The following is a 576,716-nucleotide window of genomic DNA, read 5'->3' as shown; positions in this document are numbered from 1 at the left end:
CTGAGATGTAGGGATTTACCTTGAAAGGATTGGACCATCACCTTTTCGGAGTCTAACCATGTGTGAGTTTACAGCGATTGAATCGCTTTTAGGAGGCTGGTTGGTATTTCGTAATTGTCCAGCTTCCTCCATAAAGTTTGCAGATGCACATAATCAAAGGCTGATTTATATTCTACAAAGCATAGATATAGTGGTTAATTCATTATTTTATATTTGTCAATTAAAATAGAAAGAACGTTATATTTGTCACGGTTCTCTGCCCTTGCATAACACCTAATTGGTTTGGCGGGACTGTATGGTTCTTGGTTGCCCTTTCCACCATTCCAGTAGTCTTGTCAAGAGCAAAAGGTTTGGCCTCTATATCTTGTAAGGTAATTAGACAATAGTTATTACGTTGAGACCAATCCCCACTTATATAAATAGGTGATAATAATGAGCCTTTCCATGACTCCACCAGAATCGATGATTGTATGACTTTGTTAAAATGTTTTAAGAGATATTCTGCCTAAGCGGTTGGATTATCTTTGTACTGTGCGGAAGGAATTCTGTTTGGGCCAGGTGCCCCATCTTGCCTCTGTTTCCTAATAAGTTTATATACTTGACCTTTAGTTATAATTATTTCCATTTCCTCATTTATATTTTTGTCTTCCCCTCATCTATTACCCGACCTATCCTTTTGTTTAAATTCTTTCCTATTTTTTAAATGAGCTGATAAAAATGTAACCCATTTTCTTTCATTACTGAAGATGTTACTTATGATCACCTTATTAGATCTATTCAAGCTATTGATCATCCTCCAAAATAATCTTGAGTTTTTCATTTTATATGAGTATAATGCTTTAGACCACAATGCTTGTTTCTCTTGATATTTTTCATGCCAAATTAACTTTCTCAATACTTTGTTTATATTCATGAGTTTGGAACGTAGAGATACATTGGCATGGATTTTTTTATTTGTTTCAGTATTCTATTATAAGATTTTTTCAGAATACGCCCTTTTAGGGATAACTTTACTTTTGTGTTTACATTTTTCTTCCTGCCTTATTTTTTTATCTGTATAGGTAGCCATTAATTCCTTTGTAAAAAGTACCCTTTTTCAATTACATTAAGTGTATGACCGGTAAAGCAGTGTCTGACATTGTAGTGGCATTGTGATTCCAAACGAAAACCACAATTCTTCTTATTTATTTTCAGTAAGTTCTCTGAAATCCATATTTTATGCAAAGAAGGAAGTCAAAGGTTCATGAACTATTTGCATGCTGAATATTTATGTATGGACCTTTCTGCTATATTCTTTCACCACATCAATGAAAATTGAAATAATAGAGGACAACAGACCAGATTTTAGCTCACTGCGACATAGAATAAGTGCTATCTACCTATATGCAGTAAAAAAGATCATGTGTATGTGCAGTGTATGTGCCCAATACTCTCATCTGTTGTTAGACCTCTCAGACTTAGGATGATCTTTCACAAAACATCTAGGGCCAGATGTAGGTAGGACTAATTTACCGATTCTTATTTACCGAATTTTACCGATTCGGTAAATAAGAATCGGTAAATAAGAAGGGGGGAGATGTAGGAACATCCAGATGTTCCTTTTACCGAATCGGTAAAAATCTGTATTTACCGATTCGGTAAATACCGACCGGTATTGCCCCATTCATTCCTATGGGCTTTGAAGCCCATAGGAATGAATGGGGCATTACCGGTCGGTATTTACCGAATCGGTAAATACCGAATTTGACAAGGGTGCAGGGGGTGTCACTTTGACACCCTCTAGCACCCCCAAAAAAGGTTCGGGGGCCATGTGGCAGGCATCCCTGCCCTAAGGGCAGGTCTGCCTGTCATATGGCACAGGTGTGCATGCACACATGTGCATGCACACCTGAATCGGTATTTTACCATCAAATTGAATTTGATGGTAAAATACCGAATTTGTAGGGCTTGTGGGACTCAGAAGAGTCCCACCTACATCTCAATTTTACCGATTCTGTAAAAATACCGGTCGGTAAATTTACCGACCGGTATATTTACCGAATCTGTAAAATTACCGAAATGGCCTGTTTCCTGCCCCCTACATGTCAAAAGCCAAATACCGGTCGGTAACGGCCAAAATCGGCCGTTACCGACCGGTATTTGGCTACCTACATCTGGCCCGTAGTCTTCTCCCCTCCTGTTTTGCTGAATTTGTTTTTGTTGGCTTTAGGACTATGTGAACTTTACCACTTCTAACTAGTGCTTGTGCTCACACCCTAAAAGATGATAACATTGGTTTACACCTGATTGGCATGTTTAATTTACTTATGTTGGACTTGCCCCTTTCTGCAGGGTTATCCCCAAAAGTTTTGCCTTCACCATTTGTTTTCTGAACCTGTTTTTGTTGGCTTTTAGAAGTCTTCACACTTTACCACTGCTAACCAGTACTAAAATGACTGTGCTCTCTCCTTTAAACATGGTAACATTGGCTTACACACAACTGGCACTTTTAATGAACTTGTAAGTCCCTAATCAATTGTTACTACATGTACCCAGGGCCTTGAAAATAAATACTACTAGTGAACTTGCAGAACTCACTGTGCCATCCACTTAAGCAGCCTTTTACACATGTCTCATGACTGCCATTGTAGCCTGTCTGTGCAGTTTTAATCTGCCATTTCAATCTAGCAAAATAAACCATTTCCAGGCCTAACCTATATTTTTAATGCATATAAGTCACCCCTAGTGTAGGCCCAAAACATCCCATAGGACAAGGTGTAGTGTATATAAAAAGTTGGACATACACGTTTTTCTATGTCCTGGTAGTGAAAAACTCCTACATTTGTTTTTCACTATTGCAAGAACTATCTCTACCATAGGGATAATATTAGGTTACTTTATTATATTAAAAACGTGATAATGAAATATTGGGTAACTTTATTATATTCTATACGTGATAGCTTTCAATTGGGAGCAATTAGGAATATTGAGTTTGGTGTCTAAAGAATTAGAATGTAAAGCTCGCTTAAATGGTGGAGTAGGATTTGTTACTTTTCTAAATATGCCACTGTTAGAAAGTTGTAATTTTCTCATCTCAACCATTTTGTGCCTGCAGCTTGTTTCCTGGGTCACATGACTGAGTATAGCTGGTTACTGGCCTGTGTGTATTATTCCTAGAAAGCCACACAATAGATAGACCAGGAGAAGACAGGATAGGCCATCCAAGCAGGATGGAGACAGAGCTGAGCAAAGCCCCACTTGCACTTCAAAGACTGATGCAGCTCACACACAAATAACTTCACACTAGCCCATGGTGCCTGCAGAGAGCATGGGCCCTGTGCAGGAAGACAGGAAGTTCCAAACAACACTTCTGTGAGGGGAAAACACCTGAACCTTCTTCCACTTCAAAGCTGGCACCAGGTTTAAAAATAGGGCCCCAAGACACACTCACCAGTTCACGTCTGAACCAATGGAAGGACTCTCAGGGGACTGCCCTGCTGCCTGTGGCCTGCCGTGGAGTTCAGAGGATGCCCTATTGCTCCAAGAGGACTGCCCTGCTCCCTGAAGCCTGCCTTGTGCCATCAAAGGACTGCATTGCTGCTTGACACCTGATTTACTGTCTGAACCCAAGATTTCAAGAGTGACTCCAAGGGCTAGCTAGCTGACCTCCCAATGAGTCCCTCAGGGACAGAAAGGGCTCCAACCATCTTGAACCCACACTTAGACCCTGCCTGAGTGCGTCTTGGCCCTTGAAGTGATGCACCTCCAGTTCCAGACTCTTGAAATTGGTCTTCAAGATGCCCATAGAGCCCAAATCCAAAATTTGGAACTTGGAAAATGTTCTTCTAAACTTTGCTCTGAGAACTGAGAGGAGAGGGAAAACTACCTGCTCACCAATCTGCCCAAAGTGTATCAGTCACCCTGACTATGTGGCAGCTCCCACTATCTTCTTCTCTGCAGCAGCAAATCCTGTTAAGCAGCTCCTCGCAGAAGGGGTATCCAGCCTTGTGGATCCCCCATCAGCTACAGCCTGCATCCTTGTCCTACTCAATATTTTAGACTTCCAAAAAAGAGACTAAGTCCAAAAGTAGAAATCTTCACCACGACTTGGTCCAGCTACTCCCTGACACCTCCTCCTTAAACACTGCTGGGTCTTTTGCTCACTAAATGTTACCTTCGCAGACATTTTTCTTTAAAAATTCTTCTAAGTCTGAAGGTAAGCGGAGACCGAGCCCAAACACCTTTTTGTATCCAACCCACGCTGCAATGCGGTTCGCCAAAATGTTCAACTTTGCCCCTGTCTTACACAACTAGATCTCTGTGGTTGCCGCTTGGATCTGTTAGGCCCCACTTTACACTTCAAACTTGAAAAAGGCATTGCCCCAATTCTACTGATTAGAGTTTCGTCATTTTGGTGTCTAATCATTTCTTAAAAATGAGGTCTATATTTTAAAATTGTCGTGAAATTTTGCTTGTGTTCCTTTTTACTTTATTACTGTTTCTGTGCTGCATATTTACTGTACACATTGCCTTCAAATTGTGCCTGAATATTTTTATGTCAAGCTAACTGAAAGTTAAACACAGGCTAATTTAGTCACTTTTTGTGGTGAACCCTGACAAGGATTGTGCCCCACCAGCAACCCAATTTCTCACAACATCCTTATTTCTAACATATATTGACTAAAAAAACAAAGTTTACAGGGATGTTATAGTTAACATATACAATTCTTTTAAAACCTTAGAAATTCACTGAAAAAAAAAGGTTAAAGGGACATTATAATTAGGCTCTGGTTTCACTCATACAAAACCGTTGAAATTCAGCAGTTAAAGTTACCTGGGCTAACAATAACTTACAACCCCTCAATGCACTGCTTATGACATCACATATTATATCACTCATGACATGGTCAGTGACATCACTGATGACATCCCTCGTGACATGATCCAGTGATTGTGAGTGTTTTCTAAAAGGTTATTGGTGTTAAACATATAGTAAAATTACTATACTTAGTGTGCCAGTAATGACTGATACTATTTCTAACATATATTATGTGAGTGGCTGTGTGTATCCATGTGCGATTGGATGTTTGAGTGGCTGTTCAGGTGTTTGAGTGTGCATGTGGGTGGCTGTATGGGTGAAAAAGTGGGTGTGTGAGTACCCTTATCGATGAATATGTGGGTGTGGGAGTAACTGTATGGGTGTGAGAGTGGCTGTGTGAGTGGCTGTACTGGTGAGTGAGTGGGTGTGTGAGTGGCTGTATGGGAGAGTGAGTGGCTGTACAGGTAAGTGGCTGGGTGTGTGAGTAGCTCTATGGATGAGTAAGTGGGTGGGTGAGTGTCTGTATTGGTGAGTGAATGGGTATGTGAGTGGCTGTATGGGTGGGTGAGTGGGTGCATGAGTGGCTGTATGGGGGAGTGAGTGGGTGCATGAGTGGCTGTATGGGTGAGTGATTAGCTGTGTGTATGGCTACATGGGCCTGTGAGTGGATATGTGAGGGTCTATAAGGGTAAGTGACTGTGTGTGTAAGTGGCAGTATGAGTGACTGAGTAGCTGTTTGAGTGGGTGTTTGGTTAACTAATTGGTTGTGTATGTGAGTGGTTGTATGGGTGAGTGAGTGGCTCTGTTGGGAAGCTGTATGGGTGAGTGACAGGGTGTGTAAGTGGTTGTATGGGTAAATAAGTGGGTGTGTGAGTAGCTGTATGGCTGAGTGACTGTATGGATGAGAGGCAGTATGATAGGTGATTTGGAAGTGAGTGGCTGTGTGAGTGACTGTATGGGTGAGTGAGTGGGTGTGTGAATGGTTTAATGGATGTTGTTATCAGTGATGTCATTTGAGATGTGATCAGTGATGTCTCTGACCATGTCATGAGTGATTGCCAGGTGTAAGTTGTAGTTAGCTCAGGTAAATGTAACTGCTGAATTTCAATGGTTTTATATGAGTGACATCTGAACCTAACTATAACGTCCCTAAAACCTTTGTTTCTTTCTGTGAATTTCTACATTTTTTAAATTGTATTTCCTAACTATAACACCACACCCAGTAGCCTTAGATTTTATTTTTTAGTGCATTTCAAAGGTTTTTTAGTTTTATTTCCTAATTGTAACCTCTAACTTGTCAGAGTGGGTGTGTGAGTGGCTGTATAGGTCGGTAAATGGGTGTGTGAGTAGCTCTATGGGTCTGTGACAGGGTGTGTGAGTGGGTATGTGGGTGTCTGAGTGGGTATGTGCGTAGCTGTATGGGTATGTGAGTGGGTTTGTGAGTGGATATATGGGTTTTTGAGTGGATGTGTGAATGGCTGAAAGTGGATGTATGAGTAGATGTGTGGCTGTGTGAGTGGGGTTGTAAGTGGCTTTATGGGTCTGTGAGTGTATGTGTGAGTGGTTGTTTGGGTCTGTATAGTGGGTGGATAAAGAGGGTGGGGCCTCAGATGACCTCTTAGCAATCCCTCTGTGTGGACTTATTGTTGGTAAAAGAAGGGGTTCTTGGTCCCCAAGAACCTTCAGCTTCCAAGAGGACTTCCTCTCCCAATAAGAAGTGGACCAGGAGGCGCTGTTGCAGAGTGGTAGAAAAAGGGGGTTGGGCCTCTGACGAGCTCTCAGCAATTTCACTGTTTGGGATTTATTGGAGGTAAAAGTAGAGGTTTTTGGCCCCCAATGACGCTCAGCATCCAAGGGGACTTTATCTCCCAACTAGTAGTGCACCACGAGGCATGTTTGCAGCATAGTGGAGTAAGGGGGTGGGCCTCTGATGATCTCTAAGCAATCCTGCTGGTGGAAACAGGAGGGGTTATTGGCCCCCAAGGACCCTCAGCAACCAAGGGGAATTCATCATCCAAAAAGTAGTATACCAGGAGGCGTGTTTGCAGAGTGGTGGACAAAACAGTGCAGGCATCTGATAAGCTGTGTCAGGATTCGCAGTTCCACAGGGGATTGGGGTTACGCTGAGCACCACAGGGATCCATGGATTTCACTGCAATGAGATAAAGAGTTATGAGTCAATTTATTGGCCTTTATGGGACCCTCTGGGACCCCCTCAAACAAACTCCTATTGTGTCAGGGTACCTCTACCATGAGCCCTTTATTTAGTTTGCACAGAAATGTCCAGACCTGGGGACCATTTCTTGATGTACAAAATGGCAGCTGCAACTTCCCAGTCAGGGTACAGGCTGCCAATCGGCAACCAAATGATTCGAGTTGGACGGTCCTTGAACAACCTTGGATCCCTCCACATGTTACTGACATCTCGAAATTCTTGTTTAGATGTGAACAAAGATTGGTTCAAAGACTTAAGAGAGACATAACAGGTTGAATGATGACATTCCATGGACAGCATTATGATATAAACTAGCATGAGGTCACTAAAGTGGAATCTACAAAGACAGTCATAAGACGTTCAGAATTGACATAATGTGTAGAGCCCTGGATTACTCTCCAAGATAGTTTACTTTACATTGCACACTGACATTGAACTATATTCAAAATGTAATTTGGGTGTCATTTTACTATAGACAAATACATTGAAATGCTCAATTACCACTCGGATGGGGGTGTTGGCCAACATAGGTCTGTCTTTTGACATCTAGTGCGTGTGTCTGTATGCCCATGATGATGGCATTTACACTTCTTACGGTCTGCAGTATTTCCAAAATCTACACATTTGCTAAGTGTATGTTTATCAGAGAGTATAGTTGCACTGGTCCCTTCTAAAGTCAGAAAGATTTTTAATATTATATGTCTGTCTTACACAAACTGTTACTTACTGACATGTACGTAACACTCTGAATACTGTCTATAGGTATTCTGTATAAATATGCAGTTCCCATTACTGGTCCTATTACAACCCATTATTATTTCAGGCATTACGTGCTGTTGCGTATTAAACCTGACAGACCTAGTGAATTACTGCAATGACAACATTTCACAGTCTATGAAATCATCTTATACCTACTACAATGCCCAACATGCCTTTCTCGAAATGGATGATCACTGGCAGCCATGTGGACTGTGTAGTGACATCATATACGTAAGGCATTGTTGCCCATTTTTGAAATTGAGTATCAAACAAAATGTATACATTTTCTAAGTGCATGTTTGTCAGAGAGTATAGTTGCACTGGTTCCTCCCATACCCGGAATATAATGTTACAGACTGACCCTATTACTACACTCTAAATATTTGCTATACTTAGTTGTATTAATATGCAGTTCCAACCACTGGTTCCACTTCAACCCGTTATTATTTCAAACATTATGTGCCGCGTGTATCAAACAAGACAGACTTAGTGAATTACTGCAATGACAACATTTAACATTCTATGAAATCCTTATATATATATATATACACTACAATGGCCAGCATGCCCTTTTTTGAAACGGGTGATCAATTTCAGCCGCGTGGACGGCGTAGTGACGTTACCTACATGAGGCATTGTTGCCGACTATTAAAATTGAGCCGCGAAGTCGATGCACCCACCTCTGGTCACAGCTCACGTACCAACACTGGGTACCAATGGAGAGGTAAGGGTGCTTGGGCTAACTGTTTTTAAAGAACTCAAAATCTTTGAGGGAGTTTAATGGTTGGGTTCTGTTACTTATTAACTGAGCGGTGTTCCTCATTGAGGCTACGATTGTTCTACGTTAACACAGTTGATGATTTTGTAATCGTAGCAGTATTTGCATTATAGTTTCCTAACAACATGGATGGCCTAGTATTTAATAGATAATCAGACCATGTCGATAGTATACTTAATTTTTGAACCTCCGCTTCAGCGGGTGTGGTTAGGGAAACTAATAATACCTCATAGTACCAAGTTTAACAGGCATTTGGTAATTAAAACTGGGTCCTGACTGCAATAATTGCCAGTGATCAGAATGGCAGTGACAACTACGGTCAAACATGAACTGTGCCAGATCATTGATCTTTGCTTTCGCACATTCATTTTGAGAGACATGAGGGTTTCCGTATGCATCTATTAATACTGACACTGCAGGTACGCATTCGTTTTTCAGTCATTTGAATCTGTGCCTATTTCCTGTTTGTAACAGCGATCCAAAGTGTATAATCGCACAATTAGACCACAGAAGTCAACTATATGGCCAGAGGTCATTACTTAAAATATTACTTTAAATACTATTATTTAGACATTAAATGGGTTGGTTTTCTAATTGAGCCTTTTTTCAAGGTGATTTGTTTTATCCCCGTATAAAATCTGTTAGAGGGAATATTGTCAACATAAAGTTTGAGATGGTTGACATCCTGCAAATGAAATTTCCTTCTTTGCTGAGCGGTTCCCCCTTCCCTGAGCTGTAGGTAGAGGCGAGGCTACTTATCCGTGCACTATGGGTAAGAATACTTTAAAAAAAAACATTTTGTTCTGTCAAATGCCCTTAATAGATGCTGCACTATTTATATTTATGCGTTCATGTAGCATGTTTTAAGTGACTTGGTTTATGTTTTTTCACTATGCCTTCTGTCTTCCTTTCACTAGGCACAACCAGTAGTATTCTGGACCTGATATTGACAGGGTTACTGGTTTGATATTCAAATAGAATTGTTTGTATTATTTTACACTATTACACTTTTTCCAAGCAGCAGCACCTTGTAGCTCCTGCCAAAAGCCCTGACATCAGATGGGTCATTCTGGCTGAAATATGTAGACCTCTTCGTCTCACACATGCAGTTTTAAATACATACTGCAGGTGCACTGTTTTCTAATCCTGACAGCTAGAGCAAGCTATTAAAAGTTCTTCTTGTAGGCCCGCTTGTTAGCTTAAAGATCACTTCGTCACAGTTTTTCTAAGTTGCACTGCACCCTTACCCAACTTTACCTGTGCCTCTCACCACTTTGGACTCAGTATATCCCCATTAATGTAGGAATACAAAAATATCCCTGATCTCCTCCCTCTCAGAGAGGGGGTTGTAGCCCTCAATGGGTCTAGGAATTCTCACTAAGAGGAGAAACTCAAATGATGAAGCATGCCACCTATGGTGGGTGAGGGATTTTCGTCCTGAAAGGGATTATCCCACAGGTATTCCTGTGTGATGTTGCGTGTCACGCTACATGCTAGTTGAGTTTGTCTCCAGACCCAAGGATTTTCTTATTGTTAAGAAGTATTTAATTGGTGTTGTAACCCTTACAGGTCGGTAAATTTCCCTTGGACCCTCCATTAACTCTATATATGTGGTATTGTATAAAACTGCCTACAACTACCATAAACAGCTAAAGATAGCTAACAGAGGCTTCTTGGTGGAGAGGATCCAGAAAGATGGCACTTCTTTTAAATACATTTATAAAATAATGAAGGAATTTACATGGTTGGAGGCTCTTAAGATCTTGATCCCTGGAACATAGCATGGTACAACGCATGCTATAACATCGCATACTATTATAACGTGGTTGTTACAATGACAGCGTTGTTAGTATGGGATGGATTTACATCGCAAGTCATTACAACAACTTGCACTAGGGGGCGAGCTGGACTTAGGAATAGTATTAATTACTATTACTGCTCCAGTTTGCGCAACAGTAGGGAAGGTGTTGAAATTTATTTCCAATTCCTGAGCAGCCCCTAGTGCAAGTCATTGTAATGACTTGCAATGTAAATGCATCGCATACTAAAAACTCTGTAGTTGTAATGACCACGTTGTAATGGTAGCGGGATGTAATGACATCGTTGTAAACGCTGTTTCCCTGATCCCTGCTGTGCATGATCTATGTGAGACTCTGTCGCCAGGGGGCGCGTTTGCAGAGTAGTGTAAGGAGGGGGCGGGACCTCTGGCACGATCCCGTTTAAAAAAAATAATAATTTTAAGAAGGGGGGCTCCCCTTCTTTTTCTAATTTATTGGACCTGGGGACCCCATTCCCCAGGGCCTGCCCCCAATTTTTTTTTTAAAACAAAGAAATTGGGAAGGGGCTGCGTGGCCCCCTCCCGAGGCCATAATTTGCCCCGGGGACCCTTACCCCCGGGGCATGGCCATTTAAAAAAAATATGTATTTTGGAGGGGGGCTGCCTTGCCCCCTCCTGTGGCAACTTATGGCCCCGGGGACCACATCCCCCGGGGCCGGCCTTTATAAAAAAGAATTTTTTTATTTATTTATTTATTTATTTGAGGAGGGGGGCTGCGTGGCCTCCCTACCGGGCCACTAATAACCCTGGGGACCCCATCCCCGGGGGGCCCCTCTCCGTTGTGGGCCATGGGGGGTCCACAATCCCCCCCACGGTCCCAGCCGGCTCCGCGCATCCTGCGGGAGCCGGCATTGCTTTTCCACATTGGGAGCAGCAAACATGCTGCTCCCCGTGTGGAAAAGCAATCTGCTTTGCTATTTGGAAGAGAAAGCAGGTTTCCTGCTCTCTCTTCCAAATAGCAAAGCAGTTTGCAATGACATGGTGGGAGCGGCGAGGCTCCCGCCCTCTCATTGCAAAGTACAGTGTCCCGGGAGTGGGAACCCCGGGACACTGCAGGAGCCGGCCCTGGTGGGTGGTGGTCCCCAGGGCCTCAACCAGGATCCAGGAGGGGGGCCATGCTGCCCCCTCCCACATTTTACAAAGCTCCAGATGTGGTGGTCCCTGGGGCTGGAGGGTCCATCACAGACCCCCCAATTTGAATATTTAGTGCCCTGGGGAGGTGGTGGTCCCTGGTGCGTGTGGCCACACAGGCTATATTTGTTTAAAAATAAAGCCCTGGGGGGCAGTCCCCGGGGCTGCGGGGGCCCGTGCGCCCCCCGCCATTCATTTTTTAAAGCCCCGGGGGGGTGTTGGTCCCCGGGCTGGTGGGGCCTGAGAGCCCCCCAACAAACTACTAGAAGCACCAGGGGATTGCGGTCCCTGGGGCTGGGGGCCTTGACAGCACCCCCAACAAATTTTAAGAAGCCCAGGGGGTGGCGGTCCCTGGGGCTGGAGGACCTGAAAGACCCCCCACACCAAAGTTTAAGAAGCCCCTGGGGTGTCCCCGGGGCTGGGAGGCCTGAGAGCCCCTCACCCAATTTAATGAAGCCCCGGGGGTGGCAGTACCCAGGGCTGCGGTGGGGCTGTGAGCCCCCGCCTATATTATGTTAAAGCCCCTGGGGTGGCAGTCCCCGGGGCAATGTGGGGGGATTGGGGCCCCCCACACTCTTTTTTATAAAAGCATTTTTTTTATAATTTTGGCCGAATTCGCACTGGGTGCGCAAATCTGGCCTAAATTATTTTTTCAAAATGATGCGCAGTCTCCTGCACTTAATTTATTTGAGCCCCCAGGTGGGCCAGGTCCCGTGGGCAATGTTTCATTAATGTGTTGGGGCCTCGTGGGCCCTCGCAGCCCCAGGAATTGCTACCCTCCCAGGGCTTAGTTTATTAGGTGAGGGGGCACGCAGCCCCATGCAGCCCCAGGGACCGCCACCTCCCTGGGGCTTTCTTATTAAAATGGGTGGGGGGTCTCCTACCCCCATACTGCCCGGGATCGCCACCTCCCCAGAGCATTGCTAATTATAATCGGGGGCCTCACTGGCCCTCCTATGCCCCGACGACCGCCTCCTCCCCAGGGATTCAATAATTTAAATTAGTGTGGGGGGCTCCTGCCCCTCCCCATACTGCCACAGGAACCACCACCTCTCTGGGGCACACTTTATTTAAATGCGGGGGTCCATCACAGACCGCCTGCCCCAGAGACCACCACCTCCTCGGGGCTTTAATTAGTTGGGAGAGAGGCTGCGCGGCTCCCTTCCTGGATCCCTAGATAGCACCCCCCAGGGCCGGCTCCTGCAATGTCCCGGGGTGCCCACCCCGGGACATTGCCGTTTGCTATGGCAGGGCGGGAGCCGGGCAGGAGCCATAGCAAACACTCCTTTGCTTCTTAGAAACGAGAGTAGGAAACCTGCTCTTGCTTCCAAGAAGCAAAGCATAATTGCTTCTGAACAAGAGGAGCTGCTTGTTAGCAGCCCTCCTTGCCCAAAAGCAATGTTGGCTCCTGCAGGAGGTGGGGAGCTGGATGGTACTGCAGGGGCATTGGGGCTCCCCCCATAGTCCCCAACATAAGGCCAGGCCCTGGGAGATTGGGTCCCTGGGCCCTCAATTGGCCTGAGGAGGGGGACCACACAGCCTTCTCCAAAAAAAAGTCTGGCCAGGCCCCGGGGGATGGGGTCCCTGGGTCCAAAAGTGGCCCAGGGAAGGGGAGCCACCCGTCCCCCCTCCCTTATACATATATATATATAGTTATAGTTAGGATCGATTTCCATAGGGAAATCGCAACATTCTATTTGGAATAACTTTGGCGCCGGTTGAGGAATCAGCCTGAATATTTCAGCAACTTTGCCTCGCGGCATTCCGCTCCTTCCCTGAAAGTTTGGGGGGGATTCGTCAAGCGGGGGCCGAGATAAAAGGGGGGTCCCAAAACGTGTTTTCCCCATGTTAATTTCCATAGGGCAGTTTTAACTCGAACGGCTGAATGGATTTTCACCAAACTTGGCAAAATTGTTGGGACTGGTAGCCCGATGTGCCTTTGCTATGTCTCAAGATATGTGCTCCAGAGGATTTTGAGTAATTTAGGTTCAAAAAAATTTATATATCTGTAAGCGTGCCCCGGTGCGCGTACCGGGGAGCGCTCCGGGCACGCCACGCGACCTGCGCACGGGAAGCTGATTGGCTCTCGGGTGTCTGTAAACATTCGAAACAATTCGCAGCGACCGCCATCTTGTGTCTCGGTAGGATCGAGACACAAGAGGTGGCAAAAAACAAAGGGGGAAATGACCAAAAGGGGGCAGGGTACACCCCCCCTGACCCCCTAGGTTTGATGTGGGGGCCATAAAAGGGTCCCTCGGGTAAAAAAAAAATTTAAAAAAAATCGATTTTCGCGGGGGGAGCGCCCGGTACGCGCACCGGGGAGCGTACCGGGGAGCGTACTTTGGTGAAAAATAGTGAAAATAATAGTGTAAAATAATCACACACACCCACACGCACACAACCCCACACCCCCACACACACACTCCCCACACACACCTCACACACGCACACCTCCACCCACACCCAAACACCCCACAGCCCCAAACCGACACCTTACACATCCACACCCACAACCACACATCCCACACACCCAGACACACACACACACCTCACCCCCCAACACACACACACGCACACACAGACACCTCACAGACACACCTCACACATCCCACACACCTCCCCCCCACACACGCACACCTCACAGAAACATCCACACATCCCACACATACACACACATCCTATACACATACTCCCCACACCCACACACACCCCACACACACATTACACACCCACACTTCCACCTACACCGAAACACCCCACACACCCACACACACACTTTACACACCCACATCCCCACCCACACCCACATACCCCACACAGATATACACCTCATCCCCCCAGACACACACACACACACATACACACCTCACAGACACACCCCGCACATCCCCCCCACACACACCCCCACCCCCACACATGGGGAAACTCAGTGAACCACTAAAATAATAATTTAAAGTGCTTAGAGGTAGGGTATCTCTGAATAGAGTTGTTGTGTTGTGTGGGTGATTTAAGTACCAACATGTAGGTACCAATGCAGAGTCTTAAATTCAATGTACACCGTTTAGTCTGTAGATAATTTGCATGTTGTTATAGAAGTTATTGTGGTATATGGAATCCATACCATAGTCTGTCAGGAAAACATAAAGAACATGGAGGCAGGAGATGAAAAAGAGATGTCAAATACACTTTGGAGATAATATAGTGGGAGAAAGGAAGTATCTATGAGCAAAATTACTATGTAAAACAAAAAAGTGCACAGTATACTATAAGTTTGACTTTACATTATAATCAATTTGGTAGTAGTTTAAGATTTACATATAAAAATGAATAATGTCTCAAACAATTTTAGAATTATTAAATATAAATTTATTTTTGAGATTCATTTTCAAAATTTGATAGAACGTCTAACATTTGACTGTCCGAAATGTCCTCTTTTTGAGTGAACATAACTTCCAACATTTGACTGTCAGAAACGTCCTCATATTGAATTAACAAATCCACAGATTCTACACATTGTAGAAGTTCATGGTCCCGTGATTCATCCATGAATTCCAAGTCATTGGGTTCAATGATTTCCTCATTGTTCCTCTTTAGGACAATTACAAAGGAAACGTTCGGTTCTCCTTCCATTTTTGTGCTGAAATTTTCATTAAAAAAAAATCTGTAGAAATATGGCACTGTTGGGTTTAAGTTCAGACAGGTAGTTTTGATTTTTTAACAGTGAAGTTAACTTTGGGCAGTGTATGGTAACAGGCAGGAAGTAGAAATATAAAAAAGTGCCTGTGAAGAAACGTAAGTAAATTCATAATTATAGCAGAGAAGCCTAAGTCAATCCATAAATATAACAGAGGAGCCTATCTCTATCTATAACTATAGCAGAGGGACAGTAAATAACTATCAGAAAACGTTTTTAAAAAATAACTTAAAATGCCCCTTACAAATTATCAACTTACTTTACAGAGAGGTGAAGAAGACAAAATGCAAAAATCCTTTCAAGATGTACCTCAGGTAGTTGTAGTCAAAATGGCCGTGTTTCCCTCTCATTTTTCATTTATATTCATGTACATAACCAATCAAATGTCAGGAAACAAAAATAGAAAATGAAAGTAACATTTTAATTGGTTGTCAATTCTAACACTTCAGATGTGTTTTTGTGAAGTAATTTACCTCAGGGTATTTAGAGAGGTCTACAGGCTAAATGGCTCAATGGAATTCCATCGAATTTGGGAAAATGGTAGGGATTGGTATCTAGTATGAGCTATGCTATATTTGGTGAAAGTGTCTCCAGTGGTTTTTATGTATATTAACTTCTAACATTTTTTTAGAGCGCTTCCCGGTGCGCGCCCCGGTACGCGTACCGGCAGCGCTACGGGAGTCCTCCATTTTGTGTTTCGGTAGATTTAAGACAGAAAATGGAGGACAAACAACGTTGGGAATGGGTATAAGGGGGCATCGTAGGCACTCCTTGACCCACTAGGTTTTCTGAGGGGGTCTTAGGAGGCCCAAATAGGCAAACAAAAAAAGTTTTTATTTTTTGCGGGGGGAGCGCCAAGTACGCACACCGGGAAGCGTACCGGGGAGCGTACTATGGTGAAAAATAGTGAAAAAAGTTAGAAAAAGATAATCATTTGGAGTGATAGGGTAGCCCTGAAAAGGGCTTTTGGGTTCTGTGGCTGATTTAGGTACCCACAAGTAGGTACCAATGCACAGTCTTAAATTCAGGAGGAATATTCTATTCCCCTCATCTGAAAAGTGCACACCATCTTCCCTGTAGATATCCCTGTAGATATCTTGCATGTTGTAACGCAAGTTATTATTGTATATTGAACCCATTCCATAGTCTCTCATGTAAGCAGAAACAGATTTATTCACATGTTTCCGTGCTTTCTCAAATTGTGGACAAAATTGATTGGACCACTTCCATTTCTGCCTTTGGCATATATTGGAATATACCAAGGCAGTTTGAGGAAAAAGTGCCATCAATTGATCAAAGGTGTCCTTTATAAGCATTTCCAGACCTACCCTAGTCAAAGTGCCCAAGTCATTTCCTCCACAGTGCACAATTAAAAGGTCAGGGTGTGGCAAATGAAAAAAGGTTTTCACCAATGGTATCAATTGGTGACATTTCAATCCTCTGTGGCCAATCCATTTAATCTTCACATTTGGTAAGTCAAGGTTGTGAAAATTTCTGGTAGCTGCATACCTTTGAGCCCAGTGGATATAGCTATGTCCAATAATCCAGACAGAATACATGGTGAGAGGAGATTCTGATGCAGTCAGATAAAGTGTGGAAAAGAAATGGCAGTTGGAACAATAGGAGTTTACAAAAAAAAACCTGTGGAGTTTCAGTGCTCTTGAATCACAAGCAATGATTGGTAGAATGAGATAGTTGAAAACTAAAAGTTAGGGTGCATGGTTGTGTTCTGTGTAAGAAGTAATTTGAATGGTTAAAAAAAAGTCATTTAAAGAAACTTTGCACCAGAAAAGCTGGTGTATTCGCAGGTCAAACATCCTTGATGAGGTGATTTGCAACATTGTAGAATAAACTTTTAACCCTGGGAGCTCAGTGAGGAGGGAGTTGCTATGGTAACAGGTAGAAAGGGCTGAGGGGGGGAAGGATGTTGGTTTGAAAATACAGAGGGAAGAGATTTGATTGGTTACCATGAGCAACATTGTGTAGAATTAGAGGTTTTCTGTGCCTTTATGGTTTGCAGTGTCTGGAGAACATACCTTTTGCTCTGCTAAAGAAATATTGGTGTGTGTATCTGACACTGTTCTGAATCTCCTAAAATATTTGTAAAGGTGAGTTATGATTCATTTAATATACATAGAGACTTGTATACTCTATGGAGAAGATTTGGAAGCAAATTGTAGTTTTTTAATGTTGCTTTGTGTCATGCTTTGGTAAAAAGTTTTTACTGCATAGAGTAATTGTATTTTGTAAAATTGTGAAGTTTTAGTCGTGACATGGAATGCTTCTACATAGGACCTGTGCTGTGTTTTGTAAATGTGATGTCAAAAACGATTTTGGGGAAAATAAATGGTTTTTAAATATTTTAAAAGGAATAAAGAATGTGTGCATGTTTAATAGAAATGCATTTGACTCTTTACAATGATGTTACCTGTGTTAACTCAGTGTAGGAAGCATATTGAGTTTGTTTGCATAGAGGAATTGTATTTTGTAAAATTGTGAAGCTCCATGTGAAAGCGTTTGCTTTAGTCTTATTCCTGTTGTGAGGCAGGTGCAAGATTTTGCCTCAGTCTTATCCCTGCTGTGGCAGATGATTGTAAATAGGATCTGTGCTGTGTTTCCTAAATGTGATGTCAAAAACGATTTTGGGGAAAATAAATGTTTTTTACATTTTTGAGTATAATGTGGCGCAAAGGTTTAAAAAATGACGCATCTACCTACATGCGTCACTTTTTAAATATAGCCTAGTCCACTGCACTCTTAGATACAAGCCTCACCACCTAGGCTCCCCAGGAAAACCCAAACATGTACCTTTTCCCCCCATATTTTAAAAGTGACGCATTTTAAGAAAATTAACGAGAAGAAATCTGCCATATGTTTGATGCCTACTCTGAAAGAATGTTCCATGTTCAACAACAAAATGCTGAAGTTAGAAAATGAAGAGATAGTGAAACTGGATGCTATAGATAAAATAGAGCATATGGGAGCTACAATTATTTTGTCAGAAAATTTGAAATCAAAATTGGATTCATTGGAGAAGACTATATCTAAAACTGCTGGTTTTGAAAAGACTCTGAATGTGTGTTTAAATTGTCGTATTATTTTGAGAAGGAATTTAAATGTTGAAAGAGGTCTGGTAAATGGAGCAATGGGTCATGTTGTTGGTTTTGTGAATTACAAAAATAGAGATGGAATTGAAATTTTAAAAATGAAATTTGATGGCATTGATGAAATAGAACAAATTTGTCGTTGTTCAGCTAGATTTTTGCTTGTGAAAGACTTATATGTTCGCCGAAAACAGTTTCCTGTTTGTTTGGCATATGCGGTGACAATTCATAAATCTCAAGGTTTAAGTGTAGATAGTGCTTTGGTGAACATTGGAAGTTCTGTGTTTAAAGAGGGTATGGCATATGTGGCATTATCACGAGTGAGAATTTTATCAGGATTGTACTTGATTGAGTGTGATGAAACAAAGATTTGTGCTGATCTAGATTGTGTTAAAGAATACAATAGGTTAAGAAGAGAGTATGCTCCACATTTGCCTCAATATCCTCTGATTGAAAAACGTGTGGTAGGCCGAAAAAGAAGAAATGAGAGTAATTGCAGTAAGGTAGTAGCAAAAAGACAAAAAATAGATGAAACTGTAATTGTAAGCAGAAAGAAAAATGATTCTGTTGAAGATGTTGTTGGATTTCAGTTTGAAAACAGTTCTGGTGTCAACTGCTATGCTAATGTAGTAGTTAATGTTGTTTTTTTCTTCAAAATTTACAAAAACAGATTGTCGAAAATCGGGAAAAAACATTGTGCTGTTTATTGAATTCTGTGTTAGAGAAATGTAGTAGTGATAGAGGAAAAATAGAAAGTGTTTCAGAAATTAGGAATCTTGTAGACATATGTTCAGGTCAAAATCAATTTTCACAGATAATTCAGCAGGATTGTCAGGAATTTTTAATGTATATGTTTGATGTATTGGAAGATGAAGGAGTAGATATAAAAAATCTTTTTAATCTTTCTTATCAATGGCAACATGACTGTGATAACTGTGCTTCATCAAGTACTACTAGAATTGACAGTGACAGATTTATATATTTGACTTTACCAGACTGCAAATCAGTGCCTTTTAATAATCTAGTTAAAGCAGCTGATCACAATATGGTGTGTACCCAATGTAAGTCTACAATGCTGTCCACATTATTTCTACAAAATTATGGTCACTATGTCATTTTAATGTTCCAACGATGTAGACCTGATGGAACTAAATTGACAACTTCTATTAAAAATTTCGTGGCTTCTCAGTTATCGATATCAGGAAGAACCTTTGCAACTGTAGCTATTATTTTTCATGATGGTCCTTCTACAACATCAGGGCATTACACATGCTATTTAAAAACTTCTAAAGGTTGGACCCTATGTAACGACACTCATTTGACTTTCAAACAACGTTTGCCTTTTGGCTTTATAAATTCATACCTAGTGTTTTTACAGCCAAAATGTAGGTAAAAGTAATTGGCATATAAGACAAGAGTAGTTTATAAAGGTTATTTTGCTGTTTAAAAATATATTCTGAGTAAAAGTGTTCCAGGCAATATAAAAAATTGACTTGTCATATAGGTACTGTAAATGGCTCTCATAATAAGTGAGGTTAGTATTATACAAAAGGATGAACATGAGTGAGTCAGAGATGGTTTTACAAATATTTAAATGTTGTGAAAATGTTGTAGAGCCTTTCTTTCAGAACTTCGGGAAAAAGATCATTTCAGAGTGCCTTAGAATTAATTTGAACAAATACTCATACATCTGACACTATTTGGCCAAATGGAAAGGTGCAGGAATGAGTAAAGAGTCATGACTGAAAAAAGGAGTATATGAAAATATTGAAAATATTTCAGATGTTCTTGGAGCTTTTCTTCTAGAAAGTCGATGAAATGGATTTTTAAGTGAACAGCAAAGTACTTTCCAACGCGAAAAGGACCACCATGATACAGTATTTGGCCTCAAGGAAAAGTAAGTCAATCTAAGATTAGCGTAGATTTGTCATTTGTCAGTATCTAAGTTTTTTTTTAAAACACAATCTTTTAGATTGTTTTTTTTTTCCCGCTGTCATATGATGAGTAATTTGAACTCACTTTTTTAAGTGAAATTCAATATATTCTGAGAACAGCAAAAATAAACTTTGTAACATGTTGTACAAGTTATTTTATCTTTTGGATTGTGTAAATTAAATTGTATTCCATTCTCTGACATTTACTTTCCTTTTTCCATCCTCTTTCACCTCTTTTTACTCACTTATAATGTCTTTCTCTCACTCTCTGTAACCCCCGTTCCCTTACTCCACTTCTTTGACAATCCGTCATTTTCATTTCAACTGTGTGTATCCCGTCTCTCCCTTGCATAACTTTTCAGCTTTCAGTCTTTCTGCTTTTCTTTTCTTTTCCGTATTTTCCTCCTTTGCTCTTTTAGTAGTTCCTGTTTACTCACTCAGCAGTATTATTGCACTCTATCACTATAAATCACCCACTCTCCTTAGCTTATCTTTGTTTGCTCCTTACTTTTGACCTCTTCTCTCTGTTTTTCGTTCACTACTTCTATGTGCTCAGTGCCTCACTCTACTTGTGTTATGTTCACTTGTGTTTATATACCTTCTATCACTTCTTTTACAACAACTTCACGACTCCTTTCTCATCGTTCTTCATCCCATTTCTTTTACTCTGGTTCCATTACTATCCTTCATTTGCTTTCTTTCAATGTCCTTCTCTTTACTTTCATCACCAAATTATTTTTTCTCAGTACCACTGTTTTAGTCGTCTTCTCCTCTCTTTCCTTCTTTTTCCTCAATTACTCATTTCCTTTTCTCACTCATTGTACTCCACCTCACTCAGTTTTTCTCTTAGTGTGTCTACCTTATAACTTCCTCAGTCCATTTCCTTCAATCGTTGTATATTATCCTGTATATTATCCTGTCTCCCTTCTTCCTTTCACTCTATGACTGTTCTTCACTTACTCTCAGTTATCTTCTATTCCTCATTCTTCTAAATGCATCCTTAATTAGACTGTTTTCTGTCTCAGTCATTATCTTTTTAGTATCTTTCTTACCTTCAGTTCATTTCTCTGTTCTTCTCTCTCTTTTTCTCAGTGAATCTATATGCCTTACTCTTTGTAATTTGCTCTCCTTCTATTTCTTTTTCCCTCTTTTTGTCCTTCTACCTTAGTTTATTTCCCTTTCTCTGTTCTTCACTCTAACTTTATTTCTAAATAGAGTGTTATGATTTTTAACCTCTTCATTTGTATCTTTTAATTTAAAATACATATTTTACTAATTATAACTTTTTTTTCTTTTCTTCTCTCTTTCACAGATACCAACTGTAGTTAAAAAAATTAAAGTTACATTTATTATATGGTAAGTATGACTAAAAAAATGTGGTTTGTTATCACCCTTTGCTTTAAGGTCACTAACATTTTCTCAATCTACCTCACTCTTGTGTTTTTACTCTGCTTCTCTCACTTATTCTTATTCTCCATGTTTACTCCCCTTTCCCTATTTACCCTCTCATATTCAACTTCTTTTGATCCCTATTCTTTACTTCACTTACCCTCTGTTCCCTTCCTTTGCTTCTAACACTCATTCTCTTTTTCTTAATTATTTACCTTACTCCTACACATATACCTCATCCCCCACCCAACACATACACACACCTGTAACATACACCCCACACACACACCACACACACACCTCATACACACAACAAATCCTCCCACACACACTCCTCAAACACACACACACATTCCATACACCCACATACATCGAACACATATACACCCCACACTCATACACTTCTCACACATATTTCACACACCCTCATCTCTACCCACACCAAAACACTCCACACAACCACACCCACAGACACACCTTACACACCCACACTCTGACCTACACCCAGTGACTCCCTGTAAGTCACACACACTGCATTACTTATCTTTTTTTGCTGTTTTACTCAAGCCCATTCAGGTACTGTTTCCTTTACTCTCTTTGTCCTCTCTCTTTGTCACTCCCCATGTGTTATCCTAATTCAATATTTCTCCCTCTTTAGTTATGCACACTACTTTTTTCTCTCTCTCCCTCACCAGTGTTATTTAAATCTGGTTCCGTTATTACCTATTATTTGTAAATCATTTTTTCTCTTTCCTTTTACTCTTTACAGCCACTCACATTCTTCATGTGCCTCTGCTTTAGTATTCTTCTTCTCTCTTTCTTTGTTTCACAGCCTTATATTTTTTTCATTTTCTCTCTTACACTTTCTTATATCTTTTACACTGTTTTACTATGTATTACACAGTACCTCTGTGTTGCTCCCTCTTGCTGTCTGTCTCTTAACATGACTCTCTCTTTCTCTTTCTCTTATGCTCTCCTTCTCTTGTTTTTTTTTTCTTTTTTTTTTTTGATTGCGCTAACAGGGCGCTTACCGGTGCACGCACCGGGAAGCGAACCCATGAGAAAAATGAAGTCAAGAGTGCTAAAAATTTTAGTAATTTTAAAAAAATGGGAGGTAGTTCTGAAAATAACTTTTTTTAAATGTTTTTGTTGTTTTATATTTTTTTATTATTTTTCTGAACATTTTTATAATTTTTGGGTGTTTTTTTGGGGGAACAAGAAAAAAAGGAATTACAAATGGCTCAACAGGAGCAAAAAAAAAAGATGTATTGCTTCTTCTTTTGGTTACATTGATGGTTTTCCACCGCATTGCTTATTAAGATCACGCTTAGTTCCCCATAGCACAGTGTCTTGCCACAGAAGACACATACAAATTGAGACTGCCAACATTTTTTTGAACATTGGGCACTATTTGCCGTCCTTCGGGTGCTGCATGTGATACTTTGGCAGAGGAGGTGCTGGGCTGTGGATTCTTCTGATTTTGCGCCATGGCACGAACCTCTGCTTGAGCAAGATTATTAGGATGCCACCTTTGCATGTGGCGCAACATAGTATAATTGCCGAATGAATATTTCTTCTTGGAATTGCCCCTGGAAAGAATATCTCCGCAAATAAGGCACTTAACCTTAGGGGCATTCACTTTCTTCTGCCCAGGAGGGTGGGAGAAGAAGTCCCAAATAAAATGCACTTTTATGTGACTCTGTCTTGGCTCTTCAGGCAAAAATTGCCTGGGTTGTTCCTCCTCCTTCTGCTCTTCCTCCTCATCCTCTTCTTGTTCAGGGACAAGGAACTGGGATGGTGGTCCTTCCTTTCTAGGTGGTTGTGGTGGTGGAGGGGGTCCACCAGCTGCAGCTAATAATGATGCCATTGTCAAATCAGATACAGGTCTTCCTCTCTCAAAGTAGAAAGTCAGAGTGAGGAAAAAGGTGGGGGCTTTCATCATTTGAAAAGTGTTCTGGACCAATGAAAAGTGTTATTTTCAAGTCACATGATCCAAGCTTTCATCATTTGGAAACCAAAACTGATCTGCACCAATGAAAAGTGTTATTTTCAGATCACATGACCCGACGCGCTTACGCTACGCGCCCCGGGGCGCGTTGCGTAAGCGCGTCATGACGTTGCGCGATCGAATGCGATCGCGTGGTTCCGGGTGCGCTTACTCAGTGCGTCATATGACGCATCACGTGACTACGCGAAACGTCATGATGTCGTTTTCGTTCGCGGGAATAGCGCTCTCGGGCCGCTCCCCGGTACCTGCCCCGGGGCGCGCCGTAACATTGCGCTCACCCGTGCGTTCACCGGTACGCGCCCCGGGAGCGCCCCGGAGGAAACAATAAAAAATAAAAAAAATACATATTTACACAATATAAAATTCGTTATAAAAATTATTACTTTTCATACCTATAGAGATTTGCTATTAAAAAACCTATGAAATTCACTGAAAAAACCATAGGTTTCACACCAGTTATAGTTCAAAAATAGAAACTAAAATTTTCAAAAAAATGGAGATACCCATACCAGTTACAACAACCAATTGAATAATTCCACCATCTATATACACATGCACTGATTCACCAACAGTTCTATATAGACACTCATACATATACTCACTCATCATATGTAGTGATACACCTATACATCCTGTTACACACTGACAGGCATCCAAAAGTTACTCACACACATACTCACACATGCAAATAAACTATTGAACATCCATTCATTAGCATATACAGCTATACACACACTACCACTTTACTTCTAAGGAAACTTACACATACTTACTCTCTTAAACAATCACTTATAGAAACACATACTAATTTAAACAGGAACTCTTAGAATCCCTCACTCTCACATATACTCACTTATATACATCAATATTCACATATACTAGATTAAAACATATGTAGTTACTGATAAAGACACTAGTGAGACAGTCATTCACTCACTAACACACACATATACATACTCATCCACCCATACAGTCCTGCACATATGCTGTCTTCAAAACACATACAAAGAGAGTCAGTCATTCATGCATCTATGTGCTAAGTAACACCCCCACCAAACATATAGACACTCATATTGATATTAAAAAAAATCTAATAACCCATATACCTACACATGTAGCTACTCACCAACCCATGCAGCCACTTATACACAAAGTGAAACATTAATACATATATTTAAATATTTAAACATTACTCACTAATATTTATTTTTCAAAAAGACACACATTCACTGGATGGTGTCATCAGTGATGTCATGAGTGATGTCACTGACCATGTCATGAGTGATGTAATATGTGACGTCATCAGCATTGCATTGCATGCGCAAGTTATAGTGAGTCCAACTAACTATAACGTGGGAATTTCAATGGTTTTATGCGAGTAAAATTTCCAGCTAACTATAACTGGTGTAAAACCTATGGTTTTTTCAGTGAATATATATATATATATATATATATATATATATATATATATAGTTTTTGAACGAGACCAGGCCTTGGCGGATGGGGTATCCGTGGCCAAGCGTGGCCCAGGGAAGAGGGGCCACGCAGCCCCCCCCTGTTAATCTTTTTTTATCAAAAAAGAGGCAAAGCCCTGGGGGATGGGGTCCCCGGGCCGAAAGAGTCCTCAGGATGGGGGCAAAAAAATCGAAGAAATAAATACATAAAAATATAAGGCCATGCCCCAGGGGATGGTGTCCCTGGTGTTGTGCGGCCCCCTTCCTGTTTTAAAAAAATGGCTCAGGCCCTGGGAGATGGGGTCCCTATGGCTCAAAATCTATTAAGATAAGGGGGCCACACAGACCCTCTTCTAAAAAAAAAAAAAGAAAGAAGCCAGGATCTTGCCTTAGGCCCCGCCCCCTCCCTGCATCACTCTGCAAATGTGCCTCCTGCTGCGTTCTGGGTTGGGATTTTATGTCCCCTTGAATCCTGAGGGTCCCTGGGGACCAACTAGCCCACTAGGTACCTCCGGTAAGCCCCACACAGTGGGATTGCTGAAAGGTGGTCCGAGGCCACACCCCTTTTATACCACTCTGCAAATGCATCTCTTGGCACATTGCTGGTGGGGCAAAGAGGTCCTCTTGTGTCTAGTGGAGTAGTGTGGCTCACTGGTTAGAGGCGGCAGGCCTGAGAGCAGAAGTCAGCCCGGGACCAGGGTTCAATTCCCGACGCGGCAGGGTCGTGGACCTTGGTCAGCGGACTTGATAATTCTCGCTTCGGTGCTTACTCTAATCAGGGGTTCCACTCGGCAACTCTGGGCATTAGCTTGCCTAATCTCCACAATGGCCCCACCAATTCCGGGGATGCCTGGCTCCACCTTGGGGACTCCCAGCAAGGGACCATCCCACAGGGAAAGCCAGGACGGGTTCCCCAGAGTTATACAGCGCCGGGACGCCCCGTTGCTGGGGCAGCTGTGCGCTTTACAAGTATACTACAAGTATACTACATTTGTGTCCTGAGGACCGCAGAACTTAAGTGGACTTCATCCCCTGAACTGCAGTGCTCCTCCTGGTGCACAGCAGTGCACCAGGAGGAGCACTTGCATAGTGGTGTAAAAAGGGGGCATGCCTCCGACCACTCTCATGCACTGACATCCCCACAATTATACATTTTCTGCATTTGCCACATAATCCATCATCTGCTGCATAATCTGCAGATTTGAACAAAAGAAACCTTGTTTCAAGTTCAAACGGCTCAAACGTTACCAAAAATGCCGCGACAAGTGTTACAGCGTGGTGGAAGGCCCTTTGCAAACCTGGAATGGTCATCTGTTACTTATTGCTAAATGTGGGTGTTAACTTGGTACTAATAGTGTGCAAAGCACTCTTGCTTCTTTCTGCACCCCTCTTCCCTATTTCTCCACCTCTCTTGCTTCTTTCTGCACCTCTTGTGTATAAATCTGTACCCCTCTTGTCTCTTTCTGCACTCTTCTTCCCACTTTCTGTACATCCCTTACCTCTGTCTGCACCCCTGTTCCCTCTTTTTGCACCTCTTTTGCCTGTTTCTGCAACTTTCTTGCCTTTATCTTCAGTTGTCTTGCCTCCTCTGTTGCTTCTTTTTGTACTTCTTTTGCCCCTTTCTGTACCTCTCTTGCTTCTTTCTACACACCTTTTGTCTCCTTCTGCACTCGTCTTCCCTCTTTCTGTACTTCTCTTGCTTCTTTCTGTACTGTTCTTCCCTTTTTTCATCCCTCTTGCCTCTTTCTGCAGTTCTCTTGATATTTTCTGCACCTCTCTTGCCACTTTCTGCACCTCTGTTGCTTCTTTCAGCAATTCTCTTGCTTCATTCTGTAATGTTCTTGCTTCTATCAGCACCTCTCTTGCCTCTTTCTGCACTGCTCTTCCTGTAATTTTGCTTCCTGTGTCTGCACCCCGTTCCCTCTTCCTGCACCACTTTTGTCTGTTTCTGTAACTCTCTTGCCTCTTTGTACAGTTCTCTTGAAGAAATAAAAACCTTCTAAGAGGTTCACTAATACACCTGGTCCTTTAAATCAACAAAGAAGAAAGTGGCACGGAAGCGGTAATATAAAAACAACACATTTATTAACCTCACATGAGGGAGACTGTGTCATACAGTACCCTCAGGCCACTGCAGGAGACAGTCTAAGGAGTACAGAGAACAGGGCCTTATATATGCATTTATTACATAGTCAGCATAAAACCAATGGGAGGTCCTTGCACATACAAGCATGCTTATTGACTAATATGGGTATACAAATTTTGCTTGCTCAACAAAGTGGGAGGGAAGACGAAACTGGACACATCAGTAAGAATAGCCTGACCGTTCTATACTAGGAGTGGGTGCATTCTACCAGCTATGCCTTTCTGAGCATGTGCAAGGCTCTGGAAGAGGAAGAAAGCACATGGCGAGCACATGGCTAACTAAAATGGCTGCCAAGAAGAAAATGGCTTTCCGCTCATGCTAACAGCAATTCCTGCAATCTTAAACACTCTTGCTTCCTTCTGCACCTCTGTTGCTTCTTTCTGCACCTCTCTTGCAAATGTATGTATCCTCTTACCTCTTTCTGCACAACTGTTCCCTCTTTCTGCACCTTTCTTGCCTGTTTCTGCACCTCCCATGCCCCTTTCTGCACCTCTTTTGCTTCTTTGTGAACTTCTTTCTCCTCTTTCTGTACCCCTATTGCCTCTTTCTATACTTCTGTTGCTTCTTTCTGCACTTCTTTTGCCTCTTTCTGTACCCCTCTTGCCTCTTTCTGCACTTCTCTTGCTTCTTTCTGTACCCCTCTTACCGCTGTCTGCATACCTGTTCTCTCTTCCTGCACCCCTGTTGCCTGTTTCTGTAACTTTCTTGCCTCTTTCTGCTGTTCTCTTGCCTCCTTCTACACATCACTTGCCTCTTTTTGTACTTCTCATGCTTCTTTCTGAAATCATCTTCCCTTTTCTGCACATCTCTTGCTTATTTCTGCATATCTCTTGCCTCTTTCTGCACATCTCTTGGTTTTTCTGCACTACTCTTGCCTCTTTCTGCACCCCTCTAGCCCCTTTCTGCACCTATTTTGCTTATTTCTGTACTTCTGTCTCCTCTTTCAGCACCCTTCTTGCCTCTTTCTGTACCTCTGTTGCTTCTTTTTGTAGAACTCTTGCTTCTTTCTGCACCTCTCTTGCCTCTTTCTGTACCCTTCTTCAATCTTTCTGCAATCCTCTTGCCTCTGTCTTCACCCTGTCCCCTTTTTCTGCACCTCACTTGCCTGTTTCTGCAACTCTCTTGCCTCCTTCTGCACCCCTCTTGCCTCTTTCTGCACCTTAGTTGCACGTTTCTGCACTTCTCTTGCTTCTTTCTACACCTCTCTTGCTTCGTTCTGCATTCATGTTCCTTCTTTCCTTTCTGCACCCTTCTTCCCTCTTTCTGCACCTCTCCTGCCTCTTTCTGTACCCTGTTCCCTCTTTCTGCACCTCTCTTGTTTTTTTCTACAATTCTCTTGCTCCTTTCTGTACTGCTGATGCCTGTTTCTATATTCAAATGGTAAGTACAAGCTGTCAAGTTTAAAGCTCTCGTGGCTGAGGGAAATGTCTACTTGCACATGTATTGTCACATGTGTTATTTATCTGAAGAAGTTAGCTTAAAAAGCGGGTAGCTTCTCTTATAGGTGGTCAAAACTTGTTAGTTCTGCTCTGTTAGTCAGTTGCACAGGCAGACATGTCTTATGTATATACGTGTTATAGAGTCCCTCAAATATACTATTGATTACCCATGTGCCCTGTATTGTGGGCAGAGAGAAATGCCTACACCTTTTTTTATACACATTTACAAAGTGTGCTGTTTGAAGCACAGGTTTTCAAGTGTTTGTATGTTTATTTTCATTTAACATGTCACTAGGTAAAAGCATAGACACACATTCATACCTTCACATACTTGGTCAGACTTACAAGAGTGATATGCTTAGGATTGCTGTTTTATATTATGTTTGGTAGGCCTAACATTATGAGAGGTCGATTAATAGTGAACCTTCAAGAAAAAAGTGAGGTTTAAGATATCTTCAGCAAAGGATTAGCAAATATGGTACTTTGTATGCATCTATTGTAAGGTACAGTCAAAGTAGGCCTCTTTCTGCACCTCTGTTAGTTCTTTCTGCACATCTCTTGCTTCTTTCTTCACCTTTCTTCCTGTTTCTGCACTTCTGTTGCCTCTTTCTGCATTTCCTTTGCTTCTTTCTGCACCTTCCTTCTTCTTTCTGTACCTCTCTTGCCTCTTTCTGCACTTAGCTTGCTTCTTTATGTGCCTTTCTTCCCCTTTCTTCAAATGTCCCACCTATGTAGGCATAGTTAGAAATTAGCATTTAAAAAAAACTCAGAAATTCACTGAAACAACCAGAGGTTTCAAGGAAGTTATAGTTAGGGATTAGCATTTTAAAAAAACCTTAGAAATTCACTGAAGAAAACCCACAGGTTTTAGGGACATTATAGTAAGACATTTTAATTTAAAAAACCTTTGAAATTCACTGAAAAAAAACCCATGTTTCAGGGACGTTATAGTTAGAAATCAGCATTTAAAAACCTTTGAAATTCACTGAAAAACCCACAGATTTCAGGGACGATCGTTAGTTGGACATTTCGCTCATAAAATAACTGAGAAATTCGGCCGTCAGTTAGTTGAGCTAACTATAACTCGCACCCCCACAATGCACAGCAGATGACATCACATATTACATCACTCATGACATGGTCAGTGACATCAATGATAAACATTATATATATATATATATATATATATATATATATATATATATATATAGAACAAGCCACTATAACGCAAGCCCTAAAGTAACTATAACATCGGTTTTGTAATCTATTATGTCATTTATGATGTTGCAGTCATGCTATCAATCATCTTGTCATGAGTGATGTTATATATGGAGTAATTAGCAGTAAAGCCAATCGTGTGCGGCATGGAGTTGTCTGCAGGGCCTTATATGCAGCTAGCCTTCGTCAAACTCCCCACAGACAGCCCCCCCCACTGCGCATGGGTGTTGGCCATGTGTGGAGTTGGCTGTAGGGCATGGTCTGTGGCGCGACCCTGCAACTAGCCCCATGCACACTTTATGGTTGATCTTTTATATCCTAGCTGCACCCAGGTACTCTTACTGAATTTAACCCTGGGCGCAGTTCGCAGAGTAGGGCTATGCGTAGCTACTCAAAGTGCACTGCGCACTACGCAAGCTACGCGAACTGCCTAGTGCACTGTGCAAAATGCTGTTCGCACTGATTGCACAGTGCCGGATGCTTGTTCTCACTGTGCAATCAGTGCAAACCGCATCTTGCACAGTGCAAGCGGCTGTTTTCTGCCGCTCAAGTAGATTTGTACTCGAGCGGCAGCTTTTTCAACGTGGACTGGTAGTTTCTCATCGCAAGCGGTCGTGAGCCTACACGACCACTCACAATGAGAAACCTGACCTCCCCGCATTGAGAACCTCGCCGGGAAGATCATTTTCCACGCTTGCGATCGACAACTTGATGTTGCTGATCGTGAACGAGGAAAAAGTCTCGCCTAGATGTAATTTTGTTCGCTCCCGGTCACCAACTTGACGTTGAGGACCGCGAGCAAGCAAAAAGTGCCCGCTGCGCTACTCGTTTTTGAACTGTGCTACGTGCAATTCGCATAGCGCATAGTTGTGCAAAGTACGTGAACGTAGGATAGTACTCCGCCCAGGGTTAACTGATTTTGCCAAAGAGTAACAACACCAAAAAATAACAAGTGGTATTTTTTACTTTATCAAGGTGTAAGCATATGAAATTACTATAACCTAGCAAAAATGCCAAGTTGACTTTTGGGACTATCAAAAGTAGTACCATTTAAAATGTAAAACTTTAGAGCAATAAGAATGGCAAAAAAGCCAATTCATGGCATAATAACTTGGAATTTTTGCTAGGTTATAGTAATTTTGTTGTGATATTGAACTTATCGTGCATGAGTTATTTGAATAATTGTAATGAAGTTTGGGGATGATTCAAATACCTGAGGATAAAAGTATTGACCAAAAGGTGGACCGGTGTGATACATGGCAAGATATTAATGAATTCTATTTAACCATGTTGAGGTTCATTGATAAAGAATTTTGTCGAATGAGATCAATGTAATAATCGAAAAGAGGTGCAGCTGATCTATGGCTTTATAACAACTCTTATGAGTCTTGTAAACAAATGAATTTAATGAAAGATGTTGTATTAGACTAATTGAAATATAAGATGCTGCTATATAAGCGGATTTATGAAGACAACATTCAAATATGGAGCCTCAAAAACAACTATGAAGTTGTCTGTTTTCAATGTTATCGGAATCATGAAGTTGCTTTGAAAATATCTGCTTCCGGCATGGCCAGCAACATCAAAAAACATCGAAAAAGGCGCTAGACGTGTCTGTTGAGCAAGCCGTGAAGATTAAAAACTTGCGAATTGATCCTGTGAGTGCTGTTTTCATTGGAATATAAGGTAAAGGAGAAAGGAGAAAGGAGTATATATATATATATATATTCGGGCAGGAGCACATCCTGTCACGATATTGCAGTGCACAAGCGGCATTTCCAGAGCCAATAACATTCCGAACAAGAGCAGAGGTATTTTCACACTATGACTGTTTTTGAAATGAAAATTCCCATTTATGACCTGCTTGTGCGGACAAACGGAACTTTGGCAAGAATTGTAAATGCACAATGCAGTCTGGGTACAGTAGTTCGTGATTGGCAGTCACGTGATGGACCTAATTATACAAAGCTTGCACACACCTGGGTGCTGGCGTATCCAGTCTAGAAAAAGGCATAACGCCGAAACGTTGACATATGGAAGCAGGCGCTGTTAAACTTTAGAAATAAAGCACGTTCCTCTGCATTGGGCCTCACCTCGTTTGTTTTGCTGGAAGGTATTCAAGGGGCTGCCCTGTGCCCTTTCTGTGAGGGCGCTCTGAAGTGCCATGAGCTCCGACAACAGGAAAACGCAGTGATGCGGTTCGTTTGGGATTGTGATTGAGGAGACTGGCACCCACGCGCCTTTCAACCTACTTAGGAGTGCCACTGCAGCAAATATAATCGGCGCGTGGAAGAGATTCGGGCAGGAGCACATCCGGTCACGATCTTGCAGTGCACAAGCGGCATTTCCAGAGCCCATACCATTCCGAACAAGAGCAGAGGTATTTTCACACTTTGACTGTTTTTGAAATGAAAATTCCCATTTATGACCTGCTTGTGCGGACAAACGGAACTTTGCCAAGAATTGTAAATGCACAATGCACTCTGGGTACAGTAATTCGTGATTGGCAGTCACGTGATGGACCTAATTGTACAAAGTTCGCACACACCTGGGCGCTGGCGTATCCAGTCTAGAAAAAGGCATAACGCCGAAACGTTGACATATGGAAGCAGGCGCTGTTAAACTTTGGAAATAAAGCACGTTCCTCTGCATTGGGCCTCACCTCGTTTGTTTTGCTGGAAGGTATTCAAGGGGCTGCCCTGTGCCCTTTCTGTGAGGCCGCTCTGAAGTGCCATGAGCTCCGACAACAGGGAAACGCAGTGATGCGGTTCGTTTGGGATTGTGATTGAGGAGACTGGCACCCACGCGCCTTTCAACCTACTTAGGAGTGCCACTGGAGCAAATATAATCGGCGCGTGGAAGAGATTCGGGCAGGAGCACATCTTGTCACGATCTTGCAGTGCACAAGCGGCGTTTCCAGAGCCAATAACATTCCAAACAAGAGCAGAGGTAATTTCACACTATGACTGTTTTTGAAATGAAAATTCCCATTTATGACCTGCTTGTGCGGACAAACGGAACTTTGCCAAGAATTGTAAATGCACAATGCACTCTGGGTACAGTAATTCGTGATTGGCAGTCACGTGATGGACCTAATTGTACAAAGTTCGCACACACCTGGGCGCTGGCGTATCCAGTCTAGAAAAAGGCATAACGCCGAAACGTTGACATATGGAAGCAGGCGCTGTTAAACTTTGGAAATAAAGCACGTTCCTCTGCATTGGGCCTCACCTCGTTTGTTTTGCTGGAAGGTATTCAAGGGGCTGCCCTGTGCCCTTTCTGTGAGGCCGCTCTGAAGTGCCATGAGCTCCGACAACAGGGAAACGCAGTGATGCGGTTCGTTTGGGATTGTGATTGAGGAGACTGGCACCCACGCGCCTTTCAACCTACTTAGGAGTGCCACTGGAGCAAATATAATCGGCGCGTGGAAGAGATTCGGGCAGGAGCACATCTTGTCACGATCTTGCAGTGCACAAGCGGCATTTCCAGAGCCAATAACATTCCAAACAAGAGCAGAGGTAATTTCACACTATGACTGTTTTTGAAATGAAAATTCCCATTTATGACCTGCTTGTGCGGACAAACGGAACTTTGCCAAGAATTGTAAATGCACAATGCACTCTGGGTACAGCAGTTTCATGATTGGCGGTCACGTGATGGACCTAATTATACAAAGCTCGCACACACCTGGGCGCTGGCGTATCCAGTCTAGAAAAAGGCATAACGCTGAAACGTTGACATATGGAAGCAGGCGCTGTTAAACTTTGGAAATAAAGCACGTTCCTCTGCATTGGGCCTCACCTCGCTTGTTTGCTGGAAGGTATTCAAGGAGCTGCCCTGTGCCCTTTCTGTGAGGCCGCTCTGAAGTGCCATCAGCTCCGACAACAGGGAAACGCAGTGATGCGGTTCGTTTTATTTATTTATTTTATTTTAAGAATTTATAGAGCGCGACTGTCACCATTGCAGGCATCCTGGCGCTGACAAAATCCAAACCAAGGTAGAAAAGAGACAGCAGAGTATGCCTGACCAGCGAAGCTAGCCAGGGAAAAGCCAAGTTTTTACCTTTTTCCTAAACTGCAAAAGTTCATTAGTGGGCCTAATCTCGATGGGGAGAGTGTTCCAGAGTCTGGATGCAGTCACCTGAAAGGATCTGCCACCAGCTCTGACCTTCCTAAATCTGGGAACAGCTACCAGTTTAGCATCCGAAGAACGAAGGTGTCTGGAAGGAGTGTACCAGACGAACTTGGACCTAAGGGGAGCTGGGCCACATCCGTGAAGAGCCCTAAACACAATGCAAAGGGCTTTGAATTGGATCCTCTGTCTAAGAGGAAGCCAATGTAGTTTTGCAAGGGCAGATGGACCATGAGATCTCCTAGGCAGTCCCAACGCCAATCTCGCCGCCGCAGATTGAACCCTTTGGAGTCTGTCCAGTAGGTACTCAGGGGACCCGAGCAGGAGGGCATTACAATAGTCCAACCTGCTCAGGATGGTACATCTAACCACCTGGGTACGAGCGTGGGATGGTAACAGGGGCAGAACCTTCCTAAGTGAGCGGAGAATGGCAAAACAGCAGGCCGATGTTTTCTGAACATGGGTATCCATACTGAGCCCATGATTCAACATAACTCCCAGGTTACGGACAAAGTCCGATGGCCGGACAATAGAGCCGGATTCCGGGGGCCAGAAATTGTTGGGAAACGGATGGGGGATCCTTGTTCCAGCGCTAAAAAGCACTTCAGTTTTCCCGGCATTAAACTGAAGCGAATTCGCCTTTAGCCAGCTGGCCGTATTCCTGAGGCAGTTGTGTAAGACCTCCACAGAGATGGACTCCTCTCCTTCCAAGGAGAGGATCATCTGCGTGTCATTGGCATAATTAACAGTTCAAATGCCAAAACCTTTAATAAGCGAAATTAGTGGCCTAAGGTAAATGTTAAAAAGGATAGGACTGATGGCAGAGCCCTGAGGCACACCATGCAAGACCGGGGAGAAAGGTGACTGAAAAGGAGGCGTTGAAAGGGCATGCTGGCTGCACTGCAGAAAAGACTGGAACCAGCTCAAAGCTGAGTCTCTCACCCCTGCTTCAAACAACCGCCTTAGCAAGATCTTGTGATTAACTGTGTCAAAGGCGGCAGACATATCAAGCAAGATCAAAAAGGAAGCCTGATTTCTGTCTGCGCGCCTCTGAAGTTCATCCATGGCGGTGATGAGGGCAGTTTCAGTCCCATGGCCCGGCCGGAAGCCAAATTGATCCTCGTCAAGAAGGAGATGTTGTTCCAAGTGGGTGGAAAGAGTGTTACTAACCACCCGCTCAACTATCTTGGCGGGGAAAGGCAGCAGTGAAATGGGACAATAGTTTTTTGAGCACTCAGGATCTAGTGAAGGTTTTTTTAGAAGGGGAGAGACGAGCGCACGCTTCCAGTGAGCAGGGACGGTACCAGTTGTCAGAGATTGATTGCAGATGAGGTGGAGGGAGGGAAAAAGCTCAACAGCAAGTTCCTTCCAAATTTTAGGGGGTAGTGGGTCCAACGGAGAGCCGGAAACAATCTCACTCGCTATATTAGAAAATTTTTCAAAGGTAAGTGGTAGGAAGCTGAGCAAGGGGCTTTCCAGAGTCAAAGCCGGCTTGGGTGCCTGGTTAGGCAATGGGGCGGGTCTAGATTCCAGAGGGGGATCATCATCAGTGGAGATGTCCAAATCCTGAAGAATCAGATCAATTTTTTCTTTAAAGAATATGGCAAGATTGTCACAAAGATCTTGAGACGGGACAATCTCATTCTTGCAAGCGTCTGGGTTGGTAACGCTGTTCAGGATGTTTAAAAATACTCCTGGCATTATTGGTGGAATTGCAAATCAGAGAGGAGTAGTAATCAGCTTTTGATCTAATAATGAGGCTTTTGTAGGCAAGAATTTTTGTTTTCCATATTTCTTTAAAGGGTTCCTTGTAGTCGCGTCTCCATTTCCGCTCTGCTTGTTTACAGTCCAGTTTAGCAGTTTTAAGAGCATCGTTGAACCATGGAGTTTTGGATTGTGATTGAGGAGACTGGCACCCACACGCCTTTCAACCTACTTAGGAGTGCCACTGGAGCAAATATAATCGCCGCGTGGAAGAGATTCGGGCAGGAGCACATCCTGTCACGATCTTGCACACACAAGCGGCATTTCCAGAGCCAATAACATTCCGAACAAGAGCAGAGGTATTTTCACACTATGACTGTTTTTGAAATGAAAATTCCCATTTATGACCTGCTTGTGTGGACAAACGGAACTTTGCCAAGAATTGTAAATGCACAATGCACTCTGGGTACAGTAGTTTGTGATTGGCAGTCACTTGATGGACCTAATTATACAAAGCTCGCACACACCTGGGCGCTGGCGTATCCAGTCTAGAAAAAGGCATAACGCCGAAACGTTGACATATGGAAGCAGGCGCTGTTAAACTTTGGAAATAAAGCACGATCCTCTGCATTGGGCCTCACCTCGTTTGTTTTGCTGGAAGGTATTCAAGGGGCTGCCCTGTACCCTTTCTGTGAGGCCGCTCTGAAGTGCCATGAGCTCTGACAACAGGGAAACGCAGTGATGCGGTTCGTTTGGGATTGTGATTGAGGAGACTGGCACCCACGCACCTTTCAACCTACTTAGGAATGCCACTGGAGCAAATATAATCGGCGCGTGGAAGAGATTCGGGCAGGAGCACATCCTGTCACGATCTTGCAGTGCACAAGCGGCATTTCCAGAGCCAATAACATTCTGAACAAGAGCAGAGGTATTTTCACACTATGACTGTTTTTGAAATGAAAGTTCCCATTTATGACCTGCTTGTGCGGACAAACGGAACTTGGCCAAGAATTGTAAATGCACAATGCACTCTGGGTACAGTAGTTCGTGATTGGCAGTCACGTGATGGATCTAATTATACAAAGCTCGCACACACCTGCGTATCCAGTCTAGAAAAAGGCATAACGCCGAAACGTTGACATATGGAAGCAGGCGCTGTTAAACTATGGAAATAAAGCATGTTCCTCTGCATTGGGCCTCACCTCGTTTGTTTTGCTGGAAGGTATTCAAGGGGCTGCCCTGTGCCCTTTCTCTGAGGCCGCTCTGAAGTGCCATGAGCTCCGACAGCAGGGAAACGCAGTGATGCGGTTCGTTTGGGATTGTGATTGAGGAGACTGGCACCCACGCGCCTTTCAACCTACTTAGGAGTGCCACTGGAGCAAATATAACCGGCGCGTGGAAGAGATTCGGGCAGGAGCACATCCTGTCACTATCTTGCAGTGCACAAGCGGCATTTCCAGAGCCAATAACATTCTAAACAAGAGCAGAGGTATTTTCACACTATGACTGTTTTTGAAATGTAAATTCCCATTTATGACCTGCTTGTGCAGACAAACGGAACTTTGACAAGAATTGTAAATGCACAATGCACTCTAGGTACAATAGTTCGTGATTGGCAGTCATGTGATGGACCTAATTATGCAAAGCTCGCACACACCTGGGCACTGGCGTATCCTGTCTAGAAAAAGGCATAACGCCGAAACGTTGACATATGGAAGCAGGCGCTGTTAAACTGTGGAAATAAAGCACGTTCCTCTGCATTGGGCCTCACCTCGTTTGTTTTGCTGGAATGTATTCAAGGGGCTGCCCTGTGCCCTTTCTGTGAGGCGGCTCTGAAGTGCCATGAGCTCCGACAACAGGGAAACGCAGTGATGCGGTTCGTTTGGGATTGTGATTGAGGAGACTGGCACCCACGCGCCTTTCAACCTACTTAGGGGTGCCACTGGAGCAAATATAATCGGCGCGTGGAAGAGATTCGGACAGGAGCACATCCTGTCACGATCTTGCAGTGCACAAGCAGCATTTCCAGAGCCAATAACATTCCGAACAAGAGCAGAGGTATTTTCACACTATGACTGTTTTTGAAATGAAAATTCCCATTTATGACCTGCTTGTGTGGACAAACGGAACTTTGCCAAGAATTGTAAATGCACAATGCACTCTGGGTACAGTAGTTCGTGATTGGCAGTCACGTGATGGACCTAATTATACAAAGCTCGCACACACCTGGGCACTGGCGTATCCAGTCTAGAAAAAGGCATAACGCCGAATCGTTGACATATGGAAGCAGGCGCTGTTAAACTTTGGAAATAAAGCACGTTCCTCTGCATTAGGCCTCACCTCGTTTGTTTTGCTGGAAGGTATTCAAGGGGCTGCCCTGTGCCCTTTCTGTGAGGCCGCTCTGAAGTGCCATGAGATCCGACAACAGGGAAACGCAGTGATGCGGTTCGTTTGGGATATATATATATATATATATATATATATATATATTCACTGAAAAAACCATAGGTTATAGACCATATATAGTTAGGAATTAGCATTTAAAAAACCTTATTTTACTCACACAAAACCAATGAAATTCCATATATAGTTAGTTGTACTAACTATATATCACGCACCCGCAATCCACTGCTGATGATGTCACATATTACATCATTCATGACATGGTCAGTGACATCACTGATGACATCACTGATGACATCTCAAATGACATCACTGATGACATCACTGATGACATCTCAAATGACATCACTGATAACATCACTGATGACATCTCAAATGACATCACTGATGACATCACTGATGACATCTCAAATGACATCACTGATGACATCACTGATGACATCTCATTTGACATTACTGATCACATCACTGATGACATCACTCATGTGATAATACGATGAACCTCTTCAGACTCTAATATAACCTTAGATACACTCAGTGTAAACAGACACTCACAGACTGTCACTCATCCATGGAGTTACTTACACACCTAGTCAGTCATGCAAAGAATCAATCACACCTCCATTTTCACAACTGTACAGTTATACACATCTTACTTATTCAAACATATACTAAAACATATTTACTCACTTATACAATCCTGGATACAAGAGCACAATGATCCATACAGCCACTCACACATTCACTGGCTCTTATGCACAGTTATTTATATATGTCAACTCTCACATGTACTGTATTTTACATATGTACTTACTTTGACATGTAGCACTGAGATATCCATTCACTCACCAATACAGTCATGCACACAGTCAACCGCCCATACAGCTGTTTCCACATGCACTTTTGAACCCATACATCTGTGCACAGAGTCATACACCTCCCAGCCACCCACACACACACTCAGTCTCCCATACAAATGCTTGGGCAACCAATCAATAACCCATATAGTTACTCATATAGCTACTGATCAACACATGCAGCAGTTTACAGAACAACAGACATAATGATGCACAAATTAAGACAGTTTAGTCACTAACCCATGCACTCAGTGAGACACATTTAACCACTCACTCATACAGTCAGTCATGCACCTACTAAATCCTTCATCCAGACACTTATACATCCACTCATTCTTAAATATGTAAGACATATTTTAACTTTACAGAAAAATACAGTCACTGTATGATGTCATCAATGATGTCATCAGTGATGTCATTTGAGATGTCATCAGTGATGTCATCAGTGATGCCATTTGAGATGTCATCAGTGATGTCATCAGTGATGTCACTGACCATGTCATGAATGATGTAATATGTGACATCATCAGCAGTGGATTGCGGGTGCGTGATATATAGTTAGTACAACTAACTATATATGGAATTTCATTGGTTTTGTGTGAGTAAAATAAGGTTTTTTAAATGCTAATTCCTAACTATATATGGTCTATAACCTATGGTTTTTTCAGTGAATTTTCAAGGTTTTTTAAATGCTAATTCCTAACTATATATGGTTTATAACCTATGGTTTTTTCAGTGAATTTCAATGGTTTTTTAATAGCAAATATCTATAGCTATAAAATGTATTCTTATTTAAATCCAAAAATATATTTTATATGTTTATTAATAATTTTTTTTAAATATTTTTTTTGTTTCGCTCCCGGTCCGCGAACCGGGAAGCTTCCCGTTAGCTCAATTTGATGCCGCGACCCGGTCCGCGAACCGGTAAAAAATCAACGGTATCGCGTTGCCGCGTAATGCGTCTTATGACGTACTGCGTTAGCGCACCCGGAAGTGCCCCGGGGCGCGGACCGAGGCGCGAAGCTCAGCGACCCGGAAGCTAACCGGGGCGCGTCGCGAAAGCGCGACGTATCGCGTTGCCGCGTAATGCGTCTTGTGACGTACCGCGTTAGCGCACCCGGAAGTGTCCCGGGGCGCGGACCGGGGCGCGAAGCTTAGCGACCCGGAAGCTAACCGGGGCGCGTTCCGCAGCGCGTAACATGAGCGTGAGAGGTCATGTGACTTGTTAATAAAACTTTTCATTGGTTCATTTCAATTTTGGTTTCATAATGATGTAAGGCTAGGTCAGGTGACCTAAAAATAACACTTTTCATTGGTTGAGAAGTATTGTTTTTCCCAAATGATGAAAACCCCTCCTTCTTTCCTCACTCTGACTTTCATCTTGGTGAGAGAAAGACCCTTTTACTTTATAGAGAAATTTCTTCCATTGTTGCTTCAGCTAGTGTTCCCCCACCACCACCCCCACCTCCTCAAGGGAAGAAAGGACCACCTGCTCAACCAATGTTTGAAGAAGAGGAAGATCAAGAAGAGGAGGAAGAGGAGGAAGAGCCTGAGTTTTTGCCAGAGGAGCCCAGGAGGTACAATAGAAAAGAAAACTACATCTGGCAATTTTTAAAATTTCCAGCAGGGCAAAAAAAAGTCAATGCCAGATATGTGTTTTGCCGTATTTGCAACGATCGACTGTCAAGGGGCACTGACAAGAAATACAGCTTCGGCAATTATACGATGCACAGGCATATGAGTAGGTGGCACCCAAATAATTATAGTGCTGCCCAGCTTCGTGATGAACAGCAAAATCCCCTGGCAATGGGGAGAACATCTGCTGTCAAAGAAGTATCGGGACCAGAGGCGAGGGAGGTGATCCCGAACATTCAAATGGACATGGGGGAAGTAAAGCAAGTGTGCGTGTGGTGCAGCCAAACACTTTGCTACCGAGAAAGTAGCATTACTCTTATAATGAGAGCTATCAAAAATCATGTTTGCCCGAAACGCCCCAAAAAATAAATTCTTCTTTTTTTCGTTGCTCCTGTTGAGCCCTTCTCAATGAATCATTTTTGTTTCCCCCCTCCCCCCCAAAAAAACAAAAAAATTACAAAATGTTCAGAAAAAACAAAAAAATATAAAAAATGTTCAGAAAAATAATTAAAAAAAATTAAAACAACAAAAACCAAAAAAAAAGTTCTTTTCAGAACTACCTCCCCATTATAAAAAAAATTGGTAGAATTTTTGAAACTCTGCCAATCTCTATTTCTTTTAGTTCGCTTCCAGTTCGCACTCCGGTACGCGAACCAGGAGCGAACCAAAAAAATTTTTTAAAAAAAAGAACAGTAAGTATAAGGGAAGGAAACAGACAGTTATGTTAAAAGAAAGACAGCTACAGGGAGTAAAGAAAACATACTGTTACCCGCAATCCACTTCTGATCATGTCACATATTATATCATTCTTGACATGGTCAGTGACATCATCAGCAGTGGATTGCGAGTAACAGTATCTTTTGTTTACTTCCTATAGCTGTCTTTCTTGTAACATAAATGTCTGTTTCCTATCCTTATACTTACTGTTCTTGTTTTAAAAAATTTTTGAGATCATTCAGAAACAGTAACATTAATAGAGACAGAATGAGTGAATAATAATGAAGAAGTATGAGAAGAGAGGGACTGAGAAAAATACTGGAAGGAGTAGAATAATTAAGTAATAGAGAAAGGAATGAGAGAAGTAGCAAACGCAGGAAAGTAAGGATTAAAGAAATGAAGCAGTAGAACTAATAGATGTTAAATGTGATAGATTAAATGATTGATTCAGGATGACGATAAGGTGTGTCCTCTCCAAAATTTTGTTTAAGATGAGGCCTACTTAGGGTTGCATATCAAATTTATGCTTGTTGAAGAATACAGAGGAGATAATACATGTGAAGGCCTACCATTGAAGTAAAACATGTCCACTTCACTCTTGAACAACGGCCAGACCTCTTCTGTGTCCATAGACAGACCTAAAGTTCATCTGCACAATGTCATCCGTAAACTTAGAAAACACAAGTAATGTAATTGAAAAACGTGGAGTTTCTTTTGCTCATTTCAAAATCACATCACCTGTGTTGCCTTTGCTTAGGTATCTCATAGTGCAGATGTAGTTCAGCATATGAAACAGTACGCAGAAGTGCAGCAGTGTATGCATTAATACATGTGAAGGCCTACAAATGAAGTAAGTCATGTCCACTTATTACATCATTCATGACATAGTCAATGACATCATCAGCAGTGGATTGCGGGTTAAAAGAGTAGAAAACATTTACCTTATAATTCTTGTTAACTTTTTCAAATATTTTTTCATACTTTCAATCTGTAAAAGAGAGAAGAAACATTTCAAAAATATTAAAACATGTATTTAAAAATTTGAAAAGACAAGGGAAAAGGTTTAAGAAGAAACAGTTTTTCAAAAACTTTGAGATTTACAGAAGCCTCTGCTGCTATACGTCCCCTACACAATCCTAAAGATATATATTTTAAACAAACAGTATCTTGATGCTGATGAAGTGAGGCCTATTTTGGAACATGGTGCATCTTTTGCACTGCTGATGTCTCACAATAGTGATGCAATAGCAGCGCAAAAAAGATGTAAAGCCATCATAAAATTGTGTCTAACATTTTAAATGATTCTTTCAGGATACAAATAAGATGTGTCCTTTCAAGAGGTTTCTTTAAGGTGAGGCCTATTCAGTTTTCAAAAAAAAACAGTACCCAGAAGTGCAGCACTGTAAGCATTAACTTTGACACTTACAGAAGCCTCAGTTTCTCCATATCTACCTCACATTTCTAAATGTATATCATAAGTACAAAAAGTAGAACATTAATTATACATGTTAAATGGTTTATTTTTGCTGTTCTCAGAATGTATCAAATTTCACTAAAAACAGTGACTTGAAGGTATTCATCATGTAACAGCGGGGAAAAAAAAACACAATCAAAATGATTGTGTTTAAAAAACCCATACAACATCAGAAATCAAAATTCAGAACTCCTTAAAGTTAACTTACTTTCCATGACGTCCAAGGATGTCCTATGAACAGCTTACACTCTTTTGTGCTGTTATTACTTTCAGCCCGCCACTTTCTGAAAGAAAATCTCCATCGTTTTTAAAAACACGTTACATGCAATAAATGACTTCTTGCTCTCTACCACAATTTTCCACAAGGCCAAATCTGGTCAGAGCCATTTATAACTCTTGGATTTCTTGTAAGCCAATCCCGTCATTTGGCATTTCCGCAACTTTCAGAATTAAAATGTTGAAGATCATTTTCACAATCCTGGAATAGTAATATCTTCCCCTTCTTGCTCAGTCATGTTCTACATTTCCTATGACACTGATACTGCTTACTATGAAGCAGACTTACACTACCTCTATGACTACTACAATTATTTAATTCTCTACATCACTTTTAATCACAAAGCAATGTAAAACAGTAGACAGCATTGCAGACTTACATTCCCTCTACTCCATGTGTTGATTGGCTGCTTCAATTAGCTTATAAAAAGAAACAGTTTTTCTGAACTCATTGAAAGTGCACGTATTTCTCCATGACGTCCAGTCCTATGGTTAGAAGTTATGTCTCTGAACTACACTTATCCTCAAGGCCAAATTGTGTAGGAGCCATTAGAACTTCTTGAAATTCCACAGAGCACATCCCGAGATTATTTCCCTAAAATTTTGGTTTTAAAAACACCAGGTAAGAGTTTTTAAGGTCATACGGCAATTTTTTTTTGAAAATTAAAACAGAATCATTGCAGAATGACCAGCCATTTCTAGACTTTAAATAAGCTGTGTAATGTCCTGATGTTATTGAAGGGCCGTCATGATATATAATTGCTGCAGTTACAAAAGTCCTTCCTGATATTGACAACTGCGAAGCTACAAAATTTTTAATTAAAGTTGTCAATTTTGTTCCATCAGGCCTACATCGTTGGAACATTAAAATGACATACTGGCCATATGTTCGTATAAATAATGTGGACATCATTTCAGATTTACATTGGCTACACTCCATGTTGTGATCAGCTGCTTTTACTAGCTTATTAAAGGAGACTGATTTACTGTCTGGCAAAGTTAAATATATAAATCTTTCTGAGTCTACACTAGTAGTACTTGATACCATACAGTTCTCGCAGTCATGCTGCCATTGATAAGAAAGCCCAAACAGCTGATCTACATCTACACCTTCAGCATGTAATACATCAAGCATATACATTAAAAACTCCTGACAATCTTGCTGAATATTTTGAGAGAATTGTGTTTGGCCTGAACATCTGTCTAACAGATTTCGAATTTCAGACACACTTTCTATGTTTCTTCTATCAGTGCTACATTTCTCTAACACAGAATTTAACAAACTGCAAAATCTTTGATCAGAATTGACCACAATCTCTTCTTTTACATTTTTTAGAGAAAACAAAACATTAACCACTACATTAGCATAGCAGTTGACACCAGAACTGTTTTCAAACTGAAAACCAACAACATCTTCAACAGAATCCTTTTTGTTTCTGCTTGTAATTTTAGGTTCATTGACTTTTTGTCTTTTTGCTACAACCTCCCCAGTATTGTTCTCATTTCTTCGTTTCCGGCCTACCACACGTTTCTCAAACAAAGGATACTGAGGCAAATGTGGCGCATACTCTCTTCTTAACCTATTGTATTCCTTAACACAATCTAGATCCGCACAAATGTTTGTGACATCACACTCAATCAAGTACAATCCCGATAAAGTTCTAACTCGTGACAATGCCACATATGCCATACCCTCCTTGAACACAGAACTGCCAATATTCACCAATGCACTGTCTACACTTAAACCTTGCGATTTATGGATTGTCACCGCATATGCCAAGCAAACAGGAAACTGCTTACGGCGAACATATAAGTCTTTTACAAGCAAAAATCTAGCAGAACAACGAGCAATTAGCTGTACTTCCTCAATGCCATCAAATTTAATTTTTAAAAATTCAATTCCATCTCTATTTCTGTATTTCACAAAATCAACAACATTACCCATTGATCCATTTACCAGACCTCTTTCAACATGTAAATTCCTTCTTAAAATTATACGGCAGTTCAAGCACACATTCAGAGTCTTTTCAAAACCTGCAGTTTTAGATATACTCTTCTCTAATGAATCCAATTTTGTTTTCAGATTCTCAGACAAAATAATTGTTGATCCCATATGCTCTACTCTATCAATAGCTTCCAGTTTCACAATCTCTTGCTTTTCTAAATGCAACATTTTGTTGTTAAATTTGGCACATTCTGCAAGAGTTGGCATCAAACATATTCCAGATTTCTTCTCAGTAATTTTCTGAAAAATATTCTCAGGCACAACATCTTGTTCTGGATATAAATTTGACAGTAATCGTGCATGTAAAGCTTCTTTCCCATGCTCGGTCACTTTTCCAATTCTAACATCTTGTAGAATAGTCTTGTAAACTTCATCCTTCGCCTGACGCATATTTTCATGCAGTTCAGCATAATTGAAGTTTAACCATATATTGACGTTGCCAATGCTGCCTAGGCACTTCCTGGTATCTTCATGCGTGAGCATTTTGAACACAGGTTGCCCTTTCACTGGTGTCAGCTGCAGAAGATCTCCGAAAACAATGATGTGTTTGCCACCAAATAACACATCATACTCTGTTTTGAGAACTTCTTGCATCCTCAAATGCACAAAGGCAAGCATGACATTGGAAACCATGCTTACTTCGTCAATGATAAGAAGTTTCATTTTCCTCAAGATTCTTGAAACTTCAAAACAAGCATCTCCAGATAGCTTGTGATATTGTAATTTGTTGTCATGCTCCACTGGCAGCATCAGTAAACGATGTAAAGTAATCCCTTTAATATTATGTGCTGCCAGTCCAGTTGGAGCAGTGACAACACAAGACAGCGATGACTCTGTCCTTTCCTGCAAATAGCATGAAATTGCTTTAATGAGGAAACTTTTTCCAGTTCCCGCTTCTCCACTCACGTACAGTCGGACAGGCTTCAACGACGTACATGAGCACTCTTTCTTATCATGACTTAATCCATGATCAATTTGCATGGTAACTTCGTCATATATTTTCCTCTGCTCAACGTTGAGTTGTCTTTCCAACTCTTCCAAGTTAACCGCATCCTCCTGAGCATGTGCCATGGCTCTTTCCACTTCATTCATGGCAGTGGCAGCTTCATTTTCGATAACAGGTCCTCCTAGTGGATCCTGACTCAATGAAGCAGAACTCTGACTGTCCTGAGAACTGTCTCTGGCAATCTCGGCTGCAATCGTTGCTTCCTGCTCAATTTCCGCATTCAACATTTCTACATATTTGGGAAAAGCAGGACATTCTATGGTCTCCTTGGCGGCATTGAAAGAGTCTTCGTAACAGAGGAAATCTCCAAGCAGTTCCTCTTCTGCACGCCAAGGCTTGAAAAGTTGCAAAAGTGCTAAATAGAAAAACTCCTTTTTTTCAGGAGATTCGCCACTCAATTTTCGATGGTTTACCAAGTGGCATTTTCTTTGCTTGACCAGACATCCCTCACTTCCTATTACAGCATACACTCCTTTCTCAGTATCTTCTTTGATGTTCCTCTTGAATATGTAATTTTGCAGAACCTCATACAGACAAACATTCTCGAGGTGACTGCTTCGATTTGGATAATATGTATCCAACATGTTTGTCTTCAAAATGTCGGTACTGTTTGGCTCCTTTTCCGCCAAATACTCAATTTCCCGCACAGGTTTGAGAACTCGATTACGCGTTGCTGCAAGACCAAGACTCGCCCAAACGATACTCCTGGACTTGGCATAGAGACTTGCTGAAGACAACCGGTCAGAACATTCGTACGCTCCGATTTCTCGATGCGACAACATCTTCAGACTGAAACTGTACAACTTCTTGCTGAGGCTCTTTTCATGGGAAATGTCCTCCCACATATCCTTCAATTCTGTCTTCTCTTTTTTGGTGATGTAAGACGTCACATACCGAGCCACAGCCATACAGTTATCAGCCACAAACTGTATATCCATGTTAGCATTCCACATGGACAAAATCACCGGGTTGTAGTCGTTGATGTACTTGGACTCTTCGTTCCTCTTCAAATTGTAAGTGTTTTTAGGTGATTTCTTCATGACATTGTGTCGCAGCGAAGACATCAAACTGTTTACTCTTCCTTTAGAAATCACCGGTCGCGGAAAGCCGAAACGACATTTAGTGTAGAACTTGTCCTTGTTTCGGAATTTACGACGGCAGTACTTTCCACATCGATGGCTTTGGAAACGCAGAACTTTTTCTCTTAGGCTTTTCTTCTCCTTTGCGTTTGGAACAGCACACGTAGAATACTGTTGGATGAAACTCATCACTGAGTCTTCTGGATCCGTTCCAAATTTAGGTGCATCCTTGATCCACAGCAACATATGTATATGAGGAGCACCTCTTGCTTGGTACTCCTTTCTCCAGAAGAATTCCAACACCTCTCCAAGAGGTGGATTCTTCTTATTCATGATGAAAGACATCATAGCTTCAAATCTATGATTGAAGTACCTACATACATTGACTGGATCCAAAGAGCACAGTTCTCCGGGTGTCTTGAATTCGATGTTATCTACGTTAGCATTTGCCTCTCGTAGAAATTCAAGTAAGTCTTCCCAGCCATACTCGGCACAGCTCAGAGTGAGGAACCATGTGGGAGTACCTAAGTTCCTCAACATACATTTTAAATCACCATGACGACGGTACCAGTACTCATTAGTACCACGCTGACACGCCATGAGATTAATCAGGTGAGAATCCAAAATACTGTCTTGGACATTGACTTTATCCATAAAGTCACTTGCCGAGATGTTTTGCAGGTGTATACCACTTTTCAAGATGTGGTTCACTGCATATGACAGTCCAGACAGATCGCTTTCAAACAGGAGATGAAACAAATAAGGAATGCATTGTCGAAACCTAGCATCTCCTGCATACAATCGCAAAGTCCGGTATTCAGAAGCAGGAATTTGATGAGGTCGCTCATCATATCTTCCTCCCTGACCTGTTGGAAAAAGCTGTGGGAAACACCGAGCTTCCAAACTTTCCTCCCAAACACTAATGGGACTCCCTTTGGCTTGTTTCATTTGAAACAACTCAATAGCATTCCCCATGACTTCCTTGGAATGCAAAGGATGAACACTATAATGTTCATATATTTCTTCACTAGTAGAGGGTTCTACTTTCTCAATTTGACCAGCACACAAATCGCTATCCTCTTCCTCACTTACTTCCTCTTCTGCAACATATACATTCTTATAGTATTTATTATTTTTTTTCAAATACAATGTTGCCCTTTTAACTTTCCTAACATCTACTAAATCTTGCCATATTTTCTTATTCTTTGTCGGAACCCCATTAACTAAGATAACCAGAGGTTCCTCTTCCACTTTTTCTACTCCAATTGTGTTAATGTTTTTCTTCAAATCTAGAGGCAAATAAACAACTCTTCCCTTTAATCCTCTCTGTAAATCTGATGGAGGCAATTTCCCTGTCTTTGGCTCCATTCTTACAATAGCCTGAAAGGGATGGATACTTTGAATCAAAATAGATTCATAAGTATTTAAATCCTTCAATTCAGAAGGAATCTCAACCAATTCCAGATTATTATGAACTGCTCTAGCAGGCATCTGGTTTTGATTTAATTTGCAACAACAATAACTACACACACGTTGATCCAATCCCAAATCAAAACAATTTTCTACCATCAAGTATGTTGCGAAATCCTTCCATTCACTATTATTTTCCCTTTCACTTTTTGCATATAAATCCACTAACTTAGTCTGATTCTTATAATAAGTGCGTCGACAACACACACAAGTGAAATTAGGCCTCTCACTTGATTTCACCTCAAACGTCGCAATTTCCCTCTGGAAATTATCTGTACTGGAAACCTGTACACTATCTTCCACATGACCCTCTTCTTCTTGCTCAATTTCAACATTCTCCTCTTTACTTCCAAAGTAACAAAACTCAATTTCTTCACATATATTCTTCACATCTATTTCAGAACCATGCAAAAGAGCAGCGCATAATTGTTTAAGCATAATTGCTGGACTCTTAGCATAATACAACATTCTAACTAATTTCCTCACTTTATTATGATGCACTGCTAGCATCCTGAAATGATGAAAAACACTCTGGCATACTCTCCTGGAAAGACAAGCCAGTGAATGACCATGCAAACCTGTCACTTCTCTTACTCTGCAAGGATCTAATTCTTGCAACAACCTTATTTTCTGCTTCAAACTTTTCTTATTAAATGACCGTACAAAATCACAAAGCAAATTGATGGAATCCTGTCGCACACTGCAAATACTACTACACTTCCAGGTGTACACAGGACCCTTAGCACGTCTTCCTAAAACCTCATTACCTAACACCTCTTCTGCCTCTGTTGTCACAAGTTTTTCTTTTTCAACTGGACAACCATCTTTCACTTCATAAGCACGACCACTGGTGTCAACTGCATGCACCAAATCATTATCCTGGAAATAACTCTCCTCATTAAAAAATGCCTCACAGCTTGAACTATGCATCCATTCTCCAGAAAAAACTTCACAAAAATTACTACGATTAACTATTCTCTTCCATCTACTATTTCTTTTGAAATCATAAATTGCCTTGTTTAGCTTCCTAATTCTATTGATTATCAAAATAAATAACTTACGTTTAATTTCAAATGCCTGATCAATAACTTTCTCAACTTTTTTTTTCTCTTATAAAAAACCAGTTTCTGTTGACCTTTCTTAATATTTTTTAACAAATTGCCAATTATCCTGTTGCGGAACATTCGTTTACGAATCTCCCTAAACTGTTGTTTCCTTCTACTATCATGCACAGAGTTATCTCTTGCTCTAGCAGTAACATTTTTCATTGGCCTTTCCTTTCCATTTGAATTCCTTCTCGTTTTATGGACTGAAACATTTTCTGTAGTAATATTTTTTTTACTACACATATTTCTTATGAAATATTTTGTGCTCTTACCCGGTGCTTTCTTCGTGACTTGACAAATCTTTTTGTTAGAGGACTGCTGCTTATTTTCTTTCACCTGCTGTCTTTGACGTTTTGCAGCCTTTCTCTGTCTTTCTATTGTTGGCATGGTGAAATCTTGAAATGATCTGCAGTTGAATCTGTGGTAAAATATAATAAAAAATGTTATTAACCATTATTACCAAACAGTAAAACAATAACAGTGATCAAAAACTTAACACACTACTTGACATTTTAAATAGAAGATTTTTTAGTCCTTGCAAATTTACAATACAGAAATAGCAGAAAAGAAATGACATTTATATTTATGTTACCTGTGCTATTTTATATGTGAATCTGATCTAATTTTATGAGCATATTTTAATATTTTATTGAAGACACTACACATAACCTGCTTTTGAAGGTGTCTTTATTTTTAAATTAAACGGTTTACCTTTTTACTTTTTATTAATTATAAATTTTAAAAATAAATGTTTATATTTCCATAGGCTCAAGCAGGTCAGCTTCCCATCCTATGTCATATAATTCGGACAAATCTGCATCCTCATCACGCTCTTCTTCATCCTCAGGATTTAAATCATCCAAGGGATCAACATCCACTGATGTTTCAATTACAAGTTCAATGATGAGGTCAAAATCAACTGATTGCAGATTGTCGCTCATGTTGAGGTTGTCTTTATCTTTAAAGAAAGATAACAACAATGAGATGTTGCAGAGTAAGAGACAAATCTCAGAGATTATAATAGTAAAATTGTTTAACAAGAGTAATATTTTGCAGCTATTATTTAGCCATGTCCATCAATGCTGAGCAGGTGAAGACTATGTCTAAATTTTCAGTGAACAGGACTCATCTCTTCTTAACCTTGGATAAGCCTCACCGACTCTGTGTGTCCTGCACATACTTAAATGTAAAGGGGCAGATTTATGTTAAATGGCACATCCCCAGGCATGCACCAGTTAACGTGCACCACTACTCTGCCACCCATGGTGTGCCGTATTTACAATCAGATAGGAGAAAGCTTCGTCAAAACCCTGCGCCTGCTTTAAGCAGGCATAGGTCTTGACGCAACATTGTGGAGATGGGGCACCCCTGAGCCTTGCTTGAGCTGCATCGCACTTGCGATACAACTCCAGCAATCACTACCTTTACAGCACAGATACGTCACGCATCTGTGCCATTTTTGCCCCATGATGCCCCGCATTCTAAATGCAGCACACCATGGGTGGCGGAACAGCGGCGCAGGATGACTGACACATCCCTGGTGATGCACCAGTCATCATAAATCTATCCCTAAGCTTCTTATCTTGTTACAGATGAACCGCCATATGTAGCATGAAACTATTTTGCATTTCCTAAATAGCGAATTTTAAGGAATAAATAGCAATTCTTTACCATTCCTAATTTGCAAAGAGCAAATTGCTAATTGCAAGTTACCCATTCATTTCCATGGGCTAGGAGGCTCATAGGAATGAAGGTTTAATTTGCGATTAGCAATTTGCTCATCACAAATTAGGAATTTTTCCAAGGGTGCAGGGGTGTCTCAAGAACACCCTGCTGCACCCCTGAAAAAGAAATTTGGGGGCATATGGGCATGTGTTGGCGTCATATGGCACCTTTTGTTTTTTTGAAAAAAAGCTTTTTGAAAAGAATTCACAAATTACCACCAATTTACCACAATAGTTTCCAAATCCTTAATGTCATTTTTTACATATTTTTTGTTTGATACATTGCATTTAAGTAGTCACAAAATTTGCAAATCCTTCAGTGCAATTGCAAAATAAGGAATAGCAAATTTTGCTACTCCTTATTTTGCATCAAACTTGTTTGATACATACCATTTGTCTAATTAACATTCGCAAAGGCCGAAATTCGTAGAATTTTGATCTTTGCGAATGCTAATTAGCTTGATACATATGGCCCCAAGTGAGGCCTGTCTTGCGACATGGTGCATCTTTTGCATCACTGCTGCATCGGTTTCATGTGGTACGTTTTTTTTACACCATGACATATCTGCCTAAATGCATCAATTTGTAATGTTGTCGCCTCATAGCAAATCTTTTGCACCGCCGCTGCATCATAAAAGTGACGCACAGTGGCGCAAAAGAGGCATACACCTATCATAAATCTGTCTCTACCATTTTAAATGATGAATTCAGGATGACGATAAGGTGTGGCCTATCCAGAGGTTTGTTTAAGGTGAGGCCTACTCAGGATTGCAGATTAAAGTTACGCTTGATGAAGAATACAGAGGACATAATACATGTAAAGCTCTACCAATGAAGTAAGTGATGTCCACTTCATTGCGCCAGTCATCATAAATGTATCCCTAAGCTTCTTATCTTGTTACAGATGAACCACCATATGTACCATCAAACTATTTTGCATTTCCTAAATAGCAAATTTTAAGGAATAAATAGCAATTCTTTACCATTCCTAATTTGCAATGAGCAAATTGCTAATTGCAAATTAGCACCGCCGCTGCATCATAAAAGTGACGCACAGTGGCACAAAAGAGGCATACACCTATCATAAATCTGTCCCTAGCATTTTAAATGATTAATCCAGGATGACGATAAGGTGTGGCCTATCCAGAAGTTTGTTTAAGGTGAGGCCTACTCAGGATTGCAGATTAAAGTTACGCTTGATGAAGAATACAGAGGAATATAATACATGTAAAGGCCTACCAATGAAGTAAGTAATGTCCACTTTATTGCGCCAGTCATCATAAATGTATCCCTAAGCTTCTTATCTTGTTACAGATGAACCACCATATGTACCATCAAACTATTTTGCATTTCCTAAATAGCAAATTTTAAGGAATAAATAGCAATTCTTTACCATTCCTAATTTGCAATGAGCAAATTGCTAATTGCAAGTTACCCATTCATTTCCATGGGCTAGGAGGCTCATAGGAATGAAGGTTGCAATTTGCGATTAGCAATTAGCTCATCACAAAATAGGAAATTTTTCAAGCGTGCAGGGGTATCTCAAGAACACCCTGCTACACCCCTGAAAAAGAAATTTGGGGGCATATGGCACACATACATGCCCTAAGGACATGTATAGGCGTCATATGGCACCTTTTGTTTTTTGGAAAAAAATGCTTTTTGAAAAGAATTCGCAAATTACCACAAACTAGAAGTTGGTGGTAGTTTCCAAATCCTTAATATCATTTTTTACATATTTTTTGTTTGATACATTGCATTTAAGGAATCGCAAAATTTGCAAATCCTTCAGTGCAATCGCAAAATAAGGAATAGCAAATTTTGAATTAAGGACATTTTAAGTAATTTCCACATGTGCAGTGTTTTCAAATTATGATTTGAAAATCGTTTTTGGGGAAAAGTAATGGTTAAAAATTTATGACAAGGACATAATGGTGTATGCTTCTCTATAAGGCATTTCAGTGTCTCTGATGTCATTTTTCCCATATTACATTATAAGACCTTTCCCCATAGAGCACATTCCTTGTAAATATGCTCCCACCTGTGCATGGTGAATTTAGATTTTGACTGTTTGAGTCACATAGCCATGTTAAAAGTCACCCCAAAAAATTGCAAACGCTTTAAAAAAACACATTCATGTGTCTTAAGGACATTTTAAGTCATTTCCCCGTGGACAGTGTTTTGTAAGTGGCACAAAAGAGGCATACACCTATCATAAATCTGTCCCTAGCATTTTAAATGATTAATTCAGGATGACGATAAGGTGTGGCCTATCCAGAGGTTTGTTTAAGGTGAGGCCTACTCAGGATTGCAGATTAAAGTTACGCTTGATGAAGAATACAGAGGACATAATACATGTAAAGCTCTACCAATGAAGTAAGTGATGTCCACTTAATTGCGCCAGTCATCATAAATGTATCCCTAAGCTTCTTATCTTGTTAGACATTAACCGCCATATGTATCATATAACTATTTTGCATTTCCAAAATAGCGAATTTTAAGGAATAAATAGCGATTCTTTACCATTCCTAATTTGCGATGAGCAAATTGCTAATTGCAAATTACCCATTCATTTCCATGGAGCAGGAGGCCCATAGGAATGAAGGTGCAATTTGCGATTAGCAATTAGCTCATCGCAAATTAGGAATTTTTCCAAAGGTGCAGGGGTGTCTCAAGAACACCCTGCTGCACCCCTGAAAACGAAATTTGTGGGCATATGGCGCACATAAATTTTAACAACATTACTTTACCTCAAAAACGATTTTCAATTCATAATTTGAAAACACTGCCCACAGGGAAAATACTTAAAATGTCCTTAAGACACATGAAAGTGTTTTTTTATTGCCTTTCCAGCATGGTTGGGTCACTTTTAACATGGCTATGTAACACAAACATTTAAAATCTAAATTTCCCATGCACAGGTGGGAGCATATTTACAAGCAACTTGCGCCACAGAGAAAGGTCTTACATTAAAATGGGAAAAATAACATCAGGGACAGTCAATTGCCGTATAAAGAAGCATACACCATTATGTCCTTGTCATAAATTTAAAAACAATTCCTTTTCCCCAAAAACGATTTTCAAATCATAATTTCAAAACACTGCACATGGGAAAATTACTTAAAATGTCCTTAAGACACATAAAAGCGTTTTTTGATTGCCTTTGCAGCATGTTTGTATCACTTTTAACATGGCTATGTAACACAAACATTCAAAATCTAAATTTTCCATGCACATGTGGGATCATATTTACAAGCAATTTGCGCCACATAATTCATAATTTTCTCCTTAAAGCACACTATTCTCTATCTAAATTAAAGAAATATTTTCTCACCTTAGCAAATACTTTGAGTTTGAAAACAGTCTCAGAAACACACCAATTTGTCTTCAGCAGAGCAAAAGGTATGCACTCCAGAATCTGCAGCTATCAAAAGCACAGAAATGCTGTAAATCTTCACACATATCTCTCATGTCACCCAATCAAAACTCTTCCCTCACTTTTTTTCAAATGAAAACCCTTCCCCCCTCTGCCATTTCATGCCTTTTCTGCATGGCAACCACCTCATTGGAAGACTTCTGGTGTTTGCAAGTTCACACAACTTTGTTGCAATTGAACTCTGAACTCTCAGTGCACCTGCATATCCAGTGCATTCTTTCATTTAATGATTTTTTATTGACCATTCAAAATACATCTTTCAAAGAACACATCCGTGCACCCTAACTTTCTGTTTTCAGCAATCAAAATCCACTAATCACTGTTACTGCTTCATGAACACAGAAACTCCACAGTTTTTTTCATTTTAAACTCTCATTTTTTCAACTGCCATTTCATTGCCACACTTCATCTGACTGCAGGAGAACCTTCTCTCACCATGTTTTCTGTCTGGATTGTTGGACATAGTTATATTCACTGGGCTCAAAGGTACGTTGAAAACAGGAATTTACCTAACCTCAATTTACAAGATGTGCAAATTAAGTGGTTTGGCCACAGAGGATTAAAATGTCACCAATTGATACCATTGGTGAAAACCTTTATGCATTTGCCCAAACCTGACCTATTAATTGTGCACTGTGGAGGTAATGACTTGGGCACTTTGACTGGGGTAGGTCTGGAAATGTTTTTAAAGGACACCTTTGAGCAATTGATGGCACTTTTTCCTCAGACTGCCTTGGTATATTCAAATATATGCCAAAGACAGAAATGGAGGTGGTCAAACCAATTTTGTCCACAAATTGAGAAGTCGAGGAAGCATGTAAACAAATCTGTTTCAGCTTACATGAGAGACCATGGAATGGGCTCCCTGTACAACAATAACTTGCGTTACTACATGCAAGATATCTACAGAGGAGATCGAGTTCACTTCTCAGATCAGGGCAACAGAGTTTTCACTCTGAATTTAAGAATGTGCATTGGTACCTACTTATAAGTACCTAAATGTACCATAAACCCAAAAGCTCTTCTCAGAGCTACCCTACATCTAATCACTCACAATTATTATTTTACTCTAACATTTTTCACTAATTTTCAACAAAGTACGCTCCCCGGGACGCTACCCGGTACGCGAACCGGGAGCTAACCTCGCGAAATTTTTTTAAAAAATTGTTTTTTTCCGCACATATAAGCCTCCTCAGCCACCCTCACAAAACCTAGGGTGTCAAGATAAGTCTACCGTGCCCCCTTCTACCCATTCTGAACATTATTTGCCCTCCATTTTGTATCTTAATTCGACCGAAACACAAAATGAAGGACTCCCGTAACGCTTAAGGTTCGCGTACCGGGGCGCTCACCGGTTCGCGTACCGGGTCGCTCCCTGGGAAGCGCACCATCAAAAAAGGTGGGAAAGTAGTTCACAGAAAAGCCACTGGAGACAATTTCACCAAATATAGATTAGCTCATACTACATACCAATCCCTACCATTTTCACAAATTTGATTGGAATTCCATGTAGTCATTTAGCCTGTAGACCTCTCTAAATACCCTGAGGTAAAATACTTCACAAAACACATCTGAAGTGTTGGAATTGACAACCAATGAAAATGTTACTTTCATTTTCTACTTTTTTTACCTGACATTTCATTGGTTATATACCTGAATATATATAAAGGAAGAGAAGAAAACACAGCCATTTTGACTACTACTTCTTGCTGTACATTTCAATAGTATTTTCACTAATTCCTTCAACTTCTTTCTAAAGGTAAGTTTTTATTTTTAAAACTGAAGTATATTGTGCACTATAAGTTAATATGGTAAACTTTTTCTGATAGATATATACTATCCCTCTGTAGTAGTTATAGATTTAGAGAGACTTCTCTGTTATAGTTATGGATGGAGTTAGGCTTCTCTTGTATAATTATGAATTTACTTACGTTAAATCACATACACTTTTTTAAATTCCTACTTCCACTCTGATACTATACACTGCCCAAAGATAAATTCACTGATAAAAAATGCCTATCTAAAATTATTCCCAACATTGCCCTATCTCTACTAATATATATTTTTTTAATCCAAATTTCAGGCAAAATGGAAGGCGAAAACCAAGTTTCTTTTGAAATGGACCTGCAAGAGAGCAGCCAAGAATTGATTGATACAATTGATCAAATTGACATTGAATTTTTCGATGAAACTTGGGACAATGAACTACTGCAATGTGTACAAGCAGTAGATAAACTCCTTGCAAATGAGGACATTTTACACCCTCAGAGACTACAATGTATATTCCATGATAATTATGAAATTTCTGACAATGAAATGTTAGAAAGTTTAATAAATTATGAAACACAATCACAATAAAAAAAATGCTTAAAAAATAAAGAAAATAAAAAATAATCAACAAAACCAACAATCAATTAACATACTGCATTTGAAAAGTCTCTCATTCTTTTTTCATTGTAGTACGCTGCCCAGAACGCTTCCCGGTTCGCGTACCGGGCGCTACCCACGCAAAAAAAAACAAAAAAAAAATATTTTTTTTTTGCCCCGCGGGGCCCTTTTAAAGCCTCCACATTAAACCTAGGGGGTCAGGGAGGATCTACTATGCCCCCTTATGGTCATTTCCCCCTTTGTTTTGGCCTCCTCTTGTCTCTCAATCCTACCGAGAGACAAGATGGCGGCCGCTACGGACTGTTTAGAATGTTGACAGACACCGGAGAGCCAATCAGCTTCGCTACGCGAAGTTCCGGTACGCGCCCCGGTCCGCGAACCGGGGCGCGGACCGGAGCGCGCTTACAGATATATATCTTTTTTTAAACGTTAATTTCTCAAAATCCACTGGAGCACATATATTGAGACCTACAAAAGGCACATCGGGCTACCAGTCCCTACAATTTTGCCAAGTTTCGTGCAAATCCATTCAGCCGTTCGGGCTAAAAGTGAGGCCAACCGCCCTATGGAAAACTCAATGTTAAAAACACGTTTTGGGACCCCCCTTTTTTCTCGGCCCCCCCTTGACGAACCCCCCCCAAATTTTCGAGGGCTGCTCAGAAACAAAATGTTCCATTTTCCAGAAAATTTCAGCCAATTCCGTCCACAAACACCAAAGTTATTAGACATAGAATTTTCAAAAATCCCATAGGGAAAAAATCCTAACTATATTCACAGAAAAAACCATAGGTTATAGACCATATATAGTTAGGAATTAGCATTTACAAAACCTTGAAAATTCACTGAAAAAACCATAGGTTATAGACCATATATAGTTAGGAATTAGCATTTAGAAAACCTTATTTTACTCACACAAAACCATTGAAATTCCATATATAGTTAGTTGCACTAACTATATATCGCGCACCCGCAATCCACTGCTGATGATGTCACATATTACATCATTCATGACATGGTCAGTGACATCACTGATGACATCACTGATGACATCTCAAATGACATCACTGATGACATCACTGATGACATCTCAAATGACATCACTGATGACATCATGACACACCAATACCAGTTACTACATACGCACTCACTGATTCCTACGTCTACACACACATTCACTCATTCACCCATACAATCACTCATACATACAGTCACTCATTATTACAACACTATCATATGCACTCATACACCTATGCAGACAGTCACACACTGCCACTCATCCATGGAGTTACTCACACACCAAGTCAGTCCTGTAAAGAATCAATCACACTTCCATTTCTTCATCTATACAGTTAAACACAGAACACCATACTTCAGTGACATCACTGATGACATCACTAATGACATCTGAAATGACATCACTGATGACATCTCAAATGACATCACTGATGACATCATGACACACCAATACCAGTTACTACATACGCACTCACTGATTCGTACGTCTAAACACACATTCACTCATTCACCCATACAATTACTCATACATACAGTCAGTTATTATTAGAACACTATCATATGCACTCATACACCTAGTCAGTCCTGTGAAGAATCAATCACACTTCGATTTCCTCATCTATAGTTAAACACAGAACACCATACTTTTCACACATATACTAACACATACTTACTCTCTTATACAATCACTGATACAAGTACACATTGATATGCACAGAGTCACACACCTCCCAGCCAGCCACACACACACTCAGTCTTCCATACATCCACTCATTCTTCAATATGTAAAACGTATTTAAACTTTACAAAAACACACAGACACTAGATGATGTCATCAGTGATGTCATTTGAGATGTCATCAGTGATGTCATCAGTGATGTCACTGACCATGTCATGAATGATGTAATATGTGACATCATCAGCAGTGGATTGCGGGTGCGCGATATATAGTTAGTGCAACTAACTATATATGGAATTTCAATGGTTTTGTGTGAGTAAAATAAGGTTTTCTAAATGCTAATTCCTAACTATATATGGTCTATAACCTATTGTTTTTTCAGTGAATTTTCAAGGTTTTGTAAATGCTAATTCCTAACTATATATGGTCTATAACCTATGGTTTTTTCTGTGAATTTCATTGGTTTTTTAACAGCTAATATCTGTAGCTGTAAAATGTATTCTTCTTTAAATCCAAAAATATATTTTATATGTTTATGAATAATTTTTTTTTAAAATATTTTTTTTTCTTCGTTCCCGCTTCGCGAATCGGGAAGCTTCCCGTTAGCTGACCTTGATGCCGCGAAATAGACCGCGAGCCGGTAAACGTTTCTTTACCGCAAGTGCCGCGTTAGAAAACAACATCGTGACGCCTCCCGTCCGCATGACGTTTCACGTTGTCGCGTGATACGTCATATGACGTGCTACGTTAGCGAACTGGTACGCGAAGCGAGTCGCAAAGCGCAGGTTTCTGGAAGCAAACCGGGAGGCCCTGCAAAGCGCTTAACGTAAACACAGCAAGTCATGTGACTTGGTAATAACACTTTTCATTGGTTCATTTCACTTTTGGTTTCCTAATGATGTAAGACTAGGTCATATAATCTAAAATGAACACTTTTGATTGGTTGAGAACTCTTGTTTTTCCCAAATGATGAAAATCCCTCCTTCTTTCCTCACTCTGACTTTCATCATTGTGAGAGAAAGACCCTTTGTGATCACTGAGCAATGGCTTCTTTAGTAGCTTCAGCTGGTGCTTCCCCACCACCTCCACCACATCCAAGGAAGAGTGGACCACCTGCTCAAGTTATAATTCAACAAGAAGAGGAAGAAGAGGAACAGGACGACGAGCACGAAGAGAGGCAGTTTTTGCCTGAGCAGCCCAGGACGTCTCACCGGAAAGAAAACTTCATTTGGCAATTTTTTAAAATTCCCAAAGGTCAGAAAAAAGTAAATGCAAGATACGTAACTTGCCTTATATGTCAAGATAGACTGTCCAGAGGAACCGAGAAAAAATACAGTTTCGGAAACTACACAATGCATCGCCATATGACTAGGTGGCATCCTAACAACTACAGTGCTGCACAGTTTCGGAACGACCTAGATAATCTCCCTATTATGGCCAGAAGATCTGTTGTACCGGAAGTAACGGGACCAGAGGGCAGGGAGATGGTGCCAAATATACAAATGAAATTTGGTGAAGTAAAACACATCTGCGTATTTTGCGATGGATTCATTTCCTACGGAGAAAGAAGCATCACTCTGATCAACAGAGCTATTGACTATCATATGCAAGTTTGTACGAAACGCCCAAAATAATAAATACTTCTTTTTTTGTTTTGTTGCTCCTGTTGAGCCCTTTACAATGAATCGTTTTCATTGCCCCCTCCAAGAAAAACCCCCAAAAATATAAAACTGTTCAGAAAAATTCAAAAAAAGTAAAAAAATGTTCCGAAAAATAATAAAAAAAATATAAAACAACAAAAACAATAAAAAAAAAGTTCTTTTCAGAACTACCTCCCCGTTATTAAAAAATTGGTACAATATTTGGAACTGTGCCAACCTCTATTTCTCTTAGTTCGCTTCCCAGTTCGCTCGCCGGTACGCGAACCGGAAGCGAACCAAAAACAGTAAGTATAAGGGAAGGAAACAGACACTTATGTTAAAAGAAAGACAGCTATAGGGGAGTAAACTAGAGATACTATTACCCGTAATCCACTGCTGATGATGTCACATATTACATCATTCATGACATGCTCAGTGACATCATCAGCAGAGGATTGCGGGTTTTTTGGCAACGTGCCTTATCCACGGTTTAATAACGCTGCCTTTTGCTTTATATAAGTTTTCAAATTGTATGAAATATATACCAATAGGTCGTTATGAACCTTTAGGTAGTGCTTTTCTTCATGAGGTCTGGTCGCTTCCATACACATACAGATGTTTCAAAGATGATCAAGAAGTTTATCTGAATGGAGAGGAATGCACTGAGACGCCAGATCATTCACTAATGTGTAGGCACATACAGTTACACGGTTCATGCAACAAACACCGACCAAATATGGCTTGCGTGTTGCAAGGCACGCCAGTTCCTGCTATCATCCCCACGTTCAAGTTGTTGGAAAATGGTAGTTATTTGATGCTCAATAATGAAGATTGTTCTGAGTTAATTAAAAGTATTCCTTTTATCGTAACAGTAAGTGAACGGGTTATTTGCTGCAGAAATGTTCTATTTCCTCCCACACATGAACATAGGGAGTTTTCAATCTGGCCACAAATACCAACCTTGGGACAGATTTCAACGGCATGGCAAGAATAAGAGCTCTTTTGTCTCAGAGAGAGGTGGCCTTGAGTTCGGCCCGTGAAACTTTCGTGCTTCACATAGCGAACACCCGTACAGAGGTGCAGACCCTTTTCAATTCAGATTTGCCTTTCAATTTCAGCAAGATGGTTCCGACTATCTTTAACGCATCCTCCACAAAGGCCCTGGCGCACTTTTTTAAAGTTGTTACCAGTGGTCTCGTGACTTCATTTGAGAAAATCTTTGGAGTCATCCCTGCTTCCTTTCATTCTATTTTCTCCACTCTGGTTCGTGGATTGGCATTTTTACTTGCATTACCAGCGGACGCTCTTGTGCTTTTTTACATTTTTAAATATGGATGTCCCTCCTATGCAACCTCCCACCCTGCAGCTGCTGACACTGTTCCGCAATCGCATGCTAGAATATTATGGCACAATGCCGTTGGCGATATTAAGCACGGCATATGGATTATCTTTTCGATTCTCCTACTTCACCTGTGTCCAGCCTGTATTTCACTGCCTGACCTGTGATTTCGATTGGGCCATTGATTTGTGTCTCTGCGGACCGGTTTCTCCTGACGTCGACTTTAATCAGCTGATGACTCCTATCATTACTCACGAGTTGGTTTGTCCTGGCGAAAGGATTATGGCTGTGGCATTGATGCATGGACTACTTGGTCCCTGGAATTTACTGGCGGCAGCACAGTCTTTCTTGGACAGAGCTTTCTTGAAAACCCACCGAGCTGTCCTCTGATGGTGATAGAGGATCCGGTGCTGGGAGAGCACGTATGTTCTTTTCCGCTTTTAAATTGGATGGCTGAACTGTTTTCGGATGAAGACGGTGACTTCCTATTGGAGGCTGTTGCAGCTTATTTTGCATACACAGTTATGTCATAGACCTTTTTCATGTTTGATATGCTGAGTACTAGCATTTCATTGACAATTCATTGACTTATTTGTCAAGTTTTTATTATTTACCTTGCCTATTGGCTTAAGACTCGATAAAGTACTTGGCTGTTTTATTTTTCTTTAGCATTAAATTTTCCTAGTTTTTAATGCTTTACCTTGCGGACCGTCCACATATAAACTTGCAATCTGCTCTCATGAGATGGCACTTCTATTATCTTATTCAGTTCGTTTCCGGATCATGGGGAGGTGTCATCTAGGTCCTGGATATCTTTACACCGTGTTAAGTTAGCATGGGCTCATTACCGGTTTAAACGCCATTTTTCCTTTTTTGCAACTTCTGCACACGACACTTAGTTGTTGCTTTAGCTTTCCACCTAGTAGTTCATCGTGGTTTACATGAGAATAATATGTTATTGCTCTACTATCTGCTTTGCTTGTTAAACTATATCTGTACAGCGAGTGCTAAAGTTTCAAGAACAACACGATACAGAATTGTTATGAGGTCTGATCTCCACGACTTCATACTCATAACATAAGTGCAACTTCTGCCAATTCTGGGCATGAGGCGGGTTTTATATTGCTTTGCCGAACACACATACACAACAGTTGATGCGGTTCACATGAAGAGAGAGCTGGTGTATGCTGATGTGATTCCTTCAAATCTAAGACACTAAAGTATGGGCACGCCCTAAACCAACACAAAGAGACCTTCTTAGCAAATAATATAATATGTGTATTAGGGAGGGTGAGATATAAGCAGCCGCGGGCCGTGGAGGGAGTTACGGTGAGGCAGGGAGGCGGGGAGGGGGAGAAGCAGGGCGGAGCCCTCTCTACCTTGCCCCTCCCCCTCCCCGCCTCCCTGCTCCACCGTAACTCCCTCCACGGCCCGCGGCTGCTTATAAGTGTTGCTAACTCTTATTCATTTACAGCATGTTAACATACTGTCACCATTCGCTTTTTATGTACTAGTAACTATGCTGGTAATTTTGCTACTGATAATATGTGTACTTGTATTCTCCACCCTGCTTCTCCCCCTCCCCGCCTCCCTGCCTCACCGTAACTCCCTCCACGGCCCGCGGCTGCTTATAAGTGTTGCTAACTCTTATTCATTTACAGCATGTTAACATACTATCACCATTCGCTTTTTATGTACTAGTAACTATGCTGGTAATTTTGCTACTGATAATATGTGATAATATGTGTACTTGTATTATCTAAGATACTACGCCTGAGAAGACGGCATTAGTAAATAAACATTTCAAATACACATGTGTTCTTCTTAACTCCATGTTCTGGTTTCTAAGAAATATATAACGACCGACTGTTCATGAGTTCCACGTATCCTGAGGTACTATAAGTTCATATTCTGGATTGTCTAAACATTGAGAGTTTGTTATATCCAATGTGACACTGTACCTAGCTTACTAAGGAGTTTTTGATTACTAACGTGAGTTTTGGGACACCCTAATTCGCCGAGGTTCCAATCCTCTGTCCACAGTTCTGTGTGAGAACAGAAACCCTGCGACAGGGGCACCCTCGACCCTTGCTGGAGCTTCATCACACTTGCGATACAACTCCAGCAATGCGCCACCTTTACGGCACAGATACATCTGTGCTGTTTTTGCCCCATGATGCGCCGCATTGTAAATGCAGCACACCATAGGTGACGGAACAGCGGCACAGAATGACTAACACATCCCTGGTGATGCGCCAGTCATCATAAATGTATCCCTATGCTTCTTATCTTGTTAGAGATGAACCGCCATATGTATCATCAAAGTTTTTTGCATTTCCTAAATAGCGAACTTTAAGGAATAAATAGCGATTCTTTACCATTCCTAGTTTGCGATTAGCTATTTGCTAATTACAAATTACCCATTCATTTCCTTCATTTCCATAGGGCGGTTGGACTCACTTTTAGCTCGAACGGCTGAATGGATTTCCACGAAACTTGGCAAAATTGTAGGGACTGGTAGCCCAATGTGCCTTTGCTATGTCTCAAGATATATGCTTCAGTGGTTTTTACGAAAATTAACTTTGAAAAATATATATTGGGCTACATTGGCCTATATATATGTTGGAGCCCAAATGTAGCCCAATGTAGCCCAATGAAGCCCAATGTAGCCCAATGTAGCCCAAAGATGGCCGCCAGACACACAAAAAACAAATGTAGCCCAAATATCAGCCAGATGTAGCCCAACTATAGCCCAGTGACAGAATGACCAATCAGCTTCGCAAACCTCTGTTACGCGAAGCGGAGCGCTGTTACAGATATATATCTTTTTTTGAACGTTAATTTCTCAAAATCCACTGGAGCACATATATTGAGACCTAGCAAAGGCACATCGGGCTACCAGTCCCTAATATTTTGCCAAGTTTCGTGCAAATCCATTCAGCCGTTCGATTATTATTATTATTATTTTTTTTTGCCCCGCGGGGCCCTTTTAAAACCTCCACATCAAACCTCGGGGGTCAGCGAGGATCTACTATGCCCCCTTATAGTTATTTCCCCCTTTGTTTTGACCTCCTCTTGTCTCTCGATCCTACCGAGAGACAAGATGGCGGCCGCTACGGACTTTTTGGAATGTTGACAGACGCCGGAGAACCAATCAGCTTCGCTTCACAAAGCTCCGTTGCGCGAAAAGTACGCGTCCTGGGACGCTGCCAGGTCCGCTGTTACAGATATATATCTTTTTTTAAACGTTAATTTCTCAAAATCCACTGGAGCACATATATTGAGACCTACAAAAGGCACATCGGGCTACCAGTCCCTACAATTTTGCCAAGTTTCGTGCAAATCCATTCAGCCGTTCGGGCTAAAAGTGAGGCCAACCGCCCTATGGAAAATGTTAAAAACACGTTTTGGGACCCCCCTTTTTTCTCGGCCCCCCCTTGACGAACCCCCCCCAAATTTTCAAGGGCTGCTCAGAAACAAAATGTGCCATTTTCCTGAAAATTTCAGCCAATTCCGTCCACAAACGCCAAAGTTATTAGACATAGAATTTTCAAAAATCCCATAGAGAAAAAATCCTAACTATATATACTTACTGGCGACCGCCAGTAGGTAATATACCTACTGGCGACCGCCAGTAGGTAATATATATTACCTACTGGTACAGTAGGTATATATAGTTAGGATTTTTTCTCTATGGGATTTTTGAAAATTCTATGTCAGGAAAATGGAACATTTTGTTTCTGAGCAGCCCCTGAAAATTTGGGGGGGTTTTGTCAAGGGGGGGCCGAGAGAAAAGGGGGGTCCCAAAACGCATTTTTCCCATGCAATTTTCCATAGGGCGGTTGGCCTCACTTTTAGCTCGAACGGCTGAATGGATTTCCACGAAACTTGGCAAAATTGTAGGGACTGGTAGCCCGATGTGCCTTTGCTAGGTCTCAATATATGTGTTCCAGTGGATTTTGAGAAATTAACGTTCAAAAAAATATATATATCTGTAAGCGCGCTCCGGGCAGCGCCCCGGTTCGCGTACCTGACGCGTAACGGAACTTCGCGAGGCGAAGCTGATTGGCTCTCCGGTGTCTGTCAACATTCTAAACAGTCCGGAGCGGCCGCCATCTTGTCTCTCGGTAGGATCGAGAGACAAGAGGAGGCCAAAACAAAGGGGTAAATGACCATAACGGGGCATAGCAGATCCTCCCTGACCCCTAGGTTTGATGTGGAGGCTTTAAAAGGGCCCCGCGGGGGAAAAGAAAAAAAAAATAATTTTTTTTGCGTGGGGAGCGCCCGGTACTCGCACCGGGAAGCGGTCCGGGGAGCGTACTATAAGGAAAAAAGAATGATAGACTTTTTAAATATTGTATGTTTATTGATTGTTCATTTTGTTGGTTTTTTTTTGTATTTTTTTAATTAAATATACATTTATTTTTGTGATTCTTTTTCCAAATTTAACAGAACATTTAACAATACATTGTCGGAAATGTCCTCATTTTCAATCAGCGAATCTACTGCATCTACACATTGAACTAATTCATGGTCCCGTGATTCATCCATGAAATCTGAGTCATCATTGTCCTCAATATCTTTTTCTGTGTTGTTCTCCAGAACAATTTTGAAGGAAATATTCTGCTCTCCTTCCATTTTCTTGCTGTAATTTGCATAAAAAATAAATATATCAGTAGAGATAGGGCACTGTTGGGTTTAAGTTCAGACAGGCACTTGTGAGTTTATAACAGAGAAGTAATCTATGGGCACTTTATGGTTTCAGGCGTGAAGTAGTACTATTAAAAAGTGCCTGTGAAGAAGCCTAAGTAAATTCATAATTATATCACAGAAACCTAAATCAATACATAATTATAATAAACAAGCCTTTCTCAATGTCTAACTCTTACAGAGGGACAGTATATAACTATCTAAAAATGTTTTCCCAAATTAATTTAACCACTTCCATGCTAATGACAAGGTCAACTCGTCATGGGTTTTACCTGCCCTGTGCTTATGACGAGTTGACCTTGTCATGAACAATGGGGAATCTGAGATTGTAGCACACAGCGGGAAAACCCCTTAGCAGCCAAGGTGTTAAAGTGCATGACATAGTTCTCCTTTCAAATTTACAAAATAACATCTTACCTTTTAAAAACAAGTTTAAAACAACAAGTTTAAGAAAATGCTCTTGCAATGTACTTCAGGAAGTAGTAGTCAAAATGGCTGTGTTTCTCTCTCTTTCTTTATATATATTCAGGTACATAACCAATCAAATGTCAGGTAAAAAAAGTAGAAAATGAAAGTAACATTTTAATTGGTTGTCAATTCCAACACTTCAGATGTGTTTTGTGAAGTAATTTACCTCAGGGTATTTAGAGAGGTCTACAGGCTAAATGGCTAAATGGAATTCCAACCAAATTTGTGAAAATGGTAGGGATTGGTATGTAGTATGCGCTAATCTATATTTGGTGAAAGTGTCTCCAGTGGTTTTTCTGTATATTACTTTCCCACCTTTTTTGAGCGAGCGCTTCCCGGTGCGCGTCCCGGTACGCGAACCGGCAGCGTTACGGGAGTCCTCCATTTTGTGTTTCGGTAGATTTGAGATACAAGATGGAGGGCAAATAATGTTGAGAATGGGTAGAAGGGGGCACGGTAGATGTATCCTGACCCCCTAGGTTTTCTGAGGGTGGCTGAGGAGGCCCATATGTGCGAAAAAAAACCACTTTTTTTTTCAAATTTTTGCACGGTTAGCGTCCGGTGCGCGTACCGGGTAGCGCTCCGGTGAGCGTACTTTGGTGAAAATTAGTGAAAAAAGTTAGAGTAAAATAATAATTGTGAGTGATCAGATGTAGGGTAGCTCTGAAAAGAGCTTTTGGGTCCTGTGGCTGATTTAGGTACCTACAAGTAGGTACCAATGCACAGTCTTAAATTCAGGATGAAAATTCTGTTCCCCTCATCTGAGAAGTGAACTCCATCTCTTCTGTAGATATCTTGCATGTAGTAACGCAAGTTATTGTTGTAGATGGAGCCCATTCCATGGTCTCTCATGTAAGCTGAAACAGACTTATTTACATGCTTCCTCGATTTCTCAATTGTGGACAAAATTGGTTGGACCACCTCCATTTCTGTCTTTGGCATATATTTGAATATACCAAGGCAGTTTGAGGAAAAAGTGCCGTCAATTGGTCAAAGGTGTCTTTTAAAAGCATTTCCAGACCTACCCCAGTCAAAGTGCCCAAGTCATTTCCTCCACAGTGCACAATTAACAGGTCAGGTTTTGGCAAATGCAAAAAGGTTTTCACCAATGGTATCAATTGGTGACATCTTAATCCTCTGTGGCCAATCCAGTTGATTTCCACATTTTGTAAATTGAGGTTGTGTAAATTTCTGTTATCAGCATACCTTTGAGCCCAGTGGATATAACTATGTCCAACAATCCAGACAGAAAACATGGTGAGAGGAGGTTCTGCTGCAGTCAGATGAAGTGTGGGAATGAAATGGCAGTTGGAACAGTAGGAGTATGTAATGAAAAAAACTGTGGAGTTTCTGTGGTAATTAATCAGTAGCAGTGATTGGTGGATTTTGATTGCTGAAAATAGAAAGTTAGGGTGCATGGATGAGTTCTTTGAAAGATGTAATTTGAATGGTCAAGAAAAAATCGTTTTATGAAAGATTGCACTGGATACGCAGGTGTACTGAGAGTTCAGAGTTCAGTTGAAACATTGTTGTGTGAACTTGCAAACATGAGAGGTCTTTCAGGAGGTGGTTGCTATGGAAAACAGGCAGAAAGGGCAGAAGGGGGAAGGGTGTTGATTTGAAAAAAGTGAGGGAAGAGTTTTGATTGGGTGACATGAGAGATATGTGTGATGAATTACAGCATTTCTGTGCCATTGTTGGTTGCAGCCTCTGGAGTGCATACCTTTTGCTCTGCTGAAGACAAATTGGTGTGTGTCTGAGACTGTTTTGAAACTCAAAAAGTATTTGCTAAGGTGAGAAAAGATTCATTTAATTTAGATAGAGAATAGTATGCTTTAGGGAGAAAATTATGAAGAAAGTTGTGTATTTAAAATGTTGCTTTGTTTCATAGGTTGCTTGGGGCATATTTACAAGGCCTTTGAGTCCCTTTGATATTATTTTTCCCATTTTAATTTAAGACATTTCCCCGTGGTGCAAGGTCCTTGTAAATACGCCCCCATGTGTGCTTGGCAAATTTAGATTTTGTTTCTTGGAGTTACATAGCCATGTTAAAAGTGAGGCAAAAATGGTTTAAGGGCCTTCAAAATATGCTTTCATGTGTGTTAGGGCATTTTAAGTCACTTCCCCATGAATGTAGTTGAATAACTGCTTTACTTGATGTGTTTAAAAACGTTTATTGAAGTCATTTAAGTTTCTTGATATGTACTGCTAGAGTTTCATAGGCTGCTTGGGGCATATTTACAAGGCCTTTGAGTCCCTTTGATATTATTTTTCCCATTTTAATTTAAGACATTTCCCCGTGGTGCAAGGTCCTTGTAAATACGCCCCCATGTGTGCTTGGCAAATTTAGATTTTGTTTCTTTGAGTTACATAGCCATGTTAAAAGTGATGCAAAAATGGTTTAAGGGCCTTCAAAATACGCTTGCATGTGTGTTAGGGCATTTTAAGTCACTTCCCCATGAATGTAGTTGAATAACTGCTTTACTTGATGTGTTTAAAAACGTTTATTGAAGTCATTTAAGTTTCTTGATATGTACTGCTAGAGTTTCATAGGCTGCTTGGGGCATATTTACAAGGCCTTTGAGTCCCTTTGATGTTATTTTCCCCATTTTAATTTAAGTCATTTCCCCGTGGTGCAAGGTCCTTGTAAATACGCCCCCATGTGTGCTTGGCAAATTTAGATTTTGTTTCTTTGAGTTACATAGCCATGTTAAAAGTGATGGAAAAATGGTGCAAGGGCCTTCAAAATACGCTTTCATTTATTTATTTATTTATTTATTTATTTATTTATAGCACTTTTAAAGCGCGAACGAAGGCCCATGGGCATCTCGGCGCTAAGTATCTGCTATGTGCAACCAAGATGGGAAGTGGGATCATTGATTAAAAAGCCAGGTTTTAAGTTGCTTTCGAAAGGACCAGAGAGATGGGCTGTTTTTAATGGCTAGCGGCAGAGTATTCCAGAGCTTAGGTGCTGACACAAGGAATCTTCTGTCACCCCATGACACCAGTTTGGTGCGAGGTACCACCAACTCGTACAGATTGGAAGATCGAAGGGATCTGAGGGGACGGTAGGGAATACGATTTTGAATGAGAAAGGCTGGTCCCTGGTTATGCAAGGCCTTATAGACAATGCAAAGGGTTTTAAACTTTATTCTGTTCCTGATAGAAAGCCAATGGAGTTCTCTGATGGTTCCCGACACTGAATGAAATTTGGGGACATCTCCCAAAAGTCTGGCAGCGGCATTTTGGATAGCTTGCATTTTGTTGAGAACTCTTTCTTGTGTGTTCAGGAATAAAGTGTTGCAATAATCCAGGGTGGACAGAACAAGGGACGTGATCAAGGTTTTGCCTGCTGAAGCCGGAAGGAAGGGGAGAATTTTTTTTATAAGTCGTAACTTATAAAATGCCGAGGAGGTGATCTGATTAGCATGAGGAAGGAAAGTAAGGCAGTCATTAAACATGACTCCCAGGTTCCTCACCTTGCTAACGGGTGTGGGAGGAGGACCCAATGACAATGGCCACCAGCGGGAGGACCATTCCGGGGTCAGATTTCCGAAGATGACCACCTCGGACTTATCAGAATTCAATTTCAGGCAATTGGAGGCCATCCAATTTCCTATAGCTTGCATGCCCAGATTAAAGTCATCAGCGAATTTTTTGGCCGTCATTTCTGATGGCAAGGACCAGCTGGGTATCGTCAGCGTAGGATGTAAGGCTCATCCCATGAGTTCGAATGGTGTTGGCAAGGTCCGACACGTATATATTGAAAAGTGTCGGACTCAGGGATGAGCCTTGTGGTACTCCACATGGCAGTGATAGGGTGGAAGACTGAAAGGGTCCTATGGTAACCACCTGGGACCTTTCTGCCAAGAAGGAGGCCAAGAGAGTCTTGGCCCTTTGCTGAACACCCATGCTTTCGACACGGTCGATCAAGATGGTATGATCGACCGTGTCGAATGCTGCTGACAGGTCCAGTAGTATTAAGACTGCTGTTCCCCCAGCATCCCGAATAGCCCTGATATCCTCCGCAGCCTTAATCAGGGCCGTCTCCGTCCCATGATATTGGCGGAAACCAAACTGGGAATCATCCAGTAGATGGTATGCTTCTATAAAGGCTGAAAGTTGGGTATTCAAAGCCTTTTCGACGATCTTCGCCAAAACTGGGAGGCTGGCAATGGGCCGATAGCTCTTGAGTTCATCCCTGTCAAGGTTCGGTTTTTTCAACAATGGTTTTATTAGAGTTTTTTTCAAGTTTGGTGGATAGATACCCGTGTTGATCAAGATGTTACAGATGGTGGTGATGGCTGGGAAAACTACTTCAATGACTGGGGATAATACTTTAAAGGGACAGGGGTCAAGGGCGGAGCCTGTTTTAATGGAGGACATAATATCCCTAACCTGAGCTATGGAAACCTCCGTAAACTGGGGTAGCGAGGGGCTAGTCCTAGGGATACAAACCGACTCAGGAGTAATTTTGGGAGAGTTTTTAACACCATTAGCGAAGGCTGCATAAATATCGTTGACCTTGTTAAAAAAGAAGTTCGCCAGCGCATCACAAAGTGATTGGGAGGGGGGAGGTTGTAAACTGGGCAAGCAACCTGCTAACTGTTTGGTGGTTTCAAACAAGGCCTTGTTGGAGTTTTTAGAAAGTTGTATTCTCTCACAAAAGAACTTCTTCTTGGCCTCAGAAATCCTGAGTTTGTATTTGGTCACCGTTTCTTTATATTTGGTTTTGGCCTCTTCAGAATAGTGTCTGCGCCAATGCCTTTCGTTCCTCCGACACAACTGTTTCTGTGTCCTTAAGGTCTCGGAGTACCAGGGGGCTGACGGGGAGGATCTGTTATGAGAACATTGTTTGGCTTGAACCAGAGCAGAAGTCCCGGAGCCCACCCACTCATTAAATTGAGTGATAGCAATATTAGGATCCTGTGAAAGGAGTGGATTGGAAGTGGTCAAGAGTGATTCTAAACTGTCGCTATTGATGTCATTTCAGGCCAGAAACGTCTGGCGATGGTTAGCGCTTGCCATGATTGCTCCAGTGTCGTAGGTAGACAATGAAGCCGTTATGACATAGTGGTCTGACCAAGTAAGGGGAAAAATGTCGGTGACCTGTAAGTCCTTCAAATTTGTAAAGATGCCATCAAGAATATGGCCTCGTTCGTGAGTAGGGGATTTTACCAGCTGGGAAAGGCCAAAAGTTGTCAGGTCTGTCAAGAGGGCAGCTGTGTCGTTATCTTCAGCTTTATCAAAATAAAAGTTGAAGTCGCCTAGGATGGTAAAGGAGCTATCGAGGGCAGACACTTCCAAGACAGGACTGATATCGGAAATGAATCCAGACCTTTGCCCTGGTGGACGATAAAGGAGGATGCCTTTGAAATTCACCGAAGGTGTCAGTTTAATGGAGAATTGAAGAGCTTCACAAGAAAGGAGCGGTATCACGTTGGTTCTGACCGCATATCGGTCGCGGGCAATTATTGCTATCCCACCCCCTTTCTTGCGTTGTCTGTCCAATCAATAGATGGAAAACCCATGAGGAACAGCAATTACTAAATCCGGGTCAGAGGCGCTGTCCATCCAGGTCTCTGTCAGGAATAGTAAATCTAGCTTTTTGTCCTCTATTAGTTCGGCTATTTCCTGTCGATGCTTGCCGAGAGATCGAACATTAATGAGGGCTATTGAATAAGAGCTCAGACTTTTATTGGGGTTGCATCGAAGGTGTTCCTGGTAATATGATATAGATGCAGAGCAGTTCAGGCAACAATGAGAAAAATTTCCCGTAAGGAGATTAGGATCAAGTATAGTGCAAGAATGGTCTTGAGGGGGACGCCAGTCCCGAAGCTGGTTAGATGTATAGGTCCCTCTAGGGGGTAAGGGATGAAGACCAGGGGGGGTGGCCCTGGGCCCGGTCCAGGCGCGGACGGGCGCAGACGGGCTTGCCTTTGGCGCGCCGCCGGCGCGCCCGCTGCGCGGACGGGCAGGTCGGTGGTTTAAATACATCTAAAGGTGTGGGAGGAGGGTGGGAGGGGCGGAGATCTGCAGCGCGAGCCTTCCCCGTCCCAAGATGGCGGATCAAGTTGCTAGGGGAAATGACCAGCGCCTAGCAACAGCGGCGCTGTGTTGTGCAGTGGAAACGACCCTGGCGAAGTGAATCTCGCTTCAAGGTGGGGGCTCCTAATAAAAACTCCAATTAAAATATGTACAGCTTTTAAAAAATTGTTATTAGTAGTCAATAACAAGTTAAATCAGCGTTTTCTGCGAGCAGCGCGCAAGAGAGCGCAGAGTACCCCCGGCTTCCGCCTCAAGGGTGAAATATAGCAAATATCACGGAAGCGAGTAGGGAAGCCCTTAAATATCCTGGGAGGGCGGGAGGGGCGGAGATCTGCAGCGCGAGCCTTCCCCGTCCCAAGATGGCGGATCAAGTTGCTAGGGGAAATGACCAGCGCCTAGCAACAGCGGCGCTATGTCGTGCAGTGGAAACGACCCTGGCGAAGTGAATCTCGCTTCAAGGTGGGGGCTCCTAATAAAAACTCCAATTAAAATATGTACAGCTTTTAAAAAATTGTTATTAGTAGTCAATAACAAGTTAAATCAGCGTTTTCTGCGAGCAGCGCGCAAGAGAGCGCAGAGTACCCCCGGCTTCCGCCTCAAGGGTGAAATAAAGCAAATGTGTGTGTTAGGGCATTTTAAGTCACTTCCCCTTGAATGTAGTTGAATAACTGCTTTACTTGATGTGTTTAAAAACATTTATTGATTTAAGTTTCTTGATATGTACTGCTAGAGTTTCATAGGCTGCTTGGGGCATATTTACAAGGCCTTTGAGTCCCTTTGATGTTATTTTCCCCATTTTAATTTAAGTCATTTCCCCGTGGTGCAAGGTCCTTGTAAATACGCCCCCATGTGTGCTTGGCAAATTAAGATTTTGTTTCTTTGAGTTACATAGCCATGTTAAAAGTGATGGAAAATGGTGCAAGGGCCTTCAAAATACGCTTTCATGTGTGTTAGGGCATTTTAAGTCACTTTCCCTTGAATGTAGTTGAATAACTGCTTTACTTGATGTGTTTAAAAACGTTTATTGAAGTAATTTAAGTTTCTTGATATGTACTGCTAGAGTTTCATAGGCTGCTTGGGGCATATTTAAAAGGCCTTTGAGTCCCTTTGATGTTATTTTCCCCATTTTAATTTAAGTTATTTCCCCGTGGTGTAAGGTCCTTGTAAATACGCCCCCATGTGTGCTTGGCTAATTTAAGTACTGATAGGATGTGCCTCTACGTAGGACCTGTGTTGTGTTTTCAAATTATGACCAGAAAATCGTTTTTTTTTAAAAAAAAAACGCTTTTCACATTTATGAGAAGGTCATATTGGTGTCTGCTTCTTTAAATAAATATTGAACTGAGAAATATTAAACTGAGGCTTCTGTAAGTGTCAAAGGAGGTGAGTAATGTACATTGCTCTGTTGGATACAGTCCTCATCTTCTGCGTACTCTTGGATATGCTAGACTAAATCTGCTCAATGAGATAACTAAGCTGAGGAAACACAGGTTATGTGATTCTGAAATGAGGAAAATAAATTCCATATTTTTCAATTACATCACCTGTGTTTCCTAACATTATGAATCGCATTGTGCAGTTGAGGTTTAGGCCTGTCCAGGGACACAGAAGAAGTCTGGCCTTTGTTCAAGAGTGAAGTGGACATGACTCACTTCATTGGTAGGCCTGCACATGTATTATCTCCTCTGTACTCTTCAACAAGCCTAAATTTCATCTGCAACCCTGAGTAGGCCTCACCTCAAACAAACCTCTGGATAGGCCACACCTTATCGTCATCCTGAATCAATCATTTAAAATGTTAGGGGCAGATTTATGATGGCCGTGTGCCTCTTTTGCGCCGCTGTTGCGTCACTTTTGTGATGCAGCAGTGATGCAAAAGATGCACCATTTTGCAAGATAGGCCTCACTTCATCTCCAACAAGATACCGTCAGTTTAAACTGTAAACATTTAGAACTGTGTAGGGGGCATGGAGAAGCTGAATCTTCTGTAAATGTCAAAATTGTTGAATACCGTGCTCAACTTCTGCGTACTCTTTCATATGCTAGACTCCATCTCCACAATGAGATACCTAAGCAAAGGAAACACAGGTGATGTGATTGTGAAATGAGGAAAAGAAATTCCACATTTTTCAATTACATCACCTGTGTTTCCTAACATTACGAATCACATTGTGCAGATGAGGTTTAGGCCTGTTCACGGACACAGAAGAGGTCTGACCTTTGTTCAAGAGTGCAGTGGACATGATTCACTTCATTGGTAGGCCTGCACATGTATTATCTCCTCTGTACTCTTCAACAAGCCTAAATTTCATCTGCAACCCTGAGGCGGCCTCACCTCAAACAAACCTCTGGATAGGCCACACCTTATCGTCATCCTGAATCAATCATTTAAAATGTTAGGGACAGATTTATGATAGCCGTGTGCCTCTTTTGCGCCACTGTGCGTCACTTTTGTGACGCAGCGGCGGTGCAAAAAATTTGCTATGTTGCGACATATTTACAACTTGATGCATCTAGGCAGATGTGTCATGCTGTAAAGTCCTGTGCCACATGAAACCGATGCAGCAGTGATGCAAAAGATGCACCATGTTGCAAGACAGGCCTCACTTCATCTCCAACAAGATACCGTCAGTTTAAACTGTAAACATTTAGGACTGTGTAGGGGGCATGGAGAAGCTGAATCTTCTGTAAATGTCAAAATTGTTGAATACCGTGCTCAACTTCTGCGTACTCTTTCATATGCTAGACTCCATCTCCACAATGAGATACCTAAGCAAAGGAAACACAGGTGATGTGATTGTGAAATGAGGAAAAAAAATTCCACATTTTTCAATTACATCACCCGTGTTTCCTAACTTTACGAATCACATTGTGCAGATGAGGTTTAGGCCTGTCCACGGACACAGAAGAGGTCTGGCCTTTGTTCAAGAGTGAAGTGGACATGGCTCACTTCATTGGTAGGCCTGCACATGTATTATCTCCTCTGTCCTCTTCAACAAGCCTAAATTGTATCTGCAACCCTGAGTAGGCCTCACCTCAAACAAACCTCTGGATAGGCCACACCTTATCGTCATCCTGAATCAATCATTTAAAATATTAGGGACAGATTTATGATAGCCGTGTGCCTCTTTTGCGCTTCTGTGCGTCACTTTTGTGACGCAGCGGCGGTGCAAAAGATTTGCTATGTTGCGACATATTTACAACTTGATGCATCTAGGCAGATGTGTCATGCTCATGCTATAAAGTCCTGTGCCACATGAAACCTGCGTCAGATTTCATGTGAGCGTTTTGTTGTAAGGTGGCCAGTCATTTGCATGAAAGCCCTGTAAAACTAACACAGTAAAATTAAGAAGATTTCACTGAGTCACATTTATGGCATTGCTGAATCAAATCCTTACGCCTGTTTGAAACAGGCATAAGGAGTGATGCACCATGCAATGTGTGGCTTGCCCCTGTGCATTGCAGTAGACATGTCGCGCTTAGACGTGATTCGTGCAATGCGCCGTTTTTGTGGAACAGATGCGTGACGCATCTGTGCTGTTTTTGCTCAATGGTGCTCTGCATTGTAAATGCGGCACATCATGGGTGGCAGAGCAGTGGCGCACGTTAACTGGTGCATCCCTGGGGATGCGCCAGTTAACATAAATCTGCTCCTTTAAATTTAAGTATTAGCAGGGGACACAGTGTTGGTGAGGCTTATCCAAGGTTAAGAAGAGATGAGTCCTGTTCACTGAAAAATTGGACATAGGCCTCACCTCCTCAGCATCGCTGGACATGGTTAAATAATATCTGCAAAATGTTACTCTTGTTAAACAATTTTACAATTATAGTCTCTGAGATTTGTCTCTTACTCTGCAACATCTCATTGTTGTTCTCTTTCTTTAAAGATAACGACAACATCAAGCATGAGTGATAATGAGCAATCTGTTGATCTCGATATTATCATTGAAATTGTGATTGAAACATCAGTGGAAGTAGATCCCTTGGATGATTTAAATCCTGAGGATGATGAAGAACATGATGAGGATGCCGATTTGTCCGAATTGTATGACATAGGGTGGGAAGCTGACCTGCTCGAGCCTATGGAACTATAAACATTTATTTTTAAAAGTTACTGGAAATAAAAATTAAACATGTTAACCGTTTCATTTAAAATTAAACAGTACTAAATTTGCCAATGCACTAAAAATTATTGTATGTAAAATTGACAAGTAGTGGGTTAATTTTTTGACGACTGTTATTGATTTACTGTTTGGTAATAGTGGTTAATAACATTTTTTATTATATTTTACCACAGATTCAACTGCAGATCATTTCAAAACTACATTATGCCATCTAAAGAAAGAACCCGAAAGGCTACAAAACGTCAAAGACAGCAGATTACTAAATGCTTGCAGCAGTCCTCTACAATAAAAACTCGTCAAGTCACCAAGAAAGCTCCGGGTAAGACAACGAAATCATTCCTAAGAAACATTTGTAGAAAAAAAAGTAGTACTACAGAACATGTTTTAGTCCAGAAAAAGAGAGCCAATTTAAACGGAAAGGAAAGGCCAATCAAAAATGTTACTGGTAGAGCAGGAGATAACTCTGTGCATGGTAGTAGAAGGAAAAATCAGTTTAGGGACATTCGTAGACGAATGTTCCGCAACAGGATAATTGGCAATTTGTTAAAAAATATTAAGAAAGGTCAACAGAAAGTGGTTTTTTATAAGAGAAAAAAAAAGTTGAGAAAATTATTGATCAGGCATTTGAAATTAAGCGAAAGTTATTTATTTTGATAATCAATAGAATTAGGAAGCTAAACAAGGCAATTTATGATTTCAAAAGAAATAGTAGATGGAAGAGAACAGTTAATCGTAGTAATTTTTGTGAAGTTTTTTCAGGGGAATGGATGCATAGTTCAAGTTGTGAGGCATTTTTTAATGAGGAGAGTTATTTCCAGGATAATAATTTGATGCATGCAGTTGACACCAGTGGTCGAGCTTATGAGGTGAAAGATGGTTGTCCAGTTGAAAAAGAAAAACTTGTGACAACAGAGGCAGAAGAGGTGTTAGGTAATGAGGTTTTAGGAAGACGTCCTAAGGGACCAGTGTATACCTGGAAGTGTAGTAGTATTTGCAGTGTGCGACAGAATTCCATCAATTTGCTTTGTGATTTTGTACGGACATTTAATAAGAAAACTTTAAAACAGAAAATGAAGTTGTTGCAAGAACTAGATCCTTGCAGAGTGAGAGAAGTGACAGGTTTGCATGGTCATTCACTGGCTTGTCTTTCCATGAGAGTATGCCAGAGTGTTTTTCATCATTTCAGGATGCTAGCAGTGCATCATAATAAAGTGAGGAAATTAGTTAGAATGTTGGAAGCTGCTAAGAGTCCAGCAATTATGCTTAAACAATTATGCACTGCTCTTTTGCATGGTTCTGAAGTAGATGTGAAGAATATTTGTGAAGAAATTGAGTTTTGTTACTTTGCAAGTAAAGAGGAGAATGTTGAAATTGACCCAGAAGAAGAAGGTAATGTGGAAGATAGTGTACAGGTTTCCAGTACAGATAATTTTCAGAAAGAAATTGACACGTTTCAGGTGAAATCAAGTGAGAGGCCTAATTTCACTTGTGTGTGTTGTCGACGCACTTATTATAATAAGAATCAGACTAAGTTAGTGGATTTATATGCGAAAAGTGAAAGTGAAAATAATAGTGAATGGAAGGATTTTGCAACATACTTGATGGTAGAAAATTGTTTTGATTTGGGATCGGATCAACGTGTGTGTACTTATTGTTGTAACAAATTAAATCAAAACCGGATGCCTGCTAGAGCGGTTCATAATAATCTGGAATTGGTTGAGATTCCTTCTGAATTGAAGGATTTAAATACTTATGAATCTATTTTGATTCAAAGTATCCATCCCTTTCAGGCTATTGTACGAATGGAGCAAAGACAGGGAAATTGCCTCCATCAGATTTACAGAGAGGATTAAAGGGAAGAGTTGTTTATTTGCCTCTAGATTTGAAGAAAAACATTAATACAATTGGAGTAGAGAAAGTGGAAGAGGAACCTCTGGTTATCTTAGTTAATGGGGTTCCGACAAAGAGTAAGAAAATCTGGCAAGATTTAGTGGATGTTAGGAAAGTCAAAAAGGCAACATTGTATTTGAAGAAAAACAATAAGTACTACAAGAATGTATATGTTGCAGAAGAGGAAGTAAGTGAAGAAGAGGATAGCGATTTGTGTGCTGGTCAAATTGAGAAAGTAGAAGCCTCTAAAAATGAAGAAATATATGAACATTATAGTGTTCATCCTTTGCATTCCAAGGAAGTCATGGGGAATGCTATTGAGTTGTTTCAAATTAAACAAGCCAAAGGAAGTCCCATTAGTGTTTGGGAGGAAAGTTTGGAAGCTCGGTGTTTCCCACAGCTATTTCCAACAGGTCAAGGAGGTAGATATGATGAGCGACCTGATCAAATTCCTGCTTCTGAATACCGGACTTTACGATTGTATGCAGAAGATCCTAGGTTTCGTCAATGCATTCCCTATTTGTTTCATCTACTGTTTGAAAGCGATCTGTCTGGACTGTCATATGCAGTGAACCACATCTTGAAAAGTGGTGTACAGATGCAAAATATCTCGGCAAGTGACTTTATGGATAAAGTCAATGTGCAAGACAGTATTTTGGATTCTCACCTGATTAATCTCATGGCGTGTCAGCGTGGTACTAATGAGTACTGGTACCGTCGTCATGGTGATTTAAAATGTATGCTGAGGAACTTAGGAACTCCCACAGGGTTCCTCACTCTCAGCTGTGCCGAGTATGGCTGGGAAGACTTACTTGAATTTCTACGAGAGGCAAATGGAAACATTGAAAATATCGAATTCAAGACACCCGGAGAACTGTGCTCCTTGGATCCAGTGAATGTATGCAGGTACTTCAATCATAGATTTGAAGCTATGATGTCTTTCATCATGAACAAGACAAATCCACCTCTTGGAGAGGTGTTGGATTTCTTCTGGAGAAAGGAGTACCAAGCAAGAGGTGCTCCTCCTATACATATGCTGCTGTGGATCAAAGATGCACCCAATTTTGGAACAAATCCGGATGACTTAGTGATGAGTTTCATAGAACAGTATTCTACATGTGCTGTTCCCATGTGCTGTTCCAAAGGCAAAGGAAGACAAATGCCTAAGAGAACAAGTTTTACGCTTCCAAAGCCATCGTTGTGGAAAGTACTGTCGTCGTAAATTCAGAAACAAGGACAAGTTCTACACAAAATGTCGTTTCGCCTTTCCACGACCGTTGATTTCTAAAGCAAGAGTGAACAGTTTGATGTCTTCGCTGCGACAAAATGTGATGAAGAAATCACCCAAAAATACGTACAATTTGAAAAGGAACGAAGAGTCCAAGTACATCAACGACTACAACCCAGTGATTTTGTCCATGTGGAATGCTAACATGGATATACAGTTTGTGGCTGATAACTGTATGGCTGTGGCTCGGTATGTGACATCTTACATCACCAAAAAAGAAAAGACAGAATTGAAGGATATGTGGGAGGACATTTCCCATGAAAAGAGCCTCAGTAAGAAGTTGTACAGTTTCAGTCTGAAGATGTTGTCGCATCGAGAAATCGGAGCTTACGAATGTTCTGACCGGTTGTCTTCAGAAAGTCTCTATGCCAAATCCAGGAGTATCATTTGGGCGAGTCTTGGTCTTGCTGCAACGCGTAATCGAGTTCTGAAACCTGTACGGGAAATTGAGTATTTGGCGGAAAAGGAGCAAAACAGTACAGATATTTTGAAGACCAACATGTTGGATACATATTATCCAAATAGAAGCAGTCACCTCGAGAATGTTTGTCTGTATGAGGTTCTACAAAATTACATATTCAAGAGGAACATCAAAGAAGATATTGATAAAGGAGTGTATGCTGTAATTGGAAGTGAGGGATGTCTGGTCAAGCAAAGAAAATGCCACTTGGTAAACCATCGAAAATTGAGTGGCGAATCTCCTGAAAGAAAAGAGTTTTTCTATTTAGCACTTTTGCAACATTTCAAGCCTTGGCGTGCAGAAGAGGAACTGCTTGGAGATTTCCTCTGTTACGAAGACTCTTTCAATGCCGCCAAGGAGACCATAGAATGTACTGTTTTTCCCAAATATCTAGAAATGTTGAATGCGGAAATCGAGCAGGAAGCAACGATTGCAGCCGAGATTGCTAGAGACAGTTCTCAGGACAGTCAGAGTTCTGTTTCATTGAGTCAGGATCCACTAGGAGGACCAGTTATCGAAAATGAAGCTGCCACTGCCATGATTGAAGTGGAAAGAGCCATGGCACATGCTCAGGAGGATGCGGTTAACTTAGAAGACTTGGAAAGACAACTCAACGTTGAGCAGAGGAAAATATATGACGAAGTTACCAACCAAATAGATCATGGATTAAGTCATGAGAAGAAAGAGTGCTCATGTACGTCGTTGAAGCCTGTCCGACTGTACGTGAGTGGAGAAGCGGGAACTGGTAAAAGTTTCCTCATTAAAGCAATTTCATGTTATTTGCAGAAAAGGACTGAGTCATCGCTGTCTTGTGTTGTCACCGCTCCAACTGGACTGGCAGCACATAACATTAAATGTATTACTTTGCATCGTCTACTGATGCTGCCAGTGGAGCATGATAACAAATTACAATACCACAAGTTATCTGGAGATGCTTGTTGTGAAGTTTCAAGAGTCTTGAGGAAAATGAAACTTCTTATCATTGACGAAGTAAGCATGGTTTCCAATGCCATGCTTGCCTTTGTGCATTTGAGAATGCAAGAAGTTCTCAAAACAGAGTATGATGTGTTATTTGGTGGCAAACACATCATTGTTTTCGGTGATCTTCTGCAGCTGACACCAGTGAAAGGACAACCTGTGTTCAAAATGCTCACGCATGAAGATACCAGGAAGTGCCTAGGGAGCATTGGCAACGTCAATAAATGGTTAAACTTCAATTATGCTGAACTGCGTGAAAATATGCGTCAAGCGAAGGATGTAGATTATAAGAATATTCTACAAGATGTTAGAATCGGAAAAGTGACCGAGCATGGGAAAGAAGCTTTACATGCACGATTACTGTCAAATTTGTATCCAGAAGAAGACGTTCTGCCTGAGAATATTTTTCGGAAAATTACTGAGAAGAAATCTGGAATATGTTTGATGCCAACTCTTGCAGAATGTGCCATCTTCAACAACAAAATGTTGCATTTAGAAAACCAAGAGATTGTTAAACTGGAAGCTATTGACAGAGTAGAGCATATGGGAGCAACAATTATTTTGTCTGAGAATTTGAAATCAAAATTGGATTCATTAGAGAAGACTATATCTAAAACTGCAGGTTTTGAAAAGACTCTGAATGTGTGCTTATATTGCCGTATCATTTTAAGAAGGAATGTACATGTTGAAAGAGGTCTGGTAAATGGATCAATGGGTAATGTTGTTGATTTTGAGAAATACAGAAATAGAGATGGAATTGAATTTAAAAAAATTAAATTTGATGGCATTGAGGAAGTACAGCTAATTGGTCGTTGCTCTGCTAGGTTTTTGCTTGTAAAAGACTTATATGTTCGCCGTAAGCAGTTTCCTGTTTGCTTGGCATATGCGGTGAAAATCCATAAATCGCAAGGTTTAAGTGTAGACAGTGCATTGGTGAATATTGGCAGTTCTGTGTTCAAGGAGGGTATGGCATATGTGGCATTGTCACGAGTCTTAACTTTATCGGGATTGTACTTGATTGAGTGTGATGTCACAAACATTTGTGCGGATCTAGATTGTGTTAAGGAATACAATAGGTTAAGAAGAGAGTATGCGCCACATTTGCCTCAATATCCTTTGTTTGAGAAACGTGTGGTAGGCCGGAAACAAAGAAATGTGACCAATAGTAGAGAGGTTGTAGCAAAAAGACGAAAAGTCGATGAACCCGAAATTATAAGCAGAAAGAAAAAGGATTTTGTTGAAGATGTTGTTGGTTTTCAATTTGAAAACAGTTCTGGTGTCAACTGCTATGCTAATGTAGTGGTTAATGTTTTGTTTTCTCTAGAAAATTTAAAAGAAGAGATTGTGGTCAATTTGGATCAAAGATTTTGCAGTTTGTTGAATTCTGTGTTAGAGAAATGTAGCACTGATAGAACAAAAATAGAAAGTGTGTCTGAAATTCGAAATCTGTTAGACAAATGTTCAGGTCAAACGCAATTCTCTCAAAATATTCAGCAAGATTGTCAGGAGTTTTTAATGTATATGCTTCATGTATTGCAAGATGAAGGTGTAGATGTTGATCACCTGTTTGGCCTTTCTTATCAATGGCAGCATGACTGCGAGAACTGTAGGGTATCAAGTACTACTAGTGTAGACTCAGAAAAACTTATATATTTAACTTTGCCAGACAGTAAATCAGTGTCCTTTAATAAGCTAGTAAAAGCAGCCGATCACAACATGGAGTGTAGCCAATGTAAGTCTGAAATGTTGTCCACATTATTTATACGAACATATGGCCAGTATGTCATTTTAATGTTCCAACGATGTAGGCCTGATGGAACAAAATTGACAACTTTAATTAAAAAATTTGTGGCTTCGCAGTTGTCAATATCAGGAAGGACTTTTGTAACTGCAGCAATTATATATCATGACGGTCCTTCAACAACATCAGGACATTACACAGCTTATTTGAAGTCTAGAAATGGCTGGTCATTCTGCAATGATTCTGTTTTAACTTAAAAAAAAAATTGCCTTTTGACCTTAAAAATTCTTACCTGGTGTTTTTACAACCAAAATTTTAGGGAAAGAATCTCGGGATTTGCTCTGAGGAATTTCAAGAGGTTCTAATGGCTCCTACACTATTTGGCCTTGAGGATAAGTGTAGTACAGAGTCAAAAGTTATTTTTCAGTTTTAAGTAGTTCCTGAAAAAAAAGAAGGTTTTCTTACAGAAAGTGGTGGGCACGGATTAGTTAAAGGACAACAGAGTATTTCCCAAAGCAAGCGGTGTTCTTACCATAACACTTGACGTCATGGAAAAATAACTGCACTTTGAAAGAGTTCAGAAAAACTGTTTCTTTTAATAAGCTAATTCAAGCAGCCAATCAAAACATGGAGTAGAGGTAATGTAAGTCTGCAATGCTGTCGACATATTTTGAACAAACATTTGGTTATAATGTCATTTAAAAATTCCAACTATATAAACCTGATGAAAATAAGTTTTCATCTTTAATTACAAATGTTGTGGCTACACAGTCGTTAATTTTAGAAAAAAAATTCTAACTGCAGCTATTATATGACATGATGGTCCTTTGACAACATCCACTTATTACACATCTTATTAAAAATATTCTTACTTTCTGTTTTCAGAAGAAAGAATTTAGGGTAGGTAACTGGCCTATAATGATTCTAGGAGTTGATATCATTTTATGTACTGTTTTAAATTGCTTTGTGATTAAAAGTGATGTAGAGAATTAAATATTTGTAGTAGTCATAGAGGTAGTGTAAGTCTGCTTCATAGTAAGCAGTATCAGTGTCATAGGAAATGTGGAACATGAGTGAGCAAGAAGGGTGAGATATTACTAGTACAGGATTGTGAAAGTGATCTTGAACGTTTTCTTTCTGAAAGTTGCGGAAAAAGAAAATGACGGGATTTGCTTAGAAGAATTCCAAGAGTTATAAATGGGTCTTACACGATTTGGCCTTGTGGGAAAGTGCGGTAGAGAGCGAGAAGTCATTTATTGTATGTAACATATTTGTCAAAACGATGGAGCTTTTCTTTCAGAAAGTGGCGGGCTGAAAATAATAACAGCACAACAGAGTGTAAGCTGTTCATAGGACATCCTTCGACGTCATGGAAAGTAAGTTAATTTTAAGGAGTTCTGATTTTTGATTGGTTATGTTATATGGGTTTTTTAAACACAATCATTTTGATTGTGTTTTTTTCCCCCCGCTGTTATATGATGAATACCTTCAAGTCACTGTTTTTAGTGAAATTTGATATATTCTGAGAACAGCAAAAATAAACCATTTAACATGTATAATTAATTCTGTACTTTTTGTATTTATGATATACATTTAGAACTGTGTAGGAGGCATGGAGAAGCTGAGGCTTCTGTAAGTGTCAAAGTTGTTGCATACAGTGCTCACCTTCTGCGTAGTCTTTCATATGATAGACTACATCTGCACAATGAGATACCAAAGCAAAGGAAACACAGGTGATGTGATTGTGGAATGAGAAAAAAAAATTGCACGTTTTTCAATTACATTACCTGTGTTTCCTAACATTACGCATCACATTGTGTAGATGAGGTTTAGGCCTGTTCCAGGAGACAGAGGAGGTCTGACGTTTGTTCAAGAGTGCAGTGGACATGACTCACTTTGTTGGTAGGCCTGCACATGTATTATCTCCTCTGTACTCTTCAACAAGCCTATATTTCATCTGCAACCCTGAGTAGGACTCACCTGAAACAAACCTGTGGATAGGCCACACCTTATCAGCATCTAGAAACAATCATTTAAAATGTTAAGGGCAGATTTATGATGGCCGTGCGCTTCTTTTGCGCCGCTGTTCCGTCACTTTTGTGACGCAGCAGCAGTGCAAAAGATGCACCATGTTGCAAGATAGGCCTCACTTCATCTCCAACAAGATACCGTCAGTTTAAAATGTATATAATTAGGACTGTGTAGGGGGCATAGAGAAGCTGAGGCTTCAGTAAGTGTCAAAGTTGTTGCATGCAGTGCTGAACTTCTGCGTACTCTTTCATATGCTGGACTACATCTGCACAATGAGATACCTAAGCAAAGGAAACACAAGTGATGTGATTGTGAAATGAGCAAAAGAAATTGCACGTTTTTCAATTACATCACCTGTGTTTCCTAACATTACGAATCACATTGTGCAGATCAGGTTTAGGCCTGTCCAGGGAGACAGAGGAGGTCTGGAGGTGATGTCACTGACCATGTCATGAATGATGTAATATGTGACATCATCAGCAGTGGATTGCGGGTGCGCGATATATAGTTAGTGCAACTAACTATATATGGAATTTCAATGGTTTTGTGTGAGTAAAATAAGGTTTTGTAAATGCTAATTCCTAACTATATATGGTCTATAACCTATGGTTTTTTCAGTGAATTTTCAAGGTTTTGTAAATGCTAATTCCTAACTATATATGGTCTATAACCTATGGTTTTTTCAGTGAATTTCATTGGTTTTTTAAAAGCTAATATCTGTAGCTGTAAAATGTATTCTTCTTTAAATCCAAAAATATATTTTATATGTTTATTAATAATTTTTTTTTTAATATTATTTTTTGTTCGCTCCCGGTTCGCGAACCGGGAAGCTTCCCGTTAGCTCAATTTGATGCCGCGACCCGGTCCGCGAACCGGTAAACGTTCCGTTTGCGCAACTGCCGCGTTAGAAATCAACATCGTGACACGTCGCGGAAGCGCGACGTATCACATTGTCGCGTAATTCATCTTATGACGTGCCGCGTTAGCGCACCCGGAAGTGCTCCGGTACACGAACTGAGACGCAAAGCGCAGCTCCCCGGAAGCGATCCGGGGCGCGTCGCGAAAGCGCGACGTATCGCGTTGCCGCGTAATGCGTCTTATGACGCGCCGCGTTAGCGCACCCGGAAGTGCTCCGGAGCGCGAACCGAGGCGCGAAGCGCAGCGACCCGGAAGCGATCCGGGGCGCGTTCCGCAGCGCGTAACATAAGCGTAACAGGTCATGTGACTTGTTAATAAAACTTTTCATTGGTTCATTTCACTTTTGGTTTCCTAATGATGTAAGGCTAGGTCAGGTGACCTAAAAATAACACTTTTCATTGGTTTAGAACTATTGTTTTTCCCAAATGATGAAAACCCCTCCTTCTTTCCTCACTCTGACTTTCATCTTTGTGAGAGGAAGACCTTTTTTGATATTTGAGCAATGGCTTCATTGGTAGCTTCAGCTGGTGGACCCCCACCACCACCACCACCTCCTCATGGGAAGAGAGGACCACCTCCACAGTTCATCAGCAACACAGAGGAGGAAGAGGATGAACAAGAGGAAGAGGAGACAGAGGGACCACAGTTTTTAGTAGAGGAGCCCCGGGTTTCTCATCGTAAAACTAGTTTTATTTGGCAGTTTTTTTCAATCCCTGAAGGGCAGAAAAAAGTTAATGCTAGATATGTGACGTGCCTCATATGTAAAGAGGACTTATCTAGAGGCACCTTAAAAAAGTATAGCTTCGGCAACTACACCATGCACCGTCACATGAACAGGTGGCATCCATTAAACTACAGCCGGGCAGAGATGCGTGACCTGCAGGACAACCCACCAACTCCTGTGGCCACGACATCAACACAGGTATCTTTGTCAGGACCAGAGGTACGGGGAAACCGTGCCAAACATTCAGGACAACTTTGTCCATATGAAGATTACCTGTTTGTATTGCGGTACATTACTGTCATGTGCCAATATGAGCATTAACTTAATCAACAGAGCATTTGAAAATCACAAGTGCTCTAAACGCCCCAGAAAGTAAAAATTTTTTTGCTCCTGTTGAGCCCTTTCCAATGCCTGTTTTTTGTTGTTTCCCCTCCAAAAAAAACAAAAAAACCATAAAACTGTTCAAAAAATACAAAAAAAACATAAAATGTTCAGAAAAAAAAATATATATATATAAAACAACAAAAACATTAAAAAAAAAGTTCTTTTCAGAACTACCTCCCCTTTCAAAAAAAATTGCTAGAATGTTTAGCACTCTGGCAAGCTGTATTTCTTTTGGTTCGCTTCCTGGTTCGCTCACCGGTACGCGAACCGGGAGCGAACCCCAAAAAAATAAAAAAATAAAAACGAAGAGTAAGTATAAGGGAAGTAAACAGAGAGTAATGTTAAAACAAAGACAGCTATAGGGTCTAAACCAGAGATACTGTTTAATAGATTTATTTACCGAAGAAAAGAGGGAAGAGGATATAATTGTGAAAAACAAAATAGATAAGGAAGTGAAAGAAAAAAAAGAGAGTAGAACAATAACAAAGAAGAGTTTCTTAGAGAATATGAGTGAATGTTCAAAATAAGATTAAAACATGTGGAATAACAGAGAGAAAAAACAGAAAGCAGAAAAGAAGAAGTAACAGAAAAAGAATAATTGAAACAGCAAAGAAATGTAAATAACATAGGGCCATATTATCAACATAGGCAATAAAAGTTTTGCAGCTTTTATCGGCAGAAATGTGTCGCTTAAGCCGCTTTTGCGGCAGAAAACTGCCGCTAAAACCACTTTTGCAGCAGTTTTCTGCCGATAAAAACAGCAATAATTTTATTGGCTGTGTTCATAATATGCCCCTTAGTGTGCTTCAACTACACAGAAAAAGCATAATGAACAAGTAGTGAAAGAGTGATCAGTCAAAGACATTAAGAGTAATAGAGACGGAGTGAGTGAACAAGAGTGAGGAACTATGAGAAGAGAGGGACTGAGAAAAGGAGTGGAAGGAGTAGAGTAAGTAGGTAATAGAGAAAGGAATGAGGGAAGTAGCAAAGGCAGGAAACTGAGGGTTAAAGAAATGAAGCTGTGGAACTAATAGTAGGTGAATGTGATAGAAATGTAACGAAAAGAGTACAAAACATTTACCTTATAATTGTCGTTAACTTACTCACTTTTTATTTTTATACTTTCAATCTGTGAAAGAGAGAACAAACATTTGAAAAATATTAAAACATGTATTTAAAAATTAGAAAAGACAACGGAAAAGATTGAAGGACAAACAGTTTTTCAACAACTTTGACACTTACAGAAGCTTCTGCTTCTCCAGGCCCCCTACACAGTCCTAAAGATATACATTTTAAACTAACAGTATCCTGATGCAGATGAAGTGAGGCCTATCTTAAAACATGGTGCATCTTTTGCACTGCTGTTGTCTCACAAAAGTGTCGCAAGACACTAACATTTTAAATGATTGTTTCAGGATGCCAATAAGATGTGTCCTATCCAGAGGTTTGTTTGAGGTGAGGCCTACTCAGGGTTCCAAATGAAATTTCGAGTTGTTGAAGAGAACAGAGGACATAATACATGTGAAGGTCTACCAATGAAGTAAGTCATGTCCACTTCACTCTTGAACAAACGCCAGACCTCTTCTGTGTCCGTGGACAGAGCTAAACTTCATCTGCACAATGTCATTCGTAAACTTAGGAAACACAGGTGATGTAATTGAAAAACGTGCAATTTCTTTTGCTCATTTCACAATCACATCACTTGTGTTTCCTTTGCTTAGGTATCTCATTGTGCAGATGTAGTCCAGCATATGAAACAGTACCCAGAAGTGCAGCACTGCATGCAACAACTTTGACACTTACACAAGCTTCAGCTTCTGCATGCCCCCTACACATTGCTAATTATATACATTTTAAACTGATGGTATCTTGCTGGAGATGAACTGAAACCTATCCTGCAACATGGTGCATCTTTTACCCAAAAGTGACCCACAGCGGCGCAAAAGAGGCGCACAGCCATCATATGCATTTGAATGACACATTTCTGGGTCACTTTTAACATGGCTATGTTAGTCAAAGAATTAAAATCTAAATTTGCCAAGCACAGATGGGGGCATATTTACAAGGACCTTGCTCCACGGGGAAAAGTCTTAAGTTAATATGGGAAAAATAAAATCAGAGAGACTCAAATGCCTTATAAATATGCCCCAAGCAACCTATGAAACTCTAACAGTACATTTCAAGAAACCTAATATTTTTCAAAAAACGATTTTAAACACATCAACAAAATCAATGATATACCTACATTCAGGGGGAAATGACTTAAAATGGCCTAAGACACATGAAAGCGTTTTTTTAAGGCCCTTGCACCATTTCTGGGTCACTTTTAACATGGCTATGTTAGTCAAAGAATTAAAATCTAAATTTGCCAAGCACAGATGGGGGCATATTTACAAGGACCTTGCTCCACGGGGGAAGGTCTTAAATTAAAATGGGAAAAATAACATCAGAGAGACTCAAATGCCTTATAAATATGCCCCAAGCAACCTATGAAGCTCTAACAGTACATTTCAAGAAACCTAATATTTTTCAAAAAACGATTTTAAACACATCAACAAAATCAATGATATACCTACATTCAAGGGGAAATGACTTACAATGCCCTAAGACACATGAAAGCGTTTTTTTTAAGGCCCTTGCACCATTTCTGGGTCACTTTTAACATGGCTATGTTAGTCAAAGAATTAAAATCTAAATTTGCCAAGCACAGATGGGGGCATATTTACAAGGACCTTGCTCCACGGGGAAAGGTCTTAAATTAAAATGGGAAAAATAACATCAGAGAGACTCAAATGCCTTATAAATATGCCCCAAGCAACCTATGAAGCTCTAACAGTACATTTCAAGAAACCTAATATTTTTTAAAAAACGATTTTAAACACAGCAACAAAATCAATGATATACCTACATTCAAGGGGAAATGACTTACAATGCCCTAAGACACATGAAAGCGTTTTTTTAAGGCCCTTGCACCATTTCTGGGTCACTTTTAACATGGCTATGTTAGTCAAAGAATTAAAATCTAAATTTGCCAAGCACAGATGGGGGCATATTTACAAGGACCTTGCTCCACGGGGAAAGGTCTTAAGTTAAAATGGGAAAAATAACATCAGAGAGACTCAAATGCCTTATAAATATGCCCCAAGCAACCTATGAAGCTCTAACAGTACATTTCAAGAAACCTAATATTTTTCAAAAAACGATTTTAAACACATCATAGAAATCAATTTTATACCTACATTCATCGGGACATGACTTACGCCCTAAGACACATGAAAGCGTTTTTTTTAAGGGTCACTTTTAACATGGCTATGTAACTCAAAGAAACAAAATCTATTTGTAAAACACTTGACACAAAGCAACATTTTAAATACACAACTTTCTTCATAATTTTCTCCCTAAACCATACTATTCTCTATCTAAATTAAATGAATCTTTTCTCACCTTAGCAAATACTTTATGAGTTTCAAAACAGTCTCAGAAATACACCAATTTGTCTTCAGCAGAACAAAGGGTATGCACTCCAGAGGCTGCAGCTATAGAAAGCACAGAAATGCTGTAATTCTTCACACATATCTCTCATGTCACCCAATCAAAACTCTTCCCTCACTTTTTTCAAATCAAAACCCTTCCCCCCTCTGCCCTCTCTGCCTTTTTTGCATAGCAACCACCTCCTGGAAGACCTCTGGTGTTTGCAAGTTCACACAACAATGTTTCAATTGAACTCTGAACTCTCAGTGCACCTGCGTATCCAGTGCAATCTTTCATTAAATGATTTTTTTTTGACCATTCAAATTACATCTTTCAAAGAACTCATCCATGCACCCTAACTTTCTGTTTTCAGCAATCAAAATCCACCAATCACTGTTACTGCTTCATTAACACAGAAACTCCACAGTTTTTTTCATTTTAAACTCTTATTTTTTCAACTGCCATTTCATTACCACACTTCATCTGACTGCAGCAGAACCTTCTCTCACCATGTTTTCTGTCTGGATTGTTGGACATAGTTACATCTATTGGGCTCAGAGGTATGCTGGGAACAGAAATTTACCTAACCTCAATTTACAAGATGTGGAAATTAAGTGGTTTGGCCACAGAGGATTAAAATGTCACCAATTGATACCATTGGTGAAAACCTTTATGCATTTGCCAAAACCTGACCTGTTAATTGTGCACTGTGGAGGTAATGATTTGGGCACTTTGACTGGAGTAGGTCTGGAAATGCTTTTAAAGGACACCTTTGAGCAATTAATGGCACTTTTTCCTCAAACTGCCTTGGTATATTCAAATATATGCCAAAGACAGAAATGGAGGTGGTCGAACCAATTTTGTCCACAAATTGAGAAGTCGAGGAAGCATGTAAACAAATCTGTTTCAGCTTACATGAGAGACCATGGAATGGGCTCCGTGTACAACAATAACTTGCGTTACTACATGCAAGATATCTACAGAGGAGATGGAGTTCACTTCTCAGATGAAGGGAACAGAGTTTTCATTCTGAATTTAAAAATGTGCATTGGTACCTACTTATAAGTACCTAAATGTACCATAAACCCAAAAGCTCTTCTCAGAGCTACCCTACATCTGATCACTCACAATTATTATTTTACTCTAACTTTTTTTACTAATTTTCAACAAAGTACGCTCCCCGGAGCGCTACCCGGTACGCGAACCGGAAGCTAACCGCGCGAAATTTAAAAAAAAATAATAATTTTTCGCACATATGGGCCTCCTCAGCCATCCTCAGAAAACCTAGGGGGTCAAAATACGTCTACCGTGTCCCCTTCTACCCATTCTGAACATTATGTGCCCTCCATCTTGTATCTTAATTCGACCAAAACACAAAATGGTGGACTCCCGTAACGCTTAAGGTTCGCGTACCGGGGCGCTCGCCAGTTCGCGTACCAGGGCGCTCCCCGGGAAGCGCTCCATTAAAAAAGGTGGGAAAGTAATTTACAGAAGAAACCCTGAGACACTTTCACCAAATATAGATTTGCTCATACTACATACCAATCCCTACCATTTTCACAAATTTGGTTGAAATTCCATTTAGCCATTTAGCCTGTAGACCTCTCTAAATACCCTGAGGTAAATTACTTCACAAAACACATCTGAAGTGTTGGAATTCACAACCAATTAAAATGTTACTTTCATTTTCTATTTTTTTTTTACCTGACATTTGATTGGTTATGTACCTGAATATATATAAAGGAAGAGAAGGAAACACAGCCATTTTGACTACTACTTCCTGGTGTACATTTCAATAGGATTTTCACTAATCACTTCAACTTCTTTGTAAAGGTAAGTTGTTATTTTAAAAACTGAAGTATATTGTGCACTATAAGTAAGTTGTTATTTTAAAAACTGAAGTATATTGTGCACTATAAGTTAATATGGTAAACTTTTTCCGATAGTTATATACTATCCCTCTGTAGTAGTTATAGATTTAGATAGACTTCTCTGTTATAGTTATAGATGGAGTTAGGTTTCGCTTGTATAATTATGAATTTACTTACGTTAAATCACATACACTTTTTTATATTCCTACTTCCACTCTGATACTATACACTGCCCAAAGATAAATTCACTGTTAAAAACTGCCTATCTAAAATTAATCCCAACAGTGCCCTATCTCTACTAATATATTTTTTATCCAAATTTCAGACAAAATGGAAGGCGAACACAAAGTTTCATTTGAAATTGTCCTGCAAGAGACCAACCAAGAAATAATTGATCCAAATTATATAGAATTTATGGATGAAACTTGGGACCAAGAACTACTGCAATGTGTGCAAGCAGTAGATGTCCTCCTTGAAAATGAGGACATTTTACACACTCAAACATTACAAGCTATGTTCAATGAAAATAACGACATTTCAGACAGTGAAATGTTAGACATTTTATTAAATTTTGAAACACAATAAATAATTGCTTAAAAAAAAAAAAACAAAAAAAAATCAACAAAACCAACAATCAATTAACATACAGTATTTGAAAAGTCTATCATTCTTTTTTCCTCATAGTACGCTCCCCAGGCCGCTTCCCGGTTCGCGAACCGGGCGCTATCCACGCAAAAAAAAAAAATTTTTTGTTGCCCCGCGGGGCCCTTTTAAAGCCTCCACATCAAACCTAGGGGGTCAGGGAGGATCTACTATGCCCCCTTATGGTCATTTTCGCCTTTGTTTTGGCCTCCTCTTGTCTCTCGATCCTACCGAGAGACAAGATGGCGGCCGCTCCGGACTGTTTAGAATGTTGACAGACACCGAAGAGCCAATCAGCTTCGCTTCGCGAAGTTCCGTTACGCGTCAAGTACGCGAACCGGGGCGCTGCCCGGAGCGCGCTTACAGATATATATCTTTTTTTGAACGTTAATTTCTCAAAATCCACTGGAGCACATATATTGAGACCTAGCAAAGGCACATCGAGCTAACAGTCCCTACAATTTTGCCAAGTTTCGTGCAAATCCATTCAGCCGTTCGGGCTAAAAGTGAGGCCAACCGCCCTATGGAAATTAACATGGGAAAAACGCGTTTTGGGACCCCCCTTTTTTCTCGGCCCCCCCTTGACGAACCCCCCCCAAATTTTCAGGGCCTGCCCCGAAACAAAATGTTCGATTTTCCTGAAAATTTCAGCCAATTCCGTCCACAAACGCCAAAGTTATTAGACATAGAATTTTCAAAAATCCCATAGAGAAAAAATCCTAACTATATATACCTACTGGCGACCGCCAGTAGGTAATATATATATATATATGTGTAAGCAGCAGTCCCGCTCTCCTATCAGAAGCAGGTGTAGACAACGTGGATGATTCAACAGCAAGCCTTTAAATCAGAGGGAGGCCCAGATGCGTTTTGGTGGACGTACCACCTTGTTCACATAGTCGGGCACCATTAAAGTTACTGGTTTTATACACACACACAAATAGGTTTTCATGGCAACCATGTCGACCTAATAGACATGGAAGACCACTTGTACAAAATAAACATAAAATAAAGTAAAACAACCATGTACATGACACATATTGGTCTAATTGAAAATGCACGATAAAATGAATCTTACAAATTCATCATGTTAAAGTGTACTTCATCCACAATTCAATTCTTCAGTTCTGGTTTTCCCATTCCCATGGAATCACAAATAATATAGAACTGTTACGGATGGTTCTCATAGTGAGCAAATAATATAAGTATGTTATCCACACAGAATGTGATGTATCTAATATGCAGTTGCCTTGCAATGTTATTTCCCAAACAGGGCACTCAAAGTTAATATCACATGATATACCTTAAATTATACATGTTGCAAATTCATGTATGAAATCCCATTTCTGATTATTATGCCCCAGTGGGCCTAGACCACGGTATGAGAATACATCAGCATGGATTTACTGGTTTGTTTCAGTTTTACCTCTACATTTGATGTGCACAGTTGCTTGTCTAAATCACATAATTCTGTCATATACCATGACGCTAAATTGCTAAATTTATCAAATTAAAATAAAACATAATAAAAAGTGTGGGGGGGGTAAAAAATGTAGTAAATATTCCATGCACCTCTGGCTGCTGGAGCGGGAGTATCGAGCTAAAGATGTACCGTTAACTTTTCATCAGAATGTAATCCCTATGGTATTTGGTATTCAGCGTCAGTATGTAATGCGATTCGAGTCTCCTTAATTGGAGCTGCTGCCTCCCCTGGTGTTCTTAGGGACAGCATCAATTACAAAGTACACTAGATCCTTTGCATTATCTTGATGACATTGATTTACATGTCTTGCTACTAGATAGTTTTTATCATCATTAGCTATAGCTCTAAGATGTTGCAATATCCTGATATGGACCTGGAGCATTGTACTACCCAATAGCGTTTGTGACAAGTACATAGACTGCAAAGTCACTTTTGTAGTTACATGATCCTCTGATCTCAATAGGTGTTTCTCCAAGAGGTGACTGTATGGTTTTCGTGTTACGACCAGTGATAAGACGTACTTGGCCAGTGTCATTGGAATGTTTCAAAATATATATGTATATATTCATTGAAAAAAAATAGGTTTCAGGGGTGTTATAGTTAGCTGGACATTTCACTCATGCAAAACCATTGAAATTCCTCCTTTATAGTTAGTTGTACTAACTGTAACTCTTGCGCCCTCACTCCACTGGTGATGATGTCACATATTACATAATTCATGATATGGTCAGTGACAAAAGGCCTAGACCCAACTCAATATGGATTCCGAGAGGGTCACAGTACTGAGTCCGCACTTATTAAATCCACTGAAGAGATTAGAGAAGTGTTGGATGGGGTGGTAAGGCCGCATTGATTATGTTATTGATTATGTTAGATCTGTCAGCGGCCTTTGACATGGTCTATCATGATTTACTGATGGACCGGAAGGTCCCAAATTGTGGCACTGGATGAATTTTGTTCCACACCATTTGCCCTGCCCTGCGGAGACCCACAAGGGTCCTCCCTTAGCCCCTCTCTTTTTAATGTTTATGTTTCCTCATTGGCATCTTTGATTGGCTCATGCGGTTTTAACCTTACCTCCTATGCAGACAATAATAAAATTGTGGTCGCCTTGCATTCCGGGCAGAGAGCAAACATAGACAGTCGGTTTCATGACTGTATGGAGGTAGTAGGGAGGTGGATGGCGCAAAACTGTTTAAAACTCAGCTCTACTAAGATGGAAGTCATTTTATTTGGAAATGACCACAATTTCTGGGCCCCTAGTTGGTGGCCAGATTCTCTGGGCAACCTCCCAATACCCTCTAGGAAGGTAAAGAATCTGGGAATAATTATTGATGATAAGCTCAATCTTAGTGATCATATAAATGCAGTGGCTTCAATCAGTTTTTACTCCTTGAAAATGATCAGGAACCTTGTACATTTCCTGCCAGCAGATAATAGGCGGACAGTGGTTACTGCTCTTATCATGTCTAGGTTAGACTACTGTAATGGGCTCTACCTAAACTTGCAAGAACGATCCATGAAAACGTTGCAATTGCTGCAAAATGCTGCCGCTAGATTGCTTACTAATACTCCGAAATTTAGGCCTATTTCCAATTAAATAAAAAAACTCCACTGGCTACTGGTGAGGAAAAGGGTGCGGTGTAAGGCCCTGTGTACTGTGTATAAGGCTCTGCAGGATACTGGCCCAGAATACCTTAAGCATCGGTTGCAGTGGTACCAACCTATAAGAACACTGCGCTCCATGGGGGCAAAATTGGTTTTGGTCCCAACCACAAAAAAAGCTTAATGGGGCAGAAGAAGCTTTATAGCGTGTGCAGAAAGCTCCCCTTTTACCTGAGGAACTAAACGGATTTGTTAACTTTTAGGAAGCAACTGAAGACCTGGCTTTTTAACTTATAATCTGTGTCTTTATTTTAACGCCTAGAGAAAGCAGTCAGCGTCAGGACACCCTTGGGTAATCGTTTGCGTTATATAAATGTTAATAACATAACCTAACATTAGCACTACAGACAACATAACATTCAGTCTCGATTTCTTTAAGGCAGAAAAATAGTACTGTGTCTTCAGATTTTGTTAAAGTATGTGACAAAAAAAGCATTCCTCAATATCTGTGTCAACTACAGCCTTCAATGTACTCTGCGGCCAGCAGGGTTCACAACTTGAAGTCACCTTTGCATGTATACTACGGACAGTAAGGAATTCAACCTTGATTAATTTAATGCAGAGACAATTATAATGTATGTGTTCAGATTTTTTCAGATAGAATGACGATTGTACATGACACATTCCAGTAGACAAGAGACATTATACCACTGTGACCCCCCGAACCACAAATCATCAAAGGGTAGGCACAGGATGAGTTATTTCGATACCACTAACTCACTGCGCCACAAGTCATTACCCCATAGCCTTATTAAAGCAGAATTCACTAGGCAAAAAACATTGCTCCCAGGACAGCCCCCCTGCATTACACATTATCTCAGGGTACATACAAGCTCAGCGCTAAAGATACAACTAACTCAGTGTACCATAAATCATCGGAAAGAAGAGTGAACAGTTTTATGTCAGCAATGAGGCATACTATCACTTTTAAGTGGAATTCATGCAGAATCCAATCAACAAAAGACATTACTCCAATTACTGTGCCCCCCTCCCCTCCAAGACTACGCATCATCGCAGAATATGTACACGCTAAGCACCAATGTACTAGTAACTCAGTGCACCAAAAAGGATTATCACGTGACCTTACTAAGGCACCATTCACAACACAAAAACATTACTATCAGTACGGCCTGCCCGACCACGCATCATCGCAGGCTCCACAGAACCTTGTTGTTTTAGATACCACTAACTCAGTGCAAACCAAACTAAGTATAACACCTATCAAACCCTACACAATATCCCTTTATTATGCTTCCTTGAAAAACTTATTTTATAGCACTTATAGATTTAGTTGAATAATAAAATGTACCCTGCATATATGTTCTATCTTCTACTTCAATCATGATTGCAGATGATGCAGTCCACCTTAAGATTTACACTGAGGACAACAGGGTTTACAACTTCAATTCAGCTTTGTATCTACACTACAAACAGTTGAGAATTTAGCCTTGATGTATTTAAGGCACACAGAAAAAATACTCCTGTGGCACTGCTAGTATGCACAAGCACATTTAATCCCTACATCCTGTGAAATATGTTTGCAAAGAAAGTACGACACAGTGGCAAAATGAACCTCCACCACCGGTAATATTAAGTACCTCTGGGGTATCACCTTTAACATCGCAACCAGAAAAACGTCCCCATTTTCAGAAAGTTAGAACACACTGCGTGAAATGTAATCGTTCAATTTCTTATGGAGAACAATCAGTAGACATAGTTTGCAGAGCAATTGATAACAGTTTTTTTGTAACCTCAAAATTCATGCAGACCAGTATGCGACACTCAATATTTTGAGTACAGAACACTCGAACCATGCACCATCGCAGGCTAAGCACACGCTGAGTACCAAACGTACCACAAACTCAGTACACCATAAATATTTGCCACGTGGCCTTATTAAGGCAAAATTCAGTTGCCAAGAGACATTCTTACCAGTTTGTTCAGCTTGAACCACGCATCATCACAGGCTCTACATAAACTGCCCTTACCTCAGTGTACCACAACGCATGAACACTTTACGATAGAATCTTCTGTCTATTATTTCACTTATAGTGTTCCTACCTTAGTACAGCAGAAGTCAGAAACGGTTTGAATATCTGTGTATGATATCATGATTTCTATTCTACTTTTTACCAACAACAACGTAATAAAATGGAGTTGAGCGCATGTGCCCGTACCCACTTCAACTATCTATCTGTGTCTGTGTATTTACTATGTTTCTACAATGCTGCTCCTACCACATTATATTGTGCTATAAATAGCGTATGCAACCATCTTACCTCTGACAGTAAGTGTGGACTATTCCTCCTTTTTTTTAGCGTATTTATACAGCGCAAAATCAACCCAAAACTATATCAGCAATTTACATGAGCACCATATATACAGTACATTATCAGGCACGCGTAGATAACATCATTACTCTACAATATCAGGATATGGACGCAATTGCAAGCCTCGGACACTGATTTCCAGCACCAAGTTCGACAGTGTACCTGAATGACCACATACGTATATATATTAGATGCCCTTCATGTGCCAAAAACTACAACTCAAACATTTCACAGCCCTGTATTACTACAGCCACAACACTCTGCTGAATGTACAACAAACATTCATAATCACAGAAATGAGTCATGACCACCATATTTTATGTGTGCCACTATAAATGAATATAGAGTCAGTGATACCCCGTACATATTTATACCAAATGGGAGTTCCATGGTGACTCATAGTGACGTGGATGCCGCAGTACAGAAAGGGAAAAAATGCAACAGCGCTAATGCAACAATTAGGCAATAAGGTAAAAGATATGGGAGAGTAATATAACGGAAGGTTCCACACAGTGATACCCCATACCTTTCATATTGGCCATGATGTGGAAATTTACAGACATAATGATACATCTGCATTTAAGACCCGGGTGACATCAACACTACAAAACGGACACCTGATTCACTTGATTTTTCATATAACACACAACCAAACCATGCCCATAGCTCCAGAATCATGGTTCAGATTCTCATGCAGCACCTGCATACTTCACACCAGCCAACTCCGCTTACTCTTCCAAGAAAAAACAAAAATGCAACATTGCCCAGATTTCCATTGCACTGATTTCCTAGTTCCAGGTCAAGTTGTCAACGGCACACACTCTCTCATGGCTGGTATATACCCACACCACACCCATCTAGCACATGCGTCACTACACAGGTGACCCTACCAATAAAAGAGACGGAGGGCGCCTGCTATTCGCCATTTTAGAGTTGCACCCATCGCAAGCAATCTGATGGTCTGTCCTGGTGGTTCAGACGCCTCATGTAGGCCCGAACCACCGAGTACAAGGGCACGCCACTACGCGCCTGGCCTCTTCTATAACTGAGTTAGTGGTACTGCAAGGACTGAGCGGGTGAGGAACCTGCGATCATGATGGGACCACGAGTAAGTCATTAGCCATACTGATATCTAGACTCTGAACCATATATCAGATTTCTTGGTGACAGAGTGGACTGCATGATGTAGAAGGTGTCCTGTCCATGAAAAGGAGAGCAGTGAGGCCTCGGTGCGCATCGGAGAGAGTTGATGGGGTGCAGCAGACTAGATACAAAACAAGCGACGCAGCGATTTAGGCGCACGCAGTCCTATATACCATATCTTATTGCATTTTTTTTTTAAAATTGCCAATAGCAGGAACGTTTTTATAATCGGTTAAATGTCCGGTAAATAAACAGTACAAATTTTTGTTTTTAAATGCGAGAGAGAAGGTGTGTGAAAGGGCGATGTAATTCTACTCCATATTAAGATTTTAACAAATACCAATCATAACATCTTTCTTTTACTATCTTTCAGATGCAGAGCTTCAGGGTGCATTATGTCCCGGCATGTGGTAACAGAAAGGTTAGCTGCGAATATTCTTTGCAGTCACTCTCTCACTTGCTATCTACTTTGATAAACAAATGACACACAATGTTAAATTCCTTTTTAACTTACAAGTTGTGTTTCACAAATTGGTGTTATCCCCCAAACACCTCCAAAGCTCTACGTTCATACATTCTGCGATGATGCGTGGCCATCACAACAACGTCTGAAAAGGCTGCTTCGACAGGTGTTGCACCCTCTTTGAATCACGCCAATGGCACAAGGTGAGCAAAGAAGCTTGTTTCCAAACCAACAACAAGTCATCTGTGGACGGAGAGAGTGAGTAGTGTGCAGCAGCTTCACTGCGTAGGAATTACCTCCGAGCTGTGAGAATAGATAGCTTACAACAGTCTGAGGGGCAGATTTACAAGCCCGTTGTGCCCCTTGTATGTCACTTTTAACATGAGGAAAGTGGCGCAAGGAGCTTGTAAATCTGCCTCTGACTTCCCAAGAAAAACACTAACCTCTGGACTCTGTGAGTCAATGGGCGCAAAAGTCTAGGTACGCAATATTGAGAAATCACTTCTATGCAGTGGGAGTGCATGGGATATACTACTTTGGAAGAAAAACAGCGCACACACTCTTCCTTACAGTGGAACTTCATGAAATACATTATCTTGAGTGTACAAATAAATAAACAAAAAATGTACTTGTGCAGTTGTATGTACTATGCTATTACTAACTCTATATACTATCTTTCAGATCACTAAATTGGAGGGTGCACTATGAACCGGCACGTGCTTGGACACACAACGGAAGCAAAAGGTGAGCTATGAGTATTTTCTCCAGTATTAACTGCTCCATCTATAACTTTCTCTCTCTCACAGTTTTAATTTCGTTGTTTTTCTCTTTCTCTCTCTCACTCTCTCTCACAGCGTTTCTCTTTCTCTTTTAAAGGTATGGATGCTGCTGTCCATTCTGCCGTGTACAACCAAAGCTGAGTTCAAGTTGTGAACTCTGTTGGTCACAGTGTTTACACAAGGTAAGCAGAGCGGCCTAGATATACAATGCCTCCGATTAAATGCATTATAAATAAAATAGCTTATTTACAAGCCCCTTGCGCCACTTTTGCGTCACTTTCAACATGGTAAAAGTAACACAAAAGTGGCACAAAAGTCTTGTAAATAATCCCTAAAGAATATTGTCCTGCATAATGACTGGATCTCTCCCCTAATTCTGTCTCATCTATGAATCATTTAAAAGACCTGTTGGTCCATAGTGTAAACCTGAAGCAGTAGGCACTTCCATACAGACACCTCTTGAACGCGGGCCTATAAGACAGCTGAAATGTATCAGGCACACTGCAGACGTGCAAATAACCAAATTTCGCCGAGTGTTACCTTAACTTGTAATCTATTGGAGCCCATATCACATTTTTTTAAAGTTATGTTTCTAGTTATTTATTACATTGTTATCTTTAAGTTACGTTCCCAGTTATTTATTATTGTTTTAGTAAAAGTTAATTTAAAAAAGTATGTACTTCTTCTTTTTCTAAAAAACAACAGACGTCCTACATCGGTGGACAACGAAGGTTGTGTCTTATTTTAGTATTTGACAGATGGGCATAATAATTGTTAACTATAATATTTGTCAAAGGGCGTGAATTCCACGGGAAAGGCAAAAAGTACACACTTATGTGATTAGTTATCCATATACAGAAAATTGCGCACTTATAGTTACAATTGGGTTCTTTAACAATGAGGTTGAGCGGGGTTCACGTGCAATAACCTGTCCATAAGGAATTAATGTGAGCACATTATGCAGACATACAAGCAACTAACATCAACAGTTGTTAGAAGACCATAGGAACAATAGGCGAACGTAGTTTGGGAAGACTCAGGAGTTAAATCTAATAGATTTAAACTAGAGTTTAGTGTAAAGAGAAATGCATAGAAAAGATAATACATCAAAGATCAGGAGATAACTAATAGCACCCATACCCTTACAGAGCTTAAACAACCTGAAGAGGAAATTCCTGAACACATTGATCGTATCTTTGACACATCCTGACCTAATTGAAAGCGGTTTTGGATTTTAGCAACCGATTATCCGGCTCCCACGGTGAGTGCTATTACAGTCAAAAAAAATGTTTTCAATGACATTAAAAAAGCGTAACAGGAATCTGGGTTTTACATCCATTACATTAATGTTAACCCTGTAGGGAGAACATTGCCGAAAAACATACTAAACGGTGGCTCCTCCTGGCAGCTAAATACGGCAGGAACGTAGCCTACATAAAGGTATGTTGTCTACCATAGTGAATTATTCAATAGTGCACAAACAGAGGAAGAACATCTTAAAACAACCCTGTATATTGTGCTTCTAAATCAACAGGCACAGAAGGTGGGAATCAAGTCCCCTATGATATGCAAAAATACAACCATCTTAAACCAGAGGAAATTGAATTTACCCCTCTAATACTAGGTATGTATCAATGAGATCTATCACTCAATGCACCTAAAGGATGCCTATTAATATGTATAAGTCATTGGCATTTATATGTCTTTATTTAGAGACAGAGCAACTTGGTATAAAATTACGAGCAAATTGCGACCTACCAACTGTCCGTATTTTAAAAAAGGACTCTCCATTGAACCAACTAGTTCCGTCCACATGGGCAATAAATCCATTTGGAATAACAAGGTACGCAGTTAATATAAGAGATGACGTACTATTTTTAGTGGTGGCAGTATGGGGATTTCTCTAACAAGGTACAAATGTCCAAGGGGAAGGCAAAATAGAGGATTGTATAGATGTGCAAATAATAACTGTCAGCAATAAGCAATGAGAACTGAAAACACAGATACAGAACATGTGGTTTTTAAATAAAAATTGTGTAGACCAAGATGGTAAAGAGTAAACTAAATCGGGAGGATGAAATGTGATAACAGACAGATGAATAATGTAGCACCCAATCTTATTTGTTTGGTAACTTTGTGTTTTATTATTTTAATTGTTTAGAATCAGTCCTGATGAAGGTGTACTAAAGAAAGCCGAAACGCCGCGTCGACCCTTTGATTCTGTGCTTACATTTATATTTTACCAAAAAATACTGTGATAATCATGTCTATTGCTAAATGTTTTTAAAGTGGTTTTTAATATATTGTGTAAAGTGATAAAGTGTAATAAAATTTATATATTGTTACCAAATATATGTGGTTATATGCTTTTAATCAAAAAAAAATGTCATGCTTGTTATAATGTTGCAATTAGATTTGTAATACTGGTTGAAGGCATCTGAAGCAACTACTTAAGAATCTGTCATTTACCCGTGTCTACTCTAGTAACTATAAGTGCGCAATTTTCTGTATATGGATAACTAATCACATAAGTGTGTACTTTTTGCCTTTCCCGTGGAATTCACGCCCTTTGACAAATATTATAGTTAACAATTATTATGCCCATCTGTCAAATACTAAAATAAGACACAACCTTCGTTGTCCACCGACGTAGGACGTCTGTTGTTTTTTGTAAATCGTTTTACCCCACCGTCCCTCATAATTTAGTGTGGGGTCCTCCTTAAATTTTTCCCTTCTTCTTTTTCTGACAACATTTCACTATTATTCAGTGTGATGATGACATAGTTAGAAATCATTTAAAAATAGAAATGATATTTATAACTTGAAGTATAATACTGAGGTTAACTTTTACCAGATCTTTACTAGAGTCTATAGCTATGACTAACGGTTCCTATGGAAAAGTTTTAAAACTCCAGCACAGTAACTGTATCGATTAGCAACATTGTGTGGTGAACTTCTAACCTCTGTGCTCATTTAAGTGTTCCATGAACTGTTACTATGGTAACAGGCAGAAAGCCGTTTGGGGGTAGGGTTGAAAGGTACTGGCTGTACAGAAACTGTTATATTTACCCAGGATCCTATACATTACAGAAAGGAAAGCAAAGTAAAACAGAACACTGTGTACCAGATTTACAACCCCATTGCACCACTTTCGCGTCACTTTTCCCATCTTAAAAGTGATGCAATAGTAACGCAATGAACTTGTAAATCTGCCCCAACGCACATTACAAGCAAAACAAGTACACACAACTCATTCAATTCTTTATCGATCACAATTAGACAGTGTTGCTTCACGATTCACAATGAACTTCAATAAATACTTTGTGCCTATTTAAATGGAAGACGAGATTGTCGACATTACAAAACTTAGTGGCATATTTACAAAGACTTAAAGAGTTAAAATTGTTGTCGCTTTAACGCCTGCAAACTACAACAAAAACGCCGTAAATAGACTTTGTTATCTTACCGGAAGACTTTCTCAACATTGCTGTTTCCTATACAAGACTGAGAGCCACCCCCCGGGGCTATAAAATAAATGGTTGTGGGAGCTCCAAGGCCCCCCCGCAAAATTAGAAGTGTGGGTACCTCAACGACTACCTAATGAACAAACTGGCAGACATAATCAGACACTCTCACACCCACTCACATCCTACTCAGACACTTACACACCCACTGACACACCCACTCAGACACTCATGCAGATACCCACAGACCCACTCAGACACTCTTACACCCACTTACAGACCCAATCAGTCACTCATACACCCACTCACAGACCCACTCTGACACTGATACCTATTCACAGTCTATTTAGACAGTCACATACCCACTCACAAACCCAGGCAGATACTCACATACACTCTCTTAGGCACTTTCACTAGCAGACACACTCAGACATGTTAACACCCACTAAGAGACCCATTTAAATACTGTCACTCCCACTCACAGATCCATTCAGACACTTATGCACCCATTCCCAGACTCACTGAAACACTCACATACTCACTCACAGACCCACTCAGGCACTCACTCACCCACTCAGACACTGTAGTAATCAGGTCCACTTAGGTAGATGTGGTTCATGAGCCTATAACCAAGATAATACATACACTTACACATCCACTCATAGACTCACTCAGACACTTACATATCCACTGACAGACCCACTCAGATATGCATGCACCCACTCAGAGACTCACTCAGATACTCTCTCATATCCATTGACAGACCTACTCAGATACTCACACACCCACTGGCAGACCCAATCATAAACTCACTCACCCACTCAGAGACCCACTTTAACACTTATACCCATTCACAGATGTATTTAGACATTCACACTCTAACTCATAAGCCCTCTCACACACCTACTCACTGTACCACTCAGACACTCACACACTGACTGACAGACACACACTCTCACAGCACCTCAGAGACACATGTAAATACCGTCAACCCACTCACAGACCCACTCAGACACTCATGCACCCAGTCAGAGACCCATTTAGACACTCATGCACCCACTCATAAACCCACTTAGAAACTTACACATCCACTGACAGATGCATTCAAACATTCACACCCCATTCACACTGGCATTTACACATGCACAGTCAATCACATAGTTGTGAATCGTAAATGTGATGTTATATATTGAATGTGTGCTTTTGTTTTGTGGATTCATGACGAGCTCATGAATTTCAATAAGAAATGTTAAAAAATGGATTTAAAAAGAAAATGTACCAGTGTTTGAGAAAAGGGTGGCTCTAGAAAAGTATTTTTGTTTATTGTGGGTTGATGATAACTACACATAAAATGAGATTCAGCATTTCAAGATATTAATGAACACCCTGGTGCCTTTCTCTGTGAAATGAACTCCATCACTTCTATATATACTGTCCATGTCAAAGCGAGAATTGTTGTGGTATATAGAGCCCATGTTATGGTCTCTGAGGAATACAGAAATAGTTTGTTTATATGTTTCCTAGAGTTGTCTATCTGTGGACAGAATTTGTTTGACCATTTCCATTTCTGCCTTTGGCAAATATTAGAGAACACCAAGGCAATGTGAGAGAAAAGTGCCATTAATTAATCAAAGGTATCCTTAATTAGGATTTCCAGTCCTACCCCAGCAAGTGCTCTTAGGTCATTGCCACTATGGGGCACAATAATAAGTTCTGGATGTTGGCAATCTGCAATGCTTTCAACCAAAGGCAGCAATTGATGCCATTTTAAACCTATCTGACTAACCCAAGTAATGTCCACATTAGACAAACCCAAGCCCCTGTCAATGTCATTTTTTCTAGCTCACTCTCCAACCTGAAACACAAAGTATGACCCACAATCCACACTCTAATCATTGTGAAGGCAAACGTAGTACCACCCAGGAAAAATCTGGAGCTGAATAAGACAGTTTTAAAAATGAAAATGGAGAACAGCAACTAATTTAATAAAGAACTTATTTAATTGGATGATATAAATTTGCAGGTACCAAATATTAGGTAGTGATTTTGAGCAAAAAGTAAGTAGATCGTGATTAGCACTGGAAAATAAAAAATAAATGTACATTATTTTAGATATGCTTATCTTCCAGAACAGTCAACTACACCTGCCACAGTTATATTTAAAGTTAGTATTCTGCTCACAGAATGTGTTGCAAACATTTGACCTACTGGTACAAGAGAGTTTTTCAAAGGGCAGTGCTATAGAAGCTAAGCTTAGCTAAACAGTATGGAGGGACGGGTACTAAAGAGACTGTACTGTGAAAGTTAAAAAGAGAGGGGTTTAGACACATTGCTTATTATGGAGTGTTTATACTACCTGCAAAAAACTGAGAACAAAAAAGCAGATGATGTACAGAATAGTGAGGAAAAAAATAACTGCTAGTAAGAGAACTAAGGAGTTCCTTTAAACAGTATTTAGAAAAATGTGGAAATTGTTAATAAAAAGATAGCTTTACCAACAATTCAGAAATGAAAAGGAGTAAGTGTTGTAAGTGTTGTTCAAAATGGAAAATGTTCTAAAAACAGCTCAAATGACAACAAGGCAAAAACAATTCAAAGAAATTAGAAAAATGTTCAGATATAGGGTAATACAAAATTTGGTAAGAAATATAAACCAGTGTAAGAGAAGAACAGCAGCATTGAAGCATAAAGAACACATAGAAAGAGTAATTGATAAAGCGTTTGCCTTGCAGCGTAAAGTATTTATCTTAATACTAAACAGAATGAGAACACTGGATAAACATTGTTGTGTATGAATAGAAAAAGCCAGAAAAAAAGACTTGTTAATTAAATGAATTTTTGTAAAATCGTTAGAGGAAAATAGAAGCATACATCTACTGCTGAACCTTTATTTAATGAAGAAAGCTACTTCCAAGTGAATACTTTAGAGCATGCAGTTGAAACAACTGGTCAATGGTATGAGGTAAAAGATGGTACTGCCATTGCAAATGAAGAGATGGGTCGCAGAAATGTAGAAGAGGAGATATCTGAAGAGGTATGGGGTAGGGGAGGCATAGACATGATTGTGCGTATAAGTGGGACTGTAGTAGTATTTGTAGTATTCGCCAGGAATCAATTAATTTATTAAGAACTTTTCTATGTTAATTTCCAGGTGAAATTGTGAAGCAAAAATGTGCAATGTTGCAAGGTTTAGATACATGCAAAGTGAGGAAACTGACTAATGTACACCCTTTGGTGTGTCTATCCAAGAAAGTGTGAAGAAGCACCTTTCACCATGTTTTAATGTTGGCTGTTCATCATTCTAAAATGCGAAATTTTGTTAGAACACTTTACTGTGTAAATATTTCTGCATTGGGTTTAGGACAATTAAACCAAGTGCTTTTCTGTAGTACAGTTTCAGAAGTTGAAAACGGTTCAGATGTTATTCAATTCCATTTATTTGGTCCTGAAGTAGAGTCTAGAGAAAATGAAGAGTTGGTGTGTTCAAGTGTCAAGGAACAGAAAACAGATATTAATACTGTTAAGTTTGCACAAGAAATAACAAGATTTAATGCAGTTTGTACAGAAAAACGAAACTTTGTATATGTTGTCAATGCACTCACTATAAAAGCCAACTGTGAAATGTAGATTTGTTCTGAAAAACTTAGCAAAAAAACAGAGATAAGTGGCTAGAAATTGTTTTGTATTTATTTGTGGAGGAACAGTTATATTTGTCAACACAGCATCTTATCTGTAAATATTGCTATGACAAATTAGTGGACAACAAAATGCCAGTGAGAGCAATACATACTAGGTTAGAGTTGGTTCAAATTCCAGAGAAGCCTTACATCTAAATGTTTACGAAACAATACTGATACAATCTATACATCAACTTCAAGCAATATTTTGTATGGAATCACTACTGGAACACTGTCTCCATCTGAGCTACAGGAGGGCCTTAAAGATAGAGTTGTATACTTACTTTAGATTTTAAACATACTATTGACACTGTGGGTGTAGACACAGATAGAGATGAAAGGCTTATTATTCCAGTGAATGGTGTGCCAACAAAGAACAAAATAAATCTGGTAAGAATTAGTGGATGTGAATAAGGTGAAGAATGCTACCTTCTACCTGAAACAAAATAATGGGTATTACAAAGATGTACATGTCCTCACACAAGGAAGTCGCATGGAGGAAGAATTGTTACCTTCGGGTGGACAGGTTGAAAATGTGGCTAGAACTAAAACTTAAGAAATTTATGAAAACTACACCATCCATACACTGCATTTGAAAGACGTTAGGGGAGATGCCATTGAACTATACCAGATTAAACAAGCTAAATAAGCTCTAATGAGTGTTTGGGCTAAATGTTTGGAGGCTCGCTGTTTTCCACAACTATTTCCAACAGGAGTAGGCAGACAGTATGATGACTTCCAGTGTAAATACCAGCAGCTGAGTTTATATGGACCAGATCCTATTCTAAGGTCCATAGATTTTGTCAAAGTATTCCTTACATGTTTCATCTACTATTTGAAAGTGATCTGTCTGGACTATCGTACACTGTTAACCATATTCTTAAAACAGGACTTAAGCTACAAATTTTGTCTGGAAGAGACTTTGGCGACAAAATTCATGGAAACAATGAGAAGTTGGAATATAATTTAATACATTTGATAGAATGCTAATGTGGAATGAACCAATAATGGTATTGTGGAACTGAAATGTATGTTATGAAATGTAGGTGCACCAACTTGGTTCATGACCCTCAAATGTGCAGAGTAGACATGGTGTGACTTACATGACTTTTTGAGAGTAGCAAACTATAATATTAAAGACATAAATCTGAAGACAATAGGATAGCTTTGCTCTTTGGGTCTTGAAAATATTTGCAGATATTTTAACCACTGCTTGCAAGCCATGGTTGTGTTCATCTGCAACAACAACAAAATACACAGTTTGGAGAAGTTACTGATTTCTTTTGACATAAAGAGTACCAAGCAAGAGGTGCTCCTCATAGTCATACATTGTTGTAAGGAAATAAATGCACCAAAATGTGGACCGGACACAGATAAGTCTGTACTTTCTTTCATAGAGCAGTATGCTACATGTTCCATCCCAAATCACTGTGATATAAAAAACCTGAAACAGCAACTTCAGCTTTTTGAAACACATAGAGGTGGGATATACAGTCAACAGAAGTACAGAGCAGAAGGGAACTTTTACACCAAATGTACTTTTGGATTTCCAGTGCCTTTTATTTCCAAAGCAAGAGCCAACCATTTTTGTCTGCAGTCAGACATACAATTACTTTAAAATCACTCAAAAACATCTACAACTTGAAGAGAACAGAAGCTTCAAAATATATCAATAGAGGGGCGTGGCCAAGATGGCGGCCTGACAAGACGTGCTTTTCCCGGCTCCCCGGCCCTGACACCCGTGTAACCCCTCCATCAGCCGGCTACCTCCCTAAAACTCACTGAATCCGGTAGCACCGAGCGGTGGGTTGTGCCGCGACATCTTTGGTGGGAGCACAGCATTGGCGTGGCGGCTGGAGCCCCTCTCTGGCCCTCTGCTGTGATCCCGGTGCGACGGAGGGCTATAATGGCAGCCGCGAGCTGAGATGACCCGCCATGCTCTGCAGAGGACCAGCGACAATCTGAGCACCATTGGCAGAGGGTAGTGGACTGTACCGCGGCCGGGGTCGGGCCCCGGCAGAATCAGACGAGCCTCCGGCGCGCATGTGGAGCAGCCGGAGACGCCCTAGCTGCCCCCGGCGGGCCGCCCACGGGATCGGGGCCCCGGCTCTGGGCCTGGCCGGGCCCGGACAAGAAGAGTACCCACCTACGAATGTACTCCCGGGCAGGGCCTCCAGCGGTGCACCCGGGCCAAATCGCCCGCTCCGGAGGCGGAGTGGCGACTCTCAACCATCGGCTGCCCAACCTAGGAGGCGACGGCGGGAGACAGAGGTGAGAGGCTGGAGCTCGGGCGATCGCCTAAATTGAGGCCCCGGCTTCGGGCCTAGTCAGGGAGGAGGGGGGGGGCCCGCCGCTGCTCAGCTCTCAGGACACTCAGCCACCCCTGAGTTCACCACCCCAGGGGACAGCGATGAAGGTCGAGAGCCTGCACACGCGGCGAGGGGGGCCGCCAGACTCGGGCCCCCGGAACCGGGCCTAGTCACTCACTTTTACAGCTACTCAAACAACCATTACCTCACCCATATAGCTACTCACTCACCCATACAGTCACTCAGACACCCAGTCACTCAGTCATATGAATACTCACACAGCTACTCACTCAAGCATTCAGCCACTCACATAACCACTAACTCACACATAAAGCTACTCACATAGCTAGTCACTCACTCATATTGTGTTTACACAGCCATTCACGCATCCATACAGCCACTCACACACTCAGTCACTCACCCAAACAGCCACTCACACACCAAAATATTCATGTATACAGCTACTCACTCACTCATACAGCTACTCACATAATGACTAACTCACCCATATAGCCACTCACATAGCCATTTCACATCCATAGTCACTCACACACCCAGTCACTCAGTCATAGAGACACACACAACCACTCACTCACCCATGCAGCTACTCACACACCCAGCCACTCACTCACACAACCACTCACATAGCCATTCATTCACACATACAGCCACTCACCCAGACAGCCACTCACTCACACATACAGCAACTCACACACCCAGTTACTCACTCATACAGTGACTCAAACATTAGACAAAACAATCATACTAACACATCTATTCAAACTAACTTAGTTATGCACACATAATAACAACTATATACACTTTTCCATTCAAACATAACATCATTTTTCTTTCGTAAACCAGAATAAATGTTACTAACAAGAACAGTTTTGTAACATAATTCTTTTGTTTTTTTCCCCATTTTTAAACAATTTGGGTTTTTGTTTTTTGAGAAGGAACTGTGAAAAATGATCTTAGAGAACAAAATGCACAAAGGTTTTGCAACACGCATTTTAAACCCAAAAACAAATTAACATATGGGTGTTGTAAATCTGACAAGAGCAAGGATGGGCTGTTCTCCCAGACTCAGAACCTTCTTGCATTTCAGACAAAATAGTCTCAACATCGCAAACTCTGGAACATTAGGAAGTAGCTGTTGTGGACTCCAAGAGTTATAGAATTTCCTGGAACTACCTCACCCACTGAAGATGTTGAAGCATTGTTTCCATCACGCTCTCTTTCAGCATGAGAATGATGTAATGGAAGGATGGTCTTCAAGGGCTTCCGCATGCTTGTTGTTCCGCACAAGCACGTTTTTGAAGCTTCTCTTGAAAGCATTTTTTCGCACAGGGTGCACTTCACTTTCTGTGCAACTACCTTCTTCTCACCCGATGGTAATGTGAAGAACAACCATACAATGCTTTCCTTTTTAGGAGGAGATTCTTTATCAGATGATGAGCTTTCAATCTGGTGCTGAGGATCTTCAGTAGGTGATACCATAATTATTTTTTAAATAACTGAAAAAAACACCAGCTGCAAAACAAAACTGTTGCTGTAGAACTGGAAGTGTACATTTTCCCAGCCACACCTAAAGCATGAAATAACTGTGAGGGAACATCCTCTATAAATGATTGAAAGGTCTTTTAACCAGTAATACCCATTTGTTCCTGTGTCACATGGTATTCGCGATGATGTTGTGATGTCTGTTCAGAAAATATATTTAAAGAATGTTTAAATGTATTATTTTAGTCAACCACTTCCATCAAAGATTAATTTTACACTGTCTATATATGTTTTGATGTGATGTGAATAAACAAACTGGTGTCACGAATGCCCCACTGTACTGGAAAATATGTATCCAAATGGTTCACAAGGGATTTGTGGATTCAAAAAAATGTATTTAGAAAACTGTTGTTACAAAGCAACTAGAAAATAGCAAACAAATAAATCAGTATAATGCATTCAAAGTATGGATTATGGCACATGCTTCTGAGCACACATTATGGACTGGGGTATGTTCTTAATATCAAGTAGAGAGTATCATTATGCATTAATTTTGCAGCATAATATGAAGGATAAAAAATATTGACAGGTAAGGACAAATACATTTTCTAAGCCTAACTTCATATATATTTACTTTAACTATATATAAGTGTCACAACCCAACAATGGAACAACACAACCCTACACACACAACCAGGTTATGTGTGACACATCGCTCTCATGGCAACACGCCTGCCATCCCAAAGTAAAGCTTAATGGACAAGCTCCTAGCTCTCTTGGTGTGCACTTTCACTACCCCTGCTGTTCCCAAGAGGCGATCTCAATGATCAAAGTAAATTTTCTACTCACTGTGAGTTGCACCACCCCATATGAATATCAAAACAAAATATGTTACTGGATTGAGAAATGTCCATCCAATGGTAATCTGATTTCAAATTTTCTTTAATCTTCTTTATTCATACGAATTAATCGGGCAGCCAACGCGTTTCATTCTTAAAAAGAACTTTGTCAGGGTGATTATTCTGGTGGTGCTTAGGTTAGAGTGGTGGAACTCATGATCGGAAGATGAATCGATTCCGAATTCCTACTGGCTCTCCATATAATTTGCGACACCTCTAACGTCCTTAACAATTATTACACCTATATCTTCAGAATCAATTCAAATATTCAGATGGTCTCATGATTGCTTAATAATAAATGGCTACTGTGCCCGAATCTCGGCCTTTCCCAATGGCTACAATGTATCCTCTGCAGTGTGCGATCAAAGGACGATATATAAGTGTGTATATATATTTATATTCATAAACTAAAAAAATAAAAGGTTACACTGATGCTATAGTTAGGAAATTCAAATTTAAAAAACCTTTGAAAATCACTAAAAACAGAGGTTACAGGGACGTCATAGTTAGGCTCATATTTTAAATGCAAAACAATATTACTTTTGCAGTTACAGTTACCGGAGCTAACTATAACTTACGCCTTACCATATGCACTGCTTATGACCTCACATATTAAATCACTGATGACATGCTTAATGACATTACTGATGATATCACTGACTACATCATCCACAGAACCACTCACACCCATACTACCTCTCGTACACCCACTCAGATACCCACACAACCACTCACATACCTATTCACAAACCCATACCAGTACTAACCCACCCACTCACTCCTCCATGGAGCCACTCAGACACCCACATTATCATTTGTACAGTCACTCACACAACCATTCACTCACATATATAGCCACTCATATAACCAGTCATTCACCTGTATACCCAGTCCCATAGCCACACATATACCCAGTTACTCACACATCCATATATTTACCTATACAGTCACTCACGCACCCACTCACTCACCCACACAGCCTCTCAATACAGCTACTCACTCACCGATACAAAAACACACACACCTACACAACCACTTACATACCCATTCACACATCCATACAAACACTCTCCCATCAGCTCACTCCCCAATACAGCCACTAACACCAACTCACGTAAACAAACATCCACTCAGACAGCCACTCACTCACCCATACAGCCACTGACACAGCCATTCACTCCCTAAGTATACAAATGCCCAAAATCCATAACACCACTCACAAACCCACTCACAGACACACACAGTAACTCATATACCCACTCAGAGGCCCACACGGTCACAAACCCAATTACAGGCCTATCGTACCACTCAGAGACCCACTCACAGTCCCAGACAGGCACTCACATACCCACTCAAAGACCCGCACAAGCATTCACACACCCACTCTCAAATGTGACAGATTACAGTTAGGAAATACAGTTTAAAAAAACCTTAGAAATTCACTGAAAACACCTAAGGTTACAGGGAGGTTTAGTTAGGAAATAACATTTTAAACAAACATAACAATTCAGTGAAAAATCAAAGGTTACAGGGATATTATAGTAAGGAAATACAATTAAAAAATCCTTAGAAATTCACTGAAAAAACAAAGGTTACAGGAATGTTATAGTTAGGCTCAGGTTTCACTCATACAAAACCATTAAAATTCAGCAGGTATAGTTAACTGAGCTAACTATTACTTATGCCCCTGTAATGCACTGCTTATGATCTCATATATTACATCACTCATGACATGGTCAGTGACCTCACTGATGACACCTCAAATGACATCAATGATGAAAAAAAACACTGATGATATCAACCATAGAGCCACTCACACTACCACACAGCCCCTTGTACAATCAATCAATCCATCATGTACTTGTTAAGCATCAAGGAGGAGGTCTATCGAAGAGCCAAGTTTCTCGTGAAGATAGGGAGTGATGTCGTCTGTCTGAGGGGGAGCGGTAGGGTGTTCCAGGCTTTGGCCGCAAGGAATGAGAATGAGCAGCATCTCGATCTGGTCTTTCTGGTGTGGGGGACCACAGCATTAGAGAGTTGGGCTGATCATAGGGTCCTTTGGGGTGCGTGGAATTTGAGTCGGCTGTTCAGGTATGCTGGTCTGGTGTTGTGGAGGGATTTGTGTGCGTGGGTGAGAATCTTGAAGGTGTTTCTAGCCTCGATGGGGAGACAGTAGAGTGTGAGTAGGTGCTGGGAGATATGGCAGTGTCTTGGCAGGTTGAGGACCAGTCTTTTGGCGGCGTTCTGGATGTTTTGTTGCTTACGGGTAAGGTTTTTGTTTATTCCGACATAGAGTGCATTGCCGTAGTCAAGTCTGGTGATAAAGGCGTGAGTGACGGTCTTACTGTGCTCGAGGGGGATCCATTTGAAGGTCTCACATAGGAGGTGGAGGGTGGGGAAGCAGCAGGATGCAAAGGGGTTGATCTGGCTGTCCATTTTGAGCTCGGAGTCCAGGATGATACAGAGGTTGCGTGCGTGGTCTGTTGGGGTAGTTAGGCTTCCGAGAGTGCACCGAGGTCTTTCAAGGGTCTCCTATACAACAACTCACATACCCATACAACCACTCACACACCCACTCACAAATGCATACAAGTACTCACAGACCCAGTCATATACCCATACAACTACTCACATACCCACTCACAGACCCACACAACCACTCACACACCCACACAACCACTTACACACCCACTCACAGACCACTTACACATCCACTCACACACCCACACAAATCACAAACCTACTCACAGATTCATACAACCGCTCACATACTCAAACAACCACTCACACACCCACAAAACCACTCACATCCACTTACACACCCACATAACCCTTTGCAATCCCACTCACACAACCACTCACACTCCCTCTCACATACCCACACAACCACTTACACAGCCTCTCACACACCCACACTGCTACTCAAACACCTACTTACACACCCATACAAGCTCTCACACACCCATACCACCACCTACTTACACACCCAGAAATGTACTCACAAACCCATTCACAGACCCATACAGTCGCTCAGATACCCACTGACAGACCTATATAGCAACTCAAAAACCTACTGACTGCTACTCAGACACCTACTCACACACTGATACAGAAGGCCATACAGCCACTCATATGGCATATGTTAGGAATAGTATCACTCATTAGTAGGACAGAAAGAACAGTAAATTAACTTATGCAGCTGCTCAGTATCTATCTTGAAGTCTCTGTCTCACATACATGCACTGGATGATGTCATCATGATGTCATTTGAGATGCCCTCAATGATGTCACTGACAATGTTATGAATGATGTAAGATGTGAGGTCATAAGCAGTACATTGTGGGGGCATAAATTATAGTTAGCTCAGGTAACTATCACTGCCGAATTTCAGTGGATGTGTACAAGTGAAATCTGAGCCTAACTAATTTTTCTGTAACTTTTGTTTTGTTTCAGTGAATTTTTAAGGATATTTTAATTTCGTTTTATAACTATAGAGTCCCTGTAACCTTTGGCTCTTTCAGTGAATTTCTATGTATTTTTAAATGTTATTTCATAACGATAAACTCCCTGTAAACATAGGTTTTTCCAGTGAATTTTTAAGGTGTTTAAATTGTATTTCAGAACGGTCACCTGTAACCTTTGAAAGTGGGTATGTGAATGCCTGTGTGGGTCTGTGAGTGGGTGTGTGAGTGCCTGTCTGGGTCTGCAAGTGGGTGTGTGAGTGCCTTTATGGGTCCGTGAGTTGTTCTCCGAGTGGCATGATAGGTCTCTGAGTGAGTGTGTGAGTTCCTGTGTGTGTGTCTGTGAGCGGGTATGTGAGTTCCTGTGTGTGTCTATGAGTGGGTGTGTGAGTGGTGCTATGGATTTTGAGCATTTGTATACTTAGGATATTTAAAATGACAAACAATGGAGTCTCCCCTCACCAGGTGATGTCAAGAAAGAAACCACTTGTCACAGTCACTACAGATGCGATTGTGCTCCAATAGATCAACAATGCATTCACCTCCATTAAGGATTTCATATAGTTTTTCAACATGGAATATGAGGAAAAATTCTTGCTTTGCCTTAGCCAAGCCCAAGAAGCTAGGATCATTTGTGTTTTACTAAAGCAGAGCTTCAACCAGGGTATCTGCTAAGTGTATATCGGTTTGTGCTGTGCAATAAGTATGACAACTAGAATGGAACCTTGTTTAGTCCAAGAAAGCCTCAAATTTTGCTGAAAATGTCTACATAACTGGAATACTTTCTACTGGTTAATTAGTAAGTGCTACCTCTTTGAATAAATGTCTAGAGCATATTCTAAACAACAGCTATGTAACGGAACATGAGGTAGTGTCTCTAGTGACCATGTGTGCATGAATTTCGGCAATGTGACCATTCATCGCACAGTCTTCATCCTCAAATCTGTGATAAAATAATTCCTTGTCAAGAATATATGACGAGGGGGGCGTGGCTTGGCGTGGATTGCAATGGCAGCGTAGCTCCGGCACGGCCCACAGCAGTATTTTAAAATCCAACATTCATCCACAGCCTGAGAGGTGATACTGGTGCCGTTCGCCCCCTGTAGCTGCAGACTGTCGGAGGGTCAAACTGCTCCAGGTGCTTGCAATCCGCAGAAGTCCGGGCTGTTGGGAGATCGCGCAGACCCGACATTGGCGGCAGAGGGCAAAGCCACGTCACGGACGACGAGGCCCTGAGGCTGTGGGACTGAGGTACGGGAGAACTGCAGCTTCAGGCCCACAATAGTTGCGCACATCGTGACCCCTGAGAGGCTCATACCATGGACCGGACACAACGAGAGAGACCGGGGGGAATCGCTGGCGACCATCCCTTCCCCCCTCCCCCAAGCACGAGATCCACAGAGCGCTGGGAACCCGGCACCTGCATAGGGAACGCGATAGCGGCAGCCGAACGGGAGGTAATACTGCATGAATCGGCCAACCCGAAAGATACGAGATGAGCATGTAGTGCCCTGCAGAGAGGTATTGAGAGACATGATGTGGTGGCCACGGGAGATGTAGAGAGGTGGACAGGGTGACTCCTGCTCCGGCTAAGTCACACTGAAGAAGGCGCAAAGCTAGGCGCCAGCTACTGCATGCTCTACAACCGATCATAGGCACAGGGAACTTGCCTAGTGAGGCAGAGTAATAGGCAGACAGCAGCACTGAGACAGGCCTCCGATGGTGGCTGTAGGGTAGCAAATATCAGGAAGCAATAGATGTGGCATACCACCGGAAGATAGCGGAGGGGCAGTAGTGACAAGATCGCAAGTCGCGGGGACCTCTAATAAGAACAAACTGCTCTGGTTCTGTACCCCCTGCCCCCACCTGTGATTATTTCTGAGCTGCTGACAGAACCGTCAAGACATCACAACCGCCACGTCGGAACCTCGTTACCCTGAGACGCATACTACTCATTGAGTCACGTGGCTACCTTAGTGCACGACGACCAAAAATCTGAAATGCTGCAACGGTCCAGATGACTCCTCCGTATCAACATGACGAACCTGAAGGGCGGTAGTATCGCCATTCAGGTTAACAAGATGGATAAATATGCAGTGCGACTGACTCCACGAAGAATGAAGAGGCCACACCAGCGGAAGAGCCCTCACTAGGCTAAAAAATGGCAGCAATACAGGCAGATGAGACTAATCTAGAGGCCAAAATTGACAAGGTCACGATCTAAATGAACCTTATGTGGGCAGATATGCCAAAAACATCTGATAGAGTCAAGGCCATGGATGAAAATGTGAGTGAACTACAGGAAGTCACACATGAATTGGAGAAAAAGGTGCAAAAACTGGTTCACAGCATAAAGAAATGGCACTACACCTGGACGGTCAGGAAGGGAGAGCCCGTCGTAACAACATACAAGTGGTGGGGGTGCCTGAAGGAGCCAGAAGGGGCGGAAGGGCCCAGAGCAGACCTCTTCCTAGAAGACCTTATCCTCAATCACCTCAAACCCAAGAGACTCTCCCCGCTATTTTTAATTGAGAGGGCGCACAGGGCTCCAATCCCGAAACCACGGCCTGGTGCACCACCCAGCACTATCATTGCCGGTATCTTGAACTTTCGGGATCGGGAAGCAATCCTTCAAGCAGCTAGGGTGAAAGGAGATCTCCCTTATGATATTGCGAACACCTCAACATGTCAAGAAGACAACATACCCAATGGCATCACATGACCTAATGACACAGCGCACCACACGGCCAAAGCTGTCCTTCCTCTCCTGGAATGCCAATGGCCTGAGGGACAAAATAAAACGTGGACTGGTGCTACTGTAATTAAAATGCATGTCTCCGGCCGTTAGACTGCTACATGAGACGCACCTAACCAGCTCCACATGTAGGGCCCTTGATAGATGGGGGTTACAATTAGTGTCAAATTCGAGTTCACCACCGGATCCTGGGGGGGTGAGGATTCTGATACGAAAATGGTTTCCCCTCATCATCCATCGTACCTTTAAAGATGATCAGAGCCGATTTGCGGCAATCTCGGTTCAATGGGAAGGACGTACGATCAATTTTGTATCTGTCTACATACCACCTGCAATGCGTGCCCCCAACCTTCAAGATCTGGGTAAATTTCTCCTAGCGTTGCGGAGATTTAGTAATAGGAGGAGATTTTAACGTGACCGCAAATGACGCACTAGACCATGCACCTATTCGCCCACAGCACCGTGTCAGCTCACCTCTGGCCGAATTTATATACGCACATGGCCTGTTGGATGTGTGGAGGTTCGAAAACCCACGTGAGAAGCAATACATATTCACTCAGCTGCTCATAACAGCCTTTCCCACATAGACTACATACTCGTAGCAATAGACAGCTTAGGTAAGCTTGGCAGAGCTGCACATTTGCCCAGGGGAATCTCAGATCACTCACCAATTAAGGCTGAACTGTTGACACATTGTACTACTCAAAGTTGTATGTATCCTATTTACCCGGGGTTCCTCCTGAACTCTAAGATCAGGAAAGCCTTAATCATGGCAACCACACACTATTTTCAAGATAACAAAGCGTCAGTCCCCTCCCCAGTTATGTTGTGGGAAGCATACCAGCCAGTGATAAGACGTCAGGCTATTTCACATATTGAGGGGCATAAGAAGGGGAAAAAACAGGCGATAGAGACCATGGAGCATGAGTTAGAGCTGTTGGAATCCTGGCAGGCGGCGAACCCCACAGATGGGAATAATCACACACTGCACATAAAAAGAAAGGAATATCGTGAATATCTCCGGAATGATGAAGTGTCCTGCATGACAGTTACCAAACACCGGATCTACGAATCCGGAGAAAAAGCTGGCAGGCTCCTCGCATGGCTCAACAAAAGGGAACAAGTACATAGATGGATAGCGCAGAAAAAAATGGATAAGGGCGAAACTACAGCTGACCCACAATTCTTATTTTTTTTTTTTAAAGAGTCTGGGTTTGAGTTGAAAGAGACAGGAAGAAGTGGCGCTATAAGCGGTATGATCTCTTGACGGCGCTATCCGTGCGGTAGGCACGCGGTACAAAGCAGGACAGGGGAACACAAACCCAGAGGGAGAAAACACCCCTGCACCGGTATAGGAAGGCCTAAACCGAAATAGGAGAAGAACAGATCCTGTGCACACGCTGAAATATCAATGGTACTGAAGTCCGGACGCAAAATGGCAAGAAATGGAAAGTTTCGTCAAAGGTTCAAAAGATTACACGCAAAAGTTCATGTGGGTGAAGATGTCTTTTATAAATCAATTGTTGGTCAGTACAGAAAATAATAGCCAGCCGACACATGTTTTGTCACACCGTGACGGAGATGTGATTCATCAGGGCTGTATGGTAAAGGTGTAAGCAGGGTCGTGGTGGCGACTGCCTATTAGTAGTCGGCCACGTGGTAAGGATCGAGTGGTAAAGCCTAGCTACCCCCGTTCCTCAAAGGGGTGAGCGAAAGTGGTGGGTGGGTACGTCCACGGACTTATCGAGGTGACCTAGGGAGATCAATGAAGTACCGGGTCCGTACGTACAAGAGACGAGTTCCGGGTAATGACTTTAGGACCATTGATATTGATATTTCAGCGTGTGCACAGGATCTGTTCTTCTCCACAACTCTTAGTGAATATGCTGGCATGGCACTATGAGCGAGTTTACGCTTCCACGAATACCACCACTATACAGGAAGCACTCGCCTTCCTTAAGGATATTCATATGCCGCAGCTCACACCCCAAGAAGCTGACAGGCTAGAAGCTAACATTATGGCTGACGAACTCAAGGTAGCTATCACTAAAATACAATCTGGGAAGGCCACCGGTCCAAATAGTATTCCAATAGAATTATATAAATGCACTGTAGACAAGATAGCCCCTACTTGTTATGTATGTATGATACAAGTCGAGAAATGAGAACACTCCCTAGAGACCAATGGTTAGCTACTATTGTGGCCATACATAAGCCGGGTAAACCAGTGGAGGAATGCTCATCATATCGTCTGATCTCATTAATTAATGTGGATGGGAAAATATTAGCTAAAGCACTGGCGCTTCGACTTGCACCTTATCTCACCAAACTAATTCATCCGGACCAGTCCGGTTTTATGCCCGGTAGAAATACTGCACTAAATCTAAGACGCCTGCATGGCGTATTGGGCAGACAACACACTATACTGGAAGATGTCGCAGTCCTATCACTGGATGCAAAGATGGCCTTCGATTCGGTGGAATGGTCATTCCGATTCGCGGTACTCCAACATTTAGGATTCGGACCAAAATTTTGCTCATGGATACACTCACTCTACACCAACCCCATAGCGCACGTAGTTGCTAATGGTCACATATCAAAGGAAATCACCCTGGGTAAAGGGACGAGACAGGGCTGTCCAGTATCGCCCCTACTATTTGCATTAGCCCTAGAACCATTGGCGACCTTGATAAGGTGACCTTTATACGAGGTCTAAAGTGGAGAGAGGATTGGGAAGTCCGTATCTCCCTCTATTAATATGATATATTACTGTATATCACCTCACCTACGCGATCCCTTCATGCAATACTTAATATCTGTGCTGTGTTTAGCTCGGTATCAGGATATGCCATTAACTGGGACAAGTCGGTACTATATGTCCTACATGGAGCACCCCCACGGTTGCCGAGAGACTGCAAGGTTAGGTAGTCATGAATAGCTTTAAGTACCTGGGCATCCATGTCACCTCAAATCAAGATTCCTTTTTTACCCTCAACCTACAGCCCTCCTTCAAAGACTGAAAAAGGACATTAAATATTGGAAGTCACGACCGCTCATATTGTTAGGTAGAGCGTCCCTGTTTAAAATGATGGCCCTGCCCAGATTCCTATACGTCACGCATAATACGCCACATCCAGTCCCTGACTCATACTTTAAAGCAGAGAACTCAGAGGTTGCGGCCCTTGTATGGGGCGGCAAACTGGCCTGAGTGGCTGCGCATAAATTGATGCAGAGTTGGTACGATGGCGGGATAGCCCTGCCAGATATAAAGGCGTACTATTGGGCTTCACAACTCACGGTAATCAACCAATGGCTGCATGTACCAGACACAGACCCTACATATCACCTAGACAGAATGACCCTGGGGAGTGGAGAGGATAATAGAGCACTTTACATCCAATGAAGAACCCGTGGCTTCATGTGCCCAGCGATGCATACTATTCGCATATGGCATACGGTTAACAGATACCAGGGATGGGCTGTCAGATTTACACAACACACGCCCCTATGGGACACAGGCCGACGAGGAACATTAGGCAACAGCAAAGGGTTTCGAAACTGCGACCTGATCAGTATCTCCCGGCTGGGGGACTTTTGGCATAGTGGAGCAATAGTCAGTTTCGCCTATCTGCAAGAACAGTACAAAATGGCCAGAGAGAACAGTCCAGGTATATGCCAATAAAACAAGACATAGAGGCGGTCCTCCCTCCTGAAGAGATTCTCCCAGAATCGTCACCCCTAGCGGACCGATTGCTCACGGAACACTTGTATAAACGAGCAACTTCACTAACATATTCAAAAATCATCAATAACTGGGCAGATCCACTTGTCCGACTCAGGGAAGCCTGGCAGTTAGAAGTGGGAGTCATGGATGACCCTGACTGGCGAGATGCCAAAGCGTCGCCCAAAGTGGTGGCGATCTGCTCTAGACTACGCCTGGTACAGTTCAAAATATTACATCGGACCTCCTACACTAGGGTGGTTTTATACAAGATGGGAAGGTCCCCTGACCCAGGTTGTCTACGGCAGTGTGGGGACATGGGTACCTTCTACCACACATTGTGGGTCTGCATGAAAATGGGACCATACTGGGAGACAGTCCCGCAGGAGCCTAAATGCTGTCTTTTGAATGTGTGGGGGCCTACGGATATTACTCACGCCGAACAACAATGGGCAACAACAGGCATAATGATAGCCAAGAGGAATATTGCGCAAAAAAGGGGATCGAGAATTTACCATCTGTGATGCTATGGATGTAGTCATGGTAGCGGAGAAGGCCACATTTATTAATATGAAATGCCCTACAAAATGGGGGAGGGTCGACTCAAGTCGAGCCTCTGAAGACGAGCGTAGGCTCAGAAACGCGGCAGGCTTTCAAACGAGACATGAGAAGCTGCAGACTGGGGTGCGGTGATGTCTTTACCCGCTTGAAACAAGGGCTGCTAGATGAGTGCATCCTTACCTGTGGGTACCTTGGAGCTTTCATTTACACGCGGCAGCCCAGCCGCGAAGGTGTGCACCCCCCCACGCTGAAGAATCATGGGGGTCACGGGTTGGAAGTTGCCGAGCCTGTTGTGAAGCAGCAGCCGAGGGATTTATGGACATCTGCATCCCGGGGCCCATCCAGGGCTGTGAAATGGCAGAATACGCACCCATACAGGGAAGAGACACGGACTATAAATCCCACAAGGCAGTGCGTTCCAACTCACACGAGTTCGCTCATCTGAGGACGGTTAATTAGTGGGAGTGTCAAAGTGTCAGAAACTCAAGTCGAGCCTCTGAAGACGAGCGTAGGCTCAGAAACGCTTCAGGCTTTCAAACGAGACATGAGAAGCTGCAGACTGGGGTGCGGTGATGTCTTTACCCGCTTGAAACAAGGGCTGCTGGATGAGTGCATCCTTACCTGTGGGTACCTTGGAGCTTTCATTTACACGCGGCAGCCCAGCCGCGAAGGTGTGCACCACCCCACACTGAAGAACCATGGGGGTCACGGGTCGGAAGTTGTCGAGCCTGTTGTGAAGCAGCAGCCGAGGGATTTATGGACATATGCATCCCGGGGCCCATCCAGGGCTGTGAAATGGCAGAATACGCACCCATACAGGGAAGAGACACGGACTATAAATCCCACAAGGCAGTGCGTTCCAACTCACACGAGTTCGCTCATCTGAGAGCGGTTAATTAGTGGGAGTGTCAAAGCGTCAGAAACTCAAGTCGAGCCTCTGAAGACGAGCGTAGGCTCAGAAACGCGTCAGGCTTTCAAACGAGACATGAGAAGCTGCAGACTGGGGTGCGGTGATGTCTTTACCCGCTTGAAACAAGGGCTGCTGGATGAGTGCATCCTTACCTGTGGGTACCTTGGAGCTTTCATTTACACGCGGCAGCCCAGCCGCGAAGGTGTGCACCCCCCCACGCTGAAGAACCATGGGGGTCACGGGTCGGAAGTTGCAGAGTCTGTTGTGAAGCAGCAGCCGAGGGATTTATAGACATCTACATCCCGGGGCCCATCTAGGGCTGTGAAATGGCAGAATACGCACCCATACAGGGAAGAGACACAGACTATAAATCCCACAAGGCAGTGCGTTCCAACTCACACGAGTTCGCTCATCTGAGGGCGGGTAATTAGTGGGAGTGTCAAAGCGTCAGAAACTCAAGTCGAGCCTCTGAAGACAAGCGTAGGCTCAGAAACGCGTCAGGCTTTCAAACGAGACATGAGAAGCTGCAGACTGGGGTGCGGTGATGTCTTTACCCGCTTGAAACAAGGGCTGCTGGATGAGTGCATCCTTACCTGTGGGTACCTTGGAGCTTTCATTTACACGCGGCAGCCCAGCCGCGAAGGTGTGCACCCCCCACGCTGAAGAATCATGGGGGTCACGGGTCGAAAGTTGCCGAGCCTGTTGTGAAGCAGCAGCCGAGGGATTTATGGACATCTGCATCCCGGGGCCCATCCAGGGCTGTGAAATGGCAGAATACGCACCCATACAGGGAAGAGACACGGACTATAAATCCCACAAGGCAGTGCGTTCAAACTCACACGAGTTCGGTCATCTGAGGGCGGTTAATTAGTGAGAGTGTCAAAGTGTCAGAAACTCAAGTCGAGCGTCTGAAGATGAGCGTTGGCTCAGAAACGCTTCAGGCTTTCAAACGAGACATGAGAAGCTGCAGACTGGGGTGCGGTGATGTCTTTACCCGCTTGAAAGAAGGGCTGCTGGATGAGTGCATCCTTACCTGTGGGTACCTTGGAGCTTTCATTTACACGCGGCAGCCCAGCCGCGAAGGTGTGCACCACCCCACACTGAAGAACCATGGGGGTCACGGGTCGGAAGTTGCCGAGCCTGTTGTGAAGCAGCAGCCGAGGGATTTATGGACATCTGCATCCCGGGGCCCATCCAGGGCTGTGAAATGGCAGAATACGCACCCATACAGGAAATAGACACGGACTATAAATCCCACAAGGCAGTGCATTCCAACTCACACGAGTTCGCTCATCTGAGGGCGGTTAATTAGTGGGAGTGTCGAAGCGTCAGAAACTCAAGTCGAGCCTCTGAAGACGAGCGTAGGCTCAGAAACGCGTCAGGCTTTCAAACGAGACATGAGAAGCTGCAGACTGGGGTGCGGTGATGTCTTTACCCGCTTGAAACAAGGGCTGCTGGATGAGTGCATCCTTACCTGTGGGTACCTTGGAGCTTTCATTTACACGCGGCAGCCCAGCCGCGAAGGTGTGCACCCCCCCACGCTGAAGAACCATGGGGGTCACGGGTCGGAAGTTGCAGAGTCTGTTGTGAAGCAGCAGCCGAGGGATTTATGGACATCTACATCCCGGGGCCCATCTAGGGCTGTGAAATGGCAGAATACGCACCCATACGGGGAAGAGACACAGACTCTAAATCCCACAATGCAGTGCGTTCCAACTCACACGAGTTCGCTCATCTGAGGGCGGTTAATTAGTGGGAGTGTCAAAGCATCAGAAACTCAAGTCGAGCCTCTGAAGACGAGCGTAGGCTCAGAAACGCGTCAGGCTTTCAAACAAGACATGAGAAGCTGCAGACTGGGGTGCGGTGATGTCTTTACCCGCTTGAAACAAGGGCTGCTGGATGAGTGCATCCTTACCTGTGGGTACCTTGGAGCTTTCATTTACACGCGGCAGCCCAGCCGCGAAGGTGTGCACCCCCCACGCTGAAGAATCATGGGGGTCACGGGTCGAAAGTTGCCGAGCCTGTTGTGAAGCAGCAGCCGAGGGATTTATGGACATCTGCATCCCGGGGCCCATCCAGGGCTGTGAAATGGCAGAATACGCACCCATACAGGGAAGAGACACGGACTATAAATCCCACAAGGCAGTGCGTTCAAACTCACACGAGTTCGCTCATCTGAGGGCGGTTAATTAGTGAGAGTGTCAAAGTGTCAGAAACTCAAGTCGAGCGTCTGAAGACGAGCGTTGGCTCAGAAACGCTTCAGGCTTTCAAACGAGACATGAGAAGCTGCAGACTGGGGTGCGGTGATGTCTTTACCCGCTTGAAACAAGGGCTGCTGGATGAGTGCATCCTTACCTGTGGGTACCTTGGAGCTTTCATTTACACGTGGCAGCCCAGCCGCGAAGGTGTGCACCACCCCACACTGAAGAACCATAGGGGTCACGGGTCGGAAGTTGCCGAGCCTGTTGTGAAGCAGCAGCCGAGGGATTTATGGACATCTGCATCCCGGGGCCCATCCAGGGCTGTGAAATGGCAGAATACGCACCCATACAGGGAAGAGACACGGACTATAAATCCCACAAGGCAGTGCGTTCCAACTCACACGAGTTCGCTCATCTGAGGGCGGTTAATTAGTGGGAGTGTCGAAGCGTCAGAAACTCAAGTCGAGCCTCTGAAGATGAGCGTAGGCTCAGAAACGCGTCAGGCTTTCAAACGAGACATGAGAAGCTGCAGACTGGGGTGCGGTGATGTCTTTACCCGCTTGAAACAAGGGCTGCTGGATGAGTGCATCCTTACCTGTGGGTACCTTGGAACTTTCATTTACACACGGCAGCCCAGCCGCGAAGGTGTGCACCCCCCCATGCTGAAGAACCATTGGGGTCACGGGTCGGAAGTTGCCGAGTCTGTTGTGAGCAGCAGCCGAGGGATTTATGGACATCTTCATCCCGGGGCCCATCCAGGGCTGTGAAATGGCAGAATACGCACCCATACAGGGAAGAGACACGGACTATAAATCCCACAAGGCAGTGCGTTCCAACTCACACGAGTTCGCTCATCTGAGGGCGGTTAATTAGTGGGAGTGTCAAAGCGTCAGAAACTCAAGTCGAGCCTCTGAAGACGAGCGTAGGCTCAGAAACGCGTCAGGATTTCAAACGAGACATGAGAAGCTGCAGACTGGGGTGCGGTGATGTCTTTACCCGCTTGAAACAAGGGCTACTGGATGAGTGCAACCCTTACCTGTGGGTACCTTGGAGCTTTCATTTACACGCGGCAGCCCAGCCGCGAAGGTGTGCACCCCCCCACGCTGAAGAACCATGGGGTTCACGGGTCAGAAGTTGCCGAGCCTGTTGTGAAGCAGCAGCCGAGGGATTTATGGACATCTGCATCCCGGGGCCCATCCAGGGCTGTGAAATGGCAGAATACGCACCCATACAGGGAAGAGACACCAACTATAAATCCCACAAGGCAGTCGCGTTCCAACTCACATGGGTCGGAAGTTTCCGAGCCTGTTTTGAAGCAGCAGCCGAGGGATTTATAGACATCTGCATCCCGGGGCCCATCCAGGGCTGTGAAATGGCATAATACGCACCCATACAGGGAAGAGACACGGACTATAAATCCCACAAGGCAGTGCGTTCCAACTCACACGAGTTCGCTCATCTGCGGGCGGTTAATTAGTGGGAGTGTCAAAGCGTCAGAAACTCAAGTCGAGCCTCTGAAGACGAGCGTAGGCTCAGAAACGTGTCAGGCTTTCGAACGAGACATGAGAAGCTGCAGACTGGGGTGCGGTGATGTCTTTACCCGCTTGAAACAAGGGCTGCTGGATGAGTGCATCCTTACCTGTGGGTACCTTGGAGCTTTCATTTACACGCGGCAGCCCAGCCGCGAAGGTGTGCACCCACTACGCTGAAGAACCATGGGGGTCACGGGTCGGAAGTTGCCGAGCCTGTTGTGAAGCAGCAGCCGAGGGATTTATGGACATCTGCATCCCGGGGCCCATCCAGGGCTGTGAAATGGCAGAATACGCACCCATACAGGGAAGAGACACGGACTATAAATCCCACAAGGCAGTGCGTTCAAACTCACACGAGTTCGCTCATCTGAGGGCGGTTAATTAGTGGGAGTGTCAAAGCGTCAGAAACTCAAGTCGAGCCTCTGAAGACGAGCGTAGGCTCAGAAACGCGTCAGGATTTCAAACGAGACATGAGAAGCTGCAGACTGGGGTGCAGTGATGTCTTTACCCGCTTGAAACAAGGGATGCTGGATGAGTGCAACCCTTACCTGTGGGTACCTTGGAGCTTTCATTTACACGCGGCAGCCCAGCCGCGAAGGTGTGCACCCCCCCACGCTGAAGAACCATGGGGGTCACGGGTCAGAAGTTGCCGAGCCTGTTGTGAAGCAGCAGCCGAGGGATTTATGGACATCTGCATCCCGGGGCCCATCCAGGGCTGTGAAATGGCAGAATACGCACCCATACAGGGAAGAGACACCAACTATAAATCCCACAAGGCAGTCGCGTTCCAACTCACACGGGTCGGAAGTTTCCGAGCCTGTTTTGAAGCAGCAGCCGAGGGATTTATAGACATCTGCATCCCGGGGCCCATCCAGGGCTGTGAAATGGCATAATACGCACCCATACAGGGAAGAGACACGGACTATAAATCCCACAAGGCAGTGCGTTCCAACTCACACGAGTTCGCTCATCTGAGGGCGGTTAATTAGTGGGAGTGTCAAAGCGTCAGAAACTCAAGTCGAGCCTCTGAAGACGAGCGTAGGCTCAGAAACGCGTCAGGCTTTCGAACGAGACATGAGAAGCTGCAGACTGGGGTGCGGTGATGTCTTTACCCGCTTGAAACAAGGGCTGCTGGATGAGTGCATCCTTACCTTGGAGCTTTCATATATATATATATATATATTTGTTTTAAACATAATTATTCTATGTGTTTATACAAAGCAATACACATATCTATTGTACAAATAAATGCTGATATACAGAGAGATATGCTGTATATTTCTGTTTGCGTTTGGTGGTTATGTGGGGAAGAACCAATTCTTGAGTAGTTTTCTGAAGATAAGGTGGTTATCGTCAATCTTATGTTGATGGGGTAAAGAGCTTCATAGTTCGGCTGCTTGAACAGAGAATGTTGTGCCACCCATGGTTTTTTTCTTGTATCTGGCATTTTGAGGAGAGGTGCCACTCTAGAGCAGAGGTTCCTTTGTTGAATGTGTTTGGGGATTTTATTCCTGTTGAAGAGCGGTCCCGTTCCATATATCACTTTGTTGGTGATACGAATCAATCAATAAATCACTCAATCAAGGGTTTGTAAAGCGCACTTCTCACCTGTGAGGGTATCAAGGCGCTAGGAGGGGGGCATCTCAGGATCAGTCATAGCTATGGATCAGTTGAAGAGTCAGGTCTTTAGGTCCTTCCTGAAGGTTTGCAGGGTTGGGGGCATCTGATGTTCACGGGGAGCTCATTCCAGGTCTTGGCTGCGATGTAGGAGAAGGCTCTCCCACCTGTTCTGCTTCTGCGGATGCGAGGTACCTCTCCCAGGGTGAGGTCGGCAGAGTGGAGGTTCCTCTTGGATACGTGGAAGGATAGTCTTTCATTGAGGGATTTGGGTCCGATGTCATTGAGGGATTTGTAGGATGGGTGATGAGCTTGTTACAGGGTTCCGAGGACGAGTCTGGCAGCAGCAATCTGGATAGTCTGGAGTCTGCGTAGTAGGGTTCTGTTGATTCTAGCATATAGGGCGGTGCCATAGTCTAATCTTCTGGTTATGAGCGCATGGGTGATGGTTTTTCTGCAGTCGGAAGGGATCCATTTGAAGGTCTTGAAGAGGAAGCGCAGGCAGTTGAAGCTGTTGGTTGTGACCGTGTTGATCTGGCGGTTCATGGAGAGGGAGGAGTTGAGGATGATACCGAGGTTTTGAGCATCGTCCGTGGGAGTGGGTGGATTCCCAAGGGTGAAGGGCCACTGATGTTGTCCCAGGCAGAGGTGTGGGGTCTACGGATGAGGACTTGGTCTTCTCTGAGTTGAGCTTCAAGCAGCTGTCTTTCATCCAGTGTGCCACATTCTTCATTCCTTCCTAAAAGCAGTCTGGTGTCTTCAGGATTCTTCGTGAGTGAGAGGATGAGCTGGGTGTCATCGGCGTAGTATACAATGCTGAGTCCATGCTGTCTTATGATGGTGGTGAGGGGGGCCATGTAAATGTTGAGGAGCATGGCGCTGAGCGGTGATCCCTCGGGTACCCCGCAGTTGATGTCTGTGGGTTTGAAGATGAAGGGAGGGAGCCTGCTTCTCTGTGTTCTGAAGGCGAGAGAGGATCAGATCCAGTCGAGGATGGTTCCTTGTATCCCTGCATCACGAAGTCTGACTGCGAGAGTGTGGTGAGACACGGTGTTGAAGGCTGCAGAGAGGTCTAGGAGGACCAGGGACGTGGTGTGTCCCTGGTCGATAAAGCATGCGGATGTCATCAGTGGCGGCAAGCAGGGCGGTCTCGGTGCTGTGGTTGCTGCAGAATTCAGACTATGATGCATCTAGGATTGAGTGCTCTTCAATGAAGGTGGTCAGCTGAGCATTCACGAGTCTCTCGGTGACTTTGGCCGGGGAAGGGAGGAGAGAGATGGGCCAGTAGTTTTTCAGGTCCGTTGGGTTGGCTTTGGGCTTCTTGAGGAGGGGTTTATCCTCCACTATCTTTCAGTCATCAGGGAAGATGCCGGACATGAAGGAGGCATTGATGGTCAGACCAAGTTTGGGTGTGATGGTGGTGGCGGCCCTTTCGAATATGTGCGGTGAGCAGGGGTCCGTTGTGGCTCCTGAGTGGGTTTTCTTCATGGTAGCGGAGATATGTTCAATGGTGGTGGTATTCCATGTCATGATGGTTGGCTTATCGGCGGTGTAGGGGGGGTGGTATCCTGTGTCTGTCTCAAGCAGCTTGAACGTAGAGCTTCTGGCAACCAGTAAACAATACAGGGCTTTCAAGGCAGGGGAGTTGTGATCTTGCGGTTTTACATGTAAGAGTAGTCTGACAGCCGAGTTCAGAATGTGTTGTAGTCTTTTCATGGACATTCTTTGTGATCTGTGGTAGAGGCTACTGGGGTCATTGAGTTTGGACAGAACAAGGGAGATGGTAACCTGGACCTTGTGTCGAAATCCCAAATGGGGGAAGATTTGTTACAGAGTTGTTATATTAACAAAGCTTGATCTTGCTAGTTTGTCCACTTGGGCATTCATTGATAGCTTGGAGTCCATGGTCATTCCAAGGTTTCTTACTTCCTTTAATACTTTAGATGGTGTTCCCAGATCATCAGGCCACGCGGTGAGCGTGTCATGATGTTTCCAATCGCCACATGTGAGTATTTCCGTGTTGAAAGCATTCTTTTTGAGCATCTATTGATCCAGGGCTCTGAGACAACTGAAAATTGATGAGTTTCCAATGTCTTTGGGGCAGTGCAGTTGAAGGAGTATGTGCCTGCCATCTGCATAGTTATAGCACATAAGGTGAAATTGATTGATCAGTGCCGGTAAGGACTTCATGTAGGTGCTGAAAAGCATGGGCAAGATAATAGAGCCTTGAGGGACCCCTGCTTTTGTGAAGTACGGTTTGGATGAGAAAGGTGGGGTATGGATGACATTAGTTCTGTTGTAAAGGTAGGATGTGATCTAGTCTAGATTAGTCCCCTCTATGCCAGCTTCAAAGAGTCTTTGTATCATGGTGTCATGGTCAACCATGTCAAAGGCAGCCGAGAGGTCCAAGAGAAGCAGCTCAGCAACCCCGTTGCAGTCAGCTGTGTTCTTCAGGTCATCACAGATGGCAAAGAGGGCAGATTCTGTGCGTCTTCCTGGATAGAATCCCATTTGTAAGTCGGAAAGTATGGCATTCCCTTCAATAAATTGTGACATCTGGGCAAACACTGCTCTTTCTATCAGTTTGCCCAGGAAAGGTCCATTTAACAATCAGTCTTTAGTTGTCAGGGTTTAGCTGGTCTAAGTTTGTTTTCTTCAGTAATGGGCGTATCTATGACTTTTTGTGTTCTTCTGGAAATATTCCGGTATTTAAGGAGTTGTTGATGATTCGCCTTACTGAGGTTGTTACAAGAATTGACTTGAAGGTTTGCAGTTGACACGGGTCAGAAGGGCTGCCGGGAGGCCTGCTTGCTTTGACAAGGTTCATAAATTCATCATGAAAAATGTGTTGGAAGGAACGGAGAGGCTGGATTAGAGTATTCTTGGAATGTAGCTTTGTAAAAGTGTTACTGCTGATTCTCTGTCTCTGTTTTAAGTGTGGGTCCAAAGTGTCTCTTTGCCCATGTCCATGTAATAATTTTGTCTTTGAACTCTTGAGTAATGGGATGAACTCCTTCTAGGCAATTTGGTGTACGAAATTCATTGAGACGTTTATAGAATACTTTATTTGCGCATTTAGAATTCTGTCTGAATATTATCTTTACTTCACTTTTTTGATAGCTGACTTGTATAATGTGTTAATTTTCTGTAGGCGAAGTTTGTCTTGGTTGGCGTTTGTTTTGAGCCAGGCACGTTACAGCTTTCTAAATTGTTATGTTAACGAAAACTTTTGGACTCCCAAAGCAAAAACGGGCACTCCAGGTTGAAGAATAAATCCAATTACTTTATTCAGAAAATGAACTCTGAAGCGTTTCAGCTCCCATGAGCCTTTGTCAAACTGACAAGCCCCACCACCCTTGAAAATAAATACAAATTTAAAGTATTAATAGTGACAAGATGCCACTCAGTTAGTCAAATGATCATAACATTATCTGTCTGATTCTACTTTCTAAAAGCTTCATTGTCATATATCATGACATCCTGGTATACATTCATTTTACGTTGGAAATTAATTATTTCACAAATGTATTGTATGCTGCTTCTGTTTCAGATATTGTTCTCACTTCTGGGAAATTGTTTCCTGGGTTGAAGTGTGTGTGATAGTTGTATTATTATATCTTTGGAATTCGGTGAATATATTGTTGATCAACTGTGATTTGTTAAATCATTTTGATTATTTTTTGTCTTAAATATTCAGGATGAAAAAAAATATATATATATTTATCATGCTCCAGCTTGAGTCCTGCTTCTTGAGATGCACTCGAACGCCGACTTGGGCCTCGAGCGGCAGCCCAACTTTCAGGTATGGAAATGCCAGCCCCTTAATCACTTTCACAGCCAAATCACCATACTGGCCAGATGCATTTTGATTCCTCTTTTTCAAAGGCACTGGATGAAAAGGAACATGCACACTACTGTGTCATAACATCAGCATTTTCTTTTATTGCGCGCCCCCTATGAGCCGCTCTGAATGAGACTGTGCATCGGGTTGTGAGAGATGTAGTCCAGGAGGGATATATGATCCCATGTAGTGCACGTATAATGTTCTGCAGAAATCACTTACAGCCACAATTGAGTAGTTTTTTGTTTTAAATAATTTGTTTTGATAGAACACTAAAGTACCAAAGTTACAGTGAAGTATAAGATGAAACAGTAGTATAATAAAACATATATTATTAAAAAATATTATTGTAAGAAACAATGTTATAGTGATAATGATAAAAAGGGGTAAAGAAACCATCTTATGGAGGAAAATAAGTAAGAGGAGCCAAGGGTACAAATTAAATCAAGTGATAGTGGAATAAATATTGAAGAATAAAAAATAAAAAGAAAGAAGAATAGCAAAAGCGGGAAAGAAAATATGAAGAGAAGAGGAGAGGAGAGGGGAAGGGGAGAATTAAGATGAGTGGCTAAGGTAAAGATGGGTGTGAAGATAGGAAAGTAGTAAAGGGAATCCAAAAAAAGTCAGATTAGATTTTCTGAGATAACGTTGATGATGAGACAGTAGAGATTCTATGTTTATTGCAGATAAGGTTCCACGACATGACGGTATATATTTTAGAGTTATCTTTCCAACAAGTTAAAATAGCTTTAAATGCAAGAAAAATACAAAGATCAAACAATTTAATCTTTGGTGAGGTACCAGAAAAACCATCTGACAAGGATACAAGAAATACATTTTGAATTGATAATGAGATATGACAATGAAATATCTTAGAGGATGTAGACCAAATGGACTTCCAGAATTTAAAAACATTGGGACCATTATATATTAAGTGTAACAGTGTGCCATCCGAGGAAAGACAAGACCAACAAAGGGGAGAGGAAGAGGGATTAATCTTATGAATATGAATCGGAGTGCAAACTGCTCTGTTCTAGAGGAAAAATAGAGATTGAGTAATGTTAGCAGCTCTAGAGGTAGTGAAAAATGTATGCCATAGTTTGTTCCATCTGTTAGTGGAAATGGATATTGAGAGGTCTTGTTCCCAAGCTAATTCTATGGAGTATTTTGGTCTATCAGATATAGGAGTAGACAGAAGCTTGTATATAACAGAAGCTTTGGGAGTAGAGGCAGGGAGGATTGTGTTCAAAGGGGTCAGGGATACGAATGAAGTGGAATCATCAGGAACACTTGGATAACAAGAATGACTGTAGAGCATTTGATATTTGTGAGTATTGGTGAAAATTGGATAGAGGTCAATTATAACATTCTTGTAATGTAGAGAAGGGTATGACAGAGTTATGGGATACTAATTGATGAACATAAAAAATACCCTTTTCTTTCCAATGTTTGAAGTAAAATGATTTCAATCGAAACTTAATGCATTCTTTGTACCAAATGGAAGAGGTACAAAATGCTTGCTGAAAGGTAGCACCATGTGTAAACAGTAAATGTATCATATGTTGCGAATATTTTAAAATGGGGTATTGAGAAAACAAGATACAATTGGGCATAGAGCAAATGTCGGAAAAGGTGAATTCATGTATTGAAGAACGCGCAATCCACCTAGGTATCAGTGAGCCTTAATACTGCTTATTTAGAGCATAAAATTGTCTAACTAAAAAAGCTGTATGATATAATTTAAAATTAGAGAATCGCACAACCCCATCAGTTTTTGGTTCAATTAATTTAGATAAGGCAATACAGGATGGTTTATTACTCCACATGAATTGAATACAGAGAGAGTCAAGTTGTTTAAAATAGTAATTGCAAATTTTAAAGGGCAACATAGAAAGAAAAAAAAGAATGAGAGAAACAATCATCATTTTAATAGTGTTCAATCTACCCCACCAAGATAGAAAAGGAGGGGACCAAGTATTAAGTTTTAGTGCATTAAAATTGTGTAGAATAGTGTGAAGGATAGTAAGGGAAAGCCACACACCCTCATATTTAACTTTAGAGGGACACTATTAGAAATTGGTGTCGGAAAACATGAATTGATAGTATATGGAGTTTAAAGGTAAGACCTCAGTTTTAGAAAAATGTAATTTATAGCCAGATACTGTAGAGTATAAATCAATTTCCTGTAAGAAAGGAGGCAGAGAGGAAGGAGGTTTAAAGAGATAGATCAAGATATCATCTACATAAGCAGATAATTTGATTTTGTAGGATTTGTGTTGAAAACCTGTTATTAAGGGGTTGTGACGGATGAGTTCAATAAAAGGTTCGAAGCACAAAAGAAATAAAAGGGGGGAAGTGGACAACCTTGTCTAGTAACTCTTTGCAAATTACAACCTGGGGACAACACACCATTAACAGAAACAGATGCTCAAGGTTCTGAGAATAATAATTTAATAAATGACATAAATTTGGGACCGAAACCAAACCAATGAAGAGTTTTGAACATGAGAGCTAATGGTGGGGTTTTTAGACAGGAAGAAATGGCGCTCAGGCTGATATGCGTTAGGGTCTGAAGAATATGGGTAGTTACGGTGCAACCAGGTTGCAGAATTTACCCGATAACCCCCAAATGTATGTGGGTCATAAGATCCACAATGTAAATTATGCACTGTCCCGGGCATACGTAGTGAGGGTATTACAAAATTGTAGTAAATAGTGTCTGAGTTCAAATTAAGCGGTGGTCGACACCAGTGTAGATTTAGAATAAACAAGCAATGACTGTTTGGCTCAACACAGTATTTGCTTCATGAATGCATAAAAGACTTGTTTATTCTAAATCTACACAGCTGTCGACCGCCGCTTTATTTGAACTTAGACAGTATTTACTACAACTTTGTAATACCCTCACCACGTGTGCCCGGGACAGTGCATAAGAGTTTTGAACATGATGGCCAATTTTTACGATCAAATGCTTTTTCTGCATCAAGGGATAATGCAGCTAGAGGATCAGGATATTTTTTCCTCAACTAAAGAATATTAGAAAACATTCTAGCGTTATCCGAAGTATGTCGACCTCTAACAAAGCCGGATTGGTCAGGTTTGATTAGTAGGGGTAAGACATCATCCAATCTAGAGGCAAGAATGTATGCAAAGATTTTACAATCATAATTAATTAATGAGATTGGTCGATAATGTTGGCATAGGGTATGATCTTTGTCTGGTTTAGGGATGATAACAATAAGAGCATCTAAAAACGATCCTTCAGGTTTTGCTTTAGATAAGAAGGAATTAAAAAGTTCAAGTAGACGAGGAGCAAAAATAGAGAAGAAAAATTCAAAATCATCTGGACCAGGAGCCCTGGACCTCCTCAAAGATTTAATGGCATCAAGGATCTCTTGAAAAGGTATATCTTTTTCAAGGAGAGTCATAGCATCCGGCACAAAAGGGGGAGAGGGAAAATCATCAAAGAAAGACTGAGTGTCACAATCAGAAGGATGTGTATCATCCATATATAGGGAGTGATAATAGGATTGAAAAGCATTAACAATATCTGAATCAGAATGAAGTAAGTTATTAGTGGCAGTGTTAAGAATAGGACCAGTGGTTTTCTTTTGCGCTTTGATTTTTAAATAGTTGGCCAACATTTTACCTGCTTTATTTTGACCCCCATGACATTTGGATTTTATTTGAGTAGAATATTGCAAGTATCAATTGTAGCTAATTTATTTAAGTCTGATTTCACCTTACAAAGGTCCCGGAGATGTGTGGGACAATTAGATTTAAAGAAAGAGAGTTTGAGAGTTTTAATATGTATGAGGATAGAGAGATACTGGGAGTTCAATATTTTCTTCTTTTTGGCCCTGTAAGCAATGGTGAAAGCCCAAAAGGATGCCTTAAAGGCGTCTCGGTTGTTGTGGATAAACGTTTTGCTAGATTTATTGAACAGGAAAAACTAATTTATGAAAGAAGTAGCCTCAGATGTATAGGATTGTATAGGATCAGTCAGACAGGAGTGAGTTGGTAAATCTCCACCGGGGATGTTTGGAGTTGATAAGGGATAGAACAAATGACGAAGAGACAGGAGCATGGTCAGATATAAAAATGGATCCAATTTCTGAAGATTGAACAGAGGGTAGTAGGGTCTTTGAAACCAAAATATAATCAATGCGCGACATAGTATGGGGAACATTTGAGAAAAATGAAAATTCATATTTATCAGTATTGCAGGTCTTCCATACATCAAAAAGTGGACGAGAGGCAATAGCAGACTGGAATACTTTATGAGACTTATCAGGTTTGAATTTTCATTTCATTTTGATATTCTATCCAAAAAAGGATCTAGCGAATTGTTAAAGTCTCCAGAAACAATCATTTTGGGATTAGTAATGGAGGATAATTTTAATTTGATCGTATTCCAAAAATCAGGGTCAGGTTTAACTGGTCCATAAATATTTGAAAAAGCTATCATTTTATTATGAATCATGGCTTGAAGTATTGCCCATCATCCATCTGTGCCACATTTAGTAGACATATTTTTAGAGATTTGTGACAAAGGATTTTAGCCCCGCCCTACGGTTCACCTAAGGTGAAAAAAAAACCTGGCCCACCCATTGGCGTTTAAGTGTAATGTCATTACAGTGGGTTACTGGCAAAAAAGCAATTTGACAATTTAACTTCGATAAATGAGAGAGTACCTTCTGACGCTTGACAGGGTGACCCAAACCACGAACGTTCCACGAGACAACATTAAGCATGTATCACTTTAAAGACAAGGGTACAGGAATAATGATGACACTGTACAGAAACAACAATGGAAATGAAAAGACACCATTTGTCAAGAACAAGGTAACACAAAAGAATTATAAAGAACATGAAAGGATGAAGAGAAAAATCCATATAAAGTTGTAAAAAGAGAAAGAAAAGAAATAAAGTGATAAAAGGAAAGGTCAGAAAAGGGTAACAAAAAAGGAAACACTAGAAAAAAGGAAAAATAGAGGGAAAAAGAGACAGATCAAGAACAAAAAGCAAGATCTGAAGCAAAAAGAGAATAAGATGTGAAACAGGCATGTTGGTACCTAGAAACAAGAACAACAGCAGAGAAAAGAGGAACAATTATAAAATAGAAGTAATTCAGCCACAAAGCCCATGTTTGACAAGCAAAACTGGGGAATAAAAAAATAGAAACAATAGGCCATGCAACAGAAACAGTAATATAACGGTTTTAAGAAGAGTGAGTATTTGTGCCCATAGGTGTGCTAGTGATGGATTGTAAGAACAGTCTTAACTTAGCCGGATCATCAAATGAGCGGGAAACACCATCATAAGTAATGTTACAGAGACAAGGATGAAGAAAGCCATAATGAATATTCAGTGATCTCATGTGAGGACAAAGTGATAGAAATTCCTTACGTCTAGCATTGGTAGCATTTGAAAGGTCCTGAGATATAAAGATAGTACGACCAGACCAAACAAGACGACCTTTCTCTCTAGTGCACTTCAAAACATGCTTCAGATCTGTGAATTCTAAAAAGAGCATTTAGATGCCACGTGGTCTAGTAGAATGAAGATGAGGATGACCTAGACGCTGTGCTCATTGGATGTTTGCAGTTGTAGAGGACTAAAGATTCAGAAGGTCAGGCAAAACATTCTTTAAAAATTAGAGTACGTCAGGGCCTTCAATGTTCTCTGGTAAACCATAAAGACATAGGTTATTACTCCTATTACGATTTTCAAGGTCCTCTGTGTGGAGTTTAAGCTTTTGTATTTCTTGGTATTTTGGTTGCTATGTCCTGAATTTGTTCCATTTCAGTTATTTTGCCTTCCATATTAATCCATCTCTCCTCAATTAATTGCAGTTTTTTTTGGTGGCATTCATGAAAGGTTTGATGGCACGTAGTTCATCCAAAATTGCACCCAGGACAGAATTTGAGGGTGAGTGTACAGGAGACGGAGATTCATTTTTAGCCCTTTTAGGTTTAGTGCCAGAGACAGATGCTTTGGAAGAATTAAGCGAGCCGTTAGACATTTTAAGAAAATGTGACTGGCGTGAAGAGATCCTATTGATGGTAATAAGCCTGCCCATACAATGAATGGTATGACACTATAAATAGGACTAATATTACAAGCACCACTAAGAGGTGAAAAGGTGTAGAAGGAAATCCGCGGAGTAAGAAAGCTGTGAAAGGCACCTCACAGCATGTGTATCAGGCACACTACTCCTCAAAAACCATCATAAGAGGTGCAATTAGAGTTGGCTCAGCAACAGTTTTTTGACCAAAATATGCTCCAGATCACATAAACTGAATGCACCATATGAATACACATCCAGGAGGACTATAAACATAATAGGTATCAAATTCTTTCCTCAGTAGTATTATGGAAAAAATGCCTTAAGAACCAACCGGTGCGAGTACATTGGCAAAGTCAAGCAAAATGGACTCCACACCACAGGTTAGAAGAAAAACCATGTCTGAGGACAAGGTTGCAGAAAATGGTGAAGTAATATCACAAAATAAGCTCACCCAAAGATAATTATCTGCTTGGAGACACAGAGTCGAGACTCTCACAGAGCGCCACTCAAAATGGCGGCCGCCCACGAGTGAGGAGTTCCGACATGGCAGCAAAAAAAGGTGAAAGCAGGGCTCCGCGGGTCCCAATCTTTTTCAGTGGTACGCTTGAATATTAGGCATCAGGGACCCACCTTGTAGGATTCAATGTAGGTCTAAATGCGGCTTAAAGCTATGAAAGCAGCTCCGTGTAAAGCGGAGCTCAGAACAACCCAGCCATCTTGATTCGGTGCTCAAGCCACGCTGAGGTTAGGATTTCTGTCTTGTACTGAGAAAGGATAGGTAGCCATTATCATGGCCATGTGGGTGACTCCTGTGGGATATGATAGGGATGTCCCTGAGGCAAAAGGTGTTTTGAACACAGTAATCTTAGTCATTCTCACTCGAGATGCGGGGGCTGCCTGGAGTGTACGAAAGATCTATGCAACATTAAGGTTGTGCATGTGGATGGAATATATTTGGAGGCACAGTTTAGAGTGAGAGGATGATGTGCTCTAGGAATTTAAATGAGTGTTTTTGTCAGTGCTTAATATGTGCCGGTGTTTGCGGGTGCTTAGCACTGACACTTATTTGCAAACACTGACACACGTATTAAAGTCCACTACAGCACGCTACTGTGTCTATTTTTGAGAATAGCCAATAAACAACAGGTTCAATTTCCTTAGAAAAGCAGTAGGTCCACCCCATGTTTGCTGCATTAAATGGCCTGTAATAATCAAAATGTCATACTTGTATTGTGTGATAGTATATGGCAGTGCTGACAGGGACAGTGGGACTAGAGCCATACCAGGTGGCCTCAAAAGGAATTCCTCGGGTCCTGGGACTTACATTTTTACAAATTAAGCACTACTACATGCACGTTGTTCAGTGGCAGAAGTGGACTACTGGATGTTCCAGTTGATGGTTAATCCCATTATATTCCATGTTTATCTAAACAAAAGAGGTAATGATAGGCTTGTGTTTCCACAAACGTAACCATGAATTATAAATAACTGCCATTAAAAATATTTGTATTAATAGCCCAAGAGTGCCCAGGTCACAGTCAACCTAAAAAGATGAAGGTTCATTGGGGGAAAAGTTGTTTTTAAAGTTTGCGATGACTTCATCGTCAACAGTTTGTTAAGCTGCAAAAAACCTTTCCAGAACCTGCAACGATATTTTGAGAATAATTTTTATCAACACACGCAAATGGATCAGAGATTCTTCTAAGTCTCATAAAATCAAGGGTATTTACCTCTAGTTTTCAATAAAAGTGGGATAAATTTAAAGAATAAAAAGTGGAAATTCATATACCTCAAAAGAATACATTTTTAAGAACCTGTGGCATAGGTGGATGATGTAACTGTTTCCAATATGTAACAAACAGCAACAAAGCCAATAGGTATAGATTTTTTAAGTGAAGGCTTTCTTCATTGATTTGTGCGTTAAATGTAGCGAGTCAATGGTTGGATAACTGGATGGATGAGGAACCGCAGGAACAATGCACAAATGGGCAGATGTATGAGTGCTTGGATATAGGAATAGGCAAGTGTATAGAATGATGAATGAAGTGCTTTGGTGGATGGCTAAATGAGACTTGCTGGAAATATTTAGATAGACTAGGCCAAGGCTTGCCATTATCAGAATTTAGAGTTTAAAGTTGTCTGTGACACATGTGGTTGCAAGTTTCTCATGCCAAACATAAATAAACCAATAAAACCAAAAGCAGTAAGGGGCACAGCTTGATCAGAATAAAATACACCAATTCTATGATGTTGCAGGGTTAAAATTACCAAGGACCGAGTATGGCCTGGAAACATAAATCTTATCAAAGATAATTAGTTGTACCAATGATGCTATCTGGGAACCTCGCAGCTGGGTATTGAAGAAAGAGAAATTGGGGTGTCCACTAGACCAAAAAATATATATGCCAGGGTACACAGCAGATGGGTATGCAAGGAAAAGCTGTTGGATGTCAAAAACAGGGAGGAAAGATGTTTAACGTAAGTGAGTATAACCATGAAAAACACATTTGAAATAAAACAAACTGGCTTTGATTTAACAAATATTAATAAAAAAGAGATAAGCATTTGGGTAACCATACACACTCAGGCAACTTTGAGGAAACTTGTTTGGTTTGGGTAAGACTAAACCACATTTTCGCCTAGACATTTTGGGAGAGTGAGGCACTGATAGAATCGTTAATTATCATTTTACAGAGAAAGTATTTTTTGTCCAGTTGTGTGCTTCTACATGGAATCTCTTGTTACCTAACCATTGAGAATACAGTCGTTATTCCATGGCCAATGCAGGCTGTGGATCCATTTCAACATCCTAAAGTCCTGTTGCCAACCAAGGCCTGACCCATTTTATTCCCTTGGCCAAGCGACCACCTTATTTTATACAATTTCCATGGTCCTTGTGCCAGGGTCTTGGAACTGTGGTGAATGTAATGTTTAATGTGTCATAAACGAAGTACCTCATCTTATCAACAGACACTGATGGCATTCCCCTTTGGTTTTAAAATATTCCCAGATGTATTGTAGTTTGAAGAGTAGAAAGCTTGAGCCGTAACATTTAAGAGGAGAGAAAAAAAAGGAATGTGACCGAATAACCCCATGAGAGCTTGCATATCAGGGTCTAATGAGGTAAATGGCCAGCAAGGGGATCATTTCCAGGTTTTTTTTTTTAAAAAACATGTGAAGCTTTTATCATGTATCTGTCTGTTTAGATATACAGAATCAATCATTCAGACAGTTAATGATGTAATATATATCAATAGAATAATAGGATTACAATTGTGAAGGTTTTTAATTAGTACATCTTAGGCTTAGAATGATTCAACGCTGTCAAAATCGAACTGGATTTGCTAACACGTTTAATTCACGTAAAGAAGAACAAGTTTATGATGCTTGCTAGAAGATACACCCCTAATTTAGCTATTCATTTTGGATATTTCTCTGAACCTGCCCATAATAAAACTCACCCTTTAAATTGCCTGGCTGAGGGGAGTTAATTACTGGACCCACCACCTGGCAGATCAAAGTCACCATTGAACAACAAGACAATACCAGGGACATTAAGATTCTCCTGCTGGCCTAAGAAGGTGGGTTGTACATTTCAACATCTGTTACTAGTATCGATCGTGAGAAGCCAGACTTGTGTCATGGGGGTCCAACAGAAGACCCCTTGAAGTTTTGGATTAAAGTAGGTAGGCCTGTAGGGATAGTGACAATAACAGAAAGCTAAAGTGCTCTGCTGTTAGAAGCATTTACCATTTAGGATTTTATTAGAGCATGCTGTCCATTTGTGGGACAGTCATTGAGGTAGATAGAGGTAGAGGGGTGATATACCATATCAAGGTTCATGGGTGTCCGACTGATTGCAGAAATCTCCAGTAGATTACTAAAATCCCTGCAATGTCAGGAGGGAAACATCATTAACAACGCGGACAATACACCACAATGCTGTTACATCGCGGTCGTTACAACGACCACGATGTTACCACGATATGCCATTACAACGCAAGTCTTTACATCGACTTGCGCTAGATGGTGTGCTAACATTAAAAATAGTGTTGTTTACTATCCCAAAACCTTCCCTACTGATAAGTGGACTGGAGTTGGAATAGTAAATAACACTTTTCGAATGTTAGCACGCCACCTAGCGCAAGTCGATGTAAAGACTTGCGTTGTAAAGCCATAGCGTGGTAACATGCAGTCATTGTAACAACTGCGATGTAACAGCACGCTTGTAATAACACGTGATGTAACATCATACAACCATGTCAGGAAGAGCTGAGACAGAGGCTGTAAAATAAGAAGAACCAGTACATGTGTCAATCAAAGTCAGGAGCCTAGGGGATATCCACACTTTTGGCCTGGACTCCTGAACTCTTGTGTACTTCTTTTCCAGGGCTGCTGGCAGTAGCTCCCTTATACTCTTCTTTTTTTTTATTCTTTTTATTAAAACATAAATCACACATACAAAACCAATAAGAAAATCTCAGGGAAACCAAGACATTACAGTATATTGGTAAGAAAGAAAAATCAGAATTACATGTCCCACCGTAAAATCTCAGGGGTCATTGGTTTCGGGCACATCTTCATCAGGACTCGGCTCAGGGGGGCACAGATGTCACCCCTGTAACTGTTCCACGCTCCCCAGATCTTCCCCCACTTACGAGGGCACCCTCTGACCACATATACCTCTTTTTCCCGCGTCACACACCAGTCCAGGTCCTCCACCCACTTGGTGGCCCCAGGCGTCTGACTAGCGCCCAAGAGCTGAGCAATGTTGCGTTTGGCAACCATATTTGCCAATGTCACCCATTGTTTCTGGGGCTCATTCAAATCAGTCGGCTCCCAAACATTCAACAGACAACGCCGAGCCTCGGGCCTCATCTCAATGCCCAACACCTGGCTCAGCTTCACGTGTATGCTCGACCAAAATTCCTGTACTCGCTCACAATGCCACAAGATATGCATTAGGGTACCATCTTCCGCACACCCCCTACGGCACGCACCACTATCAGAACGTCCCATGCGAACCAGACGCGGTCCCGTTATATAGGATCTATGCAGGAGTTTCAACTGAACCAACCTCAGCATCTGAATCGCCACCTCCTTAGGGGAGGCAACTGCTGCTGTCCAGTCCTCGTCATCTAATTCTAATCCATCTTCAAACCACTGGGCCCTGATCTTTCGCAGCGGATCCTCCGAATGATTCACCAGCTTGCGACATATCAGTGAGATTGTTTTCTCCAGGATGTGACCATCTAATACCCGGTCCTCCAGAGTAGAAGCCTCTTGAAGAACCGTTCCCTTAGGGACATGCGTGACCAATGCGTGCCTCACCTGTAGCTACCGAAAGTATTCGTTTTGATGTAACTGGTACTGGGCCACTAAGGACTCAAACGTGTGAACCGCGCCCTTCCGCCAAACATCCCCAATCCTCACAATACCTATTAAGTCCCACTTATCAAAGCCCTTCGACTTCCACAAACTGCCCAACTTCTCCGAATTCAGTAAAGGGGTGGCTAGCGTAAGCCTACCCTCCCATCCCAAACATTTGTTAGCAATATGCCAGACTCGCACCGCATGAGCAGTGGGACCCGTCAGTGGAAATCTACTCGGCCTGGAGTATAAAGCCCTCTCCAAGAAGCCACCAGGCGACTGACCCCGATCCATTGCGTATCCAGGGTCACCAGGTATCCCGTATATTATGTTATTCACTGCAGCCAGCTGAGAGGCCCAATAGTATTTACGAATGTCCGGGAGCCCGATACCACCATCATACCAAGGAAGGGTCAACTTGCTGTAAGCAATCCAAACACTACCCCCCAGAGAAGCCTTCTCTGGAGGGCTTCTATCTCCTTGAAATATGCCACCGGCACCAGGTCCATCGAATTCTGCAACGCGTACAAAAACCGAGGAAGCGCCATCATTTTAAACAAGGCCACTCTCCCCAACAGAGAGAGCGGACGGGACCTCCAACGCTCCACATCTGCCCTGCACCTAGTCAATGGAGCTACCAAATTCCGTTCATACCGCAGCTGCGGGTCTAGCATCACATATATGCCTAGGTACCGAAATCCGACTGTTTCCAACCGCACTGGACAAGATCGCGGAATCACCAGAGGATCCCCTGCCACCACAAACATCACCGACTTATCCCAATTGATGACCAGTCCAGAATACCTGCTAAAAATGGCTAAAACATCCAGGAAGACTACAAACGACTCCCTAGGTCTAGTGAGGTACAACAAGACATCATCAGCGTAAAGCGAAATCTTGTCTTCCCACTCCGATGTCCAACGTAAACCCCGAATCGATCTATCCCAACGCACCCACGCGGCAAGTGGCTCCATCGCGAGCACAAACAGCAGGGGAGACAGCGGGCATCCCTGTCTCGTCCCTCTCCCGAGCTGAAAATCGCGGGACTTGCAGTTATTAACTATTATTCTGGCTAAAGGCCTGGAGTACAATAAGCAAACCCATCCAATAAATTCACGACCGAACCCCAACTTCCCCAAGACCGCAAACAAATACTGCCATTCCACCCGATCAAAAGCCATCGACGCATCCAAGGAGACTAACACCGTCTGCTCATGTATCCTCGAGGCGCCTCCCAGGACCCCCTGCAGCTGACGCAAATTCAACGCCGTATTCCGATGTGGCATAAACCTGTCTGATCCGGGTTAATCAGAGTCGTGATCACCTTTACAAGTCTAGTCGCCAAGAGCTTCGCAAGGATCTTAGGCTCCGCATTCAACAGCGATATAGGCCTGTACAAAGAGCACTGCATCTTAGGTTTGCCCTCCTTGTATAAAACCACTACGTTAGCAATATGCTGATCGTACGGGAGCTCTCCCACCTCCCTACTATATAAAAACATAGCACGTACGTATGGAGCCAACTTGTTAGCATTTAACTTGTACAATTCAATGGGAATCCCATTTGGACCAGTCGCCTTGCCCGATTTAACCTGTCTAATCGCTTGGGCCACATCGTCATCCGTGAACGCGGAGTCGAGGTAGTCCCTATGCTCCTCTGACAGACAAGGCATGACTATGTCCCTAATCAATTCACCATTTTCAGCCTCCGAGTAAGCGCTCCCCACTGTGTACAACGCCTGATGATAATCGGCGAACTCATCCACTATCTCCTGCGGGTCTGTTAACAGATGTGACGATTTATCTTCCAACTCCGGCACCAACATCGAGGTCCGATCCCCTCTCTCAAGCCAAGCTATCAATTTACCGGCTTTGTCCCCGTGTTCATATATTTTACTCTGCACGGCCGCCTGACTAGCCACTGCCTTATTACGTACTAAAACACGATATTCCTCTTCATGAAGGTGCAACTGATGCAGGTCCTCCTGAGCCCTCGGCTCACTGAACTTCTCTTCTAAACTCAGAATTTCTGCCTCCTTCCAAACTGCATCTGCCAGCGCCCTCTTCTTCTTCCCCACCACCAGGGACAACACTTCCCCTCTCGCCACCGTCTTGTACGCCTCCCACAGTGTCCACGCCGATTCAACAGAGCCAGCATTCTCCTCAAAGTATCTATTGAACATACGGAGGACATCCTTTCTGATAGCCGGGTCTTTCAATTACCACGCGCTGATAGGAGCTACCCTGCCAACCGCAGGCAAATCCAATCGGATGACTAGCCATAACGGTGAATGATCAGAAATACCCCTCCCGAGGTAACGCGCCTCACAAATCTTAGGTGTCATCACTGCGGGGATGAAATGCGTAGTCCAGCCAAGAAAGACTGCCATGAGCCGCGGATACATGAGAATAATGAGTAGACATCGGGTGACGTGTACGCCATCCATCAACCAAACCCAACGATGTCAGGAAGTCCGGCAGCCACCGCTGTGATGGGCGGAGCACCCGAGGAGGGCAGCGATCTAGTTCCTCATCCAGCACAGAGTTAAAATCACCACCAATCACCAGGTCTCCCAGAGGAAGCGAAAGAAAAACATTCCCCAGATCATGATAGGTTTCAGCCTGCAGGCCCGGTGGCACGTACACAGACAACAAAGTCACATTGCGTCCCCCATCCAATCCCTAGACCCCAACATACCTCTCCCTCTGGTCAACGCAAGTGTTTTGCACCGATAGTGGAAAGGAATTCTTGATCAAGATTCCCACTCCCCTGGACCCCGTAGTAAAGCCTGCATGTACCACCAACTTATAGCCACCCCTGTGAAGAGCCAGACACTTATTACCAACCAAGTGCATCTCCTGGAGAAGCACTATGTCCTGGCCATGTCTCCTAACTAGCTGATTCACCATCCCTCTCTTGATCTTGTCCCCCAAGCCATTAACATTCCAACTCAGTACCCTCATTGCAGACCCCTGTGAACTACGTGTCTCCGCACCTGCACAGTTCAAAATAAAATAGCAGGGTGACTCCTGAGATCAAAAAACATAAAGGAAAAAAGAAAAAAAACACACTCTCATCAACACACCCAAACCCCCTCCCCCCACCCTGCACCTCTGCACTCGGCCATCGCCAAACCCCAACTCGCAGTGTGCCTGTCGCCCCTTACACAAAGTAACCCCTATCTAAATATAGATTTGAGCAGGAGTCCAGTATCCCGGATCCCCACCGTCCCGCCACATCCAACACTGGTATCAAAATCAATCATAGGATATGCACTCAACAGTATCTCACTCCCCCCCCGAAATTCCACACGCCGCTGCCCCAAATAATGTTACTGGTCTTCTGTCTCTTCCACCTCCTTGCCATCACGCTCCTGAGACTCCGTCTGAGTCGGTAGTCCATCGACCGAGTCCGACCCCGCCTCCGGGTTATCAAAAAACTAAGTCTTTCCTTGCACCTCCACTCGAAGCTTAGCTGGATACATCAGTGCATATTTATAGCCTTTGACTCGCAGCCGTTGTTTCACTCCTAGAAAACTCTGCCACTGTTTCTGCACCTTTTGAGTGAAGTCAGAATAAAAGTTCCGCGACGAATTCTCAAATTGCAGAGGTCCATTCAACCTTGAAGCCTGGAGGATAACATCTCTGTCTCTAAAGTTAAGGACCCTCACAATCATCGGTCGGGGAACAGAACCCGGGCGCGGTCTCCCTCCTGGGACCCTGTGTGCCCTCTCGACCGTGAAAAAGGAACTCAGGCCTTTGGGCTGCAGATGTTTGGTGATAATGTCTTCCACAAACAAAACAGGGGCATGGCCCTCGGCATTCTCCGGTACCCCAGTGAGGCGGACATTGTTCCTTCTGGCTCTACCTTCGTACTCATCCAGTTGTCGACCCTGTTGCTCTCCAGCGGTCTTTAACTTGCGCACTTCCCACTGGAGCTCCACCACATCGTCCGTCAGGCTCGCTGTCTTTATGTCAATGGACTTCACCTTTTCATTTGTTTTGGTGAGATCTGCCCGGATCAGGTTGACCTCAATGGTCACTGTGTCCAATTTGTGGTCCAAAGACTGCATCTGTTGGGCAAGAGAGGTACGGACCCCCTCAATGGCCGCCATCACATCATGCAATGTGGGTTCCAGTGTAGGGCTTGGGGCCACCGCACCGCCATCTTGTGTCCGGCCAGACGCTCCAGGCGAACCCTACGTAACCGTGGAGCAATCCAGCTTGTTAGATTGCACTGTACGGCTTGTTCTAGATGATTTCACCTGGGTCTTCTCTACCTCCGGTTTAGTCGCCATCACTAGAGCCGAGCTAGCCCCAAGGGCGCAATCCCTCCGTCGTCGCTCAACAGAATATAATCAGTCACCAGGCCACCACCTCAAGGACAGCGTATACGTACACTACAGTCCAGTGCACCAGGGGGGGATGTTCCATCAGGGGGGGAGGATAGGCACCCACAGTCTTTCATCCGCAACCGGAAGTCAAAACGAGGGCCCAGGCTGGCCACTTCCGGTCGATCGATCTGATGTTGTTCAACTTGGGGCCGGGTCACCTCCCATCCAAGACCCAGGTCCCCCTCCGGCTCAGGCCCCGATCTCACAGTCGCCCCAACTTCACTCCCCGTCATAAGAATCGACCGCGGAAAGTCTCATTTGGTGCCTCTGCCAATCAGTCATCCAGATCCGTGTCGATAAATCAGGATATATTACAGGATATTCCCGGCGGTTGCGGGGGTCTCGGGAGCCCCGAGCTCACGCGGCCATCTTGGACGTGCGCCAAGCTCCTCCCCTTATACTCTTCTTACCCTAGTTGGGAGTGAATCTGCCATAATGCCCTGAAAGAGGTGTACCGTTGACTCCTGTTGAGTCTGAACCTGCTGCAGCTCTCAGAGGAGTGGGTACTGCGGACTATAGAATGCAAACATAGAGTGTGATCGGTTCTGAAAGACCTGTGGGGTGCTTTCAAGAGACCACCGGGGTTTGGCAGCAAGGCATGCCCTAAGCACATATAGTGAAGCTGGTATTGGCTGAAGAAAGAAGAAGTAGTGGACCATGGGAGCCTTTAGCTGTTGGCGCTGGTGGCTAGAGAAGGTTATCAAGAGCAAAATGTACAAAGCACACCCAAACTAAAATAAAGTAGCTTAATTTATTGACTCTTCAGTGGGTGCACTAAGACTGGTTGCACCCACTGGAATTAAGGTTAAGCACTACTGAGTACTGGCCCTTTAAAGTGGCAGCAAAACAAACATTTTGAGTGTGACCATGCACACATTCTGTATTCCACCTATGTCTATATTGAGGACACAACCAGCACAAGCTCCGTCATGGCCCACCAGAAGTTGCTTCCCCCAATCCAAGAGGAATGGCTGTCCTCTTCAGTCTGATTTCATCATCAGGGATGCTCCCTTGGAGCACCATGTGGATTGTTTGCTCTTTATATCACTCTGAGGGAATGAAGGCAGACAGGCAGGCAGGAGAGCAGGAAAATCAGCATTACTGCAAAGCATAAGGACTAGAGTGTCAGGCAGGCAAGAGGGCTAACAGGACCATTCAGCTTATTGAGGGCAGGCCAATGGCAGATGGGAAAAGCCTAGGCTACTCTGTGCGTCCCTAATGAATGGAGTAGCTATGGTGACTGAGTACAAAAAGGTCTGGGTGCCTCAAATGAGGAAGGGCACCAACAGAAGACAACCCACACCAGGGCAGTTATCTGTTGTGTTATACACTACAAAGAAAAGTGGAAGAAAGAATGTTCTTGGATTGCTGACAAGAATAAGAAAACCAGAATCACTGAGGATAATAATACATTTCTGCGCTGGCTAGACTTGTAGGTATCAGAGCACTTTACATAATGTTCTACAAAATGACACAGTACTTTAGAATCAGGTAATATCAGTTGCTAGAAAAACATTTTAAGAGCATGGATGCGAAGAAGGGTAAGGGGGAGGGAAGGTGGGGTGGGGAAAGATAGGAAAGGGAGGCAAAGGAATATCTGCCCGAAGAACAGCTGGGTAGGTGACGGCAGAGGGAGAAGTCCAAAACCCATCTCCTCTTTAGCTATCAGGTAGCTCCACCGAGCAACGGCCAGTTCTCTGTGGGAAAACAATTAAAAGAACAAAGCGAACAGGGTAACAGGAGAATAGAGGGTGATGGGTAGGGTCAAGGGGTGGAAGGGAGAGGGCGACGGGGAGACGATGTAAAGTCTGCCCAAAGTCTGGGTGTGTAGGTGAGGGCAGAGGGGAAGTCCACGCCCCATCTCCTCAATAGCTATCATGTAGCTCCACCGGGCTTCGACCAAATACAATGGCTTTTCTTCCTATCTGAAAAAGTTGCATATGGCAAAACTAATGCAATGTAAATATCTGAAGACTACAGCTTAATTTTAGAGACAGTATCTTGTTTTTGTTATGCATTAATGATGAAATATAGAGTGATACTATCAGAAATATGCATTTCTTCCCATCACCATTTTCTTTGTGCTCCACCCTACAATAAGATTCCTGCAGGGTAGTAAAGCATTTATTGTACTTTGAATCTCAACAACAACCACGAGCACAGGACATTTCAACCCTAATTTTGAATGATATCAAGGATTAGCAACGATATTAGATTCTGCCTACTTTCTGGCCAAATGTAATTACATTTAATGCACTTCTTGATGCGTTTTTTTATTACATAGCTGACAATCATCATACATGTTGGAAAAAAGTTAAACAAACACCAAAATAATTCATTCAACTACGTCCAAACAGTTGTTTTCACTGATCATATAATATGATCTACAACATAGTGCAGGGATCATGACCATTTTGATTCTATAAGCTGATACAAGCAGCCACCATGTGTTTCGCCCCTTACATGCGTGTAGGGCTAAGGCCTTTTCAAGGCAATGGGGTCTTCAAAAGAAAGATATGACCAAGAACAAAAAGTATATCCAAAGGATTTGGGTTGGGTTTCATCAGTCAAAGATGTAAATGACATCGGTTGTCTTAAAAAGGTTTAAATATCATAAGTCGCCATGAGAGAAAAAAATGTGTTGAGAGGAAGAATGCTCGCATACTACATTTATTTGACCACACATTTAAGGACCTCACCGGGGCCAAGTATTTGTAACCCACACTAGAAAAGCCAATTTAAATGGGCCTCCAGTGGAAAAACCATCAATGCCAATTTCAGATGGTGGAATGTTCGCCACCAAATATGGGTGCTCAAAACATACACACATGAGGATCTATTTTCAGCACCCAGATGGATAGTCTCCCTACATTCTATGGTGTTCTCCAGCATATTTGGGACATCATCAGTACCTTTTCATGAATGTCAGCCACATGGCGGTCAATCACATAGTTGACTGACAAACATAGTAAGTAGCTGATCTCTGGAAATGATGGCTGTTCCACTATCTACCCTGTTTGACCAAAATATGTTGCTAGTGGTTTTATGGCAGACTTTGCTTAATGTCCTTCTCACGAACCTGCCTCTTTAATGATTAGCAGTTGGACACTAATGGAAGATATTCGGATTTCTTAAAAGAATTCAAGACTTTAAAAGTTCAATAGCAGCAGAAAACTATCTGTGGTGGAAATGCTAAATCAGAAGGAGACTCCACCGGTGAAAGTTCTCCTATGATACTATCCCTATGGTATATTTCACCTTCAACCAAGTATTTCCTTCCCAAATTGGAGGGTTGTTGATTAGTGTGACGTTCTTCCTTGTAAATAATAGCGCTAGGCCTTTGTGGGGTGTAAATTAATTTATTAGCAACACAACAGATTTCAGAGGAGCGCCGGCCGGCGCTTCCGACACTCTCGGGGCTCGGCACGCACTGGGAGCTGCGCGCGCAGCTTCCAACATGGCCGTCGCACGTCACGGCTGCGTGACGTGCAACAACTAGACTGCATACGCTACATATCTCCCCCTTTTTATCAAACAAGGAAGAGTCACTTACAGTTCGTTGTCCAATTCAAAATCTCGAAATCTGGAAGGTCTTACCACCTGCCTTCCACTCCTTGTGACCCTGACTGGGTCCTCCCTAGTCCCTTGACTCTGCGTCTCAGGGTTCACTGCCCCTTCATTCTCAACTCTTCCTTCATGCCTGCTTCTCTCCGGCCTGTCCCATTCCACTCCTTGACTTCCATTTTCTCCTTCTTCTTCACTTTCCGTTCCAACTCTCACTCCAACTTGCTGATCCGCAGATGCTTGATTCCTCTCCACTTCCGAGCCTTCCTTGTCTTCCCAGTCAGCGCACTGTGGCTCCCAGTCCAAAACTTTATTACACCTGGCCATGCGGTCTTGGGACCACACGTTCCCGTCGCTTAGTAAGGCGGCCCGATCATACACTTCTACCACTTGCAACGGCTTGCTGTATTTGCTGTCTCCCTTCTTCTGCAGGGTGGCCAATCTTACTCTTACCCACTCTCCCTGCTCCAGACCTGTGCCTTGGACATTCCTTCGTTTGTTGTAGTGGTTACGGTAAATTGTTTGTGCTTTTTCCAGGTTGGCCCGCACCACTGCAGGGGACCATTCACTGGTGACCAGCTTTTCCTTCCAAATCCTGTTGTCGTGGGTAAAATGTTCACGTCCTCTCAGTATTTGAAATGGACTATACCCCGTACCAGTGGGGGTTATTCTGTAGGCCCATACCATGTTCTCTAGTGCCTTCTCCCAGTTCTGTCCACTTGATATGGCCGCTTGTATGGCTCCCATCACTACCCTGTTAAACCTTTCCACCAAACCGTTTCCGGCCGGATGGTAGATTGCGGTGTGCTTGACAGTGATGCCATTTCTGTGCATGAACTTAGTCCATTTTTCCGACGTGAACTGGGGTCCATTATCACTCAAGATCGATTTAGGTATTCCTTCCCTCGTGAAAGTCTCAGACAGAAACTTAAGGATGTTCTCCGTGTCCATGGATTCATCTACTCTCAATTCTGGCCACTTTGAATAGCGGTCCATAAGCACACACACATATTTCTGTGTGCCTTGGTCATCTAGGACCGGTCCCAAAATGTCTATGGAGAGTTCTTCCCACGGGTTTGAAGGAGGATCAAACTTTCCTATCGCTGGTCTCAATGGTCTTAATGTCTTGTCCGCCCGTTGACATTGGGGACACTCTCTGACGTGCCTTTCAGCCCTTATGTCCATGCCTGGCCACCAGTAATTTTGTTTGGCACGCGCCTTGAGTTTCCCTATGCCCAGGTGTCCCTCGTGTAGCAAGTCCATCAGTTTTGAGGTGAGGGTCCTTGGGGGAATCACCTTATCTCCTCGGTATATGAAGATCCCTCTGTCTCCTACCGACAATTCTTCCCGCACTTCGAAGTACGGCTTGAGGCCTGCTCTCATGCTTCTTTTGTCCGGCCATCCTTGTACGATGTACCCCTTCACTTCCTTTAGGTCAGCGTCCTCTTCATATGACTTTGTCCATTCTTGCAGACTAATCAGTTTCTCTTGGTCCTCTATTAAAGCTACCAATTCCCCACTGCCAACTGGATCTTCCTCTCCTGACTCCATGGCAGCTGCCCTGCTCAGATAGTCCGCTACTCGGTTCCGGTTTCCGGGAATGTACTCAACATCATACCTGAACTCAAGCAACTTTAGAGACATCTTGGATATCCGAGGGGTGGCACTGGCATGTCCACTCGACGTTAGCACCTTCACCAATGGTTTGTGGTCTGTTCTGAGTAGGAAACGTGTTCCCCACAGAAATTGCCGAAATCTCATCATGGCCCACACGACCGCCAGCATTTCTTTCTCGATCACACAGTATTTACTCTCCGTATCTGTCAATGCTCTGGACGCAAAGCTGATGGTCTCCATTTCCCCTCTGCCTCTGTCTTGCATGAGTACCGCGCCCAGGCCTTTGTCGCTGGCATCTGTCGTCAGTACCGTGGTGCCTTGTGGGTCATACCCCTTGAGGGGAACAGCTCCAATAACATCCCTTTTGATCAATTCGAACTCTGCTTGGGCTTCTGGTGTCCACTGGAACACCGTGCTGTCTCTGGTCAGTAGCCTCAAATTATGGGTCTTGGAAGCAAAGTGTACTACAAACTTGCTGTAGTACTCCGCCATCCCAAGGAACGACCTGACCTCTTCCTTGTTCCTGGGCGGCGGTGCTTCAGCGATGGCTTTGACATTCTCCAATTTGGGGGTAACGCCCTGTCGTCCGATCTCGTGACCTAGGTACGTCACTGACTGCAGTCCCAATCTACACTTCGACCACTCCGCCGTGAGGCCTTTGTTCTCTAGTGTTTTCAACACTTTTCCCAGCTTCTGATCGTGATCCTGCTGGTCTCGCCCCATCACCAAGATGTCATCCTGAAAATACTGGACATCCTTGCAGTCTCTGAACAGTTGATGCATCATTTTTTGGAAAACAGCAGCCGCTGAGGCCAACCCAAAAGGCATCCGACAAAATTGGTAACATCCAAACGGGGTGATGAAGGATGTGAGCCGTTTGCTATCCGGGTGCAGTGCGATTTGGTGATAGGCCGAGGTCAAGTCGATAGTGGAGTACCACTGTACCCCTCTGGTCTTGGTCAACATTTCCTCAATTCTGGGGAGGGGAAATTTCTCCACAACGATATTCTTATTCAGTTCTCTCAGGTCCACGCAGAGCCGGACCTTCCCATTTGGCTTCATTACGACCACCAGGGGCGCCAACCATTCAGCACATGTTATCGGCTCGATTATTCCTTTCTTTTCCAGCTCTTGGAGTTCCATTTGGACTGCCTCTCTCACCGCAATCGGCACATTCCTCACCTTGTGGGCCACCGGAATGGCCCCTTCCTTGAGCACAATCCTGTGTTGGAAGTTTTCCATCTGTCCCACTGTTCCACCAAATACCTTCGGGTAGTTCTCCTTCCATTTGTTCAGGTCCGGCCGTTCTTCTTGCTCAGTCAGTAATATTTGCTCTTTTCCTCCTGGATCCAGTTTGATCCCTAGGTCCCCCTGGTCTAGCCATCCCAGGACCGAGGGTCCTTTTTCTGCAATGTACAGCTTGCACCATGCTGACCGGCCCCTGAATTCGAACAGTAGGCGGCGGAACCCCAACATTGGGATGCGGTCTCCGTTATAAGTGACCGGTCTGATGTCTAGCTTTTCCAACTCCGGTCCCAACTTGGGTCTGAATGTTTCTTCCCATACTGCCTGTTGGATGATGGTGAAGGGGGATCCTGTGTCCGCCACTACGGTGATGGTGATTCCTCCCATTGCCATGTCCAGGATGGGTTTTGTGGATTTCTTCCCCTCTATGCTCATCACCTGGTCGTATATGCACAGGACAGTGATCACCTCTTCTTCTGCTACTTCTTCCAGATCTTCTTCACCCTGCTCAACGCATTTCACCGTTTCCTTCGATTGTTTCTTCCTACACACCTTTTCATAATGGCCCAGGATACCGCAGTGTAGGCACTTGGCTCTGAACGCGGGGCATCTTCTGTCACGGGCATCGTGGGACCAACTGCCACATCTGTAGCACGATTTCTTGCTGTCGCTCCCTGGTTGTTTCCCTTGCCACCTGCTAGTGCCTTTGGCTGCTGGTTCTTTTCCTCTCTGGTCCTTACAGTGGTCTCCTTCTTGTATCCTGTTCACCATTGTAGGGGCACCCACATCTTTCTTGGTTGCTGCCGCACATCTCCTAGCCAGCTCGGCCCTTTTGACGATGACCATTACTTCTTTGAGCGTGGTGTCTCCACTCGCCCACAACTTGTCTTGTACCTGTGTACTCGTGGTGTGCATCACGATCTGGTCCTTTATGAATTCATCCTCCCACAGTGCATATTTACACGGGGCCGCTAGTTTCCTTAAGGCCCCTACATATTCCTCTATGGTTTCTCCAGCCCGTTGTTTCCTTTGCTGGAAGTTGAACCTATCCACAGACACACATATGGTGGGGCGGTACCTCTCATCTAGGTCTTCTACTGCATGGGCATAGACATCCGTATCCGTGTCTTCCCTCTTCTTGGGCACCAGACTCTTGTAAATCCTGAGACCTTCCGGACCCAGGTTCAGCAGCAGGATACGTTTTTTTCTTTGGGGGGTGAACTTCTCTTCATTTTCATCCTCCAGGACCCCTATGAAATTATCGATATATTCCTTCCAATCCTCCCACTTCATCAGGGGTTCGCCAGGTTTAGGTAGGAACTGCACCGGCGCTATTGCATATCCTGCCGGTGTGCTCATCCTCACCTCCTTGACCTCCGTCGCCTTGCTGGTGGGGCTCCCTGGGGTACTGTCCTTCCCTTCTGTAGGGGCGTCCTCCCGGGGACTTCTAGTTCTGGTCCCCTCTTCCTCCCCTTTAGTATCCAGCGCTGTTCCTACCTTCCACGGTGTGTTGAGAAGGTATTTGTGGCACTGCTTCTCTTGTAGTGTGCAGGGCTGCCTCTCTGGCCGCTGCGCCGCCCCTCCGGTTGCTGTGGCACTGCCACGCTCCTCTGCCTGTCTTGCTTGGTGGGCTCAGCTTTGCCCCCTTGTGTTCTCCACTCCCTCAGGTCCAGTAGCGCCGCTCTGCGCTATGTATCGTGGTCAGGGTAGCCTGCTTGCTGCAGCCCACGTGGTTGTGGGTTCGATTTTTTTTTTCCTTTATTTTCTGGATTCTGGTTGGGTCGTCCCGTCCTCGTCGCCACTGTGACGTTCTTCCTTGTAAATAATAGCGCTAGGCCTTTGTGGGGTGTAAATTAATTTATTAGCAACACAACAGATTTCAGAGGAGCGCCGGCCGGCGCTTCCGACACTCTCGGGGCTCGGCACGCACTGGGAGCTGCGCGCGCAGCTTCCAACATGGCCGTCGCACGTCACGGCTGCGTGACGTGCAACAACTAGACTGCATACGCTACAATTAGCACTCAAAACTAAACCAGGGGCCGTACTTGAGGTAACATCTGTCCTATTTTCAAAAACTGGCTCCAAATCGTAAAACGCAAACACGTAATCGTAAATGTGTCACAATATAACAGTTTGGAAATATTGCTGTCCCCTGTTATGACCTGTGAAAGAAAAAGCAATGTCTTTTCACACTGTATAACCCCTACTATCTAATGTATACTGTATATATTTACTCAGGAATTTAAGCAAAAGCAGTAGTCAGCCAGCCCGAATTTTCAAATAGAGGAATGTCCTCAACCTATTTGAAAATCATTTTCTGGCTTTCCCTCTCAAAAGGAAAGCTTGCAACAAGGAACACGAGTTTAGATAGTAAGAAATAAAAAGAAAGGAGAAAGAGAACTTCCGGTGACATTGCTGGTGCCTATGCAGAATACAAAGCAGAACTTAATAGAAAAATCGCAAGACATCAATAACTAAACTGTTTCTTTAGCATACTGAACAGTAAAAATAAACCTTAGGGTAATTTGTATTCACCACTGATTTGAAAATTGCAGGACGCGTTTCCAACTAACATCAAGGGCATCTTTCCCCTGTGATCAACAATTTGTGTATAGTCGGAAAAACAACGCGCCTTTGCTTCTTTATTAAATGCGTACATTGACCTTCTCAGTTCAGTAGGGTTTTTCTCTATCGAACGCAGAGGGTTAGCCATGCTATGAATCCCCAAGAAATAAACCTAACTCCAGAGCATGACATATTTAAAATTGAGCGTTTTGGTCTCTGCAGCTCTCAGATTTAAAGTTGGCAACTGACACTGTATTTTATGAGTCAGAGGTTCTCTATTGTACAATTGCTTATTTTGACAGCACACAGTAATATTTGACGGGAAATTAGCACCCAGGGTAATGCTGCTGCATTAGCGCAACGGTGAGAGCGCTTGGTTGGAAGCCCGAGGGCTGCAATTCAATTCCCCAAAATCTGTGGTTGGGAAGCTGTAATTCAGTAAAGGTCTCGGCGTGTACGAAACTCTCATACTTATAAAGAACACAGTCGTCCAAATATCAATACAGGATTGGCCAGGCTTGTAACTGTATAATTGTTTTAATGCTTCCATGTAAGAGCTTTTAATCCAGCTGCCAACTGCAAACTATAATACTCTTGGCTCCAAGTTAACCCCTTACAGTCTAACGGAAAACTATTTTTCATGGAAACATATTGCGCTTGATTTATATAACAGAATATAAACTTTGAAGTGAACACTGATGAAGTAATTTATTGTCTTTTGTTTGTGGGAGTGAAAAAAGAGGATACTCATGACAGAACTGTTGCATCTGGAATGTGGTCCATTTATCAACTATTCCTGTGATCAAAGGGTGGAATGTACCTGCCAGGAGAAACCATGAGAGGAGCAACTTTACTCTCAGGCACTGCTCACCTTTTGGCCAACTACAATATGGTATAGCCAGCCAGGGGTAACACCTTCCGCCCCTGGATTATCCTGTGGAATCCATTCCATGAAACTGGCATTGATATCATTGAGGAGTCCCAGACGTGACACCTGGCTTGCCCCTTTCAAACCCTGGCAGTGCATTTGCGACCCCTAGCCCCAGATGTGGCAAAATCAGTGCCAAGAACAAAGGCCGGTACCGCATTCATTATTTTCTGCCCGTTTTTCGTCAAAATAATGGTGAACAATATTGTATCATTTGCTATTGGTGTAATAAAAAAGGAGCACGCTTAGCTGGAACGGGACCTTTGGTGGCAGCTGTGGTAAGTAAAAATATTTTTTAAAGTATGTTTTGCGAATGCATCGGATGATAGTGTGTTTATGTGAAAGAGAGTGTGTGTAATATGCAATGATGTAATATGTTAAGGTAGTTATTATGTCCGTCATTATGTCCGAATTGACTGTTAGACTGTTCATTAATGTTTTACTGTTTCTTTAATGCTTTACATTCAATTGGAATATTTATGATGTTTCAGAGCTTTCGCAGAGTAGAGTCATTACCTTCGGAAATAAATTCTCTTCTATTTTTACCTGCTGGATTCCACCATTTGTCTCTTTTTCCTCAGTACTACATTTGGTACTAGGAGTTGGGTTATTGACAATTTCTGTTGGTAGAAGGTGCATTCAGCATTTTCATGGAAAGAAGGAACAGGGAGAAAAATCCTGAGGATTACATTTACTGCAACTAACCCACAGACGCGGATAACAATATAAAGATCGGATCTATGCAGTCAAAACTATCTCCTTCATTTGAGATTTAAAGAAAAACTGTACTCTGCCAGTTCTATTTATTTTATTTTTGTTATTTGTAGAGCGCAACACTCATCCCTAGGGATATCAAGGCGCTTATACCAGTGCTGGTAATTCTGCGGGACTGACGTTAAACGCGGGTACATTAGAGTTTGGGGTAAAAGGTATATTTTTAATTTTTTCCGGAACTGAAGATAGTTGGCGGTGTGTCTTAGGTCCTGAGGAAGCTCATTCCATTTCTTGGCTGCTAGATAAGAGAATGAGCGACCTCCTGTCCTTACTTTATATATGCGTCTTGTTCTGGCAAGGGCTGATTGGAGAAATCGAAGATTTCTTGTGGGGACATAGAATTCGATTTTCTCCTGGAGTATTGAGGGGCCGGTTTTGTAAAGAGCTCTGTGAGAATGGCTAAGCAGTTTAAAAAATGCTCTATGACGCATTGGTAGCCAGTGCTATTTCTTCATACAGCCTGAGGCAGACTCAAGCTTTCCTTTGTTGCAGACAAGTTTTGCCGCTGCATTCTGCAGGACTTGAAGGCGTGTGAATAAGTGCTCATTCATGCCTACAAATAAGGTGTTGCCATAATCCAAGAGACTGACCAGCAGAGCTTGTGTGACCGAACGTCTGCAGTCCAGTGGAATCCAAGGGAATAGTCTAGCTAGAAGCTTCAAGATGGCAAAGCCTTTGCCACAGAGGGATCGCACATGATCCTTCATGGTCAGGGCATCGTCCATGATGACGCCCAGATTTTTAGCGTGTTGTTTTGGGATGGGGGCCATACCTAGAGTGGGTGGCCACCACATAGCGTCCCACACTCGTTTGGCGCCGCCGAACAGAAGAATTTTGGATTTGCCAGCGTTCAGCTTCAAGCAGTGTGTATGCATCCACTGTGCCATTTCAGAGAGACAGTTATGCAGTTTGGATTTGGTGATGTTTCGTTTTGAGTCCAAGGCCACCATCAGTTGCGTATCATCCGCATAGGAGCAGATGCCAATGCCCCACTTCCTGCCGATTTTAGCTAAGGATGACAAATAGACATTTAAAAGGGTGGGGCTTAATGAGGCCCCTTGGGGGACACCGCAACTGATGGGGCTGGGTTTAGAATGGAATTGGCCCATATGTACTGCTTGGGTGCGGTTGCTCAAAAATGAGTATAGCCAGCTTAGGGCAGTTTAGTGTACTCCTTTTCCATAGAGGATGTTCAGCAGTCAGTTATGGGAGACCGTGTCGAACGCTGCCGACAGGTCAAGCAGTATCAGGGCCACCCCCCCCCCCCTTGGTCGGTGCATAATCTGATACTGTCCGACACTGCCAGCAGCATTGCCTCCGTACTGTTATCGGCTCTAAAACCTGTCTGAGAGGGGTCCAGGAGATGATTCGTTTCCAGGTAGCTGGTCAACAGGCCATTCACCAATTTCTCCAGAACCGTAGAAAGGTATGGGAGCTGGGAAATGGGACGATAGTTTTCTGGGTTGTGGATGTCTGTCCCAGCTTTTTTCAGAAGGAGAATCACTGAAGCATGCTTCATAAGCCGGGAAGATGGCGGTTCTTAAAGATTTGTTAAAAAGTTGAGTAATCAGGGGGCAGAGCGTGGGGGCAATTTTTGAGAAAACAAAATGGAGGCAGGGGTCAAATGGGGAGCCAGATTTTACTGTACTCATAGCATTCAGAACCTCATCTGCTGTGAAGGGCTTGAAGCTGCCCAAGGTTGGTGTGGCTTCCGAGTCGGAGACGGCCCCAATGGTCTTTACTACGTTAGTTGTGATAGGGGTGTTTACTGCGTCAGTTATACTAGGGGGGCTCTGGAGACTATAAGAGGAGCAGATTTTTCTGATCTTTTCAGTAAAGAAGGTACTGATACGTTCGCAGGCCTCTAACCGAAGGGGTGAGGGTTTGAGTAGTGCTAGACGGCTTGTTAAGTTCCTTAACGATTCTAAACAGTTCTTTGGCTGAGTTACAATTTTCATGGATACGCTGGGAGAAGTAATTTCTTTTTGTATTTTTTATGGAGAGATTATAGGACCTCCGCTTGAGCATATAGCTTAGTTTGTTAGCTTCGTTTTTGGACTGCCTCCATAGATGTTCTAGTTTCTGGCACTCCCTTTTGAGACTTTTTAATTGTGGGGTGTACCATTTTTCCATGTGGGATCGTTTCCTGGATTTCCGAATAGGGGCAAGTTTGTCTAGTGTTTGATAAATCTCAGATTCAAGAGTGGCTGCGTCTAAGCATACTGAGGTATCGTCTGAGAACTCTGTGTTAACATCCAGGAAATGTGTATCAAAATTCGAGTCATTAACTAGCCTCCAGGCTCGGTTGGAAATCTGGTGGGTTACTCTGGGTTTCGATGATTTGGTGGGGTAAGTCCAATGTAAAGATAATGAGAGAATGGTCAGTCCAGAGTAATGGCATGACCTCACAGATATTTGTGGCTTCGATGTTAGAGAAGATTAGGTCTAGCGTATGACCCGCTATATGGGTTGGACCCTCTATCCAATGTTTAAGATTGAGGATCCCCATGTCGCTCTCCAGTTGGGTGGCAGCTATAGTGTCCTTTTTCTCATAGTGTATGTTGAAGTCTCCGATTACTAGGTAGTTTTTATATTTTAAGCATGTGGGTAGGAGTTGGGTGAGCAATTTGGCTCTAAAGTTAGCTTGTTGGCCTGGGGGGTTACAGATTACTGCTCCTGCTAAAATGATGTGGCCGTCATGCAGTAGTTGAAAAGGGGGTGTTTGATGCTCATTGTAAGGGGTTGTCTGCTCCGGAAGGCAAGTCAGATGGTCTCTAAATATGATAGCAACCCCCCCTCCTTTACTCCCGGCTCTGTCTTGTTTAATAATTTTATAGTTGCTGGGCAATGTATTAGCCAAATCTGGGGCGTTAGCATCGGACAGCCAGGTTTCAGTGATGAAAACCAAATCGGTATTTTTTTCCTTCAGTAGATCCCAGATGTCCTTGGCATGCTTAGGTATGGATCTGGCATTAAAATATAGTCAGATAAGCTTTGTGTAATCATGAATGTTATGGCATCCTGATTGTACCTGGTCCATACTAGACCATCTGCAAGCGAGACAGGAGAATGGGCCATAAGATAGTCCCGGACCAGTCAGAGTGCAATGGCTGTCGTTGTGGCCCAGATTATGTGCATAAGCCAGCAGCTCGTTACGGGAATAACAAATGGCGGCATATGGAGGTTGAGTACCACCAACAGGGGGTATGGCCCCTGGTCCCGGTCGGGCATGGACGGGCGCAGACGGGCTTGCCTTAGGCGCGCCTTATGCGCGCCATTGTGGCGCCCGTTGCGCCCATCCGCTGCACTTCGGCCAGTACATTAGGTTAAATAGCGTGAAGCGCTGGCTCCTGGCTCCGCCCTCCGGCTAGCAGGGGGTGTCCCTTGATTGGTCCGCCTACCTCCCCTATTGCTCTCCACGCAATCGACACTCTGCCGTGGTGGAACGGAGCTCGGGATTCGGCAACTAAACAACTAAGGTGAGGGGAGCAGCCTAACTCGCTGTCTTCCTCAAGGTTGTGCTGAAATAGGCAATATTTAAAAGCGATAGGTAAAGTGCAAATGAACAATTTTGTGCAATTTTCTTTTTAAAAATAAAAGCAGCGCGATCAGCGGCAGCAGCAGCTTCACCAATAGTATGCTGCGCGACCGCCAACACACAGAGTTAAATAGCGGGAAGCGCGGGCTCCTGGCTCCGCCCTCCGGCTTGCAGGGGGTGTCCCCTGATTGGTCCGCCTACCTCCCCTTTTACTCTCCACGCAATCGGCACTCAGGCGTGGTGGAACGGAGCTCGGGATTCGGCAACCAAACAACTAAGGTGAGCGGAGCAGCCTAACTCGCTGTCTTCCTCAGGGTTGTGCTGAAATAGGCAATATTTAAAAGCGATAGGTAAAGTGCAAATGAACAATTTTGTGCAATTTTCTTTTTAAAAATAATAGCAGCGCGATCAGCGGCAGCAGCAGCTTCACCAATAGTATTGCCGTCTAGCACGTGCTTTGAGGGGAAACAGCATTTACAACGCTGTTATTACCATGCAGATCGGTTGCAATTTGGACGTTACTTCATTTGTGTTGTTACCACGCATGACATTTCATCGCAAGTCGTTTCAACGACTTGCGCCAGATGGCGCGCAACACCAGGGAATGTGTTGGATTTTAAATCCAACATATTCCCTGCTGTTGCGCTAACTGGAGTAGGAATAGTAAGTTATACTATTCCTAAGTCCAGCATGCCATCTAGTGCAAGTCGTAGAAATGACTTGCGATGTAAAGCCATGTGTGGTAACAACGCGGACGATGTAACGTCCGCGTTGTAACCTACCGCGTGGTATTTGCCAGAGTAGTAACATCATACATTCGCATTGAGATGAGGGATGTACGGCTTGTGTGAAAGTAAAATAGGCATGCTCCACGGACGAGTGGACTGTTCATAAGTAAAGAGGTTCTGCTCCAGGCAGTTTGTCACATCGCTTGTACATGTGTGCTGCTCCACGTCATGGTACTCTTCTTTAGTGTCAGAGAGGAACAAGTTCTTTCAGCCAAATGACAGAGCGCCTCAGCAGGACTTTCAGTGGATGTGAGTGGCAAATCAAATTGGAGGGGCACATAAAATAAACACATAACAAAGACACATAATAATATACACATTCATATAAATTTTCACATAAACAATCACTTACCTTACACTGCCGCTCGATGTTCTGCAGCATGTCCTCGTTGTCTGGAGCATATACTTTGAGCGCATAGCCCTCATCCAATCAAGATGCTGTTCTCGGGCTGTTACTTGTTATTGGCTGGAGCAGGATGGCTCCATGCTCCAAAAGGCACTGTAAGCCTGTGCATGGTCTCCAACCTAGCTGTCCAAGACAGCTGGGTTGGAGATGTTTGAATGGCAAATGTCGGTTTGGCAGTCAGTAGCGGGGTAGTCGGCCAAACCAACATATGCATTTCAAACTTAAGTGGCCACTCCACACTATTGCCAATCAGTGGCAACAGTAATGCACTTGCCCCACCCTGCCCTTGTACTGCATTTGCTGACAGAAAGCATAACAAATAAAATGGTAAAAAAATAATTTTATTACCATTCTATTTTTGATACTTTCTTCTCAGCAGTGTGGGGGACGATGCTTCTCTGCTCCTACAGACAAACACCGCTGGTGACTTGTGCATGTGCTTTGAACTCTTGGAAAGCATCGTAGCATCATATGTTGGCGGCCATTTTAAACTGGGAGTTGGCATTGTTATTGATTCTATTTTCAATTGCCACTGTTGTAGTGATTGCATGGACAACATTAGCTGTGTGGGTGATAAGGTCCACGCACTCAAACTTGCAGTTTTGTACTGCTCGAACGAACACATGCAGGCATTAAAGTAAGGAGTATAATTTTGTAACATATATGATTAATTTAATGAGTTCTTCTATATTCAAGCTGTTTTCCTGGGTAAAGCATGGCTACACATCAAAATGGGGATCAGCCACTGACCTTCCTTCAGAAAGAGGGTAGGCCAGAGTTAAAGTGGAAACAGTGGCTTTGCATTTATGAGAACTATTTAACTGAAATTGAGGCCGTGAGCTATGATCTTTCAAGAAAATTGGCATTTCTGTTCAAACATTTGGGCATTGATGGTCAGAGGAGTTTTGACATTCTCCCTTAAGTGGAGACTCCTGGTGGTGAAAGTATAGTTTGGGATGTGTATATCAAAGAAAAAGAGATAATTCAAAGACAGTATTCAGAAGAGCATAGTATATTATTGGAACATCATCACTACTTTAAAAGCAAGCAATGCAGCGAAGAATCATTTAAGGAATTTATAGCAGCTTTAAGTGTGCTTGCTACACCATGCAAATTTTAGCACAATGTGGAAACTCATATTAGCGACCAGTTTGTGTTTAACTGTTCTAAAGCAAATGCACACAATAGATAACTAACATGTAGAAATCTGTCGTTAGAGGATGTGATTGATGTAGATAACAGAATATAAGGATCCATATTTTCTTTTGAGGCTGTGACAGTCAATGAGGGGCATTTACCTGTTGCTTGTATATCTGAGGAAGATTCTTTTTCTGCTATGAATACAAGAGAGAATAAATTGAGAGGGGGCAATCTTGTTGCTACAGATGTGGGTCGAAGAAACATCTTGTTAACAACACATCTTATCCTGTCCTGGTAAGGAAGTGCAATTATTGCAAAAGAATGGCCATTTTCAGTCAGCTTACAAAGTACAAGTGTCCAACATAATGTTTATTATTAAGATAAGCAATGCAAGAATATGCCAATGAATTCAGTCATGTACTCTAACCAATCGACTATGTAGATGATGTCTCTATCAACAGCATAATGAAGGGACCCTTATCACAATCCAAAATTGATGGCAAAATATTGCAAGTAATGCCAGCCTCTCCAGAGCCTATTCCTATACTAGCAGATTCCACTTTCCATGAGCACTGACCCGATGATTTCGTTGGTAGAGAATTGTAATATCAATCCTAAGGCCTTTGAAAAGCAATATATCAACATGCTAGGTTATTTTGTTGCCATATTAGAATGTTTGGGGCAGTCTATTAAATCTAAAATATGTGTTGCTATCAAAAGTCGGGACATTGTTAAATGGAAAAATTTGGCCAGATTGGGCATTTTTTGTTACGATGAGGTCATGAGGGTCCCATTGTTCTTGGGGAATTGCCTATCTTGAATGTCAACATGGATAAGGATTTAGTACTATTGCTCATTTTTAAGTTTCATGAAATAAATGGTTATAATGAAAGGGTTCGAACATTCTTTTATTCTTTTAGACTAAAACAGGGTGCTTTCCAGATAATACACAAAGTAAGGCCTATTCCTCGTTGTGTCAGGAAAGATTTAAAATTATTACTTGACAAATTGTGTTCTAAGGTGTAATCCTGCATATGGATTTGTCATAATGCGTTTCTCTGGTTGTTTTAACAAGGAAATGGTATGGTGCTTTACGCGTAGGTGTGAATTTGCGCTCTTTAAATCAAAATATTTAGTGGAACGCCACCCGTTGCCACACGTACAAGAATTGCTTTCAAATATTGGGAAAACTTAATATGTTTCAACTATTGATTTACATTCTGCTTACCACCAAATTGTCTTAGGTAAAGAATCACACGATTTTTCAACATTCTTAACACCTTTGGGTACTTTCAAGTACTTAATGTTGCCATTTGGCCTAGCGTCAAGTGTTTTCCAGTAAATTATGGATACTTTTTTTACTGAGGTTGACAATGTTCAAGCTTTCCAAGATCAGATTCTCATATTCACTAAAGACAAAGATGAACATTTGGGAGTGCTTGAGCATGTATTATGCAAATTAGGTGACAGGGGAATGAAGCCAAAGAAATGCAAATTGTTTTTTTAAACAGTTGAATACCTAGTACACACTATTTATGCTGATGGGATAAAGCCCAAGTTTAGTAACGTGGAAGCAATCCTAAAGGCCCTGCCACCTAAAGATAAGGATTCGTTATGCTCATCTTTGGAACTCTGTGAGTTCAATGCCCATTTTATTCCTGAGTATGCTCATGTTGTACAACCTCTGCACATGCTCCTTAAGAAAGGGGCTAAACTCAATTGGAGATTGGATATCAATGTTGCTTTTGAAGAGGTTGAACAACTTGTTGTAAATGCACCAGATCTAGAATCTTATGTGCCTAGCTGAATTCTCCATGTTAATTTTATGATGCTGTTCATTGGACTTGGGTGAACCTTTCATTACATTACCAAAATATGCATAGTTGCCAAACACCACGTTAAATGACATTTGTTTAAATTTTTCAATAATATCTCCCAAGAGAAATTGCATACATGAACCAGTCTCCTGCTCATACTATTTTTTGCAAAGATCACGCTTGCTTTGATAAAGCCATGCAAGATACTGGTAAACTATATTTTGTCTTGAATGTGTAATTTTATTATGGAAAACAATATAGTAAAAGGAGTGCTAAGCAACTCCAATGTTTTTACTGAAAATTCACTTAATCAAATATTAATCCAGATTATTCAAACATATGAATACTTCTTATAGATCTAATATAACTCAGGAGCCATGATATGATATTCCCAAAAAACTATTTCTTTATTCTTAACTACATCAAACTGCTGCATAGCCAATATATTTAGTCCTGACAAAGTAATGTGTCAGGGTTTAGAGATATCTTAGTGTTTCCTTGTGGGCAGGTGTAAGCCACACAGAAGAAGGCTGAACAGTGATATCACCCAAGTTCATTAAAAATTCCTTATTGATTATTCCTGGATAAGTGTAAACATGAGACGGGAGAAGGCTGAATACCTTGATCACTGTAAAACCAAAGGGGATGATGGACAGTGTGTTGAACATTGCAAGCACTCACCCGCAGTCAACTGATCTGGGTTTAATCCATCATCATTGTTTAGCTCACTCGGCCACCCCAAGCCATGTCTTCCCTGGACCGGAAACAAGCATCCTGGGACCGGTTTCGGGTTCATAACCCTCATCAGCCAGGCTATCTTGAATCCAGTGGCAAAGTAAGCTAGGGACACACGTCTGGGCATACCCCGCCAACTTAGGGCGAACTTAGCAAAACCAAAGGGGATGATGGACGGAGTGTTGAACATTGCAAGCACTCACTCCCAGTCAACTGATCTGGGTTTAATCCATGATGCACAGGGTCAGACTGACTTGCATATGGCCATGTCTGAACTGGGATGGCAGAGTGAGCTAAAGAATAATAATGGATTAAACCCAGATCAGTTGACTGGGGGTTATATAAAACTCTAAAAAACGAAAAACAAAGGTTACAGGGACGGTAAACTTAGGCTCAGATTTCACTCATACAAAACCATAAAAATTCACACGTTATAGTCATCTGAGCTAACTATACTTCAAGCCCATGCAATGCACTGCTTATGACCTCACATATTATATAATTCATGACATCTCAAATTACATCACTGATAACATCTTCCAGTGAGTGTAAATGTTTTGTAAATGTTTCTGAGATTTAAAGATAAATACTAAGCTACACCGTAAGACGAATAACTATTATTTTGGTACTACTAATGAGTGGTACTGTTTCTAACATATGTTATCTCAGTGGCTTTGTGACTGTATCTGTGTGTGAGTGGATGTGTGAGTGGGTGTATGTCTGTGTGAGTTGCTGTATGGGTAAATACATGGGTGTGTAAGTAGCTATATTGGTGAGTGAGTGGGCGTGTTGAGTGATTGCCTGTAAATGTGAGCGAGTGAGTGTGGGTGTGGCTGTTTGAGTGGGTGTTTGGTTAACTGAGTAGGCGTATGAGCAGCTGTATTGAGAATGAGTATCTGTATGAGTGGCTGTATTGGTGAGTGAGTAGTCATCTGAGTACATGTAGGGATGAGTGAATGAGTATGCAAGTGGTTGTGAGAGTGTGAGTGGGTGTTTGTGTAGTTGTAGTTGTATAGATGTGTCAATGGGTATGTTGAGATGCTGTATGGGTGAGTAACTGGCTACTGAGTGATTGTATGATTGAATAAATGTGTGTGTGAGTAGCTGCATGGATGTTTTATGGCTGTGTAAGTTGTTGTATGGGTGAGTAAGTGCTTGTATGAGTAGCTGTATGAGTGAGTGAGTGGTTGTGTGAAAGGCTGTATGGACGACTGAGTGTGTATGTGAGTGATTGCATGGATTATTGAGTGGGTGTCAGACAAGTTGTATGGCTCTGTGAATAAGTATGTGAATGGTTCTGTGGGTGTGTGAGTGAGTGTATGAGAGAGTATATGGGGGTATGAGTGGATGGGTGAGTAGTTATGTGGGTGATGTCAATTTAGATGTCATCAGTTACGTCACTGACCATGTCATGAGTGATGTAATAGGTGAGGCCATAAACAGTACATTGTGGGGGCGTAAGTTATAAATATAAATGATGAATTTCTATGGTTTTGTACAAGTGAAATCTGAGCCTAACTATAACGTCCTTGTAACCTTTGTTTTTTTAGTGAATTTCAAAGTGTTTTTATTCTATTTTGTAGCTATAGCTTCCCTGTAAACTTTGCACTTTTTCAGTGAGTTTCTAAGGTTTTTCAAATTTCATTTCTGAAATATGTCCTTCTAATGTTGACTTTTTAAGTTATTTGTAGGGTTTATTTTTAATACTAAGTGCATTACAAAATATTTTTGTCTATTGTGTGCTGTACATATTCCTAATTTACTAATAAACTTCATATATGTTTTAAAATATAAACAACACATAGTGTACTTAAGGTAAAGTAAATGAAGTTTTTTTAATGAGATTAAACAAATGTAGTTTAATTTGTAAAAATATTTTTGAGGTACCGTGGTACCTTTGTGGGTCTGGTAATAACAACAGGCTGGTACTCTAGGGTTTTTACTCCTTATCACATGATTAGAACGAATCAGCGAGTCAAAATCCGCAGATTTAATGAACATTTTAGAAATCACTGAACATATGTACACCTCTCCATTGTCATTAATAACATCAATGTGAACATATTTACAAGTATATATAAACCACCTTATAATTTTCTTCAATAAATGTACCCATTTTACTAGTTTTATGAGTCCGGCAATTTATGGGGGCAGATTCACGAATTCACAAGGAAACACACCCAAACTCTGCCTTTTGATTGAATACTTTAGGACGCCACCCTTTCACATGAAAAACCACAACCAAAGGCAGTTACATCTCCAGTGAAGTCTCTAGGAGGAATGACAAGCAGCAGTGCTGTGGTTTTAGACAATGATTGAAGCTACATTGTCTGTCCAAGATGAGGATCCACAAATTTTTGAGGAAGAAGAAGAAGAAGACACACCCCTTGCAGAAAAGAAAATGATGCATGGAAGCACTTAATTATTCATTTGGGGGAAAGAAAGTATCAGCAAAATATGTCAAGTGCACAATTTGGGGCAAGCAGTTACCCACACTCACTCCAAAGGAATATTTCCCTGGGACAAGTTCTTTGTGGAAGCACCTAAAAACAATTTATCAGAGGGTCTACAACCACTTGCTTCAATTAAAAGCAGGTGCAACAGGGCAGTTGACCTCTACAGCACCCTTGGGAGAACCATCTTCAGCTGCACTCCTTCCAATACCAGCTGCCTGTGAGGTATTGCTTGACATGGTAAATCACAGTGTGAAATGCCACATGCTTGTATCTTGTAAATGTCTTCTGTGGGTGCATTCTTGGATAAAGTGAAGAAGCATCACTATTAAGATTTTCATTGCATCCAAAGACTACATAATGTTTTTTGAAAAGTCAAGCCAGTTGGGTCTTTGCACTTCCCCATCCTTACCCTTCTTACAAACTTGTCCACTTTGTGTTAAAAAAAGAAAATTAAATTGAAAAACTGTTAAAAAAACCTTCTAGAAAAAAGCGGTTCTTGTTAGAACCACCATCTACTCAAAGAGCTAACTCTGTGTTTTTAATATGTCAGCGACTGTATCAGTGTATTAGTATGTGCAAGAGTGTATGCCTAGGTGTGTTAGTGCATGCATTAGTGAGTGGCTGTGTGTGTTAGTGTAGGCATCAGTATTAGGCCTGGGCGGTGAACTCCGCTCGCGGAGTTTGTGAAATTTTCCACACTCCACGGTATGCGGAGATCGTGGAGTTCCCCAAATCTCCACTTCGCACAGCAGAGTGGAGTTTTTTCCTCACTCACGTTCACCAATGGCAAGTGCGAGTGAGGAAAATCAACTTCCTGGCGAGATTCTTCCTCGTTCCCGATCGTCAACATCAACTTGGCGAGCGCGAGCTTAGAAAATAAACCACCCGGCAAGATTTCTCAACTCCGGGGGTCCGGTTTCTCATTGCGATGGGTCACGTATGCTCATGAGCACTCATGTTGAGAAACTGCCCATTCGTGTTGAGAAAGCTGCTGCTCGGGTAAAAATCTACTCGTAGTGCGGCGGAGTTTTTTTTACCACTTCGCAGAGTTTCGCGCAGGGCAACTCCGCAAACTCCACCCAAGGTTAATCAGTATGTGCCTTGGTATGTTAGCATATGCATCAGTTTTGCCTGAGTATGTTATTGGATCATATTACTGTTTGGTTGGGTGTGTTAGTGTCTGTATTGCCATGTCCCTGGGTGTGCCACAGTGTGCATCAGTGTGTGCCTGGGTGTCTTATTAGATGCATTAGTGCTTGCAGGCTGTGTCAGTGTCTACATTGCTGTATGCATAGGTGTGTCACTGTCTGCATTGGTAAGTCTCTGGGTGTGTCTGTGTGTGCATTAGAGTGTGCCTTGGTGTGCTATTATACACATTACTGTGTGACTGGGTGTGTCAGTGTCTGCTTTGCAGTATGCCTGTGTATGTTAGTGTCTGTATTGAAAATCCCTGGGTATGTCTGTGTGTGCTTCAGTGTGTGCCTGGGTGCATTATTGGATGTATTAGTGAGTACCTGGGTGTGTTAGCATATGCATCAGTGTTTACCTGAGTGTGTTATTGGAAACATGAATGTAAGTCTCTTGCCGTGTTAGTATTTGCATCAGAGTATGCCTGGGTGAGCTATTGGATTTGTTCCTGTTTGGTTGGGTGTGTCAGTGTCAGCATTGCTGTATGCCTGTGTGAGTGTCAGGAACCCCTGTCACGCCATCCACAAAGTCCCCTGCATTGTTTGTCAACACTCATATGGTGTGAATATCAATCATATTGCAGTGTTCCTACAATAGGTATTTTAACTAATGTTTGTTTTTTCTTTAATGTATTTGCTTTTGCCAATGTTTATTCTTTTTGTATGGACCTTGCCAATGCTTGTTAGATATCTGAGGATCAGGGGGGACAGGTGCAGCTGCTTCAGTTGGTTTAACTGTAACTGTACTGAGCACATGGATTGAACACACCTGGCAACGCCCAGGATCTTGGCTATAAATAGCTTCCATCTGCAGACACCTGTTGCTTGGCTTTCTGTTTCCTGTCACAGGCTTTCCCTGGAGCCCTAAGTCATCAGAGCCTCAGCTGAAGAGAAGGATTTCACCTTGTGACCTCTGCCAGTAAAGATCAAGAGCTAAGTGTTCAATTGAAGCTTTACATTTTTTTAGTTATTGTTGTAAAAGATCATTAGTGCTATTTAAGTGAAGAACTTGGCTTTTAACTTAATGGTATTGCGTTTGAATGCAATTTGGAAAACTGCTTGATATTGTTGCACATGTTTGATTGTAAAATAGGCAACAATTCTTCTTGGTGTTTTTGAAGCTTTCTGATGCTTGGTGCACATGTTTTCTGGTTGTGTTTGGACAACAACTCTCCTTGTATTTGAAATTGACTGATTTTGGATGTGCACTTCTTTGGCAGTACTAAGGGGACATTTGATAACATTGTAAAGCGCCAAGGACTATATGTAAAGTGCGCCTTTTCTGATATTTGTGTGTGCAATTGCGTTTTAGTGCGCTTTCTTAAAGTTGCTGGATATTTTGGGCAGCATTGTAAGGCACAGTTGCTTAGTGTGTTTTCAAACAGGCTTGGATGGAACTCTGGAAATATATTTGGAAACGTCTTTGGTAAAGTCTTATGCACAAACAGGTGAGATCATAAGGTGTTTAAAAATAACAAATATACTATGTGAATTCATAACATAGAATACACAGTCTTATACAACTTCCTGTTTTATATTCATAGACACCTGTAAATACATTTCTTAAATGCTTATTGAGAGACAAACTGTTTGAAGCGCCATCACGCCTAAAAGGTAATCAAAAGTAGTAGAAGACATAATGTTGGTGTTGCTAGTAGTTTAAATAGTTTTTAGGGCATTCTGTTCTTATCTACCTCTGTATATTTTAGGAAAAGTTACGAGTGGTTCGCTGTGTCAAATTCCAGAACCTGGCTGGCCCAGACGGCACACACCCTCTTCTTGACAAAGCATGAAGAGTAGCAGTCTCTCTCTCTAGTCTCTCATCCCAAATCCCCTTCCCTCTTTGGGCACCTGCCAGGGCTTCTGTTTTTTGGTCAGCAGCACTGAGAGGTGTTCAGGGGGGGTTGAGGAACTTCATCGTCCCTGCAGACAGACCTGGTTTTCAGATGAGTGGCTGGACTCACATATAACAGTGTGTTTGTATCTGCATTGAAAAGTCCTCGGGTCAGTGTGATTAGTGACTGCCTGTGTGTTAGCATATGCATCAGTGTTAACCTGTGTATGTTAATGGATACAATAATGTTTGGCTGGCTGTGTCACTGTCTGCATTGTTGTATTCCTGGTTATGTCAGTCTCTAAACTGGTAAGTCTCTGGGTGTGTCAGTCTATGCATGAGTGTATGCCCGGGTATGTTATTGGATGCATTAGTGTTTGGATGGGTGCGTTGTTGTCTGTATTGCTGAATGCCTGGGCATGTCGGTGCCTGCATTGGTAAGTCTCTAGGTATCTCAGTGTATTTGTCAGACTGTGCCTAAGTGTGTTATTGGATACATTATAATTTGGCTGGGTGTCTCCGTGTCTATGCCTGTGTATCTTAGTGACTGCATTGAAAGGTCCCTGAGTGTGTCAGTGGGTGAATCAGGGTGTGTATGGGTGTGTTATCAAATGCATTAGTGTTTTGGCTGCCTGTGTCAGTATCTTCATTGCTGTATGCCTGGGTGTGTGAGTGTCTGCACTAGTAAGCCCCTGGGAAAATCAGTGTACACCTGGGTTTGTTATTAGATGCATTAGTGTTTGGCTGGATGTGTCAGTGGCTGTATCAGTGTATAGTTGGGCATGTTATTGACTGTATTGATGTGTGTCTACGTGTGTCAGTGTGAGCCTGTCTCTGGTAGTACCTCTGTCTGTGTGTAGCTAAGTGTGTGAGCTGCTGTACTGATTTGTTTCTAAGTGCCTTAGTAACTGTAGCAATCGTTATGGAACAGCTCTGCAAGAACTGAATAGAGCAGCACATTACCCCAAATGATGGTATCAATGAACTACATAAAAAGAAAAAAACTGAAATATTTATTCATTTTACAATTAATAAAATTATAAAAGTAACTTACAGTTTCAACTATGCATAAGGACATAATTCTAAGAAATAACTAGACATTTCTCATACTGAAAAAGATATGAATTTATATAAATTATCATTTCATTTTCCCTTTCTTACTGTCCTCATCTTGTTTACTCATACACCGTAAATGACATACTTTTTAAGTACATATCAAAAATTGTAGAGAAAAAAACAAATCTGCGCACTATCTCATTTCAATTAAGGAGCACTGTGGATTGCGCTCACTACAAATAAGCATAACACAATGTATTTAACTATTATTAACCATTATTAACTATTTACGAATATAGTTTTTTACACAATCACTTCAAAAGCATGACTGTGCACCTCTATAACAGCACGAAAGAAGGTGATGTTAGCAAGGAGCATACTATACCTTCTGGGGAAAAAGGGGTAACAGCTAAATATGTGCAGTGTAATACTTGTGGCTTAAAGTTGCCAAGCAACACTGCCAAGAAGTATTGACATGGGACAAGTTCCAATTGGAAGCATTTAAAAGCAATTCATGAAAGGGTGTACAACTGACTAAGTGCAGCGGAATAATCTACCACTAGAGCACCCTTGGGAGAACATTAATCGGCTGCAGTCATCCAAATACCAGCAGGCTGTGAATATTTGAGTGAGGTGATTACTCACTGTGCAAAATGCAACATGTTTGCAGCTGTAAAAAGGTCTTGTGATCCTCCATTTTCCCTTCTACTGTACCTGTGTGAATGACTGTAAAGGTGAGTGAGTAAATGTATGGGTGTGTTTGTGACCCTTACATTAACTTAATAATAAATATATTTACAACTTTACAAGTATATTTTTAACATATTACAATACAGTTTAAACTAAACAATTAACAAACAAGCATAAGATAACTTATTTAACTATTTTCAAATACAGAAAAACACTGAAACTTGAACTTTTACTACAAAAAGTAGCAACATAGGAAAAGAAGAGATGATTCCTAGAAATGTAGAGACAGAAATAGGTGAAGAGGTACAAGGAGGTGTAAAAATGCTCCTATATATAAATGGGAGTGTAGTATTATTTGTATTATTTGCCAGGATTAAATTGATACAGTAGGACCCCACCCATGTACTTGCAGTGCTGCTATTTACTTTACTTCTGGAAATATTGGGAAAAATTAGTACTGATATCATTGTCATGTTGAGCTTAAGTACATGTTGTGAACACTACGAACACTAGCTTGGTTTCTGACGCTCTGTTGTGCAGAATATCAATGGGATCACATTTTTATTTCTGAGAGAAGCAAGCTCTATCATTGAAGGTATCATCCATTGGGCTTCTGAAAGGGCTTAAAAATACAGATTTTGAAGAACAACTTGTTATTATAGTGAATGGTGTACCCATAAAAAAAACAAATTCTGGTAGGAACTAGTGTTTGTTAATAGGGGGAAGAGAGCTAAATTATATCTTAAACACAATAATGTGTACTATAAAGATGTATATGTTCTCTAACATGGAAGTATTGTTGCATACAAGTAGACAGTTTGAAAAGACGTAGATCCAAAGAAAAACATGAGCATTACAGTATCCATCTACTGCATTTAAAAGAGATTATCGTGGTGCCAATGAACTGTATGAACTGAAACAGGCTAAAAGAACTCAAATAACTGCCTGTAGAAATGGTTCCTCAAGTTGTTTCTTCTCCGTCCTCTTTAAAAAAAAGAAAAAGTATAAAACTGTTAGAAACACCTACTTAAAACCAACAGTACTTTAAACAAACATTTTAAAGCTACCCCACAAAATCCTCACAGTAGTAGTCACACTCTGGCACATGCATCAAGGAAGGCTTTTGCGATTCCTTAATTGCGATTATTAAGAAATCAAAATTAAGGAATCACAAGAGCCTATGCATGTAGGAATCGCTATGAAAATAGCGATGCCTAAACATTCCTTAATTGCGATTTGCAAATTGCAAGTCACAATTAAGGAATGGCATTCCATTCATTTCAATGGGCCTACAGGCACATAGGAATGAACTGGAATTGCATGCCAAATCTGTAAGTACCCATTAGGTACTCGCAAATTGCGCATGCAATTTCAAGGGTGCATGGGTGTCAAAAGGACACCCTGTTGCACCCCTGAAATTGAAATGTACACCCAGGTTGTGCACACATGTGTAACATGCAACTTTGAAAAATGCACTTTAGTGCATTTTTTAGCGTTTTTGCAAAATTACCGACCTGTTTTATTTTCTGGTAATTTGCGACCCCTACTAGCGAAATCGCTAATTTAAATTGCTTCTAGCATTGCTTAAATGCAATTGCAATTTCCGATTTTTGCATTTGGGATGATGCATCCCAAATGCAAAAATACCGGTCGCAATGGGGCAGATTCTGAGAATCTGCCCGTTCGCGACCGGTTTTTAGTTTGATGCATGGGGCCCACTGTTTCTACCTAACACTGAATTTCAACCTGCACTCCTGGGGTTAATTCATACTTACTGGCAAGGATCTCCTTTATAGTGGGATACCTTAATCTCTCCTCCTTCTCCAAAGCCAGTATGTTGTCAATCCCATCATCATGAATATGGCTTCAAAGGCACCTCTAAATTCCCCCTAAGAGATCCTCCTTGGAGAGGCAGTGTCTCTTTACACCCTAGTCTACACACTGATTACCTTCATTCAAGGTCTCACTAGAGAGGCCAGTCTCTCTCCATAGCCTACTGTACACAGTTGTGGGGGTCTGGAGAGGTGTCAGTCAGAGTCCAGTGTCTCCCTACACTCTACTGGGCACTGTTGTTATCCTGTGAAAGGGTCTCATTTGAGAGTGTAGTCTCTCCAAACACCCTACTAATGGACACAATAAGGCATAAGTACAGTAATAAAGGAAAGTATAAATTCTGCCTAAAAATAAAAAGTTTACAATCAAGTGAGACTCTTGTCTAATAACAAGAAATTACTTAAAGTAAATAAATGTGTATCAACGTGGGCTGTGTACCAAAGTCCGTCTCATGCAGATAAAACATGCAGGATTCATAAATCTAAGTGATTTACAGCCTGATTCATGTACATGCCGTTTTGCGTGTCCCTAATAGCGAATCATAGCGATTCGCTATTGAGGACACGCAAAACGGCATTCATGTAGGAATTGCTACTTAAATAGCGATTCCTACATGTTCTTTATTTGCGAGTAGCAATTTGCTACTCGCAAATACTCCCCATTCATTCCTATGGGCCAAGAGGCCCATAGGAATGAATGGGGATTTGCGAGTAGCAATTTGCTACTCGCAACTAAGATAGCGATTTTAAGGGTGCCAGGGGTGTCCAAAGGACGCCCTGTAGCACCCCTAAAATGCACTTTTGGACAGGTGTTGCGCACACACATGTTTAAAAGCATTTTTCTGAGTTTTTGCTATTTACCGACAGGTCTGACCTGTCGGTAAATAGCGGCCCCAAAAGTCCAAAATCGCTATTTTGTTTTGTATCATGAATAGCATTTGAGGAATCTCTATTAGAGATTCCTTAAATGCCATTCCACGCAAATATGCGAATTCTTACATAGCGATTTTTGCATTTGGTATCATGAATACCAAATGCAAAAATCGCACTCGCAAAGGGCCAGATTCTCAGAATCTGGCCCTTTGCGAGTGCAATTTACCTACATGAATCAGGCTGTAAGTTTTTCCCCACAAGTATATAATGCATTACATTTCATTAAACTAAACACACTGTTACTATTCTGGTGTTTATAAATTATACATACTACATTAGGATATATTTGGTGTAAATAAGCCCATTATAAAAAGTACAATCCACACAAGACTCACTAGAACAAACAAGGAAGCACTGCCTCCTCGGACTGCACACAAGGGATTGCCTCCTTAGCTCTTGAAAAAGTATTGCAAGAGCTTTGGAGAAGGGGAAAAAAGAAAAACTTAGGGGCACATTCATCATTGTAAATTGCATTCACAAATGGTGCCAATCGCAAAATTCGGCCGTTTGCGAATGCAATTTCAACTTTTGGGATATATCATAATTTTTGTACTTTTCGCAATTTAAGAAATCGCAAAATTGTGATATCTTAAATTGCGACTGCATTTAAGGAATCTTAAATTGAGATTCCTTAAATGCAATGCATCAAACTTAAACAATTAGCGATTTCGCTAATAAGGGGAGCAAATTACCATCAAGTTGACCTTCATGGTAATTTGCGAAAACTTTGAAAAATGCACTAAAGTGCATTTTTCAAAGTTTCATTTTACACACACACATGCCCTTGGGGCATGTGTGTGTGCAAGATGTACTTATAGGCAGATTTCAGGGGTGCAACAGGGTGTCCTTTGGACACCCCTGCACCCTTGAAATTGCATTCTCAATTTGCGATTCGCTAATGGAGAATCGCAAATTGAGGCCCATAGGAATGAATTGGGAGGTATTCCTCAATTGCGATTCTCAATTAGAGAATCGCAATTAAGGAATTTTAAGAAATCGCTATTTTTTTTTTTGATTTCTTGATGCATTGCAGTTTGCAATTCCTTAATTGCGATTCCTTATTTTTCGCAATTAAGGAATCGCAAAAAGCAATATTGATGCATGTGCCCCATAGTACAAACAACATAGATCATGAAACTATCGGTGGCTCCAAAAAGAGCAGTTTTTGTTAACAGTTCTTGAAAAATATATATTTTTTATGTGTTTTCTAACATTGTTAATCATTTTTGTTTTTTTAAAACTTCTTTACAAGGTTACAACAAAAACATATAACTTGAAGTGTGAAACAAACACCAAGAGCATCTCATTAAAAACAAAAAGGAGAAAAACTTGTACTCTTTGCAGCAAAATAGCAGGTTTATTGTCCACTTGAGAACCTGCACAGGCACAGTATCTCCTGGAGAAAATGATGTTAAAGCCGCAGTAGAGTTGTCTAGCTTCGCAGCACAAGCCAACTCTGCCCGTGCAAGCCCTTGCAGATGCAGAGACCTGAGGTGTGGTACTCATGCTATATTGTTTCATTCTGCTCTCCCAGCTGTATTCCTTCTTGCAAAGTTTACAGATGACATACGTCGTAGAAACAGAATCTTTCTTCCTAAGTGGCCTCATGTATTGAAGAATTGCTACATCAAGGATTCCTTAGGATGTTGAGCTGGTTGAGTTGGTGAAGATGCCCCTGGCTGCTCACTAGAATCAGATGAAGATATCTTTGTGAAGAAAGGCAAACAGGAAAGGAGAGCAAGCCAAATATGTCTACTCTCAGCAAAATTCAATAATGTAATAAAGCAAAAAGGATGGAACCTTCTTCTAAATAAAGTCATCAATGATGCCATTTGTGATGTCTTCAGTAATTTCATAAATGATGTCATAGAGCATGTCATGAGTGATGTAATATGTGAGGTCCTGAGCAGTGCATTGCAGCGGCGTAAATTTTAGTTAACTCAGGTAACTATAACTGCTGAATTTCTATGGTTTTGTGTGTGTAAGATCTGAGCCAAACTATAACGTCCCTGTAACCATTGTTTCATTTCAGTACAGGCGTTTTTTAATTTTATTTTGTAACTATAATGTTCCTGTAACGTTTGTTTTTCCCATTCAATTGCTAGGGTTTTTTAATGTTATTTTCTAACTATGACATCCTTGTAGCCATTGTTTATTTTAAGATTTTTTTAATTTTAATTTTTTTTATTTCCTAACTGTAAACTGTAACCTTTGAGAGGTGGTGTGTGAGTGGCTGCTTAGGTTTATCAGTAGGTCTGTGTGTGGCTTTATGGGTGGGTGAGCAGTTTTGTGGGTATGTAAGTGGCTAGATGGGTCTGTGAGTGGGTGTGTGAGTGGTTTTGTAGGTACGTGACTTGGTGTGTGAGTGGCTGTGTGGGTGTGCGAGTGCATGTGTGATTGGCTGTGTGGGTCTCTGAGTAGGTGTGAGAGTGGCTGAATGATTATATGAGTGTGTCTCTGAGTATCTATGTGGGTGTATCAGCAGTTGTGCGAGTGAATGGGCCAGAACAGAACCTCACCTGTCACTCTAGCCAACAAGAGTCCACAGTTTTTCTTAAAAAGTCTATCCAACTGGAGTACTATATACTGGTTAGTTAGAAAGTGCTGCCTCATTGGGTAAATATCAAGTGCATTTTGCAAACTACAGCTGCCATGAGGTACCATGCGGTAATGCCTCTAGTGACCTTGTGTGCATGTCATTTTGGCAATGTGAATGTTCGTCGAGTATCTTCATTCAAAAATATGTAATAACATGAATCCTCATCAAGGGAAAACAACAATACTAAGAAGAGGTGAACCTCCCCCAAACAGGTACTTCCTCCTAAGTATAAGAAGTAAGTGCTTTTTGTTTAGTGGTGATGTCCCCGTATTCCTCTACATTAAGAACGCATCATCAAAATCAGCAGGAAAATCTCTGAGGGGGCCTTTGGGTAAGTTGTCCATCAACGTGGGATAAGGCGGGAAGACCTTTGCATATTACTAAGGAAATGAGGTGGGCCAAGTGGGTGGAGCTTGAAGAAGTTTTTGGGCATTTGCATACTCAGGGTAAATTAAAAGGAGAACCATGGACTCTGCTCTCACCAGGAGACAACAAGAAAGAAACCACTCTTCACAGTCACTATAGATCAGATTGTACTCCAATCGTTTAATGATGCATTCACCTCAATTAAGGTTTTCAGCTCATGTTTAAATGTGGAGTACAAGTGGAAACCCACATGCTTTGCCTTCCCCAAGCCAAACAATTTAGGATGAATTGTGCTTTTAAGAAGGGGAGAGGGTCTGCGGGCTGATCGTGGCCCAGGGGACCCTATCCCCTAGGGCCTGGCAACATCATCCTGGGTGCCCTGGAGCCCACTGAAGGGACCCAGTGTGCAGCACTAGGGACTGCAGGGCTTACCTCGATGCAACCGCTTTTCCTGCAGGCTAACCACCTCCAGCGGCAGCCGGCATTGCTCCTGCATTCGGGGACCAGCTAAAAATCCTGCTCCCTGCAAGTGGGAGCAATCTTTTCATCTGTTTTCCTGCCCGCTCCACTGCATGTAGGGAAACATATGAAAAGTTCACTTCCAGTGAGCAGGAGCAGTTTTCGTGCTCCCACCTGCTGGGAGCCGACTTAGGGCCTGATTAAAAAGCCTGGCGGGCAGGGCTACTCCTATCTACCAAATTACAATTCCATTATATCCTATGGAACTTGTAATACTGTGGAAGGGATATCCGTTATGTTTGTGATGGAGTATCCCATCCGCCAATCATAATCAGGCCCTTAGTGTTTGCTCTTGCTTGGTGGGAGCCATCAAAGCTACTGCCAATCGAGAGCAAAGTTCTGTGTCCCGGCCCTAAGAGATGTCATACTCATGATAATTGATGGGTCCAGGACAGGGGGGGCCCTGCCTTGGGAGGTAGTGGTCTCTGGGCCAAAAATGGGCTGGTCGGGGGGCCTCAAGTTCCCCTTCCTTTCAAATTTTTCCCTAGCCCCAGGGAGGTGTTAGTCCCTAGGGCAGTAAATGGTCTTGGAGGGGTTCTGTGCTGCCCCCTCTCCCATTTTGATTGCCCTGCCTGGCTCCTGGGAGAAGATGGTACCCAAGGCCGTAAAGGGCCCCAGATGGGGGTCTGCGCAGCCTCTCCATTGATTTCAATGTTTTTGGCCTTGACCCAGGGAGGTGGTAGTCCTTGGGCAGGTAAACAGTCCACTTAGTGGGATCTGATCACAGCCCCGGTGCCCATTCCCTGTGGCCAATGATTTTAAAAAATAGAAGGAGCCGGTGCAACCCTTGCTACTTAATGCCTGGTGACCCATGCCCCGGGGCCTGCTCCACTGTGTCCTCGGGAGCCCACTTCCACTCTTGTCGGCAGGGAAATACATATGGTCAGGTGAGAGCAATGATGGGTCCCACAGCACTAGGATTCCCCCTCGGCCTCAATGTAGTTTATAATAGGTGCCTCGGGTTGGCATCAGGGCACACATCTCCAGCCCCAGAGGATGGGGTCCCTGGGGCTTTAATGAGGCTGGTGAGCAGGGCTGTGCTCCCCCCTCCTTTTTAAAACCATTAACCTCTGGGACTGGAGTCACCAGGGTCTTAAGAGGCTCAGGAAGGGGGCCTATGCAGGCCCCTCTCCTTTTTGAAACTTTTGCCCCTAGAGGATTGGTGCCCAGGGCTTCACTGAGCCTCAAGGTGGGGAGCCACGTTTCCTCTTCCCCTTTTCAAAATATTGGCCCTAGGGGAATGGATCCCCGGTTCCTCAATGAAGCTTGGTGAAGGAGACCACCTGCCCCTCCTGTTCTTGGAAATATTGGGACCTGGTAATGTGGTCCCTGGGCTTCATTAAGGCTTGGGGAGGGGGCCACGTGCCCCGGTCCCTTTCAAATGATGCAAATCATATTCAGCGATGTGGGAGTTTGGGAGCAGTCCCAGCACCCATTCCACTGCTTCACACATGCTGTGTGCAGCGGGGTATTAAGCGCACGGCCTGGCCCATGGCCATATTACTTTACAATAAGTAAACCTTAGAAATTCACTGAAAAAAGCAAAGGTTAAAGAGAATTTATAGTTAGGCATTGTCTTTATATTTTACTTTACACAAAAAAACTTAGAAGTTCACTTAAAAACCAATGCTTAAAGTTACTTTATAGTTAGGTGAAAATGTCAGTGAGAACATTATGTATTGAGCTCAAACACCACAGAAATTCTCCAGTTATAGTTAGCAGATCTAACTACATCTTGTGCCCCCGCCATGCACTGCCTATGACCTCACATGTTACATTACTCGTTGCATGCTCCATGACATAATTTTTGCATCACTAATTCAGAACAACAGGTTAAGTGTTCCTGAATAGCAATTTCCTTCCCACTAAAAGCTGTTTTATAATGAGTGCTATTCTTAGTAAACGTGCACGCTCGGCACTAGGTACACTTGAAGAAGCCAGTTTTCATAAGCCAGGATTTTTTGGATTTCACCTCCGGCATTGATTTAACCAGGGCATCCCTCATAGAGGGTGCCCGTCTGAAGGTGATGGATGGTAGGCTCGGCAGAATTGGGCCTAAGATATTGTCAGTTTGAATGATTGGCCATTCTGAATAGATGATTTTCCGAATAGCCTGCTCCTGAGTGCAAAAAGTTGTTATTAGCGGAACTGGGTGCTCCTTGTTATTAGAATCAGCCGCACTATTTGTCTTGCTAGAATTAGGCTGACGTAACACCTCCCTCTGCCTGTCATTAGCTTTATTTAAGGCTATATTGAGTATTTTCTTACTATAGCCTCTGTTAAGAAATCTTTGGTATGCTTCCATTTGACATTTACTAGAAACTACATCACAGCTACAGATACACCGTATGCGAATAAACTCTCCGTACGGAATGCTATTGATTTGATGCCTGGGATGTGAGCTATAGGCATGAAGAATGGAATTCCCCGCTGTAGATTTCCGATGTAACTTGGTCTGAAGGGAACCTCCATCAACGTATACAAGAACATCCAAAAATTCAACAGTAGATGCGTCAATGGATGCAGTGAATCTCAAATTTAAATCATTTACATTGATGTCATTAATGCATGTTAAAGCTTCCTCCCTTGACCCCTTCCAGACGAGACACACATGATCTATGTAACGCCAGTAGTGTTTTATGTGGCTCCACAACCGGTGGTGAGTGGTTCCGAGGACATGCTTCTCCCACCAGCCCACATGTAAACATGAGTAACTGGGGGAGAAGCATGAACCCATTGCCACTCCACGCACCTGTTGGAAGATCTCATTCTGGAACTGGAAAAAATGTGTGGTAAGGCATATCTCAATGATTTCTAATCGCATATCATTATGATCTCTCATGCTAAGATCACGGTTCTCTAGAAAATGTTTGGTAGCATTGATTCAGTGACAGTATTTGATACTAGTGTAAAGGGATTCAATATCCATTACAACTATAAATAATCCAAACACAAAGTCACAGTGCTTATTTTGTTCAAAAAGTCAGTAGTGTCCTTAATGAAAGATGGCAAACTAACCACATGCGGCTGCAGAAAGAAATCTACATATTTCGACAACTTTTCATTCATACTCCCCTGAGCGGAGATGATCGGCCGCCCAGGCACCGAAGTGATCTTTTTGTGGACTTCGGGTAAAAAATAGAGGACCGGTGTGATCGGATATTCAACATTTAAGAATTTCATCTCCTCTTTAGTTACCCGTCCACTCCTCTGCCACTGATGGATTTTTTTGTGGGTTCTATCTTCTGCCCTACGCATTTCCACTTTAGATGATTTCCTGTAGCATGAAATGTCAGATAGATGTCTTTCTGACTCGGCCAAGTAATCCACCCTTGACCACAGGACTATATTCCCGCCCTTATCTGATTTTTTAATGATCACATCAGGGTTACTTTGGAGTTTTTTGATTAAAAGATGATATTGGTTGTTTCTGTAATCATTTTTGCGTGTTTGTGACATCACAGTTCTGTTGAGGATTTTGAGCCCAGTTATAACTCTGTCACTGAAGATATCTACAGGGTCCTTTGGCATTAGAGGCAAGAAAGTAGAAACTGGGCGAAAAGGACTTGGAGCAGATAGTTTTACATTTACAACCTGGCTGACATTCATTTGAATTGGAGCATCACTGGAAGAGTTAAGACATTTGTTAAACTACCAATCCCAGTATGTATTGTTACTACTAATTCACCTGAAGCGAATAAAGGAACGCCTCAGGGTATATAATTGGTAGTCTTGAATCATGCATTGCCAGTGCTGCTTGCCCGTGATCAAGGAAATATTGCAATCTGAAATGCGTTGGGCATTTACAAAATGATCAGGAGCATGTTTACTTGGGTTTGCCGCACAGATATGGATTTTCCGATGAGGAGTGTGCTTTAACCTTGGGACAAGTGTGGAACTTTATATGTCACAGTTGGACAGCCGGTATATATATATAACCTCAAAACATCTGCTTCAGAATATAAAACAAGCTCCAGAACTCTCGAGGTCACTTTCAGGACGTATTTAATGTGGATTCCAACAGAGCAGGTAACGTGTTTCAACCGCAGCCGCGGTCTTTGCCATTAAAACATTATTTCTACATGTTCCTGCATTCAAAAATTAAAGTGACAGTGCAACTAACACATTTAAAGTGACACGTGCATGTAAACCCACTACAATACTGCCTACTCTATATATTGAAGTGACAAGTGCCTTTATCTAAAAACTTCCAATTATTCTAGCATTTACTGCGACATTGACATTGATGATGTTTTATTTATACACACATTTATAAGTGTAAACATACATGGGGTTGGTTGGGAGATATATGTCTGTGTATAATACAACAGCCTTCTGTTGCATCCACTAATTGTAAGTTACCAATAGCTCCCCCTCTCCGCCAAATAGCGACACACTGTACATAAAGGGCACGTGCCCTTGTTCTTTGTCCTTCCCAATAAATTATTAATCCTTGAATGCATTGCCAAACAAAATACCATTTGTCATCTTTATTACTTCAAAATTTGCAAAAGTGCGCTAGAATAAATCGAATAAAATTGTCAATAAAGTGCAAAATTGTGAGGAATTCAAAGAAATCCATACATATTAAACTATAGGTCTGAAGAGAAATTGATAAAAAAAATATATTTTAGCTACAGGTGCACGTCAGGATTTTGCAGCATCTCAGGGCTATTTTGCACAACGATCAAGCATATCCAGCAGCACGCCATTTCAAGAGATTACACGACAACAATTTGGCATGCTTAAAATATTATGTGATAGGGGCCATTCCAAAATCACGAAGAGGTGGAAACAGAGAGCGTAAACTAAGGCAACTTGAAACCACCATGATTTTGGAGCTGGATAGTAAATGGCCCAAAGGTCTAAACAATTCAGAGGATATGTATAATTTTTTATGAACATCATTTCCCCGTTTTTAACATTGCATTTTCAGACTATGGTGCCCAAGATTTTATATTGTCGTGATTTCTATTCTCTCTGTTTATTCTGGTATTTTAGCATTTTTGTAGTCTTGTATAGTTATATATTTATGCACATTTGTATTTGTGTACTTTTTTGGATAATTTTGTATTTTTATATTCTATTTATTAGCAACTTTGCCCTTAGCATTCTAGCAAATGGATCAGAATATGAAAATTATCTTGTGTAGTTTTTGTACTGTAAGGTTCGCCCAACTGATGTACTGGTATTTTCCAGTTGGGATATTTTGAAAGGCTCTTGTTCCAACTGCTGAGTTACCAACAGCTTTTCCTCTTTGTATCCAGCAAAATAGTGGAATATGAGTAATTTTTTGAAAACTTAGAGAATTAACTAATTCCTATGTTTTCTCCACTATTTTTTACTGCCTCCCTTTTTCCATTTTTTAGAATTCTTTGCATTTTTTTAACTGTGATGACGATACGGTGTTATTTAAATGAACTTTAACATTTAGTCAGATGTTATTCCTGATGCTAATGTTATTTATAGACATATATAATATTCATCACACTGTTATCTTTTTATAGCAATTTTTGCACAATTCTTCCTATTTTGCACTTCTTTGCACAGTTTTGCACATTGACCATTCCTTGTTGCTAGCCTAATGTAATGTGATGTAATGTAATGTGTATACTTGTAAAGCGCACTGTTGCCAGCCGGCGTCCTGGCGCTGTATACCGCTGGGGAACCCGTCCTGGCTTTCCCTGTGGGATGGTCCCTGCTGGGAATCCCCAAGGTGGAGCCAGGCATCCCCGGCGTTGATGGGGCCGTTGTGGAGATTAGGCAAGCTAATGCCCAGAGTTGCCGAGTGGGACCCCTGGTTAGAGTAGGCACCGAGGCGAGAATTATCGAGTCCGCGGACCCTGGTCCACGATCCTACCGCGTCGGGAATCGAACCCTGTTCTCGGGCCAACTTCTGCTTCCAGGTCTGCCGCCTCTAACCAGTGAGCCACACCACTCCACCTAAATAAGATATGTTGTATCCTATGCCCACAAGTAGTTTGTTATCAAGTTCTACTATCCATGATTTGTTATGACATTAATTGATTGTCTCTGATATAACGATACATACATTTATATATATAGTGATTTTTAGGATGTATCCTTTGATTTAATGAAAATATTTATTGTATTTATACAGTTATATAGTGTTATAATTTGCATTCATGCTTTTAAATGTTTGCCAATACTGCTGAAATCGTTTTTTATATCGAACTAAAGTAGCTTGTTATATCATTTTGCCTTGAGAGTGGTATTTCTTTTGTGTCTAGTGATCACGTGATCGGCACTGAGATGATGTGGGTGGGGTGGTACCTCTTTAAATATTTCAACTTGATGTTTGGTCAGTGTTCTCCGCCTGTGAACAAGGGCTTTCGAGCCCGAAACGCGTCTTTGCTGAAATCCAAAATAAAAAATCTTCACTTACCTGATCCTGTGGTCTGTCTTCCTGCTTCGCCGTACCACGGAATCGGAGGTAGCTGTGGAGCTGTTCTGTATATATATATATATATATATTACCTACTGGCGGTCGCCAGTAGGTAGTTATAGTTAGGATTGTTTTCCATAGGAAATCCGCAACATTTTATTGGGAATAACTTTGGTGTCGGTGGACGAATCTTCGCGAATTTCTCAAAGAAGTTGGCCTGCTCCGCTCTGCTCCTTCCCTGAAAGTTTGGGGGGGATTTGTCAAGCGGGGGCCGAGATAAAAGGGGGGTCCCAAAACGTGTTTTCCCCATGTTAATTTCTATAGGGCGGTTGGACTCACTTTTAGCCCGAACGGCTGAATGGATTTCCACCAAACTTGGCAAAATTGTAGGGACTTGTAGCCCGATGTGCCTTTGCTATGTCTCAAGATATGTGCTCCAGTGGATTTTGAGTAATTTAGGTTAAAAAAAATATTTATATCTATATGCGCGCCCCGGTACGCGCACCGGGGCGCGCTTCAGCGCGCTACGCGAGTACGCGAGCGGAAAACTGATTGGCTCTCGGGTGTCTGTCAACATTCCAAACAGTCCGGAGCGGCCGCCATCTTGTGTCTCGGTAGGATCGAGACACAAGAGGTGGTAAAAACAAAGGGGGAAATGACCAAAAGGGGGCAGGGTAGACCCCCCCTGACCCCCTAGGTTTGATGTGGGGGCCATAAAAGGGCCCCGTGGGGCAAAAAACCCCACATTATTTCGATTTTCGCAGGGGGAGCGCCCGGTACGCGCACCGGGGAGCGTACCGGGGAGCGTACCATGAAGAAAAAAGAATGACAGTTTTTAAAAAATGTAGCATTTTTTTATAAATTGGAGGTAGTTCTGAAAAGAACTGTTTTTTTTATTCTTTTTGTTGTTTTATATTTTTTTATACTTTTTTAGAACGATTTTATATTTTTTGGGGATTTTTTTCAGGGGAAAAACAAAAACAGGTATTCCAAAACTGCTCAACAGGAGCAAATAATTGTGAAAAATTAGGGACGGAGAGGGCAGCGGTGTTCCTGTCTCTTTATAGCAATGAGTTCAACTCTCTGCTCCCCATAACAGAGCAGTTCATCACAGTCCACGCATAGAAATTTTATGCCTGCAAAACCAGCTGCACGTTAGGGACCATTCTTCCACGTGGTGTTCTTGAAGGTGTTGCTCCACCAGTGGAGGTGCTGCCGCCATCTCTTGGTAAATTTCGTGCCAGGTCCCTGACACTCTCCTGGCATAGTTATTTGGGTGTTTTCTCTGGACATGCCTAATTAAAGTGGCATTTCCAAAGCTATATTTCCTATTAGGATTGCCTCTGGATAAAATACTGCCACATATCTTGCAGGTTACCTTAGCAGCATGAAGCTTTTTTTTTCCTTCAGGGATGTCAAAAAATTTCCAAATGAAATGGTCCTTTGTTTTGTGGTGAGGAGGGTCCTCAGGCAAAAAACGATCAGAATCACTGCTGGATGACTCCCTTGCAGCGATTGCTGTAGATCAGGAAACTTTGAGAAGCAGATAATGCACAGAATACCTCTTGCTCTCTCCAAGTACAAAGCAATAGTGAGAGAAATGGGTGGGTTTCTCAATATTTGGAAAAAAAATGTTCTGAACCACTGAAAAGTGTTATTTTAAAGTCACATGGCTTGACGCGTTTACGCTACGTGCCCGGGGGCGCGTCCCGGGCGCGTCGGGGCGCTTACGTTGTGCGATCGTATGCGCTCGGGCGCTTCCGGGTGCGCTTACACCGTGCGTCATAAGACGCAGCTCGCGGCTACGCGATGCGTGTCTTATGACGCACTGCGTCGCGGCTACGCGATACGTCACGATGTTGTTTTCGTTCGCGGCAATAGCGCTAACGGGACGCTCACCGGTACGCACACCGGGGCGCGCCGTAACACTGCGCTCACCGGGAGCACATCGGTACGTGCCCCGGGAGCGCTCCGGGGCAAACAAATAAATAAATAAATAAATAAACATAAAAAAATAGTATTACATAATTATACAATATAAAATTCATTATAAAAAATATTACATTTCATACCTATAGAGATTTGCTATTAAAAAACCTTTGAAATTCACTGAAAAAACCATAGGTTTCACACCAGTTATAGTTAGGAATTAGCATTTAAAAAACCTATTAAATTCGCTGAAAAAAACATAGGTTTCACACCAGTTATAGTTAGGAATTAGCATTTAAAAACACCTATTAAATTCACTGAAAAAACCATAGGTTTCACACCAGTTATAGTTAGCTGGAAATGTTACTCGCATAAAACCATTGAAATTTCCACCTTATAGTTAGTTGGACTCACTATAACTTGCGCGTGCAATGCACTGCTGATGACGTCACATATTACATCACTCATGACATGGTCAGTGACATCACTCATGACATCACTGATGACACCATCCTTGTGACGGGGTGACAGACCTCCTTTCACTGTAATGTAACCCTTGAAACACATATTCAAAAATAGAAACTAAAATTAATAAAAAAATTGAGATACCCATACCAGTTACTACAACCAATTCAATAATTCCACCATCTATATACACATCCACTCATTCACCAACAGTTCTATATAGTCACTCATACATATACTCACTCATCATATGTAGTGATACACCTATACATCCTCTTACACACCGACAGTCATCCAAAACATACTCTCATACATACTCACACATGTAAATAAACTATTGAACATCCATTTATTTGCACATACAGCTATACACACCCTACCACTTTACTTCTAAGGAAACGTACACATACTTACTCTTTTAAACAATCACTTATAGAAACACATACTAATTTAAACAGGAACTCTTTCAATCCCTCACTCTCACATATACTCACTTATATACATCAATATTCACATATACTAGATTAAAACATATGTAGTTACTGATAAAGACACTAGTGAGACAGCCATTCACTCAATAACACACACATATACACACTCATCCAACCATACAGTCCTGCACATATGCTGTCTTCAAAACACATACAAAGAGAGAGTCAGTCATTCATGCATGTATGTGCTAAGTAATACCCCCACCAAACCATACAAACACTCATACTGATACTAGGAAAAACATCTAATAACCCATATACATACACATGTAGCTACTCACCAACCCATGCAGCCACTTATACACAAAGTGAAACACTAATACATATATTTAAATATTTAAACATTACTCTCTAATATATGTATTCACTAAGATACACTTAATAAACCAGTTAACCAATCATTTTTTTTTTTAAACATCCATGTAAACACTTATTTAAACATTTATTCTTCCATCAACATATACATATATAACACATATTTATTTTTCAGAAAGACACACATTCACTGGATGGTGTCATCAGTGATGTCATGAGTGATGTCACTGACCATGTCATGAGTGATGTAATATGTGACGTCATCAGCAGTGCATTGCACGCGCAAGTTATAGTGAGTCCAACTAACTATAACGTGGGAACTTCAATGGTTTTATGCGAGTCAAATTTCCAGCTAACTATAACTGGTGAGAAACCTATGGTTTTTTCAGTGAATATATATATATATATATATATATATATATATATATATATATATATATATATATATATATATATATATTATATATTACCTACTGGCGGTCGCCAGTAGGTATATATAGTTAGGATTTTTTCTCTATGGGTTTTTTGAAAATTCTATGTCTAATAACTTTGGCGTTTGTGGACGGAATTGGCTGAAATTTTCAGGAAAATGGCACATTTTGTTTCTGAGCAGCCCCTGAAAATTTTGGGGGGGTTCGTCAAGGGGGGGGCCGAGAAAAAAGGGGGGTCCCAAAACGCGTTTTTCCCATGTTAATTTCCATAGGGCGGTTGGCCTCACTTTTAGCCCGAACGGCTGAATGGATTTGCACGAAACTTGGCAAAATTGTAGGGACTGGTAGCCCGATGTGCCTTTTGTAGGTCTCAATATATGTGCTGCAGTGGATTTTGAGAAATTAACGTTTAAAAAAAGATATATATCTGTAACAGCGGACTGGGCAGCGGCCCAGGACGCGTACTTTTCGCGCAACGGAGCTTTGTGAAGCGAAGCTGATTGGTTCTCCGGCGTCTGTCAACATTCCAAACAGTCCGTAGCGGCCGCCATCTTGTCTCTCGGTAGGATCGAGAGACAAGAGGAGGTCAAAACAAAGGGGGAAATAACTATAAGGGGGCATAGTAGATCCTCGCTGACCCCCTAGGTTTGATGTGGAGGTTTTAAAAGGGCCCCGCGGGGCAAAAAAAAATAAAAATAATAATAATCGAACGGCTGAATGGATTTGCACGAAACTTGGCAAAATATTAGGGACTGGTAGCCCGATGTGCCTTTGCTAGGTCTCAATATATGTGCTCCAGTGGATTTTGAGAAATTAACGTTCAAAAAAAGATATATATCTGTAACAGCGCTCCGCTTCGCGTAACGGAGGTTTGCGAAGCTGATTGGTCATTCTGTCACTGGGCTATAGTTGGGCTACATCTCGCTGATATTTGGGCTACATTTGTTTTTTTGTGTGTCTGGCGGCCATCTTTGGGCTACATTGGGCTACATTGGGCTTCATTGGGCTACATTCGGCTAATTAGCAAATAGCTCATCGCAAACTAGGAATGGTAAAGAATCGCTATTTATTCCTTAAAGTTCGCTATTTAGGAAATGCAAAAAACTTTGATGATACATATGGCGGTTCATCTCTAACAAGATAAGAAGCATAGGGATACATTTATGATGACTGGCGCATCACCAGGGATGTGTTAGTCATTCTGTGCCGCTGTTCCGTCACCTATGGTGTGCTGCATTTACAATGCGGCGCATCATGGGGCAAAAACAGCACAGATGCGTGATGTATCTGTGCCGTAAAGGTGGCGCATTGCTGGAGTTGTATCGCAAGTGTGATGAAGCTCCAGCAAGGGTCGGGGGTGCCCCTGTCGCAGGGTTTCTGTTCTCACACAGAACTTTGGGCAGAGGATTGGAACCTCGGCGAATGCATTGCTGGAGTTGTATCGCAAGTGTGATGAAGCTCCAGCAAGGGTCGGGGGTGCCCCTGTCGCAGGGTTTCTGTTCTCACACAGAACTGTGGACAGAGGATTGGAACCTCGGCGAATTAGGGTGTCCCAAAACTCACGTTAGTAATCAAAAACTCCTTAGCAAGCTAGGTACAGTGTCACATTGGATATAACAAACTCTCAATGTTTAGACAATCCAGAATATGAACTTATAGTACCTCAGGATACGTGGAACTCATGAACAGTCGGTCGTTATAGATTTCTTAGAAACCAGAACATGGAGTTAAGAAGAACAGATGTGTATTTGAAATGTTTATTTACTAATGCCGTCTTCTCAGGCGTAGTACCTTAGATAATAAAAGTACACATATTATCAGTAGCAAAATTACCAGCATAGTTACTAGTACATAAAAAGCGAATGGTGACAGTATGTTAACATGCTGTAAATGAATAAGAGTTAGCAACACTTATAAGCAGCCGCGGGCCGTGGAGGGAGTTACGGTGGGGCAGGGAGGCGGGGAGGGGGAGGGGCAAGGTAGAGAGGGCTCCACCCTGCTTCTCCCCCTCCCCGCCTCCCTGCCCCATCGTAACTCCCTCCACGGCCCGCGGCTGCTTATATCTCACCCTCCCTAATACACATATTATATTATTTGCTAAGAAGGTCTCTTTGTGTTGGTTTAGGGCGTGCCCATACTTTAGTGTCTTAGATTTGAAGGAATCACATCAGCATACACCAGCTCTCTCTTCATGTGAACCGCATCAACTGTTGTGTATGTGTGTTCGGCAAAGCAATATAAAACCCGCCTCATGCCCAGAATTGGCAGAAGTTGCACTTATGTTATGAGTATGAAGTCGTGGAGATCAGACCTCATAAAAATTCTGTATCGTGTTGTTCTTGAAACTTTAGCACTCGATGTACAGATATAGTTTAACAAGTAAAGCAGATAGTAGACCAATAACATATTATTCTCATGTAAACCACGATGAACTACTAGGTGGAAAGCTAAAGCAACAACTAAATGTCTTGTGCAGAAGTTGCAAAAAAGGAAAAATGGCGTTTAAACCGGTAATGAGCCCATGCTAACTTAACACGGTGTAAAGATATCCAGGACCTAGATGACACCTCCCCATGATCCGGAAACGAACTGAATAAGATAATAGAAGTGCCATCTCATGAGAGCAGATTGCAAGTTTATATGTGGACGGTCCGCAAGGTAAAGCATTAAAAACTAGGAAAATTTAATGCTAAAGAAAAATAAAACAGCCAAGTACTTTATCGAGTCTTAAGCCAATAGGCAAGGTAAATAATAAAAACTTGACAAATAAGTCAATGAATTGTCAATGAAATGCTAGTACTCAGCATATCAAACATGAAAAAGGTCTATGACATAACTGTGTATGCAAAATAAGCTGCAACAGCCTCCAATAGGAAGTCACCGTCTTCATCCGAAAACAGTTCAGCCATCCAATTTAAAAGCGGAAAAGAACATACGTGCTCTCCCAGCACCGGATCCTCTATCACCATCAGAGGACAGCTCGGTGGGTTTTCAAGAAAGCTCTGTTCCAAGAAAGACTGTGCTGCCGCCAGTAAATTCCAGGGACCAAGTAGTCCATGCATCAATGCCACAGCCATAATCCTTTCGCCAGGACAAACCAACTCGTGAGTAATGATAGGAGTCATCAGCTGATTAAAGTCGACGTCAGGAGAAACCGGTCCGCAGAGACACAAATCAATGGCCCAATCGAAATCACAGGTCAGGCAGTGAAATACAGGCTGGACACAGGTGAAGTAGGAGAATCGAAAAGATAATCCATATGCCGTGCTTAATATCGCCAACGGCATTGTGCCATAATATTCTAGCATGCGATTGCGGAACAGTGTCAGCAGCTGCAGGGTGTGAGGTTGCATAGGAGGGACATCCATATTTAAAAATGTAAAAAAGCACAAGAGCGTCCGCTGGTAATGCAAGTAAAAATGCCAATCCACGAACCAGAGTGGAGAAAATGGAATGAAAGGAAGCAGGGATGACTCCAAAGATTTTCTCAAATGAAGTCACGAGACCACTGGTAACAACTTTAAAAAAGTGCGCCAGGGACTTTGTGGAGGATGCGTTAAAGATAGTCGGAAACATGTTGCTGAAATTGAAAGGCAAATCTTAATTGAAAAGGGTGTGCACCTCTGTACGGGTGTTCGCTATGTGAAGTACGAAAGTTTCACGGGCCGAACTCAAGGCCACCTCTCTCTGAGACAAAAGAGCTCTTATTCTTGCCATGCCGTTGAAACGTGTCCCAAGGTTGGTATTTGTTTCTATTTTAGCGAGGTCAAAAAGAGATCCCATTAGTGGCCTACTGATTTTACTCGATTCCTTTTCTTTTTTTTTACACGATTTTTCGTTATCTGCAAAGACTAAACAGAGTATTGCGACTCTGTGTTTGTTTGTAAATAGAGAATGAACCAAAGAGAACTAATTCTAAAACAGTAAATACTTGGATAACAATCAATCAAATGGAGAGAGAAGCAGGCACGACGGATTACAACGGGGGCAAAGGCCTGCGTTAACTACCTTTCACTATCTGCAAAGAGAGAGTACTCGTAATAGAAATGAGGGGGGGGGGGCACCATTCAAAGCAGATCAGTGTGCATAAACACGAAAATGTTTTCACTTACCACGTACTTGACATTCGACAGCTTATGATATTTGCTATTAAAAAACCATTGAAATTCACTGAAAAAACCATAGGTTATAGACCATATATAGTTAGGAATTAGCATTTACAAAACCTTGAAAATTCACTGAAAAAACCATAGGTTATAGACCATATATAGTTAGGAATTAGCATTTAAAAAACCTTATTTTACTCACACAAAACCATTGAAATTCCATATATAGTTAGTTGCACTAACTATATATTGCGCACCCGCAATCCACTGCTGATGATGTCACATATTACATCATTCATGACATGGTCAGTGACATCACTGATGACATCACTGATGACATCACTGATGACATCTCAAATGACATCACTGATGACATCACTGATGACATCTCATTTGACATCAATGACCACATCACTGATGATATCATTCATGTGACAATACAATGCATCTCCTCACATTTTAATATAACCTCTGTTTCACCCAGTGTTAAAAACAGAGTATAATTTTTGAAACCATTGACACACCAATACTAGTTACTACATACGTACTCACTGATTCCTACGTCTACACACACATTCACTCATTCACCCATACAATCATTCATACATAGAATCACTCATGTTTAGAACAAAATCATATGCACTCATACACCTATACAGACACTCACACTCTGCCACTCATCCATGGAGTTACTCACACACCTAGTCAGTCCTGTAAAGAATCAATCACACTTCCATTTTCTACTCTATACAGTTAAACATAGAGCACCTTACGTTTTCAACCATATACTAACACATACTTACTCTCTTATACAATCATTGATACAAGTACACATTGATCTGTACAGAGTCACACACCTCCCAGCCAGCCACACACACACTCAGTCTCCCATGCAAATACTTGGGCAATCAATCAATAACCCATATAGTTACTCATATAGCTACTGATCAACACATGCAGCAGTTTACAGAACAACAGACATAATGATGCACAAATTAAGACAGTTTAGTCACTAACCCATGCACTCAGTGAGACACATTTAATCACTCACTCATACATTCAGTCATGCACCTACTAAATCCTTCGTCCAGACACTTATACATCCACTCATTCTTCAATATGTAAGACATATTTTAACTTTACAGAAACATAGTCACTGGATGTTGTCATCAGTGATGTCATCAGTGATGTCATTTGAGATGTCATCAGTGATGTCATCAGTGATGTCACTGACCATGTCATGAATGATGTAATATGTGACATCATCAGCAGTGGATTGCGGGTGCGCAATATATAGTTAGTGCAACTAACTATATATGGAATTTCAATGGTTTTGTGTGAGTAAAATAAGGTTTTTTAAATGCTAATTCCTAACTATATATGGTCTATAACCTATGGTTTTTTCAGTGAATATATATATATATATATATATTACCTACTGGCGGTTGCCAGTAGGTATATATAGTTAGGATCGATTTCCATAGGGCAATCGCAACATTCTATTTGGAATAACTTTGGCGCCGGTTGAAGAATCAGCCTGAATTTTTCAGCAACTTTGCCTCGCGGTGCTCTGCTCCCTGAAAGTTTGGGGGGGATTCGTCAAGCGGGGGTCGAGATAAAAGGGGGTCCCAAAACGTGTTTTCCCCATGTTAATTTCCATAGGGCGGTCTGTCGCACTTTTAGCTCGAACGGCTGAATGGATTTTCACCAAACTTGGCAAAATTGTAGGGACTGGTAGCCCGATGTGCCTTTGCTATGTCTCAAGATATGTGCTCCAGAGGATTTAGAGTAATTTAGGTTCAAAAAAATGTATATATCTGTAAGCGCGCCCCGGTGCGCGTACCGGGGAGCGCTCCGGGCGCGCCACGCGACTTGCGCACGGAAAGCTGATTGGCTTTCGGGTGTCTGTAAACATTCGAAACAGTCCGCAGCGGCCGCCATCTTGTGTCTCGGTAGGATCGAGACACAAGAGGTGGTAAAAACAAAAGGGAAAATAATGAAAAGGGGGCAGGGTAGACCCCCCCTGACCCCCTAGGTTTGATGTGGGGGCCATAAAAGGGTTGCTCGGCGCACCGGGAAGCGCACCCATGAGAAAAATGAAGTCAAGAGTGCTAAAAAAAATTGTAATTTTTTAAAAATGGGAGGTAGTTCTGAAAAGAACTTTTTTTTAATGTTTTTGTTGTTTTATATTTTTTTATTTTTCTGAAATTTTTTTTGTTTGTATTTTTTTAACAATTTTATGTTTTTTTTGTTTTTTTGGGAGGGGAACAACGAAAAACAGGCATTAGAAAGGGCTCAACAGGAGCAAAAAAAATAAATTTACTTCTTGGGGCGTTTTGAGCACTTGTGGTTTTCAAATGCTCTATTAATTAAAATGATACTCATATTCCCATATGAAATTAGTTCACCACAATAAATGCACACTAGCTTCATGTGCACAAAATTCTGTTGAATATTTGGGACCGTCTCCCTCGCCTCTGGTCCCGATAGAGTTTGCTGTGACGATGTACTGGCCACAGGAGTTCGTGGGTTATCCTGGAGGTGACGCAGCTCAGCAGCGCTGTAATTGATTGGATGCCACCTCTGCATGTGGCGGTGCATAGTATAGTTTCCAAAACTATACTTGTGGTTTGTACCTCTAGACAAAACATCTTTGCAAATGAGGCATGTCACATATCGGGCATTGACCTTTTTTTGGTCTCGAGGATAAGAAAAAAATTGCCATATAAAATTGGCTATGTGGTGGGATTTCCGGGGCTCTTCACGCAAGAACTGCCTCGGCTCTACGTCCTCTTCCTCTTCTTCTTCCTCTTCCTCTGGGTTTGGAAGGAACTGTGGAGGTGGTCCTTCTTTCCTAGGTGGGTGTGGTGGTGGTGGAGGTCCACCAGCTGCAGCTACTACAGATGTCATTATTTTAACAAGCAGAAACAGGTCTTCCTCTCACAAAGATGAAAGTCAGAGTGAGGAAAAAAGAGGGGTTTTCATTATTTGGGAAAACAAATAGTTCTAAACCAATGAAAAGTGTTATTTCCAGGTCACATGACCTGTTACGCTTACGTTACGCATCCCGCTCCGTGCCCGGAGCGCTTCCGGTGTGCTGTGCTTCGCGCCTCGTTCGCGCACCGGAGCACTTCCGAGTGCGCTAACGTGGCGCGTCATAAGACGCATTACGCGGCAACGCGATACGTCGCACTTACGCGACGCGTCACGATGTTGTTCTCGAACGCGGCAGTTGTGCAAACGGAACGTTTCCCGGTGCGCGGACCGGGTCGCGGTATAAAATTTAGCTAACGGGAAGCTACCCGGAGCGCGGACCGGTAGCGAAACTAAAAAAAAAAATAATAATTATATACATAAAAAAATTATATTAAATACATATAAAATATATTTTTCCTTTAAAAGAAGAATACATTTAACAGCTTTTAATATTTGCTATTAAAAAACCATTGAAATTCACTGAAAAAACCATAGGTTATAGACCATATATAGTTAGGAATTAGCATTTACAAAACCTTGAAAATTCACTGAAAAAACCATAGGTTATAGACCATATATAGTTGGGAATTAGCATTTATAAAACCTTATTTTACTCACACAAAACCATTGAAATTCGCATATATAGTTAGTTGCACTAACTATATATTTCGCGCACCCGCAATCCACTGCTGATGACGTCACATATTACATCATTCATGACATGGTCAGTGACATCACTGATGACATCACTGATGACATCTCAAATGACATCACTGATGACATCACTGATGACATCTCATTTGACATGACTGATCACATCACTGATGACATCATTCATGTGATAATACGATGAACTTCTTCAGACTCTAATATAACCTTATATACACTCAGTGTAAACAGACACTCACAGACTGTCACTCATCCATGGAGTTACTCACACACCTAGTCAGTCATGCAAAGAATCAATCACACCTCCATTTCCTCAACTATACAGTTATACACACCTTACTTATTCAAACAGATACTAACACATATTTACTCTCTTATCATTTGAATATGCTCAGTACTGATGAACATTTATTTTTACGTTGCCTTAGTTCTGTTATCCCTACATTTTATTACCTCCCTAAGGTTCACAAAGATATGTTTAATCCACCTGGTCGTCCCATTGTAGCTTCCAATGGGAGTTTAACAGAGAATCTTTCTATTTATGTGGACTTTTTTCTTTCTCCTTTGGTCATGTCCTTAAAGTCTTACTTAAGAGACACTAAGCATTTTTTGAATTGCATTAATGAGGTTAATTGGAAACACACCTATTGTATGATGGTACTTGACATCACCAGTTTGTACACGTACATTGCACATGGTGACGGTTTGAAAGCTATGGCCAGTTTTTTAGACAAACGACCTGCACGGTTTTATGAACACAACAAGATGTTACTGGAGTTCATGACATTTAGCCTTAACAACAATATATTTTTATTCGGTAAACAGATGTATAAGCAAGTGTCTGGAGTGGCGATGGGCGCCTCCTCTGCTCCCAGCTTCGCGAATCTCTTCGTGGGTTGGTGGGAGGAGCAGGTGGCCTGGAGCAGTGCCAACCAAGAATGGAATAATCGGATCGTAGGGTGGCATCGTTATATAGACAATCTTTTTATCATCCTAGATTCCACCGTAGAATTAGCCGGTGCATATGTTTATGTTCTAAATAACAATAATGTAAATCTAAGATTTTCTGGCCAGATCAGTAGTACCTCTGTAAACTATTTAGATCTGACAGTTTACATTGACAAAGATGGGAAAATGCAGACAAAATTGTACAGAAAAGAAACTGCGGGGAATTCTACGCTCTGTGCTGCAAGTGGTCATCCCCATCAATTAATTGACAGTATTCCTTATGGGGAACTATTAAGGCTAAGAAGGAATAACTCTAATGATGAAGACTTTGTGAGGGCGGCGGATGCTAGCCTGACACGATTCAAAATAAGGGGGTACAATGATGTTGTATTAACACGAGCCTATGAGAGAGTTAAGAAAATGAGAAGATCTGAGTTGTTGAAACCGAAAGTGATTGCGAAATCGAATAATGGGACGTTTCGTTTAATCACTACTTTCTCTCAAAATGCGGGGCAAATTAAGAAAATCTTAAAGAAAAATTGGAATATCCTTTTGTCCGATAACATCATTAAGGCTGATCTACCTACTAACCCCTTAGTTACCTTCAGGAAGGCGAGATCCCTGAGGGACCATCTGGTCTCAAGTCATTTTCTTCAACCAGGAGAAACCTCCAAACTGCCTGCTCTTAATGGTTTTTACCCATGTGGCCGTTGCAAGGCTTGCAAATTTAGCAAGCGGACACTCACCTATAAAATACCTGGATTGGCGAATCCTAAACGGATTATGAAATTTCTAACATGCTCCACGCCTTATGCAATTTACTGTCTTACTTGTCCGTGCGGCTTGAACTATATCGGCAGCACGACCAATGCTGTTAAGCTGCGTATTTTGTAGCATATGCGTGCGATCGCCAAGAAGGACGAATCTTACCCTGTAGCAAGGCATTTTGAAAGGGTGCATGGGAGCAACAGGGACCTGTTGTCCTATGTTTGCCTTGACAGTGTACCGGTTAACATCAGAGGGGGTGATAGACTCTTAAAACTCAGACGTCTTGAATCTAGGTATATCATAGATATGCAGAGCAAAAATCCCAAAGGTCTCAATATGCATGAAGAGCTAGCAGTACATTTAGGCTGACATGCATAGTGACATGATAATTCTGAGATTAGTATCTTATTGAGTGTACCTGTAATCATCAAACTGCCTTTAGATACATCCATCCTGCATGATATTATAAATGTCATAACAGATTAAGATATGTACAGATGAAAATTTTGAATCTTTTTAAGACAATGTTTTTTAAACATGTGTTTTGATTTAGCCCATACAGGGCGAGATGAAATGTTTTTGATATAACGACTCTGCCTAAAACCAACCCATAACGGGGGTATTTGTATAACATGCGAAGTTAGGACTATCTTAGCCCATCGTGGGCTTTATGCACCTTGGATTTATTTAAATCATCTATGTATATATGTATATAGTGTATATGGATGGGCCAACTATCTGGGTATTGAACACCCGTATTGCTGCGATATCCGTCACTACATGTTAAGATGGCGGCCTTTTGTAGATATGTATGATCGTCCTCTCTTGCTTTTGATCATATGTATGACGTCTTTATAGGCAGACAGGCGCCGCGGCTCCTTGCACAATTTGAAGAAGCCCTATGGCGAAACGCGTCGTTGTTGCTGTGCAGTTCCCAAAATAAAATCATCGTTGGAACTAACCCCTGCGAGTGCTACTTTCTTTATGGGGTAAATCCCATGGATACTTAGGAGCTTGGACATTACAACGGGCACACCCCCGTTCTGTGTGCACCCGCTCACGTGTGCATCTGGCTGGTGTTTGGGAGCTGAGGATATATATATATATATATATATATATATATATATATATATATATATATATATATATATATATATATTAGCTACTGGCGGTCGCCAGTAGGTAGTTATAGTTAGGATTGGCTACCATAGGAAATACGCAAGATTCTATTGGGAATAACTCTGGCGCCGCTTGAGGAATTTTTGTGTAATTTTCTAAACTTTTGGCCAGCTCCGCTCCGCTCCTTCTCTGGAAGTTTCGGGGGGATTCGTGAACTGGGGGCTGAGAAAAAAGGGGGGCCCAAAACGTGTTTTCCCCATGTTAATTTCCATAGGATGGTCTGACAAGTCTACAGCCCGAACCGCTGAACGGAATTACGCCAAACTTGGCAAAATTGTAGGGACTGGTACGCAGATGTGCCTTTGCTATATTTGCTGAAAATTGCTCCAGTGGTTTTTTTGAAAATTAACTTCAAAAACATATATATATCTATAATCGCTCTCCGAGCGCTCACAGGTGCGCATACCAGGGAGCGCACCCGGCGCGCTACGGGAGTGCGCACGCGGAAACTGATTGGCTGTCGGGTGTCTGTCAACATTCTAAACAGTCCGGAGAGTCCGTCATCTTGTGTCTCGGTAGAATCGAGACACAAGAGGTGAAAAAGAAAGGGGGATATATTTAAAAGGGGGCAGAGTAGACACATCCTGACCCCCTAGGTTTTCTGAGGGGGGCCTAGAAGGACCCTGAAGGACAAAAAAACTTTTTTTTTTAATTTTTGCGGGGTAAGCGTTGGGTGCGTTCCCAGGTGCGCGCTCCGGTACGCGCACCCTGAGCGCACCACAGGGAAAAACAGTGTAAAAAATTATAGTATCAAAATAATTTAGAGTGCTTAGAGGTAGGGTAGCTCTGTAAAGAGCTGTTGTGTTATGTGGGTGTTTTTTGTACCTACAAGTAGGTACCAATGCTGAGTCTTATATTCAAGAGGAAAACTGTATTCCCCTCATCTGTAAAATGCACACCATCTCTCCTTTAGATGTCTTGCATGTTGTAACGCAAGTTGTTGTGGTAAATGGAACCCATACCATAGTCTCTGAGGAAAGCAGAAACAGATTTATTCACATGTTTCCTTGCTTTCTCAATCTGGGGACAAAATTGGTTAGACCAGTTCCATTTTTGCCTTTGGCATATATTAGAAAATACCAAGGCAGTTTTTGGAAAAAGTGACATCAATTGCCCAAAGATGTCCTTTAAAAGCATTTCCAGACCTACCCCAGTCAAAGTGCCCAGGTCATTGCCACCAAAGTGCACAATTATGAGGTCAGGGTGTGGTAGATGCATAAAGGATTTTACCAATGGTATCAATTGGTGACTTCTCAATCCTCTCTGTCCAATCCATACAATGTCCACATTTGGTAAATCAAGGTTGTAAATACCTCTGTTAGCTGCGTATTTCTGACTCCAGTGGACAAAGCTATGACCCACAAACCAGACTTTTGGCATCTTGAAGGTAGATGTGCTTGTATTCAGATGAGTAGTGGAAATGAAATGGCAGTTTGAAAGTAGGAGTTATGTAAAAAAGTGGTTGAGACTCAGTGCACTTGAAAAACAAAAAATGATTGGTGCTTTCTTAACATTCTCCACTGAAAACTAGGGTGCATGCTTTTGTTTTTTGAAAGAAGTCATTTCAATGGTTGAAGAAAAGTCATTTCAAGAAACATTGCACATGATTAGCTGGTACATTGAGTGGTCAAACACCCTTGCTGCTTTTTTTTTGCAACATAGTATGATGAACTTCTGAACTGTTTGCTGGGTGGGGAGGGAGTTACCATGGTAACAGGGGAATGAGCACTGGGGGGATGGATGGGTGAATGTTATGTGACTTTCAAAGTGTTCAAAAGTACAACCAATTAAAATGTGTAGTTTCTTACTCCACTTCATTAACTCCTTCTCTTACTCCTTCTGTCCTCTTACTTCTACACTCCCCTTCCCTCATTTTCTCTCTGTTAGCCTCATTCTCTCCATCCTCTTAGTCTCTCACTCCTTTTCTATCACGCTCACTCCCTATAACTCAGCCATACTCCCACACTCACCTTCTTTGAAACCTTCTCCTTTACTTCCCTTCCTCTCTCTTCCCATCCTTTGCTCCTTCACTCTTTTCCCTTCTCTTACTTCCCTTAGTCCACTTCAGTAACTCCTTCTGTCAATCCCTCTGTCCTCTAACTTACTCACTCCCCTTTTCTCACTCTCTCTCTGTTACCCACATTCTCTCCGTCTTCCTAGTCTCTCATTCCTTTTCTATCACGCTCACTCCCTATAACTGAGCCATACTCCCACACTCACCTTCTTTCAGACCTTCTCCTTCTCTTTCCTTCCTTTCACTTCTATTTCTTTACACCTTCACTGTTTTCCCTTCCCTTACTCTCCTTACTCCACTTCGCTAATTCCTTCTCTTACTCCGTCTGTCCTCTTACTTCTACACTCCCCTTCCCTCATTCTCTCTCTGTTAGCCTCATTCTCTCCGTCCCTTTAGTCTCTCACTCCACTTCTGTCACGCTCACTCCCTATAACTCAGCCATACTCCCACACTCACCTTCTTTCAGACCTTAACCTTTACTTTCCTTCCTGTCTCTTTCCTTCTTTTACTCCCTCTGTCCTCTTAGTTCTACACTCCCCTTCCCTCCTTCTCTCTCTGTTAGCCTCATTCTCTCTGACCCCTTAGTCTGTCACTCCTCTTCTATCATACTCACTCCCTATAACACAGCCACACTCCCTCACTTATGTTTCTTTCCTCTCTCACTCAGGGCCTCATTTATGAGAAATGACACATCGCTGCATGAAAGCAGCGATGCGTCACTTCTCAGTGTGCTCTCCTTGCGACATTCCTGATGCGTCATTTTTAATGTATGACGCATCATGTCGCAAGGAGTAACAGATACGTCAGTATTTCTGACGTATCTGTAAGCACAAAAGTGACGCATTGCTGGAGTGTGTCACAAAAGTGACGCAACTCCAGCAATGCATCCTTTCACATGGGACAAGCCCCATGTGAAAGGGCCTGCATCAGTCTTACGCCTGCTGTGAGGTAGGTGCAAGATTTTGACGCAACGGTGTCCTAAAAGTGACGCAGTGAAATCTCATAGATTTCATTGCATCACTTCTACGACCCTTCCTTGCGTCAATACGCCCCCTTTGCATACATTATACCTGGCGCAGGTATAATGTGGCGCAGGGGTTTACAAAGTGACGCATCTACCAAGATGCGTCACTTTGTAAATATGACTCAACAGGTGCATTTTTTACACCACTGGTGCGTCACAAAAAGTGACGCACCGGTGGCGTAAAAGTGACGCATGGCCTCATAAATGAGGCCCTCAGTCTTCTACTCTCACTTTTTCTTTCACTTTCTCTGTCTCTTCACTCCCTTACTCACCTTGTCTCACACTCACTTGTCTTTATCCAGTCTGTATCTCCACTCTTTCCTAAACATCACTGCTCTTTTCTTACCCTTCCACACCCCCGTTCCTTTACTACATTTTCTTCACTTATCCTCATTCCCCATGTTCACTCTCCTTCTCCTCACTCTCCTTCCCCACACTCACCTTCTTTCAGTCCCCCTACTTCACTTTCCTTCCCCTCTCGTCCCATTCTTTGCTTTCTCACTCATTTTCCTCTCCTCTCTCACTGCACTCCACTTCAGATACTCTTTTTCATTTTTTTAAGAATACAGCTCTTTTTTGAGAATTGGAGGTAGTTGTAAAAAGAACTTTTTTTTTCTTCTATTTTCGTTTTTTTCTCAACAAAAACAAAAACAGGGAATGGGAAACTGCTCAACAGGAAAAAAAAAAATTATCAAAATTAGGGCTGGGGACGGCAGCGGTGGTTCTCTATTGATCGAACAATGATCATAATACTTTGTTCCCCGTAACAAAGTAGTGCATCACAATGTTTGCATTTGATTGTGGCCTCATTAAAAACAGGCTGAATATTTGGGATCAGCTGTTCTGGTCGCCCCCTCACCGATGCAATTGCTCCTCCAGTTGAAGTAGAAGCACCATCCCCTGGAGCCCCTCGTGCCAGAGCCCTGACACTCTCCCGGGCATAATTCTGAGGGTGCCTCCTCTGGACGTGCCGAATCATGGTCGAATTTCCAAATGAATATTTTCTGGTAGGGTCACCCCGTGACAGGACAGTGTGACAAATTCAACACTCCACCTTTAGAGCATTTACTTTTTTTTTGACTGCAGGTATTGAAAAAAATTCCATATGAAATGCTCCTTTACTCTAGGCTGATGAGCCTCTTCCTCTATGAACCCATCTGAGTCCTCACTGCTACTGGTGGGTCTGGCAGCCATGATAATCCAAAAAAGATTAAGCAGGAAAAAGACAGGTCTTGCAGTCACAAAAGTGAAAGAAGAAGTGAAGGAAATGGGTGGGGATTTCATTCTTTGTAAAAAAAACTGTTAGCAACCAATGAAAAGTGTTATTTTAAGGTCACATGACTTGACACGCTTACGCTGCTTGCACCGGAGCGCTTCCGGGGGCTCTTACGCGGCGCGAATGTAGGCGCTTCCGGGGGCGCTTACGCGGCGCGCCTGAGTGACGTTTTGGTAGCTTTACGGAAATGCAAAATAATTTTCATTCGGAAAATCATAAATACTGCTTTTATAAGTATGGTACTGAATGTCTTGCATTATTATTTAGTTTTCATACATATTTTTTGTTTTACGAATGCAGAATTAGCGCTCTCGCTGCGCTCTCGGGAGAGCTTACCGGTGCGCGCACCCTGAGCGCTCCAAGACAAAATGATACGGGTAAGCTTACCGGTGCGCGCACCCTGAGCGCACCAGGAAAAAATGATAAAACAAAAAAATATATACATTGAACAAATAATTTAAAAAAATATATATATAGAATTAATAGTTATAAAAAACAGCTAATAAAAAAAATCGTAGGTTACAAAGTCGATATACAAAGGAATTAGCTTTTGAAAAAACTATGAAATTCACTGAAAAAACCAGAGGTTTCACAAACGTTATAGTTAGGAATTAGCATTTAAAAAACCTTTGAAATTCACAAAAAAAAACATAGGTTTCACAATCGTTATAGTTAGGAATTAGCATTTAAAAAACCTTTGAAATTCACTGAAAAAACCATAGGTTTCACACTCGTTATAGTTAGGAATTAACATTTAAAAAACCTTTGAAATTCACTGAAAAAAACGTAGGTTTCACACCAGTTATAGTTAGCTGAACATTTTACTCATACAAAACCATTGAAATTCCCACGTTATAGTTAGTTGGACTCACTATAACTTGCGCGCCCGCAATCCACTGCTGATGATGTCACATATTACATCATTCATGACATGGTCAGTGACATCACTGATGACATCACTGATGACATCTCAAATGACATCACTGATGACATCACTGATGGCATCTCAAATGACATCACTGATGACATCACTGATGACATCATCCATGTGATAATACGATGCACCTCCTCACACTCTAATCTAACCTTTGATACACCCAGTGTTAAATACAAACTACCATTCCTGAAATTATTGACACACCAATACCAGTAACTACATATGCACTCACTGATTTCTAGGTCTACACACACATCCACTCATTCACTCATACAATCACTCATACATACAGTCACTCATCAATAGAACACTATCATATCCACTCATACACCTATACAGACACTCACACGCTGACACTCATCCACAGAGTTACTCACACACCTAGTCAGTTATGCAAAGAATCAGTCACACTCCCATTTCCTCAACTACACAGTTATACACACTAAACCTTACTTATTCAAACATATACTAACACATACTTACTCTCTTTTACAATCACTGATACCAGTACACATTGATCCATACAGTCACTTACACAATCACAGGCTCTCATGTATAGTCATTTATATATGCCAACTCTCACATGCACTGTGTTTTACATATGTACTTACTTGGACATGGAGCACTGAGATAGCCATTCACTCACCAACACACCCATGCACACAGTCAACCACCCATACAGCTCTTTCCACATGCACTCTTGAACCCATATACCAAGTGAATCAACTGCTCACACATATATGCACAGAGTCACACACCTCCCAGCCACCCACCCACACACTCACCCTCACATAAAAATACTTGGGCAACCAATTAATAACCCATATAGCCACTCATATAGCTACTGATCAACACATGCAGCAGCTTACACAACAACAGACATACTGATGCACACATTCAGACAGTTTAGTCACTAACTCATGCATTCAGTAAGACACATTTAATCACTCACTCATACAGTCAGTCACGCACCTTCTAAATCCTTCATCCAGACATTTATACATCCACTCATTCTTCAATATGTAAAACATATTTAATCTTTACAGAAACACACAGTCACTGGATGATGTCATCAGTGATGTCATCAGAGATGTCATTTGAGCTGTCATCAGTGATGTCATTTGAGATGTCATCAGTGATGTCATCAGTGATGTCACTGACCATGTCATGAATGATGTAATATGTGACATCATCAGCAGTGGATTGCGGGCGCGCGAGTTATAGTGAGTCCAACTAACTATAACGTGGGAATTTCAATGGTTTTGTATGAGTAAAATGTTCAGCTAACCATAACTTGTGTGAAACCTATGGTTTTTTCAGTGAATTTCAAAGGTTTTTTAAATGCTAATTCCTAACTATAACGAGTGTGAAACCTATGTTTTTTCAGTGAATATATATATATATATATATATATATATATATATATATATATATATATATATATATATATATATATATATGTCATATGCGTAGGACTTACAGTAGCTACCAGGAGGGCTTCTTGGCCCCCAAGGTCCCTCTGGAGTAAAGTGGACTTCATCCCCCAACCAAGAGCATGCCAGGAGGCGCATTTGCAGACTCGTGGAGAAAGGGGGCGTGACCTGTTAACAGTACTCAGCAATCCTACAGTGTGGAACTTACTTGAGGTAACAGCAGGGGTAGATGGTCCACAAGGACGTCCTTGGGGCAAACTACCACTTTTGTTACCTCCAGTAAGTCCCACACAGTTGGATTGCTACAAGGTCTTTGGAGGCCACGCCCCCTTTCTCCACCACTCTGCAAACGCACATCCTGGCACACTACTGGTTGGAGGATGAAGTCCACTTTACTCCAGAGGGACCTTGGGGGCCAAGAAGCCCTCCTGGTAGCTACTGTAAGTGCTACGCATCCGAATTCCTGGGAGCTGGTTGGAGGCCAAGTCCCTTTTCTCCAACCACTCTGCAAACGTGATTGCTAGTTAAAAAACCTTAGAAATTTACTGAAAAAACAAAAGGTTACAGGGACGTTATAGTTAGGAATTCACAGAAAAAACACAGGTATCAGGATTAGCATTTAAAAGACCTTAGAAATGCACGGAAAAAAACACAGGTTACAGGAACGTTATAGTTAGGCTGACATTTAATTTGTACAAAACCCGTGAAAATCAGCCGTTATAGTTAACTGACCTAACTATAACTCGAGCCCCCACAATGAACTGCTGTTACTTATTACATCACTCATGACATGGTCATTGACTGATGACATCTCATATGACACCATCAATTTCCCATCCCAAGAGCCCGGGCAGAGAAAGTGTAATGTGCTCCCACCTGGCGGGAGTACAAAGTTATTGTTTATTAAGCTATAGCATAGTGGTAAAAACAAGAACAGTTCACATATCAACAGATGCCCATCATAAGAAAAGCTTCATAATCCATTACAACTCTTTACAGGAGCTCCCTTCCAATGTCATCCCCGATGATGGCCTCTACTTTCCTTTGAACCAATCTCAGAAATTAAATCCTAGCCATGTCCTGCAAGTCTCACACTCTCACCAGCCACTCCTTTGTGACTTTTCAAATATACCCCTTCCATCTAGAGATGTTTTAAGGCATGGTAAAAGTGGGTGATTACCCAGGGCCACCACTTTCCAAGGGGGTACTTGTTAAAATAATGGGATAGTCAAGAGCCCCGCCTGTAATAACACTGTACATTAAAACACTCTCATTTAGTCCGACAGCTGGGCATGCATCACTGAAGTTTAGTTTGCTGCATAGCTTGCCCATTCTTAACCCCTGTGGTCTCAGGTAGTTGGAAATTAAATATTTTTATATCATGTCTCTCACCCTAGTTCACCTCACCGCTTCTTCCTCACCTGCCTCTTTCTTTCTGTCTCTCTCTAAATAAATATATTTATCTAAGCAATTTGTCTTTTTTACATACATAGACATACATCCTAGGAGTAGTGATATCTGCATTTTATATTTACAGATCTGACAATAAAACCAAAGCATTTTGGTACTGTGATCACGGGCGTGATCACGTGAACAATACCACTGAAATATATCACTACAGTAATCTTTACCTATTTTGTTTTTCCTAGGTTTGTACTTACTGTGTCACAAAACATTTGGATGCAGATACATAATTTCCACCAATAACAATGTTCTCTATTTCAGAGCAGGCCGATCTGCCAGATCACTTGCCCAGAGCTTAGCCTCCGAAGAGACACTCACTCCATACTGCTGGATCAAGACCTCAGTGATGTCAACATTCTTGGAGATCTAGACGGTGCTGGTCCATCTGGTCAGCCTGGGCAGACAGCAACAGTGAGTCTCACAGGGCCCATAACAATACCTCCCACTCCAGCTGCCACATCAGCCAACCTCATTGCCCACAACATGTGTACCTTGCCCAGTTTCAACTACTGTGTGTCCCCCAGTCCTGGATCCTGAAGTGACACTCACCACCCCACTACAGAGGAGTCAGGACGCAGTGGAAGAGGGCTCTCTGAGTCAAGTGCACAAGCTCATGGGGTAGGGGTTGTGGGTGGGTACAATGGGCCAGCAGAGTGAGGCTACTGAGGCCACTCACACCCAGGCACCCATCAACCAAGTCTTGGGGACCTATTAGGAGTCCTAAGGCGTGAAAGGCCAGGTACTCACCAAAATCTGTCAGATGAAGCAGCTGCAAAGGAACATTCACCATGAGATGCAGGCCCATAACACATACAAATGGGCTGCCTAATTGGGGTGCTGTGGACATTAACACACAAATGTGTATGGCTTTTCAAGCACCATCTACCTCTTCATGTGGTCCAACAACATCAGGCCCATTAACATCTGCAGCAGCCACAGGAAGGGAGAGTCTGCCAGAGGAAGACACACCTGCCGACACCCCTGTACCCACAGCTGTGGATCCCCTCGCACAGCAAAGCAGGGACATCTAAGCAAATTTCTAGAAAGTGAGGATGGCAAGACCTCCACCACCACCATCAAGAAATCTCAAACCTTTTTCTCCAGTGCATGTCACAAATTCACTATGTGGACTATTTCTAGATAGATTTACCTTTCTGATGGGAGTAGTATCTTGGAAATTGAACTTTTCAAACTATTTGGCATATACAACTGTAGTTTCATTCAACATGACTGACTTCTTTAGTTTTCTGTTTTCCTCTTTGGTTTTGCACAATGTTTATTTTCTCATTGTTCACTTAAATAAATCCACCAGTCTGAAACGCATTGCCTGCTGTAGTATTTCTCACATCTAGCAATGTATATATGTACTCCCATTTGAACTTTATAATGCCAAAAATATCAACTTGTGTAAGCATGGATATGTTGCATGAACACAATGTTTAGCTCAGGATCCCATCCTTGCCTCACTAACACATCCATACACGTGTATTCTCACATACCATCTTTATTCATGTGTACCAAAAATAGGCTGGCATTATGTCAGAAACATAGCAAATCATACATGACTCAGATATTTTGTGCCAGTGTTCACATTTTCAGTTGCGGACCTCAACAACATGAAAGGAAGGGATATGTCAGCCAATTTCTTATTGAATAGGCAAAATAAAATTGGCCAATGTCATCCACTGGAGCCATATCACCTAGCTCACAAATGGAATCCCACAGCAATAACACCAATAGACAAACACATGGCAGTACAACATTTTGTGATCACTGGATCATTCCAATATATTGTTGCAGTATTTGGTGGAATGTCCCAAACACACTTCAGTGTTTGGCCACAAACACTTTAGCCTACAATGATGAGACACATCAACAGCTACATACACGTTATACACACTAAGGATTTAGCCAATGTAAAGGGGAATAACATGATTTGGCCCCACAACAACATTTTGTTGGAGCACATGATGGCACACATATTGCATTAGGACCAACACATGACAAGGAATAAGTCCAATGGATTCCTCATAACTTCCATCCTATCACTGTGCAAGTGGTCTTGGTACAGGATGTGTACACCCAAAGTCTGAGACAGTCATTCTCAGGAACAACCCAAGTATCGTTTGTACTTCCAAATGGCACCATATACCTGCAAATGTTGCCACTCTGAAATGTCCAAACAAGATGCATGGAGAAGGTACCTCAAACCGACAAAAACAAAGAAAATAGCTACATATAAGACAATTCACATAGGTAAATTCTGGAGAAGAGTCCATCATAACAATCAAAGCAAACAAAGCAACACTAACAAAATGTCTAAACCATACTCAACAAACACAGTTCACCTGGATTGACCAGAGCTTGATATTTTACCCTAACATCCTCCTCTCATCAATACAAAAGTTGCTGTAACAGTCAAAGTCATGCCATTTCACTAAGTACTTACACTTATGAGAAAAGGTTGATGATATATTCATGTAAGTCAGTTCTTTCCTCTTCACTACTAGCATTATCATGTGCCATTTCAGGATCCTCACCCAGTGATGCCTAATCGTCCCCATCCTCTGTGATATAAGGAATGTCTGTTGCAGAGCAATGTTGTGGAGCATGCAGCAGGTCAGGGTGATTTGACACACCTTCCCAGATAAGTAGAGGAGGGCTCCTCAGTCTTGTCCAGACATCTAAATCTGGCCTTCAGGAGCCCAAAAGCCTACTCCATAGGCCGCCATGTCAATCATGGGCCTCATTGAAGTGGACTTCCCTGGCATTGTTGGATTCCTCAGTGGTGCTGACAACCATGGACAGTTGGGATAGGCTGATTCTCATAGATGGAAGATAGACATAAGTGCAACAATAAGTTACATACTTTCTGATTATAGTACCTGACATTACCCAGGAAAAGTTGGGCCAGATCATACTTAATAACAAGCCAGGCCCTCTCCAGTAGTAGTTGTGACATTAGCTGGGGTATGGTGCTGTTCCGCAGTATGAAGGAATCTTGGGCTCATCCTGGGAACTGGGCACTGACGTTTGAGATATATAAATCTGGTAAGCAGAGAACTTGCACATTGATAGAATGGAAGTGCTTCCTGTTACTGTAAATGTGTTCCCTGGCTTGCAGTGGTACTAAGGCAAAATGGGTGCTATCAATGGCTCTAACCATGTGTGGGAGGTGACCTAATCCATAGAAGTCATCCTTCACATTGACTAAATCCTCATGTCTGGGGAACTGGATACTGACGCATCGGGCTCACGCTCAGACGTTCACCCAAACATGCAACTCGTGGTGAAAGCAATGGCAGGGCACGCGGCCACTCAATGTGGCGTTTCTGGGAATGCTTCCTGTGCTTGGATAACTCAAGGCACCAGTGAGCATAGCTGATTACATTTATCCTACTGACGACCACCCTTCTAATGTTTGTGCACGTGGTATTTTTTTAACTCTTTACACTACACCATTGAGTAGGGAACGAGATTCAGACACAGGAGAGCAGCAACATGCGTGTGGTGGCAGAGATGCTGATCGGCTGAGAGAGCAGGCCATTTCCACTCCCCCTCACTTCCTCTGACATCAGACGCTGCCAGCAGCGAGGAGCTGCCACAAGGCTTCCCGGAGTTCTTGGAGTTTTGGATGTTTTTGAAGCCCTGGAGCGCGGTTTCTTCGATCCACAGATTTAAGCAATATAGAGCAATATTTCCGCTTTGTAACATACAGAGCCTCTTATGAAACAGAAAAATCTCCTTCGAGGCACCTGAGACAGCGTGGAATGGACGGATTACAGCCAGCTGCCCGGGTTGTTTTTTTTTTTTTACTCTGCCAACGGAGGGCTGATGGAGTTTTTCATCAGGGTCCCCAGGTTTCTCACTAAGAGGGGGTAAGTGGCATTTTTCTTGCTCACTTCTCCTGGCTGTCTTGGCTGAGGGTCGCTGGGAAGATCCCATTCAGCTGACGTTTAACTGTCTAACTGTTCTTGTTAGAGTTCAGGGCAGCTTTTTCAGCTTTTTCCGTAGCTATCGGTAGAGGGGCACTGCAAGAAAGACACTATGAGAAATTTGGCCAAAGGGGCAAAGTTAGCAACCCCGGTCGCTTCACCGACTCTGGCACACAAAGTCAAAAAGCGTGCAGCTCTAGCCACGGCGCGGATGAATCATGCAGCAGCATTTTGGCAGAATCTTCCTCCTTCATCTGAGCTCATGGGGGATGGGGTGCTGATCCGGCCATACAGGGCCAATTTGAGGCAGAGATGGTTGACTTGGATCCCTCCATCAGTCCCAGTGAGATGGCTTCCTTACGGGCGGATTTACCGATCTCCGCTGCTTCCACCACAGAGACTTTGACCCCCGTTAAGGCAGCGGGTGAAAATCTCGGGGCCAAAAAATACCCTATTTTTATCAAAGCCCAAACAAGATGGACCTTTGATTGAGGCTGATGTAATGCAGGAGACAGAATGTAAATGTAAATGTAGAGGTACTTGTATAGCGCACGACTACCGGGAGGCCTCTCGGCGCTTGTACGAATACCGCTGAGGAACCCTTCCTGGCCTTTCTCTGTGAAGTGCCCACTCCTGGGCACCCCCAAGGTGAAGCCAGGCATCCTAGCGTTGTTGGGGCCGTTGTGGAGATTAAGCAAGCTATTGCCCAGAGTTGCAGAGTGGGACTTATGATTAGAATAGGCACCGAGGCGAGAATGATCAGGTCCGAGGAAATTGAGCCCAAGACCCGCCGAGGCGGGAATTGAACCCTGGTCCTGGGCCAGACTTCTGCATCAGGGTATGCCACTCTAACCATTGAGCCACACTTCTCCACAGAAGGGGACGATCTTTCAGTAGCAGATAACCTGCTGGTTACCGTCCCAGAATCTTTAGTCTCCAAGTCGGGGGTTGTAGATGTGTCTATGGTGCCCTCACCAGTTGTCCTTGACTTGATGGGTCCAGAGGGGTCCCAGGCAGAGGATAGGTCAAACGCTATTCAGATGGATCCCCACAAAGTTGCGGCTCCTTTTTTATGCAATGGGATGCGAAGAGCCTCCTTAATTTAATTTTGGAAGAGATTGAGGACCTAACGGCTTCCCAATCTATTAAGATCACTGCAATAAACACCCGCTTGATGAAGATTGAGGACTCCATGACCCAGGTCCAAGCACGGCTCCTGGAGGCCGAAACTCGGATCTCCCAATTGGAAGATCAGATGTTGTCTCTAAATCGTAAAGTGACTACTTTCCAGTCCCAGAGACCTTCATTGGAAATGAAGCCCGAGGAATTGGAGAACCACTTCAGACGCTTAAATCTATGAATCCTGGGCATTCCGGAGGGTTTAAAGGGCCAGCGTATACTACAATGGGTTGACTCTTTCATAAAGAAAAATGTCCTTCCAGATTTCAAGGGGGATCTGACATCTACCTGCTAATGCAAAGTTCCCCCGAACGATTCTGGTTAACTTTGGTGATTTTTTAGTCAAGACTAGATCGTGTCTAGGCAATCAGGCAAACACAGTTTTCCTCTGCAGAAGTGCCAGTGTGTCGTATTTTTTCAGACTTGTCAGCCTCCGCTGCAAAAAGGCAGAAAAAAACTTGTAAAAATGCTTAATTTGTTTAAAGCTCAAGGGGCACAAGCCATGATAGCTCAACAGAGCAAATTCAAAATGTTAGTCAAGGGAACATTTCGTATTTTTTGTGATATCACAGAGGCACAGGGTTTACTAGAAGAGATTTAGGCAGATAAACCCTAGGGGCTGGAAGCAAGTATTTGGTCGACATGCTGGGTGGTATGCATTATTGGGTTAGGAATGGCTTATTCATCTATTGAGGATTTAATTATTATATAACTATTTACACAGGTGAAATGATAAGTTGTCAACATTTGGCATAGAAGGGAAATGATAGTATAAGGCGGTTAAGAATTTAGGTTTTGTAAGGTAGGAAGGGGAAGTGAGGGTTGGGGGAGGGCTTTATTCAGCTACACTAGGAACCATGTCAGCGTGCCTGTAGAAGGGCAGGTGGGTGGGACAGGCTGTCAACCATGGGACAGGGGCGGCCATATGCCCGGGTGACAATGGGTCAAGGGTCAAGGGTTGGGTGGGAAGCATGGGGGAAAAATTAAATCCATATTTTAAATTCATACTCATTTGTTAATTGTTATTCTGATTGTTATGTGAGAGCAAGAAAGAAGAACCTGTCATCTCCGTTAGATCTGGGCGGGAGGCTTCTCTCAAGAATATTTTTTTAACATGGGGCATTCAGAAATCCACTCTTTTTCTGTAATGGCTGATAAGGAAATAGTTAAAGTAGTGTCATTCAATGTCAATGGTCTAAATAATAAAAGGAAAATGCGGGCTATTGAGACTTGGATTAAAACAGAGAATCCCTTGGTCATTCTAATATAAGAAACCCACATGCCAGCAGGGAAAATTCCCGAGTTTGCAATGTTGAGAGCCTGAGTTGCTTTTAGGGATTTCTCGTCATCCTCGTTAGCACATAGGAGTACGGCATTTTTTTTCAATCAACAATTTCAGGCAGAGGTGGTTAATTCGGCAAGCGATCAAAGTGGTAGATGGTGCTGAGACACTTGTAATGTAGACCATCGACCTCTGACGTTTGCTAGTATATACGCCCCAGTCGAGGATAATCCCTCCCATATGAGAAACTTTTTCAATCTTTAATCCAAGTGCCAGGTGAATTGATCGTGGTTTGGCGATTTTAATTTGTTAATGATTCCCAAGATCGATTCATCAGCTAAATTAAAAAGTCAGTTAAAATGAAAAACTCTTAAAACTATACACAGTAATAGTTCAATGCTGGATATTTCTGACCGCTGGCAATCTGCATTTCCTAATGAAATTGCCTACACTTGTTTTCAGGGAGATTCCATACTTTTTCACGCATTGACTTTTTTCTTTTTTCCAGGATTTTTTTTTTTAAGCAGAACATTTTTCAAAATGGATTCTCCGACCATGTATTGGTGGTTTTGGTGTTAGCATTGGGTAAAGGTAGGGCAGACAGTAAAAGGTGGACGTTAAGCCGACAATATTTGCTGGAAGAGGACTGGGTATCTTCCAGTAAAACACAAATTAAATTTCTGAGTTTTTCGAGCGTAATCTTGGCTCCGCCCCATCCCCCGTGATATGGGATTCATCCAAACCTTTGTTCGAGGTCTAGCTATAGGTAAGGATGCAGAAAATTCAAGAAAAGGAAGGGAGAAAAACAGTTTGTAGAGCAACAAGTGCAAGAATCTTTTGAAAGGATTCTCTCTAATCCCTCGGCCGTGAATAAACGCCAGTGGGTTCAGGCTAGGCGCAACCTGACTGATGTATATTATTCCAAAAGCGACACCCTTTTTCAGCAGGTTAGTCAAAGACCTACGAAGAAAGCAATTATACTGGGAGATTTGTAGCTTGGCAGGCGAGGGAACGGGCCTTAGGCAATCAAATATTGGCTCTGAGATGACCTACCTCTGGCTCTCGTACGGAGGATTCGGAAGAAATAGGAGAGATAATGGCCCAGCATTATAGGAAGATCTATGGCCAGCAATCATCAATTGATTTCTCAGCATTGGAAGATTGCTTGCTGAAACAAAACGTACCGGGGCTATGTGAGGAAGATAAAGGGCATATGATGAACCCTTTTTACAAAAGATGAGTTAGGGGAGGTCATCAAAACTCTTCCAAATGGCAAAGCCTGTGGCCCAGATGGTTTACCAAATGGCAAAGCCTGTGGCCCAGATGGTTTACCAGCTATTCCCTGTGTTTTAGTTAATTCCTTTTTTAATAAACTAGAATCAATGTTTACATGATTTTTCTGGGGCAAAAGGGTCACCCGTATTGCACTTAGCACTTTATATGAGGAGTGGGCAATCGGTGGATTAGCTCTTCTTAATTTGAAGGATTGTTAATATGCATATTTTGCACAATATATGTTTAGATTTAAGCAGGAATCACATTAGGGTTTTTTTGTAAAAATATTTATGAACTAAGAGACCTATTAGGATGACAGACGGACCTGCGTCCGTCCGCCACCCCCGAGGTGGAGGGACCGTCCGCAGGGGCAGCGGCGGTCTCTCCATTGCAATTAGGATGTGACCGCCACCCTGGCGGTCACATCCCGTATCTTTAACCTTGCAGCGGGTGCTGCTTGAAGCAGCACCCGCTGCAAGGTTAAAAATGCATGATTTGCATTTACATGCACAACGCGGCACTCACCATGCGGTGCCTGCTGCTTTGTGCATGTAAATGCAGGGGGGTACCATAGGTACCCTCCACATACACCCCCACCCCCCCAAATCCTGGGGGCCCACAAGGGGCCCCAAGAAGCAAAGTTCCACATGCTTTTCCACGGCGGAAAAGCCGCCACGGAAAAGCATGTTTCAACACACATCCTAATTTGGCTGACGGTGTCTTGCAGACACCGCCACCATATAGCGCTCAACAACCCGCGGATCAGCGGCAGACAGACCTGCCGTCCGCCGCTGTTCCCACCGCCATCCTAATCTGGCGGTGGGTGTTTTCTGTGACCGCGGCGGTGAATCCGCATCCTCCGGGCCGGCGGTGGCTTCCACCGGCCCGGAGGATGCGGATTCACCACCATCATAATCGACCCCTTAATTTGTAAAGAGAATCAGATCCATTGCCCACTATCAATTTTCAGATCTCCTAAGTTATTACGGTATAAGTGTCTACATTGGTTTTATTTTAAATGGCAAGCTTTTTATAAAAGATATTCTATTCCAGTAATAATAGTTCATGCATTGCCGCGCTGCTGTTTTTAAACTTACCTACCTGCTATTTTCGTTTGTTTTAGTTGTTTTCTCCTGTTTTTAAACGGGACTATATTTCTCCCCCTCACTCGCACTGTAATTGGTGTCACACCGCTGTTTAGCGGGTCCGGTTCTTGGGTTGGGGAAGTTTGGCCGCCATCTTAGGGTGGTTGCGAATCTCTGCGGGCGCCATTTGTGAGCGGTCTAGCGCTTCGGAGTCTCAGAGGGACGCTTATTTAAAGCTCCCCTCTACGCGCAGCGGTATCGCGCAGCGGGCGCGCCTTCCCTGCGCTTGAGTCGTGCCAGAGTCCTGCCCGTCTGCGCCCGTCAGCGCTAAGGAAGCGCGGGTTGCGGCAGGACTCTGGATAGCAGTTTCCATACTATGACTCCACCTACTATCAGGTATCTACGGGATGATCTGCTGAAGATTCGGGATCGGATTTCAAAGTGTGATCTCTCGCCTGTGGACCCGCTATGCGGTCCCTATCGTTGCATCTGTGGCGGTTGGACATTAGACACCCCTTCCCTTATTCGATCGCTGGAGTTGCCATCTCCACGTACAAGAAAGGTAGGATTGCGTGATTTGAACATTTGGTGTTTAAATGTTAGATCACTGGTAAAGCACTATCAGGAGATATATGATCTCCTTAAAGATGAATCCCCTGATGTGCTTTTTCTGACCGAAACCTGGTTGCAGGATTCGGATTCTTCCATACTTAATTTGGCCTTCCCCCCAGATTATGCCATCTTCACTCTTAATCGTGTCACCAGGGGAGGAGGCATTGCCCTGGCCGTTATGTTGTGCTATCCGTGTGAGTGGAAGATCGCTAAACTCCCAGGATGTGAAAGTGCTCTTTTTAAAATCTCGTTTAGTCATCATTTTACCTTCTCGGGCCTGCTAATATATCGCCCTCCCGGTTGCGATTCTGCCTTCAGAGCCGCTCTCCCAGATCTAATTAGCACGGAGGCACAAGGATGTGCTAATTTTAATGTTATTGGAGATCTCAATCTTCATCTTGATTGCCCGTCCTTGCCCTCTAATAGGAGTTTTCTCACTGATCTAGAGGCCTTGCAGCTTTCCCAGCTGGTTACCTCACCCACACATAGAGATGGTCATATCCTTGACCCTTTCTTGCCCACATAGAGGGAGTCAGGGTTCTTTGCCCTACTCAGATGGTCTGGACAGATCATATGCTGGTAAAAGCGATATGCCCTATGCTGGAATCTCCTTTTACATCTCACGATAGACTAGTTCCCAGACGACATTGGAACAAACTAAAACTGGAGGACTTTTACTATCTGTTGGAGGAAGCACCTCTAGGCCCTTTTTCTGATGTTGACCGCGGATACGATTCCTTCTGTGAGTGGATCTCCTGTGCTCTCGACTCGTTGATCCCCGTGGTATGGTCCAAGTGCCGTCCGAAAGAGCCTAGACCATGGTATGATGACGCTCTGGCGTCCCTCAAAAGAGCCTGTAGGCAGGCTGAGAGACGTTGGAGAAAATCGTTTGATCCTGATTTAAAAGCCTGTTACTTTGCTAAGACGAAAATCTACCATAGGGCGGTGTGTAGAACACGAGCAGCCTTTTATGCTCAAGAGTTTCAGAACAGTGCAAATCCTACGAAACTCATCTTTAAGGTGTTAAAGGATTTGATGGCTAAGAGGACAACGACGGTGGAAATATGCTCAGATTCCCATTGTGAGGCTTTGGCCTCCTTTTTCCTCGAGAAAGTTCATGCCATCTATCGTACCTTCTCGACGGGCTCCCCTATTCCTGATCGGGTCAGTTGCAGTTTGGGAGACAGTGAGTGTCTTACTACCCTGCCCTCCCTAACTATGGACGCCTTTGACTCTCTGAGTCTTAAAATCAAGTCAGGATCTCCTGTAGACCCGCTGAAACTGGCCCAGCTTAAGAATATGTCATCGCTATGCCGAACTCCGGTGCTTTCTTTGATCAATCTGTCACTTTCATCTGGGATTGTTCCCACTAGGTGGAAGCAGGCTGTAGTTACACCTATTTTGAAGAAGGCTACCCTTGACCCCCTTAAACCTGAAAACTACCGCCCCATTTCCTTGCTTCCTTGGGCTACGAAAGTCGCTGAGGCCCACGTGAACAGCATTCTTGCAGACCATCTTACTAGGGCTAACATTCTTGACCCTACTCAGAATGGGTTCCGTGCGGGCCATAGCACGGAGACAGCCTTACTTTCTATGGTCGAACATCTGCGGTCTGTGCTTGACGCGGGTCGGACGGCGGCACTACTGCTATTAGATCTTTGTGCCGCGTTCGACACGGTCTCGCACGGGATCTTGCTTCAGCGACTTGAGGAAGTGGGTGTCACGGGCTCCGCCCTATGCTGGTTCCGATCTTTCCTTGCTGAAAGGTCATTCCAGGTTGCGATTCCGCCCGGCAAGTCTAAATCCTATCCGTTAGACCTGAGGGTCCCACAGGGTTCATCGCTGAGTCCCACTCTTTTCAATCTCTATGTGAGGCCGCTGGCTGCGGTCGTCAAGCAATGGGGCTTGATGATGGTCTCATATGCAGATGAAACGCAGCTGGTGGTCACGCTGAGTGGGGACTCAGACATGGAGGCTCCCAGGTTCTGTGACCATTTACGGGCAGTGGCTAGCTGGATGAATTCCAACTGTCTCCAGTTAAATACCATAAAGACTGAGGTTATGGTGGTCGGTAAGCAGGCGGCGTTGTGGGGGGACAGGTGGTGGCCTTCTGAATTAGGTGTGACCCCTCTCCCAGCATCGGAGATAAGAAATTTAGGGGTGTGGCTTGATCCGACCCTCGGTTTCATTTGCCATACCAAGAAGGTGGCGGCTTCTTTCTATGGCATCATTAGAGGGCTCAGACCTATCCTTAGGTTTTTTGATGCATCCACCAGGCAACTGGTGGTTCAAGCATCAGTGTTGTCCCGGCTGGATTATGCCAGCTCGCTTTTAGCCGGGATCAATCAGGCAGAACTCACCCGGCTGCAGCGAGTTCAAAATGCTGCAGCCAGAGTGGTGATTGGTCTGCAAGGGCGGTGCTCGGTCTCCAAATTTCTGCACTCTCTCCATTGGCTCCCCATACCCCAGAGGATTAAATTCAAGGTCCTTTGCCTTGCGTTTAAAGTCCTCAAAGGTACGTCTCCTCAAATCTTGGAGAATCTGCTGACACCGTATGTCCCCCCGCGTACCCTCAGATCTCTGGGTCAGAATCTGGCAGTGGTTCCGCGCTTCAGATTGGCTAGAGTTGGTGGCCGCTCTTTTTGTGTGCTAGCAGCAAAGTGGTGGAATTCTCTTCCCCCGCATATCCGGGCTATTGATGACCTTTTCCAGTTTAGGCGAGCTGTCAAGACTCTCTTATTTGTTTACTTTTCTTGCTGTCTCTTTGGCCCTTCTTAAGTCTCTTTGTGTTGTGTTGTGTTTGCCTCGTCAAAGCGCCAGGACGCCCCTTCGCTGGGGCAGCTGAGCGCGGTACAAATAAAAATAACATAACATAACATAACTCCCATAGCAGGTCTTTTTGATTCTGCAGGAATTAAAGATTCATCCACCATCATTCAAATTTGGATTAAGGCAGGGTTTTTGAAACTCTCGGATTTCCTGCGGAATGACAGGTGGTTGAATATTGAGGAAATATCTTGCTTAACACATAGAAATGTTCTCCTCCTGGGGTCATATAATGCTTTAAAGAAGTTTGTCAGCAATCTGGATTTGGTCCAGATTAGCAATCAGAAAAGCTTAGTCTATGACTTAGTAGAAGATATGGCTTAAAAAAATGGGGGTTTGGAGAAAACGTCTTGCCTCGGTTAATGGGATGGATTTGGAATCTAAAGCTATAAGTAAATGGGGAAAATATGAGGAGTTGGAAATCAATGCAAATGTGTGGTGTACAATAAATAAATTACAATTTAGCACGCTCAGGGGAGCCAATTGGCAAAGGAGGCTTTTTTTTAGTAAATGGCTACTGTATTGAACCCTGAGCTTTATAGCTAAAGCCTATCCAAATCAATCAGGGCAGTGCTTTCGGCGCTACAATCATCCATCTGCCAATTGGACACACATAATTTCACAGTGTCCCGGGATCCAGAAATTTTGGATTGACATTTTTGATTATTTAACAACAGAACGTATATTAGTTAGTGGTCCCAATGCCTTGCTTATAGTTTTTGGTTATGACCCAGATCTCAGCCTACCTGATAAAATGATTAAACTTCTCTATATTGGCATGGCAGTTGCCAGGCCACTTTTGCTTCAAAGGTGGCGATCATATTTAGTACCATCTAAATATGAATGGATCTGGAAAATGGAACAGGTAAAAAAAAACGAACAAGCATATGCCTTACGAAAGGGTGGGCTGAAGAAGTTTGGCAAGATCTGGGCAGAGTTCTTTAATGGGGATGCCTAAATTGAAATACGTATTCTTACAGGGTTCACGCTCTAAGAAGGAAAGATCTGAGAATATGTTTAAAATGGATGGGATTAGGAGGCATTTGACGATATTTTAGGGCAATAGGTGTTTTTAGCTGTTGGATTTGATTCGCTGCTGCTGATATAAGAACTCAATGAACTCTTGTTTAAATGTTTATGTTATATTTTAATTCCTGCAAATCCGATGATATTGATGAATTTTGATGCATGTATGTTGAAATTTGGATATATGAATTTTAAGATGCTAATTTATGTGATATATGGATTTTAATTTAAAAAAAATGTCTGGGGAACTGGATGTAGCTGTCCATAGGTCTCATCATTTCTGAAAGCATGTCTTGTAGTGCACCACTGAACATTCGCCAAATATTGCAATAGTGTATTGAAAGGACCCTGTGGCCAGAATATGTAATACATGTGAGATTAGTGCTTTGAGTAGAGGTTCCGTGAAAATCGTTACGGTGTTTTGGGCATTGCCGAATATGGACGAATGTGGTGTCTATGAACCGTAAATGGCAAGCTCGGTAAGTGTACGCGTTTTCACTACACTACCTGGCTTGGTTCGCCTTATTTACGTGTTTCTACATCTGAACCCGTGGGTTCCATTTTAGATACGGCATCCATTTTGTTCCTTGCCCTCACGTAGTCAGTGAACAGGCAAGTGTCCGCACCATGAACTTTTAGTTCCCAAGACATACGGAAGACGCATATTCCTTTCATGCTCCTTTATGACCGGAGGAATGACACTGCAAAGGCAAATGGCTCAGCTTGAGGGTAAGCACTTCGTACCGGCCTATTGTTTCAGCCGTGAATGCGCTGGGATCAAGCTCTTTGATCCTATGATCATGTTTTCAATATTACCCCCACACTCTTTTCTTTAGGTGTGCCTGACTTCCTAGCAGCTGTTCTTGTCCCTTTTCTCTTGCTCATTTACAACTCAAGTGGAATGTGCCTAACGATGGGAAGATGTGCTTTTACAGTTGGGGACTGGTAATGTACTGTGATTATGTTCCGGAGTTCTGAAAGCATGAAAGCGACCCTTATTGAAGTTTATTGTGGGAACTGGGTTGTAACCTTTTGTTCACATGTTGTGCAATGGCAATATCCTGTATAAAAGAGAGCGACTCACATATGCAAGTTGAAGCAGACTCGTAGAACCTACACGCTGTTGTACTTCTAGTGACTTTTTGCCTCCCTGCAGTAATAAACTCTGATCTTTGACGCCGAAGGAAGCCTCCCGTGTCTCTGTCACTTGTGCGCCGGAACAGGTATCCCACGAAGGTTATAGGTGTTGTTCCGCTGGGTCTTAAATAGCTCAGTCCTTCAGTTGGCGCCCAACGTGGGGCGACATCGGCGGTACCGGTCCAAAGCCTGACGATTGTGAGGAACTTCGTGTGAAATCTCTGAGGAAAAGGTGCACCCCGCTTCATCGATCCTGTTGTCGAAATAAGTGGTCCGAAGATTTTTCCCGCGAAGATTCCCGCCTCCTGACGGCTGCGACGGACCGATGCCCTGACTGTCGACCTGTTTTTGACGCCCGGCGTAGACCTTCCGTACAAGCGAGACGATAGACGGGCCTTCCTGGTGACGCCATTGAAGTTCTGAGTTAAGTATTTGTGGGTCGCTCCCAGTCCTTAGTGGTTGTTCTAGCTTCTTGAAGCTTTGTTGTAGCTTATTGAAGCTTTGTTGTTGTAGCTCATTGAAGCTTTGTGGTAGCCTTTAAGGCTTTGTTGTATTGCATGGTTCCATTGCATTTGTGGTTCTTAGTCGTGGTTCTTAGTATTTATTTGACAGTTGCAATTGCCAAAAACCGAGGGTTTTGTCTTACACGAAGATTTAGCACTTCGGTAACCCTTGAAGTTTGATACTAGGTTAGTGTACACGATGCCTAGCCATAGTGGTTTGTTTGGTATCTTCAAATGTTGCGCAATGGATTCCCGGTTGGAGGACTCGTGTCCGATACCTCCAGTTGGAACTCCGATATATGAGCTCTACAGTCGACATGGTGTGGCCCTATTATATATAATGAATACTGGGTCCGTTACACGAAAAAAGATGGTGTCCTTAGTTGGCCACCGCATGGAAGTTTTGAACTTGCGATTTTAGATAATCTTGAAGCCAAATTATTTAAAAAGAAAGCTAGGCCAGCTATGTTTGATTCTTTTCGGTTATGGCGTAAAGAGGCCAAGCAGAAAGAAATCAAACAGCTTAAAAAGGATCGAAGAGAAGGGTTTGTTCCGATAATGCATGTTGTACAACAATGTAAGCGAGAAAAAGAAGAAAAAGAAATGGAAGTTTCCACTAGACTACATCAGATGAGTGTAGATAAATGTTATCCGGTTTTACCGACTGGTCTAGATAAAAAAGAAGATTCGAAGGAGGATTCCTTGTTAGCGTATTTGATGAAATCACCACCTCCTTATGCACAGGGTGCTACGGCTCCTGTAGCTCCTCCTTTAGTTCCTCCTGTTGTTCCTCCCGTTGTTCCAGTGGCTGCGGGTCCGCCCGTCGTTAATTCTACGGTTGTCCCACCACTTGTCCCTGTCCCTACTGCCCCTGTACCTGTACCTCCTCAATCTGTTATTCCTGTTACCCCGACTACCTTGTCTGTTTCTACTATGCCTTCCTTCGCTTCTAATGTTGTTGCTCCTGCTCTTCTTTCTTCTTCTCCTTCTGTTCGTAATCGTATCCCTAACACTGTTGCTACCCTTTATTCACCGCTTTCTGGTCAGTTATTCCCGTCTGATCTTTCCAAAACTCCCCAGAGACGGAGCCAGATCCCTAGTGGAAGGGAAAAAGAGACATTAGTGACTATGGCACATAGATGGATAAGACACCCTGCTAACTACACTCCACGTGTGGTCTTCGACACGTTTTCTCAGTTTAATGAGCCTACGCAGAGATTCGTGTTCGAAGAAATGTGTAACTTTTTGAGGGAAGAATGGTATAACGATGATCTAGATAACGTACCGCCCGATATAACTGAACTCCAGAGTCACTTTTCGAACGGTATGATTGTAGGGGGTGATGTACGACGTGCCTTGGAACGTTTGTTAGCGTTCAGATCCACAGTGCATTCTCGAGCGTCATTTGATGATGCCACTGAGAATTGGAAAGCGGCTCCTGGTCAGTATCCTATGAGAGAGGTTCCGCCACTTTGGGTGCCTGGTGATCCGCAAGCTAACCCTCCGGTTTTACCGCATTTTCGAAGAGTGTGGATACACCTCCCATGGAAACGATCGGAAGTTTTGCAAGTGAAGCAATCCTTGCCTGATCCGCGTAAGAATCCGGCTGGTTATTATAAGGAGCTATCCCAATTGGTGGAAGCTTCTGTTATGAACCTTGCCGACATCGACATGTTGTTTGGTAATGTTGTACCACAACCAGTTTGGGCGAAAATTCGTCAAGCAAACCACGCAAATGAGTTAGGTGGTGATTGGGCTGCACTGATAGCGGCTGATGCATTGCAAGTCGGTGGGGCTAAGCCTGAGCAGTTGATCTTGGATTTACCTCAGAAAATCATTACGCTCATGAAAACTCTCATGCCAGCGATGAAGGTGAACTGGGATAAGTTATCAGCTTGTAAGCAAAAGAAAGACGAGAGTGTCTCGGATTTCTTCACAAGGTTTGAAGAGGCATTTGTCGATCATAGCGGTCAGGATATGGGCACTGAGGGAGGCCAACGTTTATTTGTCGATAAATTCGTATTAAATTTGTTGCCAGAACTATGCAACAAATTGAAAAATTCAGAAAGTGCATGGGCTGTTTCAACCACTGCACAGATATTAGCAACGGCTCAATACTATGAAAATAGGGAAAAGGAAGAAAGTGATCGTGTAGATAAGAAAACGAAGGAGCTCAAAACGAAGGTTTTGTTGCAACAAGCGTATCCTCCACGATCAAACCAAAATTATTCACAACAGCAGTATCGACCGCGAGCACAGCCCGATAGGATGCAGCCGCGTTCTGACAACTCTGACTATAGATCTTCACTTGGGTATAATCAGTGCGCATATTGTAGAAGAGAGGGACACATAAAATATGATTGTCCTGCTTTACGTGACCGTCTAAATGGTGTGTCAACACGAGGAAACCGTGGTGGTGGTCCTCAACAGGCATCACGAGGTAGAGGTCGCGGTGCCCCCCAAAATCAAATTGAGCGACTCCAGAATTCACCAGATACGAATAATTTTTTTGACCAGCGAAATGCGGGGTCAGTTAGATCTACACAATATCATGTGGACGATTACTACGTTGAACATGAGACTGTTGCAAACGATCATTACTAGGACAGCCACCGACAAAGAGAGGGAGTAGTATCAGTTCCAGTTGATCAGAGTGGGCCTTACGTCGCAGTAGCTACTTCTGGCGTAGTTGAGCCTTTTCTGTTAGACACTGGTGCGACGAAAAGTTCCATCATGCATTCGAAACTCCCTGGCGCACCTTTGTCTGGCTTAACAAATATTTCCGTTGGATTCTCTGGCGCCCCTGTTAGCAATCCTGTTTCCAGCCCTTTGCCACTTACGATTGGCCCTCGTGAGCTGGAGGCTTCATTGATTCTATCTACTGGTTGTGGTGAGAATCTTTTGGGCTTGGATTTGTTAAAACGGTTATATGCGACTTTGTATTGCTCCCCTGAAGGAGTGGAGCTTACATTAGGTCGGAAAGTAATCTCTCCTATGTACTTGTCGATCGATAAACTCCCACCGGAATTGAGCTCCCTTCCTGCGTCTCTATGGGCCACAGGTCCCAATGACGTGGGTCTCTTGGACATCCCACCTTATATGATCAAGCTGAAACCAAATGTGCGACTGCCACGTATACCACAGTATCGTATCTCCATTGAGGGAGAACGAGCGCTATTAGCGATTGTACACGATCTGATCAAAAAGGATGTCGTTGAAGAAACTCGAGGAAATCTGTGTAATAGTCCTGTACTACCAATTTTAAAACGCACTGATCCATCTAAACCTCCTGTGTATCGTTTCATAATCGATTTGAGAGAGGTGAATAAAATCGTGATTCCACAATTCCCCGTGGTTCCTGATATCACGGCTTTGCTGACCCTGATTCCAGCCTCTGCCTCCTGGTTCACGGTGATCGACCTAAAGAATGCTTTCTTTAGTATCCCGATCGCTGAGGAAAGCAGAGACCTATTCGGATTCTCATTAGGTGGTCGCAGTTTCAGACTAAAACGCGCACCACAAGGCTATTGTGAAAGTCCGTCGATCTATAGCCAGGCACTCAAAAGCCAACTGGATGCATTTGTGTTACCGATGGGTGCGGCTTTGATTCAATACGTTGACGACCTATTAGTGGCAGCTGATACGGAGGCTATTTGCAAAACGGCTACAGTATCACTATTGCGCTACCTACATGACTTACATCACAAGGTGTCACCTTCCAAGCTGCAATATTGTTGCCAAGAAGTAACCTACTTAGGTCACTTATTATCAAAAGAAGGGAGAAGGTTGACCCCAGAGAGAATTGCAGCGATTTCTCGAATGACTGTGCCTAAAACTCAGAGAGATGTACGTGCCTTTCTAGGTATTACGTCATACTGCAGACAATGGATCCCAAATTTTTCACTATTGGCGAAACCATTGTTAGCCCTCACGTGCAAGGATGTTCCGACTCCTTTGCCATGGACTGAAGAGTGTCAGAAAAGTTTCTCTGAATTACGTGATGCGTTGTGTTCGGCTCCTGTGTTAGGTACTCCTGATTACAGTAAGCCATTTACACTGTACGTTCACGAGAGGGATGGTTGTGCGTTGAGTGTTCTGGCGCAACAATTTGGTGACAAACAGCGCCCATGCGCATATTTTTCTTCGACCTGAGACCCAGTAGCTAGAGCTTTGCCGAGTTGCTTAAGAGAAACAGCGGCAGCCGCGGCGTCCATTCGACAGTCCGCAGGTCTGGTCCTGGATAATATGCTTACGGTGATGGTTCCGCATGCAGTTGACACTCTCTTGAATCGAACGAAAACTCAACATTTGATGAGCGCAAGGTTGTCTGGGTATGAGTTGACGTTACTGGCTAGTCACATACGCATCAAACGATGTAATGTGTTGAACCCAGCAACATTGTTGCCGATCAACATGGAGTCAAGTGGTGAAGCACCACATGACTGTTATCTGAGAACTGAGGAGGAAACAAAGGGTCGTATTGACCTGAAAGATACTCCATTGGTAGATCCCGATGGCACTTTGTATGTGGATGGTTCCTGTTTTAAGTTGCCGAATGGTGATGTGACGACTGCGTATGCTGTAGTGACATTGAGTACGGTTGTAGAGACTGCAAGATTGAGTCAGAATTCGGCTCAGGCTGCTGAGCTGATCGCCTTGACAAGAGCGTGTGTGTTGTCCAGAGGAAAACGGGTGAATGTGTTTACCGACAGCCAGTATGCTTTTGGTGTGGCGCACAGTTTTGGGCGATTGTGGAGAGAAAGAGGATTCTTAACATCGCATGGCACGAAGATTCAGCATGGTCAGCTTGTGAACGACCTTCTAGATGCACTTACATTGCCTAAACAGGTGGCAATAATCAAATGTAGTGCGCATCGGAAAGTGACGGATGATGTTGGTCGTGGTAATGCGTCTGCAGACGAGATTGCTAAGGAGACAGCTAAAGATCTGACAAATCGAATGTATGTTACGAGTTCAGTGAGATGGCCAACGGAGACTAGTATGTGTGAAGACACAGTTGAAAGTGTGAAGGGAATACAGAATGAGGCCACTGAGACGGAAAAGACTAAATGGAAAGAGAGCACGGGGAAGTTGGATGAAAATGGATGTTGGGTTGATTTGTCAGAAAAGCAGAGATGGATGTTACCGGATGCATATGTGCTCGCTGTTGTTACAATGGCTCATGGTCCAGCACACATAAGCGCAAAGGGCATATGCAAGTTGTTGTCTCCTGTATGGAAGCATGATGGTATCACTAAATGTGCAGAGAGAGTGGTTAAGAATTGTATGGTGTGTTTGATGTATAATCCCGGTAAGGGCACTCCCACTCCACCTGGTCATTTTGCCCCTCCTACATGCCCTTTCGAAGTTATCCAGTTGGACTTCATCCATATGGAGAGATGCAACAATTTGAAATATGTTTTGGTTGTAGTATGTGCCTTCTCCAGATGGATAGAGGCTTACCCCCTTAAGGATAAAACTGCCCTATCCACAGCAAAAATTCTGCTCAAAGAGTATTTCCCCAGGTACGGCATGCCTTGTTTGTATGGTCGGACAACGGAAGTGAGTTTGTGGGAAGTGTGATGAAGAGTGTGTGTCGTGGCTTAGGTATAGTGCAGAAATTTCATAGTGCTAATCATCCTCAGTCAGCGGGTTTGGTGGAAGGATACAATGGCACCCTGAAACTGAAACTTGCAAAAATTCAGGCAACAACTGGTTTATCATGGTCAGATGCTTTGCCTCTAGCTCTCTTATCGACCAGGGCAACTGTGCACTCTCGAGTAGGGCTTAGCCCATATGAGATTGTGTTCGGTCGTCCTGCTAATATATGGGGAGTCCCAAGGCCTAAAGAGTTTGATAGAATCGAATATCCAATGTTGATTGATTATCTTCATGATCTGACTGCTAAATTGAGTTTGATTCATCAACAGGTCTTTGAGGCACTACCGTCACAGACAGAGGGTCCTGGTCATCGGCTGCAACCAGGGGACTGGGTCCTCACCCGTAACTTCGGACGAAAACGAAACCTTGACCCGAGGTTTGTGAGACCCTTCCAGGTGCTACTGGCAACGAGGACGGCGGTTCGGCTGGAGGGACGGAAGCATTGGGTGCATGCCACCCACACCAAGAAAGTCCCGCTTCCTTTGCCGGCGGATACTTGGATAATAAAGGGTTTTTTCTCGTCCGAGACCGACGCCCCACAACGCTTTGTCCCGTTCAGCGAAGCTCAGCCCATATCTGACACCCTTGTTGATTCCCCTCAAACAATTTCCTTTCCCTCTACCTTGAAAACTTCAAGTGCTGAACAATTGTCTGAACAATCGAACACTCATTTGCCATCCAATTCACTGTTTGAAGATCAGACACGCCCTGGGAGCAGCCGATACTTTTTCGCCCACGCACAAAAGACTAATAAAATAATATTTGTTTTTGGATCACGCAGTAACTCTGAACATTGTGGACATTTTATATGGTGTACCTTTTTCCTTTTTCGTGCAGCCAAGGACCTTATAATAAATTGAATGTTCAATTTATCTAAAACCTATCATCCGGGTTGGCCGTAGGGCCGTGCGGGTACTTTCTTCTGGTTAGCAGTTATCGACACTAGGTCGGTTTCTTTTGTCAATTCCTGGGAACTCCTGGGAATTGATGATCGCTACACAGAACGAAGTGCGTCAAGAACGTCGCGGACGGTCGTTAGAGGATGGAATTTTCTAAGCTGTGGAAAAGAGAGAAAATGCCGGCGCAAAGATCTGCATTAGATAGGGTATTGCGTACAAAATGTTTCTTGCAACAGGTTTTTATGTTGTTCCTAACTGTTTCTATGCTGCTGGTGAGTGGAGTATATTATGGTTTTCAAACATTACTGCCTTCTGCTTTGCCTACCTCTCCTTCTAATGATCTAAAATTCGTCTCTACTGTCTCTCCACATTCTTTCCACATACTGCCCCAACATGAGCAAGTCAGACGTGCGGAATTTCGAAACAATTCTTTTGTACAACTTCTGCACCAGCATCAGATGGTGGTAAATACTACAAATTGTTGGGTGTGTGGACTAATGCCACACACCATGGACAGGGGTATCCCGTATTTTGTGCTTCCGTACAGTCCCCAAGGGTCAGCTCGGGCATTCCAAATCATGTTCCATAGTGCACTAGATTCCTACCCCCACCGAGAGCCACGCTCAGCAAGCTCTGGTCCTGGTCCATACCATAAGTCTCTGGCGACGGCGATTGCTGATCTAGATAGAGACATTTTCGATACCTCACTTATCCCAGAGGAGGAAGTGCAGGCCTATAAGTACCTTAGTGAGGCTGAGTATAGTATATCAGTGGGTGATAGGCAGCTTAAAAGCTCATCTCCAATCTGGATTGTACCTCACCTAGGCCACTTGTGTCTGCAAGGTCGTGGCCGAAATCCAAGAGCCCAGCTTGGGAAGAGCGCTTGTGTGGATACTTACATTCTACCGATGCTCTCTTCCCCTGTCTTCTTAACTGCCAAGGGTACCTATTTTGTATGTTATGATCGAGCATATACGTGGTTACCTCTTGATTTCTCGGGTATCTGCTATATTGCAGATCTCTTGCCTCCGACCTTCACTGTTGCCTCAGATTATCACAGAGCCAGAGTTGAGAGAGGTGTTATTAACAAAGAAGATACTGCCGGTCAAGAAGCAGGAGACTTCTTTAAGGGTTTCCTATCGTTCTGGGGCCCTATGGTTAATAGCAGAAATCTGAGACAGTTAACCCGTGTAGTAGAGTCAACTGCTAACATAACCGCAAGTGCCCTTGGTAATTTGACAGCAGAGCTTCAAGCGGATAGGCTTATGACGTTACAGAACCGTATGGTTCTCGACATTGTTCTAGCAGATAGAGGAGGTGTGTGTAAGGTCATCCATTCGAGCTGCTGCATATTCATACCTGATAACGCTCCAACGGTTTATCAAGCCATCTCCAAGTTGCACAAAATCTCGGAGTCCATACACGTGGACGAGGGAGATTGGACGCTTCTAGGATGGTTTTGGGGCCTGATGTCGACCTGGGGTTGGAAGATTCTGATGAGTATAGGGGTTGTTGTGACGTTCCTGTTCACGTGTTGTCTTTGTGTACAGTGTGGTCCTGCCTTATGTGGCCTTTGTGCTACAACGTGTATAAGAAGGCTGACTGTTTCCAGAGAGGCATTGATGGATAGAATAATGTTCCAGCAACACCTGAACGATCTGATGAATATCGAGATCGATCCTGATTTCGACTAGTGCTTGCCTACATGAGGGCAAAAGGAGCGTCTGAGGTTCCGTGAAAATCGTTACGGTGTTTTGGGCATTGCCGAATATGGACGAATGTGGTGTCTATGAACCGTAAATGGCAAGCTCGGTAAGTGTACGCGTTTTCACTACACTACCTGGCTTGGTTCGCCTTATTTACGTGTTTCTACATCTGAACCCGTGGGTTCCATTTTAGATACGGCATCCATTTTGTTCCTTGCCCTCACGTAGTCAGTGAACAGGCAAGTGTCCGCACCATGAACTTTTAGTTCCCAAGACATACGGAAGACGCATATTCCTTTCATGCTCCTTTATGACCGGAGGAATGACACTGCAAAGGCAAATGGCTCAGCTTGAGGGTAATCACTTCGTACCGGCCTATTGTTTCAGCCGTGCATGCGCTGGGATCAAGCTCTTTGATCCTATGATCATGTTTTCAATATTACCCCCACACTCTTTTCTTTAGGTGTGCCTGACTTCCTAGCAGCTGTTCTTGTCCCTTTTCTCTTGCTCATTTACAACTCAAGTGGAATGTGCCTAACGATGGGAAGATGTGCTTTTACAGTTGGGGACTGGTAATGTACTGTGATTATGTTCCGGAGTTCTGAAAGCATGAAAGCGACCCTTATTGAAGTTTATTGTGGGAACTGGGTTGTAACCTTTTGTTCACATGTTGTGCAATGGCAATATCCTGTATAAAAGAGAGCGACTCACATATGCAAGTTGAAGCAGACTCGTAGAACCTACACGCTGTTGTACTTCTAGTGACTTTTTGCCTCCCTGCAGTAATAAACTCTGATCTTTGACGCCGAAGGAAGCCTCCCGTGTCTCTGTCACTTGTGCGCCGGAACAGGTATCCCACGAAGGTTATAGGTGTTGTTCCCTGGCACCGCTGGGTCTTAAATAGCTCAGTCCTTCAGTAGGAGCTCCGGCTCCAACTGATTATATAAATCCAGTATGGTTTGCCTAGTCAAACAAAACGTCTTGATGATATCCCTTTGTTCCATGGGCTGATGGTCTGGAAATGGGCAGTACTTTGTACGCTGCCATCTCCTTCCTCTCTCAGGGTGCCTATGTATGGAGTCAAAACAATATTGAAGATTGGTCAGTGTCCATAGTAACATATGTGAATAGTAAGCCAAAAGTCATGTGACAAAACATAACTGGTTCAGAAAGCATTGCACATTATTCACATAATATTTGGCAACGGTCCAGCATACACCAATAATCCCCGTTGTGGCCTCCACATGTGTCTCACATGAATGTGCAAACTATACATCCAATAATGTATTATTAGCACTTTAATATTTTTGGGGGGATATTGTTGGTCAAAATACAGTTAAACAGCAGTGTACATTGCACCTAGCAAATATAGCTTTTATGCACAGTAATGCACTACACAGATGATTTGTGTCATGGAAATTACATGGCAATGGAGTAGTCCATATGTAAACAGGTATCCCTTCATTTGGAGTGTACTTCCAACTACTAAAATGGTAGATGCCTGACCTCGCATATTGGATATTCTGAACCTGCCACCGAAAGTTGACCTGCGGTGGTCGTTTTAATCCACGATGGACACATCCATAGGCTAACATTGATGAATGTGATGATAGAGGGCCAATGGCTGTGTTTGTCCCCGCTAACTACCACGTATGTCAAGTACATATATGCTGCAGTTTGAAAAATGCCCTACTTGCCTCCTGACACTGCTGGCATCAACACCTCTTCCACTTTGGCTGCCGTTTGCCACTTCTGGGGGCAATCATGCCAGGCCATGCAGGTGAGAGAGCTCATACCTTCTCTGCAGAGGAGCTGGAGCTGCTGGCTGAAGAGGTCATTTCCCTGTATGGCCAGCTCTGTGGCTCACCAGAGGAACAGGTGACTATTTGACATACATATACTGCTCTGTGTAACTTCCTCTTTGCCATTTCCAAAGGCTACAATGTGCACCTGAGTTACAGAATTAGGTCTATTAAGTGTTGTATCATTTGTTGGCCCCTACATTGGACACTCTTGTTAGGGATTGTGGAGCACTATACATTGTGATTGTAACATCATCATTGGGATGTGTAGTATGTGTAAAGTGCTAGATTCTACTTGGAGTGTATGTTGCCATATCTGCATTCATGAATTTCACGGTACCTGTGATGTTGATACAACTCTGATAATGCTAAATGTGAAGACAATTGTATAGCCTTTACAACTTGAACTGTGTATGTACTCTGGAGCAGATGAGATTGCTGTTACTTTTGTGTACAGCCCCACATATCACTCACCCAAAACCAGGGCTCTCCAAACAGTTGGTTGGGAGCTAGCAATAGCCACAAATCCCTTCAGAGTTGCACACAGGGCACTTATTTTACGGCCTCAAGCGGATTTTTTTCATTTAGAAATGTTGTAAATGTGCTATTCATGTGGCTTCATTATGTTCAGTATGCAGAGAGCAAGGCCTGACAATAAGCTTTGCACAATCGTAAACATGTGCCAGGCTGGGGTTGAATCTCTGTGTCAATAAAACTGATGCACAGAGTTACATCCCAGTTGACCTTTATGTCCTTGGATGCTCACAAACTGAGTTGTCACAAATAATACTCCTCCAGACTCTTATCACATGGACTACATTTGGAACGGTGGTTGTTGTTACCCCATGACCTGATACTTCTATTCATTGACCTACATTTCTCAGGTGTGTGATTTCCTAATGACAGACCCCTTACTTCCACATGTCTCTTTCGCTGGTCCATGAGTATTGATTGCACTGTTCAGTCGTATCTCACATGTGGCACATTAACAGGGCAGATAGTTGGTTACTTCATAACAGCTTTTTTATATTCAACCAATCCAACAGGACATACAATGGTATGATGTTGTCATCTGTAACAGTGCCACATGTGGCAAAAGATGTGTCCTGTGATGCTTGTACACGCCAAACTTACTCTATCACCCATAGTCTAATCTCCCATCTATGATTACACATGTCTACACATCCACAGAGAGCAAGCTCTCCCTGACACATATTGCAGCCCTTTCATAGTGATCTCAGTCATAGGATGTAATCTATACAAAAGTAGCAGGCTCGTTGGATTCTAGCCATCAAGTCAGTGGACCTGGCTGTAAAGGTGTCAGATCAATAAGCCAAAAGTTGGTTAGTCTCCCTCCAATAGGCCACATTGTTTTCTCCAGTGCCATGGTAACTCATATCACAGAACATGTAAGATGGGTCTGGCCTTCATGATGTTAGTGGGCTGACCTAGTCAGTTTTAGACATGACCAGGTATAAAGATTGTCAGAATATTGATACAAATGTATGTATCCATGTATTGTGCTCAGCATGTAACATCTACACATTTTGTGTGTTATATTTTGAGTAATGTGTGTGCTAGATGTAATCGCAATGTATCACATCACAACTGATATATGAAAAGTTTCATTTACGTTCTGGTTTTTCCTCACTTGTATCCTTACTGTTCAACGCCCATCAGACGAGGGACATATGGAAGGGCATCGCTAGGAAGGTTTGAAGCCTGAGGGTCTACAAGTGGTACAGCATCCATTGCTAATAAAAGAGATGGGAGGACCTGAGGCGATAGGCGCAAAAGATCGCAGAGGGGAAGCTGGGGTAGTCCTCTGAATGTGGGCAGGGTGCGCACCACACCCTAACACCCCTAATGGCCTAAATACTGACGGGGACCTAGCTTGAGCTGGATGGGCAGTTACAGGCCCAACAGCAGCTACAAGGGAGTAAATCCTGACCAGAAACCTTCATGTTACATTGACATATTCTTTGGTAACAGGCAGCCATTTACCCCATCAACATTGAGGATGACTCATGTCCAGCATCCTAGAACAGTTGTTGAATGTTTAGGTCTGGTAGTAGGTGCATGATGATGTACTATACTTGTTCTCTTTTTGACCAGGAACAGAGCAGAGTCTAGTCAACTACCAGTTTTCTGACTTGAGCATACACATGACTGACTAAAGGCATAAATCACCTAAAGTTGTTTCATGCGCTGGGTGACCGTTGTCCCAAACAGCCCACTTGTCTTTATTGTGTCAGGAGTGATGCTCCCTCACTATTGTATCTCATGTGGTGGTGGTCTTCTTACATGTGGCAAAGCATACAGTGCACTTTGGATGCAGTGACTGGGCAATACTTCACATTGGACTGGGTGTGGCCATGACCGGTCCTCATGCTCTGTCAAAGGGCCCTGCCCTTTTGAGAACAGTAATGAGACAGTGGGCTTGCTAACTGTCTTCTTGTCGGGGTGGGTCGCATACTTTTTCTGTTAATTCCCCCCTCTAAAAGTTTCAGATTATTTTGTCCAATGTAGCCCCTTTTAGACTGAATCACTGGTTTCCCAGCTCTTGACGTGGGGGTGTTCTTTCATATGCAGATCTGTTGGAAGTACACTGTGCATGTGGGGACCCCCCAATGCTGCACCTTCAGTCTTTCTCAGCTTTCTATCCAAGGTGGAACTTCTAAAGTACTTCATATGTGGACTCAGTGTGTTTCTCTGATGTGCACGAGGCTGGTGGAAACTTCTCACTTTCTCCAGGAGCTTCTGAACCTCCCTCCTCCCCCAGCATTGGTCCTTGTAGGGGTGTTTTCCATTGCAATGTTTGCACTTGGTGATGGGATGGCTTAAATCTATGAATCCTGGGCATTCCGGAGGGTTTGGAGGGTCAGCATATACTACAATGGATTGACTCTTTCATAAAGAAAAATGTCCTTCCAGATTTCAAGGGGGATCTGACAATAATGAGAGCCCATCGGGTCCCCGCACATCTACCTGCTAATGCAAAGTTCCCCCGAACGATTCTGGTTAACTTTGGTGATTTTTTAGTCAAGGACTAGATCGTGTCTAGGCAATCAGGCAAACACAGTTTTCCTCTGCAGAAGTGCCAGTGTGTCGTATTTTTTCAGACTTGTCAGCCTCCGCTGCAAAAAGGCAGAAAGCCATGATAGCTCAGCAGAGCAAATTCAAAGTGTTAGTCAAGGGAAAATTTCGTATTTTTTGTGATATCACAGAGGCACAGGGTCTACTAGAAGAGATTTAGGCAGATAAACCCTAGGGGCTGGAAGAAAGTATTTGTCGACATGCTGGGTGGTATGCATTATTGGGTTAGGAATGGCTTATTCATCTCTTGAGGATTGAATTATTATATAACTATTTACACAGGTGAAATGATAAGTTGTCAACATTTGGCATAGAAGGGAAATGATAGTATAAGGCGGTTAAGAATTTAGGTTTTTTAAGGCAGGAAGGGGAAGCGAGGGTTGGGGGAGGGCTTTATTCAGCTACACTAGGAACCAAGTCAGCGTGCCTGCAGAAGGGCAGGTGGGTGGGACAGGCTGTCAACCATGGGACAGGGGCGGCCATATGCCCGGGCGACAATAGGTCAAGGGTCAAGGGTTGGGTGGGAAGCATGGGGGAAAAATTAAATCCATATTTTAAATTCATACTCATTTGTTAATTGTTATGCTGATTGTTAAGTGAGAGCAAGAAAGAAGAACCTGTCATCTCCGTTAGATCTGGGCGGGAGGCTTCTCTCAGTTTTACTAAAAGGAATATTTTTTTTAATATGGGGCATTCAGAAATCCACTCTTTTTCTGTAATGGCTGATAAGGAAATAGTTAAAGTAGTGTCATTCAATGTCAATGGTCTAAATAATAAAAGGAAAATGCGGGCTATTGAGACTTGGATTAAAACAGAGAATCCCTTGGTCATTCTAATATAAGAAACCCACAGGCCAGCAGCGAAAATTTCTGAGTTTGCAATGTTGAGAGCCTGAGTTGCTTTTAGGGATTCTCTTCATCCTCGTTAGCACATAGGAGTACGGCGATTTTTTTCAATCAACAATTTCAGGCAGAGGTGGTTAACTCGGCAAGCGATCAAAGTGGTAGATGGTGCTGAGTCACTTGTAATGTAGACCATCGACCTCTGATGTTTGCTAGTATATACGCCCCAGTCGAGAATAATCCCTCCCATATGAGGAACTTTTTCAATCTTTAATCCAAGTCCCAGGTGAATTGATTGTGGGTGGCGATTTTAATTTGTTAATGAATCCCAAGATCGATTCATCAGCTAAATTAAAAAGTCAGTTAAAATGAAAAACTCTTAAAACTATACACAGTTATAGTTCAATGCCGGATATTTCTGACCGCTGGCAATCTGCATTTCCTAATGAAATTGCCTACACTTGTTTTCAGGGAGATTCCATACTTTTTCACGCATTTACTTTTTTCTTTTTTCCAGGAAATTGTAAATTTTTTAAGCAGAACATTATTCAAAATGGATTCTCCGACCATGTATTGGTGGTTTTGGTGTTAGCATTTGGGTAAAGGTGGGGCAGACAGTAAAAGGTGGACGTTAAACCGACAATATTTGCTGGAAGAGGACTGGGTATCTTCCAGTAAAACACAAATTAAATTTCTGAGTTTTTCGAGCGTAATCTTGGCTCCGCCCCATCCCCCGTGATATGGGATTTATTCAAAGCCTTTGTTCGAGGTCTAGCTATAGGTAAGGATGCAGAAAATTCAAGAAACGAAAGGGAGAAAAACGGTTTGTAGAGCAAAAAGTGCAAGAATCTTTTGAAAGGATTCTCTCTAATCCCTCAGCCGTGAATAAACGCCAGTGGGTTCAGGCTAGGTGCAACCTGACTGATGTATATTTTTCCAAAAGCGACACCCTTTTTCAGCAGGTTAGTCAAAGACCTACGAAGAAAGCAATTATACTGGGAGATTTGTAGCTTGGCAGGCGAGGGAACGGGCCTTAGGCAATCAAATATTGGCTCTGAGATGTCCTACCTCTGGCTCTCGTACGGAGGATTCGGAAGAAATAGGAGAAATAATGGCCCAGCATTATAGGAAGATCTATGGCCAGCAATCATCAATTGATATCTCAGCATTGGAAAATTTCTTGCTGAAACAAAAAGTACCGGGGCTATGTGAGGAAGATAAAGGGCATATGATGAACCCTTTTTACAAAAGATGAGTTAGGGGAAGTCATCAAAACTCTTCCAAATGGTAAAGCCTGTGGCCCAGATGGTTTACCAGGGGAATTTTTTAAAACATTCTTTGGGGTAATTTGGGATTCTTTACTATTAGTTATAAATTCAATTTTTGAAGGTGAGCCCATCCCTTCATCATTTCGAGAAGGAAGTGTAGTCAGTTTAAAAAAAAAGGTAAAAACAGCAAAGACCCCAATTCATATCGTTCATCACGCTCTTAAACTCTGATTACAAAATAATTACTAAACTTTTAGCAAATCGTTTTAATGGTATTGCCTCTTATTTAATCCATCAGGATCAGAATGGTTTTATTGCTGGAAGGCAGCTTGGCACGAACATGCACTTTTTGGTGGAGGCACTTGACTATTTCGATACCCAGAAGATACCAGCCTTGGTGCTGTTTTCAGACCCCGAAAAGGCTTTTGATTTGGTGATTTGGGAATCTTTATTTTGTATCCTGGGCAAATTTGGCATCCCCTCTAAAATTACGGGGCTGGTCGAAAAGCTATATTTGAATGCTGAGGCTAATATTATTATTAATGCAGCCAGTGCTGGACAAGTAAAAGTTAAAAGAGGAACTAGACAGGGATGTCCGCTTTCCCCAGTTTTATTTGCCTTTTTTATTGAACCGCTTGCGATAGCCAGTAGGAACAACAGGGATATTTGCCCCCCGCTTCCAAATCTGGATTTAAATTATACGTAGACGACATCATGCTGATCATAAAATCAAAGAAGGATGTGTAGGTAGCGGCCTTCCAGATTTTTGAATGGTATGAGGCTTTTGGAGGGTATAAAATTTATAACAAAAAACGGAAGTCTTACTTTGCGGTGGTGGGGCATCTAGGGATTTACACCTCGATATTATCTCATGTTTGAACGCAAATCCGAAGAGGTATTTAGGGGTGTATTTTTCACCCTTAATCTCGGAATAATATGATTTAAATTATGTCCCACTACTTCGAAAAGTTCAAGATTTTCTTACCCGATGGCATCCTCTTCCTTTATCCATTTTAGGCAGGGTGGCACTGATCAATATGTCAGTGCTGCCACATTTTATCTTTCTCTTGTCAGCTATTCCCTGTGTTTTAGTTAATTCCTTTTTTAAGAAACTAGAATCTATGTTTACATGATTTTTCTGGGGCAAAAGGGTCACCCGCATTGCACTTAGCACTTTATATGAGGAGTGGGCAATCGTGGATTAGCTCTTCTAAATTTGAAGGATTATTATTATGCATATTTTGCACAATATATGTTTAGATTTAAGCAGGAATCACATTTGTTTTTTTTTGTAAAATATTTATGAACTAAGAGGCCTATTAGGATGGCGGACGGACCTGCGTCCATCCTCCACCCCCGAGGTGGAGGGACCGTCCGCAGGGACAGCGGCGGTCCCTCCATTGCAATTAGGATGTGACCGCCACCCTGGTTTTTGGTTATGACCCAGATCTCTGCCTACCTGATAAAACGATTAAACTTCTCTATATTGGCATGGCAGTTGCCAGGCCATTTTTGCTTCAAAGGTTGCGATCATATTTAGTACCATCTAAATATGAATGGATCTGGAAAATGGAACAGGTAAAAAATAACGAACAAGCATATGCCTTACGAAAGGGTGGGCTGAAGAAGTTTGGCAAGATCTCGGCAGAGTTCTTTAATGGGGATGCCTAAATTGAAATACGTATTCTTACAGGGTTCACGCTCTAAGAAGGAAAGATCTGAGAATATGTTTAAAATGGATGGGATTAGGAGGCATTTGACGATATTTTAGGGCAATAGGTGTTTTTAGCTGTTGGATTTGATTCGCTGCTGCTGATTTAAGAACTCAATGAACTCTTGTTTAAATGTTTATGTTATATTTTAATTCCTGCAAATCCGATGATATTGATGAATTTTGATGCATGTATGTTGAAATTTGGATATATGAATTTTAAGATGCTAATTTATGTGATATATGGATTTTAATAAAAAAAATGACTGGGGAACTGGATGTAGCTGTCCATAGGTCTCAACATTGCTGAAAGCATGTCTTGTAGTACACCGCTGAACATTCGCCAGATATTTCAATAGTGTATTGAAAGGACCCTGTGGCCAGAATATGTAATACATGTGAGATTAGTGCTTTGAGGAAGGAGCTCCGGCTCCAACTGATTATATAAATCCAGTATGGTTTGCCTAGTCAAACAAAACGTCTTGATGATATCCCTTTGTTCCATGGGCTGATGGTCTGGAAATGGGCAGTACTTTGTACGCTGCCATCTCCTCCCTCTCTCAGGGTGCCTATGTATGGAGTCAAAACAATATTGAACATTGGTCAGTGTCCATAGTAACATATGTGAAGAGTAAGCCAAAAGTCATGTGACAAAACATAACTGGTTCAGAAAGCATTGCACATTATTCACATAATATTTGGCAACGGTCCAGCATACACCAATAATCCCCGTTATGGCCTCCACATGTGTCTCACATGAATGTGCAAACTATACATCCAAAAATGTATTATTAGCACTTTAATATTTTTGGGGGGATATTTTTGGTCAAAATACAGTTAAACAGCAGTGTACATTGCACCTAGCAAATATAGCTTTTATGCACAGTAATGCACTACACAGATGATTTGTGTCATGAAAATTAAATGGCAATGGAGTAGTTCATATGTAAACAGGTAACCCTTCATTTGGAGTGTACTTCCAACTACTAAAATGGTAGATGCCTGACCTCGCATACTGGATATTCTGAACCTGCCACCGAAAGTTGACCATGCGGGGGTCGTTTTAATCCACGATGGACACAGCCATAGGCTAACATTGATGAATGTGATGATAGAGGGCCAATGGCTGTGTTTGTCCCAGCTAACTACCACGTATTTCATGTACATATATGCTGCGGTTTGAAAAATGCCTTACTTGCCTCCTGACACTGCTGGCATCAACACCTCTTCCACTTTGACTGCCGTTTGCCACTTCTGGGGGCAATCATGCCAGGCCATGCAGGTGAGAGAGCTCATACCTTCTCTGCAGAGGAGCTGGAGCCGCTGGCTGAAGAGGTCATTTCCCTGTATGGCCAGCTCTGTGGCTCACCAGAGGAACAGGTGACTATTTGACATACATATACTGCTCTGTGTAATTCCTCTTTGCCATTTCCAAAGGCTACAATGTGCACCTGAGTTACAGAATTAGGTCTATTAAGTGTTGTATCAGTCAGTCAGTCAGTCAAAAAGGCTTTATTTCGATAAAAACATATCATAAAAGCATCACATTGTAAAAACACATTTTGCGATTAAAAACAAGAATTAATCTATTTACACCAGGGTTTTTTCCCTCTTTTACATCTAACATTTGCAGATAAAAAACAGTATAAAAGAAGAAATTAAGAATCAGATTAAACAATTCATTTAAGCCTTTTGTTTCTAAGGTACCATGCCCATGATAAAAATTTTGAGAGACTACAAGCATACAATGGGCATGAATATGTCGTTAAAATGCGCAGCGCTACAATATGAGACCTAGTGCCTAATGACTTATACAAAGGTTTGAGCTACCTGGTTCTTGGGTGTATATACGCCGGCCATTCGAACATAAAATGCGCTATAGTTTCTGGTCTGGTTGGGCAGGAAGGGCAAAATGCTGTAGTTTGGGCCGGAGGTTTCCAGCAAGCTGTTAGGGCGCGTACTGGAAGAGCCCCGACCCTAAACCTAAAGTAAAGAGCCCTGTCGAATGGCTTCCATATGATATCCAAATAAAGTTCCCGGATCGGGAGATCCTTGAACTGCAGGAAGTCATTCGTAAGCCTGCCCAAAGCATAATCAGCGCTAGTTCTAGTCGCGACCCAGTTCCAATATAGCCTCTTTAGAGTTGCCTTCGGGGGAGAGGACCTACCAATCCATGCCTCGCTAAGGCCCAAGTCACCAAGCAGAGTTTTTATATTTTTTAGCCACCTTACTTTATGCCAACCAGGTAATACCATGACTTCGGTTAGCCCTTTAGCATATTTGGCCAATTCGGGAGTTCACCATATCCGGGCCCATAGGAGCAACGGCCGAAGCTTTGCCAAATCGCTAATAGGGTGACAGCCTAGGTCAAGCAATAAAGGTGCCATTGGAGTACTCTGGGGAAGTGACATAAGATCCCTATAAAATTTCTTTTCGGACCTTGTTAGGTCAACTGTGCTAGTGGTGCCCCATATCTCTGCCCCATAAAGAGGAGAGCTAACTCCCTTTGCTTTGTAGATGTCAATAACAGGGGCTATTGGTCTTATCGAACAGGATCGCTGTTCCCTAAGCAAAGCCCCAGCTACCCTCTTGTGGGTTAAAAGCATTTTACAGAGGTGGGCGGTCCACTGCATGGTATGCGATATACGTATACCTAGGTAGTCAAACACAGTGACCCTTTCCAAAGGCACAGAATTCAACATAGGAGGACTGGCGATTTTTTTCGGGGGATTCATCACCAAGTACTTTGCTTTGTCGGTGTTAATTATTAGACCCCGCTGCAAGCAAAAAGCCTGGAAGTTGTTAAGAAGCTTTTGGAGGCCCATAGGGGACTTAGATATTAAGAGTGTATCATCCGCAAATAGGAGGGTAGGAATTCGCTCGCCCGCCAGAGATAGTTCATCTGAAGGATCTTTTAACAGGTGCTCAACCACACCATTCACGTATAATGAAAAAAGGGTGGGAGCAAGAACACATCCCTGGCGGACCCCTCTCTCTACCGGGATTCTATTGGTTTTCTCGCCCTCTGTGCCCCATCTTATTTGGGCAAAATTCCCTTCATGGAGCCTCACCAAAATGGACAATATGTAGCGTGGGATCCCCAAGTCCGAAAGCACCCTCCAAAGAGTGTCCCTGGGCACAAGGTCAAAGGCAGTCTTTAGGTCGATAAACGCGAGATAAAGACTGCCTTTGCCTATAACCACCACCTTCCAATAAATTAGCATTAATCTAAACGCCTGCTCAATTGTGCCTGTACCAACCCTGAACCCTGCTTGGTAGTCGGAGAGAATATCGTTTTCGTTAATCCATTGCAATATTCTCTCCAGCAACACCTTCCCTACCACCTTCTGGGTTGAATCTAACAGGTTTATGGTCCGATAGTTCGAAGGATTGTCTCTCAGGCCCTTTTTGAAGATGGGCACGACTTCAGCCCCTTTCCAGGACTCAGGGATGGCAACGCCTCTATCAATCGCGATAAGCAAGGAGTGAATTAACTTCTCCCATTTCAGTCTATCCGAGTGAAGAAGGTCCCCAGGGATGCCATCTGGGCCAGCTGCTTTTTGGGGCACGATTGTACTGATAGCATACTCCACTTCCTTAATTGTAAAGGGGAAATCATTAAGGTCACCTTGCAAAACACAAGAACTAGATGTGACCGAAGAGCTAGTCTTATGCTGGCAGGTGTACAATTTTGAGAAGTGGTCAAACCATGCTTGGCTGGTGATGTTGCATGTAATGAGGTCGCTATCTGGTCTGTTTCTGGCTCTTATTGTATCCCAGAAGCGTCTAGCATCCTTGCTAGAGCTAGCCTCTTTTAGAGTTTGCCAGTATTGATCTTCCCACTCCTTTTTTGCATATATTATGGCCTGCTTATACTCTTTTCTGGCACACTGTATCATGGGTTGTAGCTTCCCTTTTATAGCCTTAATCAAAGCTAACTTTTTGTGTCTGCAAGTGGGAGTGAACCAATCGTGCACGCCCTTTGGCTTCTGAGGGCCTAACATCTTACCCCCCCGTGTTTGTTTCAGAAATAATTTCCCTACGGTTTCGATGGTGTCCTGAAAAACAATTGTAGCCCTGCCAGGGACAGGGTAGGCTAATATGGTATCTAGCTCCCTTTGTAGGGTTTTTAACCCCTTCCGTGCTCATGACGAGCTGAGCTCGTCATGAGTTGCGCCGCTCGCACGCTCATGACGAGCTCAGCTCGTCATGTAACGCGGTATTTTAAAAAAGTCAGCGCACAGCGGGAAAACCGCTAGCGCTGATGTGGTTAATGCTGTATCTATGGCCTCTAGATTTGCTTGGCCCAGGGCTACTTTACACCACTTGAAGCGTCTCCCACAGTTTGATGGATAAAGTTTGGGGCGAATTCCAATTTATTTGGTATTGCTTCATTTGTTTTTCTTGGCCATAAGCTCTTAAGAGTTAAGGGAAGTGGATTGTGGTCACTATCTACAGTGGGCAAGACAGCCATGTCCTGACCAAACTTCCAGAGGATAAGATCAAGGAGGATGTAATCAATCCTTGACGTGTTGTTCACCCTATTGAATGTATCAGCACCCATGGAGTCCGAATCAGTTCGACCATTGGCAGCTCTTAACCCAAACTCCATGGTCAGTGCATTCAGCTGGATCGCCCTTTGGGAATTTTTTTTATTGGTCGGATAGTTAACAGAGGTATACCCCTCCTTAGATCATCCTCACCTAGGCCCAAAATGTCCTTTGTCGCAAGAGGCTCATACGTACAGTTGAAATCTCCAGCGACCAGGACTTGCATGCCATCATTACAGTATCTAAGCTCATTTTCAAGGATGGCTACAGTTGGGGATAGAGAGCCATTTTTTGTACCTCTAGCATAGATGTTGAATAGCTCGAAAGTTCGTCCCCTGTTAGGTCCCCTCAGTGAGATTCTAAGAATATCCAAGGAGTTAGACTGCTTTTGCGTGATGTAGCAACCCAAGGAGATGCTTACCCAGATAAGGAGCCCCCCCGAAGGGCGGCCCTTCCCGGTAACTGGGGATACTGCAGGTACAAAGTAAATTGAAATACGTATTCTTACAGGGTTCACGCTCTAAGAAGGAAAGATCTGAGAATATGTTTAAAATGGATGGGATTAGGAGGCATTTGACGATATTTTAGGGCAATAGGTGTTTTTAGCTGTTGGATTTGATTCGCTGCTGCTGATTTAAGAACTCAATGAACTTTTGTTTAAATGTTTATGTTATATTTTAATTCCTGCAAATCCGATGATATTGATGAATTTTGATGCATGTATGTTGAAATTTGGATATATGAATTTTAAGATGCAAATTTATGTGATATATGGATTTTAATAAAAAAAATGTCTGGGGAACTGGATGTAGCTGTCCATAGGTCTCATCATTGCTGAAAGCATGTCTTGTAGTACACCGCTGAACATTCGCCAGATATTGCAATATTGCAATAGTGTATTGAAAGGACCCTGTGGCCAGAATATGTAATACATGTGAGATTAGTGCTTTGAGGAAGGAGCTCCGGCTCCAACTGATTATATAAATCCAGTAGGGTTTGCCTAGTCAAATAAAACGTCTTGATGATATCCCTTTGTTCCATGGGCTGATGGGCTGGAAATGGGCAGTACTTTGTACGCTGCCATCTCCTCCCTCTCTCAGGGTGCCTATGTATGGAGTCAAAACAATATTGAACATTGGTCAGTGTCCATAGTAACATATGTGAATAGTAAGCCAAAAGTCATGTGACAAACCATAACTGGTTCAGAAAGCATTGCACATTATTCACATAATATTTGGCAACGGTCCAGCATACACCAATAATCCCTGTTGTGGCCTCCACATGTGTCTCACATGAATGTGCAAACTATACATCCAAAAATGTATTATTAGCACTTTAATATTTTTGGGGGGATATTTTTGGTCAAAATACAGTTAAACAGCAGTGTACATTGCACCTAGCAAATATAGCTTTTATGCACAGTAATGCACTACACAGATGATTTGTGTCATGGAATTTACATGGCAATGGAGTAGTCCATATGTAAACAGGTAACCCTTCATTTGGAGTGTACTTCCAACTACTAAAATGGTAGATGCCTGACCTCGCATATTGGATATTCTGAACCTGCCACTGAAAGTTGACCATGCGGTGGTCGTTTTAATCCACGATGGACACAGCCATAGGTAACATTGATGAATGTGATGATAGAGGGCCAATGGCTGTGTTTGTCCCCGCTAACTACCACATATGTCATGTACATATATGCTGCGGTTTGAAAAATGCCTTACTTGCCTCCTGACACTGCTGGCATCAACACCTCTTCCACTTTGGCTGCCGTTTGCCACTTCTGGGGGCAATCATGCCAGGCCATGCAGGTGAGAGAGCTCATACCTTCTCTGCAGAGGAGCTGGAGCCTCTGGCTGAAGAGGTCATTTCCCTGTATGGACAGCTCTGTGGCTCACCAGAGGAACAGGTGACTATTTGACATACATATACTGCTCTGTGTAACTTCCTCTTTGCCATTTCCAAAGGCTACAATTTGCACCTGAATTACAGAATTAGGTCTATTAAGTGTTGTATCATTTGTTGGCCCCTACATTGGACACTCTTGTTAGGGATTGTGGAGCACTATACATTGTGATTGTAACATCACCATTGGGATGTGTAGTATGTGTAAAGTGCTAGATTCTACTTGGAGTGTATGTAGCCATATATGCATTCATGAATTTCACGGTACCTGTGATGTTGATACAACTCTGATAATGCTAAATGTGAAGACGATTGTATAGCCTTTACAACATGAACCGTGTATGTACTCTGGAGCAGATGAGATTGCTGTTACTTTTGTATACAGCCCCACATATCACTCACCCAAAACCAGGGCTCTCCAAACAGTTGGTTGGGAGCTAGCAATAGCCACAAATCCCTTCAGAATTGCACACAGGGCACTTATTGAACGTACCCAAGCGGATTTTTTTCATTTAGAAATGTTGTAAATGTGCTAGTTATGTGTCTTCATTATGTTCAGTATGCAGAGAGCAAGGCCTGACAATAAGCTTTGCACAATCGTAAACATGTGCCAGGCTGGGGTTGAATCTCTGTGTCAATAAAACTGATGCACAGAGTTACATCCCAGTTGACCTTTATGTCCTTGGATGCTCACAAACTGAGTTGTCACAAATAATACTCCTCCAGACTGTTATCACATGGACTACATTTGGAACGGTGGTTGTTGTTACCCCATGACCTGATACTTCTATTCATTGACCTACATTTCTCAGGTGTGTGATTTCCTAATGACAGACCCCTTACTTCCACAGGTCTCTTTCGCTGGTCCATGAGTATTGATTGCACTGTTCAGTCCTATCTCACATGTGGCACATTAACAGGGCAGATAGTTGGTTACTTCATAACAGCTTTTTTATATTCAACCAATCCAACAGGACATACAATGGTATGATGTTGTCATCTGTAACAGTGCCACATATGGCAAAAGATGTGTCCTGTGATGCTTGTACACGCCAAACTTACTCTATCACCCATAGTCTAATCTCCCATCTATGAGTACACATGTCTACACATCCAAAGAGAGCAAGCTCTCCCTGACACATATTGCAGCCCTTTCATAGTGATCTCAGTCATAGGATGTAATCTATACAAAAGTAGCAGGCTCGTTGGACTCTAGCCATCAAGTCAGTGGACCTGGCTGTAAAGGTGTCAGATCAATAAGGCAAAAGTTGGTTAGCCTCCAATAGGCCACATTGTTTTCTCCAGGACCATAGTAACTCATATCACAGAACATGTAAGATGGGTCTGGCCTTCATGATGTTAGCGGGCTGACCTAGTCAGTTTTAGACATGACCAGGTATAAAGATTGTCAGAATATTGATACAAATGTATGTATCCATGTATTGTGCTCCGCATGTAACATCTACACATTTTGTGTGTTAGATTTTGAGTAATGAGTGTGCTAGATGTAATCGCAATGTATCACATCACAACTGATATATGAAAACTTTCATTTAAGTTCTGGTTTTTCCTCTCTTGTATACTTACTGCTCAACGCCCATCAGACGAGGGACATATGGAAGGGCATCGCTAGGAAGATTTTAAGCTTGAGGGTCTACAAGTGGTTCAGCATCCATTGCTAATAAAAGAGATGGGAGGACCTGAGGCGATAGGCGCAAAATATCGCAGAGGGGAAGCTGGGGTAGTCCTCTGAATGTGGGCAGGGTGCGCACCACACCCTAACACCCCTAATGGCCTAAATACTGACGGGGACCTAGCTTGAGCTGGATGGGCAGTTACAGGCCCAACAGCAGCTACAAGGGAGTAAATTCTGACCAGAAACCTTCATGTTACATTGACATATTCTTTGGTAACAGGCAGCCATTTACCCCATCAACATTGAGGATGACTCATGTCCAGCATCCTAGAACAGTTGTTGAATGTTTAGGTCTGGTAGTAGGTGCATGATGATGTACTATACTTGTTCTCTTTTTGACCAGGAACAGAGCAGAGTCTAGTCAACTACCAGTTTTCTGACTTGAGCATACACATGACTGACTAAAGGCATAAATCACCTAAAGTTGTTTCATGTGCTGGGTGACCGTTGTCCCAAACAGCCCACTTGTCTTCATTGTGTCAGGAGTTATGCTCCCTCACTATTGTATCTCATGTGGTGGTGGTCTTCTTACATGTGGCAAAGCATACAGTGCACTTTGGATGCAGTGACTAGGCAATACTTCACATTGGACTGGGTGTGGCCATGACCGGTCCTCATGCTCTGTCAAAGGGCCCTGCCCTTTTGAGAACAGTAATGAGACAGTGGGCTTGCTAACTGACTTCTTGTCGGAGTGGGTCGCATACTTTTTCTGTTAATTCCCCCCTCTAAAAGTTTCAGATTATTTTGTCCAATGTAGCCCCTTTTAGACTGAATCACTGGTTTCCCAGCTCTTGACGTGGGGGTGTTCTTTCATATGCAGATCTGTTGGAAGTACACTGTGCATGTGGGGACCCCCCCATGCTCCACCTTCAGTCTTTCTCAGCTTTCTATCCAAGGTGGAACTTTTTTTATTTATTTTTTGTAGAGTTTTATATAGCGCGAACTAGACCCGAACCGAATCAGGTATCAGAGCGCTTTACATAGCTCCAGTTACGTTACATGAGGACACACTTTCATTTTAGGCACGGGGAGATTAAGTGATTTGCCCAGAATCACAGGAGGTTTTTGGCGTCGTTACCGAGACTCGAACCCAGATCCCCATGTCCGAGGTCGAGCGCCTTAGCCGTTAGGCCAACTCCTCTCCCCAAAAAACCGTCTAAAGTGCTTCATATGTGGACTCTGTGTGTTTCTCTGATGTGCACGAGGCTGGTGGAAACTTCTCACTTCCTCCAGGAGCTTCTGAACCTCCCTCCTCCCCCAGCATTGGTCCTTGCAGGGGTGTTTTCCAGATGCAATGTTTGCACTTGGTGATGGGATGGCTTGTGTGTGCCTGCAGCAATGCTAGTACCTGTGGTGGGTGGGTAATTCCCCATTACCCTACCTTCAACCAGTACTTGTACTCTCCCCATGACCGTACATTCAACTGGTACTCATACGCTCCCCTTGACCGTACCTTCAACCAGTTCTCTTTGCTCTTGAGCTCTTTGGGCCGAATCAATGACTGGCCTTTACTCTGTATGGTGCAGGAGGGCCTGTCATGAGCACAGCGTACCGGGAGGGAGGGTCTGAGGTTGTTCAGCTGCTTGAATGGCAGGGGATGCACTGCATCTGGATTGATATTTGTACAGTAGTGACCCAGTCTTATCTTGCTAATGTTGTACATACAATAAAAACCTTCCATTACCTAAAAAAAAAACTTGACATTGGTGAGTTGGGAATCTATAGTAACACAAGAGTGCAAATAACACTGGTGCCACCAGTATTATTCCCTACATGTTGGTGTGTGTACCTTTCCCTGCTGTAGTATCATGTGCACTGCAGTTTCATACCTGAACTAAGTGTCTTCATAACTTGATGTCTGATTTCATCATAAATGTGTGTATATTTGCAAATAGTTATTTGTGATAGGTGTGCAGTTCATGTATTAACACAGATAGGACAGTGTACCCATTGGTGGGAGGGTAACACATACCCTAAGTTATTACACAATGACATTGGTCTGATACAAATGATGAAGGACATGACAGGAAGACTTACAGTCATTTGTCACTATTGGAATTTCCATGGCATAGATGTGGGAGTATTCAATTATGTGAACTGCACCTGTCGATTTTGCAAGGTTCATTCAATGACTGGTGACATGCATCAGGGAGTGACATCATGAAATGTAGGGATCAAATGTGTGCCTCTACACTCAGTATTACAAGTGATGTGCCTTCCCATTAGGACAAAAGTGAAACTACCTTTTCGTGTAATGAAGATTCCCTGAGCCTCAACAATCTTTAATTGTTTATTGGCTTTCAGGCATGCAGTGTAAGAATGGTGTTCTCATGAGTACCAAGCTGGATTGGGGAGGGCCCTAGGCGAATTATTATGCTGTCTCCAGTTAACTTTTCTGTCATACATGTGATACATTTCAAAGATACTTAAGTACAGCTGTAATTAGACTATTCAAACAGTGGCTATATGAGGAGTTTCAATTAGGAAGTGTCAACAGTGTGAAACGAGCATTTGCAAGTCACGTTATTTCTGCTACTTCATTTATTGCTGCAAAATAGCTATATTACTTGACCATCTTTTCATCATGATGTGGTTTTAGGTAAGGGTGGGTGGTAAAATCTGTTGCGCTCGCATAAATTGCAAAATTTCGGCAACTTTGCACGGAACGCGGAATTGCCAAAAATTCCACAATCTGCGGCGTACTGGAATTCGTGGGCATTGGTGAGTATTGAGTAGAGGTATTGCACAAAATGGTGGCATCTGCTTTGATTAAATATGCTGGGTAGGATTCATTCTGGCACATCGCTCCTGTCACAAAAATTATTAAACCTCAACAGGAAGCACTTACAGATAAAGCAGGTGCCCGAGTTGAAGCTCAAATTGCATTAATCAGCCCAAAAAAGTTGTGAGCACAGTTGAGGCTGGGCAGATGTGCTTTCTTCTCCCCATATCTACCTTCAAAAATTATCTGTGATCTTTGCATCCATAACTTTCTCGCGCGCAATCCCAGTGTAGTTCCTGTGCCCAGGAGGTTCTTTCTCCTCATCCGCTGCTCTTCTCGGTCTCTGACCTTTTATAAACAAGAGACATGTGAACTCGCATAGAAGACCCACCCCACACACACTAGCGGTAAGCAACATCTTCCCACCCTTTACTCACTATGATGGACAGCTCACTCAAGGGACCCCAGTGCCTTTCGGCGCTGTGGCAAAGTTACAGGCACACATGGTCACCGGAGACAACTCTTCTGGCCCTTTACGCAGCTGTAGTGTAGGAATGACACTATACATTTACCCAACGAGGTAGCACTTACTGATTACTAGCCAGTAGTACTCCAGTTAAGTAGAGGTATTGCACAAAACGGTGGAATCCTCTTGGAATATTATGTGCTGCTGGGCAGTATTCATTCTGGCACGTCGCTCCTGTCACAAGGATTAAACCTAAACAGGAAGCACTTACAGATATAAAGCAGGTGCTCGAGTTAAAGCTCAAATTAAGTAACGCATTAATCAGCCCAAAAAATGTGTGAGCACGGTTGAAGCTGGCCAGGTGTGCTTTCTTCTCCCCATATCTACTGTCAAAAATTAGCTGTAAAGCTTGATAGAGGTCTTTGAATCCATGACTTCCTCGAGCACAATCCCTGTGTAGTTCCTGTGACCAGGAGGTTCTTTCTCCTCACCTGCTGCTCTGATCAGCTTCTGACCTTTTATAAACAAGAGACATGTGAACTGGCGTAGAAGCCCCACCCCCGCTCACACTAGTGGTATGCAACGTCTTCCCACCCTTTACCCACTATGATGGACAGCTCACTCAAGAGACCCCGGCACCTTCCAGTGGGGTGGCAAAGTTAGAGACACACATGGTCACTGCTGGAGACAACAATTCTTCTGGCAGCACAGCAATTCCAGGAGCTCGCGGAATTCTGCATGCTCTCAGAGTTTTTTACCGTTTCACGGAACTTTGCATAGCGCAACTACGCAAATTCCGCCCACCCCTAGTTTTAGGTACATGACCATTTGCTGATTGCAGGGCCTCTGTTGAAATTATATTGTCATAGCCATCCTATTTGATGACATCAGGTCACTATGGTGTACTACAAGAGCCAAACTATACGAAATTTGATCAAGTATCCTACTTGATATATGAAGATAGAGTTGAGACAAGTTCACTCATGCAGTTGGAGCTATCTGTGTTTATGGCTTCACTATGAGCAACTGTTTACAGGTCATGTAGCATGCATGCATGTGCTCATGCAAATTTTGAGGCCACTATAGTGGATCTTTCAGCTGGAAGCTGGAGTCATCTGTGCACTTTAGGAATGTCCTGTGGTAAAAACTCTTCATTCAGTGTGTTCACACAGATGCAATAAACCTATTTTAAATGCAACAGGGCCAACATAATTAGGGAAGAAGCTGGCCACAGTGTCTCCCTGTCATGACAGTACAGACATAGAGGAAGTCAATTGCCCAAGTAGGTGCGGAGAGTGCCATGGAGAACGCAGACTCAACATCATCTTCTGCAGAATAAACCTTCAGTGGACATTGCCTAGTGGTGGGGGAACACAGAGGAACAGTACCAACACCATATTTGTCTGCCTCCACCCTTCCACCTCCACCCTCCCTGTTGCTCCCCACCCAGTTGGCTCACCTGGAGCCATCTCCTTTGTTCCAGGCACCTCCGTGCCTTCCCCAGTCCCTCCGCTGCCCTGAGTGAGTAGGCTATTGGCCTCCTGAGGCACATCTCGATAGGGCAGATGGCACTACTGAATGCCATCCAGGGGCCAGGCAGCCATCTTCAACAGATGGTGGCCTACCTGGAAGGCATACACAGTGCTATTTGTGGCCTATAGAGATCTTTTAAGGCTCTGGTCTCCTCACTCACGACAGCCTTCCACCCATCCCAATATTCTGCCCCACCTCCTGGCTCTTCCCCATCTCCATCCCCATCCCAATTCTCTATTCCCATGCCTGTCCAAAGCACACTCATACATATGCACGCACCCACTTCAACAGCCCCAAGCAGCACAGGCAAACAGAAACACCAAAAAATACAGAAGCAAGCAACCACTCACTTTATAGTCCACCCCCTCACCACCACCCCTATCTTATCCCCAGACAACACACATGCAACCACAAGCACATCCACAACACCCAGCATACCCCAAAACACCACAACAGCAACCACAGACACATCCAAAACACACCTCTTACTCCCAGACACCACATCCATAACATCCATCATACTTAGCACCTCCACATCACCCCCCCAGAAAAAGCAAAGGACAATGCTAACCCACATAACAGACACCTACAAAACACCTCCCAAATGTGCACAAGATACATCAGACACACAGACACCAGCACCAACACACACACACACACACCCACACCTGACACTTTCACTCCCTCTACATCCCAACCGATACTCCCTCTTGAACATCCTACCCATTTTCTCCATGAGAGCTGGTTATTTGCCCTTGCCCCGTCACAGCTGAGCCCCTCCTAAAGCCAAAAGTACCCCTTCCACACTTTAACCCATCCCTTCCACATCCCAGTCCACCCCTCCCAGAACGGTTCCCCCACTCATGAACCCAAACATGCCCCTGAGAACAAACCAAAAACCATCCCAAAAGTAAATCCACCCATCCCAATACCAAGTCAACCCCTCCAAATCCTAAGGTGCCTCCACTGACCACTAGATGCCCCTTCCGGGGTAGGTTCTTCTGGCAGTTTTCTTCCAGGCAAGCGTGCCATAGCACAGTAGTCCACAGGACTTAGCCATTTGCAATGGATTGCCATTTGGCTTTGTTTTTGTTCCCTTTCTTTTGGACTTATTGAGAGAGGTATCTCCATTGTGCTAATACATCACTATTTTGATTTTCATCAAGTTAGTCCTGCCATTATTGTTGCTTTGCAGTTGTTTGAATTCTAGCAATGTTTCCTTTAAAGATGTTTAGTACATATGTTTGTTTAGCATAATGGCAGGATCTACTGCTTACTTTTTTAATATCTACTATGTTAAGTGCATAAGCTGGTTAACATGGTGCGTGAATGTCATTTGAATTTATTTGCAGCCATTCAACATAGTGGTGGGCACTTGCTCCAAAAATGAGTTGTTAGCAATTGCTTTAAGGATAGTTTAATACAGGCCCCTTTGATTCAGCTTGTTTATTGATAGGTATGTACATATAAGCATTGCACCTTTTTATATGATGTGACCTCTGAAGTAGTATACAATACCGGACTTACTGTAGACAAGGGGAATAGTTACATGGATGACTTAGTAGGGTGTGGCTCATAATTGGAATTGTCATTTTTCTTCAAAGTAAAGTATGGCTGACAGTTACCTACATAATCATACATTGCACTTATCCCAATGATGTGGGATGCAAAATGTTTCTATGTGAAAATGTAAATAATTATTTTAAGCACACCTACATGATGAGTTTTTGCTCTTAGATTTTCTATCCCATTTTCGTATATTTATGGCCACTAGCACCAAAGTTAAAGACACAATGTGGTTGTTATGGAGTGTTACTTTACATTTCGGAACCGTCAGCATTAGAGACATATGCGTTGCACCTTGATATGCTATTGCATGTGTGAGCGAATTCAATTGCACGAGTCCGGAGCTAATGTTAACAGCCAAGTTGAGAGGTGACAGATATTAGAGTCACTTACCTTTGCTTCTGGTGACAACGGGGTTGATTGGTACTGTGTCCAACCAGTTGCAGCAGAAGCAGGATGTGCAGGACCGGCTCTATGGCGGAATAGGAATTGTGAAGGGGAGTGCAGGCGAGTTTGTGCCTCTTCCACCATCTCAGGTGTGGCGTTTGACCACCACACACTTTTTTTCTATGTGACCGCATGCATCATAATCAGGACCTTAGTAACTTTTCTTTTCTGTGATATTATGTATTTGGCTCTCTCTGTAATTGAATCTGAAAGTAATGTAATAGTATGAATATATACAGTATTTTAAAGTTTGTACATTTATTATGTATGCCACAAATTATGCAACAACTTCTATTTTATATTCTTACTGTTCTTTTCAGATGTTTTACACTGTTTTGCACCTTCTGTGTTGAGGTGTTCTAATAGGGAGCATGTGCTTTCTTTCTGTTGGATGAAAAACAGCTTCAGTTTAATATTAAATGTTAAATTGTTTGTAGTTTGTAGATGTTGAGGTTGTTAGGTTTATTTTTACTCGCTATTCGAGTGAGCTTATACTTTGTAATAATTTCTGCCTATATATATAGCTTGTTATATATTTTTGCTGGTTTATGATAGTTGTTTTTTATTGACAGTTTGTCACTTTTCTGAGTCATTCGTGCATTCTTCTAGAAAGTACATGTAAAGAGAGAGAAGGTGGAAAGTGTTTTATTAATTATTTGATATTTTTACGTTTATTTAAAAGTAAGCTTTAGTTTAAATATAAGTTATTTGGTTAAGTAGTTGTCGACATGTATATACTTCTTCTTTGATGGCATGGTTAGAGAGTCCGACAGAGTTTCCTTGTGTTGCAGCTTGTCACTTTTGAAGTATTTAATTTTTTTTAAATAAGTTCACCTTTTATATTGTTGATTTAACTCTTTGTCTGATTTTATTGGTTAAAGGTGTTTATACCTTGATTTTATTGGTTAGTTTAGTTTGAATGTTTTTTTATCAGGTATGTCTTTCAGCGGAAACACTAATTTAGGTTTTATTTATAATGTATGTTATATAGGTTGATACTTTTTAATATCATTGTATTTGTATTTATTGATAAATATTTAGATTGCTGTCTAAATATTTGTAGTTAATGCTACTTTTTGTGGTTGTATTTCTATGATTTTAGTTATATGTTTCATTGGGGTGAATTGTAAAGATTTTGTTGATGTAATATATTTATATTTAATTTAAACATGAGTACAAAATGTTTTAGATTTATTTCAAATACTTGTTTTAAGTAAAAAGTGATATTTTAAAATATTAATAACAATGTAAATATTTTTGCAATATTGCATTAAGTGAAATTCTTGACATATATGTTTATTTAAAGATGACAATATTTTTGTTTCTAATATGTGATTTTTTGATATAAGTTAACATCTATATTTTTAACATCAATATTTGTGTTCTTGATATATTTTTTTTACTAGATAAGTATAAGAAATCGATACATTTTTAAACAATATTTATTTTCCAATCTTTTTGTGTTTCAATATTGTATACATTTATATTATGTCAGTGATCTACAGCATCCAATTATTGAATAAATAGCTAAACTCTGTTATAATGGTAAGCCCGAGTGAGGATCAATAAGGGCGGGGAGGTCCCAAACACTATTGAAGTTGGTAGAAGGGTCAGGCAGGGTTGCGTCTTGGCCTCTCTCCTCTTTATCCTATATATCAATGACCTACATAAATCACTGATAACACTTTCCAATGACGTTCCGGAAATTAATGGCAATACACTCCATACCCTATTGTATGCCGATGTTGTGGTCTTAATGGGCCACACACCTAACGCTTTGCGTGTTTTAGAGTGGGGTTTTGTAGATTTTATGGCTAGCCTTGATTTGGGTACTAATTAAAAAACAAACATTTATAATGGCTTGTCGACTGAAAAAGTATCTTTTAAACTCTATTATTATTGACAACCAAAGTTTACATCGCACTTGCACTTTTCCTTATCTGGGGCTGGTATTTGCTGCTAATGGTTCCTGGGCTGATCATGTGGTGTAAAGTAGGAAGAAGTTTTCCAAAGCTATTATTTCAATCCTTGGTCTCCCACAGCCCAAAAAGTCAGAGGTAGTCTTCTTAGCTATTACGAAAAATGTTAAAACACAATGCATCCCAACTGCAACATATGGGGCAGAGGTCTGGGGTTTCACAAAGAGCAATAGTATTCAAGGCGAAGAAAATAGACTTTGTCGAAAACTCCTGGGAGCTCCGATCTCTGCATCGCAGTATGTTTGCCACAGAGAATAGAAATTGCTTTCTGTTGAAGATTACATAAAGGCTCGCCCTGCCAAATTTTGGCTTGCAATCTGGAAAAACCCTGCAGTGACCCTCACCAGAGATTAATAATAGATTGTCTCAAGTGCAAGAAGGGTAGGGAAATAGCATGGCTCGCTGCAGTGAGGGAGAGCTTGAGTAGCTTGAACCTTGAGCTTGTCTTTTCAAACCCTACTGACTTAGACGGCACAAATAAAAAAGCCCTTCAGGAGGCCCTATATGCATATTATAGCAAAGAAACACATGAAAAGGAGGTTCGGAAAACCACTGTTGTCAGGTATATGTCTATCAAGGATGTCTCTCATCTGCCATCAAGCTACCTCTTAAAACCGATAGGTTGCTGAGAGAGAGGACTCCTTTTCCGTTTAAGGGCTGACATTTCCACTTTGCTTTCCCCTGGAGGATGATGCCAATCTTGACCAATTGCCATGCCCTTGTGATGATCGAAGCAGGCAAACAACGTTACACTTTTTATTTGTTGTATTTTTTATTTAAAATATGCAAAATGGTTTCTGATACCATTTTTTAAAGACATCCCCTGTCCACTATAAAGCAGCTTACATGAAAATCCTCAAATTGGAAGATGAAGAACTGATTTTTTGTGTAGGCTCATTTTGGAAAGCTGCAGTGCATGCTCGTAACACCATGTGCACTTTATGAAAGTTGTTTGTTGTTTTTATTGATCTTATATTATAGTTGTATCCACGTTTACAGCTAAAAACTTATGGATGTTTTCTATTGATCAGTCTTTTTGTTTATAAATCTTTTTATTATGAACATAAAATAACAATACAACAAAAAACGACAACTGAAATAGAGCAACATTCAAATAGCACACATCGTACAAAATAAATGCCTCACATGTATGATCAATAAAATCAAAATAGCAATCAATCAATCATTTGTAAAGCGCACTACATACCCGCGAGGGTCTCAAGTCGCTGGGGGAGGGGGGATGCTACTGATTGAACAGCCAGGTCTTGAATATTCTCCTAGACAGTAGCAATGACATATAGGAATCACATAGTATTAAAATTCTAAGGGGACTCCCTACCAACATTATATGCAGTATCAGCTGCAAAGAGGGTACATAATAGTCCTCTAAATTCATTCCACGGGCCCCATAGTCTAGTCCATTTGCCCAGACAGCCCCAACCTTCATATATCACCCTCTCGGCTTGCATGCACCAATCCATATCTGTAGCCCAGTCCGTATGGCGGCTCACGACTCCTCCCTTCCATGTTCTGGCAATGTTCCTCTTTGCTACAATACGGCCCAGAGAGACCCACATTTGTTCAGTGCGATTAAGATCTGTGGTGTCCCAGATGTTTAAGAGACAGAGCCTAGGGGAAAGCTCTATCGGTTTCTGACAAATTTTGGACATCGTGGATATGATCTCGTTCCAGTAGTGTTAGAGAACTGGGCAGTTCCACCATTGATGTAGAAAAGTGCCTACGACACCACACGCACGGGGTCAGAGTGGGGAGGTTGTGAATACCATCTTAACCAGAGCTGTGGAGGTATAATAGGCTCCAAGTAATAATTTCAGTTGAATACATTTACTTCTGGACGTGATGGCCACTTCCCTAGTAGCTGCCAGGGCCTCCCTTCAATCCTCATCTGGTATGTCCCCTAAGTTCGCCTTCAATTTCTTGCGAATTTTATCGAGTGGTTCTGGCAGATAATTAAGTATCTTACGATAAGTTAAGGAAATAGCCTTATCTGGCAGGCAGTCGTCTAGGAGTCTATCTTCTAAAGGGGATGAAACGAGAGCCTTTGGGGATGGCTTTGGTGAGTACGCTACGTGCTTGTAGGTAGCGGAATGTTTCCCTCTCATGTAACTGGTATATTGCTTGTAACTCAGTAAACAAAACCACCCTGCCTTTCTCCCACATGCCTCCCACTGCAGAGAGATCAATAATGTCCCATTTATCAAAACCGGGATGGTTTGACAACATCCCTAGGTGACAGGATTCCAAATAATGGGGTAACCCGTGTAATTTTACCCTTCCAGCACAGTGCGGTGTTAGCTGCTTGCCAAATGGAAACTGTGGTGGAGGTGGGCAGAAATATAGGTACATGCTGGGGCCCCCGTATAGTGCCCTCATATAATGACCTGCCTTCATATTAAAACGGTCCATTCTGTACGCTGGATACATCACAGGACGATGGGCCCAGTGATTGAGGACCACCAACTGAGAGGCCCAGTAATGTGTTTTAATTGCGGGGAGAGCAATACCACCATTATACTAACTACGTAGGAGTTTATCCAATGCAATCCGGGGAGTGCCGCCATTCCATAACAGGGAGCGGACCTCCGAATCAACCGTTAAAAAATAATGCGGCGAGACTGGATAGGGTGCATTCTTCAGGGCATACAGAAAGCAGGGGAGTGCCATTATTTTAAAAAGGGTGGCCCTTCCAAGTAGGGTAAGGGGCAGCCCTCTCCAATATTGCACATCCGCTCGAAGACGATGTAGGGGAGGAAGGAGATTTCTCCTATGGAAAGTCTCCTGGTCGGTCGTGACGTAGATACCCAAATAACGGAATCCTTCTGTGAAAATACCGGCTGTACAACCCCAGGAGAGCCGTGGAGTATTTCCACTGAGGACATACATCAATGATTTATCCCAATTAATAGTGTAGCCCGAGTATTTCCGGAAAAGGGCCAGGATATGGAGCACTGAGTGCAACGAAGACTAGGGCTTGGCTAAATACAAAAGAATATCATCCGCATAGAGGGATATTCTATCCAACCAGTCCGGTGCCATGTTTAGTCCACGGATAAACGGGTCCCATCTAATCCATGCCGCTAAGGGCTCCAGTGCTAATGCAAAGAGCAGCTGCGACAGGGGACAGCCCTGCCTCGTGCCCTTCCCCAGTTCAAAAGTCGCCGACCTACCTCCATTGACTGTAACGCGGGCCAAGGGCTTGGAATATAATAAATGTATCCAGGCCATGAAGCGTGGACCAAAACATATCTCTCCAAGAAGGCAGATAAAAGGGCTATTCTATCATATCAAAGGCCATTTTAGCATCTAGGGACACAATTATCGTGTCTTCTTGTATGGTAGAGGCCCTGCCCAACATTCCGAAGAGGCGGCGTAGATTGAGTGCCATATTTGTGGTTGGCATAACGCCTAATTGGTCCGGGTGGATCAGTTTATGTAGATGGGGTGACAGACGAAGAGCCAAAAGTTTAGCCAGGATTTTGACCTCAGGGTTGAGAAGGGAAATCGGTTGATAGGAGCCACATTGATCTCGGGGTTTCCCTTCCTTGTATACAACTGCTATATTAACCAAGCGCTGTGTCTCAGGGAGGGTCCCATGTTCAACACTTGAATTGTACATTCGCAGGAGATATGGAGCTATAACCGGTGAGGCCGCTTTGTAGATTGGGAGGCCTCTAGGTCCCATGGCCTTCCCAGAACATAGGGCCCCAATAGTCTTCGACATCTCCTCGGAATCGAGGGGAGCGTCAAGGTCCTCCACATCCTGGGGTTCTAAGCTCGGTAGGGGGAAGTGGAAAGTAAGTCGCAGCCTCCCCCTGTGTAGATGGAGAAGTAGGGACGTAGAGACATTCAAAATTATCGGCAAAAGTCTCTGCAATTCCGTCCCGATCGCCATGTCTCTCTCCATCCGGAGCTACAATTTCGGACACCTACCTGTTGCCTGCTTCTCGCTTATCTAACCATGCCAACAACTTACTGGCTTTATCTCCTATTTCATTTATCCTATATTGGATTGAACGATAGTGCACCTGGGCTGCCTCACTAGCGATATCGTGGTATTCCTTCTGTTTCACTGCAAGCTTATGTGAAGTATCGGGGAAGCAGATGTAATAAGATCACATTCAAGAGTAGCCCCTTCTGATTCAATCTCTTCTAGCCGCTTAAGTTTTTCCTTACGGTGACCTTCCACCGCTGCCACCCCACACCCACGAATCACCGTCTTATATGCCTCCCACAGCGTGGCATCTGAATCGACGGAGCCCTCGTTTTCTGCAAAATAGTCGGATATGGCCTTTATCAGCTTATCTCGTATGTCTGGAACTTTGAGATACCAAGGGTTAAGGGCCATCTCTCGACATGAACGGGGAGGAGCAACACCATAATGCGCCAGGAAATGGGAATGATCCGATATGCCCCTGGGTAAAAAGGAAATGTCGCCAAACATGGAAAGCTCGGAGGCATGGCAAAAAAGATCATCAATACGGGACAGACTCCCATGGACTCTGGACAGGAAGGTATACTCCCGATCTGAGGGGCGGAGAGTATGCCACGGGTCAATCAGTCCAAGAGCCGATAGGAATTCCCATAGCAATTTTCCCTGCGACTCTGATCGGCGAGAAGGCAAGTGGTCTAGTTCTTCGATCATGGCCATGTTACAATCCCCCCCCAATAAGCTATCTCCATCAGGTAAGTTTGATTGGTACGAGCCCAAGGCGGTCAGGGTGGCAGAGGGACGTTTAGGGGGAATATACAGGGAGGTCAAATTGAGTGATCGACTCTCCCAATCCCCAGAGAATATGCCAAATTGTCCATCCGGGTCATGTGTGACTTTTTTACCTTGAAAGGAAAGGGAAGAACGTGCAAGGATACCCACCCCCTGGATTCCCTAGTGTAACCCGCATGGGCTAGCAGTTTGTAGCTCCAGCGGTTCAGTGCCTTATATGTAGTGCCCTGTATGTGCGTCTCCTGAAACAATATAAGGTCTGGGGAGTGCCGTCATAAATATTGTAAGACTAACCCCCTTTTGATCCGATCCCCTAAACCATTAACATTCCAGGTAATCAGTTTAATTCGACTCGGGGGAGTGGAGAATGTAGGAGTGTCACTCATTAGGATCCTGGAGCATGAGCCCCACCGGAGCCAACAAATCACGTTACACACTAGGGGCCTTAACCAGGCAATATAGATAGAGTCCCCATAAGCATCAGCTACCATTGTATCACTGTACATGAGCATCACAGACAGATTGCTTAAAACAGAAAACAAAAAACAAAACAATCCCCTTTGTAGAATGCCCTGGGTTCCCCCACCCTGCCTCCCTGCAACGTGGACATAAAACTGCAAACCAACCTAATTTGCAGAGCGATTGGTTACCCATAAAGAGCCCGATTAGAGGGAAACGCTACTTAACCAACGTGTCCCAAGATTCAATCCTCTTCCCCCAAAAGAACCATATATCTGACCAGAATCTAGCTCTAAAGAACCAGCAACTTTAAGTGGGAGTATTGATCAGTCTTTTAACCTTTTTCATGATATAGGATAGGCATAAATTAAGTGGCCAGTCCTGGAAATTATTTTCATGTGCTATTTTATTATGAATTGATCATATTTTATCATTGATTTGGGTACCATATGCTGCTATTTTGACCCGTGCTTTTTTGGATATATTTGTGTCTGAATAAAAATTTCTGAATTTAAATTGAATATAATGGTAACAAATCTGACAAACTTAGGTCAACTACCATCAAATTAAAATATTTAAAAAAAAATATTCATGCTTTAAGCTTTATCAAACACAATATTTAACACATTCAGAATCCATTCATAGTGAATTCTTATCCTTGTTCACCAAACTCTATAGTAAGCCTACATTGGGCCAAAAAAACTCTTAGATTATTTTTTATTGTTGTGTAAAACCCTGCTGAATTCCATGAGGTGTCTTCATATCAATTGATGTCATATTTGCTGGTATCATATGAATAATTTCAAAATAATATTTTGACTGAGATTTTTCTTCAAAGAAGCCCTCATTATTCACAAGCCAAACACAGATCCTTTATTTGTTTCAAACTATAGGCCAATATCTCTCTTGTCTCAGGATTATAAAATACTTACCAAAATTATATATGCAATAACTAACCGACTTTCTAAAGTTTTGCTTTCTATAATACTAAAGTAGCAAACAGGGATTATTGAAGGATGATTCTCATTAAAGACTACTGGAACAATGTGTCACGTTTTATGGATTTCTAATGTTCATCCCTTCCCTCATGACCTACTAGCTCTTGTTGCTGAAAAAGCATTCAATTATATCCATTGCCAATTTATTTTAAAGTAATGTTGTTTTAATATTTATTGATGATCCAATGATTACTCTGTCATATTTTTAAAAGTAGAAATACGTATTCTCAGTTATCTTGATATACCTTAAATATAACAAAAATCAGATTTTTGTTTCCCTCAATATTTATTTCACTCCAGCATCACAATGGGTCATGGAGCCAAAATGCAATTAAATATTTAGGGCATTATTATGAGTTTGGCGGTCTTCCTACAGGACCGCCAATGGGGCGGTCCTAGGAAGACGGCCAAGCCCATGTTGATCCTACCCACCGGATTACAAGTAGAATCCATGGTGGGCAGGTGGTGCAGCGGCGGTATGTCAGGCTCAACAGCATAATGTTGCCATGACAGCGCCAACAGGTCATCCGTGCATGGTATGGAATGTACGATTTCATGCATGCCACACAGTGCAGGCTCAGCCATATGCTTCTGGGGGGCACATCGTGTGCCCTCTGAACCCATCCCCATGGGCTACTTTGCCTAGGAGCCCTGTTGGGGGCTCCCTCCTTGTCTTTCTGCCAGCTTTGTCATGGTGGGATTACTACCATGAAAATGTTTGCAGAAGGACAAGTCATAATATGGATGGCGATACCGAGATCAGCACTGCCTCCATTCCTCCCCACCTTACACATCGCTGGCAAATCCTGGGGGTGTCTTTGGTGTTGAAGAGGGCTGGTTGCAGTCAGGCCACTGCATTCATAATACGGTGGTCAGACCATGGTGATCAGACACCCACCACGAGTACGGTGGGTCCAGGAGCGCAGTTCTCTATATAAGCCCCTTAGACATTTATTTTTCAAAACGATCAAAGAAATAGGAAAACATAATTGAGAAATGATTGTGCAGAAAGTTGAAGACATTTTACAAATGTTGTCTCCTTTTTCCTACATGTGGGAGCAAACTGTAAACAGTAAACAATTATCATTATTCTGCAGATGTTATCGATACTTTCAGTGCTCACCACACAATTTCCTAATGCCTTCTTTTTAAAACTTGATAAAATAATTTTGAGATTCATTTGGAATAACTTGGAACTGATATATGTCGTAAGAAACTTAAGTACACAAAAACTAATGGGGGTGCTGGGATTACCAGATTTCTGCAAATATCACTATACTTTCCTAATCACTGCTGGTGCAATGTGGTTCCAAGTCACTCGTCCTGAGATATCACCCAAAAGGCTTTAAATAGAGAGAAACCTGGTTAAGCTCTGAATGGGCAGTCAGCTATTTCTAATAATATACTAAACATATAGTTGTTAATAATTCAGATTAGTGAGAATGTTTATCTTCAATCCCATTTTATATTTTGCGCACATATTAAATGTTCTAAAAAGATTTAATTATGGAATAATCCATAACTAAGATTGAAAAATGCCATCTCTTTTTTGGAACTATGTATTGCTGCACGGATTTTCTTTTAAAATGACTTTTCTCAAACATTATTTTAATTTCTTACCAAGAACTACAATTTGAATATAATTAACCATCCTCTGAATTTTAGAAATGTCAAACATAAGTAATTTATCAATTTGTGTTCGATTCATTAAAACCATTACATAACTAAGAACTGTACAATACATTTTCATCTGGAATAAAACAATACCTACTACAACCAAAATGAAGTTTCAAGAACTTAAAAGCAACGTCGACTAAATCATTAAAAAAAGAGTTAAAACCAACCCTACATGATTAAGATAAAAAACAGTGTCCAAGATTTTACAAACAAAGAGGTAAAGTGCAATATGCTGTATGCATACTAATAGGACCTCCAAGTGGTAGGGCTGGAGTTACTGAGGTCTCAATACCCCAGATGTTTGTGTGCAGCAGACAATCATATTTTCTGGGCAAACAAACCCCATATCCCAGGCCGTCTGGCCGTGGAGGATGGACTTGCAAGCAGGCGTCAGGACGGGGCAGGTCTCTTGAGCCGGCAACCAACTCTAATCCCCTACCAGGTGCAGGCACCCTATGCCAATATCTTAAGGAGCACTGTTAGGACTCCTTTAGGTCATGATCGAATGGGCTGATCTGAGTATTTATTCATAGCCGCTACTTATTTCCCTTTAGATAGTGGCTGATCATTTAGAGGGCCAATGGTACCCCTCTATCATTAAACTTCACTTTCGTGCACTACACCACCACCACCTTGAATTTTGGTCCTGATGAAATGCCAGGGATCCTTTGGACCGACATAGGTGTGAAACACGTTGACCTTATAAGTTACCTAGGCACATTACGCCTTTGTTGATAACTCCAAACCTACGGGTTGTTTTACTCTGCCAAGGGTACCTTTCCATTAAAAGCTCTTTAGGTATATCCTTAGGTAGTTTTAACCTCACTGCACACACAATAGCACGTTATATCCAGGACTCTACCTACACACCCACATGCACCCAACGGCAGTTGTCTAAAAGATCTCCGCCAAAGTGACCCTTCGGGGGACCCGTTGGGCATTGCACCGCCGGCCCGACGAGGAGCAACCGCCCAATGATGAAGCATGACATCCTTTGGGGTGTGTGAGGGCAATAAGAGGCAATAATTGTCTTTTCTTAGCATTTCCACCCACTCCTCTCACTGAGTCTGCAACCTAGAACATCTTCCTTGTTTCACTTTCCCTTTCCCCCCCTTTTCCTTTCTGGAGTGTTTGTATGAAAGCTCTACATCACTCATCTTGGAACAGTGCCCCCCCTTTGTGTTGACTTCCTGGAGGATGCTGCACATGTCCCTTGAGTTTGTCAATTCCCATTGGTGGCTCTCCTAAGAGCTAGTTTCTAGATGCTGTTCTGGGTTCTGTGGCCATTGACTTTTGTCCTTGCTTCAATAAGTGAAAGGCGAATAAAACTAGTATATTTCCCCAGTCTCGCTAAAGTGACTGTTATATTTTCAGTAAAGCACATAGCACTCCTTACAGCACTTCACCCCTTTTGAACGACATAGCGGGAGGAGCAGGCAGTGTGGTTTCTCTGACAGTTTAGGGCAGCAACACAAAGGATGAAACCAGGACTCTTTTCAATAGTTGCATAATCCACAGGAGGTTACCTCATCTTGTCAAATCTGACCAGGATTGAAGTCTGACATAGGCAGTGCAATAAGCCTCATAAAAATTATTTTTGCATGGACCTTGATTGAGAGTGCTTGATTAAAGTATGACTGTGCTGTCCCAGAGGTATAAGATGCATTAAGGGCCTCTGTCGGGGTGCCAGGTCGGAGACTGCCAATGTCCCATTCAAAGGATGTTGATTTCACTTGCCTTTCCAAGGCTTTTTCCTAGAAGGGTAAGAGATTTCTTGGAGAAGCAGGCTACCTGTCCTGATTTTCAGAGTGCTAGTTGCTGTTGCTAGCTGTAGCTGCCAGGGAGATCCTGCTACCACGAAGATGGCTTTCAAATGACATTTGAGCGAAGACTTAAAGGCCTGCAAGACCCTGAGGTAGAACTTTATTAGATCCCCCTTGCCTACAAGGTCAGGGCACCCGAGGCCCAGCTCCAACCTCAACTTTGTTCTTCTTGTTTGTCGGGGGGCGAGTAAAATTAACTTGTATGCCTTAATCAGGGAATTGTGTCCAAGGGGCTGGGAAAACCAACTGACCATAGTTGAGGGCTGGGATGAGTTTTGCTCTTAAAACAGTCAGCATGGGCTCTGCAGTTGGGCTTGGTAATCAGTTACGCAAGTGCTTCAGTAAATGGATAACAGTGGTGGCCCTTGTTCTAAGGTGCTTTAAGTGGATTGTTGGTTTTCAAAAAGTCATACTCCAAGGTAGTTGTAGGCTGAATTGTCGTAATTTGGAGCTCTCCCACCTGCCACTGATGTTGTTTTTTGTGTGGGAATTTCTAAAATATGACAACCTTAGTTTTACCCAGATTCACCTAAAGATCATCAGTTTGGTTGTAATAATGAAGTGCTCTCTGCAGGCCAACTATGGTATGATTTATGATGACAGTATCAGCGTACTGGAGGATGGGAATGTGCAGCCTTCCCAGCCTTGGTATCACTAGTCTGGATCCTTCCAGAGCCGCTTCCATATCTGCAGTGTAAAGGTTAAAAAGGCGGAAAACCAGCATGCAACCCTGCTTAAGCCCGGGGCAGGGGCGGTAACAGTGGTTGGGCCTGTTTTGACCCAAACACATGTTCCCTGATACAGTGATGTAGCTTCACTTTCCCTTTCTTGTGAAAGGTTTTGTGATGCTATTTTCCATAGTTTTTTAATCCTTTATAATTTGCTAAGGTTTCTGAAATGTATTTATTCATATCTCTCAAAAATTGAACATTAAACCTCTAAAATTAAAAATTCAATATCCCTAATATCCCTAATGTCCCAAATGTACCCAAAGTACTATCTGTTTCACCTTCCTGGAATGAAGAGCTGTCTATTAATGTCTGCAATGGGCAATGCCAAACATTTGTCTTTATAACATAACACGTTTAAATCCAGTTGCTCTATTTCAATCTAATCTCTAGTCTTTAAATGATTTTGGACACCTGGAAAATTATATAAAGCTCACTATATCATTTTTGTGTTGGCATTTTAATATTAGTAATGACTCTCAGAAACATATGGTATTTGATTGTCAAATTATATATGGATTTTGAAAAAAGATTTGGCAAGCTATTGTTAACATATTGCAATTTCGGAAGATAGTTAATTTCAAATAATAATATCTACTATACTTGCCTCCCCTCATTCAACAACTTAGGATGCATTCTTTCTTTCTAATCCGTCACTAAATCTGTCAATTCAAACTGAACAAATTCAATTTTTCTCTCAATGCATACTTGGTGGTCATCAATTGTATTCCATAGAAAGGGTTTTGATATTTTACTGACCATATTGTTTTAAAAAATCACCTTTCTATCAACAATTTTAAAAGCCTTTAAGTACATATATTTTACATGATAATTGAAAACTTTATTTTGAAATAATTGACTTTTAAATTAATTCAGAATATATTATAGAATATGTACTAATGCTATGATTATATTTTTACTCTATTTTATGGTAATACACACATAGTTAATAACTGTTCTGTTTCATATTAGTGCATAAGGTCATATTTTTTAAATGTATCATATATTTTATTCTTTGATTATACAATATATGTTTTTATATTCTTTGTTCATTGTTTGTAATTATAAATTAAATAAAGAGATTTGAATACACAAACCAAAGAAGCAATTTCCTCAGCTTCATTGTAGCATGGTGTATCCAAATAAGGCGATCTATTGCCAATATACCTACACTGTATATAGATCAAGGTGCACATGCAGTAGACCATTGGAAAATGCACCAAATGTTCACTTCCCAGGAAATGATCCATGCTCATCACTCACCCCCACCCCCATGCTTATCATTCACTTCCATGCACCCTTGAAGATGGGGTACTCAGCTTCCAATAGGAGGGGTGTGCAAAATGTGGAATTGAGATGTGTGTCTGATCAAAAATCATACTGGCATGACAAAGGGAGAAGCTTCATCGCTTCTCAATTGGAGGTATGGAGGAATGTAGGAGTTTGCTGCATGCGCTTGTGCCCCTAAAAGGCTCACTGATTGTCCAGAATAGCTGTGCACCATCATAAGAGTAGCACACAGTTAAAGCACTTTTCTAAGCCTTTTTACCTGCTGCATGGAACAAGCAGTTTTAAAATTCATACAGGTTAAAACAAGCAAACGATGAAGCACTTGCTTTATCATGCATGGGCACTAATAGCTGCATCTGCATCTGTATTACAAGAGCCACCTAGAGGATTACACCTGACTGCAAAAATCTGTTGCAATCCTAAGTTATTATGTAAAGAAATCTCCAACAGGCAATAATGTTATTCAATTGCACAAGTACAAATGTGCATATGCATAACTGAGGCAAACCCCCACTGCTCTGCAAACTGTGCTTTGAATGTTGGGTCTCAATTAGAAAGGAATGGTAAAAAATGCAACATGTGGGAAACAGTTGCATTCTGTTGTATTTTAACCAATATATTTACTAAAGTAGAAAATGTGGCCATACAGCACCCTCAAGGCCACTGTTAGAAATCAATAATATTATGTAATTGAGGAGGAAACAGTGGTAACCGAAATTCTTCAATAAATGTAAAATGAACTTGCAGATCCCTACACGGATAATTTATCATTGCCATCATTGACATTAACTGGTTGGAGGGCGTTTTCTTTAAGCAAGCCGAGGAAGGCATCTTTGCCGAAACGCGTCCTTGCAATAAAGAATCTTTGAAAGGGGTTCCCGCGTGTGCAGTGTTTCTTCATTGGAACAAGAGCGTGAATATTGTATGTGGACCCACTCCACATTTGCTGTAATAGAACCGGGTCCAATACAAAGATTAAATAAACTTGGCCTTCTCGCCGTCTGTGTTACCAATAGGTTAATGATTAGCTGGGCAGCTGTAAATATAAACAAAAAAGGAAGGGAGTTAGAGGAATTGTAGCTAGGCTCGCCCTCCAAATACTAAGTTAAACAAATGGTCTCTGTTTCCAGATACCTAAGAGCCTTGCTAGTTTATTCAGATAACAACCAACACACACTGGGGTCGATTGTGAAAATATGGTATTGTGTACAAAAAAGGGGAGAAATGCTCCTCTTTTAGGTGTCCCCTCACTCACCAGGGTTGCCCCACGGTGACATGCTTCATCATTGGGGCCATCCCAGTCCTCTACGGGCTGGGGCGTGCTGCGACTTGCGAAAGTTACGTAGGAGCACTTTATTAGACTATGTGTGGTGCATGGGTATTTGAGGAGTGGACTATGTGATGTGTGTTAAAAATACCTCCCCAGTAGGTTTACAATAAACTTTATTCTTGCCTCTAGGTGGTAATATTAAAAACGGGGTGGAAAGATAGGCTGCCCTAAACGTAATGTGTCCAGATGTACCTATCAACTCCTATCGTCGACATGTTTCGTGCATACCCCAAGCACTTCTTCGGGACTACACAGGGACCAGCCCTGTGTTCGCCACTCCTTAACTCTTCAATGAGATATTGATGAATACGTTTTAAATTTTAAAGTTAAAATTAGACTGCAGCAAACTATATTAAGTGCATGCAATGATACCTACGTATTTGTTCCAAAAACACGTGGCTCATTTCCTGAGACCTAACTGGGCCCCATGGATTCGGAGGGGTTCGGTATCCTAGCAGCTTTGTGCACCGGATACCTCCTACTTTTAGGCACCTACTTGTGTCCCTCCGGTCAGCTGTAAATATACTCTTTGTGTCGGAGAATCCTCCTGATATGGGGAAATTCCTTCCTTTTAAGTTCCTCCTAATGATATTTTGAAGTACTCTAACGGTTCGGCGGCGAGAGGCGGGGTTCTGGTAAATACATCTAAAGATCCTTGGACCCGGTTCTATTTTTAAACAGAAATAACAGATATACATGTAACCTGGTGTTAAAATCGGACACCATACCACGCTTAGTTTTGAGACCTGATATGCTGTCCACAATTTGAATACCTACTAACCAAAAGATAATTAAGAAGAGAGAAATAATTTGAGCCATCCATGCTAATTATATCGTCTTTGTCTAAAACACGTGGCTCCTCCAGAAGAAGGCGCTGGTCACCGAAACGCGCGTCGAGACTTATTGTGCCACTTTTATATATGAATTATTTTTATGAATATTTAATAATTTGTGTGTTGTATTTAGTTTTTTATGCATAGTGATTAATTGATTTATTTTTTGATTTTGTCATGTATATGAATTGTATATTTCTTTTTAACATAAATGTGAATAAATATCAGAAATTGAATCCACTGGTAGCCCTCTCTCTGTTAATAGTTTCCTTTTAATATGTATTTTTAATTATGATTGCCTAGGTTGTTTTTTGTCGATTATTATGTATCCCTGACCTAGGAATCACAAATTCTATGTATTCAGGGGGTCCTTGATAAATATACGTCAGTTTGGTTGATAATATCATCTTAAATACATAGATTAAAATTTTGAAAAATACTATTTATAAAGTTGTCTGCGGTGGGTTGCATAGAAAGTGCTGTGGGGTGGTGGGGCGTGGCGGAAAGGTAAAAAATATGAGGTAGTGCAGTTATATATATATATATATTGTATAGGTGTATGTAAATAATTAAATAAATACTTGCTGTATGTTCTATGGCACTATTTGTCATCCTAGTGCTCCTCTGTCATGCTCCATCATGTTGCAGCACTGGGTCTGGAAGTAGTTTGTAGAAGTTTTGTAATTGTATGTTATTATTTTAACATAGTGAACAAATGTGGAAAATAATTGAATCTATTTTTTGTTTTTCAGGAAATTATTTTGTTTGGATTAAAATTTGGAAATACCTAGAAGAAGTGAAAGAAAAAGAAAAGAGAAGAAAAATATTTATTTGAGTAAAAGAAAAAATCTTCAAGTAGAAGAAAATGCGAGTAGTACAGAAACAGTTTGTTCTAGTAAAAGTAGAAGGCAACTTTTGAAAAAAATATTATGAACATTTAATGAAAAAAACATCACACAAAGCAAAAAGAAGAATTTTTCAAGTAAGGTGAAGCAGAGTTCAATTTCAAATACGAGGAAAAGGAAACATGATAAAGAAATAGTATCTGCTACTCGGAGACAAAAGCAATTTCAAGAAATTCGTCAGAGACTTATTCGATCTAGTGTGATTCAATATTTAATGAAAACATGCTGCAAATGTAAAAGAAAAGTGTTGCAATTCAAAGAGAAGCAGCATATTGAAAGTATAGTGGATACTGCTTTCAATTTAAAACAGAAGTTATTCATTTTGATTTTAAAGAAAATGAAAAAATAGTCAAAGTATTGAAAGACAAAAGTTAAAAAAAGAGACTTGTGAACAGAACCAACTTTTGTAAAATCTTTAGTGGACATTGGAGACATACATCTACTACTGGGGCTTTTTTTAATGAGGAAAGTTACTTCCAGGAAAATAGTTTATCATTTACAGTTGATGCTGGAGGTCATTGCTACGAAGTTCAGGATGGTTGTCCTCTTCCAAAGGATGAAATGGTTGGTAAAAGTGCAGAAGAGTTCCTGTGTATAAGTGGGGTTGTAGTAGTAATTGTAGTATTCAACAAGAATCTATTGATATAATGCCAAGTTTGGTACGAGAATATACACAGAAAAGAATTAAACAGAAGATATAGGGGTCCATTAGGATGGCGGACGGATCGCCACCGCCATGCAGGCGGTGGCGATCCGTCCGCCATCCTTGCCTGTCCGCCACCTTTCTTCCCCCCGCCATATTACAATGGCGGGGGGGACCGTGGCGGAGGGGAAGACCGTCCGACGCTTTTCCGCCGGAAAAGGCCTGATATGGTGGCGGTCGCCAGCCATATGAGGATGGCCTGGGAGGAATGCCTTTGGCATACGGTTCCTGCTTTGGGGGCCTGTTGTGGGCCCCCAGGGTGAAGGGGGGAGGGGAGGTGCACATGGGAGCTACCTATGGTACCCCCCTGCGTTTCACAGCACCACATGGCAGGCACCGCGCGGCGCCTGTCATTTTGTGCTGTGAAACACACCACACGCATTTTTCATATTAAGGCAGCTAGTGCTTTAAGCACCGTCCCCCGCAATGTTAAAAATGCGGGAGGCACCCGCCACTGAGGCGGGTGCATCCTAATTGGGGGCACGGTTCCTCCGCCCGTGTGGCGGACGGTACCTGCCCCCAACAGGATAGCGGACGAACTTTGTCCGTCTGCAATCCTAATGGACCCCTAAGTTGTTACAAGGACCAGATCCATGTAATGTAAGAAAATATACGGGCATTCTCTGGCTTGTCTTTCAAGAAAAGTTTATAAAAGTGTTTTCAATCATTTGAGGATGGTAGCAGTACACCATTCAGAAATGCCGAAGTTTGTAAAGAAACTGCACTATGTAAAAAGTCCTGCATTAAGTTTAAGTGAACTGAATACAAGTCTTTTATATGGTTCTTTAGCAGATGTTCAATAAAAGTGTGATGATATTGAAATGCGATATTTTGGTACAGAAGAGCAATTCATAGAAAGTGAAAGTTTGACAATTAAAGATGTTGGAGGAGATGAGAAAGTGATTAGCACTGATCAGTTTGAAGAAGCAATTGGAAAGTTTAATGTACTGTGCTTTGAAATACCAAACTAAGGAGCCCATTAGGATCGCGGACGGACTTGAGTCCATCCGCGACCCTTGAGGAGGAGGGATCGTCCACATGGGCTGCGGCGTTCCCTCCTCTGCAATTAGGGATGTGACCGCCATCCTCTATTTTTAACGTTGCGGCAGGTGCGGCTTCAAGCTGCACCTGCCGCAATGGTAAAAAAGCATGCATTGCATTTACATGCAGAAAGCTGCAGGCACCGCGCGGGGCCTGTCGCTGTCTGCATGTAAATGCAGGGGGGTACCATAGGTACCCCCCATGTGCACCCCTCACCCCTCCTTCACCCAGGGGGCCCCCGAAGTGCACATCCGTATGCTTTTCCACGGCGGAGAACCCGCCGCGGAAAAGCATATCTCACACGCAATCCTAATATGGCTGGCGGTGTCTGAGAGACACCGCCACCATATAAGAGCTTTTCCGCCGCCGTTGTAAGCTGACCGCGGCTGAAAAGCGGCGGACATAAACCAAGACCCACCAGCCATCCTAATTTGGCGGTGGGTCTTTGGAGGCTCCGCGGCGGTTTTCCCGCATCCTCCGGGCCAGCGGTGGCTTCCGCCGGCCCGGAGGATGCGGGAAAACCGCGATCGTAATGTGCCCCTTAGTTTGTGTTTGTTGTCGACGTACTCATTATAAAAGTCAAAGTAGGAATGTTGATTTGTATTTGAAAAGTGAAAAGGAGAACAATGGTAAGTGGGAAGAATTTGCAACTTAATTGTTTGTTGAAGGTCGATTTGAGTTAGGTAGTGATCAATGTATATGTAAATATTGTTACAACAAATTAGAAGAGAACAAAATGCATGCTAGAGCAGTACATTATAACTTGGAATTAGTAGCTATTCCGGAGGAGCTGGCCAAATTGAATACATATGAGTTGGTTCTAATTCAATCTGTTCATCATTTTTAAACTATAATTTGGATGGAGCCTATAACAGGTAAACTGCCACCAACAGACTTTGAAAGAGGGCTTTGGATTTTAAGAAAAACATTGAAGCTATTGCTGGAGAGAAAGAGGAAAATTAGGCAGTAGTTATTTTAGTAAATAGTGTACCAACAAAGAGTCGGAAAATATGGCAAGAATTTGTGGATGTTAATAAAGTTGAAAAGGCTACCTTATATCTCATAGAGAACAATATTTATTACAAAAATGTATATGTTGATGAACAGGTAATACTTTTAGAAGATAAATCTGAAATTTCAAGTAGTCAAATATGAAGTGGACAAGTCAAGGACTGAAGAGATTTATGAACATAACACAATATGTCCTTTGCATTCAAAAGAAGTGATAGGAAGTAGTATTGAGTTATTTCAAATGAAAAAAGCATAGGGAACTCCAATGAGTGTATGAGAGAAAAGCTTGGGGACAGCTATTGGGGGCGTGGCTTGAGCGCCGATGAAGGAGGTCGCCTGAGCGCTCAGCTCCGCGATCGAGCCTCCAATAATCCTGAAAATCGACGATCCTGATCCCTAACCCACTAGAGATTGTGTGGGAGGGTGTACTCGGACGGCGGACCAGCGGCGGGCTGTCCCTGCAGTGCTGGCGGCAGACTAGCTGTGCTGAAGGCGGACCGGCCGACCTGCACGGATCGGTGGTTAAAATGGCGGCCGGGCAGGGGAGCTGATCCCCGAGTGAGACCTTGATAGATCTGAGTCCTGAATAGTACCCCCCCTTGACCACCGACGGGAAGAGAAGTGGCTGCCCGAACCGAGATCAGCGAGCAGAGTGACCCGTGCGGCGGTTCCTGTGTGCGCCAGCCGCGAGGATTGGGCTGACGGCTTCACGTCTGTCCACAGGCTGGTGAAGTAGTCGCTCCACGGAGGGTGCTTGCGGCTCTGATCTGCGGACCAGCGGACTCAATGTGAGTGAGGCGTCCCCTGAACTGAGCCCGAGCGGGACCGTCCCGAATTACTGGCCGCTGAGGGCTATTAACATTCCGCCATTCCGCATACTACATAAAATGGTGCCCACGGGACTGGCTTGGCCTCCGCCGACCCCAGAGCAGTGAAGGAGCGCTGACGGCGTGCGGGTCGGCGCCGGCTAGCCTCCACCCGCAGTGAATCCGAGTGTCGGGCGCGCTCCCTGAGGGGGCTGAACCTGTGGAGCGACTCACACGAAGGGCGGGCCCGCTCCTGCGATACACGTTGCTGGACACTAACCGCCCGTGAGAGTGAGGGATAGACAGCCAATGCGCACCGCAATGGTGAGAATTGGAGGGGGAGGAGGCGCCATAGCGGGAGACCCTCGCGAGGACCTAGACAAGAGGGCTACCCGTCCGTTGTTTGGAGAGCACAACGCTTTCCCCCGGTCCCCCCCTCTCGGTGACCACGGACCGCTGGAGTGGCGGCTGGAACCCTCGGCGCAACGACGCTGAACGCTGCATTTACACCAGGAGGGAGAACGCGGGGTGCAGCCACGGAGGGAACATTGGTGTGAACTGCGACGGGCGCAGGAGCTGGGCTGAGACGCAGCCGCAGGTTGGACCGTACCAGTGGCCCCCACTGCTCGACAGGGCGTGGAAGGGGATTCGCGGTTCGCCCACGCGATAGCTGCTCCATCGATCACCAAGACCTGTTGCCTTGGGCCGGTGGACCGCGACTGTCGAAGACGCTGCTGGGAGCACTACTACTTCCCGGAACCTGCAGTTCCCAACCCTGCTGCACAACAGCCTCTTTATAGCCAGTTGTTACGGTGCTGCGAGTGGTGGCCCTTGAACCCTGCGGGCTAGTGGAGAAATCTAGAGGTTCCCAGGAGTTGGCGCCTGAGGTCGGTTATTGCGTAGGACCCCCAGATTGGAGACATTACAACCCGGCAACCACTGAGGAAGCTACCCAACCGACCCGATCATGGGAAAACCAAAGGGAACCAAGGGTGGCACCCTGCCCTTAGGGGTCACTGAGTCAACGGACACTGGTGAACAGCTGGGCCTGGACAGCTGCAGGATCCCCAATTGCAGCTTCACCTAGACAAAATGTTAGCGGCGCTGACGGATACACGATCGGCGCTCCAGCACGACATCGCACAGGTGACCACGAGCCTAGGGCTACTCCGAGCGGATCACGGAAAATTGGCCGATAGGGTTAAATTGGTGGAAGATGTGGTCCACACGTTGGAACCGGTACAAAAAGATATTCGGGCGACCGTGACTTCTGTGTTGGACCGTATGGATATGCTGGAGAGGATAGCGGAGGAGGCAGAAGGGCGTAATCGCCGCAACAATATCCGAGTAGTGGGCCTGCCGGAGAAAGTGGAAGGAAGAGACATGGTGCAATACCTCCAAGACTGGCTCCAGCGAACGGTGGCACCGGAGGGATTATCCACCTTCTACACGCTGCAGAGAGCTCACAGAGTCCCGGCTAGGCCTCCTCAGCAGGGCCGCCTGCCGCGCCCGGTGGTCGCCCGACTGCTGCACTATAGGGACAGAGACCTGTTGCTTCAAAAGGCAAGAACAAACGGCCCCTTCCAGGTGGAGAACAGCAAAGTTAACATATTCCCGGATTACACATATGACACGCAGAGACGGCGGACCTCCTTCCTCGCGGTCAAAAGGGAATTACGATCTGAGGGCTTACAATATTCCCTGCTCTTCCCGGCCCGGCTCCGTATCATTGTTGACGACTCCACCAAGTTCTTCGACACTCCAGAGGATGCCTGCACCTGGCTGGAGTTATACAGGACCGGAAAAGACGTACTTGCACACCGACCAGGCACTGACTCTGATGGCCTGCCACAACAGAAATCAAGACGCATTCGGAACAGACAAAGAGGACAGAAGAAGCCCCCGCAATCCGTGACCACGGCAGAGCGATGAGAGGTTCTGCACTTGGTGTCGATTATATCAGGTACACAAGACACGCCATCGCAAGAAGAAGAGGAATCCGAGAAAGGCGATGGGCACTCTGACACCGAACGTTCTGAAATGGACAGTATGCCGCTACCAGTGGTCACCCCGGCCACGGCGGAAGAGATGATGGATGAAGGCTGAAGATGACTGGTGAGCTGTATGGGATCCGAACAGAGCCGGCAGGGGAAGTTTGGCTGAGGTGGGTGGGAAGGGGAACCTGACTACGATTGGGGAGGGAGATTGTCGATGGAGCACTACACTGTACGAGGTTCGATCGCTCGATGACGAGTCTGGGGCCTGGGCGGCTGCCCGTTGGCGACCAACCCCCCCCACTGAGCCCTTAAGGCGTACCCACAGCGACTCCTGTGGGGTTATTTTCATGGTTTTCAGAGGGATTGTTTGGATGGGTACTAGATGGCGATCACTAGGTCCTGTTCTGTGGGGGAGGGGGGACTGTTTAGTTTTAGTTTTGGGAGTTGGGCGAGGGGACTCATCCTTGAGGAAAGCACTTTCCCATTTGCTGGGAGCTCGCTTTGCCAAGATGGCGGAGTGAGTGAAGCGTTGAGGGACAATGGGTGATCTAACTACTACACGATGCATCACCTGGAATGTGTGAGGCCTCCATAGCATGGCAAGGTGCCATAAAATTCATGCCTATTTGGTGCGTAGAGGAGTGCAGGTAGCGCTGCTGCAAGAGACACACCTTACACGAGCAGAGGGACTGGCGCTGCAGCGTAGGTGGAGAGGGCAAGTTTTCTATACGACCTATTCAGCATACGCAAGAGGTACACTGGTTTGGATCAGGGCTGGAGTTCCATTTCAGGTATCCCAACAGGTTATTGACCCAGAGGGCAGGTTTGTGGCAGTGAGGGGCAGATTGGGAGGTAAAGCTATAACTATTTGCAGTGTTTACGCACCCAACATTGAGCAGGTGGCTTTTTTGGCAAAGCTATCTGGATCCCTACCACACTTATTGACAGGCCCACTGTTAATGGGGGGAGACTTTAACTCGATATTAGATACCTCATTGGATAGATCTCACCCACTACTACAGGACTCCCTGATACATCGTACCACTAAAGGTAGATTGGAATGGCAGAAGAGGTGGGGCTTGACGGACGTATGGCGTGCACAGCACCAGCACGACCGAAACTATTCTTATTTTTCAGGGATGCACGAGCTCCATGTGCGGCTGGACGCGATGCTTTGCTCCCTAGACCTGATACCAATGGTGGTGCGTACTGAATATTTGACACGAACGGTGTCGGATCATAACCCTCTACTGCTGGCCTTGCGATGGCTCCCTAATGTATCATGTGTACCCACCTGGAAACTACGTCCTGAATTGCTCGAAGACCCTGTGTTTAAGGGGGCATTAGTGGAGAGAATTACACAATACTTTGATGAAATTGCAGCCACGGAATGGGATGCCTTCAAGGTAGTTCTAAGGGGGTTCTGCATAGGAACACAGGTAGGAGTGCGTAGGGTTCTACTGGAGGATCTAGACAGAGCAGACAGGGTGCTTCGGGAAGCGGAACTTTCACGACCCGGTCACCAGGAGCTTCAAGACACGGTCACCAAGGCCAAGGAACTTGTGGCGGTAGAAACGGAGCGCTTGCGCAGTTACGGCTATAAGGCATACACAGCCAGGACACATGCAGAGGGCGATCGGGCTGGGACCTTGTTGGCCTGGCTAGCTAACCCCAGCAAAAGAAGCACCCCTATAGTATTGATGCGCACTTCTTATGGTAGGGAGGCCTATACTCAGGCCGAGGTTCTGCAGTGCTTCGAGAGCTATTATGCATCCTTATATAGAAGTAGATTGGAGGTGGGGGCCCCGGCGGTGGAGGCCTTCCTGGAAGGAGTCTGCTTTCCGGAGTTGGACCGGGACCAGGCCGAGGCGATGGGCAAAGATATAACACTGGAGGAAATTCGGGGCGCCATTAAAAGCATGGCGCGGAACAAAACTCCAGGGTTAGATGGCATACCGATAGAATTTTATAGCAAGCACGTTGACCTCCTGGCGCCAAGATTGCTGGAGGTCTACAGTGAAGCGAAGCAGTTGGGACGGCTTCCACCTTCCATGCGAGAAGCACTAATCATACCCCTACTGAAGCCAGGAAGGGAGGGCGAGGATACGGCCTCTTACAGACCGCTCTCGATGCTCACCACCGACTATAAAATACTGAGCAGTATTTTAGCATCTCGCCTATTAAGCCACATGACCGCTCTAGTGCATATACACCAGGCTGGATTTATCCCGACGCGAAATACGACCTCGATCGTCCGTCGACTGATACGGCTGCTGGAGGGGAGCCACCCTGCCGCCCGTCGCCCGGTGGTATTATCAGTAGACATCGAGAAGGCATTCGACAGCCTCGAATGGGAATACCTCTACGCAGTACTGAGGCGCTTCGGCGTCGGCGAAGACTACCTAAAGTGGACTTCGGTGCTATACACGTCGGCGGAAGGTAGGGTAAAAACGGGCGGAATAATATCACAGCAATACCCGGTCGAGAGAGGCACGAGGCAGGGGTGCTCGTTGTCACCGCTACTGTTCGCTCTGGGGATAGAACCATTGGCAATATCGATCAGTTCGGGCGTCCAATATGCCGGGTTGAGCGACAGAACAGGACGTCACCACATATCGCTATATGCGGAAAACCTCCTGCTTTTCCTGGAGGACACCGATGGAGCGTTGGAGGGCGCCGACAGCTTGCTCCAGCGGTTTGGTATGGTCTCGGGGCTCAAAGTAAACTGGGACAAGACATGCTTATTCCCAGTACGCCACGATGAACCACGACCGACTACGGCCAGGCCGGTGCGCTGGGAGCCAGCCTGCTTAAAATATCTAGGCGTACACATATACCACTCACCGGCCGACGTACTAGAGGGGAATATAGGGTGCGGAGTGAGATCACTGAAGAGTAGCATGGCCTTTTGGGCCACGCTTCCACTATCCATAGCAGGACGAGTGGCACTGCTAAAAATGGTGGCACTGCCATGGTTTCTGTACTACTTTCGGTCGCTACCTGTGTGGATTCCAGCTGCCACCTTCAGCCTCCTGAGATCCATGATAGTGTCCTTCCTTTGGGGGACGGGCCGGCGAAGAGTGGCTCTGAAGACACTGTTAAGACCCAAATCAGAGGGAGGGATGGCGGTTCCTGACTTGGAGCTATATTATTTGGCGGCGCAACTGCAGATTTACACACAGGAGATGGCTCGGGAGTTTAGGGGCCCGGAACAGTCCAGAGATCGAGGCATCCCTCGTCATGTTCTTTTATTTATAGCACTACAACAAAAACTAGTAACACGCACTCTACCTCTAGAGGAAAACACGTTACGGCAATGCTGGAACCGCACGCAGTGTAAGGCGGGGGTGATACATCCATACACCCCTGAGATGCCACTGGAAATGCTGACAGCGCTCCCGCACGGAGGCGACTGGTCGAGACTGCAGATGTGGGAAGAGGCCGGAATACAGATGGTGGGAGACTTATATGAGAATGGGGCCCTGATGCCCTACCCGACGCTACTAGAACGCTACGGTTTACCTAGGGGGGACTTCTTGCTCCATGCCGCGTTAACACAAGCGATACAGACACACTGGAAAGAAGGTCTGACCGAGCCGAAAACGACAATGGCGTGCCAATATGCCATGAGTTCTGCTGGAACTTACAAGGCAGTCACCTGTCTTTACTCCAGGATGATTAATGAAGATTTGCCTCCTCTAACGACACTGAAAGGGAAATGGGAAACAGAGGTGGGAAGACCCATACCTGACACAACTTGGGCGCAGATTGTGAGGCGGACCCAGAAGAGCAAGCACAATGCCAGATTTCAACTGGTGCACTTTTTCGTCCTCCACCGCGCGTATCTTATGCCGGGAAGGATCCAGAAGTACTTCAATGTAGACGGGGCAGCTTGCCCAGATGCGCATTAGTTGGAGCTGAGCTGGGCCATATGCTGTGGACATGCCCGGCGCTGAAGCTGTATTGGAAGGAGGTAGGGGACACCCTGAACGCGATTACGGAACGAAGTTTGGTTTTTGACATAGCAGTGGGCGTGCTGCACTGGTTTCCCCACACCCCTAAAAATAAGATTACCAGTAAATTCATAGACATGGGACTTGTAATAGCCAAGCGTGAAATTACACGACACTGGAAGGCAGCGTTAGGACCGAATAGCATGAGGTGGAGGAACGAGTTTCTCAAATGGGCTAATGGAGAGAGTTCGATCAGATTTCAAACTGCGCAGCGACAACATAATGAACAGGCACTAGAATCAGCTCGAGCATGGGACGCACTGACAAAGGCATTGCGCAACTATGATATGCAGGAGGACCAGAAAGAACAGCACTCAGAAGGCGGGCTAACCCGTAATACACCAGGAACACCGCATCACATACCATACTTTTCAGCGACTCCTGCTCACTCACATTGACTGCGCTGTTACCATCTGCAAATTAAGGATGAGGACCCGGGGAGGGTGGTGGGTGGGATGAGGGATAAGTTGTTAGTCACTTGGATGAAGCACTCCGAGATTGGTGCACGAGGAGACCAACAATAGAGGGCGGAGGGAGATTAGATAAGGGAGATTGAATTTAGATTGCACTGATACCTCGCTATAGCCTCTAGGGGTTCTGACTGTTTATACGTTGAGGATTGGGTGGGAGGGAGGAAGAGAAAAGCAGATGCCAAAACTTCCTGCTGAACAGTTCTATGCTCCCAGCAACCTTCCAGTTAACGCCGCCCGGCCTCTGGGATGTGGGCTCAATGGCTGTGTAATGTTTTTATTAACGAGCTCTGCAGTGCTACTGTCACCAGCAGGATTGCTGAAAAGAATGGTTCATTATTATACAAATCTGCAACATAGGGTTTCTCTAGAACTGTCCAGTTGAACTCGGTTTCTTGGTGACTGCACTCCAGGAAATGTTTGGATAATTTAGATACAGTTTTTTTGCATCGGAACACACTTTTGTGCTCGAGTATTCTGGTGCGTATCTTCCTGGTGGTCATCCCCACATAGTATTTCTTGCAGGGGCATGTAAGAAGATAAATTAGATTGGAACTGTTACAGTTGGTAAACTGTTTTTGCAACCATGGGCGTCTGGTTCCTATATCCACCTCAAAGGAACGGGCAGTCTGAGGACAGACTGAGCAGGCACCGCAGGAAATGTGAATCTGCAGTTACATTTTGAATATAAAGAACTCACTCAGATTATGCAAATATTTTAAAAGATGTAAGAATCAGTGTTCTAAGAAAACATGGTAAACAAGCTTTTCAAAGTCGTCTACTTAAGAACTTGTTTAGAAATGAAAACTCACTAGGAGAAGTAATGTACAAGAAAATGAAAGAAAAAAAGTCTATAGTTTGCTTACTGCCTACAGTGGAAGAGTGTTATATATTTAATAGAGAGCTGATGAAATTGGAAAATCAAGAAATAGTTCACATTTAAGCTATTGATAAAATCGAGCATCAAGGAATAACAATTGTTCCTTTAGAAAAACTACAGACTAAATTGGATTCTTTGGAAAAGTCTGTATCAAAAACTGCTGGCTTAGAGATGTATGTTTAAACTGTCGGCTTATTTTGAAGTGTAAACTGAATGTAGAAGAAGGTTTAGTAAATGGAGCAATGGGGAAAGTTGTTGATTTTGTGAAATATCAAAATTGAAATGGAATTGTATTTTTGAAAGTTAAATTTAATCAGATTGCAGAGATAAAACAGATTGCACGTTCTACTACACGTTTTTTGCTTTTAAAAGACTTGTATGTTCATAGAAAACAGTATCCCTTCTGTTTAGCATATGCAATAACTATTCACAAATCACAAGGTTTGAATGTAGATAATGCTTTGGTAAATGTTGGAAGAACTGTGTTTAAAGAGGGAATGGTATATGTTGTATTATATCGAGTTAGAACATTGTCTGGTTTGTTTTCAATTGATTTTGATGAGAACAAGGTTAGTACTGATGTTAATTGTGTAAGAGAATATCTTTGTTTGAGAAGGATTTATGCTCCCCATTTAGGTGAATATCCTATATATGAGAAAAGTGTTGTGTGTTCAAAATGCAATCATGTAGAAGAGTTAATTATGGTTGAAAAGCAGAAAGAAAATTAACAGAAAAGTAGTAAAGAGGCAGAAAATACAAGCAAGTGATGATGTTGATACCAATTAGAAAATGCTTCTGGTGTCAACTGCTATGGTAATGAGATTTGAAATGTTATTTTTTATCTTGAAGATGTTTGTGGTGAAATTATGGAAAGTCAGGAAAAACCTTTATGTTCTGCACTTTACACTTTATTTCAAGAATTGAGAACTAATAGAAGTAAGATCCATTCTGCTTCTGGTATTCACCAACTGTTGGATACATGTACTGGATCTTTAACGTTCAGTGCTAATATACAGCAAGATGCACATGCATTTCTGATGGTTATGCTTGGAGTACTAGAAGATGAAGGAATTCAGATTGAGAGTTTATTTGGACTCAGTTACAAATGGGAACATAAATGTGAAGAGTGTTTATTATCTTCAAGGACTAAAGTTGACAGAGAACGATTTTTATATTTAACAATACCTGACTGCAAATCTGTACCATTTTCCAAATTAGTAAATGAAGCTGATCATGAGATGATGTGTTCTTGTTGTAAATCAAGAATGCTATCTTCATTATGCCTATAAAGATATGGAAAATATTTGATTATGATGCTTCAACGCTGTCGACCAAATGGAAGAAAAGTGGAAACCTAAATATTTTTTTTTGTTGCTAATCAAGTATCTATTTATGGAAGAACTTTTGCAACAGTTGATATTGTTTTCCATGCTGGAAGTACTACTATAAGTGGCCATTATACAGTTTATTTAAATTGTAGTAGTGGTTGGAGTCAATGTAACTATACTCACTTGGAAATGAAACCGACATTGCCTTATGAATTACCCAACTCATACCTGATTTTTCTGAAACAAAGATTTGTGATACACCATTCGGCTTCATGGAAAGGTGTATAGATCTTTAAGGAATCATACTGGATGCTTTCAAAGCGAAATTTTTGATAAATGATCTATCATATTGGGAAAATGTGCAGAGTAACTACGTAAGATCTTTAAGGAATTCATAAAGGGTGCTTTCAAAGCAAAATCTTTTATACATTATCTGGCATATTGGGAAAATGTGCAGAGAAACTACATAAGATCTTAAGGAATTCATACTGGAGGCTTTCAAAGCGAAATTTTTGATACATTATCTGGTGTATTGGGAAAATGTGCAGAGAAATTGCGAAGTAAAGGTAAGATTTGAACATTTGAAGTAGTATTGGATGTGGTATTTGTGTTGATTTTGAATTATATTTGGGAGAATAAGGTTTTTTTTAACAATCTAGGTGATTGTTTTTTCCCCCTGCTGTTTATGATGAAACTACACTGACATCACTGTGAATAGTGAAATTAAGTAATAGCTGATGACAGCAGAAAAAGGGAGAAAAATTGTTATCTGAATGTTAAATTGTTTTGCAATATTTAAAAACTCATTGTAATTTGTGAAATGTATTATGTTACATAGCACTTTTGCAGTTTATTTTATGTAGTTTAAAAGTTAGAAAAAACAGTACTAATGACAAATACACAATAGTAGTTCAATATTTAAAAAACTTTGAAATTCATTGAAAAAACCATAGGTTTCAGGGACGTTATACTTAGAAATTAGCATTTAAAAAACCTTTGAAATTCACAAAAAAACATAGGTTTTACAGACGTTATAGTTAGGAATTAGCATTTAAAAAAACCTTAGGAATTCACTGAAGAAAACATAGGTTTCAGGGCGTTATAGTTAGTTGGACATTTGACTCATAAAACCAGAGAAATTCTCCTATTATAGTTAGTTGAGCTAACTATAACTCTGCGCCCGCAATGCACTGCTGTTGATGTCACATATTACATCACTCATGACATGGTCAGCGACATCACTGATGACATCTCTGATGACATCTCAATGACATCACTCATGGCATCACTCATGACATCACAAATGACATCAACCATGTGATAATCTGATGCACATACTGATGCCCTAATATAAACTTTGATACACCCATTCTAAAATGCAGGCTACTATTTTTGAAACCATACATAGAAGAAAGCCATATACGACATACCACTCACTATTTCCTAGGTCTACACACACATCCAGTCATTTATACATGTAGTTACTATTCAAAACAGGATTATAATATGCACTCATACTTCTATACATGCAGTGACACTCTGCCACTCATCCATAGTTACTCACATACCTAGTCAGTAATGCAAATAATCAATCACATACCTATTTACTCATGTATACAGTTATACACACCAACTCCTTTATTTATAGACATACCACATCACTTATTTATACAGATACTAACACATATTTACTGTCTCATACAATCACTGATAGAAACAGACACTTATTTATACACCCACTCTTCAAATAACTTACTCTCACGTAGTTAATTATATAATCCAACACTCACATATAGTGCCTTAAAACATATGTAGTTAGTCGCAGATATACCACTGAGACATTCATTCACTCATCAAGCCACCCATACACACACACACTACAGACCCTCCCAGATGCACTTTTGAATCCATACAAGTGAATCACCCACTCAGACATCTATGCACAGACTCAAACATCCCCCCACCCAGCCACACAGACCCTCAGGGACCCATACAGATACTCATACAACAAATCAATAACCCATATAGACACTCGTGTAGCTATTCAGCAACCCATACAGTTGCTTCCACAGCAACTGAGAGACTAATAGAGACTTTCACACAGTTTAGTCACTAACCCATGCATTCAGTAAGACACGTTCAATCACTCACTTATACAGTCAGTCACGCACCTACTAAATAATCCCTTCAGGCACTTGTAAATGCATTCATTCTTCAATACACCTTGGCATAGATATATATGAAAAATATTTAAACTTTACAGAAACACACATTCACTGGATGATGTCATGAGGGATGTCATGAGTGATGTCATTTGATATGTCATCAGTGATGTCATCAGTGATGTCATTAGTCATGTCACTGACCATGTCATGTGTGATTTAATATGTGACATCATCAGCAGTGCATTGTGGTAGCACAAGTTATAGTTAGCTCAACTAACTATAGCAGGCGAATTTCTCTGGTTTTATATGAGCCAAATGTCCAACTAACTATAATGTCCCTGAAACTTATGTTTTTTTCAGTGAATATATATATATATATATATATATATATATATATATATATATGTATTACCTACTGGCGGTCGCCAGTAGGTATATATAGTTAGGATTTTTTCTCTATGGGTTTTTTGAAAATTCTATGTCTAATAACTTTGGCGTTTGTGGACGGAATTGGCTGAAATTTTCAGGAAAATGGCACATTTTGTTTCTGAGCAGCCCTTGAAAATTTGGGGGGGGTTCGTCCAGTGGGGGCCGAGAAAAAAGGGGGGTCCCAAAACGTGTTTTTAACATTGAGTTTTCCATAGGGCGGTTGGCCTCACTTTTAGCCCGAACGGCTGAATGGATTTGCACGAAACTTGGCAAAATTGTAGGGACTGGTAGCCCGATGTGCCTTTTGTAGGTCTCAATATATGTGCTCCAGTGGATTTTGAGAAATTAACGTTTAAAAAAAGATATATATCTGTAACAGCGGACCGGTTAGCGCTCTGGTTCGCGGACTTTTCGCGCAACGGAGCTTTGTGAAGCGAAGCTGATTGGTTCTCCGGCGTCTGTCAACATTCCAAACAGTCCGTAGCGGCCGCCATCTTGTCTCTCGGTAGGATCGAGAGACAAGAGGAGGTCAAAACAAAGGGGGAAATAACTATAAGGGGGCATAGTAGATCCTCGCTGACCCCCTAGGTTTGATGTGGAGGTTTTAAAAGGGCCCCGCGGGGCAAAAAAAAATAATAATAATAATAATTGAACGGCTGAATGGATTTGCACGAAACTTGGCAAAATATTAGGGACTGGTAGCCCGATGTGCCTTTGCTAGGTCTCAATATATGTGCTCCAGTGGATTTTGAGAAATTAACGTTCAAAAAAAGATATATATCTGTAACAGCGCTCCGCTTCGCGTAACGGAGGTTTGCGAAGCTGATTGGTCATTCTGTCACTGGGCTATAGTTGGGCTACATCTGGCTGATATTTGGGCTACATTTGTTTTTTTGTGTGTCTGGCGGCCATCTTTGGGCTACATTGGGCTACATTGGGCTTCATTGGGCTACATTCGGCTAATTAGCAAATAGCTCATCGCAAACTAGGAATGGTAAAGAATCGCTATTTATTCCTTAAAGTTCGCTATTTAGGAAATGCAAAAAACTTTGATGATATATATGGCGGTTCATCTCTAACAAGATAAGAAGCATAGGGATACATTTATGATGACTGGCGCATCACCAGGGATGTGTTAGTCATTCTGTGCCGCTGTTCCGTCACCTATGGTGTGCTGCATTTACAATGCGGCGCATCATGGGGCAAAAACAGCACAGATGCGTGATGTATCTGTGCCGTAAAGGTGGCGCATTGCTGGAGTTGTATCGCAAGTGTGATGAAGCTCCAGCAAGGGTCGGGGGTGCCCCTGTCGCAGGGTTTCTGTTCTCACACAGAACTGTGGACAGAGGATTGGAACCTCGGCGAATGCATTGCTGGAGTTGTATCGCAAGTGTGATGAAGCTCCAGCAAGGGTCGGGGGTGCCCCTGTCGCAGGGTTTCTGTTGTCACACAGAACTGTGGACAGAGGATTGGAACCTCGGCGAATTAGGGTGTCCCAAAACTCACGTTAGTAATCAAAAACTCCTTAGCAAGCTAGGTACAGTGTCACATTGGATATAACAAACTCTCAATGTTTAGACAATCCAGAATATGAACTTATAGTACCTCAGGATACGTGGAACTCATGAACAGTCGGTCGTTATAGATTTCTTAGAAACCAGAACATGGAGTTAAGAAGAACAGATGTGTATTTGAAATGTTTATTTACTAATGCCGTCTTCTCAGGCGTAGTACCTTAGATAATAAAAGTACACATATTATCAGTAGCAAAATTACCAGCATAGTTACTAGTACATAAAAAGTGAATGGTGATAGTATGTTAACATGCTGTAAATGAATAAGAGTTAGCAACACTTATAAGCAGCCGCGGGCCGTGGAGGGAGTTACGGTGAGGCAGGGAGGCGGGGAGGGGGAGAAGCAGGGTGGAGAATACAAGTACACATATTATCAGTAGCAAAATTACCAGCATAGTTACTAGTACATAAAAAGCGAATGGTGACAGTATGTTAACATGCTGTAAATGAATAAGAGTTAGCAACACTTATAAGCAGCCGCGGGCCGTGGAGGGAGTTACGGTGGGGCAGGGAGGCGGGGAGGGGGAGGGGCAAGGTAGAGAGGGCTCCACCCTGCTTCTCCCCCTCCCCGCCTCCCTGCCCCATCGTAACTCCCTCCACGGCCCGCGGCTGCTTATATCTCACCCTCCCTAATACACATATTATATTATTTGCTAAGAAGGTCTCTTTGTGTTGGTTTAGGGCGTGCCCATACTTTAGTGTTTTAGATTTGAAGGAATCACATCACCATACACCAGCTCTCTCTTCATGTGAACCGCATCAACTGTTGTGTATGTGTGTTCGGCAAAGCAATATAAAACCCGCCTCATGCCCAGAATTGGCAGAAGTTGCACTTATGTTATGAGTATGAAGTCGTGGAGATCAGACCTCATAACAATTCTGTATCGTGTTGTTCTTGAAACTTTAGCACTCGCTGTACAGATATAGTTTAACAAGTAAAACAGATAGTAGACCAATAACATATTATTCTCATGTAAACCACGATGAACTACTAGGTGGAAAGCTAAAGCAACAACTAAGTGTCATGTGCAGAAGTTGCAAAAAAGGAAAAATGGCGTTTAAACCGGTAATGAGCCCATGCTAACTTAACACGGTGTAAAGATATCCAGGACCTAGATGACACCTCCTCATGATCCGGAAACGAACTGAATAAGATAATAGAAGTGCCATCTCATGAGAGCAGATTGCAAGTTTATATGTGGACGGTCCGCAAGGTAAAGCATTAAAAACTAGGAAAATGTAATGCTAAAGAAAAATAAAACAGCCAAGTACTTTATCGAGTCTTAAGCCAATAGGCAAGGTAAATAATAAAAACTTGACAAATAAGTCAATGAATTGTCAATGAAATGCTAGTACTCAGCATATCAAACATGAAAAAGGTCTATGACATAACTGTGTATGCAAAATAAGCTGCAACAGCCTCCAATAGGAAGTCACCGTCTTCATCCGAAAACAGTTCAGCCATCCAATTTAAAAGCGGAAAAGAACATACGTGCTCTCCCAGCACCGGATCCTCTATCACCATCAGAGGACAGCTCGGTGGGTTTTCAAGAAAGCTCTCTTCCAAGAAAGACTGTGCTGCCGCCAGTAAATTCCAGGGACCAAGTAGTCCATGCATCAATGCCACAGCCATAATCCTTTCGCCAGGACAAACCAACTCGGGAGTAATGATAGGAGTCATCAGCTGATTAAAGTCGACGTCAGGAGAAACCGGTCCGCAGAGACACAAATCAATGGCCCAATCGAAATCACAGGTCAGGCAGTGAAATACAGGCTGGACACAGGTGAAGTAGGAGAACCGAAAAGATAATCCATATGCCGTGCTTAATATCGCCAACGGCATTGTGCCATAATATTCTAGCATGCGATTGCGGAACAGTGTCAGCAGCTGCAGGGTCGGAGGTTGCATAGGAGGGACATCCATATTTAAAAATGTAAAAAAGCACAAGAGCGTCCGCTGGTAATGCAAGTAAAAATGCCAATCCACGAACCAGAGTGCAGAAAATACAATGAAAGGAAGCAGGGATGACTCCAAAGATTTTCTCAAATGAAGTCACGAGACCACTGGTAACAACTTTAAAAAAGTGTGTCAGGGACTTTGTGGAGGATGCGTTAAAGATAGTCGGAAACATGTTGCTGAAATTGAAAGGCAAATCTTAATTGAAAAGGGTGTGCACCTCTGTACGGGTGTTCGCTATGTGAAGTACGAAAGTTTCACGGGCCGAACTCAAGGCCACCTCTCTCTGAGACAAAAGAGCTCTTATTCTTGCCATGCCGTTGAAACGTGTCCCAAGGTTGGTATTTGTGGCCAGATTGAAAACTCCCTATGTTCATGTGTGGGAGGAAATAGAACATTTCTGCAGCAAATAACCCGTTCACTTACTGTTACGATAAAAGGAATACTTTTAATTAACTCAGAACAATCTTCATTATTGAGCATCAAAAAACTACCATTTTCCAACAACTTGAACGTGGGGATGATAGCAGGAACTGGCGTGCCTTGCAACACGCAAGCCATATTTGGTCGGTGTTTGTTGCATGAACCGTGTAACTGTATGTGCCTACACATTAGTGAATGATCTGGCGTCTCAGTGCATTCCTCTCCATTCAGATAAACTTCTTGATCATCTTTGAAACATCTGTATGTGTATGGAAGCGACCAGACCTCATGAAGAAAAGCACTACCTAAAGGTTCATAACGACCTATTGGTATATATTTCATACAATTTGAAAACTTATATAAAGCAAAAGGCAGCGTTATTAAACCGTGGATAAGGCATGTTGTCAAAAAACCCGCAATCCTCTGCTGATGATGTCACTGAGCATGTCATGAATGATGTAATATGTGACATCATCAGCAGTGGATTACGGGTAATAGTATCTCTAGTTTACTCCCCTATAGCTGTCTTTATTTTAACATAAGTGTGTGTTTCCCTCCCTTATACTTACTGTTTTTGGTTCGCTTCCAGTTCGCGTACCGGCGAGCGAACTAGGAAGCGAACTAAGAGAAATAGAGGTTGGCACAGTTCCAAATATTGTACCAATTTTTTAATAACGGGGAGGTAGTTCTGAAAAGAACTTTTTTTTTTATTTTTCTGAACATTTTTTTACTGTTTTTGAATTTTTCGGAACAGTTTTATATTTTTTTGGGTTTTTCTTGGAGGGGGCAATGAAAACGATTCATTGTAAAGGGCTCAACAGGAGCAACAAAACAAAAAAAAGAAGTATTTATTATTTTGGGCGTTTCGGACAAACTTGCATATGATAGTCAATAGCTCTGTTGATCAGAGTGATGCTTCTTTCTCCGTAGGAAATGAATCCATCGCAAAATACGCAGGTGTGTTTTACTTCACCAAATCTCATTTGTATATTTGGCACCATCTCCCTGCCCTCTGGTCCCGTTACTTCCGGTACAACAGATCTTCTGGCCATAATAGGGAGATTATCTAGGTCGTTCCGAAACTGTGCAGCACTGTAGTTGTTAGGATGCCACCTAGTCATATGGCGATGCATTGTGTAGTTTCCGAAACTGTATTTTTTGTCGGTCCCTCTGGACAGTCTATCTTGACATATAAGGCAAGTTACGTATCTTGCATTTACTTTTTTCTGACCTTTGGGAATTTTAAAAAATTGCCAAATGAAGTTTTCTTTCCGGTGAGACGTCCTGGGCTGCTCAGGCAAAAACTGCCTCTCTTCGTGCTCGTCCTCCTGTTCCTCTTCTTCTTCTTCTTCTTGAATTATAACTTGAGCAGGTGGTCCACTCTTCCTTGGATGTGGTGGAGGTGGTGGGGAAGCACCAGCTGAAGCTACTAAAGAAGCCATTGCTCAGTGATCACAAAGGGTCTTTCTCTCACAATGATGAAAGTCAGAGTGAGGAAAGAAGGAGGGATTTTCATCATTTGGGAAAAACAAGAGTTCTCAACCAATCAAAAGTGTTCATTTTAGATTATATGACCTAGTCTTACATCATTAGGAAACCAAAAGTGAAATGAACCAATGAAAAGTGTTATTACCAAGTCACATGACTTGCTGTGTTTACGTTAAGCGCTTTGCAGGGCCTCCCGGTTTGCTTCCAGAAACCTGCGCTTTGCGACTCGCTTCGCGTACCAGTTCGCTAACGTAGTACGTCATATGACGTATCACGCGACAACGTGAAACGTCATGCGGACGGGAGGCGTCACGATGTTGTTTTGTAACGCGGCACTTGCGGTAAAGAAACGTTTACCGGCTCGCGGTCTATTTCGCGGCATCAAGGTCAGCTAACGGGAAGCTTCCCGATTTGCGAAGCGGGAACTAAGAAAAAAAAATATTTAAAAAAAAAATTATTCATAAACATATAAAATATATTTTTGGATTTAAAGAAGAATACATTTTACAGCTACAGATATTAGCTGTTAAAAAACCAATGAAATTCACAGAAAAAACCATAGGTTATGGACCATATATAGTTAGGAATTAGCATTTACAAAACCTTGAAAATTCACTGAAAAAACCATAGGTTATAGACCATATATAGTTAGGAATTAGCATTTACAAAACCTTGAAAATTCACTGAAAAAACCATAGGTTATAGACCATATATAGTTAGGAATTAGCATTTAAAAAACCTTATTTTACTCACACAAAACCATTGAAATTCCATATATAGTTAGTTGCACTAACTATATATCGCGCACCCGCAATCCACTGCTGATGATGTCACATATTACATCATTCATGACATGGTCAGTGACATCACTGATGACATCACTGATGACATCTCAAATGACATCACTGATGACATCTCACTTGACATCAATGATCACATCACTGATGATATCATTCATGTGATAATACAATGCATCTCCTCACACTCTAATATAACCTCTATTACACCCAGTGTTAAAAAGAGAGTATAATTTTTGAAACCATTGACACACCAATACTAGTTACTACATACGCACTCACTGATTGCTACGTCTACACACACCTTCACTCATTCACCCATACAATCATTCATACATACAATCACTCATCTTTACAACACTATCATATGTACTCATACACCTATACAGACACTCACAGTCTGCCACTCATCCATGGAGTTACTAACACACCTAGTCAGTCCTGTAAAGAATCAATGACACTTCCATTTTCTTGTCTATACAGTTAAACATAGAGCACCTTACATTTTCAAACATATACTAACACATACTTACCTTCTTATACAATCATTGATACAAGTACAGATTGATCTGCACAGAGTCACACACCTCCCAGCTAGCCACACACACACTCAGTCTCCCATACAAATACTTGGGCAATCAATCAATAACCCATATAGTTACTCATATAGCTATTGATCAACACATGCAGCAGTTTACAGAACAACAGACATAATGATGCACAAATTAAGACAGTTTAGTCACTAACCCATGCAGTCAGTGAGACACATTTAATCACTCACTCATACAGTCAGTCATGCACCTACTAAATCCTTCGTCCAGACACTTACACATCCACTCATTCTTCAATATGTAAGACATATTTAAACTTTATAGAAACAAAAAATCACTGGATGTTGTTATCAGTGATGTCATCAGTGATGTCATTTGAGATGTCATCAGTGATGTCATCAGTGATGTCACTGACCATGTCATGAATGATGTAATATGTGACATCATCAGCAGTGGATTGCGGGTGCGCGATATATAGTTAGTGCAACTAACTATATATGGAATTTCAATGGTTTTGTGTGAGTAAAATAAGGTTTTTTAAATGCTAATTCCTAACTATATATGGTCTATAACCTATGGTTTTTTCAGTGAATATATATATATATATATATATATATATAAATATATATATATATATATATATATATATAAATCGATATTTTTCACATCTATCTTTTTTACATCCATGTTTTGTCAGTGAACCCCCAGTGAGGAACGATAGTATCTTAAATCCTAGCTTGTGGAGCATTGTCAGGTCCTATGCAGATAAGATGCTCAGCCGAGATGACGCATCAGTTCTGAGGAACTACAGAGTTGCGAAGTGAGGTCCTGCATTGTCATCGTGGACCACTTAATTGAAGGCTTGCATTGTGAAGTCCGGCTTCAAGGATGCGTTGCGCAGTCAGGGAGGTTCATTGGTTCGAAAGAGCTGTAATGTGAAAACCTGCATCGTCATCAAGGCTGCCATCGATGAGATATTTGTGATGTGAGGGCCTGTGTTGGTGAAGCTTTGCACATCAGCAATTGTGATGTGGGCTGCAAGGTCAATGCGGAGTCCCTTACATCGGGAGAACCCTCCCAGCAAGGGCGACATGTCGGTTCTGCTCGTGAATGCGGCACACAGCAGAGGAGATGCATTGGTTCCGCTGGGTCCAGGGTTGGGCTGGCAGGGAAACTTCAGGCCCACTTCCAAGGGTCCAGGACTAGGTTGTCACAACTTGGCCGTGTAGGACTTGCAGATGGCAGAGTATAGGTGCTGGGTTCAAGGTTGTTAAAGCTTGTTCCTGAGGTTCTGGAAAGGAGGCCAGCCAACTGGCCCTTAGAATCCCTTAGGGGTAATTGGTTCAACAGATGCAGGTCCAGCCCTTTTCACACTAGCAAGAGGAACCGGTCAGAACAGGGCAGCAATTCCTTCTGAGTAGCAGTCCAACAGAGTGGCAGTCCTTTCAGCAGCATGGCAGTCCTTTGTCCTGGCAGAGTATCCACAGGTCCAGAAGTGTACTGAAGAGGGAATGTCTGGGGTCCAATATTTATACCTGGTGTCTTTCCCCTGGAAGGTGGGTGTAGGCTCTAGAAATTCTCATTGAATTTCACAGGCTTCCTGCCTTCCCTGGCTCCAGACTAGCTACAGGGAGTATGCAGCCCAATGTGTGGATGTGGGGCAAGCCTATTCAAGTGTTAGTGGGCCTGTACCCAGCTCTGACCTTCCATAGTCACGCCTAAGCTCTCTATTGTGTGGCTGTCTAAGAGGAATACACAAATCCCAGCTGTCAGCTACATCCAGTCATGTGACCCAGAGATAGGCTACAGGCTAAGCCAGGAAAATGCCAAGTTATAAAAATGGCATTTTCAAAATTGTAAATCCAACTTTATCGTGAGAGCTGCCAAGAGCTGCAGCTTGTGCCCTCTCCCCTGCATGGTAGTTGGTGTGCTCTATAAGTGGGGTATTACATATGTGTGGTGTATCTGGGATGTACTGAGTGAATGTTGTTAATGATGGATGGCACGATGAGTATATTAGCTAGGGCTGGGTGCTGGTAATTCGCTAAGTGGCAGTGAGTGGACTTATGCCTAACTTTGAGCCCCAAGCGGAGCACGGAGTGGCCAAAGCTCTGCAAACTTGTCTGGCGGAGCGTGGTTCGTGGCCCACCACTAATTATTTGTAATACCGTTACTCCAATGTTAGCCTATTGGAGAGGTAGGCCTTGCAGTAGTGAAAAACAATTGCAAGACTTTTTCACTAACATAAAATGGAAAACTTAAAAGTAAATGCTCAAATTTTAAACACTCTTCACCCGAACCACTTGGCTTCCCAGATTTTACATTAGGGGTGTCTTATATTATATGCATTAAAAGGAAGGTTTATGCCTGTAAAAAAGGTTTCTTTTGCCTGGTCGAAATGGCAGCATTAAACTGTGCCTACAGGATGCAATGGCAGTCCTGAGACATGTTTAAATGGCTACTTAAGTGGATGGCACAATCAGTGCAGCAGGCCTAAAAGTAGCCTTTAATTTACAGTTCCTGTGCATGTAGTATCACTGTAAAACGCCAATTAAGAATAAGCCAATGGCACGATGTTTTAAGGAGAAGGCACGTGCACTTTAGCCCTGGTTAGTAGTAGTAAAGTATGTAGAGACCAAAGGTCTGCAAAAATGAGATCAGCAAAAATAAGGGAATGGAGGCAAACAGAATGGAGGAAGGCCACACTAAGGCAGACAGGTCTAACAGTACCTTTTCTAGTATAGAAAAAAACCTTTAGAAAAATCTTACTGCTTGTTTTATGTGGCAATATGAAGAGGTATACAATTTGCTCACCTGAATGAAGTTATGTCCTTCAGGTACTTAAAAGTATTTCTAGTCTGAAGGGACTTTGTAGGGACAATTTAAAGCAGGCAAGCTTTTTGAATGTGAGAGTAAGAGAATTGGTGACTCTGATTATGTAATGGCTACTATGCAAGTAGCTGTCTGGAATTGCCTGTCGATGGAGCGTTTGTTCAAACAAGAAATTGACCCTACATTTATAGAAGTTATTTTATATCTAGGTCTAAAGGGATGACATCAACAACAATGATAGGGTTTAGTGACTATTCTCAAAGAATTAAGCATAACCTTCAATTACAGTCTCTTGCTTTGAATGTCCATGGTTCTGCTGATGTGTGGCGGCCCAGAAAAGTAACTGTACAATAAAATGATATATGGTTGTTGATTCAGGAGACCTTGGTGCGGGAAAGCTGTAGGATTAATAGATTTGTGATTTTTGATCATTTCGCCACTGTTAGAGAGACGGGGCGCTTATCAAAAGTGTTCCGTATGCTGATATCCACATCCTATGCAAAGAGTGCCTCTATGGCAACAACATAGGGGTCGATTCCGATCTGGGTCGGAAAGCTCTCCGACCGAGCCGTATCCAAACTCTTTTACCGAGCAAGCCGGACTCCTCCAGTCCGGCCGAGCGAGTATGCTGCGGCTGCATGCTGCCGGATTTGGTTCGGTCGGACTTCCATAGAAGTCAATGGGAGCCGGTCGTACGATGCGTACATGTGCTCCCATTGACTGAATAAGTACATCTCGCACAAGGGTGCCCCTTACAGTGGGTACGCATCAGTGCCATCGGCACTGTACATGCCTGTGTTGGGAAAACACTTGGGTCTCCCCCTGTGTCCAAGTCATAAGACTGCATGTGAAGGGGGTCCGACGCGGCCCCCCCAAAGGCAGCTTCCCAGATATTTTACTAGCCGGACACTTCAGTACGATCCAGCTGTCCTACGCGTGCATCGTACTGGCTCGGTCGGATTTCGCCTCCATTGCACGACACAGTGTGCTTATGAATGACCGGTTCGGACCCGGAAACGATTCGATCGGCGATTAAGCATTTCTCGCATCGTACTTGCTCGCTCGTAAAGCTGTACGAGTCGGGCGGAGATCATGTGTACGGCTCATACTTTTACAGCCGTATCACATTTGGGGACCTTCCGAGCGAGATCGGGATCGGCCTCTAAGTGTGAATGGTTACTCTAAGATAATACTAATTTTTGCGTGATCACCCCCATTTTCTTGGGCTGATCATGCTGTTTAGGCCGAGCCTGAGCCAGCGCGCAAGAGCTGCTCAGGGGATGATCTGTGGTAGTTCAGTACGGGAGAGAAGCCCCGCCCACAACCGCTCATAATTTTCAACAGCTTGTGCCTTTGTCCTTTGTAAATGCTGTCTTCTGATTGCTTAATAGGCTTGTTAGTCCCTCCTTAGTATGGCCATGTCGTCATGTGTATCCTAGTAAACACAACGGGGAAAGAAGGGTCAGAGGGAGAAAATTCAAAGACCTACCCAGGGTGGGGTCCCCCTACCAGTAAATGTAAGAAACAAAAAACACACACTGGGGGTCTAAAGCGGGACCTAATACGCTCCAAACAACAAACTGACAAAAAAAACGCTACCTAAGTCGGTGAGTGTTTGTCAAAGCTATGTAACAAAAACATTTTTTACGAGGAGTTTATAACCATGACCTGTGCAGTGGGATTCACTTTAAATATAGAATAGACCCATACAGAGAAAAGTAGGATGTCCATCAACGTCAGATGTAGATCATATATTCTCATTTGGCCAAAAAGATCGTGATGGAATCTGGTGCAGTGCAAAGTAAATATAGTGTAGTGAAGTTTAAAAAAGGATAGTAGATCAATACAAAAGCTTTAATATAACTTGATCACTCCCTTAGTAAAAACAAGAACAGTGCAAAGATGCAGTCTAAACAAATAACTGCATTTTTTCGGCCAACATGTTTCAACCTAAGGGGAACCAAATCCCGCGGTTTTCTTCAGGGCCACAGTCCTTAACGTTTGCTACTGCGTATCAAAAAACAGTGAAAAAGTAACTAAATCATATAAAGGATACACCTATGTCGTGATAAGTATATTTCAAACCTCTGTATCAACCAGTGTCGATTTCATCTGTTCATGGAAACAAAGCAGAAATATTTTGCGTAAATCCTAAGGGTTGAAATGCTTCCAGGTCACTATTCTGCATTGAAAAAGTCTTTTAATTTAATAGCCACTTTGTACTGACCTGTGTTGTACAGGGGGCAAACCTCACCTCTCCTGGAACCTTGCTCAGGATAATATGAGGCCCCGCTCTAGAAAAAGGTGGGAAAAAAAAGGGGATGGGGAAGTAACTTAGGATAACAATAACCTGGTGTACCTCCTTCCTGATTCAATACCCTTATAAGCTTCACACCTTATCGAGCACTCCAACAATCTCTGACTCTGAGAAAAACGGGCCCTACACCCACCTGGGTCAGAAGGAGCCATCTCCAGGTCTTCACTGCTGTGTTAAACACAGAAAAAGTTATCTCGACTAGCTATTTTACTAAACAGAATGTCGTAAATCAAAACGGTAAATCAACAGGATAAACACTCTTTATGTATTGATAGACAACAGACTGATGACAAGTCCTCCCCAGTATCTGTTGTCTCTTGTTATAGATATGGCAGCGCGAGGAGAAAGAAAGAGCAAGGCTCACTACTGTGTCTTACCAAAAAGCGAGTTGCACATGATAACAATATTAAACAAGGTATCTTGACTCAGAGGGTAACAGGTAGAAAAACACTCAGGTAGAAAGACACTCCCTGTGTTTAAACGAAGAAAACCCACCTTAGTCTGGACTGATTACAAAACCTCTCCCCTCCCTATATGGAAGAAAAAGGGGTTCGAGTCTTACCTGTCCGTCGTTGCCTCAAAGCTTCCAACTGAGCCTAGAGGGAGGCAACGAGGGCAGGAAATGTCGCCGCTAAAGAGTGTTTGGATATGAGCGGGGCTTGCCTCGAGGACTAGCGTTGCATGTAATGCAGCACTAACAAAGTCTTTGGTGGCGAAGAAATCTTTATTTATCAGTGATAAAACTTAAATTAATGCTCACCTCGGGAGCGCTATGATATGTCCTGTGCTTCCGGACATTGAATTCAGTCGGAATCGACCGAATACGTTCTCTCGCGAGACTACGCCAGAAAACTACAATAACGCGTCATAGCGCAGGGAAATGTAGTTCCTCAACTCTTCTACTCGGTAGCGCTTCGACAGGTAAAACGCAAGTGTAATGGATATTTGTAAAGGAAGTGACCGAAGGCGGTAGTCTTTCCCCTGACCATGTAACGCATATTCTATGAGGCCAGTAATAGGTAGCTAACCGTAACACAGAATGACGAAGTGCCATGTGTTAATGGTCTCATCTTTAGTTTTAAATGCGGTCACGTCTATTGAAAACTGTGGGCATATAAACTGATTTCTTCAATGCCAAACGCGGTATCAGTGCCATCTCGTGAATTTGAGGAAGCCAGATACATCGCTTGCTGTTTAACACTCCACGAAGCTGTGACTATAGAAGTGTATAAGCAGTCCCGGCTGATTAGGGGTGGTGGTTCCAGTTACATACTTGCTAGTAAGAAAAATAGCCCGTCTTGTACAGGAGCAGTAAATATGTACAATTTTAATAAAATCACGATGCACGTGTAGACTGTCTGGTGGAGCTGATAAACTTGGATGCAAAACACACAGTACCCTTCCACCAACAAGGGTGGGCATTCTGTCGTAAGCAAAAAAGTCCCAACGAGGAAAAGGTCAAGTCTTTTAACTCAAAGCTGTCCAGGGTATCTCATCATTCAACCCTCTGACATCAGAGGCCAATCTGTAGACCCATTTCTGTTCTTTGAGGAAAAGGAATCTAGAGATATCGGCAACATGTGGTGCAACATAGGGTTTCTCTAGAACTGTCCAGTTGAACTCGGTTTCTTGGTGATTGCACTCCAGGAAATGTTTGGATAATTTAGATACAGTTTTTTTGCATCGGAACACACTTTTGTGCTCGAGTATTCTGGTGCGTATCTTCCTGGTGGTCATCCCCACATAGTATTTCTTGCAGGGGCATGTAAGGAGATAAATTAGATTGGAACTGTTACAGTTGGTAAACTGTTTTTGCAACCATGGGCGTCTGGTTCCTATATCCACCTCAAAGGAAAGGGCAGTCTGAGGACAGACTGAGCAGGCACCGCAGGGATGGTGTCCTGTTACCGCTGGAAGGTCCCATAATCTGCCAATGGATCTGGTGGAAGTGTCTCTGGGTCTCGTATGGACCAATTTGTCACGCAGACTGGTTGACCTTTTGAAAGCGAATAGCGGAGGCTCTATTTTATTGTTGCCTGCATTCAAGAGCTTCCAATGGCGCCTGACTATTCGTTGTAACATGTTAGACTTTGTATTGAAAGTACTAACAAAAGTAATACGTTCTGATGGTGGTTTGGGAACCGAGGGTTCTAGTAGGCTCAGGCGGTTATTGTTGGAAGCCCGTTTCAGAGAACGTTTGATCAGTTTCTTCGGATACTGTCTCTCTGCTAGTTGGCGGCTCAGCTCAGTGGCGTGTATAGTGAAGGACTCTCTCTCTGAACAGTTGCGCCGGACCCGGAGAAATTGCCCGAAGGGCAAATTATCTCTGAGCGCTTTGGGGTGCTGGCTCTGATATAACAGAAGGGAGTTCCTAGCCATAGGCTTGCGGAATAGCTCGCTTTGTAACCCTGAGTCAGTGGCATAGATGGATAGATCCAGGAAGGAGATCCTCTGTCTGTTGATCTCTACAGTGAATCTCAAGAATTGATTTTGTAGATTCAACCACTGGTGAAACAGGAGGATGGAATCACGATCTCCTCTCCAAATCACCAAGATATCATCTATATATCTCTTCCACCACTTGATATAAGGTGGAAGGGGTTGGTGGGCGTCAGGACATGTTGTTGCTCAAAAGTATGGACATACAAATTCGCCAGGCTCGGGGCGAAAATGCTGCCCATACTGGTCCCAGACGTCTGGAGGTATACCGTGTCCTCATGTTTGAAAAAATTGTCTTTCATGGCCAGTTTGGCCAGAGACATGATGAAAGAGACAGGTGTAATGGAGTCTAGCTCAGTTTGGCTTAAGATACTACTGATAGTGTCCAGAGTCTCGTCCTGAGGTATTGACGTGTATAGAGACTCCACGTCAAACGAGACCAGGAAGTCTGTCTCAATGTTGTACTCAATCTCAGGTATGGCTCGTAACACATCAGTAGTATCTTTAAGGTAGGTCGGCATGGTGGCGACCAAAGATCTTAAGAAATAATCCACAAAGGCTGACAGAGGCTCCAGGAGGGAGCCTAGACCTGATATAATTGGTCTCCCGGGTGGTGGTCTCTGGGGTTTGTGCACTTTGGGTAAAGTATAGAAGTAAGGCATGGTGGGATTTGCAGGCACTAGGAAGCCAGCTTCTTGATTCGTAATCCACCCTTCGCTTAAGGCTTCTTCCACTAGTATTTTGATTTCTGAGGTCAGCCTGGAGGTGGGGTCCATTTCGAGAGGTTGGTAGGATGTTAAGACACTTAGCTGTCTTAAACACTCCGCTCTATAGTCAGTCGTATTTTGTATTACGATCGCACCCCCTTTATCGGCTGGCTTAATCGTGATAGAGTGATCTTGTGTGAGGGCCCGTAGGGCCTGTTGTTCAGCCTTAGACAAGTTGACAAACTCATTTTTGGGAGCATTCCATATTTTGTTGACGTCATCCCTGACTGCTTGCTCAAAGGTAGCCACTTGAGGCGGTATCTGATGGGCTGGTGGACAAAAGGTGGATTTCTTTTTAAGTCCAGTATTTGTAGATGTAGCAGGGTCAGTTCTGGCGTCTTTATCTTGAAAAAAATATCGTAGCCGAAGCTTACGAAAGAATTGTGCCAGCTCTACTTGAGTTGTAAACGTGTCTCCAGTGCTTGTGATCACGAAACCCAGGCCTTTGTTAAGAACAAGTTCTTCCTGGTCTTTCAAAGTTTTGGAACTCAAATTGACGACCAAACTGGGCGTTAGTCGTTCCCTGTCTGGGCAGGAGTTCTCCTGGTCTGACTCCGGGTGCCTGCATGGGGACCCTCTGATGTGTCCCAGTGTACTTGAGGTTGGGTATTTCTTTTTTTGCCTCGCGGGCGTCTTTGGCCAAACCCTAAAAAAGACTGGTTTCCATAGTCGGATTGGTAACCGGGAAATGGACCCATATGTGGCTGAAAAGGGTATTGTGGCTGAACGGTGGCCACCAAGGTTGAAATTGGCCGGTTGGTTGACCTCTATAGTTCTGGAAACATTGTGATCGACCTCTCCCTCTCATGATGGACGGTGGGTTGTTAGTAGTGTCCGGATCACGGTCTGATCCAGAACTGGAGCCTGAGTAGTTTGAGCCGTACAGTTTGCCGCTGTTCCTAAACTCGGGTGGTTTATAGGAGTCACTCGTGTAAGGGTATACCACGTCATGTTTGAATTTTGCAAGATCTTTTTTGAATTTTTCGATCTTAGCTTGTAAGATCGTACCTCTGAACTCATTGTTAGTTTTGTTGGATTCGTCTAACTGTTTTTTAAAAACAGTTGGCGTAACGGTAGTTCTAATAGCTGCTTCCAATACCTGTATCTCAACCAGAATTCGGTCTGCAACTCGTTTGGCAGTACTGATTATCAAAATCAGCCAATCACGGGTGCACCGCCACGCGATCAATGACCAATCTTTCAAGAAAGTTTTGTCTGTAAGGAACAGACGTGGTGCATTCGTCACTATTAATCCGGGAGGGGCACAGCTTGCTCGCATGTATTCAGCCATAATGAGGCCATGTACCATCGTTCGTGAGTGTGATTTCTTTAAAGTCATCACCTTAGTCCAGTCGTCTGTGGTGACAACATTAGGTGTAGGTACCGTGTCTAGTATGCTGGGCATATTATCTAGAATGGATTGATATAGTGCATCATCATAAGCTAAACCGCTGATTTCGGCCATGACAGTGAAAGAGAGAAGGGGCTCTAACCAGATGGGGGTCGGGCCTGAAGAGTCCCTAAGACAAGAGACTGATGTAAAATGTTAGTGTCAACAAATGGTACCTAACTACCAACTACCTAATCAAGTGTAGTGTTGCAAAGACCTGCAGCCATAGGCTGCTCTAATATAGTAAACACAACGGGGAAAGAAGGGTCAGAGGGAGAATATTTAAAGACCTACCCAGGGTGGGGTCCCCCTACCAGTATATGTAAGAAACAAAAAACACACACTGGGGGTCTAAAGCTGGACCTAATACGCTCCAAACAACAAACTGACAAAAAAACGCTACCTAAGTCGGTGAGTGTTTGTCAAAGCTATGTAACAAAAACATTTTTTACGAGGTGTTTATAACCATGACCTGTGCAGTGGGATTCACTTTAAATATAGAATAGACCCATACAGAGAAAAGTAGGATGTCCATCAAAGTCAGATGTAGATCATATATTCTCATTTGGCCATCCATATAGGAATGGTATGTCCCATGATCATTGGGACTGGTCCATAACCTAAATTTGTCTGGGTCTTATCTCCAGATGCAGTGAAGACCATTTGAGCAAAAAGATCGTGATGGAATCTGGTGCAGTGCAAAGTAAATATAGTGTAGTGAAGTTTAAAAAAGGATAGTAGATCAATACAAAAGCTTTAATATAACTTGATCACTCCCTTAGTAAAAACAAGAACAGTGCAAAGATGCAGTCTAAACAAATAACTGCATTTTTTCGGCCAACATGTTTCAACCTAAGGGGAACCAAATCCCTCGGTTTTCTTCAGGGCCACAGTCCTTAACGTTTGCTACTGCGTATCAAAAAACAGTGAAAAAGTAACTAAATCATATAAAGGATACACCTATGTCGTGATAAGTATATTTCAAACCTCTGTATCAACCAGTGTCGATTTCATCTGTTCATGGAAACAAAGCAGAAATATTTTGCGTAAATCCTAAGGGTTGAAATGCTTCCAGGTCATTATTCTGCATTGAAAAAGACTTTTAATTTAATAACCACTTTGTACTGACCTGTGTTGTACAGGGAGCAAACCTCACCTCTCCTGGAACCTTGCTCAGGATAATATGAGGCCCTGCTCTAGAAAAAGGTGAAAAAAAAGGGGATGGGGAAGTAACTTAGGATAACAATAACCTGGTGTACCCTCCCATGTGTATCCTCCCACGGCTACTGCCCCTTTACATCGTTTTTTACACTGTAAGCACAATATTGTTTATTTGTCCTACGATGACGTGCTTTCTTCAGATTCAGCGCGCTGTGCGAGCTTACACTTTCGGAGCTGCTGCGACAATCCCATCCACGTGTGGTCTCTTTTGCCCTCAAACGGGCCGCTCCTGTTAACTCCCCTCCACTTCAGGCATGCCTCTGGCTTTGTGTTGCTGCCCGCTTCACTCTTGCTCACTTTCGGCCACACGTGGTCTCTCTCGGATCACCTCTGCCCTTGCCCGGGCCTCGCCAATGCCCCAGGGTTTCTCCACAGTGCTGGCCAGTCAGAGCTCCTCCATGAACTTTCAGCTGCATGAAGCCTCTCCCAGCTCATATCAACTCTTGCCTGGACCACTCCTCTTGGCTTCTCAGTGGTGCTGGTCGGCCAGAATTTCTCCATTTGGTCACCCTCTTTGCTGCGTTGCTCCGCTCCACAGCGCCTCACAGAGTAGGAACTAGGCAATATGAGCAGGGGATCACCGTCCTTCACCCCCGCGGTGTTGGATGTCACCACAATCATTTCGTACCTCTCAGCTTTTTTTAAATGTCCCACTTCGATCATCAAACATGTTGCCATGTATGGTTTTATATTTATAATGCATACTATCCGATATGCTCCCCAAATCATACCATTTCGGGTCAGCGCATGTGATTAAATGTCAATCAAATTGGAACATGAATAAAGAATTGTTTACTTTAAAAAAATGAAAACAAACAGACGTCCTCAGTCTCGTTTGATGCCCTCATTAGGGAGAGCAAGGTTTGAAGTTGTGTGGTCGCGAGGCGATGGTGCTCTTCAGCAGAACCTGCTGACTATAGGCTGCAAGCAAGAGATGGCGGGCCACCCAGTGCACAAAGAATTCACCGCTCCAGGGTCAAGGGCTGAGTCGCTGGAGTGCCATAGACAAAGGGTTCAGCAAATATTTGTGGTCTTACTCATCGTGCTGTGGGATTTGGATCTGCTCCCTATATATGTTACTGGCAATGGAGACCAGTGCATTTCGGTAGAGTTGAGAGGCACCAGCGAAGCAGTGTGGAGGTCTAAGGTGAGAACTGAGTACAGGGGTCACTGAGGCAAGGAAGCCAAGATTTGGGTGAGGGGGAGAAGCTGGACGAGGAGCAGTGGGCAAGGGCGGAGTCCGAGTTCCAAGAGAGAAGGGTACAACCACATATGAAATGTAGGGAGAATAGGGGGTAAGTTGAGGAACACCTGACATTGTTTGGGCTCGGATGAGACATGCCGGAAGCAAGATTGGCTTCCACTAGCTTGACAGGCAGAGTGGAGACTGTCTTCCACTGCTGCACTTGAGCTACTCCCAAGAATTGTATTCTTTCCACCTGAACAGCCAGTCACATTATCCAGCTGTTCTGCTGTATGTATCTTTTAGTGCCTTCGTACAGGCACTACCCACACTATATAAAATAGCAAGGTATGTCAGTCATATTCAAGCATGGCTATCCAGGCGCACTGCAGTGTACTTCATGTTTATATCCTCAAACCCAGCCTCAGTTAAATTTTTTTTGAAGAACTGGTTAGGCCCAGCACTGGATGAGAGTTTCCTCCTAGTGAGATAGGAATGCCAACACATATGTGAAGGGAAGACCAAGTTTATGGAAGTGTGTTATAGATTGTATGATTTTTTTTATGGTTTCTGTGACATTGAGAGACTTGAGATAAACCAGTGTGAGTGTGCGAACACCAGTGCCTGCCGGCTTGGGAATGGGCTGTCGTAACTTATTACAGCTCTGTGAGTGACTGCGTTCACTCTTATGCATGCATGTCAGTGTTGTAGAAACTGACAACTTGGTCATTCTTCATGTGTTGTGTGGATCTGTGGCTTAATGCAGGCCCTGGCAGTCTGTTGGTAATAGTTGGCATATTATCTGCAGCTACTGCCTATCTGTGGCATAGGTTCAACTTGGCACAGTGATGGTTAATCCTAGAATCTTCTGGCCATTCACGTCACTCCAATAACTGGCAGTATGATGGTCATTCTTAGCTTATTGTTGCCATCCATTGCAGAGTGGTTACCTACTGTAGCATACTGTTCTTGGTGGCACAATGATAGTAATCCATGTTATATTGTGATCCATAGTATTGTGGCAGTTCTCAAAGTAAGATGGCATATTTTGCCATATTTTGGACACCAATTGCACAATAAATTCCTGCCATTCTGTGGCTATCCATTGGCATAGCGCCTGCTTTAATTCTGTAACCAGCATTATGATGTTTTACTATTGTATTTTCACAGGTGGTTATTCTTGATTTTTGTGCGTCCAGGGTCTGAATGCATTAAAGTGCAAGAAGATCAGAGGTGAGATGGACCAGTGCAAGTGGACATGTGTATGCTAGTTTTCCTTGTGGCCTATCCTTTATCTAAAACCTAGGTTGTACTCCTCTTCGTCAATGCACTGGAATTTAAGAAGGGGACCTCATCCTGACTCTTATGTCCTTGGAATGTAGAAAACACTGGTACAGTTTCTGTAGTTCGCTCATCTACCCAAATTTAAATATTATGTTCTTCTGTTCTTTCTAAGTAAATGTTGTATTTTTTAATTATAGTTTTCTATGCTTTGTTTCAGTATTAAAGGTGTAAGTAGATTTTGGTTTTTTGAGCGTACTGTTCCCTTTTGGAGTGTGGTGGAGCTTTAATACAATTTCTATTTTTTTGATAATTTAAGGTGGGTGCACTCTTACCTGTAGCCTTTATTAAGCATCATTATGCCCCTTCCTGATGTAATGGTGGATTGGCCATGGCAGGCTTCAGACTCAAGTGAGGATCTGACATGACAGCAGTAAATCCTTGCCTCAATAAGCCATGTGCGCTTTTCAGAGCTTTTAGTTACCCCTGTTGTGGATATTCCTTTAAGATTGAGTCAGCTTGCACGCTTGTTGCATCTAATGTCATCCCATTTAGCAGCACTGCAGGTTTGTAGGGGCTGTATGTGAGAAATCAATGCTTTACTTTGTGATTTGTCTCAATATCAATCCCCCAGGCATGTGCATATTTTTTAAACCAAAAAGTCAATCTGATTATTAGAACACTTTTTCCCCCTGTTATTTAGTCCCCAATGTTTTTGCAACTTCTGACAACTCCCCCACCCACTTGCGTTTTTATGGGTCTTGTTTTTTAGGTCAAGCATCAGCAGCATGCAACGGCATTTTATTCCTGCCTGCTGCTTATCATTCGTTGACCCCTGGTCAAGTACAGTTTCCTTACGCCTTCACTGTTCATCTGTCATATGGGGGACCCTTTCTTCTGCTGCCCTTCACCCCGGATCAGAACCATTGAAAGGTGTCTTTTGCTTCATTATTACAATCGCATTTGCCATTGAAACGTGTGTTTTGCTTCATTATTACAATCTCATCTGTTGTGTGTAGTAAAAAAAGGTGCAGTATGACTATAAGTACAAAGTGCGTGCTCACCCACCACTTGCAGGTTTTCAAAACACATAAATAAAAGGCATTGCCATCTAATATGCCAATAGCTCAAATTTTTGCAAATGCGAGACCTATTGCATTGCAAATGCTTGTTTTGACTCTGTCACTGGGACTCTTGTAACCAGGCCACAGTGTATGCGCTCTGACCCATAAAGCATGTCAAAAGTGGCATATTTATTTTGCCTATAAGTCCCTAGTATATGGTACAAAGTATACCCAGGGCCTGTAAGTTAAATGTTACTAGAGGACTGCAGCAGTCATTGAGCGACCATTAGAATGACATTGCAGAACATGATTGCAGCCCTACCACTTTAGCCGGTCACTGTATTTTCAAAAATGTAGATTCAACCATTAAAAATAGCCCATTTTGACAGGCATAATTACTCCTTTTAAATATTATTAGTTCACAGTCTTAGGTGCACATATGGTACTGTGCATCATATTTAAAAGTAGGATGTGTAAAGTTTAATGTTAAACATGTACTTACAGTGACGGGGATCTAAAAGCTATTTTCACCATAGAAGGGTTAGCTATTCCTAAAGAAAGCATTTGGATACAATATTAAATATATAATTATATCTCGGGATACAAACTACCTACAAAGTTCATTCTTAGACTTGCTCCCTGATGAGGTAAGAACTTGCTCTCAGAGCTGAGACAAAGGCCTTGAGAGTGAGGAGGAGTTCTGTTCTTCTCAGTCAATCAGGGGTTTGTAAAGCACGGCTACTCATCCATGAGGGTCTCAACACACTGTGGGGGAGGGGGGTTGCTGATCCATCTGGGTGTGGAGGTTCAGTCGAAGAACCAGGTCTTGAGGTCCTTCCTGAACTAGGTCAACAACACAGATTTCCTCAGGAGGAGGAGCAGGGGTGTTCCAGGTCTTGGTGGTGAGTTAGGAGAAGGATCTTGCTCAGATCTGGTCTTGTGGATCTGTGGGAAAGAAGCCAGGGCAGAGCTAAGTTATCTGGCTGTGTGAAAAGCGAGGGGGTGGTTCAAGTATTCTGGTCCTTTGTCATGGAGGGCCTTGTAGGCATGTGTGAGGAGCTTGAAGGTGATTCTCATTTTGATAGGGAGCCAGTAAAGTTGCTGGATGTGGTGTGTGATGTGGTTATGGCGGGGGATGTCAAGGACTAGTCTGGCTGTGGCGTTTTGGAAGGTCTGCAGTTTCCTGCGTTGTTTCTAGGTGACGCAGGCATATAGTGCATTGCCGTAGTTCAGTGTACTGGTAATGAGTGTGTGGGTGATCGTCGTTCTGAATTCTGTGGGGAGCCACCTGAATGTCTTTCGAAACAGGCAAAGCCTGTAGAAGTAGGATGAGTATACTGAATTGATTTGGTGGTTCATTGAGAGTGGGGAGTCTAGTATGATGCCAAGGTTGCGTGCATGGTCCTTAGCTGGGGGTGCAGCGCCACAGGGCCACCGAAAGTGAATGCCAGCACTGTCGAAGGATGCCAGAGACACCAAAGGCTGAGCAGGGAAGACGCAACGAGACGCCAAACAGGAACGCGACACCCAGATGTGAACCCGAAAAGCAGCAGGTGAGTAACCCGGAAGCGAAGGCATGACCCCGAACACTAGAACGTGAAGTGTTTCTGTGCTGGATTGGAGGAGTTTTATACTGTTTTATGACAGCTCCTGTGTGGATGCTTTTGATAGTGTTGAGTGTGTCATCTGTGGTGCAGGGAATTCAGTTGTGCAAGATCTGTTGGGGTGCTATGTGGTTGTGTGTGGTAGTGGTGGGCATAGTGGCGGGGTCTTGGGTGTCAAAGCTGTCATAGATCTGCCTGATCTTCTGGCGGGAGAAGGTGCCAAGTTTGTTGCAGAGGTCTTGGGAGGGTGGGATGTCTGTGGTCTTGCTGTTTGGCCTGGTGAACTCCTTGTCGATGGCAAAGAGTTCTTTGCTGATGTGTACATTGGCATTATGACAAACTGAAAATCCATGCTGTGCCTAGGAATCTAATTAAATTGAAAGGGGCATACCTTGTTACAGGAAGCTGTATCTGACACCTGGGCCTGCCCCAATACTTTTGTCCCCAAGTCAATAAGGCACCAATGGCAGTGGAAAAGGAGCTGCCCCCAGAATCATTTTTTGTGGATACAGCGGAGGGTTTGCTAATTTCCTTGGGCAAACCTCTAAGGTGGGCACAGGAGCTCTGCATAGTGGAAGAAGTGTTCTGCCATGCTGGATTTATGTAGAGAGTGGCTTTGTGGGATTGTTTGCAGTAGGTCACACAGGAACTGCTCCAGAAGTAGGTAGGTTTACTCATGAGAACTTTTTCCTTATTGGTTAGTGAGGTTTTAGGAGTCACCCCTACCCACAGGCTAGTGCCAAGTATAAATCTGATACTCCTGCTTACCCTTTTCAGAACACTACTCGGCCTGCAGAAGATAGAAGAAGGACTGCAACTGCTGTTGAAACCTGTGAAGAGACCTGAAAGCTTGGACCTGCTCCCACTTGAAAAGAAGAGTACTTCAAGGGTCAGTTGGCTGACCTTCAGCTAAGCCGCAGGGACACAACAAGCTTCAAGAAACCTTTTTCCCTGAAGAGCCCACTGACCAGTCCAATTGGACGAATCTATGACAAAATATCGACTACAAAAATATTGAGGTACAAAAATATTGCAACAAAAATATCAATGACAATAATATCGGGATCCTATCTCTAACTAGGTAAGTAATAAAATATCGAAAAAAATATATCAATGTCAAAAATATAGTTTTTTAGAAAATATTGTTTTTTTATTAATAAAAAATGTAATATTAATAAAATAATACTTATAAATAATATAAACATAGTTAAAAATATATTATAATATTTCAAATTAATAAATAATGTAATAAATTATAAATAAATGAAAATATAATAAATTACAAATAAATGTATATACATACATTAATAATATAATTAACAATTAATAACAATGTAAAACTAATTTAAAAAAATTACATTTTGGATAGCGTACAGGTAAAAATGACTATTCCCACTCCAGAGAGTGCAACAGTAGGGAAAGTGTTGGATATCGTAGGGATAAAAATTACTATTCCCACTCCAGAGAGTGCAACAGTAGGGAAAGTGTTGGATAGCGTAGGGGTAATAATTACTATTCCCACTCCAGAGAGTGCACAGTAGGGAAAGTGTTGGATAGCGTAGGGGTAACAATTACTATTCCCACTCCAGAGAGTGCAACAGTAGGGAAAGTGTTGGATAGCATAGGGGTAAAAATTACTATTCCCACTCCAGAGAGCGCAACAGTAGGGAAAGTGTTGGATAGCGTAGGGGTAACAATTACTATTCCAACTCCAGAGAGCGCAACAGTAGGGAAACTGTTGGATAGCGTAGGGGTATAAATTACTATTCCCACTCCATAGAGTGCAACAGTAGGGAAAGTGTTGGATAGCGTAGGGATATAAATTACTATTCCAACTCCAGAGAGTGCAACAGTAGGGAAAGTGTTGGATAGCGTGGGGTAACAAATACTATTCCCACTCCACAGAGTGCAACAGTAGGGAAACTGTTGGATAGCGTAGGGGTATGAATTACTATTCCCACTCCAGAGAGTGCAACAGTAGGGAAAGTGTTGGATAGCGTAGGGGTAAAAATTACTATTCCCACTCAAGAGAGCGCAACAGTAGGGAAAGCGTTGGATAGCGTAGGGGTAACAATTACTATTCCAACTCCAGAGAGCGCAACAGTAGGGAAACTGTTGGATAGCATAGGGGTATATATTACTATTCCCACTCCATAGAGCGCAACAGTAGGGAAAGTGTTGGATAGCGTAGGGATATAAATTACTATTCCAACTCCAGAGAGTGCAACAGTAGGGAAAGTGTTGGATAGAGTAGGAATAACAATTACTATTCCCACTCCAGAGAGTGCAACAGTAGGGAAAGTGTTGGATAGCGTAGGGGTAAAAATTACTATTCCCACTCCAGAGAGCGCAACAGTAGGGAAAGTGTTGGATAGCGTAGGGGTAACAATTACAATTCCAACTCCAGAGAGCAAAACAGTAGGGAAACTGTTGGATAGCGTAGGGGTATAAATTACTATTCCCACTCCATAGAGTGCAACAGTAGGGAAAGTGTTGGATAGCGTAGGGATATAAATTACTATTCCAACTCCAGAGAGTGCAACAGTAGGGAAAGTGTCGGATAGCGTAGGTGTAACAATTACTATTCCCACTCCAGAGAGTGCAACAGTAGGGAAAGTGTTGGATAGCGTAGGGGTAAAGATTACTATTCCCACTCCAGAGAGGGCAACAGTAGGGAAAGTATTGGATAGCGTAGGGGTAACAATTACTATTCCAACTCCAGAGAGCGCAACAGTAGGGAAAGTGTTGGATAGCGTAGGGGTATAAATTACCATTCCCACTCCATAGAGTGCAACAGTAGGGAAAGTGTTGGATAGCGTAGGGATATAAATTACTATTCCAACTCCAGAGAGTGCAACAGTAGGGAAACTGTTGGATAGTGTAGGGGTATAAATTACTATTCCCACTCCAGAGAGTGCAACAGTAGGGAAAGTGTTGGATAGCGTAGGGGTAACAATTACTATTACAACTCCAAAGAGCGCAACAGTAGCGAAAGTGTTGGATAGCGTAGGGGTAACAATTACTATTCCCACTCCAGAGAGTGCAACAGTAGGGAAAGTGTTGGATAGCGTAGGGGTAACAATCACTATTCCCACTCCAGAGAGTGCAACAGTAGGGAAAGTGTTGGATAGCGTAGGGGTAACAATTACTATTCCAACTCCAGAGAGCGCAACAGTAGGGAAAGTGTTGGATAGCGTAGGGGTATAAATTACTATTCCCACTCCATAGAGTGCAACAGTAGGGAAAGTGTTGGATAGCGTAGGGATATAAATTACTATTCCAACTCCAGAGAGTGCAACAGTAGGGAAAGTGTTGGATAGCTTAGGGGTAACAATTACTATTCCCACTCCACAGAGTGCAACAGTAGGGAAAGTGTTAGGGGTAAAAATTACTATTCCCACTCCAGAGAGCGCAACAGTAGGGAAAGTGTTGGATAGCGTAGGGGTAACAATTACTATTCCAACTCCAGAGAGCGCAACAGTAGGGAAACTGTTGGATAGCGTAGGGGTATAAATTACTATTCCCACTCCATAGAGCGCAACAGTAGGGAAAGTGTTGGATAGCGTAGGGATATAAATTACTATTCCAACTCCAGAGAGTGCAACAGTAGGGAAAGTGTTGGATAGCGTAGGGGTAACAATTACTATTCCCACTCCAGAGAGTGCAAAAGTAGGGAAAGTGTTGGATAGCGTAGGGGTAAAAATTACTATTCCCACTCCAGAGAGCGCAACAGTAGGGAAAGTGTTGGATAGCGTAGGGGTAACAATTACAATTCCAACTCCAGAGAGCAAAACAGTAGGGAAACTGTTGGATAGCGTAGGGGTATAAATTACTATTCCCACTCCATAGAGTGCAACTGTAGGGAAAGTGTTGGATAGCGTAGGGATATAAATTACTATTCCAACTCCAGAGAGTGCAACAGTAGGGAAAGTGTCGGATAGCGTAGGGGTAACAATTACTGTTCCCACTCCAGAGAGTGCAACAGTAGGGAAAGTGTTGGATAGCGTCGGGGTAAAGATTACTATTCCCACTCCAGAGAGGGCAACAGTAGGGAAAGTGTTGGATAGCGTAGGGGTAACAATTACTATTCCCACTCCAGAGAGTGCAACAGTAGGGAAAGTGTTGGATAGCATAGGGGTAAAAATTACTATTCCCACTCCAGAGAGCGCAACAGTAGGGAAAGTGTTGGATAGCGTAGGGGTAACAATTACTATTCCAACTCCAGAGAGCGCAACAGTAGGGAAACTGTTGGATAGCGTAGGGGTATAAATTACTATTCCCACTCCATAGAGTGCAACAGTAGGGAAAGTGTTGGATAGCGTAGGGATATAAATTACTATTCCAACTCCAGAGAGTGCAACAGTAGGGAAAGTGTTGGATAGCGTAGGGGTAACAATTACTATTCCCACTCCACAGAGTGCAACAGTAGGGAAACTGTTGGATAGCGTAGGGGTATGAATTACTATTCCCACTCCAGAGAGTGCAACAGTAGGGAAAGTGTTGGATAGCGTAGGGGTAAAAATTACTATTCCCACTCAAGAGAGCGCAACAGTAGGGAAAGTGTTGGATAGCGTAGGGGTAACAATTACTATTCCAACTCCAGAGAGCGCAACAGTAGGGAAACTGTTGGATAGCATAGGGGTATATATTACTATTCCCACTCCATAGAGCGCAACAGTAGGGAAAGTGTTGGATAGCGTAGGGATATAAATTACTATTCCAACTCCAGAGAGTGCAACAGTAGGGAAAGTGTTGGATAGCGTAGGAATAACAATTACTATTCCCACTCCAGAGAGTGCAACAGTAGGGAAAGTGTTGGATAGCGTAGGGGTAAAAATTACTATTCCCACTCCAGAGAGCGCAACAGTAGGGAAAGTGTTGGATAGCGTAGGGGTAACAATTACAATTCCAACTCCAGAGAGCAAAACAGTAGGGAAACTGTTGGATAGCGTAGGGGTATAAATTACTATTCCCACTCCATAGAGTGCAACAGTAGGGAAAGTGTTGGATAGCGTAGGGATATAAATTACTATTCCAACTCCAGAGAGTGCAACAGTAGGGAAAGTGTCGGATAGCGTAGGTGTAACAATTACTATTCCCACTCCAGAGAGTGCAACAGTAGGGAAAGTGTTGGATAGCGTAGGGGTAAAGATTACTATTCCCACTCCAGAGAGGGCAACAGTAGGGAAAGTATTGGATAGCGTAGGGGTAACAATTACTATTCCAACTCCAGAGAGCGCAACAGTAGGGAAAGTGTTGGATAGCGTAGGGGTATAAATTACCATTCCCACTCCATAGAGTGCAACAGTAGGGAAAGTGTTGGATAGCGTAGGGATATAAATTACTATTCCAACTCCAGAGAGTGCAACAGTAGGGAAACTGTTGGATAGTGTAGGGGTATAAATTACTATTCCCACTCCAGAGAGTGCAACAGTAGGGAAAGTGTTGGATAGCGTAGGGGTAACAATTACTATTACAACTCCAAAGAGCGCAACAGTAGCGAAAGTGTTGGATAGCGTAGGGGTAACAATTACTATTCCCACTCCAGAGAGTGCAACAGTAGGGAAAGTGTTGGATAGCGTAGGGGTAACAATTACTATTCCCACTCCAGAGAGTGCAACAGTAGGGAAAGTGTTGGATAGCGTAGGGGTAACAATTACTATTCCAACTCCAGAGAGCGCAACAGTAGGGAAACTGTTGGATAGCGTAGGGGTATAAATTACTATTCCCACTCCATAGAGTGCAACAGTAGGGAAAGTGTTGGATAGCGTAGGGATATAAATTACTATTCCAACTCCAGAGAGTGCAACAGTAGGGAAAGTGTTGGATAGCTTAGGGGTAACAATTACTATTCCCACTCCACAGAGTGCAACAGTAGGGAAAGTGTTAGGGGTAAAAATTACTATTCCCACTCCAGAGAGCGCAACAGTAGGGAAAGTGTTGGATAGCGTAGGGGTAACAATTACTATTCCAACTCCAGAGAGCGCAACAGTAGGGAAACTGTTGGATAGCGTAGGGGTATAAATTACTATTCCCACTCCATAGAGCGCAACAGTAGGGAAAGTGTTGGATAGCGTAGGGATATAAATTACTATTCCAACTCCAGAGAGTGCAACAGTAGGGAAAGTGTTGGATAGCGTAGGGGTAACAATTACTATTCCCACTCCAGAGAGTGCAAAAGTAGGGAAAGTGTTGGATAGCGTAGGGGTAAAAATTACTATTCCCACTCCAGAGAGCGCAACAGTAGGGAAAGTGTTGGATAGCGTAGGGGTAACAATTACAATTCCAACTCCAGAGAGCAAAACAGTAGGGAAACTGTTGGATAGCGTAGGGGTATAAATTACTATTCCCACTCCATAGAGTGCAACTGTAGGGAAAGTGTTGGATAGCGTAGGGATATAAATTACTATTCCAACTCCAGAGAGTGCAACAGTAGGGAAAGTGTCGGATAGCGTAGGGGTAACAATTACTGTTCCCACTCCAGAGAGTGCAACAGTAGGGAAAGTGTTGGATAGCGTAGGGGTAAAGATTACTATTCCCACTCCAGAGAGGGCAACAGTAGGGAAAGTGTTGGATAGCGTAGGGGTAACAATTACTATTCCAACTCCAGAGAGCGCAACAGTAGGGAAAGTGTTGGATAGCGTAGGGGTATAAATTACCATTCCCACTCCATAGAGTGCAACAGTAGGGAAAGTGTTGGATAGCGTAGGGATATAAATTACTATTCCAACTCCAGAGAGTGGAACAGTAGGGAAACTGTTGGATAGCGTAGGGGTATAAATTACTATTCCCACTCCAGAGAGTGCAACAGTAGGGAAAGTGTTGGATAGCGTAGGGGTAACAATTACTATTCCAACTCCAAAGAGCGCAACAGTAGGGAAAGTGTTGGATAGCGTAGGGGTAACAATTACTATTCCCACTCCAGAGAGTGCAACAGTAGGGAAAGTGTTGGCTAGCGTAGGGGTAACAATTACTATTCCCACTCCAGAGAGTGCAACAGTAGGGAAAGTGTTGGATAGCGTAGGGGTAACAATTACTATTCCCACTCCGGAGAGTGCAACAGTAGGGAAAGTGTTGGATAGCGTAGAGGTAAAAATTACTATTCCCACTCCAGAGAGCGCAACAGTAGGGAAACTGTTGGATAGCGTAGGGGTATAAATTACTATTCCCACTCCATAGAGTGCAACAGTAGGGAAAGTGTTGGATAGCGTAGGGATATAAATTACTATTCCAACTCCAGAGAGTGCAACAGTAGGGAAAGTGTTGGATAGCGTAGGGGAAACAATTACTATTCCCACTCCAGAGAATGCAACAGTATGGAAAGTGTTGGTTAGCGTAGGGGTAAAAATTACTATTCCCACTCCAGAGAGCGCAACAGTAGGGAAAGTGTTGGATAGCGTAGGGGTAACAATTACTATTCCAACTCCAGAGAGCGCAACAGTAGGGAAACTGTTGGATAGCGTAGGGGTATAAATTACTATTCGCACTCCATAGAGTGCAACAGTAGGGAAAGTGTTGGATAGGGTAGGGATATAATTTACTATTCAAACTCCAGAGAGTGCAACAGTAGGGAAAGTGTTGGATAGCGTAGGGGTAACAATTACTATTCCCACTCCAAAGAGCGCAACAGTAGGGAAAGTGTTGGATAGTGTAGGGGTAACAATTACTATTTTAACACCAGAGAGCGAAACAGTAGGGAGAGTGTTGGATAGCGTAGGGGTATAAATTACTATTCCCACTCCATAGAGTGCAACAGTAGTGAAAGTGTTGGATAGCGTAGGGATATAAATTACTATTCCAACTCCAGAGAGTGCAACAGTAGGGAAACTGTTGGATAGCGTAGGGGTATAAATTACTATTCCCACTCCATCGAGTGCAACAGTAGGGAAAGTGTTGGATAGCGTAGGGGTAACAATTACTATTCCATCTCCAAAGAGCGCAACAGTAGGGAAAGTGTTGGTTAGCGTAGGGGTAACAATTACTATTCCCACTCCAGAGAGTGCAACAGTAGGGAAAGTGTTGGATAGCGTAGGGGTAACAATTACTATTCCCACTACAGAGAGTGCAACAGTAGGGAAAGTGTTGGATAGCGTAGGGGTAAAAATGACTATTCCCACTCCAGAGAGTGCAACAGTAGGGAAAGTGTTGGATAGCGTAGGGGTAACAATTACTATTCCAACTCCAGAGAGTTCAACAGTAGGGAAAGTGTTGGATAGCGAAGGGGTATAAATTACTATTCCCACTCCAGAGAGTGCAACAGTAGGGAAAATGTTGGATAGCGTAGGTGTAAAAATAACATACTTATAAATAAATGTTTTATTTAAAATAATAAAAATATTAACTATTAAATAGATATAAACCATTTACAAATACCAATACATAATTATTAAAAACATGATGAGCAAAATATATGTAATTAAAAAAATTAATAAAAATACCATTTAATAATATTTAATTAACAATTACTAATTAATTAACAATTAGATAATTAACAAAATAATTATTTAAAGAACATTACTTAATTACATTTAAATTACTTCCCACCCTATTCCCCTATGAACCCACAACCCACTACAGAACATAATTATCAATTAATCAATTAATTACAATTAATTACCAATTAATTAAAATGAATTACCAATTAATAATTATTAATTTATAATTCCTACTAATTAATAAATAATTTAACATAATTAAATTACTTCCCACCCTATTCCCCTATAAACCCACAAACCGCTGCAGAACATAATTATCAATTAATCAATTAATTAAAATTAATGATCAATTAATTAAAAATAATTACCAATTAATAAATATTAATTTATTATTCCTACGAATTAATAATTATTTTAACATAATTAAATTACTTCCTACCCTATTCCCCTATAAACCCACAACCCGCTACAGAACATAATTAACAATTAATCAATTAATTAAAATTAATTACCAATTAATTAAAATGAATTACTAATTAATTAAAATTAATTACCAATTAATAAATATTATTTATTATTCCTAATAATTAATAATTAATTTAACATAATTAAATTACTTCCCACCCTATTCCTCTATAAACCCACAACCCGCTACAGCACTAAAATCCAAAATTTTATTAAATTACATAAAATTAAATTAAAAACATATTAAATACATAATAATATACAAACAAATATTTTAAAAATCGATATTAGTAACATCTAAATTATTAACATCGATATTACTTACATCGATATTTTTAACTTTGATATTACTAATATTGATATTAAATATATCGATATTACTTACCTTCTATATTTTCTCCATTCGATATTAAAACTTCGATATTAGTGTATGTCGATATTAAAATTTCGATATTTTGTCCACTTACCCAATTGGACATGCCACTGCACCCTGAAGGTGACTTCTTCTGGAGTGAGTCTTGACCCCCCCCCAACTACAAGGGCTGTTCCTAAGGTGAGAAATTTGGGCGTCATGTTTGACGATAACCTGAACTTTATGGCACATGCCAACCAAACAGCTGCAACAGCATTCTATAAATTACGTTTGGTAAAGAAGGTTCTGCCTTTTCTCCCTAAAAATGTAGGCAAGACATTGGTCAGCGCTCTTGTCCTGTCAGCATTAGATTATTGCAATGGCTTGTTTGCCAATGCCCAAATTAGAGTCATCAAGAAAATGCAGACAGTTCAGAACGCAGCAGCGAGACTTCTCACAAACATTCCCAAATTTAAACCAATAACTGAAGTCTTGAGAAGCTATCATTGGCTCCCCATTAGAAATCGAATTAAATTCAAAATCTTGTGTATTGTCTACAAATCATTACATCACCAAGCACCTCAATTCCTGAGTGACCACTTGGTTCCATACATTCCTTCTCGCTCACTCCGCTCAGATAAACAGAATGATCTGATTGTTCCACGGACTAAGTTAGTCAACTGGGGAGACAGACGTTTCCTGGTTGCTGCTCCAAAACTATGGAACACACTCCCTCAATCCATCAGATCCAGTTCAAATCTTCTTGTTTTCAGAAAGAAATTGAAAACATGGCTGTTTAACCTCTAGTACCCATTGCTAATCTCAGGAGAGTTGTTTAGATTACAGCGCCGAGACGCCTGCGGGCATTTGTTCGCGCTTAAGAAATGTTAAAAATAAATAAATAAAATAAATAAATAAGGCCTTGGGGCCCTTGGTGGTGTCAAAGTATACTCCTCGTAACGCACTGAAAAAACCTAGGACTTAGAAACATTTTGGCTCCAATGACCTCAGGAATACCAGTATAAACCTGCCAAGTCAATGTAATGAAGGTGTACAGCCTCTGGGCCAAATATTTAGATTGTTCACGCTCAGAGCTTTTCTATAACAGCAAATCTGTTTCAGATAGAGATCGCGGATAGGTAATATGGACTCATGGAGCTCTTTTTCAGCCTTGCCCCACTAGCGGAATTCGAGGTCCAAAAAAGTGAGACTAAAGGTAGAAATCTTCACCAGGCAAAGGTTCTAAAAGTATCTGACCGAGCTCCATTGCAGTCATCCTTATATTGTACCTAAGGGCCATGGAAGTGCGGCCAGATGATCACGAAGTGCACTTAACTATTTTTGGAGCAAATTTTAAATTTCAAATTTGAAGATTCATATCTCCGGTTTTTTTTTTATTGCATTGGGTTTTCAACTTTTAAAGTATTTTTTTTACTTGTAACTGCTTTACATGTTTTCTTAAATTAAGCTTGCCTGCTCAATGCTATAGCTACCAGGGGTTCAGCTCAAATTTAATTTACTGAAACCGTTAGTGGACCTAACAAGACCAGTGACATTATTATTTGTGGATCGACAACCATAATCCACTTTCTCACAGTTTCTAGTTGGAATGATGTAAATGCCTTTAGATAATCGGTAGCAGTTACTTGTATATTGTAGAACAAATTCATACATCCAGTGTTGGAGAGGCAATCAGGTTGACCGCTGTTGATTTTAATGTGCTAGAACTCCTAAAGTTTGTCTGACTGAATATACTTTTCAAATTGACAAGAGACAATTTTATTTCAAGTGCGATCTGTAAAAAATCTTCCTGCCCAGAGGTAAGCACTATTTTATAGTTTTCAATCAGTAATTCAGAAAATGTAAGCACAGGAGTAGAGTCTCATATTTCACATTATAAGGTACCATGGCCAGAGTTTATACCAGCGCACTCAAATCCCAGTCCCAGGTAACCATAGCACTTTATTATATCCTCATGAGTTGGTGCTGAGCAAAAGGAGTGAGCAGCCACTAACACTCCTCAAGTGGAACAGAAAAGTCCCAAACCATATATTGCAAAATGCAAGCACTCACAAAAATCGAACGTCTTCAAGGTAAGTTACTGATGAGCTGACTTTAATGTCACACTTTTAATGTTATTGTTATTATTGTCTTGCCAACACGTTTCATCATGTTCATGTCAACAATGACTTCACCAGGGCTATGGCAATAAGTTATCCTTGACCGGTATGAAAAGAAAGGTCTCGCAATATGTTATGCAAAGTCCAAAATTATAAACTATCCAGCACAAACTGGTATAGGTGAGCGGGTACCCACGTTTTAATATCAATTCCTTTGTGAGTTCCCATCAGTAGGGAAAGTAACCCATTCAAAATCAACAATCATGTCTCCATGTATGACTTGATTTCCTTGAACCCCGTTTTATTTTTTAGAATGCTTGCATTTTGCTATACTCATTTTCAACTTGTTTATTACAACTTGTCAGATACAACAGAGTTCCTTTTGTAGTGATGCTCATCCATTATATTTAAGGTGGTGGACTGTTTAATTTCAGCCAACCCTTAATTGTCAAAGTAATGCAAAAACTAATCAGGATTGTAATGACATGAAGTAAGTGACTCATAAATAGTGAGGGGCAGATTTACAAGGAACTGACGCCTCTGCATAGATGCGTCAATTTACTTGCGCCATTGCCAAATTCACTTGCGCCACCATGGATGCACTGTATTTACAATACAGTGCTCCAAGGCGCAAGGATTAACAGATGCATCAGAAATACAGACGCATTGACACAAAAGTGACGCATCACTGGAGTTACTCATGAAAGTGATGCAACTCCAGCAATGTGCCTCACCACATAGGTAAGTACCATACAAAAAGCCCTGCGTCATTCCTTGAGCCTAGTCTGAGCAGGCATAGGGATTTTGACGCATTGAAGACATAGAGTGACGCAGTGAAATTTTATAAATGTCACTACGTCTACTGGGCTTTTTGAGTGGGAACGCCTAGCCTGCACACATTACACCTGGCGCAGGTATAATGTGACGCAGGGCTTTACAACTGACACATTTCCCTAGATGCGTCACCTTGTATATTGGGCGCATTGTTTGCGTTGCCGTTACGTCAAAAAAAGTGATGCAATGGCGGTGCAACAAGGCACATGGGGCTTGTAAATCTGCCTCTGACATTATAATAAGAATGATACATTGTTGACATGTACTGCTTATATGGAAATAAGGTCAGAATATAGGAGACTGATTTGTGAAACAAAAGCAGAATGTAGAGCATGAAAGTCTATGTGGACACCTGTTTTAGCTAATTATACAAAAGCTGAGGATTTGGAAATAATGATGAGACCTATTTGGCTGATCCTACTAGATTCATTTAAGATGGAGGCAATAAAAGACATAATTTAGTGATACATAATTGGGTGGGAAGTTTGGATTCTGTCAAGAGTGATATGTGCAAGCTATTCCTGATGGGCATCAATATTTTTTCCATTTATGAGAGGGATTACCATCAACAGAGTAATTCTGAATTCAAGGAGAAGTGTTTTAATCAAACCATTAGAAAAGAAGGTGAACTGTGTTGATCTGCCGGAATAGCACTTTATTTTCCTTCTTGACTCTATGACCAAATAATATGTCAGACTAGTGCAGCAACATTTCATATCCTGGTCTTTAGAAAAGGGTATAGGCTCTCATGAAAAAGGGGATTGTTGAAAAAAAAAATATTCAACATTCAATCATTGTTGATTGTCTATATGGGCGTTTGCTCGAAGGTTCACTGAAGTGGAAGGTAATTTGTGCTGCTTCTTCGTGGACTTCAGCATTTAATTTAGTTGTCTGTGCATAACTGTGGCATGAACTCCAGGCATTAGAATATCCCATTACGTCTTTTAGGAATCTTACAGAGGCTTCATAAATGTAATTGTCACAGGTGGTATGTGATTTAAATGCGAGTCTTATAGATAGCATTTCAATTAAAAATGGTTTAAAACAGGGATGTGAGCTGGCACCTGTTTTTTTCGTATGGATGTACTTGGGTGTTCCACTTGAGAAATTGATTGACTTTCAGTCAGTTTCACTCAAAACTTTCAGTCAGTTTCACTCAAGATGGGGGCCATACACAATCCCAGCTTATTGTAAGCAGGTGACTAAGGGCCTGATTACAACTTTGGTGGTGCTGCACAAGGTCTGTCCTGCCACCACACCGCCAAAGCTGGGGTCAGGCCACCTGCCAGAATAGGAGTTTCCTCCTGTCCAGTGGGTTTTTTGTTTTGAAGTTCCCATGGTGGTGCCCAGAAAATGGGCATTGTAAAGAGAATGCCAAAAACAGTTCCTGCACGGCATAAGATAAAAGTCCATGCACACAGGGGGGCATGTATTGTCTCCCCCCCTGTGTGCATCCACATGCAGGAGGCACAGGGGCCCCCTTTTCTTCCTCTCCACCGCAGGGTTCATGGAAGAGGATCCCTATGACACACCCGGACAAGAGGAAACTCATAATATGCTTTCCTGGACCGCAGCAGTCTCAACAAGCGTATTTCAGCACCTGACATGCAGCAAACACCACCAAGGAACAGTGATTCCCTTGCAGCTGTGGCAGGGGTGTGGCAGGGCTGTGGAGGTCCGACCGCCCGATTCGTAATAGGGTGGTAACGAGATTGCCAGTGCAGTGCCCCCACAAGTCTGGTGGTCCTCGTAATCCTGCCCATAGTAAGCATGGAATACAAACCCCTAGGTCTCAAGTGTAAATTGGAAGAACCTCAAACCACTGTAGTCAAAATAAAGTTATCATCAGTACAATGTAGGAGTTGTAATGGCATCTATTGTTTTTTAAACAACATCCTTGGGTCAATGGAATTTTGCAAATTCAAGGAACTGACTATTTTATCAATTTTGAATTGGGAGGCCCTTATGAGCTCAGAATGAACTAAGCATCAGCTATAGTGAATGGTCTCCAGCGTTTCAATAGACTCTTTGGAGGTCATTCAACAGATCCTTTATTAATTGCATTCAAGGAGAAGGTAATTCCCCAGACTCTGGTTGGAGCAGGAATGTTAGTCCTCATTCCTAGTGTGAACTGGCAAATAAAAACAATTGTGGAACAATGTTTAAAGAAGTAACTTTCTATGGTTTCAAATTTAACTCTTTCACTACTCAACTGGCGTTAATGTACATTATGAAATGCTATCCACAATATGCACTTCTGATATCGGTATATGTCAATAGTGGAAAAGCCTTCCACCCCCCGGCAGCCATTATTATCTTTCACTGCCTAAGGATAGAGGGAAGGAGTTTGCCGATGCTTGATCCTTTCTGGACACTAGCAAACTCCTTAGGGATACAGCCCAGTGATCAACTACTGGGCTGTCTCATTATGAATGTCACTTGAGATGTCACACATATATTGGATGGGCATGGGAGATAGTCCCTAGTCCCTTCCAGGTACACCCATGGATTCAGCTGGTAGGCAGGGCTTTAGGAGGGGATAAATGCAGCTTTTACTGCCCTGAGTTCCTCCTTGTCCATGCCGACAATTTTGTGCCATGTTTTTCAATTCATAGGATAGAGGGATTTGGTAAGGAAAGGATGAATGAGACAGGAAGGGCAGACCAGCTCTCCCATTCTTCCTCCCACTACCCCTAAATCCTGTCAATTGACAAAAATTAACCAGGAGGTGGGAACTGGAAGAAGAGGGACACGGATTGTTCCTAGTCCCTCCCCTTCAAAACTGTACTTCTTGGTTTCATTTCCGATAGATACTCAATCTAACAATTTTTCTATGTCCAAGACAAGATTTGGGAGAGGAAGGAGCTGTGTGTCTGTATCCTAGTTAGCAGCTAGATGATATTTGTAATTTCTTTAGCCTTAAAAAAAATCAGAATACTGTCTGCCACCTTTCTGTGACATACATTTAGCAGGTCTATCATGAGTACATTTGAGTACATTACAATATTTAACAAATTATATTTTGCATTGGGGTTGTGCCAAAATATAGAAGTAAGCCAGAAGCAAAATCTGGGCCTCAACTTACACTTTTTTTTAAAGCCTACCACAAAGAAATTGGCAACAAGGAAAAATGTGACAGTAAATCTGTACTGCGTAATTGGCTGCAATGTCTGTATTTAATAATACCTTATGGGGTTTAGTCACCTGCTACAGAGATCTTTGTGTGCCAGCTAAATATCAGGGAATAACACTAATGGTAGGATAACTCTGTAGGATAATGTATTTGCAGGAGAGGTCTGTGTTTTTCCTAGTCCTAGTTTTGAATAAAAGTAGCATAGAGGGTTAATGTGTCTCCAGCAAACCGCATTATGTAACACGCAGATCACAGATTTTTATTTAACGTAAATGTGTAAGTGGGTTACTGCTTTTAAGACAGAGATCCTGTTGGTACTTGCAGTTCAAAAATTGTAATCCTTCTAATATAACATAGTGATGTATGAATGATGTGGCTCCCACACCTTGTAACCCTCACTGTCTTATGTAACGCATCCTTGTTATTAATGTACACACACCTATCATTTATTAATTATTATTGGTTCGGCACCCACAGTTAATACTTATAAGAAGTAGAATGCATTTGATTCTGCATGGATTTTCATCTTGTTCACAAGAGCAGTGTTCATAACAACATAGAACCCAACATGTAATTAAAAAAATATGGAGATATTTTCTTTATTCAATCGTTCTTTTTTCACTTTCTTCTTGCGCCAATGAACAGTAGCCACAGTAGCCAACTTGCACAAAGCCATTACATGAAAAGAAAACAGTTTGAGCAATTTGTTTGAGGCTTGTTCAGCCATAGAATGACTAGTACCCTTGCATTCTGAGGACTTTGGATCCCCCCCAGGACTAAGTGGTGCACTCAGCCAACAAACTGTAATGCATTACCAGGGCTGGGAAAGATAAGCATTTATTGCTGAGGTACTAAAAGTCTTGTATTAAGAATAATTTGATCCTCTGGAAGCTAATGTTACTCATGTGGGCTACTGAGTCAAGAAACTTAGTCATACAAAAGAATGTACTCTTTCTCTGATGATGAGGGAACATATAACACTGTCTATCATACCAGGCTATGTATGTGTGTCAACTTTGCAAGGAAAGGCTTATATCTGCCGCAAAAGTTTCTCTAATTACACGTTTTAACTGCTGCAATCTAGCACAGAATAAAGACCTGCTGACTAGATTCACACTGTCCAAGCAGGAGACATTATGTCTGTGCAAATGACAAATTATATTTTTGGAGAAACATAAGTAAAAAAGTCTTAATGATGTTGAATGTCGCTTCTGAAAACCAACCTGTGAAATGAATGAAATGAAATGAAATTTATATCGCGCAACTAAGCCCGTAGGCATCAAGGCGCCTAACAAAGTGAAATCAAAAAGGCAGAAACCAAGCTAAGGATATGCTATGGCAAAAAGCCATGTCTTGAGGGCCTTTCTAAAGGCCTGCTTTGAAGGAAGGGTTTTAATGTCAGAAGGCAGAGAGTTCCATAGCCTTGGGGCCAAGGTTGAGAAGGCTCTGCCACCCCACCTAGCTCTACGGACACGGGGGATGGATAGCAAGGCTTTATTGGCCGAGCGCAGGGATCTGGAGGGGGTGTAAGATTTTAGCAGATCCCTTATGCCTCCTGACTTGTTCGAGGCCAGGGCCCCATAGATCAAGCAAAGGGACTTGAACGAGATCCTGGCCTCGATTGGAAGCCAATGCAGTGCTTTCCTGGCAGCCGTAGCAGAAGCCCGCCTGGGCAGATCTAATACAAGCTTTGCAGCCGCATTCTGCACCATTTGGAGTCGCGTTATAAGACTCTTGTTAATGCCAAGGTATAGGGCATTACAATAGTCTAGTCTTGAGCCTATCAGTGCAACTACTATTTGCTTTCTTGCTAGGGGGGACAGGTAATGTTTTATTTTCCTCAAGATGGTTAGTATGCCACAGCAGGTGGAAATGGTCCTGCTTACTTGCTGGCCCAGCCCCAAATGAGGGTCGATCATGACTCCTAGGTTCCTAGCCAGAACAGTGGGTGTGGGGCACACTCCCAGGGATGGAGGCCACCATTCCGCTGACCAAATATTCTCCTTGTGGTAGAGGGAAACCAGTAATGCACAGATCATTTGCTTTATCCCTAGGGCATAAGTTATCAATGCACTTGTATATAGATACACTAGTGAAAGAAGTCACCTTACAGCCATGAAACAGATTCCACTCCACAACCAGTAGCTAAAAATAAGAATGGGGTTGGTCATCATCAGTAGACTTTAATATGGTATCTGCATTGTGTCTTTCTATAATTTTCAACAGTGGTAAGAACCGCTCCATAATATAACTACAGTTAAACAGAATGTGTAAAAATGAATAAAATAATGTTTTGAATGTGCCCAAACAGTGCACATTCACTGCCCCATGCTGTGGTATGTGAGAATTGCAAAATTAATACCAAATGTTACATTTTAAGAACTATTTGATTCAATCAACAGAACATCTTCAAAATTCTCAAACTTTTGCTGAGATAAATAGCAAAACCCTAGGTTGCAAACCGGTTTTTGCAATAGCTCTGATACACCAACACAATTCTTTAAAACTCGAAAATGTTATAAAAATAAATAAAAGGAATGAGGAGAAGGATAATATTTCCATAATCAAGGAAAATAAAACTGGGGTTGAGCATGTCACCATCCTTCTCCCTAACCAATGAGATAAGTTTGGATCAAATATTGGAACCCAACACACAAATACAAACACACACCTGATCCCGAACACAAGAAGATTCTAGCAAAAAACAAGATCCACTAGGTGGATGCAGATTATCAGCAGATCCCGAAAAGGAGAAGAAAGGTTGGAATCTACACCAGTATGCCCAGATAATAATCCTGATACACCGGAAAAGACGTATGAAGAAGATAGATGCTGGCCAAAAAAGTTAAACCTGTCATCCCCAATAACAATTTCATCTGTGAGTAGGCTCGAACAAGGGTCAGGGGATTTGAAATTATCGGTTGGAGAGGTTCATAAGGCCCCTTGGAGTGAATCATTGTTAAGTACATTGGATCAGGCAATAAGGGCCTTGAACTTTCAATCGGATAAAATGGAGGTACAGATCGATCTTATAAATCTCATCGCTGGACACATTTCAGGTATAAACACCAAGTTGGACCACATGGCAGCCCTTATACCCAGGAGGGCAGAAAGGGCGCAACATATAGATACCTCACAAATACAGCCAAGTTGCGTATGTGACAAACTTGTGGACAAATTGACAAATCTACCCGACATATTAAAAGATATCTTAGGGGCAGAACAGTCATCGATAAGGCACAACAAAAACATGAGTCCCAACGGGGTCAAGGAGGCTAACGAGGAAAATGGGCGATTTAACGAATTCAATGATCTAAGTACAAATGATGACCCGGAACAAGAGGTAAAAGAGGCAAATGAGGAATGTTTAGATCAGAGAGTTCACCAAATTGATGCCACACAAAGCACGAGCGTTACTTTAAAAAAGGCAAAGCTAACAAAAAGACAAAGAAAACGCGTGAGAAAGGGTAGGGTCCGGCGTAATGAGAAACAACTTACAAATGAACACATTTATCCTATTTCTAATAATCAAACAATAACAAAGAAATAGAATCATCCGCTGGAAAACAACATCAACGCTCTCAAATAAGGTTCTAGAGCATTCAAACCAATCAGGAGTGGTTAACGGATGTCATCCGCAGAATGAATCCTTGAACTCTCCAATCCTTATAAAGCAAGAATACAAACAAGAGAGAAAGAGTCAAGACTTACAAAAATACAAAACTATACAGCTTCCATGTAAAGCCTGGACCCGTGCAAAAGGGGATATAAAGCAACCGTGACAAACAGAAATTGAAGAACGGCAGGAACGACACAGCGGGCATACGAAATCCCAATATCTAAGGACAGAGGAGTGAAGAGAGACATGCGGGTCCAAAACTCTCCCAGGCACGAGGAAAAATAAACTATTGAAAGTTACGAAGGAGGTAAAATCACCTCACATCAAAAAGCAAAAGAAAAAACAAACAACGTAGAGCATAGTGCAAGGATCCCAATAAAAATAAGGATAAGTGAAAATGGGAGAACATGTAAGCTGCCACAAAAAGAACATCACTTAGAGTCCACACAATTATCAAAGCATACAAAGAGTGACGAACTGAAAGAAGTCAAAATAGAAGGGAACACGTTGGACACAGTAAGGCGCAATGTCACCATTGTACAACCGAGTAGAGCGAATAATGCGAATAGTAAAAAAACAATCAAGGGCAAAAAGGAAAAGAAGACATTCCAGTTACTCCAATACAAGAAGAAACCCCCGAAAAACTGTCATTTGTACCAGAATACCGTACAAATGGTGGACAAGATTTCTTGAATCGAGGGAATTTAATGCGGCTCTTCAAAGAAATTCCAGAATTAGAAGAAATATCATCACATGACCTTCTATCCGTAGAGTTTAAAACCAAATCAAACAACCCCGATGTCGAGTAATCTTTGACCACCTGGTCCTCAAAGGCCTTAGTAGATAGGATATATGCCATGAGCCTAACCTTTGGTGCAGGGGGCATTGTGCTGAGACGTCACAAACGGCAAAAATATCCATTTCCCCTTCTAAAAACCACCATAAACCAAAAAAAGAAAAATTAAGTTGGGAATAACCAGAAGTCATGTTTAAAGAGCGCGTGCTCCGTAACACCTCAAAAAAAATCATCATGTGTGAAGAGATTGGCAAGCTCAGAGGAACAAGATACTAGGCTGGATAAAAGCATTGATTGGTCCTGGGCTCCCAAGGCCTTAAGCAATAAGTGTTCCTAACATGCAAGTAAGGTTAAACGAGGAAACAAAATCCCAGTATCAGATAACACATTGTAATTGGCAGAAAACAGGAAATATTCAAAGAATTAGGGATGAGCCCAGCGTGGAGAACTCGTATAAAATCTGCATCTGTTCATGGAATGTTCATGGCTTTAATAATATAGGGCGAGACCACGAAACAGCGAAATTTGTGGAACAACATGAATTAATATTACTCCAAGAAACTTGGAATCTGAGCACAGTATCAATCCCCGGTTATATAGAGCTTCATACCTTAGCAGAAAGATTCTCAACTTTCGGGCACCCGAGAGGAGGTATAACAACATACATTACACAAAAGTATGGATGGCAAGGTTAAAGAAATAGAAACTGGGGTAAATTGGCTGCAAGCCACAAAACTCACAGGGAAATCTGATTTAAACTTACTTAATCACAATTTATTAGTGCTCAACGTTTACGTTCACCCGGATAAAAAACTGAAGAAGGAAAAAATCACTACATTAATGACCCTGATCCAAGTGCTACAAAAGTCACACAAACTGTATTCCTTGATCATCTCCGGTGATTTTAACAGCAATTTAGTAAAGGATAATCATATAATCCAAGAACTTGGAAATTTGGGTCTGACAATTTTGAATGGGAACGCAAACGGGGATAGACCTGCAGCAGTAACTTTTTTAAGTGGCAAAAGGCAATCGACAATAGACTTTACGATAATGAGCAGCAATCTGGTTCCGAAAGTAATCGAATTTGAGGTCGGTCACCGTATGGAAAGTGACCATTTCCCATTAATTAAAAAAAATCAACATTTCTGTTGATAAAATCCAAAAAATTAACAACTTGATTCAACATACTGAAAAGTTTAACTTGCGGAAATTGAAATGGGTTGGAAAGGATATAAAAGCAATATTGGATACATTTAAAGAACACTTGCTTTCAATAAAAACCCAATACAAAGAAGATCTCATAAAGACTTGGGACCATCTATGGGACGTTTTAACCTGTAATTTTCCTGTCACTAATTCGAACAAAGGAAGAAAGGATACTGGGAAGAAGCCATTGTTTAATCTTAGCCTACGGGAGGAAAAAAGGAAGATCTCACGTGAAGTCCGAAGGCAAGCCATAGTGGCGAAAAAGGGAAAGAAAGTAGATGAGGTAAAATTAAGGTCCCTATGAAAAAATTACAAGAAGATGCTGGGTAAAGCAAAGAAATTATACCAAGAAGGTATTTGGTCAAAACTACTACTGGCCAGTAAAAACCCAATTGGTCAGACATTTTGGGGTATTATTAATAAATTGACAAAGGGCAACCAACTAAGACAAGAGGCAGGAATTGGAGAAAACAACTGGATTCAGTATGTACAAAATATGTTTATTGGCAGGGAGCATGAACAAAAAAGGCACATTAAAAAAGAGTGCGCAATATGTGCCAAAAACAGGGAGTTCGCAAAAACATTTCGAAAAAAAGAAGAAAACTTGCAGGACGATATTAGCATGCCACGGCAGGGTAAAGAGATCTTGTCTGAAGAATACATTTGTAATGATTATGCTACCTTGCCAGAACCTAATTATCCGGAAGAAACAACAAAACATACAGTACCAGTTTCAGACATCCTGATAAACGTTAAACAGCTGAAAGGAATAATAAAACGCCTAAAAACAGAGGTTGCTGCAGGCCCAAATGGGCTTCCTAACGCTCTTTTCAAACACTCACCTGAGCTTTGGGCAGAATATCTAACACCACTTTTTAATCAGATCCATAGCCAGAACAAAATGCCCAAGTCCTGGAAAGGGAATATCATACATCCGATTTTCAAGCAGGGCGGTCATAATGAGCCGGGAAATTATAGGCCGATATTGCTGATCGACGTGGTGGCGAAATTATACGGATCAGGCTTGCTGATGCACCTCCAAGATTGGATGGAGGAAACAAACATAATTCCCATGTTCCAAACGGGTTTCAGGCCACAGACAGGTACATTAACAAATTTGACAACTTTGGCGCTCCTAAAGGAAAAAGCAGAAAAAAAGAAGACCAGACTCTTTGCATGCTTGATAGATCTGAAAGCAGCTTTTGACAGGGTGAACCGAAACCAATTATGGGAAAAATTGAGATCATGGGGGCTGCCGGGGAAAATACTGGAGGCAATAATAGGCTTGTACAGTGACACCTGGGCAAGAGTAAAACTGGGAGATGGTCGCAGCATCACTGCCGAAATCAGCACGCAACAGTGTTTAAAACAAGGCTGCGTCCTGGCCCCTAGTTTATTTAACCTATATATGGCAGATATTGTTAAACACATGCAGGTAGGGGAAGGACATCCACCGAACCTGGCAAATAGTCAATTCCTTTTTTACAATATGCTGATGATATTGTGGTGCTGAGCCAAACACCAATAGGGATTCAAAGAATGATCAACAACCTCGTTATTTACCTAGAGCACGAAAGCTTGGAATTGAACAAGGAGAAGACTAAGGTGGTACGCTTAGTAGACCCCCCAAAAAATTGAATTTTAAATGGTAAGCCAAAGGATCACCAATAAAAGAGGAAGCGTCTTATAAATATTTAGGTCTAAAGTTGGGGCGAGGATTGACCCACAAAGAACATAAATTGGACCTAAAGGCAAAAACACATTCCTTGACCTATGCATACAGGTTATTATACAAAAAATTGGTTTGCCCAAGTTACACGCATCTTCTAAAGGTGATGGCATCACAGACTTTACCCACTCTGTCATACACTCTGGTTACCTGGTGTGGCAAAGAGGCTGGGTTGTTAAACAACCTCCAAACAAAGGTACACAAAGCAGTTTTTAACCTCCCAAAATCAGCCTCGCCAGCACAGGTTCGACTGGAATTAGGGTTGCAGAACCAGAAGTTTTGGGGCATGAGTAGTTTTGTGAAACTGTGCCACAAAATACGCCTGTGAGCACAAGGTTCATTAGACAGCCTGTGTTGGAAAGAAATTGAAAACCAGTTGAATCAAACCACTTTAAGTGGTTGGGGAGATTACCTGATCAAATCTTTGAGGGAGTTAGAAATCCAATCGACATGGGATACTATTCCAGACAGAGCCAGCTTTGACAAAATAATAAATAACGCTGCCAAATGGAAATCCTTTCTGGAAGATAAATCAGCAATCTCCAAGCGCCGACATGGGTGGACAGTGATTAATTCTTATTCCTTGACAAAACCCCAGGCATACTTAGAAAGTCACTTTAACATGATGCTAAAGAAGAGATACATAGAATCTCGGTTGGGCCTACACCTTTCGAAAGATTTACAACCATCATGGAAAGGCGTTTATACGGATCTTCATTGTCGCCTATGTGGTTACCAAAAAGAATCGCTACCCCACCTGTTATGCGTATGCCTGGCTCTCATGGATCTAAGGAGATGGCTTTTAAAGGACATTTTTAATAACCTGAACATTCACACATGCAGGCAAGCTGTAATTCGATGGCTGGATCGATCGTCAACCATGTTGGCTTGTAGGGGGGTTAAATATATGAGAAAAGTACAATCTCTCCTAAGACAAGCCGAACCTGGGGAAACAAGTAAAGTAGGAAACAGTAACCTCAATGCTTGGCAGATAATTTTAGCAAGGGTGGAAAACATGTTAATAATGGGCTAGAATGAAGGACTTAATGGAGATGGCCAGTTAAAAACTTTTACGGACTATTCACCCACTTACTCAACGTTGTATAAAATAAGCCTTCCAAATGAATTCTATGATTTTAGCACACGGTAATGTGCAAGGTAACTAGATGATAATTGTATGTAATATGTATTACAAATTGTTTGAAAATTTTAAGTATCATTTTTCTACTGTGTTTTGTAATGATTTTAAATAATCAAAAACAATAAAAAGAATTGACTTGACTTGACAATCATCAGTACACTGAAAGTAGATACCTCTTATGATAGACTAAAGCATTTGCCATGGAATGAGACTAAAATTGTACCTGAGATGTCGCCATAATGTCTAAACCAGATGCACGGTGTAGGCATTCCCGCAACACATCAGTGAGACAGAAAATGGTGGTTACATTCCTGGTTTACTCGTAGGAGAATCCTAAAATGGGAATGAAGAGAAATGAGGAAAATAAGAACCAAGTGCATATGTGGCCTCTACCCAAAAGAAATGGCAATGAAAATCTAAGTGATTTGCTATTAAAACAAAATGTAAACCTGTGGCACATGCTTTGTTTTATGTGTTTAAATACAAAAATGTTGAATCATGCAAGCAGCTGAACTGAAAGGATGGCAAAAACTCGGAAACAGCACTTAAGAGTATGTGTCATCCCTGCAAATGGCACATACCCTGGCGATAGGGACCCATTTGAATTTGAGCATTCCCTCATTCGAACAGGGGTGTAGCCTATGCAAACAAGGAAATGTATTTGCCTTTCCATCTCCTACATATTACCAAAGCACAAGCACCAGTTGACCGACCATAGGGTGATGCAATATACCCAATTAATGCACCTTCGGAGAGGGTAATTATAGCATGTTGGGACCTCCACTAGTAGAGCAGTTACTTGGGTGGCTTACTGATCTCCTTTCCAAATAGAGTCTGAGGGTGACCCTCACTATTAAAATTTGGACCAGTGCATTATGTGCCCTCACCTTTAAAGGGGATCCTTAAGGTGCCATACCATTCCTCTTGGGAACGTTGCAGGCCCTGGTTAAAGGTTAGAGACACATGAACTCAAATTTGAAGTCTTCACTTTCCCTGAATGAGGCCATGGCAAAGTCTGCATGTGGCATTGACCGTTTAGGTATACCCTTGCAAATTGAGACACCCAGCTGGTAATCAAGTCCCATGCAAAAACAACAGTTGATGGATAGAAAGCAGACCAATGTCATACATTCACGCCAGTGCAGAAATCTGGGCCTAAATCCATCTTTTTTTGCTCACCATGCCATTCCAGTTTGAACCCAGCCATATGCAAATCAGTCTTGACCCTATGCCGCATGGGAACAGTCCAGCCCGAACTGCCAAGCCAGGTGCTGCCTGGACTGGAAACAAGCATTTTAGGACCGGTTTTGTGCTTTCAGCCCTCCTCAGCCAGGAAACCTTGATTCCAGTGGCATGGAGAGCACGGGACTCACGTCTGAGCACACCCGTCCCACTCGAGGTGACAAATGCAAAATCAACAGTTGATGGACAGAATGCAGAACAATGTCATACATGTGAATGTCATACATTCACCCCCAGTACAGAGTTCTGGGCCTAAATCCATTGTTTTTTTGCTCACCGTGCCATTCCAGTTTGAACCCATCCATATGCAAATCACTCTTGACCCTGTGCCCCATGGGAACAGTCCTAGCCCGAAATGCCAAGCCAGGTCCTCCCTGGACTGGAAACAAGAATCCTTGGACAGGTTTCAGGCTTTCAGCCCTCATCAGCCAGGATCGCTTGATTCCAGTGGCATGGAGAGCACAGGACTCACGTCTGAGCATACCCGTCCCACTCGGGGTGACAAATGCAAAAACAACAGTTGATGGACAGAATGCAGAACAGTGTCATACATACACCCCAGTACAGAGATCTGGTACTAAATCCATTGTTTCTTTGCTCACCAAGCCACTCCAGTTCAGACATGGCCATATGCAAATCAGGCTTGACCCTGTGCCTCATGGGAACAGTCCAGCCCGAACTGCCAAGCCATGTCTTCCCTGGACCGGAATCAAGCATCCTAGGCCAGGTTTCTGGCTATCAGCCGTCATCAGCCAGGATAGCTTGACTCCAGTGGTGTGGAGAGCAAGGGACTCACGTCTGAGCATACCCGTCCCACTCGGGGTGACAGATGCAAAAACAACCGTTGATGGACAGAATGCAGAAGGATGTCATACATTCACCCCAGTACAGAGATCTGGGCCTAAATCCATCGTTTTTTTGCTCACCAAGCCACCCCAGTTCAGACATGGCCATATGCAAATCAGGCTTGAACCTGTGCCTCATGGGAACAGTCCGGCCCGAACTGCCAAGCCATATCTTCCCTGAACCAGAATCAAGCATCCTAGGACCGGTTTCTGGCTATCAGTCGTCTTCAGCCAGGATAGCTTGACTCCAGTGGTGTGGAGAGCACGGGACTCACGTCCCACTCGGGGTGACAAATGCAAAAATAACAGTTGATGGACAGAATTGAGAACAATGTCATACATTCACCCCAGTACAGAGATCTGGGCCTAAAACCGTCCTTTTTTTGCTCACCATGCCGTTCCAGTTTGAACCCAGCCATATGCAAATCAGTCTTGACCCTGTGCCCCCTGGGAACAGTCTAGCGCGAACTGCCAGGTCAGGACCTCCCTGGACTGGAAACAAGCATCCTAGGACTGGTTTCAGTCTTTCAGCCCTCATCAGCCAGGCTAACTTGGTTCCAGTGGCCATTCCAGTTTGAACCCAGCCATATGCAAATCAGTCATGACCCTATGCCCCATGGGAAAGTCCAGCCCGAACTGCCAAGCCAGGTCCTCCCTGGACTGGAAATAAGCATCTTAGGACCCGTTTCGGGGTTTCAGCCCTCATCAGCAAGGATAGCTTGAGTCCAGTGGCATGGAGAGCACAGGACTCACGCCTGAGCATACCCGTCCCACTCGGGGTGACAAATGCAAAAACAACAGTTGATGGACAGAATGCAGAACAATGTCATACATTCAACCCAGTACAGAGATCTGGGCCTAAATCCATCGTTTTTTTGCTCACCATGCCAGTTTGAACCCAGCCAAATGCAAATCAGTCTTGACCCTGTGCCCCATGGGCTGCAGAACCTCAGAAGTGTTTTAAAAATAGCTTATAGGAACGTTTTCCTCTTGAATGTACCTTTGACATACTTCTCTCTATACCCTGCACCTAGAGTGACACTGTAACAAATCTGTTTGTAGACGTTTTGTTTGAAAATGGATTCCGCAAGCTACTTCTTATAAACTAACTGCAACGGTTTTGTAATGGAATATAGTGAAAGCAATTTACTGTGTAAACATGTTTTTAGATGGGGGAACAGCCAGTACATTTTAGCTGTTACCCCGGATGCCATTACAATGCAAGCGTTACAACGTATGCGTTGTAACAACTCATGACCAGTGCAACGCAATTTTTTACAGCACATGCCATTACAATTAATTTTGTTGCAAAGGCATGAATGGTAAAGGGATATGCATTTCAAATCTAAGTATTAGGTAAGTATGGGTTTTGGGGTGGCAAGGGTAACTTCAGGGTTTAAGGTGGGTATGGGTTTTGGGGTGGCAAAGGAAATTTTAGGGTTTAGGGTGGCTATGGATTTTGGGGTGGCATCAGTACTTTTAGGGTTTAGGGTGGGTATTGGTTTTCCAGTGGCATGGGAAATTTTATAATTTAGTGTGGATATGGGTTTTGGGGTGGCATGGGTAATTTTAGGGTTTAGGGTGGCTATGGGTTTTTTGACTGGCATGAGTAATGTTATGGTTTAGGGTGGCTATGGGTTTTGGGGTGGCAAGGGTAATTTTAAGGTTTAGGGTGGATATGGGTTTTGGCTTGGAAAGAGTAATTTTAGGGATTAGGGTGGTGTTGGGTGTTGGGTTGGCAAGGGTAATTTTCGGATTTAGGGTGGGTATGGGTTTTGGTGTGACAAGGGTAATTTTAGGGTTTAGGGTGGGTTTGAGTTTTGGGGTGACATGGGAAATTTTAGGGGTTAGGTTGGGTATTGTGGAGAAGTGTGGCTCACTGGTTAGAAGCAGCAGACCCTGAAGCAGAGGTCGGCCCGGGACCAGGGTTCAATTCCCGACGCGGCAGGGTCTTGGGTCAATGTCCGCGGACTCGATAATTCTCGCTTAGGTGCCTACGCTAACCATGGGTCCCACTCTGCAGCTCTGGGCAATAGCTTGCTTGATCTCCACAACGGCCCCAGCAACGCCGGGGATGCCTGGCTTCACCATGGGGTGCCCTCTCACAGGGAAAGCCAGGACGGGTTCCCCAGCGGTATACAGCGCCAGGACGCCACGTAACGAGGTAACAGTGCGCTTTACAAGTATACATACATTACATTACATTATTGGTTTTGGATGTAAGGGTAATATTAGGATTTAGGGTGGGTATGTATGTTAGGGTAGCAAGGGTATTTTAGGGTTTAGAGTGGGTAGGGATTTTGCGGTGGCAAGGGTAATATTAGGGTTTAGGGTGGGTAGGGGTTTTGGGGTGGCAAGAGTGATTTTAGTGATTTGGGTGGGTAACGGTTTTGGGGTGGGAAAGGTAATTTTAGGGTGGGTAGGAGTTTTGCAGTGGCAAGGGTAGTTTTAGGGTGGGAAGGCATTTTGGGGTGGCAAGGATAATTTTACGGCTTAGGGTGGGTAGGGTTTTTGGGGTGGCAAGTATTATTTTAGGGTGGGTAGGGGCTGAGGGGTTGTTACATTTATGTCCATGGTTTTATATATTTCGACATACAACATTGTGCGTGGAATACATAAAAACATATATAAAAGTAAGAACATTACTTTTGTTTTACATATATTTTTATGCATTACCATGCATGCCATTACGAAGAAATGATAAGTATTTTACAGGAAAATATAAAGCTACATTGTATCCAAATATAGCGTTTATATTTACCTGTAAAATTATTTTATTTTCAATAACAACTTTAACCACTCAGATGCTTTTAGAAAACATGCTTTTACAACAATATTCATTGTAAAGGCATGCATTGTAAAGGTATATGTGTGGTTAAAGTTTGCGTTGTAATGGTAATGTGTTGTAAAAACACTTGCATTGTTACAACAGCATTGTAAAGTCATGCGATGTAACAGCATGGGTTGTGGAGTCATACAACCATTTAGATGCCCAATAACATGGCATGTTTGCAAAATTTGTGAATAAGGTTTTAAAAGTGAAAATTCATAGTAAAGAAACAAGAAGCCTGAATAACACTTAAATCATCATTTAAGTACTTCTTCACATTGCTCATCCCTTGCAAGATGAGCAATCAATTTACGTGGTTCACTAAAAGTATTGCTTACTGTCAAATATTCTAACACCCAAAGCCTGAAACACATCTACAGCATTTATGTGTTATGTTGTCCTGCTGAACATGGTTCAGACTAGATGAAAAATTAGGGCGTTGCACAAAGTGTAGAATATATATGTTGATGATAATAAATTCAATATAGAACATATGTTTATTCACATAGGCAGTAACCCTTACAATTAATATCACAAATTTATTTTATGAGGTTGGTCCAATCCAAAAGTACAACAGAAGTCTAAAACACCAGATTCCATATACAGGATATACTGTTCCCGGTTTATTCCATATACAATACTGCAACAAAAGTGTGACTGCATTAAAAAGTTCCAGAACATGTGCTTACATTACACATTCAATAACTTCACTTACCATCCTTAATTTCTTTTTCTTTTTAAGACATAGAGGCCACAACAAGATTATTCGCAGTGACAACCAGTTAGGTCAGGCTGGAAGCAAATGAATAGAAATGTGCAAACTATCCGCTCCACACTCTAGTTAAGTTTCTGTGACCATTTTCCATATCTAAACTTCAGCACCTGTTTCCTTAGAATATTATCCTTGAGGATTTTAAAGACCTTTGGGACCACACACAGCCAACACTATGCAACAAGGCTTATAGTATGAATTTCTGTGTTATACATTCAGAAACCATTAGGAAATGTAGCTCCACACCCCAATATATTTGACAATATTCTCACACTAAATCTTTGACATTATTCTTTCTAAATTCTAAATTAACACCACAAAATTTCTACCAACCAAAATGCATACAATTTCATCCTCTCAGTTCCTTCCTTCCGCAATTGGATTTCAAATTCTTAGCATAGACCAGTGGCTTACAAACCTTTTAGAACTGCAATCCACTTTTTAAAACAATAAACTTCTGTGACCCACCTACATATAATCGACATGAGGCAGGGCGATTTCTTTGTAATTAAAGCAAAGTGTGGTAGCGCATTGTCATTTAAGGACAGCACATTCTCCATTGAAATGCCCAATAAATGTGCACAGACATACAGTTTTACTGATAAATCTAAATAGCACACCAATAAATAGGTGGAAATGTGGTTTCTGTGAAAATGCATCATTTGTGCATCACCAAGTAAGTGCCTTGATTTGTTCTTATCTTATTAAAATATCCAGCACATTTCAGAAAAACTGAAAAAAGTGCTTCCTTTTTTGCTTTCCTAACTGCTAGATGTATGCAGTTCCTTTACAGTTATTTACATTTTGATGTGTATTGCATAAACAATGTCCTAAATTGTCACATAATTTACTTTAAAAACTACTCTCACTTTGCAGTCAGAGAAGGAAAAATAAACACTAATTCCCCTGTTAAAAGAATAAAGTAGCCTCACAAGCAAATGTGAAAAGTTAAACCCAGATTTGAAAGGCATCTTATTTATTGCTCTGACTTTCCCGACTCACCATAAATCAGCTCGCAACACAGTTTGGGAAACACTGCTCTAGACAAATATGTGCAATGATTTAAGTGTCACCAATTTTTTATAGTGAGTTTGTTGAAACCCTTAAAAATTTGAACGCTGGATCAGTCTTACAAATGCCATCACAGAGTTGTTTTGCAAATCAAAAATTGCTTTCTCCCACTTACCTTTTCGTCGTGTTACAATGAAACTCAAACCTGCCATCGAAACTGCGGCTTAATAGAGTACACAGGGAATGATTTTTTATTAAATATTTTTTACCATGGCATCTGGCACATACATTCATTAAAGGAAATTAAGTGATCTCAACACCCAATTTACCCTACTTTCCATATGCATCGCATTCTCCTTTCAGCACACAGCAATTAATAGTTAAGTGTAAGAGTGAACCAAAAAGCTGTCAATAGTCACGAATTGGCAACTTTATCAAAGATCAAAGATCAAAAAGTACTTTATTCGGTTAAAAAGCAATAACCATAAAAGCAACAGAAAGTCACAGTTCATTTACAATTTTGAATAGTACAGCAATTTACAAGGAAGAAGTTAATATAATACATAGTATTTACACTGTTACGATTCGTTAAAACAAATTGATTTCCGATATTTAAAAACCTGTTTAAAATACTCAGATAATGAGGCGACAGTAAAAAAATTGTCCATTTTTTGCAACTCTAAAAATGCTGGGCGACATCTGTACAAATTCATTTCCTTGAGAATAGGGACAATCAATTTTCTACGTGGCAATGTATAAAATTTACAGAAGAATAGAACATGGATGTTAGATTGTGCAGATTTTTCGTCACAAGGGCATACAGGCAATTCGTTGGACCACGAGTTCATTTCAGGGAAGGTAAATAATCTAAAAACAATATTAGCTCTGAAACGTGTTAAAAGAAATCTATCATAATTCGGCATGTATAAGTTTAAATATGACTGTAGTTTGTCTCTGGTTAAGACTAGCTGATGCGAAGTAACAGAGTTTTTCTTAGTTTCTTCAAGCAGTCTTTTTTCTCTAAGGCAGTCCATACACAGTTTTTTCAATACTTTTCTGGGGATGTGTACCATAGAGAACGGATCATCATAATATTGTGAAGGGTCAATTTCCTTCAGAAATGTTCTAATATAGTTTAGCCATTCAACTCCGTTTACTCTACCAAGTTTTAAAACGTCCTGAAGTATGGCACGGTTTAGTACACATTCATTCACAATCCAGACTCTGTGCCATAGGAGAATGGGTTGTACTCTAATTATGTCAGAAATATACGGCAACCCCAGCTCAGCATGACAAATGAAAGTCGCAGTACTTTCTGGTAACGATAGGATGTGCCGTAGAAATTTATTTTCGGCTGTTTGGAGTGCCTTTATATTAGAATATCCCCAGAGTCCAGCTCCGTACGATGCCACAGATACACACGTTGCATTATAAATAGTTAAAATTTCCCTGATCGGTTTCATTCCCAATTTTCTTGTAAAGCTCTTCAGTGCCATAATTGTCTTAGTAAACAAGAGCGTTCTTGCCTTCACCGCACTTGTCCAAGAGCCAGTCTCGTGAAACAAGATTCCAAGATAGGGGAAGATAGATGTTCTTTCTAAAGGGGCGTTATTTATGTACATCAATTTAATTTGTTTTTTGATGCGTGTGCCACAATTCATGGAAAAGGTCTTGCTACAGTTTATTTTTAAATCAAGGCTGAGCATGAACCGGTTAAAAGATGTTATCAATTTTTGCAGGGCCATGGGGGTGCGAGCCATTAGAAAGGCGTCATCTGCATACAACAGTGCAGGGATAAATCTCTTTCCAATCTTTGGCATATCCCCACACTCTTGCAGCAGATGATTCTCCAAGCCATGTAGATAAGGAATAGGAAGGGCGCCAGGACACACCCCTGGCACACTCCGCGCCCTATTCCAAAAGACCTACTACATTCCCCCGCTTTGCCATAGCGCACAACAGCAGTTGCTCCTGAGTATAACTCCCTTAAAAATTGAATTATCGGCTTTTCCACGCCCAGCCGTGACATCAGGTCCCATAGTTTAGAGTGAGACACGCAGTCGAAAGCCGATGTAAGATCAACAAATATAAAATACAAGCGCTCCCTTTTTATCATAGTTTATTTCTGTTGGATCAAAAATAAATTTAGACCCTGCTCTATTGTTCCTATACCTTTTTGGAATCCAAATTGTAAATCACTGATTGCCCCAACCTCCTCTGCCCAGTTTTGCAGTTTGGCTAAAATCACTCTACCAAGGATCTTTATTGATGAGTCAAGGAGGGATATTGGCCTGTAACAGGCACAGTCTTGTCTGTTTCCCTTCTTATAAATGGGTACGATAATTGATGTAAACCAGGAGGGACTCAGTCCCCTCACCAGAGCTGCATTAAAAAGTTGTACAAGTATCGGGCCCCAGAGTTCACTATTTGCCTTGTACAAATCTGCCGGGATCCCGTCTGGGCCGGCCGCCTTGCTACACTTTGTGGCTCCCAGACTTATTAGGATCTCGGGTAATGTTACCTTCAGTTTATTTTCCTCCTCTACTAATTCGCCTTCCATGTTTGGACCTAGGTTTTCCACCTCATTTATGGGCGTATACAGGGAGGAAAAATGCGCGACCCAATCCTCTTCATTAATCGCAATTTCTACCCGAGCTTTAGTGGTTTCGTATGGAAGCAGGGCAACTTTATCATTCTGAAAGCAATGTTCTAAGTTTTAGCTGTAGACGCGATACAAGAATATGTTTTTTTTCCCGTACAGCATTCCTGTATAAACCATAAGAGAATAGACTCACTTGATTACCAGTAACTTTCAGTAAAATCACTCCCGGAACAGCTTAAATCTGAGGAAGATCATCCACATACGGACAAAAAGTAGTGGCTAACACACATATTTTACATAATCCTTTGGTCCACGGGATTAGAGTTGTCACCTCTTTCAATCCCCACATGAAACACTACCCAAGTATTGGATACAGCAAACATCTGATCCCCTGCCTGTGTCATGAGCATCAGAAGAAAGTAGGACAGCGAGAAACAATGGGTGTTTCTTAAACCTATTTTATTTTACATCTTTACACTGTCACTTTCAGACAAAGTAGAAATTATATTATATAAACTCGGACCAGTTACTTAAGCCTTTTTAGACATAGAATAATGACTTCTACACTTTTAAAAATGTAATTAAACGATGTTAACTCATAAAAATGTAACTGAGATGCTGCTGACTATTTACTTACAGACAACTTTCAGAAATCCATGGACCACTTACAAATAACTGCTGTACTTCTTCATGAAGCCCACATCCTCACCATTAACATTCAGTTTATTTGATGTGGTTGGGAATAGCCAACAACCATTTCAAACCTCAGTGCATTATACATCTGGAATAGTTCAGTTATCACCTACTGGCTCTTATTTTTGATAAATTATGAGTAGAATATCAACAATATTTATACACTTTATGGTCAGGCTGAACATGGCCCATGATGATTCAGTTATGAGATTGTTGTACAAGGTCTAGGACATATATCTTGATTCCCATCGGCAACATGTACAGACACATTATAAAGGGATAAGCATGTAGTCGTGGGACACACCAATAACTCTTTATACTTAAAAAATTATATATGCAATCACTCACACTGCACTAGTTAAAATATCAGTCAATGTCTTTAGTTTCAATGAGCCTTAAACAGTGTGCACCTGGAATTTCCCAGGATAGCAATACACCATCAGAGTGCAGTACAATGTATGGAGAGTCTCATTTTAGGCCATATTCATGTGCAGTCAAAAATGCTGTGTGGTCGTCAAATGTCTTTGTTGAGGACATATCTCCAAAAGGTGGGTTCAGCGGAAAGTCTGAATGCAGAAAAGCATTCAACTGCATGCTATGGTAAGTCTGATGCTGCTATACAAGCATTATATTTTTATGCTCACTTAGCAACCCTTGCCAATTTGTGTGTTTTGATGCATCTAAAATAAAATGTTGGGCTCAGCAAGGAAAGCCCTTACTGTGGCAATATTTACTTTAAACACAGAATACTCTATCATAAAAAACAGGGTTCATAAAATTCTGGTAAGCTCCCTCATATCCTTTTATAATGCACTGTATTTTTTAAAGAACATTTAGCTGACCGGAAAGTGTAAGAAAAAAATGAGTCTGAAATAATTCGAGTGTTCAGGTTTTATAATCAATACAAAGATTATAAAACTTGATGGAGAATTCGCTTTTGATAACCCTTCTGCATACAACTAAATTTTCCGGAAGTAATCATGCAAGACTGTGGAATGTATCAGCATTTTCGAAAACCAAGGACTTTTTTTAACTACAACAAACCAATGAATTAACACATAGACTAGACCTACATTAGAACCTGACAACCTTGCGTACTCCGGGTCCATAACCACTCACTTCAATGATAAACACTCCTGCATATTGTAGTCCAGCGGCGTATTGAGATCCAGTGGTTGTCCCAACAGGGCCCGTCACTAACGAAATGAAGGGCGGATCTGCGGGAGTGGGCAGGAGGAGGGGCACATGCGGAACACCAGGAGGGATGGCAAACTACCTGAGGTCCTACTGGCTTGGGGGGGCAATGCTACAGGAGATGGCGGGACGGGACTCCCAGTTGACACAGGACAGTTGCAGGTCAATGCCCTCTGGGCAAGGAGGGCTCCAGAGCGCGCTCGAGAGACACACGGTGACTCAACATAGGGATTAGGTGCCTTAGACCTCAATTCTATGGACCCGGCAGCAGGGGAGGGGGTGGGGAGGCTTTGGGGGGTGGCGGGGCTGGGGGAGTTGAGGGGGGTGAATTTCCTTACAGCTGTGTTATGTTTCAGCGAAAATGAAGCTGTGAATATGGTCGACAAAGGACTCCTCACAATCATAACCATTTCTATAAGAATTGTCTTGCATTTTTGCTGATTTACGAACCACCTCATCAGAGGCGGTTAAGCTGTATGTTTGTACCTTGCTTGTTTTAATGATCTGGAGATGTAAACCTAATAAAGAAATATTTTTTTTAAAAAACATCTCCTGCATAACCATCAGTCTTGCTTCAGATCACGCGGCAGCATGGAGACCTCTACCTTACACATCATAGACAATGCCCTCCTGACCACAGATGAAGATGATCTCTGCCTCCTGATAACTATGGACTTCTCAGCTGCCTTCGACACAGTCAACCATCCCACCCTCACACTCACTTGAGTCATGAATGAGATTCACTGGTAATGTCCTTCACTGATTCTCCTCCTACCTATCCAACCAACAGCAGTTTATTCACTTGGACACATCCAGGTACCAAAATATTCTTCTCTCCTTCAGAGCCTCCAAGGTTTCCATACTGTTTCCTATCATCTTAAAACCCTACCTGGAGTCACTTGGTGCTCTACTCACAGCACAGCATCGAGGTTCACCAATATGCATGATACAGAGCTCTACTTAAGAATCTCCTCGGCTTCTGATATCCAACACCACAAACAGTGCCAGCACATCATCCAGACCTGGATGCCCAGCACCCACCTGAAGGTCAAGCCAAACAGGGCAGAATTCCAAGAGCAACAAATAAGTAACAGTGCAAACCTAGCTCAATAACATGAACCTTGACTGCTTTGAGCCCCATTTTATACTGAATGCCAAATCACTTGTATTTACCCTGGGCACCAATCTCACCCTCGATGAGAAAAATTGCTAAAAAACAAAGATGGCCTGGTTAGAGCTCTCTCTTCTAAAGAACATAAAACTGTTTTTTCTAGAAAGTGACTTCAGAATTTTAGTTCAAGCCCTTGTATTCTTCCATCTGGATAGTGTAACACCCTGCTCCAAGGTCTTTCAGGCTCCACACTGGCATTGCTTATGGGCATCGTACATGCTGAATGCTACATGCAAGGCCTGAATAATAACCCTGGGCGTAGTTTGCGAAGTAGCGAATCACTTAACTACGCGAAGTGCACTTCGCACTACGAGAGCTACGCGAACTGCATAGTGCACTATTCGCGATGATTGCACAGTGCCGGATGCTTGTCCGCACTGTGCAATCATTGACAATGGCATCTTGCACAGTGCGAGCTGTCTTTTACTGCCTATGTGCAATTCGCGTAGTGCAAAGTAGCGCAAACTTCGCAAACTACGCGAGCGTAGCGTAGTGCTTTGCCCAGGCTTACTGAAGAACCATGATCACATCACCCCCACCCTGATGGAACTCTATTGGAACTTTATTGGCTACACCATCTTCAAATCGAATTGCATAATATACAACAATCATAACCCCTCCTTATTTTTCAGACACCTTCACCATCTATAGCCAGGACACCATCAGATTACAGATTAAGAAGAGTAAAGATTAAAAACAAGGCAACAAGCATTTCCATTTAAGCACCCAGAATCTGGAACATACCCTCATCCATCAGGACTCCCCCAACACTGCTCCTATTTAGGAAAGAGTTGAAAACTCAATTCTTTAAAGAACTCTACTTCACTCCATTAACCATCCATAACCCAGCTACCTCTCCTCTTGTGCATTGAATTTATGCTTGTTTATAGCTCTGCATTGCCTTTTGGTTAGGTTTGCGCTATAGAAATACCACATTCATATATACATGAATACTTAACATAAGCTAATTGGAATTAGAGAGCATATATAGTGAAAGCAAAGTGGAGTATAGAGACAAAAAAGCATCGGCAACGCCAATAGGTCCAGCATTGGCAAGCTGGTGTGATGCAAACATGTCACAAAGGTTAAAAAAAGAGGCAACCTGAGCTTCACCCCTGGTAGCTATGGCTCAGAGCAGACAGGAAGAACGACAGTGTGCAAAACATTAAAGCACTTAGCAGTACCAAAACAGTTAAAAAGTCAAACACAACACAATTAAAAAAACACTACAATATAAAAATCTAGACTAACATTCAGTGAACAAAATTACACCAAAGCAACAAAAATCTAATAAATAAAACTGGAAATATGAATTTTTAAATGTTTGAAGGGAAGTAGCGCACTGACTGTCCCCTTTTCAAATTATCTACACAGCAAAAATAGTCACTCAAATTGAACGAAAAAAATAAGAGTTTGGGCTCATGAGGAAGCATTGGCGGAAATATAATCTCATCATTTAAGATGTCATGAGTAATAGGTTCATGTGAACTTTCAAATTTGTATATTGTGGCTGTCAAAGGAGCAAAAGTTCATTTTCAGTGTGCCTACGACATCATGATATGTAAAATGCATGATATAGTGTGCTAAATCCTCTGAGGAAAAGCTTCAAGATTACTGAAGAACACCTATTACCATGGTTATGGGTATCACAATGGTAACTTGATGCACTGGCAAGTGGGATAAAAAACAAAACACAGAAATGAGTTGTCACAATACATCCATAAGGTCCAACAACATGCCCTGTGGATTAGTTATTTCACAGAGATACCCCAAAGAAGAATACTACATGAGTCATGGGATTCGCCACTCTGGTCAAGATGTACTTTTATTTATTTTATTTATAAAGTCTAAGGTGCAAGCTATCAATGAGAATACTCACGGTAAGTAATGCACACCAAACTCCTTAATGAGAGAGATCTAACACCAGGAAAAAACAACGTTTTGGAAAATAGGGAAACATGGTGGACTAACATCATCGTCTCACCCAGAAAATAATCAGTGCAAAGTTAGGGAATATAAAAGATTCACACTATAAAAGTATCAAAGAACAGCCAAATAAGAAGCGTTGAAGACAAACGAGGCTGTTCTTCACAATTTATGACTCAGCATTTGTGTTGAGCCATGGGGTGCGGCAAGACCACCATGTTGGCTTGCAATTTCGCTCTCCGAAATGAGGCAGAGAGGTGTGCACTATTCACTTCTAGTCGGACAGCCACATTGCCTGAGTTTCTGGCCATGCGATTCAGGTATAGCAGCTCTTACTAGCAAAAGAGACCAGGAAGATTTTGGAATCCGTTTATAGGAATCACTTTCTGAAGTCAGATTATGTAATTGTGATTTTGTATGTCAGATTACCATTAGGCTCACCTCTGAGGCGGAAGCCGGAGGCTAGCAATTTTAAAGTGTGCATTTGTATTTACTTTGCGCCATATCTTTGTAGTTTTCTTTACCTTTTAAACAAGCAGCCTTATCCCTGCCATATCGCAGCCCACAGCGCAGCAGACTACGTGCTGACGCTGGGGAGAGAGTGCTCTCAGCCGCCATACTGGGTGGGGGAAAGGGTGGCGGTCGAGTTGCTGGCCCATCCCGCCCTCCCAAGGTATTTAAATCGCCTCCCAGCTCAAGCGCGCTGATTACCATTAGGCTCACCTCTGAGGCGGAAGCCGGAGGCTAGCAATTTTAAAGTGTGCATTTGTATTTACTTTGCGCCATATCTTTGTAGTTTTCTTTACCTTTTAATCAAGCAGCCTTATCCCTGCCATATCGCAGCCCACAGCGCAGCAGACTACGTGCTGACGCTGGGGAGAGAGTGCTCTCAGCCGCCATACTGGGTGGGGGAAAGGGTGGCGGTTGAGTTGCTGGCCCCATCCCGCCCTCCCAAGGTATTTAAATCGCCTCCCAGCTCAAGCGCGCTGATTACCATTAGGCTCACCTCTGAGGCGGAAGCCGGAGGCTAGCAATTTTAAAGTGTGCATTTGTATTTACTTTGCGCCATATCTTTGTAGTTCTCTTTACCTTTTAATCACGCAGCCTTATCCCTGCCATATCGCAGCCCACAGCGCAGCAGACTACGTGCTGACGCTGGGGAGAGAGTGCTCTCAGCCGCCATACTGGGTGGGGGAAAGGGTGGCGGTCGAGTTGCTGGCCCCATCCCACCCTCCTCCACACTGGATATAAGGAATACGTCATCTCGTGGGCGCAGCGGGCGCGCCGGTGGTGCGCCAAAGGCAAGCCCGTCTGCGCCCGTCCGTGCCAGGACCGGGCCGAGGGCCACAACCCCTGGTTTAGTCGGGACAGTGAAGCGTATACTCCACTCTAGCGATGATCTGTTACATATACGGTCAGTCCCACGTAGCATCTGCCCCCGATATAACCCTGAGCATATTTTTCATACAGAAACCACCGCTTGCCCCAGCTGTACCTCCTCCTTACCGTTTATTACCAGTAAAGCTTGTACCACACGAGGCACGAATAATAAAACGAGAAATATTGTCATTGCACTCATTAATGCAAGATCCCTTGGAAAACATAGACAGGAAATTCATGATCTGATTCTAGATAACAATATAGATACGCTATTCATTACTGAAACATGGATGGATGCTGAATCAGACCCAGACCTGGTGGTGGCTACCCCACAAGGTTATACAACACATCGACACGACAGACAGGGAAAGAAAGGAGGATGATTAGCGGTCATTACGCGAGGTTGCCTCTCAGTTAGAACATTTCCGATCTTGTCTAAATGCTGTGAAGCGCTTCAATTTGCAATCAAGTTGACGCCCTCATATAGCCTTAAGGGAGTACTTATTTATAGACCACCGAGCTCCCGTTCTGCGTTTTTGGCCAATCTTGGCTCGTTGCTCGAATCCCTGGTGACTGAGGACTCTTTTATGTTGCTGGGAGATCTAAATTTTCATCTAGAGAAGCAGGAGGACGCGGACTCCCAAGCACCAATTGGAGACCTGAAGAGCTTGGGATTGGTCCTACTCGTCAATGCTCCAACACACGAGGCTGGCCACACATTGGACTGCATTTTTTCTAATATACATGGCATTTCCGTCCAGGACATTCTACCCCTAACATGCTCCGATCACTTTATCATCCTTTGTACCCTTCCCATTTCCAATACTCCCTCAACAAAACAAGCCCATCTAACCCAGGAGCCTTTCAGAGTATGGAAAGATATAGACAACTCCGCCTTTGCCGAGTTGCTGATTACATCCCGCCCTACTATATCCATGGACCCTAACCTAGCCGCCAATCAATTTACCGAGTGGATAGGAAATGCTGTGAATGCTCTAGTTCCATTTAAGACCATATCTAGAAATAGAAAGATACCGTGCTCCCCATGGTTCACAGAAGAACTCAGGAAAAAAAAACAAGAATGTCGAAGGCATGAAAGATTTTGGCGCAGGTCTTATGATCAAACTAGTAAAACACGCTACAAAGAGACACAGCTTATCTATAAAAAACTTATTCTGGAAACTAAGAAGAAGTTTTTTGCCGAACAAATCGATTCTTCTAAAAACTCCATAAACAGCTATTTGAAGTAGTGAAGCAATTGGCTGGGAACCTTACAGTTACAGCGCCTTCTCCATCACAGGCCCTCTGTGACTCCTTGGCCAATTTCTTTTTTACTAAAGTCAATGACATTTACTCCGAGTTTTCAATCAAGGGCACACCTGCTCCTCCAGCCATTCAAATTAACTCCCCTATTTGCTCATTAGCCCAATTCCAAGGAGTAGAGGAGGAACAAATTAGGGACGTCATAACGTCTATAAAAACTGGTTCTGCTCTAGACCCATGTCCTCCCAAAGTCTATATACCGGTAATTGACGTCATCAGTACAACTATCACACAAGTCTGTAATGTGATCCTTAGGTCCGGGATATACCCGAACATGCTAAAGAACACTCTCTTAAAACCCCTCCTGAAAAAAACATCTTTAGACAAGGAGTTGCTGAAAAATTACAGACCCATTGCCAGTCTCCCATTTCTTGCCAAGGTGCTTGAAAGGGTAATGAATACTCAGTTGGCTGATTACCTTGAGAAAAATAAGTTATTGGACGACACGCAGTTTGGGTTTCGAAAGCTCCATGGTACGGAGACAGCTCTCATCAAAGCGGCAGACGACATTAGAACTATTAGAGACCATGGAGGGACAGCTGTCCTTATAATGCTGGACTTATCGGCGGCCTTCGACACGGTCAATCATTCCATCTTGATTGACCGTGTCGGAAATCTGGGCATCCGATCCAGCGCCAGAGACCTGCTTACCTTGTTTCTCTCCATTAGAATTCAGGCAGTCACGCTGGGATCTTTCAAATCACCGGAACTTGCCTTACCTTGTGGAGTCCCCCAGGGATCATCGCTAAGTCCAACACTGTTTAATATCTACGTGTTGAACTTGGCGAGAGTGATTAAAACCTACCACATGAGCCTTACCTCCTATGCTGACGACACCCAGCTGGTGCTCGCTATCAACAATGATGGGGAACAGGTAGCGGCACTGTTTCAAGAAGGTATGCTGGCGATTAAAGACTGGATGCAGGCCAACTGTTTAAGGTTGAACTCCGAAAAGACGGAGGTGGTCATTTTTGGTAAAATCGTCCCACAATGGTCTCCAGTGTGGTGGCCCCCATCCTTAGGAGCATTTGAATTTGAATTTGAATTTTAAAATATTTATTAAGCGCGCTTATACCGGAACGGTTTCATGGCGCTGGATAGCTGTGAGTCAGTGGAGGCGAGGGTGGAGGCTAGACTGCTGCAGATCTAGAAAACAGGAAAGTCTTGAGTGATTTGCGAAATTCCTGATAGGAAGATGAAGTCCTAAGTGCGAGAGGGAGTGAATTCCAAAAGGATGGGGCTAGCACCGCAAATCTGGCCCCCCCGGACTTCTGCTTCCTAAAACGGGGAACTGACAGGAGAGCCTGATGGGTGGAACGAAGCTCTCTAGTCGGGAGATAGGGTGAGATGGCTTCACAAAGGAAGGCGGGGGCAGTCCCCGACCTGGCCTGATACGTGATGCAACCCAACTTGAAGAGGGCCCTCTCCCTCACCGGTAACCAATGCAAGGACTGCAACAAAGGGGTCGCATGGTTAAATTTAGGGAGAGCATAGATCAGGTGGGCCGCCTGATTTTGTATCAGTTGGAGCCGGCGAATCAGGTAAGCCGGCGCACCGTTGTAGATCACATTCCCATAATCAAGGTGCGAGAGCACCATAGCCATAAGGATGAGCTTAAGTGCAGCGGCAGAGAAGAAGCGGGAGACCTTTCGGATTATGCGGAGGGAGAAGAAGCAGGCAGACACCACTGAGTTAATCTGCGTATGAAGAGTGAGCAGGGGGTTAATGAAAATGCCCAAGGTTTTGACCTTGGGAACTGGAAGCGGAGAGGGACCAAGGGAATGGGGCCAGAAGGAAGGAGACCAAGGACTGCAACCACCCCCCGCCAAAACCAGTTCGGTCTTGTCAGGGTTTAATTTGAGGTGGTTGCAGTTCATCCACCCTTGGATGTAAAGCATGACCCTCTGGAAATTCAAAGCAGAGGAAGGGGAGGAGGAGAGATTAAAAATAAGTTGGAGGTCATCGGCGTAGTTAAACACCGAGACCTCCATCTGCTGTAAAGAAAAAATGAGGGGTGAGATGTATAAATTAAATAACAAGGGGGACAGGGAGGAACCCTGGGGGACTCCGCAGGTCACTCTCCGAGGTGGGGCAGTGAAGTCGGCCAGATGGACGGCCTGCTCCCTGTCCGTTAAAAAGGAACGGATCCAGGCAAGGGCCGTGCCCCCAATGCCCGCCGCCTCGACACGGGTCAACAGGATGTCATGGTCCACCGTGTCGAACGCGGCGGACAGATCTAACAGGACCAAGGCCTGGGGCCGGCAGATATCAATGCCCTCCCTAAGTTTATCCATCACCGAAACTACTACCTTCTCGGTAGAGTGCAGCGGGCGGAAGCCCGCCTGACGAGCAGAGAGGCAACCTGTGGATTCCACAAAGGAACTCAGAGACCTGGTGATATGAGCCTCTGAGACCTTTGCCAGGTAAGGGAGAAGGGAAATAGGACGGTAGTTGGCAGGCAGAGAAGGATCAGTGCCTGCCTTTTTCAAAATCGGAATGATGACTGCCGATTTGTGGGCATGAGGAACAGTGCCAGTGCTAAGGGAGTGATTAATAAAAGTAAGTGGAGGGGAGTAACAGTTTGAAAAGAACTCTTTTAGGGCAAAAGCAGGACCAATGTCCTGGGGAGAACCCGATTTAACCCGGGCCAATAGGGGAAGGAGAGTGTCTCGAGTCAAAGGAGGAAACTGGGTAAAGGATGAAGCGGGGGGAGGGGGGTGAACAGCAGATGATACCGGGGGTGAGGAGGGGATATTGGCCTTAATGAGGGCTATCTTCTCGAAGAAAAAGGAATTAAGGGAATTACAGAGTGTTTGGGATGGGGGGATTTTAGGGATTACCCTGTCAGAGGCAGCGAGCTCATGGACTGTGGCGAATATCTCCTTGGATTGATTTTCCGCTGCCAGAATTCTGCCAGAGAAGTACTCCGCTTTTGCTTTTAGTATGTCCCTTTTATATTCATTTAGTGCCGAGCAATAGCTAGCCTTGAGGAGAGGGCAGTAAGAGCGTCGCCACGCTCGTTCGGCTCTACGAGCCGCTAGCTTTTTGTCTCTAAGGGAGGGAGTGAACCATCTATTGACCGCGTGGGCACGTTTAATAATCACTCTCTTGAGGGGGACAGTGGTGTTGCACGCCTTTAGCAGCCAGCTGTTGATGGCTGAGAGCTGAGTGGAAAGGGATAAGTCACTAAGCTCCGGGCTGGAGGCTGCAAGGGAGGAGCGGATCACAGGAAGGTCAGCCTTATCCCACTTTCTAGCCCAGATGTTTTTGGGCAGGGGAGGTTTGGGCGGCCGTCCGAGGTCTACTGTGAAGGAAATAAGGGAGTGGTCTGACCAGGAACAAGGGGAAATGGTCGGAGGGTTAATGGGAATATTAAAAGTCCAGATTTGGTCAAGTTGATGGCCTTTGATATGAGTGGCCATGCTAAGCTGGGGAAGAAAGTTAAGACTAGTAAGCAGGGTCGTGAACTCCTTAGATCTTATGTCTTCAGCTTGGTCATTCGGCCAGTAGTTCAAATCCCCAAGCAGTAGGATTGCAGAGTTATTCACTACTAGGGTGGCCAGAAGATCCTCAATGGAGGTTAGGAAGTCAGGGGTAGGCTGAGGCGGGCGGTAAATGAGTACACAAGTCAATGGAACCCCGAAAGAGGTGGAACGGGCTACTAGGCAGTCCACAGCGGGAATAGGAGGGGAAGGTAGAGTTTGGAAAAGAAGGTCCGCACGAGTGATCAGAGCAACACCCCCCCCGGTCTTCCCCCCAGGACGATCCTTTCTGATGGCCGAATAGGTGGAGGGCAGCATGGACAAAAGGCTAGGTAGCGAATCGTCCCTAAACCATGTTTCAGTAAGGAATAACAGGTCAGGTTGGCGAGAGTCAAGCAGATGGAATAGCTCGAGTTGGTGCCCAACCGCAGACCTGGTGTTAAGGAGGATCGCGGTGGTGGTAGGCTGGGGGTTGCCGGGGATACGAGGGGAAGTAGGGTCGTGCCTGAAGGGCTGCAGGGTGGGGGAAGGGAAGGCGTCGGGCGACTGTTGAAGTAAAGCACTGGGGCGTAGGGGTGCGGGAGAGGAAGTGCGTAAACCAAGTGAGGCGATACGTTCAAGCACTGAAGGTGGAGGGGAACGGGGGTGCCAAAGGGAGTGGATGGTCGCCGAGGAGTACATGGTAGGTAAATGAGCATAGTGACCGGGCCAGGACCGCGGCCAGCCGCGGACGGGCGCAGACGGGCTTAACTCTGGCGCGACTCCGGCGCGCCTACGGCGCGCCCGCTGCGCTCGTCCGCTGCGCTGACGCATGTGGGATGTTTAAGTAGGCGAATGACGAGGGGGGTGGGCGGAGTCAACAGGGCGGGTTGGGGAAGTGAAATTTAAAAGTTAGATCCAATAAACCGCTCGTAGTCAGCGGGACGAGGGAGCAGAACAGCTTGTGATCAGCCGAAGGACACAAAAGGTATTTAAAATTAAAATGCAGTGTCAGCCTTGTGTAAGCCCTCTGCCACCGGGCTACGCGCAAACACAGAAGGAAGAGAGGAAGGAGCCTAAATAGGCGAATGACGAGGGGGGTGGGCGGAGTCAACAGGGCGGGTTGGGGAAGTGAAATTTAAAAGTTAGATCCAATCAACCGCTCGTAGTCAGCGGGACGAGGGAGCAGAACAGCTTGTGATCAGCCGAAGGACACAAAAGGTATTTAAAATTAAATTAAAATAAATAGCATTACCAATTCCATCAGCAAAGGTCAGAAACCTGGGTATAATCTTTGATGAGAAGCTTAATTTTGAAGCACATGCCAATCAGACAGTAGCAAATGCGCATCATAAACTCAGACTGATAAGGAAAATCACCCCATTTCTCTCTGATAGCGCTGGAAAAACTGTGTTGAGCACACTTGTGCTCTCCTCCTTGGACTACTGTAATGGCTTATTCACCAATGCACAATCTCGGGTGATTTCTAAGCTTCAAATGATCCAAAATGCGGCTGCTAGATTACTATCCAGGACCCCTAAATTCAAATCAGTTAGTCACATAATTAAGAGCTATCATTGGCTAACAATTAAAAACCGGATCAAATTTAAATCACTGTGTCTAACGTTTAAAGCGATTCACAACCAAGGCCCGAGGTTTCTGCAAGAGCAGCTCTCTATCTATTGTCCGTCAAGACAACTGAGATCAATGCAACTGCATCAACTAGCAGTACCTCGCACTAGAACGGTTACCTGGGGAGACAGGCGTTTTACAGTGTCCGCAACCAGACTCTGGAACTCGCTTCCGTTGACAATCAGATCGGCCCAATCTCTTCTCCAGTTTAGGAAACTGGTGAAGACATGGTTGTTTTTTTTTCTTATTAGCAGAAAGTTTATTGATAAACTGTGCGATTACTTAAAATCATTACAGTGTATAAAAATGCAGTTTGGTTCAGATAAAATACAATAAAATACAGTAAAATACGCCCCCCCCTGCTCGACCTACACCGGTCAGGGACCATTGGTGCAGCTATGTGGACTCGATACTGACTGTGTTCACTGGTACTATACATTATTAATATTAAAAAGAATTAAAGTTTTTAAAGTCATCATGAGACCTTGCTTACTAGAGTCTGGAAGGCGTGTAAAAGTTCGACATCCTCAGTTGCACTGTGGGCTTTATCGGCCCCTGAGTCGGCCCCAGCTTTTCGGCGACTCCCTGTGTTATCTGTGGATTACCAACTTTAGGGCGGCGGGTCACAGAGCTCTTCGGGATGGTGTCCTTTAGTTGGTTTTCGAGTGCCATTTTAACTTGATGGATGAACTTGCCTATCCTGGCTAATAAACATGTTGTGGTTTCAGAGAAACACCAATCCGAGGCCTCTCTGCAAGTTCTGAGACCCAGGATACGTAGTGCCGGACGTAGCAATCGCTGTCGGTCACTGGCCAGCTTAGGGCAGCAACATAGCAAGTGTAGCCAGGATTCTCTGTGATATTTGCAAAGTCGACAGGCAGTGGCTCCGTCCGAGCGTGCCCAACGTGGGTTAAAGTCCATTATCCTGAGGGCCAAGAGGCGCATAAACAGAATTTTTTGTCTTGCTTCGATTGTTAGTGAGTCTTGTAAGTATGGTTGAGGTTTACCAGGAATACAGGACTTGTCCAAGGCCAACGTTAGCGGGTTGGGCCGAAGCGAGGAAAGATCTAACTCAAAGGAAATAGACTGGACTTGGCGCTTGACGGCTTTTGCCCAGGCGGAATATGGGATTTCGTGTAAGTGCAGATTCCGCCCCTCGATCTTCAGAAGGTCAATGGCTAGTTCCACCTTGGCTTGCCATGGGGAGCCCTCTTCCCCAAAGATGGTTTTTAGCGAGTGCTTCAAGGTGTTTTCGGGCGACTTCAGAACTCTTATGTAGTATTTTAGCAGTTCCCCCAGTAGTACCAGTTCAGGACGTTTCAGGCCTATTTCCAGTCTCACCCTGTTATTCCGCGCCTGTTTGGGGGCTCGTAGCACCATCTTATAAGCTTTCACCTGTGCCGCTTGGACCACTTTCTCAAAAGCCCCTGCATAGGCTATATGGCCGTACGTGATGGCGGGAATAAATTTAGCCCTAAGTACTGTCAGCATCGGATCTGCAGAGGGACTGGCCAGGCCGTGGCTTAGACGTCTTAGAGATGTAATTATTTTATCAATCTTTGGTTTAAGCGTCTTCAGATGTTTGAGTGCAGTGGCCCTCTCTGATACCCATGTGCCCAGGTAGTTGTAGGATGGGGCTGTGGTGATACGTTGTTCCCCCAGAGACCATGAAGCTTTTGTTTTGTGTGGATGTTTGCCAAAGATTATTATCTTAGTCTTGCTCACATTAATGAGTAACTCGTTCTCCTTGTTGTACGTGGCGAGACTGTTTAAAGCTCTTTGGAGGCCTACCCTGGTGTGGTCCATAATTACTGTGTCATCTGCATACTGGAGCGTACCCAGAACCAGCTTCCCCAGTCTGGGCGGTGCTAGGTTGGCATCTTTCAGGGCTTGCCCCATGTCTGCAGTGTACAAGTTGAAAAGCAGGGGGGCCAGGACACACCCCTGCTTTAATACCGAGTTAGTGGCAATTCTTGTGGTTGCAGATGTGGCGCTTAGTTTCACCTGAACCCAGGTCCCCTCGTAAAGTGCTTTTATGGCCTTTAGAAGATCTCTGGGGATCCCCCAAGACTCTAGTTTTGCCCAGAGCCGGCTTCTGTTCACGCGGTCAAAGGCCGTTGAATAATCGATAAAGCAACAGAACAGGGGCAGCTTATTCCGCATGTTGGCCTTCTTAGAGAGGTACAAAAGCGCTATGATGTTATCCAGCGTAGAACAGTTAGCCCTAAAGCCAGTCTGTGAGGGCGGGAGTATGCCGTTCTTATCCACCCAAGTTTCCAGGTCCGTAAGTAGAAGGCGGGCATTGACCTTAGCTTCAATGTCAAGGAGGGCTATCAGTCTGTAATTAGCCGGGTTAGAGTGGTCACCTTTTTTATGTATAGGAAAGAGGATTGAACCTTTCCAGGAAAATGGCAGGGTTGCGGTTGCGAATGCGTGGTTAAATAGAGGAGTAAGTTTGGAAGCGAAGAATGCAGGATCTTTCCTAAAAACCTGTGCGGGGATCCCGTTAGGTCCAGGGGCACCATCATTCTGATGGCTTTGATGTACTTTTCAATCGCCGCCTCCGAGAATTTTCCAGATCGAGTCGGACTTAATTCTTCATTCGGGGCACTTTCAGAGCTGATTGTAGCTGCCGCCGCAGTGAGACATCCGATTTGGCTCACAGGTGTACAGCCCCTTTGCATACTGTTCCCAAACTTTTCCTCCATTACTGTTAACCTTGTGTACGCCTCCTGATGACAAGCTGTTGATGTAGCGCCAGAGCTTGCTATTATCTTTGCCTTTGATTATGGAAAACACTGTCAACCAGTTCTGATCGGTCGGTTTTCTTTTCAAATCCCAAATGGTCTTTGTGTGCTTAGCTCGCAAAACAGCAATGGGGGGCCCCCCTGGCGGGTAGATACCTTTCTTGTTTGCTCTCACTGCCTTGTTAAGCGCCTGCTTAGCCAGCTTAAGACTGTGGGTTTTTTGGTGGCCTGGGATGACATTTCTTTGACCGCTTCTTGATTGGTGGGTGTTGCCCAGGTACTTCAATAAGTCATTGGTCAGTGTTTCCCATAGGTGTATTATACTATCTTGTGGACTTGGTACTGTCACCCTATTGGCTACGAATGCTTTAAGTCTGTGGCTAAGATTGGTTGACCATTTTATTCGTTTAAGGACTAAATGGTGTTCTTCGCCTGTAGTCATACCAATTGCGGCGTAGTGGTCTGCCTGTTCTTGTGTCAGGTTGAATGTGACACGAAGGGGCCTATGGTCGCTTTCGGCTCTGTCGTCCACAGTGAAATTGCGAAGTTTGTTGGCCAGTCCTGCATTGATGAAGATATAGTCTATAGTGGAGACATTCCTGAAGGTCGGGTGGGCGGACCATGCGCAGTTGCGCGTTTTTTGTATCCCGTGGGTGGATTGCAAGTTGTAATTTGCTAAAAGTTCAATCAGTTGAGCTGACTTCCTGCTAGGTGTAGTCATGGGTAGCAGGTCCAGGCCTCTCAGGTTAAAGTCACCGACTATGATTACATCGTGGTGCAAGCGGCTTATTAATAGATCTTCCAGGGCGGTGGTGAATGATTCCAAGCCGTGTGGGGAGTGAAGTTTTGCAGGGTTGAGGTAACAGTTGATTAATAAAAGCGGGCGGGTTGTTTGGTCCGCTCCCAGTCCTTCTATTGAGATAGCTTGTAGGTCAGGTGGCTCCAGAGATAGTTCTTTTACGTTAAATTTACAGGCGTGGCTTACGAAGATTGACAGACCCCCTGACGGGCGACCAAAGATCGTCCTTTTGGTTCCTGATTTAAAGTATTCATGGAAGCCAGCAATTGGTGAGGTGGACCTCGCCCAGGTCTCCTGGATACACAATATGTCCCCCTGTGCGAGATAGTCATGGGTGGCAGTTAAGCATGGGCGTAAAATCCGCTCCGATCGCGGATTTTTCGGATTTTCGGCAAATTCGCAATCCGCGAACTCTCGCGAATTTGTCGAAAATCCGTGAATCCGCTCGCGGCGGATTTTTTGCTTGGTTGCGGCGCGCGGCGTGGTGCACGGCGTTCACTTTCCGTCATTTAGCGTTTGCCGAGTTGTTTTTCTTTGCGAGTGACGCGCCATTTTAGATCTTGCTGCGTGTTCCCGCGGGAGTTTAGCGCCCGCGAATACGTACTCGCGGCTTGCCACCTTGCACAGCACACCTCGCGAGAGTTCGCAATTGCGACCACGTAGTTGCGGCGGAAAGGAACAATCTCGCACTTGCGAAATAGAGATTTTGCAATTTCGCACAAGAAAATCACCAGCAAACAGGATAAACCTTCAGAAAATTATGATTTTTATCAGAATCACTCCTCAGGTTGACATTTGCATGGCCTTTTTTTTGCAAGGAGTCCATTTTGGGGGGGGGGGAGGAAGGAAGGGCCCCACAGTCTCCAACTTCCTGTTCCTGTCCAGCAGGCTCCTCCCAGTGCTTTGTCCATCTCCTGGTCACTTTCATTTGGATCTGGAGCTGGAAGGATTACTTTTTGTGGGTGCTGCTGGATATTTGGATTTGAGGCCTTTTTGACTGTCTTTGGATCACTTTTGGATTAGAAATCAACTTTCACAAGTAAGTTTGTTTGGGGCATTACAGTTGCTGCAAGTAAAATTTTGGAACTTTTTCAGAACATTAAATAAATTATATTGTGGGTAGCCACAGTATCCAGTAGGACCAGGGTTGGTTAGGGGTGCATGATACAAATGTTTTGTTGAATTTAAACACCATTGAGGCCATGGATGGGCTGGGATTGTGCTGATTTTTGTCCTTTTTTTGGGCCTGCTGGTGTGGCCCTTTGCCCAGGGGTGGTGAGTGTTGCATGGGCCTAGTCTTTCTGTGGGGTGTCTTCTTGAATTTAAACATAATTGAGGCCATGGATGGGCTGGGATTGTGCTGATTTTATTGTTTTTTGTCATTTTTGGGGGGGTGCTGGTGTGGCCTTTTGCCCAGGGGTGGTGGTGCATGGACTGAGTGTGCCTGTGGTGTGGTCTCACTCTCTTTAATGTAAACATCATGGATGGCATTGGATTGTGGTGATTTCTGGCTGTTTTTCTGTTTTTTGGGGGTGTACTGTTGATGTGGACTGGCCATGTGGGTGGTGGTGGTGGCCATCTTGAGTGCTGGCTGGTACAGGCAACATGTGCTTGGGGTGTAAGGGAGGGGCCATTTTGAGGAGAGGCAGTGTCTGAGGCCTGCACTTATTTTGCCTACTTTTCATCCATTATGCCCAGGGGTAGTGAGTGTTGCATGGGCCTAGTGTTTCTGAGGGGTGTCTTCTTGAATTTAAACACCATTGAGGCCATGGATGGGCTGGGATTGTGCTGATTTTATTGTTTTTTGTCGTTTTTTTGGGCCTGCTGGTGGGGCCCTTTGGCCAGGGGTGGTGAGTGTTGCATGGGCCTAGTCTTTCTGTGGGGTGTCTTCTTGAATTTAAACATAATTGAGGCCATGGATGGGCTGGGATTGTGCTGATTTTATTGTTTTTTGTCGTTTTTGGGGGGGTGCTGGTGTGGCCTTTTGCCCAGGGGTGGTGGTGCATGGACTGAGTGTGCCTGTGGTGTGGTCTCACTCTCTTTAATGTAAACATCATGGATGGCATTGGATTGTGGTGATTTCTGGCTGTTTTTCTGTTTTTTGGGGGTGTACTGTTGATGTGGACTGGCCATGTGGGTGGTGGTGGTGGCCATCTTGAGTGCTGGCTGGTACAGGCAACATGTGCTTGAGGTGTAAGGGAGGGGCCATTTTGAGGAGAGGCAGTGTCTGAGGCCTGCACTTATTTTGCCTACTTTTCATCCATTATGCCCAGGGGTAGTGAGTGTTGCATGGGCCTAGTGTTTCTGAGGGGTGTCTTCTTGAATTTAAACACCATTGAGGCCATGGATGGGCTGGGATTGTGCTGATTTTATTGTTTTTTGTCGTTTTTGGGGGGGTGCTGGTGTGGCCTTTTGCCCAGGGGTGGTGGTGCATGGACTGAGTGTGCCTGTGGTGTGGTCTCACTCTCTTTAATGTAAACATCATGGATGGCATTGGATTGTGGTGATTTCTGGCTGTTTTTCTGTTTTTTGGGGGTGTACTGTTGATGTGGACTGGCCATTGTTGGTGGTGGTGGTGGCCATCTTGAGTGTTGAGTGTTGAAAGTTGGGCTGAAACCGTCAACATTATCGGCGCCTTCTTGCTCTCCTTAAACCTTTTGTGCGCGTGAACATCCGCCATTTTGGACGCCATGGCTTCCCTGCTCTCGCCGAGAGCCAGCGCGCCTCTCTCCCCCTCCTAGCTTCGCTGGCATCCCCCGCATGCTGACAACCCCCCCTGCCTGCACCTGCCTTGAATCATAAACCCCTCTTCAGCGCTGCTCTGCCCCAGGCCCTCGTCCTGTTCCCAGCGCAACACCTCCCTTCTTCCCTTTCATGATCCCCGGCCCTTTGATGCAAACCCCCTTTTTCCATGTGCCCGTTTGTCTTCCTCGTTCTCAGGCCGACACCCAGCTCTGCCGATACTGTTCCTTGCCCCTCCCCGTACAATAGAAAGCTTCCCCCATCAAGGGATCCCAGGGTTGATCAAAGCCCCCCCCCCGCCCTACGAGATCCGATCGAACCCCACACACTCCGTGAATCGGCGGAATATCCAGCTGCGCGATGATCATCACCTGTTGTGAACGGGGCGGGGACTTCCACTGTAACCTTGTGTGGGAATGGGCTTGAAAGGGGGGATTCTGAGGATGTCTTTCCGTACATCAAAGTATCGACGAGAATGTGTTACATGCAATAAAGAGATAAACTTGTGTATAAGAGGCCAGGCCTCAGGGATGCAGTTAGAGCACCTCAGAACGATACCTGCTGTCCGTTTTGCCGTGTTCTCCTCCGGAGAGAATAAAAACCTTGTTTCCTGCCTTCCAGTCTCCAGCGCCTGCCTCTTCAATAGTTAACTTCTTTGTGGGTTCAAGAGGCGACACCGCCGGGCAATACTTAAGGATCTTATATTCTGGTTGGTAGCGTCACCCCCTTTTAACAATTGGCGTCCCAAGCGTGGGGCCCATCAGCGACCCGTGGATCCAGTGGGAGAGGTCCTGATGACAGAGTGAACGACTGCAGCGATCGGGAACGCGTCTGTCCGATAGACCCTCGACTGACAGCCGATCATCCGAACTTCACTGGTTCCGAACAGACCTCTCTCGAGTGATCTACGGTCCTGACTGGGAACCATCAGGAGTGCCGCGAGGATAACGGAGAAGAGAGGACGATCGGGCGCTGGATTCGGAAGACAAGAAACTGTCCATGCGGTCCGGGTAAGGTCGTGTAATCACGACAAGTTGCGAAATGATTGCTTGATTGCTTGATTGTTTAAAAAAAAATACTAGTATTGCTCTTTTTATTTATTTGGAGATTCACTGTCTGCAAACGGAGAAACAACGGGCTCTCTCTTTGCAAGCAGTGGAGGATAGGTAGGGCAGCAGCCGTGCTTATTTTTTCTCCCCCACTCAATAATTACTTGAAACTGAACTGTTGTTCGCAAAACTATTGTTTTCTGGAGATTCTCTGTCTGCAAACAGGGAAGAGACCACCCTTTTTGCAGATAGTGAAAAGGGTAGGTAACGCAGATCTTTGCGGACCGACTCATTCTCCCCATTGAATATTTATTGGTCTTTTTGTTATTTTGATCCATGAGGTATTCACTGCCTGCAAACAACGTAGAATAGAAATATTCTGTCCAGTCTTTGCACCTAGTGATAAGATAGGCAGTGCTGACTTTTTAGTCCCTCGTTACGAGCCGTCATGTCTGTCTTCTCCCCACTGATTAGTAGCCTGTTTAGCCCGGACCGCTTATTAGAGATGGACCATCCAGCCCCGCTGGAAGGCACCCCTAATAAGGACATGTTCATGAAGCATGGATTGACCGCTATAGCCTATAGTAAACTATGGCATAAATACACGAAAAAGGGTCAAGAAAGTCAGTGGCCCCTGATCGGATCCTTCGATGATGATAAAATAAAAACGCTAGAAACTGCCCTGGGTAAAAACAAGACAACACCCACAATGCTTGACAGTTTCGGCATGTGGCGAAAAGAAACTGAACAACGTAAAAAGAAAACTGAGAGTAGGTTGGAAAAAGAGCTGCGAAAAGCAGCCCACCTAGCTGCCCAGAAACTAGAAAAAGAGATAAAAGAAAGAGAGAAAGCTAAACAGAAACTAGAAATGGAAACACCAAGCCAGTGTCCGGTTAGAACTCCCTCCATGCTCTACCCTGATTTACCCTCGAAACAACGAGCCAACGAGGATCTGCTGTTAGGTCCTCCTATCATCTACATGCCCCCTCCATATGCCCCTTCCCAACCCTTGGCGCAGCACGCACCACCCCCAGGTACAAACGAAGGTACCGCCACAGCTTCGGCCCCAATGGCCTCTGTGCCAGCCGAACCCCTTGTATTAAAAACCACATCAACAACAACGTTAGACGACCATGAGGCTCGAGGGGCTGGCCCTGCAAGAACAAGCAGACTAAGCAAAGATGAGCGAGCGGGGATCAACAAAATAGCAAGGACACTGGTAGAAAGGAAGGATGATGAAGAGTACATCACAGATATGTTCAGCTCGTATACAGGGAGTCACAGACGACATTTTACCGTACGACTGTGTTATCATGTCTTGAACGCATACGAGGACCGATATCGAGACAAAGGTCCCGAGAGCCTAACGACTCTGTACCGGAAGGTCGATATCGGGGATGAGGGCGAGTGTGATGTGTCGGACCTCCTTACGCGTACGCTTGAGGTTTTCCGCCACCTCACTGAACGAGAGCCGGGAGCTAAATCCGCGACCTCCGTAGGGACCAAACCACCAACCGAGCAATCTAACACCATGATGCCGATACGAGAGGCTGCCCCTTACTGGGTTCCTCCCCGAGGTACAGGGACTCACGATGATGCAAACAACCAAGATGCGAAAGGAAGGGTAGTGTACAACTGGGTCTACCAGCCATGGGACCGGCAAGAGATACTGACATTCCGAAAATCTCTACCCGACCTACGTAAAAACCCCACTGCCTTCTATACTGAATTGGGTACAGCCCTGGGCTCAACGATTATGACCCTGGCTGACATCGACTTGTTCTTCGGGTTATGTCTACCAGCTGATGTGTGGAAGCAAATCCGGAAAGTCGACCACCTTGAGCTGTTTGGACATACCTGGTCACAACTCGATGACCTGGATAAACAACGGGGACCAGGACAAAAGCCTTTGAAATCCATTCTAGACCTTCCAGATAAAATCGTAGAGAAATTAAAAACCCTGATCCCAGAAAAGAAAGTGGACTGGTCGATAGTAACAGCCTGTCGCCAGAAACCCCAGGAGGATGTATCAGAATACTTCTCCCGGTTTGAAACAGTGTTCTCCGATTACAGCGGCCAGGACATGACCACTGCAACCGGACACCATCTGTTTGTCCAGAATTATGTTAAGGGCCTGTCATCGGAGATCTCCCAGAAACTACAGGCCAGCGAGAGTAGTTGGGCAGCCTCCAAACCTACAGCGATTCTCCAAATGGCCCAATATTATGAACATCAGAAAAATGAAAACGATAGGGCAACAGAGAAAAAGAAGAAGGACTTGAAAGAGAGAGTGATGATTGCCAAACTACAAGGGGTGACTATAGGACGAGACCAATACCGGGGAAACTACCAGACGAACGTCCCCAAGACTACATTTCCCCAAGACCGCACTCTGACTTCCTACAGTGGACGCACAGACCTTAGAGAGAACCAGTGCGCTTTCTGCAAAGGGACTGGCCATTGGAAATCCCAGTGCCCAGTTCTTCTGGAAATGATCAGAAACAAAGACCCCAGGGACGTAGCAAACGGACCGAGACGTAAGGGACAACAGCGAGGGCCCCCAAATGACGCGACTAACGACAGATCAGGCAGACCAAATACGTTCGATCGACCCAGGCAGAACCAATATCAACAATCTGACTATGAAGACACCCACAACTTCACATAGGACAGCCAAGGGCAAGGGAGGGATCCAGTCGAGCTCTATGTTGACCAGCAGTGCCCTTACGTCACTGCTAAGGTCCTGGGTACCAAGTCACCATTTCTGGTAGACACTGGCGCAACACGTAGTGCGTTATCTAAACGACTGATTCCAAGGGCTCCCTTGTCTGGCTCACTCATAACATCGACAGGTTTCGATGGAGCGCCCTCCACCAACCCTTTGTCTGCCCCGATTCTCTTTGACGTAGAAAACCACACCACTGACACCACGTTTTTGCTCTCCTCCAATAGCCCTGACGCCATTATGGGACTTGACTTACTGAAACACTTCCGAGCGACGATCAGATGTTCTCAAGATGGAGTTCGAGTGTTTCTTTACGACAACCCCGTTCTGCTTAGACATTGCTCTCCCCAACACATGTTTTCCATCACCGACGCTGACACATCCCTGCTTGACACTCTGCCTCCGTATCTGTGGGCAAAAGCGGACTCGGACGTAGGGCGTATGTTGATTGACCCAGTGCACATTACTGTCCGACCAGACGCAACACTCCCAAAACTTCCACAATATCGGATATCGCCCGAGGGCGAGAAGGCATTGGTAAAGATTATCCAGTCACTGATAGACGCAGGAGTGGTAGAGGAAGTGGTTAGCAACATTTGCAACAGCCCTATCTTGCCCATCATCAAGAAACAGGGAGAGAGAGATGAGAAAGCATACCGTTTTATCATCGACCTCCGAGAGATCAACAAAGTGGTGGTACCCCAGTACCCTGTGGTCTCAGACATCACCACCATCCTGACTTTGATTCCTTCTACTGCCACCACCTTCACCGTCATCGACCTACGAGTGCACGACTGACTGGATACGAACTGACCTTGCTTGCCCCCCATATCACCCTGAAAAGATGCACCACACTGAACCCGGCAACTCTGTTACCCTTGCCAGAGAACGATCCCAATGTGCACCCCGTGCATGACTGCGTGACTCTTACGGACGAACAGACCAGGAGTAGGGTCGATCTCAGAGACACGGCTTTCCCTGACCCCGACGGGGAGCTGTGGGTGGACGGTTCTTGCATCAAACTCTCCGATTGTACCACTTCCGCTGCCTATGCAGTCACCACGGCTCGAACCGTAGTAGAAACAGCCCGCATCACCCAGCGATCTGCCCAGGCAGCGGAACTGATTGCTTTGACACGAGCCTGCATCCTGGCAACAGGAACCACAGCGAACATTTACACCGACAGCCAGTATGCCTTCGGGGTGGTTCACCATTTTGGGCTCCTTTGGAGGGAAAGGGGATTCTTGACCTCACACGGCACACCCATTTTGCACGGGGATCTAGTCTCCGCCTTAATATGTACGTGACCAGATCACAAGCGGAAAAATGGACTGACGTTGGAGACACTATCAGGGACATTCAAACGGCTAGCACACAACACGAGTTGACTGAATGGACACGGGTGGGATTGAAAGACGATGAAGGCTGCTGGCGGACAAAAGACACGAACAAATGGTTGCTACCTGATGCATACTTGATTCCCATATTGACCATGGCACACTCCCCTGCCCACATAGGATCAGCCCCCATGATCGAACTTGTCTCCAGGGTTTGGCACAATGATAAGATCCCAGATTCCGCCAAACGCCTGGTCCAACAATGCTTAATATGCCTGCAACACAACCCCGGGAAAGGAACTGTAGTACCCCGGGGGGGATTTGGGGTCCCAAACCACCCGTTTGAAGTCCTGCAGATGGACTACATCCAGCTAGACAGATGCCAAGGCCTGAAATATGTACTTGTTGTGGTGTGCGCATTTAGCAAGTGGGTGGAAGCATATCCAACCCGTGACAACACCGCTGTGGCCACTGCAAAGGTTCTGTTAAAGGAGTTTTTCCCCCGTTATGGCCTCTGTCGTGTTTTATGGAGTGATAATGGCCCCCACTTCATAGCCAAAGTTATCCAGCTCATCCTAAATGGGTTGGGTATTAAACAGAAATTCCACGCAGTCTTCCACCCCCAATCTGCTGGGCTTGTCGAACGACACAATGCCACACTAAAGCTTAAACTGGCCAAAATAGTGGCTACCACGGGCCTGAAATGGCCAGACGCCCTCCCGCTGGCATTGCTATCGATGCGCTCTACCCCCACCCGACATCACTTAACTCCTTATGAAGTTGTCTTCGGTCGACCCATGAGCGTCTGGTCTGCCCCGAAACCAACTTCCATTCATGACGTTCCGGACGTCCTAATGTCTGATTATCTGTATAAATTGACTGAAACTCTGTCTGTCATTCATCAGCAGGTGCAGCAGGCCATCCCCGATGCTTCTAGGGGTCCGGGTCACGCCATCCAGCCGGGGGACTTCGTGCTGATCTGAAATTTTCAGCGATCAAAGAGTTTGGAACCCCGGTGGACGGGCCCCTGGCAAGTGCTGATCACCACTCGGACCGCACTTCGAGTGGAGGGGAAGAAGCACTGGCTGCACGCCCATCACTGCAAAAAGGTCTCCCCAGCCCTGGCCATGACAGACACCGTCAACACCCAAGAAGAGCTCCTGAACCAGGACCGACCATCGTTGAATTGCTATCCTGACACAGAGACACTTGAACTTTCAAAACATCCTGACCCCACTGTACCATCTCGAGAAGGGTATTTCCTGCGTCGAAAGGAGGGAGCTTCGGCTAAGTAGGCCACGGACTAGGTTAAAGGATCTCAGAACGGTGACCCAAACTACCAAGGGTTACCTGGAGAGAAGCTAAACTAAGTCTGTGGTCCTGCCCACTACCGAGCACCTTGAAAACGAAGATGATGGAAGCGCCAGATAAGAAGATGATGGAAGCGCCAAATAAGAAGCCGACGGAGACAGCAGGAAATACCCACTACAGAAATCCGAGAACAGACAGACTTCATCGCTCAAAGACAATTGCACTCTTCATCACAATCCTCTTCTGTTTTCTCCTCATGACCACGCTCTGGATTATGGAAGAACATGCACCTGCTCGCGAAACATTCCTAACCACTGCTCAGCCTACCACCATGAAGGAACATTATCTAATTTCGCTCTCTCCTCAACTAAGAGAGAGGCGAAAGGAATTTTGGAATAACTCTTTTGTGCAGCTGCTTCACCAACACAATCTTGCCACCAATGCCACCAACTGCTGGATCTGTGGGTTGCTACCCCATGCCACTGGACATTCAATACCATTCATCCCTTCACCCTTTTCTGTTCACGGCTCCTGCCTTGCTTGGCTGATCCTCCTGCAAGAAAGCTATAAGGACAATGCCACCTCCGGCGGAACCGTAACGCATTTCTCCCACGGGGTCCGGCGAAACAAAACGAAGATACACTTCTGCCCGCTGACCTCCAACGATTCAATCCAAATGGACATCCCGGCTAAAGAACGGATCGAAATGCAGGTGTTCAACAATCCAACCAGACCCACCTTCTCCTATCTGCGGAAACGAACGGCTGCCACTCTGACTGTGGCCTTGTCGGTTATCAACGTCACAGGCCACATGTGTGTAGAAGGACTTGGGACACAGCTGGTGGGTCGCAGCGCTTGCCGCTTTACCAGAACTTTGGATTCCACGGATCCACCTTCCTTTGTGTCATCCCCAAACATGTATTTCGTCTGCGGCACCAAGGCCTACACCTGGCTCCCCAAAGGCTGGGGGGGCACTTGTTTCATCTCCTTCATCCTTCCTCCGACTTATGTGGCCCCAGCGAATCACCATAGACAAAAACGAGCCAAAGACATTGAGCAAGCCGACTCAACAGGAGCACAGTTCCTCGATGCTATGAAGGGACTCGTCCCCCTCTGGGGCCCGATGGCAAACAGCCGTGCCATCCGACACCTGACTCAGGCAGTTGAGACAACCATGAACATCACAGCTGGTATCTTTGCTAACAACACTGCCGAGCTCCAAGCGGTCCGTCTGGTGGCTCTCCAGAACCGCCTCGTTCTAGATGTGGTTCTGGCGGACCGTGGAGGAGCATGCCGCATTATTGGGTCCAGCTGTTGTACATACATACCGGACAACTCACCCTCAGTGTACAAAGCCATCGAACATCTTCACAGACTCTCTTCAGAAGTCCGCCAAGAACAAGAAGAATGGTCACTCGGTGGTTGGTTCTGGGACACCGTTAAGAACTGGGACTGGAGACTGCTCACCATTATCCTGGTTCCTGTAGTTGTAATATGTGGTTTATGCTTAGGAATTCAATGTCTGCCACCTCTGTGTTCTTTATGTGCGAGTTGTATTTTTCCCAAAACTGTGGACTTTGGAAGCGAACACATGAGAGCATTGTATGATACCGAAGTTAGGAATTTGATGAAAATTGACATTGAGTAAGCAAGTTGGCTAGATATGTTGAAAAGGGGGGACTGTTGAAAGTTGGGCTGAAACCGTCAACATTATCGGCGCCTTCTTGCTCTCCTTAAACCTTTTGTGCGCGTAAACAGCCGCCATTTTGGACGCCATGGCTTCCCTGCTCTCGCCGAGAGCCAGCGCGCCTCTCTCCCCCTCCTAGCTTCGCTGGCATCCCCCGCATGCTGACAACCCCCCCTGCCTGCACCTGCCTTGAATCATAAACCCCTCTTCAGCGCTGCTCTGCCCCAGGCCCTCGTCCTGTTCCCAGCGCAACACCTCCCTTCTTCCCTTTCATGATCCCCGGCCCTTTGATGCAAACCCCCTTTTTCCATGTGCCCGTTTGTCTTCCTCGTTCTCAGGCCGACACCCAGCTCTGCCGATACTGTTCCTTGCCCCTCCCCGTACAATAGAAAGCTTCCCCCATCAAGGGATCCCAGGGTTGATCAAAGCCCCCCCCGCCCTACGAGATCCGATCGAACCCCACACACTCCGTGAATCGGCGGAATATCCAGCTGCGCGATGATCATCACCTGTTGTGAACGGGGCGGGGACTTCCACTGTAACCTTGTGTGGGAACGGGCTTGAAAGGGGGGATTCTGAGGATGTCTTTCCGTACATCAAAGTATCGACGAGAATGTGTTACATGCAATAAAGAGATAAACTTGTGTATAAGAGGCCAGGCCTCAGGGATGCAGTTAGAGCACCTCAGAACGATACCTGCTGTCCGTTTTGCCGTGTTCTCCTCCGGAGAGAATAAAAACCTTGTTTCCTGCCTTCCATTCTCCAGCGCCTGCCTCTTCAATAGTTAACTTCTTTGTGGGTTCAAGAGGCGACACCGCCGGGCAATACTTAAGGATCTTATATTCTGGTTGGTAGCGTCACCCCCTTTTAACATGGCTGGTACAGGCAACATGTGCTTGGGGTGTAAGGGAGGGGCCATTTTGAGGAGAGGCAGTGTCTGAGGCCTGCACTTATTTTGCCTACTTTTCATCCATTATGCCCAGGGGTAGTGAGTGTTGCATGGGCCTAGTGTTTCTGAGGGGTGTCTTCTTGAATTTAAACACCATTGAGGCCATGGATGGGCTGGGATTGTGCTGATTTTATTGTTTTTTGTCGTTTTTTGGGGCCTGCTGGTGGGGCCCTTTGGCCAGGGGTGGTGAGTGTTGCATGGGCCTCGTCTTTCTGTGGGGTGTCTTCTTGAATTTAAACATAATTGAGGCCATGGATGGGCTGGGATTGTGCTGATTTTATTGTTTTTTGTCGTTTTTGGGGGGGTGCTGGTGTGGCCTTTTGCCCAGGGGTGGTGGTGCATGGACTGAGTGTGCCTGTGGTGTGGTCTCACTCTCTTTAATGTAAACATCATGGATGGCATTGGATTGTGGTGATTTCTGGCTGTTTTTCTGTTTTTTGGGGGTGTACTGTTGATGTGGACTGGCCATGTGGGTGGTGGTGGTGGCCATCTTGAGTGCTGGCTGGTACAGGCAACATGTGCTTGGGGTGTAAGGGAGGGGCCATTTTGAGGAGAGGCAGTGTCTGAGGCCTGCACTTATTTTTCCTACTTTTCATCCATTATGCCCAGGGGTAGTGAGTGTGCATGAGCCTAGTGTTTCTGAGGGGTGTCTTCTTGAATTTAAACACCATTGAGGCCATGGATGGGCTGGGATTGTGCTGATTTTATTGTTTTTTGTCGTTTTTGGGGGGCTGCTGGTGTGGCCTTTTGCCCAGGGGTGGTGGTGCATGGACTGAGTGTGCCTGTGGTGTGGTCTCACTCTCTTTAATGTAAACATCATGGATGGCATTGGATTGTGGTGATTTCTGGCTGTTTTTCTGTTTTTTGGGGGTGTACTGTTGATGTGGACTGGCCATGTGGGTGGTGGTGGTGGCCATCTTGAGTGCTGGCTGGTACAGGCAACATGTGCTTGGGGTGTAAGGGGCCATTTTGAGTAGAGGCAGTGTCTGAGGCCTGCACTTATTTTGCCTACTTTTCATCCATTATGCCCAGGGGTAGTGACTGAGTGTTGCATACTTGCATGTCCCACTCCCTAGTCTTTCTGTGGGGTGTCTTCAATGTAAACATCATGGATGGCATGGGATTGTGCTCATTTTTCTGTGCTTTGTCGATTTTTTGGGCTGTATAACTGAACTGATGTTCCTCTGTCTTCCATTGCTTTTAGGTGCACAAAAAGACTCAAGAGAACCACCAGTGCCAGGAAGAAGTCCTGCAGCGGTGTGTGTGTGCAGCATAACGTCACGCGACGTCACGTCTGGACACAGAACCCTCTGCAACTCGTGCAACTGCTGCCGTGCTGACCTGCTCTGAAGAAGATGGCCCCCAAAAAAGTAACCCGTAGCTCCTCTAGCAAGAAAGGTGCCAGTAAGGAGCAGAAGAAGCAAGTTACCAAGGACACTGGTGTGCTGCCCGCCCCTTTTTTTGGGAGTAAAAAAAAAAGTATGCCTGCAGCAGCAGCAGCGGGATCTGCTGGGGACCAAGCTGGCAGCAGCACCCCCGCTCCATTGGGCTCAGTGCCACCACCACCACCACGCCAACTTAAGTCCAAGCCATTGAGTGCTGCAGAGGCAGCCAGTATAGTTGTTCAATCACCATCGACCAGTGATGTTGGCTCATCGCAAGAAAGCAGCAGCAATGTCCCTCAATCAACACAGGTTGTTGTAGCTCATCTGACGAGTGTTGAACAACCACAGCCGCAACAACAATCACATGTGCAAGTACAAGCCCAAGTACATGTGGAAGGAGAGGCAGCGCAAGGAGATGCGCAAGCAGAGGTGCATGGAGGGTCACAAGTGCCCACAATAGTTGTTCCTCCCGAAGTAGGGGCACATCAGGAAATAGACAATCAAGGCGAGGTAAATTCAAATTCAAATTCAAATTTGGCTTTATTCGATTTATCTGCGAAAATCATAAAAGCATACAAGTACATTTTATACAACAAATTTTAAAAGGTTTTCCCCATCAAGAAATTTAAAAAAACTATAAAACAGTTTTCCATATGTAAAAAGTCACAGATAAAGATATGGCCAAAAGCCTCATGTTAAAGCGTCTGATAAAATTTAAACATGTAGGGCTTACATCATAGAATTTCTATATTTCATTACTGACATTAAAAACCGAGAAACAACAAAGATGACATACACCTCATCTAGCAAAAGTAACTTCAAATAAGCATTTTTGCATGTTCTTATGCCCCAACGTTTAAGCAGAGGTAAAAGGAACAATTTCCTTGGGGCAGAATACAGGTTGCAGAAAAACATAATATGAATATTACTTTGTAATGAGTGATCATCGCATGGGCAAATTAGATTCAACGAAATCCAATCATTTTGTTTTGGAAGAGTGACCATACGGAAGAAAGTGCCTAAACGCAGCCTGGTAAGAAGCATACGAGGATAAGGTGCAATTTCAGTTTTAAGATACAATTGTAAGCCTTCAATAGGGGTAATTTTTTGGTAACTCAAGGTGGTATTTTTGAGTTTCTCAGTGTCCCATCTAACGCTTTCCAGGTGTGTGATTAAAAGTTTTTTGAGGGCTGGCCTAGACAAGTGTTCTATGGACTCTGGGTCATCATAATATTCAGGATGTCCAATTTTAGAGAACATCAGCCGGACGTGTCGTAGCCATTTGATTTTGGATGCAGCATCCAGGTTCATACAATCCGTGATGAGTTCTCTATTAAATTGGCATTCCATAGTGGTCCAGATTTTATGCCAAAGCAAACACGGTGATAGCTTTATAGTGTCGCTAAGGTATTTGAGGCCAGTCTCAATGTGAGTAAAAAAAGTTGAAGTAGATTTACTCACGCCTAGTAAATAGCGAATAAAAAGATTCTCACAAATTTGGAGTGAGGACACATTTTCGAAGCCCCATAGGCCTGCACCATAAGTGACTGTCGCTACACACTTAGCTTGGTAGATCTGTAGCATCTCGGCAGTTGGTTTGCCCCCAATTTTAGCTGCAAAGGTTCTCAGGGCCCCAATAGCACGAGTAAAGGCAAGCTTCCTAGCAGACACTGCATGTTTCCAAGCTCCTTTCCTCTCAAAAACAACACCTAAATAACAGAAAGTGTCTATACTCTCAATTCTTTGCTCGTCAAGATATATCGAGCATTGTGACTTTTTACTTTTTTGGGTGCATGGCATAGAGAAAGTTTTAGATATGTTCACTTTCAGATTTCTTTTCCCCATGTAGGATGAAAATTCACTTACGGCTCTCTGCAACCCTAGCTTAGTCCTAGACATAATTGCCGCGTCATCGGCGTATAATAGGATGGGTACAGGCCTACCATTGACGAGTGGGTAGTCAATTGGCAGATTTATTAGGTGGTCTACAATAGAGTTAATATAAAAGCTAAATAGAAGGGGCGCAAGTATACAGCCTTGCCTAACCCCTCTATTTATGGCAAATTTCTGTGTACATTGCCCCTGAGTCCCGAACCTCACTCTGGCACCGGCATCTCTGTACAGTTCTTTTATAAATGCGACGATGGTAGGATCCACCCCAATAAGTTCCAATGTTGACCAGAGCTGCAGATGATCCACACAATCAAATGCTGAGCTAAGGTCAACAAATGTAACAAACAGGTCCCCTTTTTTGGCCTCAGTATATTTGGACATCAATAAGGACAGGTTTAGACATTGTTCCTGGGTACCCAATCCCTTTCGGAAGCCATATTGGAATTCCGAGATGACCTTTTTTTCTGTCTCCCAATGCTGAATTCTCTTAAGGACGATTCTTCCTGCAATTTTCATGAGGCCGTCTAGCAACGATATGGGACGGTAGCAAGCAGGATCGTCCCTATTTCCCTTTTTAAAGATGGGCACTACAATTGCGTCTGACCAGGTGTTAATTAAGCCGCATTTGTTTCCCATATTTAAAACATTAGTTAACATGGGAGCCCAGAATTCTAAATTTGTTTTGTAAAGATCCACTGGTGTATGGTCGGGGCCAGGTGCTTTCCCTGAGGGGCTTTCCCTGATTGCGTTTTCAACTTCTAAGGTAGTGAAGACCAGATCAATTGGATATGGGGATACTGGGGGGTCACTTGACTGATATCCCTGAGTTAATTTATTCAAGGAAGAGATTACCTTTTGTTTGTTCTGGGTGTCCCCCTGGCTATTGGTGTAAAGTTTGCCATAATGTTCTACCCAGAGCTCTGCCGTGATTGCTACATCTATACAATTGTCAGTATCTTTTGTATTGTATACTGATCTTATAACTTTCCAGAAGAGGTTAGTGTCCTTATTCCTGGCAGCTTCCCCCAAAGCTTCCCAGGCCTCCCTTTTCTTGGTAGCTTTCCGATAGTTGATTTCCCTCTTGTACTCTCGTCTGGCCTGGGAAATGTGAACCCTATTTTTCGGAATGGTGTTTAAGGCTTTCTTCAAATTCTTTAGGGCAGCTGTACACCTAGAGTCAAACCACCCGCAAGCGTGATTCCCATTCTTTTTGTGGCTCTTGGTTAAAGTATTTTTTATGTGCAGCTGGATATTAGCGAATGCTGCCATAATCACCTTGGGCTCAATATCTTCTTCCAAACAGACAGATATGTCTGCAAAACAAGATGATATAAGGTTGTGGAAGAAGATTGTAGGGTTCAGTTTCTCCCACTTGATCACGTAACCATTTATCCTTGTTAAGGCGACCTCTAGTGGATAAAGTGAACCGCCAGATTCCTTTGCTTTCTCCTCTAGGAGCCTAACCCCAAAGGTAATAGGGTAATGATCACTCATTGGGTCATCCCCTATTTCCCAAAAAGTTATAAAATCAGGTTTAGTGGGGGATATCAGTGCAAAATCGATCGTAGTTTCACAGCCTCTTCCATTATATGTTGGGGCAAAGGGAACTGGGGGGGAGCATGCCTGATTGATGAAGGTAAGATCAAAAGAGAATATAATACTGTTAAGGAGAGACCCCAGCTCAGTGTGTGAGAAATGAAAAGGGCCATCCTCCTCGTGATCTGTAAGGCCGCACAAACCTAACTCAGAAAGTGGGCAGATGGCGCAATTAAAGTCTCCCACCCAAAGAACTGTATGGTCACCCCTGTTTTGATCTCTCACTTTATGGATCTGATTTGACATTTTATTCAAAATCAATTCCATTTCACTTACTGGCATGTTGTTATAAAAATTCACCAGTATAACCTTTTGTGTAGTGCCCCATTTAAATGAAAGGATTTGGAAATATTGGTCAGAATGGAAGTTATATACCTTTATATCCCCTACATTCGAAGTGTATATACACAAACCCCCTTTATTGCGACCCTGTGTAGAGGGCGCAGCGGGTGAATGGAATGTTCGATACCCCATGATGTGTCTTTCCTCTGCCAGCCAAGTTTCTTGCAGGCAAAGTATGCCATGCTTCTTCACGGTCTCCAACCAAGGTGTGTGCATGATCTTATTGCCCAGACCTGCTACATTCCAGGATAACAGTGAGTGCTTTAATTCGCTAACTTCCCGATGTGTATGGCCCATGTCCCCCGTTACATCTGCTGGGACTTTAGAAGGTACCCTGTCTAAATGTGGTGTGGCCTGCACTAAGAGTGAGAGTGGGAGCTGGACAGGGCAGGGTTGTTCCACCACCAAATGGATTGGATTGTTAGCATTGAGTGATGATTTATCACTAATACTGGCATTCGTTGAGTGATTTTGGTCACTCGACCGGAGTGGGAGATCTACGGTGCCCAGTCAATCCACCTGATCTAGGCATTCAAACCTATTCATAGTGGGTGCTCCTTCCCACCAGTTGTTAGTGGGTTGCCATCCCTGCCCATACCCCTTCCCTCTGTGGTTGTGAGCAATCGTCCAGGCCCCAGGATACTCTACTACCTGTTTTGGAGGGTAAAAAAAGGTAAGGGGTTTAGTAACAATGGCTTGTTTAGTCGCATATGGATCCCATGTGTTGATGAGATGGGCTGTATGGGGGTCCGCAAATGACACCACGATGCAATCTCCTGGTATCGATTTGTGAGTGCGACCCACCCATGGGACTCTCCTGGCCATTAGGACCCTACCCCTGTTGTTGTGAGGGAGCTGCCTGTTGACATTTAGCCAGTAGATCACTTTGTTCTTTAAGGACCACTGGGTTTCCACAGTGTTAGGGTCAAGAGGAGGTACCCCAGCCAAGATAGCAACATAGAGCCCAGCCTCAGGTGGGAGGTCAATATAGCCTCCGCGAAAATTCTGGTGATTTTGATGTGAATTGGGTCTACGCTCTAACAGGGGTGTAATAGGATTACTCGCCTTCTGGTCAGCTCTAGAAAAAGATTTGGGCTGCGCCTGTTTTTTAGAAGGTCCTTTCTCTGATTTTGGTGGATTGGATAATGGAGAGTCAGCGACATTTGCAATTGTCCGGGGTTTAGGAATTGGAATAGGTTTGGATAATGGGGGGGGTAAAGGTGAGGGCAAGATTAAAGGAGCACAGGGTGCCTCCCTAGAAACTGGAGCCGTTTGGATGGCAGTATTAAAGGCTGGTACAGGTTGGATGCCATCATTACTAACCTGGGGGTCACCCTTATTAAATTGGGGATATGTTGCTTCTAACTGTTTCAGGCTAAGCGTAGCCAGGGATACTAAGGTTTTATCCATTTCAAGAAGGTGGTTCTCAATGCGTGACAGTCTGAGTTCAAAGGGTGTCAAAAGTTGTTTTAAAGTAACCCAGACTGTTTTGAGAAAGTCTTCCTCATCACCCGCTTTATCAATGTCCCTCCCTGGCTCGTTTTGCCCCTCCCTTATTAAATTATCGCTACGAACGCCAGGATTCTCTACAACAGGGGCAGTAATGGGATTGAGATGAGTAAGGTTGGTATCACCCCCTGTTAGCTGAGTAGCTGGAGGTGATATTTGTTTAGGCTCCCCTGTTCTAGGCAGAGTTCTTCTGTGATTGAAAAACTGCTGCCTTGCAATTTTTGCCTTCTTGCGAGCATAAGCAAGTTTTGCATAGTTTTTCTTTTTCAGACTTTGGCGATGCAGGTTTTTACTTTTTGTTACAGAAAAGGAAGGGGCAGGAATATCCGGCCAAATGGTAGGGTTTCCCTGTTCAGTAAGCAATTGGCCCTCACTAAGTTTGGAGGTCATGGGTGAGAAGATAAAGGAAGAGTCTAATGGTAATGGAGAAGAGGAAGGAGTGGAATGATGAACATCGGCAAGAATCAACAAGGGGGGGGGCATGACGGATGTTGGGGGGATACAGCAGACGCAATGTTTCCCAGGGAAGATTTTTTAGAATTAGCAAAAGTTTGGGAGAGTCTGCGCGCAGTGTCTAACTCGATAGAAACCCTCTTCTGCATTTTTGTGATTTCGGCATCTATGGCCAAGTTTGTTTTTACTAGAAAATCGTCCAAGGTACCATTTGGCTTAGTTAAACCCAGTGCAGTCTTACTGCGACTCCCCCGAGTGCACATAATGTTCGACAGTTATAATTTCAGTAAAGAACTCACTAGTCTCAAAGTCCAGGCACGATGACAGTGACAAGAACCAAGGGAGGAGGGCCAGGCCAGTCCTCTTAGTCCTCGAACGGCCTCAAACGGTCCCGCCCTTGTCCCGGGCTTCTCCCGGGACGCTCCCGCGCAGCGGTGTTCGTGTGCTTACTTATAGCCTTGGATACAATTGGGTAATGGGTGAGGGTGTGGCGATGAGGGAGAGCGGCCCAGGTGTTGCGGGCGGAGCTGAGCTGTGACTCTTGGGAAACTGAGTCCAGCCCCTCCTGCTCGCAGCCCTCACAGCCGTTAGCCCTGGTCTGTCCCAACAACGGCAGCTCCCAAGTGCCAGACGCCCCTTGGCGAAGCGGGACCCGCGCAGCGGGTTCCGCAAGACGTGAGGTCAGAGGCAAAGGCAAAGGCGATCCGCACGCCGTCCAGTAGGTCCACGTACTGCCCAGGTATGTGCGAGTGTTGTCCCACGTAGAGGGAGGAATCCGGCTGCTTTCACTGGTCAGCTGAGGGCGGGGCGATGAGGGAGAGCGGCCCAGGTGTTGCGGGCGGAGCTGAGCTGTGACTCTTGGGAAACTGAGTCCAGCCCCTCCTGCTCGCAGCCCTCACAGCCGTTAGCCCTGGTCTGTCCCAACAACGGCAGCTCCCAAGTTCCAGACGCCCCTTGGCGAAGCGGGACCCGCGCAGCGGGTTCCGCAAGACGTGAGGTCAGAGGCAAAGGCAAAGGCGATCCGCACGCCGTCCAGTAGGTCCACGTACTGCCCAGGTATGTGCGAGTGTTGTCCCACGTAGAGGGAGGAATCCGGCTGCTTTCACTGGTCAGCTGAGGGCGGGGCGATGAGGGAGAGCGGCCCAGGTGTTGCGGGCGGAGCTGAGCTGTGACTCTTGGGAAACTGAGTCCAGCCCCTCCTGCTCGCAGCCCTCACAGCCGTTAGCCCTGGTCTGTCCCAACAACGGCAGCTCCCAAGTTCCAGACGCCCCTTGGCGAAGCGGGACCCGCGCAGCGGGTTCCGCAAGACGTGAGGTCAGAGGCAAAGGCAAAGGCGATCCGCACGCCGTCCAGTAGGTCCACGTACTGCCCAGGTATGTGCGAGTGTTGTCCCACGTAGAGGGAGGAATCCGGCTGCTTTCACTGGTCAGCTGAGGGCGGGGCGATGAGGGAGAGCGGCCCAGGTGTTGCGGGCGGAGCTGAGCTGTGACTCTTGGGAAACTGAGTCCAGCCCCTCCTGCTCGCAGCCCTCACAGCCGTTAGCCCTGGTCTGTCCCAACAACGGCAGCTCCCAAGTTCCAGACGCCCCTTGGCGAAGCGGGACCCGCGCAGCGGGTTCCGCAAGACGTGAGGTCAGAGGCAAAGGCAAAGGCGATCCGCACGCCGTCCAGTAGGTCCACGTACTGCCCAGGTATGTGCGAGTGTTGTCCCACGTAGAGGGAGGAATCCGGCTGCTTTCACTGGTCAGCTGAGGGCGGGGCGATGAGGGAGAGCGGCCCAGGTGTTGCGGGCGGAGCTGAGCTGTGACTCTTGGGAAACTGAGTCCAGCCCCTCCTGCTCGCAGCCCTCACAGCCGTTAGCCCTGGTCTGTCCCAACAACGGCAGCTCCCAAGTTCCAGACGCCCCTTGGCGAAGCGGGACCCGCGCAGCGGGTTCCGCAAGACGTGAGGTCAGAGGCAAAGGCAAAGGCGATCCGCACGCCGTCCAGTAGGTCCACGTACTGCCCAGGTATGTGCGAGTGTTGTCCCACGTAGAGGGAGGAATCCGGCTGCTTTCACTGGTCAGCTGAGGGCGGGGCGATGAGGGAGAGCGGCCCAGGTGTTGCGGGCGGAGCTGAGCTGTGACTCTTGGGAAACTGAGTCCAGCCCCTCCTGCTCGCAGCCCTCACAGCCGTTAGCCCTGGTCTGTCCCAACAACGGCAGCTCCCAAGTTCCAGACGCCCCTTGGCGAAGCGGGACCCGCGCAGCGGGTTCCGCAAGACGTGAGGTCAGAGGCAAAGGCAAAGGCGATCCGCACGCCGTCCAGTAGGTCCACGTACTGCCCAGGTATGTGCGAGTGTTGTCCATTCAGTAAACAGCTACAATGACCAACGAGGTATCATTTGAGGAAGCCACTCCTCCTGATGATCCTTCATTGTCTTCCACACCCCTAGCAAGGAAGAGATCAAGGGTGGTGTCTACATCTTCTTCAAGCACACCTCCTTCTGATGATACGGATCAAACTTGGGAACCAGCACCACAGCCGTCTGAGAGTGAGGCACACCATGATCCGACAAAGGTAGTTAAGCGTAAAAGGAAGCTCGTCCAAAGTCTCAGAGTTATGGAGTGTGATGAGTCTCAACAAGAAGTGGCGGATACTGCTGCTGATGAAGACTCTGCCAACGACGACCCAGTCATCATAAAGGTCACTGCAGCCCCAGCGGGCATGCAGCAAACAGACATTTTGACCCTAGCCCGAAGAGCTGCTGAGTGTGATGATGATGATAATGTTGTCGATGAGGAGGCAGTGGAAACACCACAATCATTGGAGTTAAGTAGTACACCAACTCGTCCCGCTTCCATATTTCTTTCTGGCAAGAAGAGACCTCCGTCAACCGCGACCTTAATTAGTGGCGGTGAAAGTGCAAAATGTACAAAAGTTGGGCAATCCAGATCCTCCACTTCGTCTGGCATTAGCTTCATGACCACCACCACCAGTATCGCCGCCTCCTCCATGTCCCACAGACACTTCAAGTCCCCAGTTTGGGACTTCTTTACTGTTTGTCCAAAAAATCCAAAGTTTGCCATTTGTACCATTTGTAAGCAAGCAGTTAGTCGTGGTAAGCCAGGTACCAACTATGGTACCGGAGGCCAGAGAGGTCATCTTAGGAGACAGCACACTGTCAAATAGTTTGCGCACCTAGATGCGATCAAGAAAGGCCAAATTCAAGGAAACGTTGATGTTTCATCTGATGATGACGAGCAGGAAGAAGACGTGTCAAACACTTCCCTTACACCCAGTACCCCTGTCAGCAGCACACCCAATGTGAGGCACACTAAGAGTGTTGGAGCGAGTGAGACACCAACGCACAAAAGTTCACCAGCGAGCAAAATTGGGTCAACGAAGTCATTATCAGCCCGTAAATGCTTGGTCCAGGGCAACATTAGAACAATGCTTACTTCAGACGTGCCATATGAACGCAACCACCCACTGACGCGTCTGTATAACACTAAGCTGGCTAAAATGCTAGCTGTGGACCTTCTACCTTTTTCTTTTGTAGAAGCGGTAGGTTTTCTTGAATTAGTGGCAACGCTCTGCCCTAAATGGAAGGTTCCGAGCCGGTTCTATTTTGCCAGAGTTGCGGTTCCAGCACTACATGAAGATGTGCTGGAGGCGATTGGGGCAGCTTTGCAGAAGAGTGCTGTTCACACAATACATCTGACAACAGACATGTGGACCAGTGGCGCAGGCGCTGATTACATGTGCATCACTGCACACTGGGTCTCTTTTTCAGGTGTTATAGCAAAGCTAAACGCAGGTGTTGACCCGGACAAAGTTTTCAAAGCTGCTCGGAAACATGCAACACTAGCCATGTTTGGCTTGGAGAAAAGTCACACAGCAGAAAACCTTTTGGAAGAGTTTAACAAAAAGGTGTTGAAAATGCTATCCCCCCTAAAACTCAAGATTGGTTATGTTTCCACGGATAATGGCGCCAATGTAGTTAAGGCCATGTTGAAGGGTGACCATGTTAGAGTGCCGTGTTTGGCGCACTGTATCAACCTGGTAGTTCAAAAATTCTTGATGGATAAACAGAGTACAGCGTTCGAGGTAATGGCCACCTGCCGCAAAATGTGCAACCATTTCAGCCATTCTTTTAAGGCCCGGAAGCATCTGCGGAGACTGCTATTTATACGTGGAATGCCAGTGAAAGCACTCATGCAGGAGGTGGCAACACGTTGGAACTCAACCTTCTACATGCTTGAGCGTCTGTATGAGCAGTATACGGTACTCGATCACTATTTCTTCACAGAGGGTACATCTCAGAAGGAGGACCTGCGGATGAGTGCGGCGCAATGGGACATAGTTAAAAGCCTGACAGACATGCTTCGTCCTTTTGAGTTCTTCACGCGTGCAGTCAGCCAGGAGGACTGTAATTTGGGAAAAGCTATCCCATTGTTGTGCATGCTGGAGCACCAACTGATGGCGGTGTCTTCTGAGTTTGAAAAAGATGAAAAAAAAAGACCATTTTATTTTGTCTGAGAAATTATTAGAGCGCCTACGTGGTGATGAACGTCTTGAAAAGATCAAGTCAGATCAGCATTACATTTGTGCTACTATTCTGGATCCACGCTACAAAAAGGCGCTGGCAGGCGAAGCATTCTTTCCTTTTGCTGATGCAGATGTTCAAAAGTACAAACATTGGTTAGCCTGGTCAGCCAAGAGGTATGAAAAAGAACGGCAGGTTATTGAAGGAGAAGCCAGTACATCAGCATCAGCATCAGCAGGCCATCCCCAGTCACAAGACTCCACTTCTGCACCTGTGGCTGGGGCACAAGTGACCGGCAACTGGATCATCTGCACCACACACAACAAAAACAGTGGCTGTTGTAGAGGATTGGCTAAGTTTGCTTGGGTATGGTTCTCGAAAAAATGTCACAGCCACAGCAAAAAGTAAGCAAAGTGGAGGAACCGTTGATGACCTTGAGTCGATGGTGCAGGACTATCTGAATGACTCAACAGAGGTCTTTCTTAATGATGAGCCATTGCAGTATTGGCATGGCAAAAAACAATTGTGGCCACAGCTCTTCAACCTGGCTATAAACTATTTGTCTTGCCCACTCGCAAGTGTGTCTTCTGAACGTGTTTTCAGTGCTGCTGGTGGCATTGTAACTCCCAAACGGAGCCGCCTCTCGCCCAAAAATGTGGAGCGGCTGACAATGATCAAGATGAATCAGCACCTCATACCACCAGATTACAAAGTACGAGAAAGCACGGCGCATGAAGACGAGGAGGACGGCAACGTAGATGAGGGGATTTGTTCTCTGTTCGGTGGCACTGACCTCATCCAGCCTGAATTCGCAGAGTATGATGACGAAATCTTGTTCTTATTCCCTGACACCGAGCCCTGAAAATGAGACAATCAATCAAGAACTTTCTTTTTCGTCCTTTTCACTTTTATTCCTGTGTGCTTTGTGTCTCTCTTTCTTTGTTTTGCACAGTTAATTTAATTCAAACTTTAATCACCTAATCCCAAAAACAAGACCATCATCAGAACTGTCTTCACTTGTTTGCTTATTGATTTGAAGGTGCCGCAGTCTACATTCCTCAGGTTCACAAGTTCTGAAGAACATGCTCCTCTATCCTCCTCCTCCAGACTGCGATTTCCCTCCAAGCAGAGTGGTGGATTACGCCCAATGAAGAAAGACTCAGCACTTGTGGGGGTGTTGTACTTCTTTGCGGGTGAGTTGACGGATTTGGGCCCTTTGCTGTGAAGCTCTAATAATGGACAAAAGTGTTTTGTACCAAATATGAGGTGGAAATTTCTTGCCGTTTTTGCTGACTTGCTTGCCTTTGAGGTGCTCTTTGGCGGGGTTCCGGGTGTTTGTGGGTAATTTTTGGTGTCTGTCGAAGCACTGCTGCGAGCCTGCGACAGTCTAATCTTGATTGCATTTGCTTTTCAGGAAATCCGTGGTGGAAAACAGGAGTTATGATGATTGATGATGATGACCTAGCTGAACAGCGCCGCATTTGGACCGAAGGCCGAGAGATATTGTAAGTATGAGATTTAGCTTTTTCGCTGTTTGGGGGTGTTGTCGGGTGTTTTTTTGCGGGTGGGTTGGCGGGTCTTGCCTGGGGCATTCCTGGGAAGGTCTAATACCGGATAGAAGTGTTTTGGACAAAATCCATAAGGAACAGCCTTTTTTTTTGCTATTTCTTCTGACATCTTGCTCAATGTAGCGTTTTGGGGGGCTTCCTGCTGTTCGTGGGTGGGTTGCGGCCGGGGTCTCTGTCGAAGCACTGCTGCGACAGTCTAATCTTGATTGCATTTGCTTTTCAGGAAATCCGTGGTGGAAAACAGGAGTTATGATGATTGATGATGATGATGACCTAGCTGCACAGCGCCGCGTTTGGACCGAAGGCCGAGAGACATTGTAAGTATGAGATTTAGCTTTTTCGCTGTTTGGGGGTGTTGTCGGGTGTTTTTTTGCGGGTGGGTTGGCGGGTCTTGCCTGGGGCATTCCTGGGAAGGTCTAATACCGGATAGAAGTGTTTTGGACAAAATCCATAAGGAACAGCCTTTTTTTTTGCTATTTCTTCTGACATCTTGCTCAATGTAGCGTTTTGGGGGGCTTCCTGCTGTTCGTGGGTGGGTTGCGGCCGGGGTCTCTGTCGAAGCACTGCTGCGACAGTCTAATCTTCATTGCATTTGCTTTTCAGGAAATCCGTGGTGGAAAACAGGAGTTATGATGATTGATGATGATGATGACCTAGCTGCACAGCGCCGCGTTTGGACCGAAGGCCGAGAGACATTGTTAGTATGAGATTTAGCTTTTTCGCTGTTTGGGGGTGTTGTCAGGTGTTTTTTTGCGTGTGGGTTGGCGGGTCTTGCCTGGGGCATTCCTGGGAAGGTCTAATACCGGCTAGAAGTTTGTTGGACAAAATCCATAAGGAAACACCAGTTTTGGCACTTTTTGTAAGTTAGGGTTCGTTAGGGTTAGCCCTAGCAGCAGGATTGCATGTGTTTCGGGGGGTTCTATTGCAACGCAGTTCTGTTGTTGTAGAGCACTGTTGGAGCGATGCTGGCTATGGATACTTTTGCTTGCTTGCAAGTGGTTTGAATACAATCCACGGTCTGTATTTGGGCCTACTGTTACTTTCAAAGTACGTTTTGTAACCATTTTTCTGCTAGGCATCGTTTTTGGAGATCTGATTGGGGTTCTTCTACATTTTTGCGACTGGCTTTAGTAAGGGTCTTGGTGGGAGCATTGCTGGGAAGGTCAAATTTTGTTCTAAAACACAGTTTACAGTACACCTACCTTGAGGGGAAAGATCCGCTATAATATTTTGGCCATACTTATTGATCCTTAAAAAGGTGACTCAGACAGAGCACGCAATTTCAAAAATATTGTACTGTCTATTAGGGAAATCAAAGTGTCACTTTTTGAACCACACAGCGTACATACCTTTTATTTATTTATCAGTGGTATTGTAATAGCACTTCCTGTTTTCCGTTCAATAATTACAGGCCGGGTTTCAGTCAACATCCGCCAGGCAGGCAGTGGACAGGGTGTCTTCTGTCAGTGGTCACCAGCCACATTGATGGACGAAGCGTCAGCTGGAATGGAGGAGTGCCGCCAATAAGAGGAATTGTTTGCTGCATGCAACTTACTTACCAAATTCAACAGGACAACTCCAACAACATACGCAATACAGATACAGTATCCATTGTTGTCTTTTATTCTATGAGTGTGACTGCATGTGCTTACCTTTAGTTTGTAACCAAAGATTGTCTGTATCTTCAATTATTGTTTGTCCATGCTCTGCTTTTTTTTCTTCTCTCAACAAAACCTACCCAAAAAGAAACCCCCATTCCCATCCATTTTACAAACCCTAACCCTCTTCCCCCGGGCTGTGTTGTTTTACTTGATGTCTGACTAAAATGACATCAATAATTCCACACACTTGCTGGGGAGGATAAGGTCATAGCAACAGGCTGGTGAAGTAATACGAGGATATCTTCTAGACTTACTCAGCTTCAGTACTATATCTTCTAGTAGTAGTAGCCAATGTCAAATAAATTCAACGCAAGTACTAGTTATACTTGCAAGCAAATACTTTACCATTTGTTAGGCTACATTATGGCACTGTTCTAGTGTACTGTCACCTGCTATTTTCTCGATCGTACCGTAACCGTTGTAATGCTACAGTAAGGAGGACAAACAAGGTTTCGTTTTCTTTTTTTCCATAGGCATGCAACTGCCACTGTGTCACACCACTAGTACCACCGCAATGAGGAAATGTCACCCGCCCAGGATTGACAACGTTAATCCCCATTTCACCTGGAGCCAGCCCTGGGCCTAGCACTAATTTCTAACATAAATTACAGGTAAGATAAGCGTTTGGTGGGAGGTAGTATAATGGAGTATTATTTCGGAGTAGACAAGAGATTGACGGTTGTACTACTAAAGTCCTACGACTGTTCAGGAAAACAAAGTTACTGTTACACCCCCGCCCCCCACCCACCAGACTGAAAAGCAGTAAAAAACAGGTATGGTCAGATAAAGTTTAAAAATATATTTATTTAGCCCTAACAAAATAATCTCCCTCACCCACCCTAACCCCAACGATTGTCTTTGAAACGTCCCAAAACGATCCCAACTCCCAAATCCCACCCCCCAAAAGTCTATAAAAAAAGGGCAAGGGACACTCCACTACTGGAGGGTGCTGGTGCTGGTGCATGATGCGGCATGGGCATCATACTCCTTGCGGAGGGTGGCAAGCTCGGAGCGGAGGCCCTTAACCAAGTTCTTATACTTCAGGACCTCCTGCTCCAGGTTGGACATGCGGACTCGTAGGCGGCGTTGGCGTTCCTTGCAGCTCCTGTGGGGGGCAGCTGGTATTTCGGTTGCTTGGCGGTGGCGGTCGTCTTTCTTAGCCCGGCTCGGTCCCGCTGGCTTAGTCACGGAGGAGGATGCAGTGGTCACAGTCGAGGATGTCGTTGTTGCCCCGCTCGACTGCGTGTCCTCCTCCTCCTCCAGGGCCACCAGCCGCCGATATTCGGCGACAGTGGCCTCCAGCCTCCGTTGCCGGGCCAATCTAGCCTGCTCCCTCCGTGTTGTTGATTTGGAAGGAGCAACTATATGAAGAAAGAAAGACATAGTCTGTAACCAATGCTCCTTATTAATAACACAAAGTGATTGAGCCGAAAGTTGGGTCACAGAGTACAAGTAGCAAATTGAAAGCACAGTACATAACTATTGAGGACAGTATCTATGTAACCTCCCACTTCTGCATCCTTGCACTAACATTAGTGGTAGTTTAATGAACAAATTCTACGACCACTATGGACTTCCATTACAGTCGACTATGACAGCACACCAGTCTTATTCTTCTTCTTCTCTCTTGTTTAGGGAAATTGGTACGTTATCTTATGCAAGCCGGCAGAATGACATGGACAGCACAGTGAACTTGCACCCGAGAAAAAAAGTTGCACACCATGATGAGTGAGACAGACTTGCGTTACTGTACCGGTACAGTACATGCAGGTGGTGAAGCTATTACTTTTCTATTACGGGTGGCACTGAGAATACTCTGTTACAAGGGCTACTGCTTAATTAATTTACCTTTCACCCTACAGTGCAAATGAGTACTAGAAAAGGAAAATGAAGAAGCTAACTAATTTGATTATCTATCACTTCACATGGGACGTATTTGATGACATATGAGATGACTTTAGGTGCTTTGCTTAATATTGAGTGAACAGTGATACACCCACACATGAATGACGTACTACAAGTAAACTAAAGTTATTAAGAGAGGTACGGAGTGTCCACCGTAATAACCAGATATATGCTGTGATTGCAAACGCAATACAAAGTACTGCTACTATTCATGGTAGTATTGGACACATTTACAATTTCTTTTCCTTGCCTTCCCTGCACTGGAACGGACGTGCGGGTGCGGTGGTACATGCTCTTCAAGGTAACACTTACTTCACCTGGCGACCATCTACTCTCTCTAGATACACATGTGCTATCTAAGAGTCAGAGAATACCATGCTCTTGGCATCCATTCAGTCAAAGTATACGCACACATACAGTTTCTGTTTCACCCACCCAGGCTGCTGTCCTTCCACCCATCCTTGCTTCATCATTGACCCAGCCATGCACCATACCATATTCTTTCCTTCCCAGCCACCTCGGGGGCCAAGCAAACACATATCGTTCTTCTTTGCCAGCCATCATACAAGTTCGCGTCCCACTTACTTACACCCTTCTTTCGCTTTTCGTTCATCCCATCCATCACGTTCGTCTAAGAACTTATTGGGATTCTTCTCACCAAAAACTTCACAGCTAAGTCGAAGTACATTTCGAGGAGGCTACTACCTGGTTGATTTGTAATACACCCGTGCAGAAAGCACACTATGCAGTCTTCAATCTCAATAAGTAAGGAATATATAGCTTACCTGTTTCCGCCACCACCGTTTGAACCCCCACAGGACCGTCCGCCGGCTCTTGCACCGCCTCCTCCCCAGAGTCCGCCGAGTCCTCGCCCAACACAGCCACCTCCGCGCTGGCCCCGTCACCAGATGTTACACCTACAAAGTACATTTAAGAATGTTAGAATACACCACTCACTACTATATAATATTTGGTCTAGGAGAAATGTTAAAAAAACTGAATACAATGTAATAATTTGTGACTGTCTACTCCAAAGTAAAAATGTCCCATTTTCCAGGGAAGGCTGTTGTCTTGCTGCACTTTTATGCACAACTGATGAATGCTTGCTTTTGATTTTTAACACGCACCACTTTTTCTCCTAACAGACAGAAGCTTGACTCCTAAGAACACGACCAGGATCAAGTTCAAACCAGGTGAGAGCTCGGCTCGACCACAAGAAATGTGTCCAATTAATCGTCAGCACTAACCACTTTTCCGTTTTCAGTTAAATAGTTTTATGACAAAGTAGATTTTAATAAATGTGTTTACTTTTAATAAAGCTTTTAAACTTAAATAGACTCTGTGGTTTTTGTTCCTCCAGACTAGAGTGGATGAGCTAAAGGTTTTGGAATTTTTGCAAGCATGAGTGCCTCTGACACTTCTTGACTGTGCTGTGACTCCGTACTCTCTTGTCCTGCGTATGATAATCTAGAGATCATTGGGGATCAATAATCGGTAACTTCGGGAGCTGAATGACTCTGCCACACTATCTAGTCAGTAAGGAGACAGTGCATAGAGCTATTGCTGAATAGAATGGGAGTCCAATGGAATTGCCAAATGTCCAATCTTAGTTAGCTACACAGACAGACTAATAAGAATAGTCTAGTAATACCACAGGGAGTCATATTCGAGGCAGGATAAGAATTTATATCCAGTCTACAAGAAGATCAAAGACGATTTAGAAAAAATCGAATGAGGAACGCTAGGAAAAAATAGGTACTGTTTATTAAAATGTAAACTTACTGGGGCCAGCAAAGGAGCCCTCGCCTGCCCGATCCTGGCCTGCATCCTCAGCACCCTCCTCCTGTGTCCTCTTGCCCTTGGGGGGAGCTGATGTACAACATGAAAGAAAGAAAAACCAGAAAACATGGATGAGATTTTTCAACCAAATCAAACATTTCAAAAGAACAATAACAAAATATTTTGGAAAAATAGCAAATAGATAGACAACTATTCCACGGGATCTATCTCATGTGGTATACTACGTTATTCGTATTGCCTGATTTGCGGAACGTTGACTTAGAAAGTTCCTATGTAACTCAATAAACAGACTACTAAAGAGGTTTGCCTAGGCCTGGCACTGCAGGCAGCAGTGCGCAGCACGCGAAGTGACAGACAAAGTCCATCCTGCTTGCAGATCAGTGAATACTCAAACTATCAATCCACCCGCCACCACCGCCACTATTTCTTCTTATAGCCATGTGTCTAAAGGAAGGACTGGACTTCAGTCTGTTGGGGCTTATTTAGAAGTCCCTTGCGGAAGTTGCGGCTCATTTTCCTCCATTGTTGCGTGCCTTTTGTGACGCAGCGGCAGAACAAAAGACTCGCCATGGTGTTGGTGCGGCGTATATATTAAAAAAAAACACATATGGGCATATGGGCGATGCATCACGTTGTAAAGCCCTGCGCCATCAGGGGGCGTTCCGGCGCAAGGGAGGACGTACCTGCGCAGGAACGAATCCTAAAAGTGGCTGAGGGAAATCTACAAGATGTCAATCAGTCACTTTTAGGACAATGATGCATGACTCAAACCCTGCGTGCTTGAAGCCGACGTACGGCTTGATGCAGCATTGGGGAGATAGGGTACCCCAGAGCATTGCTGGAGCTGCGCCATCGTTGGCACGCAACTCCAGCAATGCGCTGCCTTTACGGCACAGATGCGTAAGGCTTCTGTGACGTTTTGGGCCAATGGGTGGTGGTGGCATGGCACACAATTACTGCCGCATCCCTGCTACTTTGCAGGGATGCGCCGGTAATTGAAAATATGACCCTTACTGTCTAGCATTACGCAGTTCTTATCTTTACACTACACTCATACATAATTTCTCAGGCCAATGAAATGCTTCTGAACACAACATACAAAACAAAGAAGCATAGTAGCAAGCAAGGCTACTGAGAAGGAGAGCAGTGCACCTGAAATGCATAGAAGATTTTGAAATATAATTTACCTCAATGTAATCGGCAGCATTATTGCTCTTGGTAAAGAACAAAGATTTGCAAATAACAGAGCAGGATAAAACAGAGTAGTAAATGTACTACTACTACTACTCACCAAGCCCGGGGACCTCTACGCCGAGCGCGTCCAGCAAGTCCCGCTCCCGGTCCATGACATCGGTCCAGCGGTGGGTGGCCTGGTTATATGTGCGCCGGACCCCAGAGATCTTGTACATGGCCCGGCACACCTTCTCCCACCGCTTGCGACGCTCCCGGATGCCATAGCCAGTCGCGATCTTGCCGCCTCCCAGGATCGTCTTGGGGAGGCGGCGCTGGACGTGGAAGATCAGTGCCGCCACTTCCTCCGCGCTGAAGATCTCCCGCGGGACCACTTGCTCCCCCCTTAAACGCCCGCACGGGAGCCGGGCACGGGGTGCGGGACCCTTCCCCTTCTCAGGGTGCTTCCCGGCTCCCTTTACCATGGTCTGGGCAGAAATAGAGTTAAATGATAAACAAGAAATAGAATAGTGAAGAAGAAAAGAAAAGAGTTTAAAAAAGTAGTTTAAAAGTAACTAAAAGCTGCAGAAAACACAAAAATATAGAGCTAGAAAAATAGAGGGATAGATAATAAGTAAAATTAGATCAAAAAAACTTCAAACAAGCAAAGGATGGCAGAGATTGAGAGAGGATAGAGAAAGCATGCCCAGAACCATAGCAATGAATGAGAAACAAGATGGCCGCGCCCGTTCACGACCGCGTGGGTAAGTTCGCGCGAGATTTTCCTTGCGAGTACGCGCGAAATTGTACTAGCGAGCAGCACACTTTGCGAGATTACACATAGCGGCCGGAAACGGAATACGTCACGCAAACAAGATGGCCGCGCCCGTGTACGACCGATAGGGTAACTTGGCAAACGTATAGCTAGAAGCGCCTCGCGAACACGCGCAAGATCACGCGAACATACACGTCGCAAAAAAAACAATTTTGTATTCGCACGTATTCGCGGCTTCCGAAATCGATCTCGCACGGATTCGCGCCCCAAAAAACGCGCGAAATTGCAGAAAAAAACGATTTTAGCTAAACTGAAAGCAATGAGCAGGTGCAAAAGTTCAAACTTAACATTAGTAACATTCAAGGTAGTGCTTCCTGATGGGCCCCTCCAGAGTTTGCAACTATTCTATGACCCTGCTATGACCCAAACAGCAGGCTCATAGAATAGCTACAAGTAGACCATAAAGGTCCTGTGAAAAAAAAATTTCACTGCAACAAAAAGCATTTTACAGATAAGGAAGGAAGCAGGTGCCAGCCAGACTGGAACTTTCAAAATTACTGACACATTAATGAAACACAAATTAATTGATGGCAGTTGAAGAAGGGCAGGTGTGCTTGCTTTTTTCAACCACCATAATCTACAGTGATAAATAAACCTAATGGGTGGCAGTGAGGATGTACCAGAGGGTGGCATGGGTGTCCCAGAGGGTGGCAGTGGTGAAACAGAGGGTGCTGTGAACCTGTGATGATAAACCAGACGTAGAAACAACATAGTCGCGGCCGTTGCGAGCCGAAAAGTAAGTTCGCAATTGCGAACTTGTCCCAAAATCGGCGCGAACGCGCGCAAACACAAAAAACGGGAAAATCCGCAAATCCGCTAGAGTTCGCGGATCTTCGCGGATTGCGAATCCGTAAATCCGCAAGTTCGCGTACGCGAGATCCGCTAGATCCGCCCATGCTTAGTGGCAGTAACCCTGCGGATGTTATTTAACCCTGCAATGTTCCATGAGATGATGCTAAGGTTACGATCCTGGCCTGTTGATGGGCATGCGCGACTGGTGTTTTCATATGAGTGGGAGAGGTTAGGAGCCCCGTCTCCATGTGTCCTCTGGGGGGCCAGTCCTTGCTGAGGACGCTGCACGATGCGCTGTTTTTCTTTTAGCAAGATTTTTATTTTTAGCGGGGATCTAGGCCTCCCAGGTTTCACTCCCCCATCAGAACTTGTGGAATTTGTGCCTTTGAGAACAGAGATGGATTGTTGTAGGCCATAATGTGGTCAGAGGACGTGCGGATATTTTGTAACTCTGGGGGCGGTGACTTCTATACCCCATTCTGCCAGTTGCAAGGCTTCATGGAGGACAGCTTTTTGGGCTTGTTGGTTTGCTAGTCCGACTATGGTGGAATCACCATGGGTGTCTGTCTCCAGGCTCTTGAACTTCACCCATTCGATCATCCCCGAGGTGATGTGTGCCAGGGAGTCAATGTGGCCAAAGAGTCGCACGATGTTTGACCTGTTCAGAATGTCAAAGGAGCCCATGGCTGTAAACCTGGGGGTGAACAGCAGCTCGTAAATAACTGGTGGCTTATTATTTTCTGGGGAGCGCCGTTGTGCCCCTTCGCCAGGGGACTCCTGCCTCTGATGAATTGGATGTGCAATGTTTGTGTGGCGGTCACCTGGGCACTGTCTGTCTGAGATCGTAATTGGGGGGCTTGCCTCTCTTGACTGTCCATGCTGCTCATCGTTGAAAGCGCTCGGGTGTGGGGGGTTATTATATATGGCTCCAGATTGCTGGCTACCTGGTGCCTCAGTTGGTGGACCTACCAGACAGGGCAGTCCCAACTGCGCTCCCAGATACAGTGGGCGTGTTGATTCTATCTTATATTGGGGGACCCAATCAATTGGACCATTGATGCTGGAAAGTCCTCCGGAAACAACTTGTGAGGGCCGTGGAAGTACCTCCACATTACAATAGCCCTCCGGAGGAGGGATTGAGTGCCTGGGGGCCACACAAGGGACATGTGGTACATCACTTGGTTTAACAGTCTTCAGTGCACGGTTTAGGGTATAGATAGGAAAAGGTGTTTTGAGAGAACTTTCAGTTATAGTGGCGCCGGAAGTTATTATGGCTGGTGGTATGATCCTGCTTTTGGTTTTAAGTTTCTTTAGTTGTTTCTTTAGTCTTTTTTTTGCTCTCCATGACAGCGGTGCATTTGCACCAGCCAATGCACATTTGGCCTTTTCCGAGAGAGAGATGCTGACGGATGAGTCGTCGCTTTCGGTGTCAGGGTCCAAAACCACAAGGCCCCCGCTTCCTTGTCCTGGCATGGTGAGCTTCTGCATGGCACGGCCATCGAACCTTTTAGTGAGCTGCTGACCGTGGTGCAGGGGTCGGTCAGTAAATCATGCACTCTCGTCAAAGCTGGTGGCTTTTGAGTCAACTGTGTTTGTGGGGACCTCTCTCCAAGGCCCTTGGCTAATGTGAGCATATCTTTTAAAACTTCGGGTAGGCTTGCCCATTTTTCTATAATGGCGGCACCAGAGTTAATGTTGACCGCGTAGGCTTCAAATAGCACCTCTAATTTTGCTAGTTTGTCGTCTTGGCGCACTAAGTGCTGGACGATTGAGTGCAGCAGATCAACTTGAACCTCCATCTTCGTGGACTGCCACAATAAGGCCCTGGCCATGGAATCCTGCACTTCTCTTATTATGGACAGGTTTAGTTCTTTGACCGTGACCTCATCGACTGAATCTTGATGTTGTGTTAGGCCCAGGGGGCTCCATGCCTCCGTCTGCTGCGATCTCCTGGGATTAATTCTGGCTGGGTGTATGGGGGTATCTTCTAGTGTACGCTCTATTGAGTGTTCTAGTTTTTGCAGAAACGATGCCGTTAGCGCGGCCATACCCGGAATGGTCGTCTCCGTTGTTGCCCGGGGTGTAACTGGCGTGCACAGGTGCGTCCCAGGGCTCGTTGGGGGAGAGGGTGCGGTACCCCTCTTTTGCATTGCGCTATCTATCTCCTCCTGACGTGGAAACGTTCCTTTGTATCAATCGATTATCTAAAAGAGCCTGTTTAAAAACACTAGACATTTTAAAACACTTGTGTAACAACATGAGCCAAAATTTATTAAAAATACATCCCCTAGAAAACATTATCTCAAGCATTAGTTTCCTAAGGTTAAAATGTCCACCAATAAAATCAAATGTTGGATTGGAAATTGCAAGTGGAGACAAAAGTGCACAGACACATTAGGAAACATCATTGAATGTCCATTAAGTTTCTATTGCACATTCCAAGAAAGCTTCCCAGTTTGTAGTACGCATGTGGATCAGGTGACATATGGAGTAAGTAAAAAGCAGGTCTATACTGATAAAATTCATAACGTTTTAAAACAGGTGCAAGGTATTTACACCCGCAAAAAGAACAATTGATGAACAGAATGCAGAAAACACTCACCCCAGTATTGGTTTTTAGCTCAACACTCCATTCCAGTTTGGACCCAGCCATATGCAAATCTTAACCCTGCTCCCAATGGGAGCACTCCAGCCTGTACCACAAGGCCAGGTCCTCCCTGGACCGGCAACAAGCATCCTAGGACCGATTTTGGGGTATCACCCCTCATGAGCCAGGATAGCTTGACTCCAGTGGGAAAGCAAGTACTGGACTGGCATCTGGGCATTTCCATCCCACTTGAGGTGACATATGTAAAAAAATACTAATGGACAGAATGTTGAACAATGTCCAACACTCACCCACAGTCAGAGATCTGGGCCTAAATCCATAATCTTTTTGCTCGCCATGCCATTCCAGTTTTGAACCAGCCATATGCAAATTAGTTGTGACCCTACTGGCCATAGGAACAGTCCAGCCCGTACTGCTAGGCTAGGTCCTCCTTGGACTATAAACAAGCATCCTGGGACCAGGTTTGTGGTATCACTCCTCATCCGCCAGGATAGCTTGAATCCAATAGCGTGCTGAGCACGGGGCCCAGGTCTGGGCATACCTATCCCACTTGGGTTGACAAATGCAAATGTTATTTTTGTTTTCTCGCCCTAAGTTGGACAGGCATGTCCAGACGCAAGCGTTGATTAGCCATCCTGCACTCCCTTTGGAACCAGCCAGCCTTTTTTATTTTTGAAGGCCATTAGCATATCAATTGCAGGGCAATCAGGTGCTAAAAGTTCAGGTGCTAAAGGTTCATCAAGAACCTGACCAAGGTTAGCCTTGACTATTGCAATCAGCAGGGTAATGACATTCACTGCCTCCCACCTCAGCCTAAGACCGCCTTTCTTGGCAATAAAGTCAGTAAACCCTTTGCAGGCCAGTGATGGTGGTATAACACTAATTCACACTAGTTATGACCACCAGACCTGTTTTCTGTTGTGCCCCCATCTCCACATGCTCTGTGGTGCACTTAGAAATATAGTCTATGACGGTTCATTGCCACCATCCCACACAGGTCAGTATCTGTAGCTGTAGTTTGCCCACAAATTCTATCAGGTTGCAAAGATTGAACCGCATTAAATTATGCAACAAAAGCCAGCCCCAATGATCTGCCTTTCGACTAGTTGGGGTGTTGTCAAAGACCAGGAAGGGATCTGATCCATATAAGTTATAGCCTATTTTTGCATTAAATTCCCCTCCAATATTCACATGAAATTAATTTGTGAAGAATTTGACTTCAAATAGAATAGAAATTTGACAAGACATCTCCACCACAGGATTATAAAAACTGATCGGAAAAAAATATAATCCATTTGATAACACTGTCCCTAACTCCTAAATACTTGGGTGACTGCAAGCAACGGGAAAAACCTTAAAATGTTTTGAAATTTGAAGCATTATGACCAGCCCCTCCACCTGTACTCTGCAATCAAGGCGGATGAACAGCAGGTCTGACAAAAGTTTCAAACCCATGATGCCAGGTTTCCTGCAACATTACAATATCAGATTTAGGGATATAGTTGCACCAGCTTGAGTCTGCGCATTTGGCAGAGAACAAAGTCATCTTATCAGCCTACCGAATTGGTTTGAAAATCTGCAGGTATATTCTACTGATCATCAAGTGGAGCCAGTACAAATTGGTACAATCAGAGCTATACAGGTTGGAAAAGGATAACTGAAGAAGGGCAGGATTGTGCATGTTTTATTGAACCTCTGGTCACGTATTAAAAGTTTATCCCATTAGGCCTGCTAGGGTATCAGCAACTGCCAGTGCCCATCTTCTCTGAGAGAGGAATCACATCAAGTCAACCAATACCACCAACGGCGACTCCAAATTATTCCTCCAAAATGTTCACTTGAGGAATGAAATAGGTCTTGACATATCAGTTTCAGCTTTCTTAGATTCTGGAGCCTTTGAATTGCATATGGACCAAGCTTGGGTTGACAAATCATCTATACCTGTGCTGGAGAAGGTAGTTCCCGAACACATCCAGACAGTAGATGACTCACTTTTATCTTCCGGATTGATCACCAACATGACTTTGCTCTTCACTGTGGCACTTTGGTCACATAAGTAAACCTTATCATTTGATTTGATATCATGGCTTTACTACACTGTTTTTCTGGGGCTACCTTGGTTGATAAAGCAAAATCCTTATGTTAACCAATCTACACACGTAGTTTCCATGTCTTCTGATTTCTGCCAAGAGAACTGTTATTTGTCCGGAGGATATTCATCCCCACTTGAACTACCTCTCAAGATCCAGCTGTTGCTTACCTTTCTTTAATACCAGACTACTACAAGCAATTAATGGATGGAATAAATAAACCAACTGAGTTGATACTTTCTCCACTCAGGGAGTTAATTCAATTCCAACTACAGCAGAAGCTTTAATACCATATGAAAGAGTATTCCTTATCCAAACAATAACAACAGTGTGTCAAAACAATATATTAAACAAAATGTAGAGAATAGTTTAATTGCAAAATCAAATTCTCCAGCTGGAGATAAACTATTTCTTGTGTAAAAAAAGTCTGAATACTTAAGATATTGTATTGACTACCAATGATTAAATAAGGTCACTACTCAGGATCGGTATTCTTGTCCCTTGATGAAAGACATCCTAGAAGGTGTCAAAGGAGCCACCATTTTAACTACATTTTTACTAAATTGGATCTCCAGAGGGTGTACCATATGGGGAATACCATATATTATGGATTAAAGAAGCAGACAAATGGATAACAGGTTTCTGAACAACCTTTGGCCACTTTCAGTACAGAGTCATGCCATTTGGATTTCCACCACCTATGCTGATTTGCAAAGGTTCATCAACTCAATCTTTTCGTACATCCTTCACCAGTTCTTGGCAATGTTTTTGGACAATATCTAGTTTTTCTCTAAAAATCTTCAGAAACATGTCTCTTTTGTACTTTTTTAGATTATGACAAAATCAACTGTCATGCAAACCTGAAGAGTGTGAATTTGGGAAATTGATCCAAACAAAGTTTCTCCCATCATAGATTAGCCCTCTCCAGCTACCTTAAAAGAGACCCAATGTTCTGAGGCTATCAAATCTTTATCACATGTTTGTGAAAGATTTTAAACATAGGACTAGTTTTATTTCTCAAACCTTGAAAAGAAGGGTCTTTTCAAAGGGTGTTTTCTGGAACCCAGAAGCGGAAAGAGCCTTTCAAGAATTAAAGCAAACCTTTACTCAAGCACCAATATTTTGACACCCCAATCCTAGTAGATAGTTCAAAGTAGAGATTGACACTTCGGAAAAGGCTTGAAGAGCAACATTATTGCAGACTCAGGCAGACAACAGTCTGGAACATCGGGTTTTCTATTTGTCTCACTTCCTTAATCCCTGTAAATAAAAATGATTCTGTCTTAGAAAAGAAACTTTAATCCATGAGGAAGGCTTGTGAGGAATGGAAACATCTATTGACGGAAACCAGCAAACCTTTGGAAATAGGAAATTACCTCTGGAATATCCAATTCCTCCAAAACATGTAATGCACGAATAGACTGCAGGCATGTTAGGCTTATTGTTTTTCACAATTTGACTTCTATGTGACATTTATTTCTGCGTCTCAGAAACAGATTTGGACTGTAAAGACCTTTTGTTACTTCTGCCCAAACGTGTCTTTTGCCTTGTACCGTCATGTCTTCATAAGATCCATGAAGCTCACACAACTATAGATCAAAAGAACCTTGTAAGAACTCATCAAGAACTTTTGTTTTACTAACATGCCTTATTTGTAGCTTCTAATAAAAGGTAGAGCAGAGTACTTCAGATGGGTCATGACTCAGCCATCTTTCGACACGCGGGTATAACATAAACGGCAGACTTTGTGCTGCATTCCTTTTGTTGGATAAAAGTTCTTCATGATGTGAAGCAATATGTTCAGTCTTGTCCTGTTTGCGCTCGGGAAAGGTTGTTCCTTTTGGCCTCCTTAAACCTCTTCCAATATGGCACAATATTTCAACTGATTTAATTGTGAACCTGGCCGTTTCTCGTGGATTTCGTGTTAGAATGATCACAGTGGATGTGTTTTCCAAAATCATACTTTTCCCACCTTTCCGTAAATCCATCTTCTCCTGAAATGGCCAGGAGCTCATCAAGGAGCACCGACCTCCTCAGCTTTAGGAGGCTCGTCGAGACCTGGCTGTTTAGACAAGCTTACGACTAACTCCCTAGGGCTCCGGCACCTCTCAGAGCAGTGTCATGAAACCAATCCGGTGTACGTGCGCTCTATACAAAATTTTAACATAACATAAACTATGAGGAGATTCGTTTCTGACAACTTTTGATTGCATGGGTTGCCAAGAGTGATACAAACAAATAGAGGGTGCCAATATGTTGCTTGTTTTTTGGAAGGCCGTTTGTTCATCATTACACATCAAAGTATTTCTTCTGGGTTCTATCCTCAGACTAATGGAAAAAACAGAAATGGTCAATCATAATCTGAAGCAGTACTTTCAACAGCTTCAAGATGTATTGAACAACTTCTGAAGCAATGAAAGTTAGTTAAGGAAAACTAATTTACTTCAGTCTAAACGATGTATGAAGAGGAGAGCAGATTTACACCAAAGATAAACAAGTATGGAATAAAGTGTGGGTGTCATCTAAGTTTTTCCTACTAGAAATCCACCCACACATTGAGGCCACAATTTTTCGTAATTTTTTCTATCACTAAACTAAACAGATCAATCCAGTTGCTTTATGTTTACAGTTAGCTTCCTCATAGAAAGTGCATCCAACCTTTCATGTATCTCAACTGAAACTATACTTTCCGGATCCTTTTTGTCTAGTCTTCCTCCACTTCTATTTGTAGAGATGGACACCCTGAGTTTGGAGTCAGTGAGATTCGTGATTCATGTTATTTCTGAAAACAGTTACAGTATGTGGTTCTTGGAAAGGCCACTCTCCCAGTGAAAAACTCCTGGGTTGCAGCACCATTCTTCCACACCCCTCTTCTACTTTATATATTCTACAAGTTTTCTAGGCAAACCAGGTGCTCCAAGGAGGGGATATAATATTGTGCCATGGCGAGTAGTATGATAGCCACATTGGCTTGCAATCTCAGTCACTCTGCTTAAAGAAGCAGAGAGGTATGCGCTACTCATCTTTGGTCAGACAGCCAAATTGCCTCAGTCTCTGGTCAAGCTCTTCAGGTACAGTAGCTCCTTCTAGAAAGAGGGAGCAGGATGTTTCAGGAATCCTTTACATGAATCACTTTGTGAGGTCAGTTGAGGTCACTTTCTATCCCAATCCAAGATGGATTATCTCATGGTTCCCTTTGGATCATTGGACTATTCCAAATCGGCACAAGTTCCAGTTCATGCATGGATCATATAAAAAAGTCAATTTTGTGACACACACACTTACTCATAATGCAGTCGGGCTTTTGGAAAGTTCCATGCTCTTAGAGACTCTTGTACTTTTCTCCCTGTTATTCTCTTTGATCTAATCCCTTTCTCCTCATTACTTGGGCCGTTTTTCTGTTGGAGAATCTATTTTTCTGCTCCTGGGATCATATGTATGCCACCCAGCAGGATTTTTCCTCCAAGAACAGTGATTTGTTGTCTAGCAGCTACCAACTCTTCACAAATCGTTCTATCGAGCAATGGGACGGTGGCTGCTGAAAGGAGCCATCCATAACTAGGGAGAGTCAGAAACAAACTACAGAGTGTACATTTGACCACATTACTTCTGTCGAGCCAGTCTTTTGAAACCCTAGCTGTACATACTGTCATTACTTGCATTGGAGGTGCAAATTATAAGTATAAATGAAATGCTTGTCCAGATTGCATATTTGACCTTGTGATATCTCCTGGTTAAACATGGTCAGTGTTTTAGTAAAGTGTGATAAGAGCACTGCATGATATCTTTGCTATTCTACATATCCAATGTGTTACTTTTCATCCAATGCTGATGGGCTAAATACTGAGGCACAGAATACTTTCTGTTTAGCCTCTATGCTTCATCTATTAGCATGTTTAATGAAAAAGAAACTTGATTTATTAAGTGCAAAGTGTGGCCTGGGAAGGTGTTCCTGGTGTAGTGGCACACTGTGACTATAGATCGTCACAATGAAGTTAAGGAGGTGCTATAAATCTAAAGGTTTCAGAGGTTTAGAAAATGCTGGCAGTTAGAAATTGGATTATTTCAACAACTCAGTCATTACAAAATAAGCACTATGCAAACCGTCTCCTGAAAAATAGCTGTAGGTTGCTGAGCATATTTAATGGTATAAAAGTGAGCGACATAAAATCGGAAATGCTGATTGGAACCTCATAACAGTGCAACTATAAGAAATTGGTTGTGTTTGTTGAGTGGGGTGTTAACCCTTCTCAATCAACAGCCACAGTCCCTGTCAGGTTAAACCACAAAAGTCAATAATGTAACCTGTGTTTAACTCTCTGGTAGCTTGGCACATAAGCATTCAGGCTTAACTTAGAGGCAACATGTAAATTATATATTTAGCACATAAAACTCAACTCAGAAATAACATCAATTTAGAAAAATAGATTGAAATGTAATAAATAATTTAAGATCAAAATGACAAAAATCCAATCAGAAAAACCAGAGATATGCAATTTCAAAGCTTTGGGTAAGTAAAGCACCTAAAAGCACAAAGCACCACTCACGGTCACCTGGCTGTGCTAGACCAGAGGAAAATCACAAGTTCAGGCTGAATGCAAAGGTGTCAGCCAGATACTGGAACCATATTAGTCCAGCTGAAAAAGTTGTGTTCTCAAAGTCAGGAGTGAAGAGAAAAGTTTTGGTGGAGGGGGCCGCAAGGATAGCATTGTGGATTGTTATTGCTGTAGCGTGAAGAGCACATCATCGTCATCGCTGTAGCATGACAATTTGGTAAGGAGTCATGGACAGGCGGTGCTGAAACTTTGTGCTAGCAGTCACAGAGGGCTGTCATCACTGTAGCGGGAAGTGCAAATCTTGCATTGGTGGTTAGTGCATAACAAAGAGTCAGGTTCACCAGCGCTTGGCTTCGGTGGTCATTGTGGGCAGCAAGATCTCAGCTTGAGCAGGCCCATTCACGTTTGCACAGTCAAAAACTTCAGGATTACTCCCTTTTTTCACAAAAGGAGCTTAACTGATGCCAGCTAAGGCGCGCCAAAGGGAAGCCCGTCTGCGCCTGTCCGCGACCAGAACGCGGCCGGGGCCGGACACGCTGCCCGATACACCAGTCTAGGATTATTTACTCTCGGAGGGAAATTCTTGCACTACTACCTACGGGTTGCTCTCATAGGCGGGCCGACCCCGCAGCACTCCGAGGAGCGGATATAACCTGTAGACATTGTGGGTTCTCCTCTAATTACTTTAGGGAGCCCAACAAGTTAGATTCCCTGCCTCTCTCACGCGGCCCCTCCTTGACAATACCCACTAAGGCCGCCCTGATAAATTGTAGGTCACTGGTCAAGCATTCTTTTGATATTTAGCAATCCCTTATGGACAACAATTGGGATTTCATGTTTCTTACCGAAACCTGGCTAAATGAGGAAAGTAACTCAGCGATCACCTTGGCGATCGCAGAAGGTTTTAGCATTGTCTGTGCTAACCGACAGAGTGGAAGAAAGGGAGGTGAAGTGGCAATCATCTCTAAAAATAGATGGACCATCACCTCCCCCCACTCATACCAGATAGGCCGCAGTGGAGACAGCGATCACTGCCCCCAAGAAACCATCTTTGAGATCGAAAAGCCCAACTTTGAGCTATCTAAAGAACCAAAAGAGTCAATCCACACCGTCAATTTAAAAAAAATTAAATATTCAGCAGCAACAGACGAAACTCTAGTGAAAAGGGCAAAACAGCATCTTGGGAGTTGCTCTGGATCCAGCGAAACCACAAAATGGGAACAATTTACAAATATTATGGCTACATATGCCACAAGATCTAAGCCACAGTTTCAAACAGGCAATGAAAGACCGGGCAAATTCTCTCAAGAAGATAAAGGAAAAATTAGAGGCATAAAAACCTCAATCTATCGCACAATGAGAGAGCTTCAACAGAAACCCACGGACACAGCAAAGCAGGACCAATTACGGAAATTAAAATCAACACTGAAAAAATCAAAATGGGAAGCAAACAAATCTGCTGAGGACAATTTATGGGCGAGACTTCACGCTGACATTAAACGGAGTGATGGGGCAAGGTTCTCGAAATCAATAAACTCATTTATAAGACCAACGCACCATGGGATCTCATCCAACATCTCAGAGGACACATGGGCAAACTATCTGGGCACCCTTTTTAACCAGGCCGAGGGAAACAACCAGGACCATCAGCTTGCTATTTACAAAAAACTTCCAACAAGCAATGACATAAGCTCCACAGAAAGGAACATTCTGAGCGAAATAGGGAATTTGCCGAACTTACAAAACAACATTCAGCGCCAAATCAAGAAGGGAAGAAGAGAGGGAGCACCAGGGCTGAATGGAATCCCACACATACAATCGGAGTTAAGAGGGAAAAACAGAACTAGGGCGCCCTCCACTCAATAAGTCAAAAAACCAAATGACCTAGTTCTTTGGGCAATTTACATCCAGATCTGTGAACACATATGGATTGTTGAATGGAATCCCGCCAATTCTCTACAAGCAAGATGTGGCAGTCTGGGCAGCAGCCCTGGAACCCCTTTTTTTAGAGATAAGACATTCCAACACCCTGCCAAGCTCCTGGAAGAAACGATTCATAAAGGGGGTGGTGATGGACAGAGTATCTGAATTAAGCAGAACACTCCTACCCAGTCAAAAGATCAGGGCTTGATCCATCACCGTTTTTTAGCTCACTGCACCATCCCAGCTCAGAACCTGGCTACATGCAAATTAGTCTGACCCTGGCCCAGTGCATCATGGGAACAGGGCAGACCAAACTACCAAGCCAATTCTTTACTGGAAAGGAAACAAGCTTCCGGGGACCGGTTTCTGGCATTACAGCCGTCTTCGGCCCGGCTTGCTTGAATCCTGATGGTGCAGTGAGCAAGGGACTCACATCTGAGCATACCCTTCCACACTTGTGGTGGCCAAAACGATTCATAAAGGGGGTGGTGATGGACAGAGTATCTGAATTAAGCAGAACACTCCTACCCAGTCAAAAGATCAGGGCTTGATCCATCACCGTTTTTTAGCTCACTGCACCATCCCAGCTCAGAACCTGGCTACATGCAAATTAGTCTGACCCTGGCCCAGTGCATCATGGGAACAGGGCAGACCAAACTACCAAGCCAATTCTTTACTGGAAAGGAAACAAGCTTCCGGGGACCGGTTTCTGGCATTACAGCCGTCTTCGGCCCGGCTTGCTTGAATCCTGATGGTGCAGTGAGCAAGGGACTCACATCTGAGCATACCCTTCCACACTTGTGGTGGCCAAAACGATTCATAAAGGGGGTGGTGATGGACAGAGTATCTGAATTAAGCAGAACACTCCTACCCAGTCAAAAGATCAGGGCTTGATCCATCACTGTTTTTTAGCTCACTGCACCATCCCAGCTCAGAACCTGGCTACATGCAAATTAGTCTGACCCTGGCCCAGTGCATCATGGGAACAGGGCAGACCAAACTACCAAGCCAATTCTTTACTGGAAAGGAAACAAGCTTCCGGGGACCGGTTTCTGGCATTACAGCCGTCTTCGGCCCGGCTTGCTTGAATCCTGATGGTGCAGTGAGCAAGGGACTCACATCTGAGCATACCCTTCCACACTTGTGGTGGCCAAAACGATTCATAAAGGGGGTGGTGATGGACAGAGTATCTGAATTAAGCAGAACACTCCTACCCAGTCAAAAGATCAGGGCTTGATCCATCACCGTTTTTTAGCTCACTGCACCATCCCAGCTCAGAACCTGGCTACATGCAAATTAGTCTGACCCTGGCCCAGTGCATCATGGGAACAGGGCAGACCAAACTACCAAGCCAATTCTTTACTGGAAAGGAAACAAGCTTCCGGGGACCGGTTTCTGGCATTACAGCCGTCTTCGGCCCGGCTTGCTTGAATCCTGATGGTGCAGTGAGCAAGGGACTCACATCTGAGCATACCCTTCCACACTTGTGGTGGCCAAAACGATTCATAAAGGGGGTGGTGATGGACAGAGTATCTGAATTAAGCAGAACACTCCTACCCAGTCAAAAGATCAGGGCTTGATCCATCACCGTTTTTTAGCTCACTGCACCATCCCAGCTCAGAACCTGGCTACATGCAAATTAGTCTGACCCTGGCCCAGTGCATCATGGGAACAGGGCAGACCAAACTACCAAGCCAATTCTTTACTGGAAAGGAAACAAGCTTCCGGGGACCGGTTTCTGGCATTACAGCCGTCTTCGGCCCGGCTTGCTTGAATCCTGATGGTGCAGTGAGCAAGGGACTCACATCTGAGCATACCCTTCCACACTTGTGGTGGCCAAAACGATTCATAAAGGGGGTGGTGATGGACAGAGTATCTGAATTAAGCAGAACACTCCTACCCAGTCAAAAGATCAGGGCTTGATCCATCACCGTTTTTTAGCTCACTGCACCATCCCAGCTCAGAACCTGGCTACATGCAAATTAGTCTGACCCTGGCCCAGTGCATCATGGGAACAGGGCAGACCAAACTACCAAGCCAATTCTTTACTGGAAAGGAAACAAGCTTCCGGGGACCGGTTTCTGGCATTACAGCCGTCTTCGGCCCGGCTTGCTTGAATCCTGATGGTGCAGTGAGCAAGGGACTCACATCTGAGCATACCCTTCCACACTTGTGGTGGCCAAAACGATTCATAAAGGGGGTGGTGATGGACAGAGTATCTGAATTAAGCAGAACACTCCTACCCAGTCAAAAGATCAGGGCTTGATCCATCACCGTTTTTTAGCTCACTGCACCATCCCAGCTCAGAACCTGGCTGCATGCAAATTAGTCTGACCCTGGCCCAGTGCATCATGGGAACAGGGCAGACCAAACTACCAAGCCAATTCTTTACTGGAAAGGAAACAAGCTTCCGGGGACCGGTTTCTGGCATTACAGCCGTCTTCGGCCCGGCTTGCTTGAATCCTGATGGTGCAGTGAGCAAGGGACTCACATCTGAGCATACCCTTCCACACTTGTGGTGGCCAAAACGATTCATAAAGGGGGTGGTGATGGACAGAGTATCTGAATTAAGCAGAACACTCCTACCCAGTCAAAAGATCAGGGCTTGATCCATCACCGTTTTTTAGCTCACTGCACCATCCCAGCTCAGAACCTGGCTACATGCAAATTAGTCTGACCCTGGCCCAGTGCATCATGGGAACAGGGCAGACCAAACTACCAAGCCAATTCTTTACTGGAAAGGAAACAAGCTTCCGGGGACCGGTTTCTGGCATTACAGCCGTCTTCGGCCCGGCTTGCTTGAATCCTGATGGTGCAGTGAGCAAGGGACTCACATCTGAGCATACCCTTCCACACTTGTGGTGGCCAAAACGATTCATAAAGGGGGTGGTGATGGACAGAGTATCTGAATTAAGCAGAACACTCCTACCCAGTCAAAAGATCAGGGCTTGATCCATCACCGTTTTTTAGCTCACTGCACCATCCCAGCTCAGAACCTGGCTACATGCAAATTAGTCTGACCCTGGCCCAGTGCATCATGGGAACAGGGCAGACCAAACTACCAAACCAATTCTTTACTGGAAAGGAAACAAGCTTCCGGGGACCGGTTTCTGCCATTACAGCCGTCTTCGGCCCGGCTTGCTTGAATCCTGATGGTGCAGTGAGCAAGGGACTCACATCTGAGCATACCCTTCCACACTTGTGGTGGCCAAAACGATTCATAAAGGGGGTGGTGATGGACAGAGTATCTGAATTAAGCAGAACACTCCTACCCAGTCAAAAGATCAGGGCTTGATCCATCACCGTTTTTTAGCTCACTGCACCATCCCAGCTCAGAACCTGGCTGCATGCAAATTAGTCTGACCCTGGCCCAGTGCATCATGGGAACAGGGCAGACCAAACTACCAAGCCAATTCTTTACTGGAAAGGAAACAAGCTTCCGGGGACCGGTTTCTGGCATTACAGCCGTCTTCGGCCCGGCTTGCTTGAATCCTGATGGTGCAGTGAGCAAGGGACTCACATCTGAGCATACCCTTCCACACTTGTGGTGGCCAAAACGATTCATAAAGGGGGTGGTGATGGACAGAGTATCTGAATTAAGCAGAACACTCCTACCCAGTCAAAAGATCAGGGCTTGATCCATCACCGTTTTTTAGCTCACTGCACCATCCCAGCTCAGAACCTGGCTACATGCAAATTAGTCTGACCCTGGCCCAGTGCATCATGGGAACAGGGCAGACCAAACTACCAAGCCAATTCTTTACTGGAAAGGAAACAAGCTTCCGGGGACCGGTTTCTGGCATTACAGCCGTCTTCGGCCCGGCTTGCTTGAATCCTGATGGTGCAGTGAGCAAGGGACTCACATCTGAGCATACCCTTCCACACTTGTGGTGGCCAAAACGATTCATAAAGGGGGTGGTGATGGACAGAGTATCTGAATTAAGCAGAACACTCCTACCCAGTCAAAAGATCAGGGCTTGATCCATCACCGTTTTTTAGCTCACTGCACCATCCCAGCTCAGAACCTGGCTACATGCAAATTAGTCTGACCCTGGCCCAGTGCAACATGGGAACAGGGCAGACCAAACTACCAAGCCAATTCTTTACTGGAAAGGAAACAAGCTTCCGGGGACCGGTTTCTGGCATTACAGCCGTCTTCGGCCCGGCTTGCTTGAATCCTGATGGTGCAGTGAGCAAGGGACTCACATCTGAGCATACCCTTCCACACTTGTGGTGGCCAAAACGATTCATAAAGGGGGTGGTGATGGACAGAGTATCTGAATTAAGCAGAACACTCCTACCCAGTCAAAAGATCAGGGCTTGATCCATCACCGTTTTTTAGCTCACTGCACCATCCCAGCTTAGAACCTGGCTACATGCAAATTAGTCTGACCCTGGCCCAGTGCATCATGGGAACAGGGCAGACCGAACTACCAAGCCAATTCTTTACTGGAAAGGAAACAAGCTTCCGGGGACCGGTTTCTGGCATTACAGCCGTCTTCGGCCCGGCTTGCTTGAATCCTGATGGTGCAGTGAGCAAGGGACTCACATCTGAGCATACCCTTCCACACTTGTGGTGGCCAAAACGATTCATAAAGGGGGTGGTGATGGACAGAGTATCTGAATTAAGCAGAACACTCCTACCCAGTCAAAAGATCAGGGCTTGATCCATCACCGTTTTTTAGCTCACTGCACCATCCCAGCTCAGAACCTGGCTACATGCAAATTAGTCTGACCCTGGCCCAGTGCATCATGGGAACAGGGCAGACCAAACTACCAAGCCAATTCTTTACTGGAAAGGAAACAAGCTTCCGGGGACCGGTTTCTGGCATTACAGCCGTCTTCGGCCCGGCTTGCTTGAATCCTGATGGTGCAGTGAGCAAGGGACTCACATCTGAGCATACCCTTCCACACTTGTGGTGGCCAAAACGATTCATAAAGGGGGTGGTGATGGACAGAGTATCTGAATTAAGCAGAACACTCCTACCCAGTCAAAAGATCAGGGCTTGATCCATCACCGTTTTTTAGCTCACTGCACCATCCCAGCTCAGAACCTGGCTACATGCAAATTAGTCTGACCCTGGCCCAGTGCATCATGGGAACAGGGCAGACCAAACTACCAAGCCAATTCTTTACTGGAAAGGAAACAAGCTTCCGGGGACCGGTTTCTGGCATTACAGCCGTCTTCGGCCCGGCTTGCTTGAATCCTGATGGTGCAGTGAGCAAGGGACTCACATCTGAGCATACCCTTCCACACTTGTGGTGGCCAAAACGATTCATAAAGGGGGTGGTGATGGACAGAGTATCTGAATTAAGCAGAACACTCCTACCCAGTCAAAAGATCAGGGCTTGATCCATCACCGTTTTTTAGCTCACTGCACCATCCCAGCTCAGAACCTGGCTACATGCAAATTAGTCTGACCCTGGCCCAGTGCATCATGGGAACAGGGCAGACCAAACTACCAAGCCAATTCTTTACTGGAAAGGAAACAAGCTTCCGGGGACCGGTTTCTGGCATTACAGCCGTCTTCGGCCCGGCTTGCTTGAATCCTGATGGTGCAGTGAGCAAGGGACTCACATCTGAGCATACCCTTCCACACTTGTGGTGGCCAAAACGATTCATAAAGGGGGTGGTGATGGACAGAGTATCTGAATTAAGCAGAACACTCCTACCCAGTCAAAAGATCAGGGCTTGATCCATCACCGTTTTTTAGCTCACTGCACCATCCCAGCTCAGAACCTGGCTACATGCAAATTAGTCTGACCCTGGCCCAGTGCATCATGGGAACAGGGCAGACCAAACTACCAAGCCAATTCTTTACTGGAAAGGAAACAAGCTTCCGGGGACCGGTTTCTGGCATTACAGCCGTCTTTGGCCCGGCTTGCTTGAATCCTGATGGTGCAGTGAGCAAGGGACTCACATCTGAGCATACCCTTCCACACTTGTGGTGGCCAAAATGATTCATAAAGGGGGTGGTGATGGACAGAGTATCTGAATTAAGCAGAACACTCCTACCCAGTCAAAAGATCAGGGCTTGATCCATCACTGTTTTTTAGCTCACTGCACCATCCCAGCTCAGAACCTGGCTGCATGCAAATTAGTCTGACCCTGGCCCAGTGCATCATGGGAACAGGGCAGACCAAAATACCAAGCCAATTCTTTACTGGAAAGGAAACAAGCTTCCGGGGACCGGTTTCTGGCATTACAGCCGTCTTCGGCCCGGCTTGCTTGAATCCTGATGGTGCAGTGAGCAAGGGACTCACATCTGAGCATACCCTTCCACACTTGTGGTGGCCAAAACGATTCATAAAGGGGGTGGTGATGGACAGAGTATCTGAATTAAGCAGAACACTCCTACCCAGTCAAAAGATCAGGGCTTGATCCATCACCGTTTTTTAGCTCACTGCACCATCCCAGCTCAGAACCTGGCTACATGCAAATTAGTCTGACCCTGGCCCAGTGCATCATGGGAACAGGGCAGACCAAACTACCAAGCCAATTCTTTACTGGAAAGGAAACAAGCTTCCGGGGACCGGTTTCTGGCATTACAGCCGTCTTCGGCCCGGCTTGCTTGAATCCTGATGGTGCAGTGAGCAAGGGACTCACATCTGAGCATACCCTTCCACACTTGTGGTGGCCAAAACGATTCATAAAGGGGGTGGTGATGGACAGAGTATCTGAATTAAGCAGAACACTCCTACCCAGTCAAAAGATCAGGGCTTGATCCATCACCGTTTTTTAGCTCACTGCACCATCCCAGCTCAGAACCTGGCTACATGCAAATTAGTCTGACCCTGGCCCAGTGCATCATGGGAACAGGGCAGACCAAACTACCAAGCCAATTCTTTACTGGAAAGGAAACAAGCTTCCGGGGACCGGTTTCTGGCATTACAGCCGTCTTCGGCCCGGCTTGCTTGAATCCTGATGGTGCAGTGAGCAAGGGACTCACATCTGAGCATACCCTTCCACACTTGTGGTGGCCAAAACGATTCATAAAGGGGGTGGTGATGGACAGAGTATCTGAATTAAGCAGAACACTCCTACCCAGTCAAAAGATCAGGGCTTGATCCATCACCGTTTTTTAGCTCACTGCACCATCCCAGCTCAGAACCTGGCTACATGCAAATTAGTCTGACCCTGGCCCAGTGCATCATGGGAACAGGGCAGACCAAACTACCAAGCCAATTCTTTACTGGAAAGGAAACAAGCTTCCGGGGACCGGTTTCTGGCATTACAGCCGTCTTCGGCCCGGCTTGCTTGAATCCTGATGGTGCAGTGAGCAAGGGACTCACATCTGAGCATACCCTTCCACACTTGTGGTGGCCAAAACGATTCATAAAGGGGGTGGTGATGGACAGAGTATCTGAATTAAGCAGAACACTCCTACCCAGTCAAAAGATCAGGGCTTGATCCATCACCGTTTTTTAGCTCACTGCACCATCCCAGCTCAGAACCTGGCTACATGCAAATTAGTCTGACCCTGGCCCAGTGCATCATGGGAACAGGGCAGACCAAACTACCAAGCCAATTCTTTACTGGAAAGGAAACAAGCTTCCGGGGGCCGGTTTCTGGCATTACAGCCGTCTTCGGCCCGGCTTGCTTGAATCCTGATGGTGCAGTGAGCAAGGGACTCACATCTGAGCATACCCTTCCACACTTGTGGTGGCCAAAACGATTCATAAAGGGGGTGGTGATGGACAGAGTATCTGAATTAAGCAGAACACTCCTACCCAGTCAAAAGATCAGGGCTTGATCCATCACCGTTTTTTAGCTCACTGCACCATCCCAGCTCAGAACCTGGCTACATGCAAATTAGTCTGACCCTGGCCCAGTGCATCATGGGAACAGGGCAGACCAAACTACCAAGCCAATTCTTTACTGGAAAGGAAACAAGCTTCCGGGGACCGGTTTCTGGCATTACAGCCGTCTTCGGCCCGGCTTGCTTGAATCCTGATGGTGCAGTGAGCAAGGGACTCACATCTGAGCATACCCTTCCACACTTGTGGTGGCCAAAACGATTCATAAAGGGGGTGGTGATGGACAGAGTATCTGAATTAAGCAGAACACTCCTACCCAGTCAAAAGATCAGGGCTTGATCCATCACCGTTTTTTAGCTCACTGCACCATCCCAGCTCAGAACCTGGCTACATGCAAATTAGTCTGACCCTGGCCCAGTGCATCATGGGAACAGGGCAGACCAAACTACCAAGCCAATTCTTTACTGGAAAGGAAACAAGCTTCCGGGGGCCGGTTTCTGGCATTACAGCCGTCTTCGGCCCGGCTTGCTTGAATCCTGATGGTGCAGTGAGCAAGGGACTCACATCTGAGCATACCCTTCCACACTTGTGGTGGCCAAAACGATTCATAAAGGGGGTGGTGATGGACAGAGTATCTGAATTAAGCAGAACACTCCTACCCAGTCAAAAGATCAGGGCTTGATCCATCACCGTTTTTTAGCTCACTGCACCATCCCAGCTCAGAACCTGGCTACATGCAAATTAGTCTGACCCTGGCCCAGTGCATCATGGGAACAGGGCAGACCAAACTACCAAGCCAATTCTTTACTGGAAAGGAAACAAGCTTCCGGGGACCGGTTTCTGGCATTACAGCCGTCTTCGGCCCGGCTTGCTTGAATCCTGATGGTGCAGTGAGCAAGGGACTCACATCTGAGCATACCCTTCCACACTTGTGGTGGCCAAAACGATTCATAAAGGGGGTGGTGATGGACAGAGTATCTGAATTAAGCAGAACACTCCTACCCAGTCAAAAGATCAGGGCTTGATCCATCACCGTTTTTTAGCTCACTGCACCATCCCAGCTCAGAACCTGGCTACATGCAAATTAGTCTGACCCTGGCCCAGTGCATCATGGGAACAGGGCAGACCAAACTACCAAGCCAATTCTTTACTGGAAAGGAAACAAGCTTCCGGGGACCGGTTTCTGGCATTACAGCCGTCTTCGGCCCGGCTTGCTTGAATCCTGGTGGTGCAGTGAGCAAGGGACTCACATCTGAGCATACCCTTCCACACTTGTGGTGGCCAAAACGATTCATAAAGGGGGTGGTGATGGACAGAGTATCTGAATTAAGCAGAACACTCCTACCCAGTCAAAAGATCAGGGCTTGATCCATCACCGTTTTTTAGCTCACTGCACCATCCCAGCTCAGAACCTGGCTACATGCAAATTAGTCTGACCCTGGCCCAGTGCATCATGGGAACAGGGCAGACCAAACTACCAAGCCAATTCTTTACTGGAAAGGAAACAAGCTTCCGGGGACCGGTTTCTGGCATTACAGCCGTCTTCGGCCCGGCTTGCTTGAATCCTGATGGTGCAGTGAGCAAGGGACTCACATCTGAGCATACCCTTCCACACTTGTGGTGGCCAAAACGATTCATAAAGGGGGTGGTGATGGACAGAGTATCTGAATTAAGCAGAACACTCCTACCCAGTCAAAAGATCAGGGCTTGATCCATCACCGTTTTTTAGCTCACTGCACCATCCCAGCTCATTACCTGGCTACATGCAAATTAGTCTGACCCTGGCCCAGTGCATCATGGGAACAGGGCAGACCAAACTACCAAGCCAATTCTTTACTGGAAAGGAAACAAGCTTCCGGGGACCGGTTTCTGGCATTACAGCCGTCTTCGGCCCGGCTTGCTTGAATCCTGATGGTGCAGTGAGCAAGGGACTCACATCTGAGCATACCCTTCCACACTTGTGGTGGCCAAAACGATTCATAAAGGGGGTGGTGATGGACAGAGTATCTGAATTAAGCAGAACACTCCTACCCAGTCAAAAGATCAGGGCTTGATCCATCACCGTTTTTTAGCTCACTGCACCATCCCAGCTCAGAACCTGGCTACATGCAAATTAGTCTGACCCTGGCCCAGTGCATCATGGGACCAGGGCAGACCAAACTACCAAGCCAATTCTTTACTGGAAAGGAAACAAGCTTCCGGGGACCGGTTTCTGGCATTACAGCCGTCTTCGGCCCGGCTTGCTTGAATCCTGATGGTGCAGTGAGCAAGGGACTCACATCTGAGCATACCCTTCCACACTTGTGGTGGCCAAAACGATTCATAAAGGGGGTGGTGATGGACAGAGTATCTGAATTAAGCAGAACACTCCTACCCAGTCAAAAGATCAGGGCTTGATCCATCACCGTTTTTTAGCTCACTGCACCATCCCAGCTCAGAACCTGGCTACATGCAAATTAGTCTGACCCTGGCCCAGTGCATCATGGGAACAGGGCAGACCAAACTACCAAGCCAATTCTTTACTGGAAAGGAAACAAGCTTCCGGGGACCGGTTTCTGGCATTACAGCCGTCTTCGGCCCGGCTTGCTTGAATCCTGATGGTGCAGTGAGCAAGGGACTCAGATCTGAGCATACCCTTCCACACTTGTGGTGGCCAAAACGATTCATAAAGGGGGTGGTGATGGACAGAGTATCTGAATTAAGCAGAACACTCCTACCCAGTCAAAAGATCAGGGCTTGATCCATCACCGTTTTTTAGCTCACTGCACCATCCCAGCTCAGAACCTGGCTACATGCAAATTAGTCTGACCCTGGCCCAGTGCATCATGGGAACAGGGCAGACCAAACTACCAAGCCAATTCTTTACTGGAAAGGAAACAAGCTTCCGGGGACCGGTTTCTGGCATTACAGCCGTCTTCGGCCCGGCTTGCTTGAATCCTGATGGTGCAGTGAGCAAGGGACTCACATCTGAGCATACCCTTCCACACTTGTGGTGGCCAAAACGATTCATAAAGGGGGTGGTGATGGACAGAGTATCTGAATTAAGCAGAACACTCCTACCCAGTCAAAAGATCAGGGCTTGATCCATCACCGTTTTTTAGCTCACTGCACCATCCCAGCTCAGAACCTGGCTACATGCAAATTAGTCTGACCCTGGCCTAGTGCATCATGGGAACAGGGCAGACCAAACTACCAAGCCAATTCTTTACTGGAAAGGAAACAAGCTTCCGGGGACCGGTTTCTGGCATTACAGCCGTCTTCGGCCCGGCTTGCTTGAATCCTGATGGTGCAGTGAGCAAGGGACTCACATCTGAGCATACCCTTCCACACTTGTGGTGGCCAAAACGATTCATAAAGGGGGTGGTGATGGACAGAGTATCTGAATTAAGCAGAACACTCCTACCCAGTCAAAAGATCAGGGCTTGATCCATCACCGTTTTTTAGCTCACTGCACCATCCCAGCTCAGAACCTGGCTACATGCAAATTAGTCTGACCCTGGCCCAGTGCATCATGGGAACAGGGCAGACCAAACTACCAAGCCAATTCTTTACTGGAAAGGAAACAAGCTTCCGGGGACCGGTTTCTGGCATTACAGCCGTCTTCGGCCCGGCTTGCTTGAATCCTGATGGTGCAGTGAGCAAGGGACTCACATCTGAGCATACCCTTCCACACTTGTGGTGGCCAAAACGATTCATAAAGGGGGTGGTGATGGACAGAGTATCTGAATTAAGCAGAACACTCCTACCCAGTCAAAAGATCAGGGCTTGATCCATCACCGTTTTTTAGCTCACTGCACCATCCCAGCTCAGAACCTGGCTACATGCAAATTAGTCTGACCCTGGCCCAGTGCATCATGGGAACAGGGCAGACCAAACTACCAAGCCAATTCTTTACTGGAAAGGAAACAAGCTTCCGGGGACCGGTTTCTGGCATTACAGCCGTCTTCGGCCCGGCTTGCTTGAATCCTGATGGTGCAGTGAGCAAGGGACTCACATCTGAGCATACCCTTCCACACTTGTGGTGGCCAAAACGATTCATAAAGGGGGTGGTGATGGACAGAGTATCTGAATTAAGCAGAACACTCCTACCCAGTCAAAAGATCAGGGCTTGATCCATCACCGTTTTTTAGCTCACTGCACCATCCCAGCTCAGAACCTGGCCACCCTCTTTTCTGTATCGTTTTTGGCCACTATAGGTGTGGCAGGGTATACTCAGACATGAGTCCCTTTCTCACTGCTCCATCAGGATTCAAGCAAGCCGGGCCGAAGAGGCTGAAATGCCAGAAACCGGTCCCCGGTAGCTTGTCTCCTTTCTGGTGAAGAATTGGCTTGGTAGTTTGGTCTGCCCTGTTCCCATGATGCACTGGGCCAGGGACAGACTAATTTGCATATAGCCAGGTTCTGAGCTGGGATGGGGCAGTGAGATAAATAACGGTGATGGATCAAGCCCTGATCTTTGGACTGGGTAAGAGTGGTCTGCTTAATTCAGACACTCTGTTCATCACCACCCCCTTTTCTGTATCGTTTTTGGCCACTATAGGTGTGGCAGGGTATACTCAGACATGAGTCCCTTTCTCACTGCTCCATCAGGATTCAAGCAAGCCGGGCCGAAGAGGCTGAAATGCCAGAAACCGGTCCCCGGTAGCTTGTCTCCTTTCTGGTGAAGAATTGGCTTGGTAGTTTGGTCTGCCCTGTTCCCATGATGCACTGGGCCAGGGACAGACTAATTTGCATATAGCCAGGTTCTGAGCTGGGATGGGGCAGTGAGATAAATAACAGTGATGGATCAAGCCCTGATCTTTGGACTGGGTAAGAGTGGTCTGCTTAATTCAGACACTCTGTTCATCACCACCCCCTTTTCTGTATCGTTTTTGGCCACTATAGGTGTGGCAGGGTATACTCAGACATGAGTCCCTTTCTCACTGCTCCATCAGGATTCAAGCAAGCCGGGCCGAAGAGGCTGAAATGCCAGAAACCGGTCCCCGGTAGCTTGTCTCCTTTCTGGTGAAGAATTGGCTTGGTAGTTTGGTCTGCCCTGTTCCCATGATGCACTGGGCCAGGGACAGACTAATTTGCATATAGCCAGGTTCTGAGCTGGGATGGGGCAGTGAGATAAATAACGGTGATGGATCAAGCCCTGATCTTTGGACTGGGTAAGAGTGGTCTGCTTAATTCAGACACTCTGTTCATCACCACCCCCTTTTCTGTATCGTTTTTGGCCACTATAGGTGTGGCAGGGTATACTCAGACATGAGTCCCTTTCTCACTGCTCCATCAGGATTCAAGCAAGCCGGGCCGAAGAGGCTGAAATGCCCGAAACCGGTCCCCGGTAGCTTGTCTCCTTTCTGGTGAAGAATTGGCTTGGTAGTTTGGTCTGCCCTGTTCCCATGATGCACTGGGCCAGGGACAGACTAATTTGCATATAGCCAGGTTCTGAGCTGGGATGGGGCAGTGAGATAAATAACGGTGATGGATCAAGCCCTGATCTTTGGACTGGGTAAGAGTGGTCTGCTTAATTCAGACACTCTGTTCATCACCACCCCCTTTTCTGTATCGTTTTTGGCCACTATAGGTGTGGCAGGGTATACTCAGACATGAGTCCCTTTCTCACTGCTCCATCAGGATTCAAGCAAGCCGGGCCGAAGAGGCTGAAATGCCAGAAACCGGTCCCCGGTAGCTTGTCTCCTTTCTGGTGAAGAATTGGCTTGGTAGTTTGGTCTGCCCTGTTCCCATGATGCACTGGGCCAGGGACAGAATAATTTGCATATAGCCAGGTTCTGAGCTGGGATGGGGCAGTGAGATAAATAACGGTGATGGATCAAGCCCTGATCTTTGGACTGGGTAAGAGTGGTCTGCTTAATTCAGACACTCTGTTCATCACCACCCCCTTTTCTGTAAGCTCCTGGAAGGGCTCAATTATCTCCCCAATTTATAAGGCAGGAGATAAGGCTTCCCCTCAAAACTATCGATTGGTGGCTTTAATCGACAACGAGGCAAAATATTTTGCAGGCATTCTTCTAGAAGAGCTGATGGCCTGGGCAACAGAGAGATCCTTAATCCCGGCCAACCAGACAGGCTTTTCTAAATCAGTAGGGACAATGACTAATATTCTGAGCATAGGCATCCTCATAGATAAGGCAGAATTAAACAAAATGCCCATTCATTTCTGCTTCATTGACTATAAGGCCGCGTTCGACCACATAATCCGGAACCTCTTATGGTCTAAACTGAATAACTGGGGGATATCAAGACCCCTTTTGGACCTGCTAATCAACCTCCACACAGAGACCTGGGGACAGATAAAGGTGGGGGATGGATCCGTTTTGTCCAGGCGCATACAGACAAACAAGGGCCTGAAACAAGGCTGCGTCCTGGTCCCCACCCTATTTAACTTGTTCTTAAGCGACCTTGTCCCCATTTTAAATGGTTGTAACTCCCACGCTCCGAAGCTAGGAGGACTGCAACTACCTTGTCTACTTTATGCTGATGATATCGTCCTTATAAGTCACACCAAGGTAGGACTTCAACGCCTCCTGACTGCAACACAGTGCTACTCAGATAAAAATTAGCTCACAATAAATCTTGAGAAAACCCAGACAATGCCCATCAGCAGGAAAAAAAGGAAACTAACATCATGGTACTGGAACAAGACAAGAATTGGAGATACCCCAATATATAAATACTTAGGAGTGAAGATTGACAACGGTGGGCAGTTCTCTGCCCAGAGAACGAGTATACGAGGGAAAGGACTATCTTTGGCAATTTCGCTGAAGTCTCTAAACCGTAAACTTTCTGGCCCCTCTCTTCTGCCCTTGACGCAAGTAATCCGCGCTAAACTTATCCCAACAATTACCTATGGGAGTGAGGCACTTAGAGGAAGGGATGCCAAGATCCTTGATAATACAATAACAGCTGCTTACAGAATCATCTTCAGCTTGCCCAAACAAACCTCACCAGCTCAAATCAGGCTAGAATTTGGCATTGATCAACAGCTCCCAGCAAGGCAGGGAGCCTACATGATATAAATAACAAGCAAGAACCTAGGAGGTCTATGGGCCAGGCAACTAGCTGGCTAAACTGTCAAATCTATCTTTATGACAGATGGTGCTGCAGTCACCATATAGTAATATAAGAAAGAGAAGGAGAAACAAATGTGTAAGTAACCAAAGAATGAGAATGACAAAGACTTAATCAAGAACTGGTCAGACTAGATCCAGTACACATATTGTTTGTGAGTAACCATCAAAAAACCAAGTGATCAGTCCTATCATTTGGTCGTTCACACTGTGACCAGGCGGGTCCTTGGATCATCTAGACCTCGTGCCACACAGTCAAGGTGAGTATTGGATATGGTCCACAGTCAAAATTGGAACTACCAATTGTTGGTCTGGTAGTGATGGCTCAAAAAGGTGATAAAGTACAGTGCAACAAAACAGAAAAGGTGGTGAATCTAAAATAGGGTGATATGTCTAAACAACAACTTTAATAGAAACTAGGCACATCCCCTAACTAAAATAGTTACAGCGCAAACGACAGTATGGAACAATGACTATCGCAAAACGGGCCAACATGTTTCTGCCTACCGGGCATAGAGTCCCTTGGCATTCATCAGGGCCACTGCTCTCAAAAAGTTGCTACTGTTGGAATGTGTCTGAAAACAATAGTGAAAGCACAACAAAGTTTCAAAGTAGTACCAATACAACCTGTACCTACTGTTCAATTACTCATCCTCCTAGTCAGTGGACGTTCAAAGTGATCTAGAAAGACACATATATTACATTCTTATGATTAAGTCATACACAAATGCTCTCTGCTTCTCTTACATCTCAAATAATTAATTCAAAAGAATCATTTTAAATTTTGCTTGCTCACCCAGCATGACAGGGGACTGGACCTCACCTCACCTGGACCGTGCTCAGGTATACGAGGCCCCGCACTGTGAAACAGATAGATGTGAACAGGAACAGATATCAAAACTCAGTCATACTCACAGAGTCTAAGATAATCTAATTATTCCCCTATTCACTATATCACATCTGTCCCATAAAGAACTCCGTGGAGGAATAACAACCTTGAAATATGACTGGACACCCATTATACAAGTAAAAGAAACCTGACTATCGGTCAACCATTCTATATACACTGTCAGACAGTACAAGTAATCATGAGAAACAAAGAATATGAAACTGCTGACTGATTTAAAAGAAAGAGTCATACATTTCTTACTAAATGCCCCTCCTAACGCCAGTTCAAAAGAAATCCACTCCTAAACTCACCTCTCCGTCGGTGCCACCAAACACGCCTGAGACTTGGGGGAGGCACCGAACTGGAGGGGGTGTGGGGTTAAATAACAGAACAGAGGAGGGAACTACTTCACCTTCGTTTTTTAAAAGTTATTTTCATTAGTAAAAACGGTGTATACCAGGTGTTATGGACAATACCTCTCTCTTTCTGCATAGTGCTAGATGAAGATATGTCCGGGAATCATGGCAAGATGCTTCAATCCTTAGCGGACTCAACCGCATTTGCTCACAGGCATAAACACCAAAAAACGAGAGCCAGTATCACTCCGCCGGACTACGAAATGACGTCAGAACGGCCATTATTGTAGTTCTGGCAGAGAACAGAGAAGGGAACTACTTTACCTTCGTTTTTTTTAAAGTTATTTTCCATTATTAAAAACGGTGTATACCAGAAGTTTTGGACAATCCCTCTCGATTTCTGCATAGTGCTAGATGAAGATATGCCCAGGAATCATGGCAAGATGATTGCTCACAGGCATTAACTGACTAACATCAAAAAACGAGAGCCGGTATCACTCCGCCGGACTACAATATGACGTCAGAACGGCCATTATTGTAGTTCTGGTGGTGCGAGCGCTCTGGGCTGGAAACATACTGTATAAAACGAACCCTAACAATGTTAGAGAGCTGTTGGGAACAGTCCTCACCAGGTAATTACGTTAGTGAGACTAAAAACCCAGTCATGTGTGGTAGCTGATTCCAAACATACAGTCCTGTATTCAAATACAGGAGAAAACCCAGAAGCTGCAGGGAGGACATAGTGATAATGCTGGTTGGGTATAGGATACCGCAATATAGGATAAGCCCAAAAGGATATAAGGATAACCTCATCCATGAAACCCTGATCAAAAAACCTGTAAGTGCCATAAGATCTTACAGAAACATTGCACAAATCAAGTCATTGGCACACTGATAACACTCTTATCATGTACATATAGAAAAGAAAAGCAAGTGACTAAAGGCGAAAGCAATAGCCATCTGCCTATATGCTAGTACTGACTCAAATCTTGCTATATACACTAGTGTCTCTGAATGACAACGGGCTCTACAAAGAATACCATGGTATCTGGTCATTCAATCCCTTGGTGTCAGTGGAGAGTTTGAAAACCCATCGTTGTTCTCTCTGGAACAGGTATTTCGCAATATTCCTCACATGTGAGGGTATGAAGGGCTTCTCCAAGACAGTCCATACAAAGTCGGACTCTCCATGTTGTTCGTTCAGGAAATGCCTTGTTAATTGCGTCATCGTTTTTTTACACCGGAAGGAGCTCTTATGCTCAAGCATGCATACTCGCACCCTCCGTGTGGTCATTCCCACATACTGACGAGAACAGGGGCAGGTCAGAAGATATATGATAGCCTGGGACAAAGTGAGGAAATCAAAACAGGGAACATTAAATAAATATCTGTGGAGAGAGTTAGTACAACATCCGTCCTCAGCAGCAGCCAAGTTCCTACTGGACAGCCGGACGAACACGGGACTAGAGCAGCTCTGGGATACCCCAGCAAATCATATAACTTTCAAAAAAATTGTCAAGAAATCGATCAAACAGCTATCATGGGTCCAAGATAAGGCAGCCCTTTCCAAAAGAACACATGGTTGGATGACCCTAAACTTGTATACTACTAAGGCACCACAGAGCTACTTTGGGGAGGAATATTCCAAATCCGTCAAAATGTGCTTTTTAAAGCACAGGCTGGGCCTGCTACCCTGTCCTCAAAATCTCCCACGCTGGATTAAAATAAAAGCTGATCCCCTTTGTCGGCTATGTGGATTGGGCCAAGAGGTGGAGAGGTGTGGCTCACTGGTTAGAGGCGGCAGACCTGTAAGCAGAGAACGGCCCGGGACCAGGGTTCAATTCCCGACGCGGCAGGGTGTTGGGCCAGGGTCAATGGACTCGATAATTCTCGCCTCAGTGCCTACTCTAACCAGGGAACACACTCGGTAACTCTGGGCACTAAGCTTGCCTCATCTCTACAATGGCCCCCCACAGACGCCGGGGATGCCTGGTTTCACCCTGGAGATACCCAGAAAGGGACCATCTTACAGGGAAAACCAGGACGGGTTCCCCAGCGGTCTACAGCGCCAGGACACTCGGGTAGAGTAACAGTGCGCTTTACAAGTATCCCACATTTACATTTAGGACATGCTGCATTTGATATGCTCTTGCGAAAAATTACGCGACGAACGGAAACACTTGTTGAAACACCACTTCAACCGGCAAGGAATCCGCACACGAAGGAAGGCAGTTCTGGCTTGCTTTTCTACCCATGACCCACGCTTGAGCTGTAGCTTCGTAAAATTTATGAAGGCAGTGGAAAAAAAGATGCCTGAAATTAATCCATAATGGTCCCTTTTCTATCGATCTAATATCGCTTTGTCGAACGACATTACTGACTCAAAGAGCCTATGAGGACATCGGGAAAGTAGAAATATGTTACAATTATAAAGCTGATCTTTTAAAAAAACTTTACTGCTTACGAAGTTGCTGCGTGCACATTTAAACTAAGGAAATGTGAATGATTTACTCTCTTCTATTAGAATTATACTTTTATTATTCTCTTTTCTTAACCTATTTTTACATTGCAATCGTTTTAAGTAACTATGCAAAATAAAATTATTACTATTACTATTCCCCCACTTTGACTCTATTGATTGTATTGAGGGGCTTCCCTTCTGTATTCATCTCTCAGCGTCAGTTTCTTTTGCGGGCTTGCTACTTTACTGCCCGCCTAACTCTAGTCCCACTCATCTCCCGGCATTATTGGATTATATCACTCAAGCCTGCACTCACTACGCCAATTACACTGTCCTTGGGGACTGCAACTTGCACGTTGAAGATCCTACCTGCACAACAAGTTCAAATCTCATATCTACCCTTGCTGCCTGCGATCTGTCCCAGTTAGTGGCACACCCTACACATTGAGCCGGGCACACATTGGATATAATCTTCTCCAATCTTACTGCCATGAGAATAGATGTCCTGATTCCAGTCACATGGTCTGACCATTTTTTGATCCCATTCTCTACTCTTATGACTCGCCAGGATAGGCCCTCTTCCACCCCTAGGGATTTTGGTAGAAACTGGAGCAAAATTTCCTCGTCCACCCTCGAAGATCAACTTAAAGATAGCAGTCCCCACCCGGCCGCAGATTTGGATTTACGTATTTCTAACCTCAGCGAGTGGATCAGTAAGGCTATTGACTCCTTGGCTCCTCTTAGGCCGATAAAAACATTTAGATCTTCTCCTGCAGCCCCCTGGTTCTTGGACGAACTACGCCAATTAAAGTCTGCATGTAAGGTGTTGGAGAGGTGTTGGAGAATTGATTACTCCAGTGATAGTAAATCTAATTAACGCAAAGCCCTTAAGGAGTATCGTAAACAGATTGTAAAGCTCAAAAGAAGCTTTTTAGCCGAGAAGATCAACAGAGCGAGCAATGCTCCCAGAGAAATTTTCTCGATCATAAGATCATTTACTGATCCCCAAGCTCTGATTCGAAAGCAGCCAGTTTCTCAAGAACTCTGCACTCAACTCTCAGAGGTCTTTGAGGACAATATTGCTCAGATCCATGCCTCCTTTCCACTTAGTGATAGAGCTGACCTTCCCACGGCACAGGCAGACTCTCATCCTGCAGGCCCAATGCTTACAGAATTCACAGAAATTTCTAAAGAGTCCTCTCTTCAGGAACTACTTAGGTGCAGGTCAGGCTCTCCAGGGGATCCTTGGCCTGCAAAACATTATAAAGCGTTGGCTTCTTTTCTTAACCCCTTTTTTAATTCCATTTGGAACTCTTCCTTGAGCCCTGGGATCTATCCAGAGGCCTGGAAACATGCGTTCCTGGTCCCCATTCTAAAAAAGGCCAACGCTGATCCAGAAGACCCGGCTAATTATAGACCGATATCCCTCCTTCCAGCCCCTGCTAAAATTCTAGAAAGGTTAGCCCACCAGCAAATTGCCTGCTTCATTGAGAGCAATGGTCTTTATCACAACTCCCAACATGGCTTTCGCAAGGGCTACAGTACAGAGTCAGCCCACATTGAGATGGCTGATTCTGTGCGCTGGACCTTAGATCAGGGGTCGAGGGCGGTGTTGGTGCTGCTGGATTTGTCAGCAGCATTCGACACCGTCTCTCATTCTATTCTGTTGGATAGACTGAGAGCTATTGGTATTCAGGGCAGAGTCCTCGAGTGGATCGGATCGTTTCTTTCAAATCGGAAGCAACAGGTCCACACCCCACCTTTTACTTCAATGGCTAGGCCATTGAAATGGGGTGTTCCTCAGGGCTCGTCCTTAAGCCCTCTTCTATTTAACGTTTATTTTTTGCCATTGGCAGAACTGATTTCCCGTTCAGGAATTAAATTGACGTCCTATGCGGATGATATTCAATTACTCTTCACGTTTGAGGAGCCAACTCTTAGCACCTTTGACCCCCTCAAAGCTTGCCTGAGAGACATCGCTAAATGGATGGACCTAAACTTTCTGAGATTAAACGCAGGCAAAACAGAAGTGGTCTTCTTTAACCAACCATCCCCCCTAAGTTCGAACGTATGGTGGCCGGAAGATCTGAGTCTTGCCCCCACACCGAAGGACTCTGTTAGAAATCTAGGAGTCCGTTGGGATGACAAACTTTCCTTTGGAAACCAGGTCCACACAGTTTCAGCTGCTTGTTTTTCTAAAATAAGAACTTTAAAAAAATTAATAAATTATCTATAGTCCACGCCCTCATTATTTCTCACCTCGATTATGCCAATGGACTGTATTTAGGCTTAACTAAAAGCCTTTGTCAAAAACTTTAAATGGTACAAAATGCCGCTGCGCGATTAATAGGTGGTCTCACCTGCAGGCAGCACATTTCATCATATCTTCAGAAACTGCACTGGCTTTGAGTTTGGTGCGGCTCAAAAATGGAACAAATTGCCTCTGGACCTTGAAAACATTCCTGTTTCGCCTATAAACTTCTCCCCAGGGAGACTGTTTCTCAATTCTTTCAGCGCCGGGACACCCCGCTGGGGTAGCTGCGCGCTTTATAAAAGACACAATAATAATAATAATAATAATAATAGCTAAGGGTCCAGGACCATGGACCAGGTAGGGACCTCTTGGTGATCAGGAACTTACTCCAGCAGAGGCCAGCAGGTCTCACGTAGGTCCAGTTGCAGGTCCAGGTAGGCCTGGTGCAACAGGTCAGTTAGGCAGTTGAAGGGAGGCTTCTGGAGCTTGTTGGGTCCCTGTGGTTCAAAGCAGGAGGTCAGCCACCTGACACTGAAAGCCACTTTGGTAGGAAGGACAAGGGTACAAGGCAAGCTTCAAACAGCATAGCAGTCCTCCGAAGTAAAAGCAGTCATTCTGGGAGGTCTTCCGCAGGTCCAGGAGTGAAATGATAAGTGGGACTGAGGGTCATTTTTTTAAGTCTGGCAGTAGCTGAGGCCTTTTGATTTTCCTAAAATATGTATAATACACTTTCATATAGGGGCTTTTAGCCAATGTTCTTCACCCATTGGTCTGTTGTTGTATGATTCACATCTTGCTTCTGCCGACAACAGTATATAGCATGGTACAGTGGTCAGCCCATTTAAACTGATTGTTAACTTCACTTTGAGTGATTGCATTTTGCTCTCACAAGACGAACATCCACACACACGCTAGTTCCCTACAGTGCTAGTGTATTTGTTTTTACTCTGTAATTACTTTAGTGTTGCTTTTGTGTTTAGATGATGTGATGGCAGGATGCTTCTGAAATGAACACAGGGCACATTCCATCTTTGTTCGATCCCATCCTCTGACAATGCCGTTAAAAATTCATGTTGGAATGTCTTGCTTTTTCTGAATGTTGCTATTACACATCACACCAGATTGTGTCCATTTGAAATTGCTCTATATTAGGTTATCATATTTTCCTTTTTTTCTTTCTCTCCTTCTTTCTTTCTCTTTCTTCCTCTTAACTTCTTGCTGTCTTTCATCCTTCTTTTTTTCCCTTTTTTCCTTCTTTCTTTCCTCCTTTCTTCAGATAGATTCCCAAGCAATAAAGTTTTTCAAAAGCCATGACTAAACAAAACAAGAATTGCCAAACGGCTAGTGGCCAATACTAGCTATGAAGGGAAAGAAAACGTTAGAGTTTTACCCGAGAGATGGCTTTGGAATTTCCTCATACCCTGCCCAGGCTCCGAGGAGTCAGGGGAGACAGAAGAATAGTGTGAAGTTCTTTGTGATAGTGGTAAGTCAGCTCATTTGAAATGTAAGTGTGGCAGAGAACTGCTCCAGCCCACACATCCTGGATGGATAACCCATCATTCCAACATCTAGTCGCCCTTTGTTTCACTGTCTGGGAGAAATACACAAAGGCCAACTATCACTCTAATAAATGTCATGTGACCCAGGACATAGACACAGGCTACAGGCACCAATTAATTAGTTTCTACCTGTTTCCCAAACAAAGGTTATCAGTTAATATATGTAATAAGTAACCCCGGATGGAGAACTCGCTCCACCAGCAGAGTTTTGCCTACTCCGCGCTCCACTGAGAACGCGGAGTCCAGGCAAAACTCTGACTCTGTAACACCCTCCCTAATTTAATTATAACAAAAAAGGCACTTACCTGCTGTGGCATCTCTAGGCTGCCTCCTCCTTGCTGTGGTCTCCCTCTCGCCCTTGTCCTTGCCGTCCTCGTCCATGCAAACCCCTACTTTGTATGTCATGCTCGCGTACAAGACGTACAAGATAGGGGTTTGCGTGGACGAGTACAACAATGAGGAGAGAGAGACCATGGCAAGGAGGAGGCAGCCCGGAGATGCCAAAGCAGGTAAGTGCCTTTTTTTGTAATCATTAAATAAGGGAGGGTGGAGGGGAGTGGAGTGGAGTGAAGTTCTTCAGAGTTTTTTCCAACTCCGTGGAACTCTGCGTCATGGCAATACACAAACTCTGCCCGTGCTTAGCAATAAGATAATCCAATGTTATCCCATGGGAGAGGTAGGCCTCACAGTAGTTAAAAATGAATTGAGGAGTTTTTCACTACCCGGACTTTTAAAACGTATAAGCACACTGTCCCTATCCTATGGGCTGTTTAGGGCCTACCTTAGGGATGGCATTTATGTTTTAGGCTTGGCAAAGGTTGAATTTAGCCATGTCAAAATGGCAGTTTAAAACAGCACACAGGCTGCAATGGCTGGCCTGAGACATGTTTTAAAAGGCTACTTAAGTGGGTGGCACAATCAGCTTTAAGTACCAGGCCCTGGCTACTGCTTTACTAGGGACTTACAAGTAAATTAAATGTGCTAAATGGGTGTAAGCCAAATCTACCATGTTTTAAAGAGTTAGCACAAACAGTATAACATTGGCTGGAAATGGTAAAGTACACAGTCCTAAAAGCCAACAAAAATGCATTTAAAAAACAGGAAGGTGAGCATGCAAAGAGGTTAGTGGCTGTCAGGTCTAACAACATCTAATACATGTCACAGTTGTTATATTTTGGAATAAGGTTCCGCTGTAGCAATATTCTCTACATTATCACAATCATCGTTCTCAATATTAGAACTGCTTGGCTATAATATTAGATTATTTCCCCTTTAAAAATCCTGGACATTTTAGTTTTTCTAATTTAGGCTGATCCATAATTTACAGGACCCATGATTCAAGCAATCATTTTGTTAGTTTTCAAGATGAATAAATAAATAGATACATAAAAATTACTGATAATGGCCATACAGAGGCAAAATCTACCCTGATCCTGTCACCAGGGATTCATATAGCTCACAACATCCATCATCTACAAAGCCATCACTATCAACAGCCATGTCTATATTGCTGAGAAGCTTACCATCTACATTGGCTCTTGGCACATACACAGCCAGGACAACACCAGGAGTGTGCTAAACAAATGCAAAAATGCAAAAATAAAGTGTTGGAACAGCAATGTCCCCTGCATAGTGTGCATTCATATTCCCCTACCCAGAGTGCCCACCTGCAAGCATCTGGTATCCCGGGTTTTGATTCTGGTCCAGCCTTACTCTATTCTAGTGGACGCCCAGGACCTCACCGTTGGCATGTCTGAGGTCCTGGAAAAGCCCCCATTTGTTTGTCAGTGCACTACCATCCCTGTCATGGATTTTGCATATGGAGCAGTGGTGACAGCGTACCCTGTTTTGTGACTTATCTGTGACCAGTGATTTTTTATCTGTGTCATGGGAATGGAGTCCTACGAGTCCACTCATGTAAAGATCCACTGTTATTTGCTAACCCATATCCTAGCGCTAAGATCCTATTGCATGTTTGCATGTCTGTATGTATGTGGTTTAATTGGTCAAATCTTTGTGTGTATGAGTGGGTTTTGCATTCTGAAAGCCGTAGGCTTGTTTATGTACACAAGATGGTGCTGAGATTGTTTCCAAGGACATGTATTGCTAACATTCCTGAAGCTAGAGGGAGAAGACCTAAAAACTGAAGTGAGGAAAGACGAAACAGGGTTCACTTTAGAATTTCGATTATGGACATTTTGCTGTAAGAAGCTGATAGTCTTCCTGAGCACTGCCATTCCGTAGATGATGGGGGTTAAGGCTGGGACTGCAGACTCTGTTGCTCAGAGTGTGAAAGGTACTTCAGGGGAGGCCAGTGATCAGTGTGTTTTCTAGATCACTGTTCAGAGTGGTAATTGATAGCTATGTGCAGGAATTTCACACTTCTTTGTGACTCTGTTGTGGTTGCTCCAAACTGGAGTTGGTACTGCTGTAAGAAACATCAATCTGCACAAAGACTGTGCCTGGAAGACAGCCTGGAAAGGATACTTCTCACATTTGTGAGATTTACATACTGGGACCAAGAGTGTAAATCTGAGTGAATGAACTTTAAACAGGATGTGTAGCACTGCACCTGTGACTAAAGCCTGCCATACAATATCTTACACATAGTTACAGGAAGGTGTGGGCAAGGGGACCTTGAACCCTGTGTGCAGTGACCCCAAGTCTGTAAATATTGACACCTGCATTTTGAGATGTGTAGCATTTCATGTTTGAGTGTATTAAATAATTTTCTTTTTGTAAAAAACAAGTACTGGGTTTAACAATTAAATATTGCACTCCCATACTACTCCCTTGAGAAGCCTATGACTGTTCACCATCACTACCACTGAAAGTCAAGTTCTAAAGGAGTTGTTCTTTGCCCACTTGGCAGACCCATAGCAGGATGGACCCCAGGACATCAGAGGCAACTGACCTCGGCCCCCACAGTTGATGCCTGGTAGCCCCGGTTTACCATGTAGTCACTTGAATGGGTGCTTCAGTTTAGGAAATGGTTGAAGGTACAGCTCTTTTTTAACACTAAATCATTATGCAGTGACAGCCCACTCCCACACTTAGAAACCAACTACCATTCTATCATAAATTGTGTATTTGCCTTTTACCCAGTACAATGCTCTGCTGCCTTCAGTTAGGTTTGCGCTATATAATTACCACATACATACATAGATACATACATAGAAACATATATAGATACATAAAATACCCACTTCTTTCCATCCTCAGTCATAAATATACAGCTAGGCACAATGCTCCATTTCCCCTCCATGGCCTTTCCAGAACCACTACTCTTGTGGCCCTGGAGAAGAAGAGCAAATTTGGAGACCCTTCACTCTGACTCACACCTCACCAGTAGATTGGCTTACACAATAACAAGGAAGCAATGTGTATAACCAGGTATGAAAGTCACACATAATGGCCAAGGGCTCATATTAATGGTTGAAGTCGGCAACAAGCAGGTTCTTCCAGCAAGAGAATAAGCACAGGTTGTGGCCAAAAGGCACATTGACAATTCATGCTCTAGGACAGGGGGCCTGCAGGTTGAAGACTGGGTTAACGGATGCCGCCCTCATCTCCTCCAATCCACTGGTTATGGCAGAAGGCCAAGTACAGAGAACCAACAGAGCAAAGGGACTGGATGCATGAAACTGCTTAGGGTCATACATTGAATACTAACTTGCTTAGAGGCAACTGGACATAGGTGACAGTCATTTTTAGTTGGCTTTGGGGCAAAGGGACTAGGTGTAAAGTGTGACCTAAGCTCATGCCCTACACTCACAGATCACAGGGCACGTCATTAAACCACATCCAGAAAATGTTGAGGTTAGTATAACTGTGAGTTGGGACTGGCCAATGCTTACACCTTGAAGTCAGGAGAGAGCAAAGTCATAGGGCTCACGTCATAGATGAAAGTTGCATCCCATACAATGGCTTGCAGGCTCCAGAGTCATCTCGTAATGGCCAAAGACCATGGGCCACATTCATGTACCTTTTTGCAGAATCGGGCTATTTGCGACCTGAAAAATGGCTTGTTTAATGTACCAAACCATAATTCGCCATTCAGTAGCCTGTTACCAAATAACAAAATGGGTTTGCGATTTGGTATTTGTAAGGGGCGTGTTTAGCGCATCACTTCCAAATACCGAATTGTAACTCTATGTATGAATGTTGTGTGCCCGTGAATGTGGTTGGTAACCCATTTGCAAATGTGAAGCATCCCCAAGGGACCCCTTCCCCTTTGGGAATCGTATCCAAAATGTGTTTTTGAAGCAGGCAGTAGTCATAATGCTCTTAAGAATGAAAAGAAAACTTTTCAGTTTTCTTTTTTAAATGCAAACCATTTTCCTTTAAGGAAAACAGGCTGCATTTAAAAAACAATTGCTTTATTTAAAAGAAATCACAGACATGGTGGTCTGCTGACCCCAGCAGGCCACCATCCACGTGAATTTAGCTATTCTTTGGGGGTCGCAAATTGCAACTGACCTCATTAAAATTCATGAGGTAGGTCATTTGCAATCCACTAGGAATCGTAGAAAGTGTTCAACACTTTCGTACATGCTGTTTTGTGATTTCCCAATTGCGAATTCGCAATTAGGGAATTGCAAAACGGTTTCCTAATACATCTGGCCCTAAGCCCTAAAGGCTCTAAATTTAAGGTGGCAGGGGACAGCTTCTGAACACTACAATCTCTGACTTGGACCCACTGAGAAATACATGAAGGCCAAATAACACATGGAGAGATTAGCTGCAAGTACGTAAACACAATAAGGTACTTGGAAATATCCCAATACCTGAAGGGTTCGAGAGGTATGACAGTAACCGGAGTACGTCCTCTCTGAATAGTATATATCACAAATAAATACTCTAATCGGCTAACCAGTGGTCAGTGTTGTTACTGAACCGACTATGTCCAGACCTGGGACAAAACTAAGAAGAGGAAAAGAACTCTCTAGTGAAAGGTTGTACCTAATCCAACCATGAATGTGGGGGAAAAAACTACTTTTTGTTTAATTACCCTCACACACCCTAGTGGTGTCATGCTTCATCATCGGGTCACCCCAGCCCCTATAAGTCAGGGTGGGCTCGACCACAGTGTTGGGAGCTCTTTTGATAGATCAAAGGCAAGGGGGTATAAAGATAAAATACCTCAGGCAGATCCCCGGTTTCCCTTTATTTTTGAGTCTGTCTGGGTAATTAAAAATACTAAAATTGGGTCTTTGTTGGAGTATTATGGTCCTAAGACCCTAGTGCCGACATGTTTCAGTCCGTAGCGGCCATAAAGGTCCTGGACATTCTTCAGGACAGAGATGACCCCCTCTGTGAGGGAACTGAGGGGATGGGGGGTCCCTATCCTATCAGTAAGTAAGGGTAGAGTAGCTGCTCCTTATGATATGTATAAGTGTTGTTTGTGTGGTCTGCCAGGCTCCATCTCCAAAGAAAAAGTCTGGGACAAACAACACATAACATCAATGACACAATAGATCTGCTATTGTGTAAATGGCCCATTTGGGTTTCGTGGATATCACCTAGGTGAGCATGCTCTAATTTTTAAGTATGCTTCGTTTTGCAGCTATCCTCCTTTCATTTTGCCACTCAAACTGATCACTGAAACATATTGAGTTTATATGTGACAGGCAATTTGTGTACGTGGTGGTTTTAATCGCATTCTAGCGTTATCAGCGTGAATGTCTCATGAAGTAGAAACAACATGCAACATGTAAACTAAATCTCAATTGCAATCATTAGCCTGTGATAACCTAAAAGAAGACGTGGTAATATATACATTCATACTGCCCATGCATCCCATCTCTCATGCGGGAGATACTTTACCCAATGGGGTCGGTTGCCTGCATCTCACGGGACCGGATTGACTATGTAGGTGGTCCTGAGGTGAGTGTTAAAAGAGGAAGAGTGTGGCGTTATCTATAATGAGAGGTGAAGATATTGTGGGGTTTCGTTTAAGAGTGAGTGAGAAGCCCGTAACGGGATAGACGAGCCGGGGACCGGAGCCTGAAGAGGTCAGACTGCTGGATGTGTGCTTAATGAAGTAAGTGACTAGATACCGAAACCATGTTCGGCACCATCGAGAAATTCATTAGTGGCGCAGCTTATCACGTACGGGCTTCTCGCTCACTCTTAAACCAAACCCCGCAATATCTTAATAAGTTCAGGTACATAAGAACCCTTGTCAATTTTTCTTTCATTGAAGGAGATTTTGCACCGATCTTCAGTGTCTCCTAGTACACCCATATTTTCTCAAACCCAATAATTGTTTGCATAATGTGGTATTATCAGAATTCTTCCTGAACTTAAGTGAGTGAAGCACACAATGGATTCACTGTCTTCTGAGCTAGTTCAAGAGCCCACTATTTTGAAGTTTTTATTTTTTTATCCAACAAATTTTATAAGGTTTTAGCAATAAATCAAGGCCTATAAGGCCCACAAATATACGCAGGGGATTGTGATAAGAAAACCCTTGACAAATAACAACACAAACACTTGCACGGTTGGTCCCAATTTTCCCACCCAAGTACCACATGCCACTACGAATGCTCTTGATTGTTTTCCATTAGACAGGTACATCAGTCCCTGGTGCCTTGGAGCCATAGTTCTGTATTTCTGCATCGAGTAGTAGAGCGAACTGGGGCCAGAAATTGGGGTGTTTGGGGGAATATCGCCTTGCCTGATACACCGCCATTACAAGAAGCATACAATGCTCCATCCCCTTACTCCATGCCCTAATGGATGGAGGTTTATCCACCTTCCACATTCTGGCTATGTCCTTTTTCAACAATGTGAGCCCTAAGAACAAAAGCTGTCATTTAAATCTATTACCCCCATGCCCTCTGGTCTATGAGGAAGGATTAGCTTAGGATCAATTGGAATAACCCAGGAGAGGACCTCCCCGAGGCAAGACATCACCCCTTGCCAAAAACAAGTCAATGTCATACAGCTCCACACTGTGTGGAAAAAGGTGCCATCATCGGCTTTACAAGGGAGGTACATTAAGTAGTCAATCATACCCATGAGCCAGAGGCGATGTCTCTTTTAGTAAGCTCTATGTAGATATTTCAGTTGTATCAAGTGGAGGCGGGCTGATATCATCACAGCCTGGGAAGCCTCCAGAGCCAATGACCAAACATGATTGTCTAGAATGTCAATGTCTTCCTCCCAAGCCACCCTGAGTGCAGGTAATATGTTTCAGTTGTTTGTGACTAGTGACTTGTATCTTGTGAGTGCCCAGGTCTCCCAGTAGAAGTTTGTCCTCTAGTGGACTAAACTGTGGAAGTTCTGTGCGGTCCCGGAGATATGGGGAAATATTGTGGCGGAATTGCAAGTATTGATAGAATTGGCTATGGTGTGGTTGATATTCACTTTGCATCTCCTGAAAAGATTTCAACACTGTGCCTGCATAACATCTCTGAACATTGAAATTCCAATGATGTCGCATTTCTGGAATCCTTCTAACTGAGCCACCTGCTTTAGGACTCTGCTTTGTCAAAGAGGGGTCCACTTTGTTAATTTCCACCAGCACTCCATCCTCTATAGGGAGTGTCTCCATGTGTCTATAACAATGGCGTAACACAGCCCCCTGGAGCCCCCACTGTGCTGGGGTCCCCCAAGCTCTAGAGGGCCCCCTCAGAACATTACTCAGATCAGAGAGCTCATTATTGAGTCTAGAGGGGGGCCCTTCACGTGGCTTGCAGGAGGGCCCCCTCAAGTTTCGTTATGCCAGTGGTTCATTCCAGGGCCTTGTCTCGGATCCCTGCATTGTGGAAGCATGTGCATAGTGTTTGTTGGCAGACGGTGTTGAAGGCGGCAGGGAGGTCCAGAAGAATGAGGGCCCCGGTCTCACTGTTGTCTAGCAGAACCCCGACTGGGATGGGTCCATCTTCTCGATGACCTTGGCTGGGAACGGAAGCAGGGAGATGGGCTTGAAGTTCTTGAGGTCTCTCGGGTCCGCCTTGGGTTTTTTGAGTAGTGGGTTGATCTTGGCGTGTTTCCAGTTCTCTGGGAAGGTCACAGTCTCAAAGGAGAGATTGATGACGTTGCACAGATGGGGTGCGATGGAGCTGCTGGCTTTGTTGAAGATGTGGTGCTGGAGTGGGTCTGACAGGGAGCAGGAGTGGATTGTGCTCATGGTCTTGATGGTGTCATCTATGTTCACGTTGGCCCAGGATGGCAGGGGGTCATGGTCGATGGTGTGCAGAGGGTCTGTTGGGGCTGTCTGGGCATTGAAACTGTCATGGATGTCAGCTATCTTGCGGTGGAGGGAAGTGGCGAGGGAGTCGCACAGGGCTTGCGACGGCGGGATGTTGTTGGTGTTGGAGCTGGGGATGGAGAGTTCCTTAACGATGTTGAAGTGCTCCGTGCTGTTGTGTGTGTTGTTGTTGAGGCGGTCTTTGAAGGAGGTCCTCTTGGCAGACCTGATGAGGTGATGGTGTTTGCGGATGGCGTCTTTGTGGGCTGTGAGGCTGTCCGGTGTCTTTTCATTGTACCATTTCTTCTCTAGTTTCCGGCAGGTTTGCTTAGAGGCTAGGAGTTCTGGTTTGAACCAGCTAGCTCTCTTGCTGGTTTCTCTGTGGGTGGGTTTCTTCAGCGGGGTGAGGGTGTTAGCGCAGTTGTTGATCCAGCGTCTGAGGTTGCAGGCGGCCTCGTCGATGATGGAGCTGTCGGTGGGTGGGCTGAGAGCGAGGTTTGCATGTAGTTGGTCTTCGGTGACTTTGCTCCAGCAGCGGCAAGGGATCTGTTGGGTACGGTGGTGTGTGGTGGGTTTCTGGAAGGTGAGGTGGATGCAGCGGTGGTCGGTCCAGAGGAGTTTGGTGGAGAGGCTGAAGGAGACGTGGGAGCTTGAGGAGAAGACGGGTCGAGCATGTGGCTGGCAGAATGGGTAGGCTTTGTGACCAGCTGCCTCAGTCCTAAGTTGGCGAGGTTGTCGATCAGGGTGATGGAGTTGCTGTCGTTCTTGTTCTCAATGTGGAAGTTCAGGTCTCCGAGGAGGATGTAGCCAGTGGAGGTCAGGGCGTGCATGTTGATGAAGTCGGTGATGGAGTCGCTGAATTGGGGTTGGGTTCCAGGGGGTTTGTAGATGAGGATACCTCTGAGGGTGGTGTTGGGGTCTGTGTGGATCTGGAAGTGCGTGTGTTCGGCGGTGCTGAGAGTGTCGTCGGTGTTGGTCGAGACCCTGATGCTGTTCTTGTGGACGATGGCGATTCCTCCTCCGACTCCGTTGGTCCGGTCTCTGCGGGTGATCTTGTAGCCGTCTGGGATGGCTATGGCGATGTCGAGTGCGGAAAAGTGATTCATCCAGGTCTCTATCAGGAAGGCGCTGTATGGGGTTGATCTGTCGACCAGGTCCCAGAGCTCAACGGCGTACTTGCGTGCGGAGCGGGTATTCAGTAGGATGCATCGAAGGTGGTTGAGGTTTTTCTTGGCGGGTAGTTCGACGCTCTGAGGCTTGTGTAGCTGCAGTTCCGGCAGGTGAAGGGACCATGTGTGCGTTTTGGTGCGGCCTTGAAGCAGGTGTGGGTTTGTTCGGGGTTGAGGGCGTGCAGTGTGCTGGCATCGTAGAGGCAGCGGCCGTCGTGGCAGGCGTGGGGGCCATGCACGGACGGGCACAGACGGGCTTGCCTTAGGCATGTCTTCGGCGCGCCAGCGGTGTGGACGCGCGGCAGCCTCCATATATGGGTAGGTGGGGGAGGAGCAGCTGAAAGGCAGGAGGCGGGGGCAGCGAATGGGCGGTCAGGGGGGTGGGGCCACGGGGGATGCAGCGGGGGGACAGAAGCAAGGGCACAGGATCCTGGGGGCAACGGAGGGGACAGAAGGAGACAAAGGCACAGAATCACGGGGGCAGTGAAGGGGACAGAGGGAGAAAAAGGCAGAAAGCCACGGGGGCAGCGAAGGGGACAGAAGTAGAAAAAGGCACAGAATCACGGGGGCAGCGAAGGGGACAGAAGGAGAAAAAAGGCACAGAATCACAAGGGCAGCAAAGGGGACAGAAGGAGAAAAAAGGCACAGAATCACAGGGGCAGCGAAGGGGACAGAAGGCGAAAAAAGGCATAGAATCACAGGGGCAGCGAAGGGGACAGAAGGAGAAAAAAAGGCACATAATTACAGGGGTAGACAACAACAGTCACGGACAGCACGAGAGTGCAATACAATGGAATGACAAATGACAAACAAACCTAAGGCCTACCACTGGCCACCAGGGATGAGGAGCAGGTGGTAGCCTGCGGGTTGTGGAGGGCCTCGAACTTCCTCAGCAGCGGCAGCTGGTGCAAGGAGGAACAGGCGGTGCTGTGCAGAGGGGGAGTGACCTACCTGGTGGGGTCAAGGGTCGCTGTCCTCACCGGTCAGTGGCCACCATATATGGGGAGGTGGGAGGGAGGAGCAGCTGGAAGGTGGAGGAGGGAGGCAGGGGCAGCGAATGGGCAGTCGGAAGGAGAAAAGGCACAGAATCACAGGGGCACAATGGGGACAGAAGGAGAAAAAGGCACAGAATCAAGGGGGCAGAAGGAGAAAAAAGCCACAGAATCATGGGGGCAGAAGGAGAGAGGAGGCACAGAACCACAGGGGCAGGAGGAGAAAGAAGGCACAGAATCAAGGGGGCAGAAAGAGAAAAAAGGCACAGAATCACGGGTGCAGCGAAGGGGACAGAAGGAGAAAAAGGCACAGAATCACTGGGGCAACGAAGGGGACAGAAGGAAAAAAAAGAACAGAATTACAGAAGCAGGAGAAAAAAGGCAGAGAATCACGAGGACAGAAGGAAAAAAAAGGCACAGAATCACGGGGGCAACAGGAGAAAAAGAAGGCTCAGAATCACGGGGGTAGCAAAGGGGAAAAAAGGCACAGAATAACGGGGGCAGAAGGAGAAAAAAGGCACAGAATCACGGGGCAGAAGGAGAAAAAAGGCACAGAATCACAGGCAGAAGGAGAAAAAAGGCACAAAATCACAGGGGCAGAAGGAGAAATAAAAAGGCACAGAATCACGGGGGCAGAAGGAGAAAGAAGGCACAGAATCACGGGGGCAGAAGGAGAAAGAAGGCACAGAATCACGGGGGCAGAAGGAGAAAAAAAGGCACAGAATCACGGGGGCAGCGAAGGGGACAGGAGAAAAAAGGCACAGAATCACGGGGGCAGCGAAGGGGACAGAAGGAGAAAAAAAGGTACAGAATGACGGGGGCAACAAAGGGGAGACAGACAACAGCAGTCCCGTACAGCAAGAGCGTACAACACAATGGAATGACAAACGCCAAACAAACCTAAGGCCTACCACTGGCCACCAGGCATGAGGCGCAGGTGGTAGCCTGCGGGTGGTGGCGGTCCTCGAGCTTCCTCAGCAGCAGCAGCTGGTGCAGGGAAGCACAGGCGGTGGTGTGTGGAGGGGGAGCGACCTACCTGGTGGGGTCAAGGGTCGCTTTCCCTGTGCGACCCAGATCACCTGCACTGGAGAGGTACCTTTAGTGGTCTAGCAGAGCCTATATAGCATCCTACTTGATTTATCACCCCACAGGTATATGCGGCTCTGTGCAGCCTGCCATGCCTGTTTGGCATCATCTAGGAGTGGCTGTTGGTACTATTGCTGAGCCACACACAGCTGGCGCTGTGCACCTCCACCTGGCAGCAATGCTATTCCAGCATCTGCATCTGTGCCCCAAGGTATACTAAGTTGCGGGTTCTGTGTCTACGCTCTCCAGTGCAATACTCAATGCCTACACCTCGGAGTATCGGCTTTAAGACTCCCATTATATTGTCAGAGAAGGTGCCATAGCAGTATTAAGGGTGAAGTATTCTTCAATGGAACGAGTGCGGTGTGCTTTGTATGTAGGATTCCACAGATGCCATGGCAATAAGCGCCAGCAAAAGGCGAGCTGTTCTGGTGCCACATGGAGCCTGAGGACCACCGGGGAGTGATCAGACAACCCTCAGGCCAATTTGTCCACATCATACCATCTATGGAGGAAGCCACTGAGGACCAGAAAGAAGTCCAGTGTGGAGAAGGAGCTCTGGACCACCGACAAGTATGTGTACCCAGTGCCAGTTGAATGGTATGCCCTCTGGTCATCAGCTCAGCCCAACACGAACACCAGGGAGTCCAGCCATGACCCATCCATCTCAGCACCACTCCCCGGGGTGTGCCATCCATCCACCTTAGGATGCATCACATCATTCCAGCCCCCTTCAATCACTGAAAGGCAACTGGGCAGCTCTTCCTATAAGCATATCACCAGATCTACAAATGTCTGTCCCAGTGAAGGGGGCATACACACTGCCACGCGTGAGCGGTTCTCCATATAGGGTGCTCCTGCCCTTCACCAGTGCATATCTACCATAGCTGTCTACCCAGGTTTTGGTGGACGGAAAGGGGACATTACAATGGATTGGATTACCCTACCCGATGATCCCCTTGTGAATCCTGTAACAGTAGGATGTCAGCCCTCATTCTCTTGGCCTGCTTCCAGACCAAGCCTTGTTTAATCTTGACAATAACCCCAGGCACATGCTGCTAAATGAAGCACAGATGTCCTATGAGAGTGGTGGTGCCAGTGAGATACATGAGAAACTAAATCAGGTGAGTTTGGGCCTCTGCATACGGACCTAGGGAGGCGTGTGTGTTGGGTCTGTGCATTACAACAGAAAAAATTCAAACAATCCCTTCCTCCCCACCCCAGCCCATACTTCAAGACACAAGTACCTGTTGTGGAAGAGACCCACCCAGAGCCCCAACAGGGGGAACCAAGAGGGCATTGCCAATGGATACCCATTTCCCCCCTAACTAAGAAACCGTACCAGAGAGAACGAAACCTGTGTCTTTAGGGGTCGCAGTCTTACATGTATTTCCCACACTACAAACACACCGGAAGTACAAACAACCCAAGTGGGTTCAGTGGCATAATAACAATCAACCATTTGCCGGGGACCTGCAGGACCTGCTGGGTGACCAAGTTCCGAATAGGGTGCATTATCTCAGCAAGTGCTCCTCCAGAAAGATCAGGATTGGTTATGTCATTTCACTGTAGACCTTACAGGGTGGCTCCTTCTAAAACTTTGTGATGAGTCAGAGTCTATGCGAGGTGGGATGTGCGGCTGCAGTGTCAAGGGATAGGAATATTGTAGCCAAAGCTAGGCAACACTACAAAATGACTCTAAAAAAATGTAAGCTGGCTCTCAAGGAGGGAGCCTGGACTTGCCTTGTAAGTTCATATAAGGAAAAAGACACTAGAGGCTTTTGGACTATTGTGAATGGAAAATGGCAAACTGAACCCCAAAGAGATGGGTTGAAGACTAACATGTATGTTGACAGCTGGGTTAACCACTTTAAACACATTTACTCCTTTGACAACTGCCACATTATGCACCCAACCAAGGTTTCCCTCTCTTTCCCTTAGATAACAGATTTAACTTGTTATGTTATGTTAGCCGGATTTATAGAGCGCACAGCTGCCCCAGCAAAGGGGCGTCCCGGCGCTATAATGGACAAAACCGGACACAAACAGAATCAGAGACATAACCATAGCAACACTAAAAATCCTGTGGGAAAAGGAAGGTTTTAACGGTGTTCCTAAAGGCCAGAAGTTCATCAATAGCGTGGATATGAACAGGAAGAGAGTTCCAAAGTCGAGCAGCAAGCACTCTAAAAGAGCGGCCACCAGCCCTAGACCTCTTAAAGCGCGGGACTGTGACCAGATGGAGTCCTGAAGATCTTAGAGACCGTGAAGGTACATACGGCAAGATAAAATGCTCCAAGATCTGAGGAGAAGAGTGCTTCAGAATTTTTAACGAAAGGCAAAGGCACTTAAACTTAATCCTCTGGGCAACAGGGAGCCAAAGAAGTTTATAGATGTTTTTTTTGGCCGAACAAAATCTCGGCAGGCCTATCAGAGACCTGGTGGCGGCGTTTTGAACGCGTTGTAATCTGGAAAGTTCGGCCTGGTTAGCTCCCAACAGAAGGGAACTCGCATAGTCCAACCTGGACAAGATCGTAGCTTGTACAATAAGCTGTCTGGTGGGAGCATCGAAGAATTTAAAGATGGGTCTAAACCTACGAAGAGTCCCGAAGCACATGGCAGCAGTTTTCTTAGTGTGAGAGACAAAACTAAGTTTAGAATCCAACCAGACCCCTAGTTTTTTTACCTCAGTAGCAGGGATAGGGGTTGGACCAAGCTCAGATGGCCACCAATGATCACCCCAAAGATGACTCTGCCTGCCAACAATGAGCACCTCCGTTTTTTTGGCGTTCAATTGCAGGCAATTGTCTGTCATCCAACGGGCCACTGAGCTGATACCCTCACGGTACTTGGCCGCTCCAAGGTCGGAAGCCCCACTTATTGCAACCGCCAGCTGCGTGTCGTCAGCGTAGGACACCATGGTCAGGCTCCAAGGCTTGGCGACAGCAGCCAGCGGCTGCACATAGAGATTGAAAAGTGTGGGGCTGAGAGCTGACCCCTGTGGGACACCCTGAGCAATAGGATAGGGTTTGGATTGGAAAGGAGGAGTGACGACCCTGAAAGTGCGGCCAGATAAAAACGATCGGAATCATTCCAGTGCCACGTTATCGACGCCTGCCTCACCCAAACGCTGTAATGAAACAGCGTGGGAGACAGTGTCAAACGCGGCACTGAGGTCAAGAAGCACCAGTGCCGCCGTTTGACCAGAATCAACCAGAGTTCGCAGGTGATCGACCATGACTTGAAGGGGTAATTACTGCTATTTCCACTAGTCCTTCTAGAAAAGCACCCGGCTCAGCTGGGGTCCAACTGGATTTCTATAAAGAGAACACTGCTTTGTGGGTGCCAGTAATTACTGTGATTAATCAAAGAGGACTAGCTTAAGTTGACCAAAGTGTTGCAGTACTCTAATTAGTTCTGTCACGGGCACCTTGTTGGTGTATTCATGAAGCCCTCACCCACCAACCTAGTTGGTGGCATGCTTCATCATCGGGCCCACCCAGTGACACCTAGTATGTCCCGGGTGTGCTACGACGCCTGATTACAGCGGAGCTGGTATATTGCTGAGAGTGCAGTGAGTGAGGTTGAGTGAGTTGTGATTTAAAACGGCTTGGTGGTGGTCCCAGTACCCGAGGGTAAATTAAATTTTAATAACTGGGCCATCACCAGCGGTTAAAAGTAAGGCTACAGGACGCGTAAGGGTAGCGAGTTACTGCCCCCTGCATCCTTCAGATGGTTGACATGTTTCAGCCAGTGCCTTAGAGTATTCTGGCTTTCCTCAGGACCGTTTTTTAAAAGGTGTGGTGAAATAAAACATACTTAGTGTTGTGGTACAGACTATGTGATACACTCACTAAGGCGTTTTTCTATATGTGAGAGGGGGATTCCCTTCTCATGCATACCTGTACAAACAAACATTAAGGACAAGGACAAAACATTTATAGATAGAGTCAGTAGTCAATTTAGACATATGGTCAACAATGCTTTGGTGGCCGGATCTATAGTGCAAGGTGGGAGGACTATAGTCGGCTAGGTGTGATGGTACTGGTGGTGCCATCAGAGTGAAAATACGCGACTAATTAGGAGCGTGGGGTGGCTAAAACACAAAAATCACACTGTAAGGAGTTGACTTAATGTGGCAGGGCGCAAGAAAATTGTTCTTACGCTTTGGGTTATTAGGCAAGGCTTCCTGGAGGGAAGCGGTAAGGGGATGACCCTATGGGAGAAAAAGAGATAGGCTGCAGGGGTTAGGGACCTGTAAGGAAAGAAGCGCTTACCCAGTTTGTTCTTTGGAGGCTTGTCAGGTTTGTCATACTCACAGTCTTTCTGGTCAGTGCCTGCCTTGTACCTGTTGTCCCGCCGTCGTCCTCCGGTAGAATGAGCCTGTCGACGTGTGGGCTTTTTATACTATGGTTAACAAGGTAATGATGAGCACCTGTGGGAATAGTCAGGGTGGAAAGACTACCCCTTTGTGTTGTTGCTGCTCATGTTCGTGGTTTGCACACTACTCTCTCGTGCATGCTCAGTATGATAGCGCGATTGTTATGTTACTGCTCATGCTCATGATTTGCACACTAGTCTCTCGCACATGCTCAGTATGATAGCGTGGTTATAATGTTACTGCTCATGCTCATGATTTGCACACTAGTCTCTCACACATGCTCAGTATGATAGCGCGATAAAGTAATTAAGGTACATGTAGCAACTATTTAGCAGGTAATATATGCCGCCGTTGGTACGGGGAAAGTGGCAACACCCGTGTTAGGTGTGGCGTGGTCTATCTGCGCAGGCGCGAAGGGATCAGCGTTGGCCACGTATGCGCTAATGTTGGGGAAACATGCCTGTGAGACGGCCGCGTCCCAGAGTGGTTCGGCCAGTTAATCACTGCGTAATGCACATGCGCTGCTGGGCGCTGCGCGCTAAAGTTGACATGGCAATATTAAGGGGGTTTAAGCATGTGCCCATGATTATGGCAGCCTAGTGGTGCACATAAAGGGGGAGCATGATCTATGTCTATGTACAGAGGGACTATGGCACGGGGGACTCACCACTGTACAAAGGCGAGGTAACTGTGACTAGTGTAGGTCTAGGGTGTGACTGAGTTCCATGGTATGGCGTCGTTGAGGCCATTGGTTTGGGTGGATAGGCGATATATCCAGCGTTGTTCCTTACTGAGTAATTTCTTCTCATTATCCACTGCCAGTTCCGGTAGTTGTTCGATGATGGTCCCGGTCAGGTCATTAGGGGTGTGTCCCTGGGTGATGAAATGACTGGTCAATTTGCTAATGTTCTTCTTGCACCTGATTGTGCTCCTGTGTTCTGTGACTCTAGTCCTTATTTTGCGGGCGGTCATACCGATGTATCGGAGCCCGCATCTGCAGGTAAGTAGGTAGATCACGTTACGTGAATTACAGTTTGTGTGGCTGCGTTGAGTCCACACTTTGTCTGGTTCTAGTATCAATGTTTTCGTATGGCTGGTAAGATGGCACACGCTACAGTCATTGCATGGATAATGTCCAGAAATTTTAGGTAGGCCCCACGCATTCAGGATAGTGTTGGGTTCTCTATTGGTCAGGGGTCTGGGGCGGGTGCTCAAGAGTTGGTCTTTCAGGTTGTTGCACCTTTTGTAGGCAAACCTAGGGGTTTCCCATTGTCATTGTCCAGAGTTTAGGATCTTCCAGTTTCTGCGTATGAGCTTCGCCACCTCATTGGAGGCTGTGTTGAATGTGGTGACACACGTGATGGGTTGGTCACTCTTGTCCTTGGGTACAGTTTCCAGAAGGGCCTCCCTATTTTGGTTCCTGGCTCTTTTCTTGGTTTTGTTAATGATGGCCCGGGGGTAGCCTCGTTCCTCCAGTTTCTTAGACAGGTCTGCCGATTGATTTTTGTAGTCGGTTGCTTTAGTGCAGTTTCTGCGTATATGCAGAAACTGCCCAAATGGTAAGTTTTCCCTTAAAGGGCGGGGATGGAAACTTGTGTAGTGGAGGAGTGAGTTCCTTGAGGTAGGCTTATAATAGGTGGTAGTGATCAATTGGCCATCTTTGGCCCATATGTTCAGATCAAGGAACGCCAAATGGCTTGCACTTGAGGTGCTTGTGAATTTCAGGTATGGGTCTCTTTCATTGAGTACCATACTTTTACACAGTACCAAAAATACATAAAGGTATTCTCCCCCCCCCCGGGCAGACCTATAGTGTCTGGCATCAACTCCCTTCTGGAACCCCTCTCTCGCTATTGCGATTTCTTTCTTAATCCACTGGTCCAGCAAACACCCAGTTACATCAAGGACACCAAACACTTACTACAAGTCATCAACAACACTGAATTCAACCCAGAAACCCAACTCCTGGTGGGCCTGGATATTGAAAGCCTTTATACCAGTATCCCCCAGGACGCCACCATCCAAGTCCTGAGACAGGTACTCATGGAGTCCCCATGGCCACACCGCACACCCAGAGACTTCATCCTCCAATGTGCCACAATAGCACTAAAGGAAAACTATTTCGAGTATGAAGGAAGCCTGTACCTCCAAACCAACGGAACTTCAATGGGCAGCGTCTTCGCCCCCAGCGTGGCAGGACTCTATGTCCACCTCTTTGAGCAGACCCACATCACCCACAACACCAATCCCTATACCGGGAATATCCTCACATGGCGTCGATATATTGACGACATCCTTATGATCTGGCAGGGATCAGAAATAACTCTACAACTCTTCCTCACTTGGCTCAATGAAAGAGACCCATACCTGAAATTCACAAGCACCTCAAGTGCAAGCCATTTGGCGTTCCTTGATCTGAACATATGGGCCAAAGATGGCCAATTGATCACTACCACCTATTATAAGCCTACCTCAAGGAACTCACTCCTCCACTTCACAAGTTTCCATCCCCGCCCTTTAAGGGAAAACTTACCATTTGGGCAGTTTCTGCGTATACGCAGAAACTGCACTCAAGCAACCGACTACAAAAATCAATCGGCAGACCTGTCTAAGAAACTGGAGGAACGAGGCTACCCCCGGGCCATCATTAACAAAACCAAGAAAAGAGCCAGGAACCAAAATAGGGAGGCCCTTCTGGAAACTGTACCCAAGGACAAGAGTGACCAACCCATCACGTGTGTCACCACATTCAACACAGCCTCCAATGAGGTGGCGAAGCTCATACGCAGAAACTGGAAGATCCTAAACTCTGGACAACGACAATGGGAAACCCCTAGGTTTGCCTACAAAAGGTGCAACAACCTGAAAGACCAAATCGTGAGCACCCGCCCCAGACCCCTGACCAATAGAGAACCCAACACTATCCTGAATGCGTGGGGCCTACCTAAAATTTCTGACATTATCCATGCAATGACTGTAGCGTGTGCCATCTTACCAGCCATACGAAAACATTGATACTAGAACCAGACAAAGTGTGGACTCAACGCAGCCACACAAACTGTAATTCACGTAACGTGATCTACCTACTTACCTGCAGATGCGGGCTCCGCTACATCGGTATGACCGCCCGCAAAATAAGGACTAGAGTCACAGAACACAGGAGCACAATCAGGTGCAAGAAGAACATTAGCAAATTGACCAGTCATTTTATCACCCAGGGACACACCCCCAATGACCTGACCTGGACCATCATCGAACAACTACCGGAACTGGCAGTGGGTAATGAGAAGAAATTACTCAGTAAGGAACAACGCTGGATATATCGCCTATCCACCCAAACCAATGGCCTCAACGACGCCATACCGTGGAACTCAGTCACACCCTAGACCTACACTAGTCACAGTTACCTCGCCTTTGTACAGTGGTGAGTCCCCCGTGCCATAGTTCCTCTGTACATAGACATAGATCATGCTCCCCCTTTATGTGCACCACTAGGCTGCCATAATCATGGGCACATGCTTAAACCCCCTTAATATTGCCATGTCAACTTTAGCGCGCAGCGCCCAGCAGCGCATGTGCATTACGCAGTGATTAACTGGCCGAACCACTCTGGGACGCGGCGCATCTCACAGGCATGTTTCCCCAACATTAGCGCATACGTGGCCAACGCTGATCCCTTCGCGCCTGCGCAGATAGACCACGCCACACCTAACACGGGTGTTGCCACTTTCCCCGTACCAACGGCGGCATATATTACCTGCTAAATAGTTGCTACATGTACCTTAATTACTTTATTGCGCTATCATACTGAGCATGCACAAAAGACTAGTGTGCAAATCATGAGCATGAGCAGTAACATTATAACCACGCTATCATACTGAGCATGTGCGAGAGACTAGTGTGCAAATCATGTGCATGAGCAGTAACATTATAACCACGCTATCATACTGAGCATGTGCGAGAGACTAGTGTGCAAATCATGAGCATGAGCAGTAACATAACAATCACGCTATCATACTGAGCATGCACGAGAGACTAGTGTGCAAACCACGAACATGAGCAGCAACAACACAAAGGGGTAGTCTTTCCACCCTGACTATTCCCACAGGTGCTCATCATTACCTTGTTAACCATAGTATAAAAAGCCCACACGTCGACAGGCTCATTCTACCGGAGGACGACGGCGGGACAACAGGTACAAGGCAGGCACTGACCAGAAGACTGTGAGTATGACAAACCTGACAAGCCTCCAAAGAACAAACTGGGTAAGCGCTTCTTTCCTTACAGGTCCCTAACCCCTGCAGCCTATCTCTTTTTCTCCCATAGGGTCATCCCCTTACCGCTTCCCTCCAGGAAGCCTTGGCTAATAACCCAAAGCGTAAGAACAATTTTCTTGCGCCCTGCCACATTAAGTCAACTCCTTACAGCGTGATTTTCGTGTTTTAGCCACACCACGCTCCTAATTAGTCGCGTATTTTCACTCTGATGGCACCACCAGTACCATCACACCTACCCGACTATAGTCCTCTCACCTTGCACTATAGATCCGGCCACCAAAGCATTGTTGACCATATGTCTAAATTGACTACTGACTCTTTCTATAAATGTTTTGTCCTTGTCCTTAATGTTTCTTTGTACAGGTATGCATGAGAAGGGAATCCCCCTCTCACATATAGAAAAACGCCTTAGTGAGTGTATCACATAGTCTGTACCACAACACTAAGTCTGTTTTATTTCACCACACCTTTTAAAAAACGGTCCTGAGGAAAGCCAGAATACTCTAAGGCACTGGCTGAAACATGTCGACCATCTGAAGGACGCAGGGTGCAGTAACTCGCCACCCTTACGCGTCCTGTAGCCTTACTTTTAACCGCTGGTGACGGCCCAGTTATTAAAATTTAATTTACCCTCGGGTACTGGGACCACCACCAAGCCGTTTTAAATCACAACTCACTCAACCTCACTCACTGTACTCTCAGCAATATACCCGCTCCGCTGTAATCAGGCGTCGTAGCACACCCGGGACATACTAGGTGTCACTGGGTGGGCCCGATGATGAAGCATGCCACCAACTAGGTTGGTGGGTGAGGGCTTCATGAATACACCAACAAGGTGCACGTGACAGAACTAATTAGAGTACTGCAACACTTTGGTCAACTTAAGCTAGTCCTCTTTGATTAATCACATATAAACCCTCGGGGACTCGGACTAGCTATCTAGTCCTCTCTCTCCCTCTTGTTACACGCATATGCCAGTAATTACTAACACCTTGAATGCTGCGGTATTCTGTAAGATACCTGCCTCCTAGCAGCAGGCTGTTATTGTCTCAATATTTTAGAAGGGCAATAGGCAGGATCCTCGCCGCTACAGACCGATCTCATTTTTGGATTCAGTTATTAAAGTGGTTGGCCATATCCTCTTGCAAAGGATAGAGGCTTGGGTCCAACAGTCCTTAGCAAGGTGCAATATGGGTTTAGAGAGGGATTGAGGACTCAGGAACAGTGCCTTAATCTTAGCCTATTGTTTGGGAAATATTCAGTTTCCAAAAAGGGCTCCCTTTACCTTGCCTTCATGGGTGTAAGCAGTGCTTTTGACTGTGTGAATCGCTCTAAATTGAGGCTCATACTTATCCGGATGGGCATGTCCTAAATCTTGGTGGATTTTTACGAGCATTACACGCTGGGGTTTCAGAAATGGTCAGGTATGGCACTGTTGGGGTGTGTACCTCATCCTTTGCAAACACAAGGAGATGGACGGGTGCTGCAAACTTTTCAGACAGTCACCCCCAGTCACAGATCTGGGTTGAATCCATCATCGTTCTTTAGCTCACTACGCCACCCCAGTTCAGACACAGCTATATGCAAATCAGTCTTGACCCTGTGCCTCACGGGAACAGTCCAACCCTCCTTTGCCCTGTCCTGTGGAGTTCACCAGGGTTGAGTGTTGGCATCACTTTTTTTCCACATATTAATGACCTAAACTCATTCCATACCGATAAAGGAAAAGATCTACCAATGGTTTACTCTACCCCAGTACCAGCTTCACTTTTTGCCGATGATGCGATCTTGCTCTCTTAAACATCTAATGGATTGTGGACCCTGTTTGAGAACTTTGTACTTTTCATGGATAATCTGGATATAGATAAGGACACTATCAAAACTCACTACATGGTGTATGGGCTGCAGAGCAGTAAAGTCAGGCCTATTTTTATAAAGGGTTATAATATCACTTGGGTTAATGAATGTGTTAATTAAGGAGTATCCTTTGATTCCCGTACCAGTTTACTGCCTTGTCTCAACAACCGCTGTCATTGTTTTAACCACGCCATTGGGGCCTGGTTTGATGCATGATCTAAAATAGGTAATAAAACAATATTGCCCCTGTTGGAAATTTATAAGCTGAAATGTTTACCTGTGTTACCTTATGGTGCAGGAATATGGGGCTTCCGAGACTGTGCTTGTCTCCAGAGTGAGGAGAACCGTTTTTGCATACGCTTACTATGTTTAGGCCCAAGCAGCTCCAAACATGTTTTGCATGAAGAATTGGGCTTGGCCTACGTTACTGACCTAGTGGAGCTTACCTCACTCCTCCTTTGGGTTTCTATATAGAGTAGCCAGAAAGAGAGATGGCAAGGGATCATGTAGCCCAATATGAGGGAGCTGTTTAGCATTCAAACCGTGATAGGTGTTGAGCCATATCATTCATATGCAAATAACGCTTGAGAAAGGGCACTTTTGATGGACCTTTGCATGGGGACCATTAGATGCCATCTTTGCTTTCCCATAGGTCAATTTGATTCTAAGTCCATCTTACTTTGTACATGAGAAAAATCCTCCCCTCAAACTATGGATCATTTTTTATTTTTCTGTACATTTTATCAATCAGGCATAACTACCCAGTATCAGTTCTATTATCTCGTGGCTTTAGCAGCATAAGACTTCACTTTATTTTCTTCATACGCTGCCTGACTATTCCGTGTGTTACTCTGTGGAAGCTGTTTAAAAAAAATCCTTAAGCTGGCGCAAGTCGATTGATTTCTCTTTCAAGTTTGAATACTCATTTTACTGTACATGTATTACATTGGAGCACTTTAATTGCTATTGATTTTACTTTCGTGCACAGCCACCTATGCGGAAGAAGGCTGAATCACAAAGTGTGCAACAATGTGGAATAATCTGTGTCTTAAAGTTGTGTTTATTTAATTGTATTGTATTTTTTATGTTTGTTCTTTAATACTTATTTGTTTATAATCGATGAAAGACTAAATCTCTCTAAACTGCTCCCCTTTTTCAAATATTACTAATAGTAAGATTTAATGTACAAGCTAGATTTATGTATTTTCAGTGTTTACAGTTTTTACATTTACAACGGCATTCTGATGATCTTTGTTCTGAGTGGTTATTCCAAAATCAGATGCAATAATATGGTGGTCAAAAGATGCCCTACTTTCTTTTTGAAAGAAGCCAATAGTGGTCTTTATGCAACAAAAAACCTAAAATATTAGGGATTAACCTTCAGTGCATGAGCTGTGTCTTTAATGTTAAGCAGACATTTTAAAAATGTTGGGGCAGCCGGCAGTACATCATTGAATGACTGAAGAAGCACATGTTTATTAAGAGAAACGACTAAGGGCTTGGTGTTCCAATCAGTTGTGGTTCCAGCCAAATGTGAGGCATCAGAGCATTAATCAGGTAGCTACACAGAAAGAGGAACTTTGTGTTTCGACCGTAAATTGGATAAACGTAACACGTTTCTGAAAATCCTGACGAACTAGGCGTAATCGTTTGCTCTGAGTGTCAAGGCTTCTTTGCAGAATGGGCGCAGACCTCGAATGTCTAACCTGTCAACGGTCAGACTCACATCCTCCGCTAGTGGCTCATTTGATATCTGTTGTGCTTCGGATGATGGCTCAACTTATAGCTATGGCCCCTGGCTAGTGGCTCATCCAGTGGCTCAAAGTCCTAGGGTGGTGACAAACATTATAGCTATGGTTCTCTCTAGGTGGCAGGTTTCGCAGTTATGGGCCTGGAGTTGACACATTTTGATATATAGGTATTATGCTCAATGTGGGAGATACATTATGAGTGTATCAACTGGGAAGAACAATTGACAATGTAGGTTTATGAGCAAGACAGAGTAAATAAGACCCCCTAGATTGGAAGTCTCAACATGTTGTACATAGCACAAAAAGTCTTTGAAACACTGACAACAATGCTCTTTTTATAGCAAGTGAACATTAATGATGCCAAGAAGCTAGCAATAAAGATCGCTGTGGCATGTACGGAAATCTGCTCAAGGATTAATTAATTACATACACGACAAGCTTTTAATTAGCTGATGTTGGTAAGTATAAAAAGACTGCACAGCAAGACGTTGCTTTATTTGAACAACTACCTTGTTAACTTTAGATGTAGCAATTCATAAAAGGCATGCTGGGGAGATATCACAAGATTTATCCAAGACTGCAAAACCCCAGACTTTTTCTAACATGCAACTTAAATCTTGCTTAACTATCTGGTTCACTTATTTAGTTTAGAATGAAAAAATAACCAAATCTGTCAGAGCCCTTTTAGAGGGCCCACAGTGCAAGCAGGAGCTACTTGGCCCTACTGTGGAGGTTGAGGCCTTTTGCCCCTGATGTCTTGGGCCTGGCCTACTATGGGTCCTGAGCAACTGAACTGAGTACCCCCTTCAGCACTTGGCTCTCAGTGGCAGTGCGGGTCAAGCAGTCCAAAGCTTTTCTTCTGGGGTGGAGGGGAGGCAGTTAAGGGGATGGGAAAACAGGCTCACACCTTAAAGTACGGTCAATAGCAGCAATAAATGACTGTCCAGTCAAATAATGTATTTTATGTCAAAAGGAGTATTTATTTACGAACAAAAAGTGAAGTATGTCATACAAAAACAATACACACAGCCCCCTGAGGTCACAAAGCTTGTGATCAATAGGCTGGATACAAGTCTTGCATCCCTCTCACTAGCAGTAGGGCGTATTCTCCATTTACTATAAGCTACGTTCAGGTTAGGCCCCACTGGTAGTCTGAGTCTCAGGAGGCCGACTGAAAAAAGTCAAAAGTGTTCCAGTGCTTGAAGAGCTATGTAGCAGAACAAGTTCCGCTGGCGCCTTCTGGCCCTGCAAACAGTCTTACCTTCTCAGGCAAGAATGCTGCGACAAGAGTCATTGTGGGGAGAAGCAGTGGCTGCTGTTGCAAGTAGCACTTGCAGCTCAATGTTGGGCATAGCTGGTGTCCTGGAACCCTCATACTGCAAACCCCCAAATTCAACCTTCTCAGCAGAGCTCACAAAATCTTGCTCAAGAGAGGTGTTCTGAGATACAGTCTCAGAACTCAGCAAAGCAACAAACGAGTTAATAAATTATTGCCAGAAATGTTTTTGTATTCATTCAAAGATTATCACACACATAACTTAATACTATGCACAAACTAGCAAATATACAGAGAATACCAGGTAAAACTACCAATGAGGACACCATCTAAAGGGCCCCTCAAACTATAGAGTTTCCACAACAACAAAAAAGATCACAAAGGTCATGCAACATCCTAATGCACCCTGAACCCCCTATGCTAGAGGATGTTTATGAGGTGGCAAGTAGAGAAAACACATCCCTGCTGACCCAAGAGCTTGTTGCCACAATCAGCATTTACTCGCTTCTTTACAAAATATTGACCACTTTTCTCTAACTGTGCTTGTGTCCATTTAGATTCTCTTCCTTACACATCAAGAAATCTCTAGTCCATCTCAGACTCTACTGGCTGAATTTACCCTGCAAATCTAGAAATATTGTAAACACACTCAATGTGGGTGTTTAATTTTCATCTTACCATAGTCCTGAATATGATCTCACTTAATATTTAATCAAAAGACCGAAATGTTGAATTGTTTTCTCTACTTGCCACTTCACAAACATCGACCACATTTTTTCCATATGTGTACTTAAATTACCAAAGGACAACTAACTAGAATGGTTCCTCTTATGGCAAGAGTGGACTAGCATTCCTTTGACCCTCATGCATAGAATTGCTGTTAGCTAGAAAAAAGAACCCAAGCATTACTTATTGGTTTGTACATTTATTATGTGGTGTAACTTGAGATTCATTTTGCACAAGTAAATAATCTACATCACTTGTACTCCTTTTCATATATTTCTTTGACTGTTAAGTTTTGTTCTCTTAAGCTCTCGCTGATAACTAAGAGTTTGAAACACCAATGGGCTATGTAAGGAATGCTTAATTCTGTGTCTACAAATTTTGTCTGAAAAGTGTGTTTACTGAATGATCCTCTTGTTTGCATTACCTTTGTTATTGAATGGTGAGGTGGTACTGCAGAAATTAATGACATTAGTCTATTCGGTTGAGTGTGTCCGTGGAGTACTCATGCTCCCACCACTCTTGGACAAACATAGCCAGGCTATTGCAATACCATGATAGGGACATTATCCTCCAAATCATCAGAGAGAACAGGTTTGTTCACCATTGAAAACGCTTAACTGCCATCATGCTCCTACTATTGAGGACGTTTTCCTTTTGGTTATATATATCACTTAATCTGTGCTCTGTTCCACGCAATTAGCGCAAAGTATTGTGCGTGGAGAACGATACATTGCCCCATTCAGGTGCGGTGTAGAAGTATGAGTGATACCCTGCCCTGAAGATACAAGGGATTGCACATTTTGTCATTACTGTGTGGTGGCCGGGTGTGGTGCTTGTCCGTGGGGTAATGATTGTGGATAGAGGGTCATGTAAATACAGGTGATGAATTATGGGTCTCAAGTACTGCCACAATGCCTAACCAATAATGAAAGCTACTGACCTGCAATGTAAAGAGTACTGCCAGTCCAGTTAAACACCATAATGTGCAGGTGGAACTCACCTGATGGAGTAGAACGTCGCAAGCTGGGAATAAAATGGTGAGGGCATATTTTTTGGACTGCCTATTCTGTTTATGTGGTGGGGGTTGATCGAGATTAAGCTTGGCGTTCCCTTTGTAAGTGCTGAGGTGAGGTTAGAAAAGAAGGTTGTTTTGCAGCAGTTATATAAAGGCTGGATGGCATGCATTTATGGCTTGAGTGCCTGTATTTTCAGAATATGTCTCTGCTGGCATTCTTTCACCAGACATGATGGCTCAGTTGTTCCTACTGGACGACTCTGTGCCAACTAAATGGTTGGTACATGGTTATATTTATAAAGATTTCCACTATTTACATAGAGCTGCATCTATAGCTTTTGATTTTTCACAATGTTAGTTGTATTGTCAGCACAGTTGCATATATTTTAATACACACAATATATATACACTCGGGATGAGATGTCATCAGTTATGTCATGAGTGATGTCACTGACCATGTCATGAGTGATGTTATATGTGACTTCATCAGCAGTGCATTGCGGGCGCGCAAGTTATAGTTAGCTGAGCTAACTATAACGGAGGAATTTCAAAGGTTTTGTATGAGAGAAATGTTCAGCTAATTATAACGTGTGAAAACTAGGGTTTTTTCAATGAATTTGCATGTTTTTTTAAATGCTAATTCCTAACTACAACGTGTGTGAAACCTATGGTTTTTTCAATGAATTTGTAAGGTTTTTTAAATGCTGATTCCTAACTATAACGTGTGTGAAACCAATGGTTTTTTCAGTGAATTTCAAAGGTTTTGTAAATGATAAGGTTTAAATGTATTAATTATTATGTCTTTCTTTCTACACTAATTTCTTATATTTTTAATATAAATATTTATATGTATTTAATTTTTTAGATTATATTTCATATTTTTATTATAAAATAATAACAAAACTAAATTGCAAAGTCATTTTTGGATTAATTATTGCTTGACTTCAGTTGCAAGTATAACACAACCGAAGCAATGCTCTGGGGCCCTATGCTCACAAAGCGGTATCAATCCTTACACCTGCTTCAAGCATGTGCAAAGTTTTGACGCAGCATAAGCTCAAAAGTGACTGAATGAAATGTTATACATTTCACTCAGTCACTTTTAGGAGGCGTTGCTGCACCCCCTTCTGCACAGGAAAGCCTCTTCTGGTGCAGGGCTTTACAATGTAATGCACACTCCAGATGCGTCACATTGTTAATAGCACACACCATGGCACATCTTTTGCACCACCGCTGTGTCACAAAAGTGATGCAACGGCTGTGTAAAAAAAGCACAAGGGGATTGTAAATCCGCCCCTAACACATACAAATTCACCCAGGCAGTTTCACCAGCAGCGCAAATTGAAGCATAGACTTCTAACATATTTATGTACATATGTTACATTCAAGTGCTTCGCACATACTACAGTATACTATAGGTAAACACCTTATAGATTTATGCTGTAGCACTTCCTTATAGCTCTGCACCTTCACATTCTCCATACACTAGTAATATATTCATTCATTCATTTATGAACTACACATTCATTCTGACAAACTTTTACACACTAACATAGAAATATAGGGCCATATGTATCATACTACCGTTTTGCGAATTTTAAGGAATCGCTATTTGGAATTCGCAAAACGGTATGTATGTACAAAATCGCTATTAAATAGCGATTCTTTACCATTCCTAATTTGCGATTAGCAAATTGCTAATCGCAAATTACCCATTCATTTCTATGGGCCAGGAGACCCATAGGAATGAAGGTGCAATTTGCGATTAGCAATTAGCTAATCGCAAATTAGGAATTTCTTCAAGGGTGCAGGGGTGTCTCAAGAACACCCTGCTGCACCCCTGAAAAAGACATTTGGGGGCATATGGCGCACATACATGCCCTAAGGGCATGTATGGGCATCATATGGCACCTTTTGTTTTTTGGAATAAAGCTTTTTGAAAAGAATTCGCAAATTACCACCAACTAGAAGTTGGTAGTAATTTGCGAATCCTTAATGGCATTTTTTGAATATTTTTTGTTTGATACATTGCATTTAAGGAATCGCAAAATTTGCGATTCCTTAAGTGCAATCACAAAATAAGGAATTGCAAATTTTGCTATTCCTTATTTTGCATCAAACATGTTTGATACATACCATTTGCAAAATTAGCATTCGCAAAGGCCTAAATTCGCAGAATTTCGGCCTTTGCGAATGCTAATTAGCTTGATACATATGGCCCTCAGTTCTTTCTTTGACCAGTGAAGGTAGTTCTAAAAAGAACTTTTTTTTTTCTTTTGTATTTTTTTTGTGTTTTCTCAACAAATTCCAAGCGGAACAAAAGAATGAAATAAAGAACAACTAATGTCGAGGATAGCAATGATCCTGTATCCTGCGTTTTATCAGCTCGATAGACTGTTCCCCATAACACAAAAGTTTATCGCAATAAATGCAAAGAAATTTAACTTTAGCAAAGTCAGAATCAATATGTGGGTGTGGACTGCTTGCTGAAAATACAGCCGCAGATGATGTGCTTGGTGTAGCAGCAGGTGGGTTCTCGTGCAACCTCCGTCTTTCAGCTCGAGAAAAGGTCTTGGGGTGCAAGTTCTTCACGTGTCGCACCATATTTGCTGTGCCAAAGGAGTATTTTTTACATGGATCACCCCTTGAAAGAGTTATTTGACAAATTTTACAGATTCATTTTGTAGCATTAACTTTTTTATGACCTTCTGGAAAAGTGAAAAACTTCCAAATTAGAGCTTCTTTCCTCTTCTTTGGAGCTTCTTCAGGAATTAAATCTCCCTCTGAAGAACTGCTGGAAGATGACTCCATTGCTCTTATTATGGTGATCTTCCTTCTATTTGAGAAGATTCTCACAACAAATGCTTCTTCTTAGAAAGTCAAAGTCGAATAATTATAATGGGACAGAATATTTTCAACACTCGCAATAGGAAAAGTTATGAACCAATCAAATCTCTACTTTTAAAGTCACATGGCTTTGCGTACGCTTATGATGTGCTTGCGCAGCTCTTTCAATACGAGTACGCATGATCTTCTACCGCAATTTGTGTAATTCTTTTTAAAGGTAATATAGGATTATTAAAAGTTTTAAAAAAAAATCATAGTTATCCCAAATGTCTGCCCTGAGTATCTATATTAAATACATACATGTTTTAAACCAAGTAGAAACATTGCCCCCTTTCGTGTACAGAACGCCGTACATGACGTCACACCGAAGCTTTAATGCGACGCGTAACGCCAAAGCATATTCGTACCGTATGCACGGGTACACGCTGAGTATGATAAGCAGTACAAACTATGGTGCGATCACCCTCTCAGTGACAAATCAGAGCTCAGGGCGCGCTAAAAAGAATGATTAGAAGTGCTGACTCATTGCAGATCTGATTCTGGGCCTGCCTCTGCGTACATTATAACACCGCCCCATCTCTCTCTGTTGTTAATTGTTAGTGCACACACTCATACTTGCACATGCGCAGTGCATGCCCGCCCACACTACCCACATGCCACCACCAAGCATGCTTGCTATGATTGAGCGTGGAAACCAATACATTAGCCAATGTGATGTCCCCCAGGGCCATCATTCTTATAGACCACGAAAATTCTACCAATGACGGTCCTGGGCTTGGTTTGGTCAGCCCCCGCGGTTCCCATATAATGCGGGCACTGATGTGAGCATGCTCTCTTTTGCCTGCCTCTGCTGCGATGACAGACAGACTTCACAACATCAGCCTCCACTGTAAATTGTATATGCATGATACTATTTTTTTATCCTTCATATGCTTTCCTACCCGTCAATGGTTTTAAATGGTACTAACATATTTGAAATATTTCTTTATAAGTCACGAGGTCCTATACACCTCTAATCTTAAAAATTGTGGGTGCATACATTTCTGTGTCGTATTTCCGTACTACACCACGTGCTTAGGCCTCTATTATTATTAATTGTGCGTCCATGATAGTATTTTTTTGTCTGCGTCACAAGGCCGTCCCAGGCCTTTATTAACTTATTGATCTTCCTTTGTTTGCTGGAGTTGCAACAGTCTTAACTACGGAATATTAAGAACCCACATTAGAATTCACTTTTGATAGTAGTTACGCAACTCAGTTTACGATGACTAATCAAAACGTCCTTTTGTTTCCTTCAGCAAACATCCTTCAGAAGCAACCGCGGCCTATCGAGCAACAGCAATGGAATTCTCTGCATCTTATTGAATATACTTTGACGTATAGAGGCAGAGTTCAAGTCGAATGGTGAACTCCGGTGGCCGCACTCTTTATACAAGGTAAGCACAGCAGCCTAGATCTACAAAGCCTTCATAGCAATGCATTAGAAATAAGTCGCCATAACGGGCGTCAGTAACGCAGTAGGTACTTCCATATAGACACCACTTGAACGCGGCACTGTAACAAGTAAAATGTACCAGGCACACTGCACTCGTAAAACTGTAGTGTAACTTTTATTTGTGAAAGGAGAGAGGGCCATATTATCAAACCTTGGCAACAGAACTATCGCCACTTTATCGGCAGGAAAGTGGCGATAATGGGTTTGATAATATACGCTGTGTAATTCCAATCGAAGCTCATGTTAGATGTGAAGGACATCTGACATGAGCTTCGATTGGAATTCCATAGAGCATATTATCAAACCCATTATAGCCACTTTAGTGACACTTTTCTGCCGATAAAGTGACAATAATTTTTGTCTTCCAAGCTTGATATTATGTCCCAGAGTGCGTAGTGTACAGCAGCTTCTCTGTAAAATGTATAATTACCTCCGAGCAGTGACAACAGATAGGTTACAACAGTCTGACAAACAGATCATCAACCTTATTACTCCACTTTTGAGTCACTTTTAACATGGGTAAAGTGATGCAAGGAGCTAGTATATCTACCTCTGGTTCAACAAAAAATCTCAGCTCCAGACTCTGCGACACAGTTTTAATGTTTTCTCTCTCTCTCACTCTCTGTGACATCCTTTCTCTATCTCTCCTATACTTGGACACTGCTGTCTACTTGGACGTGTAGAAGATCAGCCCACCTGAAGTTGTCCATCCCAGTGGCTGCAGTGTTTGGCCGCAAGATTTATACAACGGTAAGCACAGAGGCCTAGATCTACAAATCCTTCATAAGAATGCATTAGAAATAAGTCGCTATAACGCCGCTTTTATCGACAGGAAACTGCCGATAAAGCAGCGATAATGTGCTTGATAATAGGCCCTTGTAACTTCCCATAGCAACCCAGGTTCTGATCCTAACCTAGGCTGCTATGGTTATTCACAAGTACATATTATCAAGCCCATTATCGCCGCTTTATCGGCAGTTTCCTGCCAATAAATGCGACGATAATGTATCGCCTTTTGTTGACAATATGGACCATCGCTTTTTTTTTTTACCAGTAAACTTAGATGCATATTATCAAGGACCGGTGTTAAAATTATCGCAGTTTTATTGGCAAGAAACTGCTGATAAAACGGCGATAATGAGCTTCATAATATGGCCTTGTTATTTCCCATAGAACCCCATGTTTGCACCAGAACATAGGCTTCTATGGGAATTAACAAGGACGTATTATCAAGCCCACCCTCCCAACATTAATAAAAAACTCCAGACAATGCAGATACCCGGATCTGGAAGGTCATTTTACATATCACTTCCCCAGAAAGGTGGCGTTCCCTGTGACGTGTACGGGGACAGAGAGAGAGAGAGCTCAAAACATTTGTTTTTTTTTAAAAAGACCCGAGGGGTGCCGCTCCCCGAGACTGCGGGGAGTAGGACCGTAACCCCACCGCATACTTCAAAATAAAACCAGAGGAGTGCCTTTCCCCAGTGCTCAGGGTACCTTACAAGCCCCCATTATGCAGAGAAATTGCCCCCATAATTTACCCCCCCCGGCACCTAATGAATAAAATTGCCCCCGTAATTTACCCCCCCGGGACCTAATGAATAAAACGGACTTCTACTTTTTTTTTCACCGCGTACAAGTACTGCATGAGTACCCCGCCACTTTTTATTTTTATTTTTAAATAAAAATTGAGCCTAAAGATCCATGTACCACCCCCTGACCAAGACTATAGGCTCAGAATGTTTCTACCCTACCCCCTTCCCTTATTTCCCAACTTTGTTTTACTGTTTTCTTGTGACTCGGTTCTAGCGAGGCACAAGATGGCCTCCAACACTTCCTGGTTTCGAGTGTTCACAGACAGTTCACAGCCAATCAGCATGCAGCTCGCGCTCGTAATTGAACAGATTTCAGTACGCGCACTGAACTCCGACTCTAGATATCGCTATGATTTTACTTGCAATTTTCTCAGAAACTACTGAACGGGTTTACACCATTTAACAAAAAGCACAATCTGCAAACAGAACTCTACCTCTCTGCCAAATTTCGTGTAATTCCGTTCAGCCGTTCGGGCTGTAGCCCTAGCTTAAGGTCCCTATGGAAAATTGCATGGGGAAAACATGTTTTGGGGCCCCCTTTTTTCTCAGCCCCCACTTGACGAATCACCCCTAAACTTTAGGGGAAGGAGCGGAACCGAGCAGGCCATTTTATTAGAGAAATGCACGAAGATTCGTCCACCGGCGCCAAAGTTATTCCAAATAGAATGTTGTGTATTTCCTATGGAAACTAGGTCCTAGCTACAAGTACCTACTGGCGACCGCCAGTAGGTAATATATATATATATATATAAATATATATATAAATATATATTTTTTTTTTTACACCAAGGTTATCCCGATACAAAGGGCGCACTTCGCACAGCCGGTGCGAGTGCAGGGACGGGCTTTCCCTGAGAGTTAATTTTCCACCAATAAAATTAAACTCGCACTCATCCAGGGTCGAATTTTAGCAGGTTTTATTTGTCATTACAACACACAGCACTCTGCTCCACCGCGGAGCAGAGTGCTGTGTGTTGTAATGACAAATAAAACCTGCTAAAATTCGACCCTGGATGAGTGCGAGTTTAATTTTATTGGTGGAAAAAAAATATATATATATATTACCTACTGGCGGTCGCCAGTAGGTAATATATATATATATATATATATATATATATATATATATATATATATATATATATATATATATATATATATATATATATATATATATATATATATTACCTACTGGCAGTCGCCAGTAGGTAGGTATAGTTAGGATTGATTTCCATAGGGAAATCGTAACATTCTATTGGGAATAACTTTGGCGCCGGTGGAGGAATCTCCCTGAAAGTTTGGGGGGCCAAGATAAAAGGGGGTCCCAAAACGTGTTTTCCCATGTTAATTTCCATAGGGCGGTCGAACTCACTTTTAGCCCGAAAGGCTGAATGGTTTTCCACCAAACTTTGCAAAATTGTAGGGACTGGTAGCCCGATGTGCCTTTGCTATGTCTCAAGATATGTGCTCCAGAGGATTTTGAGTAATTTAGGTTAAAAAAATGTATATATCTATAGCCGCGCCCCGGTACGCGCACCGGGGAGCGCTCCGGGCACGCCACGCGACTTGCGCACGAAAGCTGATTGGCTCTCGGGTGTCTGTAAACATTCGAAACAGTCCGCAGTGGCCGCCATCTTGTGTCTCAGTAGGATCGAGACACAAGAGGTGGCAAAAACAAAGGGGGAAATGACCATAAGGGGGCAGGGTAGACCCCCCTGATCCCGTAGGTTTGATGTGGGGGCCATAAAAGGGTCCCGCGGGTGAAAAAAAATAATTTCGATTTTCGCGGGGGGAGCGCCCGGTACGTGCACCGGGGAGCGTACCGGGGAGCGTACTTTGGGGAAAAATAGTGAAAATAGTAGTGTAAAAAAATCATTTTGAGTGATTAGAGGTAGGGTAGCTCTGAAAAGAGCTTTTGGGTTATGTGGCTGTTGTAGGTACCTACAAGTACGTCCCATACACACCCACACGCACACAACCCCACACCCCCACAGCCACACACTCCCCACACATGCCTCACACATGCACACCTCCACCTACACCCAAACACCCCACACCTCCACACCGACACCTTACATATCCACACCCACACCCACACACCCCACACTCCCACACACACACCTCACCCCCCCTAACACACACACACACACACACACACAGATACCTCACAGACACACCCCACACATCCCACACACACGCCTCCCTCCCCCCCACCACACACACACACACACACCTCACAGACACACCCACACATCCCACACATACACACACATCGTACACACATACACCCCACACCCACACACCTCCCACACACACCTCACACACCCACACCTCCACCTACACTCAAACACCTCACACACCCACACCCACACACACACCCACACCCACACACACACCTTACACACCCACACCCCCACCCACACCCACATACCCCACACACCTACACACACCTATACACCTCACCCCCCCAGACACACACACACACCTCACAAACACACACCACCATCCCCCACACACACCTCCCCCCACACATGGGGAAAACTCAGTGAAACAGTAAAATAATAATTTAAAGTGCTTAGAGGTAGGGTAGCTCTGAATAGAGTTGGTGTGTTGTGTGGGTGATTTAAGTACCAACATGTAGGTACCAATGCTGAGTCTTAAATTTAATGTACACCGTTTCCTCTGTAGATATCTTGCATGTTGTTACAGAAGTTATTTTGGTATATGGAATCCATATCATAGTCTGTCAGGAAAGCAGAAAGAACATGGAGGCAGGAGATGAAAAAGAGATGTCAAATACTCATTGGAGATAATATAGTGGGAGAAAGGAAGTAACTATGAGCAAAATTACTATGTAACATAAAAAAGTTGCACAGTATACTATAAGTCTGAATTTACATTATAATCAATGTGGTACTAGTTTATGAATTACATATAAAAATGAATAATGTCTCGAACAATTTTTGATTATTAAATATACATTTATTTTTCTGATTCTTTTTCAAAATTTAATAAAACTTCTAACAATATATTGTCTGGAATGTCCTCATTTTCATTCTGTGATTCTATTGCTTCCACACACTCAAGTAATTCATGGTCCAGAGACTCATCCATAAAGTCAACGTCATCATTCTCAGCAATATTTTCTTCAGGGTTGTTTTCAATAACAATTTCGAAAGAAATATTCTGCTCTCCTTCCATATTCTTGCTGTAAATTGCATAAAAAATAAATATATCAGTAGAGATAGGGCACTGTTGGGTTTAAGTTCAGACAGGTAGTTTTGTTTTTTTAACAGTGAAGTTATCTTTGGGCAGTGTATGGTATCAGGCTGGAAGTAGAAATATAAAAAAGTGTATGTGATAAAGCCTAAGTAAATTCATAATTATACAAGAGAAGTCTAAGTCAATCCATAAGTATAACAGAGAAGCCTATCTCAATCTATAACTATTACAGATGGATAGTATATAACTATCAGAAAATGTTTTCCCAAATTAACTTAAAGTGCACAACATACTTCAGTTTTCAAAATAACATCTTACCTTTGAAAATTGTTTTGAAATGTACTTCAGGAAGTAGTAGTCAAAATAGCTGTGTTTCCCTCTCTTTCTTTATATATATTCATGTGCATAACCAATCAAATGTCATGAAATAATAGTAGAAAATGAAAGTAACATTTTACTTGGTTGTAAATTCTAACACTTCAGATGTGTTTTTGTCAAGTAATTCACCTCAGGATATTTAGAGAGGGCTACAGGCCAAATGGATCAATGGAATTCCACCAAATTTGGGAAAATGGTAGGGACTTGTATGTAGTATGGCATATTCTATATTTGGTGAAAGTGTCTCCAGTGGTTTTTATGTAAATTAACTTTTTTAATTTTTGGGAGCGCTTCCCGGTCCACGCCCCGGTACGCGTACCGGCAGCGCTACGGGAGTCTTCCATTTTGTGTTTCGGTAGATTTGAGACAGAAAATGGAGGACAAACAATGTTGGTAATGGGTATAAGGGGGCATGGTAGGCACTCCCTGACCCTCTAGGTTTTCTGAGGGGGTCTTAGGAGGCCCATATAGGCGGAAAAAAAATGAAATTTTTCGCGGGGGGAGTGCCTGGTACGCGCACCGGGAAGCGTACCGGGGAGCGTACTTTGGTGAAAATTAGTGAAAAAAGATAGAGTAAAATAATCATTGTGAGTGATCAGATGTAGGGTAGCCCTGAAAAGAGCTTTTGGGTTCTGGGGCTGAATTAGGTACCTACAAGTAGGTTCCAATGCACAATCTTAAATTCAGGAGGAATATTCTATTCCCCTCATCTGAGAAGTGCACACCATCTCCTCTGTAGATATCTTGCATGTTGTAACGCAAGTTGTTGTTGTATATTGAACCCATTCCATAGTCTCTCATGTAAGCAGAAACAGATTTATTCACATGTTTCCTTGCTTTCTCAATCTGTGGACAAAATTGGTTGGACCACTTCCATTTCTGCCTTTGGCTTATATTGGAATATACCAAGGCAGTTTGTGGAAAAAGTGTCATCAATTGCCCAAAGGTGTCCTTTAAAACCATTTCCAGACTTACCCCAGTCAAAGTGCCTAGGTCCTTTCCACCACAGTACAAAATTATACGGTCAGGGTGTGGCAGATGGTGAAAGGTTTTCACAAATGGTATCAATTGATGACATCTCAATCCTCTTTGGCCAATCCATTTTATGTGCACATTTGGTAAATCAAAGTTGTGAAAATTTCTGGTAGCTGCATACCTTTGAGCCCAGTGAATGTAGCTATGTCCAATAATCCAGACAGAGTACATGGTGAGAGGAGGTTCTGGTGCAGTCAGATGAAGTGTGGGAATGAAATGACAGTTGGAACAGTAGGAGTTTGCAAAAAAAACCTGTGGAGTTTCAGTGCTCTTGAATCACAAGCAATGATTGGTGGATTCAGATAGTTGAAAAATGAAAGTTAGGGTGCATGGTTCTGTTATGTGAAAGAAGTAATTTGAATGGTTAAGAAAAAGTCATTTAAAGAAAGATTGCAGTGGATAAGCTGGTGTATTGAGAGGTCAAACATGCTTGCTGATTTGATTTGCAACATTGTAGAATAAACGTTTAACCCTGGGAGCTCAGTGAGGAGGGAGTTGCTATGGTAACAGGTAGAAAGGGCTGAGGGGGGGAAGGGTGTTGATTTGAAAATAGAGAGGGAAGAGTTTTGATTGGTTACCATGAGGAATATGTGTGTAGAATTAGAGGTTTTCTGTGCCATTAAAGGTTGCAGTGCCTGAAGAACATACCTTTTGATCTGCTAAAGAAATATTGGTGTGTGTATCTGACACTGTTCTGAATCTCCTAAAGCATTTGTAAAGGTGAGTTATGATTCATTTAATATAGATAGAGACTTGTATACTCTATGGAGAAGATTTGGAAGCAAAATGTGTTTTTTTAATGTGACTTTCTTCATGTTTTTTGAACATGCTTGATAAAAAGTTGTTGCTGTAAAGAGAAATTGTAGTTTGTAAAAATGTGAAGTTTCAGTAGTGACCTGGAATGCTTGTACATATTATCTGCGCTTTGTTTCTAAAATGTTATTCAAAAAACGATTTTGGGGAAATCAATGGCTTTCAGTAGTGAACATGAATGCTTGTACATAGGACCTATGTTCTGTTCCTAAAATGTTAATTGAAAAACGATTTTAGTGCAAATCCATGGCTTTAACATTTTTAAGAAGGAATAAATAGTGTGTGCATAATTATTTAAAAATATTTGATTGTTTTACAAACATGATACCTGTTTTACCTCAGATTGGGAAGCAGAGTGAGTTTCTTTGCTGTTGGTTTGTTTCATTTTTTGGGTAATGCTTGGTAGGAATGTTTGCAAGAGATAGGAAATGTATTTTGTAAAATAGTGACTTTTCAGTACTGAAATGGAATGATTGTACATAGGACCTGCACTGTGTTTCTAAAATGTTATTGAAACATCGATTTTGGGGCAAATTAATAGCTTTTACATTTTTGAGAAAGAATAAAAAGTGTGTGCATGATTAAATAAAATAATTTGAAGCTTTCACAATCATGTTACCTGTGTTACCTCAGATTAGGAAGCACACTGAGAGCGTTATTTATGAAAACAGCGATGCGTCACTTTTAACTGTGCACTCCTTGTGACACCAATGATGCATTATATTTAATGTATGATGCATCATGTTTCTAGGACTTATAGATAAGTCAGTATTTCTGATGTATCAGTAAGCGCAAAGTGATAAATTGCTGGAGTGTGTCACAAAAATGACGCAACTCTAGCAATGCATCCTTTCACACGGGGAAAGCTGCATGTGAAAGCGTTTGCCTCAGTCTTACGCCTGCTGTGAGGCAGGTGCAAGATTTTGATGTAACAGTGTCCTAAAAGTGACGCAGTGAAATCTCATACATTTCACTGTGTCACTATTACGAGGCTTTTTGCGGAGAAATGACCCTTCTGTGTACATTACACCTGTAAGAGGTATAATGTGGCGCAGAGGTTTAAAAAGTGACTACCTACATGCGTCACTTTTTAAATATGGCGCAAAAAGGCACATGTTTTATGCCGCGGATGCGTCAAAAAAAGTGACGCATCAGCAGTGCAAAACTGACGCAGGGCTTTATAAATGAGGCTCATCTTTTTTTGCACACTATTCCAGCACCTACTTACTATCAATTATACTCAATACATTGAGGCCTTTTTAGTGGACAGAGATGAGGTAAGGCTTGTCCAAGGGTAAGAGGAGGTTAGTCCTCTCCATTGTAGTCATGGACACTGAATGCTTGTACATAGGACCTGCACTGTGTGTCTAAAATGTTATTGAAAAATCGATTTGGGTGAAAAAAAATGACTTTTAGTTTTTTGAGAAGGAATAAATAGTGTCTGCATGATTAAATACATATATTTCATCTTTTCACAATAATGTCACCTGTTTTTACCTTAGATTAGGAAGTAGATTGTGTAGATGAGGTGAGGCATGTCCAGAGGGACAGACGAGGTGAGGCCTGAGTTCAAGACTGTAGTGGGAGAGAGGCCTTTCCTGGAGAACATAGGTGGTGAAGCCTGTGTGTAAGAGTGCAGTGGACTAGACTTCATGAAGCTTATCTCCTACTGCACTCTAAAACACAGGTCTCACTTTCTTTGTACCTGTGGTCATACCTCTCTTCCACTACACTCTTCAATACAGGTCTCACCTCTTCTGCACCCTTGGAGAATCCTCACTTGATCTGTAACCCTGAATAGACCGTTTGCTTTTTGTCATTGCTTTGTTGTTTGATAATAGTGGTCTATAATGTGCTATTTTTTTTTTAACACAGATTGAAATCAAGATTTCAAGAGTAAGGAAAGATGCCCTCAAGGCAAAGAAGAAGGAAGAATGAAATACGGTTCCAAACAAAAACAGCAACGGAATTACAGCACTCTTCAACAACAAATACTTCAAAAAACAGGAACAAGGCTCCTGGTAAGACCACTAAGTCTTTCTTACGGAACATATGTAGATCAAGTAAAAATGTTGGACAGCATGTAGAAAAAGAGAATGAGAGAGTAAATTTGAAAAGGAAGGAGAGAACCTCAAAGAATCCTACAACTGGAGCCAGAGAGAATAATATGTATAGGAATAGAAGGCAGAATCAGTTTAGAGACATTCGTAAACGAATGTTTCGCAATAGGGTGGTTTTAAATTTGTTAAAAAACATTAGGAAAGGTAAACAGAGAGCTGCTTTTTATAAGAAAAAGAAAAGTGTAGAGAAGATTGTTGATCAGGCTTTTGAAGTTAAGAAAAAATTATTTATTTTAATAATCAATAGAATTAGGACACTTAACAAGACAATTGATGTTTTCAAATCAAACAGTAGATGGAAAAGAGTAATTAATCGGACTAATTTTTGTAAAGTTTTTTCAGGAGAATGGATGCACAGTTCAAGTTGTGAGCCATTTTTTAATGAGGAGAGTTACTTCCAGGAGAATGTTTTAGTGCATGCAGTTGATACCAGTGGTCGAGCTTATGAAGTGAAAGACGGTTGTCCGATTGAAAAAGAGAAACTTGTGCCTAGAGAACCAGAAGAGGTGTTAACTGATGAAGTTTTAGGGAGACGTACTAAGGGTCCAGTGTACACTTGGAAGTGTAGTCGTATTTGTAGTGTGCGACAGGAATCAACTGATTGGTTTTGTAATTTCTTACGTACATATAGTAAGAAAAGTCTAAAGCAGAAAGTGAAGTTGTTGCAAGACTTAGACCCTTGCAGAGTGAGAGAAAACACAGGTTTGCAAGGGCATTCACTGGCTTGTCTTTCTAGAAAAGTTTGTCAGAGTGTTTTTCATCATTTTAGGATGTTAGCAGTGCATCACACCAAAATGAGGAAATTAGTGAGAATGTTGTATTATGCAAAAAGTCCAGCACTTAAGCTTAAACAATTAAACAGTGCTCTTTTGCATGGAACTGAATTAGATGTGAAGAAGATTTGTGAAGAAATTGAGATTTGTTATTTTGGTGAAAAAGAGGACAGTATAGAAATTGACACAGCAATTCAAGGTAATGTGGAAGAGAATGTACAGATTTCAAGTACAGAAAAATTTGAGCAGGAAATTACCAGGTTTAAGGTGAAATCAAGTGAAAGGCCGAATTTTACTTGTGTGTGTTGTCGACAAAGTCATTATAAACATCAAACTAGATTAGTTGATTTATACGTAAAAAGTGAAAAGATGAATAATTATGAGTGGAAGGATTTTGCAACTTATTTGTGGGTGGAGAATTGTTTTGATTTGAGTTGTGATCAGCGTATTTGTAAATATTGTTATGATAAATTAAATCAAAACAGAATGCCTGCCAGAGCTGTTCATAATAATCTGGAGTTGGTAGACATTCCCCGTGAATTGATGGATTTAAATACATATGAGTCTATTTTGATTCAATGTGTCCATCCTTTTCAGGCAACTGTTCGCATGGAGCCTAATATAGGGAAATTGCCTCCAACAGATTTGCAGAGAGGATTAAAGGGAAGAGTTGTTTATTTGCCTCTAGATTTAAAAAAAAAATATTGATACAATTGGTATAGAAAAAGTAGATGAGGAACCTTTAGTTATACTAGTTAATGGGGTTCCGACAAAGAGTAAGAAAACCTGGTAAGATTTAGTGGATGTTAGGAAAGTCAAAAAGGCAACGTTGTATTTAGTCAAAAACAATGAGTATTACAAAGATGTATGTGTTGCAGCAGAGGAAACAGCTGCAGATGAAGACAGTGATTGTTCAGGCGGCCAAATTGAAAAAGTTGTTGTGTCTAGAAGTGAAGAAATATATGAACATTATACTGTTCATCCTTTGCATTCCAAAGAAGTAATGGGGAATGCAATTGAATTGTTTCAAATGAAAGCAGCAAAAGGAAGTCCCATTAGTGTATGGGAAGAAAGTTTGGAAGCTCGTTGTTTTCCACAGCTATTTCCAACAGGTCGAGGTGGACGATATGACGATCGACCACTTCAAATTCCTGCATCTGAATATCGAACTGTAAGATTATATGCTGAAGATCCAAGGTTTCGTCAATGCATTCCCTATTTGTTTCATTTACTGTATGAAAGTGATTTGTCTGGGCTTTCTTATGCAGTAAACCATATACTAAAAAGTGTAGCACATCTGCAAAATGTTTCGGCGAGGGACTTTATGGAGAAAGTGAATCTGCAAGATAATATTTTGGAATCTCATTTAATCAATCTCATGGCATGTCAGCGTGGTACTAACGAGTATTGGTACAGTCATCATGGGGAATTGAAATGTATGCTAAGAAACTTAGGAACTCCTACATGGTTCCTCACTCTTAGCTGTGCCGAGTATGCATGGGACGACTTACTTGAATTTCTACGCGAGGCAAATGCAAATGTACAAAATATAGAATTCAAAACACCTGGAGAACTGTGTTCTTTGGATCCAGTGAATGTATGCAGATATTTCAATCATAGATTTGAAGCTATGATGTCTTTTATTACCAACAAAAAAAATCCTCCCCTTGGAGAGGTTTTGGATTTCTTTTGGAGAAAGGAGTATCAAGCGAGAGGTGCTCCTCACATACATATGTTGTTGTGGATTAAAGATGCACCCAAATTTGGAACAGATTCGTATGAGACAGTGATGAGCTTCATTGAAGAGTATTCAACATGTGCTGTTCCAAAAACTACAGAAGAAAACATGTCTTCTCTACGACATACTGTGACGAGGAAGTCACCAAAAAATACATACAATTTAAAAAGAAACGAAGAGTCCAAGTACATCAACGACTACAACCCAGTGATTTTGTCCATGTGGAATGCTAACATGGCTATTCAATTCGTTGCTGACAACTCTATTGCTGTGGCTCAATATGTGACGTCTTACATCACAAAAAAAGAAAAGACAGAACTGAAGGAAATGTGGGAGGACATTTCACATGAAAAGAGTCTAAGCAAGAAATTATACAGTTACAGTCTGAAGATGTTGTCGCATCGAGAAATTGGAGCATATGAATGTTCTGATCGATTGTCATCAGCAAGTCTCTATGCCAAATCTAGAACCATCATTTGTGTGAGTCTAGGTCTTGCTGCAACACAAAATCGAGTTTTGAAATCTGTACAAGAGATAGAGTATTTGGCGGAGAAAGAACCAGAAAGTACAGATATTTTGAAGACAAACAAGTTGGATACATACTATCCAAATAGAAGTCCTCACCTTGAGAACGCTTGTCTCTATGAAGTTCTTCAAAGCTATATTTATAAGAGGAACATCAGAGAAGATGTCAATAATGGAATATATGCTGTCATTGGATGTGAAGGATGTCTAGTGAAACAGACAAAAGGCCATTTCATTAATCATTGAAAATTGAGTTGTGAAAATCCAGACAAAAGGGAATTTTACTATTTAGCTCTTTTGCAACTCTTTAAGCCATGGTGTACAGAAGAGGAACTACTTGGAGATGTTCTCTGTTACGAAGATTCTTTTAATGCAACCAAGGATACCATAGAATGTCCTGTTTTTCCAAATTATCTGCAAATGTTGAACGAAGAAATAGAGCAAGAAGCCACAATTGCTGCAGAGATTGCTAGAGACAGTTCTCAAGACAGTCAGAGTTCTGCTTCATTGAGTCAGGATCCACTTGGAGGACCAATTATTCAAAATGAAGCTGCCACTGCCATGGATGAGGTGGAAAGACCTATGGAACAAGCTCAAGATGATGTAGTTAACTTAGAAGATTTGGTGAAATAACTAAACCTTGAGCAGAAACAGATATATGACGAAGTCACAGATCAGATTGAACATGGATTCACTCATGAGAAAAAAGAGTGCTCATGTACATTATTTAAACCAGTCCAACTGTATGTAAGTGGAGAAGCGGGAACTGGAAAAAGTTTTCTGATTAAAGCAATTGCAACTTATCTGCAGAAAAGGACTGAATCACCGCTATCTTGTGTTGTTACTGCTCCAACTGGGCTGGCAGCACATAACATTAAAGGGATTACTTTACATCGTTTACTGATGCTGCCAGTGGAGCATGATAACAAATTGCAATATCACAAGCTATCTGCAGATGCGTGTTCCGAAGTTTCGAGAGTCCTGAAGAAAATGAAACTTCTTATCATTGATGAAGTAAGCATGGTGTCAAATATAATGCTTGCTTTTGTGCATTTGAGAATGCAAGAAATTCTTAGAACAGACTATGATGTCTTATTTGGAGGAAAACATATTATTGTTTTTGGAGATCTACTGCAGCTGACTCCAGTGAAAGGACAACCTGTGTTCAAAATGCTCACGCATGAAGATACCAGGAAGTGCCTAGGAAGCACTGGAAACGTTAATATATGGTTAAACTTCAAATATGCAGAACTGCTTCAAAATATGCGGCAGGCAAAGGATGAAGATTATAAAAATATTCTACAAGATGTAAGATTCGAAAAAGTAAGTCAGCAAGGGAAAGAAGCTTTATATGGACGATTAATTTCAAATTTGTACCCAAATGAAAACATTCTTCCAGAGTATATTTTTAAGAAAATAAATGAGAGGAAATCTGGCATATGTTTGATGCCAACTCTGAAAGAATGTTCCATGTTCAACAACAAAATATTAAAGTTAGAAAATGAAGAGATAGTGAAACTGGAAGCTATAGATAAAATTGAACATATGGGAGCAACAATTATTTTGTCTGAAAATTTGGAATAAAAATTGGATTCATTAGAGAAGACTATGTCTAAAACTGCTGGTTTTGAAAAGACTCTGAATGTGTGTTTAAATTGTCGTATCATTTTGAGAAGGAATTTAAATGTTGAAAGAGGTCTGGTAAATGGAGCAATGGGTCATGTTGTTGGTTTTGTGAATTACAAAAATAGAGATGGAATTGAAATTTTAAAAATTAAGTTTGATGGCATTGAGGAAATAGAACAAATTTGTCGTTGTTCAGCTAGATTTTTGCTTGTGAAAGACTTATATGTTCGCCAAAAACAGTTTCCTATTTGTTTGGCATATGCGGTGACAATTCATAAATCTCAAGGTTTAAGTGTAGATAGCGCTTTGGTGAACATTGGAAGTTCTGTGTTTAAAGAGGGTATGGCATATGTGGCATTATCACGAGTCAGAACTTTATCAGGATTGTACTTGCTTGAGTGTGATGAAACAAAGATTTGTGCTGATCTAGATTGTGTTAAAGAATACAATAGGTTAAGAAGAGAGTATGCTCCACATTTGCCTCAATATCCTCTGTTTGAAAAACGTGTGGTAGGCCAAAAAAGAAGAAATGAGAATAATTGCAGTGAGGTAGTAGCAAAAAGAAAAAAAGTAGATGAAACTGTAATTGTAAGGAGAAAGAAAAAAGATTCTGTTGAAGATGTTGCTGGATTTCAGTTTGAAAACAGTTCTGGTGTCAACTGCTATGCTAATGTAGTGGTTAATGTTGTTTTTTTCCTTCAAAATATACAAGAACAGATTGTTGAAAATCGGGATCAAAGATTCTGTTGTTTGTTGAATTCCGTGTTTGAGAAATGTAGCAGTAATAGAGCAAAAATAGAAAGTGTTTCAGAAATTCGAAATCTTCTAGACATATGTTCTGGTCAAAATCAATTTTCACAGAATATTCAGCAGGATTGTCAGGATTTTTTAATGTATATGTTTGATGTATTGGAAGATGAAGGTGTAGATATAAAAAATCTTTTTAGCCTTTCTTATCAATGGCAGCATGACTGCGACAACTGTACTTTATCAAGTACTACTAGAATAGACACTGAAAGATTTATATATTTGACTTTACCAGACTGCAAATCAGTGCCTTTTAATAATCTAGTTAAAGCAGCGGATCACAATATGGTGTGTACCCAATGTAAGTCTACAATGCTGTGCACATTATTTCTACAAAATTATGGTCAGTATGTCATTTTAATGTTCCAACGTGTAGACCTGATGGAACTAAATTGACAACTTCTATTAAAAATGTTGTTGGTTCTCAGTTATCAATATCAGGAAGAACCTTTGCAACTGTAGCTATTATTTTTCATGACGGTCCTTCTACAACATCAGGGCATTACACATGCTATTTAAAAAGTTGTAAAGGTTGGACCTACTGTAACGACATTCATTTGACTTTCAAACAACGTTTGCCTTTTGGCTTAAAAAATTCATACCTAGTGTTTTTACAACCAAAATTTAAGTAAAGGTAATTGGCCTTTGAAGATGGGAGCAGTTAATAGAGGTTATTTTGCTGTTTAAAAATATATTCTGAGTAAAAGTGATCCAGGTAATATAACAAAATTGACTTGTCATATAGGTACTGTAAGTGGATCTCATAGTAAGTGATATTAGTATTATAGAAAATGATGAACATGAGTGAGTCAGAGATGGTTTTACAAATACTTAAATATTGTGAAAATGTTGTATGAGCCTTTCTTTCAGAACGTTGGAAAAAAGGTAATTTCAGAGTTTCTTAGAGTTAATTTGAAAATATACTCATACATCTGACACTATTTGGCCAAAAGGAAAGGTACAGGAATGAGTAAAGAGTCATGACTGAAAAAAAGGAGTATATGAAAATAATGAAAATATTTCAGATGTTCTTGGAGCTTTTCTTCAAGAAAGTCGATGAAATGGATTTTTTAGTGAACAGCAGAGTACTTTGCAACGAGAAAAGGACCTCCATGATATACCATTTGGCCTCAAGGAAAAGTAAGTCAATCAAAGATTAGTGTACATTTGTCATTTGTCAGTATCTAAGGTTTTTTTTAAAATACAATCGTTTCCCACTGTCATATGATGAGTAATTTGAACTCACTGTTTTAAGTGAAATTCAATATATTCTGGGAACAGCAAAAATAAACTATGTAACATGTTGTACAAGTTATTCTATACTTTGGATTGTGTAAATTAAATTGTATTCCCATTCTCTGACACTCACTTTCCTTCTTCCTCTCTCTTTCAGCTCTCTATACTCACTCACACTGCCTTTCTCTCACTCTGTTTCACACCCATTCGTTTACTCCACTTCTTTCACAACCCCTCATTCTCATTTCAACTGTCTGCATCCCCTCTGTCCCTTGCACCACTTTTCAGCTTTCAGTCTCTCTGCTTTACTTCCCTTTTCCGTCTTTTCCTCCTTTGCTCTTTTACTAATTCCTCTTTACTCACTGAGCAGTATTGTCGCACTCTATCACTATAACTCACCCACTCTCGCTTATCTTTGTTTGCTCCTTTCTTTTGACCTCTTTTCTCTATTTTTCGTTCACTACCTCTATGTCCTCAGTGCCTCACTCTCCTTGTGTTATGTTCACTTGTGGTTATCTACCTTCTATCATTTCTTTTACAACAACTTCACTGCTCCTCTCTCATCGTTCTTCATCCCATTTCCTTTACTCTGGTTCCATTACTATCCCTCATTTCCTTTCTTTCAATGTCCTTCTCTTTACTTTCATCACCAAATTATTTTCTCTCAGTACCACTCTTTTAGTCGTCTCCTCCTCTCTTTCCTTTTTTTGCTCCTTACTCATTTCCTTTTGTCACTCATTGTACTCCACCTCACTCAGTTTTCCTCTTAGTGTGTCTGTCTACTAACTTCCTGACTCCATTTCCCTCAATCGTTGTATATTATCCTCTCTCCCTTCATCCCTTCACTTTGACTGTTCTTCACTTACTCTCAGTTATCTTCTATTTCTCAATCTTCTAAATGCATCCTTAATTAGACTCTTTTCCGTCTCCGTTATTATCTTTTTACTTACTACTGTTTCCTGACTTAGTTTTGCTAACTCACATTGTTTTAGTATCTTTCTTACCTTCAGTTCATTTCTCTGTATTTTCTCTTCATCTGTGTCAGTGAATCTATATGCCTTACTCTTAGTAATTTGCTCTCATTCTATTTCTTTTTTTTCTCTTTTTATCCTTCTACCTTACTTTATTTCCCTTTCTGTGTCCTTCACTCTTACTTTATTTCTAAATACACTGTTATGATTTTTAACCTCTTCATTTGTATATTTTAATTTAAAATACACATTTTACTAATTATAACTTATTTTTTCTTCTCTCTTTCACAGATACAAAGTGTAGTAAAAAAATTTAATTAAAGTTACATTTATTATATGGTAAGTATGACTATAAAAATGTATTTTGTCATCACCCTTTGCTTTAAGCTCACTAATATTTTCTCAAACAACCTCACTCCTGTGTCTTTATTCTGCTTCCCTCACTTATTCTTATTCTCCATGTTTACTCCAATTTCCCTATTTCCCCTCTCATATTCAACTTCTTTCAATCCCTATTCTTTACTTCACTTACCCTCTGTTCCCTTCCTTTGCTTCTTCACTCATTCTGTTTTTCTTAAATATTTACCTTACTCCTACACACACACCTCATCCCCCTCTCAATACATACACACACCTCTAACATACAACCCACACACACACCTCATACACACAAAAAACTCCCCCCCACACACTCTTCACATACACACACACATTCCATACACACACATACATCGCACACATATACACCCCACACCCATACACTACTCACACATACTTCACACACCCTCACCTCCACCCACACCAAAACACCCCACACACCCACAGACACACCCACACCCCGACCTACACCCACTGACTCCCTATAAGTCACACACACTGCATTACTTATCTTTCTTTGCTGTTTCACTCAAAACCATTCAGGTACTGTTTTCTTTACTCTCTTTGTCCTTTCTCTTTGTCACTCCCCATGTCTTATCCTAATTCAATTTTTCACCCTCTTTCACCCCTCTTTACTTACACTAACTGGTCTTTTCCTACCCTCACTCACGGTTCTTCATTTATCCCGGTTACGCCACTACCTTTCATTCTCAATTATTTACTGTCCTTTCTTTTTCTTTCAACACCCACTCACATTCTCCCACTATCTCTACTTTAGTCTTCTTCCTCTCTCTTCCCTTCTTTCGCTCCTTTAGTCATTTTACTTTTCTCAATTTCACCCTATTACACCTTGTCTGTTTTTTACTATGTAATAAACAATCCCTCTGTGTTCATCCTGTAGCTCTCTTTCTCTTAACATTACTCTCTTTGTGTTCTTCCCTCATGCTAACTCCTTCATTAAAAAAAAAAAATCTATTTTTTTGGGGGGCGCGCCCCGATACGCGTACCCTAAAAAAAAATTGACAGAGATTCATTAAAAATATAGGTTAATTTTTATAAATGAAAGGTAGTTCTAAAAAGAACTGTTTTTTTTCTTCTTTTTGTTGTTTTATATTTTTTTAATGTTTTTTTGAACATTTTGTTCGTTTTTATGGCTTTTCAAAACAGTTTTATATTTTTTTTGTATTTTTTTAAGGGGAGAAACAAAAAACAGGGAATTGTAAATAGCTCAACAGGAGCAAAAAACAAAAAACGGAAAAAATTACTGTGTTTTAGGCCATTTGTGATTGTCACCAGCAAGAACGACGAGCTTCATGCTCTTTTCACCATAGGCGATGAGCTTGCCACATGCAATACATGTGATTCTAAAATCTGCAAATCGAGGTTGAATACAAGGCATTGTCTCCGTTGTTTCTGGTCCCGATGGAGTGGGTTGTGTTCTTTTGGAGGTGGTCCTTGAAGACTGGGGGAGGTTACTGGCCAGTTCCCTGAGCTCTGCACGAGAATAGTTGTTAGGATGCTTCCGGATCATATGTCGAATCATGGTATTATTACCAAAGGAATATTTTTTGTTTGGGTTGCCCCTTGAGAGTTGTTCACCACAGATTAGGCAAGTTACCTTGGCCGCATTCACTTTTTTCTTGCCCTCTGGGATTGAAAAAAACTCCCATACAATGTGTGACTTGGGCTTGTATGGGGTATTTTGTTCAGGCAGCCATGTTCTCCCCTCCTCCTCTTCCTCCTCTTCTTGACCACCAATGTACTGTTGTGGTGGTCCTCTTGGTGGTGGTGGTGGTGGTGGTGGTGCAGATGCTCCAGCTGTTGCAGCTACAGTAGCCATTTGAAAGTACAAAATAGTTCTCTCTCTATTGCTGAAACAGGTCTTCCTCAGTCAAAGGACAAAGTCAGAATAAGGCAAGAAGGTGGGGTCTTTCATCATTTGCAAAAAACAAAGTTTCCTGAACCAATGAGAAGTGTTATTTTCAGGTCACATGACCCGACGCGCTTATGCTACGCGCCCCGGGGCGCGCCCATAGTCGCGCTCCGGGGCGCGCCCGCGGGCGCGTAGTCTAAGCACGTCAATACGTTGCGCGATCGTATGCGCTCGCGTGCTTCCGGGTGCGCTTACGCTGTGCGTCATATGACGCATCACGCGTCTACGCCAAACGTCACGATGTTGTTTTCGTTCGCGAAAATAGCGCTAACGGGACGCTCCCCGGTACGCCCGGGCAAAAAAAAAATATATATATATATACATAAATATACAATATAAAATTCATTATAAAAAATATTACTTTTCATACCTATAGAGATTTGCTATTAAAAAACATATGAAAGTCACTGAAAAAACATAGGTTTCACACCAGTTATAGTTAGGAATTAGCATTTAAAAAACCTATTAAATTCACTGAAAAAACCATAGGTTTCACGCCAGTTATAGTTAGCTGGAAATTTTACTGGCAGAAAACCACTCATGACATCACTGATGACACCATCCTTGTGACAGAGTGACAGACCTCCTTTCACTGTAATGTAACCCTTGAAACACATATTCAAAAATAGAAACTAAAATTTTCAAAAAAATGGAGATACCCATATCAGTTACAACAACCAATTCAGTAATTCCACCATCTATATACACATCCACTCATTCACCAACAGTTCTATGTAGTCACTCATACATATACTCACTCATCATATGTAGTGATACACCTATACATCCTGTTACACACCGACAGTCATACTCTCACACATACTCACACATGCAAAAAAACTATTGAACATCCATTTATTTGCATATACAGCTATAAACACACTACCACCGTACTTCTAAGGAACCTTACACATACTTACTCTCTTAAACAATCACTTATAGAAACACATACTTATTTAAACAGGAACTCTTACAATCCCTTATTCTCATATATAGTCACTTATATACATCAAAATTCACATATACTACATTAAAAAATATGTAATTACTGATAAAGACACTAGTGAGACAGTCATTCACTCACTAACATACACATATACACACTCATCCACCCATACAGTCCTGCACATGTGCTGTATTCAAAACACATACAAACAGAGAGTCAGTCATTCATGCATCTATGTGCTAAGTAATACCCCCACCAAACCATACAAACACTTATACTGATACTAAGAAAAACTTCTAATAATCCGTATACCTACACATGTAGCTACTCACCAACCCATGCAGCCACTTATACACAAAGTGAAACATTAATACATATATTTAAATATTTAAACATTACTCACTAATATTTATTTTTCAGAAAGACACACATCCACTGGATGGTGTCATCAGTGATGTCATGAGTGATGTCACTGACCATGTCATGAGTGATGTAATATGTGACGTCATCAGCAGTGCATTGCACGTGCAAGTTATAGTGAGTCCAACTAACTATAACTTGGGAATTTCATTGGTTTTATGCCAGTAAAATTTCCAGCTAACTATAACTGGTGTGAAACCTATGGTTTTTTCAGTAAATATATATATATATATATATATATATATAGATTCCAACCGGAAAGTCGATGCGGCGCTTCCACATCAAACCCAGTGCGCAGACACAGATGAATAAATCCACAGCCAGACTTTCTTAGGATATTTCTTCGTCCTTTATTGCATATAAGGTGCAGAGGTGCAACACACTGCCAAACAGACGCGTTTCGGGCGTGAACGCCCTTGCTCACTGTCAGCGGGTAAGCGGTACATGAATCATTTAAATACATTGGTTAATTGATTGAACGCGCCAAAAATCCCCTGCAGTTGCATTGAACTAAAAAGAGGACTGAGGCAGAAACCCACTTGCAATGTACGTAATTAATAGTACGGCCATTTTGCAACGGAGCCAAGTTGGAAGTTTTGTATGACATTGATAGATGTTAACATACATTCAAAGGTCTACCCATAATTCCCGGGATAGTGATATAGCTTTTGACAGCTAAAGCAAGGAATTCTTTTTATAAAGTGCAAATACTTAGCAGCCATTAGTAAAAAACATATAGCAAGTGCAAATACGCAAAATTGCTAACTGTGCAAATACATAACATATTATCTGTACAAATACAATAAATCATTGAATATATATACAATATAAAGTGCAAATGCTCAGCAGCCATTTTTGTGCAAACATTATAAGGCCAAATATGTAAAGTTATTCAACTGTACAAATACGTAATACTTTGATTGTGCAAATACATTAACTGGCAAATAATGTCATCTCTTATATGCACAGTGCTGAAATCAAGACCTTGCGTTTCAATAACTCATATCACATTTTATCCACAACATATGGGCAACGTTGAAAGATTCCATTGTATGTCATAACTTCATCACATGGAAAATCCTGATGACTGTTATTGAGCTCTTGAGAATGGGTTACCACTGTTATAATAAATGGTCAATGTTTCGGCGCGTATAGTATATATCCATTTCAAATAATGCACTGTTCTACCGCTAGAAAAGATACAGAAAAATAACCAGAAGGTGAGGGAGTGCTGGGATGTCCCCCTTACATCGAAAGGAAGACATCAGGATGTGAAGGGAAAAAATTCCAAACTTAAACTGTTTCAGTGAATTAAAATATGTTAATACATAAGGTTACATCTATGTCCACATATCAAAAAGATTGACAGATATCATTACATGCATAACTACGGCCCATAATTCTTGACCTAAATCATCATCTGTAGTGTCATATATTCATAAATAGAGATAAGTAGTTATGCATGGCGCCTATGGTGTGTATGGAACGTAAGTAATACACTGACATACAGCTGCTGATAGAAATGCACTGCTCTGGAAATGTTTAACACCATAATTAACAGATTGCCCCTGGGGTTTAAACCTTGGTGACTGTACGGCCATTATTTACAAAAAGGTGCTCAGATCTTCCCCCATATTCAAACCTCCCGGGATCTTGGTATTGAGGCGAACTATATATAGGGACTCCATCTGCCTTAGTCGTTTTTCATAATCGCCACCTTTCTTACTGGTCCTTACCGCATCTATTACAAAATAACTTAGATGGGAAAGATTTCGATTATGGAATTGATCAAAATGGCGAGCTACTGGGTAACTTTTATCACAGTTCACTATCGCTCTCAGGTGTTGTAGGATACGTTGGTGCACTGGCAATTTTGTGCTACCAACGTACCTCAAATTGCACGAACACGTGAGAACATAGACTGCTAACTCAGTTTTACAATTGAAATGGGCTCTTATATTGATTGGTTTGTCGTCAAATGGCGTCGTATACGATTTGGTGTTGGTACCGAATTTGCACGCCCTACATGATATACATCGGAAGAAGCCCTTCCGTGGTGACAACCAATCTGCCTTGTTAGCTGTTTCAGGGGAACTGGAGACTAAAGCATTTCTCATGCTGTAGGCTCGTCTGTATGTTATTTCAGGTTTATTGGGCATTATCTGTTTCAAAATGGGGTCAGTAAGAATAACTGACCACTGTTTCCTGACCAATTTGAAAATTTGGTTGGCCTGTCGGCTGAAGCCGGTGATCAATCTAATGGTGTTACTATTGCCATCTAAGTTGTCAACCATAGATGTGGCGTCACTGGGGGCCTGCAGAAGTTTGGATCTGTCCAATTTATTGGCATTGTTCATTGCCAATCTAAGGGCACTGGGTTTGTAACCCCTCGCTACCATCCTTTCCATAGCTTCCAATTGGTGGAGGTTCCTTTGCTCTAATGAACTACACGTTCTGTGTATTCTAAGGAACTCCCCATAAGGGATAGATCTGATAGTGTGACCCGGATGGAAACTTTGGGCGTGCAGAATAGTGTTACCTGCTGTGCTTTTCCTATAAAGGCCTGTCGTTATGGCACCATTAACTATACTGACTTGAACGTCAAGAAAGCTAATGTTGGTCTCACTTATGTCTGCGCTAAATATGAGGTTGGAGTCATTGATGTTAATGGCATTGACAAAATTGTTTGCTTCTTCCTTGCTCCCACGCCAAATGATGAAAATATCATCAATGTATCGCATATACTTGATAATATTTTCCTGCCAAATGGTCGAATATTGCGTCTTCAGGACATGCTCCTCCCACCAACCCACGTGGAGCCCCGCGTAGGTCGGAGAGAAACATGCCCCCATAGCGACCCCTCTTAACTGCCTGAACATTTTGTCGTCAAACAGAAAGACATTATTATTGAGGCACAATTCAACCATGGTTAACAACATTGCGTTATGTTTGTGGAGTTCTACTGGTCTTTTACTGAGGAAATACCTTAAAGCCTTCAAACCGTCTTGATGGGATATACTGGTATAAAGGCTGGCAATGTCCATGGTAATCAGTAGAAAGTCCGCAGACCATTCACATTGTTCCAAATTTCTCAAAAAGTCTGTACTGTCTCTAATGTAAGCTGGTAAAGTGGTCACAAAGTCTTGCAAATAATGATCAATGTACTTTGACGTATTCTCAAACAAGCTGTGGATGGCTGATACTATTGGTCTCCCAGGAACTGGTCTTACCCCCTTGTGGACCTTTGGAATAAAGTATAAGTTCGGTATAACAGGATGTTCTTTATACAGATATTTCATTTCTTCCTTAGTAAGAAGACCATCCCGTTTCCATCCATTTAATTGTTTCCAATAAGCTGTTTGAATATTCTTGACTGTTCTAAAGTCACACGGTTCATAACAAACTGTGTCATTGAGGTGGCGATACGCTTCTTCCATATATTCAACTCTGTTCCAAAGAACCACATTGCCACCTTTGTCCGATTGGTTGATTATAATGGTATTATCAGATTGCAATTTCTTCATCAAGTCGTTGTATGCTTTAGTTTTTGCATTGATGTTGTTCCTTTGCCTGCTGACTTGTGTGTGCAGTTTCTTTAATCCATCTGTTAGTAAATCTGCATAGGTGTCTATGGCATCCTTGGGCATGGATGGAATGAACGTTGATGCAGGTTTAAAGCCACTCGGTTCACTTTGGCCAATTTCAACATTTTCTTCATTGGCCACTTCCTGAGTGCAAGGGGTGGATGTCAGTTCGTTGCGTAACCCATGCATAGATTTTAAAAGGGGAACATCTCTAGCTTGTAGCCCACTTCTATCCGGGTTGGATGTAGATGGGCCAGTCTTTTTGGTTTGAGTTGAGCCCCCTTTGATAGCATAGTATTTCCGCAATTTTAGTTTTCTAATGAACTTAAAGACATCTACTCGCGTGTTCCCATAGTTAAAATCGCTCTCAGGGCAAAAGGAAAGTCCTAAAGCCAACAGTTGTTTTTCCGCTTGATCTAGTTGTACATTGGTCATATTTACAATTGTTTTCTCGATCGCTGCTACTTGTTCGCAGCGTTCTTCTTCCTTTGTGGCCTCCCTTTCTTTCTTGGCGCATTTGCGGCGTTCCCTACGTCTTTGGTTTCTGCGACGTTTGTTTTCGCGTTTCTCGAGCGTAGAGTACCCTTTCTTTGAGTCCTCACGAACTCCATCTCTTCTTCCAGGGTGAGTTGCCCCAAATCCCCTTCCTCTGAACCCTGGGCTCCTCCATCCGATTCTTCACTGGTTGGGACAAGGCTCTCTATTGAACTCGAGGCAGTAAGAATGCCTGTTCCCGATTCATTCGATTGGGCTTGAGGGGGTGCCGGCACAGGTTTGGGCTGTTTGTTTCCTGTGGCTCTTTGTTTGCGCAAATGATCATATTTTTTCGCAAACGTATAAATTTGCCCCAATTTGTAATCCTGTTCATCTCGTGCAAATTTATACACTTTCCTTTGTTTGATAGTATTTTCATGCTTGCTTAGCCGATCTTTTATGTCTTTCCGCGTTTGCTCGATAAGGGCACTGTCCTTTGAAAACATATCTTTGGCCAATTCCTCATTAATCCTTGTTATTTCCAAAAGGTCGCTGTCCCTATCAATTTTCGCATATTTTACTAACAAGCACAAAAGCCTCATAGATGCTTCCAGGTTGCTCTCAGCCCAATCCTTCAACAGTAATGGATTCGGATTTTCAAAGCTGGGAACCAACATAATTCTGAGGCCCCTGGGAACCCGGTTCACTTCTCGATACTTTTCTAGTGAGCGAATCTCCCACCATTTTGTGAGTTCGCTTCTCATGTGTTTCTCTAGCTCACGCAAAAGTTTCCTCACATCGCTGTCTTTAGCCACCGTGGCGTTTTTGCTCGTATTGCCGCTCTGTTTAACTGTGGGCAAATTTAGAAACAGTTGCTCAAAAGCCTCCTCCCGGTCCCGCTCCTCTGACATGGTTGCTCCTCACTGGATATGCACATATGATATATAGTAAATGTTAGAGACTGCTCTTGCCTCGTGCGTCTCCTTACCGCTGGCTGCTTGGATACTTCCTCGACCTGCTTCGGGTTCTCACTTCCGTAGTCCACCAACGTAACTAGGCTTCCGTGCCAAACGGCTCCGACTTCCGACGGTTCCCTCGGCACACCAAAAACCCGGTCACTGGAGTAAACGATTCCGTGAGAAATACCACGATGCAGGGGGCTGATATGTTTTGCTTCCCAGCAACACAATCCTTGACGGTCCGTCTTTACCAGCCTGCTTAGCTCTGAAGGAAGGGTCTGCGTATACAGGAGCCGACCGCGTCCTGTGACATATAGATTCCAACCGGAAAGTCGATGCGGCGCTTCCACATCAAACCCAGTGCGCAGACACAGATGAATAAATCCACAGCCAGACTTTCTTAGGATATTTCTTCGTCCTTTATTGCATATAAGGTGCAGAGGTGCAACACACTGCCAAACAGACGCGTTTCGGGCGTGAACGCCCTTGCTCACTGTCAGCGGGTAAGCGGTACATGAATCATTTAAATACATTGGTTAATTGATTGAACGCGCCAAAAATCCCCTGCAGTTGCATTGAACTAAAAAGAGGACTGAGGCAGAAACCCACTTGCAATGTACGTAATTAATAGTACGGCCATTTTGCAACGGAGCCAAGTTGGAAGTTTTGTATGACATTGATAGATGTTAACATACATTCAAAGGTCTACCCATAATTCCCGGGATAGTGATATAGCTTTTGACAGCTAAAGCAAGGAATTCTTTTTATAAAGTGCAAATACTTAGCAGCCATTAGTAAAAAACATATAGCAAGTGCAAATACGCAAAATTGCTAACTGTGCAAATACATAACATATTATCTGTACAAATACAATAAATCATTGAATATATATACAATATAAAGTGCAAATGCTCAGCAGCCATTTTTGTGCAAACATTATAAGGCCAAATATGTAAAGTTATTCAACTGTACAAATACGTAATACTTTGATTGATATATATATATATATATATATTACCTACTGGCGGTCGCCAGTAGGTATATATAGTTAGGATTTTTTCTCTATGGGATTTTTGAAAATTCTATGTCTAATAACTTTGGCGTTTGTGGACGGAATTGGCTGAAATTTTCAGAAAAATGGAACATTTTGTTTCTGAGCAGCCCCTGAAAATTTGGGGGGGTTTCGTCAAGGGGGGGCCGAGAAAAAAGGGGGGTCCCAAAACGTGTTTTTAACATTGAGTTTTCCATAGGGCGGTTGGCCTCACTTTTAGCCCGAACGGCTGAATGGATTTGCACGAAACTTGGCAAAATTGTAGGGACTGGTAGCCCGATGTGCCTTTGCTAGGTCTCAATATATGTGCTCCAGTGGATTTTGAGAAATTAACGTTCAAAAAAAGATATATATCTGTAACAGCGGACCAGGCAGCGCTCCAGTTCGCGTACTTTTCGCGTTACGGAGCTTTGTGAAGCGAAGCTGATTGGTTCTCCGGCGTCTGTAAACATTCCAAACAGTCCGTAGCGGCCGCCATCTTGTCTCTCGGTAGGATCGAGAGACAAGAGGAGGCCAAAGCGAAGGGGCAAATGACCATAAGGGGGCATAGTAGATCCTCCCTGACCCCCTAGGTTTGATGTGGAGGTTTTAAAAGGGCCCCGCGGGGCAAAAAAAAAAAAAATAATAATAATCGAACGGCTGAATGGATTTGCACGAAACTTGGCAAAATTGTAGGGACTGGTAGCCCGATGTGCCTTTGCTACGTCTCAATATATGTGCTCCAGTGGATTTTGAGAAATTAACGTTCAAAAAAAGATATATATCTGTAACAGCGCTCCGCTTCGCGTACTTTTCGCGTTACGGAGCTTTGCGAAGCTGATTGGTTCTCCGGTGTCTGTAAACATTCCAAACAGTCCGTAGCGGCCGCCATCTTGTCTCTCGGTAGGATCGAGAGACAAGAGGAGGTGAAAGCGAAGGGGCAAATGACCATAAGGGGCATAGTAGATGCTCCCTGACCCCCTAGGTTTGATGTGGAGGCTTTAAAAGGGCCCCGCAGGGCAAAAAAAAAAAAAAAAATGTTGTTTTTTTGCGTGGGGAGCGTCCGGTTCGCGAACCGGGAAACGTTCTGGGGAGCGTACTTTGTTGAAAATTAGTGAGAAAAGTTAGAGTAAAATAATAATTGTGAGTGATCAGATGTAGGGTAGCTCTGAGAAGAGCTTTTGGGTTTATGGTACATTTAGGTACTTATAAGTAGGTACCAATGCACATTTTTAAATTCAGAATGAAAATTCTGTGGCCCTCATCTGAGAAGTGAACTCCATCTCCTCTGTAGATATCTTGCATGTAGTAACGCAAGTTATTGTTGTCCAAGGAGCCCATTCCATGGTCTCTCATGTAAGCTGAAACAGATTTGTTTACATGCTTCCTCGACTTCTCAATTTGTGGACAAAATTGGTTTGACCACCTCCATTTCTGTCTTTGGCATATATTTGAATATACCAAGGCAGTCTGAGGAAAAAGTGCCATCATTTGCTCAAAGGTGTCCTTTAAAAGCATTTCCAGACCTACCCCAGTCAAAGTGCCCAAATCATTACCTCCACAGTGCACAATTAACAGGTCAGGTTTTGGCAAATGCATAAAGGTTTTCACCAATGGTATCAATTGGTGACATTTTAATCCTCTGTGGCCAAACCACTTAATTTCCACATCTTGTAAATTGAGGTTAGGTAAATTCCTGTTCTCAGCGTACCTCTGAGCCCAATAGATGTAACTATGTCCAACAATCCAGACAGAAAACATGGTGAGAGAAGGTTCTCCTGCAGTCAGATGAAGTGTGGCAATGAAATGGCAGTTGAAAAAATAAGAGTGTAAAATGAAAAAAACTGTGGAGTTTCTGTGTTAATGAAGCAGTAAGAGTGATTGGTGGATTTTGATTACTGAAAACAGAAAGTTAGGGTGCATGGATGAGTTCTTTGAAAGATGTATTTTGAGTGGTGAAGAAAAAATCATTAAATGAAAGAATGCACTGGATATGCAGGTGCACTGAGAGTTCAGAGTTCAATTGCAACATTGTTGTGTGAACTTGCAAACACCAGAGGTCTTCCAAGAGGTGGTTGCTATGCAAAAAAAGCAGAGAGGGCAGAGGGGGGGAAGGGTTTTAATTTGAAAAAAGTGAGGGAAGAGTTTTGATTGGGTGACATGAGAGATATGTGTGAAGAATTACAGCATTTCTGTGCTTTTGATAGCTGCAGACTCTGGAGTGCATACCTTTTGCTCTGCTGAAGACAAATTGGTGTGTTTCTGAGACTGTTTTGAAACTCAAAGTATTTGCTTAGGTGAGAAACGATTTCTTTAATTTAGATAGAGAATAGTGTGCTTTAAGGAGAAAATTATGAAGAAAGTTGTGTTTTTCAAATGTTGCTTTGTGTCAAGTGTTTTACAAATAGATTTTGTTTCTTTGAGAAATTGTAATTGGAGAAAATGTGAAGTATTAGTACTGACAGGGTTTTTATGTGCATAGGAGCTGTGGAGTGTTTTCAAATTATGACTTGTAAAACGTTTTTTAGGAAAAGGGATGGTTTTAATATTTATGACAAGGACATAATGGTGTATGCTTCTTTATAAGGCAATTGAGTGTCTCTGATGTTATTTTTTCCATTTTAATGTAAGACCTTTCCCTGTGGAGCAAATTGCTTGTAAATATGGTCCCACCTGTGCATAGCAAATTTAGATTTTGAATGTTTGCGTTACATAGCCGTGTTAAAAGTGACCCAAGCATGCTGCAAAGGCAATCAAAAAACGCTTTCATGTGTCTTAAGGACATTTTAAGTCATTTCCCCATGTGGAGTGTTTTTAAATTATGACTTGAAAATCGTTTTTTTTGGGGAAAAGGAATGCTTTTAAAATTTATGACAAGGACATAATGGTGTATGCTTCTTTATAAGGCATTTCAGTGTCTCTGAAGTTATTTTTCCAATATTAAATTAAAAGACCTTTCCCCGTGGAGCAAATTCCTTGTAAATATGCTCCCACCTGTGCATGGTAAATTTAAATTTTGACTGTTTGAGTTACATAGCCATGTTAAAAGTGACCCAAAAAAGTTGCAAAGGCTTTAAAAAAACACTTTCATGTGTCTTGAGGACATTTTAAGTCATTTCCCCGTGGGCAGTGTTTTCAAATTATGAGTTGAAAATCGTTTTTGAGGTAAAGGAATGTTTTTAAAATTTATGTGCGCCATATGCCTCCAAATTTCTTTTTCAGGGGTGCAGCAGGGTGTTCTTGAGAGACCCCTGCACCCTCGAAAAAATTCCAAATTTGCGATGAGCTAATTGCTAATCGCAATTTGCACCTTCATTCCTATGGGTCTCCTGCTCCATGGAAATGAATGGGTAATTTGCAATTAGCAATTTGCTCATCGCAAATTAGGAATGGTAAAGAATCGCTATTTATTCCTTAAAGTTCGCTATTTAGGAAATGCAAAAAACTTTGATGATACATATGGCGGTTCATCTCTAACAAGATAAGAAGCTTAGGGATAGATTTATGATGACTGGCGCATCACCAGGGATGTGCCAGTCATCCTGCGTCGCTGTTCCGACACCCATGGTGTGCTGCATTTACAATGCGGCGCACCATGGGGCAAAAACAGCACAGATGCGTGACGCATCTGTGCCGTAAAGGTGGCGCATTGCTGGAGTTGTATCGCAAGTGTGATGAAGCTCCAGCAAGGCTCAGGGGTGCCCCTGTCGTAGGGTTTCTGTTCTCACACAGAACTAAGCACAGAGGATTGGAACCTCGGCGAATTAGGGTGCCCCAAAACTGACCTTAGTACCCAAAAACCCCTTAACAAGCTAGGTACAGTGTCACATTGGATATAACAAACTCCCAATCTTTAGACAATTCAGAACATGAACTTACAGTACCTCAGGATACGTGGAACTCATGAACACTCGGTCGTTATATATTCATTACAAACGAGAACATGGAGTTAAGAAGAACACATGTGCATTTGAAATGTTTATTTACTAATGCCGTCTTCTCAGGCGTAGTATCTTAGATAATACAAGTACACATATTATCAGTAGCAAAATTACCAGCATAGTTACTAGTACATAAAAAGCGAATGGTGACAGTATGTTAACATGCTGTAAATGAATAAGAGTTAGCAACACTTATATTTCACCCTCCCTAATACACATATTATATTATTTGTTAAGAAGGTCTCTTTGGGTTGGTTTAGGGCGGGCCCATACCTTAGTGTCCTAGATTTGAAGGAATCACATCAGCATACACCAGCTCTCTCTTCATGTGAACCGCATCAAGTGTTGTGTATGTGTGTTCGGCAAAGCAATATAAAACGCGCCTCATGCCCAGAATTGGCAGAAGCTGCACTTATGTTATGACTATGAAGTCGTGGAGATCAGACCTCATAACAATTCTGTATCGTGTTGTTCTTGAAACTTCAGCACTCGCTGTACAGATATAGTTTAACAAGCAAAGCAGATAGTAGAGCAATAACATATTATTCTCATGTAAACCACGATGAACTACTAGGTTGAAAGCTAAAGCAACAACTAAGTGTCGTGTGCAGAAGTTGCAAAAAAGAAAAAATGGCGTTTAAACCGGTAATGAGCCCATGCTAACTTAACACGGTGTAAAGATATCCAGGATCTACATGACACCCCCCCATGATCCGGAAACGAACTGAATAAGATAATAGAAGTGCCATCTCATGAGAGCAGATTGCAACTTTATATGTGCACGGTCCACAAGGTAAAACATTAAAAACTAGCAAAATGTAATGCTAAAAAAAAAAAAAACTGCCAACTACTTTATCGAGGCTTAAGCCAATAGGCAAGCTAAATAATAAAAACTTGACAAAGAAGTCAATGAATTGTCAATGAAATGCTAGTACTCAGCATATCAAACATGAAAAAGGTCTATGACATAACTGTGTATCCAAATAAGCTGCAACAGCCTCCAATAGGAAGTCACCGTCTTCATCCGAAAACAGTTCAGCCATCCAACTTAAAAGCGGAAAAGAACATACGTGCTCTCCCAGCACCGGATCCTCTATCACCATCAGAGGACAGCTCGGTGGGTTTTCAAGAAAGCTCTGTTCCAAGAAAGACTGTGTTGCCGCCAGTAAATTCCAGGGACCAATTAGTCCATGCATCAATGCCACAGCCATAATCCTTTCGCCAGGACAAACCAACTCGTGAGTAATGATAGGACTCATCAGCTGATTAAAGTCGACGTCAGGAGAAACCGGTCCGCAGAGACACAAATCAATGGCCCAATCGAAATCACAGGTCAGGCAGTGAAATACAGGCTGGACACAGGTGAAGTAGGAGAATCGAAAAGATAATCCATATGCCGTGCTTAATATCGCCAACGGCATTGTGCCATAATATTCAAGCATGCGATTGCGGAACAGCGTCAGCAGCTGCAGGGCGGGACCTTGCACAGGAAGGACATCCATATTTAAAAATGTAAAAAAGCACAAGAGCGTCCGCTGCTAATGCAAGTAAAACTGGGAATCCACCAAACAAAGTGGAAAAAATAGAATGAAAGAAAGCAGGGATGACTCCAAAGATTTTCTCAAATGAAGTCACGAGACCACTGCTAACAACTTTAAAAAAATGTGCCAGGTCCTTTGTGGAGGACGCGTTAAAGATAGTCCGAACCATCTCGGTGAAATGCAAAGGCGAATCAGTATTTAAAAGGGCCTGCACCTCTGTACGGGTGTTCGCTATGTGAAGCACGAAAGTTTCACGGGCCGAACTCAAGGCCACCTCTCTCTGAGACAAAAGAGCCCTTATTCTTGCCATGCCGTTGAAATCTGCACCCAAGGTTGGTATTTGTGGCCAGATTGAAAACTCCCTATGTTCATGTGTGGGAGGAAATAGAACATTTCTGCAGCAAATAACGCGTTCACTTACTGTTACGATAAAAGGAATACTTGTAATTAACCCACAACAATCTTCATTATTGAGCATCAAATAACTACCATTTTCCAACAACTTGAACGTGGGGATGCTAGCAGGAACTGGCGTGCCTTGCAACAAGCAAGCCATATTTGGTCGGTCTTTGTTGTATGAACCGTGCCTACACATTAGTGAATGATCTGGCGTCTCAGTGCATTCCTCTCCATTCAGATAAACTTCTTGGTCATCTTTGAAACATCTGTATGTGTATGGAAGCGACCAGACCTCATGAAGAAAACCACTACCTAAAGGTTCATAACGACCTATAGGTACATATTTCATACAATTTGAAAACTTATATAAAGCAAAAGGCAGCGTTATTAAACCGTGGATAAGGCACGTTGCAGCATTGGCCTCTGCCACTGAAAAAGGCAAAGATTCTAACCTTTCAATATGTAACATTGAAAAGGAAGCATCACGCATTGACAGCAAGCGTTGTTTGTTAGTCAAATTGAATGGGGCAAATAAAGAAGAAACGTTGATGTATCCCCAGGGAACTTTACCATTTTTCAGAGTTTGAAGGGTCCAAGCAAATTGCAAGAATCTGAACTACGTTGCCAAAGCAGCCAACCTTTTGGATTTATACTGGAAATGTTAAAGGAAGAATTACGGAGTAGGGCCTGTAAATCACTAATGGACAACCGAGTAAAATTACTCCAACCATCATATTCCTCTAACTCCGGGATAGTAGGGGTGTTTAATTTTTTAGAAGTAGCCAATCCAAAGCATGTGGTCTGGGAAATTGTTTCATTCAGAAACAACATATGATTCGGGATGAGACATGCACGGTGCAAAGCCTCAGTGCCTTGTACCTGCCAGGTTTGTGAACCCCAAACTGATGTAGATCCTGGATATCTTTACACCGTGTTAAGTTAGCATGGGCTCATTACCGGTTTAAACGCCATTTTTCCTTTTTTGCAACTTCTGCACACGACACTTAGTTGTTGCTTTAGCGTTCAGCCTACGTGCGTCAAGACGTATGCCTGCTTCAACCAGGCGCAGGGTTTTGACGCAGCTTTGTCCTATCTGATTGTAAATGCGGCACACCATGGGTGGCAGAGCAGCGGTGTACGTTAACTGGTGCATTCCTGGGGATGTGCTAGTTAACATCAATCTGCCCCTTTACATTTAAGTATGTGCAGGGGACACAGAGTCGGTGAGGCTTATCCAAGGTTAAGAAGAGATGAGTCCTGTTCACTGAAAACTTGGACATAGGACTCACCTCCTCAGCATCGCTGGACATGGCTAAATAATAGCTGCAAAATGTTACTCTTGTTAAACAATTTTACTATTATAATCTCTGAGATTTGTCTCTTACTCTGCAACATCTCATTGTTGTTATCTTTCTTTAAAGATAAAGACAACATCAACATGAGCGACAATCAGCAATCAGTTGATTTCGACCTCATCATTGAACTCGTAATTGAAACATCAGTGGATGTTGATCCCTTGGATGATTTAAATCCTGAGGATGAAGAAGAACGTGATGAGGATGCAGATTTGTCAGAATTGTATGACATAGGATGGGAAGCTGACGTGCTTGAGCCTATGGAACTATAAACATTTATTTAAAAAATGTATAACAAATAAAAAGTAAAAATGTAAACCGTTTAATTTAAAAATAAAGACACCTTCAAAAACAGGTTATGTGTAGTGTCTTCAATAAAATATTAAAATATGCTCATAAAATTAGATCAGATTCACATATAAAACAGCACAGGTAAAATGAATATAAATTCCATTTCTTTTCTGCTATTTCTGTAATCTAAATTTGCCAAGCACTAAAAAATCTTCTATGTAAAAATGTTAAGTAGTGTGTTAAGTTTTTGATGACTGTTATTGATTTACTGTTGGGTAATAGTGGTTAATAACATTTTTTATTATATTTTACCACAGATTCAACTGCAGATCATTTGAAGATTTCAGCATGCCAACCAAAGAAAGACTGAGAAAGGCTGTAAAACGTCAAAGACAGCAGGTCAATGAAAAAAAGCAGCAGTCCTCTAACAAAAATATTTGTCAAGTCACCAAGAAAGCACCGGGTAAGAGTACAAAAACATTCATAAGAAATATCTGTAGTAAAAAAAATATTACTACAGAAAATGTTTCAGTCCAGAAAAGGAGAAGCAATTCAAATGGAAAGGAAAGGCCAATGAAAAATGTTACTGCTAGAGCAAGAGATAACTCTGTGCATGATAGTAGAAGGAAACAACAGTTTAGGGACATTCGTAAACGAATGTTCCGCAACAGGATAATTGGCAATTTGTTAAAAAATATTAAGAAAGGTGAACAGAAAGTGGTTTTTTATAAGAGAAAAAAAATAGTTGAGAAAGTCATTGATCAGGCATTTGAAATTAAACGTAAGTTATTTATTTTGATAATCAATAGAATTAGGAAGGTAAACAAGGCAATTTATGATTTCAAAAGAAATAGTGGATGGAAGAGAATAGTTAATCGTAGTAATTTTTGTGAAGTTTTTTCTGGAGAATGGATGCATAGTTCAAGCTCTGAGGCATTTTTTAATGAGGAGAGTTATTTCCAGGATAATGATTTGGTGCATGCAGTTGACACCAGTGGTCGAGCTTATGAAGTGAAAGATGGTTGTCCAGTTGAAAAAGAAAAACTTGTGACAACAGAGATAGAAGAGGTGTTAGGTAATGAGGTTTTAGGAAGACGTCCTAAGGGTCCTGTGTACACCTGGAAGTGAAGTAGTATTTGCAGTGTACGACAGGATTCCATCAATTTGCTTTGTGATTTTATACGGTCATTTAATAAGAAAAGTTTGAAGCAGAAAATGAAGTTGTTGCAAGAATTAGATCCTTGCAGAGTGAGAGAAGTGACAGGTTTGCATGGGCATTCACTGGCTTGTCTTTCCAGGAGAGTATGCCAGAGTGTTTTTCATCATTTCAGGATGCTAGCAGTGCATCATAATAAAGTGAGGAAATTACTTAGAATGTTGTATTATGCTAAGAGTCCAGCAATTATGCTTAAACAATTATGCGCTGCTCTTTTGCATGGTTCTGAAATAGATGTGAAGAATATATGTGAAGAAATTGAGTTTTGTTACTTTGGAAGTAAAGAGGAGAATGTTGAAATTGACCAAGAAGAAGAGAGTAATGTGGAAGATAGTGTACAGGTTTCCAGTACAGATAATTTCCAGAGGGAAATTGCAACGTTTGAGGTGAAATCAAGTGAGAGGCCAAATTTCACTTGTGTGTGTTGTCGACGCACTTATTATAAGAATCAGACTAAGTTAGTGGATTTATATGCAAAAAGTGAAGGGGAAAATAATAGTGAATGGAAGGATTTTACAACATACTTGATGGTAGAAAATTGTTTTGATTTGGGATTGGATCAACGTGTGTGTACTTATTGTTGTAACAAATTAAATCAAAACCAGATGCCTGCTAGAGCAGTTCATAATAATCTGGAATTGGTTGAGATTCCTTCTGAATTGAAGGATTTAAATACTTATGAATCTATTTTGATTCAAAGTATCCATCCCTTTCAGGCTATTGTAAGAATGGAGCCAAAGACAGGGAAATTGCCTCCATCAGATTTACAGAGAGGATTAAAGGGAAGAGTTGCTTATTTGCCTCTAGATTTGAAGAAAAACATTAACACAATTGGAGTAGAAAAAGTGGAAGAGGAACCTCTGGTTATCTTAGTTAATGGGGTTCCGACAAAGAATAAGAAAATATGGCAAGATTTAGTGGATGTTAGGAAAGTCAAAAAGGCAACATTGTATTTGAAAAAAAATAATAAATACTATAAAAATGTATATGTTGCAGAAGAGGAAGTAAGTGAGGAAGAGGATAGCGATTTGTGTGCTGGTCAAATTGAGAAAGTAGAACCCTGTACTAGTGAAGAAATATATGAACATTATAGTGTTCATCCTTCGCATTCCAAGGAAGTCATGGGGAATGCTATTGAGTTGTTTCAAATGAAACAAGCCAAAGGGAGTCCCATTAGTGTTTGGGAGGAAAGTTTGGAAGCTCGGTGTTTCCCACAGCTTTTTCCAACAGGTCAGGGAGGAAGATATGATGAGCGACCTCATCAAATTCCTGCTTCTGAATACCGGACTTTGCGATTGTATGCAGGAGATGCTAGGTTTCGACAATGCATTCCCTATTTGTTTCATCTCCTGTTTGAAAGCGATCTGTCTGGACTGTCATATGCAGTGAACCACATCTTGAAAAGTGGTATACACATGCAAAACATGTCGGCAAGTGACTTTATGGATAAAGTCAATGTCCAAGACAGTATTTTGGATTCTCACCTGATTAATCTCATGGCGTGTCAGCGTGGTACTAATGAGTACTGGTACCGTCGTCATGGTGATTTAAAATGTATGCTGAGGAACTTAGGAACTCCCACATGGTTCCTCACTCTGAGCTGTGCCGAGTATGGCTGGGAAGACTTACTTGAATTTCTACGAGAGGCAAATGCAAACATCGAAAACATCGAATTCAAGACACCCGGAGAACTGTGCTCTTTGAATCCAGTCAATGTATGCAGGTACTTCAATCATAGATTTGAAGCTATGATGTCTTTCATCATGAATAAGAAGAATCCACCTCTTGGAGAGGTGTTGGATTTCTTCTGGAGAAAGGAGTACCAAGCAAGAGGTGCTCCTCATATACATATGCTGCTGTGGATCAAGGATGCACCTAAATTTGGAACGGATCCAGAAGAGTCAGTGATGAGTTTCATACAACAGTATTCTACGTGTGCTGTTCCAAACGCAAAGGAGAAGAAAAGCCTAAGAGAAAAAGTTCTACGTTTCCAAAGCCATCGATGTGGAAAGTACTGTTGTCGTAAATTCCGAAACAAGGACAAGTTCTACACCAAATGTCGTTTCGGCTTTCCACGACCGGTGATTTCTAAAGGAAGAGTAAATAGTTTGATGTCTTCGCTGCGACATAATGTGATGAAGAAATCACCTAAAAACACATACAATTTGAAGAGGAACGAAGAGTCCAAGTACATCAACGACTACAACCCGGTGATTTTGTCCATGTGGAATGCTAACATGGATATACAGTTTGTGGCTGATAACTGTATGGCTGTGGCTCGGTATGTGACATCTTACATCACCAAAAAAGAGAAGACAGAATTGAAGGATATGTGGGAGGACATTTCACATGAAAAGAGCCTCAGCAAGAAGTTGTACAGTTTCAGTCTGAAGATGTTGTCGCATCGAGAAATCGGAGCTTACGAATGCTCTGACCGGTTGTCTTCAGCAAGTCTCTAAGCCAAGTCCAGGAGTATCGTTTGGGCGAATCTTGGTCTTGCTGCAACGCGTAATCGAGTTCTGAAACCTGTGCGGGAAATTGAGTATTTGGTGGAAAAGGAGCCAAACAGTACCGACATTTTGAAGACCAACATGTTGGATACATATTATCCAAATCGAAGCAAACACCTCGACAATGTTTGTCTGTATGAGGTTCTTCAAAATTACATATTCAAGAGGAACATCAAAGAAGATACTGAGAAAGGAGTGTATGCTGTAATAGGAAGTGAGGGATGTCTGGTCAAGCAAAGAAAATGCCACTTGGTAAACCATCGAAAATTGAGTGGCGAATCTCCTGAAAAAAAGGAGTTTTTCTATTTAGCACTTTTGCAACTTTTCAAGCCTTGGCGTGCAGAAGAGGAACTGCTTGGAGATTTCCTCTGTTACGAAGACTCTTTCAATGCTGCCAAGGAGACCATAGAATGTCCTGCTTTTCCCAAATATGTAGAAATGTTGAATGCGGAAATTGAGCAGGAAGCAACGATTGCAGCCGAGATTGCCAGAGACAGTTCTCAGGACAGTCAGAGTTCTGCTTCATTGAGTCAGGATCCACTAGGAGGACCTGTTATCGAAAATGAAGCTGCCACTGCTATGAATGTAGTGGAAAGAGCCATGGCACATGCTCAGGAGGATGCGGTTAACTTAGAAGAGTTGGAAAGACAACTCAACGTTGAGCAGAGGAAAATATATGACGAAGTTACCATGCAAATTGATCATGGATTAAGTCATGACAAGAAAGAGTGTTCATGTACGTCGTTGAAGCCTGTCCGACTGTACGTGAGTGGAGAAGCGGGAACTGGAAAAAGTTTCCTTATTAAAGCAATTTCATGCTATTTGCAGGAAAGGACAGAGTCATCGCTGTCTTGTGTTGTCACCGCTCCAACTGGACTGGCAGCACATAACATTAAAGGGATTACTTTACATCGTTTACTGATGCTGCCAGTGGAGCATGACAACAGATTACAATATCCCAAGCTATCTGGAGATGCTTGTTTTGAAGTTTCAAGAATCTTGAGGAAAATGAAACTTCTTATCATTGACGAAGTAAGCATGGTTTCCAATGTCATGCTTGCGTTTGTGCATTTGAGAATGCAAGAAGTTCTCAAAACAGAGTATGATGTGTTATTTGGTGGCAAACACGTCATTGTTTTCGGAGATCTTCTGCAGCTGACACCAGTGAAAGGGCAACCTGTGTTCAAAATGCTCACGCATGAAGATACCAGGAAGTGCCTAGGGAGCATTGGCAACGTCAATATATGGTTAAACTTCAATTATGCTGAACTGCATGAAAATATGCGTCAGGCGAAGGATGAAGTTTACAAGAGTATTCTACAAGATGTTAGAATTGGAAAAGTGACCGAGCATGGGAAAGAAGCTTTACATGCACGATTACTGTCAAATTTATATCCAGAACAAGATGTTGTGCCTGAGAATATTTTTCAGAAAATTACTGAGAAGAAATCTGGAATATGTTTGATGCCAACTCTTGCAGAATGTGCCAAATTCAACAACAAAATGTTGCATTTGGAAAAGCAGGAGATTGTGAAACTAGAAGCTATTGACAGAGTAGAGCATATGGGATCAACAATTATTTTGTCTGAGAATTTGAAATCAAAATTGGATTCATTAGAGAAGACTATATCTAAAACTGCAGGTTTTGAAAAGACTCTGAATGTGTGCTTGAACTGCCGTATAATTTTAAGAAGGAATTTACATGTTGAAAGAGGTCTGGTAAATGGATCAATGGGTAATGTTGTTGATTTTGTGAAATACAGAAATAGAGATGGAATTGAATTTTTAAAAATTAAATTTTATGGCATTGAGGAAGTACAGGTAATTGGTCGTTGCTCTGCTAGATTTTTGCTTGTAAAAGACTTATATGTTTGCCGTAAGCAGTTTCCTGTTTGCTTGGCATATGCGGTGACAATCCATAAATCGCAAGGTTTAAGTGTAGACAGTGCATTGGTGAATATTGGCAGTTCTGTGTTCAAGGAGGGTATGGCATATGTGGCATTGTCACGAGTTAGAACTTTATCGGGATTGTACTTGATTGAGTGTGATGTCACAAACATTTGTGCGGATCTAGATTGTGTTAAGGAATACAATAGGTTAAGAAGAGAGTATGCGCCACATTTGCCTCAATATCCTTTGTTTGAGAAACGTGTGGTAGGCCGGAAACGAAGAAATGTGACAAATACTAGGGAGGTTGCAGCAAAAAGACGAAAAGTCGATGAACCTGAAATTATAAGCAGAAACAAAAAGGATTCTGTTGAAGATGTTGTTGGTTTTCAATTTGAAAACAGTTCTGGTGTCAACTGCTATGCTAATGTAGTGGTTAATGTTTTGTTTTCTCTAGAAAATGTAAAAGAAGAGATTGTGGTCAATTTGATCAAAGATTTTGCAGTTTGTTAAATTCTGTGTTAGAGAAATGTAGCACAGATAGAACAAAAATAGAAAGTGTGTCTGAAATTCGAAATCTGTTAGACAGATGTTCAGGCCAAACACAATTCTCTCAAAATATTCAGCAAGATTGTCATGAGTTTTTAATGTATATACTTGATGTATTGCATGCTGAAGGTGTAGATGTAGATCACCTGTTTGGGCTTTCTTATCAATGGCAGCATGACTGCGAGAACTGTAGGGTATCAAGTAGTACTAGTGTAGACTCAGAAAGATTTATATATTTAACTTTGCCAGACAGTAAATCAGTCTCTTTTAATAAACTAGTAAAAGCAGCTGATCACAACATGGAGTGTAGCCAATGTAAATCTGAAATGATGTCCACATTATTTATACGAACATATGGCCAGTATGTTATTTTAATGTTCCAACGATGTAGGCCTGATGGAACAAAATTGACAACTTTAATTAAAAATGTTGTGGCTTCACAGTTGTCAATATCAGGAAGGACTTTTGTAACTGCAGCAATTATATATCATGACGGTCCTTCAATAACATCAGGACATTACACAGCTTATTTAAAGTCTAGAAACGGCTGGTCATTCTGCAATGATTCTGTTTTAATTTTCAAAAACAAAATTGCCGTATGACCTTAAAAACTCTTACCTGGTGTTTTTAAAACCAAAATTTTAGGGAAAGAATCTCGGGATGTGCTCTGAGGAATTTCAAGAAGTTTTAATGGCTCCTACACGATTTGGCCTTGAGGATAAGTGTAGTACAGAGACATAACTTCTTACCATAACACTGGACGTCATGTTGAAATAACTGCACTTTGAATGAATTCAGAAAAACTGTTTCTTTTTATAAGCAAATTCAAGCAGCCAATCAAAACATGGAGTAGAGCGAATGTAAGTCTGCAATGCTGTCTACTGTTTTATATTGCTTTGTGATTAAAAGTGATGTAGAGAATTTAATAATTGTAGTAGTCATAGAGATAGTGTAAGTCTGCTTCATAGTAAGCAGTATCAGTGTCATAGGAAATGTAGAACATGAGTGAGCAAGAAAGGTAAGATATTAGTAATCCAGGATTGTGAAAATGATCTTCAACATTTTAATTCTGAAAGTTGCGGAAATACAACATGACGGGATTGGCTTACAAGAATTCCAAGAGTTATAAATGGCTCTGACACGATTTGGCCTTGTGGAAACGTGTGGTAGAGAGCGAGAAGTCATTTATTGTATGTAACATGTTTTTGAAAACGATGGAGGTTTTCTTTCAGAAAGTGGCGGGTTGAAAATAATAACAGCACAACAGAGTGTAAGCTGTTCATAGGACATCCTTCGCCGTCATGGAAAGTAAGTTAACTTTAAGGAGTTCTGAATTCTGATTTGTTATGTTGTATGGGTTTTTTAAACACAATCATTTTGATTGTGTTTTTTTTTCCCCGCTGTTATATGATGAATACCTTCAAGTCACTGTTTTTAGTGAAATTTGATACATTCTGAGAACAGCAAAAATAAACCATTTAACATGTATAATTAATTCTGTTTTGTTTGCATTTATGATGTACATGTAGAACTGTGTAGGAGGCATGGAGAAGGTGAGGCTTCTGTAAGTGTCAAAGTTGTTGCATACAGTGCTCATATTCTACGTAGTCTTTCATATGATAGACTACATTTCCACAATGAGATACCTAAGCAAAGGAAACACAGGTGATATGATTGTGGAATGAGGAAAAAAAATTGCACGTTTTTCAATTATATTACCTGTGTTTCTTAACATTACACATCACATTGTGTAGATGAGGTTTAGGCCTGTTCCTGGAGACAGAGGAGGTCCAACATTTGTCCAAGAGTGCAGTCGACATGACACACTTGGTTGGTAGGCCTGCACATGTATTTTCTTCTCTGTATTCTTCAACAAACCTAAATTTCATCTGCAACTCTGAGTAGGACTTACCTGAAACAAATCTGTGAATAGGTTACACCTTATCGGCATCTTGAAACAATGATTTAAAATGTTAGGCTGAGATTTATGATGACCGTGCGCCTCATTTGCTCCGCTGTGGGTCACTTTTGTGTAAAACATGCACCATGTTGCAAGATAGGTTTCAGTTCATCTCCAGCAAGATACCATCACTTTGAAATGTATATAATTAGCACTGTGTAGGGGACATGCAGAAGCTGAAGCTTTTCTAAGTGTCAAAATTGTTGTATACACTGCTCAACTTCTGTGTACTGTTTGATATGGTAGACTCCATCTGCACTATGAGATACCTAAGCAAAGGCAACACAGGTAATGTGATTGTGAAATGAGGAAAATAAACTCCACATTTTTCAATTACATCACCTGTGTTTCCTAAGTTTACGAATGACATTGTGCAGATGAAGTTTAGGTCTGTCCACGGACACAGAAGAGGTCTAGCCTTTGTTCAAGAGTGAAGTGGACATGACTTACTTCATTAGTAGGCGTTCACATGTATTATCTCCTCTGTATTCTTCAATAAGTGTAAATTTGATCTGCAACCCTGAGTAGGCCTCACCTTAAACAAACCTCTGGATAGGCCACACCTTATTGTCATCCTGAATCAATTATTTAACATGTTAGGGACAGATTTATGATAGGTGTATGCCTCTTTTGCGCCACTGTGCGTCACTTTTGTGACGCAGTCGCGGTTGAAAAGATTTGCTATGAGGGGACAAAATTATAAAATGATGAATCTAGGCAGATGTGTCATGCTGTAAAAAAACAATGCCACACGAAACTGATGCAGCAGTCATGCAAAAGATGCACAATGTTGCAAGATAGGACTCACTTCATCTGCATCAAGATACTATTAGTTTAAAATGTATATTTTTAGGACTGTGTAGGGGCATGGAGAAGCAGAGGCTTCTGTAAGTGTCAAAGTTCTTGAAAAACTATTTGTCCTTCAATCTTTTCCCTTGTTTTTTCTAATTTATTAAAAACATGTTTTAATATTTTTCAAATGTTTGTTCTCTCTTTCACAGATTTTTTAGTATAAAAAGAACAAATGACTAACTTAACGACAATTATAAGGTAAATGTTTTGTACTCTTTTTGTTATATTTCTATCACATTTAACTTCTATTACTTCCACTGCTTCATTTGTTTAAGAATCACTTTTCTGCCTTTGCTACTTCCCTCATTCCTTTCTCTATTACTTAATTACTCTACTCCTTCACTATTTTTCTTAGTCCCTCTCTTCTCATACTTCTTCACTCTTGGTCACTCACTCTGTCTCTATTACTTTCACTGTTTCTGACTGATCTAAATTTTTTTTTTTTAAAAGAACAGTAAGTATAAGGGGAGGAAACAGACAGTTATGTTAAAAGAAAGACAGCTATAGGGAGTAAACTAGGGATACTGTTACCCGCAATCCTCTGCTGATGATGTCACTGACCATGTCATGAATGATGTAATATGTGACATCATCAGCAGTGGATTACGGGTAATAGTATCTCTAGTTTACTCCCCTATAGCTGTCTTTCTTTTAACATAACTGTCTGTTTCCTTCCCTTATACTTACTGTTCTTTTTTTAAAAAAAAATTTTGGGTTTGCTCCCGGTTCGCGTACCGGCGAGCGAACTGGGAAGCGAACCAAGAGAAATAGAGGTTGGCAGAGTTCCAAATATTCTACCAATTTTTTAATAACGGGGAGGTAGTTCTGAAAAGAACTTTTTTTTTATTGTTTTTGTTGTTTTATATTTTTTTTATTATTTTTCTGAACATTTTTGTACTTTTTTTGAATTTTTCTGAACGGTTTTATATATTTTTTTGGTTTTTTTGGGGGGGGGAAACGAAAACGATTCATTGTAAAGGGCTCAACAGGAGCAACAAAAAAAAAAGAATTTATTATTTGGGGCGTTTCGGACAAACTGGAAGATGATTGTCAATAGCTCTGTTGATCAGAGTGATGCTACTTTCTCTGTAGCAAATGAATCCATTGCAATGTACGCAGATTTGTTTTACTTCCCCAAATCTCATTTGTATATTTGGCACCATCTCCCTGCCCTCTGGTCCCGTCACTTCCGGTACAACAGATCTTCTGGCCATAATAGGGGGATTATCTAGATCGTTACGAAACTGTGCAGCACTGTAGTTGTTAGGATGCCACCTAGTCATATGGTGATGCATTGTGTAGTTTCCGTAACTGTATTTCTTCTCGGTCCCTCTGGACAGTCTATCTTGACATATAAGGCAAGTTACGTATCTTGCATTTACTTTTTTCTGGCCTTTGGGAATTTTAAAAAATTGCCAAATGAAGTTTTCTTTCCGGTGAGACCTCCTGGGCTCCTCAGGCAAAAACTGCCTCTCTTCCTGCCCTTCCTCCTCTTCCTCTTCTTCCTCTTCTTGCTGAATTATAACTTCAGCAGGTGGTCCTGTCTTCCTTGGATGTGGTGGAGGTGGTGGGGAAGCACCAGCTGAAGCTACTAAAGAAGCCATTGTTCACTGGTAACAAAGGGTCTTTCTCTCACAAAGATGAAAGTCAGAGTGAGGAAAGAAGGAGGGGTTTTCATCATTTGGGAAAAACAATAGTTCTCAACCAATGAAAAGTGTTAATTTTAGATTACATTACCTAGTCTTACATCATTAGGAAACCAAAAGTGCAATGAACCAATGAAAAGTGTTATTACCAAGTCACATGACCTGCTGTGTTTACGTTACGCGCTTTGCGCCGCCTCCCGGTTTGCTTCCGTGAACCTGCGCTTCGCGCCTCGGTTCGCGTACCAGTTCGCTTTCGGGTACGCTAACGTAGCATGTCATATGACGTATCACGCGACAACGCGAAACGTCATGCGGACGCGAGGCGTCACGATGTTGTTTTCTAACGCGGCAGTTGCGCTAAAGGAACGTTTACCGGTTCGCAGACTATTTCGCGGCATCAAGGTGAGCTAACGGGAAGCTTCCCGATTCACGAAGCGGGAGCGAAGAAAAAAAAATATAAAAAAAAAAAATTATTAATAAACATATAAAATATATTTTTGGATTTAAAGAAGAATACATTTTACAGCTACAGATATTAGCTTTTAAAAAACCAATGAAATTCACTGAAAAAACCATAGGTTATAGACCATATATAGTTAGGAATTAGCATTTACAAAACCTTATTTTACTCACACAAAACCATTGAAATTCCATGTATAGTTAGTTGCACTAACTATATTGTATAGAATTTACGATCCTGCCTTAAAAACAACTTACCTGGCCACTCTGCACACTTACAAAAAGAGCATCCTGGAAGCTAAGGCCGAATACTACACCCACAGGATACTGGTTGCAGAGTCACAATCAAAGGAAATTTTCTCTACTGTTCATGAGCTCGCCTCATCCACCAGAGCCACATCAACGATCACTCCGTCTCAATCCCTCTGTGACTCGCTCAACGAGTTTTTTATAGATAAAGTTGAAAAAATCAAACATAACATCCCCCAACCCTCCCCAACCTTTATGGACCCCTCCCCTCCTCCCTCTTCTGCTACATTGACCAACTTCCCACTCCTTACTATTGATACCCTTGGCCCCCTGCTCCAACGGGTCAAATCTGGCTCACCCCAGGACTTCGCCCCTGCCAACATACTCAGGGAAATTTACTTAGCTTGTCCCACCCCCCCCCTGACCCTTCTCAATGACTCCCTTATCCATGGCCATGTCCCCATGTCACATAAATCTGCGGTTGTCATCCCAATCTTAAAAAAATTGGATGCTGACCCTTCCTCTGCCTCCAATTACCGCCCCATCTCTCTCCTTCCCTACCTTGCCAAGGTACTTGAAACCCATATCACCTCCACACTGAGCACCCACATTGAGACAAACCATTGCCTCTCCCCCTGTCAAGCTGGTTTCCGCCCCCTGCACTCTACCGAAAAAGTGGTCATCTCAGTGATGGACAAGTTGCGTGAAGGAATTGACATCAACCTTCCGCAAGCCCTGATTCTCCTTGACCTATCCGCCGCTTTTGACACGGTGAATCATACCATTCTTCTTAACCGTGTCAGGGCGGCGGGGGTAGAGGGCTTAGCCTTTCGTTGGCTAGAGTCCTTTCTTGCTGGGAGAACACAGGGAGTCCATCTGGCTGGGTTCGCGGCGGCCTCTCGCAAGGTAGAGTGCGGGGTCCCCCAGGGTTCATCACTTTCCCCCCTTTTGTTCAACCTGTATATTTTTCCCCTTATTTTTATGTTACAGCAACTGGAGGTCACCGTATTCAATTATGCGGATGACCTCCAGTTAATCTTCAATCTATCTCACTCCCCCTCATCTGCCCTGAATGTCCAAACCACAATGACCCTCATACAAGACTGGATGAACTGCAGCCACCTCAAACTCAACCCGGACAAGACCGAATTGGTCTTGACCGGAGGTGGCTGCAGTCCCTGGTCTTCCTCTTTTTGGCCCCTTTCCCTTGGTGTCCCTCCACTCCCGGTTCCCAAAGTGAAGACCCTGGGTATCTTCCTAAATCCCCAGCTTACAGTTCTCCCGCAAGTAAATTCTGTGGTCTCTTCATCTTTCTTTTCCCTCAGAGTGATTAGGAAAGTTTCCCGCTTCTTTTCCCCCCCAGCTTTAAAAATTATTTTGATGGCCATGGTACTGTCCCGTATAGACTACGGTAACATAGTCTATAACGGAGCCCCTGCATACATGATCCATCGTCTACAACTTGTGCAGAATCAGGCGGCTCGTCTGATCCATGGCCTTCCCAGATATCATCGGGTTACCCCTTTACTCAAGACCTTGCATTGGCTCCCTATAAGGGAGCGCGCCCTGTTTAAACTTGGCTGCCTTACCTACCAAGCCAGAGCGGGCACCGCTCCCAAGTTTATTTGTTCCCTCATTAAACCATACTGTCCAGGCAGAGAACTCCGCTCGGCCCATCTAGCCCTCCTTACCATTCCTCGCTTTAAAAAGCAGAGGGCGGGCGGAGTGAGATTCGCTGTCCTGGCTCCAACATTCTGGAACTCCCTCCCGATTGCTCTGCGTACCTCACTTTCCTACCCCCTTTTTCAGAAAAATCTTAAAACCTTTTTGTTTACCCAAGCCTACCCCTAAAACTCCTTACTGCCGCCTCCACTGATCATCACTAGCGCCATGAAACCGTTGGGTATGCGAGCGCTGTACAAATGTTTTTAAATTCAAAATTCAAATCGCGCACCCGCAATTCACTGCTGATGATGTCACATATTACATCATTCATGACATGGTCAGTGACATCACTGATGACATCACTGATGACATCTCAAATGACATCACTGATGACATCACTGATGACAACATCCAGTGACTGTATGTTTCTGTAAAGTTAAAATATGTCTTACATATTGAAGAATGAGTAGATGTATAAGTGTCTGGACAAAGGATTTAGTAGGTGCATGACTGAATGTATGAGTGAGTGATTAAATGTGTCTCACTGAGTGCATGGGTTAGTGACTAAACTGTCTTAATTTGTGCATCATTATGTCTTTTGTTCTGTAAACTGCTGCATGTGTTGATCAGTAGCTATATGAGTAACTATATGGGTTATTGATTGATTGCCCAAGTATTTGTATGGGAGACTGAGTGTGTGTGTGGCTGGCTGGGAGGTGTGTGACTCTGTGCAGATCAATGTGTACTTGTATCAATGATTGTATAAGAGAGTAAGTATGTGTTAGTATATGTTTGAAAATGTAAGGTGCTCTATGTTTAACTGTATAGATTAGAAAATGGAAGTGTGATTGATTCTTTACAGGACTGACTAGGTGTGTGAGTAACTCCATGGATGAGTGGCAGAGTGTGAGTGTCTGTATAGGTGTATGAGTGCATATGATAGTGTTGTAAAGATGAGTGATTGTATGTATGAATGATTGTATGGGTGAATAAGTGAGTGTTTGTGTAAACATACGAATCAGTGAGTGCGTATGTAGTAACTAGTATTGGTGTGTCAATGGTTTAAAAAATTATACTCTGTATTTAACACTGGGTGTAACAGAGGTTATATGAAAGTGTGAGGAGATGCATTGTATTGTCACATGAATGATATCATCAGTGATGTGACCAATGATGTCAAATGAGATGTCATCAGTGATGTCATCAGTGATGTCATTTGAGATGTCATCAGTGATGTCATCAGTGATGTCATTTGAGATGTCATCAGTGATGAATTGCGGGTGCGCGATATATAGTTAGTGCAACTAACTATATATGGAATTTCAATGGTTTTGTGTGAGTAAAATAAGGTTTTGTAAATGCTAATTCCTAACTATATATGGTCTATAACCTATGGTTTTTTCAGTGAATATATATATATATATATATATATATACTGAAAAATATGTCATCAGTGATGGCATGAATGATGTAATATGTGACGTCATCAGCAGTGCATTGCGGGGGCGCGAGTTATAGTTAGCTCAACTAACTATAACAGAGGAATTTCTATGGTTTACTATGAGTGAAATGTCCAACTAACTACAACATCCTTGAAACCTATGGTTTTTTCAGTGAATTTCTAAGGTTTTTTAACTACTAATTTCTAACTATAACGTGCCTGAAACCTATGGTTTTTTTCAGTGAATTTTCAAGGTTTTTTAAATGCTAATTCCTAACTATAACGTCTGTAAAACCTATGGTTTTTCCTGTGAATTTCAAAGCTTTTTTAAATGTTAATTTTATATTTTAATATTTATAAAACCTATAATTTTTCATTTTTTTTTACAATATTTTGCAACTCTATTATGCTTTTTTTAACTTTTAAAATTATGTAATATGTTATATCTTCCCCAAAAAATATGTGTATCATTTTTTCTTTTTTTTTTTTAGAAAACTAAACTCCTTTACAGGTAGTCTACCAAGCCCCATCAGCACGCAAATCCAATCCACTATATTGAGTAGATACGCATTTCGTATCCAAAGGGTTTGTGGCACCGCGTCCCGTATAACAACATATACGTATGAGGTAGCACCAGCTGCTAGTTTGGTATGCAACGGGTACGCAGTACCAAGCCGCGCATTAGGTCCTGTACGTATCGGGTCACGCCCGCTACGCGTTGCGTATGCGACGAGTGCACGCTGCCAGGCCTTGTCTTGCATCATAGACAAATGGTGTCACGCCGGGCACGCCATTCCCTTATTTTATTTATGTCTCAAAAGCATATGTCAATAACTGTAAAGTGTATATTAGAGCAAGCGATAATCTAAAATATTTTAAACATTTATATATTTCTAACTGTAATAAACTTATGTTAATGGTAAATATATTGTCTCAAAATCACGTCGGGTGCGGTCTCCTTGTGCGCTGTGTGCGTAATTGCCATGTGACCTAAAAAAAAGCATTTGATTGGTTCATAGCATTTCCCATTGTAGCAGTTGCAAAACAACACCCATTTTAGTCATTCTCTCTACAGCATTTGATGAAACACACCTCTTCTGCTTAGAGAGCTTTTTTGAAACTTTTTGCTATGTACACATATCTTACACTACACTCAACATACAAGCACCATCTTCATCAATATTCATCGTCTGTAAAGTAACCTTCCATCTGTGATAGCCATACACCTAAAAGTTACATAACCAAAGTGTTCCCCACTACCAGAGGTAACATTGTTTGCATCCACTGCTACAGCACAATGTACTGCAGTACGGCTCAGTAGCAGTATCATGCATAGATAATGAACACATGGACACAGATAGATAGTGGAAGTGGGTACGGACACATGCGCTAGACACCTTTTTATTACCATGGTCACATATCCAGTGACGTCTTTGCTGGATACGTGTGGGGTGAGTTTAAAGCAGCCCTCAGGGAATGGTTGCTGCTAGCATCAACTACAACAGTAATCATTGGAGAACAAACAGAGATTCAATATTAAAAGAATCAATAATTTGTGCTGAAGTAAGGTAGGGACAGTAGATGTGAAATAATACATAAAAAAATTATTTCGTAAAAGAACGACAACTTGTGGTATACTGCGACACAATCAATAGATCTGAAATATTACACAAAAAGATCATATCATTAACGCTCCATCAGTTCGAGTGCACTCACATAGTCACATCAAAAGCATTCAGAATGTGCACAGCCAGCAATGATGCGTGCTGCGGGTGGGCCGTACTACGAGCAATATCTGATGCCATCAACACTGCATCATCTGCAATAGCGACTCGATCTGAATTGTGAACACTGCTGTCTGCAGTGTAGGCCAGACAGACCGTCAGCAAAGGCCCACAGCCATGTGGCATTGACTTGAGCTACACAATTTGCAATACGCGAAGCAACAAAAAAGCATGTGCGGAGCCTGCAATGATGCGTATGAGTGGTGCAGACAGAGCGCACCGCAGCAATGTCTTTTCCCACAAGACCGTGTCATCTACAATACCGACTCAATCTCAAATGTGAACACTGCTGTCTGCAGTGTAGGCCAGAGAGAGCGTTCAGAAAGGGCCCACAGCCACGTGGCATTGACGTGAGCTGCCCAGTTATTCATACGTGAAGCAAAAAAAAGCATATGCAGAGCCTGCAATGATGCGTATGCGTGGTGCGGATAGAGCGCACTGGAGCAATGTCTTTTCCTACAGGACTACCATCTACAATAGCGACTTGATCTCAATTGTGAACACTGTTGTCTGCAGTGTAGGCCAGAGAGAACAGTCAGCAACGGCCCACAGCTACGTAAGGTGGACTTGAGCTACAGTTTGTCATATGAGAAGCAACAAAAAGCGTGTGCGGAGCCTGCAATGATGCGTATGCGTGGTGCGGATACAGTGCACAGCAGCAACGTCTTTTCCTACAGGTCTACCTCATCTACAATACTGACTCAATCTTAATTGTGAACACTACTCTCTGCTGATAAATTTGGTTATTGTAGTAAACCTATAAGTCATCTAAAAAAATGTCTTCAAGCAAGTATACTAAAAGGATAATGTGTATATTTCAATAGACGTTGTAGTTACTTGACTACTGGATTCTGTAATTAAACAATCACAACTCAATCTGAATTGTGAACACTTCTGTCTGCACTGTACGCCAGAGAGAGCGGTCAGCAAGAGCCCACAGCTACGTAACGTGGACTTGATTTGCCAAGTTTGTCATAAGCGAAGCGAAAAAAAGCATGTGCGGAGCCTGTAATGATACGTATGCATGGTGCAGACAGAGCGCACTGTAACAATGTCTTTTCCTACAGGACTGCGTAATCTACAATAGTAACTTGATCTGAATTGTGAACACTGCTGTCTGCTGTCTGCAGTGTTAATTGAAGGCAGTACTCACACAGACAACCATGAATACCTTTTCTCACTTCCTCTTCACAAAATACATCATAAATTACAGAAAACTCTGCAATAAATAAATCAAACAAATTTGAATTGTGATTTCTGCTGTGCACAGTGTAGACTATGCAGTGTTCCTTTGGATTTGCAAGGTGAATTTGGTTATTGTAGTAAAGCTATGTCATTTAAAAAAAATTCTTCAAGCAAGTATACTAAAAGGATATTGCGTATATTTCAATAGACGTTCTAGTTACTTGATACTTGATATTGGATTCTGTAATTAAACAATCACCACTCGATCTAAATTGTGAGCGCTGCTGACCGTAGTGTAGGCCAGAAGCACTTTTCATTAATGCCTCACAGGCACGTACCGTTGAATTCGAAAGCATGGAGTTGGTTGCAGCAGATCGGAGGGGGTACACAGAAATAATCACAGACTTGAACTTCTGACATCCTCAATCATAGAATCAAGACCCCTTTTCACTGTTCGGACCTGCATTACCGCCGTGTACTCCACCGACTGGTGTCAACCAAGCACAAAAATCATGTGCAAGAGTTATCTATGTAAGCAGAGAGTCTGATGCTCCTCAACAGAGGGAGTTCTACAATAATTAAGCAGCATGTAATATCGGACATCGTCCATTGTGGGATCTAGACACCGTTCCACTGTTGGGACCTACAGTTGGTTGCACCTGATCGGAGGTGGTACACAGAAATCATCACAGACTTTAACTTCTGACATCCTCAATCATAGAATCAAGACCCTGTTTCACTGTTCGGACCTTGTGTACCACGGTGTATTCCAGCAACTACAGTCAATAAAGCCCTATAATCATGTGCAGCAGTTAGCTACGGAAGCACAGAGTCTGATGCACCTCAATGGAAAGAGTTCTATGAAAAGCAAGCTGCAGGTAATTTCGGACATCGTCCATTGTGGGATCAAGACACCGTTCCACTGTTGGAACCTAGAGTTGGGTGCCCCGGGTCAAAGGGAGTACCTTCCTCTCCACTCTCAGTTGCAGTTCTAACATCGTCCATTGTGCGATTAAGACACTGTTACACTGTTGAGACCTACAGTTAGTTGCACCTGGTTAGAGGGGGTACACAGAAATTATCACAGACTTTAATTTCTGACATCCTCAATTATGGAATCAAGACCCCGTTTCACTGTTCAGACCTACTGTACCGCGGTGTAGATGAGTGACTACACTCAATCAAGCCCAATAATCATGTGCAGCAGTTAGCTACAGAAGCACAGAGTCTTATGCACCTCAACGGAGGGAGTTCTATGAAAACCAAGCATCAGGTAATGTCTGACATCGACCATTGTGGGATCAAGGCACCGTTCCACTGTTGGGACCTAGAGTTGGTTACACCAGGTCGAAGGGAGTACCTTCATCTCCACTCTGAGATGCAGTTCTAAAATCATCCATTGTGGGATCAAGACGCCATTCCACTGTTGGGACCTAGAATTGGTTGCACCTGGTCAGAGGGGGTACACAGAAATGATCACAGACTTTAACTTCTGACATCCTCAATCATAGAATCAAGACCCCGTTTCACTGTTCGGACCTGCTGTACCACATTGCAATTTCAACTTCATGCATAGCAATTGCAACTTCATTTTCCAGTATTGGTTGTCCAAGAGGATCTAGACTACATGGACCACTAGTTTGACTATCTTGACAACTTTCATTAGCTATTTCAGCTGTAATAGTCTTTTCCTGTTCAACTTCATCATTCAACATTTCTAAATATATAGGAAAAATGTTACATACAGTGCTATATTTACAACCATTAAAAGAATCTTCGTAGCAGTCAAAGTCTCCAAGTAATTCACTTTTGCTACGCCATGGTTTAAACAGTTGCAGAAGTGCTAAATAGTAAAATTATCGCTTATCTGAAGTTTCACAACTAAGTTTCTTGTGGTTTATGACATTATTCTTTGCATGTTTTACTAAACAACCATGACATCCAACTACTGCATATTTTCCTTCTTTTAAACTCTGTTTAACATTACTTTTGAAGCTGTAATGTTGAAGTACTTCATACAGACATAGCTGTTCCAGATCTCAACTCCTTTTCGGATAGTATGGGTCCAACATATTAGTCTTAAGAATGTCTATACCTGATTTCAACACTCTATTTCGTTTGCAGGCAAGGCCTAAACTTACCCAAAAGATTCCTTGTGACTTTGATTATAAACTTGAAGAGCACAAGCGGTCTGAACATTCATACAATTCAATTTCTCGGTGGGAAAGCATTTTTAAAGTAAAGCTGTACAATTTTTTACTAAGGCTTGTGCAATTTCTTCCCACATTTGTTGCATCTCTGTTTTTTCTTATTTTGTTGTGTACGATGTAACATAAGGTGCAACAGCAATTGAGTTATCTGCAACATACTGAATGTCCATGTTCGCATTCCACATTTATAAAATGACTGGATTGTAATTACTTGTGTTCTTTTTAAGTTGTAGGTATTCTTTGGAAAATGTTTAGTTATTGTGTACCTTACAGAAGAAAAAAAAGATTGTACTCTTCCTTTACAAATGACTGGACGGGGAAAACCAAACCGACAATTGGTGTAAAATTTTCCTTTAGACTCTTCTGCAATACTTTGCACAACGGTGACTTTGGAGTCGTAAAACTTGCTGTCACAAGATTCTATCTCCATCTTCTCTTGGAATCTCACATGTCACATACTGTTCGATGAAAGACAATACTGTTTCATAAGAATCATTTCCAAATGTAAGTGCATCCTTGATCCATAGTAGCATATGTATATGAGGTGCACCTCTTGCTTGATACTCCTTACTCCAAAAGAAATCAGTAACTTCGCCAAGAAGTGGATTCTTTTTATTGCAGATAAAGGACATCATAGCTTGAAACCTATGATTAAAATATATGCACACATTTACAAGATCCAGGAGTCTTTATTTCAACAGTTTTTATATTGGAATTCGCTTCTCTTAGAAACTCAAGCAAATCTTCCCATGCATACTCTGCAGAGCTAAGTGTGACAAACCATGTACCTAAGTTCTGTAACATACACTTGAGTTCTCCATGACGACGATACCAATACTAATTTATTCCACGTTGACATGCCATCAAATTGATTAATTTTGCTTTTAAATTTTCATCTGTTTCTTGAACTTCCTCCACAAATACTTTCGCAGAAACAAGAGATTGATGAACTCTAGGTTTAAGTATGTGGTTCACTGCATACGACAGAGAAAACATATCACTTTCAAACAAAAGGTGAAATATGTATGGAATGCACTGTCGAAATCTAGGATCTTCAGAATATAATATTGTTGACCAATATTCTGAAGCGGCAATCCGTACAGGTCGATCATCATACCGTCCACCTTCTCCAGTAGGAAACAGCTGTGGAAAACAATGACCTTCCAAGCTTTTCTCCCATACACTCATTGGAGTTCCCTGTGCTTTCTCCATTTCAAATACGTGAATGCTGCTTCCTAATACTTCTTTTGAATGCAAAGGACATATTGTGTAATGTTCTTAAATCTCTTCAGCCCTTGACTACTCCAATTTCTCTATTTGACCACTTGAAATTTCAGATTCATCTTCTAAACATATTAACTGTTCATCCACATTTACAGTTTTGTAATAAATATTGTTCTCCATAACATATAACGTAGCCTTTTCAACTTTATTAACATCCACAAATTCTTGCCATATTTTCCGACTCTTTGTTGGTACACCATTTACTAGAATAACTACTGCCTCACTGTCCTCTTTCTCTCCAGCAATAGTTTCAATGTTTTTCTTAAAATCCAAAGGTAAGTACACCACTCTTCCTTTCAGCCCTCTTCGCAAGTCTGTTGGTGGCACTTTACCTGTTTTAGGCTCCATCCAAATTATAGTTTGAAAAGCATGAACATATTGAATTAGAACAGACTCATATGTATTATCTGCTAGTTCCTTCGGGATAGCTACTAATTCTAACTTATTATGTACTGCTCTAGAAGGCATTTTGTTCTCTTCTAATTTGTTGTAACAATATTTACATATACATTGATCACTACCTAACTCAAAACGACCCTCCACCAACAAGTAAGTGTGTTCTCCTTTTTACTTTTCAAATACAAATCAACATTCCTAGTTTGAGTTTTATAATGAGTACGTTTACAACAAACACAAACATAGTTTGGCATTTCAAAGCACACTACATTAAACTTTCCAATTTCTCCTTCAAACTGATCAGTACTAATCACTTTCTCATCTCCTCCAACATCTGTAGTTGTCAAACTTTCACTTTCTATAGACTGCTCTTCTGAACCAAAATATCGCATTTCAATATCATTACAGTTTTTTTGAACATCCGATAAAGAACCATATAAAAAACATGTATTCAGTTCACTTAAACATAATGCAGGACCTTTTACATACTACCGTTTCCTTACAAACTTCTGCATTTCTGATTGGTGTACTGCTAACATCCTCAAACACTTTTACAAACTTTTCTTGAAAGACAAGCCAGCGAATGCCCATACTTCTCTCAGTATATTTTCTTACATTACATGGATCTAGTCCTTGTAACAACTTAATCTTCTGTTTAATACTTTTCTGTGTATATTCTCGCACCAAATTTGGCATTATATCAACCCCACTTATACAAGGAGCTAGTGGACGTTTCCCTTGCACTTCTTCAGCTATTAACTCTTCTGCACTTTTACCAACCATTTCCTCCTTGGAAGAGTACAACAATCCTGAACTTCGTAGCAACGACCTCCAGTATCAACTGCAAATGGTAAACTTTTATCCTGGAAGTAACTTTCCTCTTTAAAAAAAGGCTCACTAGTAGAAGTATGTTTCCAATGTCCACTAAAGATATTGCAAAAGTTGGTTCTGTTCACAAGTCCTTTTTTTCTACTTTTGTCTTTAAACACTTTGACTATTTTATCCAATAATTCCATTGTCTTCAAAATGAGAATGCATAACTTCTGTTTTAAATTGAAAGCAGTATCCACTATACTTTCAGTACACTGCTTCTGTTTGAATTGCAACTATTTTCTTTTATATTTGCAGCATGTTTTCATTAAATTCTGAATCACTCTAGATCGAAAAAGTCTCTGATGAATTTCTTGAAATGGCTTTTATCTCTGAGTATCAGATACTGTTTCTTTATCATGTTTCCTTTTCCTGGTATTTGAAATTGCAGTCTGCTTCACCTTACTTGAAAAATACTCCTTTTTGCTTTCGGTGATTTTTTTTCACTAAATGTTCGTAATATGTTCCCATGAGGCACAGGGTCAGACTGATTTGCATATAGCCTTGTCTGAACTGGGGTGGCAGAGTGGGCTAAAGAACGGTGATGGATCAAACCCAGATCATGTGACTGGGTGTGAGTGTTTGATTGGTTCAGATGCTCCGTCCATCACCACCCCCTTTTGCACCCTTTGGCCGCCATAAGTGTGGCACGGTATGCTCAGACGTCAGTCCCTTGCTCACTTTGCCACTGGATTCAAGCAAGTCGGGCTGAAGACAGCTGTAATGCCAGAAACCGGTCCTCGGAAGCTTGTTTCCGGTCCAGGGAAGGCATGGCTTGGCAGATCGGGCTGGACTGTTCCCATGAGGCACAGGGTCAGACTGATTTGCATATGGCCATGTCTGAACTGGGGAGGCAGAGTGGGCTAAAGAACGGTGATGGATCAAACCCAGATCTTTTGACTGGGTGTGAGTGTTTGATTGGTTCAGATGCTCCGTCCATCACCACCCCCTTTTGTACCATCAGTCAATCAGATGGCAGAATTCCTTAAATATCGATATCTGTAAATTTCAATATTTCTAAAAAATTACTGAACGGTTTACACCAAATAAACAAAAGGGTGCTTTCCAGACCAAGACCCTTTTCCCTGCCAAATTTGGGGTATTTCCATTCACCCGTTCAACCTGTAGCCTTGTCTAAAGTTTCAAATGGAAATAAACAGGGAGAAAACATGTTTTGGGACCCCACTCTTTTCTCGGACCCCCCCTTGACGAATCACCTCCAAACTTTCAACATAGGAGCTGATATCAACAAGGAATTAGTTTTGAAAATTGCATGAAGATTCATCAAGCGACGCCAACGTTATAAGCAAAATGAAAAATGTTCTTCCTATGGAAGCTAGGTCTTAACTATAACCACCTACTAGCGACCGGCAGTCGGTAATATGTTTGTGTGTGTGTGTACATATATATATATATATATATATATATATATATATATATATATATATATATATATATATGTTTTTATATATATATATATATATATATATATATATATATATATATATATAAAACGCTCAAAACCTCCTCCACATCGGGAAAGGAAACAGCACTCCGGTGATGACAGTCAAACAGCGAGTTTTATTTCTCACAGCCAACAAACGTTTCGGCAAAAGCCTTCATCAGTGTTACGACCAGCAGATCATAATTCCAATTTAAATAAAGTTTTGTGTGCGAGAGTGGACATAAACAAGGGGCTAGCCCAACTCATGCCAAGATGGGCGCCATCTTGGAATGGGTTCCTAGTATAGGAACTAGAGCAAAATCATACCGTGGATCGGTCATACACTTGCACAATGGGCGCAAAACAATCAAATATGCATGTCAACATGATAAAGCCGTGGATCGGCAATTGCCCCTTAAAAAGAAAAGTGCACATCAAGCAACCAACATATACTTTAAATATATATATCAACATTATGATACTTGGAGCTATGTAAACCTATAAGGCGAATTTCCTTTGGCAACATTGCATATAAGACAAATTCTCATATAGAAAAAGATAATAATAATAGAATAACCATCATAGCAAAAAAGGACGACCAAGCGTTCAACAGGTGTTACACAGGAAACGACAAATATTACAGATACCAAAATGGGGAATAACCCTCATACGGAAATTTCATGGACAGCTCATATAAGTCCGTAGCACAAAATCAGTGGTTAGATCATTAAGTTCAAATAGAGAGCCAAAGTTTTTAGACATCAAAGACTCAATTTAAAACAAAGAATGCAATCAGAATATTCACAGTTGATGATCAGGAAAGTATCAAGAAAAGGTGCAGTTCAATGCATAGATGTAAACATAGATATAAGAACTCTCTCATGCTCATGATTTTTTAGTATTATACAGGTAGCTATGGCCACAGGAACTATATCAGATTATAAATAGTCTTCCAAGCACAGTTCAGAAAGACTAGATATTACAAAATCACTTTCCGAGGTGAACTACCATGTCCTCCCCTCTATTCATGCCCTTCGGGTATTTTGTAGACAGATCAATGATATACCTTGATTCAAGGCGTCTTAGTCTTCTTAATCTGTCACCTCCCTGTGGATTATACGGGACGTGATCTAGCCCAAAAAAGCGTAATTTATTCCTGTCTTTGTTGTGATGTTCCGCAAAATGCCGTGCTACTAGGTCTACTTTATCTATAGCCCTCCAGTATCCTTAGCTTGAGTTGGTTGATGGTGCTACCAATGTATCTCATGCCGCATGGACAAACTAAGCAATATACGGCATATGTGGTGGTACAGGTAATACATTTGTGAATCTTATTAGTTCTACCTGCATCAGGGATATCATAATGGAGAACCCTACGGCTATTGGCGCACGCTTTGCATTTCCCACAGGGAAAGAACCCACTCATTTCTCTTAAGGTGTTCTGCTGGGTGGTTAGGGCTTCAAGATGACTGTGTACCAGAGTGTCCCCCAAGGACCTAGCTTTGCTAAAGGTCACTAATGGATATGGTGGTAGATCTTCTTTTAACACTTCATCTGTCAATAAGATGTGCCAATTTTTTCGCATCTTGGCTCTCAATCTATCAGCACCCGAGGAATATGGTGTAATCATCCTAAAAACATTTTTCTCATTAATGTTGGTCCCACCCGATTTCTTTTTGAGAAGGTCTTTCCTGGGGATCTTTTTAACTTTCTTCAAAGTGTGCTGTAGGAGTGGCTCATCATACCCTCTAAGGCGAAAGCGGGCTATGCAATCCGAGGCAGCCGCCTCGACTTCAGTGTTTTGGGTACTGTTCCTTTTGATTCTCAAGAGCTCCCCATAGGGGATACTCCTGATTAGTTTTGGTGGATGGGCACTTGTGGCAAAAAGAATAGAGTTCCCGGCTGTCTCCTTGGGGTACAGCGCGGTATGGATATGGCCAACCTCGATGTACACCCGCAGGTCCAAGTAGTTGGCTGCCACCCCGCTAATTGTCCCTAACAGGTGCACATTATAGATGTTATTATTTAAAGAGTCGATGTATTTCTCTGTCGTGTCCTTCGTACCCTGCCACACGATGAACAAATCATCAATGCAGCGGTACCAATGTACCACCTTCCCGCTTTGATGACCTTCCTGGTAGCTTCTGGGGACCCGCTCCTCCCACCAGCCCACGAACAAGTTTGCAGAGCTAGGGGCAAAGCAGGTGCCCATAACTGTACCAGAGGTCTGCCTGTAAAGTCTATCCTCAAACAAATTCCATCAGCATAATATTAAGTTGTGCAAAACGGATTGAACGTTTGCCTAAATAGTGTTCAACGGCAGTCAATCTGTGGGTATGGTCGATGATGGTATAAAGACTGGTGATATCCATCACCAGAAGTAGATAGTCCGTTTGCCAATCCATTACAGCCACTTTGTTTAAAAAGTCTTTGGTATCTTGAACATACGATTCCAAATTAGTCACAAGGGGAAAGATGTAATTGTCTAAAAATGTTGACATATTTTCGGTCAATCTACCGATAGATGCCACAATAGGACGACCTGGAGGTGAGACGTTGTTTTTATGTAACTTGGGCAAATGATAAAATGTCGGCGTCATTGGGTTGTTGCTGTGTAGGAAAATATGTTCATCCTTTCCTAGCATAGAAAGGTGATACCATTTTAAAATTAGGTCATCATACTCTCTGATACTGGATTCATACACCTCCTTGGTAGTGATGGCATAGTATTTTGTGTCAGAGAGTTGCCTCATAGCTTCTTGAAGGTAGTATTCCCTTGTCATTATAACGACGTTACCCCCCTTGTCCGAGGGTTTTATGATGATTTTCTTGTCGTTTAATAGTTCTTGTAGGGCTTTCTTATGAGACTCAGTGATATTATGGATATTCGTATGGGTAACCTTTCTTTGCTTTACCAGTTCCATCGTCATGGCCTCTGAGAAAGCATCAATGGCGTCCCACGGTGACTGGGGGATAAATGTCGAAAGAGGTTTAAAATGACTGCCGTCTCTTTCTTGTTCAATCCCCTGTATTGCTGCCTGCTGTGCCATATTCATACCGGCAGTATCGACATAATCCGTCTCAGTTCTTATAGCTTCCATAGCTTCCATGCAAGGCATGTCTCTCCCTACCAAAGTATCCGTGGCTGTCAACCTGATCCCAGGTTTCATTGGTCCCTTGGTGTGTGGTCTCGATTTGAAATGCTTGTGTAACTTCAGCTTTCTGGTGAACCTGAAAAGGTCAATTTTGGTTTGAGTAAATTCAAGGTCGGTATTCGGACAGAAGGTAAGTCCCAGGCTCAGAAGTTCATGCTGTTCATTACTAAGTACTTTGTTCGTAAGGTTGACAACTGTTAGATTTGTTGCCTTTACTTGATCGATATTCCTTACTTCTTTTTGTTGCGGCCAGTCCGGGCCCATGATTTCCCTTTGCCCCTTCCTCTTCCTTTTGCCGCCTCCTCCTGATCTCCTGGTTCTCCTTCGTCTTGTCGCTCCGGGGGCTTGTTCTTTCCACCTCTCAGCCAGTTCTGCCGTATTAATTGAAACTTGGTGTGAAAAGGAACAGTGACTCTTCTGCGTTCGTTCGCTTGGTCTCGCTGTTCATCACCCGATTCATCAGCGGTTACTTCTGATTCTGAAGTTGGTGCACTTGAACCTGGTGCAGCTGTAATCCCTTGGTTCATAGCTTTTCTTGGGGCATCATATTTTTGGGCGAATGTTAGGACGTGTCCCTGGCGATAATCGTTCTCATCGCGTTCAAAGCTCTCCTGTTTGCGCGCCATTATCTTCTGTTGGTATCTAACCAGGCATTTCTTCATGGCCTCCTTTAGTTCGTGTACCTTGGCTGTATCCTCTTCCTTGTCAATTATATCCTCCAAAGATTTTATATCAGCCAATGCCTTATCCCTATCGCTCCAAGCGTATTTTACCAGGAACTTTAAAATGCCCTCGCAATACGCTTGTGTCTGTTCATGCCAATCCGTTAGCAGCTGGGGGTCTGGGTGCTCGTAAGATGGTACGGTATACACCCTCAACCCCCTCTGCACCATTTTCTCATCGATATAACTACTGAGGCTGGTAGCCTCCCACCACTTACGAATTTCTCGTTCGTGCAGCTTTTCAAGTTTGTGCATATGGAACAATTTCATAAAGGTGAATGGCAAAAAATGAGATTTTATGGCATTGAAACAATACCAAAAGAAGATCGAGGTGGAGACCGGGAAAAAAAACTAAGGCAAACAGAATCAAGATTCATCCTAAACCTGAGAACACTGCACCCCCATGGCCTTAATCAGTCGGAGGAACTATACGTTCATTTGTAAACCAAGATGGGAATAAAACGCAGTCAGATATAGACACAATAAACAGAAAAAAGTGGCAAGGGATAATAAATTCATGCAAAGGGGAGCCAAAACATTTTATAATTGGAAAAGAAAGAGCCAAAAAGGGACATCCTTAATTGATGGTGTGATAAAAGATAGAAAAAAATTATTGGCCAAGAGGACATAGCCTATTGGAAGGCGGAAAATACATGCAATAAAGAGCTAAAAGATAGAGAAAAATCATTGGCCAAGGGGATACAGCCTATTGGAAGGCGGAAAATATTTGTAATAAAGAGCTATAAATATCCACCGAATATTCGTGTAACATGAAAAAGACATTATATATAACAAATAACCAAGGTGGTTATACTGGTGTGGAATGAGTAAAGAATCACGAGTAACACTTAGCGAAGATACTAAAAATAAACATTATCCAAAGAAAAATAAAGTTTTGGCCAATAAAAATGACAACCCCTGCAGAAACATCACAATTCTTGTGGACAAGTTCAAACTTGAAGAAATATATCCCTGCTCAATGTAAATTAAAGCTATGGATAGTCAAAGGAACATACTTTTGTATAAATACTGTTAATATGGACAAGAATTAAAGAACTAAAAGTAACATATTCCTTGTTAGCAGGATCATGTGACAGGAAATGGTCCGAACTTTGAAGGAGAACATTTAAAAATATGTTGAGCGGCACAGCCCGTTGATCATGAGCAAGGTGGAGGGACACCGAAACGCGTAGATCAATACGCGCTGTCAGCCCCTGTATGAAAGAATACAAATAAAGCTGATTTTGTGAAGAAAATTGTCGAGGGTGTGCGGCCCATTCTTTTCCCTTTTCGAGGGAAATATTGTGGAATGTATGCATATATGTGTATGTACATGTATGCATGCATTTATATTTATATAGATACGCAGATTATATATATGTTTATATATGTATGTATAAATATATATAGATATATATACACTTACATATATAAATGCATATGCATAAATATATGTGAATATGTGTGCGTGTAGAGAGAGGTAGAGAGAGGTAGAGAGGTAGAGGTGTAGAGGTAAAGGGGTGGAGGTAGAGAGGTAGAGGTAGAGAGGTAGAGGTAGAGAGGTAGAGATGTTGAGAGGTGGAGAGTAGTAGAGAGAGAGGTAGAAAGTAGAGGATGAGTAATAGAGAGTAGAGAGTATAGAGTGAGTAGTAGAGAGTAGTAGAGAGAATAGCAGAGAGTGAGTAGTAGAGAGTGAGTAGTGGAGAGCGAGTAGTAAAGAGTGAGTAGTAAAGAGTGAGTAGTAGAGAGTGAGTAGTAAAGAGTGAATTTCCATATTTTACGTGTTTTTATTGTGTCCTCATGTTTTTTTTATTTTACCTCGATTTCCTTTAAACCTTTCTTAATTAGTTCCTTTTGGTCATGGGCATCCAATAAGTTGTTTAATTTCTCAATTTCCTTCTCTATCTCCTGTCTGTCAATTTCTGCATATTTGATTAAGATAGATACCATGTTCATGGATGCCTCTAGATTTTTATTAGCCCACTTCTTCAGCATTAAAGGATTTGGTTTTTCGAATGACGTTGCACTCAGCACCCTAAGGCCACGAGGCACTCTGCCCACTTCTTTATATTTCTCCAGGCTTTTCTTCTCTCACCATTTGGTGAGTTCTGTACGTTGTAGTTTTCTCAGGATTTCAACATGCTTTTGACTTCCTGATTCACATTTGATGTTGCTGCACTCCCGCTTGGCATACTATTAGTTTCCAGTAAGTTAAGAAACAGCACATCAGCTGCAGCTTCTCTGGCTCGAAGCGTGTCTGCTGGTGTTGACATTTTAAATATGCAAATGAGGCAATATTAACATATACTTTTCACTGCACTTCTGCGCCAAATATTAAGGAATGGTTCCGTTTGGCGCGTTCTATTTACTTCATAAACTCAATCTTCATCACCCGCTCTACTTAAATATGAGGAAAGGCTTAAACCTGCTTACCCGCGCCACATCACCGACACCTCAATGGTGTCCTCCGACTTCCCTCAAGACGCCGACCGCGGCTTAGGATTGCACAGGTCACGTTCGCCCTCCTCAATATCTCCGGCGGGGGTCTGGCTTGGACGTATACTCCTTCTGAGTTTTCCAAAAGAACGCTTCTGCGTTGTCGACTGAAGTCCTGCCATGCCGCTTGTGATGAAAGGGTCTGTGAAGGGTGAAGACAGCCGACCTTCACCGTAATAGATGAACGATTGTCCAGTCCTGTTCCAACCGGGAGCCCCCAGGAGTTCAGGTACAGACCACAGTGAGTTTCGTAGCTTTCACGTGCAGTTTATGGCCATAAAGTCATAAAAAGTAGCGAGTGCCCGGCATGACACGTTTCGACAGTATACAACTGTCTTGAGCACATGACATACCTCGGGCTAATGTGCAATTAATACAAAGTGAAGTGGTGTAAAAACCATAACATTACAACATCCGGTTTCTACAAATAGAAATAGAAGACAAACTATGTCAGCATACGCCTATACCGAAAGTAGTGACGGAAACTTGGCTCCACGCGAGTTCTGGACCTGACATTGCTTTTGCAATTCCTACTGGCTATGTCATGGTCAAAAAAGATAGAGACAATGGCAAGGAGGCGGCATTGCCATAATCTTCAAAACTATTTACAGCTGTAAGTTTGAAGCCTTTCCCCTTCAAGGATGCGAGGCTGCTCAATTCAAACTAGCAATTAGTGCTCAGATGACTCTATCTGGTCTACTGATATATCATCCCCCCTGGGAATTCCAATGCATGGACGACATCTTTTTCTGAAACTGTCGCCCCGTTGATTTTTTAAGGCTGCCAATTTCACCATTTTGGGGGATCTGAACCTACATTTGGAAGACCCTCACTGCACTGTCAGTAAAACTTTGTTAGCTGATTTAGAAGCTCTTAATATTCTGTTGTACAATTCAGGGTCTACGCATTGTGCAGGATATTTATTACATCCTGTCCTCTCGAACCTTCCGTATGACTGTGAACCTGCCGCTCGCCCTTTGGAATTGTCGGACCATTTTGCAGTTCAGTTTTCTCTTTCTTATACTAAGATTACAGCATCTGGTGGTGCTGATACAGGTGAGAGTATACGTCGTTGGGGCAAGCTTAACATCACTGATCTTAACTCACACCTGTCTTATACCTTACCGGATGTTGACTCATCTCTGTTGGTGCTGGAGACGGCAGTTTCCAAATGGCTAAGTACTGCTGTTGACAAACTTGTTCCACTGGTACCTAGGCACCTTCTACCCCACCGTCACCCTGCGGCATGGTTTTCGGAAAATTTAAAAACCATGAAATCTCAATGTAAGGCCCTCGAGAGGAAATGGAGACGTTCTTACTCTCCGTCTCGCAAGGTGGCATATAGGGAAGCTCTTAGAGACTACCACAAACAATGTAAAACGGCTAGAGCAACCTATATTGCCAATACTGTAACACACGCTCAGAACTGTCCTCGCATGCTTTTTTCTGTGGTAAAAAAACTGACAGGTGCAGATTCTACTCCTGCCCCTCCTGTTCTGAAAGAGGCACAATGCAATTCCATCGCCGAGTTTTTCATCACTAAGGTGGAACGTATCTATGACTCTTTGAGTCCTCTACGTCTGAATGAAGAATTATCATCTATGCCTGTGTCTGTTCAAAACAGTCAGCCCCCCTGACAGTCAAACTTACTGAATGGCCACTTTTTGATGACGTCTCTTTTGCTCACTGCTTGGAGAGCATCAAATCCGGTTCCCCTTGTGATCCTTTACCGGCTAAGATCCTTAAACAACTTGATTTGGACTCTAGTCGCGTTGTGATGAAATCCTCAATTTCTCGTTGATAGAGTCTCATGTTCCACAGGAGTGGAAACATGCGATTATTATTCCTCTGCTCAAAAAGGCTGGAGCTGATGTCTCTAATTTATCCAACTTCAGGCCTATTTCGTTGTTGCCCATTTTTTCTAAGATCTTGGAAAGGCACATCAACTCACAGCTGACCCTCTTGGTAGAGAGTTCGGGTTTTTTGCATCCAGCGCAATCCGGCTTCAGAGCACACCATTCCACAGAGACCACACTTCTAGGAGATACTGAGAATTTAAGGCACGGTATCGATCGCGGGGATACATCTGCACTTATCCTTTTGGATTTAAGTGCGGCGTTCGATACCGTGTCCCACTCCATCCTTCTCGCATCTCTTCAATCCTTGGAAGTTGAGGGCTCTGCTTTGGTTTGGATAGCCTCTTTTTTAAGTGGTCGTACTTTTCAAGTTTTCTCAGCTAAAGCATCCTGAAAAATACGTTCATCAGCATACAGCGTTCCCCAGGGGTCTATTCTTAGTCCATTACTATTTAACATCTATGTTAGACCCCTGGCCACTATCGTGCAGGAAGCCGGTTTGACTCTATTCTCTTACGCCGATGATACGCAAATCATTTTTTCCCTCTCCAATACGGAAGGTAATAACATCTAGGCTCTTAAGCAGGGTTTGACCCGAGTGGCGGAGTGGATGCAGAGTAATTTCCTCAAGTTAAATGGGGATAAGACCGAGGTTGTGATCCTGGGCAAGGGTAAAGATCTATGGGGTCCTCAGCATTGGCCTGAGAGTATGGGTCCTACCCCTCAACCCGTTGCTCAGGTTCGCAATATCAGATTCCTCATTGATGAAAAGCTCACGATGCGGCAACAGGCTGTTAGTGTAGCTTCCATCTGTTTTGCCACCCTAAGAAGGCTTCAAAAAATCTTGTGGATGCTCCCCGCCTCTACACAGAGTACAGTGCTCCAGGCATTGGTAATCTCTCGCCTGGACTACGGTAATGTCCTCTATCTTGGCGCCGATTCAACAACAGTGAACAAACTCCAGGTCGTCCAAAATGCGGCCGCACGACTTCTACGTAATGTTCCTCGGAGAAGATCTGCCCTTCAAGCCCTTCGCGACCTGCATTGGCTGAGAATAACTAGTAGAATTAAATTCAAGGCCTAATGCCATATCTTCAAGATAAAGCAGGGCTTTGCCCCGAGGTACCTACAGAATCTCATTCAAGCTTATAAGCCCAGTCGCTGTCTGAGATCTTCGGGAAAAGGTGATTTCATTGTCCCTAGATTTAGATTAGTGAAGATGGGCGGTCGCTCCTTTTCGCATCTAGGCACTAAATCTTGGAATGCCCTGCCGGTGACCTTGAAGTTGGAGACGGATCTTCTTCGCTTCCGTAGGGGTTTAAAAATCTGGCTTTCCCAGCAGTAATTTGAAGCAGTCTTCTTTAGTAGTTCTTTTTGACAGTTTGCTTGGCAGTTCTTTCTTCTTCAGTCTGTCCCTTGGCGCCGGTAAACCTATTGTGGGTAGCTGTGCGCCTTATAAGTTTAAATAAATAAATAAATAAATAGTACTAATTCCCTGGATTTTGTATTGTGCAATATCGCAAAAAGATAAATAACATACAATAATGATTCTATGCAAGTGTTAAAAATCATAAAGATACTTAATAAATGAATTCATTATTAAATAGTTCACCATAACTTATATTCACCAAAATAAATAGATACATTTGAAGAAGCCTATATGATGCCTGCTCATTATATGACTTATCATCCTATATATATATCTATATATATATATATATATATATATATATATTCACTGAAAAAACCATAGGTTATAGACCATATATAGTTAGGAATTAGCATTTAAAAAATCCTTATTTTACTCACACAAAACCATTGAAATTCCATATATAGTTAGTTGCACTAACTATATATCGCGCACCCGCAATCCACTGCTGATCATGTCACATATTACATCATTCATGACATGGTCAGTGACATCACTGATGACATCACTGATGACATCTCAAATGACATCACTGATGACATCACTGATGACAACATCCAGTGACTGTATTTTTCTGTAAAGTTAAAATATGTCTTGAGTGGATGTATAAGTGTCTGGATGAAGGATTTAGTAGGTGCATGACTGACTGTATGAGTGAGTGATTAAATGTGTCTCACTGAATGCATGGGTTAGTGACTAAACTGTCTTAATTTGTGCATCATTATGTCTGTTGTTCTGTAAACTGCTGCATGTGTTCATCATTAGCTATACGAGAGGCTATATGTGTTATTAATTGGTTGCCCAAGTATTTCTATGGGAGATTGAGTTTGTGTGGGGGTGGCTGGAAGGTGTGTGACTCTATGCATAGATGTGTGAGCAGTTTATTCACTAGGTGTATGAGTTCAAGAGTGCATGTGGAAACAGCTACATGGGCAGTTGACTGTGTGCATGAGTGTATTGATGAGTGAATGGATATCTCAATGCTACATGTCATAGTAAGTACATATGTAAAACACAGTACATGTGAGAGTTGGCATATATAAATAACTGTGCATGAGAGCCACTGAATGAGTGAGTGGTTGTATCGATCATTGTGAACTTGTATCAGGGATTGTATAAGAGAGTAAATATGTGTTAGTATATGTTTCAATAAGTAAGGTGTGTTTAACTGTATAGTTGAAGAAATGGAGGTGAGATTGTTTCTTTGCATGACTGACTGGGTGTGTGAGTAACTCCATGGATGAGTGGCAGTGTGTGAGTGTCTGTATACACTGAGTGTATCTAAGGTTATATTAGAGTCTGAAGAGGTTTATCGTATTAGCACAAGAATGATGTCAAATGAGATGTCATCAGTGATGTCATCAGTGATGTCATTTGAGATGTCATCAGTGATGTCATCAGTGATGTCACTGACCATGTCATGAATGATGTAATATGTGACATGATCAGCAGTGGATTGCGGGTGCGCGATATATAGTTAGTGCAACTAACTATATATGGAATTTCAATGGTTTTGTGTGAGTAAAATAAGGTTTTTTAAATGCTAATTCCTAACTATATATGGTCTATAACCTATGGTTTTTTCAGTGAATTTTCAAGGTTTTGTAAATGCTAATTCCTAACTATATATGGTCTATAACCTATGGTTTTTTCAGTGAATTTTCAAGGTTTTGTAAATGCTAATTCCTAACTATATATGGTCCATAACCTATGGTTTTTTCTGTGAATTTCATTGGTTTTTTAACAGCTAATATCTGTAGCTGTAAAATGTATTCTTCTTTAAATCCCAAAATATATTTTATATGTTTATGAATAATTTTTTTTTTTAAATATTTTTTTTTCTTCGTTCACGCTTCGCAAATCGGGAAACTTCCCGTTAGCTGACCTTGACGCCGCGAAATAGACCGCGAGCCGGTAAAAGTTTCTTTACCGCAAGTCCCGCGTTACAAAACAACATCGTGATGCCTCCCGTCCGCATGACGTTTCACGTTGTCGCGTGATACGTCATATGACGTACTACGTTAGCGAACTGGTACGCGAAGCGAGTCGCAAAGCGCAGGTTTCTGGAAGCAAACCGGGAGGCCCTGCAAAGCGCTTAACGTAAACACAGCAAGTCATGTGACTTGGTAATAACACTTTTCATTGGTTCATTTCACTTTTGGTTTCCTAATGATGTAAGACTAGGTCATATAATCTAAAATGAACACTTTTGATTGGTTGAGAACTCTTGTTTTTCCCAAATGATGAAAATCCCTCCTTCTTTCCTCACTCTGACTTTCATCATTGTGAGAGAAAGACCCTTTGTGATCACTGAGCAATGGCTTCTTTAGTAGCTTCAGCTGGTGCTTCCCCACCACCTCCACCACATCCAAGGAAGAGTGGACCACCTGCTCAAGTTATAATTCAACAAGAAGAAGAAGAAGAGGAACAGGAGGACGAGCACGAAGAGAGGCAGTTTTTGCCTGAGCAGCCCAGGACGTGTCACCGGAAAGAAAACTTCATTTGGCAATTTTTTAAAATTCCCAAAGGTCAGAAAAAAGTAAATGCAAGATACGTAACTTGCCTTATATGTCAAGATAGACTGTCCAGAGGGACCGACAAAAAATACAGTTTCGGAAACTACACAATGCAACGCCATATGACTAGGTGGCATCCTAACAACTACAGTGCTGCACAGTTTCGGAACGACCTAGATAATCTCCCTATTATGGCCAGAAGATCTGTTGTACCGGAAGTAACGGGACCAGAGGGCAGGGAGATGGTGCCAAATATACAAATGAGATTTGGTGATGTAAAACACATCTGCGCATTTTGCGATGGATTCATTTCCTACGGAGAAAAAAGCATCACTCTGATCAACAGAGCTATTGACTATCATATGCAAGTTTGTCCGAAACGCCCAAAATAATAAATACTTCTTTTTTTTGTTTTGTTGCTCCTGTTGAGCCCTTTACAATGAATCGTTTTCATTGCCCCCTCCAAGAAAAACCCCAAAAAATATAAAACTGTTCCGAAAAATTCAAAAACAGTAAAAAAAAAATCAGAAAAATAAAAAAAAAAGTTCTTTTCAGAACTACCTCCCCGTTATTAAAAAATTGGTACAATATTTGGAACTGTGCCAACCTCTATTTCTCTTAGTTCGCTTCCCAGTTCGCTCGCCGGTACGCGAACCGGAAGCGAACCAAAAACAGTAAGTATAAGGGAAGGAAACAGACACTTATGTTAAAAGAAAGACAGCTATAAGGGAGTAAACTAGAGATACCATTACCCGTAATCCACTGCTGATGATGTCACATATTACATCATTCATGACATGCTCAGTGACATCATCAGCAGAGGATTGCGGGTTTTTTGGCAACATGCCTTATCCACGGTTTAATAACGCTGCCTTTTGCTTTATATAAGTTTTCAAATTGTATGAAATATATACCAATAGGTCGTTATGAACCTTTAGGTAGTGCTTTTCTTCATGAGGTCTAGTCGCTTCCATACACATACAGATGTTTCAAAGATGATCAAGAAGTTTATCTGAATGAAGAGGAATGCACTGAGACGCCAGATCATTCACTAATGTGTAGGCACATACAGTTACACGGTTCATGCAACAAACACCGACCAAATATGGCTTGCGTGTTGCAAGGCACGCCAGTTCCTGCTATCATCCCCACGTTCAAGTTGTTGGAAAATGGTAGTTATTTGATGCTCAATAATGAAGATTGTTCTGAGTTAATTAAAAGTATTCCTTTTATCGTAACAGTAAGTGAACGGGTTATTTGCTGCAGAAATGTTCTATTTCCTCCCACACATGAACATAGGGAGTTTTCAATCTGGCCACAAATACCAACCTTGGGACACGTTTCAACGGCATGGCAAGAATAAGAGCTCTTTTGTCTCAGAGAGAGGTGGCCTTGAGTTCGGCCCGTGAAACTTTCGTACTTCACATAGCGAACACCCGTACAGAGGTGCACACCCTTTTCAATTAAGATTTGCCTTTCAATTTCAGCAACATGTTTCCGACTATCTTTAACGCATCCTCCACAAAGTCCCTGGCGCACTTTTTTAAAGTTGTTACCAGTGGTCTCGTGACTTCATTTGAGAAAATCTTTGGAGTCATCCCTGCTTCCTTTCATTCTATTTTCTGCACTCTGGTTCGTGGATTGGCATTTTTACTTGCATTACCAGCGGACGCTCTTGTGCTTTTTTACATTTTTAAATATGGATGTCCCTCCTATGCAACCTCCCACCCTGCAGCTGCTGACACTGTTCCGCAATCGCATGCTAGAATATTATGGCACAATGCCGTTGGCGATATTAAGCACGGCATATGGATTATCTTTTCGATTCTCATACTTCACCTGTGTCCAGCCTGTATTTCACTGCCTGACCTGTGATTTCGATTGGGCCATTGATTTGTGTCTCTGCGGACCGGTTTCTCCTGACGTCGACTTTAATCAGCTGATGACTCCTATCATTACTCACGAGTTGGTTTGTCCTGGCGAAAGGATTATGGCTGTGGCATTGATGCATGGACTACTTGGTCCCTGGAATTTACTGGCGGCAGCACAGTCTTTCTTGGAACAGAGCTTTCTTGAAAACCCACCGAGCTGTCCTCTGATGGTGATAGAGGATCCGGTGCTGGGAGAGCACGTATGTTCTTTTCCGCTTTTAAATTGGATGGCTGAACTGTTTTCGGATGAAGACGGTGACTTCCTATTGGAGGCTGTTGCAGCTTATTTTGCATACACAGTTATGTCATAGACCTTTTTCATGTTTGATATGCTGAGTACTAGCATTTCATTGACAATTCATTGACTTATTTGTCAAGTTTTTATTATTTACCTTGCCTATTGGCTTAAGACTCGATAAAGTACTTGGCTGTTTTATTTTTCTTTAGCATTAAATTTTCCTAGTTTTTAATGCTTTACCTTGCGGACCGTCCACACATAAACTTGCAATCTGCTCTCATGAGATGGCACTTCTATTATCTTATTCAGTTCGTTTCCGGATCATGAGGAGGTGTCATCTAGGTCCTGGATATCTTTACACCGTGTTAAGTTAGCATGGGCTCATTACCGGTTTAAACGCCATTTTTCCTTTTTTGCAACTTCTGCACACAACACTTAGTTGTTGCTTTAGCTTTCCACCTAGTAGTTCATCGTGGTTTACATGAGAATAATATGTTATTGGTCTACTATCTGCTTTACTTGTTAAACTATATCTGTACAGCGAGTGCTAAAGTTTCAAGAACAACACGATACAGAATTGTTATGAGGTCTGATCTCCACGACTTCATACTCATAACATAAGTGCAACTTCTGCCAATTCTGGGCATGAGGCGGGTTTTATATTGCTTTGCCGAACACACATACACAACAGTTGATGCGGTTCACATGAAGAGAGAGCTGGTGTATGCTGATGTGATTCCTTCAAATCTAAGACACTAAAGTATGGGCACGCCCTAAACCAACACAAAGAGACCTTCTTAGCAAATAATATAATATGTGTATTAGGGAGGGTGAGATATAAGCAGCCGCGGGCCGTGGAGGGAGTTACGATGGGGCAGGGAGGCGGGGAGGGGGAGAAGCAGGGTGGAGCCCTCTCTACCTTGCCCCTCCCCCTCCCCGCCTCCCTGCCCCACCGTAACTCCCTCCACGGCCCGCGGCTGCTTATAAGTGTTGCTAACTCTTATTCATTTACAGCATGTTAACATACTATCACCATTCACTTTTTATGTACTAGTAACTATGCTGGTAATTTTGCTACTGATAATATGTGTACTTTTATTATCTAAGGTACTACGCCTGAGAAGACGGCATTAGTAAATAAACATTTCAAATACACATATGTTCTTCTTAACTCCATGTTCTGGTTTCTAAGAAATCTATAACGACCGACTGTTCATGAGTTCCACGTATCCTGAGGTACTATAAGTTCATATTCTGGATTGTCTAAACATTGAGAGTTTGTTATATCCAATGTGACACTGTACCTAGCTTGCTAAGGAGTTTTTGATTACTAACGTGAGTTTTGGGACACCCTAATTCGCCAAGGTTCCAATCCTCTGTCCACAGTTCTGTGTGAGAACAGAAACCCTGCGACAGGGGCACCCCCGACCCTTGCTGGAGCTTCATCACACTTGCGATACAACTCCAGCAATGCATTCGCCGAGGTTCCAATCCTCTGTCCACAGTTCTGTGTGAGAACAGAAACCCTGCGACAGGGGCACCCCCGACCCTTGCTGGAGCATAATCACACTTGCGATACAACTCCAGCAATGCGCCACCTTTACGGCACAGATACATCACGCATCTGTGCTGTTTTTGCCCCATGATGCGCCGCATTGTAAATGCAGCACACCATAGGTGACGGAACAGCGGCACAGAATGACTAACACATCCCTGGTGATGCGCCAGTCATCATAAATGTATCCCTATGCTTCTTATCTTGTTAGAGATGAACCGCCATATGTATCATCAAAGTTTTTTGCATTTCCTAAATAGTGAACTTTAAGGAATAAATAGCGATTCTTTACCATTCCTAGTTTGCGATGAGCTATTTGCTAATTAGCCGAATGTAGCCCAATGAAGCCCAATGTAGCCCAATGTAGCCCAAAGATGGCCGCCAGACACACAAAAAAACAAATGTAGCCCAAATATCAGCCAGATGTAGCCCAACTATAGCCCAGTGACAGAATGACCAATCAGCTTCGCAAACCTCCGTTACGCGAAGCGGAGCGCTGTTACAGATATATATCTTTTTTTGAACGTTAATTTCTCAAAATCCACTGGAGCACATATATTGAGACCTAGCAAAGGCACATCGGGCTACCAGTCCCTAATATTTTGCCAAGTTTCGTGCAAATCCATTCAGCCGTTCGATTATTATTATTATTATTTTTTTTTGCCCCGCGGGGCCCTTTTAAAACCTCCACATCAAACCTAGGGGGTCAGCGAGGATCTACTATGCCCCCTTATAGTTATTTCCCCCTTTGTTTTGACCTCCTCTTGTCTCTCGATCCTACCGAGAGACAAGATGGCGGCCGCTACGGACTGTTTGGAATGTTGACAGACGCCGGAGAACCAATCAGCTTCGCTTCACAAAGCTCCGTTGCGCGAAAAGTCCGCGAACCAGAGCGCTGCCCGGTCCGCTGTTACAGATATATATCTTTTTTTAAACGTTAATTTCTCAAAATCCACTGGAGCACATATATTGAGACCTACAAAAGGCACATCGGGCTACCAGTCCCTACAATTTTGCCAAGTTTCGTGCAAATCCATTCAGCCGTTCGGGCTAAAAGTGAGGCCAACCGCCCTATGGAAATTAACATGGGAAAAACGCGTTTTGGGACCCCCCTTTTTTCTCGGCCCCCCCTTGACGAACCCCCCCAAAATTTTCAGGGGCTGCTCAGAAACAAAATGTTCCATTTTTCTGAAAATTTCAGCCAATTCCGTCCACAAACGCCAAAGTTATTAGACATAGAATTTTCAAAAAACCCATAGAGAAAAAATCCTAACTATATATACCTACTGGCGACCGCCAGTAGGTAATATTACCTACTGGCGGTCGCCAGTAGGTATATATAGTTAGGATTTTTTCTCTTCAATTCCGTCCACAAACGCCAAAGTTATTAGACATAGAATTTTCAAAAAACCCATAGAGAAAAAATCCTAACTATATATACCTACTGGCGACCGCCAGTAGGTAATATTACCTACTGGCGGTCGCCAGTAGGTATATATAGTTAGGATTTTTTCTCTATGGGATTTTTGAAAATTCTATGTCTAATAACTTTGGCGTTTGTGGACGGAATTGGCTGAAATTTTCAGGAAAATGGAACATTTTGTTTCTGAGCAGCCACTGAAAATTTGGGGGGGGTTTGTCAAGGGGGGGCTGAGAAAAAAGGGGGGTCCCAAAACGTGTTTTTAACATTGAGTTTTCCATAGGGCGGTTGGCCTCACTTGTAGCCCTAACGGCTGAATGGATTTGCACGAAACTTGGCAAAATTGTAGGGACTGGTAGCCCGATGTGCCTTTGCTAGGTCTCAATATATGTGCTGCAGTGGATTTTGAGAAATTAACGTTCAAAAAAAGATATATATCTGTAACAGCGGACCGGGCAGCGCTCCAGTTCGCGTACTTTTCGCGTTACGGAGCTTTGTGAAGCGAAGCTGATTGGTTCTCCGGCGTCTGTAAACATTCCAAACAGTCCGTAGCGGCCGCCATCTTGTCTCTCGGTAGGATCGAGAGACAAGAGGAGGCCAAAGCGAAGGGGCAAATGACCATAAGGGGGCATAGTAGATCCTCCCTGACCCCCTAGGTTTGATGTGGAGGTTTTAAAAGGGCCCCGCGGGGCAAAAAAAAATAATAATAATAATAATCGAACAGCTGAATGGATTTGCAAGAAACTTGGCAAAATATTAGGGACTGGTAGCCCGATGTGCCTTTGCTAGGTCTCAATATATGTGCTCCAGTGGATTTTGAGAAATTAACGTTCAAAAAAAGATATATATCTGTAACAGCGCTCCGCTTCGCGTACTTTTCGCATTACGGAGCTTTGCGAAGCTGATTGGTTCTCCGGCGTCTGTAAACATTCCAAACAGTCCGTAGCGGCCGCCATCTTGTCTCTCGGTAGGATCGAGAGACAAGAGGAGGCCAAAGCGAAGGGGCAAATGACCATAAGGGGGCATAGTAGATCCTCCCTGACCTCTTAGGTTTGATGTACCATTTTGCCAAGTTTGGTGTAATTCCGTTCAGCCATTCAGGCTGTAGACGTATCTAAATGTCCTATGGAAAATTGCATGGGGAAAACACATTTGAAAGTGTTGAAATTTAGAACCAATTAAAATGTTACTTTGGTTTTGTATTTGTGTGTTATGAAAGTTAATTGGTTATGTATATATCTAAAATGAGAGGAAACCACAGCCATTTTGTGATACTACTGTCTGAGGTATATTTGTGAGGAATTTTTGGTGCTCAATTTCTGGTGTTTGATTTACACAGTACTAACACTTCTCCTACTTTTAAAAAGGTGAGTTGTTAATTTGTAAGGGGAACTATGTTGTACACTTTAAGATAATTTGAAAAATGTTTTCTGTTATTTATTTACAGTCCTTCTGTTATACTAAATACTTGATAAAGTTAGTTTTATATTATGTATTACTAAAAACGATAAATGAAAGTGATTATTTTTTTCTGCAATTTACAGCAAGCAATTTCAAAATAAAATGGCTCACAATGAAGAGACCGTGGCAATTTCTTTTGAATTATCCACTACATTTATTGAAATTGACAGCACCAATAATGAAATATTCTCACAAGGAGGAGATGACTTGATTGATTTTTTTGATCAATCTGTTGATGGCGAATTTATCGAATGTTTGGAGACCATAGAGTTACAAGAATCATCATTGCAGACTTTTCATGAGGAGATTCCTGATGAGATGATTGAAGAGGAAATTCCTGATGAGGACATGTTACTAGTTCTTTCAAATTTTGAAAATTCAGAAGAATAAATTTATATTTAGAAATCAAAAATTGTTTGAGACATTATTCATTTTTATTTTTAATTTATGAGGTTGTAGCGAAGTGATTGTAGTATAAAATGAGACTTATAGTATAGAGTGCAACATTTTTATGTTACATGGTAAGTTTACTCATATTTACTTTCCTTCTCCCACTATATTATCTCCAATGTGTATTTGACATCTCTTCTTCATCTCCGGCCTCCTTTCTCTCACTGTCTGTGTCTGATGCATCTTATCGCTGCCATTTTGTGTAATTACATAAGAGAGTAAAATAAAATAGTTCGGAACGTGAAAAGGGGGCAAAGTAGAGTACCCCTCACCCCCTAGGCCTTCTCAGGCGGTCCCAAAAGGATCAGTTTCTGTTTTCCTGAGAGATTATGGTATGAGTTCCATATACCACAATAACTTGCATTACAACATGCAAGATATCTATCTCCTATTACCAACTTTTGGAGATATTCGCGCTAAGCGCGAATATCTCCAAAAACTAACACCTGCCCTGAGCAGTTCTTAGCCATGTTATCCAATGGGAGGTGGATAACATGGCTAAGAGCATTAGCTCGGTAATGCATGAATATCGCTGACTTTTTAGCGATATTCATGCATTGCGGCCGTTTTTTATCGCATTTGCGATAAACCTTGATAATAGCAAGGTTTATCTGCGATAATTTCTGACGATGCTTAGCGGTAAAAAATTTGTTGCTAAGCATCGTTAGCGATAAATATCGCTTAACTTTGGTAATATGCACCAACGTCTGTTAACGTTCGATTCGAAGGAAATGAGGAAGTGTTGAAAAACATTGTCTGCACCATCTTGCCTTTTTTGAAATGCCACACTTTTGTCGTGCACGGCAGCCATTTTAGATGCCTTGACCAGACCCACTCTCTGCACGCTGTTGATCCGTAGCATGGCTCCCCACCCTCGCAAGCATCTTCCCCAGGCACTGGTCACCCCCGCTCTCTGTCTTATGCATCGGCAATAAACCTCCCCCCATCTGTGCTGCTCTTCCCTGAGAATCACACTCTGTGCCCGCCCGACAGCTCCCTTTCGCCCTATTCACTACCGCACCCTCTGACACTCCTCTTCCTCTGTGTCCGATTGTCCAGGCTATCAGCTAGCCCTGCAGATGTAGTTTATGGCCCCAGCTGTAAAGAATCACCCCTCTTCAAAGGAGTTATAGTAGATCAAGGCCCACACCCGATGAGATCCGTCAAACCACACGCGTTCCTACTATCTGAAAACCATCCTGTATTGTGATTGGGGAGGGGACCGAGCCTGAAGCGGAAGATTCCAGGGATGACTCTTTGTACATCAAAGTTTTTACAATTATGTGTCACATTAAAAATATATAGCACTCCAACAAAGTAGTAGGAATATAAAACTTTAATAACTTATAAATATATACAACAAAACAAAAACAGTAAAAACATTTAAACAATGAAGAGACCGTGGCAATTTCTTTTGAATTATCCACTACATTTAATGAAATTGACAGCACCAATAATGAAATATTCTCACAAGGAGGAGATGACTTGAATGATTTTTTTGATCAATCTCTTGATGGCGAATTTATCGAATGTTTGGAGACCATAGAGTTACAAGAATCATCATTGCAGACTTTTCATGAGGAGATTCCTGATGAGATGATTGAAGAGGAAATTCCTGATGAGGACATGTTACTAGTTCTTTCAAATTATGAAAATTCAGAAGATGTTGCCTGGGTGCCGCACTGATTTGGGTATCCGGCGTGGGGCGTCCCGGGGGGTGGGTTGTCAGTAGCGGTCTGTTGTGCGAATAGTTCCAAGGCAGCAGAACGCGCTGAAATCTGGATGGCACGAAGGTGATGTCTAGTAAGTTGCCGCCCAGCAAATAACGGCGTGGGGCGCCGCGGGGGGGGGGGAGGAGGCAGTCCAAAGTTCCGTTAAAAGGGCAAAGGAAAGGATCGGTGGTTTGAACCATCAGTCAAAAAGGGGAGGGGGTGCAACAATTTTTCCTACCGGGTCACACTGTGCTTTCACCGGAACTGAGGTCTGCAGGTTTCTAGTCATTCAAACTGAGGCTGGCGCCAGCATGGGAGCGCCGACGTCCCGCGGCTACAGTTTCGTCACTCCACGGGCGATCATGGCAGTCATTCCCCATCGGGGGTGTCTGCGGGGGTCGGGGACTCCCGCGGCTCCTCTAGAATCTTCAAGGTCGTGGAGGACTACGGTGGTGGAGTCAACCAGTGACCGGGCCATTTCTTCATACTGGGCCCGCTCTTGCCAGGTCGACCGCCATTTTGAGAGTTCGGTAGCTACTGGCGATCGCGGGGTCAAATGAGCGGACGGGCTCCACCCTGCCGGGCGAGACGTTGCAGCATCGCCACAGTGGGAGAACCCTTTTCCGGGCGCCTGGAGCGCTGAGGGTGCAGCTGGGAAGCCTCCACCTGGGGAGGCGGGAGAGGCCTGTTCGCACCGTCTCTCCCACCCAGTGCACCCCACGGCATCTCGCTTGACATTTGTTATGGCCGGACCAGGCGATGAGGACAAGGGGGGGGGTCGGAGGCATGTGCAAGACATCCCCCCCCAGTGTTGTCGCAGCCATTATAAAAGAAAGAAGAAATGTCCCGTCCGTCTTTGGGCCGGACCTCCGGTGGATGGCGGCCGGACGCCCTTTGCTCTGGCCCCATGAACGGGTTCCTTGGCTCATCCGGTGGGGCAGGCCTTGGCGTGTGGTGCCTCTCCTGGGCCTTTCGTGCAGTGGCCTCTCCACTCCCAGGCCCTCCATGGATGCTGGCCCAGACTGGGAGAGAGAGGGTCTAACCTGCAATTCTCCAGGGTTACCGCCACCGCGGCCAGATCCCGTCGGCCTCGGCCTCTGGTTGATGGTGGCCGGACTGGGAGAGAGAGGGGAGGGTCGAGGACACGGACATTCCCCCCCTGCAACTCTCCAGGGTGGTCGTAGCAATCCCCCTGGCCGGGTCCCGCTGGCCTCGGCCTCTCCTCCGGCTACACCCTACGTGATGATCTCCTGGCCGACGGTTGGCAGCAGGACCCGCCTTATATGTGTTGCTTCCGGCTGGGCGTAGCCGGAAACCTGTTTCTCAAACACAGGATATTGAGGCAAATGTGGCGCATACTCTCTTCTTAACCTATTGTATTCCTTAACACAATCCAGATCCGCACAAATGTTTGTGACATCACACTCAATCAAGTACAATCCCGATAAAGTTTCCAGAATGGGGCGGATGTCTGCTGACTTGTATCTTTCCCAGTTTGCCGTTATTTGGGCGTGGCAGGCGGTGGGACAGACACGTTTTGGGGCAGTGAGGGGCGATGAAGCCTCGTTGCCTTGTGGCCGTTGCAATGTCACACTTGGTTTCTCTTACTGTTTTCAGGTTTCTTATTACGGGCTTACTTCTAACGTTTCTTGTTTCTAGGACAATAATAGGTTTTATCATTACGTATTGTTATCGTTTCTTTGTTTGTTATTTAATAAAAAGTTCATCAGTGGCCTACTGATTTTCGTTTTCCTATTCCTTTCTTCCCAGGTTGTTTCATGCTAAAGTTTCTGTTAACAGGATACAGTGATCACTTCGTTATTATTGCATATGTCCTTTTCACTAGGGGTGCTCTCTGGTCGGGCCAGATTACCTATCTCTAGTAAATGGTCCGAGTGAAACAGGTGCATCAATCAGTGGGGAGTAGATAGGCATGACAGATTACAACGGGGGACAAAGGTCCGCATTACCTACCCTTTCACTACTTGCAAAGATTTTCCTACGTTTATTTGCAAACAGGGAATACCTCCAAAAAGAACCAATTCCCAAACAGTCAATGTTCGGGCAAACAATCAATCAATGAGGAACGAAATAGGCACGACGTGTTAAAGGTTTGCGTTACCTACCTTTCACTATCTGTAAAGGGAGAGAGAATATTCCTATTCTTCCTCGTTTGCAGGCAGAGAAGATCCTTAAGAGAACCAACTTCGAACAATTCAATGCTCGATTCAAACAATCAACAAGGGGTACTGTGAACACAAATGAACGCCGCTTATGTACATACACATTGCTATTTTCAACAGGTTGTTCCTAATGTTTCTATTTTAGCCAGGTCAAAAAGAGATCCCATTAGTGGCCTACTGATTTTGCTCGATTCCTTTTGTTTTTTTACACGATTTTTCGCTATCTGCAAAGACTAAACAGAGTATTGCGACTCTGTGCTTGTTTGTAAATAGAGAATGAACCAAAGAGAACAATCAATGAAATGGAGAGAGAAGCAGGCACGACGGATTACAACGGGGGCGAAGGCCTGCGTTAACTACCCTTCACTATCTGCAAAGAGAGAGTACTCCTAATAGAAATGAGGGGGGGGCAGCATTCAAAGCAGATCAGTGTGCATAAACACGAAAATGTTTTTGCTTACCACGTACTTGACATTCGACAGCTTATGATATTTGCTATTAAAAAACCATTGAAATTCACTGAAAAAACCATAGGTTATAGACCATATATAGTTAGGAATTAGCATTTACAAAACCTTGAAAATTCACTGAAAAAACCATAGGTTATAGACCATATATAGTTAGGAATTAGCATTTAAAAAACCTTATTTTACTCACACAAAACCATTGAAATTCCATATATAGTTAGTTGCACTAACTATATATCGCGCACCCGCAATCCACTGCTGATGATGTCACATATTACATCATTCATGACATGGTCAGTTACATCACTGATGACATCACTGATGACATCTCAAATGACATCACTGATGACATCACTGATGACATCTCATTTGACATCATTCTTGTGCTAATACGATAAACCTCTTCAGACTCTAATATAACCTTAGATACACTCAGTGTATACAGACACTCACACACTGTCACTCATCCATGGAGTTACTCACACACCTAGTCAGTCATGCAAAGAAACAATCTCACCTCCATTCCCTCAACTATACAGATATACACGTTACTTATTCAAACATATACTAACATATATTTACTCTCTTATACAATCCCTGATACAAGTTCACAATGATCCATACAGCCACTCACACATTCAGTGGCTCTCATGCACAGTTATTTATATATGCCAACTCTCACATGTACTGTGTTTTACATATGTACTTACATGTAGCATTGAGATATCCATTCACTCATCAATACACTCATGCACACAGTCAACCGCCCATGTAACTGTTTCCACATGCACTCTTGAACTCATACACCTAGTGAATCAACTGCTCACACATCTATGCACAGAGTCACACACCTCCCAGCCACCCCCACACAAACTCAATCTCCCATACAAATACTTGGGCAACCAATCAATACCACATATAACCTCTCGTATAGCTAATGATCAACACATGCAGCAGTTTACATCACAACAGACATACTGATGCACATATTCAGACAGTTTAGTCACTAACCCATGCATTTAGTACGACACATTTATTCACTCACTCATACAGTCAGTCACGCACCTACTAAATCCTTCATCCAGACACTTATACATCCACTCATTCTTCAATAAATCAAATATATTTAAACTTTACAGAAACACACAGTCACTGGATGATGTTATCAGTGATGTCATCAGTGATGTCATTTGAGATGTCATCAGTGATGTCATCAGTGATGTCACTGACCATGTCATGAATGATGTAATATGTGACATCATCAGCAGTGGATTGCGGGTGCGCGATATATAGTTAGTGCAACTAACTATATATGGAATTTCAATGGTTTTGTGTGAGTAAAATAAGGTTTTTTAAATGCTAATTCCTAACTATATATGGTCTATAACCTATGGTTTTTTCAGTGAATTTTCAAGGTTTTGTAAATGCTAATTCCTAACTATATATGGTCTATAACCTATGGTTTTTTCAGTGAATTTTATATATATATATATATGCACATATATATATTGTCTCTCTCTCTCTCTTTATCTACATATATATGTAGAGGGAGAGAGAGAGTGAAAGAGAGAGAGGGATGCACTTTAAAAGCCACAGTTCAAGATCAGCTACAATTACAAAATAAAACAAATAACTATGATTCCCAAGTATTTTTCAATTAAATTTAGCTCCACAATACATAGCTTGCACGCTTGCTAAACAAAGTCACACACCAAATGCGGTGCTCATAACCTCCTCATTGATGTATCAGATGAGTACACAAATGCTGCATAGGAAAGCAAAGTTTTGTGTAGAAGTTAAAATAGAAAAATATACGCCTGATGGATCTGTACAAAGCTGTCACATCCTGATACTCACTGGATATTTCAGAACTTTTAAGTTCTGTGGAGATTCTTCAAACATCGCCAAAATTATAAGGAAAGCAAAATCAATGGGAATGCTATCAGAAGCAAACTACCTGACAAGCACTCATACACTTGGTGTATATATATTTAACACTCACAAACTTTTAAAAACACTCAGAGTCACCAGACAATGACATCAGTGATGCCATTTGAGATGTCACCAGTGATGTCACTGACCATGTCATGAGTGATGTCATATGTGAGGTCATAAGTGGTGCAGAGCATTGCAGGATGCATGAGTTACTAATTATAATTGCTGAATTTAATTGGTTTTGTACGAGTGAAACCTGAGCCTAACTATAACGTCCCTTTAACCTTTGTATTTTTTTAGTGAATTTCTAAGGTTTATTTTGTTCCATTTCCTAACTATAACGTCTCTGTAACCTTTGTTTTTTACCAGTGAATTTCTAAGGTTTGTTAAATGCTTATTCCTAAGTATAATGTCCCTGTAATCTTAGTTTTTTTCAGTGAATTTCTATGGGGTATTTTAAGCGTTAATAGCGTTTGCAGAGTGGTAGAGAAAGGGGTGGGCGCTGACCAGGTCTCAGGAATCTCTCTGTGTAGGGCTTACAGAAAATATCAGATGGGCATCTTGGCCCCCAAGTCCCTCAGCATCCAAGAGGAGTTCATTCCCCATCCAGTAGAGCGCCACAAGGCATGTTTGCAGAGTGGTGGAGAAAAGTTGTGCAGCCTCCTTCCTGTGCCGATTTTGGCCCAGTAGACCCTCTCTACATCCACCCTGCAACAAGAATTCAACCTAAGTAGGAATACAGACAGTCACTAAAACACTCATTGAGATAGCAACACAAGTATCTAAACATTCACTCTTAAAAACAGACAGAAATTATATATGTAGCGCTAATGGAGGCAGTTGCACAAACACTTAACTCACCCAATACTCACTAACACACTCAGAAGACAATTCATGGAGCCCCTTATAGACGCATTAAGGAAAGCATACTTGTCACAAAGAGAGGCAGTGATTTACTAACAAACTTACATACACATGCAATCGTAGCCCCAGTGAGATAGGAGGTGACAAACTCATTTAGATATCCGCTACACAACTGGCACTTTCAAGTCTACAATGCTCAGAAGTTCCTCCTGCATAGCATAATGGGCCTGCTACATTTCAGCTGGTGCATGCAGTTTTACTGGTAAGCCAACCTTCACATTTAAAATTTCAATGGGAATGCATAAACTGCTCTCTTACCACGTGTAACTCACAACTGAGGTACGCTGCAGGTAGGTCATATTGCAAGGTACTATAAGTTTAAAACTTAACATATGTCTTCTGAAGTTTCAGTGCGCTTTATGCAGTCTTAAAGATCCATGTACCCAATACTCCATCCAGCCTGCCACCCACACTTACACATGACGTACCAAAATAGAAAAGCAGACAGACACTAAAACATCCATACAGATTGTCAGAGAAGCACCTACACATTCACTTACCCAGAAAGACAGAACTGATATGTACCAAGCACTAATGGTGGCAGTTCTACACACACTCATATAACACAATACTCACTAACACATCCAGGAGGCAATCCATGCAATGCCTTGAAGACACATTTAGACACCCATACATGTCACAAAGTAAGGCAGTCATTTAGTAACAAACGTATATATGCATGCAATCACTGCCTCAAATAGGTACTGAGGCACTCATTCACAATCTGCTAAAGAAGTAAAACTTTCAAGTCTACCATGCAGAAAGGAAAGCCTTCCAGCATGTCTAGGCACGCAACATTTGAGCCTGTGCACTCTTTTACAGCTACAGCTGTATTCTCACTTAAAACTCCTTCACAACCTTCAAACTGCTTTTGTACCATATATACTGACCAGTAACATAGGATGTAGCTAGTTTATAGAGCTGGGAGGTATATGCTTACAAGTTAACCCATGTACTCTGAAGTTTTCAGAGAGCTTCTGCTCAAAACCAGCTAAAGTACTTATCAGCAGTGAGAGAGCGCAAATCAAGAAAATATAGAAGTGCACCATATTTACAAGCACGTTGTATTAGTTTAGTAAACATTATATAAGAGTGTTGAATTTATAGAGTGAAAATATATAATAGTGTTTAATTAAAATAGAATACTTATATCAAGTGTGAAAAACTAATGTAGAAGTTTGAAGTGATGTTGGAATGATGTTGAAATCCTATGTTATGTGGCGGTGGTAGGGGAAAATGTAATGCTGCTAAACGTAGAAATGTGTAGGCCATGTGGCAGTTCACATAGAGTACAAGATGCTGTTACACTCTTACACGATGGTGGATTTCAATGTTATTGTAATTCAAAGTAGTATTGATCCTAGAACTGAAATATGTTTTATAGACGTTTCATATAATCATTGTGTGTAATAAGTTAGAATGCTGTTTAGAAGAATTAAATGTTTTGCAGAGTGCACAGGCCCGTTCATGTAATACTAGATAGGCCTGAATATACAAAAGTCATTTCTTTTGATCTGCATGTGCTCGTTAGAGAAAGGCTGTGTTAGGCACAAACTGTGGAGCCTGTTTGAATGGTTTACGACTTAAAGATATGGTGGAGGCCGGAATTTGGGGCCCACAGTACAAGTGTCTGTTTGCAGGTGCGAGGAGGTTTTAATCAAGAGAGTGATGAATAGACTTTTGTTCAAGAGAGCCAGGCACAGGCCTGGAGGAGTCTTCAGGAATTTCCTGGGGGTACCGTCTTGCCGGAGAAGAGCCTGGGAAGCAAGGTCAACGCTAACGATGGGCCTAGAGGAGTACCAGCATGGAGCATACCAGAACCAACACCATTTGAGGGGCGTCTCTGAGGGGTGTCTCCAAAGGGCGTTCCTATTGTAAGTGTGATTTGTATTAGGGACAGCACCCCTGAGGAACCTAAGAGAGCGGATGGGAAGGCAGATAGGGAATTGCGAGACGTCGTTTTTGAACCAAAGACTAAGGGAAGTGTGTGATCTTCTTTGGAAGTCACCACTGCTGACACCTTTTTAGGTTAAGATCTTGCTAAGTAGGGATGTCATTTAGTCTAGTGTAGGGACAGTCTAATCTGATTTTTTCCTTTCTGTAAATGACTCATAAGCTACAGCTTGTGTCTATTCTTGCAACTTTGATGATTTTTGAATTGGTTTTGGTAATATTCTTCTGCCGACTAAGAGCATTTAGAAAATTCATGTTTGTATTGATACCCGTATATCTTTTGAACCTTATATTGAGATGTTTGTATCTCCAGTTAAGTTTGGCTTTGTAATAAACTTTTAAACTTTTTAAGCTTCAGTGGTTCTTTAGAGTGGAGTAAGTCATTAACTGATTGACCTAGTAGTGGATTGCCTTTTACTCTATGACAGGTACCAACGGTTCAGTCGACCGGAGTTGGGATCTAGATCTATAACAATAGACTAGAAATCCCGCGTTAACAGTTGGTAGCAGAGGATGGTTACCTTCTTGAGGAAGGTGATCTAGACTAGGTTAAGTTTACCCCAAGGCCCCTAGAGATCGAGAGGTGGCCCGCCGAAGAGGGTGCTGACGGCGCGAGAGAAAAGCAGCAGAATCGGACAAGAGTGAGTATAACAAGGGTCATGCGTGGACAGATTGCGGTGTTTTGTGTTGTATTTGTATTGTAATGTCATGCGGAGTTGAATGCCTATAGAGTAAATGTGAGAGGGTTGTGAGCGCGCGCAACCTGGTAGACTGGTAAACTGGTAACCTGGGAAACGGGGGAACCGGTGAACAGGTGAAAATCTTAAGTTCGGGGAAGAGCTTAAGTGGTTCGGGTGTATCGAACATCCAGAGTAGTTGTCGACCAGATAAAGGGGGTCATGAGGTACCATTGATCGCCCGCAGGACCGAGATAGGGGGAATGCAAGAGTGAGTGTGTGGGTAGCGGACGCAGGTCGAAAGTTACCGTGTGCAAGTAACCTATCAGAGAAGGCGATTGCCTGGACGTACACGGAAAGACATTTCGTCAGTTAAGGTGACAATTACAGTTAGACTGTGGACGTACAGTCAAGGAAAGTGATCGCTTGGTCGGAAGTAATCATTTTTCAGAGTATGAATGGGACACATGCATGACCGGGAGACGAGCGGAGAAAGGAGGGAAACTGCTGCGAAAGGGGGACGAGTGACGTCAGCGAGAGCCGCGCTGTGATAGGGCGGTTGGTGTGAAGCCGCGCTGAGATAGGGCGGTTGGTGTGACGTCAGCGAGAGCCGCGCTGTGATAGGGCGGTTGGTGTGACGTCGGCAAAGAGCCACGCAGTGATAGGCCAGTTAGCGAAAACTGCGCTGAGATTGGTGGATTGTCATCAGGAAGTAAACGAACGCAGAGAAAATAGAAATTCGTAGATTTTGAACATGAAGTGTTTTAAATGTTTGAGAGGGATTTTTAAGAGAAAAAGAAGAGATTCTTATTCCGGGGAAGAGGCACCGCCGGAGGGTACCCCAGCTCACTATATGGCAACGAATGTTGGGTTGCATACTATACTGTGGCTTGGGACTTGGAGTAAGATTACAGAGGGGAATGAGGAACTGACTTTTCCAAAATACGGAACGTTCAGATTAAAGTGTTACATCAATTGAAAGCAGTTATGTCCTCATTGAGACCTTTGCCTAGACCAACACAATTTGAGGCCCTTAATGCGTGGATTAGGGCGGCGCACGACAGGAGTCAGCACAGACGCCAAGAAAGGGTACGGCGATCAGTAAGGGCAGTGCAAGATGCCAAATGGGATGCGGAAGCTAAGAAGTGGAGGGTACAGGTGATTGAGGTGGATAAGTTGTACCCAATGAGAGAAGTTACAGGTGGAAAGAAACCCATAGAAGAGGATGATGAGAGCGAGTCGGAGGACGGCCTAATAAATAGGTTGTTGATAGATAAACCACCTCCGGACAATAGGGAGATAGAAGGTACGGAGCTCCCAAGGAAAAGTAGGGTTGACACAGAAGAGAACAGGCCACTCCCTATAGCGGATTGGGTACCTACCAAAGGTGAGGAGACACCTCAACATAGTCCTGTACAGAGAGTAGTCGGAAGGTTTGTGGTGCAGAAGACGCCAGCAACAGAAAGGGTTGAGTCTTATGGATTACCAGATGCTCTTCAAGTACCCGTTACCATAGGTCCTGTAGTGTCGGTTTACCACCCAGAGAAAGGGAGAGAGGAAGAACAGGTACGGCTGGAGAGAGAGAGAGTTGAGATGGAAAGAAGGAATGACACGACAAATGCCTGGAGGCAATTGCCGGGACCGATAACCTGGAGCACCCCATTGGAGTCAGCAGTGGATCCCGTAACAGAACAGGGGGGTCAGAGAGGACCGATGGACCTGAGGGGACCACGGCCGAAATCCTACAAGGAGTTGAGGGCTGACTTGAGGGAATGGGATGGGTCCACAGAAGCACCGAGCAACAGGTCAAGAGCAGAAGCAGAATGGGGAAGTCGAGGCAATGGAATATTATCTCACTGTGGGGCTAGCGAAAGCAGTCAGGGGTGGGAAGGTAAAAGTCAGGAGAGTAGAGGAATTACACGTCATACAGACAGAGGAAATGGGCAGGAGCAAAGAGGCAGAAGGACGGAGTGTGGAGAGACATCTCGTTTCGTCCAAGGCGAGGGAGACCAAAGGACCCAAGAATACAGGGAAAGGTTTAGGTGCACTCACCATGCACCTAATGATAATGTACAGCACTGGAATCGTGGGAGCATATGGAACAGTGAAGGATCTTGCCATGTGCCGACTGATCAGAGACCACCGGCAAATGGTGAAGAAATGGGGAATAACGGAATGTATTACCATACACCTAGAGGAACCATGCAGAATGAGAAATATGTGATTATGGGAAATAGAGGAGTGTATCACCATACACCCAGAGAGGATGGAACTGCATGGGACCTGGAGAGATGGGAGCAAGGGAGGACTCCCCATAACTCGCCTGAGCCTAGACGTAGGACTCAGAGCTGTGATGGGAGAGATGTAAATAGACTCTCTAGAGATGGCATATTGAAAGCTGTGATAAAAGCCAAAAGACTCGATGTGTCCAGTTTAAAATCTGACCTGGACGAGATAATAGATGGTACAGTGCCGATAGAAAGGAGTGACATGTACGAACAAGATGAGCTGCTGTTTATAGCAAAGGACATCACTCGAAAAGCCAGAGCAACTCATGAGAAACTGTCTGAACTGGCAGACAAGTATATGGTAGATTTGTCCAGAACCAAGGCATTACAGGGTAACCACAGGTTGCATTATTCGGATCAGGACTTAGATGAGAGGAGGACAACAGGATTAAAAACACACATAAGGGAACTGATCACAGGAATAAGAGCATGGAGAGATCTGGACAAATGGGAAGAGAGGTGGTCCAAAAGGTGAACTGTTAGGCGGAGTGCGAATGTGATGTCTCCGGAAGGAAGACTAATGCAGATGGAGGCATTCCCGTTGCGAGAAATAGCGAATGGGAATTATGTACACGTACCCTGGAGTAGAGGAGATTTGGCTGCATTCACCAACTCATTTCCAAAATTAAGGGAGAACCCTGTAGAGTGGTACAAGCAGGTAGAGAGGTTTGTGAAGATCTCAAAAGTATTGTGGATTGATTTGAACACCTTGTTTGACATTGTGGTCCCAAGAGACTTGTGGATAGCATGCAAGGTTAGTGTCGAGTGGCCAACTACAGAACCAGCAAGGGATACTCATACTAATGGACCGTCAGAAACAGTAATGTTAAAATACGATAGAGTAATGACCTGGCTGAAGGAGAAGGTGCCGCCACAAGACATAGATTGGGTAAAAATAGACCGAACAAGGCAGGAACCAAAGGAGACAGTCCATGAGTATTATGAGCGATTGTTGAAAGCATTCAAACAATACAGTGGACTAGATGTAATGGACCCTAAGGATATAGGACAGTTTGTATCAAAGTTTGTTTTGGGGTTGAGACCTGATATTTGTCTGATGATTCAGCAGCATTTAATTTGTTGGCAAAACAAACCATTGGATGAGATTTTGAGATACGCAAGATACTGCAGTGATGAGATAGAGTCCAAAGCAAAGAAATTAAAGGAAAAATTGATGATGGTGCAGATGCAGTCAGCTGGAAAGGGAGGACAGCAGCAACAGGGAACTGGGACAATGGGACGGAAATCAAACAGTCAGAAAAGGGACAACGAGGAAAACCCTAGACCTAGGATAGATTTTGCTACATTGAAAAAAACGACTAAGTGTCATCAGTGTCACCAGGTGGGACATTGGAGACGCGAGTGTCCCTATAACCCTGAAAACAGAGAACTGGAAGTTCTAGAGGAAGAGGTTCAGGAAGTTCCAGTCCAAAGGGTGACAGTGACAAAGGGTAAGGTGGCCAAAGGGGGGATTCCGGCTCCACGAACTCAGTTCCCTCAGCCACCAAAGATTACGACAGGAGGAAAGGTCTATAGACAAATGCCTTTGTTCACAGGTAAAGAAGAGTGTTACCACGTTGATCCATTGACGGGACGACGTGTAAGTAGAGAGGAGGACTGTACCCTCGGGGCAGTTCTAGAAGTGGATCAAAGAGGACCGTTTGTTGAGGCTGAAGTGGCAGGGTGTCCTACAACATTCTTGGTGGATACTGGAGCTACTCGATCAACTTTGAGATCGGCAGTGGTTCCAGATCTACCAATGTCGGGGGAAATGATCCAGGTGGTAGGAGTTGCAAATAAGAGACTGAATAGCCATTTGACGGAACCAGTATCAGTGAAAATAGGAAACTAGATGGATGAACATCAGTTTGTAGTATGTGATTCTAGTCCTGTGTGTCTGTTAGGAAGGGACTTATTGTGCAAACTGAATTGCACAATATACTGCACACCCCAGGGAGTGGAGGTACAGACTACAGATGATGACGCTACCTTCAAAGTTGTAAATTCGAGAACATGCATAGAACTGTACCCTACCCTGACAGTGGAGGAGCTCCCATGGGATTTACGAGATGCAGTGTCATCAGAGGTATGGGATTTTACTGGAGAAGAGATAGGACTGATCAAAGGAGTAGAACCGGTGAAGATTATGGTTAAACCAAATGCTGAATATCCAAGAACGCCCCAATACAAACTGACCCCGGAGACGATCGCAGGAATAAAACCTGTAATCGACTCTATGATAAAACAGGGAATACTGAAGGAAATCGTGGGAAGTCCATGCAACTCCCCGATTATGGGTTTGCAGAAACCTAGTGGGAAATTTAGAATAGTGCAGGATCTTCGAAAGATTAACAACATAGTTGTTTCATGTTGTCCAGTGATACCGAATCCATCAGTGATATTGTTTCAGATACCATCCCAAGCTGAGTGGTTCACAGTGATAGACCTTTGTCAGGCTTTCTTCTCAATCCCATTGGATGAGGAGAGCCAGTATCTTTTTGCTTTTAAGCTGGAAAATCGCGTTTTAACATGGTGTCGTATCCCACAAGGGTATACAGAAAGCCCATCAATTTTCAACCAGCTGTTGAAGAAAAATCTTGAAAGTCTGGTACTGCCGCAGAACTCGGTTCTGGTCCAGTACATAGACGACCTACTTGTTGCGTCAGAAACGGAAGAGGCCTGTAAGACAGATACCATTGCCTTGATGAACCATTTAGCTGAAAATGGACACAAGGTATCTCCGAACAAATTGCAGTACTGTCTGACAGAAGTACAGTACTTGGGTCACAGGATAGAAAAGGGAAAGCGCAAAGTGTCACCAGATAGGATAGAGGCGATAATGAAGATGAACGCGCCTACGACACAGAGAGAAGTTAGAATGTTCCTAGGAATGGTTGGTAATTGCCGACAGTGGATAGCTAACTTTTCACTGAAAGCAAAACCATTACAAAAGCTGACGCACAAGGAGGTGAGTGATCCGGTACCATGGGACAAGGACAGTTTGATGGCGTTTCTACAGCTGAGAGAGGACTTGTGTCGCCCTCCGGCTTTGGGGATGCCTGACTATGAAAAACCATTTGCACTTTTCTGCTGTGAGAGAGAAGGCTGTGCTTTGTCAGTCTTGGTACAAATTCATGGAAATGCCCGTAGACCAGTTGCATACTTTTCGGCTACCTTAGATCCAGTAGCCGCAGCGTTGCCCGGATGTCTCAAATCCGTTGCTGCAACAGTTGTCAGCATTGAACAGTGTGAAAATATTGTCATGGGACACCAGTTAGTGGTGTATGTACCTCATTCTGTAGAATTATTAATGACCAGGACCAAGACACAGCACTTGACCAGTAGTAGGCTCACGCGCTACGAGCAAGTTATACTTGCTGCGGAGAACGTGACCCTTAAGAGGTGCTCTGTTTTGAATCCTGCTACGTTGATGCCACTTCCTAATGATATTGAAGGCGAGGAATGTGAAGATCACGACTGCCTTGATGTGACTGAACTATGCACGAAGCCAAGACCAGATATCGTGGATGAGCCGTTGATCGACCCTGATGAAATTTTCTTTGTTGATGGCTCATGTTTAAGAGACGATACTGGTCGGTTGAGAGCAGCTTATGCTGTTTGCACCATTACTGGAGTTGTGGAAGCCGCTTGCCTGGAAGGAGTACACTCCGCACAGGTAGCAGAAATCATTGCATTGACACGTGCCTGTATAGCAGGAAACAAAATTAGAGTCACCATTTATACCGATAGCCAATATGGTTTCGGTGTAGTTCATGATTTTGGGCAGTTGTGGTCTCAGAGAGGTTACATGACCTCCTCTGGTTCGCCTATTCGAAATGGAGAATTTGTGCGACTGTTGTTAGAAGAGTTACAAGGTCCAGCTGCAATTGCAATCGTCAAATGCGTAGCCCACACCAAAAATACAGATTTTGTGTCACAAGGTAATAGATATGCAGATGAAATTGCCCGCTATTGTGCGGAGCACGGATATTCTTTCACGGAGGTGGAAGTAGGTGGGGCTCAGGAAAAGACAGAGTTAAATATGATGCTAGAAACAGTTGATACTTGGGAGGATTTCAAAGAGATGCAAGAAAATGCACCTGAGTCTGAGAAAAAGGCATGGGAAACAGCAGGTTGTGTGAAAAGTGAAATGGACTTCTGGGTTTCAGCAGATGGTAGGGCAGTATTACCTGAGGAATTTGTTAATCCAATGGCACGACAGAAACATGGTCCAGTACACTTAGGAAGAGATGCCATGCTGAGGGTATTTAGGCAGACTTGGTATTGCCCTAAGTTTAGGATTGCAGCAGAAGCAGTCTGTAGGAGATGCGTTACTTGTCAGCAACTGAACGTAGGGAAGAGAACACCAGTTACAATGAGTCACATTGGGAGGTCTGGGGGGCCTTTCAACATAATGCAGTTAGATTTCATTGAGATGCCAAAAAGCAACCGCCTCAGGTATGTTCTGGTGGTTGTATGCATATTTTCCAGATGGGTCGAAGCATACCCTACACGCAGGTGCGATACACTCACAGTAGCAAAGTTGTTGCTTAGAGAGTTGATCCCGCGCTTCGGGGTGCCGACCTCCCTGGAATCAGATTGAGGAACTCATTTTAACAGTGAGGTGGTGAAGATGCTTTGCTCGGCATTGAATATTGATCAGAAGTTGCACTGTAGCTATCGACCAGAGGCTTCAGGTATCGTGGAGCAGATCAATGGCACTTTGAAGTCCCGAATAGCCAAAGTATGTTCATCGACTTCCTTAAGCTGGCCTGATGCTCTGCCCTTGGTACTCATGAGTATGCGTAGCACACCAGACAGGAGGACAGGTCTCTCTCCACACGAAGTCTTGATGGGGAGGGCAATGAGACTTCCGTCTGTACCAACTACAGCTTTGTTGAATATTACAGATGACCTGATCCTGGATTACTGCAAGGGGCTGTCTGACGCCATTCATTCTGTGTCTCTTCAGGTGCAGGCTGCTGAAGTTCCATCTTCAAGAGATCTATGTCATGACTTGTGTCCAGGTGACTGGATCCTGCTGAAGAAGCACGTCCGGAAGAACTGCTTAGACGTGCGTTGGAAGGGGCCCTATCAAGTTATCCTGACGACGAATACCGCTGTGAAGTGCGGAGGGCTGCCAAACTGGATTCACGCTTCCCATACTCAAATAGTTCCAGCACCCCTGGAAGAAACAGCTCCTCTCGCAGATGAAAATCCAGCTGTAGATGGTGAACCACTAGAGGGGATCAGTCAAGCTGTGGGGGTGTCGGAAGAAGCTGGGAGCGATACAGAACAAGAAGAAGAAGGACAGGACGGCAGTGAAACTGAAGTTGCCACAGAAGGAGAAAGTTGCTGTGAATACGGCTCAGACCCAGATCAAGCCCAGAGTGATCAAGAACTGAATGGGAGGACAAGATACAGGAGAACAAAGCGTGGAGAGGATAGTTGGCCTGAAAGAAGGAAGAGGCCAAGCTTGAAACCAGCTCCAGAGAAAACTCTTGCCCCTGTATCTGAAGACTCGGATTTGGACGAAAGTGCGCAAGGACAGGAACAGGAAGGTCCGAGAAGATCGAGGAGGGTGCGAGTGCCTAGCAGAAGATACGCTACTCCTGAGTGGACCTACCTCGCTGCAGATGTCCAGTGTACAAGGAACTGGGAGGGTGAGGGAAGTGACCCTGATCAGTACTGACCCCATCATAACCGTGGCAATAGTGTTGTTGATACCGGGAGTGGAAGTCGAAGGGTTGCTGACACTCAATATCCCCTATCCTCCTTATCTGAGTGGAATAAGAGACTTGGTTTTAAACAGAATAGACTTCCCAACTTGTTGCCCACGGAGGTCAATACTTGGGGAGGTCCTTCTTCGTTTGGAAATATTAGAAGCTGTGATTAGAGTCGCTGGAACACGTATAATTTCAGATTGCTAAAAAGACTGTGTGAAAGACTTTGCAAATAAACAAATTGAGAGATAACCTAGCGCCAAGTGGAAGAAGAAGAAACTAGGGACTTCCATTTAGTGGACGGAGAAGGGCTAGGGTTGTCTGTTGCTATAGAACACAAAGACTGATCTTGCGGAAAAGAGTATCAGCTTCCAGGTGTGGTTCGACAAGAGACATTGTGCTGTGAAAGAAAACTGGAACTACACAGTTTGAGATCATGGAGGTTGGCAACCCGAACCGCAGGGCCAAATGTATAGTAGGCACACTTATAGTGGGAGTGATTTTTCTTATAGCTTTAGTAGTTACTATATCATATGTAGTGGGACATGAAAATGAAGAAAAGGCTGCAAAGGAAGCAAAAATTTTATCTACACAGAAACCTACTATTGCTGGTAAAAAGGGGGACAATACAGAGAAAGACAAAGCTTTACTAGCAGCTGAGACTCGTAGGTTACATGTAGATGAATCACAGGGGAACTTTAAATCAAATGCATATGCTAAATTGCTTTATGAATATATCGATGTTATGGAGGCTAAGAATTGTTATGTGTGCATGAAATTGCCAGCCTCTGTAGACGAAGGTATCAGATATCATCATCTTCCATTGACTTATGGAATTACATGTAGTTTGTTGCTTAGTATATTCTATGAACGTGATGGGTTTGAATACTATTTTTCGAATTTCGATGCCATTCTACCTGAAGTGCCGAACTACAAGCATTTAAATAAGTGGGATTATTATAAGAGTGAAGACAGATTACAGAAGTTTTTCCTTCCCTGGAATACATTAGATACTTCACATGCCCGAAGAAATAATTTGACTTGTAAAGTGTCAGAAATTGAGAAAAGGTTTGTAGGGCAGGTGGATGATCGATACAGGAGACAGAAGATCTTAAAAGCTTCAGGACAATGGAAAACAGATTGGACCGAGGAAGAAAGGGCACATCAAAGAAAGGGTAGCAATGGTCCAATAGCTTTGGATCGAGAGAAAAAGGGGAAACTGTGTATACATAGGGGTGAAACCTATTATGAGAATGTGTTTGTGGGAAAAGTGAGTTGTGAACATGCTTTCCAATTAGAATACTATTCGAAGGACTTCTTGAAAGAAATGCAGGTGATCCCAAATGTATATTTTGTCTGTGGAAGAAATGCATACGTGAAACTACCAGATAATTGGTATGGATCATGTTATTTGGCAATTGTCTTCCCCAAAATATACCATGCTGAGGATTTGGAAATTATAGAGGGAGGAACATCAGCTAGAGGAAGAAGGGATGTAAGCGCTGAAGAGGTAGTTGGGGACGTATTTGGTGCTATGTTTCCTATTTTAGGGATAGCATTAAATGATGTCAAGATAAGAAGATTGGCAACAGTTGTAGATAGGTTGTCCGCCAGTACTGCTAGGTCACTAATGCTGGTGGAGGGAGAAATGCAATCGATAAGGGCAATGGTTCTTCAGAACCGACTTGCTCTAGATGTTCTGTTAGCCAAAGAGGGAGGAGTCTGTAAGGCTTTGAAGGTCCAGGAATGTTGCACTTACATTCCAGACAACTCAAAACCTTTAGAAAAGTACATTCGGAACATTACTGAAATCCACCATGAAATTGAGGTTTTGACAAAGGTAACAGTGTGGGAAAAGGTAGGTCAAGGAATGGGTAAAGTTGGAGGTTGGTTTGCCAACCTGGGGAAAAGTATCATTTGGTACGTACTGAAACCTATCATCATAATAGTGATTTGTATAATCACCTTGTGGGGATTGGTGCGGCTGTACCAATGGTATAGATCGAACAGGTTGCAAAGGACCATGAGAAGGCAAGAGAGGAGATTGACTGCGATACAGGATAATCAGTACAGGAGTCTAAAGGCTCTAGAAATGATGAAACGAGGGGGTACTGCAACGACCTCAGTTTGACTCAGACCTTACCTCAGGGATGGTGTTGTAATGATGATGACTACTAAAGTCATCAAAGGGGGGATTGAGAGAGCGCAAATCAAGAAAATATAGGAGTGCACCATATTTACAAGCACGTTGTATTAGTTTAGTAAACATTATATAAGAGTGTCGAATTTATAGAGTGAAAATATATAATAGTGTTTAATTAAAATAGAATACTTATATCAAGCGTGAAAAACTAATGTAGATGTTTGAAGTGATGTTGGAATGATGTTGAAATCCTATGTTATGTGGCGGTGGTAGGGGAAAATGTAATGCTGCTAAACGTAGAAATGTGTAGGCCATGTGGCAGTTCACATAGAGTACAAGATGCTGTTACACTCTTACACGATGGTGGATTTCAATGTTATTGTAATTCAAAGTAGTATCATTTTCGAGGCACTAATTTGAGAAAACCATCCACCTTCTGCCCCGTGGGGTCCGCAGTTGGCCCTGAAGTGACTGTCTTTGAGGAAAAAGTTCTCAGTGACATCGAGAAATTTGAAAAATCCCAGGAACGCTCAAATTATTCGAATATGACGAGAGAGGATTGGGAGGCAGTGAGAGGCTTAGAGAAAAACTCCTCGTTGACCATCAAGTCAGCGGATAAAGGGGGTGCGGTGGTGGTGCTTAACACTCAGGATTATGAGACAGAGGTACATCGCTTGTTGAATGTCCGTACTAACTACAAACCCCTCACTAAGGATCCGGTTGATGACCTTCTCCAAACCGTTAGAGAAATGGCAAATAAAGCCAAAACCAACAAATGGATCTCGGTTAAAGAAGCGGAGTTCCTAGTGAATAACACCCCCAGCACTCCGGCATTCTATATTTTACCAAAGATCCACAAACCAACCCGCCCTCTGCCCGGTAGACCCATTGTGTCGGGGATACAATCGGTGTTGGAGCCCCTTTCAAAATATGAGGATTATTTTCTCCGGGAATCGGTGGTTAATCAACAGTCCTTTATTAAGGATACCACTGACGTGTTGAATATCTTGGAAAATACCCCGTATGATTCAAACACCCAGTTCCTTGTGACCATCGATATTGAGTCCTTGTACACGAGCATCCCCCAGGACGCAACACTGGTGGCAGCAGCTCGCGCACTGGGGGACCTCGAGTGGTTCTATGACGTACCCCAATAATTCGTCATGGAATGTGTTGAGTTGGCACTCACGAGAAACTACTTTGGTTAAAAGGACCAAATCTACCTACAAACCTCTGGAACATCTATGGGGGCCACGATGGCCCCTAGCCTGGCGTGTATCTATGTGGGTAGATTTGAGGAGCACATCGTCTACCCTGACACCAATCCTTTCCAGCGGCACATTTGCCTCTGGAAGAGATATATAGACGATGTGCTCTGTATTTGTTCAGGCACTGAGGAATCTCTAGGGGATTTCCTGACGTGGCTCAACTCACAAGACGAGAGCCTGAAATTTACTTGGACCTATAGCCGCACCAGCGCTGTGTACTTGGACCTGGATATTGAGTCTGGTTTGGATGGCGCATTGAACACCAGGGTTCACCAAAAGCTTACCGATAGGAACTCGCTCCTGATGTATGATTCATATCACCCGAGAGCCCTCCGTGACAACCTTCCAGTGGGCCAATTCCTCAGGTATCGGAGGAATTGTTCCAGCACGGGTGTGTTCATGGAACAATTAGAGGATTTGACAAAAAAACTTGAACAGCGCAGCTATCCCTGCAAAGTAGTTAAAAACGCTAGAAAAAGGGCACTCAATACACCACGTAGTGTCCTATTGGAACATACGAATAAGGAAAGAAAAGACTGCTTGCCGGTGGTGATGACATTTGATCCTATGGCTACGAAAATCAGACAGTCCATCAGAAAACACTGGGACCTGCTATCTACAAAAGACTTTCGCATGCAACCACCCAGATTCGCTTTCAAGAGGGCGGGCAACTTAAAAGACAAACTGGTCCACACCCGCACCCCGTTACCACAGAAGAGTGATCCAACAACTATACCTAAGGGACACTATCCGTGTGGGATGTGTTCGGTCTGCCCCTTGAGCAAGAAAAGCAACAGTGTGACTTTGAGCACAGGGAAGACATGGTTTTTCAACCACTTTAGCAACTGCAACACCACTAATGTGGTGTATAGACTGCTTTGTTGCTGTGGCCTCCAATACATTGGATTGACCACTAGAAAAATCAAAGTGCGCATCCAGGAACACCTTAGTACAATTAGGGCAGGCAAACTTACTACTAAGCTGGTTCAACATTGCCACAAAGAGAAACACGATTTCACATGGACTGTGCTTGAAACAATAAAGGGAAACCCACAGAATATGGAAACAGTGTTACTGAGTAAGGAAGCAAGATGGATATACAGGGAACGTAGTGACATTGTGGGCCTTAACAAGATTATTGAGTGGAACAGGGTAAAGTAAATCTGTTGTAGCTCCACAGTGTTAGGGAGGGGTATAGATATCAACAATTCACCCCAATCTTTTGCAGGAGCTCCTTACTGCCCGTTCAGAGATACAAACAGACGCAGAGTGATTGCTCTGTACTGGGGTGGGTGCTCTGTCTTGAATGCACCTACGTGGTACTTATGGCGCTTTGTAGATACCAAACTCGATGCATTAGTGTGATAGGTCCACATGCAGTGATATGGTACATTGGCTCCAGTGCGACTCTTCATGCACCATTCTTTAATTACACTCTATGGAATGGTACTGCCCTAGATCTATAACTGTAATCGAGGTGTAGTTACTACTGTTTCGAAATGATTTTCCGGCATTGGGTACTCTTACCCTCTTTATTAGGTCAGGGGCACAACGCTTAGATTGCGCTAGTAGTATCACGCCGTGCATTGCCCTTGGGTACCAGCCCCGTTGACTACGTAAATACACAGGGAAATGGTCTACCCGCGATTACAGCACATATTTAATAAATTTGTTGTTTGATTCGCGCTTTCAAAAATTGTTGCATAAAGTCACATACAAATAACTGACTATTTACACCAGTATGCAGAAGTGGACGCCTAAGTCTGCTATGGTAACACCAATTAGAGGGGTAACATGGTATTGTTAAAGTAAGTTATCCCATCCCCAGCACCATTCCAATATGGCGCTTGTCCTCTACCTACGAGCAGACTACTCTGGGCATGCGCATGATAACACGTGACCGGACACTGCAGGCGATGCTGGAATGAAGACCGGGTTTAAATACAGACGCCAGTGAGTATGTGGCGTTCCTGGGATGATTTATGGTCCGGTAACCTGACTGTACGGTGAGGAGAAGGGACAGGGGTTGTAAGCAGACGCGCTGATGAGGGACGCTCTGGGCAGTCACAATTAGTGACGCCGTCACTAGTGACTGCCTAGTAAAATTACGGTGGAGGCGATGTAAATGACTCTGAGGATTCCCGTGTCTCACCTGTTTAATTTAATTTATTTTGAATGGGAGCAACATTTAGGAATACGAGGAAAGGCAAGTTTTTATGAAAGGTGCTGGGCTATAACTGTACATTGCCTAGAAGCCGTTTTCCATGTTGACATCATCCGGGGGTTGCTGCCTCTTACTCCCTCCCTATGTGTTTGCATACGATTAGACATATAGGGCCCTGCGCATTTCTGCATGGAGTTGAATGGTACTATACACTTGGTATTTTTATTTTTTACAGATTGATATGTCAATTGACTAAAAATGAACCGCAGTGTGATTCGGTCAGCTGGTATGAGACGTTAATGCTGACCTGGGGTAATTATATTGGTTACCATGGCCATGTATGTTTTGGAAAGTCAAACAGTCAGATTGGCCCTATGTGTTGTCTCATGTTTTTATTTAGTAAGTATTTGTGTCTCAACTCAACAGTGTCCAAGAAAGAAATTGGTGCAGTGACCGAGTGTTGAATACCCTGATGAATCTGCCGAAAATATTGGGGCAGTGAAACATGTCGGTATCAGGTACTGGTAGGCGAGATTAAGCTACCAACCTTCTTTTAATTCATCAGTACACACTAATACGAAGAATAAAGTAATTGAGTGGGTGTGTCTGCTGATTTTATATCACTCTGTCCTTTTGGTCACACTAATGAGTTATTGTTGTAAAACTCTTTGTTGAGCACCTTTTCACACGCATTTCACTTTATGTGTTGTATCAAATTTAGTTTTCTTTCGGAATTAGAATGGCTACCGATGATGAGAAAGGGGCATTGAGTTGGTAACATCTGCCAAGATCCCCGAGGGTTGTTCGCCCGTGAGGTGCCTTCCGTTCCACCACACATTTTTTCTATGTTTTGTGTGCACATGTGGTTAAGTGTGGTTGGATGTACTGCCATAGAAAAAGGCCGACATCTGCGGATAGGTTGAGTTGAGAACGCAGGTACGTTTTTACATTGGAACAGTATAATATGGGGGACATTAAGAAATTAGAGAACTCACACCCCACTGTGAAATAGAATAGGGGGTTCACTCTGGTATTCTTGAGGAAAATATAACCAGAGTCTTGTGCACTCATGTCAGTTAGATATATTATACTAACTGTCCCAGGTATAGGGATCTTGTTGTGGATTGATTGATTAGAGTGGAGGGCGATCCCTTATATACCTTTCCGCTCCCTCTTGGCTCCTATTTGTTTTTGCAGATGATCTGAGGAACCTAAGAGAGCGGATGGGTAGGCAGATAGGGAATTGCGAGACGTCGTTTTTGAACCAAAGACTAAGGGAAGTGTGTGATCTTCTTTGGAAGTCACCACTGCTGACACCTTTTTAGGTTAAGATCTTGCTAAGTAGGGATGTCATTTAGTCTAGTGTAGGGACAGTCTAATCTGATTTTTTCCTTTCTGTAAATGACTCATAAGCTACAGCTTGTGTCTATTCTTGCAACTTTGATGATTTTTGAATTGGTTTTGGTAATATTCTTCTGCCGACTAAGAGCATTTAGAAAATTCATGTTTGTATTGATACCCGTATATCTTTTGAACCTTATATTGAGATGTTTGTATCTCCAGTTAAGTTTGGCTTTGTAATAAACTTTTAAACTTTTTAAGCTTCAGTGGTTCTTTAGAGTGGAGTAAGTCATTAACTGATTGACCTAGTAGTGGATTGCCTTTTACTCTATGACAGGTACCAACGGTTCAGTCGACCGGAGTTGGGATCTAGATCTATAACAATAGACTAGAAATCCTGCGTTAACAGCAGTAAACTGGACTATGGTAATGCACTTTACGTTGTAATCTCTGCATAACTCGCCATGAAACTCCAGATTCAACCTCCCACCCTACACCCACATATTCTTGCACCTCAAGACCTCCATTGGCTCCCCATTCAGAACCATGCCTTTTTCAAACTACTCACACACACATACAAAGCATTGTGCAACCAAGAGCCCACCAACCTGAACAGCCACATCAGTTTCCACAACGCACCCAACATCTTCGCTCTGCCAGCCAGCTGTTCATCCATGGCCCCCTCATGCAAAGAGCCAAGGCCAGTACAACAGTTTTTTCATACCTGGCTCCTAACGCCTGGAACAACTTCCTAGCACATTAGAGCTGCCACTTCAGTCCCACAAATAAAATAAAAAACTAAAAACCCAGGCTCTTCCAATAGGACTCCGACACAGCAGCAGATCATTCTCCAAATACCAGGGTACTCTTCCAGGTACAGTACAAATACACATTACATAACTTAACATGTGGAAATCAGTGTACAAACACCACATTGCGGTCACTATGTGGCTAATTATTATTATTATTATTATTATGCGTTCTTATATAGCGCTCGATTACCCGTAGGCATCTCGGCGCTTGCCTTGGGAACCCATCCTGGTTTTTCCCTGTGAGATACCCATACTGGGCATCCCCAAGGTGAAAGCCAGGCATCCCGCCGCGGGGGGCCGTAGTGGAGATTAAGCAAGCTAATGCCCAGAGCTGCAGAGTGTGAACCCGTGATTCGAGTAGGCACCGAAACGAGAATTATCGAGTCCGTGGATATTTTGGGCTCAAGACCCTGCCGCGTCGGGAATTGAACCCTGGTCCCGGGTCTGACCTCTGCTTCAGGGTCTACCTCCTCTAACCAGTGAGCCACACTTCTCCACCAGTGAGCCACACTTCTCCACAGCACAAACATGATTTGGCTGCTAACTAGAAGTGAAAATACCAGGCTCGGAGTCACTGATTGCAGCTGGTATCTCTACTCCCAGTTAGCTGATTTATGAGGTGCCAGGCCCAAAATAGGAGAAAACATGCAGGACCCGCAATTTCTCGGTTCATTGCTGCACTGGTTCCCCGATTTCAGGCTGTTCACCATGTACATTTTACACCTGCTTTCAGCGCCGTGTTTCAGCAAGGTGGAGGGAGACTCCTCCAGAGATACCACCGCTCATGACTCGGCATGACTGAGTACTGCAGAGAGGAAAGCTACCGAAATACACAAGAAGTGAGAGAGAATGTTATAAAACAGAGCTCTTGATGGTGACAGCTTTAGATATACATATCGAATGAATATGCCTGCCTATCGAGGGATAATAGGAAATGAAAGGATTAATTCTTTACTCCCACTTAAATATTTTTTTATGTAATGTGAGTAATCGAAATGAGTTTTATGTTCGCTACTTAATGCAGGAAACATCCTGCTGCTTGTTAGAATAGTCTCTGTGCGATCCTTGCAGGAGTCTCTGGTTGAATTCACAGAGATTATTAGCATGCAAGGATGCAGTCTTAGGTATTGTGTTACCATATGCAGGCCCTCCAGGAATTGCAAACATCTCACACGTTTTAATAATTTCCTGACTGTACTGCTACAAATATTGCTGAACTACTCAGAAAATATTACGAACACAAACAGAATGTTGCTTTTCCCAGATGAGTTGACTTCTGCAGTCTTAAAAAACTATCACCTAGTACGTTTTTTGCACTAAAGCAATAAAAGTAGGCAGGAACAGCACAAATCAATCAATCCGCTTTAAAGAAAGAGGGACCATTGCAAATGGCAACAGGGCTAGATTGGTTACTTTTGTCATTTGGGACTTTCTTCTGTGGGTTCAATCCAGTGGAGGTTGGTTTTTGAAGGCCCATGGAACCGCAGAAAGAAAGAAATGCAGAAGTGAAGGTAAGAGAGACGAAAAAAGAGAGAGAGGAAATAGGGAGGGATGGGATAGAAGAGCAAAGAAAGAGGACGAATGGCTGGATCAAGAGACAGAGATAGGAAGAAGAGATATAAAGAAACAGTAGCTGTGTGTTGAGGGGAACTTCTGACCGGGCTGTGCTCGGAGGGTTGGTAGTTTGTAAAATATATCCAACACAAAAAAATCACATTCGCTATCACCATGACCATTACAGAGTCTCTGAAAAACCAGCGTGTGTGTATACATATTGTCCAGATGAAAGAAAAAGTGAGGCGCCCAAGGACGCTCTGATTCCGAAATAGAAACAATGAAATTCCCTGAAATAGACACACTTTCTCTTCTGCTGGACGAAGGCAGAGCAAATATTCAGACTTTTCTTCGTTCTGTTGCTTGCATTGCCATATGTAAATTATTTTCCCATACTAACTACCTTAGGCCAAGACTATCATACCACATGTGATTTAGGTTAGCTCAGTTGATCTCCTAGTCCTAATTCTGCAAATCGTTGATAGCTATATTGCTCTACGAAGTGGCATGCTAATGTCAATGCTCACATATGTGGAACAAATCATTCCTTTTCCTGGAAGTCCAAAAATACGCTAGGCTAACACATCAAACCAACAAGTGTCATGCTCAGCTCCAACATTGTGAAGCAGCGAAACGCTCATATTAGTGCTTCTCTGCTTCCATAAAGCACTGACGAAAACTGTCCTCAAAGTGACTCTGTTAAACTATCAGCTGTAAACTCGTTTCCACGCTGACTTCTCATGCTTATAGGATCACCGTAAGTCTGCTAGCAAACAACCCAGTTTAAGGTACTCTCCACCATACAAAAGGCCTTCCATGGTCCTCACTCGTTGCAAAATTTGGCCTCATACTGTCATCCTACAAATAGTTTGAAGTGCAATAAAGATTCCTGACATTGCTAAAACAATCCAATATGAAAACAACAGGGAGGAAAATAGTCAAAGTTTTGGGCACTCTACTTTGGTGAGAACTTGAGGACAGATGTATTAGTAACATTAGGAATAGTGATTTTCTAATTGTGATTTTCTGCCAGTCGCTATTAGGAGATTGTTATTCCTAATATGGGACTCTTATTTTTAAAATAGAGATTCCTAGTGGGTCTAAAATCGACCCACCTCTCGAATATTAATGAGGTACATTCTCGTTTCCATCCCATTAGGAATTCTAGACATCACAGGGATGGTGACCTGCTGGGGTTAGTCCTTGGGACGACTGAGTGCTCTTAAATAGTTTTTTTACCATCTGGAAAGGGGCCCCTTCCCGTTTGCAAATGGTTATCATCACCTTTCAGTAGTCGGTAAAGAATTAAGGTTTTGTAACCGTAATTTTGTTGCATACATAAATACATGTACTGTGAAGTAAGTATTTGGAAGGGACGCCATAAATACACCATTTCCAAATACAGATTTACAAACCCAAACTGCGAGTCTGTAGAATTACGGTATGGTCGGTTGTACAAAGCAACAAGGCTTTTTTGAAAAGCGATCTGAAAATTGGGCCAGTTGCAACCTCAAAAATGCTTCGAACATCTGGCCCTTGATTTGTCCAAATGAGATTAACCACCTCACTTTCAGGCAAGACCTCAAAACATTTTATTTAAAACTGCCTTTCATATTCCAGTTGCTGGAAGGGGCCACTTCTACTTCCTTTTCAGGGGCTGGCTTCACCATCCAACAGAAGCTGTCCAAGACCCAATATCTATGATAGTATTTCTAGGGAAGAGTCAGAAGTATCCAATTCAGCTGCAGTTCTTGGAGTGAACGGAATATGAGATAGGAACTACCACTGAGTGAAAGCTGTAAAGCAAAATGACAAGCGCTATACAAGACTCCTAAATTAAATAAACAAATTAATGCAAAACACCGTTTTTCGAATCTAGTTTATATGAGCCCTGAAGATGTGAAGGGGGCAGTTGCATCCTTTGGTCTGAGTCTGTACCAGACTGCTGTAGTGAGTTGCCATGTTAGTATGCTGTAAAATTGTTTTCGACAATAGGAACATTTATTGCAAAAATAGTAGCTCATTTAAACGCAAAATGAGACTAAGAAACATTCAGACTGTGCCAGCCTCCTTCTGACTAATTCAAATTTCATACATATATAAGTGGCTCTCTGTCATATTCAAACAAACATAATAATTTTGAAAATACTCTTCTTTAACCAAGAGTAATTATTTGCCACTGCTAAAAATCCATTAATAAATTACTATTCACATTTATATAAGAACATACACAATGTCTTTTCACATTTCGCCCTCGCTGGAGTTTAATTACAGACTTTTAAAATCACCAGCTGGGAATTTAACAATTAAAGTGTTTGCAATGCAACTCTCAAGGTGCAGTAAAAAATGTATTTCAGTTATTTGAGTACTTTGCCAACATTGAAATCAAACTATTTAATAAAGTGATCCTCCTAAAATAACCACCTTGCAAATGCTGTCATCATTAGAGAACGTTTAGATGTTGAAGAGAGGACATTTTTAAAGATTTAAAACAAATCCGGCGCATTCTATTCTGATACATACAATATGTTACACTTAAGTGCTGTTGTGATGTTATATGGAGTCTGCACCGGGCCTGACTGTTGATACACAGGATGTATGTTCAATGACAACTTGCGATTCAAGGCTCAGGCAAGACCATTAACTTGACCTCTTACTCCTTTAAAGGTCTTGAATAGGTGTGGGTAAAAGTATTTCGCAAAGTTGCGAAACGAGCGAAATAAACACTTTTTTTACATTCGGCAGCAAAGTAAATTTTGGGCAACAAAAAGTCCTAACTTCCACCTCAGACAAAACTAAAACATGGGTGGATTTTGGGCATTTAACCTAGTTCATGTACAATGTATTGTTCCCCCTAGAAAAACGAGCTCCTGGGGAGAACGATATGTAGTAGCCCATGCTTGTTTGATATATACTTGATTGGAATGTTGCTGGCGCAGAACCTTACAGCCTGGGTGTTCTGCGCCGGTGTTCTAGTGGTGTCAGTTGTTTTTTTCTTGTGAGAGCTTCTGCTGCTCTGCTTTGATGGCTCAGCATTGCATGAAATAAATCTTCAATCAACTAACCTGGAACGCACATCGCAGGCGTGCGTTCCAGTAATGGTGAAAACGGTGCGTGTTTGATGTACAAACACGATGTGACGCAGGCGCGTCTGTCTTCAAGCACTGAAACGCACACAGGACTTCCTGGTGACTACGTCACAGTGCCTCCTGTTTCTGGCGTTCCTAAAGAGAATCCCTCGCTTCTGCCAGCGGCAAGCTCCACGTCATAATCTGACAAAAGGAGCGGCACACAACGATGACCAGTGCTTCCTCAATGTTTTTTTTTCATTAAGAGCTATTTGCTTTATTTAATGAACAAAGCCTGGGTTTTAGACTACATTTACTGTCTTTTTTCACAGTTTGGTTTTTATCTGCTGTCTGTAGAATAAGAGCACAACAGGAGCAGTTTATGCCAACTACTCTCACAGTGCTCACTGTGCCCTATTGTTTACATCAAGAATCTGGAACACTTCAATTAGTGTTGAGAAGGCTATCCAATTACAGTTTGCTTCCACCACCTTTTGTCCTGGTGTTTTATAAGGGGAGACTACTAGACATTTTGTTGTTTTATAAAATAATGTCCTTGATCTTCCATAACACTTCACTTCTGCTTACATTACTTCTAACTGAGCAAGTTTGATAGTTAGCCAGTTGAAGTGATAACGTTTGTCTTGCAAAGTCATAAAAGCAGTTTCTCCACCCCCACCCTTTTTAGAGACTCCTGGTGATCCGCCCATCAAATGGAAGCAGTGGTACGATGGCTTTGAGACTTATCTTGGTGCGATTGGAGCAATGAGATTCAGGGCTGAATGAAGAAAGTACCTTCTATTACATTCTCTAGGTTCTGAGGGAAGAGCCATTTTAATACACCTTCCTTCTCTGGCTGTCGACGAAGAAAATCCACTTGATGAGTACCAACAAATAGTAAAAAAATTACAAACCAGGTTTGATGTTCATCCCAGCCTATTTGTGCTCCGTCACAAGTTCTTTTTGCATACACAGAACATGAGGGAAGATGTAGACAATTACATCACTGCCCTTAGAAGGCTTAGAGCGGACTGTCAGCTTGAAAAGTTTGTTGACCAACTTGTTCGTGATCAATTCATCTGTCATTGCTCTGACATGCTCTGAGATGAGAAAAAAAGTGAGCCTGTCTCTGCTGTTAAAGTGAAAGACGCCAAGAGCGTGGATAACAAAACGTCACATAGACCAAATTTTGGAGAAAAGCAGAATGCTTTCTCTTCAGGGATTAACATTTGTTCAAGTGTGGATACAAGCCACATTTTGCTGGCACTAAGTGCCCAGCTAAGTTTGTTACATGCAAGAACTGCAATAAAGTGGGAAATTTCACAAAGGTATGTCAGGCTGGTAGAGGCAACTCACGTTCGAAACCGGCTCCGGTAAAATGTGTCATTGATTAAAAATGCACGTAGAATAGTTTATCACCAAAGAACTGAGTAACATCGTTGTAGTTGTACAGGATGATGGGATCATTGTAAGGAATCCAGAGATGTGTGTTGATCTGTATGTTGATATTTTAGTAGGAGATCGAGTGTTGAGACTCCATGTTGACTCTGGTGCTCGCATCTCCATGATCACATTAGATCTTTATCAAGCAACCTGGCCCAAAAGATCCCTTCAACCTCCTGATCATAAGGCTGTCTCATACGAGGGATGAGAAATCAATCTGTCAGGATATATTGAGGAATGCATGGAATACAAGGGTAGGAGGATTGCTGGGTAGCTTAATGTTGCGCACAAAATATTGAACATCTTAGGCTGGTTTCACCAAAGGCTTTTTGGCATGGTACTCAGACCGGGAACCGAAGACCAAGTTCCTGCCATAAGGCACCATGCTGATCTTGAAGAACTAGTTCATGAATTTCCCTGTGTATTCTCTGGATAACTAGGAAAGATTAAGGATTTTCAACACAAAATCATTGTGAAGGATGGTGCGAGTCCAATCAAGCATAAGCTTAGAAATGTTCCTTTCAGTGTCAGGCAAGACCTTGGGAAAGAACTTGATTATTTGTGTGTCAAGGGTATAATTGAACCAGTCGAAACTTCCCAATGGTTTTCCCCTTTAGTGGTCGCACAAAAACTGAACGGTGAACTCAGAGTCTTTGTTAACCTCCGCTGCCTGAACAAAGAGCTATGGGTGGACTCCAACCATCTTACCAATATTAATGAATTGGTGGCCAGTCTTAAAGATGCAAAAGTTTTCACGAAATTAGACTTGGCATCTGCCTACCACCAGGTAGAGCTAGCTCCTGAGTCAAGACCCCTCACTGCATTTGTTTCCCCTCATGGCACGTTCCAATATGTACGTCTGCTATTCGGATTTGCTTCAGCGGCATCTGTGTTCCAGCGTCTTATGTCAAAAATTCTGAGGCGGATTGTTGGGCTGGCTGTTTTCCAAGACGAAGTTCTTGTTTTTGCTCCTAATAGAGTCACACATGATGGCAGCTTGCAAGAAGTACTGTCAAGGTTTCAATTCAATGGTGTGGTTTTGCACAGAGATAAATGTCTTTTTATGGCAAAAGAAGTTGAATACTTGGGACACTTAATGAATGAGAATGGGATCCTCCCCAAGTCTAGTTTGGTTGATTCCATAGTTAAATCCAAGGCTTCTTCTAATAGGCTACTCTCAATTCGTTCCTTGGGCTGTGTGAATTCTATTCACGGTTCGTTCAAGACTTTGCAAGCAAGTTAATGCATTTGTCACAAATGCTAATGAAAGTTGTTGTGTTTGAGTGGAGCAGAGAATGTCAAGATGTTTTTGAATGGGTGAAACAACAACTAGTGTCACCAAGGGTCCTTAAGCATTATCACCCGTCTCTTACCTGTACCCTCACAGTCAATGCCAGCAATGTCGGTTTAGGGGCAGTTCTCTCTCAGAAGAAAGGGGGAGAGATCAGGACCATTGGATTTGCCTCCAGAGTTCTATCTCCCTCAGAGATGAAGTATTCAATTATAGATAAAGAACTGTTGGCATGTTGGTGTATTGTGATGAAGTTTAGAAACTTCATTTGTGGAAGGAAGTCCCGACTTCAAATTGACCACAAGCCCTTGGTTTTCATTCTCAGTTGGAAGACTGTTAGGAGTTTCACCCCTAGAATTGCACGATTTTCGTGTAAACCCCTTTAGTTCGACTTTTATGCAGAATACATTCCTGGTTCCAATAATGGGTGTGCAGATTTTCTCTCTCGCTCCTCTGATGTGGTGGAGGATGATCTAGACATAGGAAAAGAGGACAAGGAGGAGTTCATTGTGGCAGCAGTGGACCTTTCCCAGTTGTGTGCTGTTTCAGAAAATGATTCAGGTCATGAAATTTGTTGAGAAAGGTTGGGCTAAGGAGAGGAATTTATATTTTGACTTCAAAACATTTCTGCAAGTAGCAGACGAGCTTACCATTGAAGGTGGATTGTTGCTTAGGGGTGACAAGCTCATTCCTCCCCGTGAGTTAAGGGCTGCTTTAGTCAGACATGCACATTAGGGACACCTTGGCGCCACGTTGACAAAAAAAAGGGTGCGACTTTCTTTCTGGTGCCCTTCCATGGATAAGGTGGTTGATGCGATCATAAAGTCTTGTGAAAACTGCTCCAGCTGTGATAAAGTTGCTATGTTGCGCACCCCCTCTCTTTCTCCTATAGAATTGCCTTCTGCACCATGGGTAAAGTTAGGGCTAGAAAGCCTTACGCAGTGTAAGGTAAGATCTTGTGCACTCCAATGGCATGAATACGCGTCAAGAGGTTTGAAAGATTCAATAGACAGAAAAGTTTTTGATAACAGAATCTTTTTAATTCTTGATAGTATCACTGAAGATCAGCATATTCCATCATATGATTTAATGTCATTTGTCTTGTAAAATGTGTACATAAGTCGTTTTTAATCCATGATTTCAGTAGATAATATAAGTGAGCTCTATCCCCTATGCATTTCGTGCATAGCACTTCGTCAGGGGGAATCAACAAAGAAACAAACCAGAAAACAAATATATATCTCTGACCTGCAATACGTGGGAATGCAAAAAGGAATAACTAGACTGTATAGGTACATTATTATAGCCAGTGAATGTGCAGGAAACCTATAAGTGCTCCAAGGAACGGGAATGTCCGGTGATGTGACAGAAAAGCAACTGTTATTAAAAAAAACTGTGTGGCCGGTGTAGAGAATATCACATACGTGCGATATTGTTAACATGAAGAGGAGAGACACTGCGTGTTTAAAGTCAACCACAAAAAAAACCCGAGTGAACATACAAGCGAGTAATATTAAAACGCTGAGGGTTGTATCGGTGAGTGTTTAAAAGCCCATGAGCGCCCGTGAAACAAAAAATGCTTACCCGCTCAAAACGTAATGGACGTGCGTCTATAATGTAAACTCCAATGCGGGTTAAAGTGATGTGCGCATGAGATCACCAGAGGTTAGTGGTAGAAAGCGGACGGAGCGAAGTGAAAGCGGAGTTAAAGAGCATGACAGACATGGTGGAAACATGAAAAGGTGTAGACATGAACATGCAATTATAAAAATAACCATGTTGTTTCTGTAGTGTGTTAGATCTTATCATTAGTGTTCTCGTGCTGATGATTGTTCTTATCTCATGTGCACATGCCTGTGCATGTGCATAGAATGTATAATTGTATTCTTTTAACTGTGGAGTCGCTCTCAGAAGCCAGGTGTCCGTTGTGTTTGGTCAGTTGCTACTTGGACTCCTGGCTGAAGAGGCGCTCCTCCTGTGATCGGAAACCTTATCCAATAAACCTCATTTGGATTACTTATCTTCTTTGGATCTTTATTCAAGACCTTTGGTCCTCTACATATTGGCGACGATCGGGATTTGTTTCCATCACCGACCCACGCAAAAGGATTTTGACAAATTCGTGTCAAATGTGAACTTTGGAAAACGATCCTTTGATGACTCTTATTCAATACTGGTTTATTTAGTCATATCAAGCGGATCGTCGGATTATTTGCGACACGTTTACTTGCGAGAGGAGGAGCGGATTCAAAAAAAAAAAAAATAAATAAATAAATTTTTCACCGACACTTTTCCCGGATTTAAGTGTCATCGGTGTTTCTGGAGACCATATACTTCTCAAAAGACGTTTGGGGATTTAATACTGTCATCGGATTTATTTCAAGACTTGAAAATAAACTTGCCTCGCTTTTCTTTTTGAATTACGCGCTTACCGGTCTCTTGGATCTCCGGCAGCGCGTCTTGGAACCTTCGGAACATTTGGAACTCTACATACGAGTGGAATTCTGGGATTCCACGCCTACGACGCTACACTCTGACGTCACGTCGCACGTTGGACGCTACGCAAGGCGGCCATCTTGACTAAGGGTGAAGGTTCACACTCGGCGATTCACTCGCCTCACCGGCAGTTCAAACGACAGGCAGTTTAAGCGACAAACAGTACATCACAGCTTCTAACGATAAGCTGTCTAGCGACAAGCTGTTCAAGCAGCAGGCAGTTTAAGCGACAGGCAGTGGCAGACAGTTTAAGCGACAGGCAGTTTAAACGACGGACTGTTCAAGACACTGTCAGCAACACTTCAAGCTTTATCCCTGCGTGTGTACCGACGATTCACACGCCTGACTACTAATTGTTACAGTAACTATATTTGGTGCCATTTAACCAAAACGTTTTCTTTCTGCAAATTGTGTTTTTCAGGTTTTATTAATTTTCTCTATGTTATAGGTTTTGCATATTGACTTCCTTGTTTATATTTGTAATATGGCTTCTGTTAGGGAGGTCACTCAACCCCCTCCTTTCCTGGAAAAACCTGGAAAACCTAAGTTATTATGGGCAGAGTGGTTTGACCTGTTTGAGAACCACATTTTAGCAATTGATGCTTCTGACTATTCTCCTCCTAGGAAATTTGCTCTTCTTTTTGGCAGTCTTGGGTTGGCTGCACAACGCATTTTTAAGAGCCTCGTTCCTATTCCCCCTACAGCTGCTACTGGTTCAGGTGATAACGAATGGAATATTTATGTAGAGGCCATTGCCAGATTAAAGAAGCAATTTGAGGAATCTCCTAATATCATGCTAGAGAGACACAACTTCTATAAAAGAAAACAAAAGGAGGATGAAAAAATTGACGAATATATTTCAGCATTGAGGGTGTTAGCTATCACCTGTGATTTTGGTCCTTTGCTGGACAATTATATTCGTGATCAATTTGTGTTCAATTGTTCTTCTACCAAGGTGAAAGAAAGAATTCTTAGTTGTAAGAATCCTTCATTATCCGAAGTTATTGATCTTAGCCTTAGTATTGAAAGATCAGTAACTTCTACTAAAGCCATGGCTCTAGATTCTGTCACTAAGGTTAACTTCATTTCAGATGATATGTCTGACGATGGCCTATATGCCATCTCTAGTAAAGAAACTAAGGAAAAGTGGCAGAGTAAATCTAGTGGTAATACTAATAAACAAAATTTTTGTTTTAGGTGCGGGTCCAAATTCCACATTGGGAATTTCAAAGGGTGTCCCGCCATGAACAAACGGTGTGTTGGGTGTAAAAAAGTTGGGCACTTCCAAAAGGTTTGCAGATTTCAAAAGAAATCTGTCAAGGTCAATTATGTAAATATGGATGAATGTAATGACACCTTTGATAATCTGATGTTAATGGTGGAGTGTGATGATTCTGAACCTATTAAGGGACCTTTGTGTGAAGCCATAATTGACAACATTAAATTGCAGGTAATGGCAGATTCTGGAGCTCCCATTACTATACTCAGAGACTCTACATTTTTCGATAAATGGGGAAAGGATGTAAAATTAAGTCAATCTGATGTTAATTCAAAAGCTTTCGGTGAGAAAGATATTGATATGTTAGGCTTTTTCTTAACAAGTGTGGAGGTCCTGGGTAGGTCCATCATTACTAAAGTCTATGTGGCAATTAAAGGGAAAGATATCGTAGGTTGGAAAGACCTCGCTAAAATGGGTTTATACCTTGTACCAGGAGATGAAAATCCAATTAAAGTACGTGACTTTCCTATCTGTTTTATTGAGGACACAAAAATTAACAGAGCTGATTTGCTAAGTGAGTTTAAAAATGTATTTAGTAATAAAATTGGACTGGTGAGTGGCGCAGAGCACAAAATTAGGCTCATCCCTGGGGCATCTCCTGTTTTTCACAAGGTCCGCCCCGTTCCCCTTAGTGTCAGAGCGGAACTTAAAAAGATGCTTGAGGACCTGGTTAAAGACAAGATCATAGAGCCTTCTGAATCCTCTCAATGGGTTGCGCCCATCGTCGTAGCACGCAAGAAAAATAACGAGATTAGGCTATGTGCGGACCTCAGGGGTCTCAATAAAAACATTAAAATTGACTGTCATCCTCTCCCCAAAATTCAAGAACTATTGGCAAACCTGGGCGGCGCTAGATGGTTTTCTTTGTTGGACTTAAAGTCCGCTTACCATCAGATTCCCTTGTCTAAAGATTCACAAGAGTTAACAACCTTTGTGACACCATTTGGAGCTTTCAAGTTTGTGAGACTCCCATTCGGGTTAGCTTCAGCAGCCAGCGTTTTTCAAAGGTTATTGGACTCTTTGTTTGGGGATCTGGTGGGGGTACAAGCATACTTGGATGACATTTTGATTTTTACAAAAACGATGGAGGAACATAACGTTCTTCTTAAAAAGGTTTTGTCCATTCTGGGCAGTAGAGGTATGACAGTCAGGGAGGACAAGTGCAAATTTGGAGTGTCTGAGTTAGAGTATTTGGGTCATTCAATTTCAAATTCTGGCATTAGACCGAAATTTTCGGTAGTTAGGGCTTTAACAGAAGCTAAACCTCCTAGCGATAAAGATACCCTACGTTCGTTTCTAGGCCTAGCCGAGTACTACGCCAGATTTGTTGAAGGGTACGCTCAAGTGGTGGAACCTCTGAGATTACTCCTTAAGAAAGGTCAAAAGTTTATTTGGTCAAAAGATCTGGATGACACTTTCACTAAAGTCAAGGAATTAATTGTCTCGGCACGCTCCCTTCAAACGTTTAGGGATGATGCCATGTGCATTATTGCAGTGGATGCGAGCATGAAAGGTCTTGGAGCGGTACTTTGCCAGCAGGTGGAGGGCAAGGAGCACACAGTAGCTTTTGCCTCTAGATCTTTGAAGGAGTTCGAAAAGCACTACAGCACAATTGAAAGGGAGGCGTTAGCCTGTGTGTGGGCGGCCCAAAAGTTTAAGATGTACATCTGGGGTCGCAAATTCGTTATTCTGTCTGATCACAAACCTCTTTCATTTATTTTTAGCAAGGTTTCAGGTACCAATAGTCTATCCCCTAGGCTGACTAGATTGGTTTCTAAACTACAGGAATTCAATTTCGAGTTAAGACACATATCTGGGGGTAAAAACTTCAGGGCAGATTGCTTGTCCAGAATGTTGACGGACAGGGATGATGAGGACGATCTAGTTGAGGAAGATGTGGAGTGTGTCTCTATGGTCGATGCTATTGAGGAGTGGAATTCAGTCCTTACGGAAAAGGATTGGTTAGAGGCTAGTGAGATGGATAGTGTTTTATCTCAGGCTTTGGAGTTTTCAGCCAAGACTTGGCCAGACATTAGGAATCTCTCTGGAGATCTAAAGAATTTTGCTCAGGTGGCAGAGGAACTCTCTGTCAAAGATGGAGTTTTGTTAAGAGGTGATAAGTTTGTTCCGCCCAGTGGTTTAAGGAACACTATTATCAAATTAGCCCACGAAGGTCACCTGGGTGTGACCAAGACTTGTATGAGAATCAAAACCCATTATTGGTGGCCGGGTATTGACGCACAGGTAAGGGCTACTGTGGACAGTTGCGAAGAATGTTTGTTGTCTGATAAACATTGGAAGACTCATCAGCCCCCTTTACAGCCTTCTCAATTACCAGGGATGGCCTGGGAGAAAGTCGCTTTGGATTTCTCCGGCCCATATAAAGTTCTTCCGGAAGGGAAGAGGTACCTTATCTTAGCCATTGATTACTTTTCTAAATGGATGTATTATAGGTTTGTTGAGGCGCCGGATTCAAATAATACCATTGCTTTTCTGGAAAGATTGTTCTTGTTAGAAGGAGCCCCTCAAACCTTAGTAACAGACAATGGAACCCATTTTGTCTCTGACAAGATGTGTACATTTTTGAAAACACATGACGTGAAACAATTGAAGGTGGCACTTTATTCGCCCTCATCTAATGGTCTAGTTGAGCGTGGGAATAAAGTTTTGAAAGAGGGAATCCAGACAGCCATAGCATCTGGGGTGGATGTTTTCAAATTTTTAGAGAAGAAAATTTGGAATTATAATGTCTCACCTCATTGTACTACTCAAATGTCCCCTTTTCAATTGTTGAGGGGAAGGGATTTCCATTCTCCTTTGTTTCCTGCTTGGTTGAGGAAAGTGGAAGGTTTGCAATTGTCTCCTGTTAGGGATATTGTTGATTCCTCAGTCAAACAGAAACAGGCAGTAATGAAGGAAAATTATGACAAATCAAAATGTGTAAAAGACATTCAAATGTTGGTGGGGGATTGGGTTATGATCAAGAAGCCCTATAAAGTCACAAAAGGTTTGTCTATGTTCTCAAGTCCTGTACAAATCCTTAAAGTCAGTAAAAATACAGTTTTTTTGGGGGACAAAGGTTGGTGGAACGTAAGACAGTTAGCAAGGTTAACTGCAGATCAAGCTGCCCTCATTTCTAGAAGGAAAAATTTATCCACTCAGGAGGGTTGTGATTGGTCTCATTGGCTTCAACCAAAAATATTTCAAGCTAACGTAAATTTACCTTCTGTGACACCTGTTCTTTCG

General features: G+C 43.0%; 1 long non-coding RNA gene across 1 annotated transcript; it reads right to left on the bottom strand.

Moving 5' to 3' along the window:
- Positions 1–176,396: 176,396 nt before the first annotated feature.
- LOC144762666 (uncharacterized) lies at positions 176,397–422,722 on the bottom strand. The gene is made up of 4 exons (XR_013596125.1): positions 422,604–422,722; positions 336,589–336,698; positions 257,985–258,244; positions 176,397–177,206 (listed from the first exon to the last, which is right to left on the bottom strand). It is a non-coding gene; the product is annotated as an uncharacterized LOC144762666 (long non-coding RNA).
- Between the last annotated feature and the right edge of the window lie 153,994 nt (positions 422,723–576,716).

This window comes from Lissotriton helveticus, chromosome 6 (genome assembly GCF_964261635.1).
Source record: "Lissotriton helveticus chromosome 6, aLisHel1.1, whole genome shotgun sequence".
Lineage (NCBI taxonomy): Eukaryota > Metazoa > Chordata > Amphibia > Caudata > Salamandridae > Lissotriton > Lissotriton helveticus.
Note: the sequence above shows the minus strand (reverse complement) of the source record. Positions and strands in the feature narration are given on the sequence as shown.